At 45.6% G+C, this 487,561-nt stretch overlaps 2 protein-coding genes across 9 annotated transcripts; both read right to left on the bottom strand.

Moving 5' to 3' along the window:
- Positions 1–5,353: 5,353 nt before the first annotated feature.
- Positions 5,354–186,909, bottom strand: PARVA (parvin alpha). 3 transcript variants are annotated; one of them, XM_036861595.1, is made up of 14 exons: positions 186,752–186,909; positions 186,340–186,562; positions 88,538–88,627; positions 88,387–88,457; positions 85,462–85,564; positions 54,234–54,374; positions 46,463–46,578; positions 42,431–42,489; positions 40,794–40,813; positions 39,260–39,321; positions 38,494–38,562; positions 35,149–35,250; positions 34,338–34,410; positions 5,354–7,407 (listed from the first exon to the last, which is right to left on the bottom strand). In XM_036861595.1, the coding sequence occupies exons 2-14, from the start codon at positions 186,473–186,475 to the stop codon at positions 7,331–7,333; spliced, it is 1,119 nt and encodes a 372-aa protein (XP_036717490.1). In that variant the 5' UTR covers positions 186,476–186,562; positions 186,752–186,909; the 3' UTR covers positions 5,354–7,330. The 3 variants fall into 3 exon arrangements, with proteins under 3 accessions (XP_036717490.1, XP_036717491.1, XP_036717489.1); XM_036861596.1 differs by having other exon boundaries at positions 186,340–186,556; positions 186,752–186,906; XM_036861594.1 differs by lacking the exon at positions 186,752–186,909 and having other exon boundaries at positions 186,340–186,603.
- A 10,182-nt stretch (positions 186,910–197,091) lies between these two features.
- LOC118899967 (F-actin-monooxygenase MICAL2) lies at positions 197,092–420,325 on the bottom strand. 6 transcript variants are annotated; one of them, XM_036862051.1, is made up of 38 exons: positions 420,149–420,325; positions 392,997–393,067; positions 370,463–370,803; positions 333,092–333,299; positions 329,085–329,201; positions 327,596–327,697; positions 323,873–324,028; positions 320,224–320,324; positions 315,344–315,601; positions 314,058–314,173; positions 313,081–313,207; positions 312,345–312,435; positions 311,054–311,201; positions 309,799–309,998; positions 309,295–309,401; positions 301,559–301,627; positions 298,735–298,878; positions 297,188–297,310; positions 295,950–296,168; positions 295,615–295,716; positions 294,270–294,395; positions 286,011–286,049; positions 284,794–284,901; positions 283,577–283,763; positions 282,177–282,265; positions 280,625–280,727; positions 266,373–266,553; positions 264,733–264,920; positions 259,701–259,775; positions 254,870–254,994; positions 252,300–253,650; positions 234,915–235,030; positions 231,066–231,158; positions 228,127–228,220; positions 208,946–209,045; positions 204,548–204,621; positions 199,362–201,205; positions 197,092–199,062 (listed from the first exon to the last, which is right to left on the bottom strand). In XM_036862051.1, exons 3-37 carry the CDS (start codon positions 370,724–370,726, stop codon positions 201,021–201,023), a joined length of 5,886 nt encoding a protein of 1,961 aa, XP_036717946.1. In that variant the 5' UTR covers positions 370,727–370,803; positions 392,997–393,067; positions 420,149–420,325; the 3' UTR covers positions 197,092–199,062; positions 199,362–201,020. The 6 variants fall into 6 exon arrangements, with proteins under 6 accessions (XP_036717946.1, XP_036717948.1, XP_036717947.1 ...); XM_036862053.1 differs by lacking the exons at positions 284,794–284,901; positions 286,011–286,049; positions 294,270–294,395; ... (1 more) ...; positions 295,950–296,168; positions 297,188–297,310 and adding an exon at positions 416,055–416,141 and having other exon boundaries at positions 208,946–209,048; positions 420,149–420,303; XM_036862052.1 differs by lacking the exons at positions 284,794–284,901; positions 286,011–286,049; positions 294,270–294,395; ... (1 more) ...; positions 295,950–296,168; positions 297,188–297,310 and having other exon boundaries at positions 208,946–209,048.
- Positions 420,326–487,561: the final 67,236 nt, after the last annotated feature.

Raw genomic sequence — 487,561 nt, 5'->3', positions numbered from 1 at the left:
TCATCTAGAGACTCACAACGTGGAGGAGATGAGGGGTACATGGCCTCAGTAACCTAGCTTAGCACATGTTCACTGGTCACCATCTTATTATCCATTATTTCAAGCCAATGTCCCCAGTTCTATGAGAATTTATATTCTCCAATACCATGGCAAATAAGGAAAGATGGGATAGCCTCTGAAGCTTGAGTGAAAAAAGCCTTCCAGGAGCTGCTTTTCAGAGACACTGGAAAATGTTTGCCAAGGGCAGGCGGTGAGGCCACTGTCAGTGCTTCCAGGAAGACATACAAGAGCCTGAGTGTCGTGCAGTCCTAACCCTGGCTCCCAGACTGAGCAAACGTGTAGCAGATTAAATATTTTTCTATTGTCCTGTCCACCTCAATAAAACAGGGCACTCTTTAAAGCAGTTGCCTTAATGACGTTTGTGTGTCTTGGAATGCCACCCAGGGCGAACAAATCACATCTGAAGATGTGAAAACATGAAAATCGATAACAAGAAATGAAAAGTTCATTTCACTGATAAAACATCATTTATCTTAATCATTGGGGCTTCTCAGAATTTCCTAAGTGCCCTTTGAAATGCCAGCATCAAGGCTATTGCCCTTGTGTTTGCAGAAGGCCTAGGGGAGTCGAGGCAAGAATACCGATTGCTCGGGCAGGGAGCCTGCCAAGGAGAATCTGCATCCTTCTGGGGCAGGCACCCACGGGACTGGTTTCCAACCGAGGAGCTCCCAAGCAGGGGTTTCCTGGGATATTTCCGGTATTTCAAACCTCCCAGTGAAAATAAAATAATATACTACCTTCCTATGAAAGATATTTCACAAGACCCTAACTGTGAAGCATAAGCGACCCACTTTTGATAGGCTTTATGTAATATAACAATAGTAGTTCACACTGATTAATATGAATTGGGAAAATGAAATTATTATTCCACCTTCAGGAACCCTATACCTTGCCCTGCCCCCAGGCTAGATGACAGCATTCCCACTCCCCCCATTGAATCCATACAGGGATAAAATAGCACAGGTCCTCTGGTGAGAAGGTTGGAGGCCCTGGTCCCCAGGGATCAGCTTTCTGGCTGGTAGTCCTCTCCTTTCCTTTGCTTTACATATGCAGCCTCGTCCAGCCTTCTGGTTCCCTTAGCTCTTCTCAAAGGACCCAAATGTAGAGAGGATGGAGATGGCCTAAGAGCTGCCCTCCCAGCAGGAGGTGGAGTATTAGGAGCGCCCAGCAGGCCTTGCCTTTGGATAGCACACCCAGGCTTCCTGCACATGCTTGAGGCCAGATTAGCTGGTGGGGCGGGGAAGAAGCTGGAGCTTCTCTCCTGGTCTCCTTTGCTCTCCAGCCATGACCACGGTATGGAGATGGGAAGGGCAGTCTCAGGCCTCCATATTGCTGACGTAGCTTTCTCCAGAGTTTTCCCACATAGTGGCCAGAAGGCTTTTTAACACACATTGTGTCCCATTTCTCCTATGATAAAATCTGTAATCCTCTGATCTGACACCTCTTCTCCCCGCTCACTCTTTGTAGTCTAGCCATCCTGGCTTTCTACCAGCTCCTCCGGGGAACCTGGTCTTCTCCTAGCTGGGGCCCTTCCCTTAACAGCTCTTTACTCGAGTAGCTCAATGATTCAGGTGTCACTTTAAAACATCACTTTGCCAGAGACCTCTCTAGACCTCAAAATCTAAATGAGAGCTCCTTCAGAGTTTTTTGTACTTCTTCACAGAGGTCATTCCGATGCTACTCTCTCACTTCGTCCCAGCTTCCCCTCCGGCGTCTTTATTCCTGCCCTGCCACTAGGTTCATCGGTACCGTTTGTTTTAGATTCCATATAGGTGCGTTAGCATACGGTATTTGTTTTCCTCTTTGACTAACTTCACTCTGTATGACAGAGTCTAGGTCCATCCACCTCATTACAAATAACGCAATTTCGTTCCCTTCTATGGCCGAGTAATATTCCATTGTATATATGTGCCACATCTTCTTTATCCAGTCATCTGTCGATGGACATTTAGGTTGCTTCCATGTCCTGGCTATTGTAAATAGTGCTGCAATGAACATTGTGTACATGTATCTTTTTTTTTCATGTATCTTTTTGAATTATGGTTTTCTCTGGGTATACGCCCAGTAGTGGGATTGCTGGGTAGTATGATAGTTCTATTTTTAGTTTTTTAAGGACCCTCCATACTGTTCTCCATAGTGGCTGTATCAATTCACATTCCCACCAACAGTGCAGGAGGGTTCCCTTTTCTCCACACCCTCTCCAGCATTTATTGTTTCTAGATTTTTTGATGATGGCCATTCTGACTGGTGTGAGGTGACACCTCGTTGTGGTGTTCTTTTTTTTTTTTTACTTTTTTTTTTGTTAATTTATTGTATTTATTTTGGCTGTGTTGGGTCTTAGTTGTGGAATGCGAGATCTTCGTTGTAGCATGCAGAATCTTTCATTGCTGCGCACAGGCTTCTCTCTAGTTGTGGCGTGCAGGCTCTAGAGCACCTTGTTGTGGTTTTGGTTTGCATTTCTCTAATGATTAGTGATGTTGAACATCTATTCATGTGTTTGTTGGCAATCTGTACGTCTACTTTGGAGAAGTATCTATTTAGGTCTTCCACCCAGTTTTTGATTGGGTTGTTTGTTTCTTGTATTGAGCTGCATGACCTGCTTGTATATTTTGGAGATTAATCCTTTGTCAGTTGCTTCATTTGCAAATATTTTCTCCCATTCTGAGGGTTGTCTTTTTGTCTTGTTTATGGTTTCCTTTGCTGTGCAAAAGTTTTTAAGTTTCGTTAGGTCCCATTTGTTTATTTTTGATTTTATTTCCATTACTCTAGGAGGTGGGTCAAAAAGGATCTTGCTGTGATTTATGTCATAGAGTGTTCTGCCTATGTTTTCCTCTAAGAGTTTTATAGTGTCTGGCCTTAACATTTAGGTCTTTAATCCATTTTGAGTTTATTTTTGTGTATCGTGTTAGGAAGTATTCTAATTTCATTCTTTTACATGGAGCTGTCCAGTTTTCCCAGCATCACTTATTGAAGAGATTGTCTTTTCTCCATTGTATAGTCTTGCCTCCCTGGTCATAGATTAATTAACCATATGTGCATGGGTTTATCTCTGGGCTTCCTATCCTGTTCCATTGATCTATATTTCTGTTTTTGTGCTGGTACCACATTGTCTTGATTAGTGTAGCTTTGTAGTATAGTCTGAAGTCAGGGAGCCTGATTCCTCCAGCTCCATTTTTCTTTCTCAAGATTGCTTTGGCTATTCAGGGTCTTTTGTCTTTCCATACAAATTGTAAACTTTTTTGTTCTAGTCCTGTAAAAACTGCCATTGGTAATTTGATAGGGATCACACTGAATCTGTAGATTGCTTTGGGTAGTATAGTCATTTTCACAATGTTGATTCTTCCAATCCAAGAACATGGTATATCTTTCCATCTGTTTGTATTGTCTTTGATTTCTTTCATCCATGTCTTATAGTTTTCTGCATACAGGTCTTTTGTCTCCTTAGGTAGGTTTATTCCTAGGTATTTTATTCTTTTTGTTGCAATAATAAATGGTAGTGTTTCCTTAATTTCTCTTTCTATCGTTGTTATTGTATAGGAATGCAAGAGATTTCTGTGCATTAATTTTGTATCCTGTTACTTTACCAAATTTATTAATTAGCTCTAGTAGTTTTCTGGTGGCATCTTTAGGATTTTCTATGTATAGTATCATGTCATCTGCAAACATCAGATTATTTTTGATCAGCCCCTACTTAGGCAGGGAAAAACTGCTTGACCTACTGACTCCATCTAGTCTCATTTTCCAGTGGAAAAATAAATTAGTGATAATGTAGGGGGAGTGGATTATGTATACATTTGCTTTAGCACTGGAGTATGGATGATTCATATTTGAACCACAATGTATACATGTCTGAGAGTCAAGTTATTGGAAAATTACAGCCCCAGAATACTGTTGATGCAAATAAGCTTCAGTATACTCTGTAGGGTTAACCAAGCAACCCACAACAAAATACACTGATAATGATAAAGCTAAGCTAACTGTAATTCATAATTAAAAAGTACTGAAAGCAGCAATTGCAAATAGCAACCAACTGAAGACAACATTGATGATATCCTGATAAAGAGTCCTTGTCTCACATTTTGGAAATGTCAGTTCTGTGCCTGCACATGTGAAATTGGACCTTCCCATAGAGTGGACAGGCACTGCACAGGCATCGGGCTTATAGCAGGATAATGTGGGGTACTCAGTAACCTTTAGCACTTTCTTAGTCAATTACAAATTAGTAGCCCTAGTAATATGTACAAATAAAAGCTTAATCAAACTGTACATCATTCGCCATAATAATCCAAAGGAGGCCTTTAAAAAAATAAATTCAGTTTAGGGCACAGAAGAATGTTTCTGGTAATGCCCTCCCTACCCCCCCACCCCAGTAGGTACCAGTCTTGATTTTTGAAATCACTGTCTAGGCAACATTACCTCCTTCTGGTAGGGCTTTCGTTTTCTAGCTCATACAGACCAGAGATGTGCATTTGTATTTATAAAGTACTCATATTCTCATTTTAAACTGTAAGAAGTTTTAATACTCAGTGCAGAATAATCTCCAAGATAGAACATTAAGTGAAAAAAGCAATGTGCATGATACTATGTATAATATGCTATTTATGTTTAAAGAATGATTTTATATGTATGTTGACAAATAATTATATGCTTTATATTGTTGGGGTATCTCTGGAAGTGAATATAAGAAACAGAACAAAATAGTTGCTTCTGGGGACAGGTACTGGCTGCTGGGGGAGGGGAGGGAGAGAAAGTAGGTTTTTCACTAGATACTTATTCACACTTTTAAAATTTTGTACCATTTATACATCAACTATTAAAAAATCAATGAATTTAAATTTAGAAAAGAGGAAAAAGGGAAAAAAAGGACCCAGTGAGCCTACAGAGACTTGATTCTTGCCTCAGCTTTTCTTTTTTCTTTTAAAAGAGATGAGGGTTAAGTTTGGTTTATTTGTTTCCTGATGCCTTTTACCCCCCTTCAAAAACATAGTCATGTATTACGCAGAAGTTTCCAGAATCTAAACAAAAACCTCTAAATGAGATGGCAGTGTTATAAAACCAGGCCCAAGCCCCGGGATTCTGGACTGTGGTGAAGACCTCAGTCTCGAAACACAATTTTCTGATAAATTAGACCTGCTATTAAAAAAGTTTCCGAGTGTTCTGACGTGTCTTCATACAGTATATTTGTAAAATATAAAAAAAGAGTGCTCTTAATAAGGCCACTTGTCCACTGTCCATTTGCAGCTTGAATATAAGAAAAGAACACAAAAAAAGGAGACAAAATTCATAGAGCAAAGCACGTTTAAATGAATGCATTATTTATTTCATCCTGCCTTAGTATTGCTCAAGGAGACAAAGCAGTTATTTATGTTGATTTGCTATCAGGAATTTAAGAGAGCAAACGAATATCACAGTATTTAGTGTTTCCTAATGACAAATGAAATATTTCACTAATTATGTAAAAAGAATTGTATACTTTTACACAAATTGACACAGAAAGTACATTTTCTTTCTATCCTTAATGCTCATTATGCTGAGTAATACTTCTTTCTTAAAGCAAAATCTCCCCAGAAATAGGTAGTATATCGAAATTGTATGGGTTCTGAGTGACTGCAGCTAGACCATAGAGTAAGAAGTGATGAAAAGCTGGAAGGAATGTTTTGGACATGATGGGAGGCCTCCCTCTGGGTGGTGTAGACAGAGATCACAGTGAATTCCTCAAACTAGGGATGGGCTTTGTGCAATTGGGCCTAAAGTAGTGACAAAGCAGGCATAGACTTCTGGTGGTGGGGATACAGACTGGTGTCCACCGAGCATACTTAGGAAAATTCTATAATGAAGATATAATATCAGTACAAGTTATTAATTATCCCAAGGGCTTGGTCAACTTATGAGTACGAATGTTAAGTACCCCAAGCTGCAACCTTCGGTCTAAGGGGGTCCCATGCATACTAAGTGTGCAAGTATTTGCCCCACGCTTCTTGTCCTCCTACTCACCCCCACTTCATCCCCTTTCCTATCCCTCCAGGCCCCGCAGGCTGGGACAACTAGAGCCCAAACTTGGGTTCACGTAGAGGGGATCCATGTAACCGCAAGCCTGCGGGTAACCCACGCAAGGAAACCACTCAGCTTGGGTCTAAATAACTTACATTTTTCCTCGCCTGAATTAGCCAGTAATTGCATGTGGGCAGACTTAGCCAGAAATGGTCTAAATGATCAATTAGAGGGCAAAAAGGAGTTCCTTTCTTTAAGCTCAAGGGTCCCTGTTGAAGAGCCCTATTTCCCAAGCCCTGCTCGCATGGGCCCGCGCCCAGCTCTCTGTGGTGCCTGGGTATATTGTACATTTGCCTAACGATAGTGAGTTGAGGACTTATTTTGTAGGAAAATATAGGGCACTTCCATTACATGCAATCAAGCAAGAAGGCTGCAAAATGTGCCACTCCATTAATTTTAAACAGAATCCACCCCAAATGTCACCCTGAAACCAGAGTAAGGGGTTATTACAAATCTGAAGGAATTAAGAGTAATTTTCATTTGCGAAGGAGTTGAGGGACATGACTCCTGCCACACACACACTATTAATGGGTGAAATTTGATTTGCCAATTTCAGTGTGAATCACTGAGCCCTGACCTAGCCTGCCTGGTGGTGAGATCAGGGGGCTCCTGTCTTCTTGGAGGGCACAGGTGCACACGTACACACACACACACACACACACACACACACACACACAAGAATAGAATGTGCAGAGACTGTAATGCAACGGGCTGGTTATTAACACATATGTTCTTCAAAGAAGAAAAACAAATGGCAGCTTCTGGCAAGTCATGTAAACTCTCTGAGCCTCAGTTTCCGTATCTGTAAAAGGGGCTGATAACATCTGCTTCAATAGGAGTCATGAGTATTCGTGAGTTTGAGTAGCTCAGAGCACTTAGTGTGGTGCCCAGCCCATAGGTTATACCCATTAAATGGTAACTGTTATCTTTATTTTCATCTTCTGAGGGTGAGTGGGCTCTTGTGCCTAAGTTGGTTCCAAATCACACTGAGGGAAATCTGGACCTGGCACCAGGATGGCGACAACCTTCACAAGCCATTGCAGGGTCAGCTTTAGAGCCTGGGAGGTGTGGGTCAGCCCACTGACTTACTGATCATTTCCTTCCTAATCTCAGTTTCCACTATCTCTGGGAATAGAGCAGGCGGACTTGGGAGAGAGCACAGAGCAAGAGACAGGAATAAGCAGGTTAAGGCGGTTCAGGGGACGGTCCAGTCTGCCCCTCACTCCACGTTCCGGTACTTGGTGAAGAGGTTGTACAACACTCGCAGTGTGGATTTCAGGTCACAGTTGACAATGTCTGCATAGAAAACAAAAAAACACACATTGCTTCAGTGGTGCCACATGGCCCCAAACTGGCATCGGGTGTCCTCTTCCTTCTGCCCCCCACCACATGGTCCTGGGGAGGGTGTCTCCCCTCTCCCACAGGACATCATTCTGTGCTCCTGAGGAGCTAGCTCCCTGTCCTGCTGGGAGAGAAGAGCATCCCCATGAGACAACCAGGGGCAGGTGGGTGTTGAAGGACGGGCAGTGTGTGCAGCAAGAATTCAGAGCAGGGGACAGCCAGGGGCAGAGGTGCTGGGGCATGGGCGTCTCATCTCTCACTGAAAGAAAGCAGACCCCAGAGCATGTAGTCTTTGCCCTGGAAACAGAATCCCAGGCGAGAGGACCCTGACCCGACTCTGTGCCCTGGGTCTCACCTGTCTCTCGGGGCCCCTCTCCCTCTGCCTTCACCCTGCCCCACAGAGCCAGCCGTGATGGGTGGCAAGGAGGGGAGGGCCTGCAGCTACACTGGGGGACGAGGAGGTGAGTTAGGACTAAGCTGCCTCTCCCTTAAGATGGGTGGGAGGGCCCCTAAAGGGCAGAGGAGCCCACCCGGCAGGGAGTACTCAGTAGATTATGTGTCACCCGAAAGATTAAGGACAGAGCAAGGTGGCCGGGTTTGAGGCTGGGAGCTGGATTATATTTTCAGGAGAGTTCCACCGTGGGTCCTGAGCTTTTTTTTTTTTTTTTTAATTTTTATTTATTTATTTATTTATTTATTTATTTATGGCTGTGTTGGGTCTTCGTTTCTGTGCGAGGGCTTTCTCTAGTTGTGGCAAGCGGGGGCCACTCTTCATCGCGGTGCACGGCCCTCTCACTATCGCGGCCTCTCTTGTTGCGGAGCACAGGCTCCAGACGCGCAGGCTCAGCAATTGTGGCTCACGGGCCCAGTTGCTCCGCGGCATGTGGGATCTTCCCAGACCAGGGCTCGAATCCGTGTTCCCTGCATTGGCAGGCAGATTCTCAACCACTGCGCCACCAGGCAAGCCCCCTGTCCTGAGCTTTTATACAACCATTTCCTCCCGCCCTCACTTCCCCTGACCCCTCCCTCTCTTCCTCCTCTTTACTGGTCGCCTCCTCTGGCTGCCCCTCTAACCCTCTGTGGACTCCTCTGCCTTCTCCTCCCCCCCAAGGCCCCACCCTGCGCTTGCCCCTCTGCACTCACACCACTGTGGGAGCGCCTTCCCTGAGGAACTGGCGTAGTGAAAATATAAAGAAAGGAACTCTGCCTACTACTTAGGGATGCAGACTGAGGTAATAGAAGGAAAAGGAAAAGTTTAAAAAAAAAAAAGAAGGCAAAAGGCAAAAGTCTGATGACTATACAAGTCAGGAGAGTTGAGGTTGAAGATTATGTCCAAAAAGGGCAAGCGGAGGGAAGTCTGGGGAGCTGGGATTGCTGTATCCCTTGAGCTGGGAGCTGGTTACATGGTGGCTCGTTGGATAATATTTCACTAAAGTTATTGGAAAAAAACCCTAACTGTGCAGAAGGTCTGATGAAGTAAATGATGTAAGAGAAAATAATAGAAAATAATAAATGCTCTGGGTTTCAAAGGTGGGAGGCTGAGTCGCTGGGAGGGAAGGGACTGGGGGACAATGTCAGGGCTCCAGCAGCGGCATGGTCAAAAGGAACAGGGATCATCCAGGACCAGCAGAGCGGGAGGCCGGTGGCTCTGGCAGGCTGGGCTGTGGTTCCAGGTCTTAGCCTTGGGACTCTTGCAGTTGTAGCTGCCACAGTCAGGTGTGCCCAGGCCCTAGGCCCTGCAAAGATCAACACCTACTGGGCCATAAGCCAAGGGCCCAGGGCTGGGGAATCTCCTTAGGGCTCCCCAAACCCCTGGGCCCCATCCTGCCTGCCCCCTCCCAGGCCTTATCCCAGTTGTAGACCAACTACTCCACCCCTGCTGGGCTCAGACTCTGCTCCAAGCTCTCTTGCCGATAGACCAGGGGCTCAGGGACCACCCGTGAGGCCTGGAGCTCAGCTCCCTTTCTGCTCCCATGTTGGTTCGTGCACATATGTGAGCCTCCAGCTTGGACCCTGCCCAGTGGCTGAGCCCTGCTGCCTTGCCTTGCTCATGCTGAGTCACCCTCTGTCAGGTAGGGTCCTATGCCCTCTGGGCTGATTCCTGTCCTCCCCTGACTGCTTGGTGATGAGTGTTCCTTAAATTCCACCCAAGTCAAAGATTAGGAAGTTACCCTAAGAAGGAACTGCTGGAAAGGCAGACAGGGACAAAGATGAGCTCACTAAGGGAGTGAGCGTGAAGAGGAAGGTAGGCTGACACTGGGGCCACTGCAGCAGGCTCCTAACTGGGCTCTTCAAAGCCTCTTGCCCTCTCCAGTCCATTCTACCCACTGCAGCTAGACTATTTGGCTTCTGGGTATGGTTGTGCAGGATGCACACTGCACAACTCCAGGGCACATCATTCATATTTCCAAGGTATCATTACCACAGACTACAATATAACTCTGGCCCCAGGGATTGTGCAGGTCACAACCTGTATGCCCATACAGCTATTTCACATAAGATAAAGTCCCGAATCCTAAGCCATGGTTTTACAAGGCAAAAGCTGACTCTGGCCCACCCTTCCAGTCTCACTTCATGCCACGTTCCCCCTCATTCACTCTGCACTGGTCACAGAGGCTTCCTTTCACAACGTCCCAATAGGCTGTGCTCCGCCATCATCTTGGCCTCTGCACATGCTGTTGCAACATCTAGATTGTTCTTCCCAAGTAGCTGCCTCCTGATCCTCTTGCAGACCTCAGCTCAAAGCACTACCTCCTGAGTGAAGTCTTGACACCTAGCTTTGATGAGGGCACCCTGTCTTATGTTCTCAAACCCCCCGCACTCTTCCTTCATAGCACTCACTCCAGTTCTCAAGCTGTGGTTTGTGTGCTTATCTGATGAAATCTGCCTCTGCTCGGAGTGTGACCAACGTGACTGCAGAGAGTTGATCTTGTTTTGCTCCAGTGCCTGGCCCAGTACCTGGCATGCACAGACCTCAAAAGATATTAATAAATAAATGCATGAATGATTTCCCAGTGTCCTGGAAGCCAAGAAAGAAAATTCCAGAAAGAGAGGATGACCAATAGAGCCACATGCTCCCAAGAGGGTGAAGAGAGTAAGGGCTGGAAAGAGTTCCCAGGGGACATGGTCCTGCTGGTGGCTTGGGAGAGAGCAAGGCCATGTGCAGGTGGTGGCAAGGTGTTAACAGCAGAATGGGCAGATGAGAGGTGGAGGCAATGGGCATGGGTGCAAAGGGTGAACTTGGGAGCCTGAGGAAGGAGAGCTATGGATGGAGGCGGGAGGATTTGTTTTTCCCTTTTAAAGACAGGGGAGTTCTAAGATTGCTAGAGAAAGAAAATGTCCAATATGGGAGAATGTTTCAAAATGACCATTTAATTTACTCCAATTCACTTCTTTTCCCTTTTATTGCAGTATAGTTGATTTACAGTGTTATATTAGTTTCAGGTGTATAACACAGTGATTCAATATTTTTATAGATTTTACTCCATTTAAAGTTATTATAAAACAATGGCTATATTTTCCTATGCTGTACAGTATATCCTTGTTGCTTATTTATTTTAGGCATAGTAGTTTGTTAATCCCCTACCACTATCTTTCCTCTCCCTCCTTCCCTTTCCCCACTGGTAATCACTAGTTTGTTCTCATATCTGTGAGTCTCTGTTTTGTTATATTCATCTGTTTTATTTTTTAGATTCCACATATAAGTGAAATCATATAGTATTTGTCTTTCTCTGGCTTATTTCACTAAGCATAATATTCTCTAGGTCCATCCACATTGCTGCAAATGGCACTATTTCATTCTCTTTTATGGCTGAGTAGTATTCCATATTATATATATACCACATCTTCTTAATCCATTCATCTGTTGATGAGCACTTGGGTTGCTTCCATATCTTGGCTATTGTAAATAGTGCTGCTGTGAACATCAGGGTGCATGTATCTTTTTGAATTAGTTTTCATCTTTTCCAGATATATACCCAGCAGTGGAATTGCTGGATCATATGGCAGTTCTATTTTTAGTTTTTGAGGAAGCTCCATACTGTTTCCATAGTGGTTGCAACAGTTTACATTCCCACCAACAGTGTAGAAGGGTTCTCTTTTCTCCACACCCTCTCCAGCATTTATTATTTGCAGACATTTTGATGGTAGCCATTCTGACAGGTGTGAGGTGATATCTCATTATTGTTTTGAGTTGCATTTCTCTGATGATTAGTCATGTTGAGCAGCTTTTCATGTGCCCGTTGGTCATCTGTACATGTTCTTTGGAAAAATGTCTATTCAGGTTTTCTGCCTATTTTTTTTTTTTAATGAAAGCTTCTTTCTTTCTTTCTTTCTTTCTTCTTTCTTTCTTTCTTTCTTTCTTGCTTGCTTGCTTGCTTGCTTGCTTGCTTGCTTGCTGTGTTGGGTCTTTGTTTCTGTGTGAGGGCTTTCTCTAGTTGCGGCAAGTGGGGGCCATTCTTTTTTTTTTTTTTTTTTTTTAATATATATATATATTTTTAATATTCATTTATTTATTTATGGCTGTGTTGGGTCTTCGTTTCTGTGCGAGGGCTCTCCCTAGTTGTGGCAAGTGGGGACCACTCTTCATCGCAGTGCGCGGGCCTCTCACCATCGCAGCCCCTCCCGTTGCGGGGCACAGGCTCCAGACGCGCAGGCTCAGCAATTGTGGCTCACGGGCCCAGCCGCTCCGCGGCATGTGGGATCTTCCCAGACCAGGGCTCGAACCCGTGTCCCCCGCATTGGCAGGCAGACTCTCAACCACTGCGCCACCAGGGAAGCCCGGGGGCCATTCTTCATCGCGGTGTGCAGGCCTCTCACTGCTGCAGCCTCTCCCGTTGCGGAGCACAAGCTCCAGACGTGCATCTGCCCATTTTTTAATCAGGTTGTTTGACTTTTTTGATATTGAGTTGTATGAACTATTTATATATTTTGGAAACTAACCACTTACTGGTAATATCATTTGCAAATATTTTCTCCCATTCAGTAGGTTGTCTTTTCATTTTGTCAATATTTCTTTTGCTGTGCAAGTTTTTAAGTTTAATTAGGTCCCATTTATTTATTTTTGCTTTTATTTCTTTTGTGTTAGGAGAGCGAGCCCCCAAAATATTGCTACAACTTATGTCAAAGAGTGTTCTGCCTATGTTGTCCTCTAGGAGTTTTATGGTTTCAAGTCTTAAATTTAGGTCTTTAATTCATTTTGAGTTTATTTTTGTATATGATATGAACAAGTGTTCTAATTTCATTCTTTTACATGTAGCTGTCCAGTTTTCCTTGTACCACTTATTGAAGAGACTGTCTTTTTTCCATTGTATATTCTTGCCTCCTTTGTTGTAGATTAATTGACCACAAGTGTGTGGGTTTATTTCTGGGCTCTCTATTCTATCCCATTGATCTATGTGTCTGTTTTTGTGCCAGTACCATGCTATTTTGATTACTGTAGCTTTGTAGTATAGTCTAAAGTCAGGGCGAGTGATTCCTCCAGCTTTGTTCTTTTTTCTCAAGATTGCTTTTGCAATTTGGGGTGTTTTGTGGTTACATATACGTTTTAGGATTATTTGTTCTAGTTTTGTGAAAAATGTCATGGGTATTTTGGTAGGGATTGTGTTAAATCTGTAGATTGCTTTGGGTAGTATGGACATTTTAACAATATTAATTCTTCCAATCCATGAACATGGGATATCTTTCCATTTCTCTGAATCATCTTCAATTTCCTTCATAAGTGTTTTATGGTTTTCAGATTATAGGACTTTCACCTCCTTAGTTAAGTTTATTCCTAGGTATTCTTATACCCTGCAACTTTACTGAATTCACTTATTAGTTCTGATCGTTTTCTGGTGGAGACTTTAGAGTTTTCAATACATAGTATCATGTCATCTACAAATAGTTACAGTTTTACTTCTTCCCATCTGGTTGGATGTCTTTTATTTCTATTTCTTTTCCGATTGTTATGGCTAGGACTTCCAAACTATGTTAACCAGAAGTGATGAGAATGGGCATCCTTGTCATGTTCCTGGTTCTAGAGAAAAAGCTTTTTTACCTTTTCATTGTTGAGTATGGTGTTAGCTGTGAGTTTGTCATAAATCGCCTTTATTATATTGAGATATTTTCCTTCTATAACAACTTTGATGAGAATTTTTGTCATGAATGGATGTTGAATTTTGTCAAATGCCTTTTCTGTGCCTATTGAGATAATAGTGTGATTTTTATCCTTCTTTTTGTTAATGTGATGTATCATATTGATTTGGGGATATTGAACCATCCTTGCATTCCTGGAATAAATCACACTTGATTTTGGGATTTTTATATTGTTGAATTTGGTTTGGTAATATTTTGTTGAGAATTTTTGTTTATATTTATCTTAGATATTGGCCTGCAATTTTCTTTCTTTCTCTTTTTTTGTAGTGTCTTTGCCTGATTTTGGTATCAGGGTAATGATGGCCTTGTAGAATGAATTTACAAATGTTCTCTCCTCTTCAATTTTTTTAATAGTTGAGAAGGATGATATTAGTTCTTCCTTTATATGTTTGGTAGAATTTCCCTGTGAAGCTTTCGGGACTTTTGTTTGCTGGGAGTTTTCTTCTGTTTGTTTGTTTGTTTGGTTTTTTAAAATTACAAATTCAATTCACTACTAGTGATCACTCTGTTCAGACTGTTTCTTCCTGATTCAGTCTTGGAAGGTTGTATGTTTCTAGAAATTTGACCATTTCTTCTAGGTTGTCCAATTTTTTGGCATATAACTGTTCATAGTATTCTCTTATGATTTTTTTTGTATCTCTGTGATATTGGTTGTTATTTCTGTTCTTTCATTTCTTATTTTGTTTTTTGGGGTCCTCTCGTGTTTTTTTTTTTTTTTCCTGATGAGCTTGGGTAAAAATCTGTCAAATTTGTTTATCTTTTAAAAAAACGCCAGCTTTTGGTTTCATTGATATTTGGGTTTTTAAAAAAAAATTATTATTATTATTATTATTATTATTTTTAAATTTATTTTTGGCTGTGTTGGGTCTTCGTTGCTGCACGCAGGCTTTCTCTAGTTGCGGCGAGCAGGGGCTACTCTTCGTTGCGGTGCGCGGGCTTCTCATTGCAGTGGCTTCTCTCGTTGTGGAGCACGGGCTCTAGGCGCATGGGCTTCAGTAGTTGTGGCACACGGGCTCAGTAGTTGTGGCTCATGGGCTCTAGAGCACAGGCTCAGTAGTTGTGGCACACAAGCTTAGTTGCTTCGTGGCATGTGGGATCTTCCCAGACCAGGGATCGAACCCGTGTCCTCTGCATTGGCAGGCGGATTCTCAACCACTGCGCCACCAGGGAAGCCCTGGGTTTTTTTTTTTTTTTGGTCTCTATTTTATTTATTTACTCTCTGATCTTTATTATTTCCTTCCTTCTGCTAAGTTTGGGCTTTGTTTGTTCTTCTTCCTCTAATTCCATTAGATGGTCAGTTAGATTGTTTATTAGAGATTTTTTTCTTATTTCTTTAAATAGTCGCTTATTGCTATAAGGTTCCCTCTTAGAACTGCTTTTCCTGCATCCCACAGATTTTGGAAAGTTGTGTTTCCATTTTCGTTTGTCTCGAGGTATTTTCTGCTTTCTTCTTTGATTTTTTCATTGACCCACCGGTTTTTTAAAGTAGAACATTGTTTAGTCTCCATGTGTTCATGCTTTTCCCATTTTTCTTCCTGTAACTGATTTCTAGTTTCATACCATTGTGTTTGGGAAAATGCTTGATATAATTTCTATCCTCTTAAATTTGTTGAGACTTGTTTTGTGGCCTAGCATGTGCTCTATCCTGGAGAACATTCCATGTGCACTTGAAAAAAATGTGTATTCGGCTGTTTCTGAGTGGAATGTAGATATCTATTAGGTCCAACTAATCTAATGTGTCATTTAAGACCACTGTTTCCTTACTGATTTTCTTCTGCTGATCTGTTCATTGATGTAAGTGGGTATTAAAGTCCCCTACTGGGACTTCCCTGGTGGCACAGTGGTTAAGAATACGCCTGCCAATGCAGGGGACACGGGTTCAAGCCCTGGTCTGGGAAGATCCCATATGCCGTGCCACAACTACTGAAGCCTGTGTGCCTAGAGCCCGTGCTCCACAACAAGAGAAGCCACTGCAATGAGAAGCCCACGCACTGCAACGAAGAGTAGCCACCACTCGCTGCAACTAGAGAAAGCCCGTGTGCAGCAACGAAGACCCAACACAGCCAAAAAATAAATTTTAAAAAAGTCCCCTACTATTATTGTATTACTGTCAATTTCTCCTGTTATGTCAATGTTTGCTTTATATATTTAAGTGCATATATGTTAACAAGTGTTTTATCCTCTTCTTCTTTGATCCCTTTATCATTATTTAATGCCCTTGTCTTTTGCTATAGACTTTGTTTTAAAGTCTATTTTGTCTTATATGAGTATTGTTACTCCTGCTTTGGTCTTTCCATTTGCATGAAATATTCTTCCTTTCCCTCACTTTCAGTCTGTGTGTATCTTTAGTTCTGAAGTGAGTCTCTTGTAAGCAGCATTTAGATGGGCATTTTTTTCTTTATCCAATCAGCCACCCTGTGTCTTCTTTTCTTTTTTTTTTAAAATGTATCTATCAATTTATTTATTTATATTGAAGTATAGTTGATTTACAATGTGTTAATTTCTGCTGTACAGAAAAGTGATTCAGATATATACATATATATATATATATATATATATTCTTTTCCATTATGGTTTATCATAGGATACTGAATATACAGTAGGACCTTATTGTTTGTCCATTCCATATATAATAGCTTATCTCTGCTAACCCAAACCTCCCATTCCATCCCTCCCCCAACCCCCTCCCCCTTGGCAAGCACAAGTCTGTTCTCTATGTCTGTGAGTCTGTTTATGTTTTGTAGATAGGTTCATTTGTGTCATATTTTAGATTCCACATATAAGTGATATCATATGATATTTGTCTTTCTCTTTGACTTACTTCACTTAGTATGATAATCTCAAGTTGTATCCATGTTGCTGCAAATGACATTATTTCGTTCTTTTTTTATGGCTGAGTAGTATTCCATTGTACATATGTACAAAACAAAAATAAAATGGGACCTAATCAAACTTACAAGCTTTTGCACAGCAAAGGAAACTATAAAAAAAAAAAAGAGTCTTGTTAATCTTGTATCCTGCTACATTGCTGAATTCATTTATCAGTTCTAGTAGTTTTTTTGTGGAGTCTTTAGGGTTTTCTCTATACAGAATCATGACATCTGCATATAATGACAATTTTACCTTTTCCCTTCCAATTTGGATACCTTTTATTTCTTTTTCTCATCTGATTGCTGTGGCTGGCTTTGCCTTTGCTGGTTTTGGTATCAGGATGATGGTGGCTTCATAGAATGTCTTTGGGAGTGTTCCTTCCTCTTCAATTTTTTGGAAGAGTTTGAGAAGGATCGGTAAAAGTTCTTTGTATGTTTGGTAGAATTCGCCTGTGAAGCCATCTGGTCATCTACTTCATCTCTAGTGATCAGTCTGTTCAAATTATCTGTTTCTTCTTGATTCAATTTTTGTGGGCTGTATGTTTCTAGAAACTTGTCCATTTCTTCTAGGTTGTCGAATTTGTTGGCATATAATTGTTCATAGTATTCCCTTATGGTTTTCTGTATTTCTGTGGTATGGGTTGTTATGTCTCCTTTTTCATTTCTTATTTTGTTTATTTTGGTTCTCTCTTTTCTTCTTGGTGAGCCTGGCTAGAGGTTTGTCAATCTTGTTTACCCTTTCAAAGAACCAGCTCTTGGTTTTATTGCTTTTTTTCCTATTGTTTTTTAAAATTTAATTTTTATTGGAGTATAGTTGATTTGCAGTGTTGTGTTAGTTTCTGCTGTACAGCAAAGTGAATCAGTTATACATACACATATATCCACTCTTTCTAAAATTCTTTTCCCATGTAGGTCATTACAGAGTATTGAGAAGAATTCCCCATGCTATACAGTAGGTCTTTTAGTTATCTACTTTATATATAGTAGTGTGTATATGTCAATTCCAATCTCCCAGTTTATCCCTCCCCTCCTTTCCCCCCCCCGCCCCGGTAACCATAAATTTGTTTTCTACATCTGTGACTCTATTTCTGTGTTGTAAATAGGTTCATTTGTAACATTTTTTTAGATTCCACATATAAGCGATATATGATATTTGTTTTTCTCTGTCTGACTTACTTCACTCAGTATGAGAATCTCTAGGTCCATCCATGTTGCTGCAAATGACATTCTTTCATTCTTTTTTATGGCTGAGTAATATTCCATTGTATGTATATGTGTGTGTATATATGTGTATATACACACACACACACACACACACACACACACACACACACACACACACACACCCCACATCTTCTTTATCCATTCCTCTGTCGATGGACATTTAGGTTGCTTCCACGTCCTGGCTATTGTAAATTGTGCTGCAATGAACATAGGGGTGCATGTATCTTTTTGAATTATGGTTTTATCTGGGTATATGTCCAGGAGTGGGATTGCAGGATCATATGGTAGTTCTATTTTTAGTTTTTTAAGGAGCCTCCATACTGTTCTCCATAATAGTTGTACCAATTACATTCCCATCAACAGTGTAGGAGGGTTCCCTTTTCTCCACATCCTCTCTAGCATTTACTATTTGTAGATTTTTTTTAAACATTGCTTCCATTCCTAAATGTATCCACTTTTTTTTTTTTTAAACCCCACATTTATTTATTTATTTTTGGCTGTGTTGGGTCTTCGTTTCTGTGCAAGGGCTTTCTCTGGTTGTGGCAAGCGGGGGCCACTCTTCATCACGGTGTGCGGGCCTCTCACTGTTGCGGCCTCTCTTGTTGCGGAGCACAGGCTCCAGACACGCAGGCTCAGTAGTTGTGGCTCACAGGCCTAGTTGCTCCGTGGCATGTGGGATCTTCCCAGACCAGGGATTGAACTCGTGTGGCCTGCATTGGCAGGCAGACTCTCAACCACTGTGCCACCAGGGAAGCCCCTGTAGATTTTTTTGATAATGGTCATTCTGACCACTGTGAGGTGATACCTCATTGTAGTTTTGATGGGCATTTCTCTAATAATTAGTGATGTTGAGCATCTTTTCATGTGCTTTTTAGCCATCTGTATGTCTTCTTTGGAGAAACGTCTATTTAGATCTGCCCACTTTTTGATTGGGTTTTTTGGGTTTTTTGGATATTGAGCTGCTTGAGCTGTTTGTATATTTTGGAGATTAATCCCTTGTCAGTTGCTTCCTTTGCAAATATTTTCTCCCATTCTGTGGGTTGTCTTTTCGTGTTTATGGTTTACTTTGCTGTGCAAAACCTTTTAAGTTTAATTAGGTCCCATTTGTTTATCTTTGTTTTAATTATCATTACTCTACGAGGTGGATCAAAAAAAAATCCTGCTGCGATTTATGTCAGAGAATGTCTATTGTTTTTTTAATCTCTATTTTATTTATTTGCTCTCTGATCTTTATTATTTCCTTCCTTCTGCTGACTTTAGGTTTTGTTTGTTCTTCTTTTTCTAATTCTTTTAAATGTAGGTTAGGTTTTTACTTGATTTTTCTTGTTTTCTGAGAAAGGCGTGTGTCGCTATGAACTTTCCTCTGAGAACTGCTCTTGCTGCATCCCAAAGATTTTGTATGGTGTGTTTTCACTGTCATTTGTCTCAAGGTATTTTTAAATTTCCTTTTTGATTTCATCGTTGATCCAGTGGTTTTTTAGTAGTACGTTGTTTAATCTCCATGTAATCATTTTTTTCTCATTTCTTTTTCTGTGGTTGATTTCTAGTTTCATGCTGGTGTGGTCAGAAAAGATGTTTGAGATAATTTCTATACTCTTAAATTTGTTGAGGCTTGTTTTGTACCCTAGTATGTGGTCAATCCTAGAGAATGTTCTATGTGCACTTGAAAAGAATGTGTATTCTGATTTTTTGGATGTAATGTTCTGAAAATATCAATTATGTATAACTGTTCTACTGTATCATTTAAGATCTGTTACCTTATTAATTTTCTGTCTAGAAGATCTGTCCATTGATGTGAGTGGGGTGTTAAAGTCTCCTACTATTATTATATTACTGTCATTTTCTCTCTTTATGTCTGTTAGTATTTGTTTTATGTATTTGGGTGCTCCTATATTAGGTGCATGTATGTTGACAAGTATACAATCCTCTTCCTGTATTGATCCTTTTATCATTATACAGTGTCCTTTATCTTTCTTTATGGCCTATGTTTTAAAGTCATTTTGTCTGATATGAGAATTGTAACCTCTGTTTTTTCATTCCCGTTTGCTTGAAATATCTTTCCATCCCCTCACTTTCAATCTATATATATCCTTTGCCCTGAAGTGGGTCTCTTGTAGGCAGCATATTGTAGGCTCTTTTTTTAAAAAAATCCACTCTGCTACTCTGTGTGTTTTGATTGGAGCATTGTGTCCATTGACATTTAAGGTAATTATTGATAGATATCTATTTATTGCCATTTTAACATTTTTTTCCCATTGATTTTTTTTTTTATTAATTTATTTATGGCTGTTTTGGGTCTTCATTTCTGTTCGAGGGCTTTCTCTAGTTGCGGCAAGCAGGGGCCACCCTTCGTTGCGGTGCGTGGGCCCCTCACTATCGTGGCCTCTCCTGTTGCGGAGCACAGGCTCCAGATGCGCAGGCTCAGTACCTGTGGCTCACGGGCCCAGTTGCTCCGCGGCATGTGGGATCCTCCCAGACCAGGGCTCGAACCTGTGTCCCCTGCATTGGCAGGCAGACTCTCAACCACTGCGCCACCAGGGAAGCCCCCCCATTGATTTTATATTTCTTCTTTGTCCCTTTCTTTTTGTGGTTTGATGATTTTCTTTTGTATTATACTTATGTTCTCTTTTTTTGTTTTTGTTTTTTGTGAATCTATTGTATGTTTTTGATTTGTGGTTAGACTGTTTTTCAAGTATGTTAACCCCATCCTGTATCTACTCGCCTTAGACTGGTAGTCATATAGGCTCAAACACATTCTAGGAAATGAAAAAAAAAGCTACATGTTCTTCCTCCGCCACATTTCATGACTTTGATGTCCTCTTTTACATCTTCATGTTCATCCTTTTGCTGTTCATTGTGGTTATCATCACTTTCACAGACATTTTTTGATTTTTAAAAAAATCTGTGTACTCGCTTATTTAGGTGCTTTGTTTTCCAATTGTGATTTTCTCTTTCCTATATATTCTTACTTCTTTTCTATTTATAGGAGACCTTTCAATATTTCCTTTAGGATAGGTTTAGTATTGCTGTATTCTTTTAGTTTTTGCTTTTCTGAGAAATTCTTTATCTCTCCTTCTATTCTAAATGATAATTTTGCTGGGTAGAGTATCCTAGGTTGCAGATTTTTCCCTTTCTGGACTTTGAATATATTTTTTCCACTCCCTTCTAGCCTGCAACGTTTCTGTAGAGAAGTCAGCTGATAGCCTTATGTTCACTTGTAATGAACTCCGTGTTTTTCTTGCTGCCTTTAGAACCCTCTCTATAACTTTTGCCATTTTCATTATAATATGTTTCAGTGTAGGTCTGTTTGGGTTTACCTTGTTTGGGACCCTCTGTGCTTCCTGTACCTGGATATGTTTCCTTCTTTAGGTTTGGGAAGTTTTCAGCCATAATATCCTCAAATACATTTTCAACCCCCTTTTCTCTTTCTTCCCCTTCTACAATCCTTATCATACATAGATTGGCATACTTTATATTATCCCATAGGTCTCTTATATTGCTTTCATTTTTTAAAAAATTGGTCTTTCTGCCTGCTGTCCTGTGTGATTTTCATTATTCTATCTTCCAGGTCACTTATTTGTTCTTCTGCATTATTTATTCTGCTATTCATTGCCTTTAGTCCAGTTTTTGTCTTGGCAAATGAGTTTTCTAATTTTTCTTAGTTCCTCTTTACAGTTTCTAGTTCCTTTCTACAGTACTTTGCATTTCTGTTGATAGCTTTTCCTAATTCCTTCAGTATTTTCTTTATCTCCTTTTCAAAATTGGTGTCTATTAGGCTGAAGGGATCTGTTTCATTGTTTGTTCTTTCAGGGGAATTCTCTTGGTCTTTTAACTGGGAGTGGTTCCTCTGCTTCTTCATTTTACTTATACTTCTCTTATTCTGTGAGTTTAGGAGAAATAATTATCTACTGAGGTCTTGGAGGGCTATTTATATGTGGAAGTGCCCCTGTGTAGCTTGTGTGGGTTTAGTATTTTTGGTGCAAGGGCTGTTTTTAGTATGGATGCCTGTCACCTCTTTCCTCAGTGTGTGCTGGCCGTTATCCCCTAAATAGGGAGTGTGTAGATGCAGCAGCTGGTGCCCAGTCATGGGGTTCTCAGCAGTGGTGGTGGCTCATGCATGTCCCCAGAGCATGTGATGGGAATGGAAGCAGTTCACAACCGCTCCTGAAATGGGGCAGCGGCAGTGGCAGCTTGTGACTGCTCCTGGAGCTCCTGTAGGCAGTGTCCTGCCACCTGAGAGCACATGTAGGGAAAAAGAGTGTAATGGTGGGTCCCACCTCTTCCCTTGCATGCCACCCGCACAATGGCTCCTTGCCTCTAAGGTGGCCCAGGCTTCCTCTGCATACACAGTCAGGTGTGGTTGCACCAGACTCCAGCCCCTTCAGTCTGTTTCCATGCAGCCCATCCCAATCCTCTCCCCAGGTCTGATCTCCAAAGCCCGAGCTTCTGCACCCAGCCCACGCTTGCCCTGGCAGATGCACTGGGGAGAGGAGAGCAGTGGCACTGACCATCTGTGCATGTCTCTCTGCATTCTTTCTGCTGCAAACTGGTTCTTGCGTTCTCTTCCAAGGCTCTGAAGCTCTGTCCTGGCTGATGTCCCTACTGGTGAGGGGACTTCCCAGGGTGCAGGAAGCTTTCCTCTTTCAGAGCTCCCTCCCAGGGGTGCAGGTCCCATTCGGATTCCTTTCTCACTTTCTTTTTTCTCTTGCTTTTTTCTTTTGTCCTGCCCGGTTACATGGAGATTTTCTTGCCGTTTCAGAGGTCAGAGGTCTTCTGCCAGCCTTTGGTAGATATTCTGTGAGAATCATTCCACATGTAGATGTACTTTTGATGTATTTGTGGCAAGAGGTGAGCTTCACATCCGACTACTCCACCATCTTGATTGCTCCTTTCTGCTCTATGTCTTTCTTTCTTTTTTCTTTCTTTCCTTTCTTTCTTTCTTTCTCTCTCTCTTTCCTTCCTTCCTTCCTTTCCCTCCCTCCCTCCTTCTTTCCTTCCTTTATGGCTGCGTTGGGTCTTCGTTGCTGCGTGTGGGCTTTCTCTAGCTGTGGCGAGCGGGGTCTACTCTTCGTTGGGGTGCGCAGGCTTCTCACTGCAGTGGCTTCTCTTGTTGCGGAGTACGGGCTCTAGGCGTGCGGGCTTCAGTAGTTGTGGCACACGGGCTCAGTAGTTGTGGCTTGCGGGCTCTAGAGCGCAGACTCAGTAGTTGTGGTGCATGGGCTTTGTTGCTCCACGGCATGTGGGATCTTCCCAGACCAGGGCTCGAACCCGTGTCCCTTGCATTGGCAGGCGGATTCTTAACCACTGCACCACCAGGGAAGCCCTGCCCTATGTCTTGATTGGAGCATTTAGTCTATTGACATTTAAAGTGATTATTGATAGGTATGTACTTACTGCCATTTTGTTACTTGTTTTCTGGCTGTTTCTGTAGTTCTTCTCTGTTCTTTTCTTCTTTTAGTTTCTTCCCTTTTGGTTTGATGATTTTCTTTAGTGGTATGCTTGTGTTCCTTTCTATCTAGCTTTTGTGTATCTATTGTAGGTTTTTGATTTGTGGTTACTATGGGGTTCATATATGTTGACTTATAACTATGTGTAACTGACAGTCAAAGTTCAAACACATTCTAAAAGATCTACATTTTTTTACTCCCCTCCCCAACATTTTGTGTTTTTGATGTCCTATTTTACATCTTCATGTGTATTCCTTCACTGTTTGTTGCAGTTAAAATTGATTTTACAATTTTTTTGGTCTTAATCTTCATGTTAGCTTATTTAATTGGTTGATCCTCATCCTTTACTATATACTTGCTTTACTAGTGGGATTTTTCCTTTCCTATACTTACTTCTTGTATTAGCCTTCCATTTTCCACTTAGAGAAGACTCTTTAACATTTCTTTTAGGATCATATTAGTATTGATGAACTCTTTAGTTTTGCTTGCCTGAGAAGTTCTGTATCTCTCCTTCAATTCTAAATGATAATTTTGCTGGGTAGAGTATCCTGGGTTGCAGGTTTTTCCCTTTCAGCACTTTAAATATAGCATACCACTCCCTTTTGGCCTGCAAAGTTTCTGCAGAAAAATCAGCCGATAGCCTTATGGGTGTTCCCTGATATATATGACTCTGTTTTCTTTCTTGCTGCCTTTAGAATTCTCTCTTTAACTTTTGCCATTTTAATTATGATATGTCTTGGTGTGGGTCTGTTTGGGTTCATCTTGTTTGGGACCCTCTGTGCTTCCTGTACCTGGATATCTGTTTTCTTCTTCAGGTTCAGGAATTTTTCAGCCATAATTTCATCAAATACATTTTGGACACTTTTCTCCCTCTTCTCCATCTGGGACCCCCCATAATCTGATTCTTTTTTTTTTCATGCTTGATGTCCCAGAGGTCCCTTAAAGTGTTCTTATTTTTTTTAAATTTCTTTTTATTCTTGCTGTTATGACAGGGTGATTTCCATTATTCTATCTTGCAGATCACTTATACGTTCTTCTGTATTACCTAGTCTACTGTTAATTCTTTCTAGCATGTTTTTCATTTCATTTATTGTATTCTTCAGTTCTGACTGGTTCTTTTTTATATTTTCTAGTTCTTTATTAAAATTCTCACTGTATTAATCTATTTTTTTTCAGTAATCCAGTTAGCATTCTTATTACTAATGCTTTGAACTCTTTATCTGATAAATTATTTATTTTCATTTCATTGGTTGTTTTTCAGGGGTTTTCTCTTGTTCTTTCAATTGAAACAAATTCCTCTATCTTCTCCTTTTGCTTAACTTCCTCTGTCTCTATGAGATTAGGTGAAACAGTTACCTACTCTGGTCTTGAATGGGTGTCCTTGTATGGGAGTGACCCTATACAGTCTGCATGTGCCCAGTGGCTTTGGTGGGAGAGCTGGATCTGACATGAGCATGAGTCACATCTTCCCCCATGGTGTTCTGGCAGGTATCACATTGGTAGGAGGTGGGACTGGAGATGAAGGGGCTAGATCCAGAGCTAGGTGTGAGCTGGGCCTTATGCTCTGCTCAGTGGCTGATATCACCCTATTTATTTGAAGCAAGATTGGGTCCCAAGTTGCTGAAGCAGAAGCCCTGAGGGTAGGGTCTGAACTGGCTCTGTTCCCCCTAAGTGTGTGCTCTCCCCCTCCCATCACTGGCACCCTCATCTCAGAGCAGAGCAGTGTTGGATTGGGCACTCAGTGTGGGTCTGTGTGTGGGCCATGGCAGTCCCAGCCCTAGCTAGGGTCTCAGACTGCTTCTAATGCGCTCCTCCATAAGCACCAGTAATGGGTTCTCCCACCCCTTTCAGATGCTGTTCTATGTCTGAGCCAGCTCCATGCCTCACAACTGAGCACTCCCCTTGGCCACAGCAGCCCTTGCCTTAGTGTGGAGCAGCATCATGGAGCAAGTGGGGCTGGAGCGGGTACTCCGCTCAGGCTGGGGCAGTTGTGGGAAACCGGTCAGAGTCCGAAGCAGTTTCAATCTGCTTCCTCTGCTTGTTTTGGGAGCTAGCAAGTGTGTGTGCTCTTCATGAGAAGAGTCTAGGTTTCTTACAGCCCTCCTATTAGTCCCACTGATTGTCAAACCTAAGGGAACTCGTCTACCTGGTGTTAGACCTCAGGGCTGGCGTGCCCAATATGTGGCTCAAACTGCTCCCTCCCCAGGGAGATCTCTGTCCATGTAATCCCCCTCCTCTTCTGAGTCCCCTCCCAGGGGCACAGGTCCCTGATTGCTTCTCTTCCCTTCCTACCCGATTCTGTGTGGATCTTTCTTAGTGTTGGTTGTACAAGAGTCTTTCTGCCAATCTCCAGTTAATTTTCAGTGAAAATTACTCCACATGTAGATGTATTTTTGGCGTTCATGGGGGGAGGTGAGCTCTGAATCCTTCTACTCTGCCATCTTGATATGTCTCCTCTGTTTTAATTTTAACGCCCACTAAAGTTTGAAGTCCATCTTCACTACAATGGGTTAAAGGCGTAAAGTCATTTAATGTCTCCGAATCAGTTGCTCACTGGTAAAATTGGGTTTTATAAAAAACACCTGGAACATATGAAGGGCTCCCTAAATGGTAGTTTCCTTCCCACTTTCCCTAGTAGCAGAGCTGTTATGTCTATGCACTGCACAACTCCAGGGGGGTACCATTCACAAAGATTAAGCCCTGCTCCTTGGCAAATCTGAGTTGCTTCTTCCTACAGGTGATCACCATGAGGTGGGCCTGGTGAAGTGGGGTGGGGGGACTACAGTCAGAGACACTGCTTATTGTCTGTTCTTTTCAAGAAAACCAACAACCACACAGGTAGTTCCACGTAGGCCAGTAGGTAGGGCATCTCAGCTAGGAGAAGAGCTTTGGATTCCTGGGAATGATCTGTGACTCCCTGCAATATAGAGCCTCTTTAAAACCCTGGGCTAATAAATTACATGATTAGCAAGTTAGCACTGCTCTGATCATTTCTCTATGCTGGCCCAGAGTCCCTATCTGGGAGCAGGCAATCAGGATGGTAGGGCACCTGGATAGACAGTCAGAGCAGAAGCTGTCTGGCTGGCTGGGGCCAAGGAAGAGACAAATCAGACCCAAGACCACTCTGAGGAGAAAAATGGCCTCTGGTCAAGGGGAAAGGGCTCTAGGTTTGCTCCTCTCACTCAGTGGCATTAGTGACAATTCCCATCCATCAGAGGACCATCCGAAATGCGTTTGTGGTTCTTTAAAAGATGCAGAAGTCTAGGAGGGAGAAGAACTCTGCTAATGCAGAAACCCAGGCTTTACACAAGGGGACATGGCCCTGTGTGGCCATGCCCTCCATGGACCCATTTGGGCTACCCCAGACTGTCTCATCCCAGTCTGAGGCCCCTCCCTTCTCTGAAGTCTCTCCAACCCCATCTTTGAGTTCCCTGACCAAGGTGGGAAGAAACCTGGTGGCTCAGGGCCACCAGCTTGTGGGGGCTGGAATAAGTTGGGTGGCCACAGGCTGCCTACTCAGGGTAAGCCCAGCCCCCAAGATGTCCATCATGTTCCAGCCTCCATCCCACCTCCAATGGATGTAGCTCATCCTCAGTCTCTGCCTCGCTCTCCTGTTTACTCCCTATTCCCCACTGAGACAGAATCCATCCTTTGCTATTGGTCATTTTCATGGTGGCCTGCTACCGTATCTGGTGATTTTGCCATATTCTTTACATATTAAAATTTTTTCCTATGACAAGCATCCAGAAAAGTACATTCAACATATATATGTTCAGTTTTAAATACTTGTAAGGGAACCCTCACATAACCACCACCCATGTCTCAGGTACGAACATTGTCAGTACCCTAGAAACACCCCCTTCCTCTCTGCATTCAGGTCACAACCCTGTCTCACCCTTCAAAGATAACCACAATCCTCACTTTTATCGTGATCACTTCCTTGCTCTTCTTCATAGTTCCACCAGCAACATATGCACCTTTAAACAGCAGACTGTAGTTTTGTCTATTTTTACACTTTATATAAATACTCATACTATGCATATTATTTTGTGATTTTTTTTTTTACTCAAAATTATGTTTATAGGATTCATCCTTTAAACAATTTCATTGAGGTATAATTTATTGTTTTATTGGTGTATAATTATTCTAGTATATTCTATCATTTTTCAAGAATGCTTCTCAATCTGTTATCTACTTCTGGTAAATATTCAGTGCCTTGAAATGCCTGTTTCTGATCATTTTGTCCAGTTTTACACTTGCTTTTTTTGCAGAGGATAATCACTGACCTCTTCATGCTACAGTAACTAGAAGTCTCTCACGCGATTTCTCAGTTCATTCTTTCTTATTGTTGCCATTGTGTAATAATCCATGGTATGAATATACTCCAATTTATTTAGCTTGTTCCCTGGGGATGCACTCTCCAGTTTAGTTTATCATGGATATTTTTGGACTAGGGTCCTACTATATGGACATGCATACTTATGAGTGAAATTGCTGGTCATAGGGTATATTAGTTTTCTATTGTTGCTTTAACATATTACCACAAATTTGGTGGCTTAAAACAATCCAAATGTATTATCTTACAGTTCTAAATGTCATCAAAGTCCAAAATGGGTCTCACTGGGATAAAATCAAGGTATCAGCAGGGTTGTGTTCGCTTCTGGAGACACTAGGGGAGAATCTGTTTTCTTGCTTTTCCTAGCTTCTAGGGGCTACCAGCATTCTTTGGTTCATGGCCCCCTTTCATCTTCAAAGTCATCAATGGCTGGTTGAATCTTTCTCATGCTACATCATTCTGATGAGTCTTCTGCTTCCCTCTTCTCTTGTGATTACACTGGAACCACCCAGATGATCCAAGGTAATCTCTCTAGCTCAAGATCCTCAACTTAATCACATCTGTAAAGTCCCTTTTACCATGTAAGGTATTAACAGGTCCCAGGGATTAGGATGTGGACATTTTGGGGGAGGCCATCATTCTGCATTTAATACCACAGTGGTATTACAAATATTAAACGTATTGATAAGGACAAACAGAAACAGCAGTTTTTGTACATCCTTGTTTGTTAATACTTGATATTATCAGAGTTTAAAATTTTTGCCACTGGTCTGTACACTATCCCTAAGGGAATGGGGAAGGGAAGTTGAACCATTTCCCATATTTCCAGCCACTGACCAAATCATTCCACAAATAGTATTGATCATCTACAACTAAGCTGCCTTCACCTGCCTGGATTTTCAGCATTGTTTTAAGTAGCTTGGTCCCAGCCATTTGACTCCTTGTATTTTAGATATTCCATCAGCCTGCTGGCTGTCTTACAGGCAGACTTCATTCCTGCCTTGTAGTAAGTTTCTTCTAGTCCCCACCTGTCTGTTGTGCTGGGGTCTTATCCATACTCAATGATGAGTCTACTTGAATGATGATAACAGGGTAGGCATGTGCATTTGAAGACAAATGGTATGACACCCTAAATAGAAAGCCACCAGCTTCATGCCAATATGTCAACTGCTCCACTGGCCATGAACTTGCTGCTAACACTTGGCTTACACTAATTGGGGTACTAAAAGGTTATGAAGCCTGGGCAGCAAAAGTCATCTGAGATGGAAACCCAAAGTTTCCAGGGGATTTCAAGGTATAACAGCTTTGAGTGTCAAACAAACAGCATGGCAGAGGATGCATTTTCCTGACCTTAAAAACATTTGCCATGAAAAATGCCTCTACCACATCCAGTTTGATGTTGAAACACCCTCAAAGAATTACCCAGATTAGCCCCTTTTGAAAGTCTGCAGCATTTACTACTGAATTTCACCTCCCAGTTAGAAGCAGAGAAACAAGAATGCTGGGGTATACCTCTCACCAAGTATGGTCTCACAAAATACCATCTCAATTCTCCTTTACGCACTGGAAATTTTCAGCATGGGCATGGTGCCCAGTATAATAGCAAATAAAACAGATGTGTTTTTCCATTCATATTGGTCAGGAAATTTCATATTAAGCAGTTTAATATTTATACAAGAAATGTCATCTATATACTGAAATATCCCTATAAATTAATTGATATTGGGAAAACTGTCTTAAGGGAAATAAATGCTTGAAAACTGAAGTATCAGAAGAAGTACTTCCAATCGGTAACCAGGAAGTTTCATATTAAGCAGTTCAAGAAAACAGACACAGAAATGCTGGCCGGACTATCCTGCTATGTCTCTCCTACCCAGAAGCAGGGTGCTTATCAGCTGGCTACAGGATACTCAGGGTCTACTTCTAAAGGCATTAGGATGGCTACAGTGGCCTTGCACGGAGACAACCCCGTGAGGGACAGCAGCCTTGCTAGAGGTCTGCCTCTGGCAGTGACCAGGTGCTTAGAACAAGGTGATGATAAATGACACTAAGGGATTGGCTTTTGTTGACCAGACCTGATAGTTACTTAGGTCTGGAAAGAGTCATGAGACAGGGACCAACCAATGTCTTCGCAATTGACCTCTCTCCTCCAGTCTTCCTGCTTTCTTCTCCAGCTTCATAAGTAAAGGCATTCCCACAAGATATTGTCCCTAACCCTTCCCTTTTCTCTACATGCTTTCCTGTTATACACCAAGAGAGAATGGAACAAGTGGAAGACTTGCAGTGATATAACCACAGCCCTGATCTTCTACATGAACTCCAGTTCCGCTTGTGTCAAGCCTAGGTGTCAACCTCAAGGTTTCCAAAGCTGACACTCTTATGTCCCCTCCCAAGCTTGTTTTTCCTCCTAGGTTCCCCAGTACTGCTGATGGTGCCCCGCATCTAAATATCTGTTCTTCACACTGCCTTCCAAGTCATCTCTCTGGAGTAGAGCTCTGATCACATCACTCACCTGCTCAAGAAACTTCCATGACTCCTACTGCCTACAGAATCAAGTCCAAACTTGCTGCCTTGGCATAAAGTCCCTCCAGGACTTGCTTCACTGTAATCAACTATTATTCAATCATACTCTTAATATTCCAGCCAAATAGGTAACTGCTATATACTCATTATTAGGTGTCAGGTGCTGTGCATCAGACATCATCACACTTAATCATATAATGTGCATGTCCCTAGGATTTCCACTTTTATAGACATGAAAAATACGACCAGTAAGTTGCCCAAGGCTGGTGGGGTAGGGACTGGACCAAGGTCTGTCATGGCTTAGCCACATGCTTGGCTGTCTCATAAGCTAAGCCCTTCCCCATTCCCCAGGCAGGACATTTGCTCACATGGCCATCCTGTCTAGGATGCTTACTCCTCTATCCTAATGTCTAAATACAAAAGCCCTGGGGGAGAGGAGACAAGATGGAGGAGTAGAAGAACATGAGCTCACCTCCTCTTATGAAAACACCAAAATCACAACTAACTGCTGAATAACCACCAACAAAAAAATGTTGGAACGTACCAAAAAAGATACCCTACATCCAAAGACAAAGAAGAAGCCACAATGAGATGGTAAGAGGGGCGTAATCATGATAAAAACAAATCCCATACATGCTGGGTGGGTGACCCACAAACTGGAAAATAATTATATAACAGAGGTTCTCCTACAGGAGTGAAAGTTCTGAGCCTCACATCAGGCTCCCCAGCCTGGGGGTCTGGCAATAGGAGGAGGAGCCCCCAAGGACTCTAGCTTTGAAGGCCAGCAGGGTTTGATCACAGGAATTCCACAGGACTGGGAGAAACAGAAATTCCACTCTTGGAGGGTGCACACAGGGTCTCGAGTGCACCAGGACCCAGGGTAAAAAGCAGTGACTACATTAAGAGACTGGGCCAGACTTACCTGCTAGTATTGGAGGGTCTCCTGCGGAGGTGGGGGATGGCTGTGGCTCACTGCGGGGACAAGGACACTAGTGGCGGCAGTTCTGGGGAGTACTCATTGGCGTGAGCCCTCTTGGAGGACACCATTTTCTCACCAAGACCTGGCCCCACCCAACAGCCTCTAGGCTCCAGTGCTGGGACGACTCAGGCCAAACAACCAACAGGGTGGGAACACAGCCCCACCCATCAGCAGACAGGCTGCTTAAAGTCTTCCTGAGTAGACGGCTGCTTAATAAACACACCCCTGACACAGCCCTCCCCACCAGAGGGACAAGACCCAGCTCCACCCACCAGTGGGCAGGTACCAGTCCCTCCCACCAGGAAGCCTGCAGAAGCCTCTTAGACAGCCTCATTCATCAGGGGGCAGGCAGCAGAAGCAAGAAATACAACCCTGCATCCTGCAGAACAGAAATCGCAATCACAGAAAGTTAGACAAAATGAGAGGGCAGGGGAATATGTCCCAGATGAAGGAAAAAGATAAAACCCCAGAAGAATAACTAGTGAAGTAGAGATACACAATCTACCTGAAAAAGAATTCAGAGTAATGATAGTAAAGATGATCCAAGATCTCGGAAAAAGAATGGTGGCACAGATCAAGACCATATAAGAAGTGTTTAACAAAGACCTAGAAGTACTAAAGAACAAACAAACAGTTGAACAATACAGTAAGTGAAATAAAGAATACACTAGAAGGAATCAATAGCAGAATAACTGAGGCAGAAGAACAGATAAGTGACATGGAAGACAGAATGGTGGAAATCACTGCCATGGAACAGAATAAAGAAAAAAGAGTGAAAAGGAATGAGGACAGCCTAAGAGACCTCTGCGACAACATTAAATGCAGCAACATTCACATTATAGGGGTCTCAGAAGGAGAAGAGACAGAGAGAAAGGGCCTGAGAAAATATTTGAAGAGATAATAGCTGAAAACTTCCCTAACATGGGAGAGGAAACAGTAACCCAAGTCCAGGAAGCACACAGAGTCCCAGGCAGGATAAACCCAAGGAGGAACACACTGAGACACATAGTAATCAAACTGACAAAAATTAAAGACAAAGAAAAAATATTAAAAGCAATAAGGGAAAAGCAGCAAATAATGTACAAGGGAACTCCCATAAGGTTATTAGCTGATTTCTCGGCAGAAACTCTGCAGGCCAGAATGGAGTGGCATGATGTATTTATCAGGCTCCCTAACTTCAGACTATACTACAAAGCTACAGTCATCAAAACAGTGGGGTACTGGCACAAAAACAGACATATAGATCAATGGAACAGGATAGAAAGCCCAGAAATAAACCCATGCACCTATGGTTAATTAATCTATGACAAAGGAGGCAAGACTATACAATGGAGAAAAGACAATCTCTTCAATAAATGATGCTGGGAAAACTGGACAGCTACATGTAAAAAAATGAAATTAGAATATTCCTTAACACCATACACAAAAATAAACTCAAAATGGACTAAAGATCTAAATTTAAGACCGGATATTATAAAACTCTTAGAGGAAAATATAGGCAGAATGCTCTTTGACATAAATCGCAGCAATATCTTTTTTGATCTGCCTCCTAAAGTAATGGAAATAGAAAACAAAAATAAACAAATGGGACCTAATTAAACTCAAAAGCTTTTGCATAGAAACAGGAACCATAAACAAAACGAAAAGACAAAGAAAAGACAAAGAATGGGAGAAAACATTTGCAAATGATGTGACCGACAAGGGATTAATCTCTAAAATTTACAATAGTCTCATGTGGTTCAATATCAAAAAACAAACAAACAACACAATCAAAACATGGGCAGAAGACCTAAATAGACATTTCTACAAAGAAGACGTACAGATGGCCAAGAGGCACATGAAAAGATGCTCAACATTGCTAATTATTAGAGAAATGCAAATCAAAACTACAACGAGATATCACCTCACACCAGTCAGAATGGCCATCATCAAAAAGTCTACAAACAATAAATGCTGGAGAGGGTGTGGAGAAAAGGGTACCCTTCTACACCGTTGGTGGGAATATAACTTGGTATAGCCACTGTGGAGAACAGTGTTCCTTAAGAAACAGAGGTTCCTTAAGAAACTAAAAATAGAGCTACCACATGATCCAGCAATCCCACTCCTGGGCATATATCTGGAGAAAAACATGGTTCGAAAAGATACATGTACCCCAATGTTCACTGCAGCACTGTTTACAATAGCCAAGACCTGGAAGCAACCTAAATGTCCATCGACAGATGAATGGATAAAGAAGATGTGGTACATATATACAATGGAATATTACTCAGCCACTAAAAAGAATGAAATAATGCCATTTGCAGCAACATGGATGGACCTGGAGACTATACTAAGTGAAGTAAGTCAGACAGAAAAAAACAAATATCATATGATATCGCTTATATGTGGAATCTAAAAAAAATTATACAAATGAACTTATTTACAAAACAGAAACAGACCCACAGACTTAGAGAATGAACTTATGGTTACCAGGGGGAAGGGTGGAGGGAAGGGATAGATTGGGAGTTTGGGATTGACATGTATACACCGCTATATTTAAAATAGATACCAAACAAGGACCTACTGTATAGGGAACTCTGCTCAATATTCTGTAATAACCTAAATGGGAAAAGAATTTGAAAAAGAATAGATACATGTATATGTATAACAGAATCACTTTGCTGTACACCTGAAACTAACACAACATTGTTAATCAACTATACTCCAATATAAAAGAAAAAAGAAAAAGAAATACAAAAGCCCTACCTGGTCCTTCCAGTTTAGCCCAAGTCTTACCATCTCCCCCTACAAATGCACACATTGCTTCAAGCGCAAGCATGGGAGGGCTGCTGGAGCATTTTGCTCCTTTTGTATTTTTTCAGCCTTAACATTTGCAACCTAAACCTGACAAATCAAACCTTGTCCTTGGGCAGGGTTGGAGCGAGCAAAGGGCAGGAAAGGGAATTATTCTCAGAGTAGAGCTGCCTGTGATGACCCCTGCATCTTCCCCCTGCCTACCTGGGAGATAGTTCTTGGGCAGGTCAGCACCCTGTCCAGGCACAGAAGAACCTGGAAACCAGGCCAGGACAGTTCTTGCAGCAGCACCTCTGCTCTGTGACACGTCTGCATGGGCCCTTATCCCTATGACCCCATGTGTGGGATTTCAGGTTCTTTTTTTTTTCCCTGAGGCTGTGTGATCTGCAGCTCGCAAAGGATGCCCAGGACTGAGCAGCTGCACCCTGTCTTACCTTCCCCTGCAAGTGGCAAAGAAGGCTTCAGAAAAGATAGTCTTCCCTCTGGTATCAAACATGAGCCTTGCTCTGTGCCCTGAAAACTTGTGTGCAGGGGAGGGTCTTGCCATATTGTCACCAACCCAGGGAAGAGCAAAGTACCTTCTGGCCGTGGTTTTGGCTTTTCCAATCCTCCGTCTTGCATGAGCTCGAAGGCAAAGGAGACGTTCAAGACCTGGAGAGAGAAAGGCAGTGCGTGAGGTGCTGCGCACTCATTCCTGGACCCTTGGGGCTCCCTGTGACCTGTCCCTGGAAAGTGAAGGAACCGGCACTGTAAAGGAGCTAAAATGAGGCCATTTTTTGAAGGACAAATGAGGCTGCCAAACTGGGCCGGCCACGCGGAGTGTGAGCCAGGCCCGGCCTGCTGTTGGTGAAGCACTCCCAGAGGAGTTAAACATCCTCTCCCTGTCTTACTGTGTTCTTGTGTCACTGCCAGGACTGTAAACTCAGGGACATAAGTGCCCACAGTTGAAAGGATCAGACAGCAAGACATGTTCAAGAGGCAGAGAAGGGTTTCTGCTTGGGACCAAATGCCCCTTGTCGAGCGGGTGGGCTGGGGCAGCCTGTGAGAGGCATCAGAAATTGGCTGAGTGCCGGCCTCAGGTCTGACCAGCCTTGCAGCCACCTTCCCTGTCTCCTCTGGGGAGAGATGAGGCTGGGCTGTGGCCCCAGGCAGGAGCATACGGCTAGGGGACCAAGGTGCAGGAGAGGGAAAGCTGTTCAGGGTGCTCAGTGGCCTGTAGGTAGCTGCGTCCCAGCTCAGCTGTGCATCACAATGAGCCCCCCATCCAACCACTGAAGACTCTGGGCAGATGGGAAGCCGCCACCTTTTCCCCAGATGGCCCCAGCAGAGGTGTGGGAGGATGGGTCGGGCATGTGGGCTGGGGCCTCCCGTGATGTCACCTCCCCTAACCTTCTGTTCAAAGCTGTCCGGGGTCAGGAAGAAGCTGTGCAGGGGCACGAAGTAGCCCTCCAGGAGCCCCATGAGCAGCACCAGGTACACCCCATCTGCAAACTGGAGGGAGAGAGACAGGTGAAGGCACTGGGCCCCTGAGCACCCCAGCCCAGGCCCTTCCAGGGGCACATCAGCTTCCGTGTTGACCCCCGCAAAGGGTATATCCCCAGGCAGGCTGCTGGCAGCGGGTGAGGGGCAGTAGCCCAAGGCAGGAAGTTCTGCTCTGCAGCAGGCCTGCCCCATGTCTGGCTGGTCCAGCACAGAAGCCACAAGCCCATGGTCCTGATCTCAATTGGTCCAGTATTTATTGAGCACCGACTATGTACCAAGCCCTGATCTGGCACAGGGACCACAGAGGTGGGTCAGGTGTGGCCCCTGCCCTGGAGGAACTCATGGTACAGTGGCGAGACTGTTGTGGAGGAAATGCAGCCGCTGCTCTGATGGAGGGAAGCATGCTGGCTTGCATGAGACTGACAAAGGGCACTCATCCCGCTGAAGGCAACAGGGAAGGCTTCTGGAGGAGGCGTTGCCTGGATGGAGACATGAGGGATGAGCAGGAGTTTGCTAGGGAGGGCAGAGGGAGGAGGGAAAGGGGATGTCCAAGGCCAACGGCATGAGGCTACTAGGGCGACTTCTGCTTTATGAACAGAGAAAGATCTAGTGTCATACCGGCCTGGGCATTCTCCCCTCTCACCCTCGCCTTATTACTGCTTGAGAGGCAGCATAGTATAGCTGTTAGGAACATGTGCTCTGGAGCTGGCCTCTAGCTCTACCACTTATTAACTGAGTGACTTGAGCAAGTTACAGAGCTTCTCTGTGCCTCATTTTTCTCACCTGTAAAATGGGGACAATGATAGTATAGTATCTAATTCATAGGGTTATCATGCGGCCTAAACCAGTAAATATGTGTAAGGTGCCTAGAACACTGCTTGGTGTGTAGGCAACACTTAACACATACTAACTACTGCTATTTCTATCTGGGAAAACAACAAAGCAGTCAGGATACAATGTGCTGGCTCTTGCTGACAAGGCACAACTGTGTGCTCAGGACCATGGCAAGAGGCTTAGAGCTGGTTCCTTCCATCAAGGACAATAGAGGCCAGATCAGCTGAGAACCTGGACTGAGGAACAACAGCTGCCTAGGCCAAGCAGAGGGGTGCAGGCCTTCTGCTCAAGAGAGGGGAAGGTACGTGTGCGCTGGGCAATCGAGGCGGGCTTTGCAGAGACAGTGGGCACCTGTGGGATGAGGGAAATTTGAAAGGAGTAGGTGTTCTGGGTATGGAGAATGGCCTGAGCAAAGTTACAGAGGTCAGATGCATATCTGATATTCTAGAACCTTGCAGAGGAGGCAGGGCCATCAGATATTTGTATAAACAACAGTTACTAGAGTTCACAAGAGGCCAAAGTTCTTGGAATCATCTTAGGAAACTTTAAAAATACTAGACGGAATTAGTATTCCGTCTGGGCTGGGCCCAGTGTCTGAGCTCTGCTGGGTGACTGATTGGTGGGCCTGTGACTCAACCTTGGTTATGGGCAAACAACCTGGAGCACGAACTTGACCTAGAAGCAGCTTCCTCCCTGTTTCCATCCATCTGGCTGGTAGGGCCTGAGCAAGACTCATCCCAGGCCACCACAGGGTGGACAATGGGAAATAGACCCCAGCAACGGTGTCAAAATCAAGGCCCGCCCATGGAACTAGTTAACTGGGCCTAATTCTGGCTGTGGCTGGAATGGATTGAGAATGAAAGAAACTAATCTGTCAACTCAGGGGACCACCCTGGGTTAGGGTCAGGGTTACTCACAGCTGTGAGTACCACTGACCTAGACTGCTCCCACCCCTGACTGCTGGTTCCAATGACTTGGTGGTAAAACTCGCAGATAGACACCAGATATGCTCGGCAGAGACCCCTTCCCTGCCCATGGGGAAGGGAGAGCTCATTCCAGCCCTCTCCGGGAATCATTGCTTCTGCAGCGCGTTCCCTGTCTCCGGAAGAGCATACGAAGCTGCCTCCAGAGTCCAGACACACCCAGATCTCAGTCACAGACCCGGGCATTGCCTTTAAAAATAAAAGGAGGAGCCCCTGTGTTCAAAAGAAAACCACACTTTAGAAGTTCATCACCAATGAAAAGAGGTTGGGAAACAGGATACATTACACGGTCTTAAAAGTATCTCCTAATAAAGATTAGTTATTAATTATAAAGCGGGGGGTAGGGGGGAGGAGCTTTACAGTAGGGAAATCTGGGGGATGCCCACTTAGCCAAGTGATCAAAGTTACCACCACCAGGAACAGAAATGATGGAGAGAAGTGCCTGAGAAGGGACTTCCCTGGTGGCACAGTGGTTAAGAATCCACCTGCCAGTGCAGGGGACGTGGGTTCGATCCCTGGTCCGGGAAGATGTTACATGCCGCGGAGCAACTAAGCCCGAGCGCCACAACTACTGAGTCTGCGCTCTAGAGCCCGCGAGCCACAACTACTGAAGCCCACGCACCTAGAGCCTGTGCTCCGTAACAAGAGAAGCCACCGCAGTGAGAAGCCCATGCACCGCAACGAAGACCCAACACAGCCAAAAATATATATATATTAAAAAAAAAAATTTGCCTGAGAAGAACACAGCATTGCCTCCATGGTACTGTTCCTGAACATGCATAACCTGGTTCTAATCATGAGGGAGAAAAACAGAGGCATTCTATGAACTAAATGGCCCACACTCTTCAAAAATGTTGATGTTATGCAAAGAGAGGCTGAGAATTTGTTCTCTATTAAAAAGAAACTAAAGAGACATGACAACTAAATGCATCAGGTGAGAATATGAGGACAACTGTATTTCTTTGAACCATGTGACACATTTAAGAGTAGTCAAATATCAGTGATTTCATATGGTTTAACCTAAATAGATTAACATATTGTATTGATGTTAAAACTGCCTGAATTTGATTACTATATTGTGATTCTCTAAGAGAATATACTTGTCCTTAAGAGATGTATGCTGAGGTATTTAGGGGTGGCGAGAGAGAAAAAACCCCAAATATGGCCAAATGTTAACAATTGGTATATGTGCGTGAAGAGTACATGGGGATTTATGATAATATTCTTGCAAATTTTCAAAATAAAATACTGGAAAGAATTCAGAGAAATTCCATGCAGTTCACCCCTCTGAGTGGAAGAGAATCCCCTCTCCCTTCCCCGGAAAAGCTCCAGAATCAGGGTGGAAAGCCCTCCTGGCAATGTGGCTGGGGCACTGGGAACAGTGGCTGTCCAGCGGGGCCTTGTCCCCCACCCTGCACATGGGGCCGTCACCCACCTGGGTTTCCAGTTCCGTGACCTCCAGGTTCAATTTATTCAGGTGCTTGTTCACGAAAGTAATGAGCGTCTAGAAGAAAAGCACAAGCCAGACATTGAGATGAAGACTGTCACCATGGAGGCCGCCCCTGTGACTCAACCATGACGACACAGGACGAGACCCAGCCAAGAGCGCTGGGCCCGGGATCACTGTGCCGAGCGGAGTGAGGCTGAGCAGCCTGTAAGGCTCTTGCGAAACTCCTTGAGTCCACAGGGAAGGCTGGCCCCCAGGACCGGCAGTCCCACGCACTGTGCGATTCCAATGGCCCGGTCCAGAACTGTGCAAGGAGCAGGCCGTGCTAAGAGGGCAGAGTGACAGGCAGAGTGTCCTAGCCAGGCTCAGGGGGCCAGAGGAGAAATGACCGCCTTGGGTCCCTCCTTCCAGTCCCCCTAGGTGCAGGTACCGGTGCCAGGGAGACACAGGGAGGTCTGTGCGAGGAGCAGGGATGGCGGGGTTCAGTGTGGGTGTGGAGACACAGGACTGCAGCCTCAGAAACCCCCAAGAGATGCTGTCATCCCAATGGGAGAAGAAAGGGACTGGATAAGGCATCCAGTGAAAACAAGACAGGTAAAATGGACATCAAGCAGGAAAGCTCTGTGTTTGTGGTGATCTGGTGATGACACCAGTTTCGGGAAGCTTGCAAACTGCAGGGGGTGGGTTTTCCTAATGTTTTTCTACATCTCGCTCCCCTCCCTCCCTCCCTCCCTCTCAGGCACCTCTTTCCCACCTTTTTCACCACGTTCAGCTTGTCTGGTGCGTGGTCAAACAAGGTGTCAAAGGCATCACGTTCTGAAAAAAGAGGAAGATGTAAAGTAGAGCCCAGAGCTGATGCCACCCCAGGTCCCAGCCACGAGGCTCTACAGGCCACATGGTCAGCTTCAGGTGGGAATTCTTTGGGGTATGACACTGTGCTGGGAAACTGGGTTTGGGCAGAGATTTGGGGTTGATTCTTAGGGGCCTTTTTCTCTCTCTGTGTGTATATGTAAGTGTGTATCCACCCTCTACATCAGCCCTCTTTGAGCTGGGGTTGAGGAGCTCTGGCAGGCAGTCTGACTTGGAACTGGTCATTTCTCTTTACCACTTGTATTCTTTGATATCATGATTTAGTCATGATTCTAAAGTGTTTCTGAAGCTTTTTGGAAGCAGAATGTCATCCAAATATCAAATCACTCCCTAATTTTCAAAACCAACATGCCCAAGACATGCTTCCTGGCAGAGGGCAGATAAGCGGATTGGGAGCTACAGAGCCCCAGGACAGAAGGGGAGCTCCCCCTCTTGAGGGATCCAGTCACTTCAGTCCTTTTAGCCTCACTTTCCTCTTCCATAAAATGCTCACTGGGTAGTTCCCTGGCGGGCCAGTGGTTAAGACCCCGCGCTTCCATTGTGGAGGGCACAGGTTCGATTCCTGGTCAGGGAACTAGCATCCCGCATGCCAAGACGCGGCCAAAAATAATAATAAAAAAAAGGCCCACTGAACGTGAACCTCCCCCAGGTAGGTTATGAGGATGAAAGACAAGAAAGTACGTGCTCTGTAAACTCTGAAGTATCTGCTGATCTGAGTTATTATTAGAATGATCGGAATATTTCAATATATTATCCACAGTAAATACAGAATCATAGAAAATAGCGAAGCCATGCCCCCTGCAGGGATTTCCCTTGCTATAGCCCCCCTGGTCCTCTGATCTGAGAGGTGAAATAGTGGAGGGATCTGTGACTGGGAATGAGAAATCTCCAAGAGGAACCGGGGCTGGGAGGGTTCGTGGTCCTGGGCTGCCTCTCCTACTCTTGATGAGTAAATCTGAGATGGCCAGAATGGTGATTGTGATCTTGGACATTCACAGACCTTATAAACAAACCCAAAGTTCTGGGAAACCAGAGAGGTAGGAGGTGTGATGAGGAAAAAGGCACCTTCTAGAAGGGCTGGACAGAGTGGGGAGAGGGGACAGTCCCGAGCGCATATGTACATCTCTTGCTTTACTTCCACAATATGCTTAGAGCAAGACTGCCCTGCAAGTGCCCAGGACCCATCCAGAAGCCCAGCAGGGTCAATGGTCTGGTCACTTGCAAGAGGACTGCAGCTGTGGTTACTTTTCCTCTTCCCACCAGTGCGCTGACCCTCCCTACCAACCGGCCCTGTCACCAGGTTGGCACAGACACATATGCAGGAAGCAAGCTGAGTGCCTGTTCTTCCCAGCTGCTGCAGAATTAACTAGACCCCATTGGCAGTCAGCAGCAACAGAGGACACTCTTATGCAACTCACCATGCCTTCCAGAAAGAGCCCTGCGGGAAAAGGAGAAAGAAAACAGTATGACTCTTCTCTCCTCACCCTTGGTGGCAGATCCCCAAAAGCTTCCTTCCTTGGCATTTTATTCTGCACTAAGTCTCCAACTATGGGTGGTCTTTACCACATTATCACCTATTTTTCCCCTCTGCTTTATAGATTTACTGGTGTTTGCATAAAGCCTGGTATAAGTGATGCATAAAAGACTATTTCTTGCCTTAAATAAACTCACATTATTGCTCACAGTTGAGAAAGAATATTGGACTCAGAGATTCAGGATTCCCAACCATGTTTTAGGAGCAGAGCTCAGGTACCATCCCAATGTGGCATTTCACTGCCCAAGTTGCTGAGGGCATCAGCTTGGGGAGGTCAGGTTGGGCTCTCTCCTGTCCATCCTGTGATACCCACCCAAGCTGCATCTGCCATTGACCTAGAATAGGTTTTCTCAAAGAGGGCAGGAACTGGAACCATACTCATAGCAGTGAAGCAGCAAAGTATTAAGAGCACAAGCATTAGGGTCAGACTACTTAGTTTTAAATCTTACAAAGCCATCTGCTTGCTGTGTGACTTTGGGCAAGCTACTGAACCTCTCTGGGCTCCAGGTCACTTATCCTTAAAATGAGGATACTATGGTAAACAACTCAATCAGATGTTGTGAGCATTAAATGATTTAATATATAGAAAGATTTTAGCATAATTTCTAGTATATACTAAATGCTCAATACATTTTTTTCTCAATACGTTTTTGGTTCTTATTATATTGGTTTATTCCAACTATACATCTGTCACCTATTAAGCAATGACTTGCGGGTAGTGTACTGGGAAGAATGATGAACTTGGAGTTCAAGTCAGGTAGACCAAGGACAGTTTCCTCCTCCACCTTTGGGGTGTGGGGTTTTAGGAGGTGTAATCATTGCTTCACGTGCCCCTGCTCTTTCCACTTGCTCTTCTTGTTCAAAGGAATATAGAGGAGAGTTGGGGAAGCAGGAGATGATACAAACAAATTTTGCCCGGTTTTGTGTGTGGCCAGGGCTCAAGCCTGCCCAGGGATCTCAGACCCACGCACAATGACCGTCCTGCTCTTTCTGCTTGAGAACAAAACTTCTCTTTCCCATGACAAAACTCTTACATGTTCTGATATTCCAATTTCTTAATGTAAATGAAAACAAAAAACAAAAAAAACCCCCAAACAATCCACCACCCTAAGGTAGAGAGGGGCTTTCTGGGTCATGGCATGTGACCATATAAATCAGATTCAGAAAAGGAAGAAAAATGTCCTTTTGAAGGTTAACAATTTAAATTCAACCCCATGTTTATGGCATGATGATTTCATGCTGGTTGGCTTTTTCGGGCATACTCTTTCCTGGAGTGCCACAAAATTAGAATTTTTCAATCACGGTTAATTCCCTCTCCCCACTTCCCCACCCAAGTTTGTACCTTAAGCATTGAGAGGCATGTTTTGAATGCACGGAAAAGGCTAAACTATAATCATTGGCTGAAGTCTAATCCCTCTTGCAATCCCAATAAATGAAAACTAAATATCAGCAAATGGATGAATTTCGGAGAAACATCTGTGTTCCATTACAGAATCGCTGGCAACAATGCTGTTGACATACTCTGTGTTACCAGTTATTTCCTCTTGGATTTGACGAGACTGGAGGATTCCTTCTCGTTTCTGAAAAAGGGGGTGGGGAGAGGGTTGGGAGGAAGAGAGAAAAATATGCATTAGAAAAATACAAAAAACTGATTAGCATTCCTGATACTGAGAAAGTTACTGGCGTTTAAGAAATGAATCCAGAGACGAGATACTGCTGGAAGTGAAAAGAGGCTCCTGATTTCCTGGGACTGGACTGTACCATTCATACTTAAGTGCAATTAGTGTTTATTCCAAACAAGTCGGCTGTTTCTTGGATGGTGAATCTTTTCTTTCTTTATTGGAAGACATTCTGCTGGAAGCACACTGTTTGCCTCCTGGAGAAATCCACAATAAACCAAATGGAAATGAGGGCCAGGGTGTGTCTGCCCTCCAGCTGGGGCCACGGAGGGAAGCGGAGAAACACATTTAACTGGGGCGGCTGGGGTGGAAGAACTGAGGTCAACTTGGAGAATTCAGAGGGAGAGTTTTCAAAAAACGTTTAACTAGAGGAGCTTTTAAGTAAGTAGTACAGTCCTTGGGTGACTAGCTTACTCTCTGAGAAAAGGGTAAGCACTTTGGAGGTCCATCCTCCCGCCCATCCGCCCACCCAAACTGCCATCCATCCACCCACCCACCCATCCATCCATCCGTCCATCCATCCACCCACCCACCCATCTGCCCATCCATCCACCCACCCATGCATCCATCCATCATCTGTCTACCCCTTCCCATCAATTCATTCTCTTTCTTCTCTGTTTCATTAATCAGTGCCTTCTATGTACCAGCCCCTGTGTTGGACTTAGCAAACACTGTGGAACATATGACATAGTTTTGGACCTTGAGGAACTTAGAGTAAAATGGGGTAGATGAACAGGTATGCAAGAACAGTTTTCCCCAGACAGTCCTCCTGGTTTATGCCTCAGGTTCCAGCTCAATTATTAGAGTAGGATCCCCTTTCCCTCTCAAATGTGTCATGGATAATTAATTACACGGTGGCCCCTTGCAGAGAGGAAGTGCTGAGTGCAGGACAGGAACAAGGACTTTCAGCTGAGAGGGTCAGGGAAACCTTCCAGGGGGAGGGGTTCTTGAACTGGAACTTAAAGGACAGCTAGGATTTGGCTGGACACAGAGGAGAGACCTCTTCAGTGGGAGGAATGGCCGGAGCAAAAAGGCAGAGTAGGAGAGCACAGGCGTGTTCAGGAGGCCGTTTGGAGCGGCAGTGGCTGCCCTTGGTCAATTGAGTGCTGGTCTGGAGTTTAAACCTCACTGTGTGGGCGTGGGAACCGATGAAGGAGTGCTGGCGTTCAGGAAGACCTTCTGATGGGGGTGAGGAGGGAGATGCATTTATCAGGTCCCTACACAATCAGTTACCAGACACTTGGAAGGCAGTCTGGGCAGGGCAAGAGGCTGTCAGAGCAAATCCGTCTTCCACAAAGACTGAGATGTGTCAAGAGGGATCCTCCAAGCATTAGTGTTTCAGCTGAAACCTGCCTTCTCGACCCTCCTGCCCGAACTTCCACAACCTTTTCTTCACATTCCCAATAGCCACGGAAACTAGCGTCCTTGCAAAATACTTTTACAGAAGGAAAGGTAGAGCTGGATAAAGGCCATGAGTGTATCTGGATTAGATTAAGAAGAATGAACTATCAAAGCAAAAAAGGAAGAAAAACATTAAAATACCATTTAAAAAAGATCTAGTGTGGATAAACCAGGACTATTTCCAAATTCAGCTTCAACATATGTAAAATTTTCACACCGGGCTACTGGAATCTGTGTCCTTGTCTTGCGAGGCTGTTTACAGACATCAAACCTCATCTTCAACTACATGCAGAATTAAATGCTGGTACACAGAATGGAAAAGAAATCTGGGTTCAGTGACACCTCACACAGCATCCTGATTCACTTCGATCCACTGTTCCCTAAAGAACTCTCTCTGTAGTTCAGTCAGTGTCTTACAGCCAATTCTGAGGCCTGCTTCTGTGCCTGTTTAACTTGATAAAGCAAAACACCCCATAAACCCTGACATGCCTTGATGCCATTTTATGTAATGCCTCCTCCTTTCTCCCTCACACGAACAAAACTGCCTGCAGTAGAAATTAAACCAGCAACAGCCTTCTGATGGCCTATAATTGAGCTCAAAATAAGGCATGAGACATGGGCTTGCAGTGCCCACTCTTTCCCCCCCAACCCTCGCAAACCCTGAATCATAGTTTTAAAAAATATAATGAAATGGATTCACACTTTATTGATTGGTAAAAAGTGACACAATAGAGCTGGCCTGGCTTCACTAGGAAGATGCATGTACCAGGATGCTCTGGGCTGGCCACATATTCACAAAATGCTTAGCACCATGCTTGACACGGCTGACAGCCCAATAAATGCAGCCAATTAGTCTCTTTCAGTCAGCTGCACTTAGTGTCGGAACCACACGTGTTCGCATTGACAAGGGGCTTCTGATAGCCCTCTCTGCTGCTTATGTATAGTCCTGTCTCCGGGCAGGCAGGGCCAAGGTGTCATCTTTCTATTATACCCCCTTGATGTTTAGCAAGTTAAGTACCCAGAAGGTGCTGGAAGAAATACTTTTTCATTAGGGCACGGCTGAGCAGCACCCCCATGTCCTCCTCCCCTCCCCCATTCACATCTGATCCCTGAAAGCTCAGCCCAAAGACCTTCTGTCCTGGAAGCTGGCCTGGCCTGGCCTCTCAGGCAAAGCCTACCTGCCCTCCAGGCTCTTCCTCACCAAGGGGTGGCAGAGTTGCCAGACAGAACCCTGGATAACCTTGGATAGCCAGGGAGCTGCTCATAAGGGACGCTCTCCCTTGCAGCATGTTTATGTGGAAAAGAACAGAAGCTAACAAAATGATGACCTTTTGCTCACGGGCATAAAGTTGGAAAATAAAATTGAATTTGAGTATCTAATGGGGTTAGGAGCAGAATGAGATAGTCACAGGGAGAGAGCATCCCCTCATTGTGGAAATCACACAGCCATGTATGAATGGAAATTCCATCCAACAATCTGGAAAAAATGACTTGAGATCCCAGCTGTGCTTCTCTGGGCAGGTGAAAATCGGCAGTGCCCTCAACACAGGCACGGCCTATCAGGGTCTCTCTCAAATACACACACGTACACATGCACAGATACTTGCCTCTTCTCAATAACTGTGCATTATTTGTTTAACCAAAAAATGATTCTCGGGCTTCCCTGGTGGCACAGTGGTTAAGAATCCGCCTGCCAATGCACGGGACACAGGTTCAAGTCCTGGTCCGGGAAGATCCCACATGCCATGGAGCAACTAAGCCCGTGTGCCACAACTACTGAGCCTGCACTCTAGAGCCCGTGCTCCACAACAAGAGAAGCCATTGCAATGAGAAGCCCACGCACTGCAATGAAGAGTAGCCCCCGCTCGCCGCAACTAGAGAAAGCCCACGCACAGCAATGAAGACCCAGTGCAGCCATAAATAAGTAAGTAAGTAAGTAAGTAAGTAAGGCAGCCCAAACAATCGACAACTCTACCAACGTTTAAAATCCACAGGCCTATGACCCCATGATCCCACTTCTGGGGCTCCATACTGTAGACACTGGAGCATGAGGCTGCATTAGTTTTAAAAAAAAGATTCTCCCTGGCTGGCAGGACACACACACACACACACAGGAATACATCTTCCCGATCCTACTACACAGACCTCACAAATATATACACCACACGCCCTCAAATATACATTACACAGGCACCCTCCCAAGGAAAGCATGTAAACCCCAGGCACACGTCCCACACAAGCCTGTCCCAGACAGAAGCACACGCTCTTCCACCCTTTGCACACATATCAGGGATAAGCCCACATGCATCAGAAAGCTCACTCACATGCCTCCCAGCATACGGCACACCCAGACACACTCAGCATTCATTCAGCGTTCCTTCTAGCAAGCTACCCAGTGTGCCTTAGCTCTCACAGGAGCTTAGTCCCCACACCCCTTTAAGGGCGCAGATGTTTTTAGTGGTTTCTAACTTACCTGGACCACAACCACTTGGATGGAAACATGATCTGGGAGTCGGATTGGTGCCCGGAAATACTGGGACAGAGCAACCAGCAGATGCAAGATGGCTACCAGGCTCTTGGCATGAACAGCTGAAATAAAAGATGATTTATAAATTAGAGAATCTTCTTCTAGGTTCTTGGCAGATATAAGCAAATATCCAGAGTGTAGCAGTATCACACCCAGTGCCCCTTTCATCCCACCCCTGTGGGTCAGGGGACACTCTTGGTCATCACGGGCCTCACCCTGGGACCCCTCGGTTCTCAGCCAGGTCCCGTGGATCTGCTTCTTAGACCATGTCATTGCTGGACGGCAAAGCAGTGCTTCTCCACTCTAATCCAAGGTTCCCATCGGGACCCTGGCAACAGCTGAACTCTGAGTTCAGGTCAGCCCTCTGCCACCCCCATGTTCTTGTTCACTCTATGCTGATAACCATAAGCATGTCTGCTGAACCCCCTCTCCCTTCCCATCTGACTGTGAACTCTGTAGGTTATCACCACTACCCTTGTCCCAAGGCTCTACACAAAGCAGGCCCTCAATCAATGGACACTGAGTCAGGACACTGGATCCCCTCCTTTGTTCAGGGCTTTAAGACCCCTGGAGGAAGGCATGAGAGACATCTAAAGGACTCTGTTGCTCTCTTGAGTGCCATATATAGTCAGTGCAGGCAATGCCCTCTGGGCAATAGCTGGGAGGGGATGTTCATGACCCACGTGGCTTCTATAGCTGAGCTGTGTGCTGGATGTTAGGTCATTTATGCTGGAGAAGTCTGGGCAACTACTGAGTTGTAGTTTTCTCAGTAGATGAGAGGAGAAAAAGACTGTGATGTAACAGGCACACACGTGTTGGCCGACGGGAGCTTCAGTTCTGACTTGACAACTCTACCATTTATTTACTGAGTATATGACCTTAGGTAGGCCACTTAAGGTCCCTGAGCCTCAGCCTGCTCAACCTCACACATGGGGAGAACAGTACCCATGCAGAAATATGGGTAGTAAGAATTTCCAGACATAATGTTGGCAAAGCTCCTAGTACATAGCAATGCCTAGGCATGATTGATATTTTCTATTATCACTTATGAGAAAGTACCTGGCATCTAGGCAATTAAACCATGTCAACTTTCTCCCCTTTCTTTCATAAAAGGGAAGAGTCCCCAGATACTTTACCTGCCTTCACAGTCCTACCAGCGTTATGGCTTTCATTACAGGGGGCATTTAAGGAAAGAGCAAAAAATTGTCCATTTTGTGTAGTTAGCATGAACTGGGCCCATTATTAGGGTGTCATTCTGTCTGCCCTGGGATCAATGAATCTACTCTAACAGAAGCTTTGAGAAATCACCAAGAAAAGGAAATGATTCAGACAATCCTTGGGAACCCACTAGAGTTTCCTGTTATCACTGCTGCTTCAAAGAAGGTTTTCCACTGACCATGAACAGCAGCTCAATACCACCATCAAATAGCAGATGAACTGCTCCTAACTCGTAGCCTTCCAGAAGAAGTTTTTACTTCTGGGCTTTTGGGCTTTGTCAACTAAGTGTCACCCACAGTTATAGCCTCAAAAAAGGCACCTGGCGTGGACTGACCCACTGACATGATGGACAGAGGCAAAAACCGGGTTTGCTCTTCTGGTCAGAACTGCCACTGCATCAGTCCCATCACTGAGGGTTGTAAGGATTGTTGCTACCTCTCCCCTTTAATGACAAAACATAATGCTGGAAAAGCAGTGGTCAGAAAGGTTGTTCTCACACGCTGGTGACATTGTATGTTACCTTGACTGTCTTTGTAAGCAAAGTAGAGCTATGTGGTAGGCACCATACAGATGTCAGACTCTTTCAATGAGTGCTCTGTCCTCCTGGGTATTTTTTCAAGAGAAATAATTACACAGTTTCTTTCTCTCTCTCTCTCTCTCTCACAGACATACATGTTATGTATAAAAAGATGTTAATTAATAAATGCTGGAGAGGGTGTAGAGAAAAGGGAACCCTCCTACACCATTGGTGGGAATGTAAACTGGTGCCATCACTATGGAGAACAGTATGGAGGTTCCTCAAAAACCTAAATATGGAGTTGCCATATGATCCTGCAATCCCATTCCTGGACATTTATCCGGACAAAACTATAATTTGAAAAGATACATACACCCCTATATTCATAGCAGCACTATTTACAATAGTCAAGACATGGAAACAACCTAAATGCATATCAATAGATGAATGGATAAAAAAGATATAGTGTGTGTGTGTGTGTGTGTGTGTACATACACACACACACACACACACAATGGAATACTACTCATCCATAAAAAAGAATGAAATAATGCCATTTGCAGCAACATGGCTGGACCTAGAGATTGTCATACTAAGTGAAGTCAGAAAGAGAAAGACGAACACCATACGATATTACTTATATGTGGTATCTAAAATATGACACAAATGAACTTATCTAAGAAACAGAAACAGACTCACAGACTTAGAGAACAGACTTGTGGTTGCCAAGGGGGAGGGTGGGTAGGGGAGGGATGGATTGGGAGTTTGGGATTAGCATATGCAAATTATTATATATAGAATGGATAAACAACAAAGTCGTACTGTATAGCACAGGGAACTATATTTGATATCCTGTAATAAACCATAATGGAAAAGAAAAAAAAAGATGTTAATTATTGTGTAATATATTATCATTAAAAAAAACCTCTGGGGCTTCTCTGGTGGCGCAGTGGTTGAGAATCTGCCTGCCAATGCGGGGAACATGGGTTCGAGCCCTGGTCTGGGAAGATCCCACATGCTGTGGAGCAACTAGGCCCGTGAGCCACAACTACTGAGCCTGCGCGTCTGGAGCCTGTGCTCCGCAACAAGAGAGGGCGCGACAGTGAGAGGCCCGCGCACCGCGATGAAGTGGCCCCCGCTCGCCACAACTAGAGAAAGCCGTCGCACAGAAACGAAGACCCAACACAGCCAAAAATAAATAAATTAATTAATTAAAAAAAAAATCTGAAACACGTATATCCAAATGAAAGACGATGGTTGACCAGTGGTTTTCAAATTTTTAAAAATTAAGCAGAGAAATCCTTTGTTCTAAAAACCATTAGGCAAACCTGATAAAAAACAGTGCAACTGCTCTGGTCCCTTTGTCCTAACTACAGCCTGCCCACAGCTGCTTCTCTTCTCCTCAATGATGCCTGAGTTTTTCCTTGCAAATCCCTAGGTTGGGCCAAGCATGGTTTAATAGTCACTGCTTTAATAAATTATGGTACATTCACATGAAATAGTTTGCATGCACTGAAAATCATTAAGACAATGTAGCTATAAATATTAATAATATAATGTTAAAGAGAACTAGAATAATGTAAATATATACATTCATGGATTTATGCATATATAAATACACATATATTTGTATATATATACACATATATACATATATATATAAATATACATACACATGCACATACATACACAAATATGCACACACACACAAACATGTACTTGTGGCCAAGACTTGGAAAGTTAAAAAAAAAAAAAAGAAAATAGTTATGCTATAGTTGATTTCTTTTTTTTCCTGTTTCAAATGTTTCTTTCGAATAAAGACATGTTATCTTTTCAATTAAGAAAACTTCTAACTACCTTTGCGTATCTGGGCACTCTCATCATTGCCATCTCTCAGCACATCTCCTGGGAGTCTTCTCCCTGATGCCAGGCAGAATCCAGGGCCACTGTGCTCCTGCACTCCAGTCAGGATGAAAACATGCAGAATGACAGCAGGGGTGAGAAGTCAAGACTCCGCTGTATAAACTGGGCCCTGCAGCCACTGTGCCAAGAGGGTCACTCCAGTGCTGGGAGACCATTTCAAAGGAGCTGTTGAGTTAGAAGCAGTCCTCCAAACTTGAATTGTGGTGGAAACAGAAACTGGTACAATTTTGGGGTAGACAATTTGAAAATATGTGATAGGACCTTAAAATGTACATATTCTTTGGCCCTAAACTACCACTCCTAGGTATTCATCCTTAAGAAGTAATTATGTCTATGAGCAGAAAGAACTCATCAGGCTGTATTGATATTAGTGAAAAAATGGGAAAAAATCTTAAAATCTTTCGTTAGTTCAGTAAATTATGATATACCCAATCTATGTCATAGAATATTAAAAGTGACATATAGAAGGATGATCTGTAAAGCTATACATCTTCTAAATAATATATACAGGTTGATACCATCTTCATAAAAATAAGAAAATATATTTTATATATAAAGTATATACACACATTTTATTCATTTACTGATATAATTATTTCTTACACACACACACACACACACACACACACACACACGACCTGAAGGAACACACCATAAGGCTGACAATGCCTGTATCTGATGGGCAGCTCATGAGGGTAGTATGTGTGGGCTTGGTACACAGGCTCTGCAGCCAGACTCTCTGGGTCTCATTCCTGGCTCCATCACTCCCCCCTCCCCCCAACCCCATGTGACCTTGGACAATGACACTTCTTTAGCAAATAGTATTGTGCTTAATATTGCCAGTCACTATACCAGGTTTTAGGGATTTAGCAGTAAAGAGACAAAAATCGTTGCTCTCAGGAAGCTTACACTCACTGTTTCTTAACTTCCCTATGCCTTGACTTTCCCATCTGTAAAATGGGGACAGTAAAGTTCTTACCTCAGATGGTTGAATGAGGATTGCAAGGATCAAAATAGGTAAAATGTTTAGATTAGTACAAGGCATACAAGCACCATAAATACGTTAGATGTTATTTAAATCTCTTTTAATTCATCTGTATTTTCTAAGTTTTCAATAATGAAAATTATTGTTGCTAATAAAAAAGAAAAATAGAAAAGGAAGAACTCCCTAAAACCCTGGATCAAGGACCTTGGGAACTCAGCAGCTGTCTCTGCCACCCTTTTCCTGAGTGGAAAGATGACACGATGTCCCCAGAAACAGCCAGGGAAGATAATCGAGAGAGGAGGTGTCGGAGCCTGCCCTGGAGTTGCGCCTGCTGCACTCCTTATCACAGAAACCACTGCTGCCTGAAGCCCTGAGACATCGCGGGGAGCTGGCCACTGAGATAATTATTGCCTCTGACCTAGTAATTCCTCTCAGTTCTAAAAATCTATCTGACGAGAGTAATTCAAGAGAAGCAAAAAGAGTCACAACATAACATTTAACTCGGCCCTGTCTGATATTATCAATAAGCTGAAAAACGTCCTAAAAGAATCAATGTCAGCATAGGGTTTAAGTTAACTATGGAATATCTACCCCAGGAAATAGAGCAGCTATCAAAAATTATAACTACAAAGACCACATGTGAATATAGAAGATGTGTATGATGTAATCTTAAGACAAAGTGAGTTTGTATATGCCTTCATCAAGTAAAAATAAGAAAAAATATGCATTGATGTGGACGGTAATGCAAAAAAACAAAAACAGCCAGATGAGAGTGGTAATACGGGTGATTATTTCACTCCTACACATTTCCCCATAAGAAATGAAAGTGAATGCAAACCCAAAACAAATCATTCGAAGCCACTGAAGACAACTGTTCTGATGTGGCTTTAAAAAATTCCATTCTTAAGGCAGGCAAAATGGTTTGGGGGTGGGGAAGATGGGATGAAGAACGTTTCAGATCAAGGAAATATCTTCCAGAAACGGTTCTAGAAAGGTGGGAATATTGTGGCCCATTTAAATGAGGCCAGTGTATGGATGACGAAGAGAAGCTGAGAAAGCATGAAGTATATGTGTGGCTGGAGAGGTAGGTGGGAGACCGATCAGATGTTACGGGTTGATTTGCGACCCCCAGCCTCAAATTCATATGTTATGTCCTAACCTCCAGTCCCTCTGAATGTGACCTTATTTGTAAAATCATTGCAGACGTGATTAGTTAAGGTGAGGTCATATTGGAGTAGGGTGGGCCCCTAATCCAATATGACAAGTGTCCTTATAAAAAAGGGAAAATTTGGACACAGAGACATGCATAGAAGGAAGATGATGTGAAGAAATACAGCAAGACATTAGCCCTCTGAGAGCTAAGGAGAGAGGCCTGTAACAGATCCTTCCCGTGCAGCCCTCAGAAGGAACCAACCTACCAACACCTTCATTTCAGACTTGTGGCTTCCAGGACTGGGAGCAAATAAATTTCTGTTGTCTAAAAACAAACAAAACAAAACAATTCCTTCTTCCTATTTCCCAAATTGGGTTCCATGATAAATGAAAAGGTGTTTTGAAACAACAAGGTCTTACTGTATAGCACAGGGAACTATATTCAATATTCTATGATAAACCATAATGGAAAAGAATTTTTAAAAGAATGTGTATATATGTATAACTGAATCACTTTGCTGTACAGCAGAAATTAACAGAACATTAGATGGTAAATCAACTATACTTCAATTTAAAAAAAAAGAAAGATAAAAGGGGTTTTGTTTTGGAGTGGTATATAGAGATGGTCCATACTCAAGGGAGTGGGAAATAGGATCAAACAAAACTAAGCAGAGGTCACCATCAGAGGACTTTAATGCTTATTACTATTATGGACTTCCAGAATGCAGATACATTTCCCAAACTAGTGATCAGCCCCCTTTTCCCTCCCCCACTGAACACTATTAGCATTCCTGGGACACGGGGCAGCATCTAGGGCCCAGAGCCGTGGCCTCCCCTCCTCCCGCCCTCAGGTGTCTCCTCTGCTCCACAGAGGATGCCCTGTTCCCAGCGTGCTGCTAGAGGCAGCTTTTCACGCTGTGCAAGCAAAGGTGTCATTGTGCTGAAGGAGGTGCTTGGCGTCTTGCCTCCGATGGCGGGTATTAGGAACCTGCTGAAGAGATTGCCATTGGCAGCTGCTTGGGTCTCTTAACTTGGAAAGCTGAAGATTCCCTTTTCTTTCCCAAGTCTGAAAGGTGGTTTTTTTTTTTTTTTTTGGTGGGCGGGGAGATGTCCATTTTAAGCTGTATACATCAGATGCAATAAGATATAATACTCAACCCCTTAATACTTAAAGGCAGGAAACACAATCTCAGTCATTTTATAAATCTAAATTCATATTTTTATCTACTACAAGGAACAGAACAACTTTGGGCTCCCGATGGGAAACAGGTTGTTGCTACTGGATTCGCCCAAATCTGCTGATTTCATGTTGACTCTGATATGGACTCAATTAAGTCCATATTAGCCAGGCCCTTGAGGCAGCAAAAGAATGAACAGTTTATACTTTCTGAGATTCTTGAGCTATACTAGCACGAAAACCTGAATTTAAAAATCCTATCCCATTGCCTATGCTCTTAGCCATATCTTTGCTCCCTCTGGGCAGTAAGGGGGTGAGAGGAAGGGCGTGGGCACTGGAACAGACCCAAGTCCTTGCTCCCCGCTTCTCAGCTGCCTGAACTAGGCATCTCCACTTCCCAGAGCTTCAACAAGCTGGAGACAGGAGCTTTTTCAAAAGGTTGTGCTGAGACTCAGAAGCAGCTCAATGAATAGGAGCTTCCTTCCCCACCAATCTCACATGAGGTTCCTACAGAGAGCCTTTTACAGAAAAGGCACACTAGATTTTGACATTTTGCTATTTTTCTCAGCTTTCCTTAGATGTGGATGATGAGCTTCCTTTCTAAGGAAAGGCATATCTCGCTCAGAGATAAATGAGTTTGCACCCATCCGGGGCCTCCCAGCTTATGATGCAGCTTCCTGGGGAAACTCCACGGTAGGAACCACAGGTGTCATGTAACAGTCCCATCTTCCTTTGCAAAACTCACTGTCTACATTCCACTTGATGCTCCTGGGAGGAAGTTTCAGGGTTTCATTGATCTTCTCCAGGACAGTCTGCAGCTTTTGCTTCTGGGCAATCTCTGACTGGGTGACCTCAGCGACGTTCAGCTTCTCACTCTCAAGTTTCTCTAGGGTGACAAGGGAAAAGAGAACAGCTGTTACTTTTGCCACAGACAGACCTAACCCACGCACTCACACATTCACTCACTCACTCACCATATTGAGCACTTAGTATGTGAGGGACGCTGCTCTCCTCTCCTCGTCTGGTGGTGGCACTGGTGGTGCCAGTATGTATTGTGAAAACCTTGTGATTGTGTCTTGAATCCCCAAATTATAAGATCCCAGGATCATAGAAGGAGGGCATTTAACCCAGCTTGTCATATTTGAGCTCTTTTCCCTCATTCTGAGGTTTTCCCTCTTCTTTTCACCTCTGTCTTCTTCTCCAAAGACATTCCTGTGCCCTGACTGGAAAGCCTTCATTGCTTGTCTGGGCAGTGGTCAAGTCCTTATCCAAGGTGTTTTGAACACTCCTGTAGTACAATATGTGTCCTGTTGAATCATATTTATGTTTTAAGAACCTTCTTTCCTTTTAAACCCACCTGGAAGGTAACTAATTTGATGTGTCCTATTTCACTAATTCTAATGCACACAACTTTTCACATTTTAACATCCCTGAAATCAGGCTGTGTCTTAAAATTGATGGCATCCTACAACTACCGACAGCCAGGTGGAAGGTATAAGAGTTATCACTGCTTCCATGTGTGTGAACTTGGTCATAGCTCTTCATAGTGTGGTCACTTCCATGTCTCAAAAAGCCTACAAGATGCTGTACGGCAGAAATTAACACAACATTGTAAATCAACTATACTTCAATAAAATAAATTTTAAAAGAGCCTATAAGAGCAATTTCAAAAAGTAGAACATAAAAATTCTAAGCAATAAGAAAGCATTGGGTAATAGTTTAATTGAAGTACTTTTTTCTCTTTGAGTGGTACTTATACTGGTATGTTTTAAAATCAATGGTTCTGGATTGGTTCAAGATGGCGGAGAAGAAGGACATGCACTCACTCCTTCTTGAGAGAGCACTGGAATCACAACTAACTACTGAAAAATCATTGACAGGAAAACACTGGACCTCACCAAAAAAATAACCCACATCCAAAGACAAAGGAGAAGCCACAGTGAGATGGTAGGAGGGGTGCAATCACAATAAAATCAAATCCCATAACCGCTGGGTGGGTGACTCACAAACTGGAGAACAATTATACCACAGAAGTCCACCCACTGGAGTGAAGGTTCTGAGCCCCACGTCAAGCTTCCCAACCTGGGGGTCCAGCAACGGCAGGAGGCATTCCCAGAGAACCAGACTTTGAAGGCTAGTGGGATTTGATTGCAGGACTTCGACAAGACTGGGGGAAACAGAGACTCCACTCTTGGAGGGCACACACAAAGTAGTGTGTGCATCAGGACCCAGGGGAAGGAGCAGTGACCCCATAGGAGACTGAACCAGACCTACCTGCTAGTGTTGGAGGGTCTCCTGCAGAGGCAGGGGGTGGCTGTGGCTCACCATGGGGACAAGGACACTGGCAGCAGAAGTTCTGGGAAGTACTCCTTGGCATTAGCCTGCCCGGGGTCCGCCATTAGCCCCACCGAAGAGCCTATAGGCTCTAGTGCTGGGTTGCCTCAGGCCAAACAACCAACAGGGAGGGAACTCAGCCCCACCCATCAGCAAAAAAGCAGATTAAAGTTTTACTGAGCTCTGCCCACCAGAGCAACACCCAGCTCTACCCACCACCAGTCCCTTCCATCAGGAAGCTTGCACAAGCCTCTTAGATAGCCTCATGAGCAGAGGGCAGACAGCAGAAGCAAGAAGAACTACAATCCTGCAGCCTGTGGAACGAAAACCACATTTGCAGAAAGACAGACAAAATGAAAACGCAGAGGACTATGTACCAGATGAAGGAACAAGATAAAACCCCATAAAAACAACTAAATGAAGTGGCGATAGGCAACCTTTCAAAAAAAGAATCCAAAATAATAATAGTGAAGATGATCCAGGACCTTGGAAAAAGAATGGAGGCAAAGATCGAGAAGATGCAAAAAATGTTTAACAAAGACCTGGAAGAACTGAAGAACAAACACCTAGAATAATTAAAGAACAAACAAACAGAGATGAACAATACAATAACTGAAATGAAAAATACACTAGAAGGAATCAATAGCAGAATAACTAAGGCAGAAGAATGGATAAGTGACCTGAAAGAAAGAATGGTGGAATTCACTGCCATGGAACAGAATAAAGAAAAAAGAGTGAAAAGGAATGAGGACAGTCTAAGAGACCTCTGGGACAACATTCAATGCACCAACATTCACATTATAGGGGTGTCAGAAGGAGAAGAGAGAGAGAAAAGACCCGAGAAAATATTTGAAGAGATTATAGTCGAAAATTTCCCTAACATGGGAAAGGAAATAGCCACTCAAGTCCAGGAAGTGCAGAGAACCAGGCAGGATAAACCCAAGGAGAAACACGCCAAGACACATAGTAATCAAATTGGCAAAAATTAAAGACAAAGAAAAATTATTAAAAGCAACAAGGGAAAAATGACAAATAACATAGAAGGGAACTCCCATAAGGTTAACAGCTGATTTCTTAGCAGAAACTCTACAAGCCACAAGGGAGAGGCACAATATATTTAAAGTGATGAAAGGGAAGAACCCACAACCAAGATTACTCTACCCGGCAAGGATCTCATTCAGATTCGAAGGAGAAATCAAAAGCTTTACACACAAGCAAAAGCTAAAAGAATTCAGCATCACCAAACCAGCTCTACAACAAATGCTAAAGGAACTTCTCTAAGTGGGAAACACAAGAGAAGAAAAAGACCTACAAAAACTCAAAACAATTAAGAAAATGGTAATAGGAACATACATATCAATAATTACATTAAATGTGAATGGATTAAATACTCCAACCAAAAGACACAGGCTTGCTGAATGGATACAAAAACAAGACCCGCATATATGCTGTCTAAAAGAGACCCACTTCAGACCTAGGGACGCATACAGGCTGAAAGTCAGGGGATGGAAAAAGATATTCCATGCAAATGGAAATCAAAAGAAAGCTGGAGCAGCAATACTCATATCAGATAAAATAGACTTTAAAATAAGGAATGTTACAAGAGACAAGGAAGGACACTACATAATGATCAAGGGATCAATCCAAGAAGAAGATATAACAATTATAAGTATATATGCACCCAACACAGGAGCACCTCAATACATAAGGCAAATGCTAACAGCCATAAAAGAGAAAATTGACAGTAACACAATAATAGTGGGGGGCTTTAACACCAATGGACAGATCACCCAGACAGAAAATTAATAATGAAACACAAGCTTTAAATGACACAATAGACCAGATAGATTTAATTGATATTTATAGGACATTCCATCTGAAAACAGCAGATTACACTTTCTTCTCAAGTGCACATGAAACATTCTCCAGGATAGATCACATCTTGGGTCACAAATCAAGCCTCAGTAAATTTTAAAAAACTGTAATCATATCAAGCATCTTTTCCGACCACAACACTATGAGATTAGAAATAAATTACAGTGAAAAAAACGTAAAAAAACACAAACACATGGAGGCTAAACAATATGTTACTAAATAACCAAGAGATCACTGGAGAAATCAAAGAGGAAATCAAAAAATACCTAGAGACAAATGACAATGAAAACACGATGATCCAAAACCTATGGGATGTAGCAAAAGCAGTTCTAAGAGGGAAGTTTATAGCAATACAATCCTACCTCAAGAAACAAGAAAAACTTCAAATAAACAATCTAAACTTACACCTAAAGGAACTAGAGAATAAAGAACAAACAAAACCCAAAGTTAGTAGAAGGAAAGAAATCATAAAGATCAGAGCAGAAATAAATGAAATGGAAACAAAGAAAAAATAGCAAAGAGCAATAAAATTACAAGCTGGTTCTTAGAGAAGATAAACAAAATTGATAAACCTTTAGCCAGACTCATCAAGAAAAAGAGGGGGAGGACTCAAATCAATAAAATTAGAAATGAAAAAGGAGAAGTTACAACAGACACTGCAGAAATACAAAGCATCCTAAGAGACTACCACAAGCAACTCTATGCCAATAAAATGGACAACCTGGAAGAAATGGACCAATACTTAGAGAGGTATAACCTTCCAACACTGAACTAGGAAGAACTAGAAAATATGAACAGACCAATCACAAGTAATGAAATTGAAACTGTGATTAAAAATCTTCCAACAAACAAAAGTCCAGGACCAAATGGCTTCACAGGTGAATTTTATCAAACAGCTAGAGAAGAACTAACACCCATCCTTCTCAAACTCTTCCAAAAAATTGCAGAGGAAGGAACACTCCCAAGCTCATTCTTTGAGGCCACCAACACCCTGGTACCAAAACCAGACAAAGATACTACAAAAGAAGAAAATTACAGACCAATATCACTGATGAATATAGATGCAAGAATCCTCAACAAAATACCAGCAAACAGAATCCAACAGCACATTAAAAGGATCATACACCATGATCAAGTGGGATTTATCCCAGGGATGAAAGGATTCTTCAATATATGCAAATCAATCAATGTGATACACCATATGAACAAATTGAAGAATAAAAACCATATGATCATCTCAAAAGCAAAAGCTTTTTCTGCATCTCTATGTCCACTTTTCTCCAGAAAGTGGGCATAGAGGGAACCTACCTCAACATAATAAAGCCCATATATGACAAACCCACAGCAAACATCATTCTCAATTGTGAAAAACTGAAAGCATTTCAGGAACAAGACAGGAACAAGAGAAGGATGTCCACTCTAGCCACTATTATTCAACATAGTTTTGAAAGTCCTAGCCACAGCAGTCAGAGAAGAAAAAGAAATAAAAGGAATACAAATTGGAAAAGAAGAAGTAAAACTGTCCCTGTTTGCAGATGACATGACACTATACATAGAGAATCCTAAAGATGCCACCAGAAAACTACTAGAGCTAGTCAATGAATCTGGTAAAGTTGCAGGATATGAAATTAATGCACAGAAATCTCTTGCATTCCTATACACTAACAACAAAATATCAGAAAGAGAAATTAAGGAAACAATCCCATTCACCACGGCAACAAAAAGAACAAAATACCTAGGAATAAACCTACCTAAGGAGGTAAAAGACCTGTACTCAGAAAACTATAAGACACTGATGAAAGAAATCAAAGACGACACAAACAGATGGAGACATATACCATGTTCTTGCATTGGAAGAATCAATATTGTGAAAATAACTACACTACCCAAAGCAATCTACAGATTCAGTGCAATCCCTATCAAATTACCAATGGCATTTTTTACAGAACTAGACCAAAAAATCTTAAAATTTGTATGGAGACACAAAAGACCCTGAAGAGCCAAAGCGGTCTTGAGGGAAAAAAACGGAGCTGGAGGAATCGGTCTCCCTGACTTCAGACTATACTACAAAGCTACAGTAATCAAGACAACATGGTACTGGCACAAAAACAGAAATATAGATCAATGGAACAGGATAGAAAGCCCAGAGATAAACCCACGCACCTATGGTCGACTAATCTATGACAAAGGAGGCAAAGATATACAATGGAGAAAAGAAGTCTCTTCAATAAATGGTGCTGGGAAAACTGGATAGCTACATGTAAAAGAATGAAATTAGAACACTCCCTAACACCATACACAAAAATAAACTCGAAATGGATTAAAGACCTAAATGTAAGACAGGACACTACAAAACTCTTAGAGGGAAACATAGGAAGAACACTCTTTGACATAAATCACAGCAAGATCTTTTTTGACCCACCTCCTAGAGTCATGAAAATAAAAACAAAAATAAACAAATGGGACCTAATGAAACTTAAAAGCTTTTGCACAGCAAAGGAAACTACAAACAAAACGAAATTACAACCCTCAGAATGGGAGAAAATTTTTGCAAATGAATCAATGGACAAAGGATTAATCTCCAAAATATATAAACAGCTCATGCAGCTCAATATTAAAAAAACAAACAACCCAATCAAAAAATGGGCAGAAGATCTAAGTATACATTTCTCCAGGAAGACATACAGATGGCCAAGAGGCACATGAAAAGCTGTTCAACATCACTAATTATCAGAGAAATGCAAATCAAAACTACAATGAGGTATCATCTCACACCAGTTAGAATGGACATCATCAGAAAATCTACAAACAACAAATGCTGGAGAGGGTGTGGAGAAAAGGGAACCCTCTTGCACTGTTGGTGGGAATGTAAACTGATACAGCCACTATGGAGAACAGTATGGAGGTTCCTTAAAAAACTAAAAATAGAATTACCATATGATGCAGCAATCCCACTACTGGGCATATACCCAGAGAAAACCATAATTCAAAAAGACACATGCACCCCAATGTTCATTGCAGCACTATTTACAATAGCCAGGTCATGAAAGCAACCTAAATGCCCATCGACAGACAAATGGATAAAAAAGATGTGGTACATATATACAATGGAATATTACTCAGCCATAAAAAGGAATGAAATTGTGTCATTTGTAGAGACGTGGATTCACCTAGAGACTGTCATACAGAGTGAAGTAAGTCAGAAAGAGAAAAACAAATATCGTCTATTAACGCATATATGTGGAATCTAGAAAAATGGTACAGATGAACTGGTTTGCAAGGCAGAAATAGAGACACAGATGTAGAAAACAAAAGTATGGACACCAAGGGGGGAAAGCGGGGGTGGGGGTGATGGTGGTGCGATGAATTGGGAGATTGGGATTGACATATATACACTAACATGTATAAAATAGATAACTAATAAGAACCTGCTGTATAAAAAAATAAAATTAAAAAAAAATCAATGCTTCTTGTATGCAATGACATAAGCCCTTAATATTAAAAGGCAAAAAAAAAAAGTCTAATCAGTTTTTAGTCTAAATTTATATTTTAATCTTAAAGAACAAGTCTGGATTCCCTAATGAGAAATATGTTGTCTGCTATTGGATTCACCTAATCCACTCTCCACAACTCATTTGAGGATTGATAGAACTGACTCTCTGAAACATGTTTAGAATGTCTTTTCTCCTCATTTTTAAGGGCTGACATACAAACTAATTAAACTTCAACATACATCAATGGTTCCCTGATAGCTTACATTATCTTATTTTTCAGTAGTTTTAGCTTATCCAAGTCAAATGCCCCTTGAGTAATTCTTTGAAGATAAGGTCGCCCACTGGAAAATTTCTGTAGGTTCTGTGGATTTAAGAATTCTTTTCAGTAGTATTGATAGGATGATCTCAAGCTATTCTTACCTGTGATGGCCTGAAATGTTATCTTTCTCTTTTCTTTAGTTGCTTGATGCCATCATTCTTTATTTCTAAAGTTCAGGGATTTAACAAGCATATATCTAAATGTCTTTCTCTTGAATGTTAAACCTTTGAAAGAAACTGTGTGCCTTTTCCATTTTCAGGCCATGAATTATTATCTTGGATCCTCTCCTATTGAAGAAATGACAAGTTTTCATATTACACTGCAACTACCAGCGTTTAGTAGAGGTATGCTGGCCATTGGTAGAGGCTGCCAAAGGTACTCAGTTAAGGAAACTTCTGAAGCCTTATCTTGGCTCAGAGGGAAAGACTGCTGGGATATATTAGTGACAACTGTCTTGGGAGTGGGCTGGGTAAGTGGGGAGGGGAGGAGTGGCAGCAATGAGAACCACTTTTTTGCTAGACCTGCTGTATTATATCATTGCCTATGAATTTTCATATTTATAACCTCCTCTGACTTTGGACTACTTAGAGTGAATAGGGTACGTCTCTGAGTCTGCCTTCTAGGTCAGTAACTTTTTCTTGCACTACTGTCCATTTTGTTGTTTTTTAAAAATTGGATTTTACACATTACATGCAACACTCATTGTTTTTCTGTTTCCATCAATATTTTTAAGTAGTTTATTATAGTAAAATTATAATTCATTTTTCCTAAAATTAAAAAAAAATCTGTTTTTAGCATCTGGCATTTCTTATTCAGGAGAAGAGTTTCTATGGCTTTGCTTTATTTATCTGCATTACTAATATTTTAGAAAATGTAATTCTGCTTTACTTTTTCCACTTTAGTTATTATGCTTTGGATTTGTCTTCTTGCATTTAATTTTTGTTGCTGGGTACATTATTTTAGGCATTGATATTAGTATTATGTGGATTTGAGTAAAAAGACTATCTCAAAGTAACACTTATTAACAGTTTTAAGTGTATCTCTTCATGTTCATAATACACACAAGAATAGAGAGTTCTCTCTCTCTCATTCTCTCTGTTAATAAAAATGAGATTACAGTGTGTATATTTTTCTGCTACTGTTTTTTTTCCCCATTTAAACATATATCGTGAGTATCTTTCCATGTCAATATATATGGATATACCTCATTCTTTTCGTTGTTGTTGGTACTTTTGGACAACCTTCACCCATTTTATCCACCACTCCCCATCCTCTGGCAACCACCAATCTGTTCTCTGTATCTATGAACTCATTTTTGGTTTTGTTTTGTTTAGCTTCAACATATAAGTGAGATCATAAGGTATTTGTCTTTCTCTGTCTGACTTATTTCACTTAGCATAATGCCCTTGAGTTCTATCGTGTTGTTGCAAATGGTAAGATTTCCTTCTTTTTATGGTTAAATAATATTCCATTGTGTGTTTATATATATATCTCACATTTTCTTTGTCCATTCATTCATTTTGGACACTTATGTTGCTTCCGTATCTTGGCTACTGTAAAGCCAAGCCATTGGCTCATGATGCAATGAACATGCGAGTTTCAGTATCTTTTCAAGTTAGTGTTTTCATTTCCTTTGGATAAATACCTAGAAGTAGAATTGCTGGATCATATGGTAGTTCTATTTGTAATTTTTCGAGGAACCTCCACACTGTTTTCCACAGTGGCTGAACCAATTTACATTCCCACCAACAGTACACAACTGTTCCCCTTTTTCCACATCCTTGCCAACACTTATTTCTTATCTTTCTGATAATAGCCATTCTAACAGGTGTGAGGTGATACCTCGTTGTGGTTTTGATTTCCATTGTCCTTATAATTAATGATGTTGAGCACCTTTTTATGTACCCGTTGGTCATCTGTAGGTCTTCTTTGGAAAAATGTCTATTCAGCTCCTCTGCACATTTTAAAATTGGATTGTTTGCTTTTTTGTTATTGAGTTGTATGAGATCTTTATATATTTTGGATATTAACCCCTTATCAGGTATATGATTTGTAACTATTTTCTATCATTCCACAGGTTGCCTTTTCATTTTGTTGATGTTTTCCTTTGTTGTGCAGAGCTTTTTAGTTTGATGTAGTCCCACTTATTTATTTTTGCTTTTTTTGTCTTGCTTCTGGTGTCAACTCCAAAAAATCATCACCAAGACCTATGTCAAGGAATTAACTGCCTATGTTTTCTTCCAGGAGTTTTATGGTTTCAGGTCTTACATTCAAGTCTTAAATCTATTTTGAGTTAATTTTTGTGTATGGTGTAAGATAGTGGTCCAGTTTCATTCTTTTGCATGTGGCTGTCCAGTTTTCCCAGCACCATTTGTTGAAGAGATTGTATATTCTCTTCTCCTTGTTGTAAATTAATTGACCATTTATCCGTGAGTTTATTTCTGGGCTCTCTATTCTGTTCCATTGATCTATGTGTCTATTTTTAATGCCGAAACCATACTATTTTGATTACTATAGCTTTGTCATATAGTTTCAAATCAGAGAATGTGATTCCTACAGCTTTGTTCTTCTTTCTCAAGATTGCTTTGCCTATAAGGGTCTTTTGTGGTTCCATGAAAATTTTAGGACTGTTTGTTCTATACCTGTGAAAAATGCTATTGGGATTTTGATAGGAATTGCATTGAATGTGTAGACTGCTTTGGGTAGAATGGATATTTTAAATAATATTTATTCTTCTAATCCATTAGTATGGAATATCTTTCCATCTATTTGTGTCTTCTTCAATTTCTTTCATCAGTATCTTATAGTTTTCAGGATACAGGTCTTTTACCTCCTTGGTTAAATTTATTCCTAGGCATTTTATTCTTTTTTGATGTAATTTTACCTGGGATTGTTTTCTTAATTTATTTCTGATAGTTCGTTATTAGTGTATAGAAACAAAACAGATTTTTGTATATTGATTTTGTATCCTGCAACTTCACTGAATTAATTTATTAGTTCTAACAGTTTGTTGGTGGAGTCTTTAGGGTTTTCTATATATAATATCATGTCATTTGCAAACAGTGACAGTTTTACATTTTTCTTTCTGATTTGGATGCCTTTTATTTCTTTTTCTTGCCTAACTGCTCAAACTAGAACTTCTAATACTATGTTGAATAAAAGTCTCTAGAGTAAGCATCCTTGTCTTGTTCCTGATCTTAGAGGAAAAGCTTTCAGCTTTTCACTACTGAGTATGATGTTAGCTGTGGGTTTGTCATATATGGCCTTTATTATGTTGAGGTATGTTCCCTCTATACCCACTTTGAGAGTTTTTATAATAAATGGAGGCTGAATTTTGTCAAATGCTTTTTTTTTTACATCTATTAAGATATCTTATGATTTTTATCCTTCGTTTTGTTATCGTGGTGTATGACATTGATTTGTGGATGCTGAACCATTCTTGTATCCATAAATACATCACACTTGACCATGTGTACGATCCTTTTAATGTATTGTAGAATTCAGTTTGCTAATATTTTAGCAAATTAAGGGTTCTTGTATCTATGTTCATCAAGGATATTGGCCTGTAATCTTCTTTTCTTATGATGTCCTTTTCTGGTTTTGGTATCAGAATAATTCTGGTCTCATAAAATGAGTTTGGAAGTGTTCCCTCCTCTTTTTTCAAAGGATTGGCATTAATTCTTCTTTAAATGTTTGGTAGCATTCACCAGTGAAGCCATCTGGTCCTGGGCTTTTGTTTGTTGGGGGGTATTTTGATTACTGATTCAATCTTCCTACAAGTAATCAGTCTGTTCAGATTTTCTGTTTTATCATGATTCAATCTTGGTAGTTTGTAATTTTTAGTAATTTATCCATTTTTTTCTAGGTTTTCTAGGTTTTTGGTGTATAATTACTCAAAATAGTCTCTTATGATCCTTTGTATTTCTGTGGTATCAGTTGTAATGTCTCCTCTTTCATTTCTGATTTTATTTGAGTTCTCCCTTTTTCTTGATGAGTCTAGCTAAAGGTTTGTCAATTTTGTTTATCTTTTACAAGAACCAACTATTAGTTTCATTGATGTTTTCTATTCACTTTTTAGTCTCAATATATGTCTCACTCAAACATATCATGAGTATCTTTCTATGTCAATACATATTGATATAACTCAATCTTTTTTAAAAAAACTGCATTATATATTATAGAACTTATTCAACCATTCCCCTGTAGATATGCAGTCAGGTTATATTACACTTTTCCTCTATTTGTAATAAAGTTGCAGTAAACATCCTGTGTGTGTGTATTTATGTACGTATTACCAACTGATTATTACTGGTTAAAAAAAAATGCTGCTGCCTTACAAATTTTCTTCTTAAATAGTCATCTTACCAAATCCCCTTATTATTGTTTGAGTTTTTAACATTCTCTGGGTATGCAAGTAACATAAGACACAGTTGCCTCTATTTTGTAAGCTTATATCACTTATTTCGATTTTATGACATTTTAAGATGGAAGATTTATTTGAGACCCTCTTCTGCTATTTCTACCCTTCACATTATTTTTTAAATATTCAACTCTCAAAATTTAAGAGATCTACTCAAATATTTCCATAGTTAAATAATAATTTCATTCAGTGTTGCTAAGAATTTAAAGATAATTTAATTTTTAAAGTCTCCTCATTACTTTTTTCTTTTTTGAATTTTATTTATTTTTTATACAGCAGGTTCTTATTAGTTATCCATTTTATACATAATACTGTATATATGTCAATCCCAATCTCCCAATTCATCACACCACCACCCCACACCCCCACCACGTTCCCCCCTTGGTGTCCATACGTTTGTTCTCTTCATCTGTATTGCAATTTCTGCCCTGCAAACCAGTTCATCTGTACCATTTTTCTAGGTTCCACATATATGCGTTAATAGACGATATTTGTTTTTCTCTTTCTGACTTACTTCACTCTGTATGACAGTCTCTAGATCCATCCACGTCTCTACAAATGACCCAATTTCATTCCTTTTTATGGCTGAGTAATATTCTATTGTATATATGTACCACATCTTCTTTATCCATTCGGTCTGTCGATGGGCATTTAGGTTGCTTCCATGTCCTGGCTACTGTAAATAGTGCTGCAATGAACATTGGGGTGCATGTGTCTTTTTGAATTACGGTTTTCTCTGGGTGTATGCCCAGTAGTGGGATTGCTGGGTCATGTGGTAATTCTATTTTTAGTTTTTTAAGGAACCTCCATACTGTTCTCCATAGTGGCTGTATCAATTTACATTCCCACCAACAGTGCAAGAGGGTTCCCTTTTCTCCACACCCTCTCCAGCATTTGCTGTTTGTAGATTTTCTGATGATGCCCATTCTAACTGGTGTGAGGTGATACCTCATTGTAGTTTTGATTTGCATTTCTCTGATAATTAGTGATGTTGAGCATCTTTATATGTGCTTCTTGGCCATCTGTATGTCTTCCTTGGAGAAATGTCTATTTACGTCTTCTGCCCATTTTTGGTTTAGGTTGTTTGTTTTTTTAATATTGAGCTTCATGAGCTGTTTATATATTTTGGAGATTAATCCTTTGTCTGTTGATTCGTTTGCAAAGATTTTCTCTCATTCTGAGGGTTGTCTTTTCTTCTTGTTTGTAGTTTCCCTTGCTGTGCAAAAGCTTTTAAGTTTCATTAGGTCCCATTTGTTTATTTTTGGTTTTATTTCCATTAATCTAGGAGGTGGATCAAAAAAGATCTTGCTGTGATTTATGTCAAAGAGTGTTCTTCCTATGTTTTCCTCTAAGAGTTTTATAGTGTCCTGTCTTACATTTAGGTCTCTAATCCATTTTGAGTTTATTTTTGTGTATGGTGTTAGGGAGTGTTCTAATTTCATTCTTTTACATGTAGCTGTCCAGTTTTCCCAGCACCACTTATTGAAGAGACTGTCTTTTCTCCACTGTATATCTCTGCCTCCTTTGTCATAGATTAGTTGACCATAGGTGCGTGGGTTTATCTCTGGGCTTTCTATCCTGTTCCATTGATCTATATTTCTGTTTTTGTGCCAGTACCATATTGTCTTGATTACTGTAGCTTTGTAGTATAGTCTGAAGTCAGGGAGTCTGCTTCCTCTAGCTCCGTTTTTTTTCCCTCAAGACCGCTTTGGCTCTTTGGGGTCTTTTGTGTCTCCATACAAATTTTAAGATTTTTTGTTCTAGTTCTGTAAAAAATGTCATTGGTAATTTGATAGGGATTGCATTGAATCTGTAGATTGCTTTGGGTAGTATAGTCATTTTCACAATATCGATTCTTCCAATCCGAGAACATGGTATATTTCTCCATCTGTTTGTATCATCTTTAATTTCTTTCATCAGTGTCTTACAGTTTTCTGCATACAGGTCTTTTGTCTCCCTAGGTAGGTTTATTCGTAGGTATTTTATTCTTTTTGTTGCAATGGTAAATGGGAGGGTTTCCTTAATTTCTCGTTCAGATTTTTCATCATTAGTGTATAGGAATGCAAGAGATTTCTGTGCATTAATTTTGTATCCTGCAACTTTTCCAAATTCATTGATTAGCTCTAGTAGTTTTCTGGTGGCATCTTTAGGATTCTCTATGTATAGTATCATGTCATCTGCAAACAGGGACAGTTTTACTTCTTCTTTTCCAATTTCCATTCATTTTATTTATTTTTCTTCTCTGATTGCCATGGCTAGGACTTTCAAAACTATGTTGAATAATAGTGGTGAGAGTGGACACCCTTGTCTTGTTCCTGATCTTAGAGGAAATGCTTTCAGTTTTTCACCATTGAGAAAGATGTTTACTGTGTGTTTGTCATATATGGCCTCTATTATGTTGAGGTAGGTTCCCTCTTTGCCTACTTTCTGGAGAGTTTTTATCATAAATGGGTGTTGAATTTTGTCAAAAGCTTTTTCTGCATCTATTGAGATGATCATATGGTTTTTATTCTTCAATTTGTTCATATGGTGTATCACATTGATTGATTTCGGTATATTGAAGAATCCTTGCATCCCTGGGATAAATCCCACTTGATCATGGTGTATGATCCTTTTAATGTCCTGTTGGATTCTGTTTGCTGGTATTTTGTTGAGGATTTTTGCATCTATATTCATGAGTGATATTGGTCTGTAATTTTCTTTTATTGTAGTACCTTTGTCTGGTTTTGGTACCAGGGTGTTGGTGGCCTCAAAGAATGAGTTTGGGAATGTTCCTTCCTCTGCAATTTTTTGGAAGAGTTTGAGAAGGATGGGTGTTAGCTCTTCTCTAAATATTTGATAGAATTCACCTGTGAAGCCATCTGGTCCTGGACTTTTGTTTGTTGGAAGATTTTTAATCACAGTTTCAATTTCATTACTTGTGATTGGTCTGTTCATATTTTCTAGTTCTTCCTGGTTCAGTGTTGGAAGGTTATACCTTTCTAAGTATTGGTCCATTTCTTCCAGGTTGTCCATTTTATTGGCATAGAGTTGCTTGTAGTAGTCTCTTAGGATGCTTTGTATTTCTGCAGTGTCCGTTGTAACTTCTCCAATTTCATTTCTAATTTTATTGATTTGAGTCCTCTCCCTCTTTTTCTCGATGAGTCTAGCTAATGGTTTATCAATTTTGTTTATCTTCTCAAAGAACCAGCTTTTAGTTTTATTGATCTTTGCTATTGTTTTCTTTGTTTCTATTTCATTTTTTTCAGCTCTCATCTTTATCATTTCTTTCCTTCTGCTAACTTTGGGTTTTGTTTGTTCTTTTTTCTGTAGTTCCTTTAGGTGTAAAGTTAGATTGCTTATTTGACATGTTTGTTGTTTCTTGAGGTAGGATTGTATTGCTATAAAAATCCCTCTTAGAACTGCTTTTGCTGCATCCCTCAGGTTTTGGATCATCGTGTTTTCATTGTCATTTGTCTCTAGGTATTTTTTGATTTCCTGTTTGATTTCTTCAGTGATCTCTTGGTTATTTAGTAATGTATTGTTTAGCTGCCATGTGTTTGTGTTTTTTACCTTTTTTTCCCTGTAATTCATTTCTAATCTCATAGCATTGTGTTCAGAAAAGATGCTTGATATGATTTCAGTTTTCCTAAATTTACTGAGGCTTGACTTGGGACCCAAGATGTGATCTATCCTGGAGAATGTTGCATGCACACTCGAGAAGAAAGTGTAGTTTGCTGTTTTTGGATGGAATGTCCTATAAATATCAATTAAATCTATCTGGTCTATTGTGTCATTTAAAGCTTCTGTTTCCTTATTTATTTTCATTTTGGATGATCTGTCCATTGGTGTAAGTGAGGTGTTAAAGCCCCCCACTATTATTGTGTTACTGTCGATTTCCTCTTTTATGGCTGTTAGCAGTTGCCTTATGTATTGAGGTGCTCCTATGTTGGGTGCATATATATATATATATATATATATATATATATATATATATATTTTTTTTTTTATTTTGGCTGTGTTGGGTCTTCGTTTCTGTGCGAGGGCTTTCTCTAGTTGTGGCAAGCGGGGGCCACTCTTCATCACGGTGCGCGGGCCTCTCACTATCGCGGCCTCTCTTGTTGCGGAGCACAGGCTCCAGACGCGCAGGCTCAGTAGTTGTGGCTCATGGGCCTAGTTGCTCCGTGGCATGTGGGATCTTCCCAGACCAGGGCTCGAACCCGTGTCCTCTGCATTAGCAGGCAGATTCTCAACCACTGCGCCACCAGGGAAGCCCTGCATATATATTTATAAGTGTTATATCTTCTCCTTGGATTGATCCCTTGATCATTATGTAGTGTCCTTCTTGTCTCTTGTAATAGTCTTTATTTTAAAGTCTATTTTATCTGATATGAGTATTGCTACTCCAGCTTTCTTTTGATTTCCATTTGCGTGGAATATCTTTTTCCATCCCCTCACTTTCAGTCTGTATGTGTCCCTAGGTCTGAAGTGGGTCTCTTGTAGACAGCATATATACGGGTCTTGCTTTTGTATCCATTTGGCGAGCCTGTGTCTTTTGGTGGGAGCATTTAATCCATTCACGTTTAAGGTAAATATTGATACGTATGTTCCTATTACCATTTTCTTAATTGTTTTGGGTTTGTTTTTGCAGGTCTTTTTCTTCTCTTGTGTTTCCCACTTAGAGAAGTTCCTTTAGCATTTGTTGTAGAGCTGGTTTGGTGGTGCTGAATTCTCTTAGCTTTTGCTTGTCTGTAAAGCTTTTGATTTCTCCATTGCATAGGAATGCAATCCTTGCTGGGTAATCTTGGTTGTAGGTTCTTCCCTTTCATCACTTTAAATATGTCATGCCTCTCCCTTCTGGCTTGTAAAGTTTCTGCTGAGAAATCAGCTGTTAACCTTATGGGAGTTCCCTTGTATATTATTTGTCATTTTTCCCTTGCTGCTTTCAATAATTTTTCTTTGTCTTTAATTTTTGCCAATTTGATTACTATTTGTCTCGACGTGTTTCTCCTTGGGTTTATCCTGCCTGGGACTCTCTGCACTTCCTGGACTTGGGTGGCTATTTCCTTTTCCATGTTAGGGAAGTTTTCAACTATAATCTCTTCAAATATTTTCTCTGGTCCTTTCTCTCTCTCTTCTCCTTCTGGGACCCATATAATGAGAATGTTGTTGCTTTTAATGTTGTCCCAGAGGTCTCTTGGCTGTCTTCATTTCTTTTCATTCTTTTTTCTTTATTCTGTTCCACAGCAGTGATTTCCACCATTCTGTCTTCCAGGTCACTCATCCGTTCTTCTGCCTCAGTTATTCTGCTATTGATTCCTTCTAGTGTAGTTTTCATTTCAGTTATTGTATTGTTCATCTCTGTTTGTTTGTTCTTTAATTCTTCCAGGTCTTTGTTAAACATTTCTTGCATCTTCTTGATCTTTGCCTCCATTCTTTTTCCGAGGTCCTGCATCATCTTCACTATCATTATTCTGAATTCTTTTTTTGGAAGGTTGCCTATCTCCACTTCATTTAGTTGCTTTTCTGGGGTTTTATCTTGTTCCTTCATCTGATACATAGCCCTCTGCCTTTTCATCTTGTCTATCTTTCTGTGAATGTGGTTTTTGTTCCACAGGCTGCAGGATTGTAGTTCTTGCTTCTGAAAGAAGGTATTTTCAATTCAATGCATATGGAGCTTCTGCTAGTGATGGAGTGTCTCCTGCAGAGGTGGGGGAAAGCTGTGGCTCACCATGGGGACAAGGACACCGGCAGCAGAATTTCTGGGAAGTACTCCATGGTGTGATCCCTCCCAGAGTCTGCCATTAGCCCCATCAAAGGACCTGTAGTCTCCTCATTTTCTTTATTCAGCTAATTTCAGCTAGCTCTGTGATAATTTTCTATTGATAAAATTTTTTTTTTATTCTTCTCGGAAATTGCTTCTCTCATGTTTTTATAGTTCTGCAAATTGTTCATCATTAGTTTAAATTGTTATAAAGTACTAGGCATGATTTTGAAATAGGATGCTATTTGGAAAATTTTCTCAGGTAGGATTATTTTGTGAATCTTTCAGTTGTTTTTGAAGTTAGCATCCAAATATACTTTTGAAACAATGAAACAGTGTTCAAAAAGTTCTGAAGTATCAAGACAGGGCAGAATAAACTCAATTATTCTGAATGATAGAAGGACTGAGATGTTTTAACAGAGTTGTCATATATATCATACTATATTAATGTAACTACCCTTCAAAGAATTAGAATACATAAAATACTCCATCCAGTATAAGAAATTCTAAGTTATTATATTTTTGTTTCCAGAAACATGGAGATGGTCAGTTTAAAAAACATTTTTTTTATTGCATCATGGTCAAAGAATTTGGTCTGTATGATAACTTGTTGAGACTTACTTTATGGACATAAGCAAATTTTGTTAAGTGTTCCATACAGTTGAAAAGAATGAGAATATTCCAGTTTGGGGGTGTTGCTGGTTAATTACATTGTCCACATCTTCTCTAGCCTTATGAACTTTTTCCTTTATGTGTTATTAAGAGAAATATGTAATGGCAGATTTGTCAACTTCTTGTAATCCTGACTGACATTTTTAATTTTTATATATTTAATACACAAAAGTGTGTTAGGTTTAAAATGTCCATATTTTCCTAGTAATTTTAGTCTCATTAATATGTAGAGATTTGCTGAAGTGATGCTTTTTGCCTTAGTCTATTTCATTTGATATTAAAATAGTTACAACAGCTTTCTTTTAATTAGTATTAGTCTAGTGTATATGATTACTTCCATTCTTTTTCTTTCAACCCTTCTGTGTCTTCATGGTACTAAGACTATCTCTAGTAAAGAGCATACAGCAAGATTTTATTTTGTTATCTAATCTGACGATCTTTGTCTTTTAAATGGATAAAGCTAATTTACATTGATTGCCTTTACGAATATACTTGGATTCACTTCTACCAACTTATTTTAAACTTTTTACTACTCTACTTTTCTGATTCTTTATGTCCTGCTTCCATCCTTGTTGCTTCTTAGATTAAGGTTTCTATTCCCTCTCATTTCATTTTCTCCCCATTAAAAGTAGGGAGGTTATACACTGTTTTATTATCTTAGTGGCTTCCCTAGAAAATTTATCATGTGTATTTAACTTAACAGAGTCCTAAGTTAATTAGTCTCTTTATTCACATACTAAATAATACAAGAACCTCAGCACAGTCTAACTCAAATCACTCTTCCTGACTTAAGTGCCTTAGTTGTCTGGGATTCTGATTCTATCTTCATTTTTTGCTGCATTTCAGATCTTTTTTTGGGGGGGGTTCACTTTCCTTCTTTGTGGAGAACACCCTTTAGAAACTCCTTTTAGTGAGGGTCTTTTGGTAGTAAACCCTCTCACTTCATGTTTGCTTAAAATGCCTTTTTTCCCCATTTTTAAAATAAAGGTTTTTTGGGTTTTTTTTTTTTTTTCCTGGATATAAACCTGTAAGTTAACAATATTTTTTCTGCACTTTGAAAATATCATTCCAAAAGCTTTGGGATTTGATTGTTCCTGAGGAAAGACAGCTTTCAGTCTGTTGTCCCTTTATAGGTAATCTCTTTTTTTCTCTCTGCTTTTAATCTTTTCTTTGTCTTCAGTGTTCTTAGGTATCATTATGAAGTTTTCTTGTTAATTATCCTGTTTGGGATTCCCTGAGATTCCTGAATATGAGACTTCATATCTTTCACCAATTTTGAAAATTTTTAATTCATTATGTCTTTAAATATTGACTATACTCCATTCTCTTTCTTTTCTCCTGCTAGAATTCCAATTAGCCATATGTTGGATTTTCTTAATCTCTATGTCTTTTAATTCTCACTTTCCACTCCATTGTCTTTCTAATACTGCATTCTGGGTAATTTCTTCAATGCCATCTTCCAGCTCATCAATTTCTTCTTCAGCTGCATCTAATCCATTGAGGTTTCTAATTTCATTATTCCATTTTTTCCCATTTCTAGAAGTTCTATTTAGTTCTCTCATATCTGCCTGTCCAATTTTTATAGTTACTTGTTCTTTTATCATCCTTTCAATAGTCTTAAAACTTTTATTTTGACATATTAAATATATTTTCTATTCCATAACTGATCAATTGCTAATATCCATAGCATTTGTGGGATGAACCTGCAGTTTATTGTTTTGGTTGATGCTGCCCGTGGTGGCTTCCTTTCATGTGTTTGTTGATTTCTGATTTTGAGCTCATTTGCCTTGGAATTTTATCTCTGGGAATTTTTTGTGGCCTGGGTTTAAAGTTCATTCCTTTAAAGAGGCATATGTTCCCTTCTGCCTTGGGGAACACTAATAACTTGGAACAACTTTTAACTACATTTTCAGCTTGGGGCATTTAAAGCCACATAAGTACTGTGAATCCTAGTCCTAAAATCTGTGTGAGTACAGACATTTGATGATAAGGAATTATCAGTGCAGACTTCTTCTTTGTCCTGTTCCATTCATATCCAAGGCTGAGATAGACATTTATCCTTACTGCCCCTCTCTGTGGGACAAGATTGTTTTACTTTACCCACTGAAAGTGCTACCCTTCAGAGACACTGGCTCTATTCAGGGGTCTCTGATTCAATTCCCCTTCCTTTCAGACTTCAGGCTTTGTGTCTTGGCCCTGTAAGTGTGAACCATTAAACCTCAGGCTAATTAGGCCATTAGAAATTAACACTTATTTTACTGGATTTACACTTCCTTGTTGTTTTTGGCATCAGTAGGATTTCCTTCCCTTCCAGCTTAGCCATGCAATACAAAAATATATTTTTAAAGGCTTATCCAGATTTTTAAACTATGCAGACCAAGAGGATTTGCTTGAACATTTAGTTAGCCATAATGTTCAACCTGAAAATCTATTTCCTTATCTTACGACATTAGCTTGTATATCCAAAACACTTATAATTGTGATGATAGCCATCATCTCTGACTTGTTCCTAATACCATGTCTTTGATATTTCACTATGTAATGTGTTCACTGTTAGGTTTTGTATAAATGGTCTTTATCATATTTAGGTGGTTTCCTTTTCTTCCTATTTTACTTGGGATAGCTGTTGAGATGTATGAAGTATTATTTGACATCCACCGATAGATTCAGTTTTGCTACTGAAATTTACATATGTACTCTACCATTTTTTATAAAATTGAGAATATACAAACATGGAAAAACTTCAAGCTGTGAGAATTAAGTCCCCTCTTCCCATTGCAGTCCCAAGTTCCCTAGTTCCACACCATAGAGAGTTTATTGTGACTTACCAGAGATATTCTCTACATACTCAATCATTAGATGTGTCTCTTAATGCACACGCACAGTGACATATATATACACACAGTACTGCACCATACTTTTTTTACTTAGTAACACACTCTAGGGAGCTTCTCTACTACTTATAAACAAAAGAATAAGAATAAAAAGACTTTCATGCAGCTTTTGAGTTTTTCAGAGACCAGAAAATATCTCGTCCAGCTTAAGAATACCAGTATACATTATCTTCAATTATCTTAGAATCAGTGACTATCATAGCAATACCTAGGGCAGTGCTGTCCAAAAGAACTTTCTGCTATGATGGAAATGCTCATTTCTGCACTATTCAATATGGTGGCCACTAGACACATTTGGCTAGGGAGCATTTGAAATGTAGCTGGTGTGACTAAGTAAAGGAATTTTTAATTTTAATTACTTTTAATAGCTATATGTGGTTAGTGGGTACTGTATTGAACAGCTCAGCTGTACAGTTGCACAGGCCATCTTCCTGGTTTTACAGAAGAGTGACCTGAGCTGCAGAGAAATGTTTTAGTGGCAGAACCAGGATTGGAACTCAGATCTCCTTTCTTTCTCTTCATTCCTCTTTCAATTTTAGCATAGCTGCTACTTCAGCCTAAGTACTTTTTTGGGTGTAGGGAAGCGACTCTCAAAACCAATATGACCAAACCTTTCAAGATGCTGCTCTTCCAGGGACTCATGGAATCATCCCTATTTAACATCCATCACTTAGGGTCAGCCTGGTTTACTTCAGCTGCTCATTCCCTACATCACTAGATTCTCTTAAAGCTTTTCCCCATCTATACTGCCACTCCTCTAGTTCGACACCATTACTATCTTATAAAAGGATGCCTTGCTGGCATTTCCTCTACTGCCTCTGAGCAACCCTCCTGCTGCTCCTATTTCTGATCATGGTGTTTTGCTCACAAGCCATCAGCAGTTACCACTGGGCACTGAATATAGTCTAAAATTTTTACTGCAAGGTCCTCTATAATGCAAGCTCATCTTTCTTTAAACAAATTTCTCATTTTAGAATAGTTTTTAGATTTATAGAAAAGCTGAAATGGCAGTTCAGATAGTTCCTACATATCCTAAATCCAGGTTCACCTATTGTTAACCTCTTACATTACTACAGTACATCTGTCACAACTAATGAACTGACATTAGTACATGACTATTAACTAAACTCCATATTTATTTGGGTTTCACTAGTTTTTCCTTAACATCCTTTTTCCATTCACACCTATTCGTCATTACCTACCTCATGTCTTCTGTTCTAGGATCATTTTTTCAGAGATGCCTGGTTTTTCAAGACCTTGACAGTTTTGAAGAGTACTGGGTTTTTCCTATATTTTTCTCATGGTTAGACTGGGGATTTTGGAGAGGAAGACCACAGAGGTGAAGTGCCCTTTTCATCGCATCCTATCAAGGGCACATGCTATCAACGTGACTTATCAATGGTAACGCTAACTTTGATTTGGCCAAAGTAGTGTCTGTACGAGGTTCCTCCACTCCATACACTAATCATTGGAAGCCAGTCACTAAATCCAGTCCACTTCAGGGATGGGGAGTTAACTTCTACTTCCTTGAAGGAGTTATAAATTAATAACTTATTTGAAATTACTCTGTAAAGAAGATTTGTCTCTTCTCCCTCATTTATTTATTCAGCTATTTATTGATATCAATATGGACTTAAGGATATTTATTTTAGACTTTGGGTTATAATCCAATATTATTGTTACTCATCTTCTTGCTCAAATTTCCAGCTTTAGCCATTGGGAGCTCTCTCAGATGGGCCCTGAACACTTTCAACATGCTGCCCCATAGATATATTTTTTTCCCTTAGTGCCTCTTTTTGGCACTGCAAGATGCTCCAGGCTCATCTGTATGCCCTGCTCCAGTCCTAGAGTCTGCTGATACTCCAGAAGCCCTGGTTTCTATTATTGGAGACTGGTGTTAGAAACCAAGGTCTGGGTGCTGGTTCCCATCTTCTTTGTTAGCCCCACACCCCACTCAACCAATGCTGATGGTCACCTGCCCATGTGCTCCTGTCTCTATAACACTCTCTCTCCACTCACACCGAAATCCACAGGTGCTTACCAGCAACATTTTTTACTAGAATGTTCTCCTCCTTCATCTGGCTGAAATTCTGCTCCTTCCAGAAGGCCTGATTCAAAATGCTGCCTCTTTCATGATGCCTTTCCAAATCTTCAACTTGACAGCCCACAGCCCTTCACAGTACCAGGCTGTGAGCTACCTAAAGGCGGTGCTGTGATGTATTTACATCCATATCCCTAAACTCAGCAGTAGGACATAGCAAATTAAATGGCTATTGCTTGACGAATATTAATTGACTAGATTAAGGTCAGTGTAAGATGTACTCTTTAGGGTCTACCAGGGAAAACGAACTACACACACATACCCAACACAAAACAAAAAACCCTCCTGCAGAGCCTTTATGTCCAAGGGACCCTTCCTGGTCTCATGCCCGAAGAACATACCCTGTTTCAGTCATATGTTATTGCGAAAACCAGAAGGGAGAGCCTTATGACTTCCATCCCTCAGAAAAGGCCTTTTCTGTTCCCAGTTACACGCACATGTTCAAAGATTAGGATCAGGGGAATCTAACATGCCATAAGGCAAATTGCAGAGCTGTCCCAAGTCAGGAAACCTCAACAGGAAACAGGCAGCAGTCCATGGTCAAATGAAATGATGACCTGGGATAGGCATTTCCCTAGAATCCTTTGCCTCCCGCCTTTCTCACTCAGTCACATCTACCGCCTAGGGGATGTGATGTTGGGGATGCAAATATAGCAAGGTGACCATGGATGCACCTGCATGCTGAGACGCTGGGAAATGTGTCCCAACTTCAAACCATTCTGGGACTTTGTTATTGGTGCACTGGGGTAAAAGAATACCCGGGGGAACTGAGGATATTGCATCTATCAGTTGCCCTGAGAAGAGGCTAATCCTGGGATAAAAGATGAGGTGAATTTCCGTCAGGGGCTAGGGAGAAACTTCCTCTTCATTCTTGGGGGTGGGAAGTTTTTGTTCTGAGGTTTGGAAAGGGCTGGAGCCATTGTCATGAGAGGATGGGGGTGGGCACCATAAAGAGGCAGGCCAAAGTGGCCAGCATCTGACTTTTCCCAGGCAGCGACACCAATGGTACAGAGAAATGGCCAGTGTCGGGAGGAGCAGTCCTTAAAGTAGAAGTTGCACCCTCTGGTCTTCCTGGATGATGCTGATACCCCTTCCCTGAGTTCCCTGCATTCACCTGCCGCGGCAGGCAGCTCTCAGCAAGCTGACGTTTCCTATCTCCGGCCCCGAAGCGCTCGCCTTCTCTACCAGGAGTACAATCCAGGGGTTCTTAATTCCTACACAATCCTCAACCACACAGTGATGGGAGCCATAGGGTAAATGTCCCTGCTCCCTGTCCTGAGTAGGGTGATTGAGGGGTGGTGTCACCTTGTTTCTCAGAGGGACCCCCGCAGCCCTGAGCCCTGGTTGCAAACAGAGCTGTCATCCTTATCAATGCACCCTGAATGGTGTTTCTCTCTTCCTCTCTTACATTCCCCACTTGATCACTTGTACTTTCTAAGATCACCCCTCACATAAACTTCCTCCACTCAAGTCCTTGTTTCAGCATCTGCTTTCAGGAAAACCTCAACTCAGATATGCTGCCAGGGCAAGAGGGAAGACGCAGAGAACAGAGGCAGCAGTGGGCAGCTGGGCTAGGCAGCTCAGAAAGAAGGACCTGGGGGAGGCTGCACCAGAAGAATTTCCCAGACTTGCCTAGGGACTCAGAAGGGCAAGTAGGGACTTCCCTGGTGGTGCAGTGGTTAAGAATCCGCCTGCCAATGCAGGGGACACAGGTTCGTGCCCTGGTCTGGGAAGATCCCACATGCCGCGGAGCAACTAAGCCCACGTGCCACAACTACTGAGCCTGCGCTCTGGAGCCTGCAAGCCACAACTACTGAAGCCCACGCACCGCAACGAAGATTAGCCCCCGCTCACCACAACTAGAGAAAGCCCGCACGCAGCAGTGAAGACCCAACGCGGCCAAAAATAAATAATAAATAAAATAAATAAATTTTAAAAAATAAAATTAAAAAAAAAAAAAGAAGGGCAAGTAGACTGGGCACTGATGCTGAGCAAGTAGCATCTGGCCACACAGAGGAGCAGCAGGTATGATGCCGCCCTCTCAGAGCTCATGATCAGAGAGCACCCCGCCAGACAGTCTACCTGTCATCTCAGGGATGCTCAACTCTTCAGAACTTCACCCTAACAATAACACACACGCACCTCTGGCCCAGAGGTCCCTGCCTTGGCATCTTGCTCATTTCTGGGTTGAGTCCTTGCTCCATGATGTCATCAGCATGGCTTCCTGGATTCCAGGTCCATATCCTGCTCCCGAGATGTGACTCGGCATATCTGGACTCCTGAAGGTCGCTATGCCATTTTTATTTTTTTCTAAATGCCAGTATTTCATAGTTAGTTTACTAATCCCAAACTCAGCCCCCTCCTACTCTCCATGCCCAGCCCCAGTACAATTTGAAGCTGAATTTCTGGAGATGATCATGCCTGCTTCATCTTAGTACCACCGGGTAATAGTACCGTACCTATACATGGATGTTTATTTGTGTGACAGGTAGCCAGTTAAAAACACCAAGTAATGTGCCCAGATACTGATTTCTAAACACCATTCTCTAATAAAAGAAACTGGGGCTCCTTGGAGAAGTAGTTGATTCTAGGGCCAGAGTAAAAGTGAAATATAAGATGAGCCTGGAGCATCTTATAATATGAGAAAGTAAAGAAGTGCTAAGAAAAAAAAATGTGGGGCAGCATGTCCAGGAAGTGCCCAGGAGCCAACCTGAAAGAGCTCCTAGTGGTCAAAGTGGGAAGTATATGAGCAAAACATGAATAATGATAATATTGATGATAACCTAAAGTATAAAATAAGTATCTTTGTATCCATACTGATGTAAATAAATAAGTAAATGGGGGACAAGGGACAACTCTTCCTTACAGAAGACTTCCAATTAATAAATGTGGAAGGAATAGGAAAATAGAAAACCTCCACTAGGCCACCACAGTAATAACCGGCAGACGTGCTCCACCAATTACAATTAGTGGGAGGAGTGTAAGGAGAAGCAAGATATTTGCAAAGTCTTAAAGTATCTCCCCACAAATAAATTAATAACAAAGAGAAAAATAGCAACTTTACAGTGAAGGAATCTGGCAGACACCACCTTAACCGAGTGGTCAATGTTAACATCAGCAGTGATAAGACATGTTAACATTGTGTCTGCCCTGATATGATGCCCTGAGGACACATCAACTCCATGGTGTCCTTCCCCAAAACATATCACCTTACTCTAATCGTGAGAATACATCAGACGGATCCAAATTGGGGGAGATTCTGCAACATAACTAACCAGTCCGCTTCAAAAGCACCAAGGTCATGAAAGACAGGAAAGACTATCCCAAACAGGAGGGGACACAGGAGATGTGACAACTGAATGTAATGGGCCATCTTGGGTTACCTCCTAGAACTGAGAAAGGACATGAATGTAAAAACTGGTGAAATCCAAATAAATCCTGTGATTCAATTAAGCATTGTCCTGAGGTTAATTTCTTTTTTTAAAAAATTTATTCACTTTTATTTATTTGTTTTTGGCTGCATTGGGTCTTCGTTGCTGCGCGCGTGCTTTCTCTAGTTGCAGCGAGCAGGGTCTCCTCTTTGTTGCGGTGCGCGGGCTTCTCATTGCGGTGGCTTCTCTTGTTGTGGAACACGGGCTCTAGGCACGCAGGCTTCAGTAGTTGTGGCACGTGGGCTCAGTAGTTGTGGCGCACGGGCTTAGCTGCTCCGCAGCATGTGGGATCTTCCTGGACTAGGGCTCAAACCCGTGTCCCCTGCATTGGCAGGTGGATTCTTAACCACTGTCCCACCAGGGAAGCCCGAGGTTAATTTCTTAGTTTTGATGCTTGCCCTATGGTTGGTAAGATGCTAACATTAGAGGAAGCTGAGTAAGGGGAGACGGGAACTCTCTGGACTGTCTCTGCAGCTCTACTATAAGTCTAAAATTAGTTCAAGGGGCTTCCCTGGTGGCGCAGTGGTTAAGAATCTGCCTGCCAATACAGCGGACACGGGTTCGAGCCCTGGTCCGGGAAGATCCCACGTGCTGCAAAGCAGCTAAGCCCGTGTGCCACAACTACTGAGCCTGCCCTCTAGAGATCGCGAGCCACAACTATCGAGCCCGTGTGCCGCAACTACTGAAGCCCGCGCGCCTAGAGCCCGCGTTCCGCAACAAGAGAAGCCACCACAATGAGAAGCCCGCGCACTGCAACGAAGAGTAGCCCCTGCTCGCAGGTACTAGAGAAAGCCCACATACAGCAAAGAAGACCCAACGCAGCCAAAAATAAATAACATTAAAAAAATAAATAAAATTAGTTCAAAATAAAAAAGTTTTAAAGAAACACTGACAAATGGGCTATGGGTTTAAGTGTTAAGACAAATAGTGAAATATAAAGAAGATCTGGGAGAACTTTAGAGTGCTACCAAGGCAGGAAACAGCTTAATGTGAGAAAAGGATTTTGGGGCCAGAGAAGTTAAGACAAATGATGAGGTTCTGAGCTAAGGAGGAAGCAGTGGGGCTGGAAAATATTGTTGAAAGCCACCCCTGACCTAGAACACAGTGAGCCAGGCACTTTTCCAAGTGCTGCACGTGTACTAACTGATTAAGAAATGGGACGGTTTGGGGCTTCCCTGGTGGCGCAGTGGTTGAGAATCTGCCTGCCAATGCAGGGGACACGGGTTCGAGCCCCGGTCTGGGAAGATCCCACATGCCGCGGAGCAACTGGGTCCGTGAGCCACAAGTACTGAGCCTGCGCGTCTGGAGCCTGTGCTCCGCAACAAGAGAGGTAGCAATAGTTAGAGGCCCGCGCACCGTGATGAAGAGTGGCCCCCGCTCTCCGCGACTAGAGAAAGCCCTCGCACAGAAACGAAGACCCGACACAGCCAAAAATAAATAAATAAATTTATTTAAAAAAAAAAAAAAAAGAAATGGGATGGTTTGACACACACACACACACACACATATATGGGAACACAGTTGTCAGAACTGTGAGTAACAGAAGATGAGGGAAGAAGAAGGAGCTACCCACGATGACCCCCAGGTTTGTAATCTGTGGTCATAATAGTATTCCTCAAGGTGGAAAACAGATTGGGCTTGGGGAGGAGGAAGATAAGCTCAGTTTGGGGCAGGCTGGTTATAGGTGCCTGTGTGACAGCCAGGTGGGCAGGTGAAAGATAACCTTACTTACAGCTTCAAAGAGAAAGCCATTCCAGAGATAGAGACCTGAGAATGATGATCATAGAGCTGATGGTGGAAACTATAGGTGTGGATGAAATCACCCAGGAAGAGGGTATGAAAGAAAAAGAGAAGGGGGCCAAGGATGGAAGGTGGAGGAACCCCAACCATTACAGAAAGAAGAACAGACGAGGAGGACTGAGAAGTGGGTGTCAGAGGTGGAAGAGGACCCGAGGAGCATGAGGTCACAGAAACCATCAGGCTGGGGTAGGGGGGGTGAGATGTTCAGTAGTGTCAAATGCCACCGCGTAAGAAGAGCTCTCAATTGACACTGGTGACCTGGGAAGGAATAGTTGATGGGAAGGCGGTGGCACCCAGCCTGTACCTAAGGAGTGAATGCTCAGTGGTGGGAAAGCAGAACAGGGAGTGCCAAACATTATTTTGAGAAACGTGGTTGGGAAAGAGGAAAGAAAAATAGCCAGAGGGGAACTCAAGGTCACAGGGGTCACCCAAAACTCCGTCTCCAGACTGATTCCTCCCAGGAGTTCCTGACACATATTTTCAACTGCAAACTAGTTCTCTCCACTGGGTACTCTGCCTGTAGCTTTTGAATGTGTATGTCTAGCCTTAGACTTACAACGGTTCTACACTTAAGTTGACAAAAGAGGCATCACCTCCGCTGTGAATCACATTTTCAACATGAACATTGAGATCTGAGATGATCTAACCTGACTGTACTTGATGCCTGACTTGGGGCGGCACGGATGATGCTGGACAGTTTTGTAACCATTCCCGGAGGTGAGATTGCTCATGACCACGTTCCATCACTGCACAGCCATGTTCCACCCCTGCTTTCAAAGCCCAGCGTAGAACACTTCCAGACAGTTTCAGATCCCGACTAGAAATTTGCTGGCGGGGTTAAAAGCTATAGTCACTAGGAGAGATACTCAGTGAGGCTCACGGCTTTTTCACATCTGCATGTGCCAAAGATGTTTCATTCCTCTCCGTGTTCAGTTGCATTTACAAGCCTTTAGATATGAACACTCATTAATATTGACGTTTGAGTACCGAATCGGCTTAGCTTCCTAGAAATTACTAGATTTTATATTATTCATTCATTCATTCAATATACATTAAGTGCTGGGCAACATGTTAGTACTGGAGAAGACTGGATAAATAAATGTGAAGAGGTTCCTTTCCTTGAGAAGCCCACATACACTTACGTAAACAGCTACAAACAACATGGAATATCCTATAATAATAAAGCCACGTATATTATGTATACATGTCTGTGTGTGTCTATATAATAAAGCATTATGTTATGTATACGTCTGTGTATCTACATAACAAAGGCATGTATGTTATGTATATGTCTATGTGTATCTATATAATAAAGGCATGTATGTTATGTACATGCATGTGTATCCATGTAATAAAGACATGCATGTTATGTATACATGTGTGTGTATCTATTTCTGAGGGAACACAGACGACAGCATGACTCTCTCTTCCACATGTGACTGGGTTGTGAGGGGCATGAGAGGGAGGCACGTTCAGTTGACTGTAGAGATTGGAAGGATGAGCAATAATGGTTTGCCTCGGTGGATAAAGGAGGAAGAAGGGCCCTAGAGGCAGAAGGAATAGCAAGTGCAAAAGTAGAGAGGTGAGAATATGCCCGGCGTATGTCATAATGTGGTGATGGTGTTCATAAACATAACAAAACCACCAAGGAAATGACGAAAGACACTGACTGGGCACTCACTGTGCATCAGGTGCTGTTCTAAGCACTTTACATGCATGAGCCACGTGTGCGAGTGGTCAGAGGTGAGGCTGACAAGACAGCTGGGGATCGGATGATGAAATGTTTTGAATGTTGTACTAATAGGCCTGGACTTTGTCCCACAGGTAGGGGAGAGTGAGTACTGGCAAGATGAGACTTGCAATTGAAAAAGATTCCTCAGCTAGCTGTGTGGGGAACGGGTTGGGGGAGGTGAGATGGGAAGCAAAGAGGTGAGTTGGGAAATTGTTTCAACAGTTCAGACAAGTGAAAATTGCAGGGAGGAGGGATGCAGGAGAGAATTCTGAGCAAGAAACGGGCCATGGAGACCCCCCTGCCCCGCCCCACAGCCATGGGGGGACAAGGAAGAGGGAAGGGGTTCTAGTCACTCAGAGGGGCAGGAACATCTTCAGGAAAGTGGATGAGCTCAGCGTGAGGTGCACGCAGGTGGAGGTGCCGAGTGGAGTGGGCAGCTAAGAATGAAAGTCTAGAACTTGGGGCAGTGGTTAGGATGAGAGAAAGTGGGGTGCAGAGAGGGGAAGTCCAAATCCAGTCAAGTTGAATCTGTCATCACCAAGCTCACCCTGAAGTCTCCCGTCCCCACCTCCTCCACACTTTCACACAACAGCTATGAATGGATACAGGGACACATACCCTTCCAGATGCAAGTTACCTGGAGACGCACAGGGGCCAAGCATCACAAAGCGCATACTTGCACCAACCTAGAGAGAGATACGCAGAGGAACACACACACACACACACACACACACACACACAAACACACGGGGCCATAGATCACAGAGGTACACATACACACACAAACACACATACATACACACAGGTCCATAGGAGAGCGGTACACAAACACATACATGCATCTCCACACACACGTAAATAGACCTACAGAGGTCACAGGAGCACAATTTTCTGGAGAGGGTGAGGCATGTATTCCAGTGTACGGTGGAGTCTTTCCATGCTGATGACCCTCGGCTGTGAGGGGGAGTAGCCCCATCTGGTCACAAAGACTCCCTTTGCAATGCGTTCATGTAAAACATCCCAAGAGGACATCTAACTGATCTGTTATCCCACGCAGGACCCATTCCTATTCCATTCCAGGTGGACTGCTGTGGACGGAGAACAACTCTAAACCAGGAGATTAAAGACACCCACTGCAATATTCAACTCTCCTCTTACCAAAAAGCTTCTGCAGGACTTGGCCATCATATAAATCTTCAGCCAGGTCTTTCACAATGATTCTTTCTCCAACCAAAACATCATTAATCCAGTCAATTAATACCTACACAGAGAGAGAGAGAATAAGAGAAGAGTCATGGGGTATTTTCTTATAGAACAGCTTTCTCATCCTGGACAGTTAAAATTTAAATGAACTTCAGATTTTGAAAGGAACAGAACTATCCAAATGACCCAGTATGTGGACAAGCTGTGAGTGGGAGCCCCAGTGGCCCTGTTAACTCTCAGGTATGAGCTCTTCTAGTGCTGACGGCACCCGTGTCTCTGCTAATACCTCTGGCCGCTACCATTCCTTCCCCGAATGGCAAGCAACGTTCGCACAGTGCTTGGCTGTGTGGTTTTGTACCGGCAAGAGTATGGGCTTTGGAGTTATGCAAACTGAGGTTGAAAATCCCACTTTACCTACTAATTAATTTGCGCATCTCTGGGATCTATGGATATCTGTGTGTGTGTGTGTGTGTGTGTGTGTACCTCTGTCATCCATGGACCTCTGTGTGTGTACCTCTGTGACCTATGAATCTAAGGCAAGCTAGTTATCTGCTCTGAGCCTCTGATTCCCCACCTCTATAACTGAGGTTGAAGATACCTCCCACACTAGGTGGTAGAAAAGAATTACAGGAATTCCCTGGTGGTCTCCGCGCTTCCACTGGTTAGGACTCCGCGCTTCCACTGCAGGGGGCATGGGTTCGATCCCTGGTCGGGGAACTAAGATCCCGCATGCCGTGCAGAGTAGCCAAAAAAAAAAAAAAAAAATTACATGCGGCAAGAACCAAACGGTCAGTAAGGGCAGATTTTATTCATAAATAAAGCACTCTCCCGTTGTGACATCTGACCAGGTGGTTACTGTGTTCAGGAGGGGAAATCAAACACAGAAGTAAACGTATCTGCCCAAGGACAGAGCTAACTGTGAGCGGAGACAGGAATCGGGCTCTTGTCCACCTCGCTCCAAAGCACACGCTCTCCTCCCTGCACCAGGCTCCCTCTCAGCGGGGCTGTGCAGTCTCCTGCCTGGTCTGTATCTTGGCCCCCGTCATTCCCTGGGAGTCCTCCGTGCACCAGGCATCCAGCAGCGGCATTCCAGGTGATGTCTCACCCAATTAATCCACACAACACCCGAGAGGCAGGTAGCATCAGGTAAGGAAACTGAAGTTTGCACAAGGCCATTGCCTTTTTAATTTTAACCTCTTGTTTTGCTTATGAAGATATTATTTATATAAAATAAAATTAACTAATTTTAAGTACACAGTTTGATGAGTTTTGGTCACTGTACACGGTTGTGTAACCACCACCACAATCAAGACACAGAACAGTTCCCTAGCCCTAAGAAGGTTCCTTCGGTTTCTCTGTGCTCTGTCCCCTGCCCTGATCACAGGCCTCAGGCAACCACTACAGTTTTGCCTTTTTGACAATTTCACTTATGTGGAACATCATCTTTTGTGTTTGACTTCTTTGACTTGGCAGAAGTAATTGCCTTTACAACACAGGTGGGAGTTGGGCTAGGTTTCCATCCCTGGCTGGAGCCCTGTGCCTTCAAAGCACATTGTTCTACTGCCCTAAGGCAGGGGCTTCCTTGCTCCCTTCCTCCCTCCTTCCTTCCCCTCTCCTTCCCTCCCCTCTCTTCCCCTTCCCCTACCTTCCTTCCCACTCCCTCCCTCTCTCCCTCAACCATCCATCCATCCATCCATCCAACCATGCATGCATCCATACATCCAACATCTACCCACCCAGCATTTATTAATACCTGCTGTATGTCATACTCTGTGCTGGATCCTGGGCGTACAATGATGAAACAAAGAGACAATCTTTAACCCCAAGCAGCTCACCATTTAGCGAAGGAGACAGAGAAGTACATGAGTAGTTGTAACGCCATGTGGTGACTACAGTGACAGAACTAAATGCATGAACCACAGCAGCACACAGAGGGGCTGAGCGACAGCCCTGGGGTTTAGAGAAAGCTTCCTGGAGGACGTGACCCAACTTTGGCTTCAGGGGAAGAGCAGGTAGAGCCCCTGGGCACAGGGACTGCATGACCAAAGGCCTGGTGGTGGCAGGGCCGAAGCAAGCACGGTGCGCAGGCGTGTACGGGGAGCCAAGGCGAACAGATCTGGTGTCCTTGTGTTGCCAGGCAGGGATTATCTGAGGTTAAAGAGGCAGCCAGAGCATGGAGGCTTCAAACACCACCCCCAGGACTGTGGGCTTCAACCTGCAGTTCTTAGAGGAAACTACATACAGGTTTTGAACAGGAAAATGATATATTCAGATTTGCATTTTGAACGAATCACTCTGGCACCCAGTGCCTTTTTGTTCTAAGTGCAGCTTGAAGAAGCTGAAGAAGAAGGACACAGGACAAGGAATCAGAAGGGGGATGAAATGAACATTTTTTGAGGGTGACCATTTGTCAGCCACTGTGCCAAGTACATTATGCACAGTATTTCATTTCATCTCATTCGTTTCTGTTTGAACCCCATCTCCTCCACTCAGCTGTGACCATAAACAAACCATCTGGCTTTTCTGAGTCTCAGTTTCCTCATATGTAAAATGGGGATGATACTAGATCTTACTTCACAGGGTCCTTGAGAAAAGTGGTGAAAGGACTGTGTGAGCTCTAGGATCCTGGCAAATGGGAACTTATTTGCGCTAACTTCTCTGGTGCTTATGGTCAACGCCATTCGTTGGGCACTTGTCATGTCCCACTTCTGTTAACTTGTCGATGTCCACCTACTGGACCGCGAGCTGCCTGTGGGCAGGGACTGCCATGCCTTTCTATTCTCTCCGCAGTGGCTCGTGTGGTGCCTGCACAGGGTGCGTGGTCTAGAGACACCTGTTGAGTCTGGGAGGCACCTGAAGCCCCTTCTAACTTCCTCTTACCTTGATCAGTTCTTGAAGTTTGGGGTCGCTGCGTGAGTTGGGATCCACCATTGTTCGCACTTCGTTCTCCTCTTTAAAAAGAAAAGACAGTCAGTGGGGTGGTCCCACCTGAAGGCATTAGGCTAACCCAGAGAACAAGAGACCCCGTTACCCAGCATTGTGTCCTCAGGGTCCAGCTCAAAGGGGATGGGGCTGAGGGGCAGGTTGATGGCGTTCATGCCCTCCTCCTGAAGCTCTGACACTGCAAGAAGGAAGCACAGAGTCACACTGTAGCCCACAGACAACAAGGGGTGGGGCTCGTAACAGTCGTGTTCCGTATCAATGTGGATTGAGAAATAAAAGCACCAAGGTTAGCCTATAGCTGTGGCTCAGCCTGCACCTGATTCCTGCCTCTCCTTGCTAAAAAGGACCAAACTGTCCCCTTCATCTCACCTCTTCTGACCGTCACCTCACTCGTTTTCCTGGAGAAATAGGGCACAGAAATCTGCCTCCTTTCGGAAATGATCTCGGGATAAACAGAAGTGAGGTGGGCCCTGCAGTTTCTCTTAAGTCTCTGCCCTTGCCTCCTGCCTGTCCCTCCTTCCAGGGCTTGCCATCTGGTGCAGCGTGCGCCTGACAACTCTTTGTTGACTGGATGAACGAGGTCCCCACGTTGAGGCTACATGTATGTTGTAGATCATTTCCATCCTCAGTTCAACCCTCCTCTGACTTCTCTCCTGATTCGGCTTCCCTGAGTATTTTTCTGATTATCCCGCCTCCCTCCTTTACCTGGCCCCAGCTGCTGCTTGAGAGTACCTCATTCTGGCCTCTCCCTGGGCTCTGGACCTGTCCCTTCAGCTGTAAGGAGTCATGGGCCCTGTGGCCAGGCACCTCACCTCTCCAGGCCCGTTCCCTCAGCTGAACATGAAGAGCTGGGCAGGATGACCAGTAAGTTCTTTCTTACTCCCCAAATCTTAGAAATCTATGATTCCACTGTTCTCAAGAAAAATAACAAGAGGTCCATGACCACTAAAGACTTCCAGCCTGCTCCCTCCATGCACTGAACCCTCACATGAAGCCTTAGTGAAAAATAAAAATCCCTACCACAAAACCAGTTGTGTGATGGACCCTTGCTGAGCACTTACCTTGGATTTTGACCTCTCCTAAAAGCAGTGGCTCAAATCTCCTCACCTCTACTCAATTCCAGTTTGAGTAATTACTTTGCACCAGTTAAGCACAGAATGACCATTTTCTCTGAAAGCACTGATCACCAAAGGGTTCTTAAAGGGCTGATATGGCAGCTGCAATCAACCTTTAGTAAAAGCAATGTCCCATCTTTCCATTTTATTTATTTTTATGGACTATGGCCTCACCGATTGCCAGCATATACTTGCAAGAACTCTTAAGCACAAGGCAGTTGCTTACAAAGAGTTCTTTCATATTAGCAAACTCACTGATTGTTGCAGCTGGACAGGGAACGAGATTGCCTAAGAAAGGGAGTGAAACCCACTCTGCCCTAAAGGACACAACTCGCATTATGAAGCTGGTATTTAGTCCTGTTGCTGTGGGATCTTGACATTCATATGGGATATCAACCAGTCACCATCTTGAATCTCCAAATCCACAGACACCCACCACTCTATACAATTCCCCCCACCCCCATAAAACATAACTGAAAAACGTAAGTGACACCTTCAAGGTTTAAATGATTCTACAGGTATAGGACTGCATTTGCTTTCCAGCGAAGAACAGCTGCTTCCTGTGAGACTCTATAATGTCTTCTAGCACTCCTCCTAGGACTAGCAGTTTGCTTTCTTTTCCAGGCTGTTTCTTACAAAGAAGCAAGATTTCCACTACTTAACAAGCACTGCTACGCAAGCAACGGGCAGTGGGAATAAAGTCACGTTTCAGTGTGGGTGTGAGACTGGGTTTACTGGCCACTGAAGAGACTAGCTCTCGCTGCCATCTATTTCTCCTTCCCGTGTCCGCTCCCCGCCACCACCCCCGGCCACGTCTGTGCTGTCCAGTACAGTAGCCATTAACCACACGTGGCTACTGACATTTAAATGAATTAAAAATTCAGTTTCTTAGTTGCGCCTGTCACATTTCAAGTGCTCAGTGGCCCACAAGGGGCAAGTGGTACCACATTGGACAGTGAGAATGTAGACTTCCTCACAGGAGATTCAGTTGGATGGCGCCGTCCTAGGTAATCCCATAGATCCAAATGATGCCCATGTTTAAATCTCCAGCCTGATGTATGCTTTATTATATATTTTTAAAATTAATAAGATTTAATTATCTAAAAGTGAACTCAAGGCAACAGAATCAGGGATAGGATAAAAATGAAGCCTCTTCCTAGATATTTTTCATGTACAAAAGCCACCAAGTTTGACCTAATTTATTCTCTATTGGTTTTATTTTACCCAGCATCACTGGGTTGTGAAAACAGAAGTCAAGCCATTATTAAAACAAGACCCAGAAACAAACAAACAAAAACAAACAAAATCTCCAGCCTAGGCCTGACCCTGAGCTCTAGACTCAATGTCTCCTCTTATGTCTATTAGTGGAGATCTCAAATGTACACATCCAAAACAGAACTCGTGATTTTCAGCACCCTCACCCTCACCATAGCAACACTATATCAAGACCTGTTCATCCCCTACTCTTATCCCCCTCAGTAAATGGCACTACCATTTGCATAAGGGTTCAAGCCAAAATCTGAGGAATCACCCTTCACTTCTTTTCCTCACCATTTGCAGCCAATACATCGTCAAGTTTTGTGGGCTCCACCTCCAAAACAGGACCCTAGACCCTATTCCAACCACTTCTCACCAGCTCCACCACCATCATCCTGGTTCAGGTCCCCATTACCTTTCACCTAAATAACCAGAACCACCTTCTTCTTTTTTTTTTTTTTTTTAAATTATTTATTTATTTAATTTATTTATGGCTGTGTTGGGTCTTCGTTTCTGTGCGAGGGCTTTCTCTAGTTGCGGCAAGTGGGGGCCACTCTTCATCACAGTGCGTGGGCCTCTCACTATGGCAGCCTCTCTTGTTGCGGAGCACAGGCTTCAGACGTGCAGGCTCAGCAATTGTGGCTCACGGGCCCAGTTGCTACGCGGTATGTGGGATCTTCCCGGACCGGGGCTCGAACCCGTGTGCCTTGCATTGGCAGGCAGATTCTCAACCACTGCGCCACAAGGGAAGCCCCCCAGAACCACCTTCTAACCAGCCCACTGCTTTCTGATGCATTTTCCCCGCCCCCGTCTACTTCCTATAGCACAGTCAGAATGATCTATAAAGATATAAACAGGATCATACATTCTCCTGCTTTAAGCCTTCCTGTGGCTTCCCATCATACTCAGAATAAAACCCCAACTCCTTCCTAAGACCTACAGGACCCTCTGATTAGCCCCCTGCCTCCCTCTTGTATTATATTTTCTCCATAGCACTCATCACGATCTGAAATAACTATTATTTCTACGTTTGTTAGCTATCCCCACTTAACAGAATGTAAGCCGTGGGAAGACTGGCACTTTTTCTCTTTTGTTTGCTCTTAGTCTCCGAAGAGGAGCCAGACTGCCTAGAGTCAAATCCAGGCTCTGTCACTTACTAGCTATGTGACCTTGGGCAAGTTCATCAACCTCTTATACCTCAGTTTCCTTATTTGCAAATGGGGACGATAATAATATTGCCTACCTCCTAGGGTTGTTGAGAAGATTAAATGAGTTAATATATGTAAAGCACTTAGAAGAGTGTCTGGTACTAGTAAGAGCTATGTAATTATTTGCTATTATTACTTAAAATGGTAAGCACTCAAGAACCATTTGTTGAATAAATGAAAAAAACTGTTAAGACCACCCTTCCACTGCACAGGTTGTAAGCTGAAGCACAATTTAGCAAAGCAGTGTATAGGATGTAAAGAAGGATTTCAGCCTGTCCTTAGGGGAAAAAACTGTATTTTGGCCTGACCCTGCATGTGCGTGTGTGGGCACATTTCTAGGGCAGCATTTCCAGCATACATTTTGTAAAGAGAAAAAAAGCTGCCTCTGTCCAAAGACTGTTGTACAGCCAGAGCCAATTTGTGAATATAGAGATATTTACACCTCTAACGCGTGACTAGAAATGCAATATTTGCAGCCAAATATAAAGGTGGGTCTGAACGGGATCTCTTTTTCTGTGTAGATCGTTGTTAAAAATGTTTTCAGATGAAAAATCCCCAGTAAGAAACACTCCCCTCTGCCCTGCCTCTTTAATTCACTCACAGAGACAAAACAAACCCGAGAAGAAAGGCTGAGATATGTTTGCAATTGGAAATGTTTTTTTTTTTTCAGGAAATGATTTGGTACAGGAACATCATTCCCATCCCATTAACTGCTGACTCGGAGCCAACTGTTTGTAAAAGTGAATATGCAAACTGCCCGGTTCAGGCCTGGCCCCCGCCCCACGGGGCTGCATTAGTGGCCACATTCCCAAAACAGCCCGCATGCTTTGGAGGTTTCATTTCTATTAAACCAAAGCAGGACCCAGCAGAAGCCCCTCGCCATCCTTGTGCTCTGAAAGAGAAAGAGCTGCAATTGAATTTTCTCGGCATAGAATATGAATATGATGTTTATCCCTCGAACCGCCTCTAACAATCTAAAACTAGGTCTGAATGTGCAGCCCTCGGTGTCTCGTGGCGCCATTAGTCATAACTTAATGAACAGATTAAATGCCCAGCTGAAGGTCGGGCTTGGGAGAGCAGGGCGATTGCCTCAACTCCTGAAGTGCTCACCATGAGAGAGGGGGCTTGGCTTTTCTGGGAAACACAGTCTGACTCTGCACCCAGCTGCGCAGCAGAAAAAGTACACGGATGGGCTTTGGAGTCTGAAAGAGCTAGATTTGAATCCTACTTCTATTTTTATCAGCCATGGGACCTTATGTTAGTGACTTAACCTCTCTGAAGTTCGGTATAAAACAATTCTGTATAAAACAAGAGTATAGGGACTTCCCTGGCGGTCCAGTGGTTAAGACTTCACCTTCCAGTGCAGGGGGTGTGGGTTTGATCCCTGGTCGGGGAGCTAAGATCCCACAGGCCTTGTGGGCAAAAAAACCAAAACATAAAAAAAAAAAAAAAAAAAAAAAAAACCCAGAAACAATATTGTAACAAATTCAATAAAGACTTTAAAAATGGTCCACATCAAAAAAAAAAAAAAAACTAAAACAAAACAAACAAACAAACAAAAAAACCCAAGGGTATAGCTGACACTATTGATTTCCTCTCCAATATTGATTTTGTTTTTTTCTCTGCTGAAAGAACCCTCATTTTGTTCCAGTATACACTCTGCCTCCTGTGCCTCTAGGTACCTAACTAGTACATGGAACACCAGGATTATAAAGTTGATGGATGCGATGAATAGTAATTTCCCTTTCCTTTTTTTCCATGAGAAACTGAATAGCTGCAGGCATCTCTTACACTCCAGAATATATATACAGGTGCTCAGTGAACACCAGGTAGAAAACAACTATGGTGAGAAGAATGGAGAGAGGTTTCTAAGAGTACAAAAGGGTCTATTTATGCAAGGCCAGTAATTTCATTCCTTCAACCAATAAACATTACCAGGCACCTCCTCTGAAGCAGACCTTGGGTCAGCACTGGGGATGAGGGTTTGGGGATCTGACATGAGTTTGCCTCAATCTGTTCACAGGTGGTTGGAGGGGCAGGCACAGAAAAACACAATGGGCAGTATGTTGCACTCAGGGGTGAGAGACATGTAACTAGAGGCTGTGGGAGCTTGTGGGGGAACAAGGATAACTTTGGATGTGGAAGACTGGGAAGGATTCCCAGAAAGGGGGACAGGTGAACTGGACTTTGAAAAACTTAAATTTTCATCTGACACAGGTGCCCCACAAAAAGCACATCTTGTGTATAAACAGCAAAGTGTGGACCAACAGGGCAGGTGTTGAGAGAGTCGTGATTATGTCTGAGCACCGGGAATGCAGGGCGCACACAGGGGAAATGCGGGGAAGAACAAGGGGCAAATAAGTAGGTGGGGTCCAGAGTGCCAAGGGCTGCGAATTCATCTGTACCCCAGCACGCCCTGGACCATGCTCCCTGTGTCTACAGATGAAAAACCCAAACAACATACTGAGGGAGGGCAAGAAGATAAGCAAGATGTTTTCTCTTTCAGTGCAAGTGGGCCCCAGTGAGATACATAGGCTGCTCCAGATCCTTATCAGGACTCCAATGATTAATTTCTGGCCCTCGTAAAAGATACTCAAGCTCCCTTAATTTCTAAATGGCTCAAGGGCCCCCCGCCAGAAGTTCTTGCAGCTAGAGACAACTACACTGTCTGGTCGGCAAATCCCAACAATTTTTCTCTATATGAAAAATCAACCTGAAAGAACATCTACCAAAAAACTACAGCTAACATACTTCATGGTGAGAAACTGGAATACTTATACCCTAAGATTGGGAACAAGGCAAAGATGTCTCCTCTCACCACACCTATTCAAAATCATACTAAAAATTCTAGCTACTACAATAATACAGGAGACGGAAATAAAAGGTATACAAATTGGGAAGGAAGAAATAAAACCATCTTTGTTTGTAGATAACATGATTAACTATGTAGAAAATCCCAAAGAATTGACCAAAACAAAATGAAACAGAAAAAATCCATACTCTTAGAACCAATTAGTAATTATGACAAGGTGGCAGGATAGAAGGTTAATATACACAAGTCAATTATTTTCCTATACACTGGCAATAAATGATTAAAATTAGAAGTTAAAAACACAATATCATTTATAGTAGCACCCAAAAATGCAACACTAAGATATAAATCTAACAGAATGTACACAGGGTTGATATACAGAAAATTACAAAACTCTGATGAAAGAAATCAAAGAAGATCTAGATAAATGGAGAGATAGTCAGTGTTCATGGATTATAAGACATAGTATTAAGATGTCAATTCTTTCCAAGTTCACCTATAGATTCAAGGTAATCCTAGTCAAAGTCACAGCAAGCTATTTTGTGGATATCGACAAACCGATTCTAAAGTTTACACAGAAAGGCAAAGACCCAGAGTGGACAACACAGTATTAAAGAAGAACAAAGTTGGAGGACCGACACTACCAGACTTCAAGACTTACCATGAAGCTACAGTCATCAAGACAGCATGATACTGGCAAAAGAGTAGACACACAGATCAATGGAACAGAATAAAGAACCCAGAAACAAACCCACACAAATACAGTCAACTGATCTTTGACAAAGGAGCAAAGGCAATTCAATGCAGAAAGCATAGTTGTACCAACAAATGGTGCTAGAACTGGACGTCCATCTGCAAAAGTTAATCTAGATACAGACCATACACTTTTCATTTTCTTAACAATATCTGTCACAGAGTAGAAATTTTAATGAAGTCCAACATCAACTTTTCTTTCATGGATTGTCCTTTTGGTGTTATATGTAAAAACTCACTGCCAAACCCCTAAATCACACAGATTTGCTATGTTTTCTTCTGTAAATTTTATACATTATGTTCTATACTTAGGTCTGTGATCATTTTGAGTTAAATTTTGTGAAAAGGTCATTAAAAACAAGGAAATTCTGGGAAAATGTAACAGCCAAGAGAAGCCTAAGAAGATGTGATGGCTAAGGGTGATACGGTATCCTGCATGGGATCCTGGAACAGAAAAAGGACATTAGGTAAAAACTGAAGAAATCTGAATAAACTATGGACTTTAGTTAATAATAATATATCAATATAGGTTCATGAATTATAATAAATGTACCCTACTAATGTAAGATGTTAATAAGAGGGGAAACTGGGCATAGGCATATGGGAACTCTCTGTACTACCTTTGCATTTTTCCTGTAAATCCAAAAGTATTATAAAAACAGTCTATTAAAAAAATCAACCCAAATTTGCTATTTTTCTAACCAAATAGAGTGTTCACTGGGGGGAAATCCATGATTTTAAGAGACATATGTTTCTTCCCATCACCAAGGAGAGAGTGGTAATTTGTCCAACATTAGCTGAGCCCTATAGAAACATTTGCACAGGAGGCAAAGCACAAAGACCATTTCAAAGCCCTACAAGTGCAAGCTGTACTCATTCCCAAGTGGAACTTGTTTCCAGGAAGAAACTGCCTGGTGTTTTGGTTTGTTTCCAGGGCTGAGATGAGAAGACAGAGCTTCCTCATAACTTAAGTATGCTGGGCAAGGTCATTTCTGCTTTCCCAAGAAGAGGTCTGTCCCACTAGCATAACCGTCACTGAAGGTGTCTTTAATGCTTTCTCCGGAACTGCTCTGGAAACTCTATCTATCCATTGTCCCTGATGGGGCCTTTACATCATGGGCTTTGGTATTAGTTTTCTATTGCTGTAGTAACAAAGCACCACACACTTGGTGGCTGAAAACAACACAGATTTATTATCCTTATGGTTTGGTAGGTTAGAAGTCCAACATGGGTCTCACTGGGCTAAAATCAAGGCATTGGCAGGGCATGTTCTTTTCTGGAGGCTCTGGGGGAGAATCCATTTTCTTGCCTTTTCTGGCTTCTGGAGGCCACCTGCATTCCTTGGCTTGTGGCCCCCTTCCTCCATCTTCAAAGCCAGCAATGGGGGGTGAAAATCCTTTTCACATTGCATTACTCTGACCTCCTCTTCTGCCTTCCTCTTCCACTTTTAAGTACCGTATGACTACACTGGGCCACTTGGATGATCCAGGACAACCTCCCTATTTTAGAGTCAGCTGAAGAGTAGCCATAATTCTATCTGCAACCTTAATTTCCCTTTGCCATGTAAGCTAACATATTCACAGATTCCAGGGATTGGGATATGGATTTCTTTGGGAGGCCATTATCCTGCCTATAACACGTTTCTGGGTTAAGGGGACCCTTGGTTAAGGGGTTCTGTTCTCAATACTCACCCCTGCCTACCACATGTGGGTTCACTTTTCTTCTGGGTGAGACTGTCAAAAGGAAATGCAAAATCCCAACCCCCACCATCCCAGCCCTTAAACCAGAGGAGTTTTACTACGTTTAACTAAAAGGATACTTATTTCAGCAGCCTTAACATAAAGCATCAGGTAAACATGGGAGCCAGCTCGTAGTGGCCTCAGCAGACTGTCAGGGTCTCCTCACGCTCCCCTCTACTTGACACAGCTCTTTAGTCACCAGAGTCTGACATTCGGCCTTGGAGTACAGCCAGAAAAGGGAACTTAGAGGCTGGTGTTGTGATGGGAGCTGACAGGGGGATCTATAGTCCTGAGTCTTAAAGTTCCCACCAGTGTCTTGGTTTTGGTCAGTTTTATAATCTCTGCAGAGCTGGAAGGCTGCCAGGCAAATGGCCCCTGGACATTAATTCATTGTTCAGCCACCAATGATTCAGTTGCCCTCCAACTGCAAGTAAGCACGGAGGGAGATGGATGAACTATTGGCTAGCTTTGGGGAGTTGAAACTGTCTGAACTGAAACATTGGTGAGGTCTCAAGTAAGTCATGGGAATTGAAAACAGTGCACAGGCACAGAGGGCCCAGCATCAAATACATCACCATTCTTTCTCTTTTGCCAAGCCATGTCCATTATCTCTTTAGATCTAGAACCAGAACCATTTTCTTGATTTTAAAGGTCTGTTCTTACTTAAGCAGAAAGTGGTGTGGGTATGCCATCCTGGGAGTTTATAATGGAAAACACCAAGCTGTTGTGCATGCGTGTGCATCTGTGTGCATCCATGTACCCCAAGCGCTGGTAACAGCCTTGGGGAGACTACAGAAATTGACCTGGTATGTTGGCTAATTACATGTGAGGTGTGGGTACAATGAGCGACCCAGGACAGCCAGGGTGGAACCGGCACTGCTTATCTCTTTCACTCATAAGCATGTGTGGGCATCTCTGGTGCCAGGGGCTGGGCCAGGAGTTGTGAATACAATGACAAACAAGTACTTCCCTTCTGGGGTCAGTAGATCCCTGAAGAGCAGCTACCTGTGGTGGCCACGAGAGACCAGTACAGTGCCAGGCACCTGCTACACACTCAATAAGTGCTCAGAGGATGCTTTAGTTGGGGGAGGAGGGGGAAGATGTACACACAAACTGCAATGCAATATGATAAGGTCCTCCACGCAGTCCTGAACCAAGTCCTGAGAGCAGAGCATCCTTCTAAGGTGGAGGGAGCAACAGAGGAACACATGGGATATGCAGAGGCCATGGGAAGGCCAGTAGGGCTCCAGGCACCCAGGGCAGCCTCTGCACCTCACTTGCTCTTATCTCTGTGTATCGCTGGAGTCAAGTTTCTTCATTTCTTTCTCTGTGGCTCTTTGACCTTCATATCTATATCCTTCTTATTTATTAATCCTGAACAAGCCAGTCCTTTATTTTTGCAGTGGCCCAAGGCTGCTTAATAAGTGCACATCGAGTACCAGTCCAGTGGAATTCCCAAGTGGTGGCCTCCGCTGAAACAAGGGCTCTGGGTAGGGGTGTGGCCAGTGAGTGACCATGGCATTGTTGTGTTTTGTTTGGATCAGTTCAGTGGTGGGCTAATTCTGGATTTGTCTGAAGGTCAGTCAGTGGTTTATCCTGAAGGAGCACTGTTGGTGGAAACTCTCTCTTGAATGGACGATGACGATGATGCCCGTGAGAGAACACATACTTGCGCTGCACTTCCTTTGTACCACGCATGTAGATGTGGCACCTTTTTTAAAAAACATATATCAACTCATTTAATCTTCCCAACAATCCAGTGAGTAGGAACTATGATTATCCCCATTTTACAGATGAGGAAAATGAGGCCCAGAGAGGTTATGTAACCTGAGCAAGGCCACACAGCTAGAAAGTGGAACCCAGATTTGATACTAGGCCAGCTGGCTCCAGAGTTCATATCCTTAACACTACACTGTATGTTGTCCCAGTTTTATGTAACAATGGTTTTTTTTTAATACGAAAACATCTAAAACATGGTCACTTCTACATTCCCATGTAAAGCCAGGAGAAAGTTCCATGGGGAGTAATCTTGTGTATGCTGAACCCTACAGGTTGTCTGGTCACTCTATGGAGGCTCAGTTTCTATGAGGACAGATGAAAAGGGAAGTGACATTTGAGGAGTATTTTTGTTTTAAATAACAGGCTGACTTATTTCTGGCTAGAAAAGAAAAACCTGCTCATTTAAGAGAACTTTGAAAATGTTAAAAAACTGAGAAAATAATCCTACTGCTTAGAGATAATGTTATATTTTCTTAAGCTTTTCTATGTTTTACATACACACATACACACACATATTGGGTACATAGTTCTATGGCCTGCTTTTATAGTATCAGATAATCTCATTATATTTCCTCGTGCCATCAAAAATATCCCTTTAACTGGCTCTCTCAACCTCTGCTGAAGGTACGCACATACGTTTACTTAACCATTCCATAACTGTTGGACATTTAGGTGGTTTCCAGTCCTGGGGGGAGGCAGCTGAGTCCGGAGGGTTGAGTCATTCGCCAGCTTTGCGGGGGGAGGGGGAGGGGCGCTCAGGCACCGGGACCGGCAAGTGCAGAATGTGGGGTCTCTGGGGAACCAGATGACAGCCCAACGCGAGGGTCAGGCCACAGGCTATTTGCTCTCTTTCATGGATGAGGAAGCTAAAGTTCAGAAAGTTTAGGAGACTTCCCTGAGCAGTTCCCTAGAAGAAGATTCTACCGGTTAGCCATCTCCTTTCCCCAGTGTCTTAGTTTGAAGTCATTTGCAAGTGGGAAGAAATCCCAGGGAAAGGAGTGAGGGGTAAGGAGAGAGATGCAGAGATGTAGAGGAGCCAGTGAGGGGGGCACACGTTACTGAGCCTGTGACCTGTGGGCAACTGAGCCTCAACCCCCATGGGGCTGAGGAACTGTACACAGTGTCCCCAGGAGACGACCCCATTACTGAAGTGACCCCCGGGTGCTACTCTCCGCACTTCCAGGCCACGCTGGGTGTGGACTGAGGGGGATTCTGAAGCTAGAGCCCTGGGACAGAAAAGTGGAGGTGTCAGATTAAGGGGGGAGCCCTCTGTGTGCACCAAACCATCTACCAAGCCGGGATGAAACAGGAGGTGACTGGGGGTTCTGTGTTCAGCGCAAAAGCATCTGCCATGCTCACCCAGGGATTTGGGGACCAGGATCTGCCACCCCTTCCCCTAGGAGACAATTCTCAGGAGACTGGGAAGGAGTTAAGAGGGTACATTTTTGGCAACATATCTGGGAGGGGAACATACTCTTGTTCTCCAAGGAAGAAGCAAACCGGAATGGATGTGCTGCAGAATTCCGTTCTTCTTATTATGACACTAGACCAGTGCCATTCAAAATAAACACTCCCTGAGTCCCGACTGTGACATGCCCACGCTGGAGATTCAGAGCTGAGCAGGAAGCGAGCTCTGCCCCTGACCCGGCTCAGGTCTGCCCTGAGAGGAGGCCGGTACCGCGGCTGGGCAGGTTGCTTCCATCAGGGTATGAGGCCATCCCGAGGAAACTTCTAGGGGGCAGGGGAAAGGATGTACCCTGTGCTGAAATGCTGCACAGGCCAGGCCATGTGCTGAAGGTTTCCATTCATTATTCATCCTCTCCACCCTCTCCGGAGGAGAGATGCCCTCTTTTCGGGACAGAGCTGAAGTTTTGGAACTAGTTCATCGTCACACCATTATGATCATGGTGCTGAGGGAAGTCTATGACTCTTTCATCTGATGCAATGGGGCCCTGTAAAATGTGCTCATGCCCTTCCTCCCAGTCTTAAGTACTGATTGAGCACCTGCTGTATGCCACACGCTATTCTAGAGAAGAACGAACCCTTGCCCTAGGAGCGTGCAGTCACGAACACCGGAGTCTTCGTGGGCTGAGGGCCAACACAGGCATGGCTCTGGGCGATGAGGGAGACCAGGCTAGTCTTGCACTGCCAGAAGGGACCAGGGAGGGCTTCATGGAGAAGGCGGCACCAGACCCTTCCATGGACAGATCTCTGCTCTTCTCTCCATCTCACTTAGCACGGTTTATAATTATCCATCTGTGCGCGTATCTGAAGAACCCCGGTGTCCTCCACTATTTTGAATATGCCAAGAGGACTAAGCCTTGCCCACCACTGCACGGCCAGCACCTGCCACACCATGGGTGCTTCACGCATATTTCTGGAGTGAATGCACAGTGCGGCCATGCTGGGCCCCGAGCAGTGCCCCCTTCCAGCAGAGTCCCACAGCCAAATGACAGCTCCACTTTCTACGTCACAGCCAGACAGGAATCTTGGGTGGGTCTGGGCTTTAAGAAGAGAAGGATAAGGAACTGGAGGCAGCAAAGGAGGGAGCAAAGAAGGCCAGCGGGTCCGAGACCTTCAGGTAGAAGCATTTTTGCTTATCATCTAGGCCTCCTCAGCATTATGACTAAGTCCTATCCCAGAGCAGAAATCGGTGACCATTGCCCTGGAAGCAGTGGCAAAATGCTGTGGGTAGCTGTGCATCACAAGAGTTATTGCAGCTCCCTGGTTTTTTTTTTTTTTCTAAACCAACAATCCATGTTGACAGCAATTCTGTATAGAGAACCTATTAAAAGAAATTATAGTAAATCAGAGATGCTTAAACTCTCTGTCTGGTGTTGTGATTGCCTGCCCAACACTTCCACTGTAACTTCCTTTTGTACAACCTTCCATTTGATTCAATTCCACGGATAATTATTGAGTCTTGACTACGTGCAAGGCGATGCATTGGGAGCCTCATGCCCGTTGCAACTTCCAGGCCCAGAGCATAATTTAACTTATGGACAAAAATAAACATGTTCAACGGAAGCAGAGAGTGACAGAGGCCACAAGAAACTGTACAGACCATTTCAGAGAAGATAACATTTTATCCACGTGAGCAAGCACAGGATAGCTGGTACCACACACTCATTCATTTGTTTAAGTATACATTGAACAGTATTGCTGAGCAACTTTCCTGGGTCAGGCACTGTGCTGGGTCTGGGGTCAAAGGGATGAATAAGACCCAGACCCAGAGTCCGGCACAGTCCCTTAGGGGAGCCAAAGCAGCATCACTGAACTCATCTGGAGGTGGAAGTCAGGGAGGGCTTCTCAAAGGAGATGCTTCAATTGTTTCTTAAACGAGAAGTAGGAGTTCACCAGGTGCAAAGGGAGCAAGACATGTAAAACAGCTGGAGACATGAGGACAGGCACATTTTCAGGAAGACTGCTGGAGAGGAATGAGTCTGCGAGGTGTTAGAGATTTAATCCAAGAGCCAGAACATACAAAGTGTGAATTTGTTCCTGAAAGCAATGGGGAACCACTGTAGGATAAGCAAAGCAGAGTTTTGCAAGTTTGCAGAAGGGCTCGGGAAAGATTCCTTAGTGGATCCGTCCAAGTAGAAGTTCTCCTGGGATATACCACCATGACAAGGCAATCTGAGCTGGCCTGGGCTCTGGAGAAAGGTAGACCTTGAGTAAATCCCAGCTCTGCCTCTTATTTAACTTTTCTTCCCCTCTGAAATGGGAATCATAATTCTTAGCTCACGGGTTTGGAATGAAGCTTAGATGACATAACATATGAAATGCCCAGCATAGTAGGACATGCCTCAGTGAGCATTCAGTAACCATTAGCCCACCCTTCCCCACCTTTCCCAGTGTGTGCCTAGTGACATGTATAAGCCCTGGGAGAGAGAGGGACTGCTCAGAGATGATCTCGTGAAACAAGCATGACTTTGGCAAGCCAGCAGAGCTCAAGAACAAAGTTGGAGGAGACTTTTAAGAAATTATGATCTATCCCCTTGTCTTGGGCTGATAAAGAGAGACAGGATTGTGAAACAGGCAGTAGAAAAAGGCCCACAAAATGCTTCACAATGCAGAGGGATGTTTGGGGTCAAGTGGCATGGTGAGAGCACCCAGGCAGGTTAGAGAAGGAATATTTTGTGGGTGTTATAGAGCCTGGGAGGTGGCCTGGAGGCAAGGTGAAGGCCGGATGGAGATGGCAGAGGGGGTGACAGCCGTTGTGGTTTTAACGAGTGGTGGTGTTGCTGGTAGTGGTGACTGTGGTTTGGATGGATTTTCAGAGGTGGAAAAAAAATGGTGTTCAACACCTAAAGCACCTGGATTGTGGCCTCTAAATAATAATGCCATTACCTATAAAATGAATCAGGGTGCCTTGGAGAAATGGCCGATTCTAGCTCTGAGGCAGAAAACATATAAGATGAGCCTGGAACATCTTATTGCTAGAAATCAGTTAGGTATGAATTTCTACTAGATTAGGATCACATCAAAGAGGCTTCCACTGGCCAAAGGCGGAAAAATTTGAGCATCAATAAAGATAAAAATTGCAATGGGTTCAAATGCATCAAGTATAGTGAAATCCATGAGTTAATAATGATACAGAAAAACAAAACAAAACACCTCTCTAGCCACCTCTGGAGGATGCTAGGAAACCCATTCATTTTGAAAACTGGTAAATACAGTGAAAATATCTGACATTTATCCTATGTTTCTAAAGCAAACTGTACCTGTGTCAATCAAATACTTAATAAGGCAATGTTTATAAAGCATTTCAGCTAATAGATGATGATGGAATAAATGAATTAGAACATAACTATTTGGAAACCCCTAATGAATGAAGGTTTCTAGGTATGATCACCAATGGCTCCTGACAAATGAGTGACAACCAGATGTAATGCCTCTCCTTGCCCCCACCCGCAAAGCGACACACCACCATCAGTTCTAGATCTACCTCCCAATTTTCAGGAGATGCAGGGGACAGAGGAACATGTTAGCTGACACCATCAAGATACAATTAGCAAAATCTAGACTGTGGGAACTCAATCAGTTTCTTCAACAAATTTTTTTCAAGGAATAAAAGAGATCTGGGATCATATCCATCAACTGCAATGCATGGGGCTTATTTTCATCTTGATTCCAACAAACTGTAAAAATTATAAATGAAATGATCGAAATTATGAGACTGAATAGCTGAAGATATTAAGGAATTATTGCATTTTAATCTACATGTAATATAATTATCGTTGTTTCTTTAAAATCCTTCTCTTTAAGGGCGATAACTGAAATATATATACTGAAATGATATATCTGGGATTATCTTCCGGCAGGGGCTGAGGGTCAGATGGGAGGTATACATGAAACAAGATCGGCTGTGGATTAACCCTTGTTGAAGTGGGTGATGGGTTCATGGGGGTGTACCACACTATTCTTTCTACTTATATATATGTTAGAAGTTTTCTATAGTGAGAAGTTCTTGTTTTCCTTTTTTTTTTTTTTTTTTTCCTTATGGTACTTAAGAAGTAGAAGGAAACCACAGGCTTGTTTCATAAAATAAGGAGGCAGATCAGGGCAAGCAACTAAGAATAAGGTCAATCTGGAAACAAAAAATGGAACTAATATGGCAAGCATAAATTAACATTCTTAATGTGTAACGACTTCATTATAAAAATCCATAAAAACAGTCTATCAAAGCCCCTACGGAAATTTAATAAAATACATTTCATGGCAATTTATATAAAGAAAAAAATATATAATTATCTAGTAAATATAGGGGAAAATATTCCTCTTCATTGGTCTACGCAAGTAAGTGAAACAACAATGAAATGCCTCTCAGCGTCGTCCTGGACCTTCTCTCTCCATCTCGTCCTTCCCCCCTTGTCTGCTCCACCCACTGCCCCAGTCCATCAAAGGGAAACACCAGCTCTGCCCTGGAGCATCCCCGGGTCAGCTGAAACTTCAGGATCCCTCAGTCTCCTTCTTTCCCCTCAAGAGTTGCTGGCTGGGACCTTTAACACAAGTGCTTTCCCAGAGGGTGCAAATGAGTGACTTTGGGGTTCACTGACTCATCAATCAGCTGTGAACCTGTGATACAAGCACCGTGGGCCCCGGGAAGAAGCCAGGTCCTCCCTACACATCTTCAGGGGAGCCAAGGAAACTGACTCACCACAGCCATCCCTCAGCCTCCCACGTGACTAAAAGTTGCTCACAGCCACCCTTTTTACTCCTTTATTAGTTGCGGTCTTTTCAGAAGCTGGATCAAAGAGCCCAAATTGATGTAACCTTTAACCTGTCAAAAGCTATGGGGTGGCATTTCAGCCCAGACATAAACCCAAACGTGAATTTTCAAGCCATGTTTAATCTGGGTGGAAACCGAGTGGAAAGTCTTGCCGAGAACTCGCATGCACATCAATCAAACCCATTTCAGTTCTTGCCTTTATCTACCTATTCCAAACTATTGGGGGGAATTGCAAAGGCCCATTAGGCATTACTGATTATGAGCTCTTAAAGTAAGAAATTTGTCCAGTTCCTATTACTGTCACTAATGAGAATTACAACACCCTCTCTGCTCCAGCTATGGAGCAGAGCTGCCTGTTAGGTCTCAGGAAAAGCATTCAGCAGGCTAATAGCTCACGGAAGCCAAAAGCTTCTCTCTACACTTTCAGAACGCATGCTTAGGTTTACCTTTACCTAGGAGCAGAGAACAGCAAGCAGTAAAAAGAGGTCGATCCTTTCTTTCAAAAGTCCTTTACTCCTGTATTTCTGTGTTCATCCTCATCTCCTCCCCCCCAACCCCTAAACATCTTACACACACACACACACACACACGTGCACACGCACACACACACACCCATCCCTCCAGAGCTATCTCTAACAACAGAGCTAGGCTAATGCAGGCCAGGCTGACACTAAAAACCTTCAGAGGCAAGAGGAGGGGCACCTACCATCTCAGAAGCCCAAACACGGGAGATGCACCAGGAACTGGCCAGGGAACCCCCAACAGAGAACCTCCCCTACCACAGCACGTCCAACTTCATCCAGGCTCTGACCCACCTTTAGGGCAAAATGCCCCGCAGCCCATGGTCTAGGGTTTCAGCCACGATCATGGTATCTTCTGCCCAGAGCTGAGCCCTCCCTGCGGTGGCCCACAACCCTCTGATTTCAGGCCAATTTCCAGAGGTCCGGAGGTCTACGGAGCTATAGGATCTTTTCAACCGTTTCCCGAGGAGAAGGCTGCCTGCTCAACACAACTCTCAGCTCAGCACATCGGTTGAGAACAAGTGGCTGCCTATATAATTTAATATGATGCCACATGGGACTCGCAGACCTGCTGCAAAGCAAACAGGATTCTAGCACTTGCCTCTTGGCAACTGGAAATCTGGAGTGGCTGCTTGTTTCTGTTCAGGCTGGGTATACACCTCAGACAGAGATGGGCAGGGTGTTTTCAAGGGGTTGATGCTGGGGCTGCTGAGAAGTGAGTCTCATCTGGCGGATCTGAAATTTCTTCCTCTGCCACAGACTCAAAGTCATAAGCGTCTCCTTAAGCAGAGGCAAGGTGTGAGTACAGCTGGGTGACCCCAAGCAGCCCTGGACACAGCCTGAGGGCCATGCTGTGCCTTCAAGCCTTGTCTCAGCTGTGGTGAGGGAACCCGTCCTTTCAGGAAAGATAACCTAAACCCACAGTTAGGTAATAAAATGGGAAGTTATCTACATATACATTTCCAGGCATGAACTTATCAGCTTAGGCATCTGTTAAGGCCAAGAAGAAAACGTTCTTGTATTTGAATATTTGTCACCACGGCCCATTGGGTTTGTTGGCTGGTTGGTTTAAGGCAAAGCCCTGGTGGGGAGCGGCGGGGAAGCCCTGGTACTGTGCACCTGTTGCACTCATGAATGAAGCAGGGAGGTGACCCAGCACTGGCACCTCCTCAGATGCTGGGACCAGTTCATCTGTGCCCTGGTGGAGTACTGAGAGACTCAGGACTGGTTCCCAAAATGCCAGAGCGTGGGGCATCAGCAGGGATGCCCGGCACTGTAATCAGTCATCCAGAACTCTGCCCAAATCGTCCTGCCCCAGGGGTGGGGACAGACTTAGCAAGGGGACAAAGATGGCTTCACTGAGAGTCAGTCCTGTGGAAAATCTCTGGGCTGGAAGGAGGGACCATGGCCAATTAAGCAGGGGATTCTTCCTGTTCTATCTGACCCCCAAAGACAAAGGAGTGGATTGTGCTGGGAGACAGGGCTGCAGAGGTGTCCAAGGATGCTCAAAAGCCCAAGAGCATCAGACACCTGGAAATGGCTACAGGTGCATTTTCCAGGGCAACATGCTTTGTGCACCCAAATGAAGCGGGGGTGGGGTGGGGTAGGCCCCAGAAACTGATCCAGACCCTCCTTTTCAGTCCTCTCTAGCAGGCCGGCAGCTCCAGGTGACGAATGAGTTCGCTGCTGTTGTTGTTGTTTGGGGGGTGAGGTGGCAGGAGGCTATCTGGGGTACTTTTTCCTTTTGGAAAAGGGTAATACTCTAAGGTTCAAGTGACCACCTAAAAACCCCGGAAGGAGAAATCCTGGGACGTAATTACTATGCTACCCACGATCATCTGAAAACAGAGCCTTTTCATAAACATCAGCTTTATGCTTATCATCCAAGAAGGACCATATTCTTCAAATAGCTAACATCTAAAAGGCACAAAGTATGCAAATTTGACTAACATTTTTTGATTAATAATTATTATGTGGCTGGCATTAAGTCAACCGTGCACGCATTATCTCATTTAATCTATGGGATGCAGAATTCATAAAAGTGAATTTATGTCATACCTGATGCCTAACGCATCAGAATATGTAAAAGAGAAGTCCAGAAATAGCACTGCAGGACTGGACTAAAAGGTTTTGTTTCACAGCAAAGGAAATTTAATTAAACCATGTAATGTCCATTACTGTCATTCATAATCATATTATACCTCCGAGAAATAATACAGATATAAAAGTCTAGAGTTACCTGCATGTTTGATGTAAATAGGATAAAATTATCTAAGTTCTGAAAATATCCAGATATCAGAAGGAAAAAGAAGTATCTCTACTTAGCGTCATGTGTCATCAAATTTCATTAGGTAGGGACATGAATATCTAGCCACAAGAAAGCCCATCCCTCCTCTGAGAGCAGGTTGTAAAAACTTCCAAAGGTGCCTGAAAATCTTGGGTTTAACACAGTCACGATTTTTTTTTTTTTTTTTAGCTCCTATAAACAATCAGACGCTCCTGTTTGTTTTGACAAGGCTCAGGAGAGGCCAGACAGCGGATACTCTCAGCCCATCCCCAACACTTTTTGGACTCTATATGGTGATAAGGACCAGATCCTTTCACAGGGCAGCTTTGAGGTCCAGTGGAGGGAAAGAATCATGGGAAAGCTCCAGGGAAGAGAAAACATGGCACAGTTGCCAAGCCACAGCTAGGTCTCAACAGGTCCATCTATGGGCATTGAACACTCTGCCACTTCATTCCCTTGTCCCTTAATCTCTTTCGGAGTGCGCACTATTGCCAGACCTAAAGCTGAACAGTGGAACCACTCGGGGAGCAAGAGAGAAGTAAGATGCTTGCATTCTTAGGATTATAGTATAGTGGGGGAGATGAACACTAATTTTAAAAACATACACATTCATAAAAACAAGGCAAGTTCCACTGAGACAGTTTCTGCAAATCTGAAATGCGTCTTATAAGACTTCTATTCCATGAGGTCCTGGCAAAGATGAAATAAAATATACAAAGCCCTTGGCTTAATAAAAATTAATAAAAATTCTACTGCTACTAGGATTACTATTCTTACTACTAGTGAGTGGCTTCACCAGCTACTAGCTGTGTGACCTTGGGTAAGTTACTTAATTTTCTCATGCTTCAGGTCTCCCATTTGTAAAACGGGATAACAATAATTCCTGGGCTTCCCTGGTGGCACAGTGGTTGAGAATCTGCCTGCCAATGCAGGGGACACGGGTTCGAGCCCTGGTCTGGGAAGATCCCACATGCCACGGAGCAACTAGGCCCGTGAGCCACAATTACTGAGCCTGCGCATCTGGAGCCTGTGCTCCGCAACAGGAGAGGCCGCGATAGTGAGAGGCCCGCGCACCGCGATGAAGAGTGGCCCCAGCTTGCCGCAGCTAGAGAAAGCCCTCGCACAGAAACGAAGACCCAACTCAGCCAAAAATAAATAAATAAATAATAAAAATAAAGGAATTCCTTAAAAAAACAAACAAACAAACAAACAAAAAAAACAATAATTCCTAACAAAAAAGATTAAATGAGCTAATATGTAGAAAGTGTTTGGAACAATGCCTGGTACACAGTAAGAAACTGATAAATGTTAGCTGCTAGTGGTGATTATTATTTTGCCAGAATCGAAGACACCACGTCAGCTCATAACATGCTTACAATCTAGCCCAGGGTTTCTCACCAGAGGCACTATTGATGTTTCGGACTGGGTAAGTCTTTGTTGTGGGGCTGGCCTGTGCATTGTAGGGTGCTCCGTAGAATCTTGGCCGTAATCTACCCAGGATACCAAGAGCATCTGCCCCCCCCCCCGCCCCCCGCCCCCAGTCCTGACAACCAAAAATGTCTCCAGACATTGCCTAATGTCCTCTGGGAGGAAAAATCGCCCCATAAAAAAAACCACTGGTCTAGCTGGAAAGTATAATGCACCGAGAGGAAGGGAGACAATGCAGAGCTAGCATCTGTGGTCATGAGGAAAAGAGCAAGGGTAAGTCCACGAGGGAGCCCTTCAACAGAAAGTCAGGGAGGGCTGCTTCCAAGAGGGGGCTGTAAACGGCGCTTCATGGCCATCTTGAATCTGTGTCCCTTTTGCTAAACATAAAATTTGCTTTAGCGAGATTTCAGATTTCAAAACGAATTAAACATCATGACTAAACCCAAATTAAAGCAACTATAATACACTGAAGATAATTTTCCATTACCTACAGTTCCCTCCTCTCGCCAAAATCCTGATACAGCTTCTTGGCTAAATGTTACCCACACGGATTTAGATAAGCTGGGGAGAGAAAAAAAGGGAAAGAAACAGGGAAAGGGAACCTTCTAGGTCACCCCTGGAGAACTCGGGAGCAATGTCCACTGACATCTGTGGAGATGAGCCCAAAGTTTAACCAAGAGGCAGCAAGTGAGTCCGCTTTCAAGAAGAATAGTGTTTGGCCCACACTGGCTCCCAGCTGCTGCATCCCATCCCAACCCCATGACTCAGAGCAGCTGACCCTCATCTGTAACTCAGTCTTGCCCCAGTTCCTAGGATTCCAACTTGACCTGAGACTGTCCTGGGCTCAACAGCATTATCATCTGACCCCAAAACAGTGCTTCATTCCAGTACCAGATGGAGTTTGTTATCTAGACCATTATCAAAGTTCTTATTATTGACCTTCTGCCTTGGTCCCTGTTGATGAATCCCTGTCCAAGAATCTGCCTGGCACCCCATCCCAGAGCCCAGCCCAAGTACCCCTACCCAGTGTCTGGGGCTAAAAGTGTCCCAAGGCTACCATCTGCTTTTCTACACATCTGAGCATCGTTCCCCCAAGTTCCTGTTGCTGTGCTCCGTCTACCCATTGGGACATCCTACTACTTCGTTTTGGACACTTCTTTGTTGCTGTTGATTTTGGGGGACGGTGACCAGAGATTACTGTATCCCATGCTGGACAGACTGCATCTTCACTGTTAGCATGTGGACCAGTAATCTGAGTGCAATCCTTTCCCCGAGGAAGAGTCAGATCCAAGTCCCAGCCCTTTCTGCCTTCCTCCTTCTTTTGTTGGTACCTGGCCATGCCCCAATATGACCAAGGGAGATCACATTCTCTGTGTTTGGTTATCTCTGTTGTGTGGTAAGTGAATCAGGTTGTCACTCTGTACATGTGACTCAATTACAATGTATATACATGAAAAACCAAGTACCTCCTGTATGCAAGATACCCTATCGGGTGAGAGAAGGGGAAGAGAACTAATGCTTATTGAAGGTGTATTCTGTACCATACATTCATTTACATGCTTTACAAGGTTATTTAATTTTAACTCACAGCCACTCCAAGAGGTAGATACCATCATTAACAGTTTCTGTATCAGGAAGAGAGGCAATGAGGCATCAGTTAGGATCAGAACAGTGGTCCAGCTGACTTCAAAACTTATGCTCATTCCTTGACAACCAGGAGTGGTCTTTTTGATGGGTAACTGGAACCCTATGGGGTTTCTATCCTTTCTTTTTTTTTTGCCTTTTATGAATTTTCATAATATATATGGCATCTACTTTTGGGATTAGTGACTGAACTCATAGCACTCACACAAACTGTCCTTGGCCTCCTCTCTCAGGTTTTTTCTGCTATGAGAATTCAGGTTTCAAGTGCTTTCCTCGAGGTTACACAGAAAATGAAATGTGGAATTTCCATGAACACTCTCAAGGGGTCTGCGTACAAGAACTTATTACACCTTTATGGGAGCCACTATCCCAGTGAGCAAGGTACCAGTGGGACCTGGGTTTCCCAGAGGAAGTCAATTCACCCAAGCAGACTGGGACACCACCTGCAGGGCTCGGGGTTCAGCAGTGTGCCTTGGTCCCTCTCTCCCTGTTGCCAGAGATCAAGGAGTCGGCTACACATTAGCTGCAGGTTTACAGGAGGAACATGGGGATTGGCATTTGTAAGTTTCACATTTGCACAATGAACTCCCTACCCTGCTCCCTTTTTTTTTTTTTTGAATTTTATTTTATTTCTTTTTTTATACAGCAGGTTCTTATTAGTTATCCATTTTATACATATTAGTGTATATATGTCAACCCCAATCTCCCAATTCATCCCACCCACAACCCCCCTGCCACTTTCCCCTCTTGGTGTCCATACGTTTATTCTCTACATCTGTGTCTCTACCCGCTCCCTTATTTTTAACAGATTAGCATTTAAGGCTTTAAAAATACCACAAAAATATACACTAGAGATTGACTTGCTTTTTTTCCTGCAGTGGGGGGTAGTAACTAGATTGATCTTTATATGGATAAACCTGAAGCGACTTCATGGTTGAGTTTAAATGGTTATGTTTGAGGATTTGAGTACCACATAGAAGGAATCTCGTCACCTGTCAGAACCAGGTGTGTGGGTATTCATGGGTCATATTCAGGAGGGAGAGAAAAGAGACAGAGAACAGAGGGTTCCACAGCCGAGGAATACAACGCTAAATAGGAAGCAGCTACCCCTCCTGTACGGAGATTCATTTAAAGAAGCAACCAGGGCTTCCCTGGTGGCGCAGTGGTTGAGAGCCTGCCTGCTAATGCAGGGGACATGGGTTCGAGCCGTGGTCTGGGAAGATCCCACATGCCGCGGAGTGGCTGGGCCCGTGAGCCACAATTACTGAGCCTGCGCGTCTGGAGCCTGTGCTCCGCAACAAGAGAGGCCGCGATAGTGAGAGGCCCGCGCACCGCGATGAGGAGTGGCCCCCGCTTGTCACAACTAGAGAAAGCCCTCGCACAGAAACGAAGACCCAACACAGACATAAATAAATAAATAAATTTAAAAAAAAAAAAAAAAAAGAAGCAACCAGCATCACCCCTGACACTTAATCTACAAACCTATAGGAGTAAGACCGTGTTCTTACTTTTCTCATTATTTTTATGGTAAACCGGGCTACATTTAGAATGTCTAAAACCAGCAATAATGAACAATGAGCCAGAAACCACAGAATACACTTTTACCTTAGAAAACTGATGAACTGCACATTTTAGACTCCTATCTGATCCTTACAATTGGACAAAACTAGCTTTCACATGACTACATCATTACTGCCAGAGTTTCGTTGTACTTCTTTGAAGCTTATCATTTTTAAATACATCTTCCCTCATGTTTACAAAGTGAACATATTTGATATTTTAATAGTATAATACTTATTTATCCTAGACTATTATATTTAAATCATCACAAAATTGTTGGTAAATTGGGTTGTCTCAGTGTAGGTAAAACTATATACGTGTATGTGTGTGTGTGTGTGTGTGTGTGTGTGTGTGTGTGTGTAGATATACAGTTGACCCTTGAACAACATGGCAATTAGAGGTATCCACCCTCCACTTAGTCAAAAATTGAATATAACTTTACAGTCAGCCCTTGGTATTTGTAGTTTTGCATCTGTGGATTCGACTTACTGCATGTAGTTCTGCAGTACATATTTATTGAAAAAAATCTGCATATGAGTGAACCCATGCAGTTCAAACCCATGTTGTTCAAGGGTATATATATAGTATACTTTTTTTTTCTAATGTTATTTCCTTGGGATATATTTCCAAAGGTGGAATTGTTAAGTCAGAGTCAAGGATTGCTTTTGTGATCTATTTTACATATCATCATACTGTTCTCTAGGAAGAGAAAAAAAAAAGATAATTTTTAATGCCTTCTGCAAAGTATATGTTCCCACAAAGCCCTGTTCATGTTACATTTTATAGCTGTTATTTATTTTTGATAATGTAAATAGGTGTGATATGGTAACTCGTAGTTGTTTTAACTTGAATATGTTAAATGACCTCCCTGGGATTTGTTTACAGTGAATGTTTCTCTTGTGTGAATTATCTACTCATATCCTTTGACCATCTGTCCAATGAAGTCTTGATTGTGCCCTTTAAGATTTATATAAAACTCCCCAAAGTGTCTGGATGGTAAGTTTTAGCTGTTATGTTTATTGTGACTACTTCCCCAATCTGTTGCTTCTCTTTTTACCTTTTAGTTTTGTTGATTTTCTTTGTACAAAAAAAGAAAAAAAAGGTGATTTTTTTAAAATGTAATTGAAGCCATCAAACTTGTCACTGATAATTTCTTCAATTGCTTCAACAGTCAGAAAATTGTCTTTTCTCAACAATTGGGATAAGTATACCATTAAAAAAATTAGCTCTTTAAACCATCTGGCATTTGTTGTGGTATAGGGATACAGTGACCATATTTTCTGAATCAAAAATTGGAACATGCGATCTGACAAGTGCCAGTATTCTTTTGGGCAAAATGGGACAGAATATTTGAAATTGAGACTGTCTTGGAAAATTGAGGACATATGGCCCCCGTATGTATGGAGCAAGCTGTTATTTTAAAGGTATAGTGCCAGACCCTCTTTTCTCAGCTCCTGTCAACTCTCAACAACAGAGGTTTTTATAGCCTGAGGCTTACCTCGCCCGAATCCTGAGCCTCGCTTTACTAGGGCAGATAGGATATTGGTAGTGCCAGTTCCCTCAGAAGGAAGGATCCAGAACTGGTTATGCTGCAAAAGCCTACTGTTGGCCCCTCCAGATCCATCGTTCCCCACCCTCTCCCTGCCCAGGAATGGCTGCATTAGTGGGCACACTTGCCTTCTGCCTTCAGCTTAAGTTAGACCAATGGGAAGTGGCCCAGGAATGCCAGGAGAGAGAGGGGAGCTTGGGTTGTTTATTTCCTGATTCCCTTGCTGTGGAGTCACCATTGCCTGTCTGTTGGGTGGCCCTCCTCGCACCATTCTTTCTATCTCTGAAATTCGGTAATCACTCAGGTCCAGGAGTGGTAACAGCTCCCTATTGTTGCTAGCCCCAGGATGGAGTATACTTAGCTCACTTCTTTTAGATAAACGTTTTATTAAACTGTACTTGAGTTACACAATTTGAGTGTGCAGGGACCTTAACTGAGACACCGAGTATCCAGGGTGCCTCGGTGAATAAGTACATGCAACTGCAATAAGTTTTCCCCAGACCCCATCACTAAGTTAAACCACCACAATGTTTAGTTCCCTTCTTGAAGCACGGCCCTCCCTTAGCCCACAGGCTACTTGACCACTCTGCCAGCCCCTTCCTTGGAGGACAGGACCTCTCACCTCCACTCACACGGCAGGACTGCTCCATCCTAGACAGGCCACCAGGCACTACTATCCGGTCACTCACGTGATCTTGAAATCCTGAACTTCCCGTCCTGCTTCTACCTCATCCCAGCTGCTTTCTCTTCCCCCAGGCCAGGGCTAGTGGCTCAGAATGACTCAAGGTTCACCTAGGTGGCAACAGCCAGTGGCTTCTTTCTTCAACCAGAAAGCCAGAGACTGTAAAATACCTTTAAGACACAATGGACCAGTGCCATTATACATAAAAATCAGTTGAGTCATTGCAAGCACAGGGTGATAATCATCTGAGCTGCCCGTTCCTGGTCCCCCGCACCTTTGTTAGTGGGGGCCCATCTCTTCTTGGCCCTGGAACTTTGGCTCATGGTGCTGTCTGGAGGACCCCGCTATGACTCCACGTCTCACCCACAGCTGTTCCCATTGACAATGTGGATTCCACTTCTGCCAAGTTCATACCACTTGGGGGCAACACCGAAATGCCCCACTCTGTGGGGAAACCATGAGCGGAGAGAAGTCGGGGGCAGGAAATTCAAAACACACAGTGCCGGAAGTGACGACCTCTAAGCTTGGCGTGGGGGGTGGTGGGGTGTTCAACAAGCCCCTGCCAAGCCAGGCTCAGGACTATCAAACCACGCTGAAAGGAGGAGGCAAGCAGGAATAAGATCACGTGACAGGAAACTTGGGGCACAGAAACAAGCAACTGGTGATCCACATGCTGGAGAAGATCTGGCAGTGCTTTGGAGGAGAAGCAGGGCTCAAGCTAGAGCTTGAAGGTAGAGGAGGGGAAGAAAGTCCGGAAGCAGGGTCTTAGGGACAGAAGTCAGCAGCAATGGTCCCTACATGAAATCACTGTTGGCTGAGGGCACGGGGAGGGGAATCAAAAATTATGCCACACCTGCTTCCATCCAAGTACCTATGTGCTCCTATCTGATACCCACTAGGCTGCATCTCTGATTCCCAGGTCTGGAACAGGGTTGAACAAGAGCAGGCATCATAAATGCTTGTTGAATAAAGAAATTAATGAATATACTTGACCCTGTTATTGCCAAAAGCCAAGAGTTCAGCTTTCTATCTTTGAATCCTACATCAGCAGGGGAAAAGCATCACCCAAGAGAAAAAACAGTTTGTGACGGATGCTTTTAAGAAGATAAGTCAACAAGAATCACGAAACACCTGGATAATTTCCCAATGGCTATGGAAACTGCCTTTATTTCATTCAGGGGCTGTGGCAGCCCTGTGCCTTCTACCTCATGAAGCTTTGGGGCAGGCTCTTGTCCCCTCAGGTTCTCAGACTCAAGCTTGCCATCTGGTTTCTCAAGGAGCCTGGTGGGTAGCTTGTCAGGGCTCTGCTCTTAGGATGTACTCCCGAGAGCTCAACCTGGGTTTCTGTCTAGGGCCTGAGGCTTCTGTCCTGCACAGTGGTTGTCCCTTCCTCCCTTTTTAAAGCAGCTTCAAGCTCCTAGTGTTAGATTTATTGGCCTTGAAAACACAATGTCTCTCCCTGCATTTCCTATACCTGTCTTGGGCTCCATGTTCCTCTTCTTTAGGTAATCCACCATCCGAGGTGGGAACCTCAATGTCTGCCTATTAATAGTGCTCCTATCATACAATCACTTATATTTGCTTAATGCTTTACAAAGCTGACACGTGCATCTTATTTGATTCCGTAACAATCCTGCTAACTAGGCATCATGATCTCTAATTGACACTGAGGCTCAAAAGTGCCAGGTCCCCCAGCAGCAGCACCAGGCACTATCCAAGATCTAGGATTCCTTATCTTCATTCATAGTTGCTGCCTCCTTTTCTCTTCTCCCTCCTTGCTATGACTCCTCTTTCTACAGACCCATGTCAGTAGGATCCAGCAGAGCTGATGACCTCCTGTCTCCACGCTGCTGAGTTGGTCCATGCATCAAAGAAGGCTTGGACTAGGCTATGAGGGGTGAGGATTCTTCTGACTCTGAGCCTCTCTGATTCTATAATCTCACGATCGTTCAACCTGCCAGCAATTTGCCACAAAGTATGCTTTCTCTCTCAAATCCCCCCAATTTACTATGTCTTGACACTCAACTCTGACGATACATTTTTTTTGAAGCGAGGCAGTGAACTGGATAGCAATTCCATATCTCCGACTTCCTGGAAAATTGTGTTACATTGGGCAAATGAAGAGCTAACAGCAGCAGGGAGAAAAGAAATCATAAAAATGTAGCCGTTTTTGTTTTAGCCTGCCTCCCTCAGCAGATTTGGTCGGTGACCTCTCTCTGAGTCACGAAAGGCTTTAAAACTTGCTCTGATTTACATTTGCAGGAAACAGAGTTTACGTCTTGCGTTTTTCTTTAAAAAATTCTTTTTCATTACCAAACCATAGTTTATTCCCTTCTCTGTGGAATTTCTTGATAATACCTCAAGACGAAAATATACATACAGGACTTCCCCGGTGGCACAGTGTTTAAGAATCCGCCTGCCAATGCAGGGGACACAGGTTCGATCCCTGGTCCGGGAAGATTCCACATGCCGCGGAGCAACTAAGCCCATGCACCACAACTACTGAGTCTCCGCTCTAGGGTCCGCGAGCCACAACTACTGAGCCTATGTGCCACAACTACTGAAGCCCGCAGGCCTAGAGCCCGTGCTCTGCAACAAAGAGTTGCGGCCACTGCAATGAGAAGCCCACACACTGCAACGAAGACCCAACACAGCCAAAAATAAATAAATAGATTTATTAAAAAAAGAAAATATACGTACATAATACTTTTCGGCTTCATGGTGTGCTTTAACCAAAACCACTCATTTCAACAAGAGCCTGTAGGCTTTAAGCCAATTACCCCCAATGTATTCTGTAAGCTATAGCTGGACGGTCCTCTCCTCATCAATTAAGTCATGGGAAAAAGCTCAGGATCACCAATGATCTCACTTAGAGAGCGATCCTCAAGGAAAAGCGTTAAAAAAAAAAAAAAAAAAAAAAAAGTTTCTACCCAAGAATTTAGAGGCAAGGGGCTATTTTCATTATTTTTGGCATCTGAAGTATGGCAGATGGTCTAATCTTTCACATCTCTACACTGAACTCTATTCCAGAGGAAAAATAAAGAACCACAATTTAGCAGAGGTTAAGAAGACAAAGTTTATAACTGCAGACCACCCCCCTGCCCACAAAAGGCTAGGCCATTTGGATTATGGCCATTGTTCTTTAGTTGCAAGAAACAGACCCCTTTTCCACCATTCCCTCAAGCTAACGAATTAAAGGAAATTAATAAAATAAATACTGTGGTAGTCGGGATCCTAAAATGGGCCCTCAAGATGTTCTATCCTAAAGCTAGGACTGTGAATAGGATGAGACATCATGCCCTGATAATTTCAGATTACAAGGCAAAGGGATTTTGCAGATGTAATTAAGGGTACTGGTTAGTTGATTCTGAGTTAATCAATAGATGATCTGGGTGAGCCTCACCTAATCACACGAGTGCTTTAAAAGCAGAATTTTCTCCTGCTGGTAGCAGAAGAGGAATTCAGAGAGCATGTGGGAGGCTCTCTGTTGCTGACGTGGAGAGGCCACATGGCAAGGAACTGAGAGTGGCTTCTGGCAGCTAAGAGCAGTCCCTACCAAAAACCAGCAAGGAAATACAACTCAGTAACTCAGTCCTACAACTGCAAGGAATTGAAGATTGCCAACAAGCTGAATGAGCTTGGAAGTGAAATCTTCCCCCGGCCTCCAGATAAGGGGCCAGTCCTGCCAATTCCTTGATTTCAGTCTGAGACCCTGAGCAAAGAAGCCAGCCCACCCAGACTTCTGACCTATAGAACTGTGAGATAATAAACGGGTGCTGCTTTAAGCTGCTAACTTTTTGATAATTCATTATGCAGTCAGAGAAGACTAATACAGATACCCAGATAAGTCCATTGGACGAAACAAACACAAACCCCAACACAAATACTATCAGGCCACAATGGGAAAGAGAATCCCCCAGGCAGTGAAACCTTCTCTGACACCTGGACTCTCTCTCTCTCTTTAGCTTCTCTTTTGATCTTGACCAACTTCCCAGGCTTACATGTGACGAACATGGCTGTCAGCCCAAGCCTGACCGACCCACGGGGCCAGAACCTCTCTCCAACCAAGAAAGTCACTGTGTCCTTAGTTCAGATCCTGAGAGAGAAGCTGGTCACTTTCATTCATCCGGCAAATATTAATTGAGCACATTCAATGTGTTAAGAATTGTTCTAGGTTTCTACGTGCTGTGAGGACAAAGCAATGAACAAGACAAACTTCTGCTCAAGGGGGTTTAAGTTCTATGAAGGGGAGAGACAAGGAAAAGGCAAGCATATATGTTAGGGCAGCAAAGATAGGTTGTAAGGGAGCACAGAGCAGGGCAATGGGATAAAGGGAAACAGGAAGTGCTATTTTTAAATCGGTGGTCATGGCCCTGGGGGGTAGGGGAGCATTTTAACAGAGATTTGAGTGACGTGAAGGAGCCGGATATACAAACACATGGCGGGAGGAACATTCAGGAAGAGGAAACAGAAAGTTAAAAGGCTTTGGGATGGAAACTTACTTATCCTATAAAGGGAACAAGGAAGCCTGTGGAGCTGGAGCAGAGAAAGCAAGGGGAGGATGCCAGGAAATGAGGTGGGAGCTGTAGCCTGGGCCAACACAAGTACAGAGGAGGACAGGCCACGGTATGGACTTCAGAAAACCATTAGAGTTGACTGCAAGGCACTGACATGGATTGGCTGGTCTTAGGTCAGAGATCCAAACAAGGTCTAAAATACGGCCTCACAGGCCTGCCCCTTCAGCTGGGCCTCCGGTGCTGTCATTTCCAAAGAAGGGGGATGGGTGAGTTAGACTAGACACCTACTTCGTGTCCCCATTATAGCAAGAACCAAAGTTGATTAATTCAATCACGTTTCTACCACCTCTTAGAGGAGAAGCCTGAGGACTAAATCAGAAGAGTAAAGTCCGTAAGCAGGAATGGGTCATTGGTAAACGCAGTGAGGGTCTGTACCAAAGGCTCCTCCCTACAGAGACAGCTGGGCCTCCTTCCACTCATGCCATGTGGTTTTGGAGAAGAATCAGCAGAATCACTGGCCAAGAAATGGTCGCATTCCCCGTTCATCCTCATGTCTTGAGAGAGAAGAGGGCATGAGGACACATTCAGGTCAGAAATCAGGAGAGGGGCTCCAGAAGAGTTACTGTTCATTAAGTGCCCCAGGGTCAGCACTAGCAGAGTCTCCTCTGCCACATCCCCAAACCTGTCCACTCTCCATCCTAAACACAGTCTTACTTACATAGCCTCTCTTTTCCTGGGTTGTCAGTCATTCTAGGCTCCATGGTGCCTACCCTAACCCCATTCTTTCTCAGTCTTCCCCTAAACTGGATGAGCCAATCCCTAACCCTGAACTGCCTCTTCTTTCCTCTTTCTTCCCATTTTGGTCCAAAGTTTTCTGGAATTGATCCAACAAACACTTATTGAGCACCAGCCTCATGACCTTATGCAAGGCGGAGGGATTAAAGCCCTGGGTTTAAAATCTGATCTGTCACTGATTAGCTGCCTTGATTTGGGCAAGTAACTCAACCTCCTGAGCTTCTCCTGTGACATGGAGACAATAAAATCTACCTTGAAAGGGTGTTTAGGGGTTAGGGTTATTAAGCAAAGTTTGTAGCACAAAGCTGGACACAAAGTAGGCCCTTGGTGGGTGTTTGTTGAATAAATGAATAAATGAGTGACAAGGGTTAAAGTATATCTGATGATTGGATATTGATGAAACTGTGATGAATCTTCAGCAGAAGTACAAGGTCAAAGTGTGAATGGGAAGAAGAGACTGTGCTGCCGTCTTTTCCTCTTCCTCTCTCTGCCTCCCCAGCACATTCCCCACACAGGCTGCCCAACTCCATTTCTGTGCTTCAGCTTCGGTGTCTTCCCCATACGTCTTCTTCAGATGAATGGCCTCCTCCTTCTCAAAGGAGACTTGGTACCAAGGTCGGCATTGATGCTCTTTCTTTTTCACCCCACATGTCATCATCTCTATATCCACCCTCCAGGTCTGCTCTCTAAATTCAATTTAATTTAATTCTGGTGAACAAACCTTCACTGAGCACCTACTGTGTGCAGGGCGATGTGGACATAGAGATGAAAAGGCCACGGTCTCTGTGCAGAGCTCATATTCTAGCAGGACGACCACCAAGATGGCCAGTCCACGGGACAGCAGCAACGTGCGGGCTGATTACCCTCTGGTGAGGTCTGGGAGTTTGTGGGGACATTGGGAAGAGAAGGTTTCTCAGAGGAAGGGACCCAGGAGTTGAGCTTCGAGAATGAATAGGACCTTGCCCGGCAGAGGAGGGGAGAGCTTCCTATTGCTCACCTCCTCCTTCCCAGGGACTCTATACCTTTTTTTTTTTTAATTAATTTTTATGGAGTATAGTTGATTTACAATGTTGTGTTAGTTTCTGCTGTACAGCAAAGTGAATCAGTTATACATATACATATATCCATTCTTTTTTAGATTCTAGTCCCATATAGGTCATTACAGAGTGTTGAGTAGAGTTTCCTATGCTCTACAGTAGGTTCTCATTAGTTATCTATTCTATATATCGTAGTGTGTATATGTCAATCCCAATCTCCCAGTTCATCCCCCCCTCACCCCACCCCCCACACATTTATCATTCCTTTAGGAGAGTGTTTCTCAAGCAATCTGAAGAAAAGCACCAGTTTCTTTTTTTTAATTTTCAAATCATTGCAGACTGATACTTTGCAATATATGATAAAATAAATTACTAGAAAATGTTGAAATAACAGAACATACAAAATGCAAGCACAGTGATCACATGCTCAGATGGTGCATGGATATCAAATTGCTGTAAAAGTTTCTCCTCTTGTGGTGATGGTAGCACAACAGTGTGAATGTTCTTAATGCCACTGAACTGTGCACTTTAAAAATGGTTAAAATGGTTAAAATTTCTGTTATGTATATTTTACCATATACAAAAGTTTCTCCTTCATTTTCATAATACCCCCTGTAGGAGTTTTGGAAAAGTTGAAGTTACTGTTTTAAGTCATTTTGTACTTCCATCTCTGTGACACTATGATTTACAATAAGAAATATATATTTGGTCTTCATCCCCATTTCTGGTACAGAGCTCTTAAAACCCTGATGAGGATGAGTATAATTTTTGTGACTTTCTGTCTGAATTAAAAAAAAAAAAAAAAATCCCACAAGGACTCAGAGGCAAAGAATATACAAATCAATTTTCACTGCAAAGTAAAGGAGCTGTTACAGTGGAGGATTACTGGACTGAATGTCAATATTATGACATAGTATGAGTGTGTTTCATGTTTGGTAATTGCAATCATTGTTGCTTTTGTTGTGGTCATCCATGTACAATGCTTGGTGTCAGTCTATTTATCTCTTGTAAAAATAAAATGCAGTGTGTGTGTGTGAAAAAAAAAAAAAAAACCCTTGGAATTTCCTAACTGATAAAAGCAATACAGGTTTTAATATTCATAACAAGCCTCTTTCTATCACAACTGAATTTATGCTAATGGGGTGAATTTATGTTAATGAGGATAGGGGCTGGTTGTCAGGGGAACTGACCACTAGATTAGAGGGTTGGAATTTATCCCTAACCCCTGACCTCCTGGGAGGGGAGAGGGGCTGGAGATTGAGTTCAGTCACCAATGGCCAGTGACTTAATCAATCAAGCTTATGTAATGAAGCCTCCATAAAAACCTGAAAAAGGATGGGGTTCAGAGAGCTTCCAATCTGTAAACATGTGCAGGTACTGGGAGAGTGGAATACCCAGTGAGGGCGCGGACGCTCTGCACCCCTTCTCACACGCCTTGCCCTAAGCATGTCTTCCATCTGGCTGTCCCTGTGCTGTACTCTTAGTAAATGGGTAATCCAGTAAGTAAACGTTTTCCTGAGTGCTGTGAGTCACTCTAGCAAATTACTTGAACCTGAGGAGGGGTTCGTGGGAGCCTTCAGTCTATAGTGGGTCAGAGACACAGGTAACAATCTGGACTTGAAATTGGCATCCAAATTGAGGGTGGGGGAGGGGGGACAGTCTTGTAAAACTGAGCCCTTTACCTGTGAGGCTACCTCCAGGTAGACAGTATTAGAATAGAGTTAAATTGTAGGACATCCATGTGGTCAGTGGCCACTGAGAATTGGATTATTGCTTGACAGTGTTGGAAAACACACATTGGAATCACCAATATGAAAACTGTCACTAATGCTTTTCATAGTGTTGTTTTTTTTTTTTTTTGAAATAGTTTGCACTCCCATCCTTTCCTTCCCAACCTAAGCCTGTACTTCCTTAGATCAGGGTCTGGCTCTGCAACCATCTGTCTAATGTCCTCCCTGGCCCCATCCTCCCCATCAAAAATGTCTTATACATGAGGAAGCTAAACTAATCTTCCTAAAGCATAGTTTTCATGTTCTCACTCAAAAATATTTAGTGACTCCCTGGGGCCTTTGGCATCAATTTTAATTCCCTCACCTAACTTTAACAGAAGCCTATGACTATCACTCATTACTTGCTTTATACTAACAGGACATTCTATTCCAGGCAGCCGAAGGCTCTCCCAGGCCACTTGTCCCATCTACTCCATCTCACACTGATCTCTCTACCTCCAGAACTCCTACTACCCAACCTCAATGAAACCTGGATCAGAGATTATTACTGAAATGGCTCTAACGGCGTTGCGCGTGGTTTCAACCAGTCTGAGAACAGGGACCAGTTCTGCTCACTCTCTCCTCGACTCTTCATGCTAGTGCCATAAAGGAGGATATTATGTAATTTGAGGTGAGTTGTCAGCTTAATAGTGACCTAAGAGAACACCACTATATCAGTTCAATCATCCTACTGAATTAAGGCTAGCAAATCATAACATCTTCCTAAGATGTGCTTTATCCCTAACCCTGGGTAGAAGATAATGTTACCTATTTTGCAAATGAAAACACTGAGATACAGCCAGGAGAGAAGTCAGTTGCCCAAGGTCACACAACTGGTAAGAGGAAAAAAGGATTTGAAATATAATGTCTAACTCTAAACCTAGTACGATTTCCACTGTACACACCAGCTTTTAAATGGCAGCTCTTCTCCAGGTTCTAGGAACTGCCCATTCATCGTCCCTGATGGCCTATGAGAATTTCATACCCAACATGGTAGTGCAAACCCTACGCGGTTGCCATGGGCTTGCCCATCCAGAGCCCACAGGCACCGGCACTTGCTATCGCCACCAAAACGAATACTTTCCAGCCCTGAGACCCATGCCGTCATCTTAGAAGCAGACCATTAAGCACCACTGGTCACCTAGCGTGTTTCCCTTCCCATCCGTGTTGAATGGGAAGGATGTTTTCAGAAGTGGCCTTTGATAAGATCAACCCTGTTTGTTTTTTCCCATGTTGTGGGATCAGGGTCATGGCTAGAAGTGAGGAGAGAGGGGGCAGAGGATGGGAACTCAGGGAATAATAATTTTTAAGAAACAAGGAAAAGGGAGAGTCCGTGGGGAAAATGGATGAAGTGTTCGGAGAAGGGGGAACCCTGAGAGATGCCTGTCACAGATGAGGAAGAGAAGCACTCCAAGAGCCTGACAGCTGAAGAGAGATTATGTGAAACGAAGAGAGAAAATTTGGAAGTTGGGAGGTCACGGGTACCCTTTGCTGGAACGATTTCAATGGGAGCAGAAGCCAGACTGCAGTTTGATACATGATTAGAAACTGCGAAAACACAGTGCTGTAGATGGATTTTCAAGACATTTGCTGAATAAGGGGGAAAAAGGAGCTGATTGAGGAGAAAGGATTGGGGTGGCACTGAAGGCTGGGGTAATGTTAGAGTCAGGGGTTTGTCCCAAGTCATTTACGCAGATTATGTGATTATCTCCAGCAGCTCTTAGCAGGCCTGTGGCAGGCTCAGCAAAAAAGGCCTTGGGAGCGGATTCAGGCTGCGGATTGCACAGCTGGAACAGTGAAAGAACAAAAGGAGTTGGGGTGGAGGTGGGGAAAACTGAGGATGCTGGAGAATGTGGCTGAAATAATCTGCAGTTGACCAGGCTGGGGTGTGGGGGGCTGAGGGTCTGGGAGAATAGAGAGTCAGGAGCTAGAGGCCGGCGAGCACGTCTTCCTGGGAATTAAGAGATGGTGACGTGGAAGGTTGTGGGCAGGGAGGGGACGCTCAGAGGGCAAGTGTTCGGGAGTCCAGACGTGGGAGCGAAATCATGCGGTGGGGTGGATGGAGCAGCTGTGGACGCAGAGAGGACAGAGGAGGTACACGGCTGGTGGACAGGTCAGTAAGGAGGCTGCTGTGTTCATGGGGAGGAAGGGCGTGTGTGACAACCCCGAGAGCTAAAGTCCTCGGTGAGCAAGAAGCTTCCAGGGGCTCGTAACAGATGGGAGTGGGCTAATCAGCCTAAAAGGAGGGGAGGTTTCAAAGGAGTCATGGAGGACAGTGAGCTACAATTGTGCACGGAAAACCAGGGAAGCGTGGGAAGAAAGCCCTGTCCCAGAGACAGGCCCGGGTTTCCGGGAAAGTGCACGAGGAACGGGTTCAGGATGTCTGATGTTGGGGAGTTTCTTGACAGCAGAGCCAGGACTCCAGACAGAGAGCCTGGTGGAAGGAGTGGCTGGGGCAGCCTGGTAGGAGAAAGGGGAGCTGACCTGGATGGGAATGAGAAGACACAGAATACAAGTGAGCAGAGAAGTGGGGCCCCACCTCGTGTTGGCCCCTCATAAAGGGAGGGCAACCCAGTCTTCTACTCTGAGGAGCAGCGATCATCTTACAGAGGCCCGGAGCAGGTGGCGGTCCCCCGAGTGGGGGGACCCTCTTGGCCCTCCCTACCTCGAGCTGACCTGCAAGCAGAAGTCCCATCACCCGACGGTGGTCATAGCCACAGGCAGAGGCAGCGAGTGGCACAGAGAAGGATGAGAGGTGAAAGCCAGTGTGGCCTTGGCAATGGAGTGCCGGACGGAGGAAGATGGAGAAAACAAAGGGACTTCATAAAACCTAGTTGATGACTTTGGTGGGAGAATATTCCTCTGAGGGTTTAAAAAGGCATTAATGCCTTTCTAATCCTAAAAAGCATGCCGTAAAGGAAAGCACAGGCCTGTCTCAACAAGCTCCTTCCTAGCTGGGCCCGTTCTGGGTAGTCAACTCTTCTGTCAGGCTCAGAAATACATTCTCAGGAATAATGAGGGCCTAGTTCTAATTAATTGGGCCCAGCTTGCAGCCGAGATAGCAATCAAAGCAATGGGAATGCAGAATTGACCCGCGTAGAAGGCTGCAAAATGCCACTCATTGCTCTCCTTCGGGGAACAGAGGGCTCCAAAACCGCTCCCCGTCAGTATGTTAGACTTGCCCCCCCGCCTTTCCAAACAGGATGGAAAAACTGCTTACGTGGTATGATATTTTAACTGGAGGGCACTTGGAGACTCAGAATGTGAGGGTAGCCTGCACAGGAGTCTTGAGGCCAACCGTGGATTTATGGAAATGTCCAGCAAAGGGCCAACGGCGGCTCAGACCCGAGCCACGAGGTAAGGCAAGTTATGGCTCTGCCTGCCTCCCATTTCTCTCTTTATTTTTATCTTCGGGATCAGGCGTGTTGGAGAGAAAAGAGGAGGCCTGGTAACAACAGCTTCCCCGTCATTCTTGGTTACTTACATCTGTGGTCAATTTTCCACACTTTATTCCATAAAAGGTAAACGAGGCACGGTACTTGCAAGAGGATAATCTAAACAATATGAACCATGTTACTGTTAAAGACCATCTGGTTGATCACGCTCAGCCCCAGACTTTTAACTCCTTGAGGTAAGAAAGATGCCAAACCCAGAGAGGCTGGGCCCTCCTTTGGTCTTTTACTCCAGAATCTTTCCCTCCCTCCTCAAGTTCATTAAAACAAGGACCTCTAAGGTCTCTGCCAGCCCTAATATTCTAGGCTGGCTGCTGGTGAAACTCGGCGAGTTTTGTGAATGAGCAACTCGCAAAATGCTTCTACCAAATGACTCTTCTCTTCTTTCTCTTTAAAAGGAAACATTAAAAGCTTAAAAAAAAAGAAAAGCAAAGCAAAAAAAAAAAAAAAAAAGAGCCCTACGCACAACCCAAACTAAAATACTCAAGTGCTGGAGTTGTTTCCTTCATAGCTGATTCTCCTGCTTCAAGCCAAGGGATCATTTACATAATTTTAATTTGAAAAAGCAACTGACACTCGTGAAGACACAATGAAGACCGTGCTTTGCTTTTATTTGGGCTTACACATTTTCTGGCCATCTGTTAGTCAAGAAAGTTGCAAACTCCAATAAGAGATGGGAAAATGGTGTTTTTCAGATGGCGTTTTTCATCCTTTGGGTGGGGAGCTGATGATAAGGGATTCCGGGAAAGTTTCAAATGGGTAAGGCCACTGTAAAAATGAGAGTTGGCCTTCCCTGTAAGGTGCAGTATTTCCACCTGCAGGAGGAATTCAGCATTTGACCTAGAGGTCCAAGTGCATTTTATTCTTCCAGTCAGTCATTAAGAACTCTAGCTTTTCCCCAGCAACCTCTAAGGGTATTTGAACCATCAAAACAATTCAATTTAATACACCTTTTAATATTTTAAGCCATGTGGTATTGCAGTATTCCATCAGGGAAGCATCTTCCAGTATCAAGGCCGCAACAGAACCCTCATTTCTAGCCAAGATCTCCTTTGTGTGTAACCACAGATTAGACCTAAGCAGTCAGTTTTCTGGAAAAAGGTTTTCCGAGGTCAAGGCAGAAAACGAGCTCAAATACTATGGCTCTGCCAGGCTTCAACAATAATGTCTAAAACCAACAGTGCTAGAGCTACTACTAATTCCCCCTTTTAAAAGCATTCTGGAAAATCTCGATGACATAAACAGAAGACATCAAAACCCAAGGGAAGGCCACTTGGCATCATACACACATGACAGAATGTGGCTCTCAGTTCGTCAAAGCACTTTAAATTCCACAGGCCCAGATGAAGCAGTGGCTTTGTTGTTGTTGTTGTTTAGCTCTGTTGACCTGACAAACGAACTGCTGCATCCTTCCTTCTCCCCACATCCATCTTGCGAGTTGCCTCTGCTGGTTGCGCAAAGATGGAGTACTGAGTTGAAGGAGTACTGAGTTGAAGGAGTTAATGGTCACCAGGAGAGCCCCTGGGAGATGAAGCTTCATATCCCATGATCATAAATCTCTTTCAAGGCAAGTTTGAACCAGGACTCAATTCTGCTACAGCTCCCAAAGCTCAGCATTCATCTTCAATTAGATAAAGTGACTTTCACATCTATTTATACTCTCTTCATTTCCCAACACATTTATCTCATGAAATGACAACTGGAAAACACTCCTGTCCTAAACACGCATGTTATTTTTAAAAAGAGTTACTGAACCAGGCTAAATAATGTAATTAATAGGCTTTTACCGGAATTCACTTTTAATATATGTTCTTAAACATCTGTGAACAATGTTTTTCAAGCAACAGGAAAGAAAGAAAACCTCATGACTTAATCATTCCTCAATCGTAGTAGTAATTTCACAATTCAAAGCATAATAGGAAAAAGTTCATGTTAATTGAAAAAATGAGTTTACTATGATTCTATGACTGGACATCAATCGCATTACAGCTCCTTTTGAAAAGCCCTTTCCCTCTGGAGAAGTAGGTTCCATCTCTTTTTTGGTTTTGGTCAAATGGACAGGTGACCCCAATGTAACCTAGAGCGCTTATCTCTATGAAGACCAGAGCTGTAGTCAAAACAGGGAAAGCTGGGAATTTCCCACAGCTGCTGGGTTCGGATTAGCGGTCAGGTTTGGACCCACAGCAGAAGATGAGGAAAAAGTCCCCAAGGGCAAGTGAGGCACTGTGACTAAGTGTTGACGGCACAAGGAGAGTAACAAGAGGCAGGGAAGTTGGTGGAGAGTGAGGTGAGGCTCCAGGTGGCATCAGCCTCAGGGTCCTCTGGACACAAGCTGATAAAGCCCAGCCCGATGGGCAGAGGGTCTGCATTTGGAAGGTCTAATAGTAGATGGTAAGGCTCTAGCGTGGAATGGGGGTGGGGCTGTCAGGCAGGTGAGAGCTCAGAGGGTTTTAAAGGAGCTAAGATGTTGGGGATAAATGAGTGAAGCCACTTGGGAACCAGCCAAGGATGGGACAGGCAGGGCAGACACATCAGAGAAGGGGCCTGGACTCTGAAGACCCTTTCCTGATTCTCAGCTGCTGAGCTCTCTATTAAAACCAAGATGGGATGGCACAGCCACGAGACGGGCCTGAGCCTTTTGGCTTGGATCTGGAGGTGAGGGCTGAGCACACAGGGTATTTTGTGCCTCAAAACCTGGGATTGAGAGGATGCAGGACGGGTGATGGTCAAAATACTGAACAATGGGCAACATCCGGGCACTGTCCCGTCACTGTGGGAAGATGTAGGGGTGCCTGCTGGTGTCGGACTGTGGGAGGGGCCGGCCGGGCCGAGAGAGGGGCAAGCTTGCCCTCGGAGGGTGGGGGTACTGGTGGAAATGGGGGAGCAGCTATTTACCGACCAATGCAAAAATAAACTGCCATGAGTCAGCCTGGGGAGAGGGGCAGGCAGGTTATTCCCACACCCCACTTGGCAGTTTTTTCACATCTGTGTGAAAGGGATATTGCTTAAGAAAGGAAAATATGGCCAAGGGTGGAGCCAGGGGAGCTTGTTTTGGTCAAATTTCTCACTAAAAATTTGCTTTGCTGATAAAAATTTGTGCCTTTAATGTTAGGAATCGTGTCTTTTTGTTCTTGTGGCAGAAAAAACGGTAGAAAACTTCCCTAACCCATCAGGCAGGTTTGGGTCTCTTTCGGGAAGCAAGGCAGGAGGGGGTTGTGAAGGACACCGCAGGGCAACTAACTGGACGGCTTGCCCCACTGCTCTGTTTATCACCATCCTCTGAGATCCTTCTTCCTCGCGTTTATCGATAAAGAAAGAGATCATGGAAACAAGTGTGAACTGTGAAGCTGTTAGGGACTGCATCAAACGTCAAGATCAGGGTGAGTAATGGGCTTGGGCAAGACCCACGTCAAACCCTCCACAGCACGCCTGGTATCAAATTCTGGAAAGAAATGAGCCTCTGTGTGAGTTTTCCTGCTAGAGGCAGCATGAGCAACTACGACCTGTATGTCTGGGAGGGGGAAGGTGAAGAGAAGTACAGAGTTCCTCCCCAGAGAGGAGACCTCCCCGCTCATCAGGAATGGGGTCAGTTGGGGTGTTGGAGCAGCTCCGACCCGCTCTCGGGTATTATGTTTTCAGGAACTCATGGAGCCGGTTGTTAAAAACAGCCATTATTAAAATTTAAATCATACACTTCTAATTAAATAAATTATGCTGAAAAACAAGGGTAATAAATACTCAAAACTCATCACTTATTTTGTTATCTATGCTCTTGGGATTATGTACATTTATAGGATCTATGTGGTAGAAATACTACATAATGATGTGTTATATCGTGTATCTCTTCCCAAGTCCACGTTCAAGGATATCACAAAATTGGCCACGACAGGGGTGGTATTTATACACACAAGTATATAAATAGCAAACACTGCAAGTCAGAGCTTGGTTTCTTGCTCTGTTGATTATCTAGAGTTAAGGAAGTGATGGAAGAAATGTCAATAATGCAGATTAAACTTAAAAGTGAGTCATGTCCACCTAGAGGGGTGGGATAGGGAGGGTGGGAGGGAGACGCAAGAGGGAGGAGATATGGGGATATATGTGTATGTATGGTTGACTCACTTTGTTACAAAGCAGAAACTAACACACCATTGTGAAGTAATTATACTCCAATAAAGATGTTTAAAAAAAAAAACAACAAGAAAACGCTCCACCCAAAATTGGGCCTGTGAAGAGGAAAGCAGAATCATGGAGCTCAGACAGCCCAGAATTGGGTAACTAGACTGTGAATAACTGCAGGTTAGTGTTCGCTGAGGCTTGAAGAATACAAAATAAATCTTTTCAATCCAAGAAAAAAAAAAAGTGAGTCATGTCTGTAGTCATTACATTGTGAATAGTATTAAAAAAAAAAAAAAAAGAGGAAAATACTCTCCCAGTATTTCAAAACGATTATCTGATTCGGCAAAGAAGGTGTTGAGGTTGGTGGTGAGTGAGTAAGCTCTGAGAAATGTAATGCTGAAGCTGAAAGAGGTTTCAGTTGAATGAATATAACACAGATCATCCTTGACTTCTGATGAAGTTACATCCCGATAAACCCACTGTTAAGTCTAAAATAGCAGATGTTGAAAATGCATTTAATACACTTAAGCTGCCAAACATCATAGCTTAGCCTAGCCTACCTTACGCGTGCTCAGAACACTTACATTAACCTACAGTTGGGCAAACTCATCTCACACAAAGCCTATTTTATATAAGGAAATGTGGGATGTCTCATGTAATTGATTGAATGCTGTATTGAAAGTGAAAAACAGACTGGTTGTATGAGCACAGAACGGTTGTAAGCGTATTGGTTGTTTATCTTCATAGTGGTGTGGCTGACTGGGAGCTGTGTCTGCTGCCACTGCCCAGAATCACGAGGAAGTATCATACCGCCCATCGCCAGCCCGGGTAAAGATCAAAATTCAAAAATCGAAGTACAGCTTCTATTGAATGTATATAGCTTTCTCACCATTGTAAAGTTGAAAAATCGTAAGCCGAACCACTGCACAAGAGTGAGAAATAGTTTAGCAGATCACATATCAGATTTAATGACAGTAAATGCATTGGGAGTTAGTGGACTGGGATGAAATTCCACTAGTCAAATCATGGTTGAACTGCGACCATAGGTCAGCTATGGATAACACGACACAAAAATCAACAAAAACATTCAGTGAGGATCAGCTGGCTCGTGGAATTTACAAGAAAGAGGATTAGACATTTTATTATTACTTATGAATTGTGTGCTACAGATCCTTCATATCAATAAGACTTATATGTACTTATGCATTCATACACATACTTTTATTTTCTGGAGAACTGGTTGTTAAATATTTACCAGCACACAACAGAATGAGAGAATCTGTAATCTCATGCCTTGGGGGAGAGTTTTTTCTTCCCCATTCCCACTGCCGAAGAGTTAAAGGGTCAGCACTTCTTTTAAGACTCTGAACCTGGGACTTCCCTGGTGGCACAGTGGTTAAGACTCCGAGCTCCCAATGCAGGGGGCCCGGGTTTCTAGATCCCTGGTCAGGGAAGTAGATCCCACATGCATGCCACAACTAAGAATCTGCATGCCACAACTAAGGAGCTGGTGAGCCATAACTAAGGAGCCCACCTGCCACAACTAAGACCCAGTGCAACCAAATTAAAAAAAAAAACAAAAAACAAGACTCTGAACTTGATTAAATTCTGGATTAAGACATGTCACACTCTCCCTACCAATCCACAGAATTTAGTCCTCCCCCAAATTCCTGAAGCTCCTTCTGTTTCTGTTCACTTGGCACTTGCAAATGCTACCCGTCTATTGACTTTTCAATTTACAACATTTTAAATTTATGCCCCATCTCGTTTTAGGACAAAGATCAGTCTCAGAAGCTTTCTCCATGCCTTTTAAAGGTGCCAGCGTGGAGTAGGTGCTCCAAAATGTCTTCATTCAGTTGGTCAATAGGTCAATGTAATGTTCACGGAGTCTGATCTCTGCACTAGACACTTTGCCAACCCAGAAGTTCCAAGACTTAAGAACAACCTGTCTTGTCCTCTAGGATCTCAAGCTTTGTAACAATGATAGCGATGGCGATGTGATGACAGTCAGGGTTTGCCAAGTACCAAATATGTGCCAGATGCTATGCCAGGGACTTTGCATATAACATCTAGACATACCAGTATCTGTGAACATGTGGCTGACCATCCAAAGGAGATACCTCAAGATGGTACCTTGGTCATCTCAGGAGCCCACTCTGCCCTGGCTTAGTAATGTCGAATGCATGCAAGAGTGCATGAATGAATAACTGAACGGCCTAGTGTTAGCATCTAGTTATCCATCCTCTCTGCTGCTTCCCTTCTTCCCTCTGCTTACCTTACTTTCCTTCCTTCCTTTCGCATGAGGGACTCTATATGGAAAAGGAAACTCGAGTGGCCTGAACTTGATATATGAAAGCGAAACTGCTTTCGATTACGATGCAGACATCGTAATCTGGCAATGCTTAATGCACACGGCTTGAGACTCCACTTATGCCCAACTTCTCTATTCATCTTCCGCCATTGTTCTGCAAGTTTCCCAACCCCCCCTCATAGAGAGCAATTGGTCCATGGAGAAGAGCTGCTGGCTCTCTAAGGGAGGTCCCACAGGCTGGTAGTGAGCCCCGTCCCAGGTGTGAAGTTTCCCACAGCTGGGGAGACTTCCCCCAGGAGGAGGAAGCTTTGGAGTAGACGGACATGAGGTGGGACCCGGCAGCCACTCCCAGGGGTTCTTCCCCCCTCTCCTGCCCTGTCAGTAGAGGAGCTTCTGGGCACACACCTAGATAGACACAGTCCTGCTCGCAGGAAACTGGAAACAGGTTTCCACACATCTCAGTTGGAGAACCTGATGGTAATTTACTTCTTACCATTGTCATTCACCTTTTCTCAAGAGAATAAAAGTGAGTAGCACAGCAGCTATAACTTGACGTTTTTACCTAAATGTTTATAACCTAAATTCGCCCTTAGATGCTTCCTTCTAATTCTATTCAGCCCACTTGGTAATCCATATGATAAACGTCTCTAGATAATTTTTATGGTACAAAACTTGCTTTTTTAAAAAATATATCTGTTGTGGTAGAAAGCATTTCTAAAGCAGGTGAAACCCATCTTTGCTCTCTTCAACAGAAAAGGCTGAACATAACGTAACCTTTGCTTGTACTATGGCAAGGCTGTCTCTACTGATGGTAATTGTTGATTTGGGCCAAAATAATCATGTACACACGTTGATGGTTTCATTTTTCTATTTTAGGAAGGGATTTGAACAGGATCATGAAGACTGGTCAGACTTCAACAGACAGGGAAAGAAGAGGGGGAAAAAGAAAAAGAATGGGCCCCACGGAGGGCACAGATCTCATATCAGATCTCATGACAATAAACTGTTGACCAATTTCATTATCTCACTCGACTTACGTTATCTTTTCAGCTTGGTTAGCTAATTTAGCAAGGAGTTATAAATGATATTCCATACAAATGGCCCACTTCTTTTATAATAATTATATTTCCTTTTTCACTTATTTTCTTCTTTTCCACTGTACCAATTTAAAAAAAAAAACAAAAAAACTTGCTTTATTAGTCTGATTTGTACTGCATTTCTGATCCTAATTTTCATGCTATGCTTTTGCTGGTTAGTTTGTTTCTTTTCTAAATTCTAAATTCTTTAAAACGAGATTTCAAAGCCTTTTTAAAAAGTCTAAGTAAAGCATATATATTTATTCCCTTATATCATATTTCCCTTTCTCTCCTCTTGCCCTGACTCCAAAATACTGATTTCTCCCCCAATTACACAGCATCCCCTGGTCCAAGCTCTGACCTCTCACCTGGACTGCTGAAAGAGCCCCCTAATTTATCTGCCTGCTCCTACACTGCCCAACTCCATCAGCTACACAGTGGTCAAGTGACCTTGTGGCAAGGCCACCCAGCGGTCAGAACTTGGGCTCTGTAGGCTCAAGACAACCTGGTTATATATTGACCCCTTCACCAACATTCTGTGTGACCCCTAGGCTAGTTGCTTAACATCTCTGAGCTTTGTTTTCCTCAATTGGAAAATGGGCATAATAAAAGTACCTACATAATATGGATGTTCTCAGTACTAAATAAGATAATATATGTATATTGCTTGGAGCAGTAGTGGGCACATATATTGGCTTAGAAAAATCTCTGACATGTACATCAGATGGCCTAAAACCCAAGTACTTTTGGATCTGGATCTGCCTCAACCATGTCAATTTCCCCTTTGTTCACCATGCTCCAGTCACACACTGGCCTTTGACTGTGTCTCAAACCCACTAAGCTCTTTCATGCTTCAGAGCCTTTGAACATGCTGTTCCCTCTGTCTAGCTTCTTTACTTGACTTCACTTGGCTAATGACCAGTCCTTCAGCTCTCAGCTTAAATGTCACTTCCTAATCTGACTGAGGCCCTGATAGACCACCCAGGTTAACATTAATTGTCCATATCCTTCTCTTTCCTTTATAGCACTTAGTACAATTTGGAATTATGTATTTGTTGGTTTCCTGGTTTAATACCAATCTCCCCTGCTAGACTGTGAATACCATGAAGCCAGGGACCATGTTGATTTTGTTCAACCCTGTATCTCCCACATCTAGCACATAGGAGGTACTCAAGAGTTACCTGTTGAGTGAAGGGGAAACAGTGGCTGAATTAACAAACTTGGAAGATGAGTACAGTCCTTTATGGAATCTCCTTTGCCTTTTTCTCCTAATAGATTATATTAGTTTACTAAAGCTAATAAAACCTGCCCTTGGCCACAGATTTTACTGGCTTTGCCTGGTAACGAAGTGAGATTCCTTAATTTATCAAAATACTTATTCAGCAAATATCTCTTAATACCTGCCACATACTCAGCTCTATATCCTGGACTCTGTTTGCTAAACAAAAGAAATAGAAGACCTGAAATCTCCCTCCACGCCCACCCCTACAGGGATATTAGACATATGACATGTACATAATGACACAGAAGATAATTAGATAATATGACAAGGCTGTGAATAGTTATTTGCCATAAAGAATGACACACTCAAGGAATACATTAAGATGAGAGCAGAGAGAAATCACTCAGGGAAAATCGCAAAGACAGGAACTTTGGGTGGGTCCTCAGGGTGAATGAGAGGTGAAGAGGAAAAGGGCATTCTCTGCACGAGAAACTCGGAGTTGGGAAGAGGTAATGAGGTCAAGGGACGGGGGTGGGGAGATGAGGAAACTGACCTGGTGACTCATGTTGGGGAGTCCAGTGGGGCGGGGGGGTTGAAGGGTAGGGGGAAGCCTTGAAGAATCCAGTGAAAAGGGAACGTGAAAATCCTCCTTCTTTTTGATGGCCAATGTCACATTCATGTTGTCATCCAGCACTTTGCCTAGTGTTTTACCAGAAGTTTAGATTCAACGGTGCTTGCTGAACTAATTATGTTGAATAAAAAATTACAAACATGAAGAGACTCATATCAGAGGAACTGTTAGGGAAAATTTTGTTCCCGCCATACATTTCTAAAAGAAGCCCCTAATGGATTCTCAGGAGAACATCACTAAATTTTCACATACCAGTTACATAAACTATTTCAAAATATAGACAAGATATGTTATACAACTCATATTAGGAAGTAAATAAGATCTTGATTGAACACTAATGAGGATGACACTGTGGGCGGCGGGGGTGTTTTGCAATTATAGGACTGTCTTACTCAAGAATGTAGTTTAATAAATCACAAATAATATCCTACAGACAGAAAGGGGAAACGTTTCAAAAACAAACAATATGAGCTATCCTACGAATATAGAATTAGCACTACATGGGGAAATTATTAGGATAGTTCAACACTTTGATAGAAAAAAATTAGTTTTAAATCTAAGAATTATTTTGGTGGATGCTGAGCAGAGCATCATTAACATTCAACATTAACTCTTTATAAGAACCCTTTGAAATAGGAAGAGGGGGTGTATTCCTTGAGATAAAAAAGACTGGAGATTTAAATCAGAGTTTCAATATTATTTTTAGTGTGGAGATCCTAGATGACAGCTGTCCATTCACGTTTGTTGCAATGATGGAAACCTTTATTCCTACACTGTCCGGTATAGCAGTAACTAGTCACATGTGCCATATCGCACACTTAAATGTGGCTAATGTGACTGAAAAACTGATGTTTAAATTTTACTTAATTTTTAGTTTATTTGAATTTAAATATCCACCAGTGGCTAGTAGGTGCTAACTGTAGTGGATAGCGCAGTCCTGGGGGCTTTACTTTGCAAACACAGGCAGAGGTCTAAGACGCTCCTCTCAGCACCTCTATTGGAGGTCATAGTAAAAAAGATTGCAGGACAAGATGAACAAGAAATAGAGAATAAATATAGGAAAGGCAGAAATAGAAATACCACTTTTTTGCAGATGATACAATAGTGTAAATAGAAAATGCAAGAACAATCCAATGCACACCAATGATGTAGAGCTAGAAAAGGCAATGAAAAATGGTACTATCCCCAATACTGAAAAAAAAAAAAAAACTTGAGAATCTACAAATCTACATGAATAAGATATTGTAGTGAAGTAAAAATGATAAAACCATAATGGGAAGAAAAATAAAGAAATACCTAAATAAACAAAGTTACAGCCATGCTCCTGATTTAGAAAATTTAGAGTAATATCACTAACATTAGTCTATAAAACAAAAAACAGATTAACATAAGAACAATTAAATTCCTGCGAGCCTGCTCTAGTATGTGATAAATCACTAGCAAAATTAATAAGGAAAACTAAATACACAATAATACCAAAGAAGATTGGAGGATGTAATAATCAAATTTAAGGATATATTATAAAGTGATCTTCATCAAAACTGAATTTTGTTGGATCAAAGCCAGGACAAGGACTCCAATAAAATAGTGATTCCAGAGATGAATTTAAGCACATATAAGTTCTTAGGATACAGCAAACAAACAAACAAACAAAAAACTAAGAATCACAATAAATGGATGACAGAATCACCATTTAATAAATGCTGGTGGAACAATCTGGTATCAATAAGAAGGAAAGTAGATTATATCCATAACTTACCAAACATGATAATACTTTCCAAATTGGTCATTTTAAAAAAAGGGTATTTATCCCAGCTATAGCTGAGAGATGACTTCATGACTATTGACAGACTAAATAGTATTATAAGGCAGGAGGGAGATAGATTCAAATATTTTGAAGTCTATTTAAAGTCTCCTAAAAATTCTCAACAAAATATTAGCAGACTGAATCCAACAACACATAAAAAAGATCATACACCACAACCAAGTGGGATTCATCCCAAGTTCACATGGATGGTTCAACGTATACAAATCAGTCAATGTGATACACCACATAAACAAAAGAAGAGACAAAAACCACATGGATCATCTCAATAGATGCAGAAAAAGCATGTGACAAAATTCAACATCCATTTTATTCATGATAAAAACTCTTACCAAAGTGGGTATAAAGGGAACATATCTCAAGATAATAAAAGCTATTTATGACAAACCCACAGCTAATATAGTACTCAATGGGGAAAAGCTGAAAGCTTTCCCACTAAAATCTGGAACAAGACAAGGACGCCCACTCTCACCTCTTCTATTCAACACAGTATTGGAAGTCCTAGCCATGGCAATTAGACAAGAAAAAGAAATAAAATATATCCAAATTGGAAGGGAAGAGGTAAAATTGTCATTATATGCAGATGATATGATACTATATATAGAAAACACTAAAAACTCCACACAAAAACTACTAGAACTGATAAATGGATTCAGCAAAGTAGCAGGATACAAGATTAACATACAGAAATTGGTTGCATTTCTTTATACCAACAATGAAGTATCAGAAAGGGAAAGTTAAAAAAAACAATACCTTTTAAAATCACACCCCCAAAAATAAAATACATAGGAATAAACCTGACAAAGGAGGTGAAAGACTTGTATTCTGAGAACTATAAAACATTAATAAAGGAAATGGAAAGATATCCCATGCTCTTGGATTGGAAGAATCAACGTTGTTAAAATGGTCATACTACCCAAAGCAATCTACAGATTTAATGCAATCCCTATCAAATTACCCATGACATTTTTCACAGAACTAGAACAAATAATCCTAAAATTTATACAGTACCATAAAAGACCCAGAATTGCTAAAGCAATCCCAAGGAAAAAGAACAAAGCAGGAGGCATAACTCTCCCAGACTTCAGACAATACTACAAAGCTACAGTAATCAAAACAGTGTGGTATTGGAACAAAAACAGACATATGGATCAATGGAACAGAATAGAAAGCCCAGAAGTAAACCCACACACCTATGGTCAATTAATCTTCAACAAAGGAGGCGAGAATATACAATGGGAAAAAGACAGTCTCTTCAGCAAGTGGTGTTGGGAAAGTTGGGCAGCTGCATGTAAATCAATGAAGTTAGAACACACCCTCTCACCATATACAAAAATAAACTCAAAATGGCTTAAAGACTTGAACATAAGACATAACACCATAAAACTCCTAGAAGAGAACATAGGCAAAACGTTCTCTAACATAAATCAAACAAATGTTTTCTTAGGTCAGTCTCCCAAGGCAATAGAAATAAAAACAAAAATAAACAAATGGGACTTAATCAGACTTACAAGCTTTTGCAGAGCAAAGGAAACCATAAACAAAATGGTGGCAGGGTGGCAGAAAATATTTGCAAATGATGCGACCGACAAGGGCTTAATTTCCAAAATATACAAACAGCTCATACAACTCAACAACAAAAAAACAAACAACCCTATCCAAAAATGGGCAGAAGACCTAGACATTTCTCCAAAGAAGACATACAGATGGCCAATAGGCACACAAAAGGATGCCCAACATCTCTAATAATTAGAGAAATGCAAATCAAAACTACAATGAGGTACCACTTCACACCAGTCAGAATGGCCATCATCAAAAAATCTACAAACAATAAATGCTGGAGAGGGTGTGGAGAAAAGGGAACCCTCCTACACTGTTGGTGGGAATGTAAGTTGGTGCAGCCACTGTGGAAAACAGTATGGAGGTTCCTCAGGGAACTGAAAACAGAATTACCATATGATCCAGGAATCCCAATCCTGGGCATATATCTGGATAAAACTATAATTAAAGAAGATACATGCACCCCTATGTTCATAGCAGCACTATTCACAATAGCCAAGACATGGAAACAACCTAAATGTCCATTGACAGATGAATGGATAAAGAAGATGTGGTACATATATACACTGGAATACTACTCAGCCATAAAAGAGAACAAAATAATGCCATTTGCAGCAACATGGATTCAATTAGAGATTATCACACTAAGTGAGGTAAGAAAGAGAAAGACAAATGCCACATGACCACTTATATGTGGAACCTAAAATGTGACACAAATGAACCTATCTATGAAACAGAAACAGAATCACAGACATAGAGAACAGACTGGTGGTTGCCAAGGGGGAGGGGGTTGGGAGAAGGATGGAGTGGGAGGCTGGGGTTAGCAGATGGAAGCTTTTATGTATAGAATGGATAAACAACAAGGTCCTACTGTACAGCACAGAGAACTATATTCAATATCCTATGAAAACCATAATGGAAAAGAATATAAAAAAAGAATGTGTATATATATATATATATATATATATATATATATATATATATATATATATGTATGTATAAGCGAATCACTTTGCTGTACAGTGGTAATTAACACAACATTGTAAATCAACTATACTTCTATAAAAAAATAATAAAAAAATAAAGTCTCCTTAATAAAAACTAACAAAACAAATATAAAGGGAGCAAAAGAAAGTTTTAAATTATGATAGATATAATGGATAAATATTTACGATCCAAAATAGGAATGAAATCTTATATTGTGATATAAACATACTGTCATCAGTAATGACACCCTATTTGACCAATGACTAATGAGGGAAAGGGAAAAGAGGGAGAGAGAAAGAACATTATTAAGCGGTAACCTGTGTCAGCCACTTTATATATGCATTCTGTTCCCTGGAAATGTACCTGATAAATGAAGCCATGGGAAAATGTTCCACCTCACTAATAATTTAAGAAATATGAATCAAAATAACCGTATACGTACTTAAAAACAGCATAGGAGACAATGATAGAACAATACTGGCAGAGCTGTTGGGAACAAGTGTGCTCAACCATCGCTGGGGGCACTGTGAATGACTCCAGTGTTTCTGCAGACTGTCTGACACTATGGAACAAGAGCTATAAAACCTCTGATCCTTAATTCTTCTTTGGGACTATATTCCCAAGGAAATACTCAGAAGGAAAAGAGAGAGAGAAAGGAAGAAAATAAACAACATGAACAAAGTTTCGAACAGCATATTAATAAAAACCAAAATCGAATCGGTTTAAATGTCCAATCCAGGGGAACATTAAGTAAATTCAGTATAGCAATCCAACAGGATTCCATGAAGTTATTAAAAACTATAAGTGATCATGTAAACAGATCTATGGATATAAGTGTAAATATGGAACAATTTTTAAGTTAAAAAAAAGTGTAAGAATCCTAAATGGGAGCACAGTGTCAAACATTTCAAATTATACACAGAAGATGATGATTGTGAGTGGAAGCCCTTACCTGGCTGGGGCACTCTCCAAATGCAGGGAAAGGTCAAGTTAAAGCAGAGCATCTGGCCTGCACAGCCCCCTGGTAAGACTTTGAATTCTATCAGTGGATCTTGAACTACTCAATGCAGAATGCTCCAGGCCTGACCTGTTCCCATATTTCTAGAGCTTAGATAGTTAAACTCTAAAAGAACAAAATCAGAAAAAGATCTGATCAGCCCCAATACTTTTGGAATGCATCCTTCTGGCTTGTCCTTTTATTTTGTGGATTAAGGAATGGAGTGTACAAACTATATTTGTACAATTCCAGTTAAAGAACTTGAGCCATTTTTTTCCACCGAAATACGTAACTGACTAAAAGCCCTACACCTAGATCACTGCCAACAAGCGCTTGATTTCTAACTGCCCTTGCAATCGTCACCAGCCTGTCTATAAAGCATGGCCTGGGCAGTTAGGTATTAAGAGGTGGGCAGTGAGATATGCCCTGGTGGATATCCTAAGACCATGTGAAGTCCATTTCAGCAAAACTATTCTGCAATCATTACAAAAATAGAAAAAAAAGGCAAATTAAAAAAAAAATCTATTGTTGGGATTCATCTGGTATTTAGACTTGCAGAGCAAGAATCTGATAAATGTAGTCCAAGTCACCACGTTGTACACTCTCCTTAGGAAAGTTCATTCATTCTTGTGGCTTAATGGACACCACCACCACCCTCATCCTCAATTCTAGTCCCACATCTTTGCCTAGATCTCCTAATAGAGCTGAGACGTTCCTAATCCTTCTGTTACCATGCTTGAATGCCTTTGTCTGTGCCATTCTGTGTAGTGAATCAGATCCTCAGTCACCTCTCTTGCCAGCCCACCTCCCTGACCATCCCATGTCAAGCAATTCATAACGGGAAACACCTGAGTCCATCAAGATGTAACACACAGTAAATTCAGGATAGGACCACCCCTCAGAGCTGGTACAGATTGAAAAATACCCCCCAAAAAAGTCCTAAACAGGTGGATAAGAATAGACAGTTGACTGCTGTTTGGGTGACCATTGAGGGAAACAGGAATTGAAGACCTCTAGCAGCTCACTCCTTCCATCCTTGCTGGGAGCGGTGGGGTGGTATGCAGAGCACAGGCTCTGGAGTTTACTGCCTGGATCCGAACGCTGGTTATGACACTTACTAGCTGTGTGACCATGGGAAACTGCTTCACTGGGCCTCAGCTTTTTCCAACTGGGGATAATGATGGTTCTTGCCCCATAAGATTGGTAAGAAGATGAAGTGATTTAAGACCTATAATGTGCTTAGAACAGTGCCTGGCACAGAGTAGGCACTCAATAAATGTTGCTATTATCATCTTCATCATCTTCTTCATCCACTAAGAACAAGTCTTGGGCTCAGGATCAGAGCCCACAGAACAATCCTTACTTCAAGCAGAAGCAAAGAAGGAGAGAAAAGATCCAGAGAGGAGAGTCAGGAAGCCATCCGGTAGCAAGAGAACAGAACAGAGTCATGTTAGTGGCAGGACACCAGACTGACAGTCCAGAAACTTCTACCAGTGAGGCCTCTCCTGCTGCCTTAGTTTCTGAGCACCCTTCATGTTCCTCCTCCTTAAGGTCCAGCTCTCCTGTGGTGTCTGCTCAGCCTCTGGTCTGCCTTGTCTATTTTTTCAGACTTCTTGTCCACGTACATCCTTAAACTAAACCCCCCATCACTTGAGATCATTCACTTGAGATCATCTGAATAAGACTCTTTGCCTCTCTGAAACTACGATCAGCTAGCCGTGGCCATTGTTTTCTAGATGAAGATGTGAGGAATCAACGAAGCAGAGTGAATTCTCGGCCAAGCCAGGCTGCACCAGGCCTCTCAACTCCCAGCACAGTGCTCTTTCCAGCTGAACCCTCTCCTGGCTTGTGGAGTTGTCTTCCGGCCAGGCTGCTGCTGTTTGAAGTTTGCTTGCCTCAGACACTGAAGGCTTCCCCCACCTTTCAGGGGTCTGCAGCAGCAATCGTGGCCAGGGTTTTTCCTGCCGCGGTACAGTTCTTGCCATTTTTAAAATAAATAACAGAAACCAAAGGGTGTGCATGGGCTTCAGATATTTCTCTGCACACTCTTCAGTGCTCCCATGCCTCCTGTTCCCTCGCCTACTCTGGCTGTGCCCAACTCATTGTTACTGGAACCCCTTACAGGGAAGGCTGAAAGGGACTAAGAATTTAGCTCTGCAGTCATTTCCTTGGGTCTCTGAAAAGCCCTCCCTCTCTCTTAATTAGCAGCCTCACTTCCTCTCTGTCCTGCTTTTTCTCCTCTACTGTTGTAAAATCCATTTCCCCCCAAGTCAGTAGAATCTCCCTTTTCCCCAGCCGGAAGAATTTTTCAACTTCCCTGCTCAAATTTCAACCCAATAATTCCTTCCCTAATGCACACCACCTTTTTCCCCCTTTAGATTGTCAAAGGCCCATAAGTTCCCCATCTTCTCCTAATTTTTCATTCTTATTTGGACTTTCTGGCTCTCAGCCCTTGAGGACCCTTTCTTTTTTCTGTCTCAAATAGTGTCTGCTTATACAGTATTCTTAGGCTCTTTTTCTCTCCATTTTGGGCTGGGAACCAATCCCAAACTGCCTTCCCTTAGTTATAGTTTCCTACTTTTTTTTTGTTATTAAGTCTCTCCGCACCACTCAACACCACGCAGGGTGCTGGCTTCTGTCTTCACGCCTTACTTTTCCAAACAAAATGGGTAGAATTTGCTTCTTCCCTCATCGTGCCTCAACTATAGGTCACCCAAAAGAATTACTTGTTTTGCTAAGGCACCAAAAGCGAAGGCAACAAAAGTTAAAAAAAAAAAAAAAAGATAAATTGAACTACATCGAATTTAATACTTCTGTGCATCAAAGGACAGAATCAACAGAGTGAAGTGGCAGCCTACAGAATGGAAGAAAATATTTGTAAATCATGTATCTGATAAGGGGTTAATGTCCAGAATATATTAAAAACTCCTATAACTTAACAACGACAAAAAAAAGTGATTAAAAAATGGGCAAAGAACTTGATAGACATATCTCCAAAGATACACAAATGGCCAATAAGCACATGAAAGGAAGCTCACGTCTCTTAACATGAGGGAAGTGCACATCAAAACCACAAGCAACTACATAGATAAACCTCACACCCACTAGGATGCCTACTATGAAAAAAACAAGAAACAGCATGTGTTGGGGAGGATGTGGAAATATTGGAATCCTTGTGCACTACTGGTGGGAACATAAAATTGTACAACCACTATGGAAAACAGTATGGTGGTTCCTCAAGAAATCAGAAATAGACTTACCGTATTACCCAGCAATTCCACTTCTGGGTGTATGTCCAAAAGAATTGAAAGCGGGAACTCAAACACATAAATCTATGTTCACAACAGCATTATTCACAATAGCCAAATGTCCAGGGACAGATGAATGGATAAGCAAAATGTGGTATATATACGCAATGGAATATTTTTTTCTAGGCATATTTTAATTAATTTATTTATTTACATCTTTATTGGAGTATAATTGCTTTACAATGGTGTGCTGGTTTCTGCGTTATAACAAAGTGAATCAGCTATACATATACATATATCCCCATATCCCCTCCCTCTTGCATCTCCCTCCCACCCTCCCTATCCCACCCCTCTAGGTGGTCACAAAGCACCGAGCTGATCTCCCTGTGCTATGTGGCTGCTTCCCACTAGCTACCTATTTGACATTTGGTAGTGTATATATGTCCATGCTACTCTCTCACTTCATCCCAGCTTACCCTTCCCCCTTCCCGTGTCCTCAAGTCCATTTTCTATGTCTGCATCTTTATTCCTGCCCTGCCCCTGGGTTCTTCAGAACCATTTTCTTTTTTTTTTTTTAGATTCCATATATATGTGTTAGCATACGGTATTTGTTTTTCTCTTTCTGACTTACTTCACTCTGTATGACAGTCTCTAGGTGCATCCACATCTCTACAAATGACCCAATTTCGTTTCTTTTTATGGCTGAGTAATATTCCATTGTATATATGTGCCACATCTTCTTTATCCATTCATCTGTCAATGGACACTTAGGTTGCTTCCATGTGCTGGCTATTGTAAACAGAGCTGCAATGAACATTGTGGTACATGACTCTTTAAATTATGGTTTTCTCAGGGGTATATGCCCAGTAGGGGGATTGCTGGGTCGTATGATAGTTCTATTTTTAGTTTTTTAAGGAACCTCCATACTGTTCTCCATAGTGGCTGTATCAATTTACATTCCCACCAACAGTGTAAAAGGGTTCCCTTTTCTCCACACCCTCTCCAGCATTTATTGTTTGTAGATTTTTTGATGATGGCCATTCTGACTGGTGTGAGGTGATACCTCGTTGTAGTTTTGATTTGCATTTCTCTAATGATTAGTGATGTTGAGCATCCTTTCATATGTTTGTTGGCAATCTGTATATCTTCTTTGGAGAAATGTCTACTTAGGTCTTCTGCCCATTTTTGGATTGGGTTGTTTGTTTTTTTGATATTGAGCTACATGAGCTACTTGTAAATTTTGGAGATTAATCCTTTGTCAGTTATGCAATGGAATATTATTCAGCCTCAAAAAGGAAGGAAATTCTGACACGTGCAACTACATAAATAAACCTTAAGAACGCTATGCGAAGTGAAATAAGCCAGTCACAAAAAGACAAATACTGAATGATTCTACTTATATGAGGTATATAGTCAAATTCATAGGGACAGAAAGTAGAATGGTGGTTTCCAGGGTCTGGGGGGAGGGGGAAATGGGGAGTTGCTGTTTAATGGGTATAGAGTTTCAGTTTTGCAAGATGAAAAGAGTTCTGTAGATCAGCTGCACAGCAGTGTGAATGTACTGGACACCACTGAACTGTGAACTTGAACATTGGTAAGACGGTACATTTTATGTTATGTGTATTTTACAATTAAAAAAAAAAAAAAAGAAGAACTTCTTGGTCACAGCCTGGTTATTTCACTAATTCACTTAACGGCAAGTTATTCAATTTCTCCATGGTTCAATTTTCTCATCTGTAAATGGGATTAGTTAGTACCTACTTCAGAGGCCATTGTGAGGATTAAGTAAATTTCTACATGCAAAGTGTTTATAAAAGTACCTGACACAAAGTATTGTTCAATAAATATCAGTTATCACAGTAGTAATAATAATTATTATTATAGTGTGCAAGGTATTATTCGAAGTACTTCCCTATGTTAGGGCACTCAGTCTTCTCCACCCCTACCCACAACCTCCACCCCCAATAAAGCTGAAATTTTACAGATGAGGAAACAGAGGCTCAGAGATGTTAAGTGATCTGCCTGGATCACAGAGCCAGTGGGTGGTGGATAAAGATTAAGTTTGGCTCCAGTGAGGTCCAGATGCCTTACAGAGAAGTAAGCAGTCATCGTGCTGGCTCCAGATCAAGTCAGAACTGAATCTTACATCTCAACCATGAACTAGGGGCAGGGGAGGCTGTGGTAGGGACGGCTGAGAATCTGGGCTCTGCTCCAGGCCAGCAACCCACCAGCTAAAGAATCCCAACTGTCTTCATCCTCCTCCCACACCCATCCTGCCCCAGGGATGAGACCAGCTGGATCCAACAAAGAGAAACCAAGACAAGAGTGGGAAGTGGTCCCAGAGTTCACCACGGCCCTCAAGCAGATGGAAGAGCAAGATCCAGGGGGACACCTCAGAGGCCTGTGGTCAGGGCCTGCCAGGGCACCCTCACCAATCCCACAAGGAGGGAATAAAACCCATGTCACCCAGAGACTGGGAGCATCTATCATGGAGAACAAAAGCCAGGGAGGGGGCCCGCACACCCATCTCAGACTCTCAATGGGCCCACGCTGATTTCCTTGGAGAATTTCTGAGAATGAGGCAGGAATTCTGTTCCTGGTTTTCCTCAGGAGCCAGACGGGTATGCCAGCAAGAACCTTCCAATGACTGGCAGTTTTGGGGTTCTTTTTTCTTCCTAAGAAGTGATTTTTTTCCTCCTCACCTGAGTCTTTTAAAATACCCAAGCTGGCCTTGGGTGGCCTCTGGTCACCTCCCATTAGAATCTGGTCGTGGTGGGTCTCCAACCCAGAGGAAAGGGTACCACCAGCCAGAGGTGCCTTGCTGACTTTCCCTCCAGTGCTGCCCGGCTGGAAGGGCATCCAGCCGCCTGAGAGGACTCAGCTCAGGCTACGAGCAAGAGGGAAGGCTTGGCACCAGAGGGCCATTGAAGCAAAAAGGATCCAGAAATAGGACTTTGACATTTGGGGAAGTTGTTTTTCCCCTTCCAACATTGGGAGGGACTCTGTAAACACAAACTTAACTTGGGCCCTTCTCTGTGGGAAAAGAGCTTGAATAAATCCTCTCTCAGATTGAAAAATCCCCCTCTCCTACCAATTGTTTTTTATATTAGGCAAGTAATACATATTCATTGTAGAAAATAAATGAGAAAATGCAGACAAGAAAATTAAAATCACTCCAAACCCTACCTTCCCAGTTTCAACCATTGTTAACACTTTAGGTATGTACCTCCAGACTTTGTTCAATGCAAATATAAATGTATATACATATATAAATATATAAATACTTTCCAAAAAGATTTTAATTAATATACTGTGAAAATCATTCCATGTCAATAATATAGAACTGCACCGTAGTTTTAATGATATTATGGTATATTATACATGTAATATACATATGCCATGATTTATTTAATGTCTCTTATTAGACATATAGTTTATTTCAAGGTTTTCACAAGTATGGACAATGCTGTTATCCACACAGGGTTCACACCCTTGTCTAATTATTTCTTAAGAATAAACTCCTGAAGGTGGAATCGCTGGATCAAAACGTTTTTGTAATATGCATAAATCTCCCGAATCCATCTATTTCATTGATATACAAGTTTTCTTAAGTGAGGGACCTCTGCACTGTGTTTATAATCTGAACCATCCCTCAATTTTCTCAAACACAGTTCTCCATTATAAGTAGTTCCAAAAGAAAACTCCTTAAACCCCTTGTCTATGGGCTCATAAATGACTCAGTGGCATTTAAAAGATACACAATTTTATTTTGACTTTAGTAATCCGCTAAACAGAGACCCACGTGACAGATGTACCAGGATACTTGCCATGCAAAACATATTTGTGCAAAGTTAGACTAACTTCCCACCTTCAGACCACCCCCATCCTCTGCCCCTCCATCTCTCTGTTCTTCCTCTCTTCTCCTTCATCCCTCCCTCTCTTCCTCCCTCCATCTATCCATCCACCCACCCATCCATCCTTCTTCCTCTCCCTTTCTTTTCAAATCGCTCCCCTTCTTTCTTTTCCATCCCCGCCCTTCTCTTTCTCCCTTTCTTTCCTTCCTTCTTCCTTATCTCCTCTTCCTCCCTGAAGCAGTAGGGACCCTTCATCAGAGCAGACAGTGCTGGAGTTGCACAAAGTTTCCAGCTGCACAGAGAGCTGTAGAAGCTGTCTATGAAATCCTCAGTTCTTGGTATTCATTATTTAAGTTCTGTGGCAATGGGTTTGCTTTGAAGTCTACTGACTCATCCTCCTCCTTAACTTCTTATTTCCTGTAAATGATCCATTAGTTTTTGGCAAGGTCCATGTCACACAGCATTCCCATCAGAAGGGGCTGTTCCACAACCCTGGGCAGTGTGAACACTGCCTTTTGCAGTGGAACTGGAAGCAAGATGGGCACGTATAGACTCTGCTTTCTTGAAAGTTGCTTCAACCAGCCCCAATGCCGCCTCGAGTTAATAATGTGAAACGCATGCTCCATCTGACTGCTAAAGGGTGACAAAGCCATTTATGTTCATAATAGCCAAAATTATTCTACAGATGAAAAGTTTTCTAAAGCTGCTCACATAGGCTAGTCAATCAGTTCCACCAAGGGGGAAAATTCCCCCTCAATCATTCCACTTGAGACCTCTTTGCCAAAACAGGCAGTTCACCAAAGCATTAAGATGTTAAAAGGGGGAAACAAATGGAGATTATAAACAGTTCTCATAAGTTTTTAAACTTTCTGCCCCTAATAAGGCATGCATAGATTAGTGCCAGCAGCTTAGTGGGAAAGGTCATGTGCCTTTTCACAAAGATCCAGGGAGCTATGCGGGACTCTTGTGGACTTCAGAAATTAAACAAATCAGTTACAAAGATAAAAATCAGTTCTTCTTTAAGAAAAAAAATCAAATTGGGCTGAAAAATACAATTATCAGCAAAACACTAAATCTTCTCCCCTCCCCCCCTGCCCCCAGACTCCCCACCTCCCCGGCTGGTGGGAGCAGAAAGATATTCCTTTGATATAAGAGCAAATAAAAGTTTGAATTATTGACTGCTCATGTTAATGCTGACTTTTACTACCACCATATTTCAAAACGAAATTATTCTAACATCTACGCCTCAAATTAAGATCTGTGATAATATATATTGCAGTCCAGAAAATGTCTTAGGTTCAGATGATGTAAAAGCTGATTCCCCTGGAGAGTAAACACTGGCCATTGTTTCTCAAGGGCTAAAACTCTCCTCATCCCTCCAAATAAATTTAAGTATTGATGACATCAGGGAGTGCTGCCTGGTTATCAAAGCACATCTGGGGGTGGGAGCGGGGAGGGCAAGATAACGCCACTTAACAGTCAAAGTGGTGGATATGTCTTAAACGCAGGGTTGTCAAAATAGGGCTTTCTCCTATAATTTACAGAAATGAAAGCCCTATGAGAAAGTTTAGCATATAGCACACAAAACTTAACTCTTTCCTCTCTGTCATACTGGAATCCTAGTTTCAAGTTTCTCACTCCATCTTTGCTCCCATGGGCCCTACAATGTCTTTTGGGGGTGTTCACAGCTGTCCAGTGCCCAAATGCCCATCTGTGTAAGTACAGCCAAAGGCTCACTTGCCAGAGAGAAACTCTCTCCCCAAGTCCTGAAGTCCTCGGTGCTGCCCCACTGGCCTCCGCACATCACTCGTCAAGGCAGTGGGAGTGGAGGACGTGGGTGAAAAGCAAAGAGCTAAGCCAGCCCGCCCGTGCCCAGGTGGGTTCCTGCAGCCAGGCTTACATTCTGAAAAGAGCACGGCCCCTCAATCTGTGGCATTCGTTCCTCTGACACAATGGGAAGATGTCTTCTCCTCCCAAAACCTCCATAGAGGAAAACTTGACCAACTTCCACTAAGCCCACTAAAGAGAGGTTCGTGGACAGGCATCGAGGGCCAGCCACACCCCACAGAACTCCTCTCCCACCCCGCAGACGGGGTCACTGGCCAAACGACGTTAAGAATCTAATTCCACTTTTTAAATCACTTTTCGCAGTTCCTCTCACTTCTTATGAAAACAACATCAAATGTTTGTAAGGACTCGCTTGAATATATTTTCACTTTCCAAGCACAAACCAGGGGACAAAAAAAAAAAGAAAGAAAGAAAGAAAGAAAAAAAAAAATTCTCGGCAGCCACAAGACAAGAACGCCTTTTTCCTTTCCTGCCAAATCCAAGCATTATGCACATAGAGAGAACATGATGCAATAAAAACATCTCCAAATGCTTTCTGATACATTCTCTCATTTAATCTTCCAACTCAATGCTCACACTTTAATCGCAGTTTTAGAGCCTTAAATTCCTCCAGAGGTGCTAAAATACAAAAGAATTTGAAGCATTGTTTCATACTAACTGGAAGCAAGAGAGAAGGAGTTTCAGGCTTCTTAAAATAAAAATTTATCTTCAAACGCCTCAGAGCCTGCATGAAACACAGCAAACTCAGTCTGTTGACTCGAGGGAAGTAGGCTGCCGTAAAATGTATGTAACTCCTCACTGGCATTGTGAGTTTTTTGTGTGTTTTAATTTTAAAACCGGAGTGTAATTATCTCTTATTTACTAGAGCCACAAATACCGCCAAAGGGAATACAAACCACTTCTTTGGGGATGAAGATGCTGACAAAGGTTTGACAACAAAAAATAATGAAAAGTTTCATGATGACCCGGGGTGAGTCCCAGAGCGCGGCGAAGTGAACTTGCCGAGGATGTGCCAGGCACGGCCGCATGATGCCTGGCCAAGGGCACAGTACACACCTGGTCCTGAGAAACTTGGCGGTTTCTAAAGGGACTTAGGCTATCGTGTGGGACGAAAGTCCAAGAGGCTTTTGCACATCCTACTTTAGTTATGGTTCTGTGTAGAAACTGCTTTGCTCTCCAGTTACAAATGCTCTCCTATTTAAGAAAGCTGTGGATGGACAATTAATGCCTTTCAGCTGGGACTGGAGTGTTCTCCAAGTTTGGTTCTGGGCTCTACCGTTTAGAATCTCATTCTCAGAAATCCTGGTGAGAGAGCCTTCGGGACAGGGAGCCACCAGTGCCAGTTTCCTGGAGCCTGTCCGATGGGCACCTCACCTGACCGCAATCGCATTTGGGAAGCCAAACAGAAGATGGGTGTGGGAGGATCCTGAGCAGCGGGGTCAAAACCCTTAGGAGGAGGAGTCCTCCTCTTAACACGTGCGAGTTCAGAGGTTCCATCTTAACTTTGCTCTTGAAGTAAACGATAAAAGTCTTCTGAGTACAAATAGCATTAAATTCTAGCAGATATCCCTCTGTATTTGTCCATCATGACTGCCAAGAAGCTCATGGCCCCAGAACTGTAAGATATTATCATCCTTTTTATCGTTATTATTAATGATGGGTTTACTTGTAATATCTATACATTTCTGTCTCCTGTAATAATCCCTTCTCATCCCCTGGAGCACAGACATGTTTCATGATTGGCATCTTAAAAGGAGCCTTTTGGGGTGTGTTTGGGTGATTGACAAGCCTTCAGGTCTTGAAGTCAGAGAGAATCTGATTTCTAGCCTTGACAAACCACTTAATGTGGTTGACCCTCAGTTTCCTCATCTATGAGGTGGAGCTCATATCTTTGTAGCAGAACGGGCAGGGATTACGCTGCTCTAATTCCCTCTGGATGGCCAAGGGCAAGTGCCTGGCATGGGCAGAATCTCCATCCCAAAGTCTAGCATGGAGTAGGCACCCAATACACAAGGGCTATTTTATTCTTATTACTGTTAGTAATATCAGCCGCAAGAACAAAATAATAGATGTTACTGACCCCAGAGACCAATTTCTAATTCAAGCTTCATCCTCTCAAATTAACTCAGCTGTTTTTTTCCCCTCCTCATAGAATTCAAAAAGAGCCCTGAGATTCTGGCTCCAACTTCTCAGTGATAATCTTGGCTTTAGGAATATCCATGAAGAGTTTCCGATCCAGGGGGAACTATTAACGCTGGAGTGGAAGCAGAAATTGGGAAATCTGAATGAAGTGAAGGTCTGCTGGCAGCTATAATGAGATCATTTGCTCCTGCAAATATTATTTCTTGGCTATTGGTATCTTTTGTGCCGATTTCTGCAGGCAGAGACCTCTGGGGAAAAAAGACTGTCCGGGGCCCACACATGTTTTCAGAACAGACTGGTACATCCTGTCCTTGCTACAGAGCCTGGCACATCAGTAGCAAAACAGACCTCTCTTTTGACACACTTTCTTTGTAGATTCTGCAGGACTCGAGGCTTGCTGCTGAAGCCACCACTGAACCTTCTTCTCTGGCTGGGCCAGTGAACTGCTCCCTGGAGCCCCCTGGTGGCCCTTTCCATGTTCACACCATGTACTCACACCCCTCTGGGGCAGGGAGAAAGCAGCTTTAAAAGAACCACCCAAGGGTTGGTTATTGGCATCCCGCATCCATTGGGGCACGCCACATTCCTAGGATCAAGTCAACGTGCTGTGTTAAGGCTGGTACGGACACAGCACCTTTCTCTAATGTCAGAGTCATTCACTAAGCATCTCTTGAGCACCTACTGTGTGCCAGGCCTCACACTGGGCATGAGGAATACAGAGAGGATTATGACTCAGTCCCTGCTCTCAAGAAGCTTCCAGCCTAGAGGGAGAGGTGGACCTGTGAACCAAGAAGAACAATACAGAGAGATGTGACAAGTTTTGAGGGAACCCCGGGGACAGTGACAGCCTCCTTAGGGAAAGAGGGAAGGACATCAGGGAGGGGGAAAAGTTAAACTGGATCTTAGAGGCCAGGAATAGCCAGGCAGAGAAAGGAAGGTAGGCATTCCAGGTAGAAGAATCAATATGCCTCAAAGCCCAGACCTACTGGGGGACTTCGGTGAAGCTGGGATGGTCCCAGCAGGGAGAGGAGGCTGGTGAAGTGGGCAGGGCAGACTGAGAAGGGTCTTGTAGGCCACACCAAGGAACCTGGACTCCACTTCTCCATCTGTGATTCTCCAAACTGTGCTTGAGGCTTCCTGCAGACATTTGATTCTAATTTCATGCATGTTGAAGCTAAGAGAACACTGTAGTGCTGAAGCTAAGGGAACACAGAAATTTGCAGTCAGTGGATTGTGGATCGTGGATCCACTGACTGCAGATTTCTGTGTTCAACTGCAGGCTAACCAGGAAAGAAACATCAGACAAATTCCAATAGCAGGGCATCCTACAAAATACCAGTACTCCTGAAAATTGCCATCAAAAACAAGGGAAGTCTGAGAACTTGTCACAGGCAAGAGGAGCCTACGGAAGCGTGACAATTAAATGTAATATGCTATCCTGGATGGAATCCCGGAACAGAAAAGTGACGTTCTTAGGTAAAAACTAAGGCAATAAAGTGCAGACCCTAGTTAATGATTCTATATCGATATTGGTTCATTAATTGTAACAAACGTGCCACACTAATGTAAGATGCTAACAATAGGGGAAACTAGATGCGAGGTAAGTGGGAATTCTCTGTACTCTCCTCACAATTTTCGGTAAATCTGAAACTGTTCAAAAAAATATAATTTATTTTTAAAAAGTTCTCTGTTCATCCAAACAGCTAAACTATTGTCCCCAGTGGGCTGTATAATTAAATGTTAATTATACAATTATATAATTAAATGATAATTAAATGTTATACATGAGACTTAGAAAATTAATTCATATTCTAGTAACAATAGCCAACATTTATTGAGTACCTATGCCGGGCCAGGCACTCTACTAAGTACTTTACATACCTCATCACGTTTGATCTCCAAAACAGCCCCGTGAACTAAGAACTACCAACATCCCCGTTTTACAGATGAGGAAATGGAGGATGGAGCAGTTAGACAACTTGCCTGAGGTTATATAAGTGGCAGAGTCTGGATTTGAACCCAGGTCTGTCTGATGCTAGAGTCCAGATACTTAATGATGTTTCTATGCTGCCTCCTGACTTTCAGTTTTACATACTGCTATTTCATTGAAAAAGAACTGTACTGAGTTTATTTTTCTTCTTAACATTTGAAACCACAGCTATACATGGGTTGAGTAGAGGGAGGGAGTTTTCCAGGGGAGGAGGATGGCTGGTGTTGGAGTGAACGTTGTTCTGGCAGCTGCAGTGTGAAGGATGGACTGGTACAGGCTGGGCCCCCGTTGCAGAGATTTTTTAGCAACGTCTCCAAAAGGAGCAGGAGAGGCAACCAGAGAGAATGAACTTCCCTAAAAGGATGCAGCAAAAGCCCTTGCACAGGAACCCTTCATATCCAGCCCCAACCAATCAAACCACGGGCGTTGCTGAGCCTCTAACTTGCGCCCGGCTGGGCCTGCCTCTGGGAGCCCCTGGCTGTCGCCTCCACAGATAGGACCCAATGGTTAGTAAAGGGAAAATAAGTGCAGCCCAAGCGATGCAGCAGGTTGGCCTGGAGCCCCGCCAGGGGAGGGGCCGGGTCTGGGAGGGAGTACTTCCTGTGGGCTGGGTTAGGCTGGGGTGCTTCAGGGAGGAGGCCTGTAGGCTGAGAAGGGCAGATGGAGAGACTTCAGGCAGGGCCCAGGGCCAGCACAGGGCAATCCCACCCCTCCCTGCAGTCCGTGTGCCTGGGTCACCCAGCCCAAGGGTACTGGAGCTGAGAGCCCAACCTCTTACCATGAGCTCTGTAGCTTCTAATGCCCTCCCAGATCGATGAAAAGCAGGCCTCAATTCACCCATGTACCTGAGAGGCTATTATGTGCCACCCAGAGGTACATATGGAGTTTGGTATCCGTAGAGGTTAAGGAAAACACCAGCAAGTCTCCTAGATGGTCAACCCCCCAAAAGCACAGATGCTATCTTACCTCGCCTGGCACGTCACAGGCACCAATCAATAGACGGTGAACTAAACAGATTTAAAAATTCACGGGTCATAGGTCATACTGGAGTGCACTAAATTGGAGCTTGGAATATTTAGCACAAAACCCTTACCAGATACTTAGTGGCTTAAAACAACACAAATTCATTATCTCACAATTCTGGCGGTCAGAAGTCCAAATGGGTTTTCACTGGGCTCAAATCAAGATGTTGGCAGGGCTGCCTTCCCTTCTGGAGGCTCTAAGGGAGAACCCATTTCCTTGCCTTTTCCAGCTCTGTGGCCACCTGCATTCCTTGGTTTGTGGCCACTACCCCATCTTCAAAGCCAGTAACGCTGCATCTCTCTGACCTTCCTCCATGGTCATGTCTCCTCTGACTCCCTTCTGCCTCCCTCTTCCTCTTTTAAGGATGCTTGTGATTACACTGGACCCACCTGGATAATGCAGGACACTCTCCCTATTTTAAGGTCAGCTAATTAACAACGTTAATTCCATTTGCACCTTAATTCTCCTTTGCCATGTAAGGTGACATAGTTACAAGTTCCAAGGATTAGGACATGGGACATTTGGGGGATGCCATTATTCAGCCTACCACAAACTTCATCTTTTAAGGTCAAACTATAGGAGACAACCAGTTTTTGTCCAAAACATGAAAATATTAATGACCACTTATCAAGCACCTACTGTGTACCAGGCATATCACTAGGTACCTTGCATATATTATCTTATTTAATTGCAGTTAATGTTCAAAGAAGCAGGCACTGTAATAAACCAGATCGTGTTATTCACTTGCTAAAATCCTCTAATGGTGTCCCATATGTTTTGGGGAAAAACTCACAGTCTTGTGATGGCCCTATGGGGCCCATGGAATCTAGCCTCGGCTTGATTCCCAGCCCTGTCTCCCACCAGCCTTCCCTTGACCACCATGCTTCAATCACGGGAGCCTCCTTTCAGGTCCTTGAACTTCTGTGGCTGCACTTGCTGACCCCTCTTTCTGGAACATTCATCCTCATGATCTTCACATAGCCAGCCCTCCGTCATTATTCAGATCTCTAGCCTATTCACTGCCACATCCCCAACTCCTAAAATAGGGCTTAGCACATAGTAGGCACACAATACATATTTAAAAATGAACTAATCTGAATTATATCAGTGAGGAAATGAGATGATATGGCCAAGTTCATAGAGCTAGTCTGCCAGGATTCCGACTCAGAGCGAAGTCTACACCCCCGCCTCTCAAGGAGCCGGCCCCGAGCTCCCCATCAGAGACCCCTGGTCCAGCTGGGAGTTGTGGGGATGAAAACACTAGGTCGAGCTCTTGAGCAGTCCCCTGCTCGCTGGAGGGCTGTGAAAGAGTGACACATTCTGCTGACCAGGTACCACATCCCAACCAATCAGCCAGCATGACTGAGTATGGTGTGCACGCTTGGCTGGGAGGGCTACGAGACCAGGAGAGGACATGGTCATGGCAAACCGAGAATTCCGAATCAAGTGGGGGAAACCAGTCCAAAACCTGAAACCATCAGATGCACCGGGAGGCGTGTGATCCAGGGTTCACTGCTCTGACAGGAAGGGCTGCAGGACCAGACGTGAGAGCACAACGGGCGCAACAGTACTCGGGCTTACCTAGCAGGGCTGGGGCGGGTGGGGTGGGGTGAGGTGAGGTGGTGGATAGGGGAATGCACAAGCAAAGGCGTAGCTCCTAGTATTGGCATGTGTGGAAGACAATCAGTAGAAGGCAATCAGCATATTAGGAAGCAGGGGAAAATAAAGTCAAGTTAGAACCTCACTCTGGGGGCCTTAAAAGCTGAACTGAGGAATCTATGCTTTATCCTTTCAAAGGATGGAGAGTCCTGGCAGATTCCTGAGCAGGAGAAAAGCCCGTGTTTTAGGAAGACTTATTTTAGCAATGGAAGCAGCATGGATTGGACGGCAGGAAGACCTGTTCTCTACTAGGCAGAGTAGATGCCAAAAAGACCTCCAATCACAAAACACCTCCATAGTAATATTACTCAGCCATAGAAAAGAATGAAATAATGCTATTTGCAGCAACATGGATGGACCTAGACATTACTATACTAAGTGAAGTAAGTCAAAGACAAATATCATATGATCTCACTCATGTATGGAATCTAATTTAAAACATGATCAAATGAACGTATTCACAAAACAGAAACAGACTTGCAGGTATCGAAAACAAACTTATGGTTACCAAAGGGGAAACATAGAGGGGGAGGGATAAATCAGGAGCTTGGGATGAACATACACACACTACTATATATAAGATGGATAGCCAACAAGGACCTACTGTATAGCACAGGGAACTCTACTCAATATTCTGTGATGACCTATATGAGAAAAGAATCTAAAAAAGAATGAATATATGTATATGTATAACTGAATCACTTTGCTGTACACCTGAAACTAACACAGCACTGTAAATCAACTATACTCCAATAAAAGTAAAAAACAAAAACAAAAGCAAAAAGCCCTCCATAGCGCAAAGCCAACTGTTGGGGCTCAATTCCCTTGGGTTAAGCACTGCCCTCATGCTAATGCCCTTCAAGAAAGTGATGATGCAGGGAGAATCCAACATCTCCAGGTCATGAGTGTGTCAAAGTGCTTTCCTCTGTGGTGGGGATCATTTGGGCAGCTGGGAATGGATGGAAGGGTGTAAGAAGAAAGAGGAGAAAAAAAAAAAAATTATGACCTGTAACTGAAGCCTAAGCAATCCCCTCTTCTCCTAACCCCTAGAGTGAATATTTCCAGTTTTGGTTTTTTTTTCCAATTTCAGAAAACAAACTGAATAGTTGGCTGGAAAGAACTCTTGATTCACTGAGCATGTTTTCAATGAAATATTTTAAAATATCCTTTCATGTTTTATCTTCTCGATGCTTCAACTCTAAAGAATAAATCTATATTTCTGTGGCCCTTCCCTAGCACCAGTTCATCTACAATGCCTGCAGTAAAAAACTATACTTATACACTACTTTTTTCTAAAGACATCCAAGGTAGAATGGAGGCTTCAGAAATAAACCTTAAAAAAGAAAAAGAGGGCTTCCCTGGTGGTGCAGTGGTTGAGAATCTGCCTGCCAATGCAAGGGACATGGGTTCGAGCCCTGGTCTGGGAAGATCCCACATGCCGCAGAGCAACTAAGCCCGTGAGCCACAACTACTGAGCCTGCACGTCTGGAGCCTGTGCTCCGCAACAAGAGAGGCTGCGATAGTGAGAGGCCCGCGCACCACGATGAAGAGTGGCCCCCGCTTGCCGCAACTAGAGAAAGCCCTCGCACAGAAACGAAGACCCAACACAGCCAATACATAAATAAATAAATAAAGTAAAATTCTTTGGAAAAAAAAGAAAAAGATGGTTCCAACCTCCAAAGGAACTGATTTTTCCATATTCTACTAATCAGATATATGCTTTTTAAACATTAGAATTTTCATTCCACATTGCTGTCGTTTTGGGGGAACTTAAACATTTTGGGGGAATGTCATTTTGGGGGAATGTCATCATGTTTTTGGGGGAATGTCATCATGTTTTTCTATGGGTGACAGGAACAGCAGCCCTGGCATGCCGCTATTTTAATGTGTGATGGGAAGGCCACTGCATCACAGATTCCAGAGACTGAAGTCCCAACCAAGCTAAGCACACTGAAGAACTCTTTTAAAATTCCTTGCAGGGCCTCTGAAGAACCAAACACGTCAGCAATGAGGCAGCAAGACAGCAACCATCAGGAGAGCATGACAGCGATGGCACCAATATTGGCAGACTTTTGTCCCTGCTCATCATGTTCCTTCCTGGCCCAGCTGTAGACAAGGGAAAGAGGAAGAGGGAGTGGAAAGAGAGTGAGAGACCATGACCGGCCCACCACCCACTGCCCGTGCCCGACTCCTGGGGCACGTTGGGCCGGGAGGAGGGGTAGAGCACGGAACTGGATGGGAAGCTGAAGTTCTGCTTTCAGACTGGACTAGACCTTCATACCTACCGATGGGTCGTAATTCCCTAAATGTCCTCAGAGCTGGACGTGCAATCCACCTCAGATGTCACAGAGCGTGTTTTAAGGCAGTGCTTGGCAGGGTTGTGGGGGAAGCTCTTTCCTGATTGAACTCCCGCAGAAGTCAGCCGACGCGATAAATTTGTTATAGAATAAAAATCAAAAGAACAACAGAATATCATTTTTCGCCCAGCAGGTTAAAAAGGTAAAAGACAAAATAATGCCCAGTTTTGACGAGAGTGAAGTAAAACAAGCATCTCTATATACTTCTGGTACGTCTTAGTCCATTCGGGCTGCTATAATAAAATACCACAGTCTGGGTGGCTTATAAACAACAAAAATGTATTTCTCATAGTCTGGAGGCCGAAGTCCAAAGTCAAGGCACCAGCATGGTCAAGTTCTCCAGTGAGGACCCTCTTCCTGGTTCATAACCGGCCCCTTCTCGCTGTGTCCTTTTATAGTGGAAGAGGCTAGAGATCTTTCTGGAGCCTCTTTTATAAGGCATTAATCCCACTCATGAGGGCTCCACCCTCATGACTTAAGCACCTCCCAAAGGCCCCACCTACTAACACCATAACACCAGGCATTAGGACTTCAACAGATGCATTTCGGGGGAACACAAACATTCAGACCATAGCATGGTCTATAAATCAGAACAAATTTTCCTGGGCAGTGCCTCTCACACTGCAATGTACCTACAAGTCACATGGGGATCTAGCTACGATGCAGATTCTGATTCAGTAGGTCTGGGCGAGACCCAAGAATCTGCCTTTCTCGCAAGCCACCCAGTTATACCGATGGTATTGGTGCAAGGATCACACCTTGAGAGGCCTAGAGAAAATTTGGCAATGTGTATCAGAAGCCTTAAAATCTTTATAACTTTTGACTCAGTAATTCTCTGCCAATGATATATCCTAGGGACTAACAAGGAATACATAAAAAGAAGATGTACCCATTGATGTTTATCACAATGTTACATCTACAGTAGAAACTGGATGCAACCTAACTATCTGACAACAGGGAAATTTATAAACAAATGACGGTAAAGCCATTTGGTGAAAAAAACAATACAGTCATATCAAGTTCTTATAAAATGTTTGATGCTGCTGTGAAAAAATGTTCATGACATGGGAAGCAAAAAGATCAAAATACAAAGTTGGGGTATATCATATGTGATGGTCAGTTTTACGTGTCAACTTGGCTAGGCCATAGTACCCGGTTACTTAATCAAACACTAGATTTTGCTGTGAAGGTATTTTGCAGATGGGGTTAACATCTACCATCAGTTGACTTTTAAGTGAAGAAGAAGACCCCCTCTGTAATGTGGGCAGATCTCGTCTGTTCAAGGCCTTACAAACAAAAACTGAGATTTCCCAAAGAAGAAGAGATTCTGCCTCGAGACTGCAGCATTAACTCCTGCCTGAGTATTCAGCTTGCTGACCTGCCCTACAGATTTCAGACTTGCCAATCCCACAGTCATGTAAACCAAGCCCTTGAAATAAATCTCTTCATATATATATGTGCGTGTGTGTGTATCTGTTAATATGTATGTGTATGTGTGTCTGTATGTTATGTGTATGTGTGTGTGTATATATATATATATTTATGCACACACACATCTCCCATTGGTTTTGTTTCTCTGGAGAACCCTGACTGATACATAGCATGATTCTAATTTTATAAAAACAAAGCTAAAAACATTTATGTGTACAAATTACATTGAAAAAGCTTGAGTTCCATAACTGAATATATAGTATGATTCTTATTTTATTGTTAAAATATTAGATATATGAACGAGAGAGAGGAAAACATCCAAATATTAACAGTTAAAAGACTGTGGTTTATTTTAAGGTTTGTCTTGATACTTAATATTTTTTCTAAATGCTTTCTTATACTCATATATTACTTTTGTAATCAGGGAAATCATAGTTACAATATGATTTGAATTGAACAATGCAATTTCAGTTTCCGCTGAGAGGTATACCACGCAATTTTAGGCAACCTGAAGAGCAGAATACCCTTCTTTACCATTTCACCTGCTTCTCGAGTCAAAAACTGCATTCTTGGCATTTCCTCCAGACCTGTCCCAGCCCCTTTTTTGGTGCCCCATTCAGCCTCCCGCCCTGTCGTTCACTCTCTCAAATAAAAAACCCATTAGATGGGCAAGGCAGTGACTTTTATTATCCCCGTTTTATAAATGAGGAAACTGAGGCTCAAAGGGTTTAAGTGGTTTGTACATAGATACCCAGCTGGTAATTAACACAGCCCAAATTCCTTCCTTTGTAAACTGGAAAACCAGGCACATGTGAGTGATTTTCATTACTGTTCCCATATGGACCGTGTGAGAACCATGTCAATTACATTACGAGGTCTTCTCCCCGGCATTCCACAGCCTTCCTCAGTGACTTCAGACAATGGCTCATTAAGCTCCAGAAAAGATGTGGATGGCCAGGGTCAGGTGCCAGGACCAAAAAGGCTCTGGGTTTGGCCACATGTCCAAGCACCCTGGCCAGGGCCTCTGATGACTCAAGCTCCACAGCTGGAAGCAAGCAGGGCCACCCGTACTGCCCCAAATGGGGCCAAATTCAGTGCTTTCTTTCCAGTCCCCACCTAATGATTGGCACAAGGCCCTGGCCAGCTGCCATCCTGTGCCCATGAGGGATGGCTCCACTGCAGAAGACTTAGGATACAAAAGCAATTCCAACTGCCGGCAGCATCAAGTTCTTGGATTGGGCTCTAATATGAAGGGCTTTCCCTCTTCCCTCATCTTGGGCCTGCTGAGACTGAGTGTACTCTTGAATCCCTTTAGGACTGGACCCTTTCCTGGGACCCTGACACCCTCCTTGGCATTCCCAGGGAACAGGGTGTGGATGTACCAGCATCCCTGCAACAAACGGGCTGATCTTCCCAAATCATGAGCCCTTTACCTCCAAGCACTAGAGCCCCAGAGTATCCTGCTGTCACCCACAACCCTAAGACCCAAAGGTCATCCAGGCTGGGATAGTACTCAGTGTTTGCTAAACAAATGAATAAACATACTACGCACAGGCCGTAACTGAGGTTCTGGCCAGCCTTCTATCTAAGCATTTCCCAATGATTTAAAAAAAAAAAAAGGGCCATATTAAACGGTGAGCCAGCTAGATGGCTGCTTGGGGTACAAGTTTATAAGAAATGTTAAAACATCCCTGGAATAAATTGGAAATATGGTACCAGTTAACTCGGGTTTCCACCCCTTCCATACTGATAAAGTATAATTCGTCCCCCTTCTGTCAAAGAAGATAATGCACTTGGTGGGAGGGAGGGGAAAAGGCATAGTCCTCTTGGAAAGCTATCTTGGATGAAGATGTTTGCACTGCCAAATGTGCAAGTTGCAAGGTATAACTAGAGGCCACATCTCCAACCCCCAAACCAGCCAGCTGACAGGAGCCTGAAGTCAGCAGGTCCAGGTCTGCTGAAATTTAGAAACCAAACTAACCCTAGCCATTAGACCTATTTAGTGGGAATAAGTGACGTATTTGAGTAACTCAACTGAAACTCCGTTTTAATATTTTCCAAGATGTTGCTTAGTTCAGAAAACCACGCAAAACAAACACGTGTAATCCCTTATTTTGAAGACAAAGAAACAGGCTTGCTAGCTTTATTTATATAAATACCAGCTTCTCCCCATCCCCACTATATAAATGTTGAATACATACTTCAAGTATTTGGCCTGATATTGTCTGGATCTCACATCAGAACCCCTCAGGCCATAGGTGAAACGCTCAGAGCACTGGCCGGGCACTGGGAAGGCGAGGGCGCTCCGATCAACCTCCGACAATCAGCTCCCCCTGAGGGCTGTGCAGTGTCCCATCGCCCACTAGGGGACAAATCAGGGCACCTGCTCCTCATCCAGGTGACCTCAAAACCAAAGACTTGGACTGCTCATGGCAAAACTGGAAAAGCAAGAGATTCCTCTCTCCCTACGCTCTTACAATTAATAGAAAAGGTAGGGGAGGGAGAGGGAGGAGAATAAAGGAGAAGGCAGCGTGGAGTAGGGGTTTCATAAAGAAGTCTTGGAAAGACAGAGAGAAGAGGAAACTGAGAAAAGTGGATAGGATGTTAGAGCTGCCCCCCACCCCACTGGCCTCTGTGAAGAGGGAGGGAGGCAGTCAAGACATGTGCCAGTGGGGTTGATGGTGTGGGCTTTACACAAAGATTTAATGGGCAGAGCTAACCATGGCTTATAGAGTGGGATTGAGAAATACCTTCTTCACTGTGCCAGGTACATTACAGAAAAGTTACCATCAGCATTAGAAAATGTATTCCGGTTTCTGGGACCAAGTTGAGGTCCAGCATGGAGACTCAACAACTGAATCACAAACTCAGGAAGGTATTAAACTTTCATATGGAGGGCCAGACCCAGGAGGAAAACAAGCTCTTTCTTATGTACATTTGTGCATGTTACCTGCAACGAAGCAGAATATACACATTGACATCCCTTTGAAACTGTAAGGAAGGGCAACAGCTCATGGCTTCATGTTTATTGACAGCTTACTATGTGCCAGGCACTGCTCTATGTGTCTGACATGTATTAGCTCATTATATTTCTCATATGAAGAGGACAAACAGGTCTCAACAAATCCCTTTAAGGGAAATACAGGTCAACATTTATTGCCAGACTCCAGACTGCTCCCCAGGCCTCACGTTGCCTACACTGCTAGTACAGCACACAGCAATACAGTTAAATATTTGTGTTCAGGCATCTAGACTTCCCTAAAATCATCCAGATTTCAAAAATTCTTCCTACTTTCCCCATCATTAACAAAAATATGTCAGAAATTCCAGTGGATCAGTAGTTTCAAAATTGATTCATTCAAGCTCGCTTGCGATACTTACAAAAGAGGCACAAATCACATACACACACACACAGACAAAGGAAAAGAAAAAGAAAAAATGAGAGAAAAAAATATTTCTAAGGAAATAATTGGAAATACTTGAGAAACGTCCCTGTCTTAGTCTGTTGGGCTGCTGTAACAAAATACCATCAATGTGGTGTCTTATAAACAACAGAAATCTATTTCTCACAGTTCTTAAAGGTTAGAAGTCTAAGATCAAGGCACCAGCATGGTTGTGTCCGGTGAGGGCCTACCTCCTGTTTCATAGCTGGCACCTTCTCATGTGTCCTTGCATGGTGGAAGGGAGCAAGGGCTCTCTCTGGAGCCTCTGTTATAAAGGCACTAACCTCCCTCAAATCACATCCCAAAGGCCCCACCTCCTAACACCACCACTTGGGGGTTAGGATTTCAACATATGAATTTGGCGGGACAAAATCATTCAGATCATAACAGTCCCATATAGGGAATTCCCTGGCAGCCCACTGGTTAGGACTCCTCACTTTCACTGCAGGGGGCCCAGGTTCAATCCCTGGTTGGGGAACCAAGATCCCACGAGCTGCGTGGCACAGCCAAAAAAAAAACCAAACAAAACCAAACAAAACAAACAGTCCCATAAACTTGCTTCGTATATTATGCATCAATGTATTGATGCATAATATTTGGTATGAATTCAGATGGGTTATTCTAAAGATGGGGACCATCAAGACCATATAAAGGCATCCCCCAATTCTGGCAGCAGAGAAAAGAGGAAGGACCTGAAAAATGGAGATACCATACATCAATAAGTACAGACGTTATGTACGGATTTACTTGGCTTCCAATCTAAAGTAGTTTGAAATCTGTTCAAAGCAATAACATTTTATTCTAGTGCCCAACTGAGTATAAAGCAAAAGAGGAAATATAAATGGCTACATGCACGGAAAATGTTCAACCTCACTAGTAATCAAAAAAATTAAAAATGATTAAGGTTGTTCCCATTAATTAAATTATAATAAGGAATGCAGAAAAGGATGTCGTTAAGCAGACACTCTCATAGACTACTGCTGGGAGCATATATTGGCATATCTCTTTTAGAAAGTAACTTGGTAATAACTATCAAGAAATGTAAAAGGCTTCATATTGTTTGATCCAGTAATTCCATTCTAGGAAAACTACCCTATGGAAATACTAAATATGGAAAAGTAAATATACTAAAACAGTTCAACATCATATTTTTATCATGGCAAATAACTGGGAACATACTAAACTCCATGATAGAGGGACTAGATTGGTAATCTATGGTACATCTTTCAGATGGAATATTATTATTATTAGATCATAGCATTAAAGATTATACTCAAGAATTGTTTACAGTAACATTGTAACAGGAAATGTACTGAGAAAAAGAAATGTGTAGGGACTAAAAATAAACCAAAAAAAATAGAAAAATACTGAAAATAAACATGCTAAAATGGAAACATTGTCTGTCAATGTCAATGCAACTAAGAGTATGATTCACAGACCAGCACCAGTCTGAGAACTGTGTTAACTGTTTATAAAGAAAATAATTTTATAGTGTGCATTTGGAAACTTTTAGCAATTTGATATTGCTGCGACATCCAAAAGCATGTCCTATGGATTTGAGAGCTGAACAGGGTGCAGACCAGCTTGAGTGCTGTCAACCTGGGATGGAGAATTCCGGGTTACACGAGCTGCAGAGCAGTCACACACAGTGCGACATCACGGTCCACAAAGGATTGGAAATAAAAAAGAACTGGCCCTTCATGTGGACCACTGGTCTAGGTGCTAACACTGTAGATACTTTCATCTCCCTCTTCTATATTTTTCAAATTTTTTTATAACGCTCTATTGCTATTATAAGAAAAAACATGTTTGTTTGTTTTTTTAAATGCAAGCAAAAAGAGGAAAATAAATGTCACTGAACTGTTATATCTTTGGAAAACTTTCCTATAGAAATAGACAAACATATACTGAGAGGCAGGAAGACATAGTGGTTAGGAAGATAGATTCTAGAGCTGATAATCTGGGTTTCAACCCTGGCTCCACTGTTCCACCATTTACCAGCTATGGGCTAGTTGCTCAACCTCCCTGGGCCTCAGTTTATTCATGCATAAAACGGGGATAATAATAATAGAACCTGTCTCATAGTGACTCATTGGGTTTGGCAGAATTAAATGAGTCAACATACATAAGGCCCTGGAACACAATAAGCTCTACATAAATGTTCACTCTTACTATTACATATCATAGGCAGGGATGAGAGCTACAGCCAACCACATTTCCCAATTTTTTATTTGCAAAATGGGTCAACAGGAACGGTAGAAATAGTAGTAATAACAGCAGTTAATATTAAGCGCTTGTATGCCAGGTTCCAAGCCAAGCACTTGACGTGAATTAGTTTATTCATTATTAAAAACACTAGAGATAGATAATAAGTTCTTTTCATCCTTTCTGCAGAGGGGAAAAACTGAGGTTCAGAGAAATCAAGTGACTTGCCCAGGGTCACCAAGCTCTTAGGTGTGTCTTCCTCCAGGGCACTTAGCTATACACAGGAGGACAGGGGCCCCTAGAGGCTAGACTGTGAGACCCTTGAGAGCAGAAATGCACTGTCTTGTTCCCAGGGGGAGCCAGGGTCAGCAGCCTATTCAAAGACAAGGCCACAAGAAAAATCCAGGACTTGTTTCCAGCCAGGGCCCTCCCTGGGTCCTCCTCAGCCAGGTCAGCAAACAGCAGCTGGCCCTCCTCCGTAGCCTGGTTGGGGCGTGCTCTTAGGGAGTGATCTCAGCCCTGAGGAAGGCAGCTCTTGGAATGCAACGGGAGGATGCAGGGGCTCGTGAGTCATTCTGCTCCCCTCCTTGCTGTGGTCCTGGATGCAATTTATTACCTTCGTCACTGGGATGGCTGGGGATTGGTGGGGCAGTCATCCCTAAAAGGAAATCAGTCTGTTAACAAGTCCCATCTCTCCCTGCCAAAGGGGCTGGAGACAGAAGGAAGGACGCTGGCAGCTGTTTCCGGGCCTGGAGGGATTCAAGGAGGCAGAGAGGCTTGTGGGACACTTAGCAAGACCCTGGCTTCAGCCATCCGCTTGGAGATGCTCTTGTGTGATTTTCTCCACCAGGGAGAAATCTGGGCCCTCTGCAGCAAAGGGCATCCATTCCAGAAGAGTGTGAAATCTCTAAATATTCATCCCGAAAGTTGAAGGGAGAAAACAAAAATCCTTCCCTCAGAGAACGGGGACAGCGGGCCTGGGAGTGGTGAGACAGTTAGGAACACATAGAATTTTGCCTTGAAATCCAGAACACTCTATCTCTACCAGAAGTCTGAGAATTTGATGCCTAAAAATGTGTGGCCAAGGAAAAGCATTTCCAATAAAATTACAGTTCAGGATAACTTTTCGTTTCTACCCTCTCTTTTCAAGTGTGAATTCTTAAGGAGAAACAAGAGTTTTAAAGTTTGGGTAGGCGTTTTTCTTCCCTAGCATTTCCTTTTTAGTGAGCAATCTGGTAACATCCAACAAAATTCAAACGTAACAAATTTTTGACTCAGCAATTTCACCTCTAGGAATTTATTGTACAGATAAACAGGTATAGAATGTTTTTGTTTGCAAGCCTATACAATGCAGCACTGTTTGGAGTAGCAAAATACTACAAAAAAACTTCAATGTCCATTGATGGGGAACTGGTTAAATTTAACAATGGCACATCCAGGCAGTGCATAAAAGTGTTTATTAAAAAATGAGGTAAATCCATATGTGAAAGATACTCAAGATAAATGGGCATGTGAAAAGCATAAACTGCTGAACACTCTTTACAATGTTATTCCAGATCTATAAGAACAGCAAGAGTATATATGCTTACAAAAGAGAGAATATCTGACACTACACTATTATGATCGTCATCATCAGATACACTATCATCTTGAAAGCCTGAGAGTCGGAAAGTAAAGGGGCCCTTATTTTCCAGTTTATATTTCTGGCCTCTTTGAAATTTTTTTTTTTTTTTTTACCATAAACATATTTAGCTAGTTTAATAAAAATAAAAGCAATAATATCATCTGGCTAAACATAAGAGGTAAATTCCATGAGAGTCAAGACACAGCTTTCTCTAGGGCCTTGACAGTGTCTGCCAGGGACTCATATATATGGAACTCCCCCTGAGGGTCAGGCTCTAGTTTAAACACTTTGCAAGTACCAATTCCTTTAGTCCTCATGACAACCCTGTGAGGTGGGTACTAGTAATATCCCATTTTGCAGATGAGGAAGCTGGGACTCAGAGAGAAATCCCAGGTCACTCAGCCGGTGTGTGGTGGGACCAGGCAGGCTGGGGGGGCTCCGGAGCTAGAAACCTCCCTACCAGGCTGCCTCTCAATAAATGTTTGTTGATGAAATGGACAAACTAGAAAAGCAGCCAACACCTTTAAAGCCAGAGAAACTGTAAATAAATAAACAGTTACTATTGTTACTGTTTTATTCATCACTGTTAGTTATTATTATTGGCGAATGAAAAATAAACACTATTCAGAAAAGCCAGGTGGCCAAAGCATTAGATTTGAGTATGAAGAAACAAATTCCCATCCCTGCTCTACCACTTAGTGGCGGAGAGACCTTGGGCAAGTCACTTCACCTCTCTGAGCCTCAGTTTCCTCACCTGTAAAATGGACATGACAGGACCTCCCACGGTTACTGTTAAGAATTAAATGTGACATCATATATGAAAGCACCTCTGTGCTTGACATTCACTGGATACGTGTAAAAATAGGAAAAGCTACTGAGAATGGAATGAACTATGTTCACAGCATTACCAAGCAGACCCCCATCATTTTCAACCTGCTGAGTTTTAAAAATGAACTGAACAACTTATATGCATATATACTCCAACGATCTGAGGAGGAAATCAGAGTTTTTAATTGTTCTGATCCTGCCTCTAGAATATTGATTTAGGACATTTAATACCATCTCCAAATGCCAGGCTTAATTTGCATTGGGTTGGAAGCCGGGCTGCTGAGCGGTGGCTGTTGATTTTAGGCAGGGGCTTGGGAGGGCCTGCAGCCCACCTTCCTCCTGGCCCACAGCCAGTCAAGAGCTGGCTTCACCTGGGACTCCGGCGAACTGGCTGTCTGAGGAGGTCACGTCTTTGATGGATTTTCACTGTTTGATTAAAGTGCAGCTGGGGCCTGGGGCTGAGCCGTACCTTTCAGCAAGATGTTCGTCACGGGTTGCACAAGGAGCCTCTGCTGAGGCCGTTAGGCCAGGGCAGAGCCCGACTTTGGCCCAATCTCTCCTCGCCCAGGAAGCCTGTGCTTCTGCCTTTTGGAGGCCCCGGGGCTCATTTTCAGGAGCTCAAGTCTCTGGGCACTGAATCTCAATTCAAAACCATGGCTTCCGGAGTCCCAGAAGACCTGCTTTACAAAACACCCCAGGCTGCTCAGCTGTTCTCCAGCAAGTGCATTCAGTGCTCTGAGCCCACCCCCAGCACTTCATCTACCATCCAGGGGGCTAGAGGAAGTCCATTCGCTATAGTCTGATTCATCAAAGTCTCCTTTATTGTAATTATTATGGAAAATTTCAAATAGACCCCAAAGTGAAAGACTAGTACCACAACCCTCCATGTACCCATCGTCATTCTACAATAACTGACAACTCGCGGCCACTCTTCTCCACCGACACTGCATGATTTCAAGCAAATCCTAGACATTTGATCCCGTCATCCATAAACATTTCAGTATGTATCTCGAAAAGATAAGGACTTTTTTCCCTTTTAACGTAACCATCCTCCCACCTGACAAATTAACAATGACTTCTTCATGTCATCAAATCTCCCGCGAATGTTTACGTTTTCCTAATTGTCTCGTAAATGACTTAGAGAAGTTGCTTTGTTTGGAGCAGGATCCAAACAAGGTTCCGGCTGCGTTTTGAATGGTACCAACGGTGTATTTGGCTTTCTCACCTTCTCTTCCCTTCAACCCCTACCTTGCACAGTGGTCCTGTGTGAGGGCTTTTGAAGCCCAGAGACACCACACACTTATATGGCCTTGGACACATAACCAAGCTCTCTCTTCAGCTTCCTCGCCTGGAAAATGGGAATAATTATAACTCCCTATCTCCTGGGGGTAATTGTGAAGATTAAAAGAAGCAGAACATGTAAAGTGCGCAAACACTCAATTAATATTAGTTCTCATTGTTATTATTTTCTGAAAGACAGCAACTTTGACAGAATTCCCAAGCACAGCATCCAAGCAACCAAATACAGTTACAGGTGGGAAGAAAACTGAGCAAAAACTGATGTGACCTTCTACATTTTTCTCAGACTTTGAGCCACTGTTCACAGTGAGGAGGCAGAATGTGCTAGTTTAGAATTAGTCTCTGGAGCCAAACTGCCAGTGTTCAAATCCCATGTCTTCCACTTGCTAGCAATAGCAAAATGACGCATGCACTTGCCAAAGCTCCTTTCCTTTCCCTCTGGGCAGACAACTCAACTATGATTCTTGGTCTCTCGTACATGTAGGTATGGCCCCATAACTGAGCTCTGACCAGTGGTAAGTGGGCAGAAGTGATATGGACGTCTATACCTGACCCATAAAAACTTCCCACTGCAGTCTTGTTCTCTTTCTCACTAGCTGGCTGATTGGTGAGGACTCAAAGAACCTGAAGGAAGGCAGAGCCATAAGGGGTAAGGGGCCTGGATCCCCGAATGACCACATGGAAGGCAATCCAATCAACAACGATGCCATCAGGTTCTGCTATAAGCAAGAAATATACTTTTATGTTGTTAAGTTTCTGAGAATTGGGGGCTTATCCGTACAGCAGCTAGTGTTACCTTAAGCAGGACACCAGCCCTGACCTTGGGCAAGTTACCTGGACTCTCTCTCCCTCACTTTCCACATCTGTAAAGGGGCAGAGATGCTAATAATATTTATTTCATGGGGTTATTAGGAAGATCAAATAAGTTAATATATGTAAAGCATCTACTGCATTGCCTGGCCCATAACTGCACAATGCACTTATGTAATTATTGTCACTGTTGTGTTAATATTATTATTTGAAAAGCAATGGTATATCACCAAGAATTTCCACATTTCACTTAAATGTACACGTTTTAAATCTTTGCTAGTTTCCTGGTATAATTTTTCTTTAACAATTTGGGGTTAAAACTGTATTCCAGCCAAACAATTTCTAATAACGCAAGTCAGTGGTATAACAGGATGATGACAATTTGCTTCACAGGAAATATTTCAGGAATACAGTCATTCTGCAAGATGAAGATGCACCTAGTACAAGATGCAGCATGTCTCCAGTGCTCCCAGTCAACATTTAAAAAATGGGAGGATGAGACTTCCCCGGGGTGCACCTTTCTGGGTGGCAGGCAGGGCGCTCACCATGCTCAGGATGGAGGAGACGTGCACTGAACTCTATGGAATTTAAAAAGCCTAAGTGCCCAAGAAGACCTAAAAATGGTCAAAAAGCACACGGAAAGAGGCTCAACATCATTAGCCATTGGGGAGATGCAAATGAAAACCACAATGAGGTACTCTTCACACCCACTGGAAGGGTTATAATCAAAAAGTCAGATAATAACCAATGTTGGTGAGGATGTAGAGACACTGGATCCCACGGACACTGCTGGTGGGAAGGTAAAATAGCGCAGCCTGGCAGTTAGTTCTTCAACGTGTTAAGCATAGAGTTGGCCTATGAGCCAGCAATGTCACACTCCTAGGTATATACCCTAGAGAAATGAAAACACAAGTCCACACAAAAACTTGTACGTGAAAATTGATAGCCACATTATTCATAATAGCCAAAAAGTACAAACCATTCAAATGTCCATCAGCTGAGGAAAGGATAAACAAAATGTGGTATATCTATGTAATAGATATTGAACATCGGTCAGCCATAAAAAGGAATTAAGTACTGATACAAGCTACAACATGAATGGACTTTGAAAATACTACGCTAAGTGAAAAAATTCAGTCACAAAAGACCACATATCACAGGATTCCATTTATATGAAATGTCCAGAATAGGCAAATCTAGAGAGACAGATTTTATGGTTACTTGGAGGTAAGGGAATGGGGAGGGGAGGGTACAGGCTTTCTCTTTGGGGTGGTGAGAACATTCTAAAGTTGGTCGTGTCAAGGGTTGTACAACTTTGAATATATTAAAAAACACTGAATTTTACTGCTCAGACGGCTGAATTGTACCTCAATGAAGCTGCAATATTTTTTTAAAAAGTACCCACTCCTCTATACGGATCAGACCACCTCTCCTCTGGACTCCAGCTGCCATCAGAAATCAGAGCACGTTCCCATCTCATCAGAAGCCTTTGAGAATTATGTGCCCTGTGTTACAATCCAGGTCTGTCCCTGTGCACAAGTGACAATGCCATGACCCACATATGCTAATGAGTCTGAAGCGCAGGTGAGAGGTCATGGCTGGAAGTGTAGCTTGGGGAGTTACCAGCACGTCCAGGTAGGAGATGAAATTGTCATCCACACTCCCATGAAAACTGATAACCCAACATAACTGTCCAACCCCAGCGATACAAGCAAGGTGTTTTTTGGTTTTCGTTTTCTTTTTTTTTGTCCACATAAGAGCATAAGCTAGACCATGAACCACATGTCCCAGAACCAGAAATAATGAAAGGGCTAGGTAGCTGGGAGCCCAAATTACTTAAATTGATGTCATATCATTTGAAAAGTGACATTCAAGCCTTACAAACTGAATGACAATTGCTATCTATCTAATTCATGGTCCTGGACTCCTGTTTCCCACCTGCTCCAACACCAATTTAAGCAATTCTGAACTTTGATCTCCGAGGCAGAATGTCTCAGATTTACTGAAGTGTCAGGTCCCCGTTGTGCTAACATCCACCCCTGGCAGGGCCATTACAAGGTGTGACATCTGGGTGCCCCTCACCCCGGCCAAGTTCGGCACAGCGACAGTCAGAAGGAACAAATCAACCTGCCTCTGCCTAGTCATCATGGGAGCCTTGTAATTTACCGTAATGACAGGCATGGAGGAAAAGCAGGTGAAAAGCAGGTGAAGGAAAAGCAGGTTCTGTTCTCCAGGCACTTGGACATGTGCTGGAGGGGCTACTGAGCCCTGTAACCCTCAGCCAAGAGGCAGTTGCTGCTCCTCGCAAGGGGCTATTTCGGGGCTTGCCTGTATCCTGAGTTGCTTTAAAATGGAATTGTGTTACCCTTCTTCTGTGTTTTGCAGACAGCATCAAAACTGTTGGTTCCTACTGCCCCTGTTTCTCCCAACTGTCATCATTAACCGCCTGTCATCTGCAGGTCTGTCCCCCAGGGCTGGGAGCCCTGGATAGCTCCGCCTTTCGATAAACCAGAAGAACCCCTCTCCACTGACAGGAAAGTTTATTTCCAAGCCTGAAGTGTAGGGGAGGCTGAGCGAGGCAAGACCCAGGCTTCCCATGAGCCTTGGCAGCCTCGCCTCCTACCTCCACTCTGGGGGGCCAGGGAATCCTGAGTCCACACTGAGCCTAAGCCTGCCCCTCCTCCTTACCTCCTCAGCTAGGGTCCTGACTTGCCTGCTAAGTTCTGCCAGCTTCTGTCCCCAGGACCCTGAATCTCAGACCCCACCTGCACTTGGATGAGCCTCCCTGATTCAGGACTCAGACACCCAAAAGGTGCCAGGAATCCCTGCACCCTGCCATCTCGGTGCCCACGGCCACAGACCAGGAGTGCCCTTGCCCCCGACACTGGGTGACTGGTGTCGCAGACCCTCTTCCTGAACTCCTCTCTCACTTCCCTGCCCCACAGGATGCATTTTCCCTCCCAGCAGGCCCCATAGCCAAAGCCATGCTGGCCAAGACAAAAACTGCTTTAGGAAGAATTGTTTTGAATTGAAAAGTCAATGTAATACGGCAATTGGCAGATCATTCTACCGATGAACATTTCCTGGAAAGAAACAAGTGCAGAGCCCGGCTCCACTGAGCCCTGTGGTGTAGTCGGGAGCCCTGCGACCTTGGGTTTACATCACTGAGGGAGCAGACACAGGCCGGCAGCCTTGCCCATCGGCCGTCCAACATCGTCAGCCCCAGGAGATCTGCTGCATCATCCCCAGCTCCTCAGTGTCAGGCTGTGTTTTTCACAGCACAGAAGAGGGGAGTTGCCTCTGGATTTTAAAAGAGATAAGGGAGTGAGTGAAGAGAAATGGGATATGACTCAGCGAAGAAATAAATGCCCGCAACACATCACTCCTAGGGAGGGGATCTGCCTCCACAAGTGATTCCCCAGAAATACTCCCTGGGGTGCTGGGTGTGATAATTACATGCTCCAACTGGCTCTGATCCATTCTCAGGAGATGAAATGGGACACCTGACTACCGCCTCCTAAGCAGGTTGAGGAAACCGAGCCCCAGAAGCATCAGCCCTGCCCACTCTGTCAAAATCCAACCTGAAACTCAGAAGGCTCCCAAATCCCGTCCCTTCTCTTGTCAGCCTGTGGGTTTCCTCCTCTGGCTTCAAGACCCAGCTTGAAAGCACCACATCGCCTAAGGGGTCCTTCACCCCTGAGATCCAAATTTGTCTGCTGTGGCACTCAGCCCCCTGTCTTGCGATTACCTCCCATTTGTCTGTGGTTACCAACTTGTGGGGCAAGTCCAAGAATTCAGAGATTAGGAGACGGGAGGAAGTGATCAAGGGAAGGAGGGACTTCTTGAACAAACCTCCACTGGGTCTTACATGCGCCTGGTGAGAACTCAGAGTGACAGAGGGTGGCAGCTGTGACTTCAAGGATGATTATTCCCAAGGCGGGCACACCTTGGGTCCTCTTATAGACCAGGCCGTTGAAGGGTGAAGAATGGCCATGAGAGGATGTTCTGAAATAAAGACCTGCCTGTACTAGAGCTTACTTTGCACATATCAGTGGCCAGCATGGAAATCTGTGCTCTCCTGACCCATTCATTTCCCATCCTACCCCACCCCACAGGTGACCTGGTCCTGCCAGGAACAGAAACTTTCAGCCTAACAATGTTGGTTTTACTTTCAAACAATCTACCAGGAAGACCACCCGGACCCAAAAGCAGTCATGTCTCCTGGTTATCAATTATAAAATATTGATAGTAAGCAATCCAGCTGTTACCTTTTGACCCTGTAATTGTACATCTGGAGCTCCAGTCAAAAAAAAATTACTCTGAATATTAAAAAAAAAAAAAAACACTTTAGGCATTATTTCTAGAAAAATTTTAAAAAGCACCAAAAGAAATGGTTAAGTAAACAATTGGACATTCACTCAGTGGAATATTATGCACCAATAAAAAGTATGTTTAATTAAAAACTATAATAACATGAAAACTATTTACATTATAATAAATGAAAATTAAGATACAGAATTTTTATCTATATAATATACATGGTATAATTACAATTATAAAAAAAGAAAAGTTATAAAGAAGGAAAAAAGAGAAAAAAAAACCCCCCAAATCCTAAGAGTGATTGCCTTTGGGAATTGGAACATTGCATGATTGTTTTCTCTTTCTATTTTCCCATAAATCCCATAAGTATGGGTTAATTTTATAATGGGGAAGAAAAAACAACTTTTATTTAAAAAGTCAGGAGCTAAGTGATTTGGTTCATTCTTCCTTCCCCCAAGAGAGTGTGTGGTAGTTAAGAATATTTCTGTTCAAACTGATGAAGTTCACTGCTCCTTCCATCCATGGCCTAACATTTCCCTAAGGCTGGTTTGAAGGGAAGCCAATGACACTAGTCACAAAGTTGGTTTTCCTAAGGCTGCGGCAGGTGGGTATGTTCAGAGCAAACAGAATGATCACTTAGTAAATGCCAGGAGAACCAGATTTTAAGTGAGTGCTAGAGCGCTCCCACCCCGCGCAGACGTTCTTCCCGGCCTTGACAAGGGGGCAGCGACCATGAACGGCAGCGAGGCAGAGCTCAGGGGGGCCTGGCATCAGCCACCCTCTGCTTTGGGAGGTTCTTTTTCCTGGTGGGCTGGAGTGGGGAGAGTTGTAGTGATGGAGCTCCCTTGCTGGGAAGTAACGATCGTGGCCGGGCTCTGGCCGATTTTCAGGTTTCCTTAGTCCCGCACTTTGTGAGTAAATGAAGCTGAGAGAGGCAAGAAGGGATAAACACGGCGGGGGAACAGGGCCAACCTGGAGGAACGAAAGGGATTCTGAATCTCTCTTGTAGAGTTTCCGTCTGCACGTTTCTCTTGTCTCCCCCAAATCTTGCAATTAGGCTACTCCACCTCGGTCCCTCTTCACTGAAGCACTTTAATGTGAACGTGTGCAATGCCATTTCCACAAATGAAAGCAAAGAATGCTGGCCTTGCCCCACCCTTGGCCAGTGGGCTTCCTCTCAGGCGCACTGCTGCCGCTGCCCAATCCGCGCCCACGGATTCTAGGACCCACACCTCTGGTCTCGGGGGCCTTTGTGTGTTTGTCAAATCACAGAGCTAAGTAAGTGATAATGTCTTCCCACAAAGGGTAAAGAGATTCCTCTATGCCACACACACACACACACACACACACACACACACACACACACGGCCAGAAGTGAGGCCTGGATGGAATCAGGGCCCCAGAAGAGTCATCGAAGCTTAGAACAGAGTTTGAAGTAACCTGGGCATCTTATCCCCACTGACGTTTCCGGCAGTTAAATACTGCTTTGCAGAGCACCTGTTAAGTACCGATGCTGTGCTAGGCACCTGGGATACAATGTGAGCAGAACAAACACAACTTCTGTCCTCTGGAGTCTACAGGGAAGATGGAAAAGAAAGGATGAGGCCATCTTGTCCCGGGGACCCTGGTCCTCAGGCAAAGCCCTCATTTGGATTTCCTACTGACTGCAGGCTACAGAACATACTGAATATGGAACAGAATGTTTACATCTTTTTTTAAAGTATTTTATTTTTATTTTTAAAAGTATTTTTAAAGCCTTTTATTATTAAAATTGTTGTAGCGCTTTCCCCAACTGTTCTTTTTCCCATGGCAGTAAGTGGAGATTTTAGATGCTTACACATGTTTACATAAGGATTTCGTCTCTCCTCCTGTACTAATGGCTAAAACATAATTATGAACTGCGCTTGTTAACCAAATGGAGATATTCCATGAGACAAGGAGACCGATTCCTAATATGGAGGTGTCCTTGGGCCACGGCCCACTTATCCTGGTTTCCATCTCCTCCTCCCGACACAGAGGTGCCTTCATTAGTGGAGGAAAGAAAGAGGTCTTTGTGATGATGTCACTCCCAGACCACCCTACACAGACAATAAAACTGAATTTGAGAGAAGCCTGGCGAAATGAGAGCTCAGAAGTCATAGAATACCAGAGCTGCAAGGGCCCTGAAAGGTTACTTAGCCTAATCCCCTGATGTTAGAAATGGGCAAAGGGGAAGAGACTTGTCTAAGATTACACAACCAGTTAGTGGTGGGCTGTTTTCACCAAGGTAAATACGGGGAAATTCATTCCATAGAAATTGCAATATCATTATGTGTTAAATACTATGCCAGGCAGGAGGGGCACAGGAGGAGAACTCTCATCATAATGTGACATGCACAGCCACAAAGGGCAGCACAAAGGGAAGCGTCTTCCCACAAAGGGAAGCGTCTCACTCTTCCTAGGGGAGCTATAGAAGGCATCAAGCAGGACGGGATATCTGAGTTGGGTCTCAATGATTGAACAGGAGTTTGTTGCATAGAGAAGGGAAGAAGGTCATTCCAGAAACATGGAACCACACGTGTAAAGGTGAAAACACGTGAAAGAACACGATGTGTTTGGGGAATGAAGAGCAGTTTCGTATAGCTAAAATGGAGGCTTCTTGAAGGGATATAACGGAGACTAGACCAAAAGGGCAGACCACGGACTTAACACCACGCTAAGAAGTTTGTTGGGGAGATGTTATCTTGGTGCTTAAAAAAACCACATATCGGCAAAAGGATGAAGGGTAGGTTGAACAAAAAAGGACCAGAGCTAGGGAGACTAGTGGGGTGGATACGGCAATACTTCAGGTGGAAAATAAAGATGCTAAAGTTTAATAAAATAAGCAATTCCGAAGAAGAGAAAGAGCACTCATGAGGCCAGAATTAAGGCAGCAATATTTAGATGGCAGAATTAGCAGGACTTCATGAGAGATGATTGGCTGTGGGGGTGAAACAGAGCAGGGGTGGGCGAACTACTGCCCACGGCCATATCCAGCCTCCACCCATTTTTGCACAGCCCCAGTACTACTAGGAACGGTTTTCATATTTTACAAGTGACTGAAAAAGAACAAAAGGAAAAGAATATTTTGTGACATATTAAAATTATGTGAAATTCAAACTTCAGTGTCCATAAGTACAGTTTTATTGGAACACAGCCACACTGGTTCATCTACCTATCATCTGTGGCCTCAAGGGCGGAGCTGTGTAGAGGCCAGAGGGCCAGCAAAGTCTAAAATATTTACTATCTGCCTCTTCGAAAAAAGTTGCTGACCTCTGAAACAGAGGACGACTGCAACATTTCCACCTTAGGCAGCTGGTGGGATGGTGGAAGAGGAGAAGCAGATTTGGGCAAGTGGGACAAATAATAATTCCATTACAGGCATGCTGAATCTGAGGATCCCGTGACACATCCAGGAGACAGTGGAAAGATGTGTCTGGATACAAGATCTGGATTTGAGATGTGGATTGGGGAACCACAAATGGGCAGGTGGCCCTTGAAGCCATGGGAGTAAGTGAGATAATCCATGGAGAGGAAAACAGAATGAGAGGGCAAAGCAGGTGAAGTCAGGACCCCAGGAAATGCTGCTGAGAGGTAAACAAATAATAGAAGCTCGAGAAGGAGTCCGAAAAAAATAAAGACACAGGGAACAATTCAGTGTGGATAAGATCAAGGGAGAAGAGAATTTTAAGGAAAAGAAAAAGTTGAGGGACTTCCCTGGTGGCACAGTGGTTAAGAATCCGCCTGCCAATGCAGGGAACATGGGTTCGATCCCTGGTCTGGGAAGATCCCACATGCCGTGGAGCAACTAAGCCCATGCATCACAACTACTGAGCCTGCGCTCTAGAGCCCTTGAGCCACAACTACTGAGCCCGCACGCCTACAGCCTGTGCTCCGCAGCAAAGAGAAGCCACCGCAATGAGAAGCCCGTGCACCACAACGAAGAGTAGCCCCTGCTCGCCACAACTAGAGAAAGCCCACGCGCAGCAATGAAGACGCAACACAGTCAAAAATAAATAAATAAATAGATAAATAAATTTATCTATTTATTTATTTATAAAAAGAAAAAGTTGAATAATACGAACACCACCAAGAGCCCAAGTGGAGTGAGGATTGAAGAGGAGACTGGATTCTGGAGACTTCGGCCAGTGAAGGGTAAATCTTGGGAACAGAATAAATTCTTCAATCGACTTCCAGGAGTCCTCTCCCAGTTCCCCTCCTATCACACTGGTCACTCCTTTCCAGCCTCTCTCGCTGGTTCCTCCTCATCTCTCAACTTCTAAATGTTGGAAAGTCCATGGACCTCTTCTACGTCCTATACTCCTTCCTTGATGATCTCATTCAGTCTCATGGCTTTAAATACACCTACATACAGAGGTGTCTCCAGCCCAGAACCCTCCCCTGAGCTAGACTCCTAGAACCAACTGCGAGCTCAATATGGCCCCTGGGAAGCCCAGGAGGCACCTCTAACTAAACAGGTCCAAAAGAGAGCCCTGCTCTTTCTCACCAAATCAGCTCTTCCTGTAGAATTCTCCAACTCAGTTAACGTCAATTCCATCTTTGGGTTTGTTCAAACACAAACCCTGGAGTCATCTTGATTCTACTCTCTCACCTTCCATCCGATCTTTCAATAGATCCTATCCACTATATCTTCAAACTATATCCAGAACTGAACGCTCACCCCTCCACTGCTACTGCTCAGTACCAGACCACCTCTGTCTCTCACCTGGATCATTACAGTGGCCTCCTAACTCACCTCCCTGCTTCCACCCCTGCCCCCCTCAGCCACTTACCACCATCAGAGCAAGCGTGATCATATTATTCCTTGGCACAAAACTTCCCGCGTCACTCTGAGTAAAGGCCCCAGGCTTACGATGGCCTCCAGAACACTACACAGCTGTCCCCTCACTCTAATTACCCCTGAGATCTCACCACCTTCCACAGTTGTCCTCAAGACACCAGGCCCACTCCCGCCTCAGGGTCTTTGAATCTGCCATTCCCTCTGCCTGCAGTGTTCTTCTCCAAGATACACATACTGTGCTCCCTCACTTCCTCAGGACCTTACCCAAGTAAACCCTTCTCGGTGAGGCCTTCTCTAGACACCCTATTTAAAACTGCCAACCATCCCTCCTCCCTCACTCCACAACACTCCATTTCCCCTTTCCCTGCTTTATTTCGCTCTAGAGCACTTATCACTGCTCTAATACAATATGTACATTTTACCAATTTATCTTGTTTGTGATCTGTCTTTTCTACTAGAAGGCAAGCTCATGAAGGCAGGGATTTTTGTCTGTTTTTTCCCTGCCATATCCCAGTACCTAACACAGTGCCTGGCACATGGCAGGCAACTCAATAAATAATTGGTGAAAGAACGGAATAGCGGATCAGCAAGTGACAAGGAGCTCAGAAAGGGGAAGCCAGTGCAGACAACTTTCCCAAGGCCTCTGGTGAGCAACTTAAGAGGACACCAGCATCGGGAGTGTCTACAAACGGCAAAGAGTCAAGCATATTTGCAGATGTTAAGGGGCTAGAGCAGCATGAAAAAGACCGGGGATATGAGAAAAAGGATATGGCTATGCCAAGTCTGGGAAGAAGTGGAAGTGAAGGGCCTCATGAGCAAGGGAAGAAAGGACCTCCTCGGAGGGGACTAAGAGAGGGAGGGAACAGGAAAGGACAGGTGTAGATACAGATGGGACTGGCGGGTGGTGGGGGGTGAAGAAAATTTGAACAAGTTCACACCTGGCACTTAATTTTCTATCTCAAGGTCTGGGGAAGAGCTTGAGTGACAAGGGTTTCAACATGGCACTTTGGAAAATGAAGATGCAAGCTGATTAGGAGAGAAGGATTGCTCAGCAATGCTGAGGCTTCTGCTTACTCTAGAAACCATAAATCTATCGCAGAATTTGGGGATTTCCCCCAGTTACACTGGACAGCCAACGAGAACCAAAATGGTACACTTTGGGCACCAGACAAAGTGTAAAAACTCTGAGGGATAATAAATAAGTGGTTAAAATATAGGAATAACCATTGCTGCAGGCCTAATTTAGGGTACCTTCAGCTGGGAGATACAATTCAAGATGGCATTCCTGGAAAGAGCAAGTCGTGAGGACAGATTTGGAGGAAGGCAGGTGAAAAGTGGCCCTTTGGCAAGTAGGCTCTGAAAGGCTAGTCTAAGAACTACACAGCATAAATGGAGACTGGAAACCCAAAACGAGAAGATCCACAGAGGAAAAACAAAAGCTACCTAGCTACAACTCATGAGAATGGGACCAGATATTTTTTAATGCTGAAATGTGACATCTTGGGAAACAGGATGATCTGACTTGCAAAGAAAGATCCCTAACTTCTAAAGGGACCAAAATAGTGCTACACAGGCTTCATACCGTCGTGTGAAGCTTTTTGCAGAACCTGTGGAAACTTCTTGCAGTCCATAATGAAAAGACTATTTCAAATTTTAAAGACTACTTAAAACTGAGCTGTCAATTTTAATAGCTTCCATTATTTGTGCCACGCTTTGTCTCATTTAAGCCTCACAACCTCTATGTAAGGAAGGAATTTTTATTCCCATTTTATGGATGAAAAAACAGAGGTTTCGAAGCATTGAGGAACTTGTCCTAAGTCATAGCAATAAATAAAGAGCCAGACCAGAAATCAAACCCAAATATGTCTGGTCCCAGAGACCATGCTTTTAGCCTCTATTCTCTCTTGCCTCCCTCGTGCTATTTTTTCTTATGAAACACAGGAGTGACCATTAGTTTTACTATATTCTTATGAGACTTCCAGTCATTCTATGATATATGTTAGTAGGTATTCTTAGGAAAACATACTTTTAATATGAAATTATTGACCTAAATATTCTAACATGTATCCGACTGTGAGACACAACAGGTTTCAAGTGAATGAATGGGAGCCCTTGGGCCCAGGAGAATTCTACACCAAAGCACTGGGGTAATTTGTGGATAGACCAACGTCCATGATCTTGAGGAATCATGAAGAATGGGAGGTTCCAGAAGACTAGGGGGAACATGGAAGAAGGCCGTCTCTGCAAAGCACAGAGCTGTGAGTTTATGCAGGATCCAGAGCAAGACCTAGCCTTACTTTACTGAAGAGATGGTTAGTGGGCCCTTGACAGGGAAAGCAACGATCACTGAGATCCAGCACGTGCTCGCCAAGAGCAGGTCATTTCAGACCAACCCCACTGCCTTCTTTGACTTTGCAGGACCACCCCGTGTAGCAGGAAGCGGCTATAGCTGGGTGACGGCATCCCTTTAGAAGAAGCACGTGCTCTTCCATTCACCCCCTTACATCCCCTGGATTAGCTAATAGACTGAATAACAGAATCAGGACTTAACAGTTAAGTACTATAACAAGGATAAAAATAAGATCTTGCACTTGGTTTCAAAAACCCAACTGAGCCAATCCAAGATAGGGAAGGGAATGATTTAGGAGCAAAAAACATTAAAATGTCTTTGAGTAACCTGGTAACAAGCTCAGAGATAGCTGTGATGTTGCCGGCAGAATAAAGAAAAGCAGCCTCAGCTGCATTAATAGAATGTTGTATCTATGCTAGAACAAAGGAGGTGACAGCCCTGTCCTAATGGACCGGACTGCCACCATACTATGTTGACTTCTGGGCAGCTCACTTTGAGAGTCTGCTAGTTATTCTCCGTTTCTCAACACTTCCACTATGATCTACTCTCTGCACTGCTCTGTGCCCTAAGGGAGCTGACCCCGACTTATTGCATCACCCAGATTCCCTTGCCCTGGTGACTTCCCACTGGGTCTGGCCAATGGGAAGCACCAGCAAGAGGTTCAAGGGCCAGAAGAGAGAGAACATGCAAGTATCTCTTGCGCCACTGTCTCCCTGCTCCATCTCCACATTTCCGACAGTGGTTGTGTCCCTCTACAGCTACAGTTCCTATCAGGCAGCCCCCCTTCCATAGCTCCAGCTCTCAATGGGTTGCGGTTTGCTCCCCTTGCCCTTCAGGCCTAGGGGTGGTAATGGCTTCCCCTTGGTGGTAGCTCCTGGGTGTCTCAGCATCCTTCTGGGTTCTCTTCACCCTGCCCACACCTCTGTAAATAGTCCCTTCATCACATTATTTTCAAAATCCCAACTAATGTGTCCTTCTGTTTCTTGCAGGGACCCTGACTGAAACTGAAAAGATAGGATACCAGGGGGCCATGAAGCTCATCTGTGAGGACCAGCTACAGGAACAGAGGATGTTTGGACTGATCAAGGGACTCCACAAAACAGGTTGGTCCACTTGGAGAAAGTGAAGAGCCACCGTCCCACTCGTTCTCCTGGCTGCATGAACAGAATAGTAGTACATACAGAGAGACCACCTTTGAGCTCAATATAAAGTAAACTTTTCTAAAGAGTTGGCAAAGTGGGGTGAGCACTTCTGGTAGGTCATGAGCTTCAGTAATTCTGAGTTGCCCAGTCTCAAGCTGGAGAGCCCATATCAGGAACACTGTAGGAAAAAGTTACAGGGATACCTAGGAAAAGACTCTCCAATCCAGGGTTTCACAATTTGTTACCAACTACACACTACTCACACAACGGTTTTCTGAAATAAGCACACTGGGGGGAGGGCGGGGACATTTTGGGGGATATGTTTTGCTACTTCTCAATTCAATATAGAGAATAGAAGTCTAGTTCTTTGTATCAAGTTTGATAATTCTCAACACTGAGTTCTTTTTCATGCTTTAAGATAACTCAGGAACATGAAACTTATTTTACATATCATCATCACAAACTTAAAAATGTTTATTCCCAAACCACTGAAGTCTATGAAATAAAAAATTTTTTTAACTAAGCATCTTCTACCTACACACCAGTCACTAGCCCTTTTTCCGAACTGTCACCTCATTATTCAAAATAAAAATCAGGATGCTACAAATAAATGGTGGAGAGGATGTGAAGAAAAGGGAACCCTTGTCTACTGTTGGTAGGAATGTAAATTGGTGCAGCCACTTTGGAAAACAGTATGGAGGTTCCTTAAAAAACTAAAAATAGAGCTACATATGACCCAGCAATTCCACTCCTGAGTATATATCTGGAAAAGATGAAAACTCTAATTCAAAAAGATACATGTACCCCAATGTTCATAGCAGCACTATTTACAATAGCCAAGAAGATATGGAAGCAACCCAAGTGCCTATCAATAGATGACAGGATTAATAAGATGTGGTGTAAGAGAAAAACAAATACCGTATGCTAACACATATATATGGAATCTAAAAAAAAAAAAAAATGGTTCTGATGAACCTAGGGGCAGGACAGGAATAAAGATGCAGACGTAGAGAATGGACTTGAGGACACGGGGAGGGGGAAGGGTAAGCTGGGACAAAGTGAGAGAGTAGCACTGACATATATACACTACCAAATGTAAAACAGATAGCTAGTGGGAAGTAGCTATATAGCACAGGGAGATCAGCTCCGTGCTTTGTGACCACCTAGAGGGGTGAGATAGGGAGGGTGGGAGAGAGATGCAAGAGGGAGGAGATATGGGGATATATGTATACATACAACCGATTCACTTTGTTATAGAGCAGAAACTAACACAACACTGTATAGCAACTATACTCCAATAAACATGTTTTAAAAAAACCAGAAGAAGATGTGGTGTATATATACATATACAGCGGAATGTTACTCAGCCATAAAAAAGAATGAAACACTGTCATTTGCAGCAACATGGACGGACCTAGAGAATATTAGGCTTAGTGAATTAAGCCAGACAAAGGCAAATACTATATGATATCACTTATATGTGGAATCTAAAAAATAATACAAATGAATGTATATGCAAAACAGAAACAGACTCACAGATATAGAAAACAAACTTGTGGTTATCAAAGAAAAGAGAGAAGCAGGGAGGAACAAGTTAGGGGTGTGAGATTACAGATACAAACTATTATATATAAAGTAGATAAGCAACAAGGATATACTGTATAGCACAGGGAATTATACCCATTATCTTGTAATAATCTGCAAAAAATACTGAATCGCTATGCAGTACACCTGAAACAAACACAATATTGTAAATCAACTATACTTCAATTAAAAAAAAAAAAAGGAGGGTTGGGTGGGGAGAAAAAAAAAAAAAAAAAAAAAAAAAAAAAAAGGATGCAAAATCTGCCCATGGGACAAAATATTTTACATGTAAACTGTCCTGGAAAAAAATAAGATCACCTCAATTCACCCTGGTGAGGAAAAGGAAATGGTTTTTGCGAGAGCCCTTAACTCTTGAGTTCACAGAAGGGTCAGAGCCCAGGACGCTACAAATGTGTGTGTCTAATCGAGGTTTCCTCCTTGGGTGCGAGTTTATCATTTATCACAAGGCGGGACCGCTAGGACAGCCACCTCTCCACTCATTCGTTCGACAAACATTTGGTGTCGATCTACACATTAATAGAGCCCTGCTGGGCCCTGGGAACGGACGAGAGATCCAGAGGCCAAGGTTGCTATCGTACACTTCAGCAGGTCTAGGAAATGATCTGATTTCAAAGACCAATGAAGGCAAAGAGCGAGAGTGACGGCGCCCAGAAAAGTTTCAGAAGAAACTTGGAAACTGCCAGCCTTCGGCGCGGAGAAGGCGGGGACTCGGGACCCAGGGGAGGACGCCGCCTCCGGGCTGGCGGGCCCGGCCGCCTCCTCGGCCCCCGGCCCAGCGCGGGCGTCGCCTGATTCCAGGCCCGAGTCGCCACACCCGATCGCCGCGGGGCCCAGGAGGGCAGCGCCCGGGCGACCCAGAGCTGGGCTGCGACGAGGCCCGGCCCCGTGAGACATTCCCGGTCAGCGCGCGCCCGCACCGCCGCGCGCCCCCCTCCCCGGCGCCGGGCACCCGCGGCGCGCTCCCGCCCTGCCCGAGGAGCCCCGGCCCCTCGGCCCCCCGCCCGGCCGCTCGCCGGCCCAGGCCGCACTCACCCTCCTTGGCTTTCTTCCGCCGGGCCAGAGTTCCTCCGAGTTTCCCCAAGAAGGAGTCATCTTTCTTCCGGGACGGGGGCGACTTGGGAGTGGGGGACTTGGGGACAGACGGCGACTTCTGCGGGGAGGTGGCCATGGCGACGAAGCGGGCAGCCGCGGGCCGGTCGGGACGCAGAGCGGGCGCCGGGCGGACGCGGCGGGCGCGGCGGGACTGAGGCTGCGGCTTTCCAAACGGAAGCGGAATTATTCCAAGCATTTGAGGCAGCTCACGCTCGCCTTTCCCTTCCCTCTCTCCCTCCCTCGCGCCGCCCTCCGCCCTGAAAGGAGCTGCGCGCTCGGGGCCCGCGCCCCGCCGCTGCCCGGAGCAGGGAGGATGCCCCAGATCTGCCCCTTGCAGGACGTGCGGCCTTACCTGTTTCGATGTGTGTGACCCTCTCAGCCTGGGAGCCCTGGAGCCTGGAGGCCGCACTTGCCCCGGCTCCGCACTCAGCAGAGCTCCTCGCTCCAACCCGGGGTTCAGTGATTGCTGAACTGAACCCACCTGCTACTCTGTCTCCCGCTGATTTGGCCCGGCTGCTGGGTGAGGAGCTCGCTCCTCCCCTGCATTTCTAAGTGTAGTTATTAGGCCCGTGTCTTGTGCCCATGAAAGAGAGTGAGTCTGCTCAGGAAGAAATAGAGGGAACCAAAATGTGTTCGGGCCCCGCCAGCTGGACACATCCAGCTGTTCCTGCACTTATCCATGGCTGTCAACCTCCTCTTCACCCCCATCCAAGAGTGAGAAGTTTGAAGTTCATGAGCACAGGCCAACACCTAGAGACATGTGTTTCTAGCAGCTCAATGGCTTGTACAAAGGAGGATCCCAAATGTAGGTGGAAACATGAATGGGAAGGTACATAGGCTCCTGTGAGAACCGCCTCCCCACCCCTCCCCCGCCCCCAACTTATCTTGCCTAAATAAAAGCGACAGAGTGACAACCAGACTCATTGGGGATTACAGGGGAGGGGCACAAAAGCCAGCATTTCAAGGACTCATGCTGGAAATGATTAAAAGGCACGTTTTACTGTGCTTGGCCACTTGAGGTTCTCACTTGGGCTCCCCTGGCTGTCTCCGGGTCTCTCTCTTTTTCTCACACACACACACACGCACACTCACACAACCCCTTGGCAACTGTTTCCTCCAAGTAGCTACAGCTGATTGACCCTGAGTGATCACCTGACCCAAAGGGCCCTAATGCTTGACTGGAGAGCAGCCAATCAGATAGTCTCCATCAAGAATCTAAGCTAGAGACAGTTGTCAGAGGTCCAGCACTTAGTGATGATAATGCAGACTCAAGACTGGGGGCGTCCATTTTTAGCCACAGGCCTGCCGATGAGTAGAGAAACAAAACAGTGGAGCAACGAAGTGTGCTCAAGAAGCCTTGTGGTCTGAGTAATGAAAAGCCGTGGGAGTAGCTGCCTGGACCTAGAACCTCTTCTGAGGGCCTACCTGTAGTTCTCAGGAGGGCCAGCTGTGCTTCCTTCCTAGGACACCTTCCTAAAGCCTTGTAATGACCCATCCACCTTTACTTGAGCCAGTCAGCCAACTAACAAGCAACGATTCCTGAGAACATAAATTTAACAAGGTGGTCCATAGATTCTCAGCAGATGTGTGTTCATCTTGTCTTTGCTTAAGAGTGGTAATTTTACCTTTTTTGAAAGTTATGCTTTAGCTGTTTCCTCTTGCCTAGTAGAAAGCAGAGAACTCACAATGACTGCTAGAATTTTCACGTGGGAGATTACAATAACCACCTGCTCCCACACCACCACCCTGATAAACCTTAAAGACATGTTGAAATGTCAAAGTAGAATCTTGTTTTGATTACATCATTCATAATTCTTGTTCAGGGTATTTTATACATAAGGATATGTCCAAAATCTGATCTCCACCCTCAGAACTCTTATCGGGGAATCATGAGACACACAGCTCAATAGCTGTGTGATTGAGCTGTGTGAACTTGGACAAGTTCACTCCCATTTCTGAGTCTCTTGTTTCTTCATCTACAGAATGAAGTGGTGGGAGAGCATAATGGTTCTCAAACCTGACTGTGCTTCACAATCCCTTAGGGAGTTTGTTACATTCGTGGGCCCATCTCTAGAAATTCTGATTCAGTACATCTGAAGTGAAATCAAGGGATAGGTATTTTTTAACAGGGATTAATTACATCAGGTGATTTTGATGTAGCTGATTCATGCACTGATGTTCGGGCACCTAGAACCACTTCCAGCTCTAACGTTCTGTGGTTCTCTATTCTTCACCAATTGCTGATCTCTGTATGCAGGGCTTAGGTTCTAAATACGACATGGTCAAATTTATACATGGAGATCTCTTAAACTGCTCACTCATGCTTTTGCATCTACAATCCTCTTTGGTAATTTTTATGCATACTGAAGTTTGAAAATGACTGAGCAAGACTAAATGGAGGAACAAACAAAGGCTTGACTGTTGGATGCTAGCTCCCAGGAACTACCAGCAAAATAAGGTGTAGAGAAGGCAAAGCTGAGTTTATTGTACACCATGGTAAGGAGAGTCCTGCCTTGGCAGAGTCTTAGCAGCATCTTGGACTAGGGGAGAGCACAGCAGGGATATTTATAAGGTTTTGGAATCTGGTTTAAGGCAGGTCTTTCAGTGGGGGTAGTGCTTGATTAACTTTGGCTAAGGATTGTAATATACTAGGTTGGGATTGGTGGACACAAGGCAAGATTTTCAAAGAGTCTTGGAGGGTAAATAGTCTTTAATGTTATCTATTGAAAAGTTTAAGTGTTTTATGTTCATTTCAATGAGATTTGGGGGGAAGTTCTTGAACAATAAAGTTATTTGTAACTTTCGTCTTTCTATGCAAGAGTTTTTTTGAATAGTTGAAGTTATGTTGATAAAGACAGGGGACTGGTAAAGTCCCGTTAAGGTGACAGTTACCTATATGGGTATGAGTGGATTCTAAGGTCTCAGAATTATGCAGATGTCTTGTTATTCAAACTTTTCTGCCTCTTAGATAATTATCAATCTCTCTTGAAAGGCCAAGTGGAATGGATGGTGAGTTATAAATCAGTGCTATTCAAAGTGTAGTCTGAAAACCAGTATTGTCTGCAAACTGCTGTTAGTCCTTGATGATCTAAATATAGAAACTAGAGTGTTTAGAAACTTTTATACAATTTAACAGTGCAATTTTATATTTATTATTTTTTATTGTATTTTACAAAAATATTGATCTGTGATGGATTGCACCTTCACCATAGATCGTTTGAAAAGCACTGTTCTAACTTGCTCTGGTTTGCTTACAGATTTTTATATACTCTCTTTTGATAGTATGCTTTTATAGTCCTTATGGATATGAATTGATTGGGTGTTTGTTCAAAGGTTAAATGACATAATATATTGGAAAGCACATTGCCTGGGGCCTGGCACTGAAGAAGAGAGAATCTAAATCTAGCTTAATCAGGGACACACACCGCAGGCTGTTCATTGATAAGATGCAAAGAAGAACCTGCACCAGCTCCCTCTAATCTAAATTGAGATTTACAATCATGGCCCCACTGACCAGCTGCCCCTCTCATGCTCGGTCATTGGTTTCATCTTACCCAGGTGTTACATGATAAGGACAGCCTCATGAGTTACATGTGTGTTGCTGTGAGACTCTGCTGACTCTCTAGGCCAGTCTCTCTTCGAAATGTATACCTAAGCAAACTGTCCTGGGAGAGAATAACTCAGATTCCAGTCCTAGCTCAGTGGCTAGATGACCTTGGACAAATATCTGCCCTTTCCGTACTTTCATTTCCATCATCAATAAAGTGAAACCAAGGTAGTTCCAACTAACTGAACATCCCACTTATCTTATGATCGACAGTTTCAATCTAGGTTATACCCAACAGAATGAGTACATTTGTGTACCCGTATACATGTTCTAGAAGATTCATAGCAGCACCATTCAAATGCCTGTTAACAGTTGAATTGATAGGTAAATTGGGATGGTCACACAATGTAATGTTATACAGCAATGAGAATGAGCAGTTTGCAACTACAGAAGCAATAGGAATGTCCTTCACAATATAATGTTAAGTGAAAAAAAATTCAGACACAAAAGAGCATATGCTGTATCATCCTATTCATATGAAGTTCAAAAAACAGGCAAAACTAGTCTCTGATGTTAGAGTCATGGTAATGATTAGGCTTGGGAGGGGTGGTGAGTAGAACAGGGAGGGGGGAAGGTATGAGAGAGGCTGCTGGAGCTGGTGATGCCCTGTTTCTTGATCCGGGTGCTGGTTACATGGGTGTATTTACTTTGAAAATTCATGGAGTGTTTACTTGATAATTTGAGCAATTTTCTGTAAGTATATTGTACTTCAATAAAAATTTACACACTTATCACAAAAATGACTGATTTTTTAAAATGAAGCCATGGGATTGCATGCTCTGTAGGGTCCCCTTTATGGTCTCCTTCTCCAACTCCCATGTTTAACTTATGAGCTGTTCTGATCATCTAACCCTTGAGTAGGATGAAACCGATGACCAGTGGCCCACATCACTCAAAAATCCACTCAAACTAGGGCAGTTCTGTCCCCAGACCTTCCCTTAGAGGACCATTTTTCTAGCTAAGCACGTGCAGCCCTCAGTCACCCAGCATTGTTCCTATTCTGGTCCCCTCAGCAATTTCAACAGGTAGGGCTTTGTGCTTTACAAGGCAGGACCATGTCATGGTGAAGGTCTGGGGTTCAAATTGCCATTCAGCAGCCAAATATCTGTATAATTTAACCTCTCTGTGCCTCAGTTTTCTCATCAAAATGAGTTCTCTCCTCATAAGGTTATTGGGACGATCAAGAGAGTTAGTATAAATAAACTACTCAGCTCAGTGCCCAGCAGGTAACAAGTCTTAGTTCAATAAATATTCGTGGGCTTCCCTGGTGGCGCAGTGGTTGAGAATCCGCCTGCCAATGCAGGGGACACGGGTTCGAGCCCTGGTCTGGGAGGATCCCACATGCCGCAGAGCAACTAGGCCCGTGAGCCACAGCTGCTGAGCCTGCGCGTCTGGAGCCTGTGCTCCGCAACAAGAGAGGCCGCGATAGTGAGAGGCCCGCGCACCGCGATGAAGGGTGGCCCCCGCTTGCCGCAACTGGAGGAAGCCCTCGCACAGAAACGAGGACCCAACACAGCCAAAAAAATAAATAAATAATAATTAAAGGTGCTAATAATTAAAAAATAAATAAATAAATATTCGTTACTAGTATCTCATTTGAGACTCATATGATATTATCGTTACCTCCATTACACAGATGAATAACTTGAAATTTGGAGAGTTTAAATTTGCTTCAGATCACATAGCAAATAACCGAGAGGATAATACTATAGCCTTTAGAATCTGTTCTGCCAAAGAGTCGTAGAATCTACAGTTTTCAGCTAGGATTATAGTCCTTCAGAATAAAGACTATATTTCCCTGCTAGGTGTGATCACATGACTAAATTTCGGCCAATGAGATGTAAGCAAAAGTGTTACATGACAGCTCCTAGGAGTCCTCCTAACAGTAGATGGGAATTGGATGTTCAGCTTCTCAGACCATCATACTATGCGATACAGGCCAAGCCTCCCACTGAGAACAGCTGGAAAAGCTGGACAAAATGTAAACTAAATCTGTTTGAGAGCACTGGAAAGCTGACGGAACTTACAGGGCCAAGATCTCGGAGAAGGAGGAAACCCAGAGAGGTGAGCCGGTCACTTGGGACTACTTTCCCCCTAGCGGCACCTGCCAGTTTCAGAGGCAGCAGCTGAAGAGGTTGAGCAGGGCAGTTGCCAACCTCACAAGGGTAGACAGACAAAAGTTCAGGTGGCACCAAACCGGGGGCCTCTAGTAAAGCCCCCTCGCTCTGGTTTGGGACTCCAAAAGATTTCACTCTAGTAGACAAAGAGAAAAGAAAGGCATTTTCAGTTAAAAAAAAAAAAAACACAACTGAGAAAAATTATTAATAAATAGCAGATCCAAACAAAAGGAAATACTAAAGTGGATGGCGGAAGGAAAATTGTTCCAGATGGAAGAAGAAAGAACAAATAAAAGGGTAAATATACGGGTGCAGCTAAAAGAATATTAACTACATAAAATGACAATAATAATGTCTTACAGGGTTTAAAAATATATAAATCAAATTAAAATGCACAAAAGCAAAAGCATTTAAATTGGGAAGTGAGTAAATGAAGGTAAGTTCTAAGATCCAGGCATTATCTGTGAAGAAGTAAAAGTAACAATTTATACTGGACTTTGATAAATCAAGGAATCATGTTGCAACCTCTAGGGTAACCATTAAAAGAATAGTAAAAGAGTAACTACTAAGATAATGGAGAGATAATTGGAGTCTGTGTGTTCCATTCAGACAGATTTCGTAAATTGTGGTTATATGTCATATTTAAGGCAACTTATCTTTTCCATTCTGTTTTATTTTGCTGTGTTCCTTTTTTGTTGTGTAGGTTAAAAACCCAGGATAGAGGTAAACTAAGCATCTCAAATCAAATTAAGGTAAAATTCAAACTGGAAGAGGCTTTCACTGGGGAAAGCTTCACATTCCCCAACTGTGAATACCATATGTTATGGGTTGAATTGTGTCCCCTAAAAAAGATAAGTTGAAGTCCTAACCCCTAGAACCTTAGAACATGAACCTTAATTATTTGGAAGTGGAGTCACTGCAGATGTAACTAGTTATGTTAAAATAGCATGTTAGGTCATACTAGGTGGGCACCTAATCCAGTAAGACCAGTGTCGTTAGGAAAGGATGGAATTTAGACTCTGACATGCACAGAGGAAAGATGATGTGAAAACACATGGGAGGAAGAGGCCCACTGGAATTGTGCTGTCACCGCCAAGGAATGCCTGGGGCCACCAAAAGCTGGAAGAAACCAGAAAATACCCTCCCCTAGGGGCTTGAGAGGAAGCATTGCCTGGAAGTCACCTTCATTTTGGACTTCTGGCCTCCAGAACTGTGAGAGAATAAATTTCTGTTGTTTTAAGCCACCCAGTTTGTGGTGCTTTGTTACAGCAGCCCTAGGAAACTGATATACCATCTAAGGGACAATATGGGAGGCGCCTGCAGATCATGAAGAGGGTTTTACAAAGGGTCTGGATCCCAATTAGTCATTGGAGGTTGTTTGACCACATCAAAGCAGCGGGATCAGGGGATGTGGAGAGAAGCTAGACAGAGCCTCTTGGAGACCTCTTTAATCACTGAAAGCAAGGTATGCTCACGGGATGAAAAGAATGTGTGAAATCAAATGGTTCTGGACTCAGAGCCTTAAGTGAGAATTCTTATTGCACATCCCCCCAGGAACTCTGGGATATTAGCAGTGGCCTTCGAAGACCAGGCTGCCAGTGGGCATGTCCTTCAGGGGTCCTCCTTGCTGAGGGCAGGGGTGGGCAAGGGCTTCTCTAGGTGACCAGGGAAGGCATTGGGCCGGGGGAAAGTCGGCAGACCTCAGCCTTGGTCTGTGACCTGGTGGACTGAGGGTGGGAATGTTTTTGAGGATCTCACAGATGATGCTATTCAAATGGCCTCTGATCCAGCCATGGTGGAATGTGTCCCAAGTTCCTAGAGACAGGTGACCTGCTTACCTATTCTTCAGGTGCCTAGGAATGAAGTGTAAACATTAGTAGGGGGATTTCCTCACCTGAGCATGATAGCTGAGCATCACCTATGTGTAGAGTTGAAGCCACGAAAATCAGTGGCTCCTACTTGAGTTATTTAGCAGAGGACTGGAGAACCCTCCAGAGAATCAGCAGCAGGGGTGAAGACTTTAAGGATAGAAAGGGGCAGTTGTCAGCCGCTTCAGACTCAGCCAGGCAAGAATACCTGGGGTTCCAGTGATTCTGTTGGTGTGGTCTGTGTCACAGGCTGCCGAGATTATTCCCAAGGTCTCCCCTACCCCTTCCCAGGGCAGGTAATCAGGGGAGCAAGGTCTTCTTTGTCACGGATGTAATCCGTTGTAATCCACCTTCTTCCCACACCCACCTCCTTCCCACACTCACCTCCTTCCCACACCCACCTCCTTCCCACACCCACCTCAAGGCTTGTGTGGTCTGCAGAAGCAAGAGTCTCTGCTTTCATCTTTGCTGGGGACGATATTAAGGCTTTTCATACTTAAATGTTTCCTTTTAGGGAGGAAGGTTAGAAGTATTACACATGATGGTGAGATGCAACCGAATCACCAGGGCCAGAGAGTGTCTTCAAGGTGTACTTGAAGAATCAGTGGCCAAAAAGATCTGTAAGAGGCTGGGTATTTGGTCAGCAGAGGCCAACTCAGAGAGAGAGTCCCAAAAGGTAGGTGACAATGCTCTGAGAAGTGCATTTCTTGGTCTTGTTTACTGCTTACATCTCCTCTTGTGGAAACTGCCCATTCTTTTCTGTTCTGCTGAGATCTGAGGTATCGTTTTCTGTTTCTGCTGTTGGGATTTGAACAGTTTGAGATTCACCATGGCCATCCCGACTATAAAGTTATAGGCTAGCCATTTCCATTTAAAAATTGGAGCCTATATAGGGCAGACTCACCCTTGTAAGGAACCTGCAAGGTAGGGAGGAGGGGAGGGAGGGAGGCAGGGAGAGAGGAAGGGAGGAGAGAGGATCAGCCCCATTTCACAGATGAAGACACTGAGGCACAATTGAGTTGTTCAATATCATCCAGTGAGCAGTGGCAGAGCTGGAATTTGAGCCCTGAGTTAGTGACTCATGCTCAGCTTACCATGTTTAGAATAATTATACTTGTTGATTTTTTCTTGAGCTATTGATTTGTTTTCAAATCACACACTTACGGTTTTGGGACTACCACACACACACAAACACACACACATACACACACACACACACATTTCCCCCAGATTCTTAGGGAACCATTTTCTGTTATTCTGGGGATAGGCAGGGGGCTGAATTCTCGTGCCTCTAGTGTATTGGGAACTGCTGCCCTGTATTAGGTTATTTCAGTGTCACACAGGCCCACGAGTACTGCTTCCCAGTGACCCCTGTATTGCTCCACACCCTCCCTGCTCCTCCTCCCCACCTCTGCACACTCTCCCTAAGGACCCGCAGAAGCCACCTCACTCTCAGCTGGTTCCCAGCACACTCCCTGGTCCTTCCTCTCCCATCCCCTTGGCCCTGTGCTCTTGGCTCCCTACCCTTGGGACTGGGGATTGGATTGTATAGTGCAATTTCGGGCAAAAAGTCCCCTGGGGGGTGGGTCCACGGCAGTGCGTCAGCAGTACCTGATCCCCCAGGATAAACAAGGTGCCTGTTCCTAGGGTATCATAGTTACTGTAAGATTTTTGTGAGCAGTGGTGGAGGTTAGGTAATTTAACTGTTTAAACGATTGTTTTTGTGTTTGAGTATATATAGATGTAGAACAGAAGGGGAAAAAAAAAACACTTCAAAGTGGCAGCTTGGGCTTTTAATGCCAGATTTCCCTGAGCAGTGCTGGGCACTGGTGTGTTGGGAGACGGTGGCAATGAGAACAGATCTAGGAAAGGAAGGGAAGGAACAGGTAAGCACAAGGCACAAGTCTGGGTGGGGACACAGAGAGAGGTCATACAGCCTGGCGTCAAGGGCCTGGGCTCTAGAGGCCGACATCTGGGTCCAGCCCCAGTTTCACCACTTTGTACCTGGACTACCAGGTGAGCTCCTGGGCCTCTGTGTCTCCGTCTCATCATCTCAAAATGGGGCAATGTTTATCTTAAGGATTTTGTTTTCAGGATTAAATGGAATAATGCACCTACAGAGCTTATTACAGCACCTGGCGGGTGAAGTGAGCTGCATTCACAGGATCTATTACCATTATCAGGGTCAGAGGGCTCCTCAGGGGAGCTGTGACAGCATAGGTCTTGCTTTTTTTGTTTCTAGAAAGGAGCTGGGAGAGGGAGTGAGTGTCAAATTATCAATCCTGCCCTGAAGGCTGAGGGGTGGTGAGAGTCAGCTCCCCACCAGGTCAGCTCAAGGCTGAGAGTCTGTAGCTCTGTGGGCAAATGAGCCCCAGCATGGGCACAAGGAAAACTTGCAGAATGCCATGGAAGGTGGCTGGTCTTTCCCTTGGCATGTTAGCGCTTGTGAAACAGGAGCTCTCTTCTGCAGTTATGTTTACTTTCTGTTGACAGTCAATGTAAAAAATGAATCATTTCAAATATTCCACCAGCAGACAAAAGCTTCCAAACAATGGGGGAACTCAGTGTGAAATGATGGGGACCAGACACTTGATTCACCTGATGCAGCAATTCTGGTGAATCATGTGCTCACGTTTCATGAATTTGCAATGCCGGGATTAAGAACAGAAACAAACAAATAAACCAAAAACTTCAGTCCTGAAAGAGTGTGAGTTGAAGGAAGGGGCCAGCTCCGTGCAAAGGGGAGTATTCCTGTTGCGTGAATGAAATACAAAACCGGGTTGTATCAGGTAAGAGAAATGGGAGCTGGGACAGGAGAGGCCCCCTCTCTCCCCCTCCCCAGCTCTGAGAACAGCTTTCTTTGTTGAGAGAATACACCTGAGGCAAGCCTTCTTCACTCCTCCTCCCACTCACATCCAGGTAAGTCCTGCCAGGTGCCCCGGTGGGAATAAAGCATCCAATGATAATTCACAGACTCCTACATGAAATCAAAGCTTTGCTCACGTCCTTTCACTGGAATAAAGAAATGAAACGGACGCTGCCCTCAGAGGTGCCAGACCAAACCCGCATGTTTGGATTCTTTCTACAGAAAACCATTTATTTTTGGTTCATTTCAGTACTTATAGCAGTGCACATGTAACACATTTCAATCCACGTGAATAGTTCCCAATCGTTGGAGCAAATTAATCTTTCACAAGCCACTCAGCAGTGAGGTTAGAAGATAAACAGTAGGTGAAATAGTACACACTCCTCTGTACGTGGACCTTCTTATTACAATAAACTCCTACATTTGAGCTCACTACATCCAATGACTGCCACTCTCTCCGTTCATGTGGCAGCCCCAGCTGCCCCCTGCCACCTCTGCCCTGCTGAGGGAGTTCTCTGATCAACTGCCTGGGTGAGACATGCTGCCATTTTCAGTTTGGAAGGAAAAGCCTGTAAATCTGCTTCCTGGGAAGACAGACATTGCTGAATTGTCATCTGCCTCCAGAATGCAGAAAACATCAATTTCATTGCAGCTCATCAGAGCTGGAAACACCTGCCACTTCCTTTCTCAGTTGCAATTAATATGCTGCATCTCTACATCCACTGATTCCAAGCAGCCTAACACTGCCAAAGTCCAGGTTTAAATGAAACAGTATAACCTGATATTATTTTTCACAGTTTTAGAAACATGAACTTACTTGTGTTTTTATTGCCAAAGAAGCACTACAAATAGTTGGGGAGATAAGTCTTTGTGCTTGAGATAAATGTGAGAAGAATAGGTTGATGATTATAATAAAAATCGTTCTTTATTTTTTGCTTATTTATTTGGGAGTTGTACTCGTTTATCTTTGTATTTACTTGCGGGTGGAGGAATAATGTTCTTTCTGTATCCTTACATCTAGCACAGGGCTGCTGAATCCCACAGGTATTTGGAAGACGTTTATTAAACAAATAAATAAATGAATGGTTTGGGAGAGCAAGCTTAAGAACGGTCCTCTTGGTCCAGCTTACGTAAAATTCTGAAGTTTTAATTGTGAGCCTTTTGGTTTAACTTAGAAGCTGTGTGAGACTATGAAATGTGACCTGAGGCTGGGGCTTTCTGTCTCATTCAGAGTCCTAAATGGCTCAGCCTTGATCACAAGTGTTATTTTATGGGAAAGTGAAGGTTCCGTCTGTTTTCATCATTATCCTACCCATACTGTATACACAGAAACTGTCTTCAAATGGTACAATATTTTACCTTTTGAGGGTCTTAGAACTTTCTCTATTGCAATCATTTAACATAGTTCAACAGCCACAATATTTGTATCCTTTTGGAAATGATCATTAAAATGGTTTTTAAGTACTGGGAAAACTGAAAGCCAGTGTAAGTAGAAGGCTGTTAAATATGAGGTTTATGTTTTAACTTGGCCAGATAAGACTCGCCTTAAACCACAGAACATAATCTCTGGAAGAGAGAGTGAACAAATTGCTTCTCTCATCTATCAACAGAATACTGGGGCCAAGAACCACCTTCTTTCTTGGCCCTCTTGGGAGAATCTTTCTTTTAAACCAAAATAGAATTAAAATAAGTGGCAATTAATCCTTTTGCACAAAAACAACCCAGACACTACACATTTGAGCATCATCTGTTAAACGTATGCAAGCATCAAATGGTGACTGGGCTTGAATAATTCTACCCATTCTAGAAGGAAAACTGAAGTTGTGTATCTTTCTTAAAATGAATTAACATTCCTACGCATCTGTAGTCTTACCTCTGAATGCCTGATGGCAGAAAATATTATCTTGGCTATCTCCATAAATCTTTAATACTATACAACTTATTGCCCCAAACCTCTGGGTTATTTGCATATTAAATAGCTTATACACCAATAGCTTAGTGCTAATAGGTCTTCTCCAAATTATAACACAGGAAAACCAGAATAATGAGGAAATCATATTAGCCATTTCCACCAAATATACAAATAAATAAAAATAGATAAATAGCCCTAAGTGGCACAGTTTTCAGAGAGAGAGAGAGAGAGAGAAAGAGGGAAATAGATGCTTGTATATATTTCCTAATAATAGAATTCAGGCACTAGAAGACCTGATTATTTTTTTTTTATTAATTTATTTATGGCTGTGTTGGGTCTTCGTTTCTGTGCGAGGGCTTTCTCTAGTTGCGGCAAGTGGGGGCCACTCTTCATCGCGGTGCGCGGGCCTCTCATTATCGCGGCCTCTCTTGTTGCAGAGCACAGGCTCCAGAAGCGCAGGCTCAGTAATTGTGGCTCACGGGCCCAGTTGCTCCGTGGCATGTGGGATCTTCCCAGACCGGGGCTCGAACCCGTGTCCCCTGCATTGGCAGGCAGACTCTCAACCACCGCGCCGCCAGGGAAGCCCCAAGACCTGATTATTAAAAGAAAAAAGAAAAGAAAAAGAAAAAGGAAGGAGAGAAGAAAGAAAAAGAACTACAACCTTTGGAGCTTGGTATATCCATGGAAAGGTTTCGTTTTAATACCACCCAAAATGTTGGCTGACTCGGGAAATCCAAGCACACTTCTAATTTCCGGCTTCTCAGCTGACCAGATTGGAGTGCGCGGACAGCACCTCAGACAAAAGTGGTTTATGGGTTGACTTATACTGAGGTAAGTTAGCTCTCCAGGCAGTTGCGAAGCACCATTTGTCCAACAATACATTTAAACACTTGCAGAAATGACAGGCCAAACATAAAACAGAGTTCTTCAGTCTGTCTCATGTCAATGATGGACTGACTCCTCAAAGAATCCCACTGAGGGAAAAACAATCAAATACTTTATGACAACAAATCACCATTTAAAATCTTTTCTTTGGTTCCCCTATGAACAGTCAAAATGTCCCAGGAATCATGTCAGTGCACAAACTCCATCTCCCAGCTTTCTTTTCACATTGAAAATGTCATCAAAAAATCCATTACCCAGTTTGGGATTTGGTAAATGGGACCACTGTTCCCCACTCCACCTTGAAGGCAGAAGTGGCCTTGTCTTGTCGTGGATTTCCTGGGCAACCCCTGGACACAGTGTCAGAGATGTTTCTCTGTTTAGACCGAAGACCACCACTGAGAAGCATCCCTCACCTGGATCACTAGAATGTTCGTTTTTAGTAGCAGCATCAACCTCACCAATATTTTATCAACAAATGAAAGAGTTTTATAATGCTTTCTGCCATTACCAATAGTTACAAAAAAGTGCTTCAAAATTATTCATTTTCTAGAAACGTTTTTCACTATGTTCCAGCGGCAATAAGGAGAGTGCTCTGGAGAAAAAAAAAAAAGCTTTTCTAAGCCAACAGCATTTGGTATTAACTAACAATCCTGCTGGTATGAAGTCAAAGTTTTATTTCCTTTTTTCCTTCTTTTTTTTAAAAAAAATAAAATTAAGGCTCAAATGTTCTATTAAACTCTCGTTGCTTATGTATATTATATTAAGGCTTATAACTACACCTGGTAAATTAAATTCACCCTGGATTGAATTAACACCTGCTATATGAATTATTTGCTTTATGTAATCAGTAATCTCAAGGTTTCTTCTCTTTCTCTGGAAACACAATTTAAATATTAACCTAATCTTTAAACTGCGGCTGCTTCTTTCTGACATTTGGAAACCGGTCATCCATGCAAAAAAAGGCAAATATGGATATATTAATGAAAAGGCAGCTTCTTAAAAACCTTTAGATGTGTAACTCAATGAATTTGGGAAGAGAAAAATGATGAAAGCAGCAGGAAAATCGATCTCTGTGTCACTTTCTACGGAAAACAGTGCTGATCATCTGCCACGGTCACCTCCAATTTAAGAGACCCACTGAAGTTCACTGCCAATTTCAAAAGAGTCTTTGTATTTTCTTCATTATAATCTCTGGAAGGATCTTGGGCAGCTGGAGTACATATGAGAGAACCTTAAATTCTTTTAAAAATATTGCAGCATGGTATAAGTTACGTTCCAGGTCTGACATATCCTGTGAAAGGAAGAAGGAGTGAGTGAAGGGTGTTTGGCCTGATCTGGTCCTCGGCTTGCTCCCCATGGGCCTTCCTCATGTCCTGCTCAGCTGACAGCCCCTGGAGAATACGAAGCTTTCAAAGTGCTGGTCTTCAGCCTTTTCTCTTATGCGTTGTTCCTCTAAGGAATCCACCAGTTTGTCCCTTTGCTCAATTACTTGCATCATCTCGGTGAGTATTTCTTGCTCCTCATTCGGATCATTCTCATCTTTCTGGCTCTCTACAGAAAAAAACAAACAAACAAAAATAAATAAAAAATAAAAACAAACAAAAACACCCACATTGGACTTCAGGTAAGACTTGACCCCAGGAGAACTTTTGGCATGGGCATTCTTGATTGTTCTGGACTTGTTCTGCCCTCTAATTCCCATGGAGAAAACAAGGAAATGAATTTAACACCAGGGACCTGCCCTCCAAGTCACAGATTAGAAAGGTGGGTGCTTTGTGCTGCTGTCAGCTCAGTTTTCATCTTGAGACTTTATATAAAGTGACAGGGAAAACCCCTTTGTGAGAAAAAGGAGTTAATACCAGCCAAGTCCGGCCAAGCCCTCCAACCTGCCCTCCCCTCACAAAAAAGAAACCAACAAGACAACACAAAGGCAGTTTCCCCTAAACATGTCTGAGCAAAGCGATCTGTGAGAAAAGTTTCTAAGTAAACCATCTGCATCAGTGGAAGCTATTTCAATGATGAGAATCCTTTTTTTCATTTGTAGTTAATGACAAATTGCAGCCCTTTGAATAGAGACCAGGCGGCAGCCAAGTGAGGTTATGGCTGGCCGCTAGGAGGATGTTTCCAGACTGTGACTGTGTTTCTCCCTGAGTACATGACCTTCTTCCTAATTGGCCTGAGACATTCGATTGCCTCAGGGAGACAAGATTTTTATGAAAGGAAGGAAAAGAGTAAGAAACAGGTAGTAATGACTTTCTGACACTCAAAATAGGATTTTAAAGGCAGATTTTAAGTCTTGTCAACCAGATTATTGCCTTGGGAGAAGACTCTATAAATTCTGTTAGCCCTTCCTATTTACCACACTGGGACTAGGCGGTGGGCCGGATACCAGAGCAGAGATGGTACCACTGTCTCTTGTATCAGGCTGAGTTCTGAGAACAGTGTCAGGAATAAGGTACATATGACAAAAGGGAAATAAAGAGGCACCATTCTCTTTGCAGCTCACGTTTGATGGGAGGGAGGACAGAGAGGCAGGAGAAGCTAAAGGTGAGAGCCCTGGGCTCCAGTCTCTCCGTTCTGGGCCTTGGAAGCCCCCAAAGAGGCAGGGAATGTCACATCATTTGATGGGAGCACTGGGGGGCTGAGGGACTCTTGCCCTGCCCGTTGCTTGGAACTATGGGAAGAGGCCAGCTGGAAAGGCGCCCTGTGTATAAACGTGGGACAGGTAGAACTTCACGATTGAGCAGAGAAGAGGGGTCTGGGTGTGGCTCCCCAGATCTTGATCTGCTGTGTGTGGCACACATTGGTAGAGCCTAGAAAAGTCCACTTGCCCCAGAGATGCAAAGGGAGCCGGCCACTGGGCCTGCCACGGGGCTCCCCATGATGAGGGATGGAGCGGCCCTACAGTGGAGACTGTCTGGCCGGGCTGAGCGGAGGGTGTGCTGAGGTGAGGCTGAGCGAGGCCAGGAGTGAGGCTCCAGGCACGCTGAGAGAATGGCCAGGCCATGGGTCAGGCCAGCCACACACCTCGGCTGCAAATGCCAGCAGAGACATTGGCAGCCTGATGACAGGAGATAGCTATGTGGGGGTCAATGAGTCAGAGAAACCCACACAGATTTCCAGTGCTGTGAAGTCACACAAACCTGCCTCTCGCCATTACCTGGAGGTCACCTTAAGAATCAAGCAGATGGAAGGGGTGGCAATCTGCAAGACTGAACATTTCATCCCCAAAAGACTGAGCATTTCCTAGAGGGACTGCATCAGCCTAAATTATTGCATCAGACTAAGTTTACCAGAGAGGGATAAAAAAAGTTCCCTTTCCTCCCTCCCTCCCTCCCTCCCTCCCTCCCTTCCTCCCTTCCTCCTTTCCTCCCTTCCTCCCTTCCTCCCTTCCTCCCTTCCTCCCTTCCTTCCTTCCTCCCTTCCTCCCTTCCTTCCTCCCTTCCTTTTCTTCTTGATAACTAGTGGTATGAAGGTTTCATGCAAGATGACAAGGCAAAATGAAGAAGCTATATTTTTTTGTACACCCCAGAAGAGTGAGAAGATGTATGACCATCATTCCTTAGTAAGAATTAAAAAAAAAAAAAAAAAAAAAAGATTCAAAAGTGACTAATGGAGTCTTTGGTGGTATGTATTTTACCACCCTGAAATGGAGCAAATTAAAATTTTTATGAGATGTATAAGTGAGATATTAGTTATATAGTATGGTTTGTTAATTTAGGTACACTTCAGTATTCATGCCCCTTATTTGATTATCAACACAGAAAAACTGAAATTCCTCTCTCAGTTTTGGTTTGTCAATGATGGAACCATCTGAGCCCCTTCTGACGAATAAAAGATGATGTATGCCACTTTTATCCATTCTGTAGAGAGCAGTTCTCTAAGGATTTTGTTAGAAACAGTTTTCTACTGCTGTAAAGAAACAATCTACAAAGAAAGAACAGGAGACCCCGAGTCTGTGATGAGCTGTTCCCAAGTGTTAGACCCATCATTTACGTTGAGCATGCTTTTTAAGTTCTCAGAGACTCAGTTTTCTAATCTGTAAAATGGCGATAAAATACCTAAATAAGAATGATCATGATGATAATGTCTCATATTTACTAAGGGCTTGCTCTGAAGCAGGTAACCCAGAGGTAGGTGCAATGTTCAGTCCATGAGGTTTACAGAAATGATTTAACTTGCTCTTTCAGACTTAGGTCTAAATGTAGGAAAGCCATGCACGGATCTGGCCCCACAAACATACAGGCACAGAACAGAGTGAATATGCCTCACAGGCTGGAGCCTATGAATGCATATATCAGTGTATGGTGTCGATTAAGTTTATCTCAACTCTCCCTCCTTCATGGTGGAAATAATTTTCTCATGTGTGATGCCCTGGCCCAGCCCATGGTGGGAAGGATACTTCCTTCATTCCTTTACGTTCCCCAGTGCCTGGCAGAACCAGGCCTGCCTTCCTCTGTGCTCCCAAAGCACGTAAGTCATGACCCTCATCTCACTGTGTCATAACTACTGGTCTGGGCGTCAGTCTCCCGAGTGAGGCCACAGTGCAGGGCTGCTCTTCTCCATCTGCCAGGTCCACTCTAGATTCTCAACAAATATTTGTTAAATGAATGGATGGATAAGTGAATGAATGCATGACTAAATGACTTTGCTCCTATTAGCACATGGGATGGAGCTAAACGCTGCTCTCACGGCCCCAGCGAATGAAGCTAAGACGGACTTGCTGTGCTCTGGTGGGGGCAGAGGAAGGCTGGCTTTGTGCCCCCTCTGACTTCCAGGCTGGTGACACCAGGCAGGAAGAGCGCTCCACTCTGCAATGTGCAGCATGTTCTGGTCAAGTGTCTTCATGGGGGAAAATGTCTTTAATGGCCCCAAACATATCACCATACTCACCCTCCTTGAGCATTTTTTCTCTTAATTTCTGCTCCAGTCTGCTTTGATGATCTTCTAATTCTAGTTCTCGGGCCCTGGGGATGAGAGAACGTTCAAACTTTGTAAATACTGGAGATCTGTGCAGAAATAGTGACTAACAAACCCATTGACCACAGCAACTGCGTTCTTTTTTCCTTATTAAGACTGGGGTCTTGGAATATCTCTAAACTGAAAGTTTTGCTGCTGCTACTGCTGCTGAGATATGCTGAACCCAAGAGACGATGGGGAGCAGCTGAAGGTTGTAATGTGCCCTCAGCAAGCTTTTGGAAGGCCACCCAGGACTGGATCGTGAAGAAATGACTCGAACAGTAGAAGCAATGACAATCTGAAACTCTTCTCTCTTTTAGGGGCAACGTGACTTCAAGTATCACCTCTAACAACTCCCAGATCTCTGACTGTGGTAAACAAGAAAACAAGGAGGAAACGGGAGTGAGACATTTTGTCCGGGTGGAGGCAGAATACTCAGACAACTATCCATCTGGTTGTAAGTGATGTGGGAAGAAGAATCAGCGACGTTTTGGAGGAGTCAAGCTGGAGTGCTGGGGACTCAAGTGTGTCCACCAACAGAACAGCAAAGTCAAGAAGTGAAGTTAGCTTTCGGTGAAGCTCAGACAGAACTTCATGACCTTTCCATGCCTGGGGACAGCCCATGTATGTCAGAGTATGTGTGTAAGCTTCCCACACGCTGGGCCGTGTGGTAATATGGAGGTTCCGCAAACCTTTGGGAGTGCAGGTCTGGCGTTCTCAGGAGAAACGAGGACCACAAATGGATGAGGCAGGGGTCAGAGGTGATAGGTGAAGTCACGTAATCTCTAAAAGGGAGGCTATAGAGCAGCGGTTCCCAACCTTTTTGGCACCAGGGACCAGTTTCGTGGAAGACAAGTTTTCCACGGACAGGAGTGGGGGCCAGGGGAGGGGGGGAAGGTTCAGGCAGTAATGTGAGTGATGGGGAGCGATGAGAAGTGGCAGATGAAGCTTCGCTCGCTCGCCCACCGCTCACCTCCTGCCTGCAGTGCAGCCCGGTTCCTAACAGGCCACGGACCAGTACCGGTCCACAGCCTGGGGGGTTGGGGACCCCTGCTATAGAGGACAAAAAGGTTTGAAGACAGGACCTTGGGAACACCTACATTTAGAAGCCAAACCAAAGAGGTAGAGCCAGGGAAGAAGCAAGCAAAAGGCTGGAAGGGTAAACAAGAAACGCAGCATCACAGAAGCCAAGAGAGGAAAGTTTTAGGAGAGAAGAGAGAGATCAAGGGTGTCCAGTGCTACAGAGACACTGAAGAGGGTGAGGGCTGAGTCTAGGTCCCTGGGTTTGACGTGGAGGGGGCCTTCCCTTCCAGCCGCACCTGCAGGCTGCATGTGTATCTGCTATAGCTTTGGGTCACTTTACTACACCCTGTTGTCCCTGTCGTTATTTTTACTACTTCTGCTATTATGTGGGCCAAGGTCCACGCTTTGTTCAATACTCTCCCTTTTGTTATTGACACTCAGTTTCCCTTGGCCCACTCTGGTAGCCAATGGAAACGCACCTCTCAGATCTTCCTTTAAGAGAGAACTCTGGAAGGAGTGCAGCGTGTAGTGAGCTGACTGCTGTAGCAGAATCCACTTCACTGTTGTGCTGAGGCCACACTGTCCCTGAGCAGCTCCAGCCAGTGAGCGAGCACAGTGGCGGTGCTGGAGCTGGGCCATTTCCGCCCCGCTTCGGACTCCTCGGATGGGCAGTCTTTGCTCTGGGGCTCCCTTCGCCCGGCTCAGATTTTCTCAGGGCTGCACTGCAGTCTGTGGCTCCTCCTGCCAATTCTCATTCCCTCCCCTCTCCTTTTACAGGTGTCAGGACTGTATGGGGTCTGAAGACTTCCCTCTCACTCCCACTGCCTTTCTCCTTTCTCCCAATACATCTCTCATACTTCTAATTCTGTCTTGGCATCTGCTTTCCCAAGGGACCCCAAATGACACACCCGTGTAAGACGTTTCTCCTGGTTCAGCCAGGTCGTTCTCCAAACTAAAACCTATCCTTTACCAGAGCTCCCACCTGCCTTTGTCTAGCTCACACGTCCGAGTTCTCCTCCTTGGCCTCGGTTGGAGGAGAAAGTTCCCTCCGACAGTGTACCAACGAGGGAAGCCACAGTCACTGAGCAGTCACTACACACCTGCCCTTCGCCGGGAGGGCCTGTGCACTGACTGTTCCTCCTACAAACCTCCGTGGAGCGCTTGCTATGTTTTCTCATCCCTCTCATGCTGTGTGCTTGCGTGTCTGTCTCCCCTGAAACCATGAGGTCTTCGAAGATAGGGACTATGGCCTGATTCATCTCTACTTCCACAGTACCCAGCACATTTCCTAGCACATGGAATGCGCTTGATACTTTTTTGTTAATGAACTTTACAATTCAGACCTGGACCAAAGGCAGACGATACGGTTGTATAAAAAGGGCTTTGTAGTCAGGCGGAGATGGACAAATTACTTAGTTGTTTTGAGTCTCAGCATGTACATCAATTTAAAAAAATAGTAATAATAAAAGTAATTGCTACAGATGAGCCCTTCTTCCCCATTCCTGGCATTTCCTTCATGTCAGTGGAGCTCAAGGAGTATAATTCCTGGCTTCTTCTCTCCACTTTCACGCTTATACTCACTCTCACCCCAGGGGAGGTAAATTTGGGAAGAACAGACTAGGGGAACTCAGCTCACACCCTTTCTCCCTGGGGATCAGCCTGCCTGCAGCAAACATGTGTTCTCTGTTACTCTGAGCCTTGCTATGGGTCTAGGGCAAGATTTCTCAATCTTGACACTATTGACATTTTGGGCTGGGTAATTCTTTGTTGGTGAGGGAAGCAGAGTGCCCTGTGCATTGTAGAATGTTCAGTAGCACCCTTGGCCTCTCCGCACTAGATATCACTAGCACCTCCCAGTTGCTATAGACAAAAATGTCTTCAGACATTGCCAAATATCCCTGGAAGGAGGAAGTGAGATGGAAATTGTCCCCAGGTGAGACCCACTGGTCTAGGGTAAAAGCCTTACCCCTAAGAAGCAAGTGGTTCACTACCTTTTGTGACTAGGTAACTGAGTGTGTCTAATTCTGGGGTTGGGTAGTATAGTAGGTTGCATGGTGAACTCCCAAAAGATATGTCCACATCCTAACCCCTGGAACCTTTGAATGTGACCTTATTTGAAAAAGGGTCTTTGTGGATGTAATTAAGTTAAGAACCTTGAGATAAGAATATTCTGGATTATGCCAGTGGGCTCTAAACCCAGTGACAAGTGTCCTTACAAGAGACAGAAGAGAAAACATGGACACACAGAGAAGGCTGCATGAAGACAGAGGGAGAGATTGGAGTGATGCAGTCACAAGCCAAGGGATGCCTGGAGGCACGTGAAGCTGGAAGAGGCAAGGAAGAATTCTCCCCCAGAGGCCGTGAAGGGAGCATGGCCTTCCTAACACCTCGATTGCAGACTGTCTTCCAGAACTGAGAGAGAATACATCTCTCTTATTGTAAGCCACCCTGTTTGTGATAATATATTAGTCCAGCCGTAGGAAATGAATATAGTTAGCAAGCCCACCTGGGCTCTCATATTTAGCCGAGCTAGCCATAATCAGTAATAAACACTATATTTTGATATTCTGGGTCAACTATTGACCCAATTGTCTTATTTCTCACCCGGCTCAGAACCCAGGCAGAGAAAAGAATTTTATTAGACCCCTTCAAAGACGCCCAAAATTAACTCTCAGGGTTGGGGTGAAAATGAAATAAGACAGCATAAGTGAAAGCACCCAGTACAACTTGTGGTGCTTGGTCAGTTTATATTAAATGTTACTTCCTTTCCCTCCAGAATGGTGACAGGTAGAATGACCTTCAACATTTTCAGAGTAAGATCCATCTCTACTTTCCGATCTCCCAGCCAGACTGCAACCTCTCATTCAGAGGACAGCCAGACCGATCTCCACCTTCAATCCATTAAAGCCACAAGGAAGTGGTCAGGCGATTTCAGCAAGCCCTTTCCATGATTCACACACAGAAGCCAGACACATGCTTCCCCATTGCAGATGTGTGACTGCAAGTGGGTCCCCCCTGGTGTGGGGGACAGGGATGGATTGAAAGTGTCTTATCCAAATACCCTCCAGCTCCAGACCCATTACCTGAAATCATTTTAGCCATAGGACTCCACAGCAGAGAACAGACAATTGAAGATTCTCTGCACTAATGCCAGCATGATATGCAAGACATCAAATGTCAATTTGTCTCAATCACAATTCTGTATGCACAAGAAGAAAAAATCCTGAGACTTCAACCTAGGAGGGTGGGCCACCCCACTCCCGCCCCTTTGCTTTTAGGCCTCACTGTTATCTGTGTTGCCTTACTTACATGATCAGTAACTCCGACTCATATCGCATTAATTTATTCTTCTCCAGAACCAGCTTAAACCATTCCTGCAAAAGCTGTGCTTCATCCTGTGTGCCTGAATCTGCTTAAGAAATCAACGGCAAATGGGTTAGATTGGCATTTCTCTTCCCATGATCAAACTGCTTTGGAGCTACTTTAGGGGGCCATGTTTGTAGCAAAAAGGGCTCTGCAGGCGCAGCCCCCTGACGGTCTGTTGATGCCTCGAGATCATGGGCGTGATAAATAAAACCCACCTGTGCATGCTCTGGGGGAGGTCCTCCTGGACATTTAGGGCATGAAAACTTCAGCTCCATGGGCCATATACCCTTGACAATGGCCTACCACTAATGATCCCTCTCCTGCCTATTTGTATGTCCTCCATAAAACTTCTATACAGGGCTTCCCTGGTGGTGCAGTGGTTAAGAATCTGCCTGCCAGTGCAGGGGACACGGGTTTGATCCCTGGTCCGGGAAGATCCCACATGCCGCGGAGCAGCTAAGCCCGTGAGCCACAACTACTGAGCCTGTGCTCTAGAGCCCACGAGCCACCACTACTGAGCCCACGTGCCACAGCTACTGAAGGCCGTGCGCCTAGAGCCCGTGCTCCGCAACAAGAGAAGCCACCACAATGAGAAACCTGCTCACCGCAACGAAGAATAGCCCCCGCTCACCGCAACTAGAGAAAGTCCGTGTGCAGCAATGAAGACCCAATGTAGCCAGAAACAATATATAAATAAAATAAAATAATAAAATAAATAAATTTATTAAAAAAAAGAAAACTTCTATACATTTGTGCATCACATCCTCCATCGAAGAAAACCCTAGTAACCCTGATGGTTACTATCTCCTTCTCTTCTTCTGAATCAAATGCCTACTGATTGTCCAGGTGGGGTGTGGCTCCCGTTATGGGGCAGGGAAGCTCACACTTCATTTAGTCACAGAGGAGCAGTAATTGGCATTTTGATTTTTTGCACAAAGCCAAATGATGGGGGAGAAAAAGGTATTAGCTTTGAATCTCGTAGGGAAAAAGTTATATCCGTTCACTCTTATAACTTAGATTATGACCTTTCTTCCTTTATTAAACAGAAGAATAACCATGAGAAAATTGACCCTGCTTTGAGATATTCAGTGTTAGATGCTAAATGTTTAGATAATAAAATGCTAAAATCTGGGCATGTTTGAGAAGCAGCAACGTGGGGCGGCTTTCTAGTATTTCACCCTGAAATGGGAACACAGGCTGTGTTGCAAAGCTCATGGCCATTCTCGAAGGATTTATCCTGAAGGGTCCCGTAGGTGGAGAGGAAAACAGGGCAGACAGAAGATGTGACCTTGGGCAAGTAGTTTAACCTCTCAGAACCTCTGCTTCTTCATGGGGTAAACTGAACAAGAAGACACACAAGTAATAGAATAATAATAATGAGCTGCTGTTTATAATTCAGGGTTACGTGCCAGTCGATGGGCTAAGTACCTTATATTCAACACCTCATTGAGTCCTCACAACAAACTCACCAGTAGGTTCTCTTATTATCACCACTTGATGGTTGAAGAAACAGAGGTTTAAAAGATTAGAATAACTTGCCCAAGCTCACATTTAGTAAGTAGCAGAGCTAGGGCTTGAGTTCAAGGAAGCCTTATCCTAAGCCCATACTCTTCACTGCTTGTATACCCCTCCCCCATCCTCATCCCTCCCTCCCTCCCTTAGGCCTGTAAGGTAAATAATGCTCCTAGCACATTGCCTTGCACACAGCAAAGTCATCCATAAAAATGAGTACCCTTTCTCCCTGTCTCCTTGAACACTCTTTTATTGATATGGAAACTGGGGTCCAGAGCAATTGATATGAAATGTCCCAAATTATATATTTAGTTAATGTGCAAACTGATGCTACAATGCAGAACTTCTGATGAATTCATACATCCATTCATCCATCCATTCAGTAACACCTATTTATGGAATAGGTGTCAGGTATTGCCTTAGGTACTGGGGATACAGTGATAGATAATGCAACATATCACAAGAATTTTGGAGATAGTAAGGCATAGTGCCTGCTGAAAAGGGTATTGTTAGATAATCTTTTGGATCAGATGGACCAAAAAGCTAAAATAAAGTAGAATATTAGAAAACTGTCACCACAACAAAGTATCAAAAAAGGACTGGGAATACAGAGAAGGGAGGCTTTTCCTGGTCAGGGTGTGAGGGTGGGCTTCCTGGGAGGAGGTGATGTCTGAACTGGGACGTTGAAGAATGGATAATACTTTGAGAGGAAATAATGAGGGTGGGAGAGGATATTCCAAGAAGAGGGAACAATATGAGCAAAGACTAGGGGATAGGATAGAAGATGGTGGAGACAGAGATCGGGAAGGGCTAAGGGGACATGGAGGGGAGGACGATGAGACCTTGGAGTGTATGAAAATCTACATATAATAGAGGCCCCTTAGCCATGCTAAGGCTCTTGTACTTAATGCTGTAGATACAAAGGGACACTGAAGGTGGTTGAGTAGGAGAATGATACCTGGAGTTTCATGCAGGAAGGATTAAAAGGGGGAGAGAAATAAATAAGATGTTACAGAGCACCAAGTTGAGCTTCCTGTGCTTTATAGCTTGTTCCCACTAGCTATCTATTTTACGAATGGTAGTGTATATATGTCCAACCTGATCTCCCAATTCGTCCCACCCTCCCCTTCCCCCTCTGTGTCCACATGTCCATTCTCTACCATCTACGTCTCTAGTCCTGTCATGCAAATAGGTTCATCTGTACCATTTTTCTAAATTCCACATATATGCATTAATATACGGTATTTGTTTTTCTCTTTCTGGCTTACTTAACTCTGTATGACAGACTCTAGGTCCATCCACATCTCTACAAATGACCCAATTTCATTCTTTTTTATGGCTGAGTAACATTCCATTGTATATATTTACCACATCTTCTTCATCCATTCATCTGTTGTTGGACATTTAGGTTGTTTCCATGTCCCGGCTACTGTAAATAGTGCTGCAATGAACACTGGGGCACGTGTATCCTTTTGAATTATGGTTTTCTCAGGGTATATGCCCAGTAGTGGGATTGTTGGGTCATATGGTAGTTCTATTTTTAGTTTTTTAAGGAACCTCCATACTGTTCTCCACGGTGGCTGTATCAATCTACATTCCCACCAACAGTGCAAAAAGGTTCCCTTCTCTCCATACCCTCTCCAGCATTTATTGTGTGTAGATTTTTTGATGATGGCCATTCTGACTGGTGTGAGGTGATACCTCATTGTAGTTTTGATTTGCATTTCTCTAATAATTAGTGATGTTGAGCATCTTTTCATGTGCCTCTTGGCCATCTGTATGTCTTCTTTGGTGAAATGTCTATTTAGGTCTTCTGCCCATTTTTAAATTGGGTTGTTTGTTTTTTTAATATTGAACTCCATGAGCCATTTGTATATTTTGGAGATTAGTCCTTTGTCCGTTGCTTCATTTGCAAATATTTTCTCCCATTCTGAAGGTTGTCTTTTCATCTTGTTTATGGTTTCCTTTGCTGTGCAAAAGCTTTTAAGTTTCATTAGGTCCCATTTGTTCATTTTTGTTTTTATTTTCATTTTTCTACGAGGTGGGTCAAAAAAGATCTTGCTGTGGTTTATGTCAAAGAGTGTTTTTCCTATGTTTTCCTCTAAGAGTTTTATAGTGTCTGGTCTTACATTTAGGTCTTTAATCCATTTTGAGTCTATTTTTGTGTATGGTGTTAGGTAGTGTTCTAATTTCATTCTTTTACATGTAGCCATCCAGTTTTCCCAGCACCACTTATTGAAGAGGCTGCCTTTTCTCCATTGTAAGTTCTTGCCTCCTTATAGATAGCTAGCGGGAATAAGCTATAAAGCACAGGAAGCTCAGCTTGGTGCTCTGTGATGATCTAGATGGGTGGGATGGGGGTGGGGGGTGGGAGGGAGGTCCAAGAGGGAGGGGATATATGTATACATATAGCTGATTCACTTCATTGTACAGCAGAAACTAACACAACATTGTAAAGCAATTATACTCCAATAAAAAAAAGAAAGAAATAAGATGTTATTCTTTCTTAGGTTTCTTGAATGAATGAATGGATGGATGAATGGACTAACTTATAAACCTGTTGAGTACCAACATCTTCTGAGCATTGTTTGTGGTGCTGAGGGACAGGGATGAATAAGTACTGGTTCCAGCTGTTCAGGAAACTGGGAGCTTGCAGTCCAGTAGGAAAACCAACACTGCACAGGCAAATAGGATACAATGTGCCCCCTGCCATGCAACACAGGAGGGAAGCAATTCATCTTGTGTGGAGGAAGTGGGGAAACCTCAGAGAGGAGGCAGTAGGTGAGCTCAGCTTAAGTGGATGAGTGAGAGGCAGGAGGAGGTGAAGAACAAGGCATTCCAGGGCATAGTTGCTGAATGAAAGAATGAAGTATATAGACTGGAGATCATATATAACATAGAAATTAAGAGCGTATACTTTAAACTCAGGCTTGGGATCAAACTTCCATTCTTTGACTCATCACTGTGTGGGTTTAAGCTCTTAATAGCCTCCCTGAGCCTCAGTCTCCTCATTTGTTATAAAGATGCAGTGGGATCATGCACACAAAGACCTTAGCCCAGCCCTGCCACTTAGTATAAGCTCAATAAATGGTAACGGTCATTATTCAAATCATATACATGATGGGAGAACACTTAGGGGTCATCTCTCCCAGCCATGGAGGCACATAGGAATTCCCTCTACCTCCCTCCCACCCCAGATTCTACTATAATTCTCCAAGGATGGTAGAATTCCCTGCTGTCCAAGAAGCCCACTGCAGGGCTGTGTACTCTTAAGTATTGAAAACTTCCTTCTATTGCTCTTTGATGGGTTGGCTGCAAGCCAATGAGTCCAGTTGTGTCCTCTCAAGGAAAACAGAGAACAGTAACTCTATATTTTCATGAAAGACATTCAGATATTTGAAGGCAGGTCTCATGATACACTGAAGTGTTCTTATTTCAGAGTCAGTACCTCCAGGTCATTTATCATTTTGTCATAAAAGAGCTACTCACCTCTGTTTGCCCTCTAATTTCCCAGGACACATCTTAAGGAGAGTCCGGAATCAAACAACCCAGAGCGGAGAGACACCCTTGCACCTTCACCCTGTGCCCTGGGATTGCAGAAGTCCTTTTAGCAGCAGTGTCTTCACCTGGCTCTTCCTAACTTGCAATCGAATCTGGTCTTTCCACACCAGGGGTGGTGAAGTCTGATGACTTTATGTTCTACTTGTGCAACTGATCTTTTTCTAGACCTAATTCAAGACTTTATTTGTGTCTTGTTAATTATCATCTTGTTTGTTTTGTTCCATCAAGGGGAAATCTTTGGGCTATTTTCTCCATCTGACACATTTCTCCTAGATTTGGGATTTCTGTGGAATCGATAAAAAAGGGCATCCTGTACCTTTACGCTATATTGAAAAACAAAACATCAGATAGGACTAGACCAAGAACAGAGCCATCTAGCCCATTAGAGACCTTTGGGTGAGACTATTCTATAAACTTTAAATGCATGGCACCCAACCGGTACCAACCAGTCCACATTTCTGTATCTTGTCCACTAGGCTCTCATAAGAAACTTTAATAACAAAATAATTTCCTGAAACCAACCTTCACAAAGCCTGCTTTGTCCATTGGCATGACAAACCTCACAACACCACCCAGAAAAGGAAATGAAATTTGTTTTCCAAAGCTTCTAAGTAAACACCAGTGATTCCTTAGTAATCTCTAAATTTCTTTCTCAATATTCACAATTTCTTTAACCATCCTTTCTAGAATTTTGACAAGGATCAGAACTCATGTTTCTTTCTCATGTGAAAAGTAGAAAATGTACTCATCTCTAGTTTTTTGGTCCTGGAATTCTTCCTGAGTCTTCAAAGACTGAGGTATATCTGCAACTTATTTCAACACCAGGGGGTTAACTCAGTCAATCAACAAATTCTGATTTCGTAAGGCCACATCAAAGACATCACTCTCTGTATGTACGTATCATCTTTCACCCGGGCTTAGAAACCTGAATTCATTGCTCTCCCATTTTTCTCACCTATTCAGATTCAATTTCCTCATCTAGATATTTGCTTAACATTTCTAGATTGAGGACCATTTTCCTTGGTTAAGAAAACAAAAGCGGAGAGTAGAAAACCCTGCCTCTCCCCAGTCATGTAACATTATACCATCTGCTTCAGTGCTGGGTCTATCCTTGCCTTGTTTTTAATCCAAAAGAAACAGCACTGTTTTGCTGTCTTTAGAGTATTTTTTGTTGTTGCCTTTCAGATTCAGCCTCTTTGCTACATTATACCTACAGGTTCAAGCCAGACTTTTATCCTGCCTTCCATGTCCCTTCTTCAATCTTTCTTGTGTGTCCTTCTAAAATCTGGTCCCTCAGAGAGTTCCCTGTGCAGCCTCATTGATTTGTACTGATGCTGTACTAAACAAACACAGGTTGAACTGAATCAATCAATTTAATTTACTTTTTTGAGTGGAATAATTTTCAACTTTATAGCCTACAGTTTATTTTTTAGACTCTTCCTTTCCTCAGTAGTCAAAATCACTTTTGGGGATCTTTGAACATGGAATCAAGTGCAGATTTCTACGGAATCTGCTTTCCCAAAGCATTGGGTGCAGGCAGATTGTGCCTAGCCCAGGCTTGCCTTGCTCTCAACCTCAGCAATGTACTGAGATTTCCATCACCTCACTGCTACCCACCAGAGAGCTTCCTTGCAGGTCCTAATGAACTCTCAAGCAGCATTGCCCCTCACCGTAGATGCAGTAGAGTGTAGTGGCAGAGGGCATGGGCTTTGAGATCGATCAGACCTTCTCTCCCACTTACAACTGTGTGACCTTGATCAAGTAACCTCACATCTCTCTGCCTCAGTCTCCTCTCTTGAAAAATGGGAGTGATCATAGTCTCTGCCTCCTAAATCGGTTATGAAGATTAAATGAGATGATGCATGCAAAATGCTGAGCATGGTGCCTGGTACATAGTAAACATTCAGTAAACTGTACCATTGTCATTACCACGCTGTTGTTTCTTCCAGTGTCTAGTTCTATAGTTCCAATGTGGAGTATTTGCTGTATATCTTTAAACCTCAACTAGAGTGTAATCCCTGACTTGATTACATATGGCTTAACTTTATCTGGTAACTTCACTTGAGATTAATAAAAGCTCTTAAATAATTATATATATTTTTTGTCTCCATGTAAACGGAAGGGTCATATGGCTGGCTGGATCGTCAGCACTTGCTTGGGAAGAAGACTAGAGACTCTGTGCCTATACAGACTGTGTACTCAACCATGTCTCCAGCTGGTCCCATGGCTGCTGGTGAACTGCAAGCCCTTCCAGGGCAGGGATGTGACTGCTACATCTGGGAACCAGGATGCAGCTAGAATGGCACGGCCGGAAGGCGAGCAGCCTCTGGCTGTGAATAGAATAGCCCAGTTACCTAACCCTCACTGCCACCCCTGCTTGTGACCACAGTCGACTGGTTCTTCCTTTGCTCCTGTGCCCTCACATCATGCTCTTTCCTAGACAAAATGCAAGGATTCCACTTGCTTAAGTGAAATAAAGTAGTCAAAACTCAACACAAAACAACTTGTTATTAATGGAGTCATATAAATCAACCCACTTGTCCCTAAGTGAGCTCTCAAAAAAGCAAAGCAAACTTTGTCACTCCCTACTGAAATTCTTCTATAACCCCCCATAATCAAGTTCAAATCACCTAGCCTGACAGCACTTAGTCCCTGCTTACATTAGAGGGACTGGCACTTAATGGTCCATAACTTTTTTCTCAATGGAGAATAACAGACTAAATGAACAATCTGTTCTTTAAAGTCGTGGCTTTTTAACCATTTCCTTTTGTCGGTAACGCTGAATGCTTCTCTGCGTATTGGTGTGTGGTTTTTCCATGTTGGGTCTTGTTTTGCTCTCTGGTTCAGAACTATCTAATTCTTTAGACATGATTTCCTGCCCCCTTAGAATCTGTGAGAAGTCCTAATTTGGTTTTTGCTGCAATTCTCTCAACGCCCTCAACACCCTCAGTGATGTTCTGGAGCATGAGCCGGCAGTAGAGTGATTACAGCCAGAATCCTCAGTAGCTGTGTGCAAGCATCTCCCTCAGATTGGCTGGGTTTCAGCCCCTGCCTCTTGTTCTCTGGCCTCTGGTCGGCTCTTAGCTCCTGTGCTCATCCACAGGCCTATTTCATTTAAGTCTCTAGCCAGGCCTTCTGTACCCAGTGCTCTGGGTACATTGACTTCCCGCAGGCTCCTTACACGTGATGGTGATAATCTAGAAAGCTGCACTGGGGGTCTGGCCTGATTCAGTCTTGGCAAAGCCAGGATGCTGGAAGGTAGCTCATGACCCCATTCTGGGAGCCAGAGGCTGCAGCTGAAAAACAAAAATTCTAGTCTTTCCTTTATTAAACGGCTTTTTGTTTTGTTTTGCTTTTAGCTACATATCTATTCATCATAAAGTTTTTCTTGCTTTTGAATTTTATTGAAATGATATCATACTATATGTGGTCTCTGCAACTTGCTCGTTTTAAATTCTTTCTATATGTTTCTAAAATGCCTCTATGCTGCTCATTCATTTTCACTGCTGTATACGTAATATTCAGTTGTATGTGCCACAGTTAACTGTTCTACAATTTATCCATTTTCCTGTTAATGGATCTCTAGGTTGTTCTTAGCGGTTTGCTACTATGAATGATGCTGCTATGAACATTCTTGTATATGTCTTCTGATCCATGTGGGCAAGAGTTTCTCTGGAATATATACTTAGGAATGAAATTCTTGAGTAGTAGGGTATGCGAATGTTCAGCTTTACAGCATAAAGCCAAATTGTTTTCCAAAGAGTTGTGGCTGTTTACACTCCCACTAACGTTGAATAAGAGCTCCCTTTGTTCCTCACCCTTGCCAAATACTTAGTATTAGATTTTATAAGTTTTGGTAATTTAATAGTTTAAAATAGTTTCTCACTGTAGTCTTAATTTGCATTTTCCTAATCACTAATGAGTATTCTTCTGTGAAATGTATATTTATGCCATTTGTCTATTTTTATATGGAGTTATTTGCCTGTCTCTTACTGATCTTTAAGAGTTCTTTACATATTCTGGAATACTGAAAACTTGTTATATTTGTTACAAATATATTTTCCAAATTAGTGGCTTTTCTTTTTTGGTTATATTTGTTGCGAATGTATTTTCCAAATTAGTGGCTTATCTTTTCCTTTCCTTTATGGTGTCTATAGACTACCAAATTGAGGTCAAAAAGATTCTTAACTTTTCAAGTGTCATTTTCATATTAAAGTCTTTAATTTTTATGACATTGATTACATTTGTTGCAAATATATTTTCCAAATTATATGGTTAAAGATAAGGTTCAATTTCATTTTTTTCCTATATGGAAAACCAGTTGTCCCAGAATCACTTACTTCCTGTGAACTGCAGTGATACTGCTGGCTTATATCAAGTTTTCATATATGTAAGATTATGTTTGGGTTTTTGTTTGTTTGTTTGTTTGTTTTTTAACGTTTTGGTCACGCCATGCAGCATGCTGGACCGTAGTTCCCTGACCAGAGATCGAACCCACGCCCCCTGCAGTGGAAGTGTGGAGTCCCAACCACTGGACCACAAGGGGAGTCTCATGTTTGGGTGTTTTGGTGGCTTTCAGTAAAGTATTAAAGTTGGCGCCATAAAGGTTGTGCACATTTTTTTTGTTAGATTTATTCCTAGGCACCTCATGTCTTTATGCTAATGTAAGCAATATCTTCTTTGTTATCTCATTTTTTAGAAACCAATGCTGAGATATGGAAATGCAATTGATTTTTCTACTTTGATCTTATTTCCAATTATATGATATAGGCTCTTATTATTTTTAAAAATTATCTGTACATTCCTTTGGGTTTGCATGTGGTTAATTCTATCATCTGGAAATGACAAAAGTTTGTTTCTTCCTTTCCAAACCTTGTGCCATTTTATCCTTGTCTTACTGTACTGGGTAGGGTCTCCTGTGCAATATTGAATAGAAGAGGTGATGGCAGGCATCCTCTTTTTTCACAGATTTTAAAAGAAATGCTTCTAATATTTTACCATTAAACAATGGTGTTTGCTACAGGGTTTTGGAAGATATCCTTCAAATTAAGAAAGTTCTGACCCAGCAATTTTACTTCTGGGTGTTTATCCTAAGAACACAAAAACACCAATTTGAAAAGATATATACAGCCTTATGTTCATTGCCGCATTATTTACAATAGACAAGATATGGAAACAACCTAAGTGTCCACTAATAGATGAATGCATAAAGAAAATGTGGTATATATACACAATGGAATATTACTTGAATATGAAATCCTGCTGTTTGTGACAACATGGATAGACCTTGAAGGTATTATGCTAAGTGAAATAAGTCACACAGAGAAGGATAAATACCATATGATTTCACTCATATGTGGAATTAAAAAAAAAAAAAGAACAAACAAAATAAAACAAAAACAAGGTCATAGATACAGAGATCAGAGTAGCATTTCCTGAGAGGAAGGGGTTAGGGGGTGGGTGAAATGGGTGAAGGGGATCAACTGTATGGTGATGGCTGGTAACTAGACTTGTGGTGGTAACAACTCTATAGTGTATATAGATGTCAAATTATAATGCTGTACACCAAAACTTATATAATAAAAAAAAATTAAGCTTCAAGAAGGCAAAATAAAAAGTTCTTTTTTTGCTAAGAGTTTTTATCCTAAATGAGTGTTGAATTTTGTCAAATGATATTTTCTTCTTCTATTGAAAAGCCCATATGGTTTTCCCTTTTAGTTTGTTAATATGATGATTGTTAAGTCACCCTTAGATTGCCAAATTTTAAAATTAATTGGATTAAATGTTCATTATATTCTTTTATCTTTTTGAATCTTTGTTTATCTGTGGTTGTGTCTGCCCTTTTCATTCCTAATTTATTTCTTCTCTCTTACTTTAAAAAACCAATTTAAGAGGATTGCCTTTAGTCTTTTATTAACTTTTCCAGTGAACCAACATTTGGCTTGCTTGATCCTCTCTGTTTTATCTTTATTCTCTATTTTATTTATAACTGCTCATATATTTATTATCTTCTTTCCTTAGGTTTATTTTGTTTTTCATTTTCTAAATGAAGTTAGACACTTAGCTCATTAATTTTAAGCCTCTCTTCTTTTCTAATAACAGTATTTAAGGCGATACCTCTAAGCACCATTTTCACTGCATCTCATGAGTTTTGATCTATGGTTTTCTTTTTCATATTTAGTACATTTTAAATTTCCAAGTATTTTTAAAAATATCAATTTGATTTTTTTTTCGATCCATGAGAAATGTATATTTTTACTTTCCAAATGCATAGTTTTAAAAAATACATATTGGGTACTGATTTCTAAGTTAATTACATTGTAGTATAGAATGTGGCCTGTATAATACGGCTTCTCTGGGATTTACTTTATGAACTAATATGGTCAATTTTTGTAAATCATCATGTAAACTTGAAAAAAATATACATTCTCTAATTTGGGGGTGCATGTCCATTAAATTAAACTTATTAAGTGCAATGTTCAAATTTATAGTAATGTTTTGTTTGACTCTCATTGAGAGATGTACTAAAACCTCCTGCCATGATAGTAGAAATTTCTCCCTGAAGTTTTATCATTGTTTTGTTTTATATATTTTGAGCCTGTTACAGTTAGTACATACAACATTTAAAACTGTCATATCATCTTGGTGAGTTGATCATTTTAAAATTATGTAGTGACCCTGTTTATTGCTAATCATGGTTTTGGTATTAAAGCAAGTATTAAAGGTATCTGCTTTTAATATAATTACCCTAGCTTTATTTTACTAGTATATACTTGCCAATTTTTTTTTTACTTTAAACCTTTTATTTATGTTTTATATGTGCCTGCTAAATAGCATATAATTGGGTATTGTTGTTTGTTAACTTTCACTACTATTATTGAGATATTTCGATTTGCTTCTACCATCTTTCTTTGTGCTTTTTATCTTTTTAAAAATGCTTTTAAATTTCTATTTAGAATTCAGTGGGGGGTTTTGTTTGGTTGATTATTTTTTCTTATTTTTTCTCCCTTTGTTTTCCCTAGCTGATTTGAAGTTATATATTTTTTTCTATTCTTTTCATAATTACACTTAAATTTTAAATAGGTAATTTTTAATACCCTAACAAAGTCTAAACTTAATCAGTATTTTAGAGTCCTTTTAGACAACATAAGGACCCTGGAACACTTCATTTCTAATCATTCAACTCCCGACGTATGTCCATTTTAGTCTGGTATTTTAGTTCTATCTTTGAAAAAAATCCATATTATTTTATACTGACAATGTTTATTTGTTTTACTTACATGTTTATAATATTTTGCATTCACCATTTCTTCCTGACTATTTCAGATTGTCCTCCTAGGTTTATCTATTTTTTTTCCCTTCAAGCATATTTGCTAGAATTTTGTTTGTAGATAGTTAAATCTTTTTTTTAAATTGAATGTTTCTTTATTGTGCACTTGCTCTTGAAATATAGTTTTTCTGGGTATACTGTTCTAGCTTGAAGGGGTTTTTTTTTTCAGCCTTTTGAAATTATTATTCCACTGTCTTCTAACATCCATTATTGCTGTTAAGAGGGCTGTTAGTAAAAATTTAGTTCCTTTCTTAAGTGAATTATTTTTTCTCTTTATCCATTTTAATATCTGTCTTTGGTATCCTACATTTTCACATCATTGTGCCTAGGTAAGTGTGGATTATTTTAAATTTATCCTGATTTCTTTATCTCGGGCTCCATGTATCTGTAGATTTATGCCTTTCATCCACTTTGGAAAAAATTAAAGCTAGCCCTTATAAACCATGCATTTGGTGCCAGACCCCGTTCTAAATGTAATTTGCTAATAAATCTAATTTTCTCAGTACCTCAGCCATTATCTCAGCCATTATCTCTTCAAATAATACTCAAACTTAATTTTCTCTATTCTCTCCTTCTGAGACTTCAATTAAACATATACCAGACCTTCTCATTCTATCCTCTACGTCTATAAGCTACTCTTTCCTTCTTTCCATCTCCTTCTATTCATGTGCTGCTTTCTGGTTGATTTCTTGAGATACATTGTCCAATTCACTAATTCTCTCTTCTGTTGTGTCTAAGCTACTGTTTAGTGTATTCGCTGAAGTTATAGCTTTAATGAATATAGTTTTCAGTTCTAAACTCTCTATTTATTTGATTTTTTTTTAAAATCTCCTATCATTAGTTTTTATTTGAAAAAATTTAAACCTAAAGGATTAAGCATTATATTTAGTTGTTTCTTTAGTCTCTTTTCATCTAGAACAGTTCCCTAAATTCCTCCTTCCCCTTTTTTTAAATGACACTGACTTTTCTCACTTATTTTGCAGATTGTCTCTCAATTTGAATTTGCCTGATTGTATTTTTATGGTTAAATTCAAGGTAAGCGTTTCTGGCTGAGGCGCTGCATAAGTGAACATGTATCTTTCTTAGTACATCACAGCAGGAAGCTCATGATGTTAGTTTGATTATGGTTATGATTAGTTAAGGTTAAGGTGGTGTTTCCTGTTCACTTTTATTTTTCTGCTTGCTAATTTTTGTATGTAATCTTCTATTTCTTTAAATGTTTCCCACAGATACATAGTATATTCTGTATTTGATAATTATAGTTGAAGTTCTTGGCCATTTAAATTTGTTGATTTTGCTTGAACCTCATTCTTAGTGGCTCACTTCCTTGTGTTTTGGGTGATTTTTTAAATTATTATTATAAGCTCATGGTTTACTGAACTTTGTCTGAATCCTGAGAGCCTAAACTGAGGCATGGTTTCTTCCATATAGGATCTATAATTGGTTTTGGAGTGCTAGAGACCTGGCTTAATATGGGAATCTCAAGGTTAGCTCCCCTACTTTTTGTTAGACCCAAGACAACCCTGGATTTCTGTTTTTGTGTTTGCTTCCTTCCTGGAACATGTAGGCTTCAGCATACCTTCTTTTCTCTCTCTTTTTTGGCCCTGAGAGATTTCTCTCACTTACTTAAGAGCCTAGCAATGATTTCAAAAGTATCTTGTTGCAGTGAATGGGCTTTTATAGTATTTAGTCCACCATTCCACTGCTCCACACTTCTTAGGAACCACATTCTGTATCCTTGGATGAGGTGGCCAGTTGCGTATTTAGTTTAAAATATTTTTTTCAGGTAAAATTATTACGACAGTGTTTTTTAAAACCGAGGGTTGCAAAATTAATTTTATGGGTCACAACAAGCACTAAAAATGAGACAGAATAGAAAGTAGTAGTCTTTTATATGTAGCAAAATTCAATATTATCTCTTGAAACATTTTATTCAGTTATATATTTATATGTACTAACTTGTGATATAAAACATATTTCTTGCTGCTGTCATGGGAATTTTTTTGTGTAAAGCAATTGTCTAGGGCACACAGCTTTGAAGCCTCAATGACCCTAGAATCCATGCAATGGAGAGAGGACCCAAGGCTTCTTCAGGAAGAGAATCTTAGTCTCACCCTCACTGGGCCCATCTCTGTTATAAGGCCACTGCTCAACCAGGTGGCTACTGAGGCTAAAAACAGAGGTAAATACATAATAAATGGATTACTGACATTTGTTGAGTGAGGCAATCTGTCATAAACCAGCATCCCTGCATGTCTTTGCTGAGTGTGCCAAAGAGCAAGGCCTAACCATCCTGTGTCCCTGAGCCACTCTTGCAGCCAGCCAAGTAGACTACTTGCTTCCTGGGAAAGGGCGTTGGCTTATTTACTGCTTGCCATAAAAGCTGCTGAGTTCCTCTACTGTGGCACAATCCACTGTGTGCACAGCTGCCATCAGGGCCTATCAGGCTACACCCTGGCACTTAGATACAGGGCAACTTGTACCACACTGCTGCTCCTGCTGTTTGCTGTGTTGTGAGTAAAAGCTCCCTTGCTCTGATGCACTGAATATCACTGTTTACTTTCAGCACATAGAGTGTAGCAAATCCATCCAAATTCCTTGGTTGCTTAGCTACCAACTTCAGAGTCTTTGTCTATGAATGGCATCAGGATTCAAACTCAGGAGTGTTGGATTCTAATATCTGTGTTATTTTCAGGGCACCTCGTTGCTTTATCATCCAGGAAATTACTGTTTCTTCTGTTCCTCAGCAGCAGTCAAGATAAAAACCACAGAGTGTAAGCCAAACTACTTCCCTCTTCCTGCCTAGGGTTCATTGCAATTTCTCTTGTCATAATGTGTGCTCCTGCTGCCACCTGCTGGCAGCCTCAGACATCCTGCTATTTCTTTGTAAACCCCTTATCTGTGTGAAGGAAAAGCCATCAGGCTGTAAAACAAAAAAGCAAGAAGCTCAATGCAGGGATGCAGGCAATCAACTCGTAAACCATCCTCAAAGTTGGTAAAGCTATAAGGGAGGAATATGCCGTTACACTCCCCTGGGGACTAATCTTTTCTCCCTCAAAGCTGATCTCAGTTTTCACCAGATTTTACCTGTCCCCAGGTATTGAAAGAAAGCACAGATTCTGTTATCTACTAAATTTGAATGGTGGTCTCTTGCTAAACTGTGGTGTTCCATCGCACATAACACTGACCACTACACTGACAACCAACAAAACCAGAAGGTAACCAAGAAGAGTCTAAGTGGCTGCAAAGCTCGACTTGACCTCTTCATAGACGGTAAGGCTCAGAGCAATCAGGCCGCTGTATATCATGGTCCTTTACTCTGGGCAGCTAGGACCATCAGGAGAATCCATTTCCTTTGTCAAGGACGTCCATCTCTCACACTTACACACACACACACACACACACACACACACACACACACCCTACAGAACATAATGACTTGTCATCTGGGGTGGATTGTTGGACTTTTGTTTTTCTTTGTTTCCCTTGCCTTGACAAAACGGGGAAAAACCCTTCCTGGGGGTGGGAGAGCTTGTTTCTGACTGTTGGAAAAAGAGAAAGCAGGAATTGTTGTCACGACAATTGGGAGCTCATCAAAGCCTCATTTTGCTCATCAGCCATCACTGCCCTCCGTCCTGCACCCCCGCGTGTTCCTCTAATTCAATGCTCGCCTAGTGAATAACTCCTAGGAACAAAAGACCCTTTCAGGCTGGCGCACATCATTATCAGAGGAGACTTGCATAACTGTCGCAGACGACTCATGTTTTCAGGCCTGTCTCTAAATCTGGTTATTCACAACCTTTATAGTTCAATATTATTGCCTAACTGTGATCATTTTCTAATTATCCTAATAATACTTATTAAATAATTCCCATTAAATCACTTGAACCAGAGCAGCCCAGGCCAGCTCAAATACAACTTAACCTAATAAACATCGGTCATTCATTAAGCACCAGGGCAAGCTCTTAAAGGGGCTGAGTAGAATATTAAACTGCAAAGGAATATTATTATTGCACAAATGTTATTACAAGTTCGAGTGTATTAATTTCAATGCCTGGTTTGCAAATCTTCTGTTTGGTTTCCTTTGGGGCCGCTCTCTGTGACTTGACTCTTTCAGTCTCCTGCCCCTTGTTAATCTGCATCTGTCACCCACATAAGGACAATTAAGGAGAAAAAGGCCCATAAACTTAACAGGGGAATTAAATTACCAAGGATATAGAGGGAATGAACAGAATCCATCTTCTGGCCAGGCAAATACACCTTTGAAAACACCATAAGCTGGCCGAGTTTCTTTAGCTGATAACTGCAAATAGCCTTTTTTTATATTGAGGGTGAGGGAGATTTTCAGAAGCTTTAAAAATTTGGTTTCCAGACTTTAAATTTCAAGCAATAAAGATCAGAGAGTCAATTCTTTAAAAAGTGTGAATGGATATTTAACATTTTGTAAAATAATATCAGTAGCCATTTATTAAATGCCTACAATGTGGTAGGCACTCTTGGGAGACTCTTGGTCCACCAATACACTTAATTCTCAAAATGACCTGGTAATGTGAGGATTATTAGCTCCATTTTTCACATAAGGAATCTGAGAGCAGAGAGGTTAAGTGATTCTCCCAAAACCACACAGCCTAAATGCAGTGGAACAGAATTTGAACACAGGGCTCCTTGACGCTTACAATTTTACTTACCCCACTACGCCATACTGCCTCCCCAGCAAAATGAAACATGTCCTAGCTTTGCTGGTTTATCCCTTTCACTTCTACGGCTCTCACTGAAGTCAGCGGATTCCTAAAGACAAGTGCCAAGCCTTCCTGATCGGGAATATGACCAAACATTTCATTGTATCGAAAGCCCTGACAATGGCTGTAGAGGTAGGCAGGGACTCCAAGCAGTGAGAAACAGTTACCATTTTTGTCAAGAACCCTACTTCCGATGGGTGGATTTGGGTTCTCTTTGCAAGGAAATGCACAGAGTATTGTAAGAAAAGGAGCAAATATTTATTAACCATCTCTCCCATGCCAGGCACTGTGCTAGGGCTCCCACATACATTGTTTTAGCCAATCCTCACCACAAATCCAAGGAACAAGTATAATTATCACTCCCACTTCAGAAACACAGAAGCTGAGGCACAGAGGGGTAAAGTCAGGCTCCAACGTTTCCAGAGAGACAATAACCACACAGCTACAGAAGCTGAAACCACAGGGCCTCTCATGTGGACCGGCCCTTGCAGGGCTCTGGGAGCAGCCCCACAGGTTTGCCTGCATGACTTTGTATGAGCTTCGGGCCTCACAAAATCTGGGTCTGCCCCTGCTGGTACCATTATTCTCGAATAACTGAACTTTTAAGAGAACTGAAGCCCTAACCTTTCCCTATGTTGTTTACATGATCACACACAGAGATATGTGTTTTCAGTGTCTGCTTTCTCACATTTTATATCCCAAATACAGAAGGCTAAAGACATCACATCAGAAATTAAAGAGACAATACCCCTAATATATACACATATATATATCACTGAATCGCTTTGCTGTATACCTGAAACTAACACAATATTGTAAATCAACTGTGCTTCAATTTTTAAAAAGAGACAATACCCCCCATTGACCCCAGTTCACTAGCTACAACACTGCTGGATGGTTTCCACAAACACATAGATTTCTTTCAGTTTCATTCCTCACTCAAAACTCTCTGCTGGTTCCTTATGCGTTATGGCATTTCACGTCTTTTTACTTTTGGTCTTTGCAGGTGCTGTTCCCTCTGCCAGAATAGTCTCCTCACCTCCCTGGTAACCTCCTGTTCCTTCTCCAGTTCTTGTCTTAACAGATCACCCCTTCCAGGTGATTAGGCTGACCGCCCCCCTTCCCCATCGAGATCAGTTAGGAACCTCGTGATTCTGTCCTCATTCCACCCTAATGCTTGTTCCCGTCACAGCCCTCGTCCCCCTGTATTGTGGTTTATTCACATGTCTGTGTCCCTCAATGGACCATAAACTTCTCAAAGGCAGGAAATGTCATACTTATCATTACAGACCTACTGTCTTAATGTCCAGTACAAAGCAGGCCTTCACCAGATGAATTCTGTTTGCATCTAAGAATCTGAAGCTACCAGTAGAACAGTTACTATTCATTGCTTTACCTTGTGCCAGGTGATGTGCTGATTTAATTTCATCATATATATATTTCATCATGTATATATATATATCTCCTTTAATCGTTATTTCAGCTCTATAAGATAGGAAACCACTATTATCCAAATTTTAGAGGAGAAAACGAAAGTTCATAAAGGTTTAGAACGTGACTGGCCCAAGGCCCTACAGCTGATAAAGGGAGCTACAGGTGGTAAAGGGAGAAACCAGGACTTTGACTCCAAGTCCAGGCTTTGAATCACTACCAACGTTGCTTCAACACCCAACTGTTTCTCCTGAATTTATCTTAATCCCTGAATTGCAAAGAACATTCACACTAGCAGAAGAGAGACCGGACAGACCAGAAATCCAAGGCCCACAGGCTGACTGATGCCCTGGGAATTTCAAACTGGACAACCAGTTTGATTTTGAAAGTGGGAAGCAGTTGTGGATTGAGCACCGCAGGTCCGTGTTGACAGTTCCACAGCGGGTGACAAGGTCTCACTGTTTTGCCCGGATGGTTAGACCGGCACTGTTTTCAGACCACAGACACGGGCCCGAGCCCGCTGTTCCAGATCCGTCCGCAGGGATGCCTACCTGCTTCTCCTCTCAGCGTCTTCTCTAGCCTCACGCCCTGGATCTCGGAAGCCCTCTGCCACTCCTCCACCTCTTCCAGCTGCCTCTGGATGGCCTGCAATGCCAGGATCGTACGTCACGCAGGTACTTTCAACGTGCAGAGTCATGCAAGGGCGCCACTTCTGCCGCCTACTTTCCAAGAGGAAGAAGCCCTTTCCCTCGTGATGCCACCTCCTTGATTAACTGGGTAAGAACCTATGAATTCCCAAAACAACTAGAACTTGACATTTCCTTTCTTTAAGTATGAAAACATAAAGCAAGGAGTCTGTGTGTAAGCTCAATTTGCCCCCAAGGAGACATTAAAACACTCCCCTTTGACCAGGCCAGTCACACAGACATGCTCTCAGGCAGAGGCTGCTGGGCTGGGTGGGTGGTCCTCGTAGTTCCTGGACTCCGCGGAGCCTCGACCTCTGGCCATGGTGACGGCATAGCCATCAGAACTACAGTCCCTACCTAGAGTAGGACAGGATCTCCGGGGGCAAACACAGGGCATGTTTCTTTTCCCAAGAAGAACCGGCAGATACCTCCCCAGAAGTTGTTCTGGAGCAGGAGACGTGGGCCAACTCCTGGGGCTGGGTGTCCCTCTCTTGGTTTGTCCTGCTCCTGTCCTCAGCTACAAATGGGCAACCTATCCTTGCACTGCACCATGGGGGCTCTTGATTGCCTGTGGAAGTGCACTGTGGCTTATTACTAGCAGTTTATTAAGACAAGACAGAAATGTTTATCCCGTTAAGGCACCCGCTCCATAACCTTAACCTAACCATCAAGGCACCTAGCGAGGCTTGGGATCACGACTGCATTTGCCTTTACATGTTTATTTTCCTCACCAGCTATTTCTCGCTTGTATATGAAGAAGGAAAATGAAGGGAAAACCTTTCCTCTGTACGTTCTGTTCATCCCGTCCATTTTCTCTGCTTTCAAACACACGCTGCCAAAAGGCACATCTCTTGACAGAACAGACTTTGCACCTGGCAGACCAGGTGTGTTCAAGGAAGTGGCAGCTGTCTGGGCAGGTAGAACGTGTGTGTTCTTCCTTTCCTACCTTCCTCTAGCTCTGTCTCACTCCTCTTCCTCCTTAACTCCACATCGTTCTAAGTCTCCCCTGGATTCAAAGTACAATCGCTGAGGCATGTGCAACCCGTGAAGAGGCCCAAGCAAGGGTGGCGGTGGGAGGGGTGGGGACGGAGCAGCCACCTGGCTTCTGGTCTCAGCTGAGAGTGTTTAAGCCCCGAACATAAAATCTGAAATAGATGGAAATTCTATCTAAAACTACTTGTAATTTTATGCCCTCTTCCTCTCTGTCTCTCTTTTAAAGACAATTATATCTTTATAGATCTGTCTCTTGCTGGCACGGTGTAGAATTGCTAAAGGAAGGGAAACATTTAAATGACTTTATTACTGATTACTTTGCAATTATGGCCCTATAATTGTTATGGACTGAGTAGTGCCCCCTCCACCCCCACCCCTGCCACCCCGCCAAATTCATATGTTGATGTCCTAATCCCTAAAGAGACTGTGTTTGGAGATAGGGCCCTTAAGGAGGTAAATAAGGTTAAGTGAGGTCATACCAGTGGGCCCTAATCCAACAGGACTAGTGTCCTTATAAGAAAAGGAAAAGATACCAAAATTCTCTCTCTCTCTCTTTCTCTGAATGCACACAGAAAAAAAGGTCATGTGAAGACACAGCAAGAAGGCAGCTGTCTACAAGCCGGGAAGAGAGTCCTCACCAGAAACCAATCCTGCAGGCACCTTGATCTTGGACTTCCAGCCTCCAGGACTGTGAAAGAATAAATTTCTGTGGTTTAAGCCACCCAGTCTGTGGTATGTCATTATGGCAGCTCAAGCTGATTGATACGGTGGTCATTCTTTAGAAACTAAGGATGAAAATCTCAAAGATTATACAGGACTGGTATGGGTGCTAGCAGATTAGGCGTCAAAAGGCCATCGTAATTCTTCTGTTATCACTGCCTACTGTCTGGAGTAAAAATAGAAGGAGGGGAAATTGCTGAGTTTGCCAATCCATTTCATAAAGACTTCTGATGTTCTCAGAAGGAAAAGTTGAAATGTTTCAAGAAAGCCTGTTTCAGAAGTTGAGAATGGACAGAGGGAATTTATGGGAATTTTTCCCATCCACTAGGTGAAGGGGGTGGCTCCCAAGTCAGTCACTGAGAAGAGTAAAGGAGGCTGGAGTAAGTGACTTCCTGTTTTTGTCAGAAACAAATTACAGGACTACCCGGCCTGATAAAGCGAACAACTGGAAGAAGGGATGTAGGGTATGCTGCATTAACATGAGTGGTCATTTTAAGTCCTTCTGTCCTAAAACCCAACTGTCCCTCAAGGCTAGGTTTGGGGTCCTCAGGGAGAGGGGGTGTGCCTTGACTTTCTGCTTCATTTTGCAGGTGGGCAGATCAACTTGGGCAGAAATGTTTGGAGTAAACAATCAGCCCAGGAAATCTGTAGCAGAATGCTAGATGCTTGTGTGTTCAACTAACCTTGGAATAGAGACAGCCCCAGTAGTTGTCAGCTCAGCAAAGACACTGTCAGAAAGTCAGGGGAAGGTTGTGTCCTCACAGAGGACAAAACTAAGGCCACTGGTGTGTGGCACTAAGGGCCTGGGATTGTTCCCAAGGCCGTGTGTTGGCTGCTGTTCCAGCTCACTTTGCAGGACACGCGTCTGCAGATGCAAAGGCAGCTGGGAGTGGGTCAACTCAACACCTGGGCCCTCCAGGCCCCAGAGTCCCACCAGGGATTGAGTCAGAGCCTTTAGAATAGCCACAAGCCCGGTTGCTCAGAGAAGAGAGACCTATCTTTCCCCAGTGCAATACAGATTTCCAAAGGCTTCCAGATCCAGATCCCCAGGATCCCAGACCCACTTACTCAGCTCAAGTTTGTATTCTGACCTGAGCTTTATGAAGTCTTTTCAATTCTTCTTGCTTAACCAATTGTTTTGTTGCTTTTTCTAGCTTCCTTCTTCTTCTTAGTGTCTTCCTCTCCTACAAAAACCAAGAAGAAAAAAAATATGTCTTGAAAAATGAAGCTGAAATTTACAAAATACTGTCACACACTCTGCCCTCTCCAACCAAACCACTGCTTAGCTTCTAGAACAACAATGTCAACAGAACTTTCTGCAGTGATGGAAATGTTCTGTATCTAGGCATAAGACTGCCTTCCCTACTTCACTTTGCTTGTACAAATACGTCATTAATACCACTGGGTTCCCTGTGTGCCTGGGCTAGTAGAATACAGAACATTCAAAATTGAGGCATTTAAAATAGCTGTCCAGATCCTGACGGTGTCTCTTCCAGGTTTTAGACAGCAGAGAAAGGAGAAGTAGTGGTGTGACCAGCTCCACATACTGGAAGTTTCAGGAGACTCTTCTGATTGGAGAGGCAGCAGAGAATAATGTTTGAGCACTGGGCCCAGGAGCCATGCAAAGCTGGCATTCAAACCCCAGCTGAGCTGTGTGAGCTTCGGGATGTCATACAACTTTCTGAACTTCAGCGTCCTCTTCAGAGCGATGAGAATGATTTAATGCCTACCTTGTAGGGATGGGATAAGGACTAAATGGGGTAAGGTGGGTCAAATCCTTTGCAGAATACTTAAAAAAGATATGGGATAGATATTCAGCAAATACTATGATTTTTACTGTTACCAGTATGATTATTATATTATTATTATACAAATTAGCATGATTATAATTTCTTACTAAAATCTACTATTTTTCATATATGTGTGTGTATGTATGTAGTATGTATAATGTATGTATGTATGTATACATCTTACATATACAAAATAAATGTCCAACTTGGGCCAGTTTTATTATGTTTGCCTTCTCGGAGCATACACATCAATTTTCTATATTAGGATGAGAATGAGAACATACGAGAGACTTTTTTCTATGCTGGCAGAAATAAATATGGAATTAAAAACTTGTTACATCTAGCCTGGTGCCTGGGCATTCAGTAGCTCTGGCTGAGCTGAATATTTGCCCATTAAAAGGACTATAAATCCACAAGTGGGGAATAGACCTAACAGGCCTGACCCCAGGTCCATAATAGAGGTCAGAGATTTTACCTTAAAAGCAAGTGCCTTTCCAGGGCTTTCTGGATCCTTGTCATTCGGCCACCCATTCCATCACTCTCCTTAGGAGAGCATCCAGCTTTCAGGGTTCAGAATGTTTACGGATCATTGGTGAAAACATTTAGCTCAATGACGAAACTTGGTTTTTCTAAAATTCTCTGTAGGATGTAGAATCCTAAAGATCTTCATCCTTTCTTTCATCCTTGGAAGGAAATTTTGGCTCTCAGAACTCAAACTTATTCTATATCACATCTCTATTGCTAGAGGACAACTTCCAGATTGACTGTCAACCACTGCAGAGGTTCCAGGTCATTTGGGTGAGGGAACCTCTCCTTTAAGCAGCCAGGACCTTTCTGGGAAGGCTGGGTGGGGAGGGGTGTGTTGGTATTTAACAAATATCTCTTGAGCTTCCACTATACTAATCTACATAATAATTGCCAGCATTTTTTGAGTGCTATGTGCCAGACACTGTACTGATTACTTCACATGCATCATTTTATTTATTCCACAAATTACACTTATTTCACAGATAAGGAAATCAAAAACTCAGAGAAGTTAAATAACTTGTCCAAGATGACACAATCCGGAATTGGTAGAGCCAGGAGCTAAGCGCAGGTAACCTGAATCCAGTGTCCACATTTCTATCGAGTTTATTCTGCCTTTCCTGTGCCAAATTCGGTGCAGATGCATCAAGGATCTCTGCTTTATAGAAATATCAAACTTTCCCCCTAAATTAAGACCATTCAAACAATTTCAGCGAGGGATGCCTTGACAGCATCACGCTGTCTTAGCACTTCCCAGCAGCAAAGCTGCCAAACCCCAACTGCTTTATCAAGAGTCAGCAAAGCAGAACCTAGACAGGGAAAGAAAGTCCTTTACTGCCTTTTATTAAAAGATGTGGACATAGAAAAAAAGAAGGATGATTTATTAACAAACGCTCATATAGCCTTACATTGCACCAGGCACGGTTCTCACATCTTCAATAATGGTGATGACGATACAGAGAAGAAAGGAAAACGTCTAAGGGCTAAGGAAGAAAAAGATGAAGGACAGAGAAAGGGAGAAATCTGGCAGGACTGAAGACAAGCTGCCTGTCCCCCTCTCTCTCAGATCCAGACATTAACTTGAGGGGAGGGGGCAGAGCAAAGAGGCGAGGCTGCATATCCTGTCTCCAGTTTCCTTTGCAAAGGTTCACTTGAGCTGACGTGGGCTCTGTGCCATGTGGCTGGGGACACACCTATATGGGGCAGAAGAGATAAAGAAACTAGAAGGGAAAGCACTTCCCTTGTTCCTTCAGTGTGAGCCCTTGGGAAGTCATAAAGAAGGAACCTTTTTGCCAGCTTCCCTGCCTGAAGAGTGGGCCGTGTTGGAAGCCAGGTGAAGTGGGCAAGGTTTACCACACTGCAGGCTTATGTGATGACTGGCTCTGTTCTGGTCCAGCAGGAGGACAAGGAGCTATTCGCAGCGCTTGCCCTAGGTATCATGGTCTTGCCATTTCGATGCCTTTCAGCCATTCCATTCTTTTGGTCCCCATGAGTGGCAGAATGGCTGATGCTGGGGCTTCTGCCTCATTTGAATACAGAATTAACTCAGGGTCACTCAAGGGGGTGAGAGGTTCTGTAAGGAAATCCCAGAAATCAACACGACACATAGAATTCATTGGTACTGAGTGTCTAACTAATCATGGACACCCACGGTTAGAAATCAGAAATCTCTACGTATTCTCTTCTTCTCATTCTCTCTCTCCCCACCACGTCCCAGCTCTCTCCTGACTTGCTCCAAGGTGGGCCGTGGGGAGCTGGAACCCCTGAATGACTTGAGATGATGCCAAAGCTCCTAGCGCTAGATATGGAAAAGTTGAGTTTAAGTAAATAAATTTGGTTCTCTCTCTTTCTCCACAGATCCTTACTGCTCCAAAAAATAAACACTGCCAGAGCAGTGAACTGCTTCTGTCTGCCCAGGAAGCATATGATGTCCAGCCATTCAGCTCTTCCAGCCCCAGAGGATAAAGAAAACAATGGTGGGATTTGGTCATGGGATGCGTGTCTCCGTGTATGTAACATACAGACACATTTAAAGACATACAATGACGTTTGTGTTTTTTAATCCATGGGCATGGGAGTTATTTAAAGGGTTCTCCAGAAATTAATGTTCATTAAGCAAAGGGAAGAACTGCCATTCCCCCGCCGGCACACGGCTAGTCAGTGGGGATCCTCAGAGTCTAGATGCAACTGCATGGTACATTTCGTATTTCTGATTAGAATAAACATAACGTTTTCCATGCAATCTGCCTCTAGTGCTTCTTAAATGAAGCTGTGCTACCCCTAGGGAAATACACATCTGCTTGTTTTAATTTTTTCGATGGTTTGCTTGTTGGATCACCACTTTAAGAGCTGCAGTCACCAAATGGTTTCAAGTAAGTATGTCTGTTTTTTCCCCCTTCCCACTTTGACATCTCTGAGAAAGGCAAGTTTCTAAAAGTTAAAAAATATATATATAAAGGTAATTCTTAGGGGGTTCCAGGTAAAAAGAGCGGCTGCTGTCAGATGCAATGAAACGTGATTCTCCTAATGAAACTGCTGCAGCTGGAGCCCACATTGGGTCTGAAATCTGGATGGTAAACGGCCCCCGCAAGCCAAGGCCCCCTTTGGTTTGCCAAGTGTTGTTACCTTTGACCGCAAGAAAGGCTGAGGATCGAATTCTTCATCTGCAGAGGAGGTGGTGGTGGAAGAGGTGGAAGAGGCAGTCCCTGTCACCTGCGTTCTGACGGGGACGTGCTTGGGACCTGAAATGGGAACAGAAGAACTCACTGAACTCCTAGCTTCTTCTCCTGCGTCATGACCCAAAGCCACCTCTCCCTCCTCCCTGCTACCCCCATTCTCTTCCTCCCTGCCCTCCCCTCACTGCACCTGCCATGAGCGTGAGGCGGCAGCACCTAAGGGCAACTGAAAATTTGGCCCTCTACGTTAATTACATTTCTGGGTCCCTGCCAAGAGCTTTGCAGCTCTCTTTTCATGTGAAAAATAAAAAGGTATTATGCAGAAATCAATTAATTCCTTAAACACCATTTATATGGTGTGTTGCTAGGAATGCATTCAGAGATGAAATCTATTATTAAAATTCATGTCTGAAGTTAGCTGAGTTACCTAAATGCTTGTGTAAGGTTCGTTCTGCAGAGTAATTGAATGCAAAAAAGTCGGAGCCAGCTCTTAAACAAATCGCCCTTCTGCGGCTCACAGCATCTGGCACCCATTTTTACTACACGACATCTGCTCAGTGTAAAAGGGCTGGCGTCAGAATGTCTGGTCATAGAAAAAAAAAAAATCCCAAATGTAATCAGAAGCAAAAGGACTCTAAGCCTAAGGTTTTATCACATAGTCTCGTGCAACATAAATATTTCATTAATTATGGCTAAACAAATGCCAACTTTATTTTCCCAACTTGCAGATATTATCACATCATCGAAGTGATGATTCAAATGCCAGGAAAGGCGGTTTAAGATAGGGAGGGCTCAACAATTCAGGGCCCACGGGAGAGCTGAAGTCGAGGGGAGATGCCAACCCCTGAAAAAGAGGTAGATGGTTAGAGGCAGGAAAGTGCCTGTGTTCGCTCAGATCTCTTTGTGATCTGACTGGGGATCACGTGTGATAAAGTGTTCCAGGTGCCACAGGAGATTTTTATTCTTCTCAGCTAGAACATCTGCCCCTACACATCAACCTGATGCAGAGTTAATGATTAATATCTGGATTAACGCACCTTGAACACTGGATATCAGAACCAGCTAGGACTCCATGATAGGAGATTTACTAATCTTTACTCTGCCGCGTCAGCTTCTATCTAAAGAGAAATATGTGTTGGGTGGGGAGGGAGAAGGAGAGGCAATTCCAAGCTGACTAACATTCTCTCCAGCCTGCCTTTTCTTCCCTGTAATTTTCAACTATTCACCCCAGTGGGAGAGGCCAAGTTTTAAAAATTAAGGGTAATTTTAACCTCCAGGAACACATTTACATATGCTGTTATTCAAAGCAAAATAATGCAAAACATCTATATAATAACACAGCCTCTCTGGGGAGAGAGTTAACTGTTTTCCACTTTAATTTGCCAGATGGGAACGCTCAGGTGAAGAGAAAATCAGGAGCCGCATAATAACGGTGGAGGCATCGTTAGTGGGGAGCTGAGACTGTTTCCCAGCCCCAGCCACTAAATCACCACTGAGTACTTTAGTCACTGAGTATTCCCCTCTTAGTGTGTGAGCTTGAGGAACTAACTTCACCTCCTGAGTTTCTGGGGATCATGACATCTAACTTGCAGAACTGTTGTAGAAGAGTAAACATAATCAATATAAAGAGCCTAACACAGTGCCTGGTTCATTGCAGGTGCTTAAATAAATGTCATCATCATCATCCGCTGCCTCTCCCAGAAGATGAAGCAGCAGCCATTGCTTCATCATCATCATCGATCCCAACGAACAATACTGCAATATTACTAAAACTGCCTAATCTACCGTCATTTTATGGAGGAAGTATAATAACCTAAATTTAAAACTTTTTCTAACTGTCAAAAATAAATTTAATATTTCCACTGAATTTTATTTTGAAATTGAGGAGAAAACGTTCCCAGATATAATGCATTTCTTAAACTTCTGGCAAAGTTATATAAAGTTAAATGGTTACCCTTGAATCTCTTCCCCTTTACTCTCTTCCATCATAGAACCATTCATTCTAGTTTACTTTTCATTTGCAAGCTTAAAAAATTTGCAGCATTGTTCTACTCTGGCTGTAATGGAGTGACTGATTCTGGGACTGATCTCCCACCACAAAGCACTAGAAGTCAGGATGAAATATATGAAGCAGCTGTTTCCAGACACTGGACAAGAGGCAGTACAGAACTGTGATAAAGGCGGGAACAGAGCTTACATGAGGTAAGCCCTACAATCACAGTAGCTTTCTGCCTACAGGCACTTTCCAGAACACAGTGCAGGTAGGAGGAACCTAAACAGAGCATAGCAGATTCATTGAGTTGAGAAGACAAAGGTCACCGTTTGAGTGGGCTGAGGCAGTTGGAATATGTGGGGAAGAGTACTGAGAGGAAGGAGCTATGCAGAAAACAGACTTCAGAAATAAGCATAAAAGTCAACTTGAGTCTATTGCTTAATGATAAACTATAGATGCATAGAGAGAAATTGCATGAGGTTGGGCCGACAACTGCTGAAGAGTTACAGGGTAAATAATCTCTAAAGCTTTCACAAGACTGGAAAATGTTCAAGTTTTACCCAAATAGGGTAGAGCAAATGTTGGGGGCATTAGAGTGGAGACGACAGAAGAGTCGCACTTGAGTAACAGGGATAAATTACCTCTAGAGTAAAGGTCATTATAGACATAACTAATTAAGCTTAAAAACCAGCCTTGTAAGAAACAAATTGATCTGCAAGTTACTCTACTGCCTGCCAAACATTTTTTAATGCTTATATAACATTCTTTAAATGAGGAAACAAAATCTAGACACTCTAAAATGTAATATTTACAAAATCTAACAGCCAGTAAGCAGTTACTAGATACACAAAAAAGCAGGACAATGAGTCTGATAATCAAGAGAAAAATCAATCAATAAAAGCAGACTCAGAAATGATGAAATTAGCAGACAAAGATTTAAAAAGAGTTATTCTAAATGTGCTCAAGAATTTAAAAAGAAAACATGAACAGAATAAGGACAGAAACAATAAATATTTTTAAAAGAACCAAATGGAACCTATGAAGATGAAAACTACAAAATCTGAAATGAAAATTTCACTGGATCAGTTTAACAACAGACTAAATACTGCAGAGGAAAATATTCAGTGAAATTAAATAATAGCAATAAAATAAAAACTATCTAAAATGAAGCACAGAGAAAAAGAGACTGAAAAAATGAATAGAACCTCAATGACCCGTGGGACAATATCAAGTGGTCTAAAATACATATGATTGGAGTGCCAGGAGACAGAGGGAGAATGACAGGAACAGAAAACATAGTTGACATAATATTGCTGAAAATCATGCAAATTTAATGAAAATTGTAAATCCACAGCTTCAAGAAGCTCAGAAACCCACAAGCAGGGTAAACACAAAGAAAATCATAGCAAGCCTCATGATAATGAAATTGCCAAAAACCAGAGATACAGATAAAATCTTAAAAGAAGACAGAGAAAAATGATACATTTCATACAGAGAAACAAAGATAAGAATGTCCATGGACATCTTGTCAGAACCTAAATATGCCAAGAGACAATAGAACATCATTAAAATGCTGAAAGAACAAAAAAAATCTGTCAACTTATGACTCTATGTCCAGTGAAACGACCCATTCAAAATGAAGCAAAAGGGGCTTCCCTGGTGGTCCAGTGGGTAAGACTCCACACTCCCAATGCAGGGGACCCAGGTTTGATCCCTGCTTGGGGAACTAGATCCCGCATGCACACTGCAACTAAGAGTTCGAAGGCCACAACTAAGAAGTCTGCATGCCTCAGTGAAGATCCCGTGTGCAGCAGCTAAGACCCGGCACAGACAAAATAAATAAATAAAATAATAAATAAATAAATAAATATCAAAAAAAAATTCTCCTTACCTTCCTTGTTTTTTTAAAAAAAAATGAAGCAAAAAGAAAGGGGTTTTTTTTGTTGTTTTTTTGCTTTTTTTAGGAGAAAGAAGTTAGGATAATTTGTTGTTAGCTGACATGGATATTAAAAAGTTTTAAAAAGTTCTGTAGCAGAAGGAATATACCAGATGGAATGAAGAGGTTCAGAAATGGTAAATATAAAATAATTTTTCTTTGTGGTTCTTAATTTCTTTAAAAGACAATTGACTGTTTAATGTAAGATAGTGTGAAATAATAAGAAATATACCTACAGATCTTCCTCTGCTTACAATGGGGTTACATCCCGATAAACCCATCCAAAGTTGAAAATATTGTAAGTTGAAAACTCATTTAATACACCTAACTTACTAAATGTTGTAACTTAGCCTAGCATACCTAAATGTGCTCAGAACACTTACATTGCCTACAGTCGGAAAAAATCATCTAAAACAAAGCCTAATTTATAACAAAGGGTAGACTAGCTCATGTATTGATAGATTATTGAATACTACACTGAAAGTGAAAAACAGAATGGTTGTTTGAGTACAGAGTACAGGCTGTAAGTGTATCGGTTATTTACCAGCCAGGTCTCCTGGCTGACTGCGAGCTGTGGCTCTCTGGAGAGTATGGTACCACATATTGCTTGCCTGGGAAAAGATCAAAATTCAAAATGTGAAGTATGGTTTCTAGTGAATGCATATTGCTTTTGCATTACCATAAAGTCAAAAAATTGCAAATTGAACCAGTGTAAATCAGGGACTTTCTGTATTGGTCTCTGCCCCTGGCTTCCGCTAATATTTGATCTTTGACCCCAATTCCTGACAAAAAGGTCCTAAAACCCTTGGAATTTCCTAGGTGATAGGAGTATCTTTTGTTCTAATGAGGTGGCTCTTGGTGGTCTTGTGGATGGGGACTGGCCACTAGAAAGACCAAGCCATGATTAGAAGCTTGGAACTATCATCCCTACCCCTCCATCTTCTGAAGAGGGGAGAGGGGCTGGAAAATGAGTTAATAATCGATCATACCTATGTGACGAAGCCTCCATAAAAATCCCTGAAGTACAGGGTTTAGAGAGCTCCCAGATTGGTGAGCACATCCATGTGCTGGGAGGGTGCTGCACCCCAGCTCCATGGGGACAGAAGCTCCTGTGCTTGGGACCCTTCCAGACTTCACCCTATGTATTTCTTCATCAGGCTATTCATCTGTATCCTTTATCATATCCATTATAATAAACTAATAAGTATAAGTAAGTGTTTCCCTGAGTTCTACACCAGACTAGCAAATTATTGAACCCAAGGAAGGAAATGGGGGAACCTCTACTTATAACCAGTCGGTCAGAAGTACAGGTGACAACCTGTAAGGATATAGAAGATTTGAGCAAACACTACTAATACATTTGACCTAATTGATTGATATAAAACAACATCCCCAATAACTAGAGAATATAAATTTTTTTCAGAGCACATGGAACATTCACTAAATTGGTGATATGCCAAGCCATAAAGCAAGTATCAACAAATTTCAAAGGACTGAAGTCATACATAGTATGTCTTCTGACAACAGTGAGGTTAAACTAGAAATCAATTAAAAAAAAATATAAGTAGAACACTTCAAAATGATTAGAACTTAAGCAATACTTTCTAACAACCTACAGATCAAAGAAGAAATAAAAATAAATTTAAATTAACTGATGATAAAAAATATGGTATAACAAAATGACTAGAATGCAGCTAAAGTGATGATTAGAGGGGAATTTAAAGCTTTAAATGTATACATTATGCAAAAGAGAAAAGTTGACAATTGATGCTCTAAGATCTACTTCAAGAAACTAGAAAAAGAACCACCAAATGAACCTAAGGAAACCAAAAAGGAAGAAAATACTCAAGATAAGAACAAATTATGAAAGACAATAAAGACAAAGCAGAAATAAAATAGAAAATTAACAAAGCAAAAATTTTCTTCTTTAAAAAGATGAATAAAATTGATAACCACCACAAAGAATGATTGAGAAAAGAGACAGAAAACACACTTACCAATACTGAGGATAAAAAGTCCTACAGAGTACTAAAGGAAGCTAGTAACCATAAACCATTTTATGACAATAAATTTGAAAATTTAGATTAAATGGACAAATTTATTGAAAAACACGACTTACAAAACTGACATAAGAAGAAATAGAAAATCTGAGTAGTTACATATCTAACAAAAGGAACCCTCATACACTGCTGGTGGGAATATAAATTGGTGCAGCCACAGTAGAAAAGAGTGTGAAGGTTCCTCAAAAAGTTAAGAATAGATCTACCATATGATCCAGTTATTCCACTTCTGGGTATTTATCCAAAAAGCACAAAACACTAATTTCAAAAGATATACACACTATGCTACGTTCATCACTATGTTACGTTCATCACAGATATACACACTATGCTACGTTCATCACTATGCTATGTTCATAGAGATGTGGTATAGGAGAGAATACTACTCAGCCATAAAAAAGGATGACATCTTGCCATTTGTGACAACATGGATGGACCTTGAGGATTTTATGCTAAGTGAAATAAGATGGAGAAAGACAAATACATATGAGTTCACTTATATGTGGGATACAAAAATAAATAAATTAATGAACAAATCATATCAAACCAAATAAAGACAAACATGTGGATACAGAGAACAGAGTAATGGTTACCAGAGGGAAGAGGGTACCAGAGGGAAAAATGGGTAAAGAGGGTCAACTGTATGGTGATGGATGGGAACTAAAACTTTGGTTGTGAGCACACAGTAGTGTATATAGGAGTCAAAATATAATGCTGTACATGTTAAGCACATAATGTTATAACCAATAAAAAGAGTACCTATAAAAATAATCTACAGCAAATAGAAAGATAAGCCTTCTGATATTGGGTTAAAAAGATAATGATCTATTTATTACCACTTCTATTTAGCATTGTATAGGCGGTCCCAGGCAGTACAAGAAAATTAAATAAAAGGTATACAAACTGGAAAGGAGGATGTCAAACTGTCTTTATTTTCAGACAACATGATTATCTGTGTAGAAAATCTCACAAAAAAGCTACTAGAGGGCTTCCCTGGTGGCGCAGTGGTTGAGAATCTGCCTGCTAATGCAGGGGACACGGGTTCGAGCCCTGGTCTGGGAAGATCCCACGTGCTGCAGAGCAACAAGGCACGTGAGCCACAACTACTGAGCCTGCGCGTCTGGAGCCTGTGCTCCGCAACAAGAGAGGCCGCGATAATGAGAGGCCCGCGCACCGCGATGAAGAGTGGCCCACGCTTGCCACAACTAGAGAAAGCCGTCGCATAGAAACGAAGACCCAACACAGCCAAAAATAAATAAATAAATAAATAAATTTTTAAAAAAATGTAACAAATGTTCAAGTACAATTGGTGTCTTTAAAAAAAAAAAAAAAAGCTACTAGAATAATAAGTGATTTTAGCAAGGACAACAGAAAAAGTCAATTGCGTTTCTACATATTAACAATGAGCAACTGAAAATCAAAATTAAGAAAGCCACTCCATTTACAGTAGTAACAACAACAAACTGTGAAATTCTTAAGGGATACATTTAACAAAATATGCACAGGAACTACACACTGAAAACTAAGAAAACCTAAATAAATTAAGAGATATTCCATCTCCATGGACTGAAAGACTCAGTAGGTATCAATTTTTCCCAAATTATTTAGAGACTAAAAACAATCCCAATCAAAATTCCAGCAGGCTTATTTGGTAGAAATTGACTAGCTAAATTTAAAATTTTTATGGAAACACAAAAGACCTAGAATAGCCAAAATAACTTTTAAGAACAAAATTTGAGGACTCCCACTACCTGTTTGCAAGACTTACTCTAAATCTCTAGTAATCAAGAGTATGAGGATAAATATACAGATCAATGGAACAGAGTAGAGAGTACAGAGGTAAACCCACACGTATATAGTCAACTAATTATCTGTAAAGATGACATTGTAACACAATGGGGGAAGAAGAGACTTTTTAACAAGTGGTGCTTTAACAATTGGATATCTATGGGCAAAAAACTTTGACTTTTATTTACTATAAGAAATTAATTAGAATTGGATTATAGACTTAAGCCCAAAAGCTAAAAACTGTAAAACTTCTGAGAGAAAACATAGGAGAAAGCCTTAGTAACTTTGGGTTTAGAAAGATTTCTTAAATCTAATTCAAATTATTAAAAAATTAATTAATTTGACTTCATCAAATTAAAAACTGCTGTTCTTTGGATGATGAAAATGAAAAGACAATCCACTAGCTGGGAGAAAATATTTGTAAACACATATCTGATAAAGGACTTATAACCAGAATTTTTATGAACTCTGACTAAATAGAGGGTTATAGTGTGTTCTCAGATCAGAAGACACAATATTCTAAAGCTATCAAATGTCTCTAAATTAATCAATTTAAAACTGTATCATTTATAACTGCACACACAAAAATTGAATACCAGGGAATATATGTAATGAAAATTGTGCAAGATCACTACAACTACAAAACACTGACAGAAATTGCAGAAGTCTTTAGGAATGTATCATGTCCAGGGATTTGAAGACTTACTATTATAAAGATGTTAATTTTCTCCAAATTTATCTCTGGAGTCAATGCAATACTAGTCATATGCCCAGAAAATATTTTTGTGGAAATTGATGAGTTGATTCTTTAAGTCATATGGAAATGCAAAAGGCCAAGAAAATCAAACAATCTTGAAGAACAAAGTGGAGAATTTACTTCAGACTATGAAGATTTATTATAAAACCACATAATGAAAACAGAGTGACTCAGGTGCAAGGACAGACAAACCAGTGGAAATGAATAGAAGGTTCAAAAATGAACCTGCCTCATTAATGACAAAAGTGTCACTGCAATGAAGTGGGGGGAAAAGATGGCTTTTTAAATAAATGCTGCTGAATCAACTGGATAACAACACGGAAAAAAAATAAACACTCACTCTACCTCACAGAATATACAAAAATCTATCCTACATTGGTCATAGACTTAATTATGAAAGATAAAATAATAAAGCTTCTATAACAGTGTTGTACAATAGAAATCCAACATGAGCCATGTATGTCATTTAAAATTTTCTAGTAGCCACATTAAAAAATGTAAAAACAGATGAAATTAGTCGTAATCATATGTTTAGCTCAAATTTCAAAAATATTATCATTTCAATGTGTAATCAAATATAAAAATATTAATGAGATCTTTTACATTATTTCATTCAAACTAAGTCTTCAGAATCTGGTGCATATTTTATACTTACAGCACATCTTGTTTCTTGGTTATTTTTTTCATATATAGCTCCTTTATTTGTAGAAAAGATTTGTGGAAAACAAGGTAAATTTTATAAAAATTACATGGCTACCAAAATGAAACTCATCACTGGTGATAAATAAGTGACTGAAGTAATAACCAGTTTACCTGGGATGATTTGCCAGGATGCTCAAGGGGAGATATTACTTGGTACAGCCTGCTATATGCACCAAAATAATAGTTACTGACCTTTGAAATTTATGGAAAGAACCATACAAATGGTTTTCAGATATAACTTTAATTTTTGGAAGTATTTGAAGGGTTTTTTAAAATTTTTAAATATTTATTTATTTATTTTTGGCTGCGTTGGGTCTTTGTTGCTGTGCGCGGGCTTTCTCTAGTTGCAGTGAGTGGGGGCTACTCTTCGCTGTGGTGCGTGGGCTTCTCATTGCGGTGGCTTTTCTTGTTACGGACCACGGGCTGTAGAGCACAGCCTTAGTAGTTGTGGTGCACGGGCTTAGCTGCTTCGCAGCATGTGGGATCTTCCTGGACCAGGGCTCAAACCCGTGTCCCCTGCATTAGCAGGTGGATTCTTAACCACTGTGCCACCAGGGAAGCCCTTGAATGGTTTTAAACATGGGCTTGAATTTGTAAACATCTACAACTTTCCCCCACAAGGACTCCCAGCCCAAGAGTAAGCTGTGGCTTAACCAATCGGGAATGTCTGTGCTGTTGAAGGCCAGTGCTATTTTCCACGGAGGGGAACATCAACCATTTTCTGGCTTGTTACAACTTTCAAGGCCCTTATGTCTTTGATGCTGAGCATCTGGCCAGGGGCATTTTGTGAACCAGACAATGAGAGCTTCTTGGAATGAGCACATCTTGGTTTAGACAATACATTTTCAATAATTAAAGTGAAATGTAATCCTATCAAAAGAGAAACGTTGAGTTGAATAGAAAAATATTTTATACAGCTTCAGTTTTAAAATTTAAATCCATTAACATAAATAAAACTAAAAATTCAATTCCTTTCTCACACTAGCCCTATCTCAAGTGTGAAATAGTGGCTACCCTATTGGACAGTGCAGTTCCAGAAGGTAACACACAACAGTATCTTTGTGACCTCAGGATAGGGAAAGATCTCATAAACAGGATGCAAACATCAACAATAAGGGAAAATATTGATAAATTTGACTTTATTAAAATAAGTGCCTTTGTTTATCAAAAACACCTTTAGAGAGTGAAAAAGTGAGCGGAAGAGTGGGAGAAGATATTTTATATATATGTATATATATGCGTTGGGTCTGACAAAGGACTTATATCCAGAATCTACACATATTACAAACCAATAAGGAAAGGGCTGACTACATAATGAAAGCATGGACAAAAGACTTGAATAGAGATATCATACAAGAAAATATCTACATAAGCATGTGAACAGTAGTGCAACATCATTATCAGGTAAATGCCAATTAAAACCATGAGATACCACCACACTCCCATAAAAATGGCGACATCAACAAAACAAAACAAAACTGAGACTATGGAGTGTTGGCAAGGATGTGGGTCAAGGGGAGTTCTCAGTTCCTGCTGGAGGGTATATACATTGGCACAACCACTTTGGAAAACCATTTGACAGTACCTACTAAAGCAAACCAATCACGCCTAACCCCAGGACCTAGCAATTCACTCCCAGGTATGTACTGACAGAGATTCTCTCTTTGCCCATACTCTAGCCAAGCTCACCTGAGCCCCCTCGACTAGACCTCAACCTTGGCCCATAGCAACTAGGCTCTCAACACAAATAGTTTAGCCCACCCACTTCTTCCTACACTGAAAGACTTAAACACTGGCAGTTTCTAACAGTTCAAGGCCACATCCCTAGGATGACCCAGTCCCCCTTAAAGTACCTTCCTGAGAAAACTCAAGACTGACAAATGAATTTACTGTTTGTTTTAGCCAACACCTGTCTATAGGCTCCTGACCACACTTTCTTAGAGCCTTTACTAAAAAGGGCTTACAACTGTCAATCCTTCTTCTGTCCCTTTGAGATGTATATGTATCTCCTATCACTCAGGAGGACCAGAAAGCCAGTCCTTTCAAATGCAATCATCAGGAAAGATAGGGCCTCTGTCTCCCAGTTTCTGGGGGAGGATAGAATCCTAACTTCAATCACTGCCAGCTAACAGACCCAGCTGACCTAACCAGCATTTACACTAACCAACCGTATAGAACTTTTCACTTCCCTGACTCTACTGAGACCCCACTCACCCCTCTCCCTATTCCCTCATTCTCCCTGTCAAACACCCAGCCACCTCTGGCAAAATCAAAGCTGAGTTCAGTTCATACTGAACTCTCTTCCCTACTGTAACAGTAAATTACTAATTAAACTCTGTCCTTACCACTTTAACTAGTATCTGGCTTTGTTTATCTTTGACAATACCCAACAGAAACACTATGTATAAGGGTGCTGAAAGCAGCATTCTTCACAATAAAAACAACCTAAGTGCCCAGCATCAGAATGCACCAATAAAGAGTGTCATATTCATACAAGCGAATAAAATGAGGTGGTGGAAAAGAGGAAACCACTGCTACGCATATGGACATGGATCCACCCCCCTTAACGTTTAATGAAAGAAGCCAGGCACAAAAGAGCACATATTTGTATTAGTTTTCTATTTTTGTGGGAGCAGTGAACACCGTAGCAGCTTACAATAGCACCTACTGATTATCTCATAGTCATGTAGGTCAGAAGTGCAGGCCTGGCTCCACTGGGTCCTCTGCTCAGTGTCTCCCAAAGCTGTAGTCAAGGTGTCCACTGGGTTGGGGTCTCATTTGCAGCTAAGGGTTCTCTTCCAGCTCATTCAGATTGTTGGCAGAATTTAGTTCTTAGTGGTTGTAGGACACGGGGTCCGTTTTCTTGCTGGCTGTCAGCTGGTTGTAGCTCCTGGAGGCCTCCTGCTCATAAGTTCTCTCACTGCATGACAGGTTACTCCTTCGAGGCCAGCAGGACCATGTCTTTCTCATGCTTTGAATTTCTGACTTCGGGAAGGGCCCTGTCCTTGCTAAGGGCTCACCCGATTACGTTAGGCCTACCCCTTTCCCTTTTGATGAACTCAAACTCAATTGTCTTGGAACTTAATTACTTTTGCAAAACCCCATACCCTAAGCACAGGAGTGAGATCCACCATATTCACATTCCACCATACTCAAGAGGACGAGAGTACACAGGGCAAGAACATGGGAGGCAGGCAGCATGGGGTCCTCTCAGAATTTTGCCTACCACAAGACTGAATGATTCAAATTTATAAAGTCAAAAAATTGCAAAAGTATTCTAAGATGACAGAAGTCAGATGGTAAGCACTTTTGTTGGGTGACACATATATTTGGGAAGAAGCATGAGGGAGGCTTCTGAATGCTGGTAGTGTTCTATATCTTGATCTCCAAGGTGATTACACAAATGTGCACTTTGCAAAAATTCATCAGTTTTGTACTTAATATTTGTGTATGTATTTTATACTGCAATAAATAATTTACACAAAAATTTTAAAAGAGAGGTTCTCAGGGTGCTTTGTTTAATTACATAGAGGAGCAATAATTAGCATTAAAATTGTTGGTATAAAATTGGCACTGGTAAGTGCTTGAAGTCAGTTTATGCCCCCAAGTAAGAGACTCTGAGAAGTTTATGTTTATCAATAATCTACCTGGCAAGGTGTGTTGTAAAAATGAGAAAAATTAAATTTCAGCTGGCTCTTTATTCAAGTGATCATAAATCTGAGGTATTTCCATTTGAATAAATTTTGAAAGTTTCTCACTCTCCGTTTCAATACTGTTTTCTCTCTCCACTGCATGGAAGTGTGCAGCTAGTTAAGTGTAAAGTGAGCTGTGTGTGTGTGTGTGTGTGTGTGTGTGTGTGTATTTGTGATTGGTAGGCTGGGCAAGGGCAGGGAAATACAAGGAAACTAATGGGCCTGATCTGATAGGGTAGGTAAAATCTTTACACTCTTAGGATACTGACTTAAGAACACCTCAGAAACACAAAGCTCTTCTATGCGATGGGTCCAGGCACTATTTTCAGAGCTGGTCAGCTTTAACCTAACTCCATTCTGCACTCCCATTCTGTTCCAAGCTAAGGAAGTCACACCATTTCCTAATGAATATAAATGAATGCAGCCCTCCATGAAAAATAAATCAGGAAAACACATTTACTCCAACTTATTCTAATCAGCACATACAGAAGTCATATAAATATGATGTAAGTAAACTAAAGGCTAATCTCACTATGAATTTGATGCAAAAATCTTAAATAAAATATCAGCAAACAGAATAGAAAAGTATATTAAATAATAAGACACCATGACTGAGTGGTATTTATTTCAGCAATACAAGGATGGTTCAGTATCAGTGAATCCACTACATAATTCATACTATTAATTAAACTATGGAGCAAAAATCATGCAGTCATCTCAAATTGTGCTGACATTTAATAAAATTCAACATCTATTCATGATTTAAAATACTTTTAATAAAATAGGACTAGATGGCTCTTTTCTCAAAATATATCTGGGTCAACCCAGAAGCCAGCACTATGCTTAAATGGGAAAATATTTAATGAGATGCATTCTCATTAATGTTCAGAATATAATATAGAAACCATTATCACTACCTTAATATTGTTCTGGAGATTGTGGAAACCAAAGAAACTAGGAAACAAAATAAGTTAGTGCTACACAACTTAAAAACAAGAGGTAAAATTATCATTATCTGTAGATGTTATGACTGTATATTTGGGGAGGACCTAGGAGAAGTCACTGAAAAGCATTTACAAGCAAAGAGAATTCAGTAAAAATGGATGGGTCAAAAATTACTATACAGAAATCAGTAAATTTCATATACACAATAGTAGGAGGATAAAATGGAAAATGTTTATAACAGCAACAAAAACGAACATATCTAGTAATAAACTTAAAAATAAATGTGCAAGATCTATATGATGTAAAGTTTAGAATAGTCCAGAGGGTCACAAAAAAAGATATGGGCAAATGGAAAAGCAATTCATATCATAAGGCTGTAAATTCTCACCGAGTTAGTTTGTAAACTTAATCCCATAAAAGTACTCACAGGATTTTGGGGGTACATAGGCAAGCTAATGCTCAGTCCACATAGAACATCAAAGAAGCAAGAAGAGCCAGGAAAGTTTTGAAAGAAAAGATCAATAATGAAATACTCTTCCTACCAGATGGTAAAATACAGAATTTTTAAAGTATATAAATATATAAAGGAAAATAATCAAAACAGTGTGGAACTGATACATAACAGACAACTCAATAGAATATAATAGATGGTGTGGAAATCAGTCCAAGTACAGGAATCTGATATATGATAAAGATGTCATCTCACATAAGAGAAGAAAAGATGAATATTCACTAAATTATTTTAGGATAACCAAAGAGACATCTAAAAAAAGAAGGTTGGATCCATAGCTCACATTTTATACCAGGGTAATTTCTTGATATAAACATATAAATGTAAAAAAATAAGAAATTTGTCCATAAACTTAGAAAAAGTTCTTTCTGAATTATATTGTACAAAGCCCAGAAGCCATAAAATGGAAAATTGCTACAACTATTATATAAAATTAAAATTTTATGTGGCAAAAATCACCGTAAACAAAGTTAAACACAAACAAGAAGCTGGAAAAAGTATTTGTAATTTATATCACAAGAAAAAAGCTAAGTTTCCCTTTTACAGAGTCCCTACATATTATCAAGAAAAATACCAACAACCCAACAGAAAACTAGATAAAGACAGAAACAACAGTACACAGAAAAGGAAATACAAATGACTCTTCAATGGATGAAAAGATGCTCAATCTCTAATCAGGCTGGTAAAGATTTTTTTTAAAAGTTGGGTAGCACACTGCAAGTGTAGAAATAGCACTCTCCTACTTTGCTGCTGGGGAGGGTGAACCAGCACCACTTTGATGGAGGACAATTTGGCAATACCTATCAAAATTCTCAATTCACATGGACTTTGTTCCAGCATTTCCACTTCTAGGAATTTATCTTAGAGGTAAATTCACACATATGCCAAATGGCCCGAGTTCTTCATTATTGTAGCACTGTTTGCAATAACAACATTTTGAAATACTTAAGCTTTCCATCACAGCGGACTGACTGGCTACATAAATTATGGCACAGCTACACGATGGAATACCATGGAGCTATGAAATGAGGGAGAAAGTTCTGTATGTACTAATACAGAATGATCTCCAAAATAAAATTAAAAGTTCAAAAAAAGTATGTACAATACGCTAGCATGCTATTATTTGTTCAAAAAAGAAAGAATATGATATGTAAATTTTCTCATATATTCATAAATTTTGTCTGGAAGAATGCCCAAGAACCTGATAATAGTATCTGTCATCAGGGATAGGACCTGGACGGCTCAGGGACAGACAGGGACAGGGATGGGAGATACGACTATTCATTTTGTGCCTTTTGTACCCTTTTATTTTGAGCCATGTGAATGTATTATCTATCAAAAAACGCACAGCACCATTAAACTTTATGATGTAATAAAAAGGGTGTAGTTATACTTCAGCCTGTTCATGCTTATCCTTAATTGGCTGAAAATAAAGTCTCTTGTTAATCTGTGTAGCCTTTTGATTAAAGCACCAAAAGACAGAAATAATTTTTTGCTTGAAAACTGAAGTTCCAAAATAAAAGTTAAATTTTTTTTAAGTTTAAAGAAATAAAGAAAAAGTTCTCAACAATAGGGATGGTAGAATCAGTTTGTTTAAAGCAATCAAACAAATAGCAACAACAAAGAAGAAATTATGTAAGTGTTTACACTGTCTCCAAGGATATGAGAGATTACATTACTTTTTAAAAATATTTCCTGGGACTTCCCTGGTGGGTCAGTGGTTAAGAATCCACCTGCCAATGCAGGGGACACGGGTTCGAGCCCTGGTCTGGAAAGATCCCACATGCCGCGGAGCAACTAAGCCCGTGTGCCACAGCTACTGAGCCCACGAGCCACAACCACTGAAGCCGGTGTGCCTAGAGGCCGTGCTCTGCAGCAAGAGAAGCCACCGCAATGAGAAGCCCACGCACCGCAACTAGAGAAAGCCCGCGCGCAGCAACAAAAACCCAACCTAACCAAAAAAAAAATTAATTAATTAATTAAAAAAAAAATTTCCTTATTGTTGAATTATTCTGATCTGTTGATATATTAATTAATTTTATAATTTGAAAAATTATAATCAGATTTAAATATCAAAAAGCCTTAGGTCCCTCTGGTAGCCAAATATACATAAATGTGTTTAAGCTAGTAATAAAAAAATACAAGTTTAAGAGAGACACCATTTTCCTGACTAGTAAAATAGCAACACTGAAAAAATATGATACTTAATGCAGGTGACAGTGTGGTGAAAAGGGTACTCTCGTTAATGGTGAAATATAAACTGGTACCTTCCCCTTGTTTTAATTGAAATTTACAACACACAGTTGTAAGAAATAACACAGAAAGAACCTATATAGTCTTTACCTGTACAATTCTCTTTTAAAAAACAATTTGTCAGTATCAGTTAAGAATCTTAAAAAACTCACACTTTTCAACTAGTAATTCCATTTCTTAGAACCTATCCTAAAAAAATATAATTCAAAGGAGAGAAAAAGCTATATGCATAAAAATGTTCATTCAATACCATATATAAAATATAAATATATTTATATATATGTGTTAAATGATAAGAAAATAGTTCATTAAATAATAACATAAACACTAGACAGAATATTCTACAGCCATTATATCACATTTATGTAGACTATGAGGTAATTGGCTTAATACCTATGCTATAATGTTGATTTAAAAGATATAAACTTTCATGTATAATAGTGAAAAATATTCATATGGTCAATGAGTGGGAAAGCAGCGGAATTATGGTTGATTCTTTGTCTCTTCCAAAACTTTCTAGAACGTAATTTCAAATTTAATTTTTTCAGATTATTTTCAAATTTTCTAAATTCAAGTTTTCCTACTTTTGTCAGAATTTAATTTGAGAAGCAAAAAGAGATGAAAGATGCCTGCTTGTTAATCCAATAACTAATTGCCCAGCATGAACGGTAGACTTTCGTTAGGAAAGAGCCACTTACTTGCATCTTTCTCTGGAGAAGGAGGAGGGACCCCCTGCCCCAGACAGGTGCTCTTGACCAGCTGCACCAGCTTCTCTGGGGGCTGGGCATTGCCCATGGGTGGCACCTTCCCCTTGGGGCTGCTGAAGAGGTCTTGCAGGTCCTTTCTTGGTCTGGATTCTTGGAGGAAACTCTCAAAAGATTTGTCTTTGAGTCTGAGGGAGGAAAAGAGTGAGGTCTTTTTCTTGGGATCCCTGGAAGCATCTGGGACGGTCTCTTGCAAACTCACTTTCTCCAGGAGGGTGGGGACATCTTCGATCTTGCTGCAGGGTGGGGACACAAGTGCAGGAAACGTCTTGGATGACTGGTTGGGCAAACTGTGGGTGCGGAGGGCAGGGTCAGGAGGGCTCGGGGCTGACGGCTGGGCAGCCTTGGCGGCTGGGGGGCCCAGGGAGAAAAAGGCTGCGGCCCTGCTCGCTATGTCTCTCTTGGGGGACGGCTGGTCCCAGTCTTTACTGGAGCTGCTTTTCCGAAGGCTGAATGAGCGAGTGCAAGCGTGGGGTGGGCTGGTGGGCAAAGTCTTTGACTCTGGCTTGGCCCAGGCCTTTCTCCCACTGTCGGAATTGGGGAGGAGCGGCTCCAGGGACCTCCGGATGGCGTTGGCTATGAGCCGCAGCGGGGACTTGGGCGGGGCCACGCTTTGCTCCCTGGGAGTCCGTTCAGCTGGGGTCCCCATCTTCTCCTGAGCCTCTCTCTGGGCTGGTAAGGTCTCTCTCACTGCCTGAGGGAGCAGCAAGGGGCGGACTGGTTTCAGCACACCTCCTCCTCGGCCATTCTCGGTGCTTTTCTGGGAAAGTCGCACCCTGGCTTCCAGGCGCGAGCTCTCAGGGTTGGAGTCATTCCAATCTAGCAACCTAGTCTTCTGCTCCCGAGTGAGAACCAGCTTCTTTAAGCTCGACTTCTTCTCCTCTGCCAGCTCTGACCTCCCCTCCTCTCTCCTCCTGGGTCTGGTACTCCCTTCTCCAGGGTCCTCTCCAGCCCTGGGAGACAGCTGTTGGTCTGGCGAGCACCTGTCCTTCCCTCCAGTGGAGTGTGGGCCTCTGTGGATGCTTCTGGTACCCACAGGAGGGGCCTCTGCTTCCTGACTCCCATCAGAAGCCATCTCTGCGGGGCCGGATGGACTCGAGCTTTCGAGGCCGTCTCCACCAGGCCTCACCAGACAGTATTCTGTCCACTCCAGCACCTGGCCATGAGGGGTATGCGGGGGGATTTCCTTGGGTGGTCCTTGGGTTCTGGCTTGCCGCAGAAAGATTGGGGTGGAAGGACTGAAATGACCTCTCGAGACCCACGAAGGAGGGTTGCAAACTGTCACCTGGAAGGGATGGGCAAAAAATAGCGGTGATTTTTAGAAGTTCCCAGCATTTATTTATATGAGGAACGCACAGCTCAGTCTATAGCCCCCTCCCTTCCTCTCTCCAGATCTCAGATACCCAAAATCAAAAAGAATTCTGCCTAAGATGATTTCAGAGGGTCACTCTTCCTTCTAAGTGGCTGCCTTGGGATGGGCTGGAATGGGCCCAGAGCCCCCATATCACTGACCAAAGTCTTTCCTGGGCCTTAGATTAGGTGAGTAGGAAGTCAGAAAGGAAAGCAAAGTCACTGACAAGCTCCTGGGCCAGTGAGGGGAGGGCTGGCCTGGTCCCTGTGGGTGGCCAGGCACATAAGGAAGCTCAGCCATGGTCCCTACTAAAGGGCACATTCCACCCATAGGTATGTTCCTCCAACAACCAAGAAACCAGGGCTTCTTCTTTGGAGACCATTAAGGTAAGGAGAGACAGCTACCCTTCTGGCTTGGAGCTGTGGTGGCAGGATAGCCTTTAGGATCTTCCAATGACCCTTCAAAACCTGACGCATGCCTCTCACCACTGAGAAAGCAGCCATTTCTAGCATGCAGGAGCTTGGCCCTTGGCAAAGGGAGAATATAGCAGACTTGAGAAGGAGTGACTGTGCCCTGCCAAGAGCTCTGGTCATGGGAGCTTCACAAGAGTATGTACTTTTCTGTCTTAGATATTCTACTTCCCAGAGCCTAGAACAAGGTCTGGCGGTAATAGAGGCTTGATAAACCCATATTGAAGGAAAGAGTCCAACCATGACTGTCTCGGTGATGCCATTTTCTATTCAAGGGGGACGTTGCTTCCAAGGCTCTCAGCTGCTACCAAAGGCACCCTGCGTTCTGTGCCTGCCATCCTACAGCTGCCAGCTCCTCAACACCCTCTGTGAGGCCCTCAAGGGCAGAGCACAAGCCCTAGCATCTCTGCATCCCACAGCCCAGCTCAGATTCCATGCCCTATAAAGTCTGCCGAGTGAGCAGGTGGCTGTGCCCTCAGTGGCTGAGAAGGAGCAGGGTGCACTTTCGTGAAAAGGACAAGGGAAGAGGCGTGGGGTGGACCCTTGACAGAGCATCTCTCTGGCCCTGGCTGTGCACTTGGGGTGACCTAAGGGTGCTAGGAATCCAGAGCTCAGTGTGGAAGTGGGAGGAGTATAGGCAGCTCGTCGTCCTCACACCTGTTCAGGGCCCTGAGGGTGCTTACCGGAGGCGGGGAGGAACTATCCAGAGCGTGCGGGACACCAGCTGAAGAAGAAGATGGCAGAGAAGGCAAAGGAGAAGCTTCATTTGGAGGCGACATAGGTCTTTTGTTGTTCACTGGTGTCATATCTACCGAGGAAAGAACATGCTCTCCGTTACAGAGTTCTAGTTTCCTTATTTTATCATGAAAAGGGGGAGGTTTTCCGGGAAGCTCCTCTCTGTAGAGTCAGAGGGAGGAAGATGCCGGAGACGGATGCAGAGGCCCCAGAGCCCACTGTCTGGGACTTGGAAGAACAGGCGTAGGAGTGTCAGGCTCCTGCGGGGGAAGTAGGTCCCAGGACGAAAAGCCCAAGAACCACTGTGTCTCCCACACACGTGAGAATGTCCCCGAGAGTTGGAACACGGGTCTCCAGGGTGTTTCTGGGAAATGGACATCTACCTCTAAGGTTTGCCCTAGAGTCATCGCGGTGGGGAGCTGGGGCTGCATTAAATCACTTAGTCAATAAACCACCTGAGGCCTCTTCCCGTAAGATGCATGCTGGACCATTCGCCATGGGCACAGACAGGAGAGGCAGTCACTGCCAAGGAAACGGGCCCTTCCTCCCACATGTGTATCACGGGGCTCTCAGACGAGATGGTTAGTTTGAGATTTTAAGAGAACACAAGGGAGGGAGGTTATAATGAGTATCAGATCATTTGAAGCATATGGAGTGGGGTTTGTGCCAAGCTCCTGTTGGTCAGGGAACAATTGAGAGCCAGTGCATGTGCTGTCCTTCTCGACAGGAGAAGGGAGTGTGGCCGGGGCCGAGGATGAGCCTCATTCTGAGCTGTGGGAGCTGAACCCAATTAGTCTAGTTACAGCAGAATTCCGACAGATGTCGCCTATAAGATCAATCTCATTCCCTCTCTCATGAGTGCACACACACATGTGCGCACACAGACCCCCTAGTAACCTTAATCTAAACTCTCGAGCATTTTGTTTCCCTCTTGGACCATTTCAATAATAGGTCCTCAAAGGGATTCAGGAGACACCATCCTCACTTCCAGATTTGTCCACTCAATGTCTGACCCTTCAGCCCAGCCAGCTCTCCTGTTAGCCCTCCCGGCACATAAAGGCTGTTCCACAGAGACTTCCCAGGACCACTGTCTCTAACTACCCACTCCTGTCAGACTTCCTGCTTCTGGCTGCTCAGCTGACCCATTTCCATCTCCCTCCGAGGTGTCCAGCCTTCAGATTTCAGCTTGTTTCTAAACACAATCCCCTGGCCTCAGTTTCCCCAAAGCTTTGGTTGAGAGGTTCCTCCTCTGGGACCCACCCAGGCCAGGCTAAGCCCAGGCTTCACTCCAAGAGGAGTTCCTTCCAGACCCGTGTGCACAGCGGAGCCACACGGGGGGTTGTCAGTACTCCGTCCTGCTTTCCTCTTACAAATGCAAGCACGTTAGAGCGTGCATCCCAGGCCTGGGCTCTGAAAAGCTGGCCACACACACCATCAGCAAGCTCCCCAAGGCAAGCGCTCCAGGGGAAAAGGTAACTTGGGGGAACAGATCTGAGGGCGGCAGGAAGGAGCTGCTGGGGACAAAGGCCACTGGCTGACAGGAGCTGACACTGGGTGGGGGGATGGGGGGCGGCTGGCCGGCCTGCCTGTCACCCGAACCCCCTTTTCAGCCCCCAATTAGATGGTTCGAGCCTAAAAAGGCAAAAGTTGTGAGTCAGTTGTTGCCTTGCTTCCTGTCCTCAGCTTGCCAAATTCCTGCTGAATTCCTTCTCCTCCTCTTCCTCGCCCCTTCATTCTCCTCTCTCTGCCACCTCCTGAATCAAACTCCTGAACTTGTCCCAAAGTCCCCTCAGCTCCACAGACTGCCTTTTTGTTCCCCCGAGGAGTGATCCGGGAACCCTCCAACACAGAGCCAGGACACCTTGGGAGCCAAGCTGATAGGAAAGCCTTGGGGTTCTCAAGGTCATGACCTGGGAGCTGCCCCCCTCTTCTGTGTCTAATCCCCAACCCCACCCAGCAAGTGGGATCTCTCTCCACACATGATCCTCAAGACTGTCTTCAGGATAGAAATTGGGGGCAGGGGGCTTGAGGAGATGGGGGAAGCAAAACACCTGCCATTCAAGCCACTGCCTGGGAGGTGGGCAGTGCCTAGGAACGGAAGGGGAGGCCAGAGCCCAGCTGACAGGTGATGGGAAATCTCACCCACCTGAGGCCTTCGGTTTCCCTCAGAGGATGGTAAAGGGGAGCCTGGGACCCCACCCCTTTCACACCCACACCAGCCGCTCGACACAGTGAGTTACGTAACCCCTCAGTGTCCTCATCTGAAAAATGGGAACCCTAGTGCTGTTTCATGGGGAAGCTAAAGAAATAAAATGGGATAAAAAGAGGTGCCCAGTGCAAAGCACAAAGTAAACGCCACATGCTAGCTAAATATTAATTCCATCCCCTTCCCTTCCTCCCATGCACATGAGTGGTGTCCAATTAAGGCACTGCTGAACCGCTGACCTGTTCCGGGGGGTAGGAAGGGCTGCACATCCATCCTGGCCAGGATTTCTCTAACTCACGGCCCAGAGGCTTGGTTCTCATTGACCAACTCAGGTCCTTCTCGCCCTTTCTTGTTTTGCTTGAAACCTCAGCATGGTCCAGCCAGGTCTGCCCTGCCCTCTGCAGGAGCCTCAGTCCTGGGTGCCACCGGCCCTTCCAGTCCCATTGTGCAAAGGAGGTTGATGAACAGATCAGGGTCTGGATCTCAGCTCCTCCCATATCCCTCCTGGGTCAGCTGCCTCTTCTCTGGGCCCTCTGGCAATGGAGGCCTTTCCCTTGATCCTAGAGGTCGTTCTGGTGAGTATGGTCAGCTGGGTGAGGGCGCTAAGGGCAGGCACGAAGCCCCCTCCATCCTCTTGCTTGGGGCTGGGGCCAGAGCCAGCCTTAACAGGGCAGTGAAGGAATAGAGGAGATGGTGTGCCCCAAGCGCTGCTCCCTCCCACAGGACCAGCCTTGCCCAGTGGGTTTCCTTTTGGGCAAAATGAAGATGACCAAAAAGATGGCTCTGAGGATTTTCACAAAGACTGGGATTCCAGGGTGCAGCTCCCCAGAATTTGGAGCTTAAGCAATACTCAAATCCTCCCAAAGTCTTGGAACGCCCTCTAGGGGCTGCAGCCTGCTCAGGCCTAACCCATGTTCTCTATTTGTTCCTGCACTGAGTTCAACTCGGTTCAGCCGGCTTGGTCCCTGGTTCTTTAGTCCGTTCATTCGTTCGTTCGTTCATTCACTCATTCATCCACTTATTCATTCATTCTGAAAGCAAGCAAGCAAGGACTGGGTGCCTCTTCTGCACCAGGCCCATGCTAGGCACTAAGCCCATAGAAATGATTCAAACTCAAGGCCTGCCCTCAAACCAGCTTTTACATGCACTTGAGAACCCACGCCTGATACTCCTGGGATAACTAAAGACACAGCTGAGAAACCACGCCGCTGGTTAGCAGTCGCCTCTCTCCTGTGCCTCCTCCAGCACCCACACCCTGCTGTGAGGGTCCCCCGCCAGACTCCCTGCTCTCACCCCAGATCAGGAACTTCTTGAGGGCGAGGCCGGGCCCCTCGCACTGGTGGCACTCAGTAAAGTCGGCTGGAAGCGCTGGATGGAATCTGCACCCAGATGGACCCATCCATAGAAGCACAATTCCCGTGACTGGGGAGGGCCCGAGGTGGGGAGTAAATGAGACGCGTGGGAAAGGCCTGGCCCAGGCCTTCGGTAAACGGTGATTCCCTCCTTCCCCTCGCCTTCGCTGCCTGGGACCCCCAAATGGTTCAAGAGTCATTTTAGGTTGTCCGCAGGTGCAGTGGCCGACTCAGGTGTGCCCTGGTCCTGTTCCAGAAGTGCCCATCGTCCCAGCCTGGCCCGAGTCAAAGGGGCCGCAGGTCTATGGGTTGCAGAGAATGACTCACTGGCCACAAGTCAGCGTTGACTCAGAAGGCGGGAGTCAACTAAATTAGCACGCTATTCCATCTCCAGTGTTTCTTTTAAGAAGCCTTCATCTAACCCCAGGTTTTCCTGGGTCCACCTCTCCTACAGCAAGGTCCGGAGAGGGAGCATGGGGGCAGGAGGAGGTGGAAGGCAGCGATGGACTTGGGATCAGATGCAGAGCCCCTGCCCCCTCTCAGGATTGGAGAGGGAATCTCTGCTCTGTAACTGGGGCAGCGCCAGGAACACGCTGGCCCTGGGACGCTGCGCAACCGGGCACGCGGTCACTGCGCCCCCTAGTGGGATCCCACTGCCTTGGCACCCGCCGCGGGCCCTGGTCCTCACCCACCTGCTCTTCCCTGGGATGCGGGACCACAACCTGCTAAGAAAAAGGAGCAGGGCAGTGTGTATTTGTGCGTTTGTGTATGTGCGTGTGTACGTGTGTGCGTGTGTGTGTGTCTTTGGATTCCTTCACTGCTTTGCCCACTACTGCACGAAGTCAAGCTGATGCCCCCAGCCCAACTCCAGTGTACTGAATCAAAACGTATAGAGCCCTCAGGCCTCAGTTTCCTCATCTGTGTTCCAAGAAGATTGGAGCGGATGGCTGCTCAGGTCCCTTTCAAGTGCAATTGTAGAGTTCTAAGGCCCTGTGACTCCAGAGTGGGGAGCTGGGGAGGCGGAAGAAAACGTAGCAAATCCCTTGGAAAGTGCTTCCTCTAGAGAGCAGCGGAAATAGTCAAACAGTACATTTCTTTCCTTGCCCCTCACATCCAGGAGGCCAGTTCAGAGAGGACATGTGAGGAGTGAGAACAGCTGCCCCTGGGAATTAACCAGACAGCTCCTGCCCCCTCCCACCCCCCAGGGAGCTCATGACTCACTCGACCGGAATTTTCTTCTCCCGCTCTGGCATTTGCTGGGAGTTGGAAACTGGAAGCTGTTGGCCCTCTGCAGAACTGTGGTGGGAAAAAGAAAGAGGGAGAGGAGATGGGGAGGGAGGAAGAGTCTGTTAAACGGGTAGGATAAACAGGGAGTTTTTTCTTATGGCCCAGTTACCAAAAGTTAGTAGACTAATGGTCATAATTGACTGAGCCCCTTCCTGTCCTCAGACGGAAACTCCCTGTCCCTATAACACACACGTCCAATTTCTCATTCATTCACTCATCAAATTGTTTTGAGACCCTGCTATGGGCCAGGTACTGCCCTCTTTCAGAAAATATCTCAAATTATGAGCCATCATTCTAACTCACCCATTGTTAATAAGCATGTGTGCATACATGTTTATATGCATACATGTATATACATATGTCCATATATACACAAGCATATACGGCACGTTCATTTTAAGCAGAGCAGGTCTTTGGAGCTGAAGTCTCACATCAACGCCCCAAATGTGTCATAGATGAACCAGAGCTGCTCTCACTGAAGCCTGGAAGCTGCAGAAAGCTCCACCTTCTCTCTACCTTACCCCCAGAGCCCCCAAAACCCTTTGGGAACCAGTTTTAACTGATCCCCTGGACACTCCATGGCCACAACCCCTCCTCTTGGCCTGCTTCTGATGGAAACACATTTGCAGGATGCCGTGGGCTGCGTTATGAAGACCCTTTGCCCAGCTGGCCCTTGAGAATCAGCTGAGCAAAATGAACATCACAGGCAGAAGAAATGGGTCTCAGCCATTTGGGGCCTACGAGTGGGCAGTGGGATGTAAATGTACCCTGTTCCCACACTGGGCCCTCAGACTTGGCCTCAGGCTCCAGGTCTCTGTGGTGGTTCCATCACGGCCAGAGAGAAAGACGGGGCAAGGCACACCTGAATGGCTCCCACACATGGGACCAGGAGGTGTGGAAGGAAAGGAAGCCCGCAGGACTGATGTGGGCGTGGAGAGAGGGTGGGGAAGCTTTGAACACAGCTGGCCCAGCCCGCCCTCTGTCTGCAGAAGTCCTAGATTCCACTCCCCGCCAGGGCCCATAGCTGCTGTCAGCTCTCACCAGCCAGGCTGTGGAGCACAGGCCTCTACCCGACCTGGGGGCTTCCTTTCCTCAGCAGGAGATCTTTCATCTCCATAGCTCCTTGGCTCCCCTCCCTCCCTTGTCAATTTGGAGAGCTTTGCTCCTGCTGTGTCTGGTCTGGTGGTTCCCCATCCCACAGGTCTGCTGTCATAATCAAGCTCATGGGTTTGAGGGGGAGAAGCCTATGTGGATAGGTGAGGGTGCCATCTCCCTGTCTCCCCACTGCAGAATGAACAGTCTATGTACAATGCAGAGCCACTTCTCCCTGACAAGTGCAGGTCATGGATGTTTTACATAAGGAACAAGCACAGCTGATTCCTGCAGACCAGAGTTAACCTCTTCATCACCTAATGGAGAAATTACTCAAGAAACACAGAAGAGTGCCAAAAGCTCTTATTGCTTCTCCTTGGCTCTTAACTTTGTGGAATGGGACCTATTAGAAATGGTTAAAATTCACGAGAGGTTTTCCATCACTGGTGTTTATAGGGCATCCAAGCACACATTTTTACCACAATAGGAATAGAGTGGGTAGTCATGATTTGATCCAGTAATTTTGAGCAGAGTAAAGCAGGGCTGTTCCCTTCTTTTTAGTTTATAGTATATTTATTTAATGTGTTTATATTTATTTTAAGGGACTACTTTTGGAGATCTTAGTGTATGACCCTCTGCAAAAGGAGTAAGAGGGTAAGTATTGTGACATAGGGTGCTGATGACATCATTTTATTGTCACACACTAACAATAAATGTCCTCCGTAGGCCATTGGACCATCCTGTTATCAAATTATTGCCAGAAAAAAAAAAGGATAAATACCGATTTTTCTAAATCAGAATAATCTGAGGGCAGATTTCTCTCCTAACTGTAACTGGTTTATGTCCAAGAACCCAGTGCACGAGACCAATTCGTTCAGTTGTTTAGGCGTGCATTTTATGACTAATGCATCCAAGCAGGCCTCTAGGAAGCTGCTCTTCTGCGATTCCCAAAGCGCAGGACGTGGCCCTCCTGCCTGGAGGCATCTGGGATGCTTCCATAAACGCAGATACTGGTCCCCACTCTAGACCCAAGGCATCTGAATCTCTGAAGGAGGGAAACTAGGAATCTGCCTCTTAAGCAGGATTTTTAGGAACCACTAAACTAGGTGTTTTAGGGGAGCATTACTGAGCATTTTCTATGGCCTCTATTACACAGGGCTCAGTTTCTGTTTTAAACCATCATGGTGGGCATGCTCTATGCTAAAGAACTTTGAGGAGGGGATAGGTTCCTTGATGAGCTGCGGCAGTCCCAGAGTCTTTTCAAAGGTGGTAAAACATATATAATATAAAAATCACCATTTTAACCACCTTTAAGTATAGAGTTGAATGGCATTAAGTACATTCACGTTGTTGTGCAAACATTAATTCCATCCATCTCCGGAACTTTTTCTTCATCCCACTGAAACTCTGTCCCCATTAAACAATAATCCCCATCCACCCTCTTCCCCCAGCCCCTAGTTACCACTTTTCTATACTTTCTGCTTCTGTGACTTTGACTATTCTGGGTGCCTCATAGAAGTGGGATCATACAATACTTGTCCTGGCTTAAGTTCACTTAGCATAATAACTTCAAGTTTCATCCATGTTGTAGCATGTGTCACAACTTCATTCCTTTTTAATGCTGAATAACATTCCATTGTGTGGATATAGCACAATTTGTTTATCCATTCACCTGTTGATGGACATTTGGGTCATTTTTCCTTTCGGCAATTGTGAAAAATGCTGTTATGAGCATGGTGTACAAACCAGGAATCTTTTTAAAGCAACATCCTGGTCTTTTTCGGCATGCCCTCGGCTAACCTCCGAGACATTTATCCAGGTGAAAATAGTGATTAACAAAGCTCCATGACACCCACAACATGATGTCAACCCTACATTATCTGGTAAAGTGATGGGACTCACCACAACCAGCAACACGAAACACAGAGCTTAGACTATGCCAGCGATTGTAACCTTACAGTGTGGTCTGCTTGGCAGTGATGGAAATCGTGATGGATAAAGACAAAACCAACAGAAGATTGCTTGAAAGTCGTGAGGTCTATTCACTTCTCTGTCTACTATGTTTCTTATTCTGGAATTAAACTGGACTGTCAAACAAAACGCTTTGGCCACACTGCCTTGATCTCTCCCCCTAACCCCATCCTCCTGGGAGAAGTGCTCTAGCTGAGTCATGTTTTGCTGTCATGCTCTCACCTGCCAGCAAAGGATGCTGCACGAAACAGCCTTGGGAAAACTATGGCTGCATTTTCTGCAGACCCCATTGTTCAAGACACGATCAAACACATCTCTCAATATCATCTATTTGACATGAGCTGGAAAATTTCCATAGGGTGAAGCATTAGGAAAAGTGGTACCGGCTCTGAGACCTGCTGCAAACCAATGTATTTTTTTCCTTGTGAACAGTCAGAAGTAATTGTCTGTTTCCATTTGAACTCTGGCTGCCAGAAAACTCAGAATCAAATTTATGATTCCACTAGAGCAACTGTTTAGGATCATGGTCTGCCTCTCTGAGGTCTATACCTCCTAAACTGGTTTTCCCTTTCATGTATATATCTTTAGGCTTTATCTTGAGGCATTATCTTTTATATATATAGACACACAATTTTGTTTTATGTCTTTCTTGTAAGTTGCCTAAAATCCTCTGACAACTGAGGAGAAAGGAGAACTGGAGGGAAGGGATGAAAGATGGGCAGCCTTCGTATCTATAAACGAGGAGGCTGGAGCCCAGGGTGATGGAGAGGCCAGCAGCACCCAAGACTCTGTCCACTGCCTGTGCTAAGCCTCTCTAGACAGCACCACAAATGGTACTTAGCAAATGTGTTTTAATGACAATTTGTCCTTTTTAAAAACAGCTCACATGAGAGGGTAAATCCAGAGTTTACAGGATTCTGGCCCCAGCCCTGGTCTTCCTTTGAAACCATCACCCGTAAGAACATTTCTAGGTTCATGTGGAAGTTCTGCTCTCGGCCACCAGAGGGAAGCGCAGGACAAGTAGAGCTGTGGCTTTCCCCAGGCAGCTAAGGCCATTGGTCCTGACGATGGCAAGTTGCTATTAGCCTGTTTCTTCCCACCCACAGGTCACTAGTTGCCCTTGACTAAATCAAAACATTCAGCTCAAGGCCCTTTATTAAAACAAGCTGGAATGCTAAAGACAACGACTTCTTTGGGTGTGGAGCACCCAGCACTGGGCCACACCACTTACTAAGCTGTGTGAGTCCTTGGGAAAACACTCAGTCCATTTGAACACCTGTAAAATGCGCTTCATGCTACTTACCTCACATGGTCATCCTGAGGATGAAATGGAGCCACGTACAGGGAAAGCCCTGGCCAATACAGGTACTCAGTGATAGGGCATTTGTTATAACGCATTCCACAAGCCTCAAGCACTGGTAGTGGCCCTGTGCTGCCCCCTGGTGGCCCGAGAGGAACTGTGCTACTCAGAGACGTGTGTGGTCCAACAGCAGCTGAGCCCACCTCCTTTTCCCTCACGGGCAATGGAATGCCAGAGGGGCCCTCAGGGGATATTCACAGAGGACGCTGCTCCAGGAAACAGGGTCCTGGGGCCCCCTTATCTCTGCCTGTGACACATAGCCAGCCAGCCCCCTCTGCCTCCTTCCCACTTGAGATTCCAAGGCTGCCCATGGAGAGGGAGGCTGGGCCTGGGTCCAGTCCCCTCACCCCCACTTGTACCCCGGCCCCCGAAGTTCCCAGTTCCACTGCCTCTGAGTCTGAGGGCCAGGCCTACTGTCACGTGGCCCTCCATGAGGAAAAACCGTCCATGGGGGTCCCTGTCCCCCCTCCCCCCTTCCATCCCCGTGTCCCAGGATCACGCAAGCCTGTCTGTCTGTCTCGCCCAGGCAGGCCCTCTGCTCACCATGCACAGCTTCAGGCTCCTCGGGGCCACGTGGAGAGATTGCTCTGGGCAGGGCCTCCCTCAGGGAGCTGTGCTGGGCAAGGGGCTTCAGGAGGGGTGAGGGTCGGGACTTCAGTCGCCGGGGTCTTTCGTCCCAGGGCTCTGCCCTGGAGGCCTCACTGCCACCACAGTCCGCCTCTTCGTCCGAGCTGGAAGGAGGAAGGAAAGAGCAGGTGAGCGAGGAGGCCTGCCATCCCGGCCGCACCGTGCCCTGCCCGTCGCTGCCCTCCAGCAGGCAAAGGGGTTCTAGGGCAAGGGCCGTGGGTTAGTTACCTCTATGCCTGGCACCCAGCCTCTGGCTTTGCTATGGGCTGACCTGTGCGCCCCCCCAATTCACATGAAGTCCTAATGCCTAGTACCTCAGAATGTGACTGCTTTGAGAAACAGGGTCTTTAAAGAGGTAATTAGATTAAAATAAGGTCATGAGGGTGGGCGCTAATCCATTCTGACTGGTGTCCTTACAATTTTCCTTACAAGGAAATTTAGACACAGGCATACGTAGAAGGAAAATGCCACATAAACGGGAAGACCGCCATCTACAAGCTGAGGAGAGGGGCCTGGAACAGAATCTTCCCTCATGGTCCTCAGAAGGAACCAACCCTGCTGACACCTTGATCTTGAACTTCCAGAACTGTGAGAAAATAAATCTCTGTTGTTTAAGCCACCCGTCTGTGGTTCTTCATGGCAGCCCTAGCACGTGAATGCAGGCAAGTTCAGATCAGAGCAGGTGAAAGAGGCCCAGAGATGTACAATGAAGTATTCATGTGAAGGCTGGTCCTCTCATCTTCACCGTCCCCGAGCAGGACTCCTAAGCTCTCTGGGGTAAAATGAGCTCATCATTAGGACCTGGGCCTAAAACATCAGGCATTTAAATACTGCTTGCTTCCCTTGGGAATAGATGAGGGAATGGAAAAGACTACAGAAAAGAATGGGTGGGGGGATAAATAACCATCAGGAATTCAGGTGGTGTGGGAGTGGAAGCAGGGTGTCCTAGGTAGTGGGGACAGCACAGCACAGTCCTGGGGTGGGGAAGCACAAAACCTATTGGCTAGTGACATTTTCATGAATATATATATATATTTTCTCTCTCTCTCTTTCTCTCTCTCTCTCTGTCCAGCATGCTTCTTTGTGTGAGGGCACTGCCCCTTGTCCATCTGCGGGCTTTGGTGGACCATCTGTCCATCGGCCTGCCCAAGCCTGCCAGTCACAACAGCAGCCCGGTCCAGTTCATCGATTAGCCCCAATGCAATGTGAGTAGTACCCGTTGGAGCCCAACCTTGCAATCTTGATATGCGGACATGAATCTATGGATGTAGGCTGAGGCCCCCAGCAGCCAAGAGTTCCACATATGGGCCTCTCCGTGGATGGTTGTAAATCCAACATATTCGCCTTTGTTACTTAAGCTTCTTTGGGTCTTTCTACACCCTTGACATGTTAATTCTTCGATCCTGACAACTCCCTATGGATTATCCCATCTTACAGATGGGGAAATGGAGGCACAGAGAGGTCATACTGCAAGTGAGTGGGGATAAGACCAGCTCCCGAATGCTGTCCCCTTGCCCAACCCATCCTGCCCCCATCCTGCAGCAGCAGGAACGTACCTGCTGTTGTCACTGGTGACCAGGACACGCACAGCCAGCACGTCCTGCCCAACCACTTCCTCCCCGGGGCTGATCCTCACTGAGGTCCACTCAGAGGGCAGGCGGGAGGCGGCTCCACCAGCCACATCCCCATGTTCGAGCTCCGGGACACTCTTGGGCTTCTTGGGGGAGGTTGGCTCATCTGTTGAGAGGAGAAGAGGGTCTAGAGAGATGGTGGGAATGGACCGCCCCATAGGGCGCCTGCCCTTCCTCCAGAGGCTTGGGTGGACACTCTAAGATGGACCTCATCCACCGTGCCATCACTGGATCCCCATCACTTAGCCCACCAGACACCCCAGCATTTAGAGCACATGACTTGTGTGCAGGGCACAAACGTACACACTGTCCGACTTAAGAGTAGAGGAGGGTCTGAAACGTCCATAGGTCCCACCCCAGGTCCACCAGCCTCTGCATTGCTGTTATCAGAATCACAATGTCCAATGTGTCGCTAAACCCAGTGGTAACTTCTCATTTCTCATCTTACTTGACACACCAGCAGCCTCTGACCCCGCTGATCACTCCTTCCTTCTAGAAACAGCTCTTCTCTCAGCTTCCAGGACAGCACAGCCTGGCTCCCTCCTCCCCACTGGCTACCTCCTTCTCTCTTTGTTTCTTTCACTGGTTGCCCCCGCCCCACGCCGTGACCTCTCAGCACTGGAAGGTCCCAGGACTGTCTTTGAACTTCTTCTCTTCTCATCTACACTCACGTCCTTGATGATCTCATCTGGTTTCAGCCTTAAATGACCCTAGACAACAATGACTCACACATGTCTCTCTCCAGCCTGGACATTCCCCTGAATCTAGATGCGTATACGCCACTGCTTACTTGGCATCTCCAGGTGGATGTCCCGTAGACACATCACACTCATGCCCATGGAATTCTCCATCTCTGCCTCTCCCCAAGCCTGCCTCCCGCATGGCCTTCCCATCTTGGTAAATGGCAACTTGGGCCTTCAGGTTGCTCCAGGCAACACTTCAGTGTTATCCTTGACTCCTTTTGTTCTTTCACTCTTCACTCAAGCTATCAGCAAATCCAGTTGGCTCTACCTTGAAAATACGTCAGGAATCCAGGCACCTGTCACCACCTCCTCTGCTGTCACCCTGGCCCCAGCCACCATCATCTCTTGTCTGGGTTACAGACACGGCCTCTACTGGTCTCCCTGCTTTCCCTCTGGCCATGCCCCACCCCTCAGTCTATTCTCAACACAGCTGCCGAGTGTCTGTTAACATGAAAGTCAGATCACGCCACCCCCTGTCACAATCCTCCAGGGCCCCTGTGACCTCATCTCCCAGTGCTGCCCCCGGCTCTCTGCTCCGACCACGTGACCCCTGTGCTGTCCCTCCGCACTCAGCACGCACCCCATCTCAGCCCCGGCTCAGAGGCTCTTGCCTCTTCCTTGGAGACGCTGCCCCCAGAGAGCAGGGCTCGCTCACCCACCTCCTTCAAACCTTTGGCCAACTGTTGCCTTCTCAAGGAGGTGACCCTGACCATCCTCCTCAAACTGCAACCCACACCCTCAGCGCTTTCCTTTCCTCTTTATTTTTATTCATAGCACATCGCACCTTCTAATAAACTATACACTTTTCCCATTTATTTTGTTTGTTATTTCTCTCCCATGCCTAGAATAAAAGCAGTGATTTTCGCCTCTTTCATTTCTTGCTAGAATGATGCCTGGTGAAGAGTAGATGCTCAATAATAAATACCTGTTAAATGAATCAATGAATCAATGAATGAATAAATCAGCAAGACAGGCAGCCCAAGTCCCAGATCCCTCTTGGCCACTAACTGGCTCCGCGACCCCCTCTCTGGTCACAGTGGGGTAGGAGTCCTTTCTCCTCTCTAAGGCTGACATTGCACTTGAACTTGGTTCCTCCTACACTGCCCCCCCCCCCCACTAAGGACCATTATCTCCTCTTCCCTGTGTCATTAATTCTTTGTCTACTGGACCTTTTCCATCAGTATTAACATATGCTGAAACCTCTCCGGTTTTAAGAAGACCATTTTTAATCCCAGTTCCCACCTCCCCCCACTCCCCAGCCAACTCTTCTTCCTCCTTCCCAGCCAATCTTCTGGGAAGAGTTTGCTGCACTCAATTTCTCCACTTCCTCACCTCCCATCACTCACTCCTCAATCCCCTATAATCCTGCCTATGCCTCCACTACCTGAACTGCCCCCCACAAAGTCCCTAGTGCCCTCCTTGTTGTTGCTAAATCCAATTCACAAGGCTTTGGGGTCCTCCTGCAGCTCTTGCCCTCTGAGCCCTCCCTGCTCCCAGGGACACTTACTCTCCCTGCCTAGCTGGCCGTTCCATCTCAGCCATCCCAACTTCTAGCCAACCCTTAAGTCCTGGGTTCTTCATGCTTCTACCTGGGCCCTCTCACTTTTTTCACCTCACACACTCTTTCTGGGAGATGTTATCTACTCTTTATTTATCATCTCAAGAAATTTTGATTTTTATGTGCAATGCCTCACACTTTAAAATACTGTACAGGTCCAACGAAACACGTCTACAACCAGATGCAGCCAGTGGTTTGCCAGTTTGCAAGCCCTGGTACAGTGCCTGCTTGCTGTGAGGACATGTATGCACCCTTTTGCATTGGTGTGGCTGTGGACGGAGGAGGAGCATCTGGGGAGCAGGTATTATAATTGGATGCTTGACTGTGTAGTTATAATAATAGCAGCAGCTTACTTTTATTGAGTACTTTTATCAAGGATTGTTTAAGTGTTTAACATGTAATAAGTCTATTGAATTTCACACGAGCTTCTAAGAAAAGTAGTATTATCCCCATTTTGCCGCGGAGAAAACAGGTGAACAGAGAGGTTAAGACACCAGCACTCGGTCGGACATTTCATCAAAGGACGGGGACCAGTCTGTGTGTCTGTGAGCACAACAAAGCCACAAACGGACAGCAATGCATCTGGCCATTCTTCTGGGAGTCTGGACTGGAATACGTCCCCAGTTCTTCACTTCCTCCCCATAACAGAGTTGTGGTTTGTCCTAGGACCTTGCATTCCTTCCCACTGGAGTAGATGGGGTGAGCTTCCCTGCTCAGTTGACAGGAGGCTTGGCCGTGAGACTTGCTTTGACCAGTGGAAATCAGTGGGTGTGACATGAGCAGCGGCTTTCAGTGGCCTTGCTGTTTGGCTAGTCCGCTCACACTCCTGCTCGTTGGCCATGAGAAGAGCTCGTCCCAGATGGTTGCTGCCCCTTCAGCGGCCTAGGTCCCCGACTGTGGGCACATGGAACAGATCTGGAGCCAACCTACGGTCTAGCCGATCCCATGAGAGCCCAGGTCACCCTTACACCTGCAGCCCGAAGCAGAGCCACTCAGCCAACCCATAGACACCATGAGCAAGAAAGATGATGTTACAAGCTACTAAGATTTGGGAGGCTTGCTACACAGAATTACTGTAGCAGAGACCCGGCTCTATACCTGGTTTATATCTGAGATTAGGTGTATGTGCCTGTGAGCTCTGTGCACAGATACTTATAGGGTCAACAGAAGCTACTGTGCCCTCCTCTGATCCAGGCTTGTGCTGGAGATTTGGAGCTAAACCAGCCATGGGTCTCCTTCTGCCTTCAAGGGTCTCTTTCTGCCCCACAGGGGAAAGAAGGTCTGTTCATAAATATCTGCATTAGAAGGTAGATCACAAAGAGTGAGGCCAAGACGAGGTGGGAGGGGAGGGAGATCTGACTTCCATGCAATAAAGACTTTGGGTAGAAGGCACCGTTTTAATGGGGCTTGAGGATGAGTAGGATTTGAACAGGGAAGGGAGAGGTGGCAGACCCCTGGGCACAAGAGCAAAGTGGGAAAGCACTGCCAACTGCATGGGAATGGAAAATAAGTCCATGCGACTGGAGGGCAAAAGGGTACAGAAAGTGGAAAACCAGTGGGAAACTGGCCAAACCAGTGGGAAATGATTGCTTTGACATCAAACCAGGAAGGGCCTTGAATGGCGAAATGGAGGGTAGGTTTTGCTCTGGGAGCGACCAGTGAAGGGCTGGAAGCTGGGGGTTGGCATTACCAGAATTGCCTCTCAGAAAGATGGCTCTGGTTGCAGAGTGGAAGGCAGACGGGAGGGCCCACAAGGAGGAGAGAGGGCGAACTTGAGGAGGCAGTTGTGATAACCGGAAAAGACCTATCAGCTGAGCACGCGCAGTGGAGAAGAGGGGAGAGGGAGCGGAGAGCAGCCTGGCCGGACGGGCAGCTGCAGGCAGTGGAGGTGAGCTGTGCAGCTCCACCGTATTCTCCTTAAGAGCACAGATAACTTCAGGCAAAGTCTAGGACAAAGAGCAGCCGGGCCTGGGGGAGGCGGCACAGGTGAGCACGCCTGGAGCCCTTACCTGCAGCTGGTCACAGACCCACGGCCCCTGTACCTCAGGGACCAGCCCAAACCCGCAAGGAACACCCCAGGTCTGCTTTCCTCCTTCCCCCTCTCTCCTAGAGAGTTTTGACTTTGCCAGCAGGGCTGAGGGACGGACCAGGGTAAGGGCTCAGCTGGCTCCCTGGGCTTCTGGAGGGGTGGGGATGTGGCTGCATGATGATCCCTCAGTGCAGCAGGGTCAGGGCCAGCGCCTCTGACAGTGGAGCCTGGATATCAGTGGAGGGGCGAGGGGCACCTGGAGGTGTAGACTTTGTGGAAAAGAAGCTGGTGCTTCCTCCGGTCACCACCTCGCCCAGGCAAAAAGCCCCCAAGGAGGACATGTTCCTCCCCTCCTTCTGCCCCCGCAAGGCCCAGGGCACGGGTTACTGCTGGGTCTCAGGTCCACTGCTGCCCCCCAGGAGGAAATTTCTCCACTCAGACTTCTACCTCCAGACACTGCCTTCCCCTGAGGATCCCTGGCCACATGCACAGACCCGTAGTGGTAGTTCTAGTGGTACTAGTACTAGTAACGGAAGTAATCTAAAGGCAATAACACAAGCAGCCCCAACTCGTCATCCAGGGCCCACGTGTCTCTAGCAGTTTGCACTCATCTTCTCTAACATCCCCCCATCCTGAAAGGACAGTATGATCGTCTTCATTGTGTGAGTGAGAGGACGTGGTGTCAGACAGTAACTCAGCCAGGGCCGCCCCGAGAGTGAGCCGCATCGGCCACCCCTGGACACAGAGCAGTGTGTCTGTGGGCAGCCGCAGGTAAGAGGCTTGGGCGTGCTCACCTGTGCCGCCTCGCCCAGGCCCCGCTGCTCTTTGTCCTAGACTTTGCCTGAAGTCATCTGTGCTCGTAGGGAGAATTCAGTGGGGCTGGGGGCTGCCCGGGGAGGAGGTGCATGGCGGCGGGGGTGAGAATGATCCAGCGCCTCCCAGGGCAGCTGCCCTGGCCTCCTGGAGGGAAGGAGGTCTGCTTAGAGCTGAGCATCTCAGTCTCCTCCCGTTGCTCCGGCCAGATGCCTGCTCCCTGGTGAAAGACGAGACTCCACAGGCAGAGCCAGGCAGTGTCCAGGGAAATGTCTGTCCTCGCACACCACCCCCAGCAGCCAAGTCCCAAGGCTCTTTCATGGCCAGGCCACTGCTGCAGTGTCAGCGTGAGGACCCTTGCCCCATTTCTGCTGGTGAACTTGTTCCTGTTTTCTCCCCAAGTCTGGAGACCCTTCCACTCTCCCCCAGAACCCAGGGAGACAACAAAACAACATGTTCTCCTATATACAGTTATTAAGCCCATTTTACAGATTAGGAAACCGGAAGCTCAGAGGTGTTATCTCACTTGTCCGAGGTCACACAGCTCCTAACTGCCAGAGCCACTTTTGCCTCTGGGCTTGGAAAAGCTCCCTCTGCTGTCTTGCCCACAGTTCTCTTGGAAGAAAAAAGTTTAACAAGAGCAATGGAACTAAGTTTATCAGTCAGGAAAATAGAACCCAAGCCAGGGAGTTCAACAGAGTAAAGTTAATATAGGAGACTAATAACGATGGTATTGGATGAGCTGGAAAGCCAAATGGGGAACGTGAGGCAACCCAGAGATGAGTAATGGCAGGAAGCCACTGGCTAGGGGGACACCGGAAGGAGCTGGTGCTATGAGTCCAGAGGCCAGGGCCATGCAGTAGGAGGCGGTACCACAAAAAAGACACAGCACTGCCCAGGATGCAGAGGGACAGGAGGAATACCGTGGCTTCTCCCTCGATTCCGCCCTCCACTCTCCCACTCGCGCGTCCTAACGGTCAAACTTAGTAGGAAACCAGTTCGCAAGGGAGCTTGGGAAATGTCTTTTGCAAGGGTTACACCTCTCTAATACAGAGCAGAGCAGGGGAAGGGCAGGGAGTGTATCTGAGAGCAAATAGGCAGATGTCCAGGATACTAAGCATAGTGCAGTCTCCTTGCCCTCTTTCAAGGTAGACTGTGATGAGTGAGGGGACACTGACAAGCCCTCAGCAGGATGGAGGAGGGACCTGGGAAGGGGTTTGTGTCAGGTGTTCCCTCCACCTAATTGCTCTAGGAGGGACATGTGTCTATCCAGTACCAAGGTCCTTTGCAGTGCATGTCCCTTTAAAAGATAAAAGCACAGGTGCCTAAAGACAGCACAGTTGCCATCCCGGGGCTTCTGAGAGTGTACTACTGGGAATGCCAGTTTCTAGGGGGTCTTCAGGTGATGAGTAAATTGATAGGTAGCCCTGGGCCTCAGGCCCGCCTGCCATACCGGGGCATGGCTGTCCTGCCCGGCTGCACTTACCAGGTGTCCCCACTGTATGCCTTTGGCTTTCACGCTAAGTGAGCTGGGGAGCTGCTGGAGTTTGGAGCAGAGGAGAGATCAGACTTAAGTTCTAACAAGATTCCTCTATAGCTGTTGTGTTGAAAACAGGTTGAATGGAGTAAGGAGAGCTCTCTAGAAGGAGAGCTTAGAGGAGGTCACCGGAATAACACAGGAAGAGATGACAGTGGTTGGGGCCAGGCGGTAGCATGGAGGTGGTGAGACGTGGACAGACTCTGGCTGTACTTAGAATTCACAGATGGACTGGACATGGGGCCAAGAAAAGAAGAGCCAAGAATGACTCCAGCCAAGGCTCTGAGCTGAGCAACAAGAAGAATGGAACTGCCGTGTCCAGAGACAGCAAATGCCAAGGGCAGTATCTGTCTCAGGGGAAGATCAGGAGTTGGGGGTGGACGTCCAAGTTGGAGACTCTCAGTAGACAGCTAAGTGGAGATGGTGAGCAGGCAGCCCGAGCCAGAGCTGGAGGAGGCTCCCGGGCTGAGACTCAGGCACTCACTACAGCAAAACTGAAGTGCTGCCAGCAGGTGGCAGGAGAGCAGGGGCTCAAGCTGGGGCCAGCGTGTCTAAAGGGAGATAACCAGTCACCTTCAAGAGAGCTGGGGGACCAGAAAACTAGAGAACAATAGATGTTGCCACTCCATGTGAATTGAGACCCATTTAGTCCCCAGCCAGAAGATGTCCCGTCAGACTCTGAGCCCCAGCTGACCTAGAATGCCTCCCTCAGGGCACTCGCTGCTGCACGAACCCAGGAAAGTGCTCCCTAGAACTCAGCAAGAGCTCTTGCTGGGCACGCTCAGCTCACTGACTCTGCCTTCCCCAAACCCTCTGCCAGAGGCATGGTTAGCCCCGTTCACAGAAGGGGCTCGCCCGGTGCCTCTGAGTCAATACGAAGTCCTGGGGCCAAAGCCGGTCTTCGGCCAAGGCCAGGGCCTTCCCCTGTGCCAAGGCTCTCCTGAGAGCAGCACCTGATTCCTGGCCTGGGCTCCTCAACAGTTGAAGATGCTGCTCTAGGTCACCTCTAGCATCAGTGAACTTTAGTGCCAGTGCCAACTCAAGGCTGCCACCAGGAGGTGACGAGCTAATGAGGGACCGCACAGAAAGTCTTTGGCCCTGTGGAAACAGTGGCCTTGGGGCAGTGAAAGTGGCAGTCGCTTCTTTCACTTATTTAAGGGATGAAAGAAAAAACTCTGAAAGTGAATGAGTTCTCAGAAATAGAGGAGAATGGCTCACCCCCACTCGCTTTGCTTGACCCCCTTACTCTACTCAATATTCAGGTTGCAGGGACTTTCTTTCTTTGGCTGGATTATTTCTGTAGGATCAGTTCCTGGGGTGTGATTACTGGGCCAAGAGGTCAGGATCCCTTTTATGGGTCATAATACTTGTTGCCATATTGCTTTCCAGAAAAGATGGTTCCCATTTAACTTTACACTTAATACTAGTGTTTAAGTTCATATTTTTTCTTACGATCTACTTCACTATTCCTTTACTTATTCAGTGGGTGCAGCATAATTAATTTACATTCCTTTGAAAGCCAAGTTAGAACATTTTTGGAAATGCTTGTTGTTTTAGTGTTTTCTTTTAAAATTTGCTTGAGTGTGAACTGTCCATGCATAGCCTTTGCCCATTTATTATTGGGTCTTTAATCAACAAATATCATGTGCAAGGCACCTGAGACCATCGCTTTGCGGGAACTTTCTAAATGCCACAGCAATGAACATCTTTGTCATCACATTGAATTCAGATTTTTCCCCAGTCTGACTGCCCGTTGAATATTTTCATTTTTATTTTTATGTTAAGTTTTTAAAATGTTTGTAAGTCAGATTTGTGCCATGTTTTTCCTCTGTAATTTTTTTCCATCAGAGGTTTTAAAGTTTAGAAAGTTACCACTCCATTATTTCACCAGTACTTAATTCTATTTAATACTTAATTCTATTATTTACATTTTTTATTTTAATTCTGCCATCCAGTGTTTTTGGATAAAGAATATTCTACCAAACACTTATGTAGAATGTAATATGCAAAACAAAAACTCCCCCCAAACAAACAAAAAACTCACTTCAAAGAGGTACGGGAAAGCCCACTTGAACAAAGTTAATTAGGCTTCTTTACTGGAGGACTCCTCAGACTTCAATATGCTAATGAATCTTGTGGATCGCCAAGATTTGGGAGGACTGCCATGATTAGTATAAAACGTTTCTCAGACTCTGTGACCATGGAACCCTTTTTTCACAAAGCACCTCTTGAAACTAGTGTTCCATTGTCACACTTTGGAAAATGTCGTTTTAACCCAACTTCAGATCAAAAATCAAAACCAAACTATAAGCTCCACGAGAATGAGGATTTTTGTCTGTTTCATTCCCTGCTATATTCCCAACATACAGTAGATGCTCAGTACATACTAGCTGAGCAAACAAATGTGTGCATGAACAAATAAACAAATAAGTGCATGCACAACTAAACAAAACAAATCAAGTCTAGTACAACACTGAGATACATGTAGTCCAAGATGCAGGGAGGGGCAGGAATTCTGTGTGGTTCACTGCTGCATCTCTAGGACCTAGAATATGCCTAGGGCATGGTAGGTATTCAACAAACACTTGAATAGATGAATGAATAAAGGAATGAGTCACTTGTCTAACCCAGCTCCTGACTTCAGTCCCTACCACCCTTCCTTTTAGGGAAGGGAACAAGTATCTCACTTGGGTAAGAGTACAGACACTTGGTCACGACCACAGGCAGCTCTGGAGGCAGTTCCAGGCACCAGCAACTGGGCTCAGAGGCCCAGGGCCTCAGAAGTGCCCCTTTAGAGATACAAGGGCCCTCATGAAGCTCACAGATGAGTTTTCATGCCAGCATCAGAAGCCCAGCCACATCCAGCATGGCAACGCGAGGTATCCCACCCTAGGGAGGCTGAGGACCAGATTTCTTTGACACTGTCCAGACTAGTTGAGTGAAACTTCAAATCCTTCCCTTAAAGACAAGTGGAATTGGGCCAGAGCCTGCCATGGTGCTGTCCTCAGACTGGCCCTGTGGGCAGAGCCTTGCAGCCTAAGACACTGAGTGACCTGAGCCTTTGGGGGCAAGGCGGGTCTCTTAGCATCACAGATGGCTCTGCATCTGGATGAGCACACCTGCCATGTTCACTGCCATCCTGAAACCAATGTCCAGTCCTTCCTCCTTACCTTTCACCCATCACTCAGCTAGACCAGCACAAAACTTTCAAGACCAACCTCTATCACATGGGAATCTAAGTTACAGTAAGGTTCCCAAGTAAAGCTCTCCTGCGGGTCCACTGCTTGGATGTGTGTGGGAAATGGGTGCAAGCAGCTGTTAATACAGCCTGTTCCTGACAGCTGAGGTGACTCTGACCTTCAGCCAGCTATGCCCAGCACCTACAGCAGAAAAGCACCATGAGTTTTCAAGGAAGAGCCCTCAAAGCCTGGCCCCGGAGCATGGGTGATATTTTCCAAATATTACCCCTGGGTAATATTTCCTCTCAGAGTACCCAGCACAGCCCCAGAGAGTCCCATGTCACCACAAGTGAAGGCCCGCCAGTTTAGGGAAGGCTGACCCCTTCAACCAACCCCTGTGTTTGAGGTTTGAGCAGCTTCCATGGCAAAGAAGAGAGGAAACAATGAGCTTTATAAAGAACCATATTTATTTTCATTTACAGCATCAAATACCATAAATAAAGCTAAACATTGTCCACCGTGTGCAAAATACAGGGTTCCATGTGGCACTGTAATGACTACCAAAGGTCACAAACATGCGTGGTGATGAGGTGGGGAGGCTAGCTAAGGAGGAGGCTGGAGGGAGGAGGGCACTCTTTGGTTGACATTCTAAAAAGGGGGGAGACTCTGCAAGAGAAGATAAGACAAGAACGGTGACTTGGTCCTGGCTAGGGTCTGCACCTACGAGGGAGCCATGCAGCGTGCGGGGCTGTGCAGACAGGCGAGGGTCAGCATGGCTCTGGGCCGCATGCAGGACGCACACCACCTGCAGCCCAAGACTGCGAGGACTGGCCTTCAGCAGCCCCACTGTACTTGGCGTGGTGTTTCTCTTTAAAAGCACTCTGAGTGTCCTGCCGCCCCAGCTAAAGAGTCGTGGGGGCACTGAAATGCGCTGCTCCAGACCTGGGGCCGAACTGAGTCATCTCTCAAAGGCATCCCTGGTCTGTGACAATGACTGCTCTGTATCATCTTGAAGCTTCTGTATCATCCAGGGCTTTATGAGCCCAGAGCGATCAGAAGAGCCACAGCAAAGCCCTTGGAGGTAAAGTATAGGCTGCAGTGGAGAAAGGATTTGCTAGGAAAACTGTGATTGTGTGTCCAAAATACAGAGTCTGGGTCAAGCTTGTGATGAAGCCTGGGAGTATTTTTTTTTTAAATCCTTCCGAAAAGAGTCACCTATGGTTTTCATCGATAACCTTTATATTAGAACCAACTGAAGAAGATGCTGGTATGCATGTGCTTTTTCAGAGGCTGAGAGATGAAAGAGTTCTTTTCAAAGGTGAAGCGCCCTCTCTATGGTACTGTCTCACATTCAGGGTTAACCCTCCCAGGAAGGTGAGGGGCTTTGTAAGTGCAAACCAGAAAACCATGCACGCAGGCCGCAGGGCGCAGAGGGGAGGCGGGGCAGGCACTTGGGGTGGACCGGGCAGCCGGCTCAGAGGGATGGAATCAGAAACGGCTTTCGAGCTGAACACCACTCCATGCTGTCCACCAACCATGCCACTGAATGAGCCCATTAGTATGCAAGACACTCGCAGTTAGCACAACCAAGGCCACGGCGGGGCATGGGGTACGGAAGCGGGTCAGGGGTTAGTACCACTCTCTGAAAATTGGCAAGAAAACCAGTCACCTCAGAGCAGAATTGTGTCAGCCAAGAAGTGGGTGTAGCACCGGAAGGCTGAAATGAACTGACGGCCACAGTGCAAGGTTGGAAAGAGAGAGACAGAAAAGAGAATTTAGTTGCGGGGAACAAGGCAACACGAGAAGGCACGGTTATTGAAAACGAGGCAACCATTAAAAAAAAGAGAAACTTCCCCAAACAAGTTACGGCTTGCTTAGGACAGATGAACCTTTCTGGCAGTGAGCAGCAACTTATCTGCAAGAGTGAATCCGTGCGATTGGCCGATGCTCCCGTCCTCCACAGCCCTGCACATCCTCTGCCCCGATTTTACTCTCGAGCCCCATGTTCATTCTTGAATATGTTGTGGAGGCTTAGAGACATCCGCCCCCAGGACCCACCTTTGTGTTTTGGTGCTGCCCCACCAGAAAGGTTCAAAGTCTCAGAACATACAAACATCTCAGGCTTCTGACAGGCACGCCCTGTCTCGCCAGAGTAATTCAAACCAGTCTCCTTATGGCCAAAAGTGACATTCTCAGAGATCCTAACTCTGGCTTCACGGAGCATCCCACAAAGCATCTCACCCTGCCCTGAGCTGATGGGAATAACAATGACACAGCTGTGCATGTGTTTATGTCGTGACTTTCAGAATCAAACATAAAATGAATCAAGGGCTCCTCCCACCATGCGGAACATTAAAATACCAGCAGAAATTTGGAAAAACACAATGCGAGTCATAGGACGAGAACAGTTCCAACAAGGACAGAGGCGCCAGTTCCCACGAACTTGGCCGCAGCCATGCCCCTGATTTGCCCAAGGACTTAGGGAAGTGTTTATAGAAATGCCTCCCCACTTCTTCCCACCCTAGAGAACTTGGCATCTCAAAGGCCTCAAGAGCTCTGGCTCCTAACCTACCGGGCTCCATCCTTATTTAACCTAGAGGATCTTTCTAGTATAACATGCAGAGAGCCGTCTCTGGCCCAGCCACTCTAGATACACTGAACACTGCAGAAGACCTTTCTCTATCAGCCATCTCCACTGTTCAGCCAGACTCAGCAGCCGTGCATGTCCAGGCAAGTGGAGTCGGGAGAGCTGAGGCCTCTTCCAGATGCCCAGAGAGAAGAATGCAGGTGGGCCCAAGGCCTGTTTTGCCCTTAATAGGGTGTATTTCTTTTGCATGAGTCAGTCATAGCGTCCACTCCCAGCCTCCCTTGACAGTCAAGACACAGGGGAGCTTCCCCCTGGAGGTCAGACGCATTCCTTTGCTAGGACAGCGTGAAAATAAATGGTTTCTGACTGTTTGACCAAATATGCATGGCAGCCGAGCGGCTAAGAAGCCAGGACATCTGCAAGCCATGCTCACGGGGCAGGCCACACTTCCCAGAAATAATACCTTGAGGTGCTAACAAATGCCCTCAGTCTCAAAGGACATTATGTGAAAGGGCAGTTTCTTCCCTCAGCCTCATGGTTGTGGACCCTGAGTGGCCTTGGCTCAGACTGCAGCCTGGGCTGGGGACCTCATAAGGAGGGCTTAAAATGCCACCAGCTGACATAACTCTTCAACACTGCATCAGTTTGATGGAGCTCCACGTGGTCAGGGGCCAATGGGCTTTCGCTGCCGTGCTCATTAGTGGGAAGGGAAATGTATATTTGTAGCAATCTGCTTGAAACCCTGTGGTTCTACATCATTTGGCTGTGATTTGGTATTGAGCAAGGAACCTTTACGCTACTATTTTACATCAAAACAAGTGAGCAAAACAGTCCTCCGCCCTCTGGGAGGACAGATAACAGGCGACTACACACTGCCATGTGCTTCTGTAGGTTTAATTCTCTTCTGTCCTTTCTATTTTTTTCTTCTAAAGTATTATGCTTTCATGTTGCAAACAATTGTCCCTTCTTGAAAAGTGGTATCCAGGCACATAAATCAAAAGGCACTGGTTTTGGTTTACATAGAAGCCCAAATCATTCATGTTGCAGGCGGCAGCTATTACAACTGACCACAACGTGGAAAGGGTTTGTAATACCAGTTATAAACGTCAAACCCGTGTCTAGAAAAACCGACGCTCATAGAAAAAGATGCTTTCTCTTGGCTTATTAAAAGTTAAAAATTGAAATGTAAACCTAGAAATATGGCTCGCTTTGGTATAAAAGTACAAAGGTATAAAAAAATATCCTTCATGTTGTGCTGGCCTGTGCACCGGGAGCAGACGTGCACCGCGACCAGGCCAGGTGCAGGTGGCCGACGGGAAACTCTTTGGCTTTGAACTAACTGGTTAAAGGGCGTGGGGCTCCCTGGCCAGTGCCTGAGCTGGCTGCACACGCTGCCATCTACACGGGAAATGTTACGGCACTCTGGGGCTGGGCTTCAGTGCAGCTTGGCCGGTAAGCATCTGAGCAGCCAGTCGCGGATGCCCTCGAGGGACTCCTCGGTCTCCCGGTACATGGAAGCCAGGACCTCGGAGAACACCCAGAGCAGGGGCAGCCCGAGGCTCAGGAGCTCATACGTGTAGCAGTAGTTGTAAGCATTGTCCCTGATATGCAGACTGGCGGCACGCAGGAGTCCCTGAATCCAGTTAAGCAGCCTCCGGGGAAGGTGAAGCAGGCCCCACGGCAGCCTGAGGGGCCAGCTTAGCACCTTCCTAAAGAAGGAATTGGGGATACCTGGGGGGCTGCCTTCCGGTGTGCCGATGGCGGCGGCAGCGCAAGAACTTTCCGCAGGAGGGTCTCGCCTAGAGGCTTCTTGCTCTTTCCACATCCCCTCCTCCTGAGAAAGACATCAAGGTGACGGCATTTAGTCCATGACGCTTAGAGAGGACGCCTCCAATGAAGCAGAGGAAGAGAGCCAGTACATAGAGAACGTGGCAGACCCTGCAATTTGCAACCAGCCCCCCTCCCCCAAATCTCAGCCCCCTGCACTGCTGAAGGGCAGGCTGAACATGGGCATGACTTTCCTGGGGGGCGGCAAACTGATCACAGGGGTCAGTTTTGCTTGGAGCCTTCAAAACATACAAGCCCTTTGACTCAGCAATCCCATTTCTCATGACTGATCCTAAGTAAACTATTTGAAATATGGAGAAAGATGTGGGTACAAAGACATTCACCGTAAAAATATTTATAAGGTAAAAATAGTAAACAACATAAATGTCCAACAATATAGGACACAAATAAATTATCAACCATCTTTTACAGGCATCAAAAGTTAGGCTCCAAAAGCATTTTTAATGTCATGGGAAACTGTTCTTAATATAGTGTTAGTGAAAAAAGATGACTATGAAACTGTAGACATGGGATTCCCACTGGGTTAGAACAAGCAGTTGACCCTTGAACAATGCAGGTGTGAACTGCATGGGTCCACTTAAATGCAGGTTTTTTTCAATAGTAAATACTACAGTTCCACCCGATCCACGGTTGGTTGAATCTACGGACGTGGAGGAACTGCCAATACGGAGGGCTGACTATCAGTTATATGTGGATTTTCGACCCTGTGGAGAGTCAGAGCCCCTGACCTCCACATTGTTCAAGGGTCAACTGTATTCATATAGGAAAAAAGTCTGCAAGGAAATGTTCCAAAATGTTAATTAGGATTTTCTCAGGATAGAGTGAGGATGGGTGATTTCACTTTCCTTCTTTATACACTTTTGTTGATTATATTTACCCGTTTTTCTATATTGAGCCTATATTACTTGTATAATGAGAAAAAAGCTGAAGTTGTGGGTCTTGCTGGAGGTGGGTGATTAATCAAGCCACAGGGAAGGTACGAGGGGGCCCTATCATAAGCCATCCACAAATTCAGCGGGCCAGTCACTTTGCTGACATCCAAGAGCCTGGGGAAAGGACTTGGAAACCACAGAGGGTTGGCTCTATACCAGGCATCCCTGCTAACAGTGCCCCTGTGGTCATGGGGGCCCCAGGCACTGGGGGCTACATGGCTTTTGCATGGCTAAGCATATAGCCCCATCCTTGGCACGTGGGAAAGCTCTTCTGGGCTTCTCATGAGAAGTAGCAGTCACTCCCCTAGGAGAGGTCATAGCCCAGAGGCCACCTGAACAGACTGAGGCAGAGGGACCCTTCATGCCAGGGAGTAGAGCCCTCTTCACCTGACTTTCAATCCCTCCAAAGCCAGAAACATCGGCTTAACTTGCAGGAACCCTTGAAAACCTTCTCCTATCAGGGGCCTTCCCTGTTTCACCACCACTTTCAAGACAAAACGTACTTCTCTTTGTTGCTTCAACTCTGCCCGTCTCTTCCGTTGCTGACTGTTGGTTTTACAGTGAATGAAATGAGGCTTGCAGAAAAACTTGCCTGTAAAGAGAGACACACAGACACACAGACACACAGACACACACACACACAGAGGTTTTTCTCCTGTAAAGCAGAACCACACAGCAGGACATGAGCCAAGTGCCTGCCACCATCTAGGTCAGACAACGCCGCTACTGAAAACAAGGCCAGGAAGGCGCAAACTTGGGAAACGGTTTCCATCACCTGCCTTAAGGAAATGGCACAGACACGGGGCAGGCTGCAGCAACAGGGGGTGCTCCTGGATGGGGCTGAAACCCTCAGATAATCCCCCAGGCCAAGTCCCTTCCCAAGGCAAGCTGCCAGGCCGCAAAATGGACCGCCCAGAATAGCAACTCTGTTTCTAGTTCCTCTTGCTTCTGGGACCCCTGGGGGTGGGAAAGGAGCAGAACAGGCTGTGGCAGTGTTGGAGAGAAAAACCCAGTGAGGCACACACTGGGCCACTGGCCACTGCCCGGGACTACTGGGTGCCTTCCAGAAAAGCCTTCTCTGCTCACTGTTACAATAGTGACAATAGTGATGGGAATAATGATAACAGTAGACAAATCTTGTGTAGGACTCAATATACCAGACACTATCCTAAATCCTTCCCGGGAATTAACCCAGCAACCCTCATAATGACCTTATGAGCTAAGTAGTATCATCCTCATTTTATAAATAAGGAAACTGAGGGACCAAGAGGTTAGGTAACAGGCCCAAGGTTATATGGCTAGAAGTGGCATAGTCTGGACTTGAACCCAGGCAGTTAGTTTGAGGGTATGGAATCACAAGCACTGTCATTATATGACCGTGCAAACATCAAGTGCTGGAAATTAGAAAATAATCCCTCATTCCAATGAGTGCAATTCTTTCATTGATGACTCCGGTAGGCCACTTATCAGAGGGCATGTTACGGTTACTGCCATTTTTACAATGCATACTTTATACATAATAACACGAATATGCCATCATTTACTGAACCCCTATTACATGTCAGGTGTGGTGTCGAGCACGTGACATAGGTTATCAGGTTTGATTTTCTCAGCCACACAGGGGCAATTGAAAGTGGTGAGACTGAGTAAGAAAACATCCATAAGGCACTCGTCGCCTGGTAGGTGCCCCCCACGCTGATGCACCCCTGGTGCTGACAGCTCCCCTTCCCTCAGGACCCCTGCTCACCACAGGCGGCCTCTCTCTTTAGCAGGGGATCCCTGCTCCGTGAGGAGCTTTCCTGATGACACCAAAACTCCCTGGGAAGTGCTGGCTGTCCCAGAGCCCCCAAAGGGACAGAAGCCCAGACCAGAGACGAGTGCTGCCCCGGCCCCCGGGGGTTACCTTCGTCACTGTCGAAGGCATAGGCGGCCAGGCGCAAGGTGGTGGCACAGACGCTGCAGCGGAAACACTCCCGGTGAAAGAAGTGGCCCTCCGCACTCAGCCTCTCCATCACGTACACGCGCTTCTTGCAGAAATAACAGGTGTCGCTGCCACCCAGGTTCAGGGGAAACGCCTTCCGTATGGACTCCTGGGGGACACAGGGCATCGGGAGAGAAGAGCAGTGTGTTAGGGCGTACACCGCATCTTCAAATGTGAGGCTGGCCTTGTAGAGGTGCCGGCCTGCGTCGTGGGGCCTCACAGGCTATGTGTTGCTTTTCTCACTGCAGGCACTTCAGCAAAGAATGAGGCGGGGGAGGATACGCAGACCCCAGCCCTGCAGGGGCAGCTGTTAACTGTACTCCCAGGCAGGCTGGCCATTCTGGTTTCAGGGTGAGAGTGACATCTCCTGGTCTGATGGAGCGGGCGTCCCTCACAAACATGCTGCCCAGGAATGCTGTCTCCAGGAATCTGACCCAGGAGTTAAGTACTGCCTGCGTCTAGAGTGAGGTCACTGAAAGAATGTTTTACACATCCTTGTCCCCCTGCAGTGACATAGGTCAGGCAGGGAAAGCTCATGGTAATAAAACTGTTCAAGAGAACTGCAGAGAAGGGGCAGCCCTTTTCTGTGTGTTGAAGTTGGCTGCCAGTCAACTTCCTAAATGCAAGGGGGGAGAGGAGAGGGCAAGGGCCCAGGGCAGAAGGGGCACACCTGGGTGATTCCAGGGGAATGTACCAAAAGGAAACCAAAAGAGCTGTCAACTCAAATTGCTGGTGATGACAATGAGCAGAGTCATTGGAGAAGGGGAGAATTCAGAGGAAAGGGGTGTTTTCTCCATTACGTAATTCTCAATCCAATCCAGATTGGATGCTAAACATTGGCAGTAAGTGTTGTCCACCTCCGCGGATGGCCCCTCCTGGCCTTTGCACTGAGTTCTCCAGAGCCCCAGCCAGCAGGGAAGATGCTCTGCTTTGTGAAATGACCCACAAGGGGGCTGAGTGAGGTTTGTCTACAAGGAAGAACAGCCTCCCGCTAACCTCTGCTCTGATCCAGCCCGGTCTCAGCCCTTCTCGCCCCGTGAGAAGAGGGGCTCAGGCAATCCTCTCTGCGTCCCGTGCACCCTCCCTGGGAGGCCAGAGCCAGTGTCTGTGGGTGAAGGCTGTGGGGTGTACATCCTTACCAGGTCTGGAGAGATGGCCTGAGTCTTAGGTCTGTGATCATTCATGTACAGATTGACCAGAACTTCAGCTGCAGCCCCTATTCCGCTGGACACTTTCCCTACTGTCAGCTACCCAAGAACAGAGATAGAGCAGACAGAGACAAAGGTAGAGGCCAGTTAGCACCGAGAAGGAAGACACGAACAAGCTGGAGGTGGGAGAGGGCTCCACACCCACATGCAAACGGCACCCAACGTCCCGGGAGAGGCCTAACCAGCCCAGAGCGGGCAGTGGGCACTCTGCAGATGGAGAAAAGAGAGAAATGGAGGCCTGCAGGGTACATGGTCTTCAGGAGTTTGAGTTGCTTGGTTCACAGATAGGGGGAATAAATACCAGAGGAAGGGATCTGTCCAAGCCCACTTAGAAATAAATGCAAGAAGAGCCAGGACTCTGCTAAGGTCTCCTGAGCCCAAGCCCGGGAGGCCTTCACACTAAGAAAACAAGCCAGCTGCATTGCGGCCGCCCTCCCCAAGACCCCTCCTCTCTGGAGGGCCGGGAGCTACTGTTTAATGAGAACTGCCCCCGACCCTCCACTCCCGGACCTGCTCCACCACTAACCAGTTCTGAGATGGGGCGCAAAGTCCTCAGCTTCTGAGCTCAGTGTCCTCATTTAGTGAAATGGGGATAAACAGTGCCTGCCTCACGGAGCTGTGGCAGGAACTGAGTGAGAGAGCGTGTGTGTGAGTGCCTGGCACTTGGCAGGGCTGGACCAAGATGAACTTGACTCCTCCCTCCCTTCTCCCTCTGAATTCGGCAGCCTCATCCTGCCTTGCAGCTCCCATGTCCCCTAGGGAGCTACGGCTACGTCTAACCTGAGTCCTGTCAGGTCAGGACGCAGACCACCTTGCCGACAAAAACAGAGACCGGAATGGGAGTGAATGTTGGTCCCTACTGGGCAGGTACAGGAAGAAAGATGGGGAGCTCCAGGCGGCAGTGCCCAGGGCCCCAGAGATGGTGCTGGGCAAGTCAGCTCCACGCTGGCTCCGGGGATCACAGCCTGACAGGTTGTGGGTGTCTGTGCTCCCAAGGGCATGATGGTCCATGCCTACCCATGAATGCGTGGAACCCCACCGGCGTGTCATGGAGCTGGGGAAGGGGTGGGAGCTGACAGCCCAAGCAGACATAGCACAATCACACATATACCCCTGGGCAAACCCCGACTTGCTCCCTCTTTCCATACCAGCTCTGAAAGGCCAGCCTGGGAATACTGCAGTCTCCCCTGCAGGGAGACAAAAATGCACAATATGAGATTATATCTATAAACACTGTTCCTGATCCCGAGACCCTGGAGGGAGGGAGGCTCCAGACGCTCCCCCAGCCTCTGAATCCAGCTTCTGGGAGGTGTGGCCACGGAGAGCAACAATTTAGGCTGAAGGCCCTTGGACACAGGTTGATAGCCATCTTGATGGCGAGTAACAGTGACACGTGCGGGGGCGAAGGAAGGCCCTCAATCGAAACCCAAGACCGCTCCTGGAAGGCCACGTCGAACCTGCTGTGAAAGCCTCAAGTATCAAGCAGGAAGTTCAGGGGACAGCAAAGCAAATGGCAGCCGGCGCCCACAGCCCCCGACTCCTGGGAGCAGGGCCCACCCTCAGAACCTGAGGCTAACACATCAGGTGCCCGCAAAAGCACAGGCACTAAAAGAGGACGAAGACGGAAGGGATGCCAAGCAGGCTGGGGAGAAAGACAAGACCCAGGAGACGCCTGTCCCCTTTCTCACTGAGGAAGTCCCAACACCAGCAGCTACTCTGGATCAGTCGCGCCAGACCACATGCAGGGCTCTGGGGGACTATGGAAAATGTGGCCAGGGGCCTGCTGGGGTGTCTGATCCCAGGACTCAGACAGACAGGACCTCCTCAGACCTGACAAAGCTCGCTCCTTCTCAGTGGCAGCAGCTGCCAGGCCAGTTACCCACCCGCCCCAACACTGGCCCCACCTGGGAGAGATTAGGATTCTGCTTCCAAGCATACATTCTGCCATTTTCAGGATTTCACAAATGCCAAGAAACTTGGCTCCTGCTTCTAAGAGAGGTTCAGGTGCACTGGCTCAGGACAATATGCCATTATTTGCCTGATGTTCCATCCCCTGCTGGGGCCCCCGACACAGGCCCCTCGGATAGGAGCTGTAGAATACCAAGTCCTTCCTGGGTTCACAGCAAAATGAAGAGGGGAGGTCAGATTCACCTCCCTGCCCACACTCCCCTTGTGTGGCCGTCTCCCCTGACCCAGTGTGTGAACTGGCTCCGAGGCGCTCTCCCAGGAAGGCACCACGTGATGTCACATACCCTCGCGCAATTATTGCCTCCCCTGAGCGAGCAGAGATTAAGACTGTACTTTCTGGGGCTTTAAATACAAGTCCCTAATGAGACCTTAGTAACCACTTAGCTAATAAGCACTTTGTGCCGCTGAGCTTCTGTGCAATCCTGACTTCGGGAGCAGTTACAGAAGAAGCAAGCAGAGGGCCCTGAGGTTGCTGGGGGTGCAGTCTCGGGCCGGCTCGGTTGTTCTATCAGCACAGGGCCTGGCCAGGGGATCCAAGCCTGGTCCTTCCTCGCATTATGGGCCCTTATTCACATAAGGCTCCTCTCTCCCAGTTGCATCCACATTGCCACCTGTGACAGAGGCTTTCTTAGGAATAATGAAATGAAGGCACCCTTACGGAAAGTGGCACTGGTGCTCCCATATGCCTTCCCAACCGAATGGAAACCATGCCCAGGATCATCACCAAGACCAAGAGGTAGACCAGGACTTGTGAATGGTCACAAGGAGACCAGGTGATGAAGAGCTTGTCTCAAGGGGGGAGAGGGGGCCTTTGAAGCCCACCCCAAAGACTGGTGTGAAGGTGGACGTTGCCCTGGGGTCTTGGGTTATCTCCTCTTTCCTGACAGCAGGATGTCTCATTGGCTCCAAGACAGTGAGGGCATGACCAGATGGACTGCTAACTCAAACTATCGGTGGTGAATGACCAGGTTCTGCTTTTTCTTTTTAAATCTTGAATCCACTGTGGCCTCATACTTCTGGATTCAATGAAAATGAATTACTAGAAATACGATCACCCGCTTGGATGTGTGGCAATGTCAAATTGCTCTACAAGTGTCTAATGCTTACTCTCACTTGCTGTGCTCCTTGGGTCACAAACCAATTCTTGCCCGTGGACCACACCTCGGCATCCTGAGGAAGAAAGGAAACTCTGCTCATGTAGAAACCTCCAGAAAACTCATCCTGGTTTGACCTCAGAGTAAGAGCCAGAGGTTCTCAACAAGGAGATTACTGCACTGAAAGGCAAAAGCACGTATGCTCCTGGGGTGCTGGTCAAGAGGAGAGCTTACAACTTGGCTGGGAATCATTTGTCCAAATGCAAAGTTGGGCAATCTGATGATCTGGCCAGAAATATACTGGTCGCAGTCACTAGTGTTTTGAGAATTGGTAGTTTTGGAGGGCCATGGGACTGCTTTTGCAACCCTTTATGTATCTTTCAATATTTATGTAATTTTTGAAGAACTGGTGTATTTTTCACTACCTCTTTCCCCTTTGAATTCTAGTTATTCTCAGCTAGTTAATTAGAACAAGCTGGAACGGTTGGAGACTTCAGGTGGGCCATCATCTAACATTACATTAGATTAACCTCACATATACCATTTCCCTTCTGTGAGCCTCAGCTTCCTCATAAAATGGGGAGACCACTGGCATCCTCACAGGGCTGTGGAAGAGTCATCAAAGAATCTGGGCTGCACCTCACATGGTGCTGGGCTCCCAAGAATCGCCTGGCAGATGGTTAACGAGTCCAAAGCACCACAACTGGTGCAGCTTCAAATTTCCATTTTCTGGAACTTCTTTTCTCCTCTCCTCGGCGGCCTTCACTCGGGGGGACTTGCAGTTGCTTGGGGTCCCTCCTCTGTGTGAGTAAGGATAACGTGGCCCACACAGATGAAGGCACTGGCTTCTCGCCCCCGAGTCAGCTGAGATTCACACGTGGTGACATTAGCTGTCGTCGTGAGCACCATCGCCAAGCATGGTCCCCATCTGGATGTTGGAGCCTTTCTCACCCTGCTCCACGCTGGGAGATGGGTCATCTCCCCTCCGGTTTGCACAGTCATGTCATGACTGTGTCTTTCTCATGGCTACGCTCCCAGCGCAGGGCAGATGCTCCCCTGAATGAAGGAGGAAGCAGGCTCTTGGGCCTGCTTGTGTCCAAACAATGGTGACATCCCCCCTTGGACCTGGAACTCAGCCAGGAATACCAGGTGTCTGGCCTGTGCTTCCTCACAGAACTGGGCCTCCTGTGGCCACCTGGCCTGCTGTGGGGATAAGAAAGCCTACACAGGTCAGGCAGGGCTGGGAGCAGAGCTTCCAGGGCCTCGGGGCTGAGGGCTCGAGGGAAGGGGATGTTTCGACACGTAGGGCCAGAGGAAGTCGTCTCCTGGGCCCACTTGAGCAAATATATTCCTCACTGAGGAGTCCCTGGATGAGAAACGTCAGAGGACAGGCTGGTGGGCCTGAGTCCTCAGCCATATATGCTCAGGGCAAGGATTGCAACTGCCTTCTTTGAGGGGCTCTGGAAATGATACCCTCAGGGCTGAGATGCAGGCAAGTCTTTGGGGCTATGACCTCCCAGTGGACGGCCATGTCTGCACCTACGTCCCCTGGTGCCAGGCGCTGAGCTGTGTTGAACCCTCACAGCCTTGCGAGGTGGGTCTGATAATCCCCCTTCGAGGCCAGGGCAGCTGAGGTTCAGGGAGGCTCTAACTCACCTGGGCCACAGCGCTCCTAAGTGGCTGGGATGGAAATGGAAGCCTGAAGGTGACTTCTTTGCCTTTAGAAAGAGAGGATTCAACATGCCTTTTAGGTAAGTGAGCTTTCTTCTAGAATTCTCCTCCACTGGGGAGAAAGCACATTTGCTGGATACTTGAGGCATTCGATATATGCTAGGTGTTTGCATTATTCCAGTCACCCTCAGGAGTAGCTGCTGTCACCTCCATTTCATAGGTTAGGATACTGAGGTGCTGAGAGGTCCACTAACTCATGCAAGGACACACAGAGAGTAATCAAGTAATCGGTGCTCTGAAGCCAAGCGTGACTCCAAGCCTATACCCTTCTCACTATTGCACCCTGCTTCCCTGACACACCAGCATTCTGCCAATTAAAATCCCCCAGGCTGGGATGCACACAGGTTACCTCCAGAGCGCTGCCTAGCTCTATCCCCAGAACAGAGAGAACAATGAGTTTGGAGCAGCCCTGAGATCTACCCTTGTATCAGATGAAACACTGGCAGATTGCCCAGCCAAGACTCACCTAGCTTCTCTCTAATATGCAAATCTCTAGAGTAAACCCTGCAAATCCAGTTTTAAAACAAACACCCCCCAGGGGTAGAGAAAGCTCCTTTTGCAATGCACATTGCTCTTCTGACCCAGGAGGACTTAACCACAGCACCCAGCCCCGTGAGGCCCTCCCTCTGGCTCAGCTGTGCAAACACTCGACTGCCATCTTGATCTTGCATGGCTAGCAGCCATGCTAAAGGCCGAATTGTCAGTGGTCTCCTGCCTTGAAGAAAGAAGTTAGCTAAGGGTTGATGGGAGCCGACAGAGCTACCGGAGGGCTGGTTTGATGGGATGATCAGACTGGGCATGACCCCATAGCCCACGGTCTTAAAAGATAAGACTCCGGTAAGAATTTGGGCCCTAAACGAGAGGGCCTCAAGATTCCCTGTGACTATTCAGGCCAAAACCCCAGCTGCATCACTCTGAAATGTAAGGCGACATGCCAATCTGAGAGGGTAGGCAAGTGTAGTCTGAATGAAGGCAGAGCCCTGGCTACATCTCCTGGAATTGGTAACCCAAGTCTGCATCCCTGTGAGTAGCACGAGATCCTCATGACAAGTTTGACTAAGTCTGTTCCTCTGAGGAGGTGATTATCCCTGGATCCTCAGAATTAAGGTGTAGGGCTCCAGGGCAGGAAGAGAAACACACTGCCTGCCAGGAGGTTGCTGAGAACTAAGCATCAGTTTCCAAGTGCATTCTCCTTCCTCTGGCTGCCCTGAATCAAGGCAAACTTGAGTCACTGGGCAATCAGAGCAGCCCATAATCTGCTGGGAAGAAGCATTAAGGCCCCAGGCTCTCTCCAAGGGAGAGGCTCTCAGAGCTCCACCAGGACTGAATGAAATTGTTTGTCACCAGGTTGTCACCTACTTTAAGGGGCAGCTAATTCTGTCCTCAGAGGAGGCCATCACTCTCTCAGATTCTGCACGTGCAAAGCCCAGTGTGGAATCAATGCTGGGGTGGGGTCCGGGAGAGGGAGGAAAGTTGCAGGTGGGGCAGGGGAGCAGCGCAGCTGGCAATATCCTTTCCAAAACTGCTTGAAGCTGGAAATTCACCACTCTGTGCTTAACTGCCTACAATGGCTTCATGGTGAGATCTGGAGGGGTCTGGGGGTGTCAGGTCCAAGCTGGGTCCTTTCCACAAATGGAGAAACAAAGGCACAGACAGAGTAAGTGTCCTAGGGTGGCCTTTTCTGAGAGCTCCCCAGTCATTCCCAGCCACACAGTGAAAAGCTCATCAGCCTGTAATTAGTAAGTCAGAAGCTATTAAGATAGCCCAATTACACCATCACCTGATGGCCAAGGCTGGCTTGGGAGATGGGATATTAAACAAAAAAAAAAAAAACAGGGAGCAATTGTTCTACCCCAACCTGGGAGAAACAAAGAACAAACCTGCAGAGGTGGGGACCAGAGGACCTGGGATTGGCCATCCCGAAGCCCACCCACCCCATTTGCAGCCCTCCTTGAGCCTGGGCTTGAGGCTCTACACACACATAACCTCTGGGCTGGTCCCTCTGACGAGGCCTCCATTCATACTTGGCTGCCGTGGCACAGAGGAGAGAACATGGGCTGGAGTCAGGAGCCCTGGGAACTAGTCTCCTCCCTGGACCTTTGTTTTCCTCTCTGAGGCTCTGCTTCTGCTCAATTCTCTTTCCCAGGAAGAGCCCTCCTGCTACCCCATTGGAAATTGCTACCCTTCCCCAGCATGCCAGGTCCCTGCTACCTGCTCTAATTTTTCCATGGGAAAAATTGCCTTCTGATACGCCATGTAATTTACCTATGTATTATATGATTGCTGATTATTTACCTCCCTCTATTAGAATGCAAGCCTCATCAGGGCAGGAAGGTAACTACTGATCATTGATGTGTATCCCAAGAGTGAAGTGCCTGACACCAGCTGTCATTCAATAAATATTTGTTGGATGAATGAATGCTCACTCAATGGCTTAATGAGTGACATTGGTTTAAAGCTGCTTGAAGAGCCCAGTGGAGAAGCAGCCAAGGGCTGCAGTGGAGTGTGATGATGATGTGACAGGATAGTCTCACCATGAGAAGCGTCTCTGCCAGGCCCCGGCAGCTCCACGTGGACCTGGGCAGGCTGCCTCTTGCCATCACCTAGACAACTAATACCTATTGGAAACCAAGTCAGGGGACTTGGGACGTGTGGTGGCTTCTCTTGTCCCACCTCTGCTCTCAACTCTAGAGGGCAGTGACCAAGTCAGGACTTCCTAAGGACAAAAGAAAAGCAGAGGCGAGAGAGGGCATGCCCGGGGCTAGCCGGAAAGGGGCTGGGCCAGAGGGAAGCAAGGTGTGGGCCCGGCTGCCCGGCCAGGAGCGCCAGCCACTGCCTGCCTGTGCCCAGGTGCCCTTGCCCGTCCCATCAGCCTGTCAAGGGTGCCAGTGACCTTTTTCCACAGCAGGAAGTACCCCCCAGGGAAGGCTCTTCTCCCAAGCTGGGCACAAAGGCTACTCTGAAGCCTTGGTGATGGTGATGACAAATGTGCCAGTCTTCACCCACAGAGCTCACTATCACGTGAGCCAAGAATCACTCTCTTGTTGATGAGAAAATGGAGGCCCAGACAAGTCTCCTGACGTCAATGTTTAAGGTCAAACGGCTAAGCAAAGCTGACCGGCAACAAGATGCCAGGCATGTCAGCCGTGGCTGTGGTTCAGTAGAGTTGAAGACGGGAAGTGTTTGTGCTTCCCCGCATCACCTCCTGCTGCCCTTCCAGGGATGCTTCTCATCCACACTGGGGACCTTGGAGCGGGTGGGGATCCTAATATTCCTTGCTCCTTTCTTGGAGACCCTGCCTGCACTCCTCTCCCCACAGCAGTGGAGGTCAGTGGGGGTGGGACTCTCAGGAGGCAGCTCCTGACTTCTCCCTAATGCACCAGCAGGTGGCTGGTTTGTGCTTTGGTCTAACGGGGTGGAAACGAATGAGCAGTAACTCTGACAGGGGCACACTCAGCACCGCACGTGGAGACGGGCCCAGGTGGGAACAGACGGAACGGAGGTGTTCAGGGAAACACAGTCATCCAGAAAGAGGCTCCAACCTACTCCCATGAGCAACAGCTAACCAAGTGGGCTTCACGTCCATTTTTAGGCTCATCCATTCCAGGGGCTAAGCTTCTCCGGAGACTGCCCGCCTCCCACGCCAGCCTGGTAGTGTTCTTGGCATATTAGGTAACAGCAAGACAAGTAAAAAACATGAAAAGTGCTCCAGAGCCCAAACTTAATCATTGCTCACGGACGCATTTCATTATCTACTCAACCAACGTTAGCTCCCCACCAACTCTCCACCCTCTACACTGCTACCTGCGTTATCCTTCCAGAACTCAGAGCAGATCCTTCCGTGCCTCTTTACAAGAGGGCAGAATGAATTCCTTTAGCGCAAAAAGAGCAGGCTGACTCTCACCTCATTCTCTGCACTCCCACAAATACCTTTATCTGAAAATCGAGTTGCACCAGAAATGTCTTTTGATTCATGCAAGTCCTATCTGCCTTCCTTACCACATGCCAGATCCTTTCGAAAATGCCCTTCCCCTACACTTCTTTCTAGCAAAATCCCTCCATATAATCTTTAACACTTGGCTCCCATATTACCTCTGCTGTGAAGCCTTCCCAGGCTTCTCCCTTCTGGGTTCCTAGAATCTTGCCTCTTAAACCTCTCATAGAATGAATGAATAGTACTGTCTGAGGTTCACCACGTGAGACCACCATTTTGTTAGGCCAAAACCAGCCGAATTTGGCAATATCATGTGGTAAAATGTGACACATTTCTATGCTGAGGTGCTGTTTGCTATCTACACCGTATAAGAGAACTGTACCTCCCTCCTCTTTGTTTTCTCAGCATCTGGCACGGTGGTTGGCATACGGTGGGTGCCCAGCGAGGGCATGCTGAACAAGCAAGCACCATTTGATAAGGTTTTGTGTGCTGCCTCTTCTGCTTTGTTCCTTGCTCCAGCACAAAACCAAAACCAAACCCAGGACCGATGTAAAGTATCTTATAAATTTTCCTCCCGGCCAAGCCAAGATTCAGATGGTTGTCTGTGTAGGTGGAGCAGAGCAGGAGAATATCTCAGAACATGCAGGGAGTGGGGGAAGCTAATTGTTCAGGACAACTACCTTTCTGGCTGGAGAAACAGAGTCAACAGTCGATGGAGAGGCAGTAGCAGCTGAATCAGGAGATGGAAGGCAGGAGGGAGAAGACGGAGGATGAGTGTGAGACAGGCTTTTAGAGAGTAGTTTATTCTGCACAGAACAGAAACAGAGGAAACTATGATTATCCCCAGGGAAACGCACAGTGATGCTCGCCTCGACGATGCAGCCCCCAAGCCCACACATCCAAGGAGGGGAAAGGACATCCAGGCCCACGTCTCGGGACAAAAAGGTAGCCTGTGTCTTTGGAGCCCAGCAGGACCATCTGACTGCTGGTTACACTTCACTCTGCTACAACTTTTCTGGCTCCTTCGTCACATCAAAATAGCTGGAGCAGAGCCATCCTGCTCCTGCCTACGTCTGCTGCCGACACCAGCACTGACTCCTGAAGGTCTCACTCTGGAGCTTGGTATGAAGTAGTAGTTGCAAGCTTAGGAAAGGACAAGACCAGGCTACTCTGGGGTAGATGCTCCAGCAGGGACCTCTGCAGCCACATGGAACCCTAAAAATGCACTAAAGGCAAAGTATCCTTCCCATGTCTATGACTCTGCCAAGTAGCAGAGGACACAGATCTGGAGGAGGCCGGGTGAAAGCAGCAGAGGCGGTATGTTCTAGAGACCAGGCTTGCTGCAGCCAAGGGAGCACCTTACACGTACAAGCGCAGCGGGGCCTCATCCTCAACTCTGTCATCTCCTTGTGAGCACACCCTCTTCTTCTCAGCAAGTTTCTAAATAAGTGCCTGGCCGGGGGCGGGGGCTGTGCTTTCTATCCTGAGGCAAGGCCATTCTTCTGGCTGGTGCTGCCTTTCGCGAAAGCAGAGCACAGGTTACAGCACGTGGCTGACCTCGACATTCACGGTCTCCCTGATCATGACCATGGGGGCATCTCTCCATCCTGTCCCCAGACTTCATGAGCAACTGGTTTGCTTTCACCTTAAAGGCACTGTGATGTGATTCCTGCAATTGACCAGCTTTCCCTCTTTGTGTTGACCCCTAGGAAGCTCAGCCTACTCAGAAGCTGTCTAAGATCTGACAGCACACATGTTTCTGTTCAGTAATGTTTTCCTATGACCTGAGCCCGCTTTTCTGCCTTGGTTTTCCCTTTGTCATGATTTGTCTAATTATTTTGAATCTTCTCATTTGGAGCTTTTTTAGACGCCAGTCCAAATCCTTTGGTGACTTAAAAAGTGAATAGCTTTTCAGGCCACAGAGGGAGGAGGAAGGAAGAAATGAATCGCCAGAGACTGATACAAGTAACCTCCCTGGATGTCCAACACCTGGGTTCCTGGGGGCTCTGAAAGCCCCGCATTTACCTGCGGGAAATCCCCGTGTCCAAACATAGAGGCAAGGTGAGCCGCCTTCTCCTTAATGTTCTTTTTGTGAAATTCCCTGTTGGCCAAATTCTCAGCCCTTTTCTGCAGCCAAGGTGAGAAAGGAGAGAGAAAAAAGAGATAGAGACAGACACTGTGAGGGGAGAGGCGGGGAGGCAGCCAGGTGGGCTTGCGGCCCTCAGCACACGCGGCAGGATGGGAGATGGGGAGGAGGAGTCGGAGACGGCACCCGCCCTGGACAGGAGGAGGGAGGGGAGGAAAGGAAGGCAGCCTAGACACAGGCAGGGCAGAGACAGGGCAAAGAGCGAGGCTTTCACCTGGAGAACCTTTTCTTCCACTTGCTGCAGCCGCCGCAGCACCCCGGAGAGGGCCAGCGCTCCCTGGCAGGTGGCAGGCAGGCTGGCGGGATTTTCTGGCCCGCCCAGCTGCAGGTCAGACTTGGCTCGGGCTCTCCAGGGCCTGCTCGGGCACTCGCCGCCAGCAGACACTTGCTTTAGCTCTCGGAGCACATGCCCCGTCACAACCACCAAGGGGAACTGGGGGAGAAGGAAAATCAAGCTTCCTTCCCAACTGTGGCCCTCCCATGGATGCCCCGCCACCGTGAGGAATCCCCATGAGGACCAGGGACAAGGGCACGCCAGATGCCACCTGGAGTCAGATTCCGAACTAACCTTGGGTGTTGACTTTCCACCACCTGCATCTGAATCACCTGACATCCTCCTTAACAATACCATCTTGTTATTAACAACACTCCAGACCCACTGAATCAGAGCCTGTACCACCCTGGTTCCCAAAGTCTGGGCCCAACACCCAGATATTCAGGTTTAATTGGTCAGGGGGTGGGTACCAGAGATTGATATTTTTAATAAAGCTCTCTAGATGATTCTTACACACACATAGAATCACTGCAATATGTCCACACTGACCTCCTTTGACCTCTACTCCCCTAGAAGCAACACAAAATTCCTCATGCTGACCGGGCACTTTTGAGTGCTGTGGTCAACAATAGTGATTCTGTTCAAATTCCAAACCCAGAGATATTAGCTGGAAAAAGCCTCAGCCCATGGCTCCTGGCTGCCTCCCTGCCCACTGGGCAGGTCCTCATCTGCTCAGACACCAGGGGAGGTCTAACCACATCCCAGTCTTACCCCTTCAATGGCGTGCGGCCAGCTGGCCACCTGAGCCCATTCCACCATCACTGTCACTTCTCCATTGATTTAGAAATTAGCCTACTCAAGAGGTCTGCAAATAAGCTAAGTGTCCCAGGGGCACCACACAAAATACCCTGTGTGGTGTGGTCTGTTTTTCCCCAAGCAAATAAAGCACCAAGAGCATGGTAGTTGGTCAGTCGATACCCCTGACTGGCATGTATTTTAAGATGCTGCATACTTGGTTATTCCTACCTATAAGGGTGGTAACCTCAAGTTGTGTTTGCCTTCCCAGAGAATCTACAATCAGCCCTATGTGGGGTGCAGAGACAGCCACGGACCCCACCCCTCTGGATCAAAGTTCCCTCTGGTTTCACCAAGACAGCATCCACTGGAAAGAGCCCTACCTGCCTTTTCAGAGTTGGTGATGGGCTGGGTGTGGGCTCCTCTGGCTTGGGACGGCGAGAGTTAACAGGAGAGTCAGAGGAAGAGCGCAGTATGGGCTTACCTATCCCTGAGACACGGTGCTCCTGGGAGGAGGAAGGTGAGTCCGAAAAAGCAGCCGCAGGAAATAGGAAGGAAAAGGCAAGTCAGACAGACACTTGGAGGGAGGAGAGGAGCAGAGTCAGGGAGAGAGAGTTTGAAGATGCTGAGCGAGCCCTGGCCTGAGCTCTGACAAGCTGGGCTCAGCTGGGAAACTTGAACCCCGGCCCTCTGTCCGTGTGAACAGCAAGTCCCATGGTCCCCTTCTCTTGGACAATGTGTGAATCCCCAGGAGGCAGTGCTTTTGGCTCAGACCCGCGGCACTGGGCAGGCACATACCAGGCCAGGGTGGCGAGTCCCAAAGTCCTTCCTGCCCACTAGATGAAAGGGATGCTACAGTCCTTCTGAAGGAAGAGAGCCCTCATCAATACCTGGGGGCTGCAAGGGGCCAAGCCTCCAGGAGGGACAGTTGAGAAAACAATTCAGACAGTTACAAGTCTTAGGAACATGGCCCTCTTATAATAAAACCTGGCTTCCTGGGGAAGGTCGGTTTGTACAGGAGGGGCATGGTCTACATCAAGACTAGGAAGATGTCTATAATTGTCTCTAAACAGAATTAACCAATTGTTTGTCTTTCTCCTGAGAGGAGCCTAATTCTGTCATGTGACAGATGTTCTCCAAAGAAAAACTGAACCCCTTGTCCCAAGCTTTTGTAATGTGACAGTGGTGCCCCAGAGGAATTCGGGGGAGCAAATGGAACCATCCAAGTGCAGACTCCAAGTCAGAGGCCAAGAGAAGTCAGCCGGGTCTGCAGCCTGACCCACAGCATCCCACCTCCTTCAGCCTCACATGGACCCTGGTCAGACGCAACAGCTCTGCCAGCCTGACCCAAGGGAACAAGGAGAGGGGGGCACCAGGGGACACTCTCGAGGTTGGTCCCCATTCCTATGGGCCCACATGGAGCTAAGACCCTGGTTTGGACGGGTGTTCTCACCATGGACTGGGCAATCAGCATCTCTAAAGCTCCACCATCTCAAAGATGGCTGCAAAACAAGTCATGGTTGCAAAGCAAAACAAAATCAGGGAAAGGATTTCTTCCCCAGTGCAGAATAGGCATCAGCAAACTACGGTCCTCGGGCCAAATCCGGCCCGCTGCCTGTTTTTGTAAATAAGGTTTTATTGGCACACAGCCACGTGCATTTGTTTACAGATTGTCCATGGCTGCTTTCATGCTACAATGGCAGAACTGAGTCATTGCAAGAGAGACTGGATGGTCCCCAAAGTTTAAAATATTTGCTATCCAGCCCCTTTTAGAAAAGTCTGACTCCAGATCTAGAAGAAGCTTGAGACTCCTTTTGAGCCAGGTTTCAGGCACACCTGAAATCCAGTGCTGGCCTGACATTTCTGCTGGCTTCTCAGAGGGTTCTGGTCACCAGAAAGGCAGGGTCAGTGAACATTTGACAGGACTCACCTGCCTCAGGAGTGAGGGGTTCCGAGAGTTCTCCTCGAACTTGGCCAGCAGCTGACTTGCCATGGACTTGACTTTGTTCTGATTTCCACCTTCTTTACAGCCCTCTTGATTGGAGCCCAAGCTCTGGCTAGGAAAGGCTGAAGGCTGCAAAGGCCAAATCAATGCATTGGTTGTTGGTTCTGGAACCCAGATATCAAGGAGGGGGCCTGGGGGCTCACGACAAGGACAGTTCCTGAAGAAGGACACCCTCTGTGGTCTGAGGAAATGAGGCAAAAGCAGGAGGCAATGCCCACTCTGGAGACAATGCTCACAAGTGGGACGAGTCTTCTCAAAGACGAGCACAGCCAGGCTTGGGAGCCAGACACTTAGTGTTTGAATTCTGACTCTTTCACCTCCCAGCCCAGGGACCTTGGCAATTTACTTAACTTCTCTGAAGTTTCCTAATCTGTAAAATGCAAGCAGTAACCCACCTTCACGTGACTGTTGAAAAAGTCAAATATAATAATGAAATGATAAGCAGAATAGTTTTCAAAACATATCATGTGGCTGACAAAGGGTGAAGAATTGGGGGGTGAAGGAAGCAAGAGAGGGTGTCAGTGAGGCAAGGCACAGGCTCTGGGCTTCCCTTCTCTCCTCTGCGCCCCACTCCCAATGGCAACGAGTCCTGCTCTGTTGTTGCTATCTTTAAAAAAAAAAACATTTAATTTTGAAATAATTTTAGATTGACAGAAAACTTACAAAGACAGCACAGATAGTTCCTGTGTACCGTAGACCCAGCTGTACCTAACGTTAACATCCGGAATAATTATGGCACTGTTATCAAAACTAAGAAATTAACACCGGCACAATACCATTAACAGAACTATAGACTTGATTCAGATCGGGCCGGATGTAACAGAGGTGAAGGGCCCTTCTCATTGCTTTGTTTCGGGACACGTGATATCAACACGACTTGTGACTGCTTAGATGTTGACCGTGACCAGTTGGTTATGCTGTTTTATGAAATGCAATTCTATGTAAGATTTTCTTAGCTCATCTGCTAAAATAAAACTTTAAAACTGATGGGTGTCCGGTGAATGTCTGTTCCCCGGTACCATAGATCTGCTCCCATCAACCTCAGAAATGCAAATGGCATTGTCACGTCAAGAGGGTAGTCAGTTTTCCTGAGGAGACAATGAATTTCCCTCCCAGGAACAGATGTTCTCAAAACAAAGATATGTTCACTTAGAAGAAATTCATGGGAAGAGGCAAGCTATAGTCAATTGTTTTTTGGGTTTTTTTTAAGATTCCCTAAGAGTAGCAGCCCCATGGGAAACCTTGTATGCACAGCCACTCTGAAGAGTTGGACACACACAAGCCAAAGAGTCACTCCCTACTTCAGAGTGGGAAATGTAACTCTGCATAGCAATCCAGGCTTGAGTGTGAAGAGGGCAAGTTTACTAGGCTGGTCACTGTTTGCACAGGCCAAAGTAGGCCAGGACAGTGGGTCGTGCAGACCGGCCCTTTGCAGACATTCATGTGCACATGAGTCACTGGGGGTCTCCTTCAGAACCAGATTTGGATTCAAGAGGTCTGGGGTAGGCCCTGAGAGTCTGCATTTCTAACCAGCTGCCAGGTGATACTGGTGCCCTTGTTCTTGGCCCACGCTTTGAGTAGCAAGAATTTAGAGAGAATCATTGCTTGGTTAAATCCGACTTAAGCAAAACAGCTGGCCCAGAAAACAGAGCCATTTCAGAAGGGGCAGGTGCAACCAGATTTCTTCCCACACTCTACATCTTGTGCTGCCAACCACAGAAACAGCACAGACACCCCCTCAAATAAGCCACAGATGAAAGGCAGGAGAAGACTTCCCCCCGGGGATAAAATGTATCCAAGGGAAGCTTCTTGGGAGGAGGCGGGAGCGAATCACAGGCACTTAAGGCAGAGCCAACACCCGTTACTGGGGAATGGGATGCTTCTCCAGCCCAGTTCATCAGCCACGGCTTCATCCTCTCAACTGTCTCCCTGTTCACTGGCTTCTTGCTCATGCCAGAGCCAAGAGCAGCAGTTCTTCAACCATATAAGATAAAAGAAGTTTTTTTCTAAGTCCTATAAATGAAGTATGAATGTATCCTACAAATTATCCCCCTTGCTTCTATGTCATCAACTTGGTATCAGCCAGTAGGCTAGCTAAAGCTGATATCCTACAGTTCACAGACAGTATCTACGCTTGCTTTTGTGGAATTAGAATGGCTTTTTGGAATGAGCTATATATCTCAGGTCTCTTTACAGAGCTGCCTGGGGAAGCAAGAACTGATACTCTTTTTCTGATCAATTTTTTAGTAGCAGGAGAGAGACTCAGGCTTGGCTTTGACAAAGTAGCCTGTAACTTTCTTCTCTCACCAGAAGGTGGCATTTGTGGGTGCTGGGACATTTGCTTTACAGAAAACACAAAAGGTAGAAACTAGGACTGGGAGAAAAGTGGGACTGCTGGTGCCTCTTTACTACTTACTATTAATAGTGATTATATCTTGATTACCCTAGGTGCCAAAGACCATGATTGGCATGTTATACATGTCCTCTTACTTAATCTTTAAAAATTCTGCAAAATGTCATCCATTGCAAATGCATCATCTGTGTTTTACAGACATGAGCCATACCCTGGGAGGGTGACATAGCTAGTGACCAGACCCAACTCTTTCCCATCAAGCCAAGCTTGGAACCCAGTGGTTCATGAGAGAGGAAAGAAAGAAGGGCAGGGCGACTGCCACGGTCAGGCAGGCGGGCTGTGGCCACTGGCTGTCAGGAAACGGGCTTTGTGTAAACCGACACTGAACACACGAACCTCGTCCAGGTTGTTGAAGCCTTTCCGCCTCCGCTTGCTCATGTCATTCTCTTCGGTTCGGCTGTCCACCTGTGATGGCCAAGAAAGCATGGTGAGCTCAGGGCTGTCAAGGGCTGCGATGCCAGCACTGGGGATCAGGCCCTGCCCGCCACAGCTGCCAGCCCAGGAAACAGACGGGCAGAAATTACCCTGCACCGTGACAAATGCTCTCGGCTCTGTTCAGGCGCAGAGGAGGGAGCCTTCCCCAACCTCGGGAGCCAGAGGTTCTGTCAGAAGGGGGTGGGAACACAGCCCCCAAAATCATGTCGAAACATTCCAAAGCACAAAGAATCCCTGTCACATGGGCAGGGATTGTCTCCCTGTCAATGACCTTGGACTCAGAGTGGTCACAGCCGGGCCTGCTGATGCTGCCCCGTGGAGATCACCTCCTACGAAGAGATGCCACTGGCTCCCCTCACGGGCAGGGATTCTCGGGACTTAGATCAGCTGTCCAGGAATTTGATGGCAAATTACGCCTGCCATTCAGCCACCACTGCAGCTACTGGTAAATGATATTATGTTAACTTCAAAGTAGCATCAGATATGGCCTGAAAACTATGGTGACCATACAGCCCAGTTTGCCCAGGACAGTTTGATGTATTGCTTTTCCCCCAGCATAATTATGAATAGTGCCCCCTTTCATTTTCAAAAATATCCTGGTTTAGACAATAAATTGCATGGTTGTCCCATTGATAACCCCTTACAGCCTACTTTCTTCTTCCAAAATCTGGACATTTAAATCCAGAGAACCCTGCCCCACCTAAGCCCATTGCATGACCCTTGCAAAGGCCACCCAAGGGTGCACTTGCGGTCTGACTTATCTCCTCAAGGGAAGGAGGGGGACTGCACAGGTTGAGCTGATGTTACGAGCTGGGATGGGGCTGCAGGCTGGATTTAGTGCCTCGCCATGCACCCTGCTGTGTTAGCCTCTCCTTGACACTGGGGTTAGACCTCGAGCCGGGACCTTCCCCAAACGGCCAGCCCACTGAGGACCGTGGAGCCGTCCCCACTGACCATGCGTCCCTCCCTGGGGGAGCCTCCGACACCCTCAGCGGGGCCCTCCATAGCAGGGCCAGATTGAATCCCAGGCTTTGTTCCACAATGGATGCAGCTGAAAGCGCTGCTGGCCACCCTCTCCTCTCAAACCCAGGCATGCTGCCCAGTCAGCCCCACACATTCTCACCTTGCCCCATCACAGAGGATCCTTTACCTCCTGGTTGTTCTAAATCAACGGTAATGATCAAAGCGCCCAGCATGCAGTCTAGTGTGTACTCGACTTACTTCCACAGGCAAGCACCTGCTCCCCTGCACTCACCATCATCCCGCCCCTCCTCCTATTTACCAGCACCTTAAAAAAATTTTTAAGACAGAATTAACTAGTTTAGTCATTGATACTTGTTCAAAAATGTGACCCTTCCCTTGCTCAGGCAGCATAAAATAAGAGATCAAAGGGCCTCACCTTCCCTTCAACATTTTCCTCAGCTTCTAATAAATCATTATTCTGTGAATGGAAATGATTTCAACCCAAATGTTTGGGCAAACACCAAGAGAAACAGATGACCTTATGTACAGCATCGGGTCCTAGAGGCCCAGGCTGTCTGGGTGCTTGGCTCCACGGCCTGTGAGCCCTGCACTGGCCCGGAGACGAGCCTGTGAAAGTACAGGGTTTCCTCCCAACAAGAACACTTCATGCATCGTCTTAGGGGTTTCTGTTGTTCTCCTTGTTTCCACCTTAAATGAGGACCTGGCTTCTCCCTCAAAGAGCAACACGTCTTACTCTCTTGCATTCAGCAGCCCTTGCTGTGACTGGTCCAACTGAGCCTGCGTGGATCCAAACCCAGTGTGTTAGCCGCAGGCTCACAGAAAACCCTCCTGGGGGGAGTGTACCCAGCAGCAGCACCTAAAAAGACCCCCAGATCCTTGCGGGGGGAGGGGTGAAAGGAAGTGGGTGGGGCAACATCAGCTCCTGTGATTCAGCCTGACCCCTGGGACAATAAAATGCAGTCTATATGGTTAGCAACACACAAACCCAAAGGGCCTCTGTTCTTCCTGATGGATTTATCATGGAAGCACTGATTCTCAGCTATGAAGAAGAGCTAGGTTAACACAAAAAGCTTGAGAAAACACAAATCTAGAGATTTATCTAATTTTTTTCTTATCTGTATATCACTATTGGGGAGCCAGAAATGCCTCCGTAACGCCCTCTCCTTGGACTCTGCTTAGCACTATAGAGAATTGGGGTACAAGGGGGAGGAAAATACATATTGTGCCCCGAGAGAGTATGAGAATAAATAAATAACTCACTTTCTTTTCTTATTAATTTTTCCTGCCCTTTCACCCTAAGATACTTTCTTATCATTACTTCCCAATGATTTGAAAGATTCTAATATATCAAAAGGCATTTATTAAACTACTTGGTGTTCTCCATTAAAAAAAAATCAAAGACATATGTCTACCAATCTCATCATTTATTTGATCATCACAAGATAATCACGTTCCCATACTGCCTGACTTAAGGTGATTTTAGCCCCAACTTTATATTTAGTTAGCTGGTGGAGAAATTCAGATCTAGGTCATAGGAAGAGAGGTTGGCCATTTTAGGCAGTGTTCTGAGAGTATAGTGGCCACAATGATATTTAGAAAGATGGTCAGTGACACTGGCAAGAGAGTTCTTCCCTTCAATGGCAGAGCAGTATGGAGCCATGGGTTCGAGTTCTGACATGAATTACTTCCCGGCTAAGTGACCTTAGGAAAATCACCCAACTTTTCTGACTTTAGTTTCCTCACTTCTAAGATACTATACTATCTAGCTCATAAGTAAGTTATGGTAAGGATGAACAAATTCATGTACATAAGACACTTCTTCTCCTCTGAAGTGCTATATAAGTGTTAGACATTTTAAGTTAGGTTAGTGCTATTCACAGAATTAGAAAATCTGAATTCTAGTTCTGGCTTTGACATTTACCACCTATATGGCACTGCATTATAATCTCCCTAAGACCAAGTTTCCCCATCTCTAAAACTGGGATGAGAACATGTCCCCTGCCTTCCTCAAAATGTAACAAGAGGAGCAAATACGCTATGACACTGTAAAATGCTGGATCCATCATGGTTGCAGTACGGAAGCCAGTGGTCAACCCAACTAGTTTTACCGTTTTCAGAAAACGAGCATCTTCATTTAGTCAGTATGGGATGGGGACCATCACTTAGAGAGCCCCTTCCATGTGCCAGAGAAGGAGCTCAGACCTGCAGCTCACACTTGTTCAACGTTGTCTTCGCAGCAATGCAATGTTTATGTTATTACGATATTTTGCAGACAAGCAAAGGAACTTTGAGAGGTTTGAACATGTGCTGAATCCTCACCAGACCCAAATACGTATTTGTCGATTGGGTTTCAGCTTGCATCCCCATTCTATAAATCAGTGCCGAATTCCAGGCTGCGGTTACACAGAGGACAGGAGAGCAATCACCCTCAGCAGCGACCTGCAGACCACAGGTGCCCAGGGTGGGATGGGGGCGGGCACGTTGCTTAAGCCCTGTGCTAACTGACCTGGGCAGCATCAGTACCTGGGTTGACTCCCTAAGCCGTCTTCAAGTCTCTGAAGACTCGTACTGAGAAGTACGAGAACCCTAGTGGGAGTTGTGGCTGCTGGGTGGGTGGTTCTGTGAAAAGAGCTGGAGAAGGGGAGTGAGAGGAACTTAGGAAGTCACACTGGAAGGTCAGCTCCCTCCAGCAGAGACCTTGGCCCTCTTTGTTCACTGCTGTGCCCCCAGCACTGAGAACTCAGCATAATACGGGGACTCAGTAAATCTGTGTTGAATGATTGGGTGAATGGAGGAAGCACTTTCTTACATAACTGCCCCTGGATCTTTAGAAAGTGTCTGTGCAGGAGGGTCAAGGAGAAGAGCTGGGAGGGGGACCCTCCAGCTCAGACCAGACACTGATCTGAGTCATGCTTTGTGAACCCCACTCCACCAGGGCCAGCGCTAGAGGAGGACCTGGGTCAGAATCAGCCAGCCGAGCAGCATAAATCCTGGGGCCACCCAACTGGCTTCTAGGATGGACTTTCCAGGGACAAATGACAACTTCTGTGTTGTGTTGTCCCTCAAGGAATGGGCCCAGAATGGGGAAAACAAAGATCAGGCACCTCGACTATGTATGTAATATAAGATGTGTCATAACTGAAGTGGACATAAATCCAGGCATTACCCATGTGTGGTAAGACGAGGAGAGCGCAGACAGGCAGTGTGTGTGTGTGTGTGTGTGTGTGTGTGTGTGTATGCACTCACAGGCACACACAGGAGATGGAGACCACATATGTGTGTTCAGATGTCACCTGTGAGCCTGGTGACAAGAGCTCTGGAGTCTCCAGGAACTGTCCCATGCTACGAGGCTTCTAGCTGCTGACTGGGACAGAGGCAGATCTGCAGCAGACCAAGGGCTTTTCTTTAAGAGGAAAACAGAATCCCTAAGCTCTTCTCCTCCTCCCCAGGCGTGGGCCATCCAGTCTTCAGAGATAACCAACCCCAGTAGGTTACCACTCACCAGAGGCACAACCCTCTTGGTGTGGAATGGGAAAGTCATTCTCTCTAAAATAAACAATTTTCTGGATGGAGGAAGAGCCTTCAATTTTGCCCAAAGTTGTTCTCTTTTGCTGGAGTTTGGATGTTATTAGGAAAATAGGATTAGGGAGGAAAGAAGAATTTAACACCAACATCAAAAACCAGGAGGGAGGGCTTCCCTGGTGGTGCAGTGGTTGAGAATCTGCCTGCTAATGCAGGGGACACGGGTTCGGGCCCTGGTCTGGGAGGATCCCACATGCCGCGGAGCAACTAGGCCCGTGAGCCACAATTACTGAGCCTGCGCATCTGGAGCCTGTGCTCCGCAACAAGAGAGGCCCACGCACCGCGATGAAGAGTGGCCCCCGCTTGCCACAACTAGAGAAAGCCCTCGCACAGAAACAGAGACCCAACACAGCCAAAAATAAATAAATTAATTAATTAAATTTAAAAAAAGAAAAAAAAATTCCAGGAGGGAGAGAGACCATTAAGACTGGCTCAGGAGAGAAAAAATGAGCCCTCTTCAGATTAAGACCCCACATGTGAACAAAGGTGGGCTGCTCAATCCCCGTATCAAGATGGTCCTCTGAAGTCAGTGAGGGGGGAGGGAGGGGAATGGAGGGACGAGGGGAGGGGGCGAGGCCAAATACAGATGCACCGGTACATACAGATCATGTGACTGAGCTCTGGTGTACAAAGTCATGCAAGCGCAGCCTAGCCTGCATCTCCAGTCCGTGGGGGCACGTGAACCAGGGCAGTGAAAACTGCATGTCTAATTGCATTGACATCTTCTTGTGTAACTGCGGGGGAGCCCCGTGTACGTGTGCAGTTTTCAGTCTCCTGTGCAGACCTCCTCTGTGTGTGTCCAGGGGCAACCTGGAGTGGACTCAGTACTCTTTGGTCATGAGACATGTTAAGACCAAAGAGCATTGCAAACAGATTTCTCCAGACCAAAAAAAGATCCAGATATAAGAAGAAGACACATGATAGAAAGGGGAGAAGGTACTTTGCACGTGGTCGGACCATTGCACTGGCGTTGAGTGGTGGACAGTATATGCTGGGGTGTTTTAGTGCCAGGGCAGAATATGACCCAGTGGCCTTGCACACCCACCAACCCACCAGTTTGAGGAAAAAGTGTGGGAAAACTAATGCCCACAACAGGCACTTACTTCAATGACCTAACCTCTCTACCTATCCGAGAAGCAGGGCAAACTTTAGACATTAAATGGGGCCATGCGAGGGAATCAGATCTGTGGATTTTAACCGCTCTCAAGATGGGCAGCCAAGGAGCACACCCTGGAGGAGACTGGACATGGGCCAAAATCAGCCAGGGCTGGGCCGGGCAGAGCCCATGCATCCCCGCTGCATTTGCTAGCAGAGCCAGGGCGAAGTGGAGTGCCGCTCCGGCGCCCTCAGAGGGCCTGGAGGGCCTGGCTGATGGCTGACTTTTGACCATTCCCACCTCCTGAGCCAGAGCTGGCCAGGCTGTTTCAATTCGGTCATTCTGTAAACAGAGGTGTGGTGAGTGAAAGGTTTAAACATGCCTCTCCAGTTCCCAGCTGTGGGCTAAGTGGTGGAAGGAAAGCGGGTGAACGGAGAAAAGTGATAAATGTTTGGTTCAGAGAGTTTCCAGAAAGGCTGCACTGGCTTGCCTGGGATGGAGTAGCCCAAAGCAGGGGTCCTCAGTCATCAAGGAAAAGCAGCTGGGCTGAGGTGGGGCAAGCCGACGACTGGGCTCCGGAAGACAGCTTTCGCTCAGTGTGACCTACGGTGGGTCACGGCGTCTCCCACAGAGCCTCTGAGTGGGGCAGCTCGGGGAGCAGAGGGGCGCAGGGCAGTGGGGTGCAGCCCAGCCTTTCAGCTGCTCTGCTTACACCCGAGCCGACCCGCACACCCGCCCTCGCCAGCCCCCGAGCCTGTCCCTTCCTAGAGACAGGGCATGTAGAGCACTAAGTACCCAGTTCCTAGAGTCAGCAAAACCGCTGCTGCCTTCCAGGGAGCACAGCCCTCAGGGGAAAAAGTGACCACTGATCACATAGCCCAGGGAAAGAAAGGAGGCCATGGGGCCCCAGCCCCACCCTGGGCGGAGGGGTTGGCAGGACAAGGCATGACTGGCCAGCGGTTAAGAGCCTGTTGGCAACCCAGAGACACTGAGACGCACGCAGAGGCCTGCAGCCCCCTGCCGAGTCAGTGGAGGGAAGGCAAGCTCTGTGCGAGCCCCTGCAGCCTAACATCTCTGGGCCTCCACTTTTTATCTGTAAAATGAGCACATCAAGCAAGGCAACTTGTATTATACCTTCCATGGAGATGCCGTCATTCATATTACCCTGTAATTTCGCATAAGGCCTATGGTTTCCAAACTGCGTACCAAGGCACCCTGTGGCACCAGAGTGAACTCAGAGAGGAGCCGCAGGATATTTTAGATTTTCTAGGGAAGCACGGTGATGCCTGTCACACACCTTGCAAAATTCCCCTACCAAGTTATTTGGATATAACTACTTAACAAACGAAAATTTTAGGCATTTCTTTTGATCTGGGGGCAGTGTGAAAAAAAATTACTAAGACACTAAAGGTGCCATAAGTTGGGAAAATTGGGGAATCTCTTTATTAGGTTCTGAGCTCCTCAAAGGCAAGGTCCATATATTACTCACCTCTGTATATTTGCTCCCCTCATCAAAAACAAACAAAACATTCAGCCTTAAAGTTGGCATGAACAGGGCCCAGTAAACATTGTTGAATGAATGAATTAAAAAAATGAATGGAACAGAATATGTAAATGTAGCCTCATCATCCACTTCTGCTACTAAATGGCTATCGTGTTCTTGATCTAAATTGCTTAACAAAGTGAGATATCGTGTCCATCTCCCTGCTTAGGAGGCAGAGCTAATCTGATTTACTTTTAAAAATACTCACCAGCATGTCCTCTTTGCTCTCTACCCTGCCCTTCCTATAACCACATTGAAGGCACTGAAGCTGGCTACATGGTGCAGGGGAACTTGACTGAGTTCGACTCATGTCTTCGTGAGCACTCAATCTGGGTAATTTATCAGCGTAAACAGACCCAGCACGTGGCATCTCCCTTCCCCTCACCCATCCACGTGTAAGAAGAAATTAAACAAACCCGGGCCGAAACTTACTCGTGGAGTTCTCTTCCTTGGAAACGTGAGGTTGAGATAGTTATGAGAAATGGATGATTTGGCCATGCCGAGGTCAGCATTCTCTCCGTAGTTTTTGCGCCAAGAATCTGTTAGGAAATAAAAGTAAGACTGAGATCCAGATCCATCCACTGCTCCCCCAGAGCTCACGGGGTGTCACTGAGACAAGGTCCCTCCAAAATAATTCCCTCACCCCCAACTGAAGCTGTCAGTGGCCTGCATAGAGGGCTGGTGCCGCTCTGTCAGTGATCTCCCGGTGACAAGGGCAGATGCAGGCCAGCCCCATGTGGCACCTGCCACACAGGACCCACTTACATACCTGGGTCTGGGTGCGTGGGGTCCACCCTTGTTTGGGCTCAAAGGCAAAGGGAGGGCAGGGGTCAGCCCCAGAACAGAGGACATCAGTGTGAACAGCAGCCAGATGCGGGCACAGGGCAGAGACGGCTCAGGGGCTGGCAAAGCCTCATCCTGAAAGCAGGTCCTTACCCACAGGCCTCAGCGGGGTGCCCCGGAAGAGCTCATAGAACTTGGAGAGGTACATGACCATGCTGAGCTTGTCGGGCTGCGGGGCTGAGGCCATCTCTTTGCCCGTGGTCACTGGGGGGATGCCAAACTCACGCTCGGCCACGTCAAATGCCAGCTGGTTGTTCTCCACAGTGTCATCTTCATTCAAAGAGTCGAAGTTGCTGGAGAATCAGAACAAGGTGAAGTTTTCGGAGGGGATGCAGAGGGGTGCAGAGCTGAGCAAACTTAGCCATAAGGAGCACTGCAAGTGACAAGGCCCTTGCTCCAATCCCCCCACCACGACCCCCCACCCCTCAGGCGGGCTCAGCCAGAAGACGCTAACCCTGTCCTCACTCAGGGTGGAACCAATCAGATCTGGGCCACGAAAATGTCATTTGCTACCTGGGATGAAAAAATCAGAAAATGATTGGAAAATTTATGAACCACTTTACTTTTCAATAGTTCCCATACGTTCTTTTCCTGTTAATTACAAAAGTGATATGGGCTTCTTGTAAATAAAAGGATCAAGTTATATAAAGTAAGATGTGAGAGCCTCATCCCCTTCTCAAGGCAACCTCATTTCCTAAAGGTACCAATTGATAAACTTTACTAGGTTTCCATCCAGCCCTCTGGATGAATTTGCTCATGGGTGTGAGGTTACACTGCAGTTGATTTAAACACAACATGATAGACGTATTGTGCTTTCAACATCACAAAGCATTTCCACAAACATAATCCAATCTTCCTAATGACCCTGCCATTATTCCTGATTTATAGATGAAGACGGCAAACTCAGAGAAGATAAGGGGCTTGCCCAACATTATACAGCTAACGGATCTGGGTCACAAATCTAATTCTTTTGGCTGTAAAACCCTCAAGCTGGTCCCCAGAATTAGATCTTGCCCACAAGTCCTCTCTTGAGGGTAGAGCTCCAAGGTGTGAACACTCAAATTTCCCAAATGAAGGGGGTTTGGTGTGTGAGTGCAATCAATCACTGAGCCTGAGTCATTCTGCTCCTTACATAGAAGGAACGCAGATCAAACAAGTTGCTGGCAGAATAATCGGTGCAAAGGGAAAAGAACAAACTGAAGAAAAAATTCAAATTGAAAGTACGCAAAGAGAAATACTGATCTACGTCCTGAAGATTCTACATCTAGAACAGCCCTGGTCTCCCTTGTCTCCAGGGTCCCCTTGGGCCATGCGGGGCTCGCCAGGTCCAGCTGGGCCCCAGACTCACATCAGCTCAGGCCGGAAGCGGTGGATGATGGCACACAGGGCCAGGCCACTCCGCCAGGATGTGGTCAGGTCTGTGACGTTGACATGCTGGTAGCCCTTGGTCTGCTGCTGGCACCAGGTTAAGAGCTTGCTGGGCCGGATGTCTGACTCTGCAGCAAGAGGAGACGGACAGTGGTGAAGCGCTCTACGGAAATCTCAGCAGTTCCCCTGGGGACCCGCTCTGTCGGCCACCACGGGTGGGGACCGGGAGGAACAGCACAGGAGGCAAGGGGCTGTGGGCACAGTTGCAGCCCCATGAGGGGGTCCTGTCAAGAGCATGCAGGAGGGCAGGATGCTGGGACAGGAAGCATGCTCTCCTGCAGGAAAGAGTTCCTGAGACCCCCTCTGGCCAGGTCCTGCTTAGAGGCTAGGAACATAGAGGCGAGGATGACATGGACTCTGCCAACAACATGCTTATCCTGTGGGGAAGACAGACGCAGCGGTGGGTGACAATAACAGAGAAACCCAATGCCAGGGGAGCACATGAGCGGGTCTGCCAGAGTCTACCAGGGCAGGGGAACTCGCCAAAGAAAGGGTCATGGAGGAGGTGCATTTGACTGCTTCTAGAAGAGTGTCTAGGACAGAAGGAGATCTCCAGGAAAACAAAAACGACTGTGCCATGGCAAAGAATCTAGAGAAGCCTGCCATGTTATGTGAAATGGTTTATTAAAGGCCGGCAGCAGCAGGGCGTGTGGGTGTGGAAGGCAGGGAGGAGTGGCTGGTGAGGCTGAGTTTGCCCAATGGCGGGCAGGATGCAAGGTCTGGGCAGGCAGTGGAAGCCAGGTGTGTCTTTAAGCAGGATGGTGACCTGAGCACAGCCGGGTGGACGCTGGGAAGCTGGTCATTTAATCATCCCTTCCCTCCGCACTGAGCACCAGCCTTGTGCCCAGCACTGTGCCAGGCCCTGGAAGACCAGGAAAAGAGTGAAGCACACGGAGCTTGTTATCTAGCTGGGGAGACAAGACTCCTCATACTGGCAACAACAGGAAAAGAAAAGCAAGTCCCAGGGAAGTCATTCTGGTTCACTTTAATGTGCCAAGCGCTCGCCTCTAACCCACACAATGATCTTATGGTTGGTATTGCCCTTGTCCCGGTTTTACAGATGAGGAAAGTGAAGTGCAGAGAGCAGAGGCACCTGGCCAAGGTCATGCAGGTCACTGGATCAGAGCCAGGCTGGCTGCAGGGCCTGTGCCCCAGTGGTCACCTAGCAGGCCTCCTCCCTGCAAAGCTGGGGTCCCAGGAGGGCCACTTACCCCGCCTGGAGAGGCCGACGGATCTCCTCACTGAGCCCAGCCTCTCGAGAGGGCTCTGGTGCAACTCTTTAGTGATGTACAAATGCTTCACCTAGGAGCGAGAGAGGACACACAGCTGTCTGCTAGTTTTTCCCCAAACCCTAGTCGTTGCAGGGTCACTGAACCCACCCCACCCACTCATCAACACTGGCTGCCCTTTTCCTCTCTCACCGAAGGACATGACCTTCAGCAAGGGAACCAGCAACCTGAAACAGAGCTGCGGATCTGTCATCCACCCAAATGTGGGGGAACTCGAGTGTGAATATATGTAATTGGCTGATTTTTAAAATTCACACCATTCTTTGTGCTATTGACTGCACACTTGTGTGACTCTAAGTCAATGGGAGAAAAAATAGACGCTAGGACCTCGGACGGAAAGAACTTGATATTTGATCAAGTAGATTATTTGAGAGAGGTATGCTCAGCAATGCATATGCTCAGTGACAAATAAACACACGTAAATACACGTACATATGTGGACACACACTTACATGTGTTCTAGTTCTCTCCTGTTGGCTAGAGAGATGCTGACTCTGCTTTACTCTGTGGCTTTCCCAGAGAGAGGAATTGGCCTCACCTTTGGGCCAAGAGGCAATGGTGGCCTGGGTCCCAAGGATGTGCCAAGATTTTAGGTGACCCCCCACTTTTCACCGCTCAGCGCCTGGTGACCCACACAGGACTCCAGGCAAGGCCTTACCTGATGGGGCCTGACGCAGTTTGAGTTGAGGTTTGGGTACCGCGTCCCCGGGTCCAGCGTGTACTGCTCAAAGTTCTTGTTGATGTTCTCTGGGGTCGTTTGAGGTAACAGCCGGTAAAGACTTTCTCTGGAGGAAGGCAGAGCAGAGGGGTCAAGGATTGCTCTTGCAGCCTCCGGCCTTCTCTCCACTCCTCCCCTCCACCCGCCTTCCCCTGCTCCCAAGAGCTTCTTAGATCTGTGTTTGCGTAACCCTTCCCAGCAATGCCTGGCCCTCCTGGTTCTCGAGATCTGCAAAGCAGGGGAGGGTCAACACGGTCAAGGGGAAGCAGGAGGGACCCTGGGAGGTGGTGAGGCTGGCCTCCTCCCCGGGGCAGAGGGCAGGGACTCGGAGCTGGCAGCCCAGAGACCTGTGGTTTTGCTATAACTGCCACTCAGCCACGCTGCCTCCTGTGGCTGGTCCCCCATGACCACATGTCTCCACACCCAAGACCAGCAGGGGCCCGTCCCCACCCGCCAGCCCTGACTTATCCTGGTCCACCAGCTGTCACAGCCACGTGGCCAGCAGCAGGGGTCTGGGAGGAAGCCCAGGATCTCAGCAGCAGAAGAGGCCTGGGAGGTCAGAGCACCCAGCCCCCAACAGAGTGGGACTCAGTGCTGCAATGGAAGCTTCCCCTAAACCCATTCTGGCTCCTCAGTGTCTCAGCAGTGCCAAGAACCCCAACTTCAGGGCCGCCCTGGATGAAGATTTCTCTTTGGCATCCAGGGCTTAAGGGCCTGGCGCCCACGGAAAGTCACTGGGGGAGGTAGATCATGACAGAGAACGTTTCCTTGGGGACCCCAATGATGAAATCAGGCCACATGTGGGAAGGCAGATGAGAGGGGGCAGAGGCTCCAGGTTCATCCAGCCTCACTCCCTCTCCTGCCTGAGTTTTGACCCGGCCCTGCCTCCAGCTGAGGGTCCTGCTGTCAATACTCACCTTTCAGCCAGCAGCTCCAGGTGAGGAGTGCCCTGGTCCCAGCTCTTCACCATCCACGCCGTGTCAAAGGCTGCCAGGAAGCCGCGGGCACAGCCGGTGCCCATCGGCCAGAACGGCTGCAAAGGACACATGCAAAGTTCTAGTTGATTCCAGTGATCCCCAGCCTGCCATCCCATTCTATCCAGCACTTGGTGTTTGCCGGCCTGTGCGAGGCACTGGGGGGACAGAGAGGTGACAGGCAGCCCACTGGGACTCACCACAAACACCAAGAGCTGTAGCACAAAGTCATATGCAAGGGTGCTATGACACGGGAATAGCAAAATTGCTTTGGGGGCTCAAAAAGGCAGAGGCAAAACCACCCTGGGCGGGGGAGACAGAAATCAAGGAATGCTTCAGGGAAGAGTTGCATTCGTGCTGATTTTAAAGAATGAATAGGATTCTGATCTTGATCCGTTCGGAACAGTGTGGGCAAAGGCTTGGTGGCGGGAAAATGACGGAGCCGGATGGAAAAACAGCCCGTCTGGTTTGGGTGCAGCAGAGAGCACGGGTGGGGAGTACCAGGAGAGAGAAAGCTGGGAGGGAGGATTGGGACAGAAGCAGAGGGGGTGCTGAGTGCTTAAGCAAGGAGCTTAGGTTCGAGTCCGCACACAGTGGTGAGCAAGCATTGATTCACCAAGCTAAGTTCTAACTAAACTGTTCCATGTGCACCCAAAGCGTGGTTTGAAATTTGATGCTAACTTCAGATAAATACATCAACATTTTTTGGTCAGTGCTTACATTAAGATAAAAATTTACCCTTTCTGAAATCATTCATTTAATGTAAGAATCCTAGCATCTGCAGATTTTCTGGGAAGAATTTTGAGCAGGGAGGCCATGGACTTTGGGGCCCACACTCTTTTCTTGTTCCTATTCAAACTCGATGCTGAAAAGGCCACAGAAATCCACCCAGAGGAGGAAGAAGTCTCCAACCAGCTGCGGATCTGCACGCTCTGGGAAGGATGGCCTGACCCGGGCCGCTTAATTTTGTACTTCAACCGAGAAGTCAGCCCAGAAAAACCCAGAGGGGCAAGAGGAAGTGTTCCTGCCTGTATACAGGCAGAACTGACCCCTCTAAATTTCATCAAAGGTCAGGCTCTGAGGCCAGGACGGGCTCGGCAGAGTCCTGCCAATTGGCTGAGAGCCTGTCCTTCCCTTGGGCTGCAGGACAGCAGATGCTGCCAGTTAGAATAGCAATGTGGGGATCTGTCTTCCAGCAGGAATGAGGGGGCTCCAAAAGCAGGCGGTACCTCAAGCAAGCTGTCGCCCACCAGGGCCACGAGCAGCTGGTGTGACTGTCGCTCGCGCACCAGGGCTGCATTCTCGGAGGCGTACATAGAGGTGAAATCGAACATGGCCACGTCGGGTTGTCCGTAATGGTTCATGGCAAAGTCTAAAGACGGCAGCTGGTAATTGGTGGCGAAGTCTGCAGCTTCGCGTGCATAGGAAAGCAGGTTGTCCTGGTTCACGTTCTCTGCACACAGCAGCATCTCTGTGTCGATATAGTCCTGGGGGAAAGAACAAGAGCACAGTATAGCAACCTGCCCCTCAAAGGGCAAGGAGTCATACCTACTTCTTTGTAAAAGGACATGGAATGGACTTACAGAGAGGCTAATCAAAACAGAAATAGAAAATCGGGGCCAAGGGAGTAAAGAGGAACCAAATCAGCCATCTGTGAACGTTAACAGAGTTATGATTCAGCATCAAATTTGGCTTTGGGCTTCCCTGGTGGCGCAATGGTTAAGAATCCGCCTGCCAATGCAGAGGACACGGGTTTGATCCCTGGTGCGGGAAGATCCCACATGCCGCAGGGCAGCTAAGCACATGTACCACAACCACTGAGCCTGCGCTTTAGAACCCGTGAGCCACAACTACTGAAGCCCTTGGGCTTAGAGCCTGGGCTCTGCAACAAGAGAAGCCACCACAATGAGAAGCCCGCGCACCGCAAAGAAGACCCAACGCAGCCAAAAATAAATAAATTAAATAAATAAATTTTAAAAAAAAATTTGGCTTTGAGCTTCCTGGCATCCAAGGCAAAAGGGAAATGTGATATATACAGGGCTTTCTTTATCAGAAAGAAGGAAGCATAGAAATTCCTAGGGGAGGATATTTTTTCCTGGCACTAAATTCTAAAAGAACTGTCTGACATAGGAATTTTGACAGAGAACATTGTGTTGTCATGAACCGTGTACTCAGTAATGATCCTGCAGCAAATATAGAAGCATATTTCATGTGGCTGGTTCTTGTGATAACTTTCAGTGAAACTAAAAGACAAAAGAGCAAATGAGTAAGACTGATTTTATAACAGACTAAGCTAAGCTAATGTGGTCCAGAAATGCTGCGGCTAGTGGTCAAACAAGTCCGAAAAAGAAATGGGTAATTGGCATAACTCTCAAACTTCCTCTCCACGATCAGTTACCCTTTTCTCAAAAGGCTGAGGGCTCCTCGGGGCTCTGCTTTGCTCTTACAGTGTTAACTGTTACACTTCCCTGCTGGGAGGTAGAGAACCCTGAGCTTAGAGAACTAGTATATCCACCCTGGAGGGACACTGGCAATGAACTATAGGATGTCTCCCAGAGGCCAATCTGCTCATTGTGTGGCTATAGAAACTAAAAGACTATCTCTCCCAAAAGGAGACACAGAAAATGCAAATCCTTGGGGCAGGGGGCAGGGACTAGTGTATAAGACCAACACAGGCCTTGGGTCAGTGAGATCAACAGGTCAAATTCCATCTCTGTTTACTGACTGCATAAATTTGGGCAAGTTATTGCACTTTTCTGAGTCTCCATAATCTCACTTGTAAAATTTGAATTTGTAAAATGAGACTAACAAAATCTACTCCCTATATAGGACCACGTGAGGACTGAATGAGACCGTGGACATGACTCCCTAGCCCAAAGCCTAGGAATTGGGAAGTTCTCAATGGTTGGGAATTCCTGTCCCTAATAAATCATGATGGCACAAACCACACCATATGGTGAAGTGATTCCAGACCCACCGAGGGCACCAGCAAGGGCATTTAGAAAGGTCTAAGAAGGCACAGCCTCAACTACAAACAGTGACCTACTGTGGCAATTTTCCCAACAGCCATGATTTCCCAGAAATTCTAATATTTCCACATTCAAGCCACATCAGCTAAATGGAACCCAGTGTTGGCCCAAGAGCCCTTTGTCAGGTCATGGAGTCCAGGCTGAAGCTCCTATTATTTGCTTTCCTTTCTCATATCTATTCTTACATCACATAATCACTCTCCTTCTTGAAGGTGTGGAAGAGTGAATGGAGAAATCTCAAAAATACCCCCTCTTCAAAATATGCCACAAGAACCCCCGCGGAGGACCGGGTGGTGGATGAATGTGGACACTGTATGATGAAGGTGGCAGCTGGTGCTGAAGCCACACGCAGGACTGTGGAGACCTGGCCAAGGGGCAGACCCCCCGGCTGTGCCGGGATGACAGCCACCTGGCCCAGGGCTGCTGGGAGAAGTCAAAGGGCCTTGCAGGGCAGGAGGTCCCAGGTGAGTGGGCGGATGGCAGAACAGACTTGTAGGGAACAGATGAGAACAAGGATGAGAGAGAAAAAGTGGGAACGGGGCTGTAATAAAGTGGGCAGAACTGAGGAAGGAGTGCTAAATGAAGATAAAGGCAGGGGGCGAATTTGGACCTCATTTTGCACAGGCCCAGGGAACTGAAGAGAGGCTGGGTCCTAGACGGAGCTGGGGAAGGAGAGAGGGAAGCAGTAAACATGAGAAAAGGGTGGGGAATCCAACAGGAAGACTAGTCACCCCAAGTGAAAAGCTGGAAAGAAGCTGTAGACCAGAAGAGAAGGTCAGACAATGTCTGTTCACTGCTTCAAATGAGGGTGGACTCGGCATTGAGAGACCAGCTGTGACGTGTTTCCATCCACCTCACACATCTGGCAACCAAGCTCCCTCCTACTGAGATGAGACCAAGCCTGTGTGTGCATGGACCAGCAGAGGCAGGGGCCAGGAAGGACGGACACAGCTGGGAGCCCAGAGGCAGGGTTTCCTGAGGAGAAACTTTACTCTCCCTTCAGCAGTCATAGAAAGAGGCCCAGAGATCAGCAGGAATAGATGGGGAAGCAGGTCAGTCAGTCATTCAACAAACATTCACTCGGCACCTTGTGCGTCTCGGGGAAGACGCTGACCCATACAGGGACAGGAAAACAGAGGACTTGCCATTCCTCTGGGAGCGAGAGAAAAATGGTAATTTAAGTAGCTCGGGGTAGAGGGGTCAGCTCCCAGCTTATGCAAATGCTATAGAGCTTGGCTGGACACCTGGAGACTCAAGCCGGGGCTCCTGAACCAAATGGGGTCCAGTTCTCCCATGTCCAGCCATGGCCTCCAATTTCTAGAGTTCATGTCTTATACCTAGAGGGCCCTCTGCACCAGCTCAGCTGATACTCCTAGATTCTCTGAGGGAGAAGGGAGGCCTTGATGAGGACAACTGTGGGCCTGGGATCTGCTCCCAGCTCCTGCAGTAATTATGGGACCAGAGCGAGGAGCTTCCACCCACCTGTGCCATGACACACAGCCTGAGAGGGGAGCATGGAGGGGCTCTGACAACTGCCAAAAAATCAAGTCACCATGAGCAACATGTTGTGGCCAGGACAAACACCCTGGGATGACCTGGGGGAACCTTAGCATCTCAGCAGGCCGGAGTACTCAGCCAGTGAAATAGGAACCCCAAGTCAAACTTGGCCTGACTTTCCAGGGGTGGGGTAACAAGAGCCTCCCTAGACCCTCCTCTGCAAAGGTACCCTCTGTGCCTGCACCCTGGACCCCAAATAGTCCTTCACTATCTGACACAGGCATCCCAATAGGGGAGGTAACTTTGGGAGGGACACCTGTGGAACAGAGGGAAAATGGGGACATGGCCTCACCTCCCCCAGACCGGGTCAGCAGTGGGGCACCAGATATTGAAAACCACTGCTCGCACATCTGCTGACTGTGCTAAGTAGGCTTCATTCAACCCCACCCCCGCCCTCCCCGCCAATTCCCAGCCTTCTGTCCAGCAACTCGGGCTCTCAGCAAAGCCCTGAGCTGATGTAGAGGAGGCCCAGGGGAGGGCTGGGTTACTAAAGCTGCCCAGCCGGCTGCCAGCACAAGCTGGCGTGAGGATAGACACATTCTTCTCTGACAAGCAGCAATGAATGGTCACCGTGCTGCCTGGGCTACAGGCCGACATCCCAAGAGCAGGCTGACCTTGGACTGCATGATCCTTATCTTAAGGGTACATACAGCAGCAGCGGCAGCTGCAGGAACAGGGTCTCTGGAGGGGTTGAAACCTGACCAAAGAAGGTGCCAGCCTGGGGCTGGCCACTCCACGTGCTTCTTCCTTGCAGCCCTGCTCTCTGTATAAGCATGAAGGTGCAAAGGCAGGAAGCAGAGGCCAGGAAGCCAGCAGGACAAAAAAGCAAGTGTCCAAACCAGGCAGAGAAGTTATGGAGGGAATCTACCAACTTGCTACATGCCAAGCGCTCTGTATACGTTTTAAAATTTATTCCTCTGAACAATCCTTTTAGTTAGAAACTATTATTCCTATTCTGCAGACAAGAAGACTGAGGTTCAGAGAAGGCAAACAGCTTAGTCACAGTCCTGAGTTAATACGTGGCACAGCGAAGATTCAACTTGAGTCTTCTTGACTGCAATAGGGCTTTCCCCCATACCATGACAAGGGGGCTGCAGCGTGAAATTCACAAGTGAAACTGCCTGGATCCCACTAGGACAAGGAGCCCCCATCTGCCTCCAAAGTATGTGTGTGACCTCCCAGAAAAGGAGGCAGGGATAAATGAGACACTTGAAAGGAAAAGACTCAGCTGATCTCTCAGTGGTTAAGAACCCACACTAACACCTGGGTAAGAATTTCAGCATTTCCCCCTCCCGCACCAGCCCAGCTCTCTGCAGAAACACCTCTGCCTCTGTTGTTCGTGTGGGCTCCTCCATCCAACACTCACGCGCCACCAAGGAGAAGGGCGTGGTGGATGGTGGTCCCTTCCCTCTTCCCCCCATTACTCAGTTTCTGGCAGGATGACATCTGCTCCCACACTCGCTGATGCTGCCAGCCCAGGTCACAAAGGGAAAGACAGGACATCATAGCCAAGCGATACGTACGTTAATGATGACACCTTTGTCAAGCAAGCTCTGCTTCTTGGCAGTCATGACAAAATAGTGGGTGCAGTCCTTGTAGTAAACAATGTTCTCAAGGTCAATCCCTGAAAAGAGAAGGTTCATGGACTCAGTATTATTTCCTCAGCGCCTACTGTGTGTCAGGAGCCCTGCTTTGCCTCATTACAGGTCTCACTATTTACCTGCAGAATATTGGTGTTAGACAAGTTTCTAAGACATACAAGGCGAGCAAAGATAAGATCAAGTGCCAGAATTTACCCTAGTCACCACAGCTAGCTTTCACAGTCCCACAAAGATACTATTTCTTTTCTTTTTAAATTGAGATATAACATTGTGTAAGTTTAAGGTGTACATGTTGATTTGATACATTAAAAAAAAATTTTATACTAATTATGTTTTATTTTTTTATTATTTATTTATTTATTTTTGGCTGCGTTGGGTCTTCATTGCTATGAGCAGGCTTTCTCTAGTTGCGGCGAGCGGGGGCTGCCCTTTGTTGCTGTGCGCAGGCTTCTCATTGTGGTGGCTTCTCCTGTTGCAGAGCACGGGCTCTAGGCACGCGGGCTCAGTAGTTGTGGCGCATGGGCTTCGTCGCTCCGCAGCATGTGGGATCTTCCCGGGCCAGGGCTCGAACCCGTGTCACCTGCATTGGCAGGCGGATTCTTAACCACTGTGCTATATATTGCAATATGATTAAGCCACTGCTTCTTTTTCTTTTTCTTAATAAATTTATTTATTTATTTTTGGCTGCATTGGGTCTTGTGTGCAGGCTTCTCATTGCGGTGGCTTCTCTTGTTGCGGAGCACAGCCTCTAGGCACGCGGGCTTCAGCAGTTGTGGTTCATGGGCTCTAGGGCACAGGCTCAGTAGTTGCAGCGCACGGATTTAGTTGCTCCGCAGCATGTGGGATCTTCCCGGCCCAGGGCCCGAACCTGTGTCCAGTGCATTGGCAGGCGGATTCTTAACCACCTCGCCACCAGGGAAGTCCCCTAGCCACTGTTTCTTTTAAAACTCATAAAGCCCTTTGGGGCTGTAGACCAGTATTTCCAAGTCACAGCTGAGTACGTGCTGCAGGAAGGCACAGTGCTGTCTGTGGCATGGCAGCTAAGTGGCAACAGAACCAGGATTTGAACCCCAGCCTGTCTGATTCCAAGTCCCATCCACCGTTTCCTCCATGTGACCAGAGATGCAAAGAGCTGTGTGAATTCTCCAAAGACTGCTAAGGGACATTTCCACCATCCCCCTGTTATGTGTGAAAACCCAGGTGCCCTGGTAGAAAAACTCAATCAGAGGACTGGGTTGTATCTTTCTGTGCTTTCCACCAATTGCAAAAGACTTTATAGACTAGGTTTCTGCCTTAAAACAATGCCGTAAGATGACAGCGTAGCTCAGTGTTTCTCAAAGTAGGATCCCTAGCCAGCAGCAGCAGCAGTATCACCTGAGGACTTATTAGAAATACAAATAACTGGCGCCCGACCCCAGGCCTACAGAATGGGAAACGCTGGGGGTCTGGCCAGCAATCTGTGCTTGAACAGGCCTTATAGGTGATTCTGTTCACACTCAAGTTTGAGAACCACTGGTTTGGTTTCTTTGAAGGGAGAGAAAGGAACAGAGGCAAGGCAACTTATCAGCAGTTATCACAGAGGCGTGCTGGGTAACCATGGAAACCCCTTTATTACTGTTAAATAGGAAACAGCCATCAATGCACAGGGCCCCCCAGAGGATCCGAGGAAATTCATCGCTCTCATTCTGTGAGGGGCATTGTTGTCGAACAATGGCCAAAGGTGATGACCTTTGCAAAGTGCAAAGGAAGCTCATTGAAACATTTGGAAAAACAAACTTGATATCCTGTCATAATTTATATTTGGTGGTTTATTTAAGCATTTATTTTCTTGGTTTTTGAGGGGAAGAGAGGGCTGGAGAATTCTTAAATCATTCAAAAGGACATAATATGCTGGAAGGAAATACTTTTTTATTAAAAAAAAATAATGCCACCATAGTGACACTCAGAGGGTCATGCAGTGGACACACATTGCTGTGGCCAGTAAGAAGCAGAGTCTGGCTCAATAACTAATCCCATTCCTAGAAAGCTATCTTACGGAAATAATCCAAAAGAAGTAGTTTTATTGGTAACAGTAAATAACTGAAAAGTTTAAATCAGAAGTCTGCAAACTTTTTCCGTAAAGGGCCAGAGAGTAAATATTTTGGGCTTTGTGGACCATCTGGTCTGTGTCGAAAGCCCTCATGGCACCAAGGTAAACAAAGCGGCCTGGCTGCATTCTAATAAACCTCTATTTATGGACTGTAAAACTTGAATTTCATAAATTTTCAATTTGTCCCCAAAATTTCTTCTTTTGACTTTTCTGCAGCCATTCAAAATATATTAAAAACCATTCTTAGCTTGAAGGCAATACAAACACACATGGTAGGTTTGCCAACCCCTGGTTTAAATGCTTCAGCAGTGGGTGACAATATATCCACTTGAAGAGCTATTCCGACAAACCTGACCATCAGTAGGACTGGGCACAGTGGACAGTATTTAAAATGTGACGCTGAATGAGACAAGGAGAATAACAGGATTGACTCTATGGTAAAAGCTCTAGCCATGTAAAAAGGATGCAGCTGGAAAATTACCGAAAAGGACTACATGAAAATGAGGACTGTTCCTGTGCTAGGTGGTGCTGGGTGTTAATGATTTATTTTTAGTACAAAACTTCTATGTAACATTGTTACACTGCCTTTCCACGGAGAAATATATATATTTCCAAATCAGGTTAAAAAGGGAAAAATTCTGAAATTTACTTAATTGGGAGCAGGAATTTCATCCCTCTTCGCCCTCACCCTGCTTTATTTTTTCTCCACTATCCTTGTAGACCACCTGACATGTTATTTGATTATTGATGGTCCCTCCACAACCCATAGAATATAAGCTCCGAGGGGGGGTTTGCTTGTTTTGCCCACTGCTCTATCTCACGCCCTTGAACAGCATTTGGTACATAGTAGGTGTTCAATAAATATTTGTTGAGTAAATGAATGAATCCCTTCTTTCTTTCAAGTCCCATGGTTTGGGGACAACCGATGCCCCTGGGTGAGTGTCGTGCCCCGCCTCCGCCGGCATCCCTGACTGTTCCTGAGGGAAAGGGCAGCGGGCGCACTGACAAAAGCACCTATGCTTCTTCAGGGACCACCCACAGGTTACTGGCTCCCCCTCAGAGCGCTCTGGGATCTCCACATTGGCGTCGGGCCTAGATTCACCAGCCTGCATTAGGATGGTTTCCGTGGCTGTCCCTCCCTGGACAAGGAGCCACTACTGGGAGGGTACCGTGTCAACCTTGACTTTGTATCCCATGACATTGAGTGCAGGCATTCAATGGGCACTCAGTAAATGTCTCCTGAGTAAATAAATGTTTATCTATTTTCATGTACAACATCTAGAACTTTCCCTCAAGCATCCCTCTTGTCCCCGAAGGAATCCTGCCCATTATTAATCCTAAAGAGAAATCCCTGCTTCCACTTTATCAGCGTGAGTCTCCTGTCCCCAAGAGCTGGGAAAGCTGAGTGCCCTCCTCCCCCAACCCCTGTACGCTAGAGAAGCACGGACAATGGCCTGGTTTGGAGAAAGGTGAGGGTCCCACCTGTTTCTTCTTTAAGATCCTGAAAAAATTTCTGATTGAAGATGAAAGCCACGCCGCTAATCTCTTCCACCTTGGCCTCAGCTGTGCTGTTTCTGTTTATGAAGTTGGCGGTGATCGCAATAGCCAGCTTCCCACGGAATTCTTTTCTTCTGAACCCTGTGGGAGGAAACGAGGAAAAGTGGGTCTTTCTTCTGGATTTGGTGTGAAAACTGGAAAAGATTACTGAGAAAGCTATTCTCAGATGGCCCACAGGCCAGTGAAACCAGAACTTTGGATCTAGAGAACAGGGGACAGGCAGAAATGCTGAGGTTTGTCCCCGAGGAGAAAACCCGTTGGAGGCCTTTCAAAGTCAGTGGGATTTTTTCCTTTTCTAAAATTAATAGGACCAATTATCCCTGTTAGGCTTCCACAAACAAAAGGCTAAACTGTGCTTCTCCAATGGGCAATCACAGGGCTCATCCTTTAGAGGATGTGTTAGGCATTGCTGCAAGGTAGTCTCATGAAAGACCCATCTGCACTTTAAACTTATACAATTAAAACTACGTTGTCAGCATTTCTCATGTTTTTTCCCCCCCTTTGAACAGTAGAATTATGAGATTGAATTCCTGTGCAACAGAGATTTTAACAAATTTTCTTTCTACCTCCGGTCCATAGTGACTGGCACTTAGTACACACTCAATAAATGTATAATGAATAGATGGAATTCTAACTTGCAATTATTTTAGTTCAGTGATTAATCGAGGTTCTTACAGTTTTCAATGGTATACATTGAAATCGCTTTTTAATGGCCGTAAGAATTCTGCACCCAATTACAATATGGGTTATTTTTTCCTCCCACTCCGACAGGCAATTCCAGGACAGCAGCTGGGTGTCCTACACTTCAACTCAATTCTGACACTATCTACTCAGAGATGGCATCAGATCCCACAGGTTAAGGGCTCAGTCCCACCAGATTGCCCTCCACTTCAGATGCCAATTATAAGCCCATGTTGTCACCTGTGCTTCTGACTAACCAGCTATAGATTGTAGGTTCAAGGACTCCCTCCTTGGATTTGATTAATTTTCTAGAGTGGCTCTCAGAACTCAGAGAACATCTTACTTCCTAAACAACTGGGGAGCAGCCACTTGGAAGAGAGGCTTAGAACAAGTTATGGGGAAAGGGCATGGAGCTTTCACGCCCTCTCCAAACAACGTGTTCACCAACCCGGAAACCGTATCCTTTGGGTTTTTGTGGAGGCTTCATTACAGAAGCCTGATTGATTAAGTCACTGGCCATTGGTGACTGAACTCTATCTCCAGCCCCTCTCCCCTCCCAGGAGGTCAGAGGGTGGGACTGAAAGTTCCAACCCTCTAATCACTTGTTTGGCTCCCCTGGCAACCAGTCCCCTCCCTTCCTTAGGTGCTTTCCAAAACTCTCTTCATTAACATAAACTCGGTCTGAAAAGGAGCTTGTTATGAATAACAAGACACCCATTTCACCCTTATGGCTCTGAACTGATTTCAGGAACCACGGACAAGAGGCCAAATATCATAACAAAAAATGCTCCTATTTGCCCTTATCGCTCAGGAAATTCCAAGGGTTTGGGTAGCTGTGCCAGAAAGGGGACAAAGACCAAATATAATTGCCTTATTATAAACCACAGTATCACAGGCAGTTACACAGAGGATCACAAGCAGGTGGTCCCGTTTCAGTGGACCACCTCCTTCTAATCCGCTTTCTTTTTAGCATCTGTCTTTTCCTGTAGTCCTGAACTTCCCCTCCACCCCAGGTACTGCTGTTTACTTTGCTTAATGCAAGGCATTTGTCTTGCTAGCAGACAGAACCATTGTCTTCAGCACCTGTGGGAATTCCCCTCACATTTGCTTACCATACACTGAAGCCTTGTGGCGATTCCCAAACTTCTTTGTCAAAAATCCCTTTGACTAAAAACCTTGGGTTGGGGATTCCCTGGTGGCGCAGTGGTTAAGAATCCGTCTGCCAATGCAGGGGACACAGGTTCGAGCCCTGGTCCGGGAAGATCCCACATGCCATGGAGCCACTAAGCCCGTGTACCACAACTACTGAGCCCGCGTGCCACAGCTACTGAAGCCCGCGTGCCTAAAGCCCGTGCTCCGCAACGAGAAGCCACCGCTATGAGAAGCCCGCGCACCGCAAGGAGAGTAGCCCCCGCTCGCCATGACTAGAGAAAGCCCACGCGCAGCAACGAAGACCCAACGCAGCCAAAAATAAAATAAATGAAATAAATAAATATTAAAAAAATAACCTTGGGTTTCTATTCATTACTCACTCATTTTGATTCTTCATTAGACCTTTGTGGAAATGGTCAAAATGGCCACTAGTCTCTAGTATCTAACTGGGGTGATGTTGCCCCCCAGGGGCCTTTGGCCAAGTGTGGAGACGCTTCTGGTGGCCACAACTGAGGGTGCCGCTAAGCATCCTACAACGCACAGGACAGTCCCCACCACAAAAACTGGCCCCCAATTGCCAATAGTGCCCATTGGGAACCCTGCTCTAGTCTGCTTACCTGGTCCTCAGTTGCTCAAGTGGTTCGCCCCCTTCCTGCCCTGCTTTTCATGTTCACAACGTATCAAACCATCTCTCAAGCTGAACATGGATCCTGGATTTTTATATTCACACTTACAGTTTTCTCAAACCATCAGAATGGGCTCAAAAATTCTAACAGTACAGCATTCAGGTTGGCAGCTTAAATTTTTTTTGTTTGATATCCGTTATTGAATGCTTGGGTCGGGGGAGTGGGTATGGAAGTGAAGAAAGAGGAAAGGAGCAGCGGGTGTATAGCAGGTGGGAAGTGCCTCAGCTAGGCAGACTACACAGCCTGAGTTCTGTGAGATCAGCCCTAGTTTAGGGAGGGTGTTCTGTCCTCAGAGAAGGTGCCCTCCCCAGCAGACATCTGCAGCCTGCAGCCCTTGAGCAGGGCAAGCTCAGAAAGCAGACCTGTCCCCAGCCCAAGAGATGCCATGTGGGACCACTCTGTCCTCAACCCAGGGTCTTAAATTAGTACAGCTGGCGCAAATTAGTATAACCTGTGCACCAATTAACCTTGGGGCTGGGGTGGAGGTGATTGAAGGCATTTCTCGGCAATGGCATTTCTTCCTCTCTCAACCTGACTAGATTCTTCCCTAAAGACATGTTAACGCTTCCAAATTTAGAAGTAGAGAGGCACTGTTTTGTTCTTTGACAGTTTGGGCAAAACTTATCTTACTGCCCAGCGGTGAGCGTGCTTTAAAGTTATGAGAAGAGATGGGGTCCTCCTTCTGGGGTATTATACTTCACGGTAAACCAGTACCATGAAGAGTAGGAAAATGGTTCTCTTAGTTGGAAGAAGTAAGTATGAAAGCGCTTAGCACCATGGCTTTCACACTGGCAGATGCTCAGTAAATGTATGTTGATTTTTTCTTTTAATTTCCATGGTGTCTTTCTTTTATAAAACATTTTTACATTTTCCCAGCCCTTATAGCAATGTTCTGAGAGGTTCTATTATCCATATTTTATAGTTGGGAAAACAGAGGTTCAGAAAGAATTAAATGGCTGTTCTCTAAACACTCAGCCTCAGGCACAGCAGGGCAGTCTGGCCTTCTATCAAGACCCCCATCCAGCTTTGGCACCTGCCATCTTGCCCCCCTTCTCCACACCCTTCCTGATATACCCTTTCCCACTCCCATCCCTCCATCCTCAGCCCCAAGAAGAAGAAGAGTCTTCACCTTCCAGCGTGTTCCTGCGGCCATCGGCTCCAATGATGACATCAAACTCAAACTCTGACAGAGAGTGGTCTGCAGGGAGAAATTCTGCCCGCCAGCCAATTTCTGCCAGGACAGAAAAGTGAGATGAGTTGGCAGTGAGAGATGGCAGGACAGAGTGATTACACGCCCTCTGTGTTGGTCGTGAGAAATGGATAGTGCCACAGGTATGGGCACCCCAGCCAGAGGCTCCAGCGGAAAGACCCAAGCTGTCCAGATTCACACTTGAATTTGGAGTCCTTCTGGCTTTAGTTTCAGTTCAATCCAGGACAAGGTAAACCGGCAGTGCTAACTCCACACCTGGTTTTACTGGTTTCTATAAAGGGTGGGAGTCTATCCTAACGATCCTCACACCAGTCTCACTTGCACCTTATTTATCTCAACAGATTCTACCACGTTCTCTCTGTATCCCCCCATTCCTTGGTCCCCTCCCATTGCTAAACAGAACTAAAAGCTTGTGCAGGGTATAATGAAACCAGCGTGAATTACTACTTTATTATGCTCAAACGTTCTTGTTGGGCAATACACAGTCTTTTATGAAACCATTTTCAGGTGCAATCTTGCTGGTTACCCATAATTAGGATTTAACACCCACTAGGGGTCTGCGAAAGGTTAAGAGCACACAGGTCTCAAAGTTAAATTACAGCTGCTGTCCTGCCGCAAAAGCCAACAAACATCTCCCCTAAATTCTCAATATTCTGGGCAGAGGATGGGAGAAATCAGAGTTGTAACCTGTATGTGAAACTATGAGGTCTCTGACATGAAGCTGGACCAAAAACTGAAAGCCCGGCCCAGCAGCAGAAGAGTTTGATAGTAAGTAAGATGCAGAGGCATCATGAACAAGATGTATGGCTCTCTGACCACGATGTATATAAAAGATCAGAATTTATATAAATATACTAATAGGAACAAGAGATGAATTACTAAATAAGACATACCCACAATGGGTGAATTTTGTGGTTTGTAAATTATTCTTCAATAAAGCTTAAAAATATTATATACTAAATAATATTTTGAACATTTATTTCATATTTGCTCTAGAAACTTCACTTTCTTTACTGGATTTTAAAATATCATGTGGGTATAATAAGTGTATCCACAGATCTATGTGTGTATACACACAGTTTGAAGAGTATGCGAATGAACTTTATCAGACAACCGAATCTATGTCTTTTTCCTACTTACTACTTAGACTTCATCTGTCAAACTGCTGCCTCGTAGTGACAGGGTAACCAAATTATATGTTAAATACTTAATAACAAATCCCCTGGGAGCTGAAGAGCAAAGCTCAAGTGATAGCAATGGTCCACAAAGGTAAAATATCCGCTGATGAAATTATGCCAGACAGCTCTCAATAAGAATAACCTTAACGGGAACATCCTCTAAGAGCTGCAAATATGATTTCCGTTTTGCAATATCGGATTTCTAGACAGAAAGGAAAATTATACTGTACTTTGATTTTCTTGATCTTCAGGAGGCTCTAGAACCTTCACGAACTCCACATTCACATGGATTTCAACCCCCAATATCAAGGCCACCTTGAACAGGATGAGCTGCAACTGACGAATACCTGAGGGGAAGAGATGAACTGTCAGGAGCAATGTCTGAGTGTCTCCTGTATACAGAACACTGTATTATCACTGCTCAATGATTTCTGAGCATAGCAATATAGAGGCATGCCTCATTTTACTGCACTTTGCTTTATTGCACTTCCCAGGTATTACATTTTTTACAAATTGAAGGTTTATGGCAACCCTGCATCAAAGCAAGTACGCCCAGTGTCATTTTTCCAACAGCATTTGCTCATTTTGTATCTCTGTGTCACATTTTGGCAATTCTAGCAATATTTCAAACTTTTTCATTATTATTATGTTTGTTATGGTGATCTGTTTTCAGTGATCTTTGATGTTACTATTACAAGAAGATTACAACTCACTGAAGGCTCAGATAATGGTTAGCATTTTTTGGCAATAAAGCATTTTAAAATTAAGGTATTTACATTGTTTTTTTAGACATAATTCTGTTATGCGTATACACTGAAAAGACTATAGTATAGTGTAAATATCACTTTTATATGCACTGTAATTCAGGTAACTCGCTTTATTGGGATATTTGCTTTACTGCGATGGTCTAGACTGAACCTGCAATTTCTCCAAGGTATGCCTGTACCAATAACGATCATTACTGAGCACTAATTATGTGCTAAGCACTCTGTGTTCTCTCATTTAACCCTTACAGTGGTCCTTCAGGGTAATTATTCTCATTTTATTTTTTTTCTAATGAAAAAAAATTTCTTTTTTTTTTTTGGCTTGCTGGATCTTAGTTCCCCAACCAGGGATTGAACCCGGGCCCTTAGCAGTGAAAACGTGGAGTCCTAACCACTGGTCGCCAGGGAATTCTCTATTCTCATTTTAGAGATGAGAAATTAAGGCTCAACAAGCCTAAGTGACTTGCTCAAGCTCACACAGGAACAAAACTGGAACGTGGACCCAGATCTGTTTCCGAGACTGTGCTCTAGCTGTTAGGTAATCCTATAATGATGGTGGCTCTCTCTTTCCTGCCTCCTTCCTGAACGGGGCTGTGGGTTTGATAAAATGAAGAGGGAAAGAGGCGTAAACAGAGAGACAGCAAAGAGCCAACACGTAAAGTCAGAGAGCAAACGGCTCACCCTGTGGGGGATTCTACCTAAGCTCTCAGCCATCCAGGGTAAGGGGTGGGGTGGTGACTCCTCCCCACAAAGCTGGGCTCATGGTTTCCCACCTCCTACCCACTCTCCTAAACTCCCCCAAGGAGTGGCTCCTTGTTTCTCTATTTTGTTCCTGCCACTGAGCACAAATGGGCATGGCTTCAAATACATTTGTGAGAGCATGAAGTTTCAAATTATCTGTGGGTCCCTCTGTATTTCGTGGGCTTCGCTCATTTAACATTTATTGAACAGCTACCATGTGCCAGGTGCCATGCTAGGCCCAGGAGACATGGAACACTGTCTAACAGAGGAAACATGAGTAAACAGAATGGGGCAGGGCTTGGGGGCTGGGGGCAAGGTGGGTTGCAGAACAGGCCCTGAGCGGCAGTCCTGAAAGCCAAGGGAGGAGGGACCAAGATACTAGATCCCATGGAGAGATTAAGAAAATGAAGACTACAGGAGGCCAGGGCACGGGAGGTTGGGAAGCTTCTGGAGAGAATTTCTTTAGCACAGTGGCAAGAAGAAATCAGACCACAATGGAAGGTGGCATGAGTAGAAAGTACAGGCAAAGTCTATGTCGCCTCTTTCTAGAATAAACACTTTGAGATGAAGAAAAGTAATGGGCTCTATCAGAGGACTGGAGGGCAGTGTGAGGTAAGGGCAGGTGAAAGGAGGGAAGGAAAGCAAGAGGGCCTAGAGTTGGAGAGGAAGTGGCCAGCTTGGCCTCTGGCCTCGGGGTGAGAGGAAGGAATGGGTACTCGGGAGAGGCGAGGGCAGGAGGAAGGAGAGGGGGCTGGGATGGGGAGTGCCCGTCAGCACTGGGAACTGGAGGAGGATGCTGACACAGGACGAGTGGAGAAGTGCGGATCAGGGCGGAGGACCAGGTCACAGCTGGGGCTGGAGACCATGGTCAGGCTGAAAGGAAGCCCATCAGCTGGGGCTTAAAGAACCCAGCCCACCTCCTGCCTGGAAACAGGCCGTGGGGGAGGCCTGGCCTCTCCTCAAAGTTTCAACGTTCTTAGTCTGTCTGGTTTTGGCACCCAGTAGGTGCTCAGTAAATTCTCCCTGCCTCTCTCCTCGCGGGTATTAGAGCTGCCCTTGACAATGATCACTCTGAACGTTCGAATCTCCGTTCCAGAGCCCTGCCAGTGCTTCTGCATGCTGGCATATTTCCAAGGACTAGGGGTTAAATGGGGGCCCCATTAATGAACCAGTGAGGGGCTCCCGGCCGTCAAGGCAGCCTGGCAGCCTGGGACCTCCCGAGACCTCCTGATGCCCGGCTCTGCCTCTCAGCAAGGCTCGATGGGAAAGTGGTGCATTAATGTTGTCATTCTAAATTGGTACCAATATACATTCTTCTGTGGGTGGTGAGGAATATCTGGAAAGCTGACACTGCAGCTTTCTGGGCAAATCCAAATTTCTTTCCAATGGACTCTTGGAATTTTCTCATCCCGGAGTGGGAACAAACCCTGGGCCACTGCTGGTAAGTTCTCCTGTATCTGACTGAATTACACCCTGTCTGGCTGATAATTCTCTCCAGTTGTTCCCGCCCTAACCCTACACCCTTTTCCCATCAGTGCCTGTCCTCATAAGAACATGGCTCTCAGGGTTCTCCTTCCACTCACTGGTTGAGAGACTGCAGCTCTGAATTAATTCTGGTTTGGGGATCCCGGCTGCTTCTTGCTCACCGTACCCCACTGAATGCAAAGCACTTCCTGAGCACCTACGACCTGCCAGGCACAGAGATAGCACATTTCACACGTGACCTCATTTAATCCTCTCGGCCCTCCTGGTAGGCAGGCATCAATCATATTTAGGGGAGACAAAACTGGGGCTGGAAGAAGATAAAGAATCTGAGCCAAGTCACACAGAAAATGGACAAGACAGATTTTGGACCCAAATCTGTTCAAATGCTTGAACTCTCCCCACAGTATTAACTTCCCTTTTATGAGTCATGATTGCTGTATATAAAATGGCTCAAAACCTCCTCCCTGCAAAGCATGAGGAGGGAGGCTGCTCTTCCAAAGCCTGTCTGCACAGATCTTGCCTCGAGAGGCCCAGGCCTAAGTAACGTCAGAGCGGGAGGCCTCGGTGCTCACCTTGCCCCACCTAAGCATTCAGGGATGGCCCGGGACCTGAAATCCACGTTCCCAATTCCTTTTCTTTTCTGGATGAACCCTCATCACGATGGCCTCTCTCTTTTTAAAGTTCAGGGAAACCTGGTACAGGATCTGTCAATGGTGGCATTCCTCTGTTCTAAAACCTGCCCTGGTTCCCCAAACAGGCAACACGGTGTCCCAACTCCTTTACCCAAGAGGTCCCTGACAACCTGGCCCATTGAATGGTTTTATGTGGCTCCCTCTTCTGAGCTCCTTCAGCAAGTCTGACTGCTCTATTAAAGCACACTTTATTATTGACAAAATCTCAGTGAGTTTTCTGAGGGTGCAGACTCTGTTACTTATCTCTGCCTCTGTTTCCCATATTTCATTCATTCATTCAACAGAAGTCTATTGAGCATCTACTATGTGTCAAGTACTCTTTTATGCCCTGGAGATACTCTGGTGAATGAGACATACCATGATCCCTGGCCTCATGGTGCTTCCAGCCCAGTGGGGCACAGCACAGGGCCTGGAATTAAATGTCTGCCAGTTGGATGTGTGGAGCCCCCAGAGACCTGCAAGATGAAATATCCTGGGGTCTCCACAATGTGGAGATATACTCCACCCAGGGTCAGCCCCCTCCCCACATGGGGTGTCACCAGTGCCTCCACTCACTGATATGGTCGATGGAGCCGGCACAGAACTTCCCATAGAACTTCTTGGCTCCCAGGCCTCGCAGGTCATGGATGGTGAAAGGCCAGAGGTGCAGCACGTTGTTCCGGGAGAAGGTGTCCCTCTTCTCCACCACGACCACTTTGGCCCCCAGGTAGGCAAGTTCAATGGCAGTGCGCAAACCACACGGTCCTCCCCCAATGATGAGACACTGCAGAGGGGAGAGAGGAGAGAGACACTCAGCAACCTCTAGCCTTGTAGACACAAGCCCCTAGTCAGCAGTGTAACTGGGGAGCAAACCCCCATCCACCCAAATCAACCAGTGAGTGCAAACCGAGCACCTGTTAGGACCCGCCATTCATCCATCCAATGTACATTACCTGTGGGCCTACCACACACCAGGCACTGTGCCAAACCCCGTGAGGAACACAGAGGTAAAAGGATTTGGGGGAGGCACAGTAAGATACACGTGAGGTTCAGAGTTAAACTGAACTGGGCTTAAATCCCAGCTCTGGCATTTAACCTCTTAGTTCAAGGTGGATGGAGAGGAGGATACTTTGGGGGAAAGGAGGGAAAGGAGAGAAAAGAGACAAGGATTAGTCTGGAACTAGACGCTGAGAGTCTGAAATGTCAAGCGAAGGAGTATGGTCTTGGTCCGGTAGGCACTGGGGCCATGTGGGCAGAGGTGACAAAACAGGATTCTGTTCAAGTCCCATGGTAGGTCTCAATGGACCCTGTCACGTTGAACAAGACAAGGGTCCTTCCCCAAGGAAGCTACAGCCACTTAGGAAAGAAGGGAAGACACATAATGACCTACCGAACTAGTTACACTGGGCAAAAGTCCTTCCATTCAAATAAAATCTTATGTGCAGCACCAATCCAATAAAAACGGGAAAATGGTGATATTCTGGCTGAGAGACAACCCCGCGCAGCCGCCTGCCCTACTCCCAGGCAATTCCTGAACCACCTTCAAGAGGCAGGAGTTCAACTGGGGGGTCTAACTAACTGGGGATACCCCAGCAAAGTCACAGGGAAGGAGATCTGCACCCACACCCCACTGCTTGACATTGCACAGGCATCTGGAAACATCCCTTCTGCTTGGGATCAAAACTTATCTTAAAAAATGCATGCCCCTTCCCCTCGCTATATTCCATCATCCAGTTATCACTCATCTGGGGCCTCCAGACTCCCAAAGGGGAACTGCAAATAAGCATATCAGAAGCTCCCACACCACAATCAGTGTGGCTTACTCGTTGGAACCTCCCAGAGAGTTGGTGGAAACTCTGTTAGGGGAAATGAAGTCACCGCTGAGATACAATTCACTCCAGAGACAGGGAGCGGGTATGCAAATCCTTTTGCTTCCTTTCTGGTTGGAGCTGACTGCAGAGAACCAGCTCCCCCAAGCCCAGCTTCCCTCTTTATCTCACACCCCAAAGAGCTCCTCTGGCTCAGACATAGCCAGACCATGACGGGCATTTCAAAGCAAGACTCCAAACCCCGACACTCTGAGGTTGGCTTCGGGGTTAAGTCTAGATTCACTGCATTTCTTTGCAGTTAGCGCATCTTTTCCTGTTTGCTGAGTTCTGTCACTCCCGGGCCAGGGACGGAGTGGGGTGGGAGGATGTGGGGTGAGGAAGGGCAGGAAGGGCAGGAGGGGAGCCCTCCCGCATCCTTCTATCATCCACCAGGCCTGACCCGGCACCGCTCCCGGGGCAAGGCAGGGGATCCCATTCCCACCAGTTGGGGGGCTGCTGTACATTTCTCATGCAAACAGTAGCTGGCGTACCATTTCTGACCCTCCCGGCTAAACCTGAAATCCCACTGATGAAAGCTCAGTTTTCCCACCACCCTGGGCGCCAGCCCATACTTGGGGCCTGAAATTTCAGAGACGTCAGTCATACCCAAAGCAAATACCAATGGGCCTAATTACATAAAGGGAGAAAATTCGGTACAGATGTTATCAAGACAGGAGAGAAGGCTTGTTGGCCAAGGCCAGGCCCGTTCCTCTAGGAGCACACTTGTTATGATTAACATGGGAACTCGGAGTTCTGACAAGAAGCCGAAAACCGCGGCTGCTACGTGCCTGGGCAGAGGAGCGGGCGAGAAGAGGGCTCCCCTGGCCTGCCCATAGCTGACGCTCTGGATGGCGAGCATAGTGCAAACAGACCGCGAACGCAAAGCGCCGTGATAAGTCAACCCAAAGGAACTCTCCACCTTTCCCAGACGTAGCCGGGCTTCACTGCTAAGGACTCGGTGCCAAGGAACAAAAATTTTTCATGAAAACTCAGCCCTGAGGCCGAGCCCCAAATTAGATTATACATTCCTCCCACAGGCTCTGTCCTTAGTGCTACCCCAGAACTAAGCTCCACGTGTTATAATTATCTGCATCTGATTCCCAGGCCAGTGTAAAAGCTCCTCAAAAGCTGTCCCTGTGTCCAGTACAGGGCCTGGCACACAGGAGGCCTCAATAAAGAACTGATGGATGAAGGAACTTCCCACACCCTCACGGCCCACCCAGTTCTTGCTGTCCGTCTGTAACCAGGATGTTCGATTCACGTCAGCTAGGGTTTATGCCTGCGTTTCCCACCCAGGCTGGGGGAGCTGGAGTCTGCCAAGGCCACCAGGATCACGGATGTCAGCAGATCTGTGTGCTCAGGCGACACAAATTTATTACGCAGTGGGGAGCAGGGCAGATCCAACACCAGCAGGAAGTCCACTGTATAGATAAGCTTGGCAGTGCTTAGACCTCCACATTCGTGGAGAGAGACAAACACCACATGGAAAGATCATCTCTTTATTTATCAAAGGGTGGGAAGAGGGGATGAGGGGCCTCACCCACTGTCAAGGCACAGGGCTGGGGCAGCCCCAGCTCACACAGGACCCCCTGTGCCCTCCCAGGGGAGCCCCACAAGCACTACCCACTTCTTGGTGACACGGTGCATCTTCCAACCCCTAAGTGGGTAGGTGTTCTGGGACTGGTGCCAGGAATGTTAGAAGGATGGGTCCCCGGAGGGAGCCGCTGAGCGGAGCAGGGGCTAAGCCAGGGTTAGCCGTCTGGAGGCTTGATTTCCACTTCTGAATTCTGCCTCCAGTTTCCTTGGGGGCTCCGTGTGCAGACAGCCCAGTGGGGTGGGACACAGAAAGCCAGCACTTGCAGGCAGCAGGCAGACCAGGGTCTGCCATTCACAAGCTCACTCACCCGGGCTCTGCGCCTCACTGAAAAGGATGATTATAGGATCTAAACTGTATCACACTCAGCACTTTCTACTTGCGAGGCACTGTCCTAATCATTTCATGTATTTCATCCTTCCAACTGCCCTAGCTGTGAGATAACTGTCATCACCATCTCCACTTTGTACATGAGGATACTGAGGCATCAAAAAGTTAAGCAACTTGCTCCAGGTACTGTTAGTACCCCCATATTTGAGCTAAGAAATGGAGGCAAAAGAGGGTCAGAAATTGCTCCAAGGTGGGTCACCTAATGAGGAAGTGGTCAAGTTTGGACACGAACCCAGGCAGGGTGGGTCCAAAGCCTGTGCTCTGAACTGCTTGTCTGACCGTGAGGATGGACCGCAGCGGGTGTGGTCAGGATGAAGGGAGGCCAGTTTTTTGCTCCTTCCCTGCACCCAGCACACGTGGGCCTCCTGAACGGAGCTGTGTTCAGTCTGAGTGCACAAGGCCTCTGCACAGAAGGCCTGAGCCTGTGTCTGAGCTGAGCTTCCCTGGGATGGAAATTTACAGGCTGGATGAAGCTAGAGCCCCTGCAAGTCCTGGGAAGCCACTCAGGCAGGTGCCACGGCAGTGGCGGTTTGGGCATGGACAGTGGCAGCCTCTCTAGTGCCTCCGGAGACCTGGCAGCGAGCTGAGTGACACAAGGTCACGTGTGGTGCCGTCTCCCTGGTAGTGGCAGCCCTCCCGGCATGCTGACCCGCAGGCCAGCTCCCCGGGCAGTGCTCTGGTTCCAGGGACGTGCCCTCACGTTTCCCGGCGTGGCTTCCCAGGCTCACCAGCTCTTAGGGCAGGCCACTTATCTAAACCCAGGCAGGAAGGCCCTGACTGTTACTGGGTTACCACAAGTAAAAACAGCTCATTCAGAATCGCAGGACAGAGACTCATCAGATCCTAGGTGCCTTCCACATGCTAGTCCGGGGGGCCTGCCCCGGGGGGCCTGGCCTCACAGCCTCACGGTGCTAAGTAAGGAGGGCTTACGAGAGATGCAGCCACTTATGGTTCGAGTCGAGGATGGAGACATCTCTGTGGGGTGGGGGGGGCCAGACCGGGCTCTTCACAGCAACTTCAAGGGCCACTCTGGTGAGGAGCGAACGCTCATCTGACTTGACACGGCCCTGCCCCTGCCCTGGTCTGACTCTCCGGTATCTGGGTCACACCCAGTTATTTCTGGGTAACAATTACCATCACTTACTAACCTCAGAAATTTACAGAGAGGAAATGAAGAAAGATATCCTGTCCTCCCTGCCTGCTCTCAGAAAAATAATATGAATTGCTCTGAGAAACATTCCATTCCTCTCTGTCCCTCCCTTTCAGCCTGAGCCGGTCCTCTAACCCTTGTATGAGCAACTGTAACCAGTGACCATGGGGTCTGGATTTTCAGGGACAGTTTCATTTGCAAACATCCTGTCCCTGGGCCTTGTAAGTACACTCAGATTGGACCCCCTGTTTCGGAGTCAGAAGTACAGTTATCAAGGCTGTGCTTCCTGCCCCTGGGTGCTGTTCATACCCCCTGTACCTCCCCCCATCTAAGGCATGAGTTCCCTGAGTTTCCCCCAGGCCCCCACCAACAGAAGAGATCGGCAGCCCACGACTCCTTTCATTTCAGATGCCAAAGTACGTCATCAACAGTGCCAACTCCGTCCCACCTTTGCGCGTGCCTGTCCATCCCATATTGGGAAGAGCAGGAGTAGTGACAGTACTGATAATAGCAGTAATAAAAATCAGAGCTCCCGGGCTTCCCTGGTGGCGCAGTGGTTGAGAGTCTGCCTGCTAATGCAGAGGACACGGGTTCGAGCCCTGGTCTGGGAAGATCCCACATGCCGCGGAGCAACTGGGCCCGTGAGCCACAATTACTGAGCCTGCGCGTCTGGAGCCTGTGCTCCGCAACAAGAGAGGCCGCGATAGTGAGAGGCCCGCGCACTGCGATGAAGAGTGGCCCCCGCTTGTCACAACTAGAGAAAGCCCTCGCACAGAAACGAAGACCCAACACAGACATAAATAAATAAATAAATTAAAAAAAAAAAAAAAAATCAGAGCTCCCACTTACTGCCTGCTTCTATTGGCAAGAACTGTGCTAAGCACTTTGTAATATAGGCACCTCATTTCTTTCCTACAATAACCCTGAACCGGGCATATTTGTCGCCATTTGGCAGATGAGAAAATTGGAGTTTAGGAAGGTTAAATGACTTAACCGTGGTCACAGGACTAGGTTGACAACTAACCTCGGATACCAGAGTTTGTACTTGAAATCACGACCCTATATAAATTCTTCCAGGTTACCTTGGGCCTTGTGTGGTAGTGTTAGCATGTTCCCTCCTCAACGAGATAGGTAAGACCATTGAGACCGCTCTGTGGGATGGCAGAGGATGCAAGAGAAGGTTCCTGTTCCCAAACCTCAGGAGGCTGTCTGGTTGGGAACTAGAGAAAGGGAAACAGAGACCAAGAATGCTAGATGGTTTGGGACCACCTGTGGCTACTGGAGACATTTGTGGAAGGGACAGATTTGGTCAAGAAAGGGTACCTCCAGGACACAGCCCATGAGAGAACCCACCGCAATGAGAAGCCCGCGCACCGCAACGAAGAGTAGCCCCCGCTCGCCGCAACCAGAGAAAAGCCCGCGTGCAGCAACGAAGACCCAACGCAGCCAAAAATAAAATAATTTATTTAAAAAAAAAAAAAGACCCTACATGACATTGCCCTCCAATTCCCCTTCTGTCTTCAGCTCCTACCCACCCTCTTCCCTCTCTGCACTCCAGCCTAACGGTCTCCCTAAGCACACACAGGGTCTTTTCGCTTGCTTTGCACTCTGCCTGCAACATTCATATATATATATGGCTATTTTATAATACAAAAAAGGGAATATATTGCAGAAAATATATAGGACTAGTTTTATTTTTCTTCATATTAACATCCAGCTTTCCAGCATTTTAAAATTTATTTATTTTATTTATTTATGGCTGTGTTGGGTCTTCGTTTCTGTGCGAGGGCTTTCTCTAGTTGTGGCAAGTGGGGGCCACTCTTCATCGCGGTGCGCGGGCCTCTCACTATCGCGGCCTCTCTTGTTGCAGAGCACAGGCTCCAGACGCGCAGGCTCAGCAATCGTGGCTCACGGGCCCAGCGGCTCCGCGGCATGTGGGATCCTCCCAGACCAGGGCCTGAACCCACGTCCCCTGCATTGGCAGGCAGATTCTCAACCACTGCGCCACCAGGGAAGCCCCTCCAGCATTTTAAACGTTTGTAAATATTCCCAGCATCTACTTGTATATTTTTCCATGATGGATTTTTTTTTCCTGTTTTCAATCAAGTAGCTTTACAATATTTTTTGCAATATCTTATTATAAAAATTTTCAAATAAATAGAAAAGTTGAAAGCATTTTAGTGCACACCCAAATACCCACCACCTAGATTCTATGATTAGATTTTAGTCTCCTTGCTTTATCATATATCTATTCATAAATCCACCTCTCTACCCATTCATCACTTTAGCTTATTTTTTGGTGCATTTCAATGAAATTGCTGAATCAGTACATTCCTTCCCAAATACTTCAGGATACAAATCTAATTAACTAGAGTTCAATAATTATTAAAGTTCTTCAAACCCTCTCAACATACACAAAAATACACTCAGAATGGTTTAAAGACTTAAACATAAGACATGGCACCATAAAACTCCTAAAAGAGAACATTGGCAAAACATTCTCTGACATAAATCATACCAGTGTTTTCATAGGTCAGTCTCCTAAGAAAATAGAAATGAAAATGAAAATAAACAAATGGGACCTAATCAAACTTACAAGCTTTTGCACAGCAAAGGAAACCATAAACAAAACAAAAAGACAACCTACAGAATGGGAAAAAATATTTGCAAATGATGCAACTGACAAGGGCTTAATTTCCAAGATATACAAAATAGTTCACGCAACTCAACAACAACAAAACAACCCAACTGAAAAATGGGCAGAAGACCTAAAGAGACACTTCTCCAAAGAAGACATACAGATGGTCAATGGGCACATGAAAAAATGCTCAACTTCACTAATTATTAGAGAAATGAAAATCAAAACTACAGTGAGCCACCACCTCACGCTGGTCAGAATGGCCATCATTAAAAAGTCTAGGGCTTCCCCGGTGGCGCAGTGGTTGAGAATCTGCCTGCCAATGCAGAGGATACGGGTTCGAGCCCTGGTCTGGGAAGATCCCACATGCCACGGAGGAACTAGGCCCGTGAGCCACAATTACTGAGCCTGCGCATCTGGAGCCTGTGCTCCGCAACAAGAGAGGCCGCGATAGTGAGAGGCCCGCGCACCGTGATGAAGAGTGGCCCCCGCTTGCCACAACTAGAGAAAGCCCTCGCACAGAAACGAAGACCCAACACAGCCATAAATTAATTAATTAATTAAAAAAAAAAAAAGTCTACAAATAACAAATGCTGGAGAAGGTGTGGAGAAAAGGGAACCCTCCTACACTGTTGGTGAGAATGTAAATTGGTGCATTCATTATGGAAAACAGTATGGAGGTTCCCCAAAAAACTAAAAATAGAGCTACCATATGATCCAGCAGTCCCACTCCTGGGTATATATGCAGACCAAACTATAATTCAAAAAGATACATGCACCCCTATGTCCACAGCAGCACTATTCACGATAGCCAAGACATAGAAACGACCTAAATGTCCATTGACAGATGAATGGATAAAGAAGATGTGGTACATATATACAATGGAATACTACTCAGCCATAAAAAAGAGTGAAATAATACCATTTGTAGCAACATGGATGCAACTAGAGATTATCATACTAAGTGAAGTAAGTCAGAAAGAGAAAGACAAATACCATATGATATCACTTATATGTGGAATCTAAAATATGACACAAACCTATCTATGAAACAGAAACAGAATCAGGGACATAGAGAATAGTCTGGTGGTTGCCAAGGGGAGGGGGATGAGAGAGGGATGGATTGGGAGTTTGAGATTAGCAGATGCAAACTGGTATATATAAAATGGATAAACAACAAGGTCCTACTGTACAGCACAGGGAACTATATTCAATATCTTGTGATAAACCATAATGAAAAAGAATATGAAAAAGAATGTACTGGGTTGGCCCAAAAGTTCGTTCAGGTTTTTCCATAAGATGTTATAGCAAAACCCAAACGAACTTTTGGGCCAACCCAATATATATATATGTATAACTGAGTCACTTTGCTGTACAGCAGTAATTAACACAACATTGTAAATCAACTATACTTCAATAAAAAATAAAAAAAGAATACATTATTCAAGTTTTTTCTTTTCAGGTAAAATTTACAAACAAAAAATGTACACATCTAAACATACCATTTGCTGTGACAATTTACAATACGTGTTGCTTCTTATAGCATCAGTTTTCTCCCCATCAATGGTCTTTCTTCAGTGGACCTGGTGAGTTCTTGTCCCTGGGCTCTGGTGCTGACATCTTGGTGTACCACTGTTATCAGCAAGGAGCTTCTAGTCACAGGGGAGGGCTTGACCAGCCAGCTGCCTTGACTCCCTTTCCTCCCTTTGGGAGAGCAGTAGCCACAGGCCCTTCTAAGACCCCCCCCCCCAAAAAAAAGGGTGTGGAGGAATCTCACATTCCTTTAGGAGAAATAAGGGAAAGAGCCTTCTGAGATGGGCTGAGTCTAGATATATTCAAAGCTAAAAACTCTAGGGCCAGTTATAATCCATATGTGGGGAAAAAAGTAGAGCTAAGATACACGAACAATCTAGCCTCCAGAAATAGATACACAAGTTCATATTTATCACTTTCTCTCTTTCTTTTTAGTTACTTAGTGAGCGTTTGCTTTTAAACATTACAATGATAATAGCCAGCACTCAGAGTCCTTTATTCTCAACAACCCACACCCATCCTGCCAAGTTCACAGCTGTAACTTTTAAGTGCTGGAGCCAGGATTCAAACCCAGGTGCCTGACTCCAGGAATCCTGCCTTTAACCACTGCTCTAGAGACCATTGCAGGGAGTTAGGGAGAGGGAGGTGGCAGGTGAGGAATCCCCACACCCTCCATTGCTCCATTTCTTAGTGATTTTTAATTCTTTTTCAAGTGTGTCTATCTGACCTCCTGTGACCTCTTCAAAAGTAAGAGGTATGTCTGGCTCACTTTTGCATCCCAAGCAACTAGCCTGACCCACGTTAAGTGTTCAGTGATGATTAGCAAAAAGAGAGGTGAGAGTACTCAGCAAGGCCCTGGGTGGACCAGTCTGGTGTGGTGGCAGTGAGAGCAGCAGGCAGTGGCAGGATCCAGTAGGAAAACTACAGCAATGGCAAGACGCCCTTTCCCATCCAGGACTTAGTGACTTCTGCAAGGGGCCACTGTCATGGGTAACTCAATCCAACGAGAAAGGAGAACACAGGCTGAGTACCCACCTATACTTTCCCAGCCCAGAGAACCCAGCCAGGGCTGCGACCAGCAACTGTCAAAATCCACCCAATGTCAAACATTTCCACTCAACAAGTGCCAAGACTGGGGGCCACTTAAGGTCAGGAGAAGCATCTCCCGAGTATCTCACGTATGCCAGACCTGCAGCAGATGATTTAAGTCAACCAGCTCATTTCCGTTGTGAAAGTGGCATTGCTTTTCCCGGTATATAGTTAAGAAACTGAAACTCAGAGAGGATGTGACTGAATAAAGCTGGCATTTGTTGAAGCCTAACTCTGTATCAAGTACTGACCTAAGTGCTTCAGATGTATTAACTTATTCAAACCTCACAACAACCCAAGATGAAGAAACCGAGGCACATAATGGTTAACTGGAGTGCCCAAGGTCACGTCGCAGTGAGGAAGGAGGAACTGGCATTCAGACCCAGGCTTCTCGCTCCAGAGCACAAACTCAGATCCACAATGTTACACTTGCCTAAGATCGCACGGCTAATAAAAGGCAGAGCCAGGAGTCACCACCAGATCCTTGTGACTCTGGCAGCTGGCTCTTTCTTTTACATTGCCCTCGCTGCCACTTTTCTCCCAAGCGTTAGGGCCCGCTGTCCCTTTCCGGCCCCTTTTCTCTCCCTGGTGAGACTCCTCCACTGGTGCCACCTCATCCTATGAGCACTCATGGCCACAGGCAAGGCTGACCCTATCAGGGGGCAGCAGCCTTGTCCCAGGCTGGCCTCTACAGAAAGGTCACTGTGGGCCTGGTAATGGATCTGCATGAGAAGAGCCCAGGCGTTCGTTCCACGTTCACCGACTCCTATTGCTCTGAGGTCAGCAAAGGAGAGACTGTTTACCTGAGCCCAGCAGCTGTTTCTGCAGCCAGCTCAGAGCTGGGCTGAGAGCCCAAGGAGCACAAGGCCACCCCTGCCACTTCACAGCCATATCGGGACCAGCTAACCACCCCTCCAAGAGCCCTGGCATATTCCCCAAGCAGGAGGCAGTAGGTAAGAATACACCTATGAATATACTGTAAGGATGTGCTGGCCTCCTTCATACTCTCCTTTTGTAGGGTCTCTAGCCCCATAGGTAGGTGCTGAATGAATATGGCTGAGGGGTCTAAGCATGCCTAAGTTCAGGCATGCAAACAGGTAAAGACTTACCAGCCCTTGGATGGAACGTCACCGAGAAACAGCACATATGGTGGCGAAGTAAGGGACAGGTTCTGAAGCTGGCAGGCCATTTGCCAGCTGTGTGCCTTTGAGCACAGCAGCTTATTACACTCATTTCTCTTGACCTCAGTTTCCTCAACCCTAAAAGAGGAATAAGGGTATTGCCTACCAACTACGGTTGCTACGGGGATGGAATTAGTAAACCGTAGAATTGTTCACAAAAGAGCCTAGCCTAGCACAGGATAAGCAGTCAATAAACAGTAGCAACGGCTGACAGCTCCTTTCCTCCCTCCCTTCTTCCTGAGGAGCAGTCCTAGAATGAAATCAGCATTTGGATCCCTAAGAGATGTGGTCCAGTCCATCCAGGGATACGGATGCTGTGATCCCACCAGTTCAAAGGCTGGGAGTGGTTTGCATCCCTTGGGGCAGGCATACTGCCTTTATCAGGGCATCTTCAGCAAGTGGATGAACCTCACTTGTAGCCTGGGCACCCAAGAGGCAGCCGGGCTGCTGTCCCCTGCACTGGCGAGTTGCCCTGTGCCCCCTGAGCTCACAGGTACGTGCACCGTCTGACCTGGAAGGGACTTTAGATCACAAGTCAGTGCGCTTTTTCTGTAAAGAGCCAGATAGTAAATATTTTAGACATTTTTGTCAACCGCTGGCTTAGATCATCCTGTCTGACACTTCCTTCCCCACCGTTGCCTTCCCCTTAGGGGGCCCAAGAAAATATTCATGGGACCCCAGAGGCCATTTTCAGATGGGTTCCCCTTGCCGCTCCTGCTGCCTGGGACGCCCTCCCGCAGATCTCTGCGTTCAGGTCTCAGCCCTAACATCACATTCCTCGGTGATACCTCCCCAGCCCCACCCCATTTAATCCAACACATCTCCCTGTTTATTTTCTGCACAGTGCTTATCACAACCCTAAAGCTCTTTTTTATTTATTAACTAGTTCACTGTGTGTCTCTTCCTCTGGAATGTAAGCTCCACCAAAGCAGGGGCCTTTTCTCCCTTACTCATGCTGTATCCCCAGGGGCCAGAATAGTCCCTGACCCATAGGTGGTGCCATGAAATATTTGCCAAATGAAGAAATGAATAAAATCAAATCATGCCTTTACCCCAAATCAGGATGCACACAGAGGCTAACTGAAGTGTCATAGCCAATATTTACTGAGACATTGTCTTAGGGGCTTTACATATATTATCTTATTAAATGAGTCAGAAACTAACTTATGAGATAGGAACTATTTTCTCTCCCCATTTCTGATGAAGCTAAGGTCCCACTGCTCAAAGGCATGTATCTGGTAAGAGGCAAAGCTAAATTTCAAACCAAGGGGCCCAAATTCCAAATCTGGGGCCCAAACTATTAACTACCACTGTTGCTTATTTTACCTGGGATTATATCAAGTTAGTATGTACACAGATTGTCTGCAGCTGATTAGACACGCTAATGGGCAGTGAAGTGTCTTTCGACTTGTCAAAAGTGGAGGGAAGACAATATTATCTAATATATGCAATATATGGGGCTTTTCTCATATTTACCAATGAAATAGCTAGGCTTAGATAGAGGAAACAACTTCAGATGTGACAAAGCTAGAGGTGACAGCAAATCTCAACATTTCCCAAGGGAAAATCCATCTGGTCAGTTGCACCATGATCCACCTCCTGGGGGTGGATATACATCTGGTACCCAACCCACAGAAGACAGCTATACAGAAAAGTCCCATATCCCAGTGTGGATCACCAGTGCCAGGAGATAAACCCTAGTGTATGTACGTTTAGAAGGCTATAGCATCTCACACGCCTTCCAGTGCAGGGAACCCCTTCTCACCAGTGTAGTACAGTTTTGACTCCCCTTGCAACTGCTACAAAAGAAGTGAGCAAACTTACTCAGAGGCTCTTGACAGCTTCCAAGTGGATCACTTTTACAGTATAAAGTGGCTTGTAGTTAAAGTGTTTTCAAAACTGTGAATAGGGCTTCCCTGGTGGCACAGTGGTTGAGAATCTGCCTGCCAATGCAGGGCACACGGGTTCGAGCCCTGGTCTGGGAAGATCCCACATGCCGCGGAGCAACTAGACCTGTGAGCCACAGCTACTGAGCCTGCGCGACTGGAGCCTGTGCTCCGCAACAAGAGAGGCCGCGATAGTGAGAGGCCCGCGCACCGCGATGAAGAGTGGCCCCCGCTTGCCGCAACTAGAGAAAACCCTCGCACAGAAACGAAGACTCAACACAGCCAAAATTAAATAAATAAATAAATAAATAAAAAGGAAAAAAAATGTGGTGGGAGGGGGATCTAGAGGTCTCCCCCTCTTTAAAAAAAAAAAAAAAAAAACAAAACTGTGAATAGATCACAGTGTCTAGACATTGGGAGACTCCAATGTTACTTATACCATCCTGCCCACCCATGTCTACAACCTGCCAAAGAACACACTATGTTTTCTTTATCAGAGCATCTTTAAGGACATGTTACTGGAAAGCCTCTCCTCTCAGCCTGCTGGGAACTGCTTGGGAATTCTTTCTGCCACCAAAAGGAAGGCATGCCTGGGCATCTAGGGCACCTGCTCTCTGGAGGCAGGCCTGGACCAGTGCAAGGACTGTGGCATCACCCCTCAGGCTGGCTGAGGAAGTCCACATATGGAAGGTGGGATTTCCGGGATCTGGGTGTACTGCGTCATGGCTGTAACCCTCCAGGCAGAACAAACAAAGTGCTTCCCCAGCTTAAACACTGCGAGGGCGGGGGGGCGGGGGGGGTTGGGGTAGAGGGGGAGCAAAGAGGTAGTAGATGAGGTCATGGGTTACGCTCTGCTGAACTATTAAAAGGAAAATAAGGCATTTGGAAACCACTCTCCCAGCTCCCTGTAGTACCTGATCCTATCAAGGATGAACCAAGGAGAAAAGGATATCTATCATGCATCTGGTCATTCATTCATTCAGAAAACACTCAAGGAACACCTTTTCTTAGGCATCACGTTGGGTACTAAGGAAATGGGCTAGGAGATGGGCATGTCACATTTCCTGCCCACAGGTACTCCCACGTCAGCAAAAACAAAACAAAACAACAAACCACTGAGGGTTTCTGAGCAAGATGGAGTTCACTAACCACACACAGAGGGAAGAGGAAAGACCAGAGGCAGGACCTGGAAGGCAGCCGCTCTCAGGCTGGGTGAAGAGGTTCTGCTAGGTGGGAACGGAGAGGTGGGGTGGAGGAGACATACCTACCCCAGAGAGGTTAACAAATTATAAATTCGGGTTTGAGGGGGTAGAAGGAGGAAGTGAAACTGACTCAGATTCTAAGACTGGGAGGGTGGTACCAGTGTGACTAAGACTGAAAGTCAGAAGGAAGAATACATTTAGGGAGTGGGAGCGAAGAGGAAGAGTGAAATTATGAATTTAGTTTCCAAGTTGTTGAGTGTCAGGTATCATAGAAAAATCCAGGAGGCATGGAGAAATCCCAGTAGTTGATCCAGAGAGTAAAAGATACAGGTTTTTTAATAAAAGTAACTTCTATTTAGTGGAGGTTTACTATGTAACAGGTATGGTACATGTCAATCTCATTTAATCCTAGCTGGAAACCTGTAAAGTGGGTATTATCATTATGCCCATTTTACAGATGAAGAAATGGAGGCTCTGAAATGTTAACTAACCTGCCCATGGTTGCAGGTATCTGACTCCGGCCATTTATGCTCTTTCTACTATGCTGTAGGGCCTCTGATTTTGGAGTCATTGCCCATAAGACAAGACTACATCATCCAAAGTAAGAGTGTCCAATAGAACCGGGTTTCTCAACTTTGGCACGATGGACATTTGGGGCTGCATCATTTTTTATAGTTGGGGGTGGGGACTGTCCTGTGAATTGCAGGATGCTTAGCAGCAACCCTGGCCTCTCCCAACTAGATCACCTTCTCCCCCGAGCATGGCAATCAAAACTGTCTCTAAATATTGCCAAATGTCCCTGGGGAGGCAAAATCGCCACCAGTTAAGAACCACTGCAACAGAAATATCATGTGAGCCACACATGTAATTTTAAATTATCAGGTAGCCACAGTAAAATTAATTTTAATAATGTAATTTATTTAGTTCAATATACCTAAAATATTATTTCAACATGTAATCCATATGAAAAGTACTAATAAGCTATTATTATGCAACCTTTTTTTCATACTAAGTCTTTGAAATCAGGTGTGTATTTTACACTTACAGCACAGCTCAGTTTGGACTTGTCGCATGTCAAATGTCCGAGCCATGTGGCTAGTGGCACCCATATTGGACAGCACAGATCTAGAGGAAAGAAGAAGGGGCTCACTCACCCACATTTATGAACGGTGGAGACAGAGGGACAAAAGGCAACACTGAACAACGGTCAGAGGGCAGAAAAGACAACTTCTGGGGATGCTGGCGGCTCAAGCTTTTCCTTTCCCTTTCGAGAACAGTCCCTGCCCACCAGCAACCCATCTACCCCATGGGATGGGGTGGGGCAAGTGGGGAGTGGAGGCAGGTACCTGGTAAAGAGAGATGGAGGGAAACCAGAGAGAGGCCAGGGGAGGGGGCCCTGGGAAGCCCACCCACGCGGACAATGGGAATCACTGAGGCTTTGAGGGAGGCAGCCACTGGAGCAGCAAGACAGAGACAGACTCAGCCACAATCGGGAAACACCTAGTCACCTCTACCAGCAGCTGCTGACATAGGGCTGATTCCAGCCCAAGTAACCGCTGAAACAAAGCCCTCAAAACCACAGCATCTGAGTCAATCTTGAGTCAGATACAGAAAAACCAAGGCCCTCTCCTGGGACCACTCAGTAGCGATCAACACATCTTTGGGGTAATTCAAACGGAAGGGCTGGGGGCTTGCCACTGTCTGGACTTCATCTATTCACTCAGGAGGTCACTACTATCCTCTGAGGGGCACGACTGTCCCCACTGTACAGATGGAGACACAGGACCACACTGCTGGAGAGGGGCCAGGGCCAGGATGTGTCACTAATTATTTAAAGAAAAAAAAAACATGAAGCACATAATTCAAAAATAAAATTTAGGGATGGTCCCCCCCTGAATATGAAATCAGTTAACTCATCAATGTTTTATACAGGGAACAAGAAACAAAAAACCCTTTACAATTAAAAAGAAAACAGCTCCATGGGATTAAAGAGAGGAAGGAAGAAGATAAATGGAACAGGAATAAGACAAGAGGAAAACAAACAAAGGAACAAGAGGACCGGGATCCCCCCAGCGGAGGAGAGCGAAGGGGGACGGCAGAGCTGACGCTCCTGCCCCAGCCTTGGGCGGAGAGCAGGGAAGCGCCGTCCACCTCTGCTCTCTGAGTCTGGGTTCTGCATAAGTCATCACTGCTCTCTCACATTCTCTGAGGAGAAACACTACTCATCCCTCAGAGGCTCTACCTGATGAGGATTAGCATGGTGGTGGACCAGTGACCCCATCAGATCACCTTGAGGACAGGTTAAGAGGGCAGCCCGGGTACAGTGCCCATGGGCCTTGGGGCCTAAGCCTCTCCTGCCCGCCTCCAAGAAAAGGCAAATCCCCCCCCCACTTCTGAGTCGGTGGTTCCAGGAGAGAACCTCCCCTTAGCTGATGCCCGGGGTCCGCATCACCTGCAGCGGGCACCCCTGAACTGCCCAGCACTCTCAGAGCCAATCAGCTCCTGCTTTCCACACTCCTACGAGGCACCGAGCCAGCGAGAGGCACATCCCGGTACCATCTCTCCCAGTCAGGGCTCCCCCAGTCGTCTCATTTTGCAGATGGGTAAACTGAGGCCCAGAAGCTGCAAGCCAGCCCGGGTTCTTTCCACTATGTGACAGACAGAATGAAGAGGGGTGTGTGTGTGTGTGTGTTCAATAACCTTAAATGGGAAGGTTACATATAGTATTTACACACACATACAGTGCATGTAAAAAGGGCTTTATAAATTATAAGGCGTTTTTACAAATGATACTTGTTACCATAAATTTACTCAATACAGACTGCATATTGTTCTCTAGACAAGCTTATGGACCTACTTACAGAGTTCCTTCTAGTCTGTTATTCAGCTAAGCACCACCCCACCCCCATCCCACCCCCCAAAAAGCCATGTCTAACCTCTGCTTCATCCCTGTGTAGGCAAGGTTTGTTTTTCAAAACCCACTTTGTAAGCACTTGAGAGCTCTTCACGCTTCCCCCAGTTTCCAGCAAAAGTGCAGGTCCCAGTTAATCCCATAAAGGAGAGCCTCCCCCTGCCGCTGGCTAGGGGGCCTCCACCTCCCTCCCAAGTAAAGAAGAAAGGAAACCCCTAACGGCGCCAGGAACTGTAGCCCCAGTCAGAGCCACTGGGCCCACCTTCTAGTTCCAGGGCAGCTGTGCTAAGCACCCACTATGTGCCTGGCAGGCATCCGGGTTAGGCTGAAGGAGGTACAGAATTTCCAAGTCTTTGGTGGTGGTTTGGAAATGTGACCACAGGCGGCGTTGGGCTTCAATGTGAAGCAGTTTAGAGGAAGCCTGCCAGGGTACAGGGGTGTCACCCCAGTTTCACCCAGGCTTCCTCCAGAGGTCTTACGACTTCTCCTTTCACACTCCATATGGGCTGGGCCATCCTCGTAGCCTCCCCGTGGAGAGCTGAGCATGGCCATGCAGTCAAGGAACACTAAGAACTGGCACTGAGACTGGCAGTGCTCCTGCACTTGGGGGCTCTGGTCTCCTCTGGCCTCAATGTGCTCATCCACAGAGTTGGTACCTATGACACTTGCACATGTCAGAGAGCTGCCGGGAGGCTCAGACTCCACCCTCCACCGCCCACATCTCCGCCACCACAGCAGAGGGAGGCTCGGAGATGGCCAGACTGTCATCTGGACTGAAAGGAAGCATGAGAGGCTTAGAACAAGAGGAAAGGATGCGGGCAAGGAGGGTCTTCTGTGTGGAAAAGGGCTCTAGAACCGGGGAAGTGAGGCATATTTCTTCCCTATGCCCTCCAGCACTAGATAATAGCAATGGTTTTTATTCTAGCGGCAATCATTTCTGGAGTGCTCACTGCTTTATCCCCAGCCTCTAGAACACTGCCATCATGACACAAAATATATGTATGTGTTGAACTGAAGCTAATCATTGCTGTGAGCCCAGCACCTCAAATAAATAGGATGAATCTTGGGGGTGGTAGGTGAGGAGCCCCTCCTGTGGCCATCAGCTTTTTGATGACTTTCTAGGCCACGTGAAGCCTCGCTTCCTCCCCTCCAGCTCTGCAAACTCCTAAGGCAGGAAAATTCAGGAGACTCAGCTAACTGGAGAGATTCTGAGCACCTAGAGGCTGAGAGATGGAGATAACCTCATCAGTCCCTGAGGCCTGAAGGCGGAACTAAAAACAACAGGGCCCACTAACGGTTAGTTACCACTGTTGCTATTAACCATCAAAGTGAACCCCCCCCAATCCCCCTCCCCTAGCAGACTGAAGAGAGGGATCCCAGAAATCACTGCCCCAAGCTCATTCTTGTGTTAGTAAAAATACAGAAAGGCTTGGTTTTCCACAACGTCTGGAATCTATTTGTGAAACCTCTCAGGGAGGCCAGACAATTTCATCACAAAACCCAAATGTCAGACATTCTCTGGGACAGATAACAGGGCAGGACACTCAGGAGTTGGGTGCCCTGCCGACAGACTGGAGGCTGGCGCTGTCCCCAGTTCACCCCTCCTGGGCTGGAGTTTCAGAGAAGCCGGGAGCACCAACTCTGCAGCCTCCATGGGCAGTTAAGCCCAGTAGTTAGGGTCCGTAGTGGAGCCTTCCCTCCTCTGGGAAACAGACACCCATACTTAACCCCTGGGGGAAAGGAGAACAAGGAACAGCTCCCAAGAAGGGAGGCAGCCAGGGGTAAAGATCCTCACTGTTCAGATCCCGTTCACCCTGACAAACAGTAATAATCACCAAGGCAATAACTTACTCTGTGTCTGACACTGTTCTAAGTGCTCTACATATATTAATTTATGTAGGTCTCACAATCACCCTGTGAGCTGAGTACTATTATCCCCAGTTTACAAGTGAGGAAATGGAGGCCCAGAGAGGTTAAGTAAGATGCCAAAGGTCACACAGCTAAAAATGAGCTGCAAACCCAGGTTGGTCTGAACCCAAAGACCATGCTCTCAGGCACAGCACCACACCCACACCACTCTCTCACTTCTTGGCATGAAGAAGTGAGAGCCTAGAGGGCCGTCTATCTCAGTGGAGCCCCTGGTGTACCTAACTCTCCTACGTGCTAGGGCAGGAAGGCCCCTCTCACCTCAACAGTCCCCAGCCAGCATCTTCCCAGTGATATTTAAGACACAAGACACACCATCAGCCCCTCCTGGCTCAGCTCAGTCCCAGAAACTCCGTCACACTCAACTCTCCTGCAGGCCTATGCCGAGCAGAGGTGGTTAGTTCTGGGCTCTGAGCTGGAGTGGAGGTTCCACATCTGGTCTGGGACAGGGAGGAGGACATGCAGAGTATGGATGATGGTCCTCCCCTGCTGTGCTCCAAAAGGGTGCCCATCGGTGCCCAGCTAGCAATCATTCTAACGAATTGCGCAGCGCTCAGCTGGGCACACCATACATTTTCACCTACTCTGAAAACTGAGTCTGATTAGAACATGGTTCCAAGGCCCAGGACAGTTCAACAATCGAAAAACAAAACCACAGTACGTGTCATCTGAACCCAGTGACCATAAAGCCTTTTTTGATTCAGAGCCTATTAAGAAACAAAAAAAGGAGCAGGATACGGTTCCATGATGGCATCGCGCCACCTTCCCCCCATACTCCTGACTTCCTGTACAGAGACGCATTTTGTCACCTTAGCACCTTCTCACCAAGACTACAATAGGCTACATTTTTTCCATCTAAGAACAGTCAGCTTGAAACAACAGATGGAGAAGTAGGGAGAGCGGTCGTGGGTCTGCTGAGCCACCGAGGATGATGATTAATGGGTTTCCCAGGTCTGCTATCAGCTGTCCCAGACATGAAGTGGAGAGAACGCTCTTAGAACACGTTCCACCATCGGCCCTCTCTCAGGCGCTCAGGGAGCAGCTCGGCCTATGCATTCCTAACCCATGAGCTCAGCCTGGAGGGGAGCCAGGGAAAGCCAAGGTGGACAGCGGAAGGGCCGGGAAAGATCTGAGGACACTGGTTCTCCCTGCTGCTCCAGGAAAGGAGACTAGCAATGCCACGGGGCATGAAGACACCAGCTCTGACTCCACAGCAATGGACTATCTGGTTTGGCCTTGATAACAAGAAAGACGCAGGATCACAACAAATTTAAGAGAGACCTTAGAGAGGCCTTCTACTAAGACTTCTCATGTCACACAGGAGGAAACAGAGCAGAGAGGAAGGGAGAGGGGAATTTATGTTTCTGAAGACTTCCTATGCGCTAGAAATGATTCTTTACGTGTGCGTCAAAGCCGGTAAGGTATGTTTTAATATTGCTGCTTTACAGATAAGGAATTTGGGACTCAAACCACTCAAGTAATTGGCCCAGGGTTGTAAACTAATAAGTGAAGGAGCAGAGCTTTGACCCAGGTCCCTCCCAGGCTCTTCCCAGCATCCCCCCACCCCCTGCTGCACACAGGCAGGCCCTACACAGCTCTTGGGTCCCTAGTTCCCAAGTCTGTGACATCAGACCAGGGGTCCTTGACCATTTCTATGCTCTGGGTCACTATGGCAACCCAGGGAAGCTTATGGACACTTTCTCAGAATAATATCTTTAAGTGCATAAGATAAAATGTTAACACATTTAACATATCTAATAATATATTAAATGATGAGATCTAGCTGCAGGTCTAAGGCCTAACAATTTCCAAATAGTAATAAGTGTAAACCAGAGATTGAGATATCTACAACTGCAAGGATAAGTGAAAATATCTGTGATTTCTATTGGTGACAAATCACAGGCACTCCTAACGTAGATTTGCTGCCACATTCATGACTGGGGGAAATGCTACATTTCAGTTAGAGGTTAGTGAAAATAAAGATTTTGCCCCCCATCCAAGTTCACAGACTCTTAAAGATTAAAAAACCTTGTATCGGGCTTCCTGGTGGCTCAGTGGTTAAGAATCCTCCTGCCAATGCCGGGCACACGGGTTCGATCCCTGGCCCGGCTAAGATCCCACATGCTGCGGAGCAACTAAGCCCGTGCGCCACAACTACTGAGCCTGCGCTCTAGAGCCCGCGTGCCACAACTACTGAGCCCATGTGCCACAACTACTGAGCCCGTGTGCCTAGAGCCCGTGCTCTGCAAAAAGAAAAGCCACTGCAATGAGAAGCCTGTGCACCACAACAGAGAGTAGCCCCCGCTCGCTGCAACTACAGAAAGCCCACGCACAGCAACGAAGACCCAACACAGCCAAAAATTAAACAAATAAATAAATTTATTTTAAAAAAACCCCAAAAACTTGTAACACTACAGATGGAAAATAAGCATATGAAAAGATGTTCCACATCATATGTCATCATGGAAATGCAAATTAAAACAAGGAGATACCACTACATATCTATTAGAATGGCCACAATCCATAACACTGACACCACCAAATGCTGGTGAGGATGTGGAGCAACAGGAACTCTCATTCACTGCTGATAGGAATGCAAAAGGGTACAGCCACTTTGGAAGATAGGTTAGCAGTTTCTTACAAAACCAAACACACTCTTACCATACAGTCCAGCAATCAAGCTCCTTGGTATTTACCCAAAGAAGAAGAAAACTTATGTCCAAAAACCTGCACATGAATGTTCATAGCAGCTTTATTCATAATTGAAAAACTTGGAAGCAAGCAAGATGTCCATCACAGGGGAATGGATAAACTGTGGTACACCCAGACAGTGGAATATTATTCAGCACTAAAAAGAAGTGAGCTATCCAGCCATGAAAAGGCATGTAGGCACCTTAAATGCATTATCACTAAGTGAAAGAAGCCAGTGTGAGAAGGCTACCTACTGTGTGATTCCAACTATATGACCTTTTGGAAAAGAAATGTCAAAAAACTATGAAGACAGTAAAAAAGATTAGTGGTTGCCAGGGGAGTAGGATGGAGTGGGGTGAAAAGGCAGGATGAATAGATGGAGCACAGGGGAGTTTTAGGGCAGTAAAAAGATACATGACACTATACATTTGCCCAAACCCATAGAGTGTATAACACTGAGAGTGAACCCTAAGGCAAACTATGGACTTTGGGTGATTTTGATGTGTCATCACATCACAGGGTCATCAACTGTAACAATGATCCACTCTGGTGCAGGATGTTGATAGTGGGGAGGCTATGCATGTGTGGGGATGGGGGAATATATGGGAAATTTCTATACCTTTCCCTCAATTTTGCTGTGAAACAAAACCTGCTCTAAGAAAATAAAGGGAAAAAAAGGATGCAACCACAAAAAACAAACAAAACCCATATCACACCAGCACTGCCAGAATCCTTAGCATGGGGGACAGTTGTCAACCCTTTCCTTAAAGCTGTAGGCCAGAATAGTAACAGTGACCATTTGCTGAAGGTTTACAATGTTACAGGCCCCCTGCTACTATGACCCATTTCCTACTTAACAACTCTCTGAACAGGGTAAATATTACCTTCATTCTACAGATTAGAAAATTTTGGTTTCAAAGTTGAATCTTAAAGTAAATTGGACACATCTACCTACTACATGTCAAGTTTCTGGATTATTATAATTGGAGAGATTGCAAAGCAGGCTGTTAAAAGCTATTTTACTTGAAACCCTATTTTGAATCTGTGTAAAGAAAACAAAATAAATTAGATACTAAATCTGATATAAGGCTGCAAGTGCCATCCTTAATCCAAAATTTCAAACTATTACATCCATCAAAAGAGCTTCACAATATCAGCATATTAACTGAGACCCTCTAATAAGCAAACCTTCAAATGTGAACTTCTAAAATCATCAGTTCATAAATACTAAGTAATGCTGTTGTCTATCTTAAATATTTCAGGTAAAATTTCTTTTGAAAATAAAGGTAAGAATAATGTCTGAGCCATCTCTGTATCCTTAACACCCAATACTAAGTGTTGAAGAAATGATGTGGTTGGAGACAAAATGGATTTTACATCTTTCCGAGGGTCACTGTCTGTCTGTATTGAAGTCCTCAAACAAAGGTCAAACAACTGGCAACAACATATGGGACTGCTGGTTTTGAACATTCTTGCATTCTTCCATTTATCGCTGTGAAATTCCAGGCAAGTCCTTTATTCCAATTAAGCAGCAGTTTCCTCCTCTGGAAAGTAGGGATGATCGTGCCAGCCCGTATTACCCCAGAGAGTTACTGTGAGAATCCAATGAGATACTGGATGTAAAATTGCTTTGCAAGCAGACGAGCTTTGTAGCATTGTGATGCACAGCTAAATTCTAATGAACGATGTCATTTGATATGATCTGGAGCCCCAGAGTAAATCTATTAGGGAAAAAGACAAGAGGCTCCTACAGCACAAGAAGGCAGCATAAATCCATGCCACCATACCTGTCGCTGAGTTCAGCAGCAGAAAAAAGGTCAATGATGTGCTCTTTATGGAAAAGCTTCCTGCCAAGAAAATATGAAAAAACAGGCAGAGTTTGGACCTGTCAATACTCAGGTTTACAATTCCTTGCAAAGGAACATAACCTACATTCTCCCCTCCCTCAAGGACCAGGGGTCATGGGCTACACCTAGGCGCCTCTCTAAGGAGAAGAGTTTCAGGGAGATAGTGATCTACCATGTCCAGTGTCTGGAAGAGGTCAAGTAGACAAGGATGCAAAAGCAGCCATAGTCCTGGCTAACCCTTAGGCCCCTGGTGACCCCGAAAAAAGCATTTCTACTGGCACAGTAGAATGAAGCCACAGAGGGCTGGGAGTGAGAGGGAGGCGAAGCCAGGGAGCAAGGAGTACAGAGATTATCTTGCTCATGAATTTGGTTGAGAAGAAGGAAAGAAGAAACAGAGCTGATGACAGTGGTTTTCCTGTGAAGTAGGACAGCTGCTTAAAGGGAAGGGGCTGAAAGGGAGAGAGGGAGATAAAGGCTGGGGACAACTTAGACAGAAAACTGGCTAGACTTTCTTAAAAGGCTGTCCTGACAGCACTAAGGTGCTCAGCACTGAGTTCTCACAACTTGGTACCAAGACCCTCCCGTCTCGGGCTCTGCTACTTTAGCAGAGTCCGGCAGCCTTGAGGATGGGGGCAGAGTGAATGTCAGATCTCCTAAGGCTGGGCTGACCTGAAGTCGGGCCTTTGAGATGCTGCTGAACACGGCTACAAAGACAGAACACAGGTGCCAGGATGGGCAAGAAAATGAAGGCCAGGGGAGGCTAGGCTGACAGGTGGACAGAAAAGGGAGGAGTTGACTGAGGATGGAAACCCGGGTTGGCAACAGGTTTTGTGAGAGGGACACAGCGAGAGAAGCAGCAGTTCAGAGCTGTGGTTAGAGAGGAGCAATTTCAAAGGAGGATTTAGGTGGAGCAGTCCCAGGTGGTGGCAGACTCCGAGCTGTGACCCTGGGGATGGGTCGCCGAGCTGAAGGTGGGAGGTGGAAGTTGCTGGAGCCGCAGAGGCCGAGGCCTCTGAGAAGGGGGTGCTCCGTGGCTGGACTGCAGTGGCGGAATGCTGGCCAGAGGCAGGGTGCACAGGAGGCTGAGAGCAAGGAGGGAGTGTGGCCAGCATGGGGCACGTGAGAAGGGGGGTCTGCAACCCAAGGTAGGAGATGGGTTGATCAGACAGAATACCAGGCCAGCCTGGAGGAGGAACTGCAATGCAAGGCACCGGGGAGCCATGAATGTGAGCAAAGAGCCACAATCAGATCCGCGCTTCGGAAGGACAACTCTGTGGGGGTCAGCAGCTGGACTGGACGGGAGGAAAAGGCAAAAGAAACTTCAGAGATGTGTTCGGCCATCACCTGGGTAAGAGATTGCTGCTTCCACCGAAGTGCAGGCAGTGGCAATGGAGAGAAGGGGATGGATATGAATAAAATTGCAAAGGAAGGTGCAGCAACTGGGGGAAGAAAGCAGATGGGAGTCCACGATGTTTGTAGGATTTGGAGCTTTCAGGATTTAGAGAAACAGAGGAAGAGAAGCAGGTTTCAGAAAGAAGATGGTGAATGTGGTTTAAAGGTGTCCAACAGGCATCCTGAAGATGTCTTAAGGGACCTCACTGGGGTCATGGGGCTCAAGAGACAGGTAAGGGCCACAGGTACAAAAGTAGAGAGTCGTCTTCATGGCTGGGGGGAGCGGTGATAGCTGAGTGTAGCTGAGATTTCCCCCAGAAAGCACACCCAGCAGAAGCAAAAGGAGTCAAAGACAAGCCCTTGGAGGACACTGAGTACATACAGCGAAAAAGGAGAAAGAACATGAAGATGACTTTAAAAAATGTGTCCAAAAAGTTGTGTCACAAATCCAATAGGAGAGGAGGTAATTAACAGCTACCAGGCACTTTAAATGCTTTATGTGCATTTGGCGTATAACCTTCATTCCAACCCTATAATTATTATTAGTCCCATTTCACAGATGAACAAACAGAGGCTCCAAGAGGCAAGGTCATACTACTTAGCAAGCAGTGGAGCTGGTATTCAAAGAGAGAATAAAACCTAAACTTGTTAGAATGGACTACATGAAAGGCCTTTCAGTGATCTGCCTCCTGTCTCCCTACCCCCCAACCTTACCTCCTACCATGGTCCCCCCCTGCTCACTCCCGTCCAGGCCCCTCTTGGCTGCCTTGCTGCCTCTTCCAGCTGGCCGAGAGCTTTCTCACCTCAGGGCCTTTGCACTTGCTGTCCTCGCTGAACATGCTCTTTACCAGCTGGCTGCTTCTTACTCAGAGATCTCAGCTTAAATGTCACCTCCCAGCCACTCTGTCTAGAATCAACTCCCCTCCCCTGGTTCTTTCTATCATAATACCCTATTTATGACCTTCTTGGGATGATATGATAAAATTATCTTTGTTTGTTTCTGTTCTCCCTGGACCAGATGGAAAGCTCCACAAGTGCAGGGGCCTTCTCTGCTGTCATCCTCCTCTGGTGCCCAGAGGACTTGCACTTGGATAGCAGTCACTAAATCAGTGAGAAAAGAGTAAATTAAAGAATCTACTCCTTCTTGCATAGTGTTAGGTGCTGCGGATATTCGGGAGGATTTTTTCCCTTCCAGGAAGACTACCAATGGGAATAACCCTGTTTGGGTAGCAAGGCTGGTCTCAGCCTGTCTCTAATCTGCTGGCCTGTGGTGAAAGAGCAAGCAGCTCTTCTAAGACAGGATGAGCAGAGGATGCAATAAATTCCTTAGGCCTGAGAGAGCTGTTATTCACAGAGGGAGAGACTCTAGTCGACCTTTCCTTTCTTCATCTCCAAGGTTTTGCAAGTTCTTCCGTGAGGAAGTCAGATCATGTGGCTCTGCTTAACCACCTCCAGTGGCCCGACATCTCATTCAGAGTAAGAGACAAAGTTTTTCCAGTTGTTCCAAGGCCCATGCGATCTGGATCCACTCCCTTCCTGGACCCATGTCTTACCACCCCAGCCTGGCTCCTTCTAGGTGCATGGGTCTCCCTGCTGTCTGGAGAATATACTGAGCACGTTCGCTTGTCAGTATCTCTACGCCTGTCGCTGTTCCCTTTGTCTAGAATCCTCCTCCCTCTAAGAGCCACACGCTCATGCCTCACTTCCTTAAGGTCTCTGCTCAAATGTCACCGTCTCACAGAAGCCTTTCTAGGGCATCCGATATAAAACAGTAACCCACCTCTGGTCGGGGCACCCACATTGCCCTCACCTTGTTTCTTCTCCCTAGCAGTTTACCACCAACACACACACACACACACACACACAGAGGTATGCACACTCAGGCCACGTATATTTATTTGTCGTCTCTCACTAAGAATGTAAACTCCAAGAAGGCAGGAATTTTATCTGCTCTCTTTACTGCTGTATCCCTGGTGCCTGGCATGTAGTAGACATTCCAAATGATTTTTTGAATGAATTAATAACTGTGAACGATATAACTCAGGGATGGCAATTTTAAAAATAAGAGTAAGTGGAAACAGTTTGGTGGTTCCTCAAAAAGTTAAACACAGAATTACCATATAACTTAGCAATTCCACTCCTAGGTATATGCCCCGAAGAACTGAAAACAGGAACTTGAGCTGATACTGTATACCAAGGTTCATGGCAGCATTATTCACAAATAGCCAAAAGGAGGAAACAACCCAAGTGTCCAGAGAGGGATGAATGGATAAACAAAATGTGGTATGTACATACAGCAAAATATTATTCAGCCTTGAAAAGGAAGGAAATTCTGCCACATGCTACAACATGGATGAACCTTGATGACATTATGCTAAGTCAAGTAAACCAGTCACAAAAGGACAAATATGTATGATTCCACTTATATAAGGTACCTAGAGTAGCCAAATTCACAGAGACAGAAAGTAGAATGGTGCTTGACAGGGGCTCGGGTGAGGAGAGAGTAGGAAATTATTGTTTAATGGGTAGAGTTTCAGTTTGGATGATGAAAAAAGTCTGGGAGGTGGATGGTGTGTTGGCTGCACAACAGTGTAAATGTACACTGAACTGGATACTGAAAAATGGTTAAAATGGTAAATTTAATGTTATATATTTTACCACAATTAAAAAATAAACCCAGACTCAATTCAGTTAGTGGAAAACTAAATATGACTGAAATAAGTTGGACACGTAAATCTACTTTTTTAACTGTAAATATTTTGAAATCTAAATACAGATTAAGTACTTCTGATTAAAGTTTAGCATCCAAATTGAGATGTACTAACAGGGTAAATATACACCAGATTTCGAAGTCTTAGTACAAAAATCTAAAATATCCTATTAATAACTTTTATAGTGATTACATATCAAAATATTTTGATAAATTGAGTTAAATAAAACATATTACTAAAATTGGAAAAAAGAAATGAATAAAGTTCTGATACTTGCTACCACTTGGATGAACCTTGAAAACACTATGCTAAGTGAAATAAACCAGATACAAAAAGACAAATATGATCCCACTTACATGAAATATCTAGAATAGGAAAACTTATAGAGACAGAAAGGAGATCAGAGGTTACCAGGGGCTAGGGAGAAGGGGGCGGGGACTGGAGAGTTATTACTTTGGGTACAGAGGTTCTAACTGGGGCAGTGAAAAATTTTGGAAATAGAAAATGGTGACGGTTGTATAACATTGAGAATGTAATTAATGCCACTGATTTATATACTTTAAAATGGTTAAAATGGCAAATTTTATGTCATACATATTTTACCACAGTAAAAAAAGGGAAACATTAGGAATACCAAAGAGAGAAACAGAGACAGAGGCAGAGAGAGAGAAAAAGAGAGAGGGAGAGAGAGGGAGAAAATGGAAAAGATCGCTTTCTTAAAGCAGAGAGAACAATGCACAGCTGCATGATAAACATCGGCATGCTAACTGGAAGGGGTAAAGGAACTTCCCTGGACTTCTGCAGATTTGGACATAAAAGAATTTTCCCAGGTATGCTCCTTAGATTTAGACAGCTCTCTCTGAAGAAAGGATCTGAGAATAAAAATCTTCCCACTGCTGAATTCCCATTGATGAACCTTTGGTGATAGCTCGCTACCCTATATCTCTTAAGACCATGACGCATAAGAGGAGGTGTGGGATATGCCAGGTGGCAGTGAAATACGTTCCATACAGCTGAAGGCTCTGAAGTTAAAACACGTTCAGGTTTTCTTCCCAAGAAGCTGCATAGAAGTTTAAGGTAAACAGTTTTTTATGTAATATAATTTTATAATACATAAAAGAATTCGTGTATATACTAGTAAATTTACAACTTACTCCCCTTAAATATACACGTCTATAACTATACATGTTCTATAATACACTACCTATAACTATACATGTTCTACAATACACTATTTGCATTGGTGTATATGTTAAACATGTTATAGAGAGAGCTGGTAGCTCATAGCTGATCATCCTATATCAACTGAGGTCTGTGTGGCCTCCCACCTCTGTCTCTAGCAAAACTCACTGGATGAAAGGCCAAGCAGGAAAAGACTCAGCTGCTTGAACCCACAGGCATCTGGTTCTCTTGTACACAGTTTGACTTCTTCGGCCCAATCCTGCTTCCCTCCCCCATTCCTTTCACAGGTATTGATTACTAATGAACATCTTGCACCCCAAACACCTTCTAAGCATCTGCTTCTGAAGAACTCAACCCGTGACAAATATGTCCTATTCGTTGGTTAGTTACTATTCTAGGGGCTGGAAAATCAGCAGAGACTATAAAGACAAAAACTCCTGCCCCCAAGGAGCTTATATTTTAATGGGGTTTCTGGAAACACTTTTGTGTATGTGATAAAGCAATGTATGAAGCTAAAGCCACCCCTTCTACATTCTTCCTGCCTCAAAACCAGACATGATGGCTGGAGCTGCAGCAGCCATCTTGTGACTACAAGGTGACAAGTATGAGGAAAAGCCTAGAGCTGCACTATCCAATTCAACAGCCATTAGTCACATGAGACTATTGAGGATTTCAAATGTGGCTAATCTGAATTGAGCTGAGCTGTAAAACACATAGAATTTCAGAGACTTAATACCAAAAAAAGAAGATTGTAAAATAGCTCAGTAATAATTTTATATATTGACTACCTGCTGAAATAATAATATTGTGGATATATTATGTTAAATGAAAAATATTATTAAAATCAATTTCACCATTTCTTTGTACTTTTTAAAATGTGGGTACTAGAAAATTTTTAATTACATATGTAGCTTACTTTATATTTCTATTGGACAGCACTGGCCCAGAGAATCACAGGGAACATAGCCATTGAATTTCCAGTCACCACCTTTCTCCTGACATCTGGTTAAAAAATGAGCCCCTATTTGTTTAAGTCTCTGCAGTTGAGTTTTCAGTTACCTGCAGCTGAGTGCAATCCTTTCTGATTCAGAGGGGAGAACAAACTAAGTGCTGGGCCCAGTGAATTGCCCAGGAGCTTCCCTGTGGCAGGAAGGCCGAACTCAGCCTGGTACCCCACCTGGTTGATAGGAGATAGATACATTCACACTAAGTGGAAAAATCCCCTGCCATGGAATATACTGATCTCCAAGATATTTTTTATTATGAAAAAAAAGCAAAGCCCAGCAAGAGCCTCCAATGAGCAGGAAGGAGGGAAGCCAAGAGACCTTCCAGTCTGGGAAGCAGAGCATGAAACTGCTTCATGGTTTCCTCTTGCCCTGCTCAGTGGTACACATTAATTTGCATAATCCTGGCCAGAGATTCCCTAAGGCCTTCTGCAACCCTGGGTGGGCCAGGAACTGTGAGAGGTTTTTCTTTTTTCCGCCAAGAAGAAGGAGGCCCAGCCCTTCAGCCTCACAGGCCTACAGGCCGGTTTCCCTTTCCCCCTTGAAAGCTCCATGAACAGCCAGATGCTAGTCAAGGCGCAGACAAGGCTGTGGTCCTCATCCCACACCACAGGGAGAGGATGCTCACGAGCAATGGTCAGATGCAAATCTGCACAGACATTTGAATAAGGAAATAAGGGGCTGGCTGGTCCCGGCTTCTGTAACCCCACTATCAGGGCTTGGAAATACCAGGACTCACCCAGTACAGCTCCAGAAAGAAGTACATATGTTAATAGTATGCTATTTGTATTGCTCCAGAAAGAAGCCTCTTGAGCTACACAGTTCATTCATTTAGTCCCTGAACACCCTCCCTGTGTCAAGCCCTGTACTGGGTGCTTCAGACCCAAAGGTGAGCCAGACATGGTCCCTGTCCTCAGGGAATTCACGATGAGTGGGAAAGTGGCCAAAAAAGCAGTCAATGAGGGATACCGATCAGCAAGGTAGTGGTAGGACCAGAGTCTGGGAGCCCATGGGGGCACCAAACCCAACTGGGGATGAAATAAGAGAAGGGGGATGTAGAAAGGCTGTCAGGGCAGGCTCCCTGGAGGAGGTGATACTAGTTTAAATTGAATCATAAGAGAACAAGTTAGCTGGGTCAGGAAGGTACCCCTGTTCAGCACAAAGAGTACAGATCCTCCGTGGACCAGGGCTCTAAAAGCTCCCACTATTAGATGAAGTTTTGAAGAGGAAAGCATACACTTGTATTTGTTCTTCTTTTAAAGAGCATTCACCTTGTACAGAGAAAGCAAACTTCTCAATGAAACCACGTATGTGAAACTATAAAGCACTATGCAAATGTTGGGCAGTAACAGTAATGAAATAGTTGTGATTGTGATTGTTACAGGGGCGGTAGCAGTCCCTATCATATGGCGACCAAACTGCTCTTTACTCAGTGGCCCCATTCAAGGCCACCCAGCCCAGACTCCAGGACTCGGAGGGTGTCCATCCCAAAGCCCACTCAGCCAAGCTAAGGAAATCCAAGAAGGCAACATCCCAAGGCTCTTATCACTCTCCTGCACTATTTTTGGGAGTGTCTACTGCAAGAACCTCCACGAACGAGAACTTGACAATGCCTATAACATTGTCAATGCAATGCACACACCCTTGGACTCCGAAATATTCACAATCTATCCCATAGACTTGCTTTCATGTGCATACAAAGTGTGTATGAGGAAGTGTACTGCAGTACTGTTTAAGACAGCAATAGACTGGAAACAACCTAAGCAGTTAAATAAATTGTGATGGAACCATAAAATATCAAGCCTTAAAAAGCCATGAAAATAATAAAAGGGTTAGATTCCCCACATACTGATATAAAACAATCTCCAATATATATTTTTGAGTGAAAAAAAGGTACACAACAAATATGTAAAAATTTTTCCCATTAAATAAGAGAAAGGGGGATGCACACATTCATATGCTTGCATGCACATATGCACACACACGCATGCACACACGTGTAAAGACTTTCAGGAAGGGTGCACGGGAAATGGCACAGTGGATGTCTCTAGGGAGGAGACTTGGTGGCCTGGGGAAAGGCACTTCCTTTCACAGTATATTTTCTTCTCCTGCTTGAATCATTTTTTTTATCATGAGCATGCATTTCTTTTTTAATTAAAGAAAACAAATTAGTTTGTTCTTAAAAAGACAAAGAAGTCTTTATTTATAAATGTACTTGTAAAATGAACCACAGTGAACCCAGATTAACCACATCCTACGAAGACAGCCAAAAAAGAATTTTTTCATCTCGGTTTAATATTGTTGGGAATTGATTTCCTCAAGCTCACATGGCATGTTCAGTGCACGCACTCACGCAAACCCCACACACTTCATGTGGAGCTGTGGTGACAAGTGTAGTGATTCACACAACCCAATTGGTAATCTAGGCTTGCAGATGTGCCTAGTGAAACAGCACCCGAGTCCACTGTCAGGTAAGCGGACAGATCCAGAGTTTATGGCAGCTTTTTTTTTTTTTAGAAACTTATTTATTTATTTTTCGCTGCATTGGGTCTTTGTTGCTGCGCGTGGGCTTTCTCTAGTTGCGGCGAGCAGGGGCTACTCTTCGTTGCGCTGCACGGGCCTCTCATTGAGGTGGCTTCTCTTGTTGCAGAGCACGGGCTCTAGGCACGTGGGCTTCAGTAGTTGTGGCACGCGGGCTTCGGTAGTTGTGGCTCACGGGCTCTAGAGCGCAGGCTCAGAAGTTGTGGTGCATGGGCTTAGTTGCTCCACTGCGCCACCAGGGAAGTCCTATGGCAGCTTTTTGTTCAACTAGTACAGAAGGTCACACCACAGGGACCATCCTCTACTCTGTCGGTTATGCCTGCAACTGTCCGTATTAGGCAAAGCGGTGCTAGACATTTCCCAGCCAGTGCAGCACAGCCTGGCTTTGAGGGCCCTGGTGGGTGATTTCAGAGGTGGGGAATGTCAGATAGGTTTATCTAGACTGGGAGATAGCGGCCTTCCCTCCCAGCTTCACCCCTCCCTCCCTCCTTGCTCCTGCTGTGCTCTGCTCATGAAGCTCGGGAACCACATAATGAGTTGGGCTGCAAGCATTACGGGGCCTGGGTTACCCACCACTGGGGAGCCAGTGCAGACACAAAGACAGGCAAAGGTCACATTCAAGTGCAGAAGGTGTGGCGTGACCCTGCTGGATGTTCACAAAACACAGACATTTCCTTCTCACAGGATAACCCAAGAGTTTTCATTATATAGGCTGGCCCCATGGCTGCTGGTGACAGGAGCCCATGAGTCATTTCCTGCAAGCAGGTTTTTATGGCAATGATGTACAAATGCCTCCTGGTCTGAACTGGTTACCTGTGATTACTGAGCTACCCCCTGGAGGGTGGGAGAAAGAACCCTGGATTGAGAATCGGGGGCTCATCCTCAACGACCCTCCATGTCCTCTGTTTGACCGAGGGACCCTCTCTTCACAGTCTGGCCCCAGGAGGCCTTTCTGGTCTCCTGTCATTCATCCATTCTGTTCTCTCTGGCTCTCATGCTCTCCCTGCTTCCCTCTCTCCACAGGTACCTTCATTCCCATTCCATGAGTAATGTACTCTTACCAGAATATGTTTCTCTGCCTTATGTTCCCTCTAGCTGTTCCTTCAGTAAAGCAAGGCAAACTCCTACTCATCTGTCAAGCCCCAAATCATACCTCCTCTTGCAGGAAGCATTCCCAGACTACCCCAGTCGCTCTTCTGTACTCCTGCAGAACAGTGTATACAACTCTCTCATAGCACTTAGGATATTAATGATAATAATGGTTAAACATTTACTGATCACTTATCATGTACTAGGCAGCATTCTAAACACTTTACAAAGATTACCTTATGTAATCCTCACAGTAACTCCATGAAGGAAGTACCATTATTATCCTCATTTTACAGAGATGGCTACTGAGGATCAGGGATTTCGGTAACCTGCCCAAGGCCGCAGAGCTATTAAGTGGCTGTCCTGTGCCTAGACAAGTGCCTGGCACATAGTAGCTGCTCAATAATCATTCACCTCATAAATGATTAAGTGAATAAATACAGAAATGATGACACTTCTGTCCTCTCTATAGAAAGCTCAAGTGAGAACCACTTCTTATTAAGCTTTCAAACCATTTCCTCTGTCAAATACCTACTAATGTATAGGGTATTGGAAATACCTAATGAATGAATGAACGAAACACTATATGAGGAAACCAATAAACAGAATCCAAATCTTGGCAATGCTTCCCGCTAGCTTCAACCAAATAGCTTCAGGTTCCTGGGCCCCCCGGTTGTCATCTGTCAAATGCAGAGATTGTACACAACATTCTTTCAATTTCCTCCTAGCATTAAAGGTACATATAAAATAAATGAGCAGACTCCATGACTTTGTGACGATGGTAATTCCCAGGCCAAATTATGTACTGCATTTTCTTCAGGGCCGTTTTCCCCAGGAACATTACACAATTGGATGTGGCATTTGATCCGGGTACTACCCTAATTCAGAGCCAATATCAGTCCTGAAAGAGTTTCTTTGGCTTGCTCCTTGGTTCACTCCTTTCTTATCCAAACAGATCACACCCAGGGAAAGAATTATTAAGTGCCTGGCAAAACCCTCATAAATAATAATCAATAATGAACACTGATCCCAAGTTAGATTATGCAGCTGGCACCTAGGCCACTGCTCTAGGGACCTTGCAGGTCCTCCTCCCTGTCCCCTGGCACCTGTACCAGAGGTCATCTTCTCCAAACAGTTCCTGGTCACCAATCTCCCCCTGCCATCACCACTAACACACACCACACACACACACACACACACACACACACACACAGTCCTGCTGGCATGAGGGAGCAGACAGGGCTCAGAGCGCCTGGAAGGGGCTGATTAATGCTTGTGAATCTCTGAGGCCCAGATCCACTCCAGATGGTGCCGAGATGCATCCACATCCGTGCAAAGGTGGGAGCTCTGGCTGCATTTCATTCATTCCCACTCTACCTGCGGCTAAGCAGGAGCTTGGCTATATGCCTGGCACCTGACACGCCTGTGTTACACGGCTTAGTGTTAATGATGAACCACGTACACAGTAACGCCCAGCACTTCTTGTTTGGCTAATGCTTGACGACGTAAACTAGTACACCAAAGGATAAACCTAAGCGAGGTGTGTGAGCAAGACAGTGTCTGTTCATGTCGGAAAAGAGCAAGGACGATGTTCTGTTTTGCTTGACTCACAACCAGGAGCGCCAGGCTCTCAGAGCGAGCACCGGCCAACCACGTGACTCCAACATGGAGAGGCCTGTTCCATAACCAGAAAGCAAACAAGCAGTCACCCGTCAGGTAGAGGACACCTGCTGTTTGTCTATCGCCCACCTCCACGTCCCTGGGGACCTGTTCCTCCCTCAGGTCAATCATGTGATGTTTAAAAGGGCTGCCAAAGGCAGTGGTCAGCTCCTCTGGCTTTGGCCACAATAACTGGCCCAGAGGTGAGCCAGTTGAAATCCTTCCCTGAGATTTTTTTCCATACCGAGCAGGAAGAGAAAGATCCTGGTCTTTTGGGTCACAGAGCTACAAAGATATGAACGAGAGGCTAGTATCATGAAGAAAATCTGTCTGCAGGAGGGAAGAATGAAGTCAAAACAGGGCAAAACATCTAAGAGAGATGGAAGGAGAGAGGATGGGAAAGACTTTGAGTGTCTGGACCTTCCTGTTTATACGAGTTAATCACTTCCCTCATTTCCCTGTTTTGTTTAGGTTAGTTTGAGTTTCTGAAACATGAGGATAAAGTAGCCTAACACAGTCACAACCATCCGCAGAGTGCATTTTCAAATGTATCTTCTGCACTTTAGGATCCAAGTAGTTTTTATGGGATGGGTTACCACATTTCAAATGTCTTTGTTCCTCCTCCTGAGAAAGGTGTATAAATTCCTGGGCAAGAACCACTCTTACCCAGCATCACTAACTAAAGACAGTCCTTTTCCTTTGTATCTTAGGCATCAACGATGACCTGCCAACCACAGGATGTTAAGGACTCTTCCACTTCAAGCCATCAAAGCTTATAAAATAGGGGCTGGCCAGACAGACCAGGCAACCGGCTAGTGATTTCTGAAAGGACATCTTCATGGTGGTCAACCCTCCATTCCATCCCTCCGCTGGCCGACTCCCTCCGAAGGTCTGTCTTCAGATCACCAAGAGAGTCCCTCAGCAGCTAGAAACTGTTGGGCGTATGGGGCAATGCATTTGCTGATACAATAAGAGCTCTGAAAATCTTCCTTGAGAAAACATATTGCACCCCAGCCACCTGACTTCTATGGGTCATTTTAAAAGAAAACCACCATATACAATTACTGAAAAGGGTGAAGCTTTGAAAGTTAAAAGCTTCCCCCTCCTGGAACTCTGAAGAGCTGCCCAGTGAACCATGAACCATGAAGTTACAACGACTAGGAAAAGAGGTACTGGGCAGGGGTGGCACTTAGGATACCGGCCCCACCTCCCACCCCCCTTTTTTCTTTAACGTTTCCCTCTCCTCTGTGTAAGGCCAAAGTTTGGCAGGTTATGGGCAGGCCCTTCCTGGATGGCTAATATGCTCTGGGCTAAGGCGACTGGGCTGTTTCAGCCTGATGGAATGCTTGCCTGTGCTCCAAACGGTCTGTGCGTCCCAGGCTCGGAGGAGCCTGGCAGCTGTCTCCCCGGGGGCAAGGGAAAGCGGCGTATCCCACGGTGGACTCAACGGCTCCACATCACCAAAACAAAAACACAACAGTCCTGATCTCTATGGAGAGTTCAATCCTCTTGTCTAGGATTGGCACTGACTAGAATTCCAAGGGCTCTGGCTGAGCTACCTCCTGTGAGGTCTAAATACAGCTCGCTCGCTTTTAACCTAAACATACAGCCTGGACCAGTGCCCAGGGCTGACAGCCCCCAGGGAAGTCTTGACTTCTGGCTGCCCATTTGGGGATGGGTGATGCAGAGCTATCAGAGATGTGATGCGCTGGGCAGCCCCACGTTCACCGATGTCGCCTACGGCCACTCAATGGGGAAAGCGACCAGCTTGTGGAGGGTTAACTGTGAGTGGGACCCTGAGCAGAGGAAGGGGGTGGGGAGGGGGAGAATGCGGAGATGTGAAGAGGAAGAGACAGAGAGGGAGGAAAAGACAGTAAAGACCAAAGACCTACTTCTTAGCCAACTAAAGTCAGGGAGCTTTCTAAAATGTTTGCTCCCAGGGCGACACAACTCTAATTATGCCTCTCTAGGGAATTTAGGGCCTAAGCCCTAGAATCAGAGAGACCAAGGTTGCCTTCTTATTATGTAACTTTGGGCAAGGTAACTGACTTCTCAGATTTCAAATCTCTTAAATGATCCAAAGGACTACTGTGCTGTTCAATAAGACCACGTACAGAATGCGCCTGGCCCAAAGACGCTACCTGGTAAATAGTAGCTACTAGAAGAAGTAGCGGTAGTAGTTAATAGTAGAAACAGGATAACATCAAGCATGCCTTCATTTTCTCAGCCTTGGGAAGGACACAAGAAGAGCTGTGAGGCCACCATGATAAGATAGAAGCCCCCAACCAGGATAAGCTGTTCATATACAGACAAAGGCAACCTTCAGCTGAGCCAAACAATAAAACACATCCACACCCACTAAGAACCTTATAATGGCAAAATGGCAACAGTTTCCTAACCTCCCAACAAGCCAACTCACATGCCCCACAGGGTAAGAAGCGTCCATGCTGGAGTTTCCCTTACCTTGGTGTTCATACAAGACTTCCCTCGCTTATACTCTTTGTGGGACCCACGCTTGTCCAGTTTGTACCACAGGGCCTTGGCCTTCCAGGTGGTCACCTTGGACTTGAGCTTGGAATAAAAGTTTCTGTGGTCCAGAGGGTCTAGGTCCAGGTGCCGTGTGAGGATGCTGAAGGCCTGGAGGGTGCCTTTGCACGTGGAAGCCTGGACAAAGTTCTCGAAAACCTGCCCGGCCTGGGCCTGCTTCTCGTCCTCGTTTTCCCCCATGTTTCAGCAGCCACGTAGAGCAGTGGTGTGGAGAGGATGGAGGAGAACACCATGAAGTACCTGGAGAAACGTCACACCTGCAAAGGTAGGCAGAGGCAGAGGTGAGCTTCGTGGATGAGGGTAGAGTGGGGAGAAGGTGCGGAGAGGTAAAAATACAATTCCTTTAAGATACTAACATACTAAACATAACACTTAATACTAAACATACATAATCCATAGGAGAGGTATAATCATACCTTCCAACCTGGCAATGCTGCCTTGCTGGCAATCTCTCTCCCCAACACTCCATTCCCCTGGCTGGCTGAAAAGAACTACACATCGCCAAAGATATATCCTGGCTGATGTCAATATTACCTGGTCAATCTTGCTATGAGCAGTGGTCCTGGAAGTAGTAACTAGCAAAAGGAAAACAAACAAAACCCAGAAAGGCACACTAGATTCAGCACTGTTGAAAACCTATAATTCTTGGTGCCATAAATTGGTTGACTAATGTTAACGTAACCTAATCACATGAGTGCACAGCCCCCAGAAAGCAAAGCACATGCCGCCTGATTTCATGACCACCATCCCACCTATCCTTAGACACTACCCTTTTAAGCTTTCCTTCGGTAGTTACCAGAAGGCGGGTCTTTCCCTTCTACAGACAGCGAACGGCAACTTCTCAAACTTTCTCTCCATTCCTAGTATCTGCTAGAAGCACAGCATCCCCCGCAGTCAGACATACATAAAGAGAGAGAGACACGTGGGTCTCCTCCTGATGCACAAAAGGAGCCTGTGCTTTGTAAGCCCAAGCTGGGAGCTATTTGGAACAAGTGCTTAGGCTGAAGGAAGGAAAAACGCGATGGAGGTTCATTCACATTACAAAAATAGCTTGCCTGGGTTTTGGCCATCGTCCTTTCTTCTCTGCACCACTCTAACCTCAGGCATTTTCTTAGGAAAGTCATTTAAGTTTCAAAGGAACAAAAATAAATTACAGCTGATTTTCCAAAGCACTAGCTATTTTTCCAGAATCCAAAGCTAGTGCAAGAAGATAAGTGTGAAGGAGCTGGGGCTGGCCCAGCTGTCAGGAGGGCTGGAGGGGGTCTGTAAACGCATACCAAGCTCCCCCAGACAGAGGCCTGGCAGGGGGAGGTCAGCAAACAGAGACAAAGCCCTCGGGCTGGGCAGCTTCCCACTCTCCAGACCGAAATGCCATTGTGGGTGCATTTGGATTGCAGGCTGGCTTTATAAAACTGAAAGCAGAGAATGGTGTTTATCTTCTTCCTTAATCTTTTACTCATTCATTCAGCAATAACTACTGGTGCCTTAGCAAGGGCCACGTGTCACCCTAGATGTTGGGGATACAGAGACGGAGCCTGGTGAGGAAGGCAGGCCCGTAAATAGTTGATTACAAGACAACCAGGCCAGCGCTTGTAAAAAATGAACACAGCACATAGAAGTCCAAAGAAGGTGTTAAACAGAGCCTGGAGGAGTCCAGAGGAGCCACAAGAGGGAAATGCCAAAATGCTACAATTTTAGGAACGAGGTGGTTTTCACTAGAAGACGGGAATGGACCATATGAAGGCATGAGTCTGGAAAGAGCCAGCACAGCTGCAGAATGACAGCAAGTTCAAGGTGTCGGGAGTTCAGGACTGGTGACCAGGTGTGGTGGGGTGTCTGGGGCAGACCCTAGAGGGGGCCTGGCTTCTCCAGAGGGCCGTGGGGCTCAGGAGACAGAGCAGCGGGGTGAGACAAGCCTTTGGGAAGATGAGATGGCCGGGGTGGACTGGGGAAGGAGGCAGCTGAGGGGCTGCCCAGCACGATGAGGAAAGAAGCTGGGAGAGCAGGGGAAAGAAAAGCACACACATGCGTGTCATGTGGCAGCCTGGCTGGGCACCACCTGTGAGGGGCCGCCTGCTGGGGGCCGACAAGCTCTCCAGGCAGCCAGATACTGATGGGTGCGGCAGCACGGGCTACAGCATAGGACCCTTCCCTCCCATCTCTCTTCCCCCAAGAGCTTCCAACGGGCCTGGCACCAGGCTCGGCCGAAGGGAGAACAGTACATTCCCTGCTCCAGGCCCAGCCAAGCTCCACTCTGCAGACAGGACTCCGTCCTCTAGTCCCCTCAACTCAACAAATTCAACCCACTTGGAAAGCTGGCACCAAAAGACACGGATTCCCTGCAGCATGATCAGTCAGCTCCTTTAACGTCTGCAGTGCTCACGTTGGCATCACTCACATAAACTTTGCCTCTTGCACATGGAGAAAGTCTCAACTTTCTCCATGTGCAAGACTCACCACCCAGAGAGCATAAACAGAGAACAAGACTCGTTCGCTTTTCAGTGCATACTCACATCCTCTGTCTTTATCTATCTTTGGAACCACTTCTATGCCCGGGATTGAACAAGGGCTGCAGTAGCTGACTGACAACTGCAAAGCTACTGGAGTTGCACTGGAATCCTCCAGTCCTTTCTGACGATGGGCAGGTGGTGCAGAGAAAAACCGCAGGCTTTGGGGCTCTTGAAACCTGGGTCCAAAGCTCAGCTTGGCCCCTCACTGCCCACCTGGCTTCACACAAGCCATGTAAGCTCTGAGCCTCAGCTGCGTCTTTTGCATGAGAGCTTGCAGAGTTGCTGTGGAGTGAGAGATTCGTGAGTGATGGCAGAGCCTGGCCCTAGGAGCACCAGGGTGATGTGATGTATGCTGAAGTCATCACCTGGGGCAGATTTGAAGCTGCGGAAGGCACTAGTTTGAAAAAAGAGTTTTGTAAATCAATTCTCCAAGTCGCCAACTCCTCCTTGTCTAAAATGGTGAACTGTTTTGAGTCATCAGGCCAGACTCGACTCCCAGAGAATAATTTATAAACTGGAAGAACCTGACTCCTCCCAACCCCCCAGCCGCCTCCCCTCCTCCCCCAAAAGAAAAATGAACAACTTAATGTTAGGGCCCCAAGGGAAAGAGACAAAGTGGTGCTGAGGGCCCTGGGTGGGTGTGAGAGCTCCAGGAACTAGCTCTTATCTGGAGTGAGATATGGGAAGGTGGAGGGAGATGGCTGGACAGAAGAAGATAAGCCCTGCCTGGGACTGTGCCCGCTGCAGCCCGTGCCAGGCTCGGCCCTGCCTCCCTGCCATCTCTAAAGGGTTTAGTCTCAACCTTTAAAACCGCTTTCCAATTGAAGTCAGAGACCTTAGAAATAACTCTCCTCACAGAAAAGCATAGGTCTCCTCACAGAAAAGCATCCAGATATTCAGAGTCTGGCAAACCTGGGTGTGAGTCTGGTCTCACGCACTCGCTAGCCGTGTGACCCTCGGCACGTTATCTAGTCTGTCTCAGCCTGTCTTCTCATCTGATCAGTGGGGATACCAACACTCGAGTCACAGGGGGGTAAATTCAATCATGTGGGTAATGTATTTAGCACCTAGTGACTCCATGATGACCAGCACTCATGACTATTTGTCAGATGGCTCAAACGTCATCAGACCAAAAGGAAGAGAAGAAGGAACATAATTATGACCACTGGTACTAGCTTCCCGGGTCAAGCAATTATGTATACTTTATAATTAGAGGCCATGGGCTTTCTATACAGAAGATCTGGTTTCAAATCCACTTCCTAACTGTGTAGCCTTGGACAACTCCACTTCCAAGTTTTAAGTTTCTCATATGAAAAGTGGGGAACCTCATATGAGGAAATTTGGGTAATGAACTGAAAACATCCATGGTACAAGGTAGCTTTGTGAGTGAACTAGAAAGGCTGATTTAGAAGGACTCCCCTGAGTCTGAGTCCCAGCTTCCAGAAACTGGAGTGTAGTATTTTGCTGGATACCCCTCTCTTTCCCTAAAAGAAGAAGGTCAAGGATTAGTTAAATCAGAGGATCCTGGGTAATAGCTCTCGTTAGCCTTCCTTGTCAATCACCACCCAGCTGTTGCCTTTTTGGAGTTGGATATGAAATATAAATAAAACCAACTACTCAGAAATATGAAAGGTTTCTGCATTTTCCGGGAAGAAACAAGACGTGATGCTTTAGTTTCTAAGAATAGCCTTGAAGCAATTTGGTCTTTGCCAACTGGAGTCTCTTATTTGTGGTTCTGCCTATGTGACTTTATGAGTCACAAAGCAATTCCCTTTCCCTGCCTCTGGCTGTTACAAATTAGAACTCAGGGCCTCAGATCCCAGCACTGGTAATGGGCTCTTAGCCCATGACAACTGGGAGACAAGTTCAAGGTTTATGCAGAGGCCCTGAGCAGCTGTCAAAATGAGAGATGAGCCTCCTTGGCCCAAGAGCTGCCAGTGGACTCACATGTGGGACTCCCACACCTCTGCCTTTCCTGGGCCTCATCACCTGCCAAATGGCATCAAAGAGTGTGACCAGGCAGTGGACAAAACGGAGTTCTATAAAAACTTAAGGAGGGCTGGGAGGGACACTGGGCAGAACCTTCCCTCAAAGCAGCATGAGGTAAGCACAGCCCTCAACCCTACCCTGAGGCTCACAGACATGTTCCAAGGTAAATTCAACCTAAAAACCAAACCCTCTCCTCATTTCCACTGCCAAGCCCCCCATTCAAATTTACCATCTCCCAGGTTGACCGCCCCAAAGGGCCATGGGGCAAGGCCCAGTTTCCACGGCAGTGAAATGGGGGTCTTCACCCCTGTGCACCCGCAGGTGGTTGGAAAGACTAAAAGCCCCCGGCTCTGTACCTCACACTCGGAAGACCCTGGGTCATGGCTACTTGGATCTGACATCTGAGATGAGGCAGGAGGCAGCCAGGGCCAAGGCAGTGGGAAACACCTCCCACGCTGCCCCTCTGCAGAGCCCAGCATGGGCAGAACACCTGGTTTACAGGTGATGCCTGCAGACATCACCCTCTCACCTGGCCCAGGGAGGCCTGGCTTTCCATCTACCAGGGCACGTGACACCAACTTGAACCTAAAGGGGCAACTCCCAGGGTTGGGAAGGGATCGAAAGGGCCACTTGTAATCTCCTTCCAGCCAGGGGTCCCAGCCTTCCCTCGGTCAACTCCCCGAGTGGAGCACGCACCACTTCCTGGGGCAGCCTGCCCCACCCTTGCCTCCACTGGCTGGAAGAGAGCCCCAGTGAGATGATTCCTGTTAGCTGCTCTCCAGGGAGATCAATGCTGTCTCTCCAATAGCTCCTCCTCGCTCCTGGTTTTAGCCCTTGAGATCACCCACAGGATGTCAAAGCCCCTTCCATGCAGGCTGAACTCACACATGCAGTCTACTTACACGTGCCATCTGGAGCCCTGACTGGAACGGCTAATGAAAACGCAGCCAAGAGACGTACTGTGAAAGCCCACCCAAGTGCCCAGCCTGCAGCAGGGCCTGGACACTGCCCTCTGTCTACACTGGCCCAGGGTGGGGAGCTCAGGAAAGAGACTCCAGGGGCACTGCAGGCCCTGGCCTTCTGTGCTGCTCCTCCTCTGAGAGGCCAAGGCCATGTGGTCTTGCCCTTCCATCCCCAGCCCTCCCCTCTCTCTTTTTCAATAGTGACTTGACTCCACTGCTCTGGCTTGAAATGACCTCACGCATTCCCACTTCCTCACCTCAGTCCATTTGCTTGTGGAATCACTCACAGTAACAGATCCCAGGATGACCTGAGATCGACCCCCCAACCCCGAACCCATGAGTCAGAGAGCCATATGCTGAGCAGTCACAGTGCCAGGAAGGAGGCCAACATCACCAGGGGCCCACGGCAGCCAGGCTCTTTCACATTATCCTATGGAGACCTCACAAGAAGTCCATGGGGTAGGGTGATTCTCTCTCTCTCTCTTTCTACTCTGTAAGAAGCAAGGACTTTGGGGGTAGGGGGTAATTCCAGAACTTGCTCATCTCACTTTCCTTATGCAAGTATAAATTTGCCATGTGCGGCTGCTATGTGTGTGTGCGTGTGTTCACGTCCATGTATGCATATATATGAGTATGTGTATAAATGTATGTATATGTGTGTATATGTATTGCATATATGCATGTATACGTGGATGCTTGTATGCATGTGTGTACACAAACACACATGTACAAATTTTAAAATTTTTCCATATGATTTCTGGCCAGTGGCCCACATCTCTGCTTGTACTGCTACGCCTGTCTTTAAGAACCTTCTAGGAGAAGCAAAGCCTTTGAGGTGGGCAGAACTCGGGCCTGGGCATGAGGAGACTGAGCCTCATCAGAACAGCGACCACCACACTGCTCGCTCACGGGTGCCAGACCCTGTCCCAGGTCCTTTACAGCCATGATCTCATTCAACCATCCTTATTTGACTGAAGAGAAGGCAGATTCAGAGGGGCAAGTAACCCCCTCCACATGCCAAGGTACCGAGTGGACATGCTGTAAAATGAGCCCAGTTCCACCTCACTTCAAAATCCATGCTCTTCGTCACTGATTGATATGAGTCATGGAGACGGAAATAATACGACCTGCTTTTTCTGAAGCCGCCGTGTCAATTAAATGGGTTAAGTTCCGTAGTCCCTGAAGTTCTTTCAGGCTCCGAGAGCCTGCAAACGTCAACAACGGGGTGTGGCTTCATAAGTTATGGTGCAACCAAACAATAAAGTATTAGGCAGTCCTTTAAAAATAATATTTATAAGGACATTTAATCCTTCAGGAAAATGCTTATGCCCTAAATCAGGGTGAAAAGAGCAGGATACAAATTCAAGTACTCGATATGATTCCAACTCCTTAGAGTAATATCTAAAGGAGAAAGGAAACAAGCCAAACGTGAACAGTGGTCGTGTGTGTGATGGTATTTCAGATGATTTATGTTTAGCTTTATACTTTTCTTTATTTCCAGATTTTCTACTGGAAGCACACACAGCTTTTATAACTCCCTCCTCTATATGCATTCCAAGTCCCGGAGTCTTCTCTCCCTGACTAGACTATCTTGGTCTCATGTATCTTCTCTTCCTCAGGCCTGTACGGCTCCAGCCACACTAGCAATGCCATTCTTCTCCAGAAAAGAAGGGGCCATCCTGTAAGAAGCCCTGACACTGCTAATCTAATGAACGGGCTTACATTCCAACAGGTGAGGGACGAGGTCCCCAAGGCTGCATTCCTGCCACACCTCTGCTCGCTAGACCACAGACCTTCAAGTCCAGTGAGGCAGGCCCCTTTCCCAAGAGCCATGCTGGGGAAGGGGGAAGATAATACCTCTGACACGATCTCAGCTATGCCCACAGACCCCTTGCCAGTCAACCGCACAAGAAAGACACCTGCCTACCTGGTTATAGGCCAGGACCTGACAAAATAACATACATCTCAGGACACACACCAAGCCCATCTCACCACTAAAAACTCAGCAGCCCATTCTGCATATGCCCTAAATCACCTTCATGACCCACTGGCTGCCTGGGAGTACTGTGAACTCCAAATTCCAATTTCCAGGAGGCCACCCTATCTCAAAACTAATGGGGGAAATACCTAGAATAAGCAAATTCATAGAGACAGAAAGTAGAAGGGTGGTTACCAGGGGCTGGGGGAAGAGGGAAATGGGAGTTATTGTTTAATGGGTACAGATTTTCAATTTGGGATGATGAAAAAGTTCTGGAGATAGATGGTGGTGATGGTTGCACAACCATATGAATATACTTAATGCCACTGAATTCGAACATTTAAAAACGGCCATAATAGTAAATTTTGTCATGCATATTTTCCCACAATAAAAAAAACCAAAATAAAACGCATTAAAAAAACAAACCATCGCCACCTTACAGTAGGAGCTGTCCAAGGCCAGAGTACAGAATTTGTGGTCTAATTAACAATGAAGCAAATTATCTAAAATACTTTAGAGTTAAAATGTAATAAAATAAATAGTGAAAGAATCCTGCTGTTTTTTTATTTGGCTCAATGGCATAATTCCTTGGTTTTTGTTTTTGTTTTTGTTTTTTTTTGTAAGTCTTCTGGGCTTCTCTCAGTCTTCCTTCCAAAACTCATTTGACTCCAGGAAGCCTTTGGAAGCTCAGCCCTACCAAATTCCAATTTTTATCTCTTATTCTGCCTTCCCCAGGCCACCACCACCAATGCTGCCCCTCCCTCACTCAGCACCTGTAAAATCTGCTTCAACGTCACAGGGAAGGTTGGGTAGGGGCTCCCTGGTCTCAGCTTTCAGCGCCTACCATCCCTTGCCTGGGGAGAACACTCCTGTGTTCTGACAGTCCCTAGACAGTGCAGCCAGCAGACTGCAGTTCCTTGAAAGCAGGCAGCATTCTGCCCTGCAGTGTACAGATTCCCTGAAAACTCCCCAAGGGCAGGTCCAGATCAGCCCAGACTGTTGGACATGCTATCAGACTCGAACGAGGAGAAACAATGGCCGTGTAATTAGGTAAGACTTCTGTCTCTCAAAATCAGAACTTTGCATATTTTTCATTGACTAACATCAATTTCAGGGACACTGGGTATGAATCCTGTTCATGTTAGGAGAATCCTGCTGCGAGGCAAAGAAGCTTGCCCGTTTGAAAAATCAGTAAGTCTGACATATCGTATACCATACTTACTGTTCTTAAGCACAGCACATGGATGTGAACAAATCCTTACCCCACTAACTCCTAGTCTTCCTTCAAAGCTCTTCTTCTCTAGACACTCTCCACCTCCCTATCGCCAACCCCTTTCCAAAACGGGTTGGATCTCTCCCACAGTATCTGTACTTACCTCAGTTACAGTAAGTCCTGTGCTGAAATTAATTTTTCACTTCCTTACTCCCAGTTCCTAGCACAAGGCCCTCTCTAAACAGTATGTGCTGAATGAATGAATGAATGCTCAGACCTTGGGAACATAATAATCCTTGACATTTAACGAGCATCTATGAAGTCTTGAGCAGCAAGGTAAAAAGCTTTCTATGTATTAAAGAAGTTAATCATTGTAACAAACCAAGGCATCATTAGATACTGTTATCTAATGATTATAGTATCTCCACTTTTCAAAGAATTAGAGAAGTTAGCAACTTGGCAAGGACACATGGCCAGAAGTAATGAACTTGTGACTTGACATCCCAGAGCCAGAGTTCAGAGCCCACATCTGTAACCACCATCCCGTACAGCTCCCACACAAAGTGGATGGAGGGATCCAAGTGCTGCCTCGTACACCACATCAGGGACATGGTCTCTGCTCTAGACCCTTTGGTTCACGATACTCCCCTTCTTTCATCAAACTCCAAAATGCCAGGATCTGGCATAATGAGATCTCGATGCAATAGTGGATAACTGTGGTGAATATACCAATAAAAAGTCAGCTGAGGGGTGGGTGACTTTCTAGCCGGGGTGGGTGTGGCAGAGGCAGGCCCGCTGATCACCAGACACATTGCTCCTTCCTCCTGGGCCCTTCCTTGCAGCTGTGTGAGCCCACGTGACCAGTTCCAGGGAATGGAATGTGAGCAGAAGTGACGCACGTTAACTTCTAGGACCAACCCATGAGAACCTCCCGTGGCAATCCTCCAGGCTCTTTCCACTTCTGCCAGAGCATAGCAGCCATGGAAATCACATGTGCAAGATGGCAAAGCCATGAGAAGGAAGGAGCTGGGCTCCCTGATGCCCACTTGGAGGAAAGCCGTCTATGACCAGGAACATTTGGACTTCACATATGTGAGAAATAAACCTGAAGTATGTGAAGACACTGAGAATCAAGGGTTTATCTGTTAGGCAGGAAATATCAATTAATCCAGTAGGTAAACCATAGCATGGTAGGAATGCCAGATTTGTCATTGGGGGTTAACCCCCAGAAATATGCCTGACCGCCCCTCACTAAGGAACCTCCCCCAACACATATATACCCTATGGTGAAAATCCACATCCCTTCCCTATAATAAGACAAGAGAATGGGACAGATAGGCTAGTCATTTCCTTGGTTTCAATAACCCCCTGAGCCCTCAGGTCCCGAGTCCCTGGAAGCCTATGTGGTGTGGTGGAAAGAATGTGGACTTCCGAGTCCCCCAGCATTCCCTTGAGCAAGTCACAAACAACACAGAGTCCCTGCGAAAATAAGATGAAGGTGCCTCTCATGGGGTGGGCTCAGGATGTGCTTTTCCAGCATCGTTGCAGCCCACTGCCCTGGGGATAAAACCCACCACCCGAGGTAGCCCAAGCCAAACCACAGCAGAAATCGGGGCATTTTCACATAGATGGTAAGGGTGATCATCTCCCCTTATCTACCTTAAGCTGAGATGGGACAGTTAAAGCATATTTTCCACCGAGTCTTTGCCCAGCACACCCTAAAAGTCACCCCCCAGGTGAGCCTTTGTGTCTGGATGGCTGAGCTCAGGCCTCAGGGACTGCAACCCTAGTAATGAGTCTGGAGGATAGAGAAGGATGCTGGGCAGGAGGCATCGTGGAAGAGTGAACTTGAAAAGGATTTCTCAACAACGCCTGCTCGCTCTACACACGCCATACCCAGGAGCCCAGGACAACCACAGAGCAGTCCCCGCCCCAGAAGCTCACAGCCCAGCCGTGTCTCATGGAGTCTGTCCTCCAAAGGCTCCCCCATTTTGAAGAATTGTGCCAAGTAACTACATTTTTTCAAACCAAAAAAAAAAGAACTCGTTGCCTAACAAAAGTGTTTTTTGTTCTTTTTTGGATGTGTGAATTTAACGATGTGAAATCAGTCTCAAAAATGTGCACAAATTCAACCACAGTTAGATCTGTATTTGCTCTTAAAAAATGGCACCCTCCCTCCTTCCCTTCACAGTCTAGGTTCCCAGTAGAAAAGTCTAGCCTGGCAATGTCCACTTCCTCACTTCCACTCACCCTCTAATCTACCACAGTCTCATTCCCCCTCCCACACATAGCCCACCTAGGCATCATGCCCAAGGCCACCACCAACTCTGTGGCTACATCTAACTGCCACTTATTGGACCTTATCTTGCCCATGGTCTCTCCCATCTTCAGTCTGTGCAGACACATCTCTCTCTGAATGCCCTTGAAATTTCCTGAGATTCTGATCTTCACACTCCTCCTGTTTTCAAGGACCTCAACACGCCCACAGATCAACCAATATCTACATCCCAATGACCCATCAAGCTATCCCTCTGTCTGAACCCCCAGCTGCTTTCCAGACCTGTATTCAACTGCCAGTTACACTCTTCCCCTGACTGCTTGCAGAGACCTCACAGGTGGTCAGTTTACCTTCCGCCTTCACCTCCCTGGCATCCCCAACCTCAGTGAACAGCACCATCTGTACCCAGACTCTCACGCCAAACCCCTGGGGTCACCTTCTCTGCCCCCTTTCCCTCACCTCGAGGAGCCAGCCAGTCACCGAGCACTGCCCCCGCAACAGCCCCAGTCACTGCCTCCCGTCCGGCCTCCCCTCTCACTTAACTCTCAAAACCTCCGCATAAATGCCCTTCCTGCTTGCCGCCTCCGGTCCACCAGCCTCTCTCTCGAGCTGCTGCCAGAGAGATCTCTCCACCAGACATGCACACGTGGTCAGGTTCTGTTCCTGTTTCAAATCCTTCAGCAGTTCCCTGAGCATCTTCAGGGTGAGAGCCAAACATCTCAGCAGAGCAAGACAAAAACCACCTTCCTGATTCGCCCCTTGCCTGCTCTCCAGCCTGCCACCTCACCATTTCCCTGACCCCAAGTCTAGACCTACTGAGCCATCTGCATCTGTAGCTCCCTAACAAACTGGACTCTTCCAGGCCTCCCTCCCTGTGCCTTTGCTTATGCTGGTCCCTCCATCGAGAAGGCCCATCCAGACTCTGTTCACTTGGTAAAAACCCAGTCGGCTTTAGGGCCGAAACATCAAAGGCAGCAGAGTGTCAGGGGTCCCAGTGTGGGCTCTGGAGTCAGGAAGACTTGTTACAAACCTGACCCACCACTTACTAGGTGTGTGAGCCTAGATGAGTCACCTAACTTCTTTGAACCTCAGTTTCCTCATCCATAAAATGGAGATAATAACAGTCCTGACCCCACTGGGTTACATGAGGATGAAACTCGGTGACGCCAGTCTAGGCAGTATCCTTGGCTGCAACTGTTCTTTGAAGTCTTACCTTGGTCTCCCCACACCCCCTTCTCCCACACTGTACTCCGTGGAGGTTCCAGTGATGGTTGCATACAGACTATCGCATGAACTACTTTTGGGTCTGCCTGCCTCACTGGACCGTGAGCTCTCTGATGCCAGGTGTTGCATATCCAGGGCCTGTGCCTCTGGCAATGGCAGATGTTCAATAACCACTGCTTGTTGGTAAAATCCAATCAAGAGCAGCCACAAAATTTAGGCTGTGTGGTGGCGTGAACTGTGACCGCCCTTTCTCTCTGACCACCACCAGAATTACCACGGGAACCTCCTAACTAGTCTCCAGTTCACGTCTTCCCCTCCCCGTCTTGTCTGCACCACCCCACCCCGTTCATAAAGCCCTCAGGGCTCCCTAAGCACCACTGTGTAAGTCCCAACTCCCATGATGGGCTCGTCAGCCCCCTCCACGCAGCCCCCATTTCCTTGTTAGGCTCAATTCCCAAAGGTCTTAGGGCTCCCCTGTGGCTGCATCAGACAGACTGGCCCATTTAATGCTCCACATCTGGTCTCTGCTTTCCTCCTCCCATCCCTGCTCAAATCTTACCCAACCTCTGAAGCAAAGTCAGGCCCTGGAGTACTAATTGAAGACCTACTATGTGCTGGCGTCACAGTCTATTCAGGGAATCAATTTTAAATAATTACAGGTAAGAGCTACAATAGAGGTGGGTACCAAGACGTGTGGACACAGAGATGGGAGATGGAGTGACCCACAGCCTGGAGAGAGGCTCACAGAAGAAGCGGCGCCAGAGCTGGATCTTAAGGGATGAGCTGGAGTTTTCAGGCACAAAAGCTTCCCCATCCCGTACTGACCCTTCTTTCACATGCATTCTTCTTACTCTCAGAGTCTGTGCCAGAAGTCACCAAACCTGGTTCTACACCACACGATTCACTAGGAAGTGTCCAAAAATACAGCTTCCTGGGCCTACTCCCACACAGAATCTCTGCAGCCTGAGGTCCAAGGGGGAAACTGCTAGGCACTCTGGATACCAGGGGAACAAGCTCTGTCTCCCCAGCTTCTGAGAAATTACCATCTAGTAATTCCTAGAGACAGACAGTTATAACACACATGGGGTCATATGAGACACAGAACCGGCCATTTGGCACTTCATTTAGCCTTGAACCCAACACAGTTTTGTGCATTATGCTTGTCTGGACAATATAATGTATAAACTTCTTAAGGAAAAGGCCAGGGTCTTTTGTTTCTTTTCTACTTCCCAGAATATTCAGCTCAGTTCTAAGTATGCAGTTGGCATTCAATCAATATTTAATCAAATAATTCAACTTCTTGTATTATGTCCCTTTGGACTAATTCACCCATTAATGAATTATCTACTGATTTTTATCATTGTAATTTTGGTGCCAGTGTGGTGTCTGCTCCTAGTAGGTAATAAGTACATGTTTGTTGAATGAATGAACATTTACCGGTAAAAATTTATTTCAGGAGGAATGGAACAGCTCTCACTGTACCACCTTTAGAGTTCACTTAAAAGACTTCCGAAATTTTTCATTTGAATTATAGACCTTTAATTTCAGGATTAACTTCCTGATATGCAATTACACATGCTTTGTTGTTTATATTATCATTAATGTTATTAGCAACGTAAATAATACCTCCCTGGATCTCGGAGGTCAGCTGGCCTCTGTGCAGGTGTGCCCGGGGCAGGGGAAGGGGAGATGTTTGCCTGTTTCTTCCAGTGAGGTGTCCACCCAGCCGGCAGTTCAGCTGGCCACACCCATTACCCCAGTCTCCACACAACGGCCTGTCAACTGCATTCAACCTTTACGAGCAGGTGTGTGCACATGCACAGGCAGGTGAGCCCTGCCTGAGTCAGAAAAGTCTAATGGGCTGTTCGAAACCTACTGACATGTCAACACACTTGGGAAGCTGGGATCTGTGATTTAAATGTGAAAAGCCCTGTGCTGCAGAAAAGCAGTCTGACAAAACAAGGATGTGCATCGGAAGGCTCTTGGGAGACATGTCCAAGCACGGGATTGCTCAGCCAAGTGGGGACGGGCTGGGCAAGCTGGGGTAGCCAGCAGGATGGACTCTACCTTGCTTTCGCTGGGGCCCACATTCCCATGCTTTGTTGCTGTTACTGTTCTTTGTTTGTATGTTAGGCTTGTTTTAAGCCTTGAAAATAGGAGTCATAGTCTTGAGTGGGGGAATTTCTGGATGTGGATGAAAGTTCTTCTGGCCCTCCCTCCAGGCCCAAACCAGGAGATAGGAGATTCTGTAATTCCCTTTGTGCCCAGGACCAGAGGGATCTTTCCTGGAGTGCGTGCTGGATCGTGGACAGCACTCGGGCAACTCAGCCTGAGAGATATGCAGTCCTTTTTGCCTCTGCTGGAAAACGGAAGGGTTTACTTGTTGGTAATGTATTTGTTCCTATATTCATCCCACAGATACCAATTACCTTGTGCCGGGCAATGTGCTAAGTGAACACAGCTTAATGGCTCTCAGATGCAGCCTCTGGGGGGTGAGCAGGCCAGAGACTGACAGGGCGAGACAGCCCTGAGCAATGCTGTCTTCCCTTCACCGGACCCGTCCAAGGGGCTCTGTGCCCACATCAAATGTGCCGTTACCAGTGGGCCGGTTCAGGTGTCTGAGCAGAAGGGAGAGAGAAAGACTGTTTGGGCCACATCCTTACTATGCAGAGGAACTGAAGTCTCCTATGAACTATTTTCACAAAGGCTCTTTAAAACCATGCAAGGTTCAGACAGTAAGTACAGAAAGGCCTCTCTGATTAGGGCAGAACCAGTCCCTAAAATACACTCAGCTGCTGACCCCACTTCTGAGGAGATGATTAGCTTGACAGGTTGTGCTTTGTTGTTGGTAACGGCCGTGAGGCTGACCTGGAGGGTGATGTGAGCCTGTGTGAGGGGGGCCGCAGAGTTCTGAGGGGAGGGACACCCGGCTCTCCAGGTGACACTCAAAGGCCACGTTCCTGTGAGCTCAGAGATGCTGAGACAAGCACTCCAGGACCAGCGACTGCCTTGGCCATTCCTCACTCGATGGGTCAAAACGCCCCTCCCTGACCCACACCCCGACAGAGAGCAGCCCCAGGGAGGACCACAGAAGATGTGACCGAGCCGGGGAATTTTCTGTCAAGGTTCGGGAGACAGTCTCCTGCCATCCCGATATAAGACATTTGGGTTGGCTGAATGAAGGCGCTGGACTCTTCTCTAGGTGTTTGGGCTTATGTTCTGAAAAACACATTCACTAAAGCAGCCACCATCCCAGAAAGGATTTTCTCTTTCCTTGAAAAGAAACGAAACCCAGGGGGCCACAAAAGATGGACTGTGATACGAGAGCAGGAAGACCTGGACTCCAGATCGCTCTCCGGGTTTTTGCTCCCCTCCCCTCCATGAAGGGTACGTCAGGCTCAAAGTTCTGCTTCCAGAATAGGTTTCCTGGGGCAGACCTCGGCAAGGAGCTCATTAGAGAGGAGAGAGGCACGAGTTCCGGAAGGGCTCTCTCTCTTCCCCAAGACCCTTCCCACTCTAAAGGGCTGGGATTTTTAAAGGATTCTGGCTCACCCTCAGGGCAAATGATCCACTTCCTAGATACTTCTGCCTTGTAAATATTGTCCTTAAAAACAGCAATATATTCTCGTTGATCTTTAAGTAGCCTTCTCACCCCACACCCCCAGCCGCTACAGAATTATTGTGTGGCTTTGTCTGGAATGCAAAACAATCCCTGGAGAGACAGGCTGCACATGAACTCACAAGGGTGTCTGCTATCAGCTTATTTGGCAAGAGGAATCTGAGACATTTTAAATATGAACTGTCAGTGTGGCCCACCCCACCCCGATGCCCTAGCGCCATCAATAAACACCTCCACTGGTTCGTGAGACACAAAATGTAGAAAATGGACACAAACTGTCTGAACGCAAGTCCCACAAACATTTCTACAGGGAAAGGTACTTCAGACGCCTGGAGAATTCATATCTGGAGAATCTCTGCTGGTCTGATGTTTCTTTCAACGACTCTCACATAATTAGCAAGTGTTTTACAAAGCCCTTAACGGTCTGGTCCCAAATCCCTCCTCCCCCAGCTTATCTCCCAACTGAAAGTTCCACTCCTTCTACGTCAGCTGAGAAAATATGTCCATGACTCCTCCTCACTTCCAAGTACCGAATCAAACCTTCATACCGCCACATCTTTCACTTGGAAAACTCTCTGCCTCCTTCTCTGCCTGGCAATCCCCTACTTACCCCTCAATAGCCAAGTCCCAGAGCACATGCTTGGTGCCAGTTTCCCTGTGCGTTGCTCTCTTCTCAGTGCTTTCAGAGCACTTGGTGTGTGACTCATTATAACACTGCTTAGAGCAGTGGCTGTGACTCTATACATATCTGTCCTGCCACCAGGTCAGGCCATGAACTCCTGGGAATAAAGGAACCAGGTCTTACTCACCTTTGCATCCCCACAACCAAGCCCAAAGCCTGGCACTCAGAAGTCCCATCATAAATGCTTGATGCTTCAATCAATGCCCAGCCCACTTGGCCCAGCTCTCCCTTCTCCATGCAAAGAGAGGCCGTGTGATATGCGGAGCGAGGAAAGGCTTTAAGACCAGACCCCCTGCGTCTGAGCCCTGGCCCCTGTGGGACATGGGCTAGTTATTTAACCTGTATCTGCCTGCTTTCTCCTCGATACAACAAAGAGCCATGCTCACCTCTCAGAGGGCCGCAGTGAGGAAAAACAAGGTAAAATATGTAAACCCAGCGCCTGCTCAATGGAAAGAGCTCACGATACATTTCCTTGAGCTCAGCAGGAAGTGCTGAGCCAAATGGAGCCCTCTAGAAAGAAGTGAATGGCTTCCGTTCTGGTTTACGTGCCAGCAACACAGCGATGGGGCGGACAGCCTCTAACCCAAAGCGCCCCCTCTCAGAGCAAGGGATGGAGCAGGCTGCACTTGATTCACGCCCTCAGCTCCAGAGTCTCAGAAAGAGGCATGATTAGCAACAAAGCTGATTTCTACCTGAATGATAAACCCACGAGAGTCCACTATTGCTGAGGCTGGGCCGTCATATCCTTCATTTCCTGTCTTGCATTAATCTTTCACCCCAAGCCACACCATAAAACAGAATACTGCTGACCCAACAGTGTTAAATCCCTGAGTACAAGTCAAACAGCCCACATGTGAGAGAAGCCTCAACCTCGAGGTGATGTCACACCCAGGTTTTATTAGGCCTCGATAAACAAGGAGGTTATTGTGGGCCCTGATAACACCTTGGACAATCAAGCCCAGGGTCAAGGAGAGGAGTGGAAAGGGCAGTGGCTGAACCCACGAGAGGAGGCAACATGGCACTGGGGAAATAGCCACTTTGTATCAGGTTTGTGATTCCAAGGCTGGGAATCAGGAGACCTGGCTTGCATCTCGGTTCCACCTCTAGCTTGCTTTATGGGTCTGGTTAAGTCACGTCTCTGGGCTTTGGTTTCTTTATCCATAAAATTGGAGAAATAGATCAGATGATCTGTAGGTTCTTTTCAGCTTTCACGCCCAAAGATCATCAGTCTTAGAGACAGATCCACCCTCCTCAACCCTTGCCCTTTGTCTGTTAGTTGTTTGTCTGAGACATCTCTTAGCTCCCCCTTAGCAGCTTTCCACCAACACCACAACCATTATTGCTCCAGAGTGTCTGGTCACCCATGACCACAGAGCCTGGCCAGGGAAGAAGATGATAAACTTGGGGCCATGTGTTTAAGAACATATCTAGTATCCTTTGGTCAAACAACTGGACAGAGTCCAGGCACCTCGGGACATGAAGATCTTGGATATCCCAACAACCCCTAATAACCTGGGCTGGTTTCTTTCCACTCACGGGTTAATCCCACTCCCCTCCTATACCAACCTGTACCTCCTAGGTCCCCAATGCACTTTCAAATCATTAGACATTTTTTTCCAGGCTGCTTGGCAGGAGACTAGGGCAGCAACAGGTAGTTTTTATCTGCACTCTGGCATATCTCGGGGTGGGGCAGGGGAGAGGCAACGCTACAAAGTCCGGGAGAAAATGCCTACAGAAGCAAGCAGAGGAGGTGGCGACCTGGAGGAGAAGACGGTGCTGATCATGAGGACAGGCAGAGTGGGCATTGGGAGTCCAGGAGGCTCCTTTAAGATGCCACAACCCTCCGTGCCTCCCTCACTTCCTTAATAAGAAATCTGAGGGCAGGTGAAGTTCTGCAACTGGCCCATGGCCATGCCGATGAGCTGTGAACAACCAACACCAGATCGTGGGTCTTTTGACCTCAGCCCACTCTTTTTTCCACTCTACTCTGCTGAACTCGAGATCTAATTAGGTTGCTCTAATGAGGCCAGCTGGATCCCCTGCAGACTCTAAGCAACATGACCCAAGTGTCACTCAGGGAAAGAGCAGGCCCAGCAGATATTTTGATAACTGCCTCCCTAGCCCCATGCATTCCTTCCCAACCTGACATGGTCCTCTGCTCTTTCTCCAGCCCTTGCCACAAAATCTTAAGGAGTTCAGAGGGGGAGTGAGAAAGGAGACGTGGGCCTTCCTGTCCCTACAGAACCCTAAATACCTAAGATAACCCACAAAGATCTCTCTCCTTTGGTCTAGGGGAGATTGATGGGGATGAGTGGCGGGAGGGAATCGAATTAAGCTGCTGGAAGTCTGACCTGATGAGGCCAAGAGTATTCCCCGTGAGCAATTAGATGGGTCATCTGAAGGTGTATGATGACAAACAACAGGCTCTGTCTCTGCCAGGGACCTTTCAAGACCAATGTTGGTCAGATCATCTCAGCATCAGGAGGAGTTAAAGACTCAAGGAATTAATTATTCAGTGTGCGTGACCCAGTTCCCGGAGGTGAGGTTGGGTGAGAAGAGACCTCACTAGTTCCTTATCGTGGAAAGAAATTCAAATACTTCACAGGGTAGTGTTCCCTTTGCTGCCAAAGAGGATCCATTTATGGGTAAGAGTGACCCCACACCCCGCCCCCCAAAAAAAGGAAAAAAATAGCCAAAGTTCACTCATTCAACAAATATTTATTGAGTTCCTCTTATGTCCTTGGCCCCTCAGAAATTTGCATATGGGTGAAGCTTAGTAGGGTATAAGGATGAGGGAATTTATAAACAGGAGGCCTGGGCTGTGGCCCAACTCAGCCCATAGACAGCTACATTAACCCTGGGCAGGTCACAGCCTAAGTCAAATTCTTCATCTGTGAAATGGGAGTAAATGAACATTTACTTATTGTGAAGATGAACTGATCTTTTTTATTTTATTTTTTTCCATGAAGAAGTTTTAATTCATTTATTTTACCAATTTTCTATGAGATGACTTTTCTTAAGTTCCATGAGCTATTTTATAGTAATGACATTAGCCATTTATCTGTCATATTTGCTGTATTTTTTTTTCTAATTGGTTGTCCCGTTTTTCCCTTTGTTTTTCAATTTTTATGTAAACAAATGTTTTTCCCTTAGTAGTGTTTCTCTCATTAATTTTAAATTGTAACACTTTTCTTCCACCATCTCCACTTTCTTCTGTCTTTTCCTGCCTTCATACTAGAACATGTAAGGTTTACTTCAGTGTGGGATGTATAAACTTCCTAATTGGATAAGTTCATTCAATCATCCAGCAAACAGTTACAGACCACATATGTTGCAGGTGACAGACATACACACCAAAAGAGAGAAACAGGTAAACAAGTGTTTTCAGAGTAGAAAGCATCCTGGTTGCATAAAGAATAGACACCTAGCCCAGACTGAGGTGAATTAGTGAAGACTAATGAACTGATCTTGATGAAATGTAGAGTGTAATGTAAGCCAAAGGTGTAAACAATAATGATGTGCTACTGCACACTTTCCCTGCAGAAGTTTATAGCCTGGTCGTGTTTTGGAAAACAACTCAAGGTCAAGGTACCTATTTGGCAAACATCACATTCTCTGTAATTTGGGCAAAGTGTATGTTTCAACCTGCCAGTGGAGACGGAGCCTGCAGTCGGTACCAGGCTCCCAGTCTGTGTGTCCAGGAAGTTGCAAGAAGGGGCAGGGTGAAACTGGAAAGAGCAGGACCAACCTGGGCCTGTATCACGTCTGGACGGAATGAGTGTTTCAGGAGAGCCCTAAGACTGAGATGGGGGAAAAGACCAACTGGAAGGGTGGTCAATCAGAAATAAAACAAAATTCATTTGAGCACAATAGAGGAGAGCCGGCCAGAAATGCACACACTTCCCTCCCCATACACATTTCAGACAATGATGGAACTGTCTATCGTTCAACCCTCCTCTATGCACGCACTCCACTTTCTGTGTTTCTCCAGGAAACGGGAGGGATTCTCAGGCCACAGCAGGCTGGCTGATCAGGACCTCTTTGGCCAGACACTAAGAACCAGAACCACTAAAGCAGCTTTCCCCTAGGCCCTGCCAACCCCTTCTCATGCTGCTGCTCAGGATCTCAACATGGACTCCTCATCCTCCCCAGCCCCCTCCACCGTGGATCCTCAGTGCCCACGAGGCCAGCCTCTGAATCCCCAGCCATGCCTGCCGGCTGCCCTTCCTCTGGGGCCTGTACCCTGCCCCAGCCTCACCCTCCCCTCCTTCCCCCCCTCCACTGGGCTCTGCAGCCCCCAGACACCAGCCACCCCTGGTCTCACACCTCCAGGGAAGCTCCTGAGGCAGGGTCAGTTTTATTCATGTCTACCTTCCCTCTGACTCAGGGCATTCTGTAAGTTCTTCACCCTCCTGTAAATGCAGGCAGATGGTCCCCAAATGCTCTCTGATGGCTGTATACACAAGGGAGGTGGAGGAGGAGAGAAGGGGCGTGGAAAGAAAGTTAGACTGGAAATCTAGGACCTGCCTTCTAAATCTCCACTGGACAGCAGTGGGTCATGCAACCTTGAGAAAATAATCCTCAGGCCAGGCCTCAGTTTCCCTATCAGGTAATGAGGGGTTTGCTCTAAATAACCTCTTGGGTTCTAATTTTAAAATTTGGTTATAGAAACCAGACTAGCCTGGTTCACAGGAGATGTGGGTCTTGGACCTTAACAGCCTATAGTCTGAGAGCTCAGACCTCAGCCTCCATGTCTATAAAACAAATGGGGATGACTTGACTACCCCTCCCCAGGTACGAGGCCCCCACGAGACAGAAGACAGGACTTCGTGAGCCATAAAGCCCTGAAGAAACCTCAGGGCCTGAACTCCTTGAGCCAACAAACATTGTTGCTCCCCTGCCATGGGAGGAGCCTGGCGCTGCCCGGCTCAGACAGGAAGGTTGGAAGACGGGTCCTTGCCTTCCAGGCTTCCACAGCTGGTGGGGGAGATGGACGAGTGGACAAAACTCGACTCAGCCAGTGACACACCTGAGATCTGAACAAAGCGCTAGGGGAGTGGAGAGGAGGAGGTCCCAACTTTGCTGGGAGAGTGAGGGAAGCTTCTCAGAGGGAACACGTGTCCTGGATGTGGAGATCTGTTCCGGGAGTTGTGGGACTGGAGCTCCCCAGTGGAGCTGGGAGGAAAGGAGAGGAAATTTTCAACTCTTGGACAAATGGTCTGGAAAGTCACTGGAGGGGCCCTTGAAGGCCAGTGGGAGAGTGACAGGCAGACGTGTCTTTGAGGAAGGTCTCTGGCAGCATTGAAGAGGACAGAGCAAGGGGACAGAGTAGGGCCAGGAGAGCAGTGGGAAGGCTCTTACATAGTTCATGAAAGTGATGATGCCAAACAAGTCATTGATTTTTCACTTACACGGAGTCTTCCAGACCCTACGCCTCCATGCACCTGCTGAATTTACGGAACGATACGAACAGGTTTGCTCTCTTGACAATGGAACCCAAGCAGAGGAAGATGCTGTGATCATATTTGCAACTCTTGGACAAATGGTCTACCATGCTTGGAAGTCACTCCCTGCAGAAGCTACCCAGCCAGATTCCTGTCTTGGCACAGACCTGGGCCCGCAGGAGACGGAAACAGCATCAGAGCTGGGAGTGGAGTCAGGACAGCTGAGCTGCTGGTCTTACTTAGGGGAAGAGGGACAGAGATTCCATCCACTCAAAGCCCACTGAGTCACACAGGTCTTTCATGTCCCCAAACACATCTCAGTCTCAATCCCTGCCACACTCCCTTCTCTGACAGCGTGGGAGGGCTGTGCGGCCTTGGAGGTGGTAGGCAAAGACAGAGGGCTTTCACCAGCCATTGTTTCTTCATAGGGGTCACATTCACTTGGGCTTGAAGGAAGAGTGCAAGCACCCCTATTCTTTCCAAAGCCTGAAGCCAGCCCCGCAGGAGCGACTCAATGGCAGAAAAGAGATCCACCACTGTGACTTACTTACTTGATTCTTAGGCATCACGATGACTGAAGTCAGCTCCTCCCAGGACAAGCCATGCACAGGTTGCCATATTCCTTTAAAAACAAGAGCCCAACAAGGAATGTCAAGTAGATTATCTTACATTACTGCCTCCTCTCTTCTCCCCACCAAGAGGTTCCACATGCTGTGTGTGCACTTTGTCCCGTAGTAACACTTTACCCAACAAGAGGAAACGGACAGAGAATGTCTCTTCGTGCTCCAAGTTTTTCATGTGAAGAAAGGAATTATGAGACGGTTAAACACATTCCTTTGTCTGTCACTGGCTGGGTACCCTAAGGCTTATTACACCTCTACACAAAGGCTTGCAGAGAAAGTAAGATGGATCTGGAAAAGAACGCTTCATTAGTTGCTTCAGTAAAAATAAAAAATGCCAGAATTTCTAAGCTTAGGACATGAGGGAAGTAAAATCAAGCTGGTGTAAAAACTTGGTAACAAGTCACCAATGTAAAATTTGTCATATTTCCAAGGTGGAAAGGTCCAAAATGCTGAATAAACTAGGAAGTCATAAGCGTGGACTATCTGATCATGGCTGAGTTTCCTAAACAAATTATGATTTTGGCTTCCAATGACCACCTTAGTGATTTGGTTACAGCCCACTTCTTCTGCAGAAAATGCTTCTACACCTGTTTGGAAAATGGAGCCTGGAGTTACAAAAATTCTAAGGATTTACTTTCACAATCCCAATTTTCTAAAAGGTGGCCTCCAAAGGACAAAACTTAAGACATGTAAGACAAAAAAGAAAAGAAAAAGACATGTAAGATTTGAGATCGCCAAGAGGCAATCACCATACTCCGTGGACATACGCTCACTTTGCTCGGCAAGGTGGTAGGGCTACTTGCCCACAGAAATACGTACATATTCTCTCTAGTACACAGAAGGCTGCATTTAGAGCCTAAGAGTTGGGACTCACTGTTCAGAATCCTCAGACTATTAATGGGAGAAAAGCAACTATTTACTGAGCACTGGCCATGCACGGAACGAGCACTGTTAGCGACCAGACATGCTTTGTCTCAGTGGCTCCTCACAGACAGGAATAGGGGCTTAGAGGGCAGAAGGCACTTGTCAAGGCCCCAGGGAGTGGCAGGACTCAAGCCCGGGCCTGGCTGACCCAGTGCTCACGGTCTCTCCCACCACGTTGAGGTGAGAGGTGTCCCAGCACTGCTGCGATGGGCCCGCACGCCCCACGGCAGCCACCTGAGCGGAAGCTGCAGTCATCCTCATCCCCATCCCCATCATCATTATCAAGCCACACCTCTCCAGCCCGTGGCAGCTGACCAACAGGCTGGCCTGCCTCGGCCACATTCTATCAGCCTGAGCTACAGGCTCTGTGCTGCTGCCTTGAGCCAGAAGTCAGAGACTCAGGAGGTCTCCACCCATCTGCCCCCCTGCTTTTCAAGGGACGCTTCTGGGTGCAGTGGGTGGGGGAGCTGGACATCCTGGTGCAGAATTCCGCTATCGGTCTAGCCAGGTATGAGAACCAGGGGCCGCCCCTGCTCTCGAGATGTCAGGAACGGAAGCCCCTACCAACCCTGGGATGTTACTGAGACCAACAGCAGGGAATGGGGGCTCTCTGAGGTTCTGCCTGGGCTGTCGCATAGTTGGATGGAGGTGGGCATTTCGGGACCAGTCTACAAGGGCTAACCACCAGTCAGATGCCCACATAGGCCTGGGCACACGTTGCGATCCAGCCACTCCAAGGGCCAACTTGTACCCTCCATCTGACCAACAGCCAAACATGCTTCAAGCTCCCTTTAACTCCACTAAACCAGAAGGTCCTAAGGCCAAGCACCTTACTTCCCCTCGAGGGGCCTCAGTTTCCTCAACTGCAAAACGAGGAGCTTGAACTAATTGGTGATATCCTCACCAAGGACCCCTTCTAACTGCCCCCATCCACAGGCCCTGACTTTTAGAGACACCTACGAAACTAGCCTATTGTTAAAAGGAGGGGGAGGGATTAACCCGCATGCAGGCATCACGACAGGTGGTTAGCATGTGCTATCTGAGATAATCCTCCCAGCAACCCAGTGAGGCAGGTAGTACAGCCACGTCACAGAGGGCAGAACTGAGGCACGGCCCAGCCTCAATCCATACTGACCACAGCAGCCTGGGACTCAACGGCGGAGCTGGCCAGAGCCCATGCCCACGCTTGCTCCCTGACACGTTGCCCTTTGTGGTCAATCGGAAAGAGGAAACAATCTTTGCTTTCAGATTTGCCATCATGCCAATCCCAAGCAAAGACGTATGAGGTCTCCAGGTCCCTGTGGGCCTGACTTAGGTGGTGCAGGAAAGGTTTCCTGTGAGCTTGAGTGACCTCATGGATCCCGAGGGATGTGAGAGGAACTCTGGGGACCTTCCTACTTCCATAGAGTCAGAGACTCACTGAGGAACCCCAAGCACTTGGAACAGGGTCTGGCACCCGCTAGGCACTCCATCAGTATTTGCTGAATGGTGGAATGAAGAAATCCAGAGCTTAGATGCACTGAGGGCTTGTTCAAGAACCGTTAGGCATGAGTTAGTGTGAGACACACCAAAACCAGCTCAGAACCACAAAGCCAGCCCCTCAGCAGTGTGCGCCAAGCAGAGCTCTCCACGCCCAGCCCTCGGCACAGAGGATGAAGGCTCAGATGCTGAGCCAGGACCGCTCTTCATCCCAATTGCCAGGGGAGCACCTGAGAGAGCAAGAGGAATGTCTGAATACAAAGGCCACCCAGCAAAGTGGTCACCAGCTCAGGCCCGAGAATCAGGCAAACCTGGGTTCCTGTCTCGGCTCTGTCACTTTAAATTAGTCAGGTGGCCCCAGGCAAGTCACATAACCTCTGTGAGCCTGTTTCTTATCTAAAAATGGGGATAATGTTAGTCCACAGGGCTGTTCTGAAGATGAAATGAGATGATGCTGTAAAGGACAGCCCGGTGTTTAGAGTAAGTGCTGGGAGATGGCATCTGCTGTATCGTCTGCATCAGAGTGGGCGGTTAGGTGCACACTGGGAGTAATCTGCTTGGGTTCAATCCCTGCTCTCCTACTAGCTAGCTATGTGACCTTAGGCAAATTGCTTAAACTGTCTGTGCCACAGCTTCCTGGTGTATAAAATAGGATTGATTGTAAAGATTAAATAAGGCCTGTAAGTAAAGAGCTTAGAATAATTTTTACTTCAAAGTAAGCACTCAATAAAAATTCATCTCCAGAGGACTTCCCTGGTGGCACAGTGGTTAAGAATCCACCTGCCAATGCAGGGGACATGGGTTCGAGCCTGGTCCGGGAAGATCCCACATGCCACGGAGCAACTAAGCCCGTGCACCACAACTACTGAGCCTGCGCTCTAGAGCCCGCGAGCCACAACTACTGAAGCCCGCGTGCCTAGAGCCCACGCTCCGCAACAAGAGAAGCCACAGCAATGAGAAGCCCGCGCACTGCAACAAAGAGTAGCCCCTGCTCACCGCAACCAGAGAAAGCCCGCGTGCAGCAAGAAAGACCCAATGCAGCCAAAAAATAAATAAAATTCCATTTTTTAAAATTAAAAATATTCACCTTCTGCTTAATTATTAACATTACTAGCATCCTTCTCCCTTTGTTCCAATATCAGATTCCACCCCATCCCTCACTCACCAGCCTAAAAGGCAGGCATGGGACTCAAGATAGGTTCATCAGAGTATCCTTCCTCCTCGGCCACATTCTTAGGTACAAAGGGTGTGCATGTGCTCCAAGCTGGGCCAAGTTCCAATCGGAAAACTCCTGGGGAAGGCCTGATCCTCCTGGGTCAGGTACAGGGCTGTGTGGGGTCAGCTGGGAGCTGCCTGTATCCATGGACTAGGTAGGGGATGCTGGTCCAGGGATGCTGGAGGTCACCTTTCTGGGTGTTCTCTTTCTGGGGCTGGATTCTGCAGTGCCTCCTTTGAGTCTCTGTACCTCCCCTAGAACCTTCCAAGGTATCCCATTTTTGCTTAAGCTCATTCAAGTTGGGTTCCTATCACTTGAAACCCAAACAGTCCCCACTAACAGCAGCAGTCAACAATTGGCTGCTTTATCATCACTAAATCCCGCCCAGGAAGAAAAGCCCGCTGCACACTCTCAGTGAGACCCAGGAAGCCAGGGAAAAGCAAACACGGGCAGCAAGGCGTCTCCACAAACTGAGGTGAGAGGAGCCGCCCATAGCCCTTGAACCAATGCCCTTCCTGGGAGAGGAAGATACTGGAACGAAAAAAAGTACATAGCCCAGTCCTGCGGGCCTGGGCTGGGAACCCAGCCTCAGATATGGGCCCTCCTGGCCATGAGCAATAGGAAAAGGCAAGGAGAGAAAGAAGGAAACAGTTAATTTCCACTGCTTCACGGTGATACAGGAAAACATCTGGGAAGCTCCTTGAAACAACTCTATTTAGAGGGCGGGTGAGGGAAGAGGAATTAGCTTGTCTGAGCCCTTAAATGACCCTTTCACTGGTACGATGTCATCTAACCTTCAGCACAGCCCTAGGAGCTGGATGCTTATCCAACCCACTTTCCAGGTGAGGAGACTGAGGCTCAGAGAGCTCAGCAGCTAACTGGCTGAGGTCACGCTGCTAGTGCCTGCTGCCTGGTGCACCTGTCATGCCGCCTCCCCAGCACACTCTGATCCCTGAGCCTGAGGCCTCCTCTAGGCCCAGGCACAACTGCTGCCACTCACACCTGTGTTCAGACCCACTCAAGGGAGGTGGGATGTGCCGCAGCCCCTCATCCACAACCGGCCCCCACCCCACCCAGAGACAGCCTCCCAGGGACTGACAGGACAGGCAGCATCTTGATGTTTCCTTCTCTGAACATGAGTTATTTCAGTCTCCAAGAGCTCCGGCGTGATGTTAACAAGACGGCATGTATCCGTGGGTTTTACACAGGATATGCCTGTCAGAATCCCATGGAGAGTTTCTTTATTTTGGGGGGGGGGGGCGGGGGGTGTTTTTGTTTTCTTCTCAGTCACTTTTCTCAAGAGATTCTGACTCAGCAGGTACAACTACAGTGCTGACACACAGCATGGGCTGAACAATATTATCTTTACTTTGTATCATGTTCTTGCCACCTCCTGGGCCAGCACCCAGAGAGAATCTCTTCCTGTTCCTCCAGGCCTTCTAACGGCACCCTCTTAGTTCCCTCCGGGGAAAGAAGCTCCACCTTCAGAGGTGTTTTAAAGAGATTTAGAAAAACCAAAGCAAAAACCCAAACCCTGGCCTGGTAGCAAAAACAAAGAATCAAAACACACTGGCCGGGCTTCCCTGGTGGCGCAGTGGTTAAGAACCCACCTGCCGATGCAGGGGACACGGGTTCGAGACCTGGTCTGGGAAGATCCCACGTGCCGCGGAGCAGCTAGGCCCGCGAGCCACAGCTACTGAAGTCCGCGCACCTAGAGCCAGTGCTCTGCAACAAGAGAAGCCACTGCAATGAGAAGCCAGCGCACAGCAACGAAGAGTAGCCCCCACTCGCTGCAACTAGAGAAAGCCCGCGCGTAGCAACAATGACCCAACGCAGCCAAAAATAAAATAAAATAAATAAATTTTAAAAAACCGCACCGGCCGCCTCCCCCTCCTCCTCGCCTCCAGCTGTGGGTTGAGCACGCCAACCAGCACACACAGCTGTCTTCTTCCACAGGCCCTGGGAGCTCAATGCCAAGGTCTGCACAGACATAAACCAGTGGGGGTGAGGACTGTGCAGACACAGACATCGGCTGGTACCAGAGGAGACTCAGCTGGAGAAGGAAGCGGCAGCTTCCAATGTTTTCTGGAGAAAAACTGGAAACCATGATCTGAGATGATGTGAAAAGCATCCTGACTACAGTAATGTTAAGAAGAGCAGCCTCGTCAGGGCCCCGGCTGCACCCGTGGGTGTGGGACAGTTCAGTAAGCCATTCCAGAGGAGCCTCACCCGCTGACCCTCACAGGACACACACTTTACAATGCCACACGCTCCCCAGAGCCTCCCTGCCAGCTAAGGGTTTTTGTTTGCTTTCTGGCAGCTGGGTTCAGGCAGCGACTGGGGCAGTCGTGGGGGATTACCCAGGCAAGTATTTCCCTTACTTTTCTTATTCTTTTCATAGCTTTATTCTCTGCGATTTAAAAATAAATACATTAAAAGGAACTGGCTGGTTTGCCCTCAGGGTACGATTTGGTTTCCCTCCTCCCTGGCTGGGCGCAATGATGCACCATGCTGCTCGGCATTGCCTGGCGCTGGAATGGTGTGCAGTATACTGGCAGGGACCCGTGGGCAAGCTGATCAGCTAGACATCTGAAAGGGGATGGAATGCTCAAGGGGGTCCCATTTCCTGCTCCTCCTGGTTCCCATCAAATCAGCCAGGAAAAACCATTCAATAAACATTTGCTGAGTTTCGTGGCTAAAACTGTGAAGAATACCAAAAAGCATAGGGACTAGGTGTCTGAACTTGGGAAGCAGAGGCAGCAGAAGGAGAAGCAGTGCCTCAGGGCCAGCCAGCACTTGGGCTTGAATGCCAGCCTCACTGTTTGTGCGTACTAAGACCTTGGGGGGATGATGTCTACCTTATAAAACTAGAGTGTGGATTAAATAAGATAATACATGTCAAAGAGTAACAAAGGCTGCCACATGTTAGCCATTTACTATGAGCCAGGAACTGTGTGCTAAGTGCTTTGTGTGGATTATTTCACCAGATCCTTACAACTTCCCTGTGAAACAGGCACCATATCCTCCAGTTCAGATGAGGAAACTGAGACTCAAGAGAAATCAATGCACCTACCCAAAGTCACACAGCTCATAAGAACCAGCACTAGAACACACACCCGGGCCCATCAGACTTCAAAGTCCTAGTCTCTGCTCTGCTGCCTGCTGTCTGACAGGTGCTCAAAACACATTATGTAACATGTAAATGCTGAACTGGGGGCTGCTGGCTCTCCACCCAGGAGGCATATGGAGAAAAGAGGGGGAGTTTTGGCTGAGAGGGTTTAGGAAACCTTCCTGAAGTAGGCAGGGCTGAATCTCAGCCTTGGAGGGTGAGGATGGAGACAGGCCAAGGAGGAATGGAAAGCACTAGAGACTGGGAGAAACAAAGCAAAGAGCTGAAGGCAGGGATGACCTAGGTAGGCAGGCAGAGAGAGGCAGCAGAGATTGGCCAGGCTGGAGGAAGAGAGAAAGGGTTATGGGCACCTGAGCTGTTACCTTGGTGGCCGTTCTACCCGGGCTCTTTCTCACCCACACTCCAGAGAGGCTCCTCTGACTGCTCCTTTGGTCACACGATAATCACAGAGGGAATCAAAAACCATGATTATAAAGGCCCAATAACCCCTCCCTCCCCACGGCAGGCTTAGAACCCAACTGCAGGAGCAGACATTTTTGCCAACTCCCAGCCTGTGCTGCTGCGCCGACCTGCCAGACCCAGATTCTAGCCCGGGCTCCAGGACGCTGGGAATCTGAACACTGCCATACGCACTGAAGTATCACCACTGCCCCCCTGGCATTCAAGGTTCCCAGGAGGGAGAAGAGCGCACAGGTCAAAAGGAGGCTGTGGTGCATAAGCTCCTCACGGCAGAGTCCCTGTCTCACTGGACTTCATATTCCCGGGACATTGCAGGTACTTTTTCAATAACCTGAACCAAGTGGAAAATTCTTCCGCTTAAGGAACAACCCTAGAGTTTGATAAGTCTGGATTACAGTCCATCCTGGAGCCCTGGGTCTAGTCCCATTTTGCCTGTTTGTCTCCTGAAGAGGAAGTGCCCCCACCCCAGCAGTCTCTGCTTTGGCCCCCAGCAGCCCCCTGCACCCTGGATGTGGTTCTGAGCCCTGAACCTAGTGCCTGCTCCTCCCCCTGGGTGAAGCTGGGGATGCCGGCCTCCTCCACCTCTGAGTGCAGGTTCCCCCCTCACCCACCAGACCCCACACCCCCGCCCCCGGCACGTCTGCTCCAAAATGCCAAAAGCTACAATGCCCTCCCACTGCCTCAGCTCCCCACCAAGCCCAACCTAGGCCTTGGACCCACGGAGAAGGGAGAATGGGGTTGAGATGATTTAAGCAACTCTGATCATTGGCTCAGCTCAAGCCCACCATCATGTGCTTTTTTGGAAGTAACAGGACCTGGAGGAGGGAGAGGATAAAAGTAGAACTGCAGAAAAGTCTGGTGGTCACATGGTCTCCTCCCCACCCTCCTCAGGAGAAGAGCAAAGGGGAAATGATGAAGGGCTTTGCAGGGATGGTCAACCTGAGCCTCCAGACGGAGGCTGCCTGGCACGGGCATGGGCGCCTGGGTCATTACCTTCCACCCACGAGTCATGGGCATATTACTTAACTCTGCCAAGCCTCAATCTCCTTACCTATTAAATGGAGATAATAACCAATGACCACACAGGATGACTGTGAAGACTGAGTGAAATGTGAATGTGAACGTGCTTGGCAAACTGTAAAGCGCCCTTAGAAACGGCAGACATTTCCCACAGTCTTGGGAGGTGGGGGGCTTCAGGTCAGAATATTCGGCTGCAAGGGAAATGGGAAACTGGGAACCCCTCCTAGTCGGCAAACCTTCTAGGACAAGGCACAAGTCTCCAGGGATTGCAAGAACATTGATCGAGACCTATTGCCCAGTCTCAAGCACTCACTGTCTGGTGAGGGGAAAGCTACACCCACATTTGCACCATAAGGCAAAATAAAAATGTGTTACTGGAAGGAGAGTGTGGAGAGGATAGGACATTTTATTCTGGCCTCAGAGGTCAGGGAGACTTTTGTAATAATATTATAACATAATAATTATTAGCATAATATTAAGTCTTTGTGAGTGCTTGCTATGTATGGCAGTTCTAAGTATTTGCATGGCCCATCTCATTTAATTCTCATAAAAAGCCTGTGAATGGGTTCACAGATGACAAAACTGAGGCACAGAGAAATTCACTCCTCTCTTGGCCTCACAGAGCTGGTAAATGGTGGAACTGGAATTTGAATCCATCAGGCTCTGGGGCGTGGTCAGCCAAGACAGATCTCAGACTCTCTAGGCAGCTGAAAGGCTCTGATAAGGCCTGCAGGGATGAGTCACTGAGGGAGGGCGCTGACTCACTCATGGCCTCTCCTGCTCCTGGGCAGCTCTGACTGCTGGGCCAGGGTTTCCACTCTGACACTGCCCCTGGTCTGTCCTGGAAGTTGGCCACACCTCTGCACTCCCCAAAGCTCCATGTGGGCACCAAATACCAAGGGAGGCTGATATAAGAACCTATATGTCAATGTACATTTATATAACAGATCACTTATAAAGTAATTTCTTATTATAAAAGGTAGTCAATATCAGAGGGAAAAAAATTCGCAAATTCCGGCTCTGCCACTTACTCTGCTGTGTGACCTCAGGCAAATCTTAGCCTCTCTGAGCCTCAGCTTCTTCATCAGTAAGATGTGGTTAATAGTGTTTATCTCAGGCAGGCATTACAAAGGTGAAATGAGATAATATGTCTAGTGCAGCACCTGGCACACCATAAACTTAACACGTTATGGTTGAATCACATGACTTTACAAAGGGTTTCCACTGGAAAATTATTTTCTTCACAATAATATTTGGTGGTAATAGTAGTCCTTTTAATTAGTATTCATCTGCCGCTAAGCTAAATCCATTACATGCTTTACTTCATTTAATCCTTAAAAGCATCATTTTCTTCATTTGATGTAGCTTTAAGATAACAGAAAGAATATGGCCAACACATTAATTTTACTCATACATACACATATAGGGAGAGAGAAACAAGACTGTCAAACAAGCTGATATACTATAATATACAAACTTACTATATGCCCGGTACTGTTCTAAGAATTCTACATTCAATAACCTATTTCACCCTCTTTAAAATGTGCCTATAAGGTAAGTACTATTTTGCCCTTATTTTACAGATATGGAGCTTGAGGCACAGAGAGGTTAAATAACTTGCCCAAGGTCACTCAGCCAGGATTCAAACCCAGAATAATGAAAGGATACTAAAATAATGAAAGAAAAGTCGCAGCAAGAATGTTTAAGCCCCACATTCTAAGAACTTCGGGGATTGCTTGTCGCCCCCCTCCCCACCTAAGCCCTGCCATCACCCCCTTCTGCCAGTTCCACTCTCACCCTCACCCCTGTCCCACTGCTCTTGCTCCCTAGCTCTGCCCCACTGCTCCCAGGTAGGAAATGTCAAACTAAGGGGCTTTGTTAGGCCCTGGTCCTCTCCTCCTGGTATCTCAGCTTCTCTGCCTCAGTCCCCTATATCCCATCCTCTACAAAGCCACTAGGGACATCTTCCCATATGTGGCACTCCTCTGCTCAAGAACACTCTAAGGGTCCCTGCTGCCTAGAGCTGAAGACCCCAATGGGTTGAAGAGGATCAATGAAGGACTCAAGATCCCCACAGGATCTGTCTGGCCTGGCATCTTTCCCTTGGGCCCCAGACTTCTCACTTGCTGGTTTATAAGTCCCAGCACAGGGCGAGTCAGTGAGGCCTTTCCTGACCACCCTATTTAAACTTACAGCCCTCCCCGCCACCGCTTCCTTCCACCTGCACCCAGCACACTCTAGCTTCCTCCCTGCTCTAGTGTTCTGCAGCCACCTCTCATCACCTGGCCTCACACATTAACTTACGTCTTTATTGTCTCTCTCTCCCTCCTAGAATAGAAATTCCACATGGCAAGGGATTTTACCCTGTTTTTTTCCTGCTGTAACTGCAGCATCTAGAACAGTTTCTGGCACAGAGGAAGAACTCATAAGTACCTGCTGAATGAATGAATGAATGAATACACATTTAAAATGCCTAAGAAGCAAGTGTCCAAACAGAACAATGGTGGGGGTATGGCTAGCATGCTTCTGGGCCTCCTCTCTGCTCCTGAGAACATTTCTGGAGGACAGGCCTAGATTAAAATGTCTAGAGGTCAAAGCCTTCCTAGGATTTACAAGAGTTCCCTATAAGACCCTGGGTCCTCATCCTCCCATCCCTGTTCTGAACGTTCACACACACATACACACACACATGCACACGTGCACACACACACACACACACACACACACAATCTATCACATTGAAGGCAGTCTGCATCTGTCCTAAACTCCTCTGCCCAGCCTCATCTCCCTCTGAGACCCACCTTCAAACCAGGCCATTTCCCACTTCTCCTGGCCTGAACACCACTAGAGGTGCTCTCATCTTCCTCCCACTTATCCATCTGCACTTCACCTACTCTTCAAGATACAGATCAAATGTAGCCACCTCCGCCTCCACCTCCTCCAGGAAGCCTTCCAGGCCCTCTCCAGCCTCTAGAAAACACTCCCCACGTCCACTTCTGTTTCCACCAGTCACATGGAAATTAGTCATGAACTACTTTGTGACTTGCCTTCTATGAATGAGCTGAACTGTTACCAAAATCTCCTGTTACTTAATTTTTTTTTAACATGTGTATCTTGTTTTTTCAAGAATACTGTGAACGTTTTGGGAGGAGAGGCTGGGCCTTAACCATATTGTCATCCCCATGGCACAGGGCCTGGGGCACACAGTAGGTGCTAAATGTATGCTTCTTAATTAACTGCCCAACATAAGCAAGTCACCTTTCCAATCAGGTCACTTCCTCAATTATAGGTACCTGGACTGGTTTCTCCCAGTGCCCTGAATTTTTTTTTCAGGGCCTGCTCTGACCTTGGTTGTCTGCAAACCCAGTCATGGGCTTGTGTTTTCAGAGGGTGTCAGACCCGTTCTAATCATGCCCCCCTGTGCTGAGCATATGAGGATGACTAGGAAAGAAATGATACGTAAAGTCCCACAGGTCTGGAAAAGGAAAGGACATAGTTGTTCCCGGCAAACCCAGACATTCAGAGTGTTTCCATTTCCTCAAATATGGGAGTTCAACAGAGGAGAAAACACAAAAACAAAAAAAATCGTGAAAAAAACAAAAATAAAAAATTAATTAAAAAAAAAAAACCCACGGTGTTAAGTTTTAGGTGATTTACCACAGAAAACCAACACTTGAGGCCCAGGTATGCCTGCTGAGCACCAGCTCTAAGTAAACTGAGATTCGAACAAAAGGCAGCAAAATCTCAAGTTACTTCTGAGCTTGGAGAGATGAGAGTCAGGGAGGAGGGAGGTGGCCCTGTGTGCTGCAGACCCTCTATGCGCTGGGCCCATGCCAGCTCCAGGGGAGAGTCTCCTGGCATCCTCACTGTGAGGTAAGTGGTCTGTGACCAGCCTGTTCACACCTGAGGAACTGGGCCCACATGGCAGCAGGAGGCAGAGTGCCGACTTGACCAGGTGCGTCATCCTCTTTCCACAGCTCGCCAATCAGGACTCCCAGATTATCTATGCTTTTGAAAATTTTGAATAGCAAACGTATCACTGGGTTCAGAAATCAAAAAGCACAGGTGTATCCAGGAAATGTGCCCCTCCTACTCCTGTCCCATCGACCCATTCTATCCCCGCTCCGAAACAGGTAACCACGGTTATTAGTCGCTCGTGTGTGTCGTGAAGGTGTTGATGTACATACATGCAAATGGAAATCTGTCTTCCTTCCATTACGGACAGCAGACCATACACGTTTCTCTGTGCCCAGCTTTTCTCTTTTAAAGGAATGGACTTGGACTAGGGCAGGGAGGCAGAATATCTCTATAGAAAAAAAGAGAGGTGGGTCTGTGCGAAAGGCCCATGAAACAAAGAGACAGAGATATTCTGGAGAACATGCATGTGAGGAGAGAAGGCTGAGGGAGCACTCTGGAGGACATGAGTGTGAGGAGACTGAGGTGTAATGGTCCAGTCACCGTGGGTACCACTGGTCTGTGGCTGACCCGGATCCCAGGTCAGCCAGAGGAGAGCCCTGAAGGTCGGGGGGGCAGGCAGGGGATCAACCACCCTGATGGCACTAAAGCCCCACCGGCTAAAAGCTCTGACCAGCCTCGCCGAGCACTTCATCTTCCAGAAGAGAGAGGAAGCGTCTGTAAGAAGGGGACTAAGCTAATTCCCACAACAATGACCGAATGGGTAGTGACTAGGGCCACACAGGAAGGAACTGCGGAGGAAAAGCAATCATTTCCTCTGGAACTTGGGAGGGACCAAGAAGGGGAAGTTGGTGCCTGAGACTCTAAGGAAACAGACTTCAAATTGCTAAAAGAATAGAAGGGCTCTAGGACCCAAGAATGAGGAAGTAAATGATTCAGACACTCTGAAATGCAGTTCTAGCTGTGCAGTTGAGGATGGAGGTGGGGCGGCAGGGGGACAGAGGGAGAGGCAGGAGGAAGAGGAGGAGGAGGAGGAGGGAAGATGGGGCCTTTTAGGAAGCAGGCAGCTCACCATTATGGTTCAGAGCTGGACTTAGGGGCAAACTGACTCGATGCTAATTCCGCCCCTCCCCTTCCTAGCTGTGAAATCTGGAGCAAGTCAGTTAACCCCTCTGCACTTTAATTTCCTCATTGGTAAGTGGGGATAATGAGAGTATCTGCCTCATGGGTCTGGAACAAGAATGAAGTGAGTTAGTGTTTACAGAGCCCTCACATGGTGCCGGGCTCACCACAGCTGCCATGTGAGTGTTAGAGAATAGAGCCACGTGGTTGTACAGGAAGCCTTGACAAGGTCAGTTGTTGAAAAGCGCAGGTCCCATCACTGGGAGAAGGATGCGTAACCAAAGAAGCCCCTGAGACAGTGAGGCAGGGCCTCCCTCAGAGCATCAGCCGGAGGAGGCCAGCCCAGGATGAACTGCGGCTGCACAACACGCCTAGATGGCAGGAAGGGGTGGGGGTCGTCTCGAGCCAACAGGTCCAGAGGCGTAAAGGGACCCTGGGAAACTGGACCTCGGCTCCCACTCCGGACACACGATGGCCTCCGTCAAAGAGAGCTATCCTTAGACTGACACATAAAGATCCAACACTGAGATGAGAAAGGGGGCTGGGAAGGGGGGTCGGGGGAAGCTTGGATTTTTAGAAAAGGATATTTAGATAGTTTCAATGACATCAAGCCCCCTGGCCGGCCCAGAACACTGGGAACTCTGGCAGATGAGACCGCTGAACTGCATCTGTGTGGGGCAGTCCCAGAGCCCTGTGGGAACGGAGAACACATGATGTCAAGGAGCGTTCATGCCTTTCTGTGATAGGATGCTTAATGGTTGATGGAGAATTTCAATAGATGTGGCATAACTAGACTCAAGAAGGCATCTGGTCAGAGGTCAGGAGAGCAAAAAGGCAGAGACTTAAGCAGGAGCAGCTTGGACTACCTTCCCCAAGCAAGCCCATGAAAGAGGACGTTACGAGGGGAGGACTCTGGCAGAGGGCTCTCTCCTGATAAGCATTTTATCCGTGACTTGGGTGATGCTAGGGAAGGCACACTAATTAAACAGGATCCTGAAAGAGCGCAAGGTAACAGGGTTGCACAGAATTTAACCCATTGAAATTTAACAGAAACGCTTGTTCTGAATCAGATGGAAAGAAAATAGGAGGCTCTGCACTTAAATTCTAAAGCCACACACACCTGAGGACAGGGGAGAAGCAGCTTAGCAACACCCCCTGTTAGAAAGATCTGGTCAGGGGAATTCCCTGGCGGTCCAGTGGTTAGGACTCTGCGCTTCCATTGCAGGGGGTATGGGTTCAATCACGGATTGTGTAACTAAGATCCCGCAAGCTGCATGGCGCGGCCAAAAAAAAAAAAAAAAGATCTGGTCAGGAGTAATGTCAGTGAGTCAATAATGTGAAGTAGCTGCCAGAAAAGCTGATGCAATCTTGGGCTGCATTAAAAGGAGTAGAATGGCCTGAACTAGGGAGGTGATAGCTGCCTTCCTCTGCTGCGGTCGCACCACACCATGAACATGGTAGATGGGTCTGGGCACTAGCCTCGATATATTAGAAGGATATGGACAAAATGGAGTTTGTTCAAAGGAGAACCATGGGAAAACACCTGAACCCACATCATGGGTTGTAAATCTGGAAGAAGACTCAAGAGAGGACAAGGGCTTCCCTGGTGGCGCAGTGGTTGAGAGTCTGCCTGCCAATGCAGGGGACACGGGTTCGAGTCCTGGTCTGGGAGGATCCCACATGCCGCGGAGCAGCTAGGCCCGTGAGCCACAACTACTGAGCCTGCGCATCTGGAGCCTGTGCTCCGCAACAAGAGAGGCCGCGACAGTGAGAGGCCCGTGCACCGCGATGAAGAGTGGCCCCCACTCGCCGCAACTAGGGAAAGCCCTCGCACAGAAACGAAGACCCAATACAGCCATAAATAAATAAATTAATTAATTAATTAAAGAAAAAAAAAAGAGAGAGGACAAGAGGGCTGTCTTTAAGTATCATATTGCACTAGTTAGGAGATGCGCATTTTTTTTCAGTTATAAAATGTCTGAAAGCAGAATTACCTTATAATCCCCTAACATCTAACAATCTCTCTAGGCCAGAATGCAGCTGGGGCATAGTTGTCATCGCCCCATTGTCACTGTCATACGGAAATTTGACTATTATTCCTGGTGACACATCTGGACAACTGCAACCCTCAACATTTCAAGAGCCAGAACATTTAAGGACCATTTGAGGAAGAAATGTGAGTCCTGGAAAAAAGAATTCCAAAGACAACAGAGATTAAGAAATACATCACCACTTTACCGGAATATAATATGTCAAAAAGAAAAAGACCCCAAACATATTGATAACTCTGAGTCAAAAAGTGATTTGAAAGATTTGGATTCTGAAAGTGACTAAGTTTTAGAAATGCTGTTAATAATTTATTTTCCTTTTGATGTACATGCAGGAACGATATGGAAGAAAAACTTATGTCTAAAGTCTAAGAATTCTTTCAGTAAATAGAAACATTTTAAGTGATAACACAGTATTGCTCCACAGTGTAACTGGAAGCAGTTTTTCTTTCTTGAAGGTTCATAAAATAATGGTATATCTTACAATCTATGGTATCAGAGATTTGATTTTTAAAAAAACAGTATCTGAAGAGCTGTCACATGGAGGAGAGACTAGACTTTCCTTCTCTATGGCTTCAAGGAGGAAGAACTAGGACCAAATGCCAGAAGCTATAGGGAGCCAGCAGGGAAGTGACAGGAGGAGCCGTCCAAAGATGGAATGGGTCACCTCGGATGTGAAGCCCAGGCTGGAACACAGTGGGGAAATCAAGCACCAATGTGGCAGCCCTGTGATCCCAAGGTCTGATTGAGAAAACCTCACCACAAAGAGAAAGGTGGCCCATCTTTCTTCGTTACCCACCTATGTGCTTAGACTGAGTTATTCTCTCAAAAAGTCACCACTTAAGGATAAAAGCCATTTAGGGAACAGTACTGAATGGGAGACCTGAGGCAAAGAGGAATGCCGCCCACACGTGTGCTCTCAGACTCCTGTGGGCCAGCTGGGGACCACCTACATGCCTGCTATGTGCCAGGCATGTGACAGGTGTGCTACACACACTGCCCCAGTTAATCCTCACAGCCCCCTGTGAGGCAAGCGCTATCACCCCCATCTTACAGAAGAGAAACCTGATGCTCAGAGAAATTCAGTGGCTTGCCCAAGGTGTTACTGCCACTCAAAGCCATGGTCGGTCTGTGACAACCTGCTTCAAATAGAGGGTGGTCCAGAAGTCTTGATTGGCAAAATGAATGAATTGAGCGCTCAACTGAGCAATCAATGAATGGACCAACGTGGTCCCACATTGGTAGCGCAGACGCTAGGAGAAGAAAGAAAGAGGAAAGCCGTTTTAGTGTCCCACCCCCTATCAATAGCTCCCACGGGCACGAAGCTCATGCCATTTGCTCCCTGCAGAAGCAATTTATTCCACCACATAAAGCAAGGGTGTTTCTGAGACGTCTATGGCAGAGAACAGGTGCCAGCTGCCCTGCTCAAATGTCAAAGCACACCAGGTTGCCGTGCCTCCCACCTGCCAGGTTAACACTGGAGTAGGCAGAAGCTGAGCTCAGCATTTGTCCCCTCCCAGGGCCAGGATGTCCAGAGGGCTGGGGAAAGGCTGGGGAGTCAGCCAACTGCCCCCACAAAGTGTTCCAGCCGCCTGGAGACATCCACTCCAGCCCCAGGCCACACAGGCTTCCTGCTTCACTGGGGAAGTCAAAGTGGGCACCAGATACCAAGGGCAGCACCCACCTGAAGGGGATATTCAGGTGCTTATGAGATCACAGAAGGGGGAGAATCGGTCATTTCCGATGATGGCCCACAACGCCCTGTGAGTGGGTGACGCCTGCAGAAACTATTCTAATGAAGGAGGAGGGGCTCACCTAGGTCCCTGCCCCAGCCCAGCTTTGCTGCCTCAGCCAAGTGTAGGCAGGTAACGCCTACTCCTGATCTACGGGTACCCACCCCCAGGGGCTCAGCACCCACGACCCCCAAATCCATCCCCCTCAGGCTGACCTCGAGGGAGGGGAATGACCTCCTGTAGTGAGGTGGTGAAAAGCAGGGGCAGTTACCGTTTTTCTGCAGAAGACAGAGCTGCCAAAGCGCAGGACAGGCGCACTTGGTGGCACAGAAAGTGACAGATGTCCCATATTCTAAGACCCTACCTGAGGGGTTCCAAATGGGCTGCCCTCCTGATCAACTGAAAGATAGGGGCTGCCCAAGCTGACCCCCTTCACAGGGAAGGTGGTGGGGCAAAAGCGCAGACAAGGCCTTATTTGGGCCCAGCCTTAAGTGCCCCCGACCTCCCTGTTCCCCACCCCCCGGGGCACTCCTTGGTCCAGACCGACGGCTACAGTCTGGTCAGTTTACCCGTCCAACGCACGGAGGGCAGTGCAGGCCTCCTAACAGATCCCCCACCCCCGACTCCCACACAAGCTTATCCTGCACAGTCTGATCCGCCTGAAGGAACGCTCTGACCACCCCTCTCCAATGGCTGTCACTACCTGCAGGATTAGGGCCATACCCACCCCTTCCCCAGCACTCAGGGCTAGCCTGATTCCAGCCTCGGCTTCCACAGTTCCCCCAGGCAGCCCCCAGGTTTCCACCACGTGACACCCTGAACATACCCTCATGTTTCTACATCTCTTTGTGCTCTACCTCTCCCCATCTCTGCCTATGGAAATCCTATCTTCCAAGGCCTATCTCAGGGACCAAGAGCCACCTCCTCCAGGAAGTCTCCTCTGACTGCCCCACACTGTGCGACTGTCTAAAGCACATTCCAAACTCTTATCTTGATGTGTGGGCATGAATGAACTTATCTAAGGTACCTCTCTCCATGAGTTAGATGAAGGCTCTGCTCCTGTCATTCAGCACAGCACCCCCGGCACGGCAGCTGTGCACCGTGAGCTAAGAAGCCTAGGTCACAGTGCTCCATGCCGGCCCTGACAGCACCCTATTTACAGTCCTTTCTGATTCCCTCCTCCACCTACTTCCAGCTGACTCATCCCCCATTCTATCAAGGTTTAGCTCTCAGAGGACAGCTAACTGGAGATAAACTAAGCAACATGGTATCCTTCCCAATTAAATTCTATATTTTTAACAAAGGCCCTCTGGAGACAAGGGCTGAAGACAATGGTGGGAATTATAGGCCCCAGAGCTCTGGGGGAGGTGTTTTGATAAGGAAAGATCTTGCACCAAACCATTGTGCAAGCCAGTGTTACCAGGGTATATATCCTAAATTCAAAGCATGGGAGAGCTGCTAGAAAGCGGGGTGTCGCTTGGTGATACAAAAGGAAAGGCCACCGACAAGTAAGGCTGCCCGAGGCTGGTCACGGGCTCACAGTCTGCCAGAAATGGAGGATGGAGAACAGACTTGACTCTGACCTGGTTAGGTGCCCTTGAGCCAGGAACCACACCTCCTGGCCTCCGCTCAGTATCAAGAAGCCTCTGAGCCTCAGTTTCCCCATAGGTAAAAACCAAGGAGGCAGGAGTGAGAATTAGATGATCCCAGAGGGCCCTTCCAATCTGACATCCCAAGGCTCTGTGACTCACGGCCTCCGCCTCTTCCTCCCTCCTGGGAGGCATCATTTGAAACTACCCTACTTCCACTCCCTCCTTACCTTGAGCCCCACCTGAGTCCAAAGGGAAAGCTAAGCCTAAAGATCTCCCAGCCAATCAGCAGGCAGCATGCAGGGGGCAGGCCTCTCCCAGCACAGGGAAAAGGAAGGGGCAGATGCTGGTTTCTGTGGACACAGAAATGCTACTCTCACTTTCCCAATTTGTCCCAGCCCGGAAAAAGACAGTTGGCTGATTGCCTTTGCTTCCCTGACCTACCTTTTTAAGAGATTACAACTGCCTGCCAAATTTAAGTGCTGCCCTAAAATCAGGACATATAAGGTCTCTCAGCGTGGATCTGAAGGGTTTCAAAATGGGTAGAGAGTTAAGTGTGATGAAGAATGAAACTTGGAGGCAATCTAGGCCGGGGTGTGCAGCCCTGTCAATTAAAGATCTTTAAAAATAGCCTCTCCTCTCTCGTGCTGAAGATAAAGATGAAGTTTCAGCAATAAACAGACATCTGCTGGAGCTTCTGAAGAGATTACAGCATAAACACCCCAGAGAGCAGTCATAAACAGCCCAGAGCCCTCTCCAGGTACCCACAGCATCCTGTTCACCAATGGCAGGGGAGGGCTTAGGGGATGGAGGGACAGAGAAGGAGGTGGTGTTCAGAGGCTGGGGAGGATGCAGCAGGAAGAGGTGGTGCAGGAGAGCCCAACTTGGCAGAAAATGGAGAACTGGCTGCCTTCTGCAGGGAAATAAAAGCTCAGGGACCTACCAAGAAAATTTCTAGAGGATTCCATGCCAGTGTCATTCTTTCTGAAAATGGGTCACTCCTTAAAACTGGAAAAAAAAAACCTGACATTTTTGAGTGCCTACCTAAGCGGGGCACTTCACAAATATTTTAATTTTACCTCTACATCAATTCCCCAAGATTGGTGTGATTACCACCTTCTTACAGACAAAACTACTAGGGTTCATTGACGCCCAAGGCCACATGCCTAGGATTCAAACCCAGGTTCTGTCTTAGCACATTTGTTTGTCTTTGCCTATATCACCTGCACCTCGAACATGCCCCTGAGGTTTATTCTCAGTGCCCAGACTCTCTACACCCACAAATCTAACACAAGGAGAGTCCTAAAGGGGAGAGGCAGCAAAGCAGAGTAGAGGGGCAGGAGTTAAGCCATGCGTGCCTAATTCAGATAACTGCTGAGTCTCGGCAGCCCTGTGGGTCCTATCGCTTCCCACCCTGGTGGCTTCCCAGGAGACCCTGGACCCACCCTCCTCCAAGGAACAGCTTTCCTTGGTGATCAAAAAGTCCAAGTGACTGTTTCCCAGGCACTTCTTCATCCTCCCCTCCACCTCATTCCCCTGGCCCTGGCACAAGTTAAACCCTGAGATCCTGCAAATCTTCACCAGATTCAGTCAGTACTCAGATCAGTAGCCAAGGCCAGCCACTCAGAGTCACCAGAGCCAAGAAGCAGTTTCCGCATCTTAACACATTGACACTACGGTGCAGGACGAAATGTTCTTAGACTCCCACTCCCATCTCTGGCCTGGCTGGGCTTCTGCACTGGGTGTGTCAGGAGCTCGGGCCTGCAAACATCCCAAAAACTTGCTGTTGCGGCAGCTCAGGGACCAGGGGCCACCGGCCGACTCCCTGCCATTCTGTCTTGCTGCCAGCAGAAAGGACATGGGCACTGGACATCCTCCACTGCAAGGGAAGGGCAAAACCTGAGCCCCAAACCAGCAGGAAACAAGTCCCTGTTCTCAGGCCTGCCTTGATCTCTGTATTCCCCAGGAAGAAAGCTGACCGAGCCTTGAAAGGAATACAAGAGTGGCAAGGTCTCTGGACACCAATGGGAGAAGGCGGGTGAGGGTGGGGACGGGCAGGGAGATTACCCTGACCCTCAGGGGAGAGAAACACCAGTGCGAGTACGGAACACACTAAAAATCCCAACCCTAAGAATATCGGCACCATCCCCCACACAGCACTCACTGCAAGCCACGCGGGAGACAGATAGGCTTTCCTGGGAGGAACTGTAGTAATATTTAGATGCATGGATGGGCACAGAGCAATTGCATCTGAGAAACGATACCATACCTGGTACTCACAAATGGCTCTTCATCTGGGACACAGGGATGGACACTTCCTCAACGGCTAACAGCGAAGGGAAGCATCGCAAAAATCAGACTCCACCGTGACCTAACCCTGCGATGAAGGTTTGTTTGTGACCAGAGGGCCCAAGTCCCCATCACCCCCACCAACTCTGAGTTCTGAGACCAGATGATCAGGGCTTGAGAAAGGAGGAGCCTTATCAGCGCAGACCAGCCATGCTTTCTACCTCTCAGGAGGTGGCAGGGAGGAAAACAGAAAACGGTGGAGGGAGGAGTCAAGGCCCCCCAAAGTGAGGTCAGTGGGGCGTTTGGCCATCAGGCACTTTCCCAGGAGGAGAAGACAGGCTGTCTGAGCCTGAAGCTTTGCCCTGCCTGCTTTTTCTTAACCCACTATGTTATTCTGTCTTCCTCTGATATCGCAAACTCACTGAACAAAAAATCAAAATCAAGAGCCTAACATTAGAATGATTTCATTCTGGGGAAACCAAAATGAAACTCTCAGGAATGAAAGGGAAGTGGTAGACTGGGAGGGAGGGTGAGGCTATATGGATTTCATAGCTTCCCATCTCCTAAGCTCCGGCTTTCTTTGCTTTCTAACTTCTAAAAAGTACAGGTATGGGAATTCCCTGGTGGTCCAGAGGTTAGGGCTCTGTGTTTTCACTACGGGGGCTGGGGTTTGATCCTTGGTCAAGGAACTAAGATCCTACAAGCTGCACCTCACGGCCAAAAAAATTTTTTTTTAATGATTTTAAAGTACAGGTATGTTCTTTAAAATAACCCCATAAAATAAGCAAATAGCAAAATCCCAATGGCTCTGTGACCTATCCACACATAAAACTGTACCAAATGCATGTATAATTTTGTCTACCCATCCAAACTGGTTGACGGAAACTCTCTTTTTTAAGAGGAAAAAACCCCTAAATATTTGGATTTTCCATTAGAAAAATAAAATATTTTTATTATAAAAATTTTCAAAAAATACTGAGAAATAAAAGATAAAGGAAAAAATTAACTTTATCCCTGCCATGCAGAGAGAAAGACAACATTTTCTTATACTTAATGCCTAGTGGAAAAGACTGTTTACGTTTAAGAAGAAAGAGGAGGAGGAGGAGGAAAAGAAAAAAGCCTCTTAATTTGGGGCCTGTGTGCAGAGAAAGGTCTTTTTTGGGTGGGTCAGAAGATGGCTATCAGAGTGCTTAGCACAGGGACTTCCCCAGTGGTCCAGTGGTTAAGACTGCCTTCCAATGCAGGGGGCGCAGGTTCGATCCCTGGTCTGGGAACTAAGATCCCACACGCCGCGAGGTGTGGCCAAAAAGAAACAAACAAACAAACAAAAAGAGTGCCCAGCACCTTGGGGAGATCTGACAAGGAATCTAGATGTGAAGCCTGTTATCCAGGGGAGCAAGCACACCTTTTCCTTCCCTCCTGAGCCTCTGGTCTCCTTTATTAGGACACCCACAAAGGTGCCAATGGTGACACTATCTCTTCACCATAGATTCAGACCAGACAGTGAAAGGTCGTAAGTGTTTGTTTTCTGTCACAACCCGTCAGTTGCAGATGGATAATACCTTGAGAAAAACCCACACCTCCCCCAGGTGTGAGGCCAGATAGAGAAGGCTCCTGAAGGTACAAGGCAGAACCTTGCACTGCCCAGAGAGAGGCGGGCGGCATTCTCTGGGCAGCAAAGCCAAGTGCCTAGCTTTTAACGTGGTAATCCCTGCGGCTGAATAGGTCAGGATTCAGAGCTCAGGCAGAAATGACCTCAGTCCCCATCAGTCCCACACGTGATCTGGGGAGGCCAGCTGCTGATCAGGGCACCACAGCGGCTGTCTGGGCTCCCCACACCACAAACCAGAGCACGCAAGGGAGCACGGCAAACAGTTCTATTATTTCAGGATGTTTACAGGCTGACGCTTGCTGAGGAAACGTCCACACGTGAGCAAGTCATCTTTTTTTTAAAACCTCTTATCTGAACACAGGCATGGGCAGTCACAGAAACCCACCACTGGATTAATTCATTCAAAATGCATTTCCTGAGTGGCTAGGACACCACTGGGCAGACACTCACCACGCCTCTGCCCTGTCCCAGACAGGGCACTGGGGATCCCCAGCAGAGCACAGAAGTAGACTCCAGCATCAAAGCGTTCGCCGTCCACTGGGAGATTTAAAACGGAGGGTAACAGCTGGTTAAAAGTGGGAGTGGGGCAGAGGGGGTGGTGCTCCAGATTAAAGTAGGCTTAAAAGGACTACCAACCAAATACAGCATACAGACTTTGTTTGGATCCTGATTTAAACAAACCAGTGATGAAGGTCACTTCTGAGACAATGAAGGAAATCTGAATATGCACAGATGCGACCAGAAAATTACTGTTAATTCTGCTACATGCAATAACAGCCATGTGGTCATGAAAGAACATTCTTTTCAAAATAGATATATGCTGGATTATATAGGGGCAAAATGACATGATATCAGAGATTTCCTTTAAAATATTTCAGGAATAAAAAATAGAAGGGAAGAAAAAGAGAGAGAGAGAGAGATGAAGCCAGCCTGGCATGATCTTGGTTGTTGAAGCCGGATAATGAGTATTTGGGGCTCATTATACTATTGTCTCTCTTTTTGTGTTTGAAAATGTTCTTTTTTTTTTTTTGGCTGTGCGGCTTGCAGAATCTTGGTTCCCCAACCAAGGATCGAACCCAGCCCCTCGCAGTGAAAGCACTGAGTCCTAATTGGACCACCAGGGAATTCCCTGAAAATGTTCATGATATTTTTAAACAGAGGACTGCAACACATCATGGTAGATATCCTAATGAAGACTGGTATAAAAGGCAAAGGGGGACCTCCCTGGTGGTGCAGTGGATAAGAACCTGCCTGCCAATGCAGGGGACACAGGTTCGATCCCTGGTCCAGGAAGATCCCACATGCCACGGAGCAACGAAGCCCATATGCCACAACTACTGAGCCTGCGCTCTAGAGCCCGCGCGCCACAATTACTGAAGCCCGCGCGTCTAGAGCCCATGCTCCGCAACAACAGAAGCCACCGCAAGAGTAGCCCCCACTCGCCACAACTAGAGAAAGCCCACAAGCAGCAACAAATACCCAATGCAGCCAAAAAAATAAAAATTAAATTAAATCTTTAAAAAAATAAAATAAAATAAAAGGCAAAGGGGATATAGAGCAAAGAGCAAGGAGGATTTGTGAGAACCAGAAAATAAATCTGCCAAGTTTATGAGTGTTTTAAATACCATTTCATAGTGGGGTAGGAAGACGTGTTCACAAATAATTACAATATAAGATGGGGAATCATAAGCACAGCAGGCGGCTGCACACACCAAGCCTCCAGGGTTCAGAGGATGGCCACGCGGTTTTTTCCTGTTTCCCTTAGTGTTTAATTCCCCACACAGACCTCACTCATGCAGAAAGAGGCCAGACCCCTAGCTTGGTCACTCACTAGCTGTGTGATTGGGGGAAAGTTCCTGAGCCTCAGTTTCCTCTTCTATAAAATGGGAATAATCCCACCTACTTCTTCAGAGGGCTAAAGTGGGGATCAAGTGATACAAAGTATGAAAAACCCCAGCATGATATACAGTGTTTCCTTTCTTGGCTCTTTAAGCAACAGAGACCCTCTAGCCCTGGGAGGGCCTCAAAGATTGGCAATGTTCAGCCCAAATCTTGCACCCATACCCCAGCCCTCCCACCAGGGTCAAGGCTCTCCCTCAAGAAGGCAGGACCTTCCCACCCCCCCCCCGCCCCCCTTAGTAGAGAGTGAAAGGAACAGGCCCATGACTGGGAGGCACACCCAGATGGGGGTGTGGACATGGGTGGAGAGAATAGAGACACATCCCAATGACAGGCAGAGAGGGATTACTCAATGCTCCTCTGCTCATTACAGTTCCTGGGAATAGGCCTCCAATGACCAAGCTACAACCAGCCTTAGTCCTTAAGCTGATTTATACTAAAGTGTAACTGGTTGGTAGTAGGCTAATCACGATTTTCTTTCAGAAGAGAAGGATGAGCAGAAAGGCAGCCCTGGGCCTGAAGAAGGAAGGAGGCAGTGATTTCATTTTTTATAAACATAAGCTCGAACTATGGATTTCAATCACCTTAGAATCACAATTAGTATACCTCAACACCTGCCCTTCCCCCAAAACACAAAATAAAACTAGAATTGGTCCTAAGGTAGAGGTTATTTCAAATAACAGTCCTCCTGGGACTTCCCTGATGGCCCAGTGGCTAAAACTCTGCGCTCCCAATGCTGGGGGCCCGGGGCAGGGAACTAGATCCCACATGCAGCAACTAAAAGATCCCGCATGCCGCGACGAAGATCCTGTGTGCCGCAACTAAGACCCGGCACAGCCAGATAAATAAAATAAATATTAAACAAAAAAACACAACACATATAACAGTCTTTCTAAACCATCCCACAAGCCAACTCTCAGGCGCAGGGCCAAGTCAATGGCAGAGGCAGACTTCCCCCTCAAATAGCACCCAAACACCAACAGTCAGTCCTTCCCCATCACAGCAAGACCAACACCGCCATCACCCCTGATGGAGGACAGGGTGGGCAAGGGGTCTGTAGGTTGAACAACCTGGGCTAACCTGGGTCAGTTCAAGTGCATTGCTAAAGAAGCACCCACAGGATCTTTGGATGGAATCTTTTCAGAGGCCAGGAGCCTGCAACACAGCACACCACTCTCCACAGCCATGGGGCAGCAGGAAGGGCACTGGACTGAGCTCTGGCAGAGTCTGGTTCAAATCCCAGCTCAGCCGCTTTCTATGTGACCTTGGGCACTTACCCTACCTGAGTCTGTTTCCCCATCTCTAAAATAAGGAGGGCATAACTCTCACAGTTTTTTGAGAGTTACTGTGAAATTCTCAAAAAGTGCCTCAGGGCAGGACCTGTCCCTCAGTAGGCACTTAATACATCTGTCTTCACTCTGCCTGAAGGCCTGTTCTTAACTGCAATAAGAGCTTCCAGAACATCAGGTGGGACTGCCCTGGAGAACTGAGGCCCCCCCGCCTTGGATCCACTTCCCCTGGAAAAGGGACAGGAACAGAGCTGGCCTGGGGGCCCAGGGGACCCCAGTGCCAGGGCACCCAGGCAAGCAAATGTCTGAGGGCCAACCGGCTGCTGGCTTTTTTTCCCACGGGGCCTGCCCAGAAGGGGGCTGGTTAGTGGCTTCATCCTTCACCGAAACCACTGAGGGCTGCAGTGAGCAGGCAAGACTGACAGCAAGAGGTCCCCACACTGCTTAAGGTCCCAGCAGGGCCCAATGCGCCTCCAGATAAAAGCTCCTTGGGCTTTAAGAACCCAGGCTTTAGAATAAAACAATGTGGAAAGAGACACACGTTTACTCTGGTTTCAACAGCCTCCTCCTCATCCAGTAAAGGCCATTCCCAGTTCTGCCAGAGGCTGGTCTAGGATAAAGTTAACCCCACCTGCCCCGGCCTGGAAGCCAAGTCAGCGGCGCTTCTGCCCAGGGCCAGTCGGCAAAGGCAAGGCGGGAGCCTGGGACGCCCCGGCGGGGGTGCTCCCGGGCCTGGGGAGAGCGCAGGCTGCTGGGGGCGCGAGGCTCAGAAAGGACAGCGCCACGGCCCCTCGGGCCACCGCCACCGTCCCAGACCCAGTCTCCGCCCGCACGGCGGCCAGGCCACCGACATTTGGCCCAACTTAACTTCCTGTTGTTAAGGAGGGAGGGGAACCGGGCGGGGGTTGATAGGCGGGGGGGTAGGGGGGCGCCCAGTGAAAAGCCGGGAAAGAACGTGACCGGCGAGGAGCCCAAATCGTGGGAAGATAAGTTTAGGGATGATCTTCTGCCCCGGCGGCAGGCGGTACTGATGGCGCGTCGCGCCCACTCCATGTCGACGTTTGGGTATCTTCTAGGCTTAGCATTGAAGAATTTGGGTGTTGGGGGGCGGAGTAAGAGGTAATTCGAGGTACTGGGTTCTAATGGATTCGGAGAGCGATAGGGGTACCCCGGCCTCCCTGGGCAGTGCCACCTGCTCGCTGGGCGCCCCGTGGGGTGGGTCTGAGGCGGGAGATGCTGCGGCGCACCTGACCCTCTCCGGCGCGGGCCAGGGCACAGAGTCCAGGCTCGGCCGCCACGGTCCCCGCCCGCCCTCCTCAGAGCCCCGCGCTCCCCTTATCCTTCCCCCGGTCTTACCGAGAGCCGCGCCGGCCGCCGAGCCTCGGGTGAGCCCTTGTCTTTGCCTAGGGCCGTGTGCGCAGCGGTCTGCACCAGGAGGCCGCCTGCGGATCTGGCAGCTACCTAGGCGGCCCCGCACAGGCTTAGCCGGGCGAGCGCCTGCGGTTCTGCGCCGCGCCGCCAAGGGGACGGGGAGCCACCCCCATCGGCGGCGCGGCCAATGACAGGTCAACCAGGGGGCTCAGCCCCGCCCCCAGCCTGAGGCCCATAGCCAATGGCAGCGCGGCGCGGAGCCACCCACGCTCCCCGCCCGCCCCGCCCCTTTGCGGCCAGCTGTCACCGCGGCTGCAGCGGGCGCACGTGGGCTGTAGCCCAGCCCGAGGGTAGGGAGCAACCTTGCGCTCCTACCCAGACCAGTGCAGGTCTGAGACCAGCAGAGGGCCGATGGGGACGAGGCTTGGTGTTGCTGCTAGATGAAAACCCCGGTGCTGGTATCCAAATGTCAAGGTAGAGGCGAGGGCTGGGCTTCACGCTCCTTGGCCTAGGCAGCTGGAAAGCAAGCCTCAGCGTCCCCTTTTGGACTTGGGGGAGCAGCATAGCACTTCCCTTACCGGCTGTGGACCTCCCTTCTTGCTTTGCTCCTTGACCACCCTGGGCTTCAGCAAACCCCTGCTAGCGGATAGACCCTTCCCCTCACCTGGACTGGCCTTGCCTAGAATAAAACTGGTGGGAAGAAGGGCAGTGGTGCAGACCACCCTTTACCTTCGTCACATCACCCAAGCACCCTCTTTTCTTGGCTGTCAAATGGCTACCTTAATCTCTGCTCTGCCCACCCTCACTGGCTGCCCACAGCTCCAGAGAGCGCCGTTCACAGTGTGAACAGTGTGAGGGTGTGAAGCCGCTTTGTGAACTGCAAATTCTGCAAACACCTTGGGCAGACTGCCCTGGTAGCAGTGATCATGAAACAGGGATCCCACGGGCAGGAGCTGTGTCTTACTCACCTCTGGGGCCCAGGGGCCTAACATGGGCTTGGCCCAATATAAATGTTCTTGCAACAGAGCTGACCCAGGGGGAGGAGAACAGGCAGGCTTGGGCAGTGAGAAAACAGTATTGTGGCTCCAGCCTGCTGGAATTTCCACAGCATCAGACCACCCTCTGGAGAAACTACATTCCCTTGCCAGGCAAGTGCAAATAGAGCAGTTTGCCCCCATCAAACCTGGGGCTTATTTTTTTTCCATACTCCTTACCATGTGATCCTACGCGAGGCCTTTTGGGTTTTCCCAGGGATTGTCCTCCTTGGTTGCTCTCTTAGCATCTTCAGAGTTCAGTCGACTTCCTGAACATGAACTTTCAGCAAAAGCCTTCCCTGTTCAGTTTGCAAGACTCAGTCAGCACTGATTCTCAGAGGGGCAGCTCTCCACTCTGATGCAACTCTGCCTGTGATGCCAGTTGACGAGGTATCCTCTACGCACATTATCTCATTTAATTCTGAGATAATGAATGAAATGGTATGGTGACAGTGGCTCTGCATGGTATGCATTTTTATTATCATTCCCTTTTGCAGATGGGAAAACTGAGACTCAAAGAGGTAACGTAGCTTATCAAGGTCACATGGTTAATAAGTTTCAGAGCCTAGATTGATTCTGGATTCCAGAATCTACATGCCTAACCACTATGCAATGGGGCCTCTGCCATCCTGCCCGTACTTTTGGAGTGCTGGACAGGCCAGGCCTATCCCTGAAGGAACTGCTCTGGGGCCTGACCTGCCCCCAGTCCATCCAAACGTTCTGTTGAGGTCAGGCCTGGGCACTGTTGGGGACAGGAGATGAGGTCAGCATGGCCCTGCCTTGTTTACAGAGTGACTGATAGAGGAAACAGCATTCCCTCTGCCCGCAGCCCAAATCCTCACTGGACACAGGCCTCTTGCTTCTGGCCTGGGCCTGAGACACCCATGCTAGGGATGGAGATGGAGACAGAACCATTCACTCATCTCACAGATGCTACTGTGAGCTAGGTATGGTTCTTGCATTCATGCAACTTATTCAGCTGATAAATAATCAGAAGTACACAGTGCTATGGGAGCTGTATTCTTTATCACTTACATTTTTTATCATTCCCATCACCTTATCTATAGCACGTGTTCTCCAAATTAAACAAATTTAACACTACTTCAGGAACACTGTGGGCCCACCACAGTGAGATACTACTGCTCAGCATAGACATTCTATTAGCTCAAAAACTAAAATTTATCATTGTGTTCCTGGGACCTCTGCCTCCTCTCTTCCCAACCTTTTTTTTTTAAAGATTCAAGGACATTTTTTTTTTCTTCTTTAGCTTCTGACCCCAGGACAAGTATCACCTTCTTTTATTTACTTATGGCTGTGTTGGGTCTTCATTTCTGTGTGAGGGCTTTCTCTAGTTGCGGCAAGTGGGGGCCACTCTTCATCACGGTGCACGGGCCTCTCATTATCGCGGCCTCTCTTGTTGCGGAGCACAGGCTCCAGACGCGCAGGCTCAGTAGTTGTGGCTCACGGGCCTAGTTGCTCCGCGGCATGTGGGATCCTCCCAGACCAGGGCTCGAACCCGTGTCGCCTGCATTGGCAGGCAGACTCTCAACCACTGCGCCACCAGGGAAGCCCTCTTCCCAACCTTTTTAACTTGAGGGGCTCAGGTGAAAAAGAATCTTGGGTCTGAGGGCTGAAGAGTGAATTTTCCTTGGATGTAGGGCAAACTGGGGGCTGATGGAGGCTGATTGCAGGAAGGGAGATAAGCCTTGAGACCTCTTGAATCAGTGGTCAGAGTCCCTTGCCACCACATACAAGCCACCCTTGCTGGCCATCTCCCTGGAGGGTGGACAGGAATGGGGACAGAAGATCACAATTGTCCTTTCTCTGGACAAAGCAGTAGCCATGCGCTATCCTGCCGGACCCTGACTGTGTCTGGGAGTTTATACAACTAAGATCTTCAAAGAAAAGATCGTGCAATGTTAGAGTGGACTTAAAAGAAATATTATCTAAGCCCTTCACTGAACAGATTAAAGAAATTTAAAAATTAATGGGAAAGGGAAGGCACCACGAGAGTCACAGAGCATGGAAGTGGGTTCCAGGTCTCCGACGCCTCTGCTTCACTCTGAGCACGCCAGGCAAACTCAACCTCCTTGCGCCGTGGCTCAGTATTCTATATTTAATAACAATCTCTTCCCAGCCCACTCTTCTGGGATGGCGAATGTGTGCTTGTGAAGGTTGTCTGGGAGATGCAGATGGCCACATTAGCATCAGAGGGAGGGAGAGAAGGAAGGACCAGATTCGTCCCTAAAAATATCTACATCTCAGACTGGAAGCAATGGGTCTCAGCAGCACCACGCATGCCTCCCCGGAAAGAACTCCAGCTGGTGATCTCCATCATCATTGTTTATCCACCTGATGGCATCCTGCAGGGGCTGGACGGGTAGTGTGTCAGGCCTGGCTTCTTTTTATTTCCAGCCGAACAGTTGGCTTGAAGAAAGGTCGGAGTAGAACTAAGTGGATTCCCAATGCAGAGATTTCCTGCAGAGAAGTCCAAGTGGGTCTCACAGCGTTGGAATGGCAGGGGAAGGAGTGACCACCTGTGCCTCCTCCTCCAAATGAAAAAGGATCTGTGCCCTCGGACCCCTTCCTCACATGCATATGTTCCAGGAAGGGGTAAAACAGTGAGTGTGGTCTCACCAGCTTTCTCCCCAAGCCGCTATCAAAGGGCTTCGGTCTTTCAGAAGGAAGAGGAAGGCCGATATCTATACAGTCTGGTGACCTCGTTAGATGATGAGAAAAGGCTGAGTGGCCCCAGTCCACCTTGGGAGCTATCTTTGGAGAAGGGTTTTCTAAGGAAGTGGAAACATTTCTACCTCCCTCAAACAGGCTCAGGAGTGTGCGAGAAGCAAGGTCACTCGGGCCTTGTTCCAGCCCCTTATCATCCCGATAGGCCTCAAAATGCACTATTTTTCATGGATAAGACATATAAAAGTCTTCAAGGTCGCTAGGAACTCATCAAGCCTACCACACATTCAGTGCACTTTCCAGAGACAGTTTGGAGAAAAACTGGCACATGTCAAAATCAATAATGCCCTCAGAGCCACTGCAGCACTTTGGGGGATATGTGTATTTGGCTGCAATGATGGGAAGGTCAGTGCTGGAGAGATGAGGCCACAGGCAGGAGGTGATGTAGCAACCAGAGCAAATAGAGAGCGGGTGTGCGGAGGAGAGGGGAAGAGACACAGGGTCATGAAAGTAGTCTGGCCCCGGCTCCAAACTGTCTGGGGAGAGGCAGAGGTACCTACACACATACTCAAAGCCAACTGTGAAATCTGAGGGCACAGTTCTGGTCTCTAGAGACGCAGAAGTCTAACCAATAACACAAAACCCACTACACCCTCATGGCAGGCTGGGCCATACCTGCTGCCCAGGCAGACTCTTGTTCATACAAACCTAAAGCCCATTCTAGGACACACTGCTGTTATTGAATGAAGTGCCCAAAACCTCCACAGGGTAGGGGCAAGGACGGGGACACTCTTTTCTGTTCTAGCCCATGGAGGGGACTCAGGTTCAACTGTCTATCCATCCAACATACATCCACCCCACAAACATATACAATGCAGTTATTCTAAGAGGCATCATAGCCGAGCAGTTAGGAGCACAAACTCTGAAGTCAAGATGCCTGAGTTTGAATCCCAGCTCTGCCACTTATTAACTGGGTGACCTTGGGCAATACTTAACCTCTCTGTACAGCGGGTTCCTCCCCTGTAATGGGGAATAGTAATAGCAAAGAGAGATGTGTGCTTCGAACACATATACATAGTAAATGATATACATGGGTTTTGATTAAAATAAGTTGGGGTCTAGTATCAAGAAGGGGGTAGAGAACTAGAGCCTCTAAGAGGCACCTTTATGAGCAACTCCAGATCAGGGACATGGCCACGCCCAGCACTACACTTGTGTGTGTACCTCTCAGCCACATTTTAAGGTGGATAATTGTCATTCACACCTTAGAGATGAAAAAATGGAATCTTGGAGAAGTGAAGTCACTCGCCCAGAGTCTCCCAGGAGCTGGCATATGACAGGGTGAATCTAACTGGCTGACACCCTACTCCTGGCTACAAGACTGGACACAGCGCCCAGGCCCGGCCAACCACATAGCCCCAGGGGTGACTGGTCCAACAGACATGTATATGGTCCAAGCAGATTTCTTCTTCAGGACCAGTGTATAGGTAGCATGAGAGAAGCTCTCTGTCCCTGGAAGTCAGGGCTACCAGTAGTCCCACACGCAGTGGAGGAGATCTGACTACAATAGGAAAGAAAGAGACTCCTCTGACTGAAGAAGTAAAGCTCCAGCTATTCTTTGCAATTCTCTTGACTTCACCCTCCTCTGTGTTGGTTTTGTCTTCAGGCTGCTTTTCCTTACTGTAGCCAGTGCCAAAACAGCTCTCAGTGCCAGAAGCTACCTTATCCAAAAAAGAACATTTCTGACCCAGCATTCCAAGCAGGAGTCCTGAGATCCACTCTGATTGGATTGGGTCACATGCCCACTTGAACCCGTGCCATAGCCAGAGGTCTGGAATGTGCTGATTGGCCATGCCAGTCAGGGCCCCTGACTGGACCTGGGGTGGGCTCAGCTTCCCCTGAGACACACAGGCTGCATGGGACAGAGGTGGACACCTGAACAAAAACTGAGTATGGTTAGGAAGGGAGAAGAAGGGATAGATTGTTATATGTTGGGTGGGTAGAGCAGATGCTTCTGGTTTCCGTATACACCAGTGGCTTTCTATCGCAAGCACCTGTGACTCCATACCTGTGGGTTTTCTCTGGCTTCTGCAGTAAGCTTAGCCAATGCAGAGGGCAGTCGAAAGTATGAGATTTAACACCACTGGAGCAACCTTCAAACAAGAGTGAGCAAGAGTTGGCGGATACATACCCCAAATGTCTCGCCCTCAGGTGGGATATCTTGGAGGTGTGTGCTCTATCTCTGTCTCTGTCCCAGAGATCTCCAGCAGGACTGAGCCCAGGTAACTGCTTGTTAACATGTCCTCTATTGCCTCCCTACCATCACTTCCTCAGTTCTTTACTGGTGCTTCCCAGGATTACTTCCCAAATAAACTACTTGTACTCACATTCTCTTCTCAGGGTCCGCTTCTGGGGGAGCCCATCCTAAGACAGTAGGGTCAGCTGACCTGAGCCCCAACCTTAAACTCCTCGAGATGAGCAACAGTGTGGTATTCAATGCTGTACACTCGCGTGTGTTGCTTAAACAGCACCCAGCACATGGGAGGTGTCAGTAAATGTTTTCTGAAGGAATAAAAGAGGAAGCTATTTAAAAGCAATATACAAACAAGGTGTTCGTACCACCCACCCACTGTTTCTCCCATGGGTCTGGACCACAGCCATAGACTTGGGCCCATATGAATGCTCAGAAGGAATTTGTGCTTTTGACCTCTCAGAAAGTACATCATCCTGACCTCCTGTTGTATCGTCCACTCCCCACATACCACCTCCCATGAAGCTTTTCTTGCATTTTGTAGCGGATAAATACATTTTAATTAAAATTAAATTCCTGCACAATCACTCTTCTATTCAAATCTTTCTCCTAGACGTAGCTTAGATGACCAGAGATTGATTACCCAGTGCGGCCCAACCTCTGATTGGTTCAGAGGGGTGATTCTTCCCCTTGTCAGATGAGTGGGGTCTTCAGGGGCACTCAGGATGACTGCGATGGAGCTGGAACCCCCAAGTAGAAAGGCCCAATCCAGCTTCACATGTCAAATTCTGGTGGAAAGCGCTCAGGTTCCAACGACCTGGGTTCCAACCTCTGCTCTGCCTACCAGTGTGACTTTGAACAATCCAGATGATGGAGATAATAAGCTTTATTTGGTAAGAACAGAGTATAGAGGTCAAATGAGGTGACATACATGAAGGTGTATTACTAGCTCTGACTAAATGTTAGTTGTTTTCCCTCCTATTTGTAAGTGTGGTGGTTTTATATTTTAGCAACTTACAAAGCTAGAACTGGGTTTCCCAGAGCCCTCTTGGGGTCATCGGGTAGTCAGAGGAGGAGGTGGTGAGAAATAGACACGAATTCCGGCTTCCCCTCAAGGGTTGTCTGTGTTCCATTTGCTCTTGATTTCTCCTGCTTCGTATCTGCGTTTTCTTCTCACCTGCCAACCCTGCTGACCAACACAACTTCAGGGCCCGAGCAGGCACCAAGGCATCAGCATTCCCAGACCTCTTCACCAGCCGCCACAGCTGTGTGAACTCCACTCCCTATAATCATCCATTATTCCACATCACAGTATGACCCTGCTTCCCTGATCAAACCCTAACTGATACAATAGGTAAATAAAACCGCCACTTCTCATGGGCCTACAGTGGGCCCATAATTACCTTATATAGCTTCACATCATCCGTACAGGATTACTTCTTAGGATTAGGGACTGAGATTATTAACCCAATTTTATACTTGGTGTATTAGTCAGGGTTCTCCAGAGAAGCAGAACCAATAAGAGATTAGATATAGATAAAGATATAGATAGAGTTATCGTGAGACATTCGCTCATTTGATTATGGAGGCTGAGAAGTCCATGATCTGCTGTCAGCAAGCTGGAGCCCCAGGAAAGCAGGTGGTGTAGTTTCATACCAAGTGTGAAGGCCTGATAACCAGGGGAGCCAATGGTGTGAGTTCCAGTCCAAGGGCAGAAGACCAACATTCCAGCTCAACAGTCAGGCTAAGAGAGTGATTCCTCCCTTCTTCCGTCTTTTTGTTCCATCCAGGCCTTCAAAGGACTGGATGATGACCACCCACATTGGGAAAGTCCATCTGCTTCAGTCAGTCTACGGATTCAAATGCTGATCGCATCCAAAAACACACTCACTCACACACAGACACACTCACAGACACACATTCACAGACACACCTAGTATTTAACCAAATATCGGAGTACCCTGTGACCTGTCAAGTTGACACATAAAATTAACCATCACACCTGGAGGAACCAAAGATCAAGAAGGTTAAATACCGTGTCCTAGTATCTGGCAGAACTAGGATTTAAACTCTGGTCTGTCCAGCTCCTGAGCCTAAGCTCTGACCACTTGGTCACTCTGAAACTTATCGGAAGCACGTATCTCATTAATTATAAAATTACTGCAAATGTGATATATTCTTATTAGAAAAAGGAAGGGAATTCTCTGGCAGTCCAGTGGTTAGGACTTGGCACTTTCACTGGGGTGGCCCGGATTCAGTTCCTGGTCGGGGAACAACGATCCCACACGCCATGCTGTGAGGCTCAAAAAAAAAAAAAAAAAAAAGAAATAGGAAAGACTCTTAGACACGCTAGTTTAAAATGTTTAACATGCCAAACACATGGCGAAAAAAAAAAGGGATGGGTGCAGCCCCAAAGACGTAAAAACACTGTCAAGAGGGCATAAGTTGTAGACCTGCTGGTCATCAGGCAAGGTGTTCGTTAGGCAAACTGGTCTCATCTGAAGGGGTCTGATCCCTCTCTGCATAGGCATGTCAGAAAAGAAATTTGACTTTTGGCCCAAAGAAATGCAATCGTTGTTTCTCTGCGCAGTTCACCACTCAGCACCCTCCCACTGGCCAACAAGCCCTGACAGTCCAACTGGGTGAAAATCAAAGAAGTGATTGAGTGAGGACTGCTCTGGGTTTGTGCCCGAGTCACAGGATCCCGGGACAAAGCAGGAAGGCATGGCTGCAGTGGCCTTCTAAGAATGCCTGGGAGGCCAGCCCTCGAGGTTTTCTATTCCGCTGAGCACTGAGGAAAGCATCTCAGAACAAGGCTGTGGCTGCCTGTGGACAGCAAGGAGTAAAGCAAATTTATGATGCGTTGTTCACTCAGTAGGAGAAGGAGGACCTGGGAGGGGGGCAGAGGCCTGGGAAAGAGATGCCATGAAACATGGCCCGATTGGATCCAGACCCTCCCACTCCTGGCCTCAGGGCTTCATGCCTGCTGTTCCCTCTCTTCCTTTCCACCCACAAATGACAGTCACTCCCTTGTAGACTGTGCCCTGGGTCACCCCCTTCTTCCTTGTTGCCTTGGTTCATGTTCCTTCCACATTCTGCAAATAGACTCACCTGTGTCCCTGTGAAGTTTTACATCTCTCTAGTTGTTTCCTTAATGTCTCCTTCAGAGAAGTGCTGTATCTCTAGAATCTTTTTCTTCCTTATATTAAAAATAGGCTTTTTGGGCTTCCCTGGTGGCGCAGTGGTTGAGAGTCCGCCTGCCGGTGCAGGGGACACGGGTTCGAGCCCTGGTCTGGGAGGATCCCACATGCCGCGGAGCAGCTGGGCCCGTGAGCCGCGACTGCTGGGCCTGCGCGTCTGGAGCCTGTGCTCCGCAACGGGGGGGGCCGCGGCGGTGAGGGGCCCGCGCACCGCGGTGAAGAGTGGCCCCCACTTGCCGCGACTGGAGGGGGCCCTCGCACAGAAACGAAGACCCAACACAGCCATAAATAAATAAATAAATAAATAAATTTATAAAAAAAAAAAAAAAAAAATAGGCTTTTTCTGGGAAGATGGAGTGGGTGAATTTTTCCCCTATTCTTCCTGTTAAGTACACCTAACAACCCTTAATGAGGGAATCCCCATAATGTTATCAGCTGATTTTTCAGCAGAAACTCTGAAGGCCAGAAGAGAGTGGCAATATATATTTAAAGTGATGAAAGGGAAAAAAATAATAATAATAAAATAAAATAAAAATAAAAAGAGTCTTTATCTTTTTTTAAACAAAAACTGTGCCCAATCAAAAAGAATAATATAAACTATATAATCTTATCACTCAGAGATTTGGATCATCAACACCTTGAATATGGATCCATTCATATTATCAATATATACAGCTATGAAATCGTGTAGCTATAGAGGCAGTATGAGAGAGGGTTTAAGAGTTTGGGCTTTGTAGTTAAATCAGCTTGGATTGGAATCTCTAATCTAGCTGTGTGATCTTGGATAAAATAATCAATCTCTCTGAACCTCAGTTTTCTCTTGTGTAAAATGGGAATAATCAAGTAGTTACAACGTTGTATTAATTTTGTTTGTATTAATTTTTGTTGTTAGGATTAAATGAAATGATCCACATAAAACCCACCAAGCAAGGTATATAAAATCACTATGTGTGTGTGCGTGTGTATGTCTGTGTGTGTCTGGGGAATGGGGCATTTAAAATACACATAACAAAAAATTCACCATTTCAACCATTTCAAAGTGTAAAACTCAGTGGATTTAGTAAATTTACACTGTTGTACAACTATCACCACTATCCAGTTCCAGAACATTTTTATCACCTCAAAAGGAAACCTCACACCCATTAAGCCATCCCTCTCCCTCTCCCTCTCTCCAGCCCCTGGTAACCACTTATCTGCTTTCAGTCTCTATGGAAAATCACTTTCTCTTCAGCCTTTCTCTCTCTTTTAATTTTTTTTCCTGACAGCTTGGTCACACCTCTCTCATCAAACAGACCAAATCAAACTTAGAAAGAGGAAACAAAACTAATAACAACAGAAAACTACAAAACAAACATGAAAATGATTTGACACAGCTCCTTTCGCCACGGCTCTCACGGTCTCATCATCGGACTTGAAGAGTGATCCATCCATGCTTGGTCTGTCTGCATCCTCCGGGCTCCCTCACCCTACACCCTGTACCCAGGCTCTTGTTGGGTGACCGGGGCCTCCTGGTTGTCAAATCCGTGTTCTATTTCCAGCCTTCACCCTCCTTAATACCGATATTGTGGTACCACATGATGCTGTGGATTAGCATCCTTCTTCAAATCCTCTTTCCTTTGTTCCTAAAACACCCCTGTCCCTCTCTCTGGCCCCCCCACCCCCACCCCCGTGCTGGCAAGTGTTCTTCCCACTCTTCTGCCTCCATCTCTCTCCTTGGGCGATCGCATCCATTGCCCCTGCTTCCTCGACACATCTCAAATTCAACACGTCCAAAAACTGTCCAAAACCCACGTAATGATCTATATTCCTAACTTCACTAATGGTATTCCAACAACCCAATTTCTCAAACTAGAATTTTCAGTCGTCTGCGATTTCTCTCTTTTTCTAAATTTTTTTTCCAACTGGATAACAGATTCCGTTAATATAGTTCAGAGACATCTCCTGAGTCCCCTCCCACCTATCCACGCTTATGGCCACTTAGTTCAGGTCCCCAACCTCTCTTCTCTCAACAACTACAATAACCTGTTTAGTCACATACATCCTTTCCATAACTGTCAGAGTTGTAGTCTTTTTTTTTTTTTTTTTTTTTTTTTTTTGGCCACACCATACAGCATGTGGAACTTCCCCGACCAGGGATAGAACCTGTGCCCCCTGCATTGGAAGGGCAGAGTCTTAACCACTGGACCACCAGGGAAGTTATATTCTTAAAATACAAAAGTGATCATTTCGTTCTCCTCTGTAAACATCCCTGTCTCCTTAGAAAATACACCCACATCCTATCTGGCCCTGACTACCTCCTGACCCTCAGCTCCCAGAACATGCCAGGATGTGCCGCAAATCCTCCACTCTGCACCATGGGCTTCTAGGTGAAGCTGCCTCTAATTTCTGGCCCCAGAGATGGGACACATGACCCAGCCTGAGCCAATCAGCAGTCTCCACCTCTCCGGCCCGAGTAATTGGTTCAAGTCCCAGTCAGTCAATGAAATGCAATTCTGGGCTTTATTTGAGCTAAGAGGAAATCAGACCTCTTCTTTGCAATAGACATGAAGAAACATGGTACAGAGACCAGAACTGCTACATCTTGCAACCAAGGGGAGCCTGTGAATACAGCCATCACTGGGGAAAGAGGAAAATCTCACTCTGGTGACATCTTCTGAGGCTTGGATCAAACCCTCAAAACCATATACCCTTTGTCTCTCTCTCTCCTTTTTTTAAAAATTGAGGTATAATTGACATATAACATTATATTAGTTTTGGGTGTACAACATAATGATTAGATATTTATATATTGTGAAATGATGGTCTAGTTAACATTTGTCACCATATATAGTTACAAAAAAATTTTTTTTCTTGTGATAAGGGCTTTTAAGATCTAATCTCTCAGCAACTTTCAAATACATAATACAGTATCATTAATTATAGTCACCATGCTGTACATTACGCCTCCATGACTCATTTATGTTATAACTGGAAGTTTGTACCTTTTGTCTTTGTCCCTTTTTTAAATGTAAGCCAATACATTCAGCCACGTGCCCCTCCTTTTCTTTTCTTTTTTTGCTTAAGATAGTTCGAGTTAGGTTTTGTGTTACTTGCAAACCAATTTATGACCCTTTAAGCCAGTGTTTCCCAAATTTTGCTGAACATTAGAATCACCTGGGGAGCTTTTTCAAACTCCCAGTGCCAATTAAATCATAACGACTGGGGGTGGGAGCCAGGCTTCAGTCATTTTTAAAGATCTCAGGTGATTTCAGTGCAGAGTGAAGCATGGGAACCACTTTAAGCAAAGCAAGCTGCTTCATCTTTGCTTCCCCAGCTCCGCACCTCCCAATTTACCAGAGTTCTTCATGCCGCCATATTCCTGGCCTGGCTCTGTCTTTGGGCTCAGAGCATCTTAATGGCAAGATTCATGTTTTTTATCCCCTCTGCCTTGCACACGGTAAGCCCTCAGTAAGTATTAAATAATGAACAAATGGATGAATGAATGGGACAGGTTCATACCATCTTCATACGTATTTTTTTCCTTCAAGGCACCTTGTACTGAGTACAAAGTATAAGAAAGTTCAGGCTCTGGAACCAGAGTGCCTTTGTCCAAATCCTGGTTCGATGGGACCCAGGTAGGTATTCAACTGCTCTGGGCCTTCTTTCCTCATCTATAAAATGTTAATAACGATAGCGCTTACATCACAGTGATGTTGTCGGGAGTTCAGGGTTAATACAGGTAAAATTCTCAGAACATTGCTTGGTACACAGCAAGCACGCAATAAGTGTCAGCCTCTACCTTCATTCATTCATTTATTCCTACCAGAGAACTGGGTCTCCCTCCAGGCCAGAGGAATCACGGAGAGGATGGGTGCGGAGATCTTCATACCTGTGTGCTCTGTGGAGGTGGTTTTGCTTTGCATGCAGCCTGTTAATGCAGGTTAATTTTGTTCAGGTGGCTGGAAGTTTACTATGTTGGGGTGCAGAGCCAATTACTGCTCGGTGGCAGAACAAAAGACTTGTAAAGGTCTCATTACTGCTGGGCTTGCCCTGCTCACAGTGCCAACGGCACACAATCAGGTGTTTTCAGAGTCACCTGAATAGAGCCTGTTATTTGGATTCAGGCCAGGTAAAGGGCTATTGTTTTGTATTATTCTTCTCAGGGAATTTAGCCTGTTTTAAAGGAACTCTTTTTCTGCCTAAGGGGAAAAGAAAACACTTCCTCATGAAGAACACAGATTTATTGGTTGTAATGGAAATTTACCTGTCTAGGCTTTGTCTTTAAAAACCTACGTGCTTGGGGGGACTTCCCTGGTGGCGCAGTGATTAAGAATCCACCTGCCAATGCAGGGGACACGGGTTCGAGCCCTGGCCGGGGAAGATCTCACATGCCTCGGAGCAACTAAGCCCATGCGCCACAACTACTGAGCCTGTGCTCTAGAGCCTGAGAGTCACAACTACTGAGCCCACGTGCCACAACTACTGAAGCCCAGGTGCCTAGAGCCCGTGCTCTGCAACAAGAGAAGCCACAACAATGAGAAGCCCGCGCACTGCAACGAGGAATAGCCCCCGCTCACCGCAACTAGAGAAAGCCCACACAAAGCAATGAAGACCCAACGCAGCCAAAAATCAATCAATGAATAAATACAATTTAAAAAAAAAAAAAAAACTATCTCCACGATGATAGTTTATAAAAAAACAAAAAAAAAACCTACGTGCTTGTTAATTTGTTAGCAGAGTGGTTTTTGGGCAGGGCTCTTTGCTGTTTTAGGGGGAGACAGTAAGCTTCTAGCTAAGGATGTCCTTGAAAACATCACTCCTGCTCTCCTACTGTCAGCCTTCTTATCTGCCAAAGGAGGGGGCAAAGGACAGGCTGCCTGCTTCCTGCCCCCCTCCCTTCCACCAACTTGTATTCATTGAGCTCCTATCATATGCAGGGTACAACTGTAGGAGCGGTGGGGTACACACAGATAAACAAAAGCCGATTAAGCCATTGCCCCACCTTCAGTTAATTTGTAGTTTTGCAGGGAAACTATAACGAAAATCACTGTGTCGTAGTTAAGGTTTTCACCACCTCCCATTGAAACAGTTTTTCAATGGCTTCCTAACCAACCTCCCTGCCTTCATTCGGGTTTTCCATCCTCTACCACTGCCAGAAGGTTCTTTCTGAAGCACACGTCCAATCAGGATGCTGCCCTCCAGCCCTGTAACACAACAGGCACTCCAAGCCTTGTTTGCTTTTCTCATTCTATACTCTCCTCATCCTCTTTGTCTTGCAAACTCCTACTCAATTTTCAAAGCCCAGCTCCTTGCTTTCTCTGTACCCACCCCCTTGGCAGAATGAATTATGAATCACTCCCTCCTACTGTGGTATCCCACACTTTTTTAAAAAAAATAATAAAACCATAAACATTTAAGCACACCTCAGTTTTAGCATTTATCACAGTAAGATCCTTCACCTGCCTGTCTCCTCTAATAGCCTACAAGCTCCTACATAGAAGAGGGACCGCTCTTAATTTTTGTTTCCTCAGTGCATGGCACTGAGCTGGTGCTGCACTGGTGATTTCGAAGTCATTGAACATTGTAGGTGAGAAGTGCGTTAAGGAGATGCACAATCTCTAGGAACACTACTGGATATAATACAAGGGCAAAAAACATTTCTGCCTTTTGCTTTCCCAAACCATAACCATGCATTTTGGGGAACTCAGAGACCAGGGACCTGAGGGCTTTCCCCCTAATATTTCAAACATAAGAAAATAAAGTATAACACACCAAGCACTCATGTACCCACCATACAGCTTTAATGAATCTTATTTTGCCATACTTGCTTCAGATGAATTTTTTCTTTTTAAAAACATAAATATTATAGTTAATACGTGCTGTTAAAGGCATCTATTTCCTCATGAATTTAATGTTTGTCATTCTAATATGTTTTTATACTTTTCCTACATAAGCATGTATTTCTAAACAATGTTTTGTGCTGTTTTTCACATTTTTAAACATGTTAACTTGATATAGATTCATACTATATGAAATGACAGTTTGTTTTTTCTCTTAACATTATGTTTTTGAAATTTATCCATGTTGATATTTGAGATTTACTCATGAGGATATGCTAATTTGTTTCGACTGTTGAGTAGCACACCATTGAGTGAATACACCATGCTTTATTTGCTCATTCCCCTGTTGATAGATTTTTTTTGCTTCTATAATTGATATTGCAAAACATTCTTACATATGTCTCTTTGTGTACATGTATAAGAGTTGTCCTGTAAATCTAGAATTGGTATTTCTGGATCATAAGGAATATTCCTTCTCAACTTTATTCACTAGTAACACATTGCTCTCCAAAGTGGTTGTACCATTTACTCTCATCTTGGCCGTTCTATCCAGCATGAACCACTGCTGCCCACACTTTAAAGGTCTTGCCAGTCTGATGGGGATGAAATGATACCTCATTGTGATTTGAATGTGCATTTCCCCAATTACTGTGAAGGTGAAGCTTCTTATGTTTATTGGACACCTGGTGTCATTTATTTGTGAATTTCTAATTCATACCCTTTGTTGATTATCCTCCTGGGTGGCCTTTTCCTTACTGATTGTGGGAGTTCTTGATATATTCTGGATAGAGTTTGTGAGGAGTCTTTTTACTTGGTTTATTGTGTCTTTTCTTGAACAATAGTTGTAATCTTAACTTAGGCAAATTTATTGTTTCCTTTATGGCTTGTGGGTTTGCTATTCTCTATTTTAAAATACATTTCCTTATCCCAATGTCATAAATCTATTCTCTTATGTTTACAGTCTCTTCCAAAAAGTTTTACATACTACTTTAAAAAAAATTGTTTTTATTTTGCATTCCACTTTTTGTTTTCTGCTTTTTTTGTAATTAATTTTTATCAGAGTATAGTTGATTTACAATGTTGTGTTTCTGCTGTACAGCAGAGTGAATCAGTTATACATATACATATATCCACTCTTTTTTAGATTCTTTTCCATATAAGTCATTATGGAGTATTGAGGAGAGTTCCCTGTGCTATACAGTAGGTTCTTATTAGTTATCTATTTTATATATAGTAGTGTATATATGTCAATCTCAATTGCATTCCATCTTGAATTTTGACTTTTCCATGTGGATAACCAATTACCCAACATTGTTTATTGAATGGTCTGTCCTTTCCTTATTAATGTCACCTCTGTCATGTATCAGGTATTCAGATACATGTGAGTATATTTCTGGGCCCTCTGTTCTATTTCATTGGTCTATTTGTCCATTCCTGCACTAATTCCTTTATGTGAATGGCTTTGTAATAGGTCTCAATAACTGGTAGAGTCGGTCTCTCCTCCTTGTTCTTCTTCAAAATCATTTTGGCCATTCTTTGGCCTTTTCTCTTCCATATGAATTTTAGATCCAGCTTGTGAAGGTCTAGGATAATCCTTACTGAGATTTTGATGGGCATTTCATTAGACGCGTATATTAATTTGGGAGACATCCTCATATTTATGGTACTGGATCATCCAATCCATGGGTCGGGTAGAGCTCTCCATTGATTCAGGTTTCCTTTTGTGTGGGATGTGGCGGTGAACCGCAGAGCGTCATTCCCAAAGAAATCCCCAGTGGAAGAGTAAAGAGCATCTAGAAAGTGATCACTGGGTGTGAGCAGAGTCGAATAGCAGGAAATGAAAGTAAGCTCTTCAAACTGATTGCTGAGGTTTGGCTAACCCAGGGATGGTAAACAAGCTCCCACTTCCTAATCCCACAGGGGCAGGTAGTGCTGGTCCGCCAAAGCAGGACCTCCGAGCCTGGGGCTCTCGGCTTCCTTCCCAACCTGGCCCTTTAGGCAGCTCCCACATTAGTCAGAGCCGGCACGGCCAGCGAAACTAGCCTAACCTCTCTGGAGAAGGCATTTCCCGGGACCCTTGAACAGCCCAACACCGGTGGCTCTGCAGGCCTGCACAGGGCTCTGAGCTTGCTGTCTTCCAAGATAGAAGTGCAGGCCATCAGACTTGTGATCTCCTCCTGTTTTAGAGATTGCCGCCTCCTGGAGAAATGGTAGATTTTATGCAAACCAATTAGCTCTGTAGCCTGAATGGAGATATAATTTGCTGCAGGATCTGGTTTTGACTTCATTCCAGCCACCAGTCTACTCTGTGTTGTTAAGTGTGCAGAAGCCCTTGAAATCTGGTCCCTGAGTGCCGGGCAGTGGAAGCTACTTAGTTTCCTTACACCTTTTATAAAAATGATCATTACAATATATTATAAAGAGATTAAAACAAAGACTTTTTAAAAGACTTCTCCCTGCTCCCTTCTGGGCCCTTGGTATCTGGCGCACAATAGGTGCTTACCTGATGCACATTAGGTTGGTGAACATTCATGAATAATGTATCCTGTGTCAGGCCCTGGGTTAAATACTTAAGATCTGAACCCATTTAGTCCTCACCTCAGTGGCATTATCATCTCCATAAAGGCTCAGGGAGCTAAAGTGACTCATCCAATCAAGGTCACACAGACAGTCTATGATGGAATTGTGAGCCGACCTCTATCTACCTGTGACTGTGGTATCCAAGTCCAGTGCCATATACCCACTTCTGCCTGTTATGGAAGGGAGGAGAGGAGGGAGGGCAGCAGGAAGAGGAGGGAAGGAGGAAGCCGAGAGAGAAAGACAAGGGAGAGCAGAGGGAGGGAGGCAGGTAGAGTTGGAAGCTCCAGGCCTGCCCTCCTTCTCCCTTTCCTAGAGTCTGCATCCTGGGGTCCTGGGAGTCTAGAAGCCCCATTGCAGCTGTCTTGCCAGAGTGCTCTTGTTTACCCTGGGAGGAAGGAGAGGAGAAGGAGGGCAGACTTTCACAGCTGAGGATCCTCTCTGAAGGGGGAGGCATGGTTCTTTGAGGCCTAGGGGGTGTAGGGTGAAGGGGAGAATCCTGAGCCCAATAACCAAGGTAGCCCTGCCCTTTAAGATGGGGACAGAAAAGCCATGTCGCCCCCATGACCTCTGTAGCCTGGGAGAAGGGCTCAGCTAAAGACCAAAGGGAGCACCAAAGAGATGATCTGAAGAGTATAATTTGGTTAAACATTATTTTAAGAAAAAGAACCCAAAACAAAAAACCTCTTCCGGAATATAGAAATTATTTATCTCTAAGCGTGGAACTCCTGAAATTTTATTTCCTCTGTTCAGATATTCTATTATATGTACATATTACAGTGGATATAATTCCCTTTATTTTGCTTGATTTGCGGGGTGTTGTTCAAAGATGCTCCCCACTGCTCAGTGGACGGATGGATGGATGGGATGGGTGTGTATGGGCAGTGGGTGTAGCTGTGGCAGCTGCCGGGAGTGGCTGATTTCTCTGTGAGCACAGAGGGCAGGTGAGCTACTCATTACAAAAGGCGCATTACCTCAGCCGGGAAGGAACCACTCTGGACTTCGGACTTCACTTTCACCTTCCTCTTTCCTGCTCCCAGCTCCCCAGCACTCCGCCCTGCTCTGATAGCTGCTGAAGTTCTATGAGGCTGTCTCTTCCCCTGGGTTCTCCGGGGTATGGGCTTAATTAAAAAACCAGTCCAGTTTACCCATCATTAGGAAATAGGGCAGACAGGATGTTGGTGCCAAAGCCCAAGTCAGCGTGGGAGGCAGCTGCGAGCTTCCTGTCGTGACCTGCTGGGCTCAGCTACCAGCACTCGGAACAGGGGTAGCAGGGCTGGGCCCTCCGGGGAGGTGACGGCTGGCTGTAGACCTGGCAGGGGCTCTGGCAGGAAGAGTCTCTGGCCTTTGTCATTAGGTGGGCAGCAGCGTCTCAATTCTGAGGGGACTTTTGAAACAGGAAGTGGTTTTGGATTTAGGAGCAGGATCCTGCCTACAAGGGGAAAGATGAGAGAAGTGAGCGAGAGCTTAAAGTCCCAGCTAAGTGGGGCCCAGGGGACTCCCCAGTCACTGGGAAACCTGTGAGACTTGGAGCAAACGCCCGGTCCCTCAGATTGAGCTGGGGAAAGGCTGGAGCTGAGAAGACAGGTGGGGTCCCTACGTAGGGGCTTCCTCAGGACCACTTGGGTCATGAACACAGATATCAATCTTCCCTCTCCCATTGCACAGATGGGGATCTTATTCACTGGGTGATGGTCCTGGGAGAAGGTAAAGAGGGCAGTTGAAGATCTCCAGCCTCTGCAGGTGGGCCTGGCTCAGGCAAGCAGAGACTGACATCTTCAGCCTCACTGTATGGGTAACAAGGTGAGAATCAACTTGAACCTGTTAATCGTCTGATTTTCCCCTCCACGGCACCAGGTATTGACAAAGCACTTAACTAGCATTGACTCTATTAATTCACTTTTTAAATTAGACAATTACATTTCCTCATTCCCATGCTGAATAGCACTTAGAAAAATGAAAAAGAGAAAACCCAGGTACAGAGGGGTAAAGGGGACCAGCTAATACCTCCCAGTTGGGCCCCCTTGTCCCCTCTTGGCTCTTGGCAGGCAGAGATCATTGTTCAGTCTCTGCATTCTTTCCTGCTGAGCCCAGAGAAGTTGATAATGCTCAGAGGGGCTCTGCTGGTCTTCCTCTCCAGTTGCTCAGTGCTTGCCAGTCTCTGTGGGGTTATGTGAGAGGATGGACAGAAAGCAGTGCTGTAGGGAAGAAGGAAGCATGTAAAACAATTCTGTCCTTTTATCCTTTGCCACGATAATGCTCTTCAGCTATGGCAGATTTTATTTCCCAAAGATGGTCCTGGGACTTCCCTGGTGGTCCAGTAGTTAAGAATCTGCCTTCCAATGCAGGGGACACGGGTTTGATCCCTGGTCGGGGAACTAAGATCCCACATGCTGCGGAGCGACTAAGCCTGCGCACCGCAATTACAGAGCCCATGCCCCCTGGAACCCACGCGCTCTGGAGCCTGTGCCCCGCAACTAGAGAGAAGCCCGCACGCTTCAACAAAAGATCCTGTGTGCAGCAGCTAAGACCCAACGCAGCCATAAATAAATAAATAAAGGAAAAAAAGGTTAAAAAAAAAAAGATGGTTCCAACAGTATCTCTCATCCTACATTCTCTTTTGAAATGTGATCTTGCCATTTCCCCATCAAGAGGTAACATCTATTTCTTTACCCTCTTGAATCTGGGGGGACCCTATAACTGTTTTGACCAGTAAAATATGGAGGAAGCGATGCCATACCAGAGCTGGCATGGCCCTTAGCTGGCCTGGCAGCTTCCTCTTACAACCCTTTCGAACCCAGTGGCCATGTTGTGAGAAGCCCACACCACGTGGAGATGTCACACACAGTCAACAGCCGCAGCTGAGCCCCTAGGCGACAGCCAGCATCAAGTGCCAGGCGTCCACACGAGCCATCTCAGACACCCAGTCTAGTCGAACCTTCCGATGGCTGTGGCCCCAGCTGACCTCTGACTCTAATCACGTGAAAGACCCCAAGTGGGAATCACCCAGCTGAGACTAGTCAAGGCACAGAACCATGGAGATCATAATAAATTAGTATGTGCTAAATTGTTTTAAGCCACTGAGCTTTGGGATGCTTTGTTACTCAGCAATAGATAGCTGGAACAGAAATAGACTACCCTAAAATGTATGCTGTAAAACAACCACCATTTGTTATTTCTCATGAGTCTCTTTGCTCATGTGGCTTCAGGCAGTCGGCTGGGGGCCGGCTGCTCTGTCGTGGGCTCAGCTGGGATGAGTCAGCTCTGCTCCATGTGACCTCTCATTCCCCAGCAGACTAACCCAGGCCGGTCTCAGGGCAGTAGCAGGGTTCTAACAGACAGAGGAGAAGATACAAGGATTCTTAAGACCGAAACTTGAAGCTGGCATGCTATCACTTCCACTAAATATTGTTCAAAGCAACTCTCAAAAGCACATATTCAAAGGGTGTGGAAATCAATTCTATTTCTTTATGGGAGGAATTACAAAGTTGCATTGCAGAGGGTGTGGATACTGGGTGGGTGGAGATTGTGGCTGTTTTGCAGTCGGTCTATCCCCATATCCAATGAGGATATTAAGAAGTTTGCTGGGGGTTGTGAGATATAAATCCCTCCTTTGTTTTGATTGATATCTTTAGTTAAATCTCTATCACTCAGTATTACTTTTCATTCTTTTAATTTTCCAGCCTCTACATTGAGGTAAAGAGAAAAGGGACAGTGAGGAGTGGCTTTGGGGTGGCTGGTCACCCTTGTCAAGTGCTCTAGCTTTGTGGTTTTCAGCTGGTGCTCTGTGAAGCCCTGGGTTTCTTGGTGGCTTCTCAGCAGCTACCACGAAGGGAATAAATGTGTCTACGTGTGAGGTCCCCACCTTAACCAGGGCCGCTCTGCTCTGACTTGTGATTTTCTTTGGAGAAATGTTATGCAGCTTTGAAAAAATAAAAGACAAAGATTTGAAGTTCACTGAACTAGACCAACCTCTCCATCTTATAGAAAAGCAAACAGTCTTAGTGAAGTTGAGTATCTACTCCAAGTTACTCAGCAAATGAGTGTCTTGGCTGGTATTAGAACCCCAGTCTTCTGACCCACGGTTCATTCTAAAGCTAGATCTCCTAGCTTTTTCTCCCCTCTCTTCACTGGGTTCAAGATGGAAAGGGATTGCTGTAGCCTAACGGATAGAGGGGAAACTGAGGCAAGCAGAAGGGATATTCCTGACACTTTTTCAATTCTTTACTTCCCCAGCAAGTGAGATCATTCATAGTCCTTGAGCTGCGAGCCTCAGTGACCCCCATTACACACACACACACACACACACACACACACACACACACACACACACACACACCCTTACGTGATCCCTACAAGGCTTGATCCCCAGAACCACAGACAATTCAGGGCATCATTTGGCAGGCAGGCAGGGCTGGCTGGTCAACTTCAAGGCTGGTCAACTTCAAGCAGTGCACACTTGATGGAGTTGACTCGTGCAAGGCAGATAGAGCTCCATCTGGGAGAAAAGCTCATTTCCCAGGAGAAGTCTTGGTCTCGCTTGGAGCCTGTGATCTCCTTGTTCTCCTTCCAGTGTGTTAATTCCATTTCTCCCTAAGTTAGATTTTTTTAGGACATGAGCTATTTATAGCTCCTCCTAAGCCCGTTCCAGTCTGTTTCCTGTTCAAGTACTGCATTAGTCACCAGAAAGTGTCTCAGGCAATCTCTGAGTCCCTGCCTGCTCTCAGCAACAGGGAACAAGGATGCTAGTCAGATTCAGAGTGGTCCCGGTGGGGAGGGGGCAAGAAGGAGGCAGGAGGCTGGGCAAGGAAACAAAGGGAGCATCTCCTGGCCCCCCTCTGTGGCATGAAGCTCTGGGTCCTTATGTCTTCCTGGAGTTTACTTAGCCCGTAGAGACACAGAAGCCCTGCAGAGGCACCTCCATTTGGCTGCATATTTTTGCCATTACTTGATGACCTATTTGCATGCAGCTCCTTGCAGAGAATTTCCTCCCAAGCCATATATGGTGATTTCATTGCACCACAAACTGACGTTTCTATTTGTAGTCAGTGATAGAGGCTCCTTTCTGACTTCGCCTGCCTGTCCCTACATCCCTCTTTTTTACTGTAGCCTACCTAGGCTGCTCTGAGCTTCCTCCAAGCTCAGGTCTCGCCAAGTGTGTTTGGTCCCAGGAACTTACTAGCTGCCTCTGAGGGGAGGTCCCCTGATCTGAGCTGAGCTTTTGTATCCACAGGCCCAGGCAGCAGTGACCTCTGAGGCCAAGGGAAGGAAGAGGTGACTTCAGACAAGGGAGTGGGCAAAGGGGGCAGCAACCAAGATCTACCTCCACAAATCCCTAGCGAAGGAGTTGAGTACAGGGTTTCTGACCCTGCCTTGCTGGGGACAAAGGAGGAAAATGTGGAGGAAAGTCTGATTCCATTTGCATAGCAAGTCATCAGGTGACAGCACCCCAGAGACTAGGGTCTTTTCAACTTTTGCCTCAACACTCCCCAAGCCCCAAACAAGGGGACCCAAGTGCCTTGAACAAAGCTCCTGGGCTTCACAGGTGACTCAATCTAGGCTCTCTCCTCGGGGGCAGTGGCCTTCTCAGTCCCAGCCTCAGCATTGCCCATCTCAGAGCAGCAATGTGTCACCTACTACCAGCCGGACACGGGCACCTGCTTTATTTATGCCAGGATGATTTATTATTATTATTATTATTATTATCTCTATTTATGCTGAGTTCTGTGGAGAGAAACACTCTGAATGCTCAGAAAGGGTCTTGGTGAGAAGGTGCCTGAGCTAAACGCGACCCTCCTGGCTCATTCAGAGAGCTGGCATGCACACCAGCCCCCTGAGCGGAGGAAGTGGAGGAGGAGGAAACCAGACATGAGACATGCATACCAGGCGCCAGCCTGGGCCGGCATATCAGGGCTGCTCCTCAGCTGTGCAGCACACCGGCAATCTGGCACAACTCTTTTGATTTCCGTTCGGTTTCCATCCTAGGAAATTCATTACAGACTGTCTCCCACAGAGCACACTCAATTACATCCTTACGATGCAAGAGCCCAGGAGACCAATCAGGGACAGCTGAGTCAGGCTTAGTCAAGGATGAGATTGCTTCTGCCAGGGCTGGTGGCCTTGGGACTGATTCTCGGGGCAGGGCTGGGATGCAAGGACCAGGCAGGGATGTCCCTCCTCTAGGACCATGATGGTGGATTCTGAAGCAGAGAGTATTGGAGGGTGAGACCCTTACCCAAGTTCTTCTTAAAACAAAGCCCTCTCACTCTTTCATTTTTTAAATTCTGAAAATTAACATACATACAGAAAAGTGCATAGAACCTTATACATTCTAATAAATAACTGTGAAGCAAATGCCCACGTACTCACCACTAACATCAAGAAATGAAACATTGCCAGCACTCTGAAGCCCTTTGCATATCTCTATTTGATCACACTCTCCCTCTCCCTTAGATTTTTATGGCACTTACTTCCTTTTCTTTTAGTTTTACTACTTAAGTTTGCAGTCCTATAAAAACAGTTTTGTTTTGCCTGTTTTGAGCTTTACATGAATAGAATCACGTTGGGGTTTCTGTGTCTGGCTTCTTTTGCTCGGTTGTGTTTATGGGAGTCATCTATATTGTTGTATGCAGCTGTAGTGCACTAATTTTCATAGCCGTATAGTATTCCGCTACGTGGGTATATCAAATATATTTATCCATACTACTGTTGGTGAGCATTTGAGTTGTTTTCAGGTTTTGACTGTTATGACAGTGGTGTAGTGGGCATTCTTGGTATGTATATCCTGGTGCCATGTGCATGTATTTCCCCAGGGTTTATACCTAAATGTGGAATTGCTGGGTCAAAGGATATGCATGTCTTCTAGTGTACTAGATACACTAACAAATGGTTTTCCAAGTGGTTGCCTGCCTCTTGCCCTCTCTCTGTTGCACAATTGTAGCAGCTGTGCTGAGGGAAGGAAGCCACAGGTCCAGAATTGCTGGTCCCAAGAGATGCTCCAGGAAGGAGAACTTCTACTGAGAAGGCAATATGTGTGCGCCTTTGTTTCTTTCCATGTCTCACTTATGGGGCCCGTCAACCCCTGCCTCATTGTCCCAGCCTCTGCTGTGACAGCTCCCCATAGCTGCGCCCATTACTCCCCTGACCTCAGACTCATTTCACTGTGGTTCCCAGACTAATCTAGTCAGGACATGGAAGGCAGTTGTCCTCTGAAGGTTATTCCAAGGGGTAGTGGGACCCCAGCCATCAGACAGAAAGCCAAGGGAGATTATACAGGGCAGGGGCTTGAGCAGGGCTGGTGGCAGGATGGCACTGTCATGTTTGGAATCTGAGGGCCGATGGCTCCTCATGGCAGCCTGGAACAAGCAGGGAGTAGGAGACATTAGGTCCTCGCTAGGCCCAGAGACCTGGGACGGACCTAGACTGCCTTCAGCATAGCATGCCATTCAGGGAATTTTTTTTTTTTTTTAATTTAATGCCCCACAATTTTTTTTTTTTTTAATTTATTGAATGCTTCATTGTACCAGACACTATGTCAAGCCTTTATTTATTTATTTACTTATTTTTTGTCCTCGCTGGCATGCGGGATCTTGTCCCCAGGTAGAATCCACACCCCCTGCTGTGGAAGCGCGGAGTCTTAACCACTGGACCACCAAGGAAGTCCCAGGAATCTTTATATTGAGGCAAAAATCCCAACTTGAATACTCTTAAACAAAAAGGGGTATTTATTGGCTTGTAACAAAATATAGTGAGAGGTCTGCCTTCAAGAGAAGCTTGATTCCGAAGATCCAGCCATGTCATCAGTGGAACGTCTTGCCTCTGCTTTAAGAGAGACAGTAGTTGCTAAGACGTGGTAAGATGAAGCTCCATAGAAAAGATAAGATTCTGGAACAGGAATGGAAACCAGCAGCCCTGGCTGAGGCCAGGTCTCTGCATCTATAACTGGAGACAACTTGGGGAGTTAGCCTCCATTTTTAGGTATAGTGAGTGGCCCCAGAGTGTTCCTAGTGCCTGAGGAAACATTCTTATACTTGGGGATCGGCAGACTCACACAACCCTATAGAAGCATGTTTGCACCCTCAGATTCTTGAAAAAATTAATGTATTACCAGTCTGAGCAGCTGGGAGAGTACTCTCAGAGAGGAAAAAAAAAGTGAATGTTCTTACTAGACATGAAAAATTTGAATATATTTTCTATCTTAGACATTAGGAACCAAGGTGTGATTTGAGATTTGGCACAACTTTCAGGTAGGTGAGGAGATGTAGATTCTAACACGCTATCGGAATTTCTGGGACATTTCTATGTTGTGTGAGACCAAAGGGACAGAATATTTGAACTCAGGGCTGTCTTGGAAATCTTAGAGGTACAGTAGCAGCACTGATTTTCAATAACATTTATTATTATTTTTTTAAATACAGAAATAAAGTATAAAAACCAATTGGTCCAAAATTCCACTGATAACCTCTCTGGCATTTTTCAAAAATAACACCTCTGCACGCTATTTGTATAGAACGGTATAAAATGGAAACGCAAAATCCTCTTCCTTAGCCTCTCCTTCCCACTGGGACCCACAAGTCAGAATTCCTTATGCGATTTTCGGAAAATTGTTTCTTCAACAGTCAAACCCAGAGTAAGAAGGATTGGTGAATTGCTCTGTTAGCTGTCCCACCTAAATGAAGGGAGACCCAAAGCATTACAGGCCCTCTGGCCTCCTGTCTAATGGGTCTCAATACCCTCATTCCAGATCATGGACTCAGCTACCTGGATCTAGGTGATGGACTCAGCTCCCTGGCTCCAGGAAACCTCCCCTGTGGGCTGAGCTACACTGACCCTTCTCCCCTCTTCCTCCCCTCCAGTCCCACTCCTCCCCCCCACCCCTCTCCCGCTCCACCCCTACTTTTCACCAGGGCATCCTGTCCTAAGAAAGCTCACAGCAGGGGAATATTTACTAAATGAGAACACCCTGAAGGGAAAGATCTTCCTACTTGATTACATGTCTGGCTCTCTGGAACATCTTCTCTCTATTTTTTCCACAGTGATTCATCCAGGGATCATCAGAGACAGCCTGCTTGGGGAAGATGCCACTGTTCTTCCCAAGCTTTGATCGGGGTTATGCAACCTTGTGCTGATTTGTGTTTAGAAGCCTCCGCACTTTCCCCTTGCCACTTGTCCCCAAAATTTAGGGAAGGAGAGTGTATAGCGCCTGGGTTTACATTAGCATGAAATACGTTGCCTTAAGAGTTGAGTCATATGTACCCATAAATATGCCTTTGCATGACATTGGGCCTGGAAGTGAGGTTCTCAAATATTCTCATTTATTCATGCACTGTATAATTACTGAGAGTTTACTCTGTACTAGGCACTGTGCTAGACCTTCAGGCCGAGAAAGAGAGAGAGACAGCTCAGGCGTAGGGAGAGCATGCTCAGAGGTGCAAATATCTGAGGGTAAATACAAATGACTCCTTATAATTAGATTTTAGAGTAAGTGAAGGCTGGTGACAAGAACTAGGCTGGAAAGGTAAATGGGGTGATGGAGAACCTTGAACCCCAAAATCATCAACTTGGACTTTATTTTAAAGGCTGTGGGAACCTCTGTGGTTTTGAGTAGGAGAACTGAATCATTCAGGGATGCAACAGAAAGAGATGGCACACTCAGATGAGGAAAATTTGAGGAGCGTTAAACAGAAAGGCTATTTACTAAGGTTTGGGTAAGTCTAATGCCATACTTGAAGCAAGGAACATGAGGGCTGTTGGTAGGAAGGGGTGAGGGGAAGGAGCAGTTACTGAGAGAGTCATGCGAAGGTCACCTTGAGAGGAGCTGTGGCCTCTGTTTAAGGTGACTTCACAGTGAGGAGGCGTAAAGACCCCAACCTCCCCCTCCTCCCCCTTTGACCTCCAGCTGGTACTCCCCATTGGCCAAATCCAACCAGAAGCTAGAAGCCAAGGGAGGCCATTGTGGTGGTCCATACAGGTTAGTCCCCAGGACCAAGTGTGGGATAGAGTGGATTTGCAGGGGCAGACGGAAGATGTCCTGCCTAGCAGTGGTGTGATGAGATGAACAATTCCACAAGACCATCTTGGACGGGATGGAGGTTGAACAGAGGCAGAGGGATGGGGACAGGAAGAGAGTACAAGGCTCTGAACTAACATGGGTCGCGGAGATGGGGAGGAAGGGAAAGATTAAGTGATACTGAGGAAGTGGAATAGGCAAGACTTGTTGAATAAGGACAAGGGGGGCATCTAGAGTAGCCTGGGTACTTGGGTGGATGGTGACACCATTACCTAGGAGAGGGTTCAAGTCCAAGGGCAGGTGCTGCTACTGGAGGAGAATCACTCTTTTCCAGCGGCAAAGGCAACTGTGAGCAAAAGCACCCCTCTGCTTCCTGCTCTGGTCAGAATTACAATGGCTTCTGGCATCCTTCTTCTTCCATTCTGTACCCTTTTTCTCTACCACTTAGAAGGCCCCAAACACCTACTTTCACAGGGGTCTGACCTTCTCAAAGTGTCCAGGCTGCAAACTGATTTCCCTGACTTCACTGCTCTCCCCTTTCTACTGGTCAAAACCCAGTCCTTTTTAATGGGAAAAACAATTACAATAAAAAGTGGCTGACTGCTAGCTCTCTGAGGAGGTAGATGCACATTTTTAAAGGATCTACTCTGATGAATTTATACTTAATAGGCTATGAGAGAGAGATTTTTACTTCTAACCCTGGACGCTCCCAGGGGCACTCTGAAACCCCAACTCCACCCAGTCCCACCACCTCAGAAGAGCAAGGTAAGTGATGCAGTGTCTCCTCCACAGGATGGCAGCCCCTAACCTGGCATTATGTATTACTCAGGGCTTTTCAATGGTGGGTGCAGATTTTAAGTTTGGCTTCTAAGAAGTGTGTGATATGTTTGGGATTGGGTAGACCTAAATATATTCCAAAACAACAAGGCAACTTTGGTTAAGTTTTGTGAGTAGCGTATCCAGAGTCCCCTCTACCCCCAACACAGTGAAATCCAGTCATCCTGCCCATGGACAGCTGCCTTGAAGGGGAGAGAGCCCCAGAAGGCCGCCCCCAACACAGGAGAGGGGTAATGGAAGGTGGGAGCAAGGGAGGTGGTGTTGCTAGGCAGTCGGCTGCTGTCCTGCGTTGCCCTGGTGACGCCAGTTTGTGTGCACAAGGCGGGTGCTCATGGGTACTCGCTGAGCATCCGTGTAAGCAGGCTGGACTTTTTTCACCATGACGCATTCCTGGAAACCGTGTCATAATGTGATTTGTCAAAATTTCTCAGAGGAACAGCATTGGGTCTCCTTGAGGGGTTGTATTCCTGACTAAAGATGCAGCCAGAGATAATTCATAACTGTGATCAACAATCTGTCATAAACAGAAGGCACAAGTGCCCAAACATCCTCAATGAGTTCTAGGGCTAAAATTACCCTACAGGGCTTCCCTGGTAGCGCAGTGGTCGAGAGTCTCCCTGCCAATGCGGGGGACACGGGTTCGAGCCCTGGTCTGGGAGGATCCCGCGTGCCACGGAGCGACTAGGCCCGTGAGCCACAGTTACTGAGCCTGCGCGTCTGGAGCCTGTGCTCCGCAACAAGAGAGGCCGCGATAGTGAGAGGCCCGCGCACTGCGATGAAGAGTGGCCCCCACTTGCCATAACTAGAGAAAACCCTCGCACAGAAACGAAGACCCAGCACAGCCATAAATTAAAAAAAAAAAAAAAAAAAAAATTACCCTGCAAACCTCACCAGGAAGCTATTACCTGACTCCATGTGAGCCTCCAAGTACTATGTTCATTCATTCACTCATTCAGTCATTCGAGGGCTGTAGGGGTCATTGTGGTTCACTCCCAACATCAATTCCACTTCAGATAATTAGTCTTTGAAGCCAACAGTATGAGTTGTAGTCCTAACCCCTACCACCTCAGAATGTGACCTCTTTTGGAAATAGGCTCTTAACAGAGGTAATCAAGTTAAAATAAGGTCATTAAGGTGGGCCTTAATCCAATATGACTGGGGTGTTCTTATTAAAAGGGGAAATTTGGACACAGAGACACACATGCACAGAGGGAAGATGATGTGAGGACACAGGGAGAAGGCCATGAGAAGACGGAGGATTGGAGTGATCATCTACGGGCCAAGGAATGTCAAGGATTTGGGGCAAACCACCAAAAGCTAGGAAGAGGCAAGCCAAGATTTTCATTCAGGTTTCAGAGGGAGCATGGCACTGCCAACACATTGATCTAGGACTTCTAGCCTCCAGAACTGTGAGACAATACATTTCTGTGGCCCTAAGCCATCCAACATATGGTATTTTACTATGGCAGCCCCAGGAAACTAATATAAGCAACCATGGTAATCCTACCCTCTTGGCCCAATTATGACCAAAGAGCTATAGATAAGGGGAAGGCTGCTGGGCTAGAGTCTGAGAACAGTTTCTCAGCCAGGTGCCTGGCTGTGACTCTGGGACTTGCTGCAGTCATCATACTGTAAGCCGAAAGGGCAAAGCCCTCACGGAGGAGGGCAGAGGTTGGATGGTAAGGATCTGGGGCAGGTGACCTTGTTGAGTTGCTCCTTCAGCCAAGCTAGAGCGAGCCCAGCCTCTGCAGTTCTGTCAGATGCGATGATACGATTCCCTGTGGTTTAAGGCAGAAGGTGAAGTAAAGTCTCCTCACTGACACCAGTGTCCTCCACATGTGGCCCTTGTGGATTGACTGTCACATGTGCTCAGCACTTCTCCCTGCCACCTCCCTCATGCAATGAGCCTCCAGCCCCCTCCCAACCTCTATCTTACATCTCAGTATTAACTGTGGTGGGTGATTTGCAAAGATAGCTGCAATAATCCCTCTTATCCTGTAGTTTGCAATGCAGCTTTGCTGCCCCTCCCATCAAGAGGTGGGGTTTATTTCTCCATCCCTTAAATCCAGGCTTGGCCATGTGAGCTGCCCTGGCCAATGGGAAATTAGTAAATGAGACACAAGCAGAGGCTTCAGAGGCACTTGTGAATTAGGGCTTATCTTTTGGCTGCAGTTGGAACCCTGGGACCATGATGCAAATGGGTCTGTGCTAGCCTGCTGGTAAGGCCACATGGAGGAGAACTGAGGCACTCCAGCTGACGGCCAGCACTAACTGTCAGATGTATGAGATGTGTGTGATGGATCTTGGATCATTCAACATTAGTCAACTGCCCATAACTGCAGCCACATGAGCGACCCCAGGTGAGAGCAGCAGAAGATCCACTGAGCTGAATCCAGCCTGAATTGCTGATTCACAGAACCACAAGCAAATAAAATGGCTGCTGTTTTAAGTGACTAAGTTTTGGGGTAGTTTGTCATACAGCAATATCTAGCTGACATACTGACAGACAATCCCCAGTCTGGCACAATTCCCTCAGACTCATCCACATGCCAGGCACTGTGCCAGGCACTGTGGATACAATCATGAGAAACAACAGACCTGCTCTCTGGTCTCTTGGGAGAACTTGGGATATTATTATGTGCCAGGCACTGTGCCAAAAGCTTTAGATATGTTAACCCAGATGAGAGGTTTACAGTTGTCACCCTTATCTTCCTACTGAGGAAACCAAATCTCAAAAAGTAAGAAAAGGAACTTCCCTGGTGACGCAGTGGTTAAGAATCCACCTGCCAACGCAGGGGACACGGGTTCGATCCCTGGTCCGGGAAGATCCCACATGCCACGGAGCAACAAAGCCTGTGTGCCACAGCTACTGAGCCCACATGCCACAACTACTGAAGCCCGTGTGCCTAGAGCCCATGCTCCGCAACAAGAGAAGCCACCGCAATGAGAAGCCCACGCACCACAACGAAAAGTAGCCCCTGCTCTCCACAACTAGAGAAAGCCCGCACGCAACAACAAAGACCCAATGCAGCTAAATAAATAAATAAATAAATAAATTTTTAAAAAAGAAAGTAAGGAAATTACCAAATGTGGCAGATTATATTTTCCAAAGATGGTTGCCACAATATCTGCTGTCTGATAACATTCTACTAGAACCTTGACACTCCCCATCAAGAGGCAGAATCTAGTTCCCCTCTTGAATCTGGGTGAGCTTGTGATTTGATTGTAAACTAATAAAATGCAGAAGGGATGCTACGTGACTTCTAAGGCTAAATCATAAAAAGAAGCTACAGGTTCTGCTTTATGAGCTGGAGCACTTGTCTTTGAAGCCCTGAGCTTCCAAGTAAGGTCGCCACGTTATGAGGACTCCTAGGACACACAGAGAGACCACATGTGGGTGTTTCAGCGGACAGCCAGCCAGTAGCAAACACCAGAGGATTCTGGCCCCCAGCTGCTGAGTCATCCCCAGGCTTGGAATCGTCTCCCTGGAGGCCCAGGAATCATACATCAGAGATAAGCTGTCCCCACCGTGCCCTGTCCAACACACAGAATGCGTGAGCATGCTACAATGCTTGCTGTACACCACTAAGTCTTGGGGTGGTTCGTTATGCAATAGTAGTGAAACACCTAAGGTTGCACAGCTAGATAACAAGAAGGGACGTGAGGTCAGACTTTGACCCTGGAATTCTGACCCCAGAGCCCAAGTTGCCAGCTTCCCCTCAGACAGCCTTTTGCTCCCATGCTCCCCAACTTCCCTCCCAGCATGGAAGCTTGGTTCCCCTGACACCACCACGTCATCATGAAAAACCACTCTCCCCGCCCCCTACCATGTGCTGGGGGTGCGTGCTTCTTACTCAGCTGCTGCCAGGCCACCACCTCCCAATGCTCCTCCTTTCTGAAAGTTCAGTCCCCTACCTTGCCTGGGCTCCATGACAACACTCTCCCAACCTTTAGGATGCAGCCCCACCTTCCTTGAGGATTTCAGTTCCTGCTGTACAGGTTTGCTTTGCTCCCCATTGAACCCCGTCTGAAAAACGCACCTACTATGTGTACCTACTGTGGGTCAGGCACACAGCAGAGATGAAAAGTAGAATGAGCTCTGCATTCATTTCCTATGGCTCTGTGGCAAATTGCCACAAATTTAGTGCTCAAAACAACATAAATTTACTACCTTACAGTCCTGGGGATCAAAAGCCTAAAATGGCTTTTATTGGACTAAAATCAAGGAGTCTTCAAGGCTGCATTTCTTCTGGAGGCTCTAGGGGAGAAGCCACTCCCTTGCCTCTGCAGCTTCTAGAGGCTGCCTGCATACCTTGCCTCGTAGCCCCTTCTTCTGTGTTCAAAGCCTCCAGTGTAGCATCTTCAAATCTCTCTCTGCCTCTCCTGCCTCCCTCTTCCACTTCTGACAACCCTTGTGATTACATCGTCCCCGCCACTGCCGCCACCCAGATTATCCAGTAAAATCTCCTTATCTCAAGATTCTTTTTTTTTTTTTTTTTTGTAGTTTTTGGTATCGATCCTCAGTTAAATCCACTGACTCTTTTTCTACCTAAAAACTCTGAGCATGAAGAAATGATCTAAATGTTTGCTGGGGGAGAAGGGTCTCAAAATCTGCAAACTGCCAAAATTTACTAAGGGTCTCAAAAGAGTTAACCTAACTTACTGAGGGACAGTGACCCATTAGAGCCCTTTGGAGGAGGATGGCTAGGATGGCACTGATACCTGAGAGAGAGCCGAAAGAAATGGTGACATTCATCTTGAAAAGCATGCTGGCTTGCAAAGGTGGCCACTGTTTGCCAATCCCTGGACGGCTCCAATGGGGAAGAGGAGGGGGCTTGTTCAGAGGGGGCCCTACAGATGAGGACAATGAAGGAAGGCCACATGGAGGTGGATGACAGCCAGCTGAGGAAGAGCCAAGAGCCATCCAGACATAGGACAGGCTGGCCTGTAAGGTGGTGAGTTCCCCACCCCTGGAAGTATCCAAATATCCACTCTTTCATTTACTCTGTCAACATATATGTACTGTGGTCCAGCAATACTTTGAGCGCCAGACAGGCAAGGTTCCTGCTGTCAGGGAGCTTACATTTTAGTGGAGAAGACAAAAAAATTTTTTTAATTATACAAAAAAATTAAATAGGGTCATGGGAGAGTACATTCTGGGTGTCTCCTTTGGATTGGGTCATAGGGGTGAATATCAAGCAGAAGCAGAATGGCCTCTTAGCAAGGAAGGTGTTAAGGGAACATCAGGTTCCTAGGGACCTTTGAAACCCCCTCCGTTCTGAGTCCATGATCTCACATAATACTACCTGCACATTTGTTCCCTAGTGACTACCAGGTGAGCCTCCCCAGAAGGCGGATATGGCTGAAGGAAACTTGACCTGAGCCCCCCGTGTGTGCATGGTCAGGGCCGGGGGGTCCCAGGCACAGTGGGGGTGGTGGGTTCCCTTATTTCCAGCTGCCACCTCCCTGCGTTTTGCCTGCCTTGCAGGCTTGATTGCATAACTGCTGGGCTTGGTTTTACAGCACAGCACAGCATGCAGCTTGTAAATCTTCTCTCACATCATGAAATGCCAGTAATTTCACAGCCAGGGATTCCTGTTCTCATAAAGTCCTCCCACCAGCAGACGTGCATCTAAAAGCGTCCTCTGGACTGATGAATTGATGTCAGAGCTGCTCTGGAGCCAAACACTGAGGCAGGCAGCCTCCGCCACCCCTTTAGCTCCCCTGAAGCCCCTAGAAGTGAAGGTCATGACTGCTAGGCACGGCCCCTTGGACACAGCTCCTGGGAAGCAGAGGATATGGCAGCCCCACATTGGGAACTGAGGCACATTTATCTTCAAGCCTATTTGAGGGGGAAAACACACTTCTAAGCAATATGCACAGTTGTAATCCATGTGGGGAAACATCCACTTACATTTATATTTGCCAGTGACTCTCAACCCTGGCTCCTATTAGAGTGACCTGTAGAGTTTTTAAAAGATAAGCTTACAGAAAGAGGCATTTCCCATGGAGATTCTGACCCCGTAGAATCTAGAATCTAGAATCTAGAAAGGGGCCCCTGCATCTGTATGTTTCACAGGTAAACACGTGCCACCTAATTCATGAGAAAACGAACAAGGACATGTGGCAGCCTTCTAAAATGGTCCCGTGATCCCCACCTCCTAGGACTCATACACTTGTGTAATCCACTCCCCTTGTGAGTGGGCTGGACCTAGTGACTCACTTCTATGAATAGAACAGGGAGCAAAATGGTGGAATGTCACTTCCAAGGCTAGGTTACAAAAGGACTACGGCTTCTGATGGGCGCCCTACCTCCTTCTCTTCCTCTCAGGGAAGCTAGCTGCCATGTTGCGAGTTGCCTACGGGGAGACGCATGAGGCAAGGAGTTGACGTCCCCAACCAACAGCGAGCGAGGACTTGAGGGCTGACCGACAGCCACATGAGTGAGTTCGGAGACGCGTTCTCTCCCTATCGAGCCTTGAAATGACTGCTGTCCCACTGACAACTTGATTGCAGCCTTGTGAGTGATCCTGAGACAAAGGCACCCAGAAAAGTGCTCCCAGGTTCCTGATCCACAGAAACTTTGAGATAATAAATATGTTTTGGGGGTAATTTGTTAGACAGCAATAGATAACCAAAACACACTTATGCAACAAAACATTCATGGTGGCTTATCTCTGGTAGTGCGATTATGAGTGACCTGTATTTTCTTCCTTTTGTTCATCTGTATTTTCTAATTTTAAAAAATTACCATGGATTGTATTCCAAGTGAAAAAACAAAAATCATTTTCAAATTATGTTCAGTAAAACTTCTAGAGGAAAACATTGGAGAAAAAAAAATCTTTGCAACTTTATGTAAGGCAAAGCTTTCTTAGACAAGTCACAAAAAAGGCTAATCCAAAAAAAATAAATTGGACTTTATCAAAATTAAAAACTTTTGCTCTTCAACAAACATCATTTAAAAATATGATAGACAAGCCAAAGATTGGGAGAAAAGATTTGTAAATTATATATCCGATAAAGGATTTGTTTCCAGAATGTATAAAGAACAACAAAAGACAAACAACTCAATTAAAAAATGAGCAAAAGATTCAAATAGACATTCCTCCAAAGAAGATATACAAATGGCTAAGAAGCACATGAAACGATGTTCAACATCATTAGTCATTAAGAAAATGTGAATTCAAGCCACAAAGAGATACTAATGCATACCTATCAGAATGGCAATAATCAAAATGACAAGTGTTGGTGAGGATGTGAAACAAGTGTAAACCTGATACATTGCTAGTGAGAAGGTAAAATGATGCAGCTACTTTGGAAAATAGTTTGGTGATTTCTTTTTTTTTTTTTTTTTTTTTTTTAATTTTTATTTATTTATTTTTTGCTGGGTTGGGTCTTCGTTGCTGCGCACGGGCTTTCTCTGGTTGCAGAGAGCGGGGGTACTCTTCGTTGCGGTGCATGGGCTTCTCTTGTTGCGGAGCATGGGCTCTAGGCACACGGGCTTCAGTAGTTGTGGCTCGCGGGCTTCAGTAGTTGTGGCTCGCGGGCTCTAGAGCGCAGGCTTAGTAGTTGTGGCGCACGGGCTTAGTTGCTCTGCGGCATGTGGGATCTTCCCGGACCAGGGATCGAACCCGTGTCCCCTGCATTGGCAGGCGGATTCTTAACCACTGTGCCACCAGGGAAGCCCAGTTTGGTGATTTCTTACAAAAATTTAATAAAAACTTACCATATGACCCACTCCTAGGTATCTACTCAAGAGAAATGGGTAAAAACATGTCCACACAGAGACTTGTAGGTGAATATTCATAGCTATGTTATTCTTAATAGGCGAAAACTGGAAACAATCCAAATTTCTACCAACAGATAAATAGATGAACAAAATGTGGTGTATCCATACAATGAGATACTTCTCAGCAATAAAAAGGAATAAAGTCCTAATTCATGCTATATCACTGGATCACAAAAACAGTATGCTAAGTAAAAGCAGTCATGTAGAAAAAGAGTACATAGTGTATGATTCTGTTTATATGAAATGTCCAGAAAGGGCAAATCTATATATCAAGTAGATCAGTGACTGTTTGGGGCTGGAGTGGGAGTGAGTTTGACAGTAAAAGAACTTGAGGAAATGTTTTATGGTGACAAGTATGCTCTAAAACTGGATTGCGGAGGTGATTGCATGACTGTATAACTTTATTAAAAAGCATTGAATTATTCACTTACAATGGGTGAGTTTTATGTTTTCTAAATTGTACCTCAATAAAGCTGTAGAAATATTATGTTTGTAGCCGTGAACCCAATAATTTCAGGCATAATCAGAAAGGTACACAAAGTCTTATGTCAAGTATGTCCATAACAGTGGGGTTTTTTTTGAATTTTATTTTATTTATTTTTTTATACAGCAGGTTCTTATTAGTTACCTATTTTATACCTATTAGTGTATATATGTCAATCCCAATGAACAGTGTTTTTTTTAAGTTAATGAAAAACTAGAAAAAAATCTGAGTGCTTAGTAATAGATAATAAATGATTAGTAAGTGGTGATCCGCTTGATAGAATAGTGTGCAGCCATTAAAAATGGTATTTACAAAGAATTTTTAACAACCTTGGGGAAATGCTTAGGATAGAGTACAAAAATGTTTCTTATGGCCAGATTTCTCCAAAAGGAAAAAGAGTCTACGTAAAAATGTTCGTTTTTAAACATAGCTGAATTTGTTCTGTGAATGTGTCTATATGTGCAGCATAACCAGATGCATATCTGAATATAGTTTTTTTCCTTCTACACGTTTATAAATAGGAACTGCTGGTGCCTATAAATCATTTCTACTTTCTTCTGTCCTTCATTATCTTTTGTTTTTTGTTTTTTCAAAAAGCATGTATTTATTTTAAAATCTGGAGAAAAAGTTGTTTAAAGAAAAGAAAACAATGGCAGTCACTCCTTGCCTGTCAGAGGAGAGGCTGAGGTTTCCTGAGTGAGGGGTACACCCTGGCCTAAACAAAATGATGTAGAGGGCTTATCAGCAGCTGCTGATAAATGGCAGGGAGCACACCTGGAAACAGCTGTCTGAGTCCCATTCATCCCAGCGTGGACTCAGCAGCCAGTTAGAGATGCAGGAACAGGGCAGGGCCTGATGCAAGAACAATTTCCTCCTCGTTAGCCAAGAGGAGGAGGTACTCCTGTCATGGAGAGTCCCCCAGGGCTGGTTTCTTTGTCACTGCAGGGTGACAGGCAGGACAGGGAGCGGTGACCTTAGAAACAGTTGCATGAGACTTAATAGAAACTGCTGGAAACCCAGGTCTACAAGCTGTGGCATCATGGAGGCAGCCTAAACACTGGGGACGAGAAACCGGGGTTTGAGTCCTGGCCCTGCTGTGGAAGCCATGCTCTGTGTGGTCTGGGACAAACTACTGATCTTCACAGAATCTCAGTTTCCCCATCTGTAAAGTGGAGACAATTAGATTACCTACTTCCAAATGGAAATCTATATCATTGGTTAGTAAGATGCAAGGAATAACGGGCTTGTGTTAGTTCCCCAGGGCTGCTGCAACAAATTATCACAGCCTGGGTGACTGAAAAAAAAACAGAAAATTCTCTCAAGTTCTGGAGGCTAGAAGTCCAAAATCAAAGTGTTGGCAGGGCCTGCTCTCCCCAGAGCAGATTCATGGCAGAATCCCCAGTGCCTAGAATAGAAACTGGTACCTGCTAGATACCCAGTAGAATTTGTACAAAGAATGAACTGGTTAATAATTAGGAGGACGGTGGATTCATTGTTGTTTTATTTTATGATAACCTCTTTTTTTCTAAAATAAAAGTGATACATATTCATTTTATAAAATATCAAAGACATGTACAAGCAGAAAGAATAAAATGTGCCAGAATCACACCTTTTACAGATAAACTACTGCTAGTATTTTTGCATATAGCTCTCCAACATTTATATTGTAACATTTTTTTAAAACTTTATACTGTAAACACATTTTTGTCACCTGATTTTTACACTTAACATTTTATTCATATCTTTCTGAATTGTTATATATTATTCAACCCTGTGAATTTTTTTGTTACATGGAGGAATCATACATTGAAACACTAACTGAAATTCCCCTACCCTTCTGAATATCCTCTTTTCCTAGGACCCTTCTCCCAACCAGACAGAAGCTGAACTGAGCTGCTCTCATTGCCTTAGGAAAGGGATGCTGAAAGAGAGAAACACACACAATAGTCAAGCTTTGGGGTGGCCGAAAGTCTATTCCTTCTCAGTGGGTGCAATAGATTAAAGATGATTGCAAATTCTTTGCTGCTGCTCCCCTTAAGAGGTGAGGTCTATGTCCCCTGCTGTGGAAGCCAGGTGGGTTTTGTGACTGCTTGACCAATAGAATAAGGAGGAAGTGATGGTGCACCGATTGACAGGCCCAAGATTTAGGAGACTGGCAGCTTCCATTTCTTGTTCTCAGAGCCAGGTCTCAGAGCCTCTGTGTAGGAAGTCTGACTACCTGAGCCTGCCCTTCTGTGAGAGTCCTTAATTGCATGGAGAGCCCTGGAGGATGAGACTTCACCTGAAGGGAGAGTGTGAGGCCATGGACCGCCCAGGCTCCAGACACGTGCATGAAGAACCACCGCGGTAGGGCACCCTTCAACCGCCCCAAACCCCACCCAATTTCCTGACCCACAAAACTGTGACCAAAACAGCGTTGCTGGATTTCAAACAAAAGCAAAAACAAAAACAAAAAACCCCACAAAAATATAAGACTTTCCGTTAAATTTGAATTTCAGATCAACAATGAGTAGTTTTTTAGTCTAAGTGTGTCTCAAATATGCATGGGACATACTTAGACTAAAAAATTATATATTGCTGATCTAAAATTCAAATTTAACTGGGATTAAATTTTTATCCATGTAGTATTTAAAGATAAATTTTAATGTTTTTAACTTTAAATAGGTACAGTACTTACAGGTAAAATATCTGTAGTACTTTATCTGGCAACCCTAGACCAAAAGAAAATGTATGTTTTATATGGCTGTTTTGGAAGTGGTTCGTCATGCAGCAATAGATAACTGGAACAGTGGGAAGAGAAAGGAATCTTTCTCTTGTATAATACACTGGATTTGGAGGTCTACAGTCACTAGGCAGAGCTGTTGTTCTTAGTCTTGAAAGAAAAAAAGGAAGGTAGGAGGGGATGGAGGGAGGGAGGAAGAAAGAAAGAAAGAAAGAGAAAGACTTCCTCGATGGGAGAAAAGGAGAAATAAAGGGGCTAGGACAATAGCTGAGCTGCTGTTGGTTTCCTAAGGAGGGGCTACTGCACTAGTTCCCCCCTCCCTCCCCTACCTCTTCCAGGCAGAGTCCCTGCGTGTGGAGGTGGGCAGGGGAGGCGGGAGCGCGTGGGGCGTTTTGGGGGCGGGGGCATGACAGTGGTCTCACATAGAGGCAGGCATCGATCTCAGAAAGTAGATGGAAACTGGTCTTCACGCGTGGCTGGGACAGTGGCAGTGGTGCTTCTGACTTTGAGGGGCATGGAAGTACCGCTACAGAGCCAGCCCCCCCCACCCCACCAAGGAGGATTCTGGGGCAGGATGGTGGAGATGGTGTGCACAAGGGGCCCACTAACAAATGGCAAAGCAGCCCCCCACCCTAATGTCTGACGCTAAACCCCTCCTCATCCCTTGGGAAAGGGTCAAGGCAGCCCCCCAGCTGACTGAGATGAATTTCCCTTATTTGGTGAAATGTGTCTTAAAATAATACTCATTTCAGGCTGTGGAAATGATGAAACAATGTTTCAAGCCCAATTGAGTTAACAGATTTAAATTTGGACCTGCTACAGCCATCAACTATTTTGTGCCATGATGGTGTTGATATATCCAAGTATGAAAAAATCTACATTTATATACATTAATACTGACACCCCTCAACTCCCTGTCATGTGCCACGCTCAGGCTTTCATCAATCAGCTGGGGGACCATTTCTAGCAGTCACACAGACAGAGCATGCACTCCGGAGCAAGATTGCCAGGCTTTGCCCATAATGTCCTTGAGCAAATTACTTAACTTCCTTGAGCCCCCATTTCTTTATCTGTAAAGCAACAATAACGGTAATAATATCTACCCCATAGCATTGCTGCAAGGATGAAGTAAATCTAGCCCACAGTATGTGTTTATATGTGTTAGCTCTTGTTGTTATTCTTTATGCACTTAATTGGAGATTGCATTTGGGACTTACTATTTTATAAAAACCAGTGGGAAATAGAAACGTAGAAATGTTGATGCTAGTAATTATTAAACTGTGACAAAGATGGGAAATCAAGCAGGAAATTTTCATTCTCAAATGAATACCCTCTGAATTTCTTTGCCACCTGTAGGTTGAATTGTTAAAGAAAAGAACAGATTAAAGAAAAACACAGAGAATCTAGACACATACTGTAACAGACCCCCCTCAGCATTTCCCATTTCTGGGCACTCCAACATGGCTTCTCATCCCAGCCCCTGGGACTCTGCTGCAGGGCTTTCTCTGGCTGGTGCTAGGAAGCCCACACCCTCAGGAGCAGCTGCAGCCAATGACTGATGGGCGGTGGTGGATAAATACCCCAACTCCCCCACCCCTGGGGAGAGGAATGTTCTGCATGGTTTCCCAGAGCCCCTGGTGGAGGTAAGTTCCAGTTGCCCACAGTGGTAACTTGCTGGAAAAATCACCCTTTCTCGGCTTTCTCTCCTTCCCTTTTTCATTCCCCTAGCCCCCACCCAAAATCAGCATTTCCTGGGGTCACTTCCCCCAATAATCTGCCTGCACTGCATTCAATTTTTTGTCTCAGATGTTACTTTTGGGGAAACCCAAACTAAGACACATATCATTAAAGATTGTGTCTAAAGGGTTAGGCATGTTTAGTGATTTGATAATGTTTTTAATTTGGGGGCCACTAGGGAATATAAACACCTCTCATAAGTTTAAAAGCTATTGTTGGTTTTTAAAAATAAACAGGTGTCCAACCTTCAAACATTTGACATTTGGATAAATTTCTGGGAACACTCACTGTGTATGAAAGCAGAGGGCTGCCTGTGATCTGTCACTCCTTCCCGTGATGGTCATTTGGTTTATTTCCAGCTATTGCTAGAACAAACAATGCTTCAACTCACATCTTTCTGGCAAAATCTGTGCACACATCCTTGATTTTCTCTTAAGCACAAATTTCCTGGAGTGGGACCACAGTGGCAAAGGATGCCATATTGCAAATTGCTCTCCAGTTGTACCCCACCCCTTCCCTAGGTCTGGTTTCAGAAGTGTTTTCTTAACTCAACTCTCTGCTTGCCGTGGCTGGGCGGACACTGCCTTTGCCCCTGGCTGAGCACTCTGAAGGGCAGGTAGGCTGCAGGCTGCAGGCAAGGGGCTCGGACACAGTGGATACCAGGCAGGGCCACAGGTCTGGGTCTAGCCCCAAGGTTAAGAGACTAAGATGAGTATGAGTCAGGGTCCAGGTCAAGGCTGATCCTGGGAGCAGAGCTGTAGCTACTAGAGAGCTGACACTGTACCCAGGGGCACGGAGGGTGAGTCTTCACCACATGGTTGGTGGCGCTAAAGGTTGTGTCCCCGTGAGCTAGGGAAGGACCTGGCAGACCCAGGTGGCACCTGCGGGAAAAGTAGGAAGAGATGTCCCTTCTTCAGGATAAAAACGAAAGATGGAGTTAGTATATTTCCGCATGACCTGAATGGCTCTGCCTGGTGGGTAGCACCCCTAGCTCCATGTTCACACACACTATGGGGGCACACTCATGGCCAGCAGCACACACTCTCTGAGTGCCCCTCTTCCACCCCGACCTTCTCTGCCCCCACCAGGTGAGGCAACAGCGTCAGGTTCAAAGGCTCAGGGGCCTGGGAATCAGGCATGAAAGGGCATCAGGTGGTAAGACTGCACAGGCAGCTGCAGTGCACGTGGCACAGAACCCACAAGTCTGTGTTGAGAGTTTGTGCACGGCCCAAGTGCCACTGTGACTTCAGGTCAAAGGTGGTTCCCCCCTGCTACCTATCTGGAGACCTAGAGTCTCTGTGCCATCAGTGTGCTCCCACATAAATTAGCGTGCGTCTACCATGTGGGTGATGCCCCTTAGATACAGTGCCCTTGAGCAGTGCACAACCTGAATTCCCGAACATAGGCCGCAAGGCACCATGCGTTCAAGGTCTATGAGCCGTACCCCACCTGGTGGTGGGCTGGACTCCTCAAGACCTCCCGGCCCTGCTCAGCGTAAGCTCAAGGATGCAGCAGAGACTTCAGGGACTTGAGTAGGGAGGGGCTGAGGAGGCAGAATCCAACCCAGGCCTCAGCCATCTCCTGAGGTAATTCTCTGGGCTCAGGCTGCCAATTAAAGGCCTTGGAGATGAAAGAGGAAAGCTTCGTAAGCAGCCGGGCAAGATGAAAGCCAAGCCCAAGTGGTGTTTTACGGCCTCCTAATGAGGGGCTTCTTGGTGCTCTTTATCATGCTCAAGCAAGAGCTTGTAATTACAGAAACCCAGAGAGATTCTTACTGAGGTGGCCACCTGGCCTTGGCTTTCACTCCTGACTCACTTTGACAAATCACATGTCCTCATCTCCCCACCAGCAGGCATCTGAGGAACACACTAATGGCTCCGGGCTCCTGGCAGCAGGCCCCACCAGTGCTGGACCCGACACTGCACGTGAGCCCCCTCCGCAGCCCAGGACCAGAGCCTAGAAGCACTGGGCCAGAGCCACCCCGCCCTTCCTGGCTGGGATGGGGGTGGGGTGCAGGCTGACATGCCCCGTCCAGCCTGCCCTGCCCGCTGCCCCCTCCGCTGGTCTGTGCTCAGCGGCCTGGCTCGCCGCCCCCCCCCCCCATCCCCAACCCGGGCAGGAGAGGACATGCCCGTCCCACACACCACGTATTTATTTATTTCCTATTGTCTCTCTCCCCCTATAAGAATGTAAGCCCCATGACGGATGGTTTGTGTTAATAATCCTATTGCTGCCGCAAAAAATTCCCACAAACGTAGCGACTTAAAACCACACAGAAGGGCTTCCCTGGTGGCGCAGTGGTTGAGAATCCGCCTGCCAATGCAGGGGACACGGGTTCGAGCCCTGGTCTGGGAAGATCCCACATGCCGCGGAGCAACTGGGCCTGTGAGCCACAATTACTGAGCCTGCGCGTCTGGAGCCTGTGCTCCACAACAAGAGAGGCCGCGATAGTGAGAGGCCCGCGCACCGCGATGAAGAGTGGCCCCCGCTTGCCACAACTAGAGGAAGCCCTCGCACAGAAACGAAGATCCAACACAGCCATAACTAACTAACTAAGTAAATAAATAAATAAAATTAAAAAAAAAAAAAAAGCAATTAAAACCACACAGATTTATTATCCTGCAGTTCTAGAGGTCAGAAGGCTCACTGGGCTAACATCATGGGCAGAACTTCGTTCTTTTCTGGAGGCTCCAGGGGAGAATCCGTTTCCTTGCCTTTTCCAGCTTTTAGAGGTGGCCCACACTCGTTGGCCCGTGACCCTCTTCCATCCTCCACTTCGACCTCTGCTTCAATACATGTCCTCCCTGCCTCTGCCTCTCTCCTGTCTCCCTCTTCTTCTTTCAGGGACCCTCATGATTATGTAGGGCCACCCGGGTGATCCAAGATATCTCCCTATCTTCTGGTCAGCTGATGAGCAACCTTCATTCCCCTTGCTAGGTAACATAACATGTTTACCGGTTCTGGGGATTAGGACATGGCCGTCTTTGGGGGGCCCTCATTCTACCCACCCCAGGGCTTGTTGTCTCTTTTTCACTGCTGTATTCCCAGGACCTGAACAGTATCTGACACTCGTTGAATGAATAAGTGAATAAATACATGAATAAATTATTAAGAATAATATTTAATATCATAGTAGATGGTAATTGTGCTTATTAAAGGGTCAGGCACTGTTCAAAAGTGATTTATGTATATTAACTCATTTAATCCCCAACAGTGCTGTGAGGTGCATTTTATTATTGTCTGCATTCTACGGATGAGGAAATGAAGCTGTCCCAGGCTACACAGCTAGTGAGTGGTGAAGCCGGGATTTGATCTCAAATTTATTAAGCACTTATTTTATCGCTGGCCCTGGCTGGGCCCGTGACATTTCTGATGTCACTTCATCCTCATGATTGGCCATGAGGAAGATGGGCGGAATGTGAACCCTGGTCTTAACAGGCCCAGAATTAAGTCACCGGCCCAGCTGAGGGACTCAAGGATTCTGTGGCTTGGTTGAGGCAATGGATTGCATCTTGCTTCTTGGGTCTACTTAGATGCCAATCAGACAAGGAGCCAGTGCCCCCAAGGAGACCCTGGGGGCTCATGTTCCCACCATGATGCAGGGCTCCTGCATTGGACGTTCCTCTCAGGTTCTGCTTCTACTCTATGCAACCAGTAACCAGACCCCCTGCAGGTCTGCAGCAGACCATGATCTTCACCTGCAGCTGGGCCTAGCAGCTCTGCCTCCTAGAAGCCTGTCCTTCTCCAACAACAGGAACCCATTTCAAACCGCACCCAGAGCTGAAGTTGCATCGCCTGTTTCCTTGATGACAACTCTGGGGACCCCCATAACTGGGACCCATCCATGTTCTGCATGTGCCAGAGCTCTCTGCAAGCTGGCCCCTGTCACTGGCCCCTATGACACCCGCTCCCCAGCTGCTCTGATTCCCCCTGCCAGCCTGCTCTTCAAGGCCATGAGCACACAGGCCTGTGGGAAGCCCCCAATCACTGCATCCACTCCCCCCAGGTCTGCAGTGAGAGAGCCACTCGGGCAGGGAGGCGGCCCTGCCCCCCTCACTTGCATCTTAACCTTTGTGATCAAAGCCAAGAAGAGTGAAACTCACTTGTGCCTGCCAGCACAGTGGGGCATGGCACTTTCTGTTCCTGCTAGCACATTTTTCTAGGTCAATGTCAGATCAGGGAAATCCAATACTGCATGTCCCAACTTTTCATTTGCAAATAGAGAAGTGGCTTTCCAAAATAAATAGTGTTTACAAGCAAAGCCTAGAGAAGCCTCCATCAGAAACACACTCAGTGCCCAGGACAGATACATCCTGGCTTGGTTGCTGTAAACCCAACAACAGCACCAGCTCAGCCCTGGAAGGATAGGCCGGGATGGAGGAGAACATGTGTATATACACACGTGTGTCAATGGGTGCCTGTACGTGTGCATGCACGTGTATTTGCACCGATGTGCGTAGGCATGTTTCCTTAAGGGTCTCTGGGTGTGATTAGCATGCATGTGTAAATTGGGGGGTTACACCTGTGGACTTGTGTGTGCATATACAGGCATGTGCACGGGCGTGTGTCTGTGTGTTTCTGCCTGACGCGTTTGCGCCCAGCCTTACTCCTCAGACATCCAGGCCTCTCTCTAGACACTTTGCTCTCTCCTTACTGCTACCTTCAGCCCCCATCCTGTCCTTTTTCTCACCTGGGTGAGGAGCTGGGGCTCCTCTCTGCTGTGCTGTAAATGCATTTCCTCCATCCTGTCTCCTCTGGATGTCCACCCCTGTCACTCCCACTTAGATGTGGACTTCTTGTACGGGGCTACTGAGTGCCGTTTCTGCCGGCCACGTTGGGACCCAGCAATCTGAGGTCACAGCATGTTAACAGCTCTTGGTAAATGGTGCCTCGTGCTGCCCCAGGAAGACCTCTGGTGTCACACCCTGCTGCGCTCACCCTGCCTTCAAGATCTCCCTCACAGACCCTCTTACTGCGCTTTCAGCACAATCTTCCCCAAATTCTGCCCATTTCTCAGCTCAAGTCCCCGCCTGCCTGGGGAACACCGGCTTCATCAAAACCAAGCAACTCAGCCTGGCTTCTGAGAGCTGAGTGATTGTCTTAGCAAACCCTCCTGGTTTCTCCAGGACAGCCCCGGCGGGGCTACCTCGCTATGTGTTAGCTCAGGCCCTCCCTGACCCACCTCTGAGCCTGTCTTTGCTCCTGCCATTCCGCTGCCACAACGCCTTTCTCCTGTCACTTCTCTGCTATCGGCTCTGCCAGCCCACACCATGCGCCCGCCTTCCAGACCAGCTCGACTCCCACCTCCCCCTACGAGGCCTTCTCAGATAAACCTCCCGCAGTGCCTTTCCCATCCGGCCCTGTATCACTGGATGACACACTGCCCTGTGGATTGCCTAAGAATTGTTTTCAGGTTGCTTCACGGCACTTATCTTGCCCTCCCACCTAGATTACAATCTCCCTCTAGAATCAAGCCCTGTGTTTCCTGTGAATAGGCTGTGGAAACTGACACAGGTCTGGACACAGTATAGACCAGTGATAAGGGCTTGTGGGTGAGTGGATACAAGTAGATGAAGTCAGGGTGGAGGGGGGGTGATCAGGCCAGACAACTGCACGCCAGGCACTGCGTCCAGTGACTCACCTGCTCTGCCTCATTTAATCCTCCCAATAACCGTGGGAGCTGGGTAATATTATCCCCGTCTCACAGATGACAAAACAGAGGCTGAGGGAGGCTACGTGACTCCTCCAAGGCCACGAACCAGCAAGTGGCAAAGTCAGAATTTAGTCCTAGGTCTCTCTGACTCTATTTCTCTTGGTTGCAACAACTATACCAGTGGAAGACAGTGTGCTAGAGAGTGGAGAACTTTCTGAGATTCTAAAGAACACCCTATCCAGAAAAGAGTCTAGAGCAAGCACTAGACTAGTGCTGTCCAGTAGAACTTTCTACAGTGATGGAAATGTTCATTTCTATTGCTGTCCGGTAGGGTAGCCACTAGCCACGTGTGGCTACTGAGGATGTGAAATGTGGCAAGTGTGACTAAGGAACCAGATTTTAAATTTTATTTAATTTTAATTCATTGAAATGTAAATAGTCACCTGTGGCTAGTGGCTACCATATTGGACAGTGTAGCCCTAGATCACTACTTCCCAACCATGTTCATGCTGAGCAAATGTAGAAAATAATAATAATTGTACAACGAGTGAGGCTGCTTGTTACTGGGGGCAACTGGCTCAAGGAGTCCTGCCCTCCTGGTCCCACCCAGCCACCCCCAAGGTTATGCCCCTGAGGGTCAATGTCACAGTAAACGCGTAACCCATTCCAGGCCCACCGGCTCTTAATGATGGCGAAGTTCCCTGTCAGCTCCAGCCTCCAAGCCTAGGACACTGAAGTCATTGTGATGATGAGAAACCCAGCATAGAATGTGCACGGGACCTTGTCAGTCCTTGCATGGCCTCTGTCCCTCCATTCCGCACAGCCGGTGCCAGGCCCTGGGTAGAGCTGTGGTACAAAGGGTGACTCAGAGCCCAGCCTCACTGAGCACAGGGCAGCAGTGATGAACGGAGACTTCCTGACCCTCACGGTCAAGGAGGCTGTGGCCCCATGGTCGTCAGAGAGCAGGACCCTGGTCACTGCAACAGAACCCAATGTGGGCTCTGGCCCTGTGGATGGGCGCCCAGGTGCCTGGAGACAGGGATCCAGGCTCCCGTCAGGCTATTACTAGCAGCCCTTTGGCGCCACCTCCTGGGCAACCTGCAGAGTGCCAGTGAGTACCAGCTCGCCAGGGGGAAACGAGGACAGGGCCCTGCTGACCAACGGGGGGGCTATCAGAGACCCCCCAGGCCCCACCTGGTCACGGGCTGAGGCACAGCAACGAGGTCAACTCCCTTCCTGCGGGGAGAGAACGCCTTGGGATGGAAGGGAGGGCGAGACCATCAGTACTGAGGAAGGGGGGATGGGAACATTACAGAATCCAGGACCTCGTTCACACCTTCCTCATTAAACTGTACCAGGCCCTGGGTATACCGGGAGAAACCAGACACAATCTTGGAGGTGGCTGTAACCGGGTGACCGCGGGGTATGATGTCTGGGCCTGTCCCTGAGGATGAGAAGGGCTGGCTGCACACAGAAAGGGGAAAGGGAATGAACTTGTGGCAGAGGGAGCCGCCTGGGGGCCAGGCCTGGAGGTGAGAAGGAGGGAGGCGCTCTGGGGAAGTGAAGCGGCTTGCGGTGACCAGAAAACGTAGACTGTGTGTAGGGGGTGGGCTGGAGCCGAAGCAGCTGGGGTGAGGCTGGGGGGCGGCAGGGTCCAGCTCACCCAGGGGCCTCCGAGTTTGAGTGGTTTTATCCAAGGCTACCCTTGACAGATCTGAAGCAGCCAGAAAAGGCAGCCAAATGGGCTGCATGGTTTGGAGATGGGGGGGGGGGGCTGCGGGGAGGTGAGGGGGGAGCCCCAGGCTGGGAGGCAGGAGACTCTGCCGCTGACCAGCCCTGTGACCTGGCCACTCTCCTCCTCTCTGGGCTGCAGTTAATCAGAAAGGAGTTGACCGATGGTCTCCATCACCTCTGGCTTAACCAGTCTGAGTCCCAAAGTACGGGGAGGGAGGAGTGGAGACAGCTGTGCTCTGGGAAACGTCCCCTGCCCAGGGGGGGGGCTGTGGGTGAGCTGAGCAGCCTGGCCCCGGTTATGTGCAGATGCTGAGTGGGGCTTCTTAAGCCCACTGAGTCACGGCTTCCCTCAGTCGGGGAGCTGGGGGAACGGGCCCTCATGGAGGTTCAGGCACCTGGCGGAGGCTCAGAGGCTTAGAGGGGAGGGGTCTCTTGTTCAGAATTCAGCCTCACACAGTTTCTCCACAACCTCCACAAAAGGGGTTCTTCTGTCAGGGTGCTGGGGGGAGCCTGGGGCTCTGTCTAGCTCCAGAAGTCTGAGGAGTCCACTGCAGGTTTCTTCCCAAGAGACTCCTGAGCCCGGGAAAGAGGTAAGAAGCCCCCAGAGGAGCCCTGGGGAGTCCTTCTCTGGGAGCTACAGAGTCAGAAGCATCTTTAGTGCTGGAGCCTTTGGGTGGAGTCAGAACGGCTCTGGCAATCCTCAGAAAGCTGGGACGGGGAGACAGGGCCACCAGTGAGCGGGCACGAATGACTGCCATCCCTCTCATTGGAGAACACATCTGAGCCTCTTATCTGAGGGAGGCAGGGCAGGGCTAGGGTTAGGGTTAGGGTTAGGCCTCGTTTTATGATGGCATCACTTCCCTCAGAGGAGAGCGTCAGAGGTCAGCAGTCCAGCCCCATACTTCATAGAAAAGGACATCAAGCCCCACATTAGGGGGTGACATGTCCTGGGCCAAAGGACACATTGGTGACCGAGAAGTAGCTCCTTAGGGATGGGTCCTGAAGGTCCCAGCAGCCTCTTAATACTGAGAGGCAGAGAGAGGCATGCTGCAAGTGTGAAATGCACACAGAATTTTAAGACTTAGTGCAGGAAAAAAAAAAAGGGGGGTGTGAAATATCTCGTTACTGATTTTTATCTTAATTACATGTTGACATGACAAGATATTGGGTTGAATAAAATATATAATTAAAAGGTAATTTCACCTGTTTCTTTTTCCTTGTTTTAATGTGGCTACAAGAAAATTTAAAATAAATAAGCGGTTGGCACCTGTGGCTCCTGTTATATTTGTACCAGTCAGCGCTGCACCAGGCTGTGAGTTCCAATACTGTCTGTGCTGGGTTCATTGCTGTCACCCTGAGGTCTAGTCCAAGGGTGGGCAAGGGTAGGGACAGACAAGGGAACCTTTGAGGAATTTCCATGTGCCAGGCACTGGGCTAAACTTTTACATTTCATTTTATCTTCCCAGCAGGGAGAGAGGGGCAGGGCAAGAGGGCTCATTCAGGGTCCCGGGCTGGGGTCAGAGTGAGGTCAAGGTGATGGATATAGTCCTCTCTTCCTTGCATGAATCCTGAATTTCTTTCTGGACAGGGAGATACCACCTCCTACCCTCCCTCTCTGTACTTCCTGGTGGACCATCTTCCCAACTTGGCCTCAGCCGTGTCAGTTGTGAAAATTGTCCCATCGCCTCTCAGGCTTTGCCCTTGTCTTCCAGACCCAGACGCTGTCCCACCAGCAACAGCACATTTCCCCCAGCAATCAGGCATCTACCCCGTAGCCTTCACAGGCCTCAGCAGCGTGGTGGCTTCCAGAGAAGGTCTCCAGAGTCAGGCACCTGGGCCTGCTGCCTGGAAGGGACCTGGGCGCGACCCAGGCTGTGGTCTCAGAAAGCCCCTTCCCAGCAAATTCAGAATCCCAGGTTCCAGGAGCCCATCCCTCCAGGAGCCCATCCCTCCAGGAGCCATCCTTTAACAGAGACCAGCCTGGCCTTGCTCGGGAAAGTGACCAAAGGACCACAAGGTGGCGCTGTTCCCATAACCCTCCACCCCCCAGCAACCCGTCACCCGCAACTAAAACATATTCCAGCATTGGGAAGAAGAGGTTTTCCCTAGACTTGTTGTTGAATTTCTTTCTCCGCCTTCAGCTGCCAAAGGTTATTCAGACTCAGGAATGCTGCTATGAAAAATGGCCATCTCGGAGTGCAGTGCAGGCTGCAGATCAACGCCAGTTCTCCTCTACAAAGGAATTCAGTACCCAGAGGCCCTCCCTCACACCTAACACATACAAGAGGCATGCACACAGGCTAAGCAGTAGCACATGGGTCCATGTGTGTGTGAGCAGGATGGCCAGAGCCAGAGGATACTCGTTACAGATTATTTAGCAGTAGGGTTTATTTTCCTTTTTGTTTTAGCTCCAGGATTTTTTTATTGAAAAAAAAAATAGAAAGAAAAGAACAGAAAACCTATATTGAAGCCAAATATGTAAAATGAGGGGAAAATTTTTTAAAAATATTTCTGCAGTTGCAGATGTGGAGATAGAAGAGTCTCTTCCCAGTGAGAATTTCTCTGGAGCATAGTTTGAAACCTGTCAATCTAGTCCCACAGCCTTATTTCATAGATGAGGGAGCTGAGACTCGGGAAGGAGAAATGACTTGTTTAAGATCATGCATGCTTTTAAATGTTTTCATTTAAAATCTCTGTCCCAAAAGGCAGGTGTTTCCACTGAGAAATAAAAACAGTCTCTCTTTTCTCTGACTTCTGTCCAGATTCTCTTCAAACTGTGATGATGGCCCAGGGCAGAATGACAGTTATGCACGACACGCCCATCCAGCTCTGTTCACTGCAAGCCCTTTCAGCATCCGTGGTTCTGCACGGCCCTCACACTGTCCCTGAGAGTCGGGAAAGGTAAGAGGATACCCCATGGATCTGAGAACAGACTGAGGCCCAGAGAGGCCACCTGACTTACGCTTGAGCACAGAATGAGCACGTGTCAGATAAAAAAATAAACAAATAAAGTAAAAGACAAGCCCTCAGGACTCCTGCGACAATTCTACAAAATAGTTAGAGCTGAGTTTATTCCAGACTTGGTAGGAAACATTAAAAAAATAAAGGAAGAAGCTGTTAGGTATTGGTTCTCAAGCTGATGAAAAGAAAAAGTGAAACAAGTCTCTGTTCCTTAAGAATGGGACCCTGACTTCTTCATTTTTATATATTCAGAGCCAGGCATCATAGCTGGTAAGTCTCTAACTATTCATTGAATCAAAAAATAAATATGACATAGACATATAAGTAGACCCACCTGGTTCCTGAGACAAGTAAGTCAGATTCTGCAAATGTTAATATCATTTCCCAAATCCACATAGACAGAAACCCTGCACAGATGTCTTGAGAGGAGGAAAGCTCACGGAACACAAGGATTTGTTTATCTTTCTCTCCTGTCACTCTGAACAGTAACCCTCTGGGAAAAGGCAGGCTTCGAACAGTGCAGGACTCCTGCAGCATTTTTATTGTTTACATTATCCATTCAGCTAATATCTTCTACCCACCTGCTAAGGATCGCTGTGCATTAGGTCCTGAGGCATATGAAATAGACAAGTCGGAGAGCATACTTAATAGTATAATATATCAGGACTTAGATTTAGAATGAGAACATTTAAAGGGAGTTAGCTCTGTGATCTTGAACAAGTGCTGACTCACAGTATAGGTGGGAACAGGGGAAGTGATAATTAGCAATTTAATCTAGTAAAAATTTTCTAAACTCTGACATGCCCCAGAGCAAGTGCTGGGTAAGTGGAGAAACAGGGATGAGGAAGGCAAGTCACTGGAGCTCTTCAGATAGATGGGACAAGACAAGCACATAAATAACCACTTAGTGTCATGTTTACCTCTGTTGTAACATGTTATCAAGACTTCATTTCTTTTTATTGCCAAATAACATTCCATTGTATGGATATACTACACTTTGTTTATCCATTCATCAGTTGATGGGCATTTGGGTTGTTTCTACATTTGACCTGTTATAAGGAATACTACCATGAACATTCATGTACAAGTTTTTGTGGGGACACATGTCTTCATTTCTCTTGGGTATTTTTATACCCAGGAGTGGAATTGCAGGACAATATGCTAACACTATGTTGAACCATCTGAGGAACTGAGACACTTTTCCAAAGCACCTGCACCGCGTTACATTCCCATCAGCAGTGTGTGAGGGTTACAATCTCTCCCCATCCTCGCCATCACTTGTTGTTATCTGTCTTTTTGATCACAGGAGCCCTTTTGAGAGTGCTCTCATCAGAGATTTTTCTCCTGCCTTCTGTGGGGCTGCACGCAGAGGAGGGACTGCCAACCAGCAAGGGGAGAGGTGGCCCTGGAAAGGGACTGTTGTCAGTGGTGGAGGGGGCCCAGGGCTGCACTTCCTAGCTCGGTGTGGACCTGCCTCACCTGTGAATTACGGGGGCCTGCTAAACCCAAATGACAAGCATCTCTACCTGTGCCTACAGCACTCTATGTGGAGGGGCACAGATAGGCAGCTGATAGAGCAGCCAAAGAGCCTGGGAAGGAGCAGGTTCTAGAAGAGGGTCACTCTCAGGCGGCCACCGGAGTGAATAGATCTTACATTTGTTGTGTGTCTGCTGTGTGCCGCATCTCCCGTTATCTCATTTAACCCTCACAACAGGACAAGGAAAAGGCATTAAGATCTCCATCTTGAGAGATGGAGATTCTGACTTCTTTGTCTACTCCAGGGTTTTTCAGGCTTTTTTTTTTTTTTTAATCTCTCCCCTACAAACCTTTTTAGCAATGTTTTCTAACTGTCTTCCCCCATAAATTTTAGTGCCACAGATACAGTGTATATCTGTTTATATACTGTATGTACATTTGTGCTTTATGTATAAACATAAGAATATTTTTCTCCCCCAAGAACCAATTCTCGCCCCTCAGGAATGACACTGATGGCCGTGGGGAAGCCTTGCCCTCTTGCACAATGGACTAAATGATGATAAGATGAGGCGCCTGCCCCCAAGATGCTCGTGGTCCAGTGAGGATGATAAAAAAGTTTCAAACCAAGAGCCAAAAGCCAAGCCTCGCAACAGGAATTGAAGAGGGAATGACCATTCGTGCTTGAAGTAAGAGCCTGACACACCAGAGGCCAAGCAGGAGCTACAGACCTGCTCTCTCAGGAGCCACCTGGGTCACCCAAGGCTGCATTTGGTGCATCCTTTCTGACCCTCTCCACTCCTCCCGTGAGCTGCTGAGTAAGCACACCTGTGTCTCGGGTGACTCCCGGGAAACTGATTTAGCAGCACAGCAGCAATGTGCCCTGGCGGCTCAGGCTGCCAGCTGTGGCTACCGCATCCAGCCTCGGAGTGCATCACAGCAGTGTCTCTGATGCGTGACCTCCCCTTCACAGCGTGAGAAATCTCCTGGGCTCTTCCACCAGTGCACCTAGCAAAAGTGAGAAAGCATGCTTAGATTTGGGGAGCGGGGTTTAAAGAATGTTTTTCTTGCTCTTGCTTTCTTCTGTAAGGATCTGCTTTATATCCTGCGATACCATGGCAGAAATCTATTTGGTCTTTGCCGCCAGTTCCTGACACACAGCTCCAAAAACTCTCAGAATCTCTGGAGTGATGAGTGTGTTTTGTATGCTACTGAGATGACTGGTGGCTAGGGGACCCTAGAGAGCCTCAGGATAAGAGCTGGTCACCAGAAAGACCAGGGCTTGATTGGAGGGTTGGAACTTTCAGCCCCACCCACTGACCTTCGGGGAGGGGAGGAGCTTGGATTGAGTTCATCACCAACGGCCGTTGAGTCAATCAATCACGCCTCCGTAATGCAACCTCCATTAAAACCCTTAAAAGACAAAGTTCGGAGAGCCTCTGGGTTGGTTTGGAGAGCTTCAAGGTGCTGGGAGGGTGGCATGCCCAGAGAAGGCAAAGATGCTTCATACCCCCTCCGACATACGTTGCCATATCTCTTCCATTTGGCTGTTCCTGTGTTGTATCCTGTAAAATAAACCAGTAACAGCAAGGAAAGCTCTTTTCTGAGATCTGTGAGCTCTTCTGGCAGACTATCAAGCCTGAAGGAGGGGGGGCATGGGAACCCCCAATTTAGAGCTAGTTGGTCAGAAGTACAGGTGATGACCTGGGACTTGTGACTGGCATCAGAAGTGGGGACAGGGAATTCCCTGGCGATCCAGTGGTTAGGACTCTGCACTTTCACTGCCATGGGCCCAGGTTCAGTCCCCTGTGGGGGAACTAAGATCCCGCAAAAAAAGAAAGAAAAAAAGAAGTGGGGACAGTCTTATGGAACTGAGCCTTTAACCTGAGGGTCTGCACTAACCGTGGGCGAATAGCGTCAGGATTGAACTGAGTCGTAAGACACCCAGTCAGCGTCCAGGGTGTTGCAGAACTGGTGGCTGGTGTGGGAAAAACCCACACATTTGCTGTCAGGAGTGTTATGAGTAGGAACCACTCCCACCGTTCATTCAGTGTCACAGTATCCCAAGCACTGGGCCCTTTACCTGCACTATCTCATTAATGTACCTGACAACCCCAGGGCAGTAGGTACGGTTATTGTACCCACATTACAGATATGAAACCTGGGGCTGAGAGTAACACAGGCTGACAGCTTATGCCTGTCAAAGCTGGGATTTCAAACCCAGTCTGACTCTGAAGTCAGCACTGTGTTTAAAAACAATTCGTTTATTTACTTTAAATTTTTTGCCTAGAGAATACACATACAATTTGTAAATTTCATCAGGTACAGAAAGGTGAATGAGGGTATTCCATGCTGCTAGATACACAGGAACATACAAACACTGTTTTACACTTTTTTGACTTAGCAGTTTATCTTGGAGATCATGCTATTCTATACTTCTTTTCCCCCTGATAATTTATTGAGGTGAAATTCACAAAACATAGGTCAACCGTTTTAAACTGAACAACTCTGCGGCATTTAGTACATTCACAATGTTGTGCAACCACAACCTCTATCTAGTTCCAAAGAATTTCCATCACTCCAAAGTTAGACCCCTTACCCATCAAGCAGTTTCTGCCCATTCACCTCCCTTCCAGCCCCAGGTGACCACGGTCTACATTCTGTCCTGAGCGATTTATCTATTGTAGATATTCGTATAAGTAGGATCATACAATATGTGAGCTTTGGTGTTTAGCTTCTTTCACCTAGCATAATATTTTGAAGGTTTACCCATGTTGCAGTATGCATCAGTACCTCATTCCTTTTTTTTTTTTAACATCTTTATTGAGGTATAATTGCTTTACGTTGTTGTGTTAGTTGCTGCTGTATAACAAAGTGAATCAGCTATACATATACATATATCCCAATATCCCCTCCCTCTTGCGTCTCCCTCCCACCTTCCCTATCCCACCCCTCTAGGTGGTCACAAAGCACTGAGCTGATCTCCCTGTGATATGTGGCTGCTTCCCACTAGCTATCTAGTTTACATTTGGTAGTGTATATATGTCCATGCTACTCTTTCACTTTGTCTCAGTTTACCGTTCCCCCTCCCCGTGTCCTCAAGTCCATTCTCTATGTCTGCATCTTTATTCCTGTCCTGCCCCTAGGTTCTTCAGAACCTTTTTTTTTTTTTTTAAGATTCCATATATATGTGTTAGCATACAGTATTTGTTTTTCTCTTTCTGACTTACTTCACTCTGTATGACAGACTCTAGGTCCATCCACCTCACTACAAATAACTCAATTTCATTTCTTTTTATGGCTGAGTAATATTCCATTGTATATATGTGCCACATCTTCTTTATCCATTCATCTGTCGATGGACACTTAGGTTGCTTCCATGTCCTGGTTATTGTAAATAGAGCTGCAATGAACATTGCGGTACATGACTGTTTTTGAATTATGGTTTTCTCAGGGTATATGCCCAGTAGGGGGATTCTGGGTCATATGGTAGTTCTATTTTTAGTTTTTTAAGGAACCTCCATACTGTTCTCCATAGTGGCTGTATCAATTTACATTCCCACCAACAGTGCAAGAGGGTTCCCTTTTTTCCACACTCTCTCCAGCATTTATTGTTTGTAGATCTTTTTGATGATGGCCATTCTGACCAGCGTGAGGTGATACCTCACTGTGGTTTTGATTTGCATTTCTCTAATGATTAGTGATGTTGAGCATCTTTTGATGTGTTTGTTGGCAATCTGTATATCTTCTTTGGAGAAATGTCTATTTAGGTCTTCTGCCCATTTTTGGATTGGGTTGTTTGTTTTTTTGATATTGAGCTACATGAGCTGCTTGTATATTTTGGAGATTAATCCTTTGTCAGTTGCTTCATTTGCAAATATTTTCTCCCATTCTGAGGGTTGTCTTTTTGTCTTGTTTATGGTTTCCTTTGCTGTGCAAAAGCTTTTAAGTTTCATTAGGTCCCATTTGTTTATTTTTGTTTTTATTTCCATTTCTCTAGGAGGTGGGTCAAAAAGGATCTTGCTGTGATTTATGTCACAGAGTGTTCTGCCTATGTTTTCCTCTAAGAGTTTTATAGTGTCTGGCCTTATATTTAGTTATTTAATCCATTTTGAGTTTATTTTTGTGTATAGTGTTAGGGAGTATTCTAATTTCATTGTTTTACATGTAGCTGTCCAGTTTTCCCAGCACCACTTATTGAAGAGGTGTATATTCTTCAATACACATTCAATATACATTGTATATTCTTTCCTCCTTTATCAAAGATAAGGTGACCATATGTGCATGGGTTTATCTCTGGGTTTTCTATCCTGTTCCATTGATCTATATTTCTGTTTTTGTGCTAGTACCATACTGTCTTGACTACTGTAGCTTTGTAGTATAGTCTGAAGTCAGGGAGCCTGATTCCTCCAGCTCCATTTTTCTTTCTCAAGATTGCTTTGACTATTTGGCGTCTTTTGTGTTTCCATACAAAGTGTGAAATATTTTGCTCTAGTTCTGTGAAAAATGCCATTGGTAGTTTGATAGGGATTGCATTGAATCTGTAGTCACCATCCTTCACTTTCTTTGTGTCTGCTCAAATGTCACCTTATCAGAGGTCTCTCAAAAGCACATCTAAAATAGCAACTCTCCTCATTCTTTTCTGTCCTCAGCTTTATTTTCTTCATAGCATTTATCACCTCCTAAAATATAAACTATTATCTCCCTCTCTCTCTCTCTGTGTGGTGTGTGTGTGTGGTGTGTGTGTGTGTTGTGTGTATCTGTAGGTTTGAAGGTCTCTCTCTATTCTCTGGAATGTAAACTCTGTAAAAACAGATGCTTTGCTGCTTCATTCATCTCAATTCCCAGCTCCTAGAACAGAGCCTAGCACATGGAAGCACCCAACAAAATATTTGTTGAATAAATGGATGAATGAATGAATGAGAATAGATAGAGCTGCCTCATTCTTTTGAAAGGTAAAAACAGTATCTCATTGTAGTTTTACCAAACGTGATTCTTAAAACATAATGTCTCTGTTCATCTAACACTTAAGTTTTAAGAGAATTGTTCAGTCCTGTCTGGTCCCTTAAACCATCAGCTGTCTATTCTAGGATTTACGTAGCCATCAGCTCATAAAAGCAGGCTGCTCTCTAGCCCCCATGTACCCTTTACAGACTTGAGCCTGCATTGCTTGCCCTAACCTGTGGCAGGTACCATATCCAAACCTGTTTCTAATCTGCTCCCTTTTTATTTTCTCCCTGTTTCTGACCTCACCTTACCTTGGCTGTGACACTCAGCACTGTTCTTTTCAGCTCGGCTCTTTGACTATCAGTTATGTTCTATAAACATCTTTCTTTGTCCCTCTGCATTTCTGGGTTTCAATGGTCCATTTTATTGAGCAGATCTTTCACCAGTTCCTCCTCTCCTGGTTCTTAATTTGAACCCCATCAGGAATGTTTAGTGATAGCTGCTGGCAGAAAGTAGAACAAAAAACTTGGGAAACACTTCAATTTTCCTTTTGATTTTATCTCCAGTCATGCTCTCTCTTTTACTTGGGCTGGGGTGCTACCAGCAATGCTACCACCGTCTTTTGATCTCTCTGATACTAAGTGAGGCTTAGTATCTCCCTCAGCAGTGATGAATAGACATTCTAAAGGTTTGGTCCCTGGGCAGATAGTAATAGGATCACCCAGGAAATTGTTAGAGATGCAGAGTTCAGGGCCCCATCCAGGAGTCTGTGTTTAAGACCCACTCCCCCTGACCCCAGGCAATTCTGATGCTTGATAAAGTTTAAGAACACCAGCCAAAAAGATGATGGGTGCTAGCATGTGCTGCCTGGCAGGCTTGGTCAGCCTCAGGGCCAGCGCGGTGAATTTCCAAAATAGCACAATCAAACTGGCAAGGGGCTATTGTCTTGCAGAGATATTAAGCAAATAGACCCATTCCAAGTGTCTGCTTTAGATCAAGAAGGAACACAGAGAGAGTGACAGCGACAGAGGGATAAAAATGAGAAGACACAATTTTAGCAGTAGCTATCCAAATTGCTCCAATTTCCCTTGCTAACAGTGGGACTTTGGACAAGTCCCTTCATTTGACTCTTGCTCACATATCATCAGGGAGCTGGATGGAAGTCATATTGCAGGAAGGGATGTGCAGACCGTGAGGGAGAAAAAAAAAAAAGAGTTTAAAATGTAAGAGCCTCAGCTGCAGGACCTAAACGTGGATGGGAGCGTGTTCTGGGTACAGATCGTGTTTATTATGTGAACTTCTGACCCAGCCATCCTGGCGGCACTGTGCACCGAGGCAGACAAAAGGTTTGCCTGCGTAAACAGAGAAGAGCTGTCTGCACGAGCCCCTCCATAACCCTTCGTGGTCTGAGCAAAATTTCCATGGACACTCCCCTCACCCAGCCTTCCCTAGAGCCCCAGCTGAGCTCACACAAAGGAAGCTCTGTTCCCTGCTCGCTTTGCAAGAGCTTTGTTGGCTGGTGATCATATCATAATAGCTCACATTCACTGATGCTTGCTAAGTGCCAGGCGCTTTGCTGAGTGCCTGTCAGGCTAACATCAGTCCCATGAGGTAGATGCAGTTCCTGTCCTCCTTTTAGAGATGAGGAAAGTGGGGCTCAGAGATGTGGAGAGACTTGTCCCAGTCACCTGTGGAGAGTAACACAGAACTGGGGCTGTTCCTGGGCCCCTGCCCTTTACGATGACACAGCAATGCCTTCAAAAGAGAAAGTAGTTTAAAGCTGAGAAAACTAGAGTTTAGAGAGAGAAATTAGATCATCCAAGATTATAAATCTAGAAGGTAGCAAAACCATGACTGGAACACAGTTCCTTTCCCCACATCATGATGCCCCGACTGCAGGCTTCTTTGTCTGATATTCCTGACCAAGGACAGAGTGTTTCCTGAGAGGTGCCCCCTCCCCTGCAAGTTGCCTGAGCACATGCTGCAGAGCACTTCAAAGTCCAGATCCAGGAGTTCCACACACCTGCTTGAATCCCTGGCTCGGACCTTGGGCAAGTTACTTTATCTCTTTTTTTCCCCCATTTTCTTTTAATTTAGGTGTAATTTGCATACATTAAATTCAGAGCTTTTAGTGGACAGTTCTACCAGTTTTGACAAATGCATAATGGTGTTGTGTGTCTACCACCATTATCAAGGTATAGAATCCCCCAAAGGGCCCTGTGCCCCTTTACAGTCAACGCCTCCCCGCATCCCAGCCTCTGGCAACCAACGATCTGTTTGTAGTTCCTATGGTTCTGCTTTCTTCTAGAATATCATATAAATGGAATCAGTGTATAGCCTTTTGAGTCTGGCTTCTTTCACTGGGTATAATGCATTCGAGATGCGTTTGTGTTGTGCGTATAAGTAGTCCATTCCTTTTTACTGCTGACCAGCAAGGATATTAATGTAGCAAAACCCAACAACAGCCAGCCTACTGGAAACACCCAGCTATGCCATTGAGCTCTTCACCTATTAAGTTTTGACTCATTATCTTCAAGATGGTACAACTATTTTGGAGACGGTGGTAGTGGAGGCAACTGGAAACCAGAACTGAATCACAGATGCACAAACACATCTCTTGGGGGCTTCCCAGATTATCTTAGTGACAGCAGGTGTGGGCTAAGAGCCCTGTGGTTTGGGCACTAATGTGCCCATAAGCTAGAGAATCCGGGGATATTCAGGTCATGGCAGTTAGGATCAGAGCCAGAACCCAAACTCAGGACTATCCAGCTCCAAGTCCAGCCTTCTTTCCACTCTCCAGCAGCTTCCAACCACATCCAGAGGGAAGCAAGTGCTACTGGCCATTGCCCAGGTCAGGGGAGAAGCTGATGGCATGAGAGGAGAGCTTTTGGGTGAGGCTTGATGAAAAGTGAATCCTCAGCAAGGACAGTTCTAGAATGTACCCTGAGGAGCCCTCTCTCATATGTCTGAATCAGCATCTCTAAAGGGTACTCAGGCATCTGTATTGTTTAGTAAGCTTCCCAGCTGATTCTATTATGGAGCTAGCATTGAAAATTGCTCCAGGGAAGAAATAAACACACCATTTTGACCTGAAGCAATGGAGAGAGTTGGGTAGAAACACATTTCTAGATAGTCTTCCTCTATGGTTGCCTAATAAGATCAATTCCTCTGTCTTCCTCTTTTGGTGCTGGCTCCACCAAAATTCTCTTGTTCCTTAGTCATCACCCACTTCAGATACACATGTAAGAATATACAGAGCACATGAATCCACCTGCTAAACAGCAAAGCAAGACAGCCAGGCTCGGGGCTCATCCCTCCGGTGCTGCGTTCCAAGGGTGATGGCCAGGAATATGGTCCTCTGGGTGTCTTTTGTTCACCCACCCACAGAAACCTGGCAAATTAAATGTATGTTTTGGATATTCAGTGGCTGTTACTCATGGAAAATCTGAATCCATGTGAACACTCTTTCCAAGGCCAGATGGAGTTTCCATTCAGAAAAATCTTGGCACCAGTTTCTTCAGAACAATGACAACTTCCAGGCAGGAGCTGGGAAGCCTCAGTGTAATTGGTGGCTGGCACTGTGGGTCAGAGCAACTAACAAAGGGGAGGAGGCCCCTGGCTGACATTTCCCTGTCCTGTCGGGCCTGGTGGCCCTCTATTTCTAATTCATGCGTCTCCTCTAATGCAAACCTTCCTTGATGAGGATTGCCTTGTTAAAATATAGGCAGCCCCACCCCAGACATTTAAGGCAGCTTGGTAGCCAGCCACAGAAAGTTGTGAAACCTAGCTGGAACAAAAAGGGAAGTATATGAGAAGAATCCCAAAACATCTCACAGAGTCTAAGGGCAGATGGGGCAGCTGCTGGCTTTCAAACTCATGAAAGACAAAAACCCAGAACCAGAATGACATCATGGGGTGAGGCAGCCCCTCTCTTCCCATCACCCTCTCTCTCAAGCTCATAGGATCTCATTTCTCTAAATGTGTCTCTCCCTCAATCTCTCTCTCTCTCTGACTTTCTCTATGTTGGCTTTTGTCCTCAAGCGGCTGAACAATGGTGTCTGCAACCTCAAAATCCAGGAAAGAATCTGATGGGTCAAGCTTCAGACAGGTGTCCATCCTGGTCCAATCAAAAGGGTGGGAGAGGTGGGTCATCCATGAGGACGCCACAGGATCTCCCACTCCCACAGAGATGATTGGACCAGCGATGAACAGCCCTATCCCACTATGGACGTTCTGAAAAGAATCAGCTGGTCTTTTCCTCTGTCATACTGTCCTGGCATTACCTGCTTACTGCTGTTTCTTTGTTCACTGTAGATTCCTGTGGGCAGGGAGCCCAGCGCCTATCAGGCCCGCATTCATTCAGGATTTCCTTATTGAGTGTGAACTCCCTGCAGACCATCAGCAGGACAGGACAGGAGACGGTTGCAGGGCCAGGCATCCTGGGCAATGTCACGGGGCCTGCATTCCAGCAGGGAAAACAGCTACTAAATACTAAATAGATATTAAATAGCCATGCAGATACATGATGTCTGAGCCAACTCTTCACATTTGTTTCCAAATTGTGTTCAGTGTAGTCTATCTGAGATGGAAGGGAAAGAAAAAAGAGAAATGTGTAATCAATCCTTCCTTGGTCTAATTAATTATTCTGAATGGTTAAACTTTAAAAAATCAGTACACAATAGTCACCTACCCAGATTGAGTGCCTCTAAGTCGTGGGTGTCTGAGGTTTCCTTGTTTGCAAACTGTTCCCTATCCTGGTGGTGGCGGTGAGTTGGGGGAGGGGTTGATAGATAAGCCCCACCCACCGCCCAGGGTCCTTACCTGACTCCAGTTCCCCCACCCTTCCACCCACCCCAGGAGGAAAGCTCCCAACCATTGGAGCACACAGAAGGGCATTTTATGAAGAGAAATGCCCCTCCATTTGGGTCTGGTGTGGACCCTCCACTCCTCCCCCTCACCTCACAGCAGTGGGGGCCACTGTTGGGCCTTGGGGAAGAGAGCATTTCCGCCAAGAACAGATCTAAGAAAAGTCTGTTTGGCTCTTAGAGGTGTTTTGTTTTGGTTTGGTTTTTGGGGGGTGCAGGATAGGGATTGGGAGGGGCTTGCCTTTTGCTTTTTTCTTTTGTTTCAATTTATTCACAATCTATTTCAAATAGACAGACAATAATACAACAGACACACCCATATGCCCACGTGTAGTTAATCAACTGCAGTGATTAAACTGATGTGAATCTTTGGACACTTTTGCTTCAGAACTCCTCCACGCTGCTACATTCTCTTTCTTAAAGAAATAAAATGTTACAAATGTGACTGAAGACCTTCTCCATCTCTTCCCCCCACCTTTTACCTCAGAGGCAGCCTGCCTATTTCTGTAATTTTTTTATTTTTTTACTATATTTATAACATCCATAAACAATAGATAGTTGTTTTGTGTTTTTAAAATAAGCACAAATAGCATTCTGTGCATCTCATTTTGCAAATTGCCACATTTGTCTTTTGAAATTTATCCACGTTGTTGCCTAGAAATATTGGTCCATTCCTTTAACTGTTGTATTCTATTGTTTGTAGAAACCTGTTCGTCCATTCTTCTGCTGAAGACACTAAAAAGTGTTTTCAAGCACACGGCCATGAGCGTCTGTGGGGTGGACAGCTAGACCTGAAATCGCTGTGTGGGTGCTGACTTTGTAGGTAATTTCCAGCAGGTGACAACCTCTCTGTTGCCACTTCCTCAACCCTGAAATGAGACTCCAGTAGAGAAAATGTGAGGACTTAGAATTTTTAAATAATTCCAAGAAGTGTTTCCAAACACCCTGAAAGAAAAAAACAATGTCCCTGATGGACATAGAGCTTAGACCAGTGATATAATGGAAATTGTGGCATTTTAGATAGTTCCTTACCCTTTTTTTTTTGTTTTTGTTTTGTTTTTTGTTTTTTTTTTTTTTTTTATTCTTATTAGGTAGAAATGCTGTTAATTATGCATGCTAGAAAACAAAGAACTTTGTTTTTCATTTTCTTTTTCCCATGACAGATGGCAGTTCCAATCCCTTACATTACAGCCCTCTGTTTAAGAGCCTAGCATTCTTTTTTTTTGGACCTTACCCTAAAGGTGATTGATCTGGACAGCCTTCGACAACTCTGCCTGCTCTGTGTGCCCCTAGGCCCGTCCGCTCACAATGGCCATCCAGGCTGCTACCCTTTCTCAAGTCAGGCCCCAAACGCACAGGGCTCGTCCACTCCTGCCCCTAAGCTGCTAGGAGCCCAGAACATGTGCGGTCTGGCTGGGGCCCATCTCTGCAGCTGCCTCAGTGCTTTTCCTGCCTCAAGGTGGTGATGGGATTGTATGAAGCTGGGCAGGGGGAGCCCTTATATTTGAGGACTGTAGATTTTCTTACCTTTCCTGTCTCTTTTCCCTTTTATCTCTTTCTTTTTTGCTAGTTTCACTTAATAATGGCACTATGGATACATTTCTACCTTTCAGAGTACAAAATTTAGACCCCGTAGGAGAAAACACACAGCCCTTCACCTGTCACTTGGGAGCAGCTCAAATTTTTCTATGTTTTTAAAGTTCATTCTGAAAGTCAAGAACTCCAGACTGCAGGGCAAAAGATATAAGATAGAAGACAAGTCTTATTCAGGGAAATTCCCAGTCTCTTAAGCCAGCAACGGGGAGGAATGGAAGACCATGGTTTGCTCTGTAAATCTGCACCACTGCAACTCTTTTCTTGGCCCCAAAGTGTGCCCTCTGGCTGGGGTCTCCATTCTGCTCTAGTTTCTTCCTAGTGTGTGCGCCTGGTGGGGAATCTGGAGATTCAGTTCCAGGCTCTTTGCACAGGATCGGCCACCCTCAGGAAGCTAATGAATAGCTGAGCCAGGGCTGCAGAACAGGGGATGCTGGGGGGTCAGGGGGCTTTCCCTGGATTTTTAGGAGGGTTTAACCCAGAGGCCCAGAAATTTAAGAGAACATGGCTAGAAGCCACATCTTGGTGATAAACAGTGATTTGAAGACGTCTGCAAAGAAAGGCAGTCATGAGAAAGAAAGCTACAAGCACTGGTTTTAGAGTCAGCCACACGTGGAGTCTAGTTCCAGACCAACCGCTCACTTGCTGTCTGGGCAGAGGGGATAACTTCTCTGAGTCTCCAGGCAACTCACTATAGATTTGGGGTGTGCACAGTGCCTGATGCCAAGAAGGCCCCCAATATCCTTTCTTCCCAACTGACACTCTGCTGTGGACTCAGCTGGATGGACATGACAAAGAGGCCATGGTCCCTGTAGGGGAGGAAAAATGTCTCCCCAACCCTCTTAGAGTCCCCGGCTGGGCCTAAGAATTAAACTGACACAAGACAGTAACAGAAGAAAAGCATCCACATTTTATTAAAATTTTACGTGTACATGGGAGACTTCACAGGTAAATGAAGACTCGAGGAGGTGACCCAGAGCAGAAAGCTTATATACCTTTTAGACAAAGAAATGATAGATTTGTGAAGAAATGACAAGGCAAAGGGGGTTGGGCTACGGACAGTGAATTGTGGGGAAGTGACGGGGAGTGGTATGGTGAAAAAACTAAGATAAGGGTTATTTTAGTAAGTGTGTGTTTGTACAGATCCGTTTTGGCATTGACTTCCTCTCTGGTGATAAGGATGTTCTCTTCCTGGTACAGGGAGGGCACCTCTCTCATGAAAAATTTTATGGTCTTTTTGTAGGTAGAAAAGGGCAGGTCAGAGAGCCCTTCCTACATCTGCTGTTTCTCAAGTGCCTTCAGTTCAAAATAATCAATATGCCAAAGTGGCATATTTTGGGATGGCATGTCCTGAACTCCCTCCCCCAAACACATGTTTTCCAAGTGGTCACCTGCAGAAATTGCTCATCAGATGCTCCCAAGTCATCTCATACTTCCTGGCCAGGTTTATAGCAGAGGCGTTTGGCAGAGAAGGGTGAAGGCTCTGGAGCCAGATTCCTGGGTTCAAATCCCAGTTCAACCACTTACGAGCTATGTGGTCTTAGGAAAGTTTCCTTATTTGTGAGATAGGAATAAAAGTAGTAGTACCAACCTCAGAGGTTGTTTGAGAATTAAATGAGTTAATACTTGTTCCCGGCACATTGTGAGTTCTCATAATGTTACTGCTATATTGATATATCACTAGCAATTGATATAATGACCAGCCCATCCATTTCTCAGGGACCAAGTGTGTCTTATAACTGAGGCTCTGGTGACAACGGTGAGCAAGTCAGTCCCCCCTCCTAGGAGTTCGAGGTCTCTGGGGGAAATGGGCCGGTGACTAGAGAGACCGTGGCAAGTCACGGCTGCCATGGGGAAGCACATGGTGCTGGGGGGTCCTAGAGGAGAAATGGGATGGAGCAGGGACAGGTAACGAGAGACACTGAGTCTTGAAAGACGGGGTGGAGTTAGCCTGGCCAAGGGGAGGAGGGAGGGCTGTCCAGACAGAAAGAGTAACAGGAAAAAATAGGAGGAGCTTTGACAAATAAAACACAGGTTTATTCAAAAATTACGTGAGTGCTCCCTGTTCTAGGTACTAGGGAGACTGCTGTGAATAGACAAAATTCTGCTCTCACTATGAGAGCTGACATTTATACCCCACTTATCGCCTGCCCCACACCTACCTGCGTGCATTATACTTGTTACCTACGAGGTACCTTACTACTTGTCAACTGAATTAAAAACAGACAACACGAGAGCTGTGAGTTTCAGTTTTCTTTGGGGACTTAGTGAGGACTGAAGCCCGTGAGACAGCCTCTCAGAAAGCTCTGTGGAACTGTTCCAAAGAGGTAAGGGGGGAGGTCAGTATATCTGTGATTTTGGCAAAGGGGGTACATGCAACCAAGCACACATCTCAATAGATAGCTGCTGCTAGTCATGAGGAACGGATGTGTTGATGAACAGTTTTAGTGCTTTTCTAAGTATGGGATGATACAAGAGTTTGGGTTCATAAAACTTTCTCCTGAAAAGATCTCTCTGAAGGCCTGTTCTGCCAATTTCCCCAGAGCACACAGTGCCTCATTCCTGATCTCTGCCCTGAACTCCTTTCAGGGGGTGTTGAAGGTCTGCGACTGCAGTGGCTAGTGCCTTCATTCTTATAGAACCAGATGGCAAGCAACTTTTTTTAGCTGTCCTACTATAACCTCCATTTTACATTTGGGCTAAATGGAGAGCAGACGAATCTGCTAACTTGGCCAGATTGGTAAACTTCTAAGTAGCAGAGCTGGGATTGACACCAGGCAGTCTGGCTGCAGTGTCTGGTCTTAACCACTCTGCTATGCCGCCCTTAAGGAGCTTGCTGACGTTCTCGGGACCTATTGCGGGAGCTAGGAGTGGGCTTTCTTGGCTGGAGTACTGAAACAACCACGGCAGACAGATTAAGGCCAGCTTGTGATGGGCCTTGAATGCCAGGCTAAGGGGCTTGGATTTTATCTTGCCTGCTGGGTAGAGGATGGCTTGGAAAGGGCAAGGTGGGACCGAGAAAGAACAC

This window comes from Balaenoptera musculus, chromosome 8, assembly GCF_009873245.2.
Source record: "Balaenoptera musculus isolate JJ_BM4_2016_0621 chromosome 8, mBalMus1.pri.v3, whole genome shotgun sequence".
In the NCBI taxonomy this organism is placed as follows: Eukaryota; Metazoa; Chordata; class Mammalia; order Artiodactyla; family Balaenopteridae; genus Balaenoptera; species Balaenoptera musculus.
The sequence above is the reverse complement of the archived record's forward strand: the minus strand, read 5'-3'. Positions and strand labels throughout refer to the sequence as shown.

Bases quoted from the DNA above. Each gene is read 5' to 3' on its own strand.
- PARVA (XM_036861594.1), bottom strand. From the start codon at position 186,595: ATGCTTGGAATAATTCCGCTTCCGTTTGGAAAGCCGCAGCCTCAGTCC. The intron at 88,628-186,339 runs GTGAGTGCGGCC...TCCTTCTTGCAG, and splicing joins GCGGAAGAAAGCCAAGGAGG to TGTCAGAGCTTCAGGAGGAG. The intron at 88,458-88,537 runs GTAACGGGGTCT...TTCTTTTTAAAG, and splicing joins CCCTGAGGACACAATGCTGG to AGGAGAACGAAGTGCGAACA.
- LOC118899967 (XM_036862051.1), bottom strand. From the start codon at position 370,726: ATGGGGGAAAACGAGGACGAGAAGCAGGCCCAGGCCGGGCAGGTTTTC. The intron at 286,050-294,269 runs GTAGTTGTCCTG...GTCTCCCTGCAG, and splicing joins CTGTTTCTCCAGCCAGAAAG to GGGAGACTGCAGTATTCCCA. The intron at 235,031-252,299 runs GTAAGTGGCTCT...TTCCCATTTCAG, and splicing joins TTCTCCAGAGAAAGATGCAA to GTCCCAAGCACGTCCCCGTC.